Raw genomic sequence first — 459,042 nt, forward strand, 5'->3', positions numbered from 1 at the left:
TACTATTTTAGCAGCCACTACTAATCATTGCTCTAGATCCATTACATCAAGAAGAGGAGATTGTAACTTTTTAAAATCCATTTTTAAGAGCCAGAGTGAGGGTGCAATGGATGACAAAGTTGTGCCACCTTCCTGCCAAGTTTGATCATCACAAGAGTCTTCACTAAATTGTCCTGGACACTGTACAAAAGCAAGCCTCACTATCAGAGGAAGCAAGTATAACCCAGATCCAAGGCCAAATAACAAAAAGCAATGGTCAAGCCTTCAGCACATGCTGCACTATGTGTACTTTCACATCTTACAAATAACATCATAAAGGAAAGAATGGAGAAACACCACTGAAATATGCCCATCCTCACTTTTACTTCTTTCATCCCATTGGGTCTTGAGAGTAGGGGTATGAACGCTTCTTTTCTTTGAACCTCAACCTGATCATTGTTGATAATTTTCCATTGCCAATCTTGGAGGGAAAAGAAGGAAAGCATGGAGATCAGGTGAGATCTGGTACTGGGATCTAGTACTGGAATCTAGCTACAGGTACCTTCTGTCCAATTGGATTTCAGTTGTCAAAATCCTTATTTTAAACCGAACAATATAAGACCTGTAAAAGAACCAAACTCAATAGCAACTTGAAACGTTGGGGATGATGTCAATTGTTAGAATTTGATCTTAGCTGCCCATGGTTTGGCATGGCTGCTATATTGTAATTGATCTGCAGGAGTAAATATAATGGAGTACTGGATTGGTATGTCAGTAGGGTTTTCCTTGACTCCCTCCCAACTGATTAAGGAGAGTGTTGAATCTCTACAGGTTGTCATCTCAGTCAAGTGTGTTAAATATGAACTTTCATCATGGCAATAGACCCCACACACAGGCAAGCCTTGTCCTTCCCCAGAGCATTTTGATAATGTGATGAATGAATGAAAACTTCCTCCTTGGAAGGTCATTAGCCGTTTGTGGTGTGTGTGTGTGTAGAATTCATTTCAGAGACTCTTTAACACAGCAGGGAAAAGTCAAGAAAGTGTTCCAGCTGAGTTAATAGAAAGATTTAGCCTGTCTGTGGTGGCTTTCATTTCGTTTGCAAAGAATTTAAAAAATTCTTTGCAAGCATTAACTAATCCATCTAGCAATGCACGGAGGCTAGTTACAGTCTACATTTTGTTTTTTCAGAGTTTGAAAAAAGAGATTTGGCTTCTATCTCATGTTTTTGCGCGCTCTCTTTTCCTGGTCTATTTATGTACAGGAAGGCTTTAGAAGTCAGATTCTCCTACTAATTAGTTACCTCTCAAGGGAAAGACAACTATTTTTGTTTATGTGATGATGACTTACTAAGGACATGATCTTAAAAGCTCTGACTCTGGGACAATACACAGTGAAAGTAAATGTTTAAAAAATAGAAGCCCTGCTTTATGGGCAATTTTTTTAATTTTTATTTTTTACTTTTTTAAATTTACATCCAAATTAGTATATAGTGCAACAATGATTTCAGGAGTAGATTCCTTAGTGCCCCTTACCCATTTAGCCCATCCTGCCTCCCACAACCCTTCCAGTAACCCTAAGTTTGTTCTCTATATTTATGAGTCTCTTCTGTTTTGTTCCCTTCCCTGCGTTATATTATTTTTGCTTCCCTTCACTTATGTTCATTGTTTTGTCTCTTAAAGTCCTCATATGAGTGAAGTCATATGATTTTTGTCTTCCTCTGACTGACTCATTTCACTTAGCATAATACCCTCCAGTTCCATCCACATGGTTGCAAATGGCAAGATTTCATTCTTTTTGATTGCCAAGTAATACTCCATTGTATATATATACCACTTCTTCTTTTTCCATTCATTCATTGCATTTGGGCTCTTTCCATACTTTGGCTATTGTTGATAGTGCTGCTATAAACATGGGGGTGCATGTGTCCCTTTGAAACAGCACACCTGTATCCCATGGATAAATGCCTGGTAGTGCAATTGCTGGGTCATAGGGTAGTTCTATTTTCAATTTTTTGAGGAACCTCCATACTGTATTCCAGAGTGGCTGCACCAGCTTGCATTCCCCCAACAATGCAAAAGAGATCCTCTTTCTCCGCATCCTTTCCAACATCTGTTGTTGCCTGAGTTGTTAATGTTAGCCATTCTGACAGGGGTGAGGTGATATCTCATTGTGGTTTTGACTTGTATTTCCCTGATGATGAGTGATGTGTTATTTGGCCATCTGGGTCTCTTCTTTGGAGAAGTGTCTATTCATGTCTTTTGCCCATTTCTTTACTGGATTATTTGTTTTTTGGGTTTTGAGTTTGAGAAGTTCAGTATAGATTTTGGATACTAACCCTTTATCTGATATGTCAGTTGCAAATACCTTCTCCCATTCTGTCGGTTGCCTTTTAGTTTTGCTGACTGTTTCCTTCACTGTGCAGAAGCTTTTTATTTTGATGAGGTCCCAGTAGTTCATTTTTGCTTTTGTTTCCCTTGCCTCCAGAGACGTGTTGAGTAAGAAGTTGCTGTGGCCAAGATCAAAGAGGTTTTGGCCTGCTTTCTCCTAGAGGATTTTGATGGCTTCCTGTCTTACATTTCGGTCTTTCATCCATTTTGAGTTTATTTTTGTGTATGGTGTAAGAAAGTGGTCCAGGTTCATTTTTCTGCATGTCGCTGTCCAGTTTTCCCAGCACCACTTGCTCAAGAGACTGTCTTTATTCCATTGGATATTCTTTCCTACTTTGTCAAAGATTACTTGACAAATCTTGTCAAGTGGTTCCATTTCTGGGTTCTTTATTCTGTTCCATTGATCTGAGTGTCTGTTCTTGTGCCAGTACCATACAGTCTTGATGATTACAGCTTTGTAGTATAGCTTGAAGTCTGGGATTGTGATGCCTCCTGCTTTGGTTTTCTTTTTCAAGATCGTTTTGGCTATTCGGGGTCTTTTCTGGTTCCATACAAATTTTAGGATTGTTTGTTCTAGCTCTGTGAAGAATGCTGGTGTTACTATGATAAAGATGGCATTGAATATGTAGATCACTTTGAGTAGTATTGACATTTTAATATTTGTTCTTCCTATCCAGGAGCATGGAATATTTTTCTGTTTTGTGTGTGTGTGTGTTATTCAATTTCTTTCGTAAGCTTTCTATAGTTTTCAGCATATAGATTTTTCACCTCTTTGGTTAGATTTATCCCTAGGTATTTTACGTTTTTTTGTGCAACTGTAAATGGGATCAATTCCTTGGTTTCTCTTTCTGTCGCTTCATTGTTGGTGTATAGGAATGCAACCGATTTCTGTGCATGGATTTTATATGCTGCAACCTTGCTGAATTCATGAATCAATTCTAGCAGTTTTTTGGTGAAATCTTTTGGGTTTTTCATATAGAGTATCATGTCATCTATGAAAGGTGAAAGTCTGACCTCCTACTGGCTGAATTGGATGCGTTTTGTTTCTTTGTGTTGTCTGATTGCAGAGGCTAGGACTTCCAATACTATGTTGAATAACAGTGGTGAGAGTGGACATCCCTGTATTGTTCCTGACCTTAGGGGGAAAGCTCTCAGTTTTTCCCCATTGAGGATGATATTAGTGTTGGGTTGATCATATATGGCTTTTATGATCTCAAGGTATGCTCCTTCTATCCCTACTTTCTTGAGGGTTTTTATCAAGAAAGGATGCTGTATTTTGTCAAATGCTTTCTCTGCATCTAGTGACAGGACCATATGGTTCTTGTCCTTTCTTTTATTGATGTGATGAATCACATTAATTGTTTTGTGGATATTGAACCAGCCCTGCCTCCCCGGTATAAATCCCACTTGGTCGTGGTGAATAATTTTTTTAATCTATTGTTGGATCCAGTTAGCTAATATCTTGAGGATTTTTGCATCCATGTTCATCAGGGAAATTGATCTATAGTTCTGCTTTTTAGTGGGGTCTCTGTCTGGTTTTAGAATCAAGGTAATGCTGGCTTCATAGAAAGAGTTTGGAAGTTTTCCTTCCATTTCTATTTTTTGGAATGGTTTCAAGAGAATAGGTGTTAACTCTTCCTTATATGTTTGGTAGAATTCCCCTGGAAAGCCATCTGGCCCTGGATCTTGATTTTTGGCAGGTTTTTGATTACTAATTCGATTTCCTTACTGGTTATGGGTCTGTTCAAATTTTCTATTTCTGTTTCAGTTTTGGTAGTGTATATGTTTCTAGGAATTTGTCCATTTATTCTATATTACCCATTTTATTGGTATATAATCATTCATAATATTCTCTTATTATTGTTTTTATTTCTGTTGTGTTGGTTGTGATCTCTCCTCTTTCATTCTTGATTTTATTTATTTGGGTCCTTTTTCTTTTTGATCAAACTGGCTAGTGGTTTATCAATTTTGTTAATTCTTTCAAAGAACCAGCTTCTGGTTTCATTGATCTGTTTTACTGTTTGTTTGGGGTTTTTTTTGGTTTCGATAGGATTAATTTCTGCTCTAATCTTTGTTATCTCCTGTCTTATGTTGATTTGGGGTTTTATTTGCTGTTCTTTTTCCAGCTCCTTAAGGAGTAAGGTTAGGTTGTATATCTGAGATCTTTCTTCCTTCTTTAGGAAGGCCTGGATTGCTATATACTTTCCTGTTATGACCACCTTTGCTACATCCCAGAGGTTTAGGGTTGTGGTGTTATCATTTTCATTGACTTCCATATACTTTTTAATTTCCTCTTTAACTTCTTGGTTAGCCCATTCATTCTTTAGTAGGATATTCTTCAGTCTCCAAGTATTTGTTACCTTTCCAAATTTTTTCTTATGGTTGATTTTGAGTTTCATAGGGTGGTGGTCTGAAAATATGCACGGTATGATCTCGATCATTTTGTACTTGTTGAGGGCTGATTTGTGTCCCAGTATATGGTCTATTCTGGAGAACATTCCATGTGCACTGGAGAAGAATGTGTATTCTTCTGCTTTAGGATGAAATGTTCTGAATATATCTGTTAAGTCCATCTGGTCCAGTGTGTCATTCAAAGCCATTGTTTCCTTGTTGATTTTTTGACTAGATGATCTGTCCATTGCTGTGAGTAGGGTGTTGAAGTCTCCTACTATTATGGCATACTATTGATTTTCTTTATGTTTGTGATTAATTGATTTATATATTTGGGTGTTCCACATTTGGTGCATAAATGTTTACAATTGTTAGGTCTTCTTGGTGGATAGACCCCTTGATTATGATATAATGCCCTTCTGCATCTCTTGATACAGTCTTTATTTTAAAGTCTAGTTTGTCTGATATAAGTATGGTTACTCTGGCTTTCTTTTGTTGACCATTAGCATGATAGATGGTTCTCCATCCCCTTATTTTCAATCTGAAGGTGTCTTTAGGTCTAAAGTGGGTCTCTTGTAAACAGCATATAGATGGATCTTGTTTTCTTATCCATTCTGTTACCCTATGTCTTTTGATTGGAGCATTGAGTCCATTGACTTTTAGAGTGAGTACTGAAAGATATGAATTTATTGCCATTATGATGCTTGTAGAGTTGGAGTTTCTGGTGGTGTTCTCTGGTCCTTTCTAATCTGTGTTGCTTTTGGAATATATGTTGCTTATGGACTCTCCCCTCAGAGAGTCCCCCTTAAAATTTCTTGTAGGGCTGGTTTAGTGGTCACAAACTCCTTTAATTTTTGTTTGGGAAACTTTTTGTCTCTCCTTCTATTTTGAATGACAGCCTTGCTGGATAAAGAATTCTTGGCTGCATATTCTTCTGATTCAGCACATTGAATATATCCTGCCACTCCTTTCTGGCCTGCCAAGTTTCTGTGGATAGGTCTGCTGCAAACCCAATCTGTTTTCTTTTACAGGTTAGGGACTTTTTGCCTTAATCTTCCTCTTTTTTTTCTGCTTCATTATTCTCCATAAGTTTGTCCTCTCTATCGTTGATTCTCTGTTCTGCTTCATCCATCCTTACCGCCACTGCATCCATCCATGATTGCAGCTCAATTACAGCATTTTTAATTTCATTCTGGCTATTTTTTACTTCTTTTATCTCTGCAGAAGTGGATTCTAATCTATTTCCAACTCCAGCTAGTATTCTTATTATCGTGATTCTAAATTCTGGTTAGGACATCCTGCTTGTATATGTGTTGGTTAAATCCCTGGGTGTCATTTCTTTGTGCTCTTTCTTTTGGTGTGAATTCCTTAATTTTGTCATTTTGAAGGGAGAAAAGGAACTAATGAGGTAGAAAAATTGAAATTAAAAAATACTAAAATTAAAAAAAAATTAAAATTAAAAATTAAACACACACACACACACACACACAAAAATCGAATAGATGATGCTAGATCCTAGGTGTGTTTTTGTCTGGGTGTTGAAAGTGGTTTGACAGATTATAGGAAAAAAAGGAGGGGGGAGAAAAAAAGAAAAAAAAAGGAAATCGTTTGAGAATTTGAAAAAATGAATACACTGAAGTAGACTAAAATGAGATTATGGGGGTAAAATAGAATTTTAAAAAATATACACAAAAGTAAAGAATATAGTAGAAAAAAATTAAAGAAAAATATTTTTAATAAAAATTAAAATATGAATTTTTTCTTGTGTATTTAAGAAAAAAGAAAAGAAACAAAAAAGATAAAAAAAAGAAAAAAGAAATCGTTTGAAAATTTGAAAAAGTGAATACAGTGTAGTTGACTAAAATAAAATGATGGAAGTAAGATAGAATTTGAAAAAAATTACATAAAAGCAAAAAATATAGTAAAAAATTTAAATAAAAATATTTTTAATAGAAATTGAAAGTAAAAATGAAGTTTTTCTCTTTCTGCATTCAAGAAAAAGAAAAGAAATTAAAAAAAAAATAAAATGAAAGAAAAGAAAGGAAATTGTTTGAAAATTTGGAAAGGTGAATACACTGAGGTAGACTAAAATAAAATGATGGAAGTAAAATAAATTTGAAAAAAATTACACCAAATCAAAAAATATAGTAATAAAAATTAAAGAAAAAAATTTTTAATAAAAATTGAAAATAAAAATGAATTTTTTTCTCTTTCAGTATTCAAGAAAAAAAAGTGTAAAAGAAAAAAAGAAAAGAAAAAAAAAGAAAGAAAATTGAATAGACGAACCTGCTAACAGGTTGAGGTAGGACTGAAATTGCTTCGTTTTCCCCTAGAAGTCAGTCTATGTAGCTCTTTATAGGCTATAAACTAAGCCGCGGTGAGACTTGAGTTCTTGAGCAAAGTTGACTCAGTTGGGCGGGGCTCAGTGTAACAGCTCCACTCTCCACTAGATGGCGCTGCTAGCCTACTGGGGTGGATTGCTGCAGTGCGCGTAGGTGCGTATGCACATGCTCGGGAGTGGTGACCATGGCACCACCCACCTACGCAGTCTGTTCTCCCGGATTAGCAATTGAGCACCCATCCTCTGTCTTCAGCTCACGTCCACTTCCCGCTTTTCCACTCTCCATGACCAGGCCCCAGGCAGTACCTGTTTTCCTGAGTTTTGTCTCAGATGCGGCTATTTTCCCCGGCCCCTTACTTCTGAAGGACTGCGGCTTTCACCCGTTCAGCCCCTCTGCGGGAGGGTCTCACCGAGCAATGGACAAACAATGGCCGAATGTCGGCTGCACCCAGGAACGCTTGCTGGACCCTGCTGCTGCTGGTGCCCCATGACTGCGGCCTGGTGCCAGCCCGCCCCAGAAAAAGTTCACGAGACAGTGTAGCAGCAGCATTTCAGGGATTATGGAAAGTCACAATGCATATCTGGCACCAGTCTTCACCCTTAACGACCTTGCCCCAGAACCAGTGAATGTGACCGCCTTCTGGGGTCTGCTGGGACCAGGTGTCTTCAACAGTCTCTACCAAATGTCCTTCCAGCAGTGGAACCGCTTTTCCCCGTGTGGCCCGAGAACCTCCCGGACCCCACTCTGCTCCTGGGGATTCGCCCTTCCCACCAGAGCACTGCCAGGTATCCAGCTGCAGAGTTGCAGACTGCGCTCCCTTTGTTTACAGTCTTAATGGAATTTAAACCCTCTCCGTTCACCTTTCTCCTTTCTCCCTTTTTAGTTTAGTCCCTGCGGCTGTTTCCAATTTTCCACTTTCTCTCCAGCTGCTTTTGGGGAGGGGTGCTTTTCCCGTATTCTCCCCCCCGTCCCCAGTCTCCATCCTCTCTCTGCCAGCAAAAGTGGTTCCCTTCCGCGGCTTCTCGCTCCCCTAAATTCACCTCTCTGGGCCGCATACCTGCTGAATTCTGTGGTTCAGGTTGTGCAGATTGTTGTGTTAATCCTCCAATCAGTTTTCTAGGTGTGCTGGATGGTTTCGTGTCGGACTGGCTGTATTTCATGGACGCGAGACACACAAAAAACTTCCATGCTGTTCTGCCATCTTCTGCATTCCCAAGCCTCCATCTTTTTAAGCTTCACTTATTCTCCTCTCTCCTGCCTACCATGCTTCTTCCGTTTGGCCTCTGACACTGTTGACAGTCAAGTGGTTTTGTCTGGTTTTCTTCCTGATGGAGCCAGACCATAGAAGGTGAGGGCCAAGACTAGGGAGAAAACTTCTTTAGATGCTTCTATGTGTGTTTACAGGGACTGGGGTGGTGATTGATGAGGAAATAGAAAGACTTTGAGTCAATGAACTTTTAAGACATGCAATTCTTTCATACTAACATCAAGCTCCTCTTAATGCCTAGTTTTGGTACTTTTTTAATCTTACAATCTATCTCTTCTCCAACTTAGCAAACACCTTCTGCATCCTTTCTGGTATGCAGGGGGGTACCTGCATATCAGGGGGGTAAGGAGGGTAGTAGAATACTCTATCCTGCTACAATTAGCATTAACATTTCACTTCACTTGTATTTAAACTACATATTATAAAGCTACAGAGTAAGATATGAAAGAAATAAAACAGCAATTAAAATAAATAACAGGTGCATTATCTTCCCCTTCTCTAAACCCCACCCTCCAGAGGCCTGTATAGAATATTTGCTTTTGTACATTTTTACACTTACTGAAAACAAACACAAACTCTGTATGTTTGAGATGTATACTGAATGAATTAGACACTGTTCCAAGATGAAAAATATTTCAGGCCACTTCAACATCAGGTTGGAGGATTAACCCAGGTAAATGATATAGAGCATATTTTGAATTTGCCAAAGTTCTGTCCAAAGTTGAAGAAAAAAAAATCAAGATTCAGAATTCAAGTTTTTGTTATTCTGTGGAAATAATTACAAGATAAATATTAGAGATTGGTTCCAGTTTTCTATTTTTTTTATAGCCTAAGAAATTTGGGCTTGAGTGATAGTTTATTATTTGTCAGGAAAAAAAAAAATCTCAGTTTGACCCTCAAAGGATTGCAGTCCTTATTACTTGTAAGAATATGAATATTAAAGAATATGGTCGATCTAGGCCTCTCCATCATCTCTTCCTACTCATACCTTTCATGCATTAGGGCTGGGTTAATCTTACATGATGTAGAGATTAATTTGGAAATTTGGTATTGAACTAAATCCTTTGTCAATAATGATTTTTAAATGGACTAATTTGCTCTAAACGTTGTGATTAGGATAATCACTGCATTGGAATGTATGTACAGTAGAGATAAAGGGTATTTAAGCAGTGAAGGCTGATTATTCTATTTTCTTCTATGAATAATGTTTATACCCCAAGAGGACCATATGCTAAAAATGCACTTGAAGTTTTCCTTTATGACTCTTGCAGATTCAGGCTGAACTAGGCATGTTGGTTTGCAATAAATAGAGACATAAATCAGGAAAACAGCCAGTCTAATTTTGATTGTTTAAGAAAATGAATGCCATTGGATCTATTTTTTATAGTTCTCTATTTCCAGTGTCTTCTGATGTGGTTTTCCTGCATAACAAGAAGAAATATCACTGAATTTTATTTGTGGGTAATTTTTTTGGTACTGGTTTTTCATTACATTCTACAGGGTGTCTTGAGGTTTGGGGGTATTTTTATCATTATTTTATAATCATGTTGCATACTTACCAATGGAGAACCTTGGGTGAAGTTGAGTGTGGGAGAGACCTGACTTGCCTAATAATGACCACAAGATGTCCTTTGTGCATGGATGTGAGGAAGTAAAGTCATCTTCAGCAGGGTCATTGGAAGACCTTTTCTTTCCCTAGTAGAGGTGATCATCTCTTTCTTATTGGGTCATCTCTATCCATCTACATGGATATCTGTGTATCCATCAATCGTTTCCTACATCAACCCCCACCCCCCCGCCCCCCTCCCGCAACAACCACAAATCACAGGCTAGGGCTCTAGGATCTGGAAAGTCAAAAATTCAGACCCACATGGGGACAAATCTGCGGCTTGACCAATGGAGGTGATCATCAGTGACAACTTGGTGAAAGTGGTGGGGAGGGCTGGGATGGGGTTAATGCTATGGGAGGTGGCTGCATTCATCTGAGGGATGAGGTGCAGTTCTCAGTCTTGCTCTCTATTAGCCTCTGTGCTCATTCATATCCCAGCCACCCCACCTCACCAACCTACTCACGAAAAGAGCACACAGATATCTGGAAGAAAAACGGAGATTGTCAAACAAACCTCTCTCACACAGCATGCAGTTTACTTCATCAAAACCTGCAAGGGAGAACATCTCTAGCATCGGTCCACTAGCAAGACTTATATCACCTCTGCAGTAGCCAACTGTCTGGAAGCAAGTTCAGCTCCCACCCACTGGGGCATTGGTGGGGGGGAGGGTGCGGGGGAGAGGATTGCACAAAGATGTGAACAATAGGAAGCAGGAATCATGGAGCCCCCTTACAGCCTCTTACCATACTACCTTGAAATGATTATTTGCTCATTATATCTCATCTAATTTCAAAAAGATGGGGAGAAGATTATGGTTATACAGTATAATACAGCAAACCACTCACTGACATAGATACATACAGTACATTGAACAGTACAACTGGAAAGTCTTTTGCATCCAGCTGAGCCATATTTAAGGTCAAGTGATATTGTGGCATATAGATCACTTTGGAATACTTTTGCCATTCCAGAAAAAGCAATCATGAAATTTGAGATAATAAGCATCCTGTTTTAATATACCAAATGGAATATAAAGTTGAACTTTGAGAATGAATATTGCATTGAATAGTGAGTGGCTCTGTGCCAATGACAATGATTTTTTTTCTTCCAGACCACAGTTCACTTTTCATTTCCTATTCTTCCCAACCACCATGCTCTCCATCCCCTTCCTGACCTCATTACATGAAAGTTTCCTCATGCTGGCCATTTACCGCCTATGCCAGCCTGTTCTGTATTGGGACAACTGCAATCACCGATAAAACACCATATATCACCATGGTCTCTCCATCCACAACCACCATTGCCCTGGGCATGGCCATTTTCGCTCTGTGTGCAGCCCACGCCTCAGTGAGACCACTCTTTTAGGCTTGGTCAGCCCAAGTGATCCAGCCTTTTCTCACTACTCTTAGCTGGCTCCTCCATCTACCACCTATTTGTCTAGAGTGGTCACTTTCTACTACTTACTTGGGTCAGTTTTCTAGCTCAGTGTCTAGGACCAACCTTAGTACTTTGGCCATGCTCAAAGCTGAAATTTTTGTTTGCATTATTTTAATAGTGTTTGAAAATGAACTTACTGATTCATCTGACATAGTGTTAGAAAATATAGAATTAAGATTTGTACCTTACCTTAAGATGGAACATGTTTAAAGATCCACTGCTATTGCTAATGCCTTATCCAAGGTATTTTTATAGCCCAGATACATTTATGTCATTGCTATGCTGTATGAGATGTGACTCGTGTTCCGTCACTCTAATGCTACTTGGTAGTCTGACTTTAAGGACATGACCACCTACCTACCTCAAGTGGACTGTTGGTGCTACCATGTTATCCTTCTCATTTCCTTATCAGTTCACTGTCTCATTTTATAGACAACTCTTTTGCACATTCTTCTCTTTTCTCAAATCTCCAACATCCCATTCCACATTACTCTCTGCTGATTTTGTTTTCTACTTCACCGAGAATAAGAAAACACTAAAACATATCATCCCACCCACGGGATCCATTTGGGTCACACACACACCCTACCATGTCTCCCAACTTACCTTTGACTGCACCCAAGTGATCTGCCTTTCTTCCACTTGTGGATAAACCATCTGTGCTCTTCCACTTGTCCACTAGTCCCCCATCCCTCTCAGCTACTCAAAAATATTACTCCATGGGACGCCTGGGTGGCTCAGTCGGTTAAGCCTCTGACTTCGGCTCAGGTCATGATCTGGCAGTTTGTGAGTTTGAGCCCCGCGTCGGGCTTTGTGTTGACAGCTCGGAGACTGGAGCCTCCTTTGGATTCTGTGTCTCCCTCTCTCTCTGGCCCTCCCCAGCTTGTGCTCTGTCTCTCTCTGTCTCTCAAAAATGAATAAATGTAAAAAATTAAAAAAAAATATTACTCCAGCAATTGCCATTCTCTCTTGCATCCCCCATTTTTCTCACCCTACTGAATGATTCTCACTCTATACTTAATTATTCCCACTCATGGTCATTATGCAGCCAAGCTGTAGTATCTCCCATCTTCAAAATCCTCCCTTGCTCTCACATCTTCCCACAGCCACTACCTCCTATCTATGCCCTACTCTGTGGCAAAAGTCTTCCAAATACATATCTCTACTCTCTGCCTGCACACTTCTGTTTTCTGTTGACCCCTCTCTGGTTAGGCTTTCAACTGCATCACTCTAATCGCTGACAGCCCCTGCCAGACTCTCTGTGACCTCCTCATTTTCTGACCAATGGCCAATTTTAAGTCCTCAACTAATTACACCAAAGCAGCATTGGGCAGAGCTGTTTGCCCCAGCTTCCCTCTTTGGTTGGCTGTATTCTATCTTAGTTCCATCTCACACCACTGCCCCTCCAACTTCCTTTGTGTTTCCTCCTCATTTTCCTTTCCTCTAAATGTTGGAGTAGCTAAATCTGATCTGAGAATTCTTCCTTCTGTATCTGCATTCACTCTCCTGAGATTCCATCCAGTTTCCTGGCTCTAAATACTACCTATATACACCTCTGGCTTGACTTTCCTCCTTGAACTACACATTCATATGTCCAGATGACTTCCTGGCTTCTTGAAATGGATGTCTAAAGGGCATCTCAAACTCAGCATGCCCAGGACAAACATTCTGATTCTCACCATGACCTAACGTGCTTTGGAAAACTCAATAAGTGCCAAGCCCATTATTTGATTTCCTTAGACCCCAAATCTTGCCATCACCTTAACTCCTGTTTCTCTTACATCTCACATCCTGTCCAGTAGCAAATTCTATTGAATCTACCTTTAAAACATGTCCAGAATATATCCAGACCTGACTATTTTGCTCTACTTCCCACATTACTGCCCAGGCCCAGGTCATTCAAAAGCCCCCTAGCTGCTCTTTCTTCTTCCTCCCTTGCCTTCCTATGCCACATAGAGTCGGGACTATCCTTTTACAGTATAAGTTGGATGATGCCACTCTTCTGCCTAAGACTCTCCAAAGGCTTCACTTCATTTGGAACAAAAACCACATCCTTCCAGAGGCTTAAGCCCCTCATTCCTCACATTCTTCCCCTTTCTCATTATGTTCCAAACTCTTCTGAAACACTCTTCCCCCAGTACCCACATGACTTCCTCACTCTCAACAGATCTCAAATGTCACCTTATCATTGACACCTTTCCAGACCAACCTCTATCACACAGCACTTCTCAGCACCTCCACCATCTTTCTTAGCCTCTTCTATTTTTCTTCACAGCATCAATTCCACCTGACGCAATATATATTTATGTGCTTATTTTTGTCTCCCTCCATTAGAACATAAGCTCCATGAGAGAAGAAATTTGTTATGTTCAGCAGTGTAACTTCAGTGCCTAGAACAAACACTACCAAGACCATAGCAGACACTCCATGGATATTTGAGGAATAAAGTAATTTAGCAACACGTTACATTTCAGAGACTATTCTTTTCATGAACAATGGCAAAAAAATAAATATCAATCGTTCCAGGCCCTTTGTTGGCAAGAGGAAACATAGTTGTAAATGATGCGGTCTCTGATGTGAAGTTGCCCCGGGTCTGGTTGGAAAGACAGGAAGTAGAAATAAAGTCATAATTCACAATGGAAGGATGTGAAGGAAAATGCCAAATGAGTGACATAGGCAGAATGTGCTTTGGTTCAGGCTGGAAATTAATTTTCTCATTTAGTGAAATTAGACTGTTTCCAGTAGCAGGCACAGAGCTGAGAGCTGGCTTGATATGCAAGGTTTTCTTGATTAAGGGGCCATATGAGCTTGCTCCTAAAAGAAAAGTAGAATTTAAATGAATCGGGACAAGAGAAATAGCATTCCAGTCAGGGAAAGGAAGTGAGTAAAGGCATGATATTAGAAATGTATATGAGATGTTTGGATAAAAATTATGAGGCCATTTTAGTCAGGGGTTTTGTATATGGAAGTAAGGGATTATAGAGTCAGAAAGATGGGGATCATGAAGACAAGGCTAGAGCTGAGGCTTCACTTCTCATCTGGTAAGTTACTATTTGAGAGGAAAAGAGATTCCTCCTTCATGCTCCCGTGCATCCTGCCCTTACCTTAAGCTCTGCACACCCCACGTATCACATTAGAAGTAAGTAGAATTGAGGGTCACATACACATGTAAACCTAAACAGTGTCTGACTCCTCCACCAGAAAATAACCTTCCCTAGGGTGGGAACCATGTCTGTGCTTTGGTTGCCTTGTTTGTTTCTTTGCTTCTTTTGCATCTCTGCCTGGCATGATGACAACATTTTAGTAGATGCTCACTATATGTTAGAAGAAAGAAAGAAAGAAAGAAAGAAAGAAAGAAAGAAAGAAAGACAGACATTGTCAGCTGAAAACCCTTTGTCAGCAGAATTTTTTTTAATGTTTATTTATTTATTTTGAGAGAGTGAGAGAGAGAAAGCACACATGAGCAGGGGAAGGGCAGAGAGGGGGGGGGCGGTGGGGGGAGGGAGAGAATCCCAAGCAGGCCCCACACTGTCAGCACAGAGCCTGAAGTGGGGCTCAAACTCACGAACTGTGAGATCATGACCTGAGCCAAAATCAAGAGCCAGACACTTAACCCACTGAGCTCCCCAGGCTTCCCTGCAGAATACTTTTTTGATTTAAAATATGGTAACACCCACACAGCTAAACAAAACAAAACTAATATTGAGGTACTTTTCAATTCAGCAACAACAAGACTGGCAGGCTATCTTACCAGGTAAGTGTGAGAATTCATTTTCAGCTTAGTCCAAGATGAGTATTTGCAGTACTCATTCCCCTTACATTTGCATGCACCACAATGAAATTTGCCCCAAAGTCATTGGAAGTTTCTAACTGGAAACAATGGCTGTGCTGGTAATGGCCCAGCTGTTCCACTGCCTGGCGCAGAGCCTTGTCTACAATAGGTGCTCAGTCAGAGTCAGTTGAATGAAATGGCAGGAGAGAGAAGTGAGCCCATGAGTTTGCCTGCCTGTGGTTCAACCTTCCTGACATTTGAATGGGGCCCCCTAGGCAGGGGAGGCCGTGATGACTGAAACAACCCAATTGTCTCCAGGGGGTGAGTATCTCCTTCAGGCTTTCACTGTGATATCTCTAGGGAGGGACTCTCAGAGCCCAGGTAGCACTAATTACCCACCTGGGGTTGGGGGGGGGGGGGGGGTGACTGTGACTTCTGCTTCAGCTCCTCTAGAAGTGAAACAGATGGGATGTAAGCAGAAGAGAAACCGGGAAGGGGAATTTCCCCAGGGCCACAAAAGGACACTTTTCAGGTGGATGTGAGGAGTGAGGTACAAAGGTGAGTAGGACAGAAACCCACCTTGTGTGCTTGCAAGCCGGGGGCCAGACCATCCCTTATGCTGTGCTAAGTGGAGCTCAGATGCAGTGTTTGGGGAATCGTCACCTAACTTTCCTGCAGGTGCTCCCTGGTCATCTGAAGGCTTGGAGACACAGGCATCACCTTCTTCCCTTCCACCAATGACCTATTAAAGTTCTCTGCAGAGTGATTCATTGTCAGTTAAGTAACTGCATTCACACCCAAAAATGCTCTCTGGCTCCAGCCAGTAACTCCACAGCCCCAGGAGACACATATTTTCCCTCCTATTCTTAGTCATTTTGTTAGAAGTGGTTTGTCTGACACTACATACGTTATCCCAGTGTCTCTACTGCTGTCCTGGACTTTGGGGCTGTCGAACAGTTTTTCCTCAGATCTTCAGAGTGTTCCTATTAAGCCCTAAATATGCTGCCTAAAGTGCCTACAAAAATGAGGTAAAAGTGATGGATGCGACCTCCTAAGGGGAAAAAATGCTGCCCTGTGTTTAGCCAAATGTAAAAACTAAACATATAAATGTGTATAAATTTATGTGTATATTTCTGCACATTTATATTAAAATATATTTATATGGTTTTGTATAGAAATATGTATATGTGTACATATGTAGCTGTCTTTTAAATTTGACTAAAAATGATATTGCTTAGGTATGTTTACACAAATCAATTAAACTGGATCAGTTAAAATTTTTAAAAGGAGCAAAACCCACGGTGCCTGGGTGGCTCAGTTGATTGAGCCACTGACTCTTGATTTCGGCTCAGGTCAGGATCCCAGAGTCGTGGGTTGGAGCCCCATGCTGAGCATGGAGCCTGCTTGAGATTCTCTCTCTGTCTCCCTCCGCCTCTCTCCCCCACTTGCACTTTTGCACATGCTCTCTCTCTCTAAAAAATAAAAATTGAAAGAAACAAAAACCAGAAAAGAGAAGAGAGAATACACACTTAAGTAGTATAGATAAATATCTGGCTTTTGCCTTCAATAAGTGTAGTCGCAGGACAGAGTAGAAGGTAAAAGGAGTGAACTTGTCTTTATCCCAGACAACCTCAGTTCCCGTGGGCCCTCGTGGTCTGAGCATCTTACAGTGCTGAATGGCAGTCCAGTGTTTAAAGATTTGTGGTTTTCATACAACATGACCTCCTTATAGGAATCTTACTTCATTTAGTACTCAATCAAAGAAATAGCCATTGGGTCCAGTTTTGAAAAAGAGGGTTTGGCTTCCTGAAATACGGCATGTCATTCTCCAAAAGGGAGCCTTTCTAAAGGATTTTCAGGGGTAATCTTGATGGTGCGTGAGTGTTGCTTCATACATTGATTTTAGACCATAACCCCCATGGGACTCTACAGCACCATGGCATTCCCCGTAGAGCCACAAAGATGATTCTTCTTTGTTGGAGACTAAAACTTGAGATATATTTAATGAATGGACCCACTGCTGTTGGAGAAGTAGATGGACACTGTAATAAGTTCTCTAGGGGAATAATGATTCCTTATGATGAAAACGGCTGTCATCTCCACTGAGAACAGAAGAGCAAGAAATCGGTTTACAATATTGCAAAAAGGATGTATTTCAGATACAGAAAGATCTTCCAGATCCTAAGTTGGCTTCTTGAGAGAGGTTTTATGTGGAAACCTCTTCTTCTGTGGAAACCATTCTTTTTAGCTTCATTCTCTCTGGGGTGGTTTATTACAAGCATTTCTCAAAGTGTGTTTTAGCACTGCACAGGGTTTCCTCAAAATAAGGATTCTGTCATCAAACACATTCCAGGTCATTTGAGAGGTGATGACTTAGACATATGAGAGTGGGTAGATAAATTGTATAGACTTGTAATGACCCCTTCAGAGCACTGTCTAAAATTTTTCTAGCTCACCTTATCCCTCCCTTCAAGAATAACAAATCTTCACAGTTATCCTTTAACACCACCACCCACATTAGGATTCTTTTTGAATGTCTTATTTTATAGAGAGTTTCTAACTATTCAACAGTTAAGAGCAAGAGGTCTTCTAAGGAGAGTCGTCTGTTCACCTCATTGATGGATTAAAAGAAGCACAAAAGTTTTAACAAGTCTTCCAGGTAAGTCTTTTTTAAAAAGGCACAAAAGTAAATAGGAAAGCACAGAAATGAAGCATTATGCTGTCTGTGCGGCAATTTACTTTAGCATCAGTGCCAACATTGTGTTGCCCGCGGGTGAGGTTAACTTTACTGTACATTCTAGGGGTAGTTAGTTGACAATTAAAGCACTTGACTCAGGAGTCTGTTCTCTTGGGGGGCCTCTCCATTCTCTTCCAATATTGTTGTCAAAATTCATACCAAAGGTGTGCTCTTCCGTGTGAAGGTAATTAGAAAATAATTTTATAATGGTGACATAAGTGGCTGCCAAGACAGGTGGTTGGCTGGGAAGATTGGATAGGAACCATCACCCTTGAATAAAAAAGACTTGCAAGCCCAGCAGCCTTACAGAGCCAGAACCAGACTCTGTCTGGCTCCGCGTCTCCACACTTCACAAAGGCTCTGAGACCAACCTGACTAGAAGGTAGGCTGCTTTACCTTAGAGTGTTCGTACATTGTCCTTAGAGCTTTCCACGCAAGGTTGTTTAGGAGAACCGCAAGACTGAGTGGGGACTCCTCTGAGCTTACAAGAGCAGATGGTAGAAAACTGTTTTTCTACTTGCTTGCTAATGAATGTTTGTACCTCGGCTGCATTTTATCCAAGACTTGCTGTCAGTGTTACATCCCATCTGGCTCTAAACACCAGGGACCACCAGTGTTTACAAAAGACCAAGTAACCTTTAAGAAGCCAAACTGGCTTAGGTTAATTTTCAACACCAGGGCTCTGGTATTTGGTATTAAAAAGTGACCCAATGAGAGGAATATTTTTTATGTCAGGCTTCCTGGAATCGCTAGAAAAATCTAATCACCTAAAGTGATCTCCGTCCCTTTGACATTAGTAACTTTGGCCACATTAGTGGACTCTAATCATCTCTATATAGATACTATATAGAGACAGACATAGACCCTTATTTTACAAGGTCTTTTTTTTGGTAATAATATGATGCCAAATGCTGCTGCAAAACAAGTTTTACTCTTTGTTTTTAGCCAAAGACATTTGTTTCTAGCATCTTGAAGGAATTTTCTAAGAAAATATAACTCCCAATTAGTGATCATTGGTTTGTCTTTCCCACATCTTCAAGCCTTGTGTGGATCATATAAAGTTTCCTCTTTCCTGGATATACTTTAAAGACTTAGGCTGATACCAGGATGCCTAGGTGGCTCAGTCAGTTAAGTGTCCAACTTTGGCTCAGGTCATGATCTTATAGTTCATGGGCTCAAGCCCTGCGTTGGGCTGTGTGCTAACAGCTCAGAACCTGGAGCCTGCTTCAGATTCTGTCTCCTTCTCTTTCTGCCCCTCCCCTGCTTATGCTCAGTCTCTCTCTGCCTCTCAAAAATGAATAAAAACATTTAAAAAAATGTTTTAGGGGCGCCTGGGTGGCGCAGTCGGTTAAGCGGCTGACTTCAGCCAGGTCACGATCTCGCGGTCCATGAGTTTGAGCCCCGCGTCGGGCTCTGGGCTGATGGCTCGGAGCCTGGAGCCTGTTTCCAATTCTGTGTCTCTCTCTCTCTCTCTCTGCCCCTCCCCCGTTCATGCTCTGTCTCTCTCTGTCACAAAAATAAGTAAATAAACGTTGAAAAAAAAAATTAAAAAAAAATGTTTTAAAGATTTAGGCTGATACCATTTGAGGGAAAGGAGTCTCTTTATGAATGCACCTTCCATGTCTTGATGCATGTGTAAGTGAATGTCTGCTGAGCTCAGAGAAATGTAAGTATTTGATGCCATTTTCAAACACAGTGCTTCTTTTTCTCTCCATTGCTACATTTTATTAGTCAATTACAGTTGCCCTTTTAAATAATGAAAGCAGGCTATTTAAATGTATATTTAATTATGGAGGAAGTGAACTATTCTTTAAAGTGAGTTATCTGTGAAAGTAGCTTCTTAAACACCCATGAAGAAGCAAAATAATCTATCACACTTTTATCACCATATGTCTCATGAGTAGCAAATTGGGTCCTGTCCAAATGGATGCAACATATTTTGATTATAGAAGATATTTTGCTTTGCATGAATACAGGATGGATAGCAGGAATCAAATCTATTAATAGGAGTTCCTCCAGAAGCTGTTATGCAAGTAAAACTTTCTCTTCCTTTTAGCTGCTAAAATAGAAGCTTACTGGATTTATTGTTACTTTCATGTGTCATGAAATAAGCCAGAAATTTCTTGCCATATTTGTTTGATAAACTATGATGAACATTTGACTACCTTCAGGAAATGCAGCTCTAAAATATTTGGCTCTTTGCCCAGTGAGGGAAACTTTGTAGGTTATATCTGGTTTCTTCTCTTTATTGATTTCAGATTACAGAGCAATGCCACCATCTTCTAGGTGGCAATCCATAAGAAGCAACAGAAGAATGAGATACTACATCTTATAATTTTATAAATGCACTGATTTTAATCTACCGTCACCTGTCTATCATTGGTGCCTCTTGGGGAAAAAAATTTGGCCTCAGAAAAGCAAGTTTTGAACAGCTGGGAGAACAGAGTGTATAGGTCTACTTTTGTCTCCCAGCTATTCAGTTTCTTCATTTAAATTGTATCAGTGAATTTTAGAGCTTATGAAAGTCATGAAGTGAGTCACCAGCTTGAGCCGTGTAGAGTGTAGGCTGGCAGTCATGTTGCTGGATTTTCCAGAAACAACCATTTTCTGTCCCAGTTCAGCATTGTCCTGTTGCTCTCAGTGTAAAGAAAAAACTAAACAGGTCATCTGTTCAAGCCTGCCTTTAACATACTGTGCTCACATCAGGGGACATCTAGCCTGAACCTCTCTGCAGCGTGGTGGCAGTTGAATCCTAAATCAGGAACACAACCAAATACGGAATCATTAATGAGATATGGCAGAAGTGATTCAGCTTCTCAGAATCAGCTTTTAACTTTTTTTTTTTTTTACCTTAAGACTGTCCTAATATTCTCTTGCCCCACATTGCCATCTGGGTCTGTCTGTGTATGTGCCCGTGCCTGGCTGTATCTGCATGTATCTTTGTTTCTTCAGCTGTGACCCATGCTCGGGAAGCCGAGCCCAGAGTAAAGAGAGGAAGGGACAGCCAGGAACTCCCAGGTTACACTCAACCCTGGAGCTGGAATTCATCTGCAGTAATTTATAGCATTGAAAAAAAAAAAACTGCTGCTCTTCCATTAGCTGCTTGGGCAGATGCATGGCTGTGCCAATGGCAGCTGAGAGACAATCTGGGTTTCTACTCGGTCACCTTGGAGACTCTTACAGGAATATTAAAAGAAGATACAGTTAACCTTTGAACAATGCAAGGGTTAGGGGTGCCTGCCCCCACACACACTCAAAAATCTATGTACAACTTTCCCTCAGAATTTAACCAGTAACAGACTACTGTTGGCCAGAAATCTTACTGATAACCTAAAGAGTCAATTAACACATATTTTGTATTTTATATGTATTATATACTATCTTCTTACAATAAAGTATGCTAGAGAAAAGAAAATGTTATTAAGAAAATCATAGGAGGAAATGCATTTACAGTACTGTATTGTATTTATCGATAGTAAGTTTACATCATCGGTTTACAAAATGAATCCCCTGTCAGTGCCTATGCCAATAATGTCTTATATGATACAAAATACTGTAGGTGTGATCCATTTTACTAATACTAGACATCAAATGTGAAAAGAGAATGTGAAAATTTCACATTTTTATGTTTATTTTTATATTTATTTACAGATCTAATGATTCATGAGGCGATAACAAAGAAGCAGCAAAATGATTGCTTTATGGTTACCTAAAGTAATCCATATGACTGTTTCACAGCAGGCTGGCCTTTACACTAATGAATAAATTGTTATAAAATGTTTATAGCATACGGTGTTATGGTCATAGTCATAATACAGCATCGGAAGCATTGTTACATCTTTTAAAAAACCACTTACCTGTGATGATAGGCTGAAACACAGTTTCTCCAATTATGAAAGAAAGGCATACTGTACAGCAATGCAATTTTTTGAAAGCCAAGTTATAAAACAGTAAGAAAACTAACACTATTAATTTTACATTAAATATCACTCACCTTCTACCTATGTAAGGATAGGCTGTCGGCTCTCATACAAGTCTTGAACCCGATGTTGTACATGATGACTATGTGGGCGATGATGATGACAATGACATAGAAATGCCTCCTAGTTCTTGTCATACAGCTATTAGATTTTCACAAGAAGACATGCACTCATGACAGATAGGCTTATTAGCTGTGCAGCTAGATGATGGTCTACTATTTATCAAGAGTGGAAGTGGATTGTCATAAAGGTCTTCATCCTTGTTGTCTGCATGTTGAGTGGGCAGAGGAGGAGGAAGAGGAGCGTTGGTCTTGCTGTCTCAGGGTGGCAAAGGGTGGACGTGAAAGAGGTGGAAGAAGAGGCAGGTACACTTGGTGGAACTTTACAGAAATATCTCGTAGTTTCTGTCTGACTTCTGTTGCTTTTTCATTTCTCTAAAAACGTTTCCATATGATACCAATCCTTTCCTCACCTTTTGCCTTCATTTCAAGTGCCGGTATCATAGAAGGGCCCATGTTGTAAAAGAAGGCAAAAGTGGTCTTGTATAATTAGAACCCCCTGCCAGATTGTTTAATGTCAATTTGTTTTCTGGCACTGTTTCTTCTGCATCTTCTTCCTTATCATCTGGCACTGGTTTGGAAGCACTCATCTCCATCAAGTCATCTTCAGTTAATTCTGCTGGTGTGGTGTCTATTAGCTCTCGGATTTCTCCAAGATCCATATCTTGAAATGCTTTACTTCCCCATTTTTTTTTTTTTTTTTTGCCATATCTGTAATCTCTTTGATGATTTCCTTGGCTGACTCTGTTGTAAGTCCTGTGAAGTCAGGCACAACATTTGGACACAGTTTTCTCCAGCAGGAATTTATTGTTTCAGATTTTATGGCTTTTGCAACTTCTTTCTGTAACAACAATGCCATCTTTGATGATGTAATCTTTCCAGATTTGCGTGATATTCTCTCACTGGGGTTCTCTCCCGTAGTGTTGACAATCCTTGCCAAAGAGTACTCTGTGTAATGAGACTTAAAGGTCCTTATGACCTCCAGATCTAGAGGCTAATTATAGAGATACTGTATCTGAGGGCAAGTACACCACTTTGATGCCCTCATTGTTGAACCAGTGGGGTTCTGGGTGGCCAGGGGCACTGTCCAATATCAAAAGAACTTTGAAAGGCAGTCCCGTACTGATGAGGTATTTCCTGACTTCAGGGACAAAGCACCAATGCAACCAGTACAGAAAAGGGGTTCTTCTTGTCCATGTCTTCTTATTGTGTGACCAAAAAACTGGCAGTTGGTGTTTATCTTTTACCTCCAAGACTCAGAAGTTGGCAGCTTTATAGATAAGGACAGTCCTTATCATAAATCCAATGGTGTTTGCACAAAACAGTAGAATTAGCCTATCCCTTCCTGCCTTAAATCCTAGAGCTTATTTCTTTTTCTTACTAATAAATATCCTCTGTGGCATTTTTTTCCCAGAATAGGGCACTTTTGTCTGTATTAAAAACCTGTTCAGGCACATATCCTTTCTCTTCAGTGATTTTCTCAATTGTGTCTGAGAACTCGTCTGTTGCCACTTGGTCTGCAGAAGATGCTTCTCCTATTATCTTGATATTTTTTAAACAAACCTCTTTCTAAAATTATCAAACCATCCTTTGCTGGCTTTAAATCCTCCAGCTCTAGGTCCCACACTTTTCTTTTGCTGTAAGTTTGCATATAATGATGTTTTTTCTTGGATCATATTGAAGTCTATAGGTAAGCCTTTCTTATAGCAATCCTGCACCTACAGAACAGCTGCATTTTCAGTGTGAGATAAAAAGGTATTTTGCAAAAAGTGCAAGGTTTTTGCACCTGCTGGTGTAGCTGCAGTGATGGCTTCATGAATTTCTTTTTCTGTTTTTACAATGGTCCTTACATTGGATTCTTTTATCTTGAAATGGTAGGCAATTGCAGCTACAGACCTCAGTCTACAGTACATATCAAGCACTTCAATGTTTTCTTGTGATGTCATGACTTTCTCTGCTTCTTGGGAGCACTTCCAGTGTCACTAGTGTCACTTTAAATAGGTTCCATGATGTTTTTCAAAGTTTATGGTATTGCACTAAGCACAATAAAAAATCCACAAGAACAATGAGAGATCACTTTTTATTGTGACATGCAGTTTACTGGAGAGCAGATCTGCTCGTGGGGACATTAGTGTCACGTGGTGTTTTAAGTGGATACTAGCAACACTTGAGTTCATGGCAGTAGCAACAGGACCAAGCCTCCAGCTTTGAAAGCCTGACTTGCTCTCCCCTCTCCTGCCATGCTTCTTCCACTTGGCCTCTGACACTGTTGACAGTCAAATGGTTTTGTCTGGTTTTCTTCTTGATGGAGCAAGGCCATGGAAGGTGGGAGACAAGAATAGGGAGAAAGGCTCTTTAGATGCTTCTGTGTTTGCAGGAGCTGGTGTTGATGGGGGGGAGGGGAGGGGTGGAATCTTTGAGTCAATAAAGAGCCCACAAGATATACAAATCTTTCTTTTACTAATACTGGCCTCCTCTTAATGCCCAGTTCAAACTTCTTTGTTCAAGGATCAACTATATTATTTAGCCCTGTGTGGCTTAGGAGGAGATGCTTCTGTAACCTCCCAAGCCAGAAAAGGAAAATGCAGACCAGCAAAAGCTGCCACAGGGAGTATATTAAGACCTCACCTCTTATTTCCACAAGTTTGTTATGAGACAGTACAGGTCAAATTTCAACACCTTTATTTTTAACTGATCATCCATTTAAAGCACGAAAAGTCATTTTCCTGACATGACACAGTTGATTGTGGATAGAATAATGTATGCTGTTAGTAGCTGTATTATTAGGTACTTTAATTCTGAGCTCTATTCCCTTTACTTATGTAATTAAAGAACAAGTCAGTTTCCACTGATTTTTTTCCCAAAAATTGAATTAGTCTCTGCAGTTTTTTTTAAAGTTTCATTTACTTTGGGGGGGGGGGGGAAGGGCAGAGAGAGGGAGACAAAGGATCCAAAGTGGGCTCCACACTGATAGCAGAGAGCCTGATGTGGGGTTCAAACTCACAAACCACGAGATCATGACCTGAGCTAAAACCAAGAGTCAGACACTTAACTGACTGAGCCACCCAGGCCCCATCACATTCCTCTTTCTAGTGCCTTAGTCTTTCTCAGTTTCACCTAAACCTATTAGGCTGAAATAAACTATACATTGTTAAGCAGATTTTGTCATATCTGTGATGCCCAAGATCCAAAATTGGGCTGTCTTCACAGTTCTTCTTGCGCTAGGAAATTTAGCCATGTCCTAGTGAAAAATTTTTTTTTCCTAACTTCCCATTTTCTGCTTGGCATGCTTGCTTATAGTTGAAAGAATTATCTCCTCAAATATTTTAAATCTATCTGAACTAACTGGGGAGAAGAAAGAAAAGATAGTAGTATGGATAATTAAGATTTAAGGGTAAAGAATCATTTGTTAATACTGTTTTCAGAATTAACTTCATGGAAATAAGATAGTTTTCCCTGGTTCTAGGTGGGATGTTTTTTATTTATTTTTTTTTTATTTTGCATAACAAGTTTATTTTTTTAAAAGGCATATAGACAATAAACAAAGTAAACAATCAGATCTTTACTTCCACCAAGTGTTATCTGTCCTAGAACTTTCCATTAAGTTCCAGTCTCTAAACATCTTAAACTCAATAATCATCCTCTTCATCAGAGTCCATGACTTTTCTTCTGTTGAATTTAACTGTGGTTTTCTTTTCTGTTTGTTGGCTTACTTTTTCAAGGATTTCTATTAAACCTTGTTCTGATACCTTCCCACTTAGTTGCCCGTATCTTGCCATCTGTATGAGGTAATTCTCTACTGCTTTAGTTTTTTCAGGCTTTACAAGTGCTAAGTTACTTAGGCGGGCCCGGGCTGACTGATCCAGGACTTGGGCTAAGATACTGTTTCTCATTTCTGCTTCCCTGTGCTTTGCTTCCTGTTGTGCTGCATCGCCAGGATCCCCGTGCTTCGCCTGCAGCTCCGCCAGCCTTTGCTCCCTCAGCGCCTCCAGCTCCTCCTCCGCCATGGTGCGGCGGTTCTGAGTCCAGCAGCCGCAGCCAAGCTCCGAGGACTCTCCAGCGGCGCCCGGGCGCGAGGGCGACCCTCCCCACTGCCTAGGTGGGATGTTTTTTAAATAAGGAGAACCATGCGCCTGCTTCCTGCCTTTTCAGATCAGCACTCCCCACTAAAATGAGGAAGTGGTGACCTTCAACCTGTCCAAGCTACCCCCGTGGGAATGTCCATTTTGTCTTCTGGCCCCGCAGTGGCCTCACATCACAGGCGACATCATTCAGATAACACCAACTTTCAAAACCAGAGCAACCTTTGGACCCAGCTCCACTGAGCTCTGAGCACTTAGCCTCACTTGTTTCGTTTTAGAGCCGAGGCACCTGAGTATGGAAAGGCTAATGTACCTCAAGGTAACTAACTGGCAGGGCCATGACTTGAGTCTGGACATAGACTCTTGATCTGACGCTTCACTTTCTGCGCATGTGGGACACTTCAGTAGCTCCCCATTGCCTCTAGGTAAAGGTCAACTCCACAGCAGGGCACAGAAGACACTCATGATCTGTCTTCTGCCCACACATCTAGTCTGATTTCCTGCAGTTCTTCCCTTGAACTTTATTTTCTAGAAGTATTGGAGTGGCTCTTAAATACACTGGGTGGCACTTGACACCTACTTGCCTTGTATATTGTGTACCCTCTGCCTGGAATGCACCAGCCTTGAACCGTCTCCTGGTGTTTTCTGCATAAGCATTTATTCATTTTTCAAACCCAAATCATCACCTCCACCAGGATGCCCTCTCTCTCCTCTCCCCTTCTACTCAGTTTTCTGTCTTGCCCAGTACATTTATTCATTCACTGATTTATTCAACAAATATTTCTAAGCACCCATTAAGTGCCAGGCACTGAGCATAGGTCGTACACCAATGAACACAGCCGACCAGTTCTCTGACCTCATGGCTCACAGTCTGCTGGGGAAGACAGACATTAAAGACAGTAAACACGGAGATAAATGTGTAATTACAGCTGGGATGATGGTCATGAAGGAAATAAAGATGCACTTGGGGCCTGAAGAGCCCGGTGGGGGAACAACGAATACATGGGGTTGTGGGTTTTCAGTGTGCAAGTCAGTCTTTCAGAGGAGGTTAGGGACTCTTCCACTCTCCCCTCTTATCTCCCTCTGCCCAGGAGTCCAGAGCTCTGGAGGGGGTGGGGAGTGTGGTGGGGAAGGTGGTCCTGCCCCCCTGCAGGGCTGGGAGAAGAGTGGGGGTGGGGGGTAAGAGTTGGGTGTCTGCCATCTCCTGACACCTGCCTCCTCCCAACCTCGGTGCTCCCGAAGCCCTGGGAATTCTGTGAGTAAGGGACACAAGCATGCCCACCACAGTGAGGAGGGCAGCCTTTGCTCAGGCAAGAAGGTGTGATACTGGGGGTGTGGAAGTGATGCCTCCCTCAAGTCCCCAGTGGGGACTGTTCTCTGATAACCTTGAAGAGGGCCAGGGAGGTGGCTCATTGCATGTAACACTATCCAAGGACATGGATGATGGAGTTGGAGTTCTGTTTATACCTACATACCTCTTAGTTCTTAGGATTAATTAATAAGATGTACTACATTGCCTTTGCAGATCCATTTGGAAAGACACATGGACACTTTTGTAAAAACTATTTTAGCTTTTGAAAAGAATCAAAAGAAGTAAACTATCTGTAAAAAATAAAAGTGCATTTGTAAATAAGAAAACATCAGCCCCGTACTCAATAAAACGCTGAGTTTCTGAGGAACACTGGACAAGACACTCATTCTCTGGGATTTGTTTTCAAATTTGTCCAGACACATTTGTTCTTCTTATTACAGCCTTCTTACAAAGGTGGTTTTTTTTTCAATTAAGTGCTTCAAATTCTTAAACTTAAAGGTGAACTCAAACCATAAATCACAAAGAAGCTTGCAGATTTTAAATAAAATGATTTGCCTTTTCTTTACTTTTTTTTCAAATTCAGTGGGTCATAGAAATATAACATCTTATTGCACTCATTTAAGATGAAAGCTGTTATAGTAGTTTTTAACTTTTTTCTTATCTCTTCTTTTTGTTTTAAATCTAAAGGGTATAACTCCCGTGGGTAAAAAATGACATCATTAATCACAGAACTATTAATTATTTAGAAGAAACTGTCCAAATTAAAGCTGTTCATATGGAATCACTCTCAGAAACTTTATTACTCCATACATTGTAGTCAGTAAAGCATAGTTTTTAAATAAAATGCAGATGACAAATAGCCCAAGATGTTTAAAATCTTTTACTTTGTATATTTTAAGTATTTGTAGTTTGTATTAGGGAGTTGTATTTATACTTTTTGAACCTTTGTTTATTCTTTCATAATAATTAATAGTAAGAGGTGATTTAAAATGTTCATAGGAAATATTTGAAATTGTAATATGGAAAGTTGTATTTGGCTTTCTTGTTAAACATTTTTTAAAAGAAAAAACAAGACCACCCAATACATTCAAGTGTATTTTAAACAGACCTCCCTTTAAATGCATCTTATTATATACACACAAGGAGAAGCAAACTACTTTTTGCAGTGTTCATTATGCCATATTAGTAATAAACAATTTCTTTCTGTTACTTCTAAATGACAGAAAGGACTTCACAAATTAATAAAGACAATATCATAGAAAGGTGCTTTCTTGGTTTAATGAATAATTATAATGATTTTTGATTCCAAAAAAGTGTCATGGAAGAAATACTTACTGGCTTCATTTGAGAAGTGCTAAGAAAATCTTCAATTCAAATAGTCTCACTCATTGGCACCAAATTTTACTGCTGGCATTTAATTTCCTTTATGCTAAGGCTTGCCTCTCCTAGTGGGCTTTGTTTTTTGTTGTTAATGTTTTTTAAATGTGTTCTATTTCAGAGAGGACAATAATTAAATTCTCCATGATGCCTTAGCGAGCTTGATTTTATCAAACTGCTTTGCTCTCTGGAAACCAGTTGCCTGGGGGGACAGAGATTCTGAAAGGGACCACAACCAAGAAGTAGGGTTGCTGTAGGGCAGGAGCAGAACAAGGAGTGATGGTCACTGATCGTGTTGTGCAATTATCCGATGTTTCTGGGTGGCAAACGTGTGACGTGCCAGAGGTTTTAGCCCGAGGGCTTTCTCTGACGAATTCAGCACACTGATCGAAAGGTTTACATTGTCTAATGTATTCATGCCTTCAATGAGAACTTGAGAATGAAAGAGATGGTTAAATGCAGACTGGAGTGAAATTTTTTAAAAATTAATTTGTCCTTCACTGTTGTGTGTTTCAGAGACTGGAGCACAAGGAAGTTTTAGTGGTCTTGTTGTTCTTGGTTTTCCCGTTCATTCCAGCCAGCAATCTCTTCTTCAGGGTGGGTTTTGTGGTGGCCGAGAGAGTCCTTTACATGCCTAGGTAATTATTGCTCGTGATTTCCTCTTTACGAGACCTGCCCTCTGTCTCCAACACGGATAGTTCCAGAGGGACGGTCCTTTGCGCATGTAACAATTAGGTCCTTGTGGAGCGGAGGTGTTTATTAGCTCAGCTTTAACAACAGCCACAGAGAAGTTTGGGGGAGATCAAGTTCGCACATGTGCACTCTAGTTTACAATGGCTTACCTCCAGTTGGAAGCTGGCTGGGTAATATGAAGTATTGAGTATATTCAGGATTTTAGCAGCACTTACCACAATATCTATGTTTCATTAAATGTAATTGTAGTAATTTTCTAGAAATATTTGATTTGCATAAAGTTATTAACTATGTTAATTAGCATGATTATAATCAATTTCTTCTCTTTTCTTCCTTCTTTCCCTCTTTTTTTTTTCTTTCAACTTTAGGAAATAATTTTTTTTTAATTTTTAGTTCCAATATAGTTAACATATAATGCTATATTAGTTTCGGGTGTACAATATAGTGATTCAACAATTCCATACATCACCTGGGGCTCATCACAACAAGCACTCCTTAATCCCCTTCATCTATTCTACCCATCCCCCCACCCACTCCCCTCTGGTAACCATCAGTTTGTTCTCTACAGTTAAGAGTCTGTTTTTTGTCTGTCTCTGTCTTTTTTTCATTTGCTCATTTTTTCCCCTTAAATTTCACAAATGGGTGAAATCATATAGTATTTGTCTTTCTCTGACTGACTTATTTTGCTTAGCATAATACTCTCTAGCTCCACCCATGTTATTGCAAATGTCAAGATTTCATTCTTTTTTATGGCTGAATAATATTCCATTGTATACATATACTACATCTTTATCCATTTATCTGTCAGTGGGCACTTGGACTGCTTCCTTCATTTGGCTATAATAAATAATGCATGTATCCCTTTGAATTAGTGTTTCAGTATTTTGTGGGTAAATACCCGGTAGTGTGATTACTAGATATGGGTAATTAACTACGTGAGGAAACTCCATACTGTTTTTCACAGTGGCTATACAGGTTTGCATTCCCACCAACAGTGCAAGAGGGTTCCTTTTTCTCCACATCTTCACTAACTCTTGTTTCACGTATTTTTTTTATTTTAGCCATTCTGACAGGTATGAGGTGATATCTCATTGTAAAATTTTGCTTTGCATTTCCCTGATGATGAGAGACGTTGAGCATATTTTCATGTGTCTGTTGGCCAGCTGGATGTCTTCTTCAGAGAAATGTCTATTCATGCCCATTTTTTAATTGGATTATTTGTTTTGGAGGTGATGAGTTCTTTACAGATTTTGGATACTAACCCTTTACCAGATATGTCATTTGCAAATATCTTCTCCATTCCATAGGTTGCCTTTGAGTTTTGTTGATTGTTTCCTTGGCTGTTCAGAAGCTTTTTATTTTGATATAGTCCCAATAGTTGATTTTCGCTTTTATTTCCCTTGCCTCAGGAGACATATCGAGAAGGAGGTTGCTGTGGCCAATGTCAGAGACCTTACTGACTGTGCTCCCTTCTAGGATTTTTATGGTTTCAAGTCTCACACTTAGGTCTTTAGTCCATTTTGACTCTACTTTTGTGTATGGTGTAAGACAGTGATCTGGTTTCATTGTTTTCCATGTAGCTGTCCAGTTTTCCCAACACCATTTGTTGAAGACACTTTTTCCTATTGTATATTCTTTCCTCATTTCTGGCTTTTCTATTCTGTCCTGTTGATCTATGTGTTTATTTTTGTACCAGTACCATCCTGTTTTGATTGCTGCAACTTTGTAATATAACTTGAAGTCTGGAATTGTGATGCCTCCAGCTTTGCTTTTCTTTTTCAAAATAGCTTTGGCTATTTGGGGGCTATTTATTTTTTATTTAATTTAAGAATGGGAAATATGCTAAGATAATGGTATGCCAAAAAATGGAAACTATGTGATAGTATATCTAATTAGCATAACCATTTCACTACACATATCAAATATGCATATTGCTACACATGTATCAAATCATGTTGTCTGCCTTTAAAGGTATACAATTTTATTTAAAAATATATAGGGGCTCCTGGGTGAATCAACTGGTTAAGTGTCGGACTTCGGCTTGGGTCATGATCTCACGGTTTGTGAGTTCAAGCCTCACATTGGGGTCTGTGTTGATAGCTCAGAGCCTGGAGCTTCCTTCGGATTCTGTGTCTCCCTCTCTCTCTGCTCTTCCCTCACTCATGCTGTCTCTATCTCTCATAAATAAATAAACTTAAAAAAATTTTTAATTAATAAAATAAAATAAAAATATATAAATAAATTAAAATTTTGAAAATTCTTTGATAATTAAAATAAATAAATACAAAAATGAGAACAATCTCAAGAAATCTGTCTTTGAGAAAAAAGTTGGTTTATAAAGTATAAAGAGCATTCAGATGTATAAGATTACATTATGCCCCTTAGCTCTGAATATTTGAACTATGCTAAGTCTTATCTGTTCTCTTGACTTATTCAAATGTAAGCATTCCGAGACAATGTTTCTTTTTGGATTCCTGGAAATGACCCTGAATCAAGGAAGAGAGTGTTCTGCCAATTATCAGCCCCATGTCCAGGAGAAAGACACTAAGTTTCTTGGGCCAGGTTTTCTCATTTTTTAGAATCAGGGCATTTGATTAAACAATCTCTGAAATTATATCAATTTTTTAAATGTTTATTTATTTTTGAGAGACAGAGAGAGACACACACAGAATCCAAAGCAGTCTCCAGGCTCTGAGCTGTCAGCACAGAGCCCAACGCAGGGCTTAAACCCACTAACTGCGAGATCATGACCTGAGCTGAAGTCAGGTGCTCAACTGACTGAGCCACCCAGGCGCCTCTGAAATTATAATGAAATTATATCATTAAAAATGATGTATATAAGAATGCCCATTTTCTGAAAGTCAGTCATTATAAATCAAAGCATTATAAGGAAATTATTATTTTTTATGATTTTGAGTTAGCAATAAAAATAATCAAAATTATAAATTTTGATTAGAAACAGATTTCACAATTGTGAATCCCCTAAGAACTAAGTGCTTAATAGCTTTCTTGAGACATTTCAAGGTCTTATTTTCAATTGATGAAGGGAGCTCACTATGTGCCTTATAAGGAAGGCTTCAGCACAATTTGAGAAGCAGTTTATTACTCAAAGATACTATTCGATAAGTTTAAAAATAGGTCAATAATTCTAGATATTCTGTATGTGTCCTCTGTCCCTCCATCCTAACTTCAAAAGTACCCAAATATCACCTTCCTCCTAATTGTACTTTGAAATCTGTATAAAGGGAATGGGGATGGTCATTTAGTATTAGCTACCTGCTTTAGCACTATATAGTTTAGGGTCAGAATTTCATCAGCCAAATAAATGGGAATAATCTTTTATTCTGATAACAAGTGTCAGTTTTATGACTATCCTTTTTGAATAGGGAGGCATGTTTATGGCTTACATTGATCTATTACAAATTTTTTGACCTCTTATTTTTATCCAGAAAGAGACATATACTTTGATGGCTCCTTTTTTCATGTTTTGGTCATATTTCAAATGACTAAAATGTCTTCCAGTTGAAGAAACTGAAATAATGAGAGATGTCTAAATAAGTAATAGATCTGATTATTCATTCACAAGCCAGAATAAGATAATGTGTTTACTTTAGTACAAAAGTATAAATCCCAAACTAATAAAAACTTGAATGGGTTGAGATGGAGGAAAAGTAGACAGCATTAGCAAAGGCAGAAATAATATATGGGATAGAACTTATTAGAATAATTGAGAATACAGATGGAGAAATTGGATAAATAACTGGGGAACGAGGAAAAACTAAAAATGGCTATAAACTTAAAAAGAGATGTTCTTTAGTAGTGTATGGGTGGCTCAGTCAGTTGAGCATCTGACTTCGGCTCAGGTCATGATCTCACGGCTCATGGGTTCTAGCCCTGATCTCACGGCTTGTGGGTTTGAGCCCCCCGTTGGGCTCTGTGCTGACAGCTCAAAGCCTGGAGCCTGCTTCAGATGCTGTGTCTCCCTCTTTATGCCCCTCCCCTACTTGCACTCTGTGTCTCTCTCTCTCACAAAAATAAACATTAAAAAAATTTTTTTTAAAGATATGTTCTTTATACTGAACAATCCGTGAATTTATAGATGCTTGAGACAGGAATTTGAAGAGTGACCTTCCGTTATTTTCTGTTGTGAGTAAAAATTTCCAGTCAGATCTATCAATGCAAAATGAAAAACTTTAACCAAATAGGAACGAAGTTCCATATTTATTTCTTGAGATACAGTGTGAAGAATGGTACATACGATATGTGGCATCCATCCTGATTCACTATCTGCACATGTGAATCTCCGATGCTTCAGAGTCTCTGGAAAAGAGAGATACTTAATTGGGATTGAATGTAGTTCCTGCCAATGTCACATCAACAGGAAAGGCGTTTTATGTGATCAGAAAGTTAGTTTAGCAAATGTAATCAAAAGAACACTGAACTAGCTGGAAACCTTGGAAAACCATTGAATTTTGCCACATTACCACTTTCTGATCTGTAATATGAGAGGGTTGACCTTTTTCGTTAACTTCCAAATGCTGGTTGAATTTGTAGATTGGCATTACGGATTACAATTCCAAGGACCCAAGCCACAGATAAATCTGTACCCACTCCCCTGTTTTTTGGCATGGATCTTCACCTGATTGTGAGAACGAACAGACAGCTGAGAAAAATCAGTTGGGGCTATGCCATGTGGAGCAGAAGAGCTGACGAGAGCTCCTTTCCCACTCACAGTCACTTCAGACTTTAAGATGTCAAGAGCTAGAGTGAGGCAGGAGAACCAAGTGGAACTCCCACAAGCGTCTCCCGCAGAATGAGATCTCCCTGGGTGCAAAAAACCTGGGACAGGCCTAGAGAGCAAGACAGACTCCCCTGCTGTGTAGAGAGCTGATATCCAGGCTCTGGAGCAGAGAGCCCTCCTACAGTTTCCAAAGTGGGCTATTTGAACTTAGAGCACAAGGATAATTCTGGAATTTCACGAGAGCTCACACCCAAAGTTTGCAAGAGGAAACTTGATCCTACTGTCAAAACGTTTGCAACTAGTGATGAACCAAATCAAAGTAAAGCTACAAGAAAACCTAGATTCAGACACAACAGAGCAGACTGACCTAGCTTCTCAGTTAATAGCCTGCTACCAGAAAGACTGTGTAAATATTATTGACCTCCATTGCTGCTATTCTATTACATAAAATGTCTAAATAAAACAAAAAATTATAGGACACACAAAGAAGCAAGAAATGCAGTCTGTGGCCAAAAGAGAAAAAAAAAAATCAGTAGAAGCGGAAAAAGAGGTGACACAATGGAGAAAATAAATATGTGAGCCACAGAGTGAACAAACTTAGTGGCTCTACCATTTTACATTCCTAACTAACAGTGCACAGGGTTCCAATTTATCCCCATCCTCACCAACATTTGTTATTTTCTGTTTTTTAATAGTAGCCATCCTAATGGGTATGGGATAGTAGAAGCCTTTTTTTTATAACAGTTTTATTGAGATATAATCCACATGCCATACAATTTACCCATTTAAAGTATGCAAAGCAGTGATTTGCAGTTTATTCACAGAATTATGCATCACCACTAACTCCAGAACATCTTTATCACCCCTAAAAGAAGTCCCACACCCATTAGCAGTCATTCCCTATTTACCTCAACCACCTCCAGCCCTAGGGAGCCACTAATCTACTTTCTGTCTCTATAGGTTTGCCTATTCTGGACATTCCATATAAATGGAATCATATAAAATGTGGTCTCTTGTAACTAGCATCTTTTGTTTAGCATAATGTTTCCAAGGTTCTTTCACGTTGCATATAACAATACTTTATTCCCTTATATTGTTGAATAATATTCCATTGTATTAATATATATCACATTTATTTTATCCATCCATCAGTGAGTTCTTTCCACTTTGGAGCTAGTATAAATACCTCCAGTATGAACATTCATGTGCAAATTTTTGTTTGCACACATGTCTTCATTTCTCTTGGATATTTACTCCACAGTAGAATTCCTGGATCATATGGCAACTGTGTTTATTTAATCTTTTGAGGAACCTAACTGGAACAATTTTGGTCTGCCGCACTTTCTAGTGCCCTAGTGTTCTTGAAAAATTAATACACTTCAAGTAGACTGTATTGCTGACAATCATCTGCCTTCTACTTATAACACATAAACACTTCACTAATTCTCTACCTTAGAAGATAAATGTCCAACAATAAAGTTATGACAGTATTATGATGGTTAATTTTATGTGTCAGCTTGACTGGCTGAGGGATAGCTGGTTAAACATTGTTTCTGGATGTGTCTGTGAGGGTGTTTTCTGAAGAAGTTAGCATCTGAATTTGCAGACTATGTAAAGCATGTTGTCATCCCCAATGTGGTGGGCATGATCTAATCAGTTGAGGGCCTGAATGAAACAAAAAAGTGGAGGAAGACCAAATTCTCACTCTGCCTGACTGTTGAGGTGAGGCTTAAGTCTTCTCCTCCTGCATGCGGACTGAGGCTTATACCATCAGCTCCCCTGATTCTCAAACCTTCAGGTTTGGACTGGAGCTACATCAGCTTTCCTGGGTTTCCAGCTTGCAAGTGGCAGATCACTGGGACTACTCAGCCTCCATAATCATCTGAGCCAATTCCTTATACAAATTTTCTCTCTTGGGACACCTGGGTGGCTCAGTCGGTTAAGTGGCCGACTTCGGCTCAGGTCATGATCTCACTGTTTGTGAGTTCAAGCCCCGCATCGGGCTCTGTGCTGACAGCTCAGAGCCTGGAGCCTGCTTAGGATTCTGTGTCTCCCCTTCCCTCGGCCCCTCCCCTGTTCTCACTCTGTCTCTGTCTCTCTGTCAAAAATAAATAAACATTAAAAAAATTGTTTTAAGTTTTCTCTCTTTCTCTTTCTCTTTCCATATATGTATATTCATATCTATATCTATCTGTCTATGTATGTATCTATCTATCCTATTGGTTCTGTTTCTTTGAAGAACCCTGATACAGGTACTTACATTGTACATTATCATCATTTACTGAGCATTATCTATACTCTAAAGGTTGTCATTAGCACAACAACCAAACTAGGTAATTACTGTTATCATCTCCACTTGCTCAATGAGGAAATTGAGATCCAGAACAGTGATGTCCATGGGGCTCCTGGGTGGCTCAGTCGGTTAAGCGGCCGACTTCGGCTCAGGTCATGATCTCGCAGTCCGTGAGTACTAGCCCCGCGTCGGGTTCTGTGCTGACAGCTCAGAGCCTGGAGCCTGTTTCAGATTCTGTGTTCCCTCTCTCTGACCCTCCCCTGTTCATGCTTTGTCTCTCCCTGTCTCAAAAATAAATAAACGTTAAAAAAAAAAAAATTTAGAACAGTGATGTCCAATAGAGAGAAAATGTGAGCCACACTCATAACTTACATGGGTAATTTTAAATTTTCTAGTAGTCATATTTTTAAAAAAAACATGAAGTTAAGTTTATTTTTTTAATGTTTATTTTTTTTTTAATTTAGAGAGAGAAAGAAAGCACGCACAAGCAAGGGAGGGGTGCAAAGAGAGAGAGAATCCCAAGCGGGCTCCACACTGTCAGCACAGAGCCCAAAGGGGGGCTCAATCCCACAAGCTGTGAGATCGCCTGAGCTGAAATCAAGAGTCACCCAGGTGCCCCAAATTAATATATATTTTATTTAACACAATGTAATGAAAATATCATCATTTCACTGTGGAATCAATATTTTTTAAAAAGCTAGTAATGAGATATTTCATATTATTTTTTTCTTACCATATCTTTAAAATGCAACGTTGTATTTTTTACTTATAGGATGCCTCAATTGAAACCCACAGTTCAAGCACTCAGTAGACACAGGTGGCTAGTGTATTAGAACAGATCTAAAGACTTAAATAATTTGTCTTTCTCAAACAAAAGCCTGAACTCTTGTTCATAAGTAGGCTACATTGCTTCTCATGCCTAGAGATGTCACATAATTTTTAGAGCTGATAGAAAATCAATGACATGAAAGGATATATCTCATATTAAAAAGTAAATTAGAAGCTAGAAGTTTCTCAGAAGGTAAGATGAATGACCTTCCTCTCCAGGTGGCTTTGTGAATATGCTAAGGATAAGTTCAGGAAAAAAAAAAAGTATAGTTGTATCTATCTATATTGAATATAAAGAAGCTCTTCAGACCCAGCCTATAGGACAGGAAGCTAGGAAACTGATAAATAGGTGGTTTGAACATGTTTGAATATGAAAAGCTCTAGATTGCAGTTATACACAGTCTTCTGGAAATGTTCCCAATCATCAGATCTTTGGGTAAAGAAACCCATAAGGCTCTACTTTGTCTTTGCTCACAAAAGCCAGCAGTTTCCAGGTCAAGTCTGACACAAGGACTCTCTACTGCACAGAAGTCACGGACCAGGATCCTTGAATGAGGCAGGCACGAACACCTGCCTGGCATTGTAGGGCTTCACTCTAATGATTTCAGACCGATATCCATGAGGCCAAAATAAGAGCCTATCATCCAACAGTCTGTCAAGTGCATGTAAATGTAGGAACTCAACAGATCAGGAACTTACTAGACCAGAATCTAGTAAGTTAGGGATAGTTTTAGTCTAGATCTTACTGAAGTTTAAGTAAATTTAAAGTAAATTTCAGTAAATCTGAAACCTGCTTTAAAATTTTTCATGTCGCTTTGCCCAGCTTTTTAAAAAGTCCTAAGTCATGGAGTATAAGGTCAGTCTTTCAAAAGAAGCCTGGAAGTTTGTAGATAACTTGAAGCATGGTTTTGACGATTAGGAAGCAGAAGCAGGAGGAGGAGGGGGAGGAAGAAGAAAGGGGAAAAAAGAAGAGAAAAAAGAAGAAACATTTTGACAATTCTTCCAAATGTTTTTTCATCCTATGAAATGGTTATGTATTAGAGCAAAAACTTTGACAAAGCCTGAGATTAAAATATTGAGGATTAAGGGAGCTAAAATTGAATTCTTTGAACAGTGTCTTCAGGTTACAAATATCATTCACTTTTACACTAAGATGTTTTAAAATTAGAGAACATATAAATCCTCACATTAAGACGTGCATCTTATGTGATGAGCAATTTTTTTAGAAATGGAAATATGATACTTATTTGGAATGTAACCTAAAAGACCTCCTTTTATACTTTCTGCATATCAAAAACAACACACCTATTTATAATTGTACATTAAATCAGTATCTCTGTTTTTTTCCCTTTCTTCCTTCCATTTTTTTTTCTTTTTATCAGCAAGCTTGGTACATTAAGTTCTTCATAAAATACATGAAGGTTTTGGGGCCAGTATTAGGCCAACTGGTTCAATGCAAGAAAAATAATCAAGATAAGCATGCCCTTGCAGGTCCTGCTGTACCAGCACTCTCAGAACTGTAGCCTTCAGTTAAGAAACTTAATTAAGAAACTTCTATGCCCCAGTGAATCCTCATACTAAATTGTATTACTACTTCTTATACAAACTATGGAGATTTAGAGGAAAAAACTGTTTCCCCAGAGCAGAGTTACTATGTGAATAATTAATATTTATTACACTGTATCTTATTTATTTTCTTGTTTTTATTCCTTGCATGAGTTTCCTAGGGCTGGCACAATAAATTACCACGAATTGGGTGGCTTGAAACAACAGAAATTTATTCTCTCATAGTTCTGGAGGTTTGAATTCCAAAATCAAGTTGTTGGCAAGGCCTTGCTCCCTCCAAGTCTCTAGGAGAGAAGCCTTCCTTGCCTCTTCTAGCTTCTGGTGGCCCCGAATGTGTGGCTGCATAGCAGTCTGCCTCTGTCTGCATGTGACCTTCGCTTCTCTTTACATCTCTACTCTGGGTGTCTCTTAGAAGGATACTTGGCACTGGATTTAGGACCCACCTAGATAATCTAGCATGATCTCTTCTCAAGACCCTTAAATTTATTACATGCGCAGACCCTTTTTCCAAATAAGGTTACACTCACAGGATACATAGTTGTATCTTTGGGGGGAGTCACTATTCATCCCCCCAGCAAATCTCAAGTGTCTTGAGACAGAAGATCACATATTCACCAGTACCTGGCAAATGACTTACCACTTAAGTTCTAAATAAATATTTGAGAAAGAATGAGTGAATGAAAAAAATGGATATGCAGTGGTATTTTTAAATTATAAGAACCTCGGTTCTGTTTGTGAGGAAGGAAATTTTCTTTTTCCTCCACCCATTTAGGCTCATTGGCTGAAGCCCCGTAAATTATATTGACACAAGACAGATTCACAAGAGAAAAACAAAAAAGCTTATCAATATGTGTGTGGTGCCTACATGAGAGAGCACTCAACAATGAATAACTCAGAATTTAAGCTTATATAGCATCTTAGCAAAGGACAATAACTTCGTAGAGCAGTGATGAGACAAAGGAAACAGACTCTGAGCTTCTAGGGGAAGCAAGTTACAGGAAGGCAAATATATAGGGAAACTAATGGGACATAGGGGCTCATTAGTAAGGGTTTGTCTCGGAGGTTCCTCTGGTGCCACGTCCAGGCAGATAAGGATCTAGATAAGGATTGTCTCTGGTGATTAACTTCCGTCCCTCCTGGTTGGGGGTGGGGGAGCACCTTTATAAATTTATGTCCTGCATTTAAGCAAATAGGGGGAGGGCTGGGAACATTTCCTGCATCTGCTTCTTCTCAATTGCCTTCAGCTCAAAATAATCCTTATGCCAAAGTGGGATATTTTGGGGTGGCAGATTCTGCTACCCTTCATGTTGTTAACAAAACTATAAAAATTTGCAGAACATGTTAGTCACACTTTCCTCTGATGAGTAATTTTTTCCTCGGTGGATCTGATGGTGGATCTCCACAAGCCTTTCCTTTCATACTGTGCTACGTCCTAAAGAGCGACAAACCCTCGGAATACAGTAGCCCAGGCCTAGATACGAGGTGCCATTGTGAACCCGTTTGCCTAGAGGTTGAATTTCTTTTTGAAACTGCTTTGAAAACAGTTCTGGAAAAGCCACTTCAAACAACTCTTCTGTTTTAGAATTCAGGCTACACTACCCACACCAGATCAGTTGCTTTGGGTTTTCAAAAAGTTATTTTTCAAAATGCAAAGATAAGTTTACCTATAGCTTTGAAATTTTTTTAACTACAGCACGGTAAGATTGTGTCTGCCCTCCATCATTATTGTTACTTACAGGTACTCACAGCAGGTTGCTATGAATTTATTTACATGTTAAAAAGGCACAATTTAATTCTTTGGGTCTTTTAAAATTATTATTTTTTTTAATGTTTATTGATTTTTGAGAGAGAGAGAGCACAGGCAGAGGAGGGGCAGCGAAAGAGAGAGACACAGAATACGACACAGGCTCCAGGCTCTGAGCTGTCAGCACAGAGCCCGACATGGGGCTTGAACCCACAAACTGTGAGATCATAACCTGAGCTGAAGTCAGACCCTTAACCTACCGAGCCACCCAGGAGCCCCAGAATTTAATTCTTTGTAATACAAAAGAGGTTATCTTTGCTGCATGTGATTAAAATAAGAAATGAATCCATAGTAAACAGTAATTGACTCAAAACCTGAAAATTCTCATCTTTTTAAGTTGATGTGAATCAGAATGGGAAATGTCATTTTGCCTGTCATTTACAAGCTATGAGGGATGGTTAGCGAAAGTATACTCTTTATATAGCGATTAAACAAAGTTTTAAAAGTTTTAGAAGATAGTTTTAAAGCTTCGCTAAACATCGTTGATTTGCATTTCCTGATAAATTCCCTTTGGTCATGCATCAGAAAGTGTAACTGAGAGCTGCGGGTGTCTGACTGCTATAAGCACTGCGTGCCCAGCAGCCTGTCAAAATAATTACGTTTGTAATTGCAGATACTACCAGCCTATGAATGAGAGACTGTCTCTATGTGTGAGGGATTACTCCATTCTCTGAGTCAGCAGTGATGCTCCGTAAACAGGACTTGAGAAGGCATGTTAAGGGTCTTTGTACCGAGCTACACCAGAGTTTGGCTCTTGGTTCTCAGGGTTATGATTTTGTCAGGTATCAGCAGTTTGCACTGCCTCTTTTGTAAAGGTCTCTGGTCAGCAGCCCAGGATTTCCACAGAGCCAGAGCAAACTGGCCTCTAGTTGCATCTCCTGAAGGCCAGAAAAGCACATGGTCTCTCATTTGCTTAATTTACCAGTCTCGGGGAAAAGGACTCGCCCTGCCCAGATCAATGGGACGAAGTCTTCTCACCCTGGCACAGCCCTGGCTGTTGTAGTCTGCATTAAAGCAGGTTATTGAAAATAAACTTTTGTAGTAGAGAAGAACCTTAATCTCTGAGATATTTTCTCTCAGGTTTTTAAGAAATGTGATACTTGCCAAGGAATTTTCACACTTAAGTAGGGTCATTTTATATGGACTCTCGCTAATTTAAACTATATCTCAATAGAGGGGCTTTGGGAAAAATTTTCTTGATGTTATGTTGTTCAGATGCCTGTAGCAGATGCATGAGTTGGGAGGAAACCGTGTTCTCTTTTGGGGGAGGCTATAGCATTGTATTAGGAGCAGAACTTTAAGTCAGATCACCCCAGCGGACTCCGCTGGCAGGCAAGTTATTTAGCCCCTCTTGTGTATGAGGGGACGATACTAATGCTTACTTCACAGGGCTTTGATGCCAACTCCAATTCTAAACGACATAATATATGCATGTTCTGAGCCTGTGCATCTGGGGGTCCCTGGCCTGCCTCCATCCATGCCTTTCCCAAAGGGGTGAGGAGTCTGAGACAGGGAGGGGCTGGGGGATGTGGTCACTTGAGGCCCATGGCGCTGCTTCCTAGGCCAAGTTCTGGGTAGTCAGCACCCCAGAAGCCTGGCCATGTGGCCCTGCACCCATTTCTATGGCCTGTGTAAGCCTCACTGCTGCATTCTTCCTCCTGTGAGTCTACAAGGGTACATCTCCACACCTGAGAAGGCACCAAGGAGCAGTTGTTGGCCAATGTGTGGAGGAAGTTGGGCCTGTGGCAGTGCACCCCCAGGGATACTGCACAGAGCAGGGGGAGGACTGGGGCCAGCTCACCTCGCAACACCATATCCCCTATGCAAACTCCAAGAAATCTAAGGATTCGAAATGTAAACATGGCCTTCAGTTGTCTTAAAGATTTAAAAAATCTTTAAAGATTTTAAAGATTGAAAAATAGAATATTTTAATAGTATTTCAAGGTTTGTTAGCTTGATTTATAACCTGTAAGTATTTAGACATAAGGTATGTGGCCTCCATTCATATTCTTGCCTCAGGTCCTGCAAATCTCTGGGCCTGGTTCATACGAAGAACATGCAGGGCACTTAGGACGCAACAAACACTAGCTATCATCATCATTATTATTGTTTGTCATCACGATTTTTGCCTTCGGTCACTTAGGGCAATGTGGTCATTCCACTGGAATGATTGGACAATTAGCTTTCTCCTTTCCCTCTGCTCTTCCAGGTGCTGGCTGAATTTCCTGCAAGAAGAAAGTAAGCTACTCTTGAGATTTGATGAATAGAGTATTTGGAAAGAAGCAAGGGAAGCAGTGTGAGGATGCCCGGGCTCCGCTGAACCCCAACACAGCATAAAAGCATAATGGTTAAGCCCATTGTGGACTCCAAAGCCCAAAATTCCTGGATTTAAATCTTTGCTCTGCTCATTATTAGCAGTGTGAGTCTGGCCGAGTTGATTAACATTTCTTCCGCTCAATGTCTTTGCCAGTAAAAATAGTAACATTAAAAGTATTGACAAAGATTCATCAATTCCATTTCTGGGTATTTATCTGAAGGAAATGAAAACACTCACTTGAAAGATATATGCACCCCCATGTTCATAGCATCATTATTTACCAAAGACACGACATGGAAACAACCTAAGCATCTATCAAAGAATGAATAGATAAAGAAAATGTGATGCACATACACACACACAATAGAATATTATTCAGCCATAACATAAACAAGAAAAAATCTTGCCACTTGAAACAATATGGATGGAACCTGAGGGGTCTATGCTAAGCAAAATAATCGAGACACAGACAGAGACCATATGATCTCACTTATGTGGGATCTTTTGAAAAAGCCCCAAGCTCACAGATACAGAGAACAGATTGGTCGCCAGAGATTGCAATACTGCAGCTACAAGGCGAGGAACACCTAAGATTGCTGGCAGCCCATAGAAGCCATGAGAAGCCACGAGAGAGCCATGGAATGATTTCTACCTTGGAGCCTCTAGAAGGAGCCAATCCTGCTAACACTTGATTTCAGACATTTGGCCTCCAGAACTGTGAGGAAAGTTTATGAAACCAGTTTATGGTGATTTGTTGCTAGGAATACAACTGGATATGTTAGGAAACTAGTATATAAAGTACAAATGTTTGTCTATTTTTGTTGTCTTATGTAATCTTATTGCCTAGAAGAATGCCAGAGTCATAATAGGAATTTAGTAACTTTTTGCTAAATGAAAATGGACCCAAAATGTCTCAATATGGCCATAGAAGCACCTTGTCCATTCTAGCAGTTTTCCGCAAGCTTTTTCTGTTAAGGACCAGATAGTAAACACTTCTGACTTTGTGGGCCATATGGTTTCTTTTGCAACGCTTCAACTCTGCCACTATAATGGAAAAGCAGACATAGACAATACGTAAATGAAGGAGGATAAGAGTGCTCCATAAAATAAATTCCAAAAATTGGTAATGAGCCAGGTTTGCTGACTCCTGGGCATTGGCAAGCAACTTCTGAACCTCAAGATCAATTTCTTATCTCCCCAAGAACTGTTTGGCAGCCATCTCGGTTCGGCACCTCAGCATGGTCTGCTGGACAACAGCAAGCTGTTTTTATGAAATCCTGATACTTTAAAGTGGAACACAGAAGACTGTGGAATGGGAAGCACTTTGCAGTTCTTCGTTTTAAACTACAGATGTTGTTCTCGTGTGTGCAAGGCTTATCAAGGTATTTTTTACATTAATGGATGGTACAGGACCAGGTGAGAGGCATTCAAAGTCCTCAGTCAAGCTGTTGTTGCCTGGTGGTAAGTAGAGTTGTGGCTTCCTTTGGTCAGCAATGAAGCCTGAAGTTTTGGGGTGCAATCAGCCTACAGGTTTTGAAGCCTGGACTTGGAGGTCACTCAGATTAACTTCCTGATTCTCCAAAGCCAGAAGCCTCAAATACTTCTTTCTTTCCCTTCCAACTTGTTATCAAAGTTCAGACATCTAGATAGGTGAACGGAAGGAAAGTGGAAAGATGCATTTTAGAAGGAGGTGTATATGTTTAGAAATAAAAATATTTAGCTTTTCTCTTTAACCACATCCACCTCATTCAGTAGATTACAGTTCTTTGAGGGCCAGGTCTTTGTTTTATTCACAAATGTGTCCTTAGTGTTCAGCATGTTAATGGACACATAATAGAGAATGAATGGCTGACTGAATGAATAACTGAATAGGCTATATTCAAATACATAGATGATCGATAGATACATAGACAGACATGTACTCAAACATACACATACACATACATTCCCAAATGTACAGTGACTTATTTTTTTGTCAAATACAAAATTTCTTTACTGTAACTTACTTCATCCTCAAACTATTCCATAATTATTTGTAGCTTTCATCTTTACAAAGATTTGGATTGTTGCTACACGTACACGGCAATGTGCACAACAATCACTCATGTTCTTCTGAGTCCAGTTGGCAAGCAGGAAGCATCTCTATAGATACACAGATGATGTGAGGAACCATATCATCTATGATGCCCACCCAGCCAAGGTCTTTTAGAGACATGGTATCAACATGCCAAAGTCCCACTCAAATAACATGTGAACTCTTTGTGTCTGGCGGGAAAGCTCAGCCAGAGTGAGAAAGAGAATCGTATCAATACAATTTGTCTGTGATGAGTTCCATGTTCTGCCACTCAGGAGCTGGGCTGCAGTGGATTTTTCTTCAGACTACCAGGCAGTATATCCCTGAAGAGAGAGACCAATGCCCCTTGGTGACCAGCATCCCTCCCCGAACCAGCTAGGGAGCTCTCAGGGACTGTCTCCACAAAGCCCCCGTGTGACCTGCTGCACCACAGAGTCCAAACTTGACCATGTGGTGCCAGTAGTGTTATGTGATGCCAGCAACATGTGGGAGCAAGGGTCAGAGGACTCGGTCAGAATCTAAGAACATGCTGTTGGGATTTGTCAAGAGGCTTGAGGTGCTGAAATCCAGGCAATCGAGTACATGAGACGAGCCTTTCAAGCTGCTCTGTGACCAGGAAGAGCTAGCAAACATGCTGGTGTAGCCCTTTAGAGAAGTAACTTGTAGATGTTTCCCGAGGGAAGCATGAGCTGTTTATGAAAGTTAGTTATATGGGGCTCCTGGGTGGCTTAGTCAGTCAAGCATCTGACTTGGGTCAGGTCATGGTCTCGCAGTTTGTGGGTTCTAGCCCCTCATCGGGCTCAGTGCTGACAGCTCAGAGCCTGGAGCCTGCATCAGATTCTGTGTCTCCCTGTCTGCCCCTCCCCTGCTGGCACTCTGTCTCTCTCTCTAAAATAAATAAACATTTAAAAAGAAAGAAAGAAAGTGACTTATATAGGATAGAATACTCTTTTTTTTTTTTTTTTAACATTTATTTATTATCGAGAGACAGAGAGACACAGAGCATGAGCAGGGGAGGGGGAGAGAGAGGGAGACACGGAATCCAAAGCAGTCTCCAGGCTCTGAGCTGTCAGCACAGAGGCCAACACAGGGCTCGAACTCACGGACAGTGAGATCATAACCTGAGCGGAAGTCAGTCACCTAACCAACTGAGCTGCCCAGACGCCCCTAGGATAGAATACTCAAGAAGGCTCTGTTGCACCCCCAGAGTATTCCCCCTTCTGCCGCCCTCTCCCAGCATGGGCTACTGTGTCCCTTTGTGCACAGATTGAGCGAGCTCTGCCTTGGCCTCTGCCCTGTGTCCACTTTGCTGCTGCTGTTGCTTTTCTCTTGGAAAACTGGGAAGCAGAATGAAATTTGACTGTCAAGGAACTCTGTATTCAAGAACAATTAAATGGATGAAAATGACCTCTTCCCATTTATTTCTTTGTTTACATATTGACTTCCTAACAAATGAGGTAACATGGGTGTGATACTATTTGTTAATGAAGAAAATCTCTGAATGGAAGATACAGTTTCTTTGAGGCCTTAACTTCAGTTTTTTTTAAATGATATTATATGAACACGGATGGTTCTAAAGTGAATTTAGAAGAGAAGGCTCATGGGAAGGTTTTTGGTCTGTGAATTCAGATGGAAACAGTATTAATGATAAGCTGGACTGTAAAATCAGCTATAAACAAAAAGAAACTGATAAGCCTAATTTCGTTGTTCAGTCAAGCAATTGGCAAAGGCATTCACGCAGAAAGAAGAAATAAAAATGCACATTTTTTTAAAGAATATTGCAGAGTGTTAAACTGTGATCTGTAGTCTAGTTGCTTTATAAGGACGTGAAAACTTTTTTCAAGTCCTGATAAATTTTTATGCGGCAGAAGTTGTTTCTAAGTATAACGATGTTAACTCATAGCCTTACACTTGTAGTAAAGTAGAAACACTCCTTGGAACAGCCATCATGCTGTGTTTCCAGGGGTTTCTGTCACACCCCTTTTGCAGCTCCAGGGACCTTCACCTGGCTTCTGCTTGTATTTCAACATCATTTTTAACAGCCCCAACTCCAACCGTCTGCCAATGTATACTCCACTCCAGTCACTTATTCCTGCTAAATTAACTGTCTATCCTCATTAAGACTGAATTGCCCAATTCTATCTGCCTGGTTTCTCTGGCTTCCCTTATCAGCTGGCACCCGGTGATTGGTCATTTTAGGACAAACATCCCTTGATTTTCCTTGTGCTTAATTTGCTAATCCTCAGCCTTGAGAAGAAACCTCTCCTCACTCCTTAGGTACAGGCCGCGTGTGGCGACTTCCTTCTAAAGAGTGCTGTAGGGAAAGGGAGGGAAGAGTAACTGTACAATGGAGAAACCTGCCAAATGCTACCTCAGCTGCTGAACAAGGTCAACATCAACATTCATACATTATTTGCTGATAGAACATACTCTTGATACAGTGTAATAAAAATAATGTTTTACATGTGTGGTCTTCCTCCCAAACCCCCAGTCTTACCACAGGAACAACAAGATAAATTCCAATAGTGGGGCATCCAACAAAATAAATAAATAAATGAATAAATAAAACAAAACAAGAATCCTCTGATCTGTGTTCCTTCTCCTACTAAAAAGCCACAAGGTTTGCTAGCTAATGTCTTAAAAATGGGATGCCACCCACAAGTATGGTCTCTTTGTCCTCAGCTGAGCTGTTTCAGAAACTGGCTCACCTCTAGCTGATGGCTCATGACGTGGCCGTTTCCCAGTTCTCACTGCAAAGTTGTTCCTCATCCCCCAACACCTCCTCTCTGGGTGACCTTGATCCTCCCACAGTTTGGCTGTGAGCATTAAATGAAATGAAGCATGTGTGGTGCCTGTGATCCGTGAGTAGAGTTCACAGGCGCCAGCCTCACCCTGGTGGGAAGATCGCCATCATATGGAATGAGTGTCCACAGCGTGTTCTCCATTTCACCAGCCCTGCACTCTCTTCCTCCTTCCTTGTTTTCTCAGAGAAAGACTTCTGTCTGTTATGCCGTGTGTAAAATGTCATGGGATTATTTCTGAAAAGGCAGCATTTATCACTCACACGGTAAATGACAAAATTAATTAATAAGTGCATTTTTTTAAATTTTAACATTTATCATTTATCATTAACATAGAGTATTATATTAGTTTCAGGTATACAATATAGTGATTCAACACTTCTATATATCACTCAGTGCTCAACACAACAAGTGCCCTCCTTTATCCCCATCACCTATTTAACCCATCTTCCCACCCACTCCCCTCTGGTAACCATCAGTTTGTTCTCTATAGATAAGGGTCTATTTCTTGGGGTGCCTGGGTGGCTCAGTCAGTTCAGCATCCAACACTTGATTTTAACTCAAGTCATGATGTCATGGGCAGATTGAGCCCCACAACAAGCCCTGACTCTAGGCTGACAACAGCACCGTATCAGGCTCCACACTAGGTATGGAACCCACTTAAGATTCTCTCTCTCTCCCTGTCCCTCTGCCCCTCCCCCACTCTCTTGCTTTCACATTCGAGCTCGAATGCACTGTCTCCTGCTCTCTCTCTCTCAAAAAAAAGAGTCTACTTCCATATCTTGGCTATTGTAAATAATGCTTCTATAAACATAGGGATGCATATATTCTTTTGAATTAGTGTTTCAGTATTTTGTGGGTAAATACCCAGTAGTGTGATTACTGGATTGTAGGGTAGTTCTATTTTTAGTTTCTTGAGAAAATTTCATACTGTTTTCCACATTGGCTACACCCGTTTGCATTCCCACTAACAGTGCAAGAAGGTTCCTTTTTCCCTACATCTTTACCAACTCTTGTTGTTTCTTGTATTTTTTATTTTAGCCATTCTGACAGGTGTGAGGTGATATCTCATTGTAATTTTGATTTGCATTTCCTTGATGATAAGTGACGTTGAGCATCTTTTCATGTGTCTGTTGGCCATCTGGGTGTCTTCTTTGGAGAAATGTCTGTTCATGTCTTCTGCCCATTTTTAGTTGGATTATTTGCTCTGGGGGTGATGAATTGTATAAGTTCTTTATAGATTTTGGATACCAGTCCTTCATCAGATACGTCATTTGTAAATATCTTCTCCATTCCATAGGTTGCCTTTCAGTTTTGTTGGTTGTTTCCTTGGCTGTGCAGAAGCTTTTTATTTTGATGTAGTCCCAATAGTTGATCTTTGCTTTTATTTCCCTTGCCTCAGGAGACATATCTAGAAGGAAGTTGCTATGGCCAATGTCAGAGACCTTACTGCCTATGCTCTCTTCTAGGATTTTTATGGTTTCAGGTCTCACACTTACGTCTTTAATCCATTTTGAGTTTATTTTTCTGTATGGTATAAGAAAGTAATCCAGTTTCATTCTTTTGCATGTAGCTGTCCAGTTTTCCCAACATCATTTGTTGAAGAGACTTTTTCCATCGCATATTCTTTCCTGCTTTGTCAAAGATTAATTGACCATATAATTATGGATTTATTTCTGAGTTTTCTGTTCTATTGATCTACGTGTCTATTTTTGTACTAGTACCATAGTGTTTTGATTACCGCAGCTTTTTAATATAACTTGAAGTCTGGAATTATAATACCTCCAGCTTTGCTTTGGCAACTCAGGATTATAAATGCAAATGTTGAAGAAGATAATGTTACTGGTAATTCCATTCACAAGTGTCTCACTAGCTTATCCCAGTCATTCCAGTATCATCAGTGTCTCTCTCACCAGCTGCCATTGAAAAGAGATTTTGATTCAATAAACTTTAGACAAGAAAAACCAGTTCTTAAAGCCTGAACCTTTCTACGCCATACTTCTCCACCATGTCGGGGTTTACATAATCCCATGGGAACATTTGTCAGTCTACACTACAGTGGGTGTGCATTAGTGGCAAGTAAAAAAAAAAGCCGACTTTGGATAACTTAAACAAGAAGAACATGCAAGGGTGGGAGGAGCTTACAGAATTAAAGGGACCATTGAGGAAGCTGGCTTATAACAGACAAGAAATGGGAGACTGTGGGCTGAATTGTGTCCCCCCTTAAATTCACCTCAAAATGTGATTGTATTTGGGCCTTTAAAGATGTGATTAAATTAAAACAAAGCCACTGTGGAGGGAGGGGGATTCTAATCCAGTTTGACTAGTGTCCTAAGAAGAAGAGATTGGGAGGGGGGCCTGGGTGGATCAGTCAGTTAAGTGTCTGACTTTGACTCAGGTCATGACCTCATGGTTTGTGAGTTTGAGCCCCACATCGGGCTCTGTGCTGACAGCTCAGAGCCTGGAGCCTGCTTCAGATTCTGTGTCTCCCTCTTTCTCTGCCCCTCTCCCACTCATGCCCTGTCTGTCTCTCTCAAAAACAAATAAACATTAAAAAGATTTTTTTTTAAAAAAAAGAAGAGATTGGGGCACACAAAGTTGGCCATACTGGCATATGTCAGCGATTTCATTTACTTGCATGTCAAAGGCCAATTTCAACATGATCTGCTTCAGAAAATCGAGAGAACTGTCAATGGTTTCGGTAAAGATGCTGTTCTGACAAAGGCCCTGCTTTTTCCTCCTCAGTTCCAAACTAAACCTACTTGACTAGGACATATGGCCTCACCACAGTCTTGCTAATTATAAGGGGTAGTTATGTTTGACAGAACCAGAAGCAATTTTACAGAATACCTTATCATAGGCCTTCATCCTGGAAAAAGTCCAAATCCTGATCAAGTGCTAGTCTCTCAAATGAGCTTCTTTTGCACAAAAGGGACCCCACTGTCTAATACATGTTCGGGATGACAGTTCCCCCAGCAGTTTCCATGGGTGAGGACCTTAGATACAAGAAGCACAAGAACCCAGTGCTGTGTTTCATGACACCACTAATGAGGGCTTCGCTCTATCAGGATGCTGTGCCCAATGGTTTGCACATTTTAACTCAGTCTTATAATCCAATTTTACACTGAGGAATCTGAGGCTCAGCGAGAGCAAGTAATCTACCAAATTAAATTGGCACAGCAAGTAAGAGAAGAGCCAAGATTTGAGCACATATTTAACTGAAAAACCAAAGAATGCACAAACTTTTGTTTTTCTGTTCCAACCTAAACTAGACCCAGTGTAAGCAAAGAGAAATGTTCATAATCATGCTGCAAGGAATTTTCTTTAACTCCTATCAACAAGAAACCATCGGACGTCCTAACCTGGGAATGGAGGTGACTATACATCTTCACCTGAGTATAATTACAGCCCATGCTAACTTTCAAATGGATCATTTTTCATCCACATTCTTCAAAATACCAAGAAAGACACAAAAGGAAATATATTTTCTTTAGTATACAATTGGTGGACTCTCTGAAACTTGCTGAAGAGTGTCCATGGACCACAGGTTAAGAATCCATGGCATCGATCAGGAGGAGAGAGCAGGATTAAGGCCACATCCACGGCCACATAAAACAGTTGTCCACTCACTGCGAGAAAGTTGATGAGCTCCTGAGGGAATTTACCTCACCACAATTTAAGGACAAAAATTAACGCTTCAGACTGGGAGAAGCAAACTATAGCCTTTGGGTCAAATCCAGTCCTCCAGCAATTTTTGCAAGTTTTATGGAACCTAGCCACACCCATTTGTTTATGTATTCTCTGTGGCTTCGTCCAGGCTACAATGGCAGAGTTGAGCAATAGAGAGCATATGGTCTGCAGAGTCAGAAATATCCACTCTCTGACCCTTTACAGAAAGTTTCCCAATCCCTGGCCAAAATTATCTTCTCCCTCTGCAGGAAGCACATTCCTCTGTGTTATTTCAACTCTAAATTCCTGAGCCAGAGAGAGCGATAAACCTCCTCCTATAGTGAATACAAACTCTGAGTGTGAAATCCTAATGCTGCTGGTTCCCTGGTCATGATTTTTGGTTGCAAATAACGCGTTGGCTCAAACTCAGGACTGATTTTGATCATGGACAGGATATAAATGTAATGAGTAAGCACTTGAGGCTTTGTGCAAATTCCTACTCAGCTACTTCCTAGCTCTGTGATCTTGGAAAAATAACTTAACCTCTCCGTGTTTCCGATCCTTCACCTTAAAATGGAGACAATAATACCATCTGCCTGATAGGTGACAGAATGAAATGGGTGAATCTATATCAACGTTATACTTAGACTGGAGCTTAATTTATAATAAATATCTTTTAAGAACTAGCCTTTTATAAGTGTAGACATTGTTGAAATTAGGAGTCAGGTCAAAAGAGGTTCCAAAATTTAAAGAGAAATGAATTGTTCCTTTCCACCTTTCTTGGCCACTGGCTGAATATTACTTTTTTTTTTTTTTTTTTTGATTTCTGTTTCCTTTCTTGTCTGGGATTCAAAAATGTCCCCCTGCTCTGCTGTTCAGTAATGTCAAAAGAACTACTTGATATTCTTAAAACTTAAAGATACAATTGACAACACTTGTTTTCTACCACTTTTATAGTCCTACAACAAGGTAGTGTGAGTAAGAAATGGAAATTAAGATTCTAAATTGAAGAAAAGGCTTTAATTAGAATCTCGACTTGCTGTAATTATAATAGCGATTTGGGATCTACTAAAATAATTTATGACCATTACATGTGCTTATGGAGAAAATATGCCAGTAATGGCATATCTCAATTAAAACCCTTAGAAGTACTAACCCATCCCAAGAAAGCAAACACAGAAGCCTGACTCTGGAGAGAGAAGCAATATCAGAAGTTACAGATACATAAAATGGTTTACATTTATCCCATTTTTATTTTGTTTTTGCTCATTGTAAAATGAAAGACAGGAAAAGAGTAGTGGGAAATATGATGGGGGAGCTTACCGTAGAATACAATAAGAAAGCAGTGTGTTCTTGGGGTTTGAGTTACCCCACCCACCCCGCTTGGCTATTATGAATATTATTACTTCCTCTTGCCATCACAGAACAAAGCTCTGGTCTTCTCCCGCTTCCTCAGAACCATTTGTGTATTCTTCATTTGAAACATAAATTAGAGTAATTATGCTGACCAAGTGAGAAATAAATGATCAATAGAAACGCATTAAGATGATGATGATCTTCTAGCCTAAGATGTCTTTGCAACCTACATCTTTTTTTTTAAATATAATTTATTGTCAAGTTGGCTAACATGCAGTGTATACAGTGTGCTCTTGGTTTTGGGGGTATTTGCAACATGCATCTTAACCAAGCACACTTACATTTAGAGGGGTAGAATTTTTTCTACATAGAAATCAGAATTTTGTTTTTTAATTTTTTTTTCAACGTTTTTATTTATTTTTGGGACAGAGAGAGACAGAGCATGAACGGGGGAGGGGCAGAGAGAGAGGGAGACACAGAATCTGAAACAGGCTCCAGGCTCCGAGCCATCAGCCCAGAGCCCGACGCGGGGCTCGAACTCACGGACCGCGAGATCGTGACCTGGCTGAAGTCGGACGCTTAACCGACTGCGCCACCCAGGCGCCCCGAAATCAGAATTTTTTAAACCATTACTATCACTGTCATGCACATCCAGCCCTGGTGAGTAAATCCCTGATTCACTCCAGAAGCTGTAACTTTTTTTTTTTTTTTTTGAGGGAGAGAGAGAGAGAGAGCACAAGCAGGGGAGAAGCAAGGGAGGGACAGTGAGAATATTAAGCAGGCTCCATGCCTAGTATGGAGTCAGACATGGGCTCCATCTCACAAACCATGAGATCATGACCTGAGCCAAAATCAAGAATCCAACACTTAACCGACTGAGTCACCCAGGCACCCAGAAACCGTAACTATTTTTAAGTTATATCAACAATGCTAGCAAACTCACGCATGTCAAAAATCAATGAAGCAGCTATTTATAAGTTTAGGATCTGTTGGTCTCAGAGCACTCTGTTTCCCCCAACACTGGTCTCTCCCTTCCACATTCCCTTCCAGTTCCTATTTCCCTCAGATTTCCAGAAGCTCCCAATTAGTATTTTCTACCTGCAACAGCCTTGGCTGAGTCCTTAGGTGCGAACAAGCCCTTACAGATAAAAATTTCAACCAAATTCCAGTAAAAATTTACGTAGTCCAAATACATGTCCCCAACAGGCTCCAGCACTTGGTATAAGATTTCTCTGTATATCTTACCTTTAAATTAACTATTGTATTGGTTTCCCAGGGCTGCAGTAACAGATAACCCTAAACATGGTAGCTAAAAACCATGGCAATGTTTTCTCTCAGTTTTCTGGAGGCTAGCAGTCTGAAATCAAGGAATCGGCAGGGTTGATTCCTCCTAGAGGGTCTGGTGGATAACCCATCCCATGCATTGTACTAGCTTCTGGCAGCTGCTAGCCATCCTTGGTGTTTGTTGGTTTGTGGCTGCATCAGTCCAAACTCAACTCGATCTTCACACGTCTCCTCTGTCTCGTCTCTTCTTCTAAGGACACTGTCATTGGATTAGGACTCTCTCAGATAATCTAGGGCCTCATCTCAAGATAATTTAACTACATCTACAAAGACCAAATTTTCCAAATAAGGTCACATTCCCAATGGGTATATCTTTTGGGGGCCACCTCCAACCCGCTCCAAATATAAAATTACATCATGTTATCTTGGAGAGGCGCGACTGCCCAGAAACTAGGCTCTCAACAGTAACTTCTTCCTCTAGCTTCTTCCCAGCTTCCCACTCAGACTCTACCTCCAATCTAATCAACCATAGGTCCAGGCAATTTTTTCCCAAACAGATATAAGCCCATCTTTTTAAATGTTTTTAATTGTCACTTCCTTAGTTAAAGTGACGAAGCAGGGGCTGAGTTGAAGTACTAGGCTGAAACCCCAGTTTTGACACTTACCATCTGTGTGACCTTAAGCAAGTTACTCAACCTCTCTGTTCATCGGCTTCTCACCCATAGTTTGTGAAGATAAGATTATAAAGACCAAAGGAATTAATATATGCAAAGTGCTTAGAACAGCATCTGGCACATAGTAGGCATTCATTATTGCTAGCTGCTACTCTTATTCTAAGTCAGAAAACTACAGTCTCTTCAAATGAACAACCTAGTCCTAGTCGTTTTTATTTTCAAATTAGTTTATTACCAACTCTAATGTCTAAGCTTAAGTTTAATAAAAAATAATAAAACATAAATACTGATATGACCCTCTTGGGAAAAAATCAACAAAATCACTTTCAGAATTCCAAAACTTTCTATAGTATTAACTGTTGTCTTTTAGCTTAAGAACCGTAGAGTGAACTAACAAATCAAACCTGCAAACCAAATGAGGTGCAAAAAGGAAATTTAGAAGATGAAAAATTCATGTCCTCATTGAAGTATGATATGGCTTATTAATAAATATGAACTTTAAAAATAATAGTGTTTTTTTCTATTGTGTCTTTCATACATGAAAATTAAAGGAAAGAACAAACTGTTTTATCAGTGCTACAAAAGGTAGAAGTAAATAACATCAGTTAGTCGAGCGTAATCTTCATGAAAAGTATCTCTTAGGTAAAAATCAGGACTTTGGGAGATGCACTAATGCTTTTCCATTCTCAGAAAGTTGCATGAAAAGGGGGAGTAGAAAGGAGGGAGGAAGGGAAAGAACCGACCGAGCATACAAGATCGTCCTCTAAGGAATCATCTGTCACCAAGTCTTGTCATTTCAAGCTTCCTGAACATTTCCTGAATCCTTCCTCTTCTCTCTACACCCAGTGCTGTGGTTCTGGCTTTTAGCTTGCTGTCTCCTCCCTTACTGCAGCAACTCCCAGACAAATTGTTCCAAAATGTTAAACTGTTGTTCTCACCTCTTTGTTCAGAACATTCCACTCACTCCCACTGTGCTTCAGATAAAGCCCAAAGTCTCTGATGAGACTCCCAAGCCCCTCAGGGTCCCCCATGCCCAGGCTCAGCCTTGTAAGATCCAGCCATCTTGAATGTCTTGCAGTATCTCAAAAACCCCAGGCTCTCTTTTTTCTAGGTCCTCTCCTTAGGGGATTCTGCCCTCCTCTCTCATCCCCAATGTGCTCCAGAAGCTAATTTCTATCATTCCCAAACACTCAGTGTCACCTCCCCCTTGGGAGATCTTTTTGGCCCCCATGTTGGGGTAAGTTTCCTCTTCTCTGCTCTCATGGCACCTGATCCCCACTGAACAAACCATTTTGTAATTGTCCATATTCCCTGCCTTCCTTAAGCCCCTTGAGGGCAGTCAAGCTGACTGTCCCCAAGTGACACTTAGCCTAAGTGCCTGGCTTACAGTGGGCCCTGCACGTATGTTGAATTACTCAGATTTTCAAATGCTTGAAAATTAACTTGTCCAGAACCTTCTCGCTTCTGGAATGTTCCCCCTCTTCATAATTCTGCTCTGATCTGTACAGATCTTCACCTTTCCTTTCCTTCTGTTCACTTGGAACTCTACTGTTTGTACTGTTGGCCAGGCCAAGCCCAACTTTACTACCCATCGTTATTGAGTTATCAATGAACTTTCCAAGTCCCAGTGCACACCGCTAGGTCTGGAATGTGTTTTCCTTCCAGAAGGTACCGCTGAGAAACTGTGCATGCAAAGGAGGGAGCAGTGACTTTGCAGAGTGACAGAGTCTTGCACACAAACAAATTGCATGGTTTCCCACACTGAAGGAAACTAGAATAGTGGGAAAGGATAAAGGAAAACAAGGCAGAGAAGAAGGGGGCACCACACATTATGTCTTATTTCATGCTTTTTCTTTGTGGGGGTGGGGAAGGGGAGGGGGAGCACAAGGTGGGAGGGACAGAGAGAGGGGGACAGAGGATCTGAAGCGGGTTCTTCACTGACAGTCTTATAGCAGACAGCCTGTCGTGGGGCTCGAACTCACAAACCATGAGATCATGACTTGAGCCAAAGTCAGAGGCTCAACAGACTGAGCCCCCCAGGTGCCCCTCTTATTCCATGCTTTGTATTGAAGGCTGTGGTTATGGGTTATTCTCCTCTTATGAAAACCCTTTAATCTTTTTAAAGTATTTTCTTTGTGCTTTATCGTGCTCACAAAGACGAGCTGAGGCTATTTCCTCAAATCTCCATGACTAAGAAGCCTGCCCTTTTAGATGGACAGACATAAAGGGAAAAAAGGGCATCCTAATCTGGGCTCCTCCAGCAGGGTGTGTGCCTGTCGTTACCCTCTGCACGGTCTAGCCTCGCTGCAATCGTCTCACTGCCTACCCACTGCACCCTAAGTTGGGAAAGCCACATTGGCCTGCTGATTGACAGTTACATGTTTCCCTGGCTGTATGATGGGCTCTCCGTCTATAAGTGAGCTCTGCCGTGCTCAGAGATGCCTCAGGAGAGGTGAAAGAGCCCTGCTGGGGCTCCGGGTGTGTCTCTGGCACATATAAACCTTTATGTCTACACACTGAGAGCATTTTGTTCCTATGCAGGTAGCACGATCGCTCAGATGTGCACACGTGCCTTCATCATTTTCCATATAGGCACATACTAGTATCTCAGATGATTCACAGCACAAATTTTGATGGTCCTAATTTGGGTAGATAAAAAACTATTTCAAATACAGATCCAAAAGGAAAATGTTTTAAAAGAAAGTTAACAACATTATTAAATACTACTCTATCCTGCCTTTTTTTTTTTTAATGTATTAATTTATGGGCCCCTGAGTGGTTCAGTTAAGCATCTGACTTCTGCTCAGGTCATGATCTCACAGTTCGTGGGTTTGAGTCCCTGATCAGGTGAGCTCGAGCCCGGCTTCGGGTAAACACGAGCCCTGCTGCAGGTGGGCCCTGCTTTCTCTCTCTCTCTCTCTCTCTGTCCCTCATGAGATTCTCTCTCTCTCTCTCCCCCTATCTCTCTGCCCTTCACTCCACCTGCATCTGCGCTTGCTCTCTCTCTCTCTCTCTCTCTCTGCCCCTCGTGAGATTCTCTCTCTCTCTCTCCCCCATCTCTCTGCCCTTCGCTCCACCTGTGCCCGCTCTCTCTCTCTCTCTCTCTCCCTATCTCTCTGCCCTTCGCTCCACCTGCACCCGCTCTCTCTCTCTCTCTTAAAAAAAATGTATTAATGTAAAGTCTGGAGTTCAAACTCTGCCCACAATGCCAAGTTTCACTACAACTGTGCCAATTTCCTGAAGGACCAAGGTCAGAACCGGGAAGCCATCTACCACTACAGAACAGCCCTCAGATAAGTGCCCTAGGACTGTGTGCTTCTCAGGTTCACTCACTAGCCCTCCCAGTGTGTGTGTGTGTGGGGGGGGGGGGGCAGTGAACATCTCCTTGGAGGTGGTATGGATCCTGGACTCCCCATCTTTTGCTCAGTGCTCAAGTCTGTTGTGAATGTCGTAACTCTACCTTACTACTAATTCTTGGTGTTTTCCTGTAAAAGTTTCCATTGCTACACATTACTCAATGACACTCGGTCAAACACACATATACAGGTGAACAAGAATTGGTTGTCAAAAATACACCAGTGAACTCTCAGAACAGGTATTCCAATGCATTATTAATGGGAAATCTAGGTTTCTCACTGCTTGAGGAAGATTTTTTTGAAGTCATTTGAAAGCAATTAAGATGCCCTACCATGTCATGTTAGATTAAGAATAAAATGAGAAAATACTTTACTGCCATGTTTGGAATTTAAGGCATTTTAGAACATGTATGTATTTATATTTTTCCCCAGGTAAAGTGTTCTGATGCTCTCCTCACACCTTTCATTGGGATGCAGTAAATCAAACGCGGCGATAGTTGTGGCTTTACTTCATCCTTAGGAAAAGTTCATTGCTGTAGGACTCTCAGACAATCTTTGTATCTCAGTGATGACTTTTCTTGGTGGCCATCTCTCAAAATTCCGGTAAAGAATACAATTGACCTTGAACATGTGGAGACTTGATGACTAAAATACATGAGACTATAGTCAACCTGAACTATCTCCTCTATTACATACTGTGATACTCATAGAAGCCTTTTCAGCAGGATCCTGGACCCCACAGATTGGCCACATTAGAGTTCTCTAATTCATTCCCACACTTGTAGATGCCCAAAGCACATATACCACTAGGTGTATTTAAAAGAATAACATATTTCACTTAAGATATTGAGGCTCTATTTTCTAAAGCTCCTACCAAGATGTTCTCAAAGCTTGGTTTTAAAAATTATCATTCCTACAGTCATTGGAATTTTTAAAAATTATTCTTTGGGGCAATATTCTGCACCAGTGAATTATTCATCAATTACTTAATATTCACCATGACTGCCAACTTAAAACAGTACACACAAAATTAGCCACCATGAACTTTCCTAAAGCTCACAAGAAACAGAAGTTCCAAAGGGAAAGTCAGAACAAAGCCTCATGTTTTTATTAAGGAGTAGAAGACATGTGAAAAGGTTTATGAAGAATCATATTCTTTTGCTGGGAGGCAGTTTACCAAAAGGTTAGAGCTCTGTCGTACATTGGTGGAATTATGTTGATTTTTACATTCTTAAAATGCTATGCTTTAGCAATCAGAAAATATTTCAACTCTAAGGTCATATTTTGGCTTTAACAATGAACTAACATTTAACAATTTTACATAGCCCTCTTGTGGGGAGAAAATGAGCACACTGTGTTTACCTGAAACAATATAGGATGAAAGGAAATATTTTAGAATTTTTTTCTTAATACCCATTTTTGGTCAGATTCAAACAGAAAAAAAGCAGACTTTTAGGTCACTTGGGCATAAAATGAGAGTGATTCACTGGTGGTTGATTTTAAAGGATTACAGAAGTCCATTGGACACTTTGAGTTTATCTCCAGTAAAACAATAAAAATAAATGTTTTATTAACTGTGCTTTTGTGAGAAGCATGTCTCTTAAGAAATGAAAAATGAAACAATTAAAGCTACAAATAGACCACACAGTGATTGATGAAATATTTTATCCTCTCAGACCAGGCTCAAAACCCTGGCTGGTTCAAAAGTACTGTCTTTATTGTCTGGAGGCTCCTGTTGTGAATATTTGACAGATGTTGGCGTCTTTGAAATTATTGCAATTTACATGAGTTGCTGAGGGAGGAATTCCTTTCCATTCCAAGAGCCTGTCCCATCTCCCCACTTCAGTGTAGTTAATATTTTCCATATCTGCCCACAACAAGAGAATAATAGGGAAATGCAGGTTTGAAGTGTCTGTAGTCACGTCCAACAGTCATTGTCACTACTGTAACGACTGTAGATTCCAAGAGCGATAGTAAATAAAGTTAGTCATCCAAATTGTATTTATTGTGAGCCGATAAATAACTTTTTGGCTAGCTTGTATTTCTCAACCTAGTCTAGTATTAAACTGACAATTATATATGACATACCCATTCTGCTTCTTTTAAATTTTTATTTTATTTTTACAGGGTTGCAGAATTACCTTTGCCCCCTTCCCTCTGGGCATGGCCCATTTAAACATATTTGTATAGTATGGGAAAGCCTCCCCTGGAAAAATACTACATGTAAAGCTATAGTTTCAGGGACACCTGTGTAGCTCAGTCAGTTAAGCATCCAACTCTTGATTTCAACTCAGGTCATGATCTCCATGGTTCATGGGTTCAAGCCCCACGGAGGGCTCTGTGCTGACAGTGGGGAGCCTACTGAGGATTCTCTCTCTCCCTCTCTCTCTGCCCCCCTGGCCCCCGCTCATGCTTTCACTCTCCCAAAATAAATAAATAACTTAGAAAAAATAAAGTTATAGTTTCAGCTTAAAACCTGAAAAAAAAATAAGTCAAAACATTCAGTGCCCTTGAAACTTCAGCAAACATGAATGTTAGCTTTGCTTTGCTTTGCGAGGCAGCTCTCATGTTTATAGCTATTCCAGGTTTTGTAAAGTTTGAGATTCTATATAGTGGAGAATCAGAGCACCACGGGTAGAGCTGACATATGCCTCTTAAGTGTTCTGACCACTGAATGACCCCGGGGAAAGTTTCTGCCATCCCACCTCATGTGGTGGGAGTATAAATGCCAGAGACACCCCCCCCCACACCCAGTATCTCAGTTCTTCCTGCACAAGCACCAACACAAAGTGCCTCATCCAATAAATCCAAAAGGACACACAATGATCCAGTCTGCATAAAGTGTGGAGGATGCCCCCTAGTGAGCTTCTAATTAGCCACTAGCTGGTTTATTTTTAAAGTCAATTTAGGGGCAACCGGGTGACTCAGTCAGTTAAGCATCCAACTCTTGATTTCGACGTAGGTCATGATCTCACAGTTTGTGAGATCAAGCCCCTTGTCGGGCTCTGCGCTGACACGGACCCTGCTTGGGATTCTCTCTCTCCCTCTCTGTCTATCCCTCCCCTTGCTTGTGCTTCTCTCTCTCAAAATAAACAAAATTAAAAAATTTTTAAATAAAGTTAATTTGAAGTGGAAAATCATAAAGCAAATAATGTTTAACCTTAAACCTAAAAAAAATAATATTTAACATTTTATTTTAACCTAAAACATGCACATGTGTATTTGTCCATACTTTAAAGCCAGGCTCTTTAATAAGAGCCAAATCATCATTAGTGCCTAATTAAACAGCAGTTTTATATTTAAGCAATTTCACTTTTTTAGTCTTCCTAAAGCACATACACACTTGGTTTTCATAGAAATGACAGCTCCTTTCGCACTCATATTTTATACATTTATAGGATGCTTTACTAAATTATTCAATTAGAAATAAAAAATGCAACTGAATAAACTTGAGAATAAACATTAAGTGACTCTTGGCAATCCAACATTTGGCCAGTAGGACCAGAGTCATACAGATGTACTGAAGAGGGGCACACTTCCCCAAGTGTTTATTAGGGCACTACTCAGTGAATTCACAAAAGGACTAGAGAATGGCTGCTGACCTGGTGACTCTTAAGTGGAGATTTTTTTAAGGTGAAATGTATCTAAACTAGTAAAAATTATGGTTTCCATTACTGTTCAGAGTCACAGGATGCCAATTGTTGGTTATTTTCAGCTGGCTTTCTCGCATGTAGGAATGAAAAATAAGGTTTGCTACTGCCTAGGGAGTTAGGCTGGCCTCTCCAATGTCACTAGAATATTACCCCACATTCCACTGAACGTTTGTTCGCCTGGATGTCCTTCCCACCCCTCTACTGCCAGAACGCCCCTGTAGCCCCAGTGTTGATGTACCCGAGGTGTTTGGATATCAACCATGTGCAGAATTTCATCCAGAAAAGAGGGCTGAGATCCTCAATCTCCCAGACATCTGCTTTCTTCTTCACACGTACAATTTCGGCACAAAATAAATAGTAAATCAACTAAGATTGATTTTTCTCCTCCAATATTTTGGTCAAGAAGTACAGAACCCTGCCCTGGGGCAGACACAAGTGTGCCCAGGCAGCCTTGAAACACTTAGAATGGCCTTGGATGTTCCTATTATGCCTGTTATTAATGTTTTAAGCAGAACTTATGAAAGGAAAGAAAACTGTGCAAATGGGATTAAAATTCCCGATCATGTTGTCTAACATTCTTATCACTAAAAAGAAAAGACTATGCATGGGGCGCCTGGGTGGCGCAGTCGGTTAAGCGTCTGACTTCAGCCAGGTCACGATCTCGCAGTCCGTGAGTTCGAGCCCCGCGTCAGGCTCTGGGCTGATGGCTCAGAGCCTGGAGCCTGTTTCCGATTCTGTGTCTCCCTCTCTCTCTGCCCCTCCCCCGTTCATGCTCTGTCTCTCTCTGTCCAAAAATAAATAAACGTTGAAAAAATAAATAAATAAATAAATAAAAAAGAAAAGACTATGCTTTTAATAATTCTGTACAAAACAAAAACAAAAAGAAAATCCTATCCCACTTTTTAACTTGCTTAAACATTGTAAAGGAAAAGATTGAACTTGTTTTTATTAAAATTAATTTAATACATAGAGATTTTTTATAATAATGCCCACTAATAATAGTACTTAATCATCCTTCCTATGTGGACAGTTGGAACTCCTCAAGAAAATTATATAAGACTTGGATGTATATTTTTTTCAATTAGAAAAAAAAAACAATTATTTCAAAAAGAAATAAGTAGGTGAATAGTAAAGAAACATCATCAGGGGTGCCTGGCCAGTCGTTAAGCGTCCAACTCGACTTTGGATCAGGTCATGATCTCATGGTTCATGGGATCAAGCCAGGCATTGGCCTGTTGGCTGACAACATGGAGCCTGCCTGCGATTCTCTCTCTCCCTCTGTCTGTTCCTCCCTTGCGTGCATATGTGCTCGCTCTCTCTCTCTCTCTCTCTCTCTCCCAATAAATAAACTTAAAAAAAAAAAAGAGGGGCGCCTGGGTGAGTCAGTCAATTAAGCGTCCGACTTCAGCTCAGGTCATGATCTCATGGTTCATGAGTTTGAGCCCTGTGTCTGACTCTGTGCTGACAGCTCAGAGCCTGGAGCCTGCTTCAGATTCTGTGTCTCCCTCTCTCTCTGCCTCACCTCCACTTGCTTGCTCTCTCTCTCTCTCTCAAAAATAAATAAAATTTAATAAATAAATAATAAATAAATAATTAATAAATTAATTAATTAAATAATAAAAAATAAATTAAAATAATAAATAAATAATAATAAATAATAAAATAATAATAAATAAAAAAATAATTAATAAATTAAATAATTAAAAAAGTTATTAAAAAAAAAAAGAAACATCATCAGAGCTGGCCTGAAATATAAGAAAAGCTAATTGCAGGTGCAAATTAGCCTACTTTTTGATGATATCCTAAGCGTATTCAACAAGATTATTATATAACATTTCTCGTGAAATGTATGAAAAGCATGTTCAATAGAACATGTGGAGTTTGGAAATTGTAAAACTTAGCATCCATGGAGTAGGAAAATACACCATCTTATTTACACAGCTTATTTTGAATGAACTTTTAAAATAACTCTCATAACTACAGATGGCCTCAGATGCCAGCTAGCATGTGTTTCTGGAAGGAATAAAATTCCAACACCACTTGTTGCTTGGATCTAACACATGAAATTTCCTCCTTTGGAGTGGAGTTACTAATATATTGGTGCTCACATTTAGAGGCCTGAATTTCCTTTATGATATCTCATTTGGAAACTTGACATTTTTTGTATCTCCTTGCTGATGAAATTATGTTCTCACCATACGTGTTACATTAGGTTTAGCAGCCTTGATCATTAAATTTAAGAAGCATTTGTTTATTTTAGTGACATAGTGGTCACACGTATAGATACATCTTACACTACAGAGAACATCGAAACACTATCATCTTCATCCAAAATGGCTCTAAGTGTGCACAGATGTCGATCTGCTCATATCTTTATTTATAATGGTTTTGTGTGTGGTTTTCCCTCGACACCATCATGATACTCATGTTTATGTACAACTAGTTTTCCTGAGCTAGTTTTAAAAGAATGAGGCACAGTTCACCATAGCTTTGCTCGCTCTACGAGCTGCCTGTCTGTGTGGCTTTTTGTGTGGGGTCCTAAGATTTCCTGCCTCCTTTACCTGGCTCTGGATTTTTCCTTTCCGTGGCCTTTTTGTGTCCACATTGTGATGAGCTTTGACGCTACTCCCAGCATTCTCCCCTCAGGGTGGGGCCCTGTCCTGGGAGGGTCAGTTATGAAGACTGCAGCCCCCTTTGACTTGTGCATGCCTGGAATTATGTACGATGTTGAGTCTCACAGAGAGGCATGGAAAAATATTTGGCTTGGTGTCTGTGAGGATCACATGGTTTGAATGATGGAAGATTGGGGCGCTTTGGAAGGCACTCCTTCCAAGAACATTTCTGCACTCATCCTTCCCACCCATGAGCACACAGTGTGGTGGAAACAGATGGACGCTAGAGGACGCAGGTCCTCACTCTGCTGGTGATGAAGAAATACCAGAAGATAGCTTCACTGAAGGGAGCAAGTTTCCAGGGTTTTTCTGGAAGATGAGAAAGCCATGGGAGAAACGGAGAGCTGGGTGTTTCAGCCTGCCATGGGTTCATGAGGCTTGTGGAGACAACTGAGTCCACACAGAGATTCTGTAGCTGCATGTACTCTCTCCACCTCTACATCAAAGGCCAAAGGACCCTAAAGTAAGCTGATTATTAAAAAGAGAAGATTCAGGGGCACCTGGGTGGCTCAGTCGGTTAAGCGTCCGACTCTTGGTTTCTGCTCAGGTCATGGTCCCACGGTTCATGAGCTGGAGCCCCGTGTCCACCTCTGTGCTGATGGCGTGGAGCCTGCTTGAGATTCTCTCTATCTTCCTCTCTCTGCCCCTCCCCTACTCATTACCTCTCTCCCTCTCTCTCTCAATCTCTCTAAATAAATAAATAAACTTTAAAAAAAAAAGAGAGAGAGAGAGGATTCAGAAAAAAAAACCACAACAAATCAGCCACATTTGTTAGAATGTAGCAGGTGTGGCCATGACAACTTTTACACAAATTCTTTCATTGATTTCTCAATAACCTAGTGAAATGTGCTGTTGGCTCTGCTTTTACAAGAAAGAAACTAAGGCACAGACACAAATCCAACCTACACAATTAGAAAGTGTCACAGGCCTAAAGGAGCTCAGGGCTTCTGATTCCCAGTCCAGTTCTCTTTCCATTTCACCAGAACAGCTCCACATGCATCCTGCTCCCATAACAAGGAAAGGTTAGATTATATTCACAATATTCTGCTTACAGGAGCAAAGAAGTGTGATAGTGCTTTTTAAAAAAAGAATGTTGGGGCACCTGAGTGACTCAGTCGATTAAGCATCCAACATTGGCTCAGGTCATGATCTCACAGCTCGTGGGTTCGAGCCCTGCATCGGGCTCTGTGCTGACAGCTCAGAGCCTGGAGCCTGCTTTGGATTCTGCCTCCCTCTCTGCTCCTCCCCCCACTTGCAGTCTGCCTCTCTCTCTCTCTCTCTCCCTCTCAAAAATAAGTAAATATTTTAAAAATATAAATTAAAAATAAATTTAAAAGAATGCTATTTGGGGCACCTGGGTGGCTCAGTCGGTTAAGCATCAGACTCTTGATTTTGGCTCAGGTCGTGATCTCACATTCATGGGCTCAGAGTTCAAGCCCTGCATCAGGCTCTGCTCTGACACCTTGGGATTTTCTCTCTCCCTCTCTCTGCCCCTCCACTGCTCGCTCTCTCTCTCTCTCTTTTTGTCTCTCTCTCAAAATAAATAAACACTTTTTTTTAAAAGAAAAATAATAAAAATAACGATATTAGCTAATTTCCTACTTTTTAGCACTGACAAGGTTAAGCCTTAACTACAAGAATAGTCAACTATTTAGAGGACTCATTTCCTGACTTCAGCCTTGGTTTTACTTTAAATCCTGTTGGCAGATAAACAGAAGGGAGGTCTTCTGGGTCATACCTACTGTATCAAGAGCTGAGTTCAGATTAGGTTGATTGATCATTAGGGATAAAGGAGGAACCTGGCAGAGAGCAGGGGTAAGACTGACCTGAGAGTACAGTGCCATATCCTGAAATTGAGTCTATGTGGGATAGTTTTTAGTCCTGAGAAATCTGGAGTTTATTGGTGTTCGGTTGTTTTTTATTTTATTTTATTTATTTATTTATTTATTTATTTATTTATTTATTATTTTGGCGATCATATTTTTCTCTTTGATTTATTTTTCTCAACAGAAAATAGAAAATAAACATCTGACCTTAAGCATAGTTAACCTTCAATAAATAAAAGCTGGGAATGGAAATCAGGCAAATAAATCTGGGTGTGTACACACAGGAAATTACAAACTAGAGCACATGATGCAATTTTACTGGAACCATAGAATTACTTACAAATCACTTGAACAATGAAAAATTGATGGCATCCATAACTCTTTAACAGACTGTGCAAACTATAAATGCAATTCTTGAAATAAAAAATAAATCCTATCTTTTAGTTGTATAAATTCTACCAATTGCTAATTTCTGTACAGCCTGGTATATAACCCTTTCTCTTTTTGTGAGATTCAAGCTTGTAGAACTTTGGTGAAAGAGCTTAAAAATAGTAGATTGAACACTGTATTGAACCTTGTATTTTAATTTAATTTTTATATAACACGTGGGGAACCAAGTCTCGTCCATTTGCTGCATGTTACTGATTTCAATAGGCTTTCAATTATGCCATAGCTTTTAGAGATGCTCATTTTGTGTGCTAGGAAGCAAATTTTTCCAGTTGAAGAAGGAATCTTCTTGGCTCAGTTTATTTAGAAATATTTCACTTCTGTTTAAGTACTTCTTGCTGAAATACTGTAATGGAACGGGTTGGTCAAGGGCAAAAAGTAGCTATGATTCCACCTTGAAGATCAAGTGGCAGTAGCGTATTTATATACAGCATAATAGGTGACTGTTGAGCCAAATGACCAGAGCTCAGAGGACTGTGGTCACTATTGTACTGAACACTGAGTCATTGCTCATGTGATGTGGGAAAACAAATGGCTTGCCAGAAATATCTGCCTCTTAATACCTTAGAAACACAAGTGTTTCTGAGGTACTAGTTATTTTGTTTGTACATTTAGTATAATTTATTTAGTTTCTCCTACATTCAGTTCCCTCAACCATAAAGTACCAAAAAATTATTTCTCCTGGAACAATTGGGAAAATTAAATGGGATAATAAATGGAAAAGTACTCTATAAGCTGCAAAGACAAAACAAGTGTAAAATGTCATTGTCACTATTTTAGATCATTTGGATTTATTTTCTTTTATTCCTGAATTCCATTTTTGCCTTAAGAAAATACAATGGCTAAGAGGAAAGGAAATTGTTTTCTTGCCTACTACTTGACTACTTCTGCTTAATGAAATGCTGGTAGATGCAAAGTGGATCTTAGGAGCTTAGGTGGCTCAGCAGTTGAGTGTCCAACTTCAGCTCAGGTCCTGCGTTCATGGTTCGTGGGTTCAAGCCCCACGTTGGGGCTGTGCACTGACAGTGTGGAGCCTGCTTGGGATCCTCTCTCACTCCTTCTCTCTCTGCCCCTCCCCCACTTGTGTGTGTGCACCTGTGTGTCCTCTCTCTCAAAAATAAACATTAAAAAAATTTTTTTAAGATTAATTTAAGATTAAAATTTTAAGATTAAAATTTAAGATTTAAGATTAAATTTTAAGATTAATTAATTTTTAAGATTAATCTTAAATTTAAGATTAATTTTTAAATTAATCTTCTTAAGTATGTTGTGTTTATCACAACATTTAAACTTTCCAGTACCTGAATAAAAATTCTCAGTAGATGAGAAAGTTTTCCATGACAACTAATTTCTTCCCTATGTCTTCCTTTTCTGTGCAACTAATCCAACTGTATGTCTCTGTGCCTATATTCGTCTTTTAAAATGAAACAATAAAGATTACTTGAGTATACTATATATGCTTTTATAATATTTTAAAGTTCATCTTATTTTTGAAAATGGTTTTAAAAAGTGGTGAGAGCAGCCACATGCAGTGTCTGTTCACACTAGGGCTGAAAGTCATCAGTCTTTACCAATTCAGTAAAGTATTTGTTTTTATACCAAGGAGACTCTGTGAGTTTCTTTCGATGGGGTAAGGAATAACTATGAACAGAACTTTTACGTAACACACCTGTAGAAGTCAGACTCAAGATATATTTAAGTTTATTATGACAACTGATGTGGAAACACAGACAACTCAAATTTTTCATCTTCCAGTAGAAATTATCCCCTTGATTTTTGATTTTTCTGAAGATCTCAAGCAGCAATGTAATTCAAACACATACTTAAAGAGAAAAACACAAAGTAGTTTTTATAATTGCATAGGTCTGTAGTAAATCGAAAAACATGTTTTATAAAACTAAATTTAAAACTCAAAAGTGGTATTTTTACCTGATCGTCGAAGAATATTTTTTTATTTAAAAAAAAATTTTTTTAATGTTTATCTATTTTTGAGAGAAAGAGACAGAGCGTGAGGAGGAGAGGGACAGAGAGAGAGGGAGACACAGAATCAGAAGCAGGCTCCAGAGTCTGAGCTGTCAGCACAAAGCCCAATGCAGGGCTCGAACTCATGAACCGTGAGATCATGACCTGAGCTGAAGTCGGACGCTCAACAGACTGAGCCACCCAGGCGCCCCTGTCGAAGAATATTTTAAGTAAAATTCAGCTTTGTTTCATAAATCATATAGGGCTCACCTGTCATTGGTGAAGCGTCAGAAATTTTTACCAATCAGCTACCTAAAGAGAGAGAGAATATTCCTTGCAGATCTTTGTCATTACCAGAAACAAAGAATGACTCCACATTATCCAGTTGGAGCACTGCAGCCGAGTAATAGAATCAGTAAATTACAATAAATGCCAACAAGCCAATTCTAGTCTGGGGCAATTTGTTAAAACGTCTCTACTCTGAGCATAAAGGCCTTCTCTGCTCACAGAGTTCATATTTTGTTTGTTTGTTTCACCTTCTTTAGGTTTGTTTCTGGTTTTGAGAGGTTTAGGGGCAAACTTATTTCCTGTGTTTGATCAAAAAGAAAAAGTAGAGAAAAACCATTCTGTAGCCAGTGAACAATGGCACTTTAAATGACAGTGGGATCATGAATGAATATGAAGTTGAGAAGGTAGCTCTACAGGCATCTGACTCTGGACAGACATCTTACCATGTAGGTGAGCCCATTGTGAAAACTCTTATTCAGTTGGGTCTGGCCTTTCCCACAGTTAATGTTCTCACCTCAGATGTTTATTTCAAGGGCCCCCAAACCCAGAGAAATAAGGAAAAGATCAAGTTTTGAAAAATTACCTCTTCTGTGTTAAAAAGAAGGGAAACACCCCAGGCATGCGTTCTATGACTGCTTGTCATCAGGTAAACAATGAGCATGGAATCACCTTCTCCAAGTTCACTGAGCGGCCCCCTAAATCTAGTAGAGGTCACAGAGCTTTACTTAAATAATAAGTCCTGGCTGAGATATGCTCTTTGTAATCACTTCCAGGGAGTACCAAAGAAGTTCTTGCATCTAAGATACCCGGATCTTTCATGGGTATGGAACACACGAGTGTTTTCCCCCTATTATAGTTACAATATTCTCTAGCTCCTCTCAGAGATAGCATTTGGGATTTGCTGTCCGTCAGCTACTGCTCACAGCGTGCTTGGAGACAGAGGACACCCTAGAATTGCCCACCAAAGAAAGGTGTGCACAAAGAAGCGACAGGCACGTTCCAGCTTCAGCGTGTTTTTTCTGCCCAGCTGCCTCCAAAGATGTGTCACACCAAACAGCTTCCCAGGCTCTTGGTGGGCCCGCAACATGTCTTCCTTGGCTTTTCAGTAGGAACTCTTATTCCAGAGTTGAACTGATCTTCTTAAATAGGGCAGAACAGGGGGCGAGTAGGGCATTTGATTGTCAAAGAATTTGACAAGCACCCATCCTGTTTTTATTGCTTAGACATTATTTTGGCTTTTCTACATTGAAGCCAGCTCCACAGTTTTGTTCCTTGGGCGACAGATATGGAAAGAGCCTATTAAATTGACAAATATGTCCACTCTAAATGTAGCAGAAACATCTAAATTATATCACTGTGATCATTTGGCTTCTTTATCGTTTAGGAAGTAAGCAATTCCCTTGCTTTCTACATTAGCACAGACTTTCTTCATTTGCTTTGAACTTTAGGGGCATTGGCCCTTTTTCTTCTTTATGTAACTGTGCATTATTTAATATTTTTATTTTTACATATTTGCCAGGATTTTCATGCTATGAACTATATCAGATAAGACAGAATCTCATGGCAGAAGGAGAGGGAAAGAGACAAATGGTGAACACAGATGAAGAACCATCTTAGGGATATGATTTATTTTTATGTGCATAAACTTTATGTGTCTTTCCTTCTTCATAATGCTAGCGTTACTCATGCCCTGATCCAAAGACATTTATGTAACTCCTTCGTGTAAAAACCAAAGAATTCCCGCCATCTTGTGTAAATAGAGGTCACTATATGCACAGATTGTGAGCAATCCCAGCAGGCCAGCACCTCAAGAGAATTTTGTACCAAAGGAACTTGCAAGTAACTGTTTAAGCCATAAAAGGTTGTAACTATTTAATAATGCTAGCTTTGTATATTTCTAAACCTTGCATTACTTAGGGTAACGTTATATTTACACTACCATGTGTCAGATCTATGCTCTCCTGCCAAATCTGCATACCTCCAACAGCAACAATTGATAAAACTTTAAATTGCCTTTTTTTTTTTTTTATAAAATAGAAGTCAGCCATAATGAAATGGATTGACAAAGCCATACCCTTTCAAAAGAGAAAGTAAAGGAAGATTTTGGTGTTTTGTTTTGGTTGTGGAATACCTGGATGAAGAAGAAGAAGAAGAAGAAGAAGAAGAAGAAGAAAATTGTTTTAAATTTAGAGGTGTCTGACAATCTGGCTCAGCATTCACACTATTTCAAGTTGTATCCACACCATGAAAGTGCCTTGAACAGCCTTGGAGCAATGACCAGAAACACAGCAGAGGTAAGGATGTCCTACCAGAGGGGTTCTCCTGCTATATCCACAGCACAACCAGGCTTTTGTCAATCTCAGCAATCCCCATAAGCAAATGGAGTCTATCACTGGTCAGATGACCTTGTGATTCCTAGAAATCCTTCCCTTCTTAACTCAAGTTGTGGTGCCAGGGCCTCTTCCTAGAGCTTATTAGGGATTTCAATCTTTGGGAACATGAAACATTCATCTGAACTGATTCTATCCAATGTCAGTTCCAGAAAAATATTTACCAGAGTGCTTCCTGGAAATGTAAGTTCTGAGGGATATTCACAGCTGTCAGTTAAATATGGGCAGGAGAGGGGCGCCTGGATGGCTCAGTTGGCTGAGCATCTGACTTGGACTCAGGTCATGATCTCACACTCATGGGTTCGAGCCTTGCGTCGGGCTCTGTGCTGACAGCTCAGAGCCTGGAGCCTGCTTCGGATTCTGTGTCTCCCTCTCTCTCTGCCCCTCCTCCACTTGCACTCTGTCTTTCTCTCTCTCAAAATAAATAAACATAATAATAAAAAAATTAAAAGTACATATATGGGCAAGAGAGAATCCAATGGTCAAAGAAACTTAGGAAATGCTTAAACAAAGATAAACAGCTTCCCTTGTTTTGAGAGTCAGTAATATATTAATTCATCTTGTGAATCTTCAAGAAGGAACTCTGGTATTTAGAATTTTCCAAGAAACTCATTTTTTGGCAGAATTTTCCCAAGATAAAGCACTCTGTAGATACTTTTGGGAAAAGACTAGTCTAGAAAAAGAAAAAAAAAAGAATACTTTAAAATGTTGTAACCAAAATAGCATGACTACAACTCATGACTACAGTAATTTTTACTAGAAATAGGAGATGAAGTGGTATTTACCTGCAGTTAGTAGTAGTAACCTTTGCCCTTATGACTACCTCCTAGGCATAATCAGTGATGTTTTCTTTTCACTCACCGATTTCTTAAGGGTTGATAATACATCAGGGTCATTAAAGATGGGGTGACAAGTGGAGTTCTACATATTGTATTCTTGTTGCATTAACACTAATGCAACTAAAGGTGGCAAGATTTTGGATAGGGGAAGTGATTTTGGATGAGTAATGGTGGGAATAAAGGTTGAACTTCTGAACTGAAAAGTCAGGTTGGAAACAATACAAATGGCAAAACAAAGGTAAAAACGGTTATAATAAGAGGACATAGTGATATGGTTATCTCTGCTTGTTAGGACACTAAGAATCAACACGCATATTTCCATTTTATAAACTTCTGGAGGACAAGATACATGCTTGTCCATCATTGCACATCTTAAAGTACCTCTCGTGGTTTCTTGTTTGAATAAATCAAAATAAGTCATCAGAAGTTTGGCTGTTGTACATCATGCTATTGTAACACCCCATTTTATCTACAAAGATGAGAAACTAAAATTAGCATTATGCTTTTCCTTAAAATAATGCAAAACCCAAGGACAAACTATGAGTGTAACCACCACACTCTACTGCCTCCCCGTGGCTTCCTCAGGGCTGAAATGTTGCAATGATTTCTTTATTAATGACATGGGCTTTGACAGAAATGGGAGGCTTTGTCCAACCTAAAAACTTTAAACAAGACTTTGTTCTTCCAGAACATCCCACTCCCAAGGGAATATATTATAGCATTGGGAATAAATTTCATTCTTATCCTTGGAACCACATGGCAGGCCAGCTTTGGGCCTTTTCACAGCAGTAGACCACACGTAGTATTATCTAAATACTTTAGGCTTCTTCCATGACCATTTTACCAAACCTTGCAACTAACCCATTATGATTCTGTGCAATACAGCTCCAGTGTGAGGAACTGATAAGGAACTGCTTTCCATGCTGGCACCTTTAATTTATATTAGTTCCTGCTTCATATGCTTGGAAACTAAAATGAAAAAAAAAGTTATATGTCTTGAAATTAAGATTAATATAAACATTTTATGGATGAGCACAAGTCCCTAAAGGATCAGAATATTGTAATAGAATGTTTAACTTTGGGGTATTGTCAATGGAATACTACTTGGCAATGAGAAAGAATGAAATCATGCCATTTGCAGCAACATGGATGGAACTAGAAGGTATTCTGCTAAGTGAAATAAGTCAGTCAGAGAAAGACAGATATCATATGTTTTCACTCATACGTGGATCTTGAGAAACTTACCAAAAGACCGTGGGGGAAGGGAAGGGGAAAAAAATAGTTACAGAGAGGGAGGGAGGCAAACCATAGAAGACTCTTAAATACAGAGAACAAAACTGAGGGCTGATGGAGGGGGGGGGGAGGGGAAAATGGGTGATGGGCATTGAAGAGGGCACTTGTTGGGATGAGCACCGGGTGTTCCATGTAAGCGATGAACCACGGGAATCTACTCCCGAAACCAAGAACACACGGTACACGCTGTGTGTTAGCCAATTCGACAATAAATTATACTTTAAAAAATTATTAATGACAAAAAGATTGCAAAACTTGGGAATGCAAACTGGTGCAGCCACTCTCGAAAACAGTGTGTGTGTTCCTCAAAAAGTTAAAAATAGAACTGCCCTACAATCCAGCAATTACACTACTAGGTATTTATCCAAAGAACACAAAAATAGTAATTCAAAGGGAAACATGCACCCAGATGTTTATAGCAGATTATCTACAATAGTCAAAATATGGAAACAGCCTGTGTCCATTGAGTGATGAAGGGATAAAGAAGATGTGGTATATATGCATATATACAATGGAATGTATTCAGCCATAAAAGGGAATGAAATCTTCCCATTTGCAATGGCAAGGATGGAGCTAGAGTATCATGCTAAGTGAACTAAGTCAGTTAGAGAAAGACAAATACCATACTACTTCACATATATGTGGAATTTAAGAAATAAAACAAATGAGCAAAAGGAAAAAAAGAGAGGCAAACCAAGAAACATACATTTAACGATAGAGAACAAACTGGTGGTTACCCGAGGGAAGTGTGTGGGATGGGTTACATGGGTGATGGGGATTAAGGAGTGCACTTGTGGTGATGAGCACTGGGTGTTGTATGGAACTGTTGAATCACTATATTGTACACGTGAAAACTAATATTACACAGTATGTTAACTAACTGGAATTTGAATAAAAATGTTTTAAAAAGAAAAAAAAGACTGCAAAACTGAAAAATAAATTAAATAAATAAATAAATAAATAAATAAATAAATAAATAAATTTGGGGTATTGTAACAGTACTCTGTAAGTGCTTAGGTAAGATATTTGTTGATATTTACTACTGAAACTGAAGCTAAAAAGAATTTCTTATACATATCATACCTACCCCATGCCCAACACTACTCTCAGTTGCATCATAAGTGGTTGTCAGAATAAACTTTATAAGCAATACTCACTGAACTGTATGAAAGATTATTTTGATAATGGCACATATTTCATGGTAGTCTTTACTCTGATTCTTTAGAAAATTGGATTTCAAGAAAATAGACAAGAGTAACCACTTGTTTTAATAACAATCATCTTTGAAATACATTCAAGTATTGGGGATAGGCTTTTTTCTTATGGCTTTCAACCAGATATACCACCTTTTACTCCCTTCCTGTAGTATCAAGATTACCACTTGAGTCTTTCCTACTTACTACCTGAAAAGTCATAGACTTCATAATGCCAGGATCACTTGTCAGGGAAGAGGAAATACAATGCTACCCAAACACATCTGATGGTGTGGAGAAACACCTAATAATTTCATGTTCCACACAGTCAGGATTTTTTGAACAAAAAATTACCGGTCCACTGGGTTAAAGGATGATGGACTAGTAATCACACCTTGGAAGCTAGAAAGAGTGAATTGCTCCTGATAGATTTACATGTTTATCTCCCCTGATGCCATTTATTTATGTTTCAGAAGGAAATAAAATCCTGATCCATGTATTTATATTCCATTAAATTCCATTTTAAAATTCAGTTCCTCTTCCTCTCTCTGGAGAGGAGGAGGGGCTTATGCAGCAGTGCCTATATAAGCTCCCAGTGTCAGAATTTCAGTGGTCTTCTTGGATATTACAGAGGCTTAGTGCATGCTGGGTGACATCTGCCCTCATCACACTGCCTTGAAGGGCAATGGGGCATGGGAAACCAGCACCGAGATGTCCTGTAAGTAAATAATGTCTGCCTCTGATCCACAAACCTCATGTTTGTGGGAAAACATGTCAGGAAAAAATAAATACATATAAATATTTTTTATATATGTTTATTTATTTTGAGAGTGTGTGTGTGTGTGTGTGAGAGAGAGAGAGAGAGAGACAGATAGGGGCAGAGAGAGAGGGAGAGAGAGAATCTCAAGCCTCCGCACTGTCAGCACAGAACCCCATGCGGGACTTGAACCCATGGGCCATGGGATCATGACCTGAACCGAAACCAAGAGTCAGATGTTTAACCGACTGAGCCACCCAGGCACCCCTAAATACATATAAACATCAAATAGAATGCTACAAAGAAATTCATTTAAGGACTTTTTGAAAAGTGAGGACTCTGGGTTCATCTAGAATATGCTTTCATTTGCATTTTATTTACCTGTACTCAGTTTTTTACATAAAACTGAGTTATCAGTAAAATGGTGACAGAGATGCTTACCTGCTCTCTCAAGGTTTGGGACTCATTTCCACATAAACCGAATTCTAATTGCTAAAATGGTTTTGTGTGTGTTTCTATAACCCCTCCCCCCACTAAAGTCTGTCCATTCAAAGTGTGGTTTCTGCTGAACTTACCATGGAAAAGTTGTTAGGAAATCCATAGTGGGGTACCTCCTGGTTTGCAAGGGAACATCTTTTTCCATCCTTTCTTTTCTGTGACAGTTGCAACAGACCCTGCGGAGGCCAGAAAACAAATCTGTCAGGAAGCACCGTGGGTGAGAGTAAGGCTCTAAGGAACCTCCTGCGTTTGTTTTCATCCCCCTACAGAGGTAAGAATGTCATTGCTTCCTTCCCTTGCAAAAACACTTCTATCGACTACTTTGTTGACAATCAGAACTGTCAGTAGTCTCCCCTATCAGAGAAACTGTTTTTCTGACTCTTTAGGTTCATAAACTTTCCTGGATGCTTTTGAAATCCAGTCCCTTAAAGCCTCTGTCTTGAGTGATGATTTGAAACAACTCATGAACCAGGATGGGTCCAGGAAGCAAGGATTCACTGAAGAGAGTCAGATAAATGAGACGTATTCACTGGAAATCACCTCTCACCTCTTGCACGTACTACCTTACTCTGGAATTCCAGCCGTGAAACCCATGTCTACCTCAACTTCCTGTATTTCCCCAACTATATGTCTTAAACTAGTCTGGGTTCAATCTTACCCTGCCCTACAGGCTGAGATTTTGCATCTAAGACTTCTGAGAAGATCAAAATACTTTTCGAACTAAAAATGTTCTATGTTGGGGTGCCTGGGTGGCTCAGTCGGTTGAGTGCCGACTTGGGCTCAGGTCATGATCCCACGGTTCATGAGTTCAAGCTCCAAGTCGGTATCTGTGTTGACAGCTCTGGATCCTGCTTTGGATCCTGTGTCTCCCTCTCTCTCTGCCCCTCGCCCACTCATGCTCTGTCTCTGTCTCTCTGTCTCTCTCAAAAATAAAATAAAATAATTTTTTTAAATGTTTAAGTGTTCTATGTAGGTCAGGAAAAGAAACAAATAATTTTAGATCAATAGCAATGAGGAAAAGGCGACACTCTGAGTTTCTTCCATTTCACCCCTGCCTTTGTGGGGAGCTGATTCCCATAGGGTCCCCCCCTTTTGTGATGATGCCCCATGATTTTTCAGCAGCCATCTTGGGCAGGTCCTACCAACCCCCTGTTTCCTCACCTCAGACCAGGTCCAGCCTCCCCAGCCTGGTGTTTTCTTCTATGTCCCCGGTCTGCTGGGCTGTGTTGCAGAGCTCTCTGTCCCTCACCCTTCCTGCTCTCTTCCTTCTTCAAGTGAAAAGAGCAATGATACTGGACACTCAAAAGTCAATTTACAAGGCACTTTTACTTCCCCTGTGAACACCTAGTGTTTGGTAGAACAGGGATCATCCCTGTCATTTTTCAGAAGGAAAACAGGCTGGAAAAAGTCATCCCTGTCCCACCCCCCTACCCCACTACAATTCATTGTCTTGGGTAACTGACAACCTCTTCAACATCAGTGATCATGTGTTTAAAAGTGTTGACTAGGTGCTCTTATTGGCTGCTCTCGTTCTGAGTCTGTGGTTGTGTCTATAAGTCCAAGATTGTTGATGCTCAAACCCAAGAGACTACAGGTCTCTTTTCTCTTCAGAAGCAATATTTCCATTTTAACAACTCCTTCTGGAGACAATTCCCCCAATCTTTGTAGGAATCTGTTAGTGATATTTAAAAATATATTTTTTTAATGTTTACTTATTTTTGAGAGAGAGAGAGAGAGAGAAAGAGAGAGAGAGAGAACATGAGCAGGGAGGAGCAGAGAGAGAGGAAGACAGAGAATCCAAAGCAGGCTCCACACTGTCAGCACAGAGCCCAATGTGGGGCTCAAACTCACGAATCGTGAGATCATGACCTGAGCCAAAATCAAGAGTAGGACACTTAATGGACCGAGCTACCCAGGTGTCCTTGTTAGTGATATTTTAGATGGCAATTTTAGGCCAGGCAGGAAGCTGGCTGGTCAGTGGGGAAAGAGCAAGGTTTTAACATTTATTGAGTCTTATCATGTGCAGACCCTCTGCCAAGCACGGTACCCATGTTAGCTGATTAAACCTTTTAGAATACTGGAGAGGTAGAGGTTAACCTCCATTTCCCAGATTAGGGCCCTGAGGCCCATAGAGGTAATTCAGCTAACCACATCATACAGCCGGTGAGTGGAAAACGCAGGATTTAACTAGCAGTTGGTCGGTCCCTCTAACCAGTAACACACAGTAAACTCCATGGTCAAAATTGCCCTTTATGAATTGAACTCCAGGCTCCCTACTTTGCTTTAAGTCAGAGAAGCCTGGCTTTTATCTGTGTATCTACTAGGCTTCTGGATTTGATTCCTTTGAAAAACTGGGCTCCATAGCTGAAACGTTTTTAATATCGCTGGCCCACACCATTCAAGGACACCTCTGCATTTCCAAGCCCTCTGTGGTAGGCTCAGCCTCATGGACTGTTCCCTGAGGCCCAATAAACCCTCTCTACCCTCAACTCTTCCCCCAAGGACCTGTCCTCCTGTAAATGCCAGAAGAGAAGAAAGTTTGAAAGGGACTTCCCTGTCCTTAAAACCTAGATTAATTTCTTCTGGCTCCTCAAAGGGTTTTCACAAATTAAATCTAGGAGAAAAAAATAGTAAAAGTCACCACCTACTAGCATATGAATATTATTTTTAAAAATAGTTTTTCATTGTCCTAGAATTCAAGGTGTGCCTTGTTCTAAAAGGCCCTAATGTCATAATTACAAACTGAGAAAGTGATTAATTAGGGATTGACTTTTCCTTTTTTAAAGGAATTCTCTGATATATTTGAAATCGTTTCAAATCTCCCATTTACATGCAGCTTTTCAGAAGTATATCCAGGGGTGCCTGGGTGGCTCAGTCGGTTAGGCGGCCGACTTCGGCTCAGGTCATGATCTTGCAGTCCGTGAGTTCTAGCCCCACATCGGGCTCTGTGCTGACAGCTCAGAGCCTGGAGCCTGCTTCGTATTCTGTGTCTCCCTCTCTCTGACCCTCCCCTGTTCATGCTCTGTCTCTCCCTGTCTCAAAAATAAATAAACGTTAAAAAAAAATTTTTTTTAATAAATAAATAAATAAATAAAAAAGAAGCATATCCAATAGTTTATAAAGTGAGGATTGGTGCAAATTTACTTTTTCTCAAATTCCTAGGGGAAAGAGATCATAGATTTGTGCAAAATTATTCTAGCAAGTACTTTGTGCCATTCTAATATGCCCAAGAACAGGATTTAGAACAGGCTTCTTACGCAGGTGAGAAGAACAGGGCTGATGGTGCTCTGGAGAGCAGCTTCCAAATACAGACCCAAGGACACAGTGGCAGAAAGATAGGGTACTTCTTCCCTGTGGTGTCGCGATGTGACATTTATAGCATTTATAGCCATAGTTTGAAATGAGAAAGTGTATCATCAATGAAAAGGAAAGCAACGTGTTAAAGTAGAAAACTAAAGGGAAAAAAGACAAAGTGGATTTCATTAAAATTAAAAACGTGTGCTCTGTGAAAGACAATAGCAAGATAAGCCACAAACAGGGGCGCCTGGGTGGCTCAGTCGGTTGTGTCCGACTTTGGCTCAGGTCATGATCTCACTGCCTGTGAGTTCGAGCCCCGCGTCCGGCTCTGTGCTGTCCGGCTCAGAGCCTGGAGCCTGCTTCCCATTCTGTGTCTCCCTCGCTCTCTGCTCCTCCGCCACTCACACCCTGAGTCTCTCAAAAAATGAATAAACGTTAAAAAAAAAAAAAAGATAAGCCACAAACAGGGAGAAAACATTTGTGAAAGACACATCTAATAAAGGACTGTTATCCAAAACAGACAAAGAACTCTTAAAACTCAAGAATAAAAGAAAACAACCCAATTAAAAGATCAGCCAAAGACCTCACCAGACACCTCATCAAAGAAAATACACAGATGGCAAATGAGCACACAAAAAGGCACTCCACATCACATCACCAGAGCAATGCAAACTAAACCAACAATGAGATTCCATCACATACTTATTAGAAAGCCCCAAATCTGCACACTGACACCAAATGCTGGCAAAGATGCAGAGCAACAAGAACGCTCTTACGTTGCTGGTGGGAATGCAAAATGGTACAGCCACTTTGGAAAACGGCTGGCAGTTTGTTCCAAAACTAAACATACTCTTACTGTGTGATCCAGTAATTGCACTCCTTGGTGTTTACCCAAAGGAGTCGAAAACTGGCGTCCATATAAATACCTGCACATGGTTGTTTATAGCAGCTTTATTCATAACTGCCAAACGTGGAAGCAACCAAGATTTTTCTCAGTAGGTAAATGGATAAATAAACTATACTACATCAGATAATGGAATATCATTCAGTGCTAAAAAGAAGCAAGCTGTCAAGCCATGAAAAAGACGTGGAGGAAATTCAGATGCATGTTACTAAGCGAAAGAAGCCAATCTGAAAAGCCTATTTATATACTGAATAACTCCAACTATATGACATTCTGGATAAGGCAAAACTATACAGACAGGAAAAATCATGGGAAAGAAGGATTGGGGATAAAAAGGCAAAGCACAGCGGATTTTTAGGGCAGTGAAAATACTCTGTATGATACGATAATGATGGATGGATGTTATTATACATTTGTCAAAACCCATAGAATGTACAACACCAAGAGTGAATTGTAAGGTAAACTGTGACTTTGGGTGATAATGATGGGTCAATGTAGGTTTGTCCCTGGTTTAAAAAAAAAAAAAGTACCGTTCTAGTGAGCGAAATTGCTACTGGGGGAGGCTATGCATGTGTGGGGGTAAGGGGTATATGGGAAATCTCTGTACATCCCTCTCGATTTTGTTGTAAACCTAACCTGCTCTAAATAATAAAGTCTTGGGGGGAAAAAGACAAAGGAAATTCATAATAGAGTGTTCTGATTAATCTAAAAGACTGACTTAATGCTCGTGATCATTGTGTGCCTTATATGTGCCAAAAATATATGATACTTCTATGCTTTTATTAGGGATATTTACAAATAATTAAAAATACTCTGGTGCCCAGATTGATTCTAATCAATCATTAGAAGTGAAGTACAAAGTCAGTTAAAACCAAAATGAAAGTCTAATGTTATAACTGAAATAAACTACCCTTCCTTGGTTAGTATTAGCAAAACTAGATTTATTCTTATATTAAATTTAGTTTAACACAGACACAGAAGAAACATATATTCCCAGATAAATGTATATGATGTCACTCCAGCAGGAGTTCCAGACATTGTGAGGGCTGCTGCAGTGAAACTCCAGCGGTATTCACTACCTCACAAAGAACATTAGAGACAGAACTGAAATAATATTATCGCTGTACTGATGTACAGCAGAAATTACACTTAGAATACAGCCAGCAAACATTGCAAGACCCAGGCAGTAATACTACCTGCAATGGTAAACAGTAAATGGAGTAATGGTAAATGGTAAATATCAGTGGTAAATATCAGAGAGCAAGTATTATGAACCCAGAGTAGAAGCTCTTTTACACAATTACCTTCTGGGCTTGAACGAAAACCTCAGTTTTTATTGGCAAATGATTATATTCAAGCCTAATCCTGGAAACATTTTAAAGCAGCTTCTAATGTCAAAGAAATCAATACCTTTGTATGTGAATAGGAAAATAATATGTAAGGTTCATCTGTCTCTGAAATTCTGCCTACAAAAGCCCGAGCAATATTTCTGCAGCACACCTTATACATGCTAAACCGAAAAATAACCAAATTGATTAATGCATGACTTAGTAAAAAGCAAATCAAGGAGATTGTTCACACAAAGAGGAGTAACATAGGCACTTTATGAAAAAATGGAGTCAGTTTAAAATAATAAACACAAAAACACAGTTGCCTCAGGGCACCTGGTGGCTCAGTCAGTTATGTATCTGACTCTTGATTTCAGCTCAGGTCATGATCTCATGGTTTGTGAGTTCAAGCCCCACATCAAGCTCTACACTGACAGCACAGAGCCTGCTTGGGATTCTCGCTTCCTCTCTCTCTGCCCATCTGCAACTCACAAACACACACACACTCTCTCCCTCTCTCAAAATAAATAAACTTAAAAAAAAAAAAAAACAGATGCCTCAGTATACTTTTTTAAAGTTTGCATTCAGTAAAAAAAAAATAACTTGTTCTTTTGGTATGCAATACTATAATTTTTAGCATATGTATAGATAGATTTGTGAAACCACCATAACAATTAAGATACAGAACAATGCCATCACTGGACAAAAGATTTCTTCATCCTGCCCTTTTGTAGTTAAATTCTGCCCTCACCCCTAACCCTTGCCAACCGCTGTATTCTCTGTATCTATAGTTCTTTCTTTCTTTCTTCTTTCTTTCTTTCTTTCTTTCTTTCTTTTTTGGAAGGGGGAGTTCTGTTCCTATTTTATTTTATTTTATTTTACTTTATTTTATTTTCACACTCCACCCCAAGGACACTCCTGATATGTTTAAGTGTGTCTTTAGATATGCATGTATCCTTGAAAGCTATATAGTGTCTTGTACATATGTGATTTGTTTTTATTTCGATGCAGGGCTCAAACTCATGAACCTCAAGATCATGACCTGAGCCTAAACCAAAAGTCAGACGCTTAACCAACTGAACCACCCAAGTGCCCCGATTTTTGTTTGTTTTTAAAGAGTACGATTCAGTGGATGTTAGTATATTCACAAAATCATGCAACTATCACTGATATCTAATTCTAGAACATTTCATCATCATCCTCCAAAATCCTGTACCCATTAATAGCCACTTCCCATCGTCTGCTCTACCCAGCCTCTGGCATCCAATAATCTACTTTCTTCCTCTATGCATTGGTCCATTCTGAACATTTCTTATAAATGGAATCATACGATATGTGTCTGACTTAAAGGGCTAGTATCCAAAATCTATAAAGAACTCACCAAACTCCACACCCCAAAAACAAATAATCCAATGAAGAAATGGGCAGAAAACATGAATAGACACTTCTCTAAAGAACACATCCAGATGGCCAACAGGCACATGAAAAGATGCTCAACATCGCTCCTCATCAGGGAAATACAAATCAAAACCACACTCAGATATCACCTCACGCCAGTCTGAGTGGCCAAAATGAACAAATAAGGAGACTATAGATGCTGGAGAGGATGTGGAGAAATGGGAACCCTCTTGCACTGTTGGTGGGAATGCAAACTGGTGCAGCCACTCTGGAAAACAGTGTGGAGGTTCCTCAAAAAATTAAAAATAGACCTACCCTATGACCCAGCAGTAGCACTGCTAGGAATTTATCCAAGGGATACAGGAGTACTGATGCATAGGGACACTTGTACCCCAATGTTTATAGCAGCGCTCTCAACAATAGCCAAATTATGGAAAAAGCCTAAATGTTCATCAACAGATGAATGGATAAAGAAATTGTGGTTTATATACACAATGGAGTACTACGTGGCAATGAGAAAGAATGAAATATGGCCCTTTGTAGCAACGTGGATGGAACTGGAGAGTGTGATGCTAAGTGAAATAAGCCATACAGAGAAAGACAGATACCATATGTTTTCACTCTTATGTGGATCCTGAGAAACTTAACAAAAACCCATGGGGGAGGGGAAGGAAAAAAAAGAAAAAAAAGAGGTTAGAGTGGGAGAGAGAGCCAAAGCATAAGAGACTCTGAAAAACTGAGAACAAACTGAGGGTTGATGGGGGGTGGGAGGGAAGGAGGGTAGGTTATGGGCATTGAAGAGGGCATCTTTTGGGATGAGCACTGGGTGTTGTATGGAAATTAATTTGACAATAAATTTCATATAATAAAAAAAATATGTGCCTGACTTTATTTCACTCAGCATGACGTTTTCTAAGTTCATCCATGTTGTAACATGGATTACTACTTTGCTCCTTTTTATGGACAAATACAATTCCATATTTTTTAGCCATTAAGCTATTAATGGACATTGGGCTGTTTCTGCATTTGGCTATCATGAATAATGTTGCTATGAACATTCATGTACAAGTTTTTATGTGGACATGTTTTCATTTCTTTGGAGCAATTATCTAGAAACGGAATTTCTGGGTCATATGGTACCTTTATTGTTAATTCGTTAAGGAGTTACCAAATTGTTTCCCAAAGGTACTGCCCCATTTTACATTTTCACCAATATTGTATGAGAGTTACAATCTGTCCATATCCTCTTCAACATTTGCTCATCCTCCACCTTTTCCATTACAGCCATCCTAGTGAATGTGAAGTGGTATATTTTTGTGGTTTTGGGTTTTTTTTGTGTTTTTGTGGGGGTTTTTTTTGTTGTTGTTGTTGTTTTAGAAAGAGAGAAAGAGAGTGTAAGAGGAAGGGCGAAGAGAGGAGACTCCCAAGCAGGCTCCATGCTCAGCTTAGGGACCAACATAGGGCTCCATCTGAAACCCTGGGATCTTGACCTGAGCTGAAATCAAGAGTCAGACACTCAGCTGACTGAGCCACCCAGGTGCTCTTTATGGTGGTTTAGTTTGGCATTTCCCTACTAAGTAATTGTGTTAATCATCTTTTTATGTGCTTATTTGATATCCATATTTCTTCTCTAGTGAAGTGTCTGCTCACATCTGTTGCCTCTTTTTTCATTGGTTTATTTATCTTTTTATTGTTGTGTCTTAAGAGTTATTTATGTGTTCTAGATTCAAGTTCCTTATCAGATACATGATTTGCAAATATTTTCTCCCACAGAAATATTCTGTAGCTTGTCACTTCACTTTCTCGATGGTGTTCTTTGAAGCATAGAAGTTTTAAATTTGGGGGAAAAAGATTTTTTTTTATTTTGATGAAGTCCAATTTTTTTCAAATCTTTCTATTATGGGTTGTACATTTTGATGTTATATCTAAGAATTTTTTGTCTAGCCTCTGATCAGGAAGATTTTTCCATATATTTTCTGTTAAATCTTTTCTAATTTTACACTTTCTGTTTACATCTCTGATCCATTTTCAGTTAATTTTTATCTAAGGTGGGGAGGTCTAGGTTGATTTTTTTTTTTGGTCTTTCACGTAGTGATATCCAGTTGTTCCAACACTATTTATTAAAAAGATTATCTTTAACCCACTGAATTGTCTTTGCACTTTTGTCAAAAATCAGTTGGCCATATATGTGTGATTCTATTTCTGGACTCTATTCTGTGTATTAATCTAAACATTTATCTTTATACAATACCACATGGTCTTGATTACTGTAGCTTTCTATTAAGTCTCAAAATCTAATAGTTAAGTCCTTTAGGATTGTTTTGGCCATTCTATGTACTTTGCATTTTTATATATTTTTTACAGTCATGTGTCAATTTCTACAAAAAACTCCTGAGATTTTGATTGGGATTTCACTGAATCTATATATCAATTTGGGGGTAATGATGTATTAACAATATGAGTTTTCCAACTCATGAACATGGTTTATTTCTCCATTTATTTAACATTTCTTTAATTTCTCTCGGTAAAGTTTTATAGTTTCAATATAGGGGTGTTATATTTTGTTAATATTTCCCCTAAAATACTAGCTTATTGCTAGTATGTAGAAAGACAATCTTTATATATTGACCTTTTATCTGGCAAGCTTGCTAAGTTGACTTACTAGTTTTAATAGGCGTTGTTGCTCTTTTTGGTAGAGGGCTTGGAGTTTTCTGCATATATAATCATGTCACCTGTAAATAAGGACCATTTACTTCCCGTACAACCTGCGTACCTTTATTTCTTTTTCTCACTTTATTCTACTGACTAGAACCTCCTGTACAATGTTGAGTTACAGTGGTAAGAATGGACATTCTTCCCTGGTTCCTGACTTTAACCCTTGACCATTAAGTATAACTTTCATTGCGTGTTTTCTGTTGATAAGCGTTGTTTTTAATGCTCTCCTTCCAATCATGGAATGGTTTGGCATAAATATTTGCATACATTTTGAAGTAATTTAGAGTTGGGACTAACTTGCCATCTGGACCAGGTCAAGTCACTCTTAACAGGGAACTGGCTTCAAATATGCAGAACCAAGACCACAGTGTGGCAAGCAACTGCCTGCTGGGGTTCAAAAGCAGTTGCCTCAAAGAGCTACTGAATACATGAATACTTCAGATGTGCAAATAAAGAGAGTTGGAACTAAAATTACTGTCTACTCTCTGCCAGACCCTCTTATGTGAGTCATCTCCATTTTTGCTCTTCTTATCTATACAGAGTCAGAATTTGTAAATAATTCTATTCCTCCATCTTCAGCGGGATAAGAGGCGAAGTGCCTCGAGGCAACCAAAGCTTTTCTAATCTCACTGTGCAGGATGGGCTCCCAGGCTGCCTTTCACTGTTGCCGCAATGACCCAAATGTGATGCTGCAGCTGATTATCCAAGCAAGGGGAAAGCAACTGATTTCCTCTCTTTCTGACATTTTTGACCTGAAAAAGAAATTTTATTTTTTACCACCACATAAAATGAATTTATATTCTCCAGAAGGTTCTTATATATAGCTTGTATATAGTCTACTCACAAACTAGATGTTATATTTCCCTTGTATTTCCCAGGGATGCACTTGGAAAACTTAGAAATGTATAAATATAATGTTTAGAGGGGAAGAAAAAGGCCCTAGGCTCCTTCTGCACAACCTAATCATTTTCAGGAGAGGAGCTGGGGCTCAGGAGATTAAGTGGCCTTTCCAGGCTTATACAGCTTGTTAGACAAACCCTGAACTAGAATTGTCCTAAACACTCTTATGACTGTCATTCTCACTGGGACTGGCATAAGTACTAAATCCATTTACATCATAATTAACTGCTCTATCATGGTTTTTCATTGGCCACTCAAATTTCTCAGTTCCAAATATGTTGACATCTAATCTAGTTTTTCATAATTACTATTAAGTTACATTTTAGGCACACTCCCTCTTCCCTTAAATGCATAAAAGATGAAGAAGATACTGAGGGGGGCCTGGGTGGCTCAGTGGGTTAAGCATCTGACTTCCGCTCAGGTCATGATCTCACAGTTTGTGAGGTTGGCCCACATAGGGCTCTGTGCTGACAGCCTGGAGCCTGCTTCAGATTCTGTGCCTCCCTCTCTCTCTGCCCTTCCTCCACTTGCACTCTGTCTCTGTCTCTCAACAATAAATAAACATTAAAGAAACAAGAAGAAGAAGATACTGTGACAAATTGTGTGGAGAAAATGGAAAGGTATTCATGTAGAACAATAGATGTTTTTGAAAGGCATTGTGACATTTTGAACATATGCCATGTACATGGAATGTAATCCAACTTTCTTCTCTCACTGTACATGAGCATTTATTCAGAGTGGATGATGAAGCCATAGAAAACTGGGTGCCCTAACAAGGTTCTCTCATTTGGACTTTTGATAATGTATCTCTCAAATTTCATTACTGTAAAAGAGGTCACAATGTTTAATCTTTACATATAATTCAGTCTGTTAGGGGGAAAAAAAGAAGAAATGATGACTTTTCCATTTGAGGGAGACATTGTTTGGGGATCAAGTAATAATAACAAAGAAAAAAATATATTCCCACCAAGAAATAGAAATTAAGAAGCCCACCCAGCAGTTCAGATTCCTACTGTGGTTAACAGGGAGTTTACTGCCACCAAGTGGTTTCCTAAATCCACTTAATTCTGTAACTGTTGTTTCTTAAATTCTCCCCAAATATCAACACGTTTTCAAAGCATCTGCTTTCAGTTTAAATGAAAATATCATGAAACCCCTCACACAGAGACAACTGAAAACTTTTCCTAAATTGAAAAATCCACAAGTCCTTCATTGTCAAAAAGAAAATGTGGTGAACATTTGTGTTTGCTAAACTCCTGTCATTGAAACGGCCAGAAAACAGTTGATACAAATGCGTTTACTCAACACATGGGAAGGCTGGTATGTGTTGCTGCTGGTAACAAAAAGAAAAATTCTTTGAAACAACAAATGCTTAATGAGAAAATGTACATTCTTTGAATGGTATCTAATGTCTAGTAAACATATGATGAAGTTGGTTCTGGTCCCATCCCACCCCCTCCCCCCAACAACAACCCTCCACTTTTTGGAGGTTTCTGAGGACTATTTAGGGAGTGAGGCTTGAAAAATAGTAGGAGATTTTATTCATGTCATGATGCCTATTTGCATACCACAGAAACTTGCTCAAAGTGGACATTCAAAACAGAGCTCTCATAAAAGAAAACTTCCTCTTCCTGTTGTAGTATTTCCCATCGCCACACCCAGTGTCAACAAATAGCTGACATTAGGGCCAAGTACAGCACTGGGTATGCATTTTGTAAAGTAAATACTAAAGGTGAATATTTAAGGAAGAAATAACTCCAGCCTCCTCACATCACCATGGCAACCAGAGGTATCTTGTTTAAGCAAGTCAGCCAGGCTCTGTGATCTTTGGCCTTGGCTCACAATATCCTAGGGAGTCTTCTTTAATCTCTTTTTTAGCTTTTAGCATCTTGTGCAGTTTACCCTGATATCAAGCACTAATCAATGGGGCAAATGCTTACTAAGCATCACTTACTAAGGCAGTGTTTCTCCATGAGACAAAAGACCACCTACATCAAAATCACTAGAGTTGCTTATTAAGAATGCCAATGCTAAGGCCCCATCCCAGGCCTACTGAAACTGTTCCAGACTCTGCCTTTTAGCAACCACTGCATGACTCTTATGCTCTCAAACTTGGGGATTACTGACCTAGGGGAAAGGTCATAAAGCAGTGGTTCCCAAACTTTGCTACACAATAGGATAATCTAGAGATTCCTTCAAAAATATGGATGATTATCTCCTAACTCCAGATAGTCTGATTAATTGGTATGGGTATGATCCGGTCATTAGGATTTTTTAAAGCCCTCCAGGTGATTCTAATATATAAGAAGATTGGGGGGAAAGATTGGGGAGAGGATTCTAGCTCTCACCTGATGACTATTTAACAGACAAGGAAGTAGAATATGCCAAAATGGTAATAATATTGCCTAATCCTGGTGTTGTTCTCACTCTAAACTGCTTATGTAATTTAACCTGGAGCCCCTAATAATTCCATCATCCCTAACAAAAGTTTTGAGAGTTTTAGTGTGTTGCCCTCGGGTTCATGTGATTTTCAAAAAGGATCTGGGGCATTCTTCTCTGAGACTCACTCATGTGGGCTAACATGGGCCCATGGCTAATTAAACCGGGTGTAAACTGAGGTGGTATCTACCCGTGCAGCTTTTCAACCATTTTGATTTTAGCCATTCATCCAACAAATACTGGCTAATTAATTCAGACCTTGTTCATTAATATGAAAAAACAACCTGCAGACTTAATATCTTCTATCACATGATTGTCAACTCAGAGGATGTTATTTTATGAATGTTTCTCTTTTCAAATTAATCTGTCAACTCAGCCAAAATGTTTAACAGAATAATCCTGTATGTGTGACTTAGATCCATAATTATCTTCTGGTTTCCCCAAATTACTTATTACACAGTCAGAATAAATGCACTGAAGTGATTTAACAGTAGGTCATGCCATCTCAGGGTGACTTGTAAGAAACTACATAGTACTCGTCTGAAAGTCCCTGCACGTCTTCCTTCTTTTAACACTTAAGTAACTCCAAAAAAACTACTCTCCCAAGGAAGCTTGCCTAGTCTCCCTAAAATGGATGTTTCGAATGGCTATTAATTCTTACCTAAATTTTCAAGTTTAGCAATTACTCTTCAAAATGCATGCCCAGTCTGTACTTGGCCATCGTGTCAGCTGAGTGGATTCTAATAGTCTGCCTTGTAGGTCTCCTCACCTCACCTTTTGTTTAAATGAGGCTTCTTGCTAGGGTAACGAATTATTTGTTACTGATGTGATTTAACATTTAGTGCAGCACTGCTATGATTTGTGTTTAATGGTGAGTATTATATTAAAAACTATTACGGTGGGGTGCCTGTGTGGCTCAGTCAGTTGAGCATCTGGCTCTTGAGTTCCATTCAGGTCATGATCTCACAGTTCATGGGTTCAAGCCCCACATTGGGCTCTGCGTTGACAGCATGGAGCCTGCTTGGGATTCTCTCTCTCTCTCTCTCTCTCTCTCTGCCCCTCCCCAGCTCATGTGCTCTGTCTCTCTCTCAAAATAAATAAATAACTAAACAAAAAATTTTTGATTACATTAAAATTTTTTTAAAGACCCAGTTTCAACTTCTTTTATATTATTTGTTTTAATTAACAGAGCTTCCTAAATACCTTTTAGAGCATTGATAAAATATTTAAGAATGATAGCATTTTATATGAATATATTAAGTTGAGGTGATGGTGTACTTGTGAAAATGTAGAATGTATGGATGAAAAGAGAAAAAGAATGTAGAACTATAAAAGAGGAAGTGCGGCTAATAAGCTTCATTATAGATTTTTTTAAATATATGTTGAGTTTCTATTACATACCAGGATTTTCATTCTATGTATTTGAAAATATGTCACTGAATAAAACAGATGAAAATATTGAAAAAAATCTATTGTGGTATCAGACATGAGGAAAAATCATTCTGAGGTCTAACCTAAAGTTTTTCGTAGAACAGTTTGAACTGTGAAAGGATACTACCTGTCTGGGTTTTCAAAATACAGTCTATTCTCTTTAATTTTAGAAGATAAAGGAAAAAAAGGAGAAGATATTTAGTTGTAAATCATTACTTTTTAAAATTAAATGAGATAGTAAGAGGTGAACAAAAATTGTGCCTTCTGTGTGCTAGCACTTATCACTTAAAATCATCCAATTACTCTATTTTGTTATTATAATATTATATAATTACAATAAGGTCAGAGGAATAAGAGTCACATTCTGCCCTCAGTGCAGATTAGTACCCAGCACTGATCACAGCCAAGTACATAAAACTGTAAGCAAGAGACTGGAGGAAGGGAGAGCTGAAGGGGACCTGGCTGACTGACCTACTGGAGCCCTGGTTGCAATTTTCAATCCTGGTGTTTGGTCATTTGGGGCATCGGTGCAGGCAGTGGTTAAAAGCATGGAGTTGAAGCCAGACACACCCAGGTTCCAACCCATGCCCGATCACTGAGGATCTGAGTGACTGTGGGCAAATTAATGGTACCCGTAAGTGTCGTCTTTGTTTTGTCTTTTATTGTAAACAAAATCAAGCTACCGCTTATGTATTTGTTTTCTAGGGCTGCCATAACAAAACACTGAAGACTGAATGACTTCACAGAAATTTATCTTCTCACTGTTCTGGAGGCTTGAAGTCCAAGATGGAGGTGTCTTCTGAGTCGGTTTTCCTGAGGCCTCTCTCCTTGGCTTACAGGTGGCTGCTTTCTCACTGGGCCCACACATGGCCTTTCCTCTGTGTTGTGCCTCCCTGGTGTCTCTCTGTGTATCCAAACTTCCTCTCCTTATAAGGACACCAGTCATGTTGGATTAGGGCCCACCCTAATGGCCATATTTTAACTTAATCATCTCTTAAAGACCCTATCTCCAAATACAGTAACATTCTGAGGTACTTGGGATAAATGCTTTGACATATAAATTTGGGGGAGACACAGTTCACCCCATAACAGCCTGTTTCATAATAGCTAGTGAGAATTTAAAGAAATAATGTACATAAATCACTTATCAAGATACCTGGAAATAAATGATGAAACAACCTGGGATGATGGAAATATTTTATGCCTTCACTTGGTGTTACATGGGTCAAAACTCATTGACTTGTACACCTAAAATGTACATTTGATTGCTTGTGTACTATACCCCAATAAAGCTAATTTAAAAATATTAAATTACTACCTATCAACTTCTCTACCTCAATGACATCCTTTGAAAACATTTTTAGAATATTTAAAACAGAGTTCAAGGTATAAAAAACCCATTGCCCTGAATGCTTGGTCACTTATTACCCCCAAAACATTCCCAAGCCAAAGTAGAATTATCCTAGAGTCTGGAGCTAAAAAGAAGGTCTGTGCCTGGTGTTTGCATCTGTCAATAGTCCCACATAAAACTAAATTACCCAACGAGGCATTTTTCCTGGAAGTATGTCATCCCTTCAAGGGAGTTTTAGAACCATACTTCTCCATACGGGAGCTGAGTTCTCAGCATGTAACTTGGAAGTTAATGGAAGACCTTGAGTATTTAACTCCACCAACTGTCTCAAGTGCCGGTTATTCTACCAGAGTTGGTGTAAAGAGTCTTAAAAAGCTCCATTTGAAGCGAAAGTGAAAAATATTGAAATTTTCCCCTGCAGGCTTTGAACAGCATCCAAGTTAAATGATCATGACAACAGCAACAACATGTCCTGAGGGATTTAATTTTCAGCCTCAGCTTCCTAAGTCTACATTTATCCTTGGGACATCAGGAGAATTTCCGAGTTAATGTGGATCAAGACTCATGAAACTTCAAAGGTAGAGTTCTGCTAACCATAAAATCAGTAGTAACATTACCAAGACTTCTTAAAATCTTCCTTTAAACAACATGTCCCCATTGAAGAATTGCTTCAGGATATAATTTGGTGTGGAAACACAAATATATAGACTTACAAACATAATGGACTTATACAGTGCTTTGCACATAGCCAAAAGGTGTTTGTTGTCCAAATGAGTAAATATGTTGTTTGACTAAATGAATGACTCAGGAAGAAAGCATCTTTAAAAGAAGTACAGACACAATTTTATTATAAGCATGCAACTTTAAAACCAGGAATTGGCTGAATCACAATGAGCAGGAAGTAGCATGTTTGACCACCTCCCATGGGAAACCTGTACTGCACACAGGGCCTGGCAAATAACACAGTGATAAATGTTTGCAAACTGAATCATTAAATGTAGGGTCTGTGTGGGAAACAGAATTTTTTCAATGCCTGTGATAGGAAACTGCCTTCTAGATGAAATCGCCATGTGATAAGCTCCCGTGGCACTCACAAACCCCAATTTATGGAGTCAAGTGAGTTTTCCCTCTACTGCATCCTGCAGAGACTTGAGCCAGAGGGGCTCTGTAGCAGGAGCTTCTTTGATGGTTCACGGAGCAGTTCTGCTGAGATCTCAGCCTGCAGACAGACTGTCTGGGGCGGCGGGGGGGGGGGGGGGGGGGAGGGGGGGGGCTTGTTAAACACAAGGTCTGATTCAGAAGGTCTGGGTGGGGTCCGAGATTCTGCATGTCTAACAAGCTCCCAGGTGACGCCAACATGGCATCCATGGAACACACTTGGGGCAGCAAGTTTGTAGAAAAAGAGCAAGAATCCTGAATAACCAGGCAGACTAAGCAGATATGGGGTGATGGAAGGCACTGAACCTGGAGAGGACAGGTTATGTGACCATATATGAGTCACTTAACTTTTCAGAATCCAAATTGTCTCATGGGGAAAATGGGTATAATAATGATGATGATTGGATGATTATGACACATTATGAGATCCTTATAGAATTAATGAATAACTTAATGTAAAAATGTAGGCGCATGCTCCATACACAGCCTTTGTTCTGCAAATGCTTACTGACTGAATGGTAAGCACAGGTCACGTGCTCTCCGTAGGTCAGGGGACTCAGCGCCTCATTCCCCCTAGCGCCAAGCACAGGTGCTGAGCAGGTGCTCAGGCAGTGTTTGCTCAGTTCAGTTAGCAGCACAGCAATGGATGCTGTAAAGACACAGACACCTGGACGATGGCTCCCTGTGGCACCAACAGGAGAGAATCTTCACCGAGAAAGCAGTAACTTTGAGGCCTTGGGTAACTTCCAGGCTCCTCTGAGCCAGCAGTGGGAGACAGAACCAGCTCTTCCCAATAAAGGTACGGTGTTAGGGTAGCTGATCTTTCATATCCTTCAACATAAATTGTGTTTAAATCGCCTACCTCTGATACAAGGCCAGGCCTGTCTGGAGGAAGGCTCAGCTGCTCTTGGGCACAGCCCACAGCCGTGATTAGTGCCTTAGACTCAAGTCAATCTCCGGATTCTCTGACTCCAGCTCCCGGCCACCAGTACTGCCCTGAGTACACGCTCTGCTGAAGGTCAGATGAAGGTCTTGTGAACAACTTGTTGAGGACGGAACAGAACTCCCAAGCAACACAGCAGGAATGCAGGTAAAGAACACTGAGAATTACCCTTAGGTTCACTTAAATCATAACACCTCTTTCTGATGAGGAGTCAGAGACACTGAATCTGTTAGCACCTTGCGAAAGCCTGGTTTCATCCACTTTCAGTGAAAATCCAGAATAAATCTTCACTAAAACAAATGGTTTTTTAAAAATCTTATCAAAGTATTTATTTGGAGTAGGGGGGAGCACCTGGGTGACTCAGTGGGTTGCATGCCTGACTTCAGCTCAGGCTCAAGTCTCTCATTTATTTATTTTGGAGGGAGAGAGGGAGAGAGAGAGAGAAAGCATGAGCAGAGGAGAGGCAGAGAGAAAGGTGGACAGGGGATCTGAAGTGGGCTCCACTCAGTGAGCCTGATGTGGGGCTTGAACTCGCGAACCACAAGATAATGACCTGAGCCAAAGTCAGATGCTCAACCCACAGAGCCACCCAGATGCCCCTCAAAGTATTTAAACAAAGAGTTAATAAACATGTTCTCCCCTCCCCCCACACCCATCCCATAATCTGTAAGTGCCAGGAAAGAAATGAAACCGTCCTCTTACTGAAGGATTTTATTATTGACCAAGATAGTCATTGTTTCCATTCAATTCACACAATAGCTTAAAATTTAACTCAGTTTTATGAATTAATATTGCATAGATTTTCATACTGTAGGCTTTAATTCATTGCTCAAGGTTTTGTCAATTTTCTTCTTGACAAAAATTACAAGTCTGGATTTCTCATACAATTCACTATTCCAATGGTGTAGATGAGTTTTAGGCCAGGATAATCCACTATTGGTCATTGATATATTCTCTATCGCCTTGGGGAAAAATCTATCAGAAAAAAAAAAAAAGACATTGTTTGTAGGTGTTACCACTTTTTACTGACCAAGTTTTTTGAGGAATTGGTTATGGTTTCAAATGTCCGAATTTAGTATAAGCTCAATTACTGATAAGCTGACACCTGCATTGAATGCCTTCAGAAGATCATGAAGTGTTGGGGGATATGCACCTGAGACAGTTCTAGTGGCAAGAAACAGAGACTATCTTGAATCCTTTCTCTTTTTTTTCCCAGTTGTTTCTAATAATTTAATACTACTTTTACACGCCCTAGATCCAGACCCTCCCGCTGAGATTTTGAGACTTTTTTTTTTTTTTTTTTTTTTTTTTTTTAGTAAATTGTCCTCCCTAAATTGCTGAGACAGCTCTATGGAGACACAGAAGTGCCCTTAACAAACAACAGTTTCTTTATGATGTTTTTGCCACATAGAATGTCTTTAAAATTAAATTCCTTGTCTTTGCCAAATGTCCTATGGCTTATATAAAATGCTTTTTGTCTAATTAATCAATTAGCTCATATCAGGTGAATGCTCCTTTGCTGCAGATCAGCTACATAGAGATACAGTTTGTATTTACTTAATCATGGAAGATTCACCGGGTAGCAAATAGATTTTTCCCCAGCTTTATTGAGATACAATGGATATATAACATTGTATGCATTTAAAGTACACAATGTATTGATTTGATACACTCATATATTCCAAAATGATTACCACCATAGCATTAGCTAACACTTCCATCACATCACATAATTACCATTTCTTTTTTGTGGTGAGAACACTTAACATCTACTCTCTTAAAAACTTTCAAGTACGTAATACATTATTGTTAACTATATTCACAACGCTGTGCATTAGATCCCCAGAACTTACTTATCTTCTAAATGGAAGTTTGTACCCTTTGGCCAACATCTCCCCATTCCTCCCACACCCCAGCCCCAGGACCCACTTGCTCCTCTCAGTTTCTAGAAGTCCAACTTTTTAGATTCCACATATAAGTGCTATAACATAGTATTTGTTTTCCTCTGTCTCACTTGTGTCACTTTACATGTGTTGTCACACATGGCAGGATGTCCTTCTTTACCATAGATGAAATATACCATTATATACCTATATATCACGTCGTCTTTATCCATTTATCTGTTTATAGACACATAGGTTGTTTCCATATCTTGGCTATTGTGAATAATGTTGTAACGATCATAGGAGTACAGGTATCTCCTCAAGATCCTGATTTCATTACCTTGGGATATATACCCAGAAGCAGGGTTGCTGGGTCATATGGAGTGATTTTTTTTTAATTTATTTTGAGAGAAAGACAGTGCGTGAGCATGCATGCACGCAGGAGGTGGGGGGAAGAGCAGAGAGAGAAGAGGGAGAGGATCCCAAGCATGCTCCATGGTGTGAGCACAGAGCCTGCCACGGGGCTCCATCTCACAAATATAAGATCATGACCCAAGCCAAAATCGAGAGTTGGCCACTTAGACTGAGCCACCCTGGCGCCCCTAGAAAAAAGATTTTTTTTTAATGAATTTTTCCATGGCTGTGATGAGTGCATTTAATTCATGTTTAAGTAAATACTTTAAAGTAGTATTAGCCATGTTTTATAGTATATACTGTCAGTCCTCACCGACCTGTTTGTGTGTTGAAGCAGAAACGGGTTTTCTGAAGGAAATAGGAGCATCTACTCATGCATATTCCTGCATATTCCTGCAAGCCTGCCCAGCCTTAGTTCCTTTGTTGTCACAAGAGGACCCTCCCCTTGCCTCGTCTGACTGGTCATCAAACTCCTACTAACGTACAACCAAGCACAGATCTCCACACATCCTCACCAGAGAATTGACCCCCGGAACTCTCTGCTGCCCAATTCTCACACAAGTCCAGTCTTAAAACATAAATATGATGACCATGCCATCCACCATTCCTGCACGTGTTCTAAATCTTACTCTTTTTTCAAGACAGATGGCTAGCAAACTGCACATAGGAGCTCTCTGCTTTTGTCCTTCATAGAACTGCTTTTATTGGACTCAGCCCTGTTTTGGTTGTGAGATTCGTAGGCTTGTCTTCTAGATAAAACAATCAATTTCTTTATGAAAAGGGCTAAGTCCTCTTTGGATACCCAATCTTCCTACTAGGGCTTAGCACAGCACAATGCACACACCAAGTGCTCCAAGTGCTTAATTCATTTTGTATTTCAGCTCTCTGTGGTGTGATATAAAGAGCACTTGGCTGTGAACTTAGATACCCAGGTTCTAGAACTCACCTTCCAGGAACCAGCAGCACAGGCTTGGGTGAGGACTTGTCCTCTCCTGAAATAAACATCATCCTAAATGATCTATAGTGTCTTTCTTAGTTTAATATTTTTGACTATCTCCAACATCAACTAACCACCAACCAATGCTTTAATAAATTAAATATCTGTTGTAATTAGTATTATAATTTCTTTACAAATAACAATCTTAATATTATTTTTTGAAAAAGCGATTTATCTTCTTAATAAAGCCGGATAGTTTCAATTGTACTTGTTTTATAGAGGACAAGGCTAAATTTTAGCCTTGAAATACCAGTGATTCAAAATTAATGACCTCCAAGTTCATGAAAAGTTACTATTTGAAAGTGTTCGAGATATTTAGTGACCTTGAAATTGACCTTAATTCATTTCTTCTTTACTTCTACATTCATTCTTCCTCTTTACAATTTTATATTGGTAATGGAAGTAAAAAATGGGCCAAAAATTATTTTTTTTTGCCTTATTTATGTGTAAGAAACAACAAGTACTGTATTTTTGAATCAATAATAAGATAGGTTTGGAGGCAGCTGGGTGGCTCAGTTGGTTAAAAGTCTGACTTCGGCTCAGGTTGTGATTTCATGGTCCATGAGTTCGAGCCCTGTGTCGGGCTCTGTGCTGACAGCTCAGAGACTGGAGCCAGCTTTGGATTCTGTGTCTCCCTCTCTCTCTCTGCCCCTCCCCTGCTCACATTCTGTCTCTGTCTCTCAAAAACAAATAAACGTTAAAAATAAAAATAAAATAAAAAGAGAGTAGCTACAAGTCCCACAATAGAGGGTGGGGTGAAAATCAGGAAAAAAATATTATTAAGGGGCACCCTTTAATATTATTAAGGATCTCACCTGGGTGACTCAGTTGCTTAAGCATCCAACTTCGGCTCAGGGCATGATCTCACGGTTCATGAGTTCAAGCCCCACATCTGCCTCTGTGCTGACAGCTCAGAGCCTGGAGCCTGCTTCGGATTGCATTTCCCTGTCTCTCTGCCCCTCACACAACTCATGCTTTCTCTCTCTCTCTCTCTCTCTCTCTCTCTCTCTCTCTCCCCCTCTCTCTCTCAACAAGAAATAAACATTAGATGAAATTTTTAAAAAATAAAAATAAAAAAATAATAAGATAGGTTCCATCTGAATAAACCACAAGGGTAAATTGATACGGTTTGCATTTCACACAGTTGATGTTGTGAACAATTTTAAGGAAAAACAGCATATTAATAAGATTGTTCCTAAATGCAAAGGTCACACATCCTTTGCCAGCCTTTTATACCTCGAATGTGACTCTAGAATGCTATGAGATCTGTGAATATAGTTGAAAGACTGAAAAGTTCTCACTTTACCTCCACAGGTGATTTATTTTAGCATCAAAGGCACAGAGCAGCCCTCCCCTCCCCAACTTTCATTATTTTATTTTTATGTATTGACTTCTGTAGAATGCTGTAGATACACATGCCAGGCACAGAGAAGCTGTCGAGGAAAAGCTGATCTGAGTCATTCTCTGGTGGAAAAGAAACTCATTTCATGGTGATACCACTTGGTTCAACACCCCAGCTTTTCAGGCACCCTCAATACATGACAGTCTTCTTTTCAAACCTGGATCATCTGTGGGTCTTCAATTCCTCTTTCACCTGAGAGCCCGTTATGTATATGACCAGAGTTGTCACAGCATCTCTTGCGTGATCTCTTTTTTAAGCTAAACACCCCATTTCTTTTACCTCTTCCTCATTTGTCCTGGTTTCCCTACATTTCTCTTCCTGCTCACAGTGTTTGTGTTGCTCCTGGTTTGCCCGTTTTCTCCATTAAAACAAGGCACCTTGAATTACACTATTTTCAGGGCACTTAGGTGACTCAGTTGGTTAAGTGTCCAACTTCGGCTCAGGTCATGATCTCACAGTTTGTGGGTTCGAGCCCTGTGTCGGCCTCTGTGCCGACAGCTCGGAGCCTGGAGCCTGTTTTGGATTCTGTGTCTCCCTCTCTCTCTGCCCTTCCCTTGCTCATGCTCTTTCTCTCTCCTTCTCTCTCTCTCAAAAATAAACATTTAAAAAAAACAATTAAGAAATAAAAAATAAAAAAATAAAGTATTGTCTCAAGTTCTGGTTCAGTAAAGTCAGAGCAAAGCGAAAATATTTACTTCCCTGGCCCTGAACCCTGGGTTTTTTGGGGTTTTGCCTCTATGTGGCTTGGTGGTTCACACTGGAGACATAGTCAATGGAAACCTCTGGTGATTTTTTTTTTCACAAACATTTGTTAAACTGAGTATCACCCCTCTGGCAGTGGTATAGCCAATTTCTTAAACCTATGTTGAAAGATTCGTATTTATCTGTATTTTATTTCATCTTTTTGACATTAGTCTGAAATTTTAAATTTGGGGGTAACTTTTTTCTTTTTTTATGATATTCATTGTATAAAAATCCTTTCTAGCTATTTTTTTTTAATTTTTTTCAACGTTTTTTATTTATTTTTGGGACAGAGAGAGACAGAGCATGAACGGGGGAGGGGCAGAGAGAGAGGGAGACACAGAATCGGAAACAGGCTCCAGGCGCCAAGCCATCAGCCCAGAGCCCGACGCGGGGCTCGAACTCACGGACCGTGAGATCATGACCTGAGCTGAAGTCAGACGCTTAACCGACTGAGCCAACCAGGCGCCCCCTTTCTAGCTATTTTAATTGGGAAATTTTGATGTGAATTTTTTTTGATTATTTAAGTTATTGATAAAAGTGCTGAAGAGATCCACACCACGCAGATCAGCAACCCCTCTTACCAAGTTCATCTCGGTCTTAATCAAGATTTGTGGTATAATTTTTCAACCAGCTATGAATTTTCCCAAGTAATTATCATCCAGTTCATATTTCTTAGTCTTGTCTACAAGGTTGTTAACGATACTTTGTCAAATACTGTGCCGAAAGCTTTCCCCTGATTGAGGCTAATGAACTCTATCAGAATGAGTCTGGAATGCCCTGTTCTTATTGCTTCTACTCTCTGCTATTTCTTGTCCTCAGGGACCACAAAATTATGGGTGTCAGAACCCCACCCAGTATTTTGTCTGTGGCTGATATTATGTTCACTAGTCTGTTATTTCTAGATCCAATTTTTTCCAAATGTTTTAAGATTAGAAAAAATATTAGCCATTAACCATAATTCTTTAAGGATTATGCTATACTGTAACAACATATTACCTAATATTTGGGTACCACTTTTCAAATATTTTATCACACTTAAATCTCACTAAAATGATTAGAAAGTCCATGTTCACAAGGATTGAGGATACATGGAGTAAAACATCCCAAAGATGAGAGGATAGATAATACAGACTGAAAGGGGATTTTGAGGGCAGAACCAAGAAGATCAATGGGTATAAAACATGGAAGTAGAACTCAGCAGAATATTCTGGCCAAAGTAGAGGATTTGTGGTGGGGATATTTATAAAACAAGGTAAGAAGTTGGACAGAAATTATTTGGAAAATGGGTAGTAGGGGCGCCTGGGTGGCTCAGTAGGTTAAGCATCCAACTTCAGCTCAGGTCATGATCTCACGGTTCATGAGTTTGAGCCCCGCCTCAGGCTCTGTGCTGACAGCTCAGAGCCTGGAGCCTGCTTTGGATTCTGTGTCTCCCTCTCTCTCTGCCCCTCACCCACTCATGGTCTGTCTCTCTCTATCTCTCAAAAATGAATAAACATCAAAAATCTTTTTAATAAAAATAATAAACAATAAAATTTTTAAAACTAAAAAAGAAAATGGGTAGTAAATCAACAGTGGAGTCCAAATTTGATATTGGTAGATAATAGGAGGCAAAGAAAGGTAGGTTTTGAGGAGAGGAATAATGTAGGGTATCAGGGGCTGTTAAATACATTTGGATATAGAGGTTGAGTGCTTGAATTTGGGAATATGGTAATAATGGGTAAAATCTGCTATAGAAGATTCTGCTTCACTTGGGTGTAGTTTGAGTAGGAGAGGTAGAAGGAAAAGAGAAATTGAAAACTAAGATCTCTAGGATAGAGCATGCAAAGGACGGAGAAGACATGTGGCCACTCAGAGCTGTGAGAAAGCCAGGTAGAAGCAAAATTTTACAAACAAAATAATGAGATCAGCTTTCAACATTGATTGGTTTATTCAACTACACAAGTGGTAGAAAAAATATAATTGCAGGCTTTAGGAAGAAAGAAAACAAAACTCACAGCTGATCTGCCACCTGAACACATAATTATTATCAGTTTGGCATATTTTCTGCAGGAACTTTATAGACAGTTCAGTTCACATGCCATTTTATTCCATTTTATTATATATAATATTGCACATATTTTCCATAAGGCTAGATGAAACTAAACTGTTTTAATAGTTTTTTAGTATTTATCAAATTTGTTTATCCCAAGTTACTCAATTCCTTTGCTATCGGTCATTTAGATTCCTTTCAACTTGGGAAAAGGGGAGCAATGAACTTATGCTGATGGCTCTTCAAAAATATGTCTTAAATTATGTCTTATGATGGATTCCTAGAAGTATAACTCCTAGGTCAACATATTAAGACAGGTTATCCTTAAGACATGTTATTATTTTGCTTCCAAAAGAGGGTACCAATGTCCACGTCCACTAACAATGTTCAACATTTAAGTCTTGAATGTTAATGAGAGTTCTACATTGTGATGGTATATGGACCATTGAGAGTGAGAGAAATTGGGGCTGGAAATATAGATTTAGGGCTTTTTCAAATATCGATAATGAACATAATCTAACTGGCAACTTCTCCAGGGGAGTGAATAAAAAATGGAGCATTTTAGAAGATGAACCTTAAAGGAATTTTCTTTAACTTCTCATTTTACAGATGAGATGCTCAGAATAAAATGGCTTGTCCTAGGTTGTACATATAACAGGTAGTGAGGGGAAAGGGACGTCACCAAAGGGAACAACAAAAGTGTGTGGCCATAGAAGTTTAAGACTAAAACTTTGTCGAACAGAAGGTGACAGCAACACTGTGTTCAAAGCAGGAGAAAAAAAAAAAGCTGAGAAAGGAAGATAAACTTTTAGGTTTGGAAAGAGGGTGGTCTCTGGCTTACTACTTACTAGATCCCCTCTGATCCACCTTTAGCACGGAGAACTGGCTGTTATCCAACTCCACAGACAGACTCGTAAACATTCACAAGCACAGAAACATTGTTAAGTTGCTAGTTCTGCCCCTGGTAATAATAGTCACCAGCAGTAAAAGAGAAAAAAAAAAAAAAATCAACATTTCTTTAGGACTCTGGCCACCTATAAATTTTTACTAGCCTCGGGTTTGTGAGCTATTTAAAAGGAAAAAAATAAAAAAAAAAACTAGGCCAGTTAACTTAACAGTACATCCAATCAGATATTTTCCTGTCATGCATTTTGGTGTATGACTTCACCCAGCACAAGAGCAAAAAGAAAATTAAACCAATAAAATCCGAGTTTGCAGTCTAGACCTGAAAGATCCAGGGTCAATTCTTCTTGTTTACGTACGATCCTTTAAATATTCTCAGACACTAATGCCCTCTAGGAGTGGGCAAGTCAAAATAAACTGCACTTTGCCTTAAAGATTCCAGGATCAGAAAGAGGGTCAGGGTTCCTGGGAGTGTGGGAAATGAAAGCTAACCTGTCTGAGGTGAGTGTGGGTCTGGAGAAACAGGAAGCAGCAATAACCTACCGCATGGTTTTCTTTCATGTCTCTGTCACCTCCACACCCCCCAATTTCATGGGCTCCTGACAGTGCTAAATGTCTGTGCGGCTCACGGCTCATGTCACACTTTTCGTTCATTAACTTTTACAATTCTTGACATTTCCTCTTTAAAGCGATATTTCTCTCTTGCTCACATTGTCACTGTTTTGTGTTGATCACACTCTGCTGGGTGCTGAGAAAATCTCAGATTAGAGGAAAAAAAAATTGCTGGGTGGGTGGGTAGGGAGAATGCCAGATTAAATTACTCATTCCTACTGTATGTGCAAGATAAACAAGTGAGCAAGTACTGAAAAGTGTTTTCTCATAAAATGCCCGTATTGATGACAGAGGAGTGGGGGACCTGTTTTTGTGGAGAGCATAAAAGAAGAGGTACCTCTGCTTTATGTTTTAAATTAATTTCAATTTAATATTAATTTAACTTTAATTATTTAACTTTAATGTTTGGTGAATGTGAACTGTATGTTTCTTAGAAAAATAATTAGCATGACCCACATTCCCGTTGGTCCTCGGCTTCCTAGAGATGCAGTAACTTAGAAAGTCACCTGGCTCTTAGGGAGATGATTTGGGATTCTATGCGCTAACCTCAGGGTCTAGAAAGAAAGGGTTTCTAGAAGGTGGTTTGGACACATAACAGTGATATTGCACACTGGACGGGGTTCCAGCGGTGGCACAAACCGGCCTCCCTTCATCAGCTTCTTCCCTCCTTGGAACGCCACACACTGTCCATCTGCAGAGTGGGTATGCATTATTATACACCCTCCATTAAGTAAATGCCCCTTTCCCCTCCAAGCTCTTGTTACCTGAGTCACAAGGAGAGTTTTCTAACTGCATCAGTTGTGCCAAGAGGAAAAAAAAAAAACAAAACTCTCACAAATCCTTTACCTCTTCAGAACTTTTATGTATTACTTTTTCTTCCTCGGGATAGAAAGCATGCCAGGCAGGGTGATTATCATCCCCAAGAAGGGAGTGTTTCCTCTGTTCTGTTTCCTCCCTATGGCTCACTTTTGTTTTCACCGCACCTGCAAAGGTTTCTGATCCAGAGAGGAGCCCCCACAGCATGCTGCCCCTCGGCTTGCAGGGCTGATTGTGGGAGGCCGTGACTAGTTGGAGACGCTGGGGTGTAGAGGTGAGGTGCAGACAGTGAGGCTGGAGGACCGCTCCCCCAGGTCCCATGCATTTTTAATTAAAGATGTATTGCATGTACTTCCTCTTCTTTCCTTCCTGAATTCACAAGGTCAGTAGAGAGTCGGAATGGCCAGGCATGGTTCAGAACCCCTTCATGGGATTAGTTAAATGCAAGAGGACCTGCTTGAAATTGACAACCTAGGAATTATTAGACTACTCAAAATATTTAAAAACTGGGCTACTTAGACTTCTTGAAAATACTGCACTGCCTTCCCAGAGAGTGCAAAAAATAAACATTTACAAATAAGGTACACATCAGATATTTCCCTCCTACAGTGGCTACTCTTCAGATGTTATAAGCAGGGTTTTAATCACTCCTTGAAATTTAGAATCATGAGAGCAAGGACAGAAAGCCAGCTCCTGAGAATTCTTTCCATCAAACCAGAGTTTTGAGACTAAAGAGATGATTTGTTCATATCACAAATGATCAGTTAGGATTCCTCGTTACCTTTTAGGACTTCAGAATTGAAATCCAGCTCAGAAATCCAGAAGCATGAGCAAAAACACTTTAGGTGAAAAAATATGATGTCTTTGTCCGTTTTAATTAGCGAGAACGTGGGGGGGAGGTAACATTAAAGGCCAGTAATTGTACTTGGAAATGGTTCTTTAGTGTTATATTTTGCTTCTGGAAGTCACAGTGTGAGGAAATGGATTTTAATATATCTTTTCAGGAAACAGAGTTTGGTGAAAATTATGCTTTTGAGATCTAAGATATCCACAGTTTTCTGTTTTCTGTTTTTTGTTTTAAACATACTTAATCTGTGTGGTAGAGTTACTGATAATAGGGTTAGTATGACAGGATGACACTTGGATCATGACAGAGCTGTGTGCGGTTTCTAACACATTTTTATTCACAAGCCAAAGGTGTTATTTCTGAGAAAATGTTAATATAATTATCACTTTGCATTCCCTTTTCATTTTTCTGGTTGAATACTCAGTAGGAACAAGTTGGCATAAAGTTATGAAAATGTCCATACTCAGAGCATCTTTTTAAAAAATATATTGCTGTTGGCTTTCTGTTGGATCACTTGCTTTGTCTCACCTTCAGAGCTGAGCTATGAAGTCATGAAATTATTTGATCACAGTTGAGCCTCAGTAGTTTTAATTAATCCAATATTACCAGCTATCTCACAGAAGTGAGAAAAATCTGATGACACGATCTAAGTTGTGGAAAATGTGTCCTCTGAAATCTAAAAGCTTATAAAATGACTGTTGTTATATTTTATTTAACCAGTGGAAATGGGTGGGATGTGGCTCACTGTGAGAAGCGGCAGCCCCACAGGGCATAATTTTCGTTTGAAAAAAATTACAATAGACTTCTCCAGGACACCTGACTCGGGTTGTAGGAGCATGGTGTAAGTGTAAGTGGTGTCAGTGGTGGTCTCGGGGGGGCCCCAGGACACAGCATGGGGCTGCGGCTTATTGGCCACACTGCCTGACACTGTCCTGCCGTGGGTTAATGGGAGACCCCAAGCGCAGAGCCATGTGGATAGGATTGCAAGGCACCTGGTTAAATCAGGGCTATTAAGCATGCCTCGCTTTAATGGTCTCACAACTTCCCCTCCAAAGTAAATTAATGAACAGAGAAACCCTGAGGATGTGGTTAAAAACGACTATGAAAGTTAATAGGCTGCTGTTGATCCCACCAGGACTGTGACCAGAAATGAATTAGCAGCAGGGGACGTGTTCTCTGATATCTGAGGGTCTGCACAAAAGAACTGAATGAGGAGTGAAAGAGATTTAGTGTTTTCAAATGCTTATTCGGGTTACCCTTCAGAACAGAGTAGGTCTTGGAAATAAACATGGTGATTTGGTAGACAAGAAGATAAGCTTGCTTTGTCCTTTGTGTGGTCCACACAGTGAGTTTGGGGCCCCTCCTGCAAAGAACGCCTAAGCAGAGTTACACATCCTAATGGCTACAAGCAGGTAATTTAAGACAAATGAAGAGCTTATGCTTTGTTTAATGGAGAGTCATTTTCTGCTAATTGTGTCTATTAAAGGGGTGTGAGTCTTGAGCTGTCAGATCTTTCAGTCTTTCAAGGTAAATCAAAAGGCTGGAATTTTATGTAAAATTTATCAATGGTTGCAACTAATTACAAAATGTTACTTTGTTTCGTGGGCCAAACCAACAAGCTCTAGTTGGCTGTGTGCGCTCTCCTGCCCAGGTGGTGTGGGCACAATTCTGTCCTCGCTGGAGACACAGAACAGCAGTACCTGTCACACAGGCTGGAAAGTGGTCAAGCCTGGAGCCCATGGACGTGCGGAAGTCCAGCAGCGGGACAAGGAGGGGTAGTGCAGAGACGAAGTGGCGTTGATCTGGGCCCTGGAGCCCGGGGAGGATTTAGAGGTGCGTCAGCGAGGGGGGCGCATTGCCCAGAGGACAAAAAGCACAGGCTGATTATTGGGAGTAGCTTTCATAATTAAAAGAAATTATGAAAATTTGCAACTATGAAAAAGTAGCTTTCAGCACTGCTGACCCTTGTAAACCCCAGTGAAGCTGCCGCTGCACCAAAAGTAGTCATCCATTTCCATCTGGGGAGTTGCTGGACTAAAAGCCTCGCACATCTTAAATGGTAGCCTTTTCAATCAAATATATTGAGTTTTTCCTATCTTAAAGGTGTACCTATTTAGGTCCAAGTGCTTCCAGAGATCTAGATGTCCCCTTGGAGCACACTCTGGCTTGTTAGCCCTACCTTCTGTGAGCACATGACTCAGAGCACTGCTTTAGGGCACTTGAACTTAGGTCCTCTCTAGGACTTCCCATGTGTATTTGCAAAGCCAAGTAAATCTTCATGATACAAAGCTATGTAAATGACTTTCTTTCTATAGAGTTTACAAGGAAATATGGCCTCCAGTGGAGAGGGAGAGTCAATACTCTCATTAAAGTGCAGATAGCAGCAGCTGCATTCCTGGATGCCTTAGGTTTGACCCAAACATCACAATCTCTTTCCTTTTTCCTCCCTGAAACCTTAAGGTTGCCTTAGAAGGAAGGTCATGATCTCTAGGGAGATGAGGTTGTACCAAGGCCATTGAGAAATGAGTTCAACGTCAGCTCTTTTTCTTCTGGTTGTGCAATTACAGAGATACACATGTGAACAAAACGGATAACTGATATGCATTTTCCATGTTCAGTAGGTTACCCATTCTTAAGATATTTGTTGGAAGATAGAAGTCCAATGATTTTAATAACTGAACTTAAAGTTAGTAAATATGGGTAGGAACTGTTGGTGTTTTCCATGGTTAATGCTCACATAAATACAATCAAAGCATGTAAAGTGTTTAGCACAGTACCTGGTATACAGTAGGTGCTCAGTAAATGTTAGTTCTCCCATTTGCCCTCCTTCTCCCATTAGAGTTGATTTTAATCTTGACTTTTTTTTAACCCTCATGCATTTTTGTTGTTGTTATTCTCTTTTGAAAAGCAATTTGAGGAAGCTGAGGAAATCTATCAGCTGAGAGTAAGGAACTATCTAGAATGCTCTGACTTACACAACAACTATAGGGTTTTCTTAGTCAAGCCTAGTAAGTGAGATAAAAACTGTTCTGTTGAGATCAGATCATGCTGATCAGGTCTAACAAGAAAATGACAGTAACCCAAATTATGCCCCAGAAATAGACCTCACAGAGTTTGGCAAGAAGCTCACATCGTTGTTGTTGTTGTTGATGTTGTTGTTTTAAATAATATTCTTGGGGCATCTGTGTGGCTCAGTTGGTTAAGCAGCTGACTCTTGATTTCAGCTCAGGTCATGATCCCACAGTTTGTGAGTTAGAGCCCCACATCAGGCTCTGTGCTGACAGTGCAGAGCCTGCTTCAGATCCTCTGTCTCCCTCTCTCTGCCCCTCCCCTACTTGTGCTTGTGCTCTCTCTCTCTGTCTCTCAAAAATAAACATTAAAAAAAGTAATAATATTCTTTTTTTAATTTATTTTTCTTTTTTTATCCTTTTTATTTTAAGTAGACTCTGCATCCAATGTGGGGCTTCAAGTCTTGACCCTGAGATTAAGAGTCCCATGCTGGGGGCGCCTGGGTGGCTCAGTCGGTTAAGCGTCCGACTTCGGCTCAGGTCACGATCTCGCGGTCCGTGGGTTCGAGCCCCGCGTCGGGCTCTGTGCTGACAGCTCAGAGCCTGGAGCCTGTTTCAGATTCTGTGTCTCCCTCTCTCTCTGGCCCTCCCCCGTTCATGCTCTGTCTCTCTCTGTCTCAAAAATAAATAAACGTTAAAAAAAAATGCAAGTTCGGCTGCATTGTTGAGGTGTGTGGCAAGATGGTGGATTTAAAAACTTGGATAATTGATGCTAAAAGCAAACCACTACTTATTTTTTTTAACGTTTATTTATTTTTGAGACAGAGAGAGACAGAGCATGAACGGGGGAGGGCCAGAGAGAGAGGGAGACACAGAATCTGAAACAGGCTCCAGGCTCTGAGCTGTCAGCACAGAGCCCGACACGGGGCTCGAACCCACGGACCGCGAGATCGTGACCTGAGCCGAAGTGGGACGCTTAACCGACTTAGCCACCCAGGCGCCCCCGAACCTGTATTTAAAACTAGTCACGGAACGTGGCCTTGTATTCCCAGATGATACACATCTTCAGCACTTTTTTCTCTTTTCTTATTTAATATACCTTATAGAAGCAATATGATAATTAGTAGGATGCCCTTGCATGGCAGGTATTATAACAACACTTACTGCACAACACTTACTGTACCTCATTTCATGTAAAATGTATTGGGCTGGAATTCTATTTTTTTATGATCTGTGCAGAGATCCATACATTGTGGGCACATAATGAATATTTATAAATAATGAAAATAAAACTGTTAGATGTAATGCAAGAACATTATTTCATTCTCATTAACTAATAGACTGGATGCCTGTGGTAAAATTCAGCTTTGATTATTTTCTCAACATGACAAGTTCAAAGAGGTTTTTTCCCTGATACATTTGAAGCTTCTCTGTTTCTTAGAACATAAATTATATCACGAATTAGTTTAAACATGACCTGCCCAAGAAATCTGCTTTTATTATTGCAAATGAATTTACTAGATATTCTTACCTACTCATCTATAAACAACATAATACAAATTAGGAGTTGGGGGTAGGATGATGCTCCTCAGATGCTTGAAGACATTGACTGTGGCTGGAAAATTCATTTTGTGTTGCTCTAGATAAACTGAGTATCAAAATGAAACTGAACAGTAGATACCACAGACATAAAATTGAGCTTAAAATAAACTTTCTCATCTCCCTAGGCTTTCTTTCACTAACGATGTTGTCTTCCTTACAAAGTGTTAGGCACCTTGTCATCTTGTATAGGCCAGGTGACTGAATTAATGAGGTAGTAAGAGATATTACTGAAGTGGTTGTTGAGCTGGTTAGGCAATTATTCTAAGATTCTATTACAATGAAAAGTTTCTTTAGGGAAAAGTTTTCACAGCATTGGATTTGGCAATGATTCCTTGGATAGGACATCTAAAGCATAGGGAATAAAACCAAAAAAAGGCATATTGGACTTCATGAAAATCAAAAAATGTTTTGCGTCAAAAGTCGCTATCAACAGAATGGGAGAAGATATTTGCAAATCATATAGCTGGTAAGTGATTAATATCCAGAATATATAGGGAGCTCCTAAAACTCAACAAGAGAATGTAACAACCTGAGTCAAATTGGGCAAAAGACTTGGATAGACATTTTTCCATGGAAGATACACAAATGGCCACTAAGCACATGAAAAGATGCTCAATATCACTAATCATCAGGGAAATGCAAATCAAAGCCACAATGAGATACCACTCCACACCCATTAGTAAGGCTGCTGTAAACAAACAAACAAACAAACAGGAAATGACAAGTGTTAATGAGGATGTGGAAAAATTGGAAATTTTGTGCGAATGTTGCATGGGATGTAAAATGGTACAGCTGCTATGGAAAACAGTATGGCGGTTCCTCAAAAAAATGAGAATAAAACAACCACGTGATCAACTCCACTTCTAGGTGTATACTCAAAAGAATTGAAGGCAGGGTCTCAAAGAGATATTTGTATACCCATGTTCAGAGCAGGATTATTCATATTAGCTAAAAGATAGAAGCAACCCAAATGTCCACCAGTGGATTAATGGGTAAACAAAATGTGTATATTCATACAGTGGAATATTATTCCACCTTAAAAGGGAAGGACATTCCGACACATGATACAACACGGATGAACCTTGAGGACATTATGTTAAGTGAAATAAACCAGTCACAAATAGACAAATACTAAATCGTTCCACTCCTGTGAGAAAACTATTGTGAAAATTAATGAAAGAGAATCTCATTTAAAATGGAGTGAGGAGGCCAGCAGGGGGAGCTCTCATGCCCTACCGCTCCTTGTTAATTGCAGACCCAACAGAGAAAGAGCTGCCTTGCAAATGGATACTACTTTAGCGACTACCTTACTACCCCTGTAAGAGGAAGAAAAAAAAAAAAAAATCCTCCTGTTGTCAGGCAACAGCCCAGGCAATGAAATACTGTCACAGCTCAGCTGATGAAAAGCCACTATACTTTGAACTCCTAGTTTACTCCTATGTTTATAACAGCCTTCCCAATTTCCTCCCCTCCTCTCTAAAAGAGCTTCTCTCTCCTTCGTCCTCCAAGCTTGCCTATGATCCTGCTCTTCTCTGCTATGCCCAAACAAACCATTTTTGCTGGTAAAATAACTGGCAGATTTATTTTTAAGGTCAATATTATAGTAGTCAAGTGCCCAGATTCAGAAAGTAAAATGGGGGCTTCAAGAGGCTGAAGATAGGGGGACATGGAGAGTTATTGGTGAATAGGTACAGAGTTTTAGTTTTGCAAGATGAAAAGAATTCTGGAGATAGGTGGAGATGATGGTTGCATAACCATACAAATGTACCCGATACCTGGGAACGGTACCCCAGAAAATGGTTATGATAATAAATTTTATGTTATGTGTATTTTACCACATTAACAAAAAAAAAATCAGGAGAAAAAACTTTTTCTTACCAACTCCATTACCTACCATTTTTAGAACAGCTGAAAAGCACAGCTTTCTTGCAAGTCAGGGCCAGCAGGAAATGATGCACTATAATAGAAATCACCTGGATTCCCTGCAGGCATCCTTAGTCTCTTCAAGTGCACAGGATTATCTCTGCAGGGAAATTACACATTCGAGGGTCTTTTCACTTTAGAATCAGCAACTTGCACTGTGCATGGCATTTTGCAAAACAATAGAGACTGGTTTTCTATTATTTAGGAAATAATAGAAAATAATAGTGATAATTATTGTAGTAACCATATAAATGTTTGTATGTGAAGAGTGGGGTTTCACAAACCTGTAGTGTTAAAGATGGGTTCTCATATCCTAACCTGAAAATATTTCTTATTTAATTAAAGCTTCAAAGCAGCCATGGAACTAAATCCAGATCGAGCACAGGCCTGGATAAACATGGGTGGAGTCCAGCACATCAGGGTAGAAGAAATAATTCACTTCCATGTGGACTGGGGCTTCCCTCTGTGTTTTCTCTTTCTGTATTTCTTCTGTCTTAAATGATTAAAAACCTATATCCTCTGGGGTGCTGGGGTGGCTCAGTCAGTTAAGCGTCCCACTTCAGCTCAGGTCATGATATCGCGGTCCTTGAGTTTGAGCCCCGTGTCAGGCTTTGTGCTGACAGCTCAGAGCCTGGAGCCTGCTTCAGATTCTGTCTCCTTCTCTCTGCCCCTCCGCCACTCATGCTCTGTCTCTGTCTCTCAAAAATGAATAAATGTTAAAAAAAAAATTTAGGAAAGACTATATCCTCATTGAATTACTTGAAGACCCAAAACATAGAGTTTTAAAAGTGAAAATAGCAGTTTGTACTCTGCCTTATGTTATCTGGATGCTAAGTGTCATGCACCCCTTGTTCTTCTAAGGAAAAAAAGTATGTTAATGAGGCACGATGATCTTACTGATCACAAATAGGACTTACAGATCAGAAGTATCGCACAGCAATTAGAAAGTAATTTATGTGAGCTAAAGTCCTACTAGAATTTACTTGGCTTATTTTAATCACACTTTTAATTGAATGCAACAACTCAAGAATTACTTTAAAATTTTTAAGTTTATTTGTTTACTTTTGAGAAACAGCATGAACAGGGGAGGGGCAGAGAGAGAGGGAGAGAGGATCCCAAGCAGGCCCCATGCTGCCAGCACAGAGCCTGACATGGGTCTCCATCTCACAAACCGTGAGATCATGACCTGAGCCAAAATCAAGAGTCAGACGTTTAACGGACTGAGCCACCCAGGCACCCCAAGAATTACTTTAAATACTATTTTCCTTTAAACACTCTTTTCCCCTTAAGTACTTTTTTCCTATTTCTTATACCTATCTTTTTTTTTCCCCCTTTCCTTTTTTCCCTTTACTGGTAAATACGCTTGCTTTCTCTACTCTCCCCCTGCCCCCTTTTTTTTCAAGAGGAAAACTACACTTGATGAATCTACCAACCAAGAAGGACTGGAAGTTATTTTGGATCTATCCAATAAAAGAAAAGATTGACCATCTTCTGTTCATTTTTCTCCACCCTGATTTAGTGTTCCACTTTCAGCCCTCCCCCAACCCTGTTAATGGGCGGGAGATTGGTTCAGGACTTCCTCAGCAGTGGGTCTGCAGTGATCCACCTGATCCTAGACCCGCATGCCTTTCCACAGGAAAAATAGAACAAGCTGGAGTCAGCACTGTCTCTGCTTCACCCTCCATGCTTTTACTATCAAAGTAAATGTTCAAAGTCTCCATTGTTTTTTATTTGGACTTGTTGCCTTAGTCAGCTCCTCTAGCTCTCTCCAGCTCAGCTGAACTCGAAAATTAAGCAAAACAGATGTGGCCAAGGACTGGGAAGATGGTGGGGTAGGAAGCACCAGGAATCAGTCTCCCACCTAGACAACTGCACTGGGCAGAACCTGTCTGGTGTTGACAGTGCCTCCATGAGAGTCAAGAGTGGTGGAGGCCTTGCTTTCACATCAGTAAGGGCACAACCAGTGACACTGTCGTCTCCAAAATCAAGGTGACACATCTGGGGACACATGCTGATAACTGGTGCTGAGAGACTTACATTTCTGTGGTGAAAATATGAAGGGCAGCAGGGAGAGGGAGAGGAGGACCTGATAGTTTATCCATTTCTGCATGGTTTCACTTCCATTTTAATGTATACCTTTCTCTACACTTGCAACCTGGGGACCTAATTCCGTCTCTTAACTTTTAATTTCAAAGATACAAAGACTTAGCTGCTACTGAGGCAGAGCATCTATTCTAGAAGGAGTGAGACATTTCAGAGAGGGAAAACCCTCCAGGGGTGAGCCAACTGGGGAATGCCACCAAGAGAAAGCTCATTTGATTCTCAAGAAGGATGCAATCAATATCTGGGATGTAGACGTACTAAAAAAATCATCATCCTTTATCTGAAATTCAAATTTAACGTCATGTCCCTCTTTTCATTTGTTTGTTGTGAATCTGGCAATCCTCCTTCAGCTGGGAACACTCACCCATATGTGTGTCATTTTTGCCCCATGCCGTTGAATGATTGGATGCAGAATAGGTCAGTATGTGTCACCTTCTTACTGGGAATCTGACTCTAAGGAGGATGATATGAAGGAAGTTACCTCACCCCATTCTTGAGAAGTTGGTAGCCAGCACTTTGCACTTGGTGAGAATCCCAGAAATCTCTGTGGATGCTTGAGGGCATGAACAAAATACCATGTGGCTTTCACAAGATTGCTACGGCAGAGTTATGTAGGAAGCGGTTACAGATCACAGCGATTTCAGATTGTCTTTAGGGTACTGGATGATGCATAATAAAGTTTTGATTGGGGAAAAAAAGATATCCTACAGAGAAGTAAGAATTCCATTTTGAGGGAATAAATCTGATTAAAGAATCATAACAGTTGGGCATGTGTTCCCATTGCAGTTTCATAGATTAGAAGCTGCGGTGGCTGGCCCAGAATTTTTTTTTTTCTTTTCTATGTGGATGAAATTTGCCACTTTTTCATAGGTGGTACCCAAATGGAGAGGTTTGGAATTAAGGAGGAAAATGCTGATCAGAGTATGTATCAGGCATGAGTCCGACATCAGGTTTTGAGCAGAGACTATCAGGTGAGGTTCAGCCTCAGCAGTATTGGTGACGTACTGTGTGTACCAGTCTTCTTGAACATACGTTCAACTCCAGTCAACTCAGTTATACTTGATGGAGAACTTGGCACTGACAGAGATGCTGGGGTCAATAGAGACTCTTTTTTTTTTTAATTTTTTTTTAAACATTTACTTATTTTTGAGACAGAGAGAGACAGAGCATGAACGGGGGAGGGGCAGAGAGAGAGGGAGACACAGAATCAGAAGCAGGCTCCAGGCTCTGAGCTGTCAGCACAGAGCCTGGCGAGGGGCTCGAACTGCTGGACCGCGAGATCATGACCTGAGCTGAAGTCGGCCGTTTAACCGACTGAGCCACCTACGTGCCCCAACAGAGACTCTTAAGAAGCCTGTGGGGCACTAGATTCCATTCACCCCTGCCCACCCCAGGATGCCACCCAGCAATTCCCCCATCACCCCTGACATCATGGCCATCGGTTTTTACTCTCTTTGGGACTGACCCATCAGCATGCTGCTATACCTCCCATGCTAAAATTAAAACAAAACTTTGGACTCCACTTCCCCCTGCCAGATACTGCTCTATTTCCTTTCGCCAAAACTCCTAAAAAGATTTTCCTAAACTGTCTCCAATTCCTCATAGCCTTTTCTCCCTTAAACCTGCTCTAATCAGACATTTCATCCACCCATCCCCTGTCCTCTGATACATCCCCAATAACTCTACGTAGCTAAATTCAATGTCAGCTCCCAGTCTACAGCGTTACAGATTTAACAGCAGCATTTGAAGCACTTTCTTGACTTCCAAGACCACACGCTCTCTTGGCTTTCTATTTGTCAGGTTTTGGCTAATATAATGCTGTACAACAAACAATCCCAAAATCTCAGCGGCTCGCTAAAACCACCTTTTCGTTTCTCACAGATCTGAAGGTGGGCTGTGGTTTAGCTGACCTAGGTGTTGCTCAGCTGGGCCAGTCAGAATTCCAGGTTCTGGTTCTGCTCTATAGGCCATTTATTTAAAGCTTATTTTACTCTGTAATGTTTTTGAAATTCATCCATGTTGTCACAGGCTTGAGCAATTCAATGATTCTGAATTGGTCATTTAATTTTTTTTTTTTTTAATTTTTTTTTTCAACGTTTATTTATTTTTGGGACAGAGAGAGACAGAGCATGAACGGGGGAGGGGCAGAGAGAGAGGGAGACACAGAATTGGAAACAGGCTCCAGGCTCCGAGCCATCAGCCCAGAGCCCGACGCGGGGCTCGAACTCCCGGACCGCGAGATCGTGACCTGGCTGAAGTCGGGCGCTTAACCGACTGCGCCACCCAGGCGCCCCATGAATTGGTCATTTTAAAAAATACGTGTATTCTAGTTCTGTCCACTGAAAGGGTCTAACAGCAATGATCCCCTGGTAGCAATGAATACAAATAGTGCCCAAATCTTGATTTCTAAATACCATTCCCACTAAAAGGGATCAAATCTCCTTGGACAAATGGCTAGTTGCAAGATTGGTCCAGGGAAAGTAGAAAGTGAATCTTGAATACCATGTACTAGAAAGCAAGAAAACGCTTAAATATTAATGAAGACATGTTAAAAGAGTTTAACAGCCACTTTATTTTTTTATAGCGTCAATGTTAACTTTTTAATTTTTTTAATATGAAATTTATTGTCAAATTGGTTTCCATACAATACCTAGTGCTCATCCCAACAGGTGCCTTCCTCAATGCCCATCACCCACCCTCCCCTCTCTCCCACCCCCCATCAACCCTCAGTTTATTCTCAGTTTTGTTTTTGTTTTTTAATTTTTTTAAATGTTTATTTATTTTTCAGACAGAGAGAGACACAGCATGAACAGGGAAGGGCCAGAGAGAGAGGGAGACACAAAATGTGAAGCAGGCTCCAGGCTCTGAGCTGTCAGCACAGAGCCCGACGCGGGGCTCGAACTCACGAACTGTGAGATCATGACCTGAGCCGAAGTCGGACGCTTAACCAACTGAGCCACCCAGGAGCCCCTATTCTCAGTTTTTAAGAGTCTCTTATGGTTTGGCTCCCTTCCTCTCTAACTTTTTTTTTTCCCTTCCCCTCCCCCATGGTCTTCTGTTAAGTTTCTCAGGATCCACATCAGAGTGAAAACATATGGTATCTGTCTTTCTCTGTATGACTTATTTCACTTACCATAACACTCTCCAGTTCCATCCACGTTGCTACAAAAGGCCAGATTTCATTCTTTCTCATTGCCAAGTAGTATTCTGTTGTATATATAAACCACATCTTTTTTATCCATTCATCAGTTGATGGACATTTAGGCTCTTTCCATAATTTGGTTATTGTGGAAAGTGCTGCTATAAACATTGGGATACAAGTGCCCCCTATACATCAGCACTCCTGTATCCCTTGGGTAAATTCCTAGCAGTGCTATTCCTGGGTCATAGGGTAGATTTATTTTCAATTTTTTGAGGAGCCTCCACAATGTTTTCCAGAGTGGCTGCACCAGTTTGCATTCCCACCAACAGTGCAAGAGGGTTCCCATTTCTCCACATCCTCTCCAGCATCTATGGCTCCTGATTTGTTCATTTTAGCTACTCTGACTGGCGTGAGGTGATATCTCAGTGTGGTTTTGACTTGTATTTCCCAACATGAGCATCTTTTCATGTGCCTGTTGGCCATCTGGATGCCTTCTTTAGAGAAGTGTTTATTCATGTTTTCTGCCCATTTCTTCACTGGATTATTTATTTTTTGGGTGTGGAGTTTGGTGAGTTCTTTATAGATTTTGGATACTAGCCCTTTGTCCGATATGTCATTTGCAAATATCTTTTCCCATTCTGTCAGTTGCCTTTTAGTTTTGTTGATTGTTTCCTTCACTGTGCAGAAGCTTTTTATCTTGATGAGGTCCCAATAGTTCATTTTTGCTTTTAATTCCCTTGCTTTGGAGATGTGTCGAGTAAGAAATTGCTGTGGCTGAGGTCAGAGAGGTTTTTTCCTGATTTCTCTTCTAGGGTTTTGATGGTTTCCTGTCTCATATTCAGGTCCTTTATCCATTTTGAATTTATTTTTGTGAATGGTGTAAGAAAGTGGTCTAGTTTCATTCTTCTGCATGTTGCTGTCCTGTTCTCCCAGCACCATTTGTTAAAGAAACTGCATAACAACCACTTTAAAAGAGTTCTTATTTGCCCCATTAATTCACTGAATTGCATTAAATTTTTTTTTAATTTAATTTAATTTAATTAAAAAAAAGTCTACAAAGAGAATGGGATAGTTACAGAATAACACCTGCTTTAAAAAATATTAAAAGGAATGATTGATTCCAAAAATCACCACCTTGCATCTCTAATATAATCACAATTTAGTCAAGAATCATCAATGGATGCTAAAACCATTTTGCAAAATAAGATATTGAATATTGAATAAGAATTGTAGATAAGAAGCACATTGCATGACTCACATCAAAAGGAGCTCACATCAAAAGGGATCAGGGGTAGGGGCGCCTGGGTGGCGCAGTCGGTTAAGCGTCCGACTTCAGCCAGGTCACGATCTCGCGGTCTGTGAGTTCGAGCCCCGCGTCAGGCTCTGGGCTGATGGCTCAGAGCCTGGAGCCTGCTTCCGATTCTGTGTCTCCCTCTCTCTCTGCCCCTCCCCCGTTCATGCTCTCTCTCTCTCTCTCTCTCTGTGTCCCAAAAATAAATAAAAGTTGAAAAAAAAAAAGGGATCAGGGGCGCCTGGCTGGCTGAGTCGGGTAAGCATCTGACTTTGGCTCAGGTCATGATCTCACAGTTCATGAGTTCAAGCCCCACGTTGGGCTCTGTGCTGACAGCTCAGAGCCTGGAGCCTGCTTTGGATTCTGTGTCTCCTCTCTCGGTCCCTCCTCCATGTATGCACTCCCCGCCCCCACCCCCACCCCAAAAAAAAAACATAAAATTTTTTTTAATATTTAAAAAAAAAGTGTTGTGATCAGAGGGTGTACTGAACAAAGCAGGAAGGTGCCCACAGGAAAGAATTATAGGCATTCTCCAGGGCCAAAGGGTACAAAAACTATCTTCAGATAGTACCACTCAAATAAGAACTTCCTGCTCCATTTCCCCTGCTTCCTCCCATGTTCTGGGGAATGAAATTCTGTGGGGAAAAGGGGGCCACTCCCTCACCCTCCCAGGAGCACAGCCTACAGGCTGATAGGGGAGGAGGGGAAGAAGTCATCTTTAATTCAAGATTGAAGTTTTACTTAATCTACTGAGTTTGACATTCTAATTTATGAATCCTGAAGATTCAAAATATGAGCTTCAGGTAGAAAGCACAGTGAAGTCTTGGAAGTTTCCAAATGACATCAAACTTTACCAGGTAATGAATAGCTGTATTGACGGCTGAGGAGAGACCGTGGAACAAGTCTGTGGAGAGACAGCAAGCTACGGCCAGGGTGGAATAAAGACTCACCGGTCGATAATCACCTCTAGGGTTTTTCCTGTAAACCTGTCACAATATGTCAACATACTTTTTCTAGTTTGTATTTTAAATTGTACAAGTGCTCCCAGAGGCCTGGTGACACATGTAACTTTTTATAAATATATAAGAGCCAAACAATCTGCACACAACTACCAGCCTGCTGAAGACTCCCATCCCCTTCAGATTCAACCACTCTGATCGTCTGAAGACAATTGTATTTGGAAATTTTAAACATACAGCTAATCAGTCTCAGGAAAACCAGAGTTTACTCCAGTAACATGACAACAGAGCATTTTCTCCAGCCCTTGTTTCGTCAGCATTAGAACCAGGAGATCTGTTCACATCACCAAGAACAGGGAGGGAGCCACAAAGCAGGTGAGGTGCAGGCAGAGATGGTGGCGTGGGGTAAAGAAGGAAGTGTGAGGCCTGCAGAGAGACCCAAGTTTAAATCCCAGTCTTGTCCTTTCTGCCTGGCATGTCCTCGGCCAAATTACTTAACTCCCACCATGAGAGGCAGCTTGGTGTGGCAGCCGGGCTTTCCTGGACTCAAATCTTCCCCTGCCACCTCCTTGCTGGTGATTTCTGGCAGTGGGGCAATGATAACACGATAAGGACTTCGTCGCATTGTTGCAAGGATGTTATGCAATGTCAGCTATGTGAAATACCTAAACAAGGACCTGTCGTGCAGAAAGCAGTATAGCTGCTATTTTATAATCAGTTTTTAAAAAGTATATAGTCCCTCATAGGGCATGAGCGATGATTCACTGAGTAGAGGAAGAGGGCAATACACACAGGTTCAAATCCTAAAATCTCAGCTCTACCACTTATCAGTTATATATCCTAAAGTGATTTCCTTTATCTTCCTGTACTTCCGTTTTGAGATTGAAGGAGAAAATGCACTTACAGAACCTCGCAGAGGCCCCCGCACATAGTGAGGGGACAGCAAGTTGGTGCTTCTGTCCATGCCATGCCCCAACAAATGGTACCCTTTGCTGTCCTGATCATTCTTATCACGAGTTATTTTCTCCTAAAGAGGAAAAGACTATCAATTTTGTTGGAGTCAGAGGTGGTCTCCAGATGAGGGCTGATATGGGCTGAACTGTGTCCCCCCAAAATTCAGGTGTGGAAATCCTAACCCCACTACCTCAGATTGTAACTATATTTGAAGATCATTAGATTAAAACAAGGCCATTAGAGTGGGCCCCAATCCAGTCAGACTGGCATCCTTCTAAAAAGAATAGATTCAGACACACAGGGAGACACAGAAACTTGAGCATACAGTGAAGAGACCACATGAGGACACAGCAAGAAGGTGGGCATCTTCAATCCAAGGAGAGAGGCCTCAGAAGACAACCTGTCAACACCTTAACCCTGTATTTCTGGCCTCCAGAAAACTAATTTCTGTTGTTCAAGCCACCCAGTCTGTGGTATTTTGTTATGTCAGCCCTAACAAATTAGCACAAGAATATAAATCTATTGTAAACATTTTGAAGAAAAGGATACTCCAGTTTCCAAAGTCCAAAGTGTTTGGCAATTTATTCAGCAAACATTTGTCGACCACCTGATAGAGATGAAGCCCTGCTTAGTGCTGGAGGTACCACAGGGAAGTGCTGCGTGTCCTCGGGGAGCTCACAGACCACTGTGTGGCCCTGACAGGTAAAGAAGGAATTGGTCACACTAGCTATGCCACTGTGAACATGAGGCTTCCCGGGTTGTCACTGCAAGAAAAGAACAAGATGGAGGAGGGTCACAGGCCTCACATCAAGTCTACTCCCAGTCGATTGTCACATGGCCCCCAACCTCACCTCAAGAAAGGCTAGAAAACATAGCAAGGGTGAAAATTTGGTAAGCACCTGCCTCAGGTGGATACCTTTATTATATCTCCATTCTATTGGAGAGGTGAAGTGTATTGCCCAAGGCCACACCACTAATAAACAGTGGAGTCAGGAATCTAATCTAACTGTCTGATTTTAAAACCCACATCTTAGCCACTGTTCTGTATGGTCAGATCACTAAAGAGCTTTTTATTATAAGAAGATTGACTATCCTGTAGACAATGGGGGCTGCTAAAGAGTTTTAAGCGGAAGAATGGCACTACAAGACTTTCCTTTTAGGCAGATCATGTGGGCTGTGGTTTGGATGATGACTTTGAGAAAGGAAGGCTGGGAGCAAAAAGGCCCCTCAGGAAGCTACAGCAATTTCTTCGATGAGAGATGATGAGGGCCTCAAGTAGGGCAATGATGGAAGGAATGGAGAGAAAGGACATATTGGGGAAGTTTGGGGGATGTGGATCAAATTAGCCCAACTTACTGATTTGATATAGAGGTGAGGAAGAGGAACTCTTCAAGAAAAATATCCTCGCATTTGAATGGCGGCCTGTAAAGATGGTGTCACCAATGAAAGCAAAATACAGAAAGGGGAGCAGGTTTACTGAAGAAAACGGTGGCTTCAATTTTGGAAATGCTGAGTTTGAGGAAGTTGGGAGACAACAAGCAGCAATGCATATCCAACTACTTATGGAACAATTCCAGAGCATGGGAAGAAAGTAGTTTGGGTAGGAAGTTATGAGTATGCAGGTGGTAGGTGAACGAGGGAGAGTTGGAATCCCATAGAAAACAATCGTCGAAAGGCCAATTTCAGGGCACCTGGCTGACTCAGTTGGTACGGTATGCAACTCTTGATTTCAGGGTCATGAATTCGAGCCCCACATTAGATGTGGAGCCTACTTAAAAAAAATTAAAATGAAAAGGCCAAGTTCACAAGTGATGATAGAATCAAATGCGGCAGAGTCCAATATAAACAATATCATTTGGGTTTTGCCATGAAAAGTCATTGATGGGGGCGCCTGGGTGGCGCAGTCGGTTAAGCGTCCGACTTCAGCCAGGTCACGATCTTGTGGTCCATGAGTTCAAGCCCCACGTCAGGCTCTGGGCTGATGGCTCAGAGCCTGGAGCCTGTTTCTGATTCTGTGTCTCCCTCTCTCTCTGCCCCTCCCCCGTTCATGCTCTGTCTCTCTCTGTCCCAAAAATAAATAAACGTTGAAAAAAAAATTTTTTTAAAAAAAAGAAAAGTCATTGATGAATGAGCTTACTGGAAAGAGCTTCTGTGGAGTGGGAAAGCATGGGGCTGACGTGAGATAGCCACATTCCAAAGTGAAAATGAATGTAAATTGCTACCACGTTTGATCTTCTCAACAAGATAGGAGATAGGTGTTGAGCAGGGACTTTATCCTACTTTATCCTGAAGGTCAGTGTGGTGACCCAAGGTATCAGGCAGTGGCTGAGAACTCAGGCTCTGGAGTACTGCTCTCAGATGGAGTCCCTTGGAACTAGACTCGGAGATGGATATTTGTATGCAGGTTTGTTGGGGAGCATTTTCAAAACCAGCATCTTTAAGGAAACGAAGGAAGCGGATTTAGGCAGAGATGATGAAGTAGCTACAAAGATTTAATCATCTTGCAGAGGGCTCTTGGTTTGGAAAGGGATTTCAAGTTGCCTTGAAATTTTCATATGGATTTATTACACAGTTTTCCAAACCAGATAACCCAATGTTGGTCATTCCCGATAGCCAAACCTACAAATTCAGTTTCATGGTTTTTATCTTCCTGCAGCTGCTGATGTCAAACAACACTCAGGAGGGTGGTGTCAGGATTGGTGGTACTTTCACATAAAACAGAATCTTCAACATCGGTAGATAACAACAAGAAGTGTTTATTTCTTCATGAGGTTGTCTATGTTGGTAGGAACAGAAAACAAGTTTTCACTTCAAGTTCAATGAGGAATTGTACTGGGAAACCTCCATTGCCTGGCATCATATTTCCAACGTATCTTAGGGATGTGAAAGCCTTACCGTCAGTGCTCCAGGCCACCCCAGCTAAACCAGCCCTTAAATGGGATTGTGGTTGGTCACTATTGCCAGAGATGCTCTGAAGACAAACAAGTTAAATAAACAGATTGTTTACTCTCTCATTGTGCCTGCATCTGACAGGCTTTCATCCTCTTCTTTCAACCCGAGTTTAATGAATATAGTACAACCTACACCAGCTGCAACTGCCAGGTGATGCTCGTTCCTTTCCTGCTCTTTCATAGACTCCCTCCTCATGCTAATCCTCACGAGTGGCTGTCCTTTGGTTGGCTGCTGTATTACAGGCGGTGGTAAGCAGAATAACAGCCCTCACCCCCAAATGGTATCCAAATCCTAATCCCCAGAATTTGTGAATGTGTAATGTTACATGACACAGGGGAATTAAAGTTTCAGACACAATTTAGTTTAATAATCAGTTGACCTTGAAATGGGCCGTGTCTGCAGGTTATCCAGGTGTGCTCAATGTAATCACAAGGTTCCTTAAAAATAGAAGAGAGGGGCGGAAGAGAGGATCAGAGTGTTGTGGTATGAGAAAGACCGAGCTTTGAAAATGGAAGAAAGAGGTAGTGAGGCAATGAATACGGATAGTCTCTAGAAGCTGGAAAAGGCAAGGAAATGGTTCCTTTCCTAGAGCTTCCAGAAAGGGATGCTGCCCTGCCACTACCTTGATGTTAGCCCAAGTGAAACTCAACTGGGACTTCTGACCTCTGGAACTGTAAGATACTAAATCTGTGTGTGTTAAGCCGTTAAATTTGTGGTAATGTATTACAGCAGCAATGGAAAATGAATTGCACAGGCCCAGGTAGAGAGTAGGTGCAGGAAAATTCTCAATTTTGATTAATATTTTGAGCTGGATTAAGATTTTACATTATAAAGTGACTGTGGGGCCTATTATTACCTAAAAGCAATCAGAAAATCATCGGGCCTGCTGGGTGTTTTCATCTAAAAACTTCTTCCGGTGGATAAAACTTAAAGAAGTAATGAAAGGTAAAAATGTGCTCTTAGATTATATCCCAGGGGCGCCTGGGTGGCTCAGTTGCTTCAGTGTCCGACTTTGGCTCAGGTCATGATCTCATGGTTCAAGAGTTCAAGCCCCACATTGGGCTCTCTGCTGTCAGCACAGAGCCTACTTTGGATCCTCTGTCCCCCTCTCTCTCTGATACTCCCCTACCTGCATGCATTCTCTCTATCAAAAAAATATTAACATTTAAGGGGCGCCTGGGTGGCTCAGTCAGTTAAGCATCTGACTTCGGCTCAGGTCATGATCTTGCAGTTTGTGAGTTCGAGCCCCACAACCGGCTCTGTGCTGACAGCTCAGAGCCTGGAGCCTCCTTCGGATTCTGTGTCTCCCTCTTTCTCTGCCCCTCTCCTGCTTGTGCTCTGTCTCTCTCTCTCTCTCAAAAATAAATAAACATTAAAAAAATTAACATTTAAAAAATAGATTATATCCCATAGGTTGTGATTGTTTAATGTACCTCTTCTAATAGTATAATATCTAAATATTAAGTATCTAATAGTATAATATCTAAATATCTATGAAGTATTATAATGTTACTGGTCCAAACATTTAAATTTTTTTTTAATTTTTTTTTTCAACGTTTATTTATTTTTGGGGACAGAGAGAGACAGAGCATGAACGGGGGAGGGGCAGAGAGAGAGGGAGACACAGAATCAGAAACAGGCTCCAGGCTCTGAGCCATCAGCCCAGAGCCTGACGCGGGGCTCGAACTCACGGACCGCGAGATCGTGACCTGGCTGAAGTCGGACGTTTAACCGACTGCGCCACCCAGGCGCCCCTAAAAATTTTTTAAATTCTGGTATAACTAATGTACATTTTTATATCAGTTTCAGGTGTACAATATAGTGATTCAACAATCCTATACATTAATCAGTGCTCATCAAGATAAGTGTGCTCTCAATCCCCTTCACCTATTTCACTCATCTCCCACCCACTCCCCCTCTGGTCTGTATAGTTAAAGTCCAGTTTGGGTTTGTCTCTCTCTCTCTCTCTCTCTCTCTCTCTCTCTCTTTTTTTTTTTTTTAACTTTGTCCATTTGTTTTGTTTCTTCCACATATGAGTGAAATAAAATATCTCTCTTTCTCTGACTGGATTATTTCACTTAACATTGTATCCTCTAGATCCATCCATGTCGTTGGAAGTATCAAGATTTCACTTTTTTATGGCTGAATAATATTCCATTGTGCATATATGTATACCACTTCTTCCTTATCCATTCATCTATGATGGACACTTGGGTTGCTACCATATTTTGCCTATTGTAAGTAATGCTGCAATAAACAGGGCTGCATATATATTTTTGAGTTAATATTTTTGTATTTTGGGGTTAAATACCCAATAGTGTGATTACTGGATCATAGAGTAGTTTTATTTTAATTTTTTGGGAAGCCTCATACTGTTTTCCACAGCAGCTGTACCGGTTTGCATTCCTACCAATAATGCATTAAGGATTCCTTTTTCTCCATATCCTTGCGAATACTTGTTTTTTGTGTTTTTGAGTTTAGCTATTCGGACAGGTGTGAAGTGATATCTCCCGGCAGTTTTGGTTTGTGTTTCCCTGATGATGAGTGATGTTAAGCATCTTTTCATGAGTCTGTTGGACATTTAGATGTCTTCTTTGGACAAATTTCCATGTCTTCTGCCCATTTTTAATTGGATTATTTTTGGGGTGTTGAGTTGTATAAGTTCTTTGTATATTTTTGGATACTAACCCCTTGTTGGATATATCATTTGCAAATATCTTTTCCCATCCAGTAGTTTTAATTTTGTTGGTTGTTTCCTTTGCTCTTCAGAAGCTTTTTATTTTAATGTAGTCCCAATAATTTATTTTTGCTTTTATTTCCCTTGCATCAGGAGACCTGTCTAGAAAAAAAAAAAAAAAGTTGCTATGGCCAGTGTCAAAGACATTACTGCCTGTGCTCTTCAAAGATTTTTGTTTTTATGGTTTCAGATCTCACATTTATATCTTTAATCCATTTTTAGTTTATTTTGTGTATGGTAAGAAAAGTGGTCCAGTTTCATTCTTTTGCACATAGTTGATCAGTTTTCCCAACACAATTTAAGAGATTATCTTTTTTCTATCGGATATTCTTTCCTGCTTTGTCAAAGATTAATTGACCATACAATTGGAGGTTATTTCTGGGTTTTCTATTCTGTTCTATTGATTTATGTGTCTATTTTTTGTGCCTTACCATACTGTTTTGATTACTACAGCTTTGTAGTGTAACTTGAAATCTGGGTTTGTGATGCCTCCAGTTTTATTCTTCTTTTTCCAGGTCGCTTTTGCTATTCCAGGTCTTTTGCGGTTCCATACAAATTTTAGGATTATTTGTTCTAGCTATATGAAAACTGCTGCTGGTATTTTGATTGCATTGAATTTGTAGATTGCTTTGGGTAGTATGGACATTTTAACAATATTTGTTCTTCTAATCCATGAGCACAGAATGTCTTTCCATTTCTTTGTGTCATCTTCAATTTATTTCATCCATGTTTTATACTTTTCAGAGTACAAGTCTTTCACCTCTTTGGTTAGGTTTATTCCTAGGTATTTTATTATTTTTGGTGCCATTATAAATGGGATTGTTTTCTTAATTGCTCTTTCTGCTGCTCATTATTAATGTATAGAAATGCAACAGGTTTCTATACATTGGTTTTTGTTTCCTGCAACTTTACTGAACTCATTTATCAGTTCTAGTAGTTTTTTGGTGGAGTCTTTTGGGTTTTCTATACATGTATCAGGTCATTTACAAATAGTGACAGTTTTACTTCTTCCTTACCAATTTAGATGCCTTTTATTTCTTTTTGTTGTCTGATTGCTATGGCTAGGACTTCCAGTATTATGTTTGAATAAAAGTGGGGAGAATGGACATCCTTGTCTTGTTCCTGTCAGCTTTATTTTTTAATATGTAAAGCTTTCATAAATGAAAAGGACAAATTTATAGGCTATATTTATATGGGCATAAAGCATCATTTGCAACCATGGCTGAATTAATTGTTCACACATTCAGACATTACTTCAAATTATACTCACTCCATGGGTCAGCCCTTCTAACTCATGGAACTGAGACAGTTGTTCAATAGATCAGTTTAATGTGCATGACAAACTTACATTGCTATAAAGCTATTTCTCAGTCTCTTTCAAAAGTATTCATAAGCTTGGATATGCCTCTCTGCCCTTGGGCTCTATTTTTACTGTCTTATGTTTATATTCAACTTGGAAATCTGATTTTCAGAGATGCCTGTGTTTAGAATTGACTGTGGGATTTAAATACAAGAACAGGATTGCTTGTGTAATATAATAACACAGGCGTTTGCCTCCCTAGGTCTTTTGTTGAGCTGTCACTTGACGATGGTTATTTGGTGACATTGTTAATTTTATTCTGCAATGCACAGAACCACTAAATTAGAGTAATGGATTATGCTGTCAGTCACGTTTGAGAAAAACCCTGGGAGATTTTCTAATGGAATGAAATCAACACAGTCAAACTATACTAACTCTGATTAGCGATATACTTTAATTATTAAAGAACTAAATTTTTAAAATGCTGTGAAGTGCATTTCTTTATGATAGATCTTATTTCTAGAGCATGCTTTGATAAGATTACAAATGTTGTCTTCAGGGTAATATTTAACTTAACAATACTTTATAGCAAAGTATAAGACTGGAGTTTAAAAAGCATTTGATTATACATATGTATATACAATTACCCTTAAGCAAAATGGATTTGAACTGCATGGATCTACTTATACATGGATTCTTTTCAATAGATGTGGTACTAACAATGTATTTTCTATTATTTTCTTTACTTTAGCTTACTTTATTGAAAGAATACTGTATATAATACATATACAATATATATGTTAATCAACTATTTATGTTATCAGTAAGGCTTCTGGTCAACATCAGGCTATCAGTAGTTAAGTTTTGGGGAGTCAAAGTTATATGTACATAATCAACTGTGAGAGGGGGGCCAACACCCCAACCCCTGCATTGTTCAAGGGTCAACACATGTGTACCAACACATATAAACAAACATATTTTACATACAGAGAAAGAGACGGAAAAGGACAGGGAGAGACAGAATTGGAGAATGGGAGGAACAGGAAGGGAGATTGAGAGGGTGGGGAAAGGAGAGGAGAGACCAAGTAGAGGAGAGAGAGCGCCTGCCCTGGGGATCTTTTATCGATAGTTGTTAATAAAGGGCTGGAATATTCTTTACTTGGGGCAGGGGTTTCTTCAAGGTTGCCTGCTTTTTCTTCTTATTTGGTCAGGGACTTCCTGTCATGGCACCAGGCATCTGAGGCCAGTCTTGTTTGATTCCACTTCTTGTGGAATACTGCCAGGACAGGCTTCTGATTTCCTGGAGAGTTGGTCATGATGTCCTCATGTCCTCTTTCTTGTCCTCCAGGTATCCTGTTAGAGGCTAACCAACTGCTTATTCTAACCTGGGTCCTGAATGCTTACCCAAAGCTCTATGAGTTTCTCTGTCTCCCCAGGAGAGACCATGCCCAGACCCTCAGTCTCTGGCCCATACCCAGAATTGGCATAAAACCTCCTGATAAAGGCAACTGCAGGTTCTCCGCAGCTTTATAAGATGTTCTCTCTCTTCTTAATCTCTAGAATTGTAGTTCCCCTGGTACTGTTTGCTTTTGTAGTTCTCTGATGCCTTAGAAAGTATGATTCTAAGTTTATTTGGATTTCATAGTTATTCTCAGTAGGAGTATTTTCCTGCCACGAATTCCATCCTATCCAAAAGCAGAAATGTCTGATTTTTATCCATTTGATCTGACTTGGACAGAGAGAAATGAAGTCTCTCACTATGGTTTCCCCATTTCTCCTTGTGCCTCCTATAATTACTGTTTTTATCAACACTTCTGCTACACTATTTAATACAGATATATTCATAACTGTTGGTTTGTATGCATTGGCATTATGAAGTGCCTTTATTATTGTTTTTTTGGCTTGATTTCTACCTTCTCTAGTATTATATTGCCATCCCCATTTTCTTTGTTTTGCTCTTTTCTGCTATGTCTTTGTTCATCTTTTTTACTTTGAACTTTTCCGAATAATTTTTGTTTTCAGGGTTACTTTTATATATAGCCTGGGAACTGGGTATGTAGCCTAGATTCGTGACTCAACTGAGAATCAATTTTTTCTTATACTAGGTAAACTTACTTTCTTGGTATGGTTGATTTTAGTTCTATAATATCATTTATGTAACATTTTAAAAGTCTCTCCTGTGTGGTATTTCTTCTTGTTTAGTGGATATATGATTATATCTTTATTTAATACCTTTATTCTTTTTACTTTAGAAAAAGAAATATATTTTTCTAATATATTAGATATCTTAATTATATTAGGTAGTTTTCCTAATATAAGCAGCTTTGAAATTATGTTTTCTTATGTTTCTTATGCTTTCTTCTTCCCCCGTCATTCCTTCCGTGCATCATACAGTTTTAGTCAACATTGTCTTAGTGTTGGCTTTGGATTGTTAAATATGTTATACTTCTAAAACTTGATTTTTTTCAATTAAAATGTCTCCTGGTTTCTAGATTTTATTGATGAAGCAACCAACAAGCTTATTCTTCTACTTTCTCTCCCTCTTATTTTTCCATTTTTAAAGTTTTATCTTTTTTAAATTGTCAGATCATCTATCACTTAAATTCTATTCTGTCATCCTAATTTTTATGTTTTTTTAATGTTCTATCTCCAGGTAGATATACTTGCCATCAATAAGAAGTCTTTTTACTGAGGCTTCCCCAGTCATTCTTTGACAGTTTTTCCTCTAGTAGTTTTTTTTTTTTTAATGTTGATTTTTGAGACAGAGAGAGACAGAGCATGAAGGGGGGAGGGTCAGAGAGAGGGAGACACAGAATCTGAAACAGGCTCCAGGCTCTGAGCTGTCAGCACAGAGCCCGACGCGGGGCTCGAACTCAGGACCGCGAGATCATGACCTGAGCGAAGTCGGCCGCTCAACCGACTGAGCCACCCAGGCACCCCACCTCTAGTAGTTTCTATAAGAAGAGTACACATTGGGGCGCCTGGGTGGCACAGTCGGTTAAGCGTCCGACTTCAGCCAGGTCACGATCTCGCGGTCCGTGAGTTCGAGCCCCGCATCGGGCTCTGGGCTGATGGCTCAGAGCCTGGAGCCTGTTTCCGATTCTGTGTCTCCCTCTCTCTCTGCCCCTCCCCCGTTCATGCTCTGTCTCTCTCTGTCCCAAAAATAAATAAATGTTGAAAAAAAAAATTTTTAAAAAGAAGAGTACACATAAACCTCATTCCCTGAATTCTGGAACGTTCGAAGCAATTTGATAGTATTCACTTTTGGGAGATGTGGTCAAGAGTATATGGACAAGAGTGTCTATTTCTTACAACAGTATAAATTGGTGTAACCACTGGAAAACAGTTTAGCAACAACTTGCAAAATGAAACATTTATTACAACCCAGAAATTTCACTTGTAATCAAGAAAAACTCTTGCATATTCCAGAAGTCACATATAGGAATGTTTATAACAGCACAGTTTATAAGAGCAAAAATGGAATGGGCATCAAAAGCAAATGGATAAATAAATCAAGGTATATTCCTGAAATTGAATTTTTTACATCAGTCAAAACTAATGATCTGTAGCCATAATCTACACTTAGAGATTTTTTTTAAGTTTACTTATTTATTTTGAGAGAGGGAAAGAAAGAAAGCATAAGCAGGTGAGGGACAGAGAGAAGGAGAGACAGAATCCCAAGCAGGCTCTGCACCATCAACTCAGAGCCCAACGTGGGCTCAAACCCATGAACTGTGAGATCATGACCTGAGCCAAGATCCAGAGTCACTGCTTAACCAACTGAGCCACCCAGAGGTCCTTAGAGATTAATCTTAACAATGTGCTGTGTTTTATTCTCATCTTTTCATTTTGAAATACGTCAAACTGTAATATGTAATATTACATAAAATAATGCTGTATCTTTCATTTTATGGGGCCTTATATTCAGTGAAATATGGTAATAATATATGACAAAATGAAGTCAGAAGATTATGTACAATGTGATGCCCTTGTTTAAAGTTGAAACAACTAAAACTAAGACATTTTTATTTGTGCATATATATATATATACATATATATATATATATATATATATATGATAATACTACATATGTACGAGGGAATAATTTTTTTAAATGTCATATTGAGGGACACCTGGGTGGCTCAGTAGGTTGACTGTCTGACTCTTGATTTTGGGTCAGGTCATGATCTCACCATTCCAGAGTTCGAGTCCCATGTCGGGCTCTATGCTGATGGTGCATGCCTACTTGGGATTCTCTCTCTTTCCCTCTATCTCTGCCCCTCCCCTGCTCATGCTCTACCTCTCTCTCAAAATAAATATTAAAAAAAAAATTTTTTAAGTAAAACTTGGCTGGTTCATACTCTGTTTGACTATATGTGTTTAAACTATCTTTTGGCATTGAATGTTGCTATTGAATAATGTGATATCAACCTGATTTTCTTTCTCTCTCTTTTTTTTAAAATGATACAATCCTTTTGCTTGGGTTTCCAAGTGATTTCTTCTTCTTTAAAGGTGATAACTTTACTAAAATGCACCTGTGTTGTTGGTATGGGACCAACTTTCCATGTTACACAGTGTGTCCTTTCAATACACACACTTAAATTTTATATTACTGGAATATTTTCTATAATTATACTTTTCAAACGTGTATTCCATCCCCCTGTTTTGCCTTTCTTCTGTTGGATTCTATGCCTGTCTTCCATATCTATGATTTGGTCTTCAGTTCCTTTGATCCCTTTCTCTGTTTTGGTTTTATTTTGCTTCCTCTCCCCTTTTCTTTCCTATCTCTTACTGTGCATTTCATAGTATCTGTTTTCCCCTGTGCTTTTAAATGATTTATTCTTTATATTTTATTTTTTTTGTTTTCCTTCCTGAGTCCTGCCTCTTTCTCTTTCTGTCATCTATCATACCATTAACATCTAATGTCCCTTCTCTCAGTTCTAGTTGTTCTTTGTGCTCTACCTTCATAAATGTAATTTTATTTGAATGCAAATCTTACCTGCTCTGTAACAATGCTTTCTGATGGATTTTCATTTCTATAGGAAAGGTTTGCTATATCTTCCCATATGTTTCTTATTGTATAGAATTTTAAAAATAGATATACTATCATTTATTTTTGTAATTCATATTTGATGAATTTGTATTTACCTGTACTTTCCTAGACTAGCTACTGGCATGTGATTAGGCAAGTGTGGGTGGATAGAGGTGAGGGTTATCTCCTCTAGTGAAAGATTTTTCTTTACATATGACATGACATTTTTCATCCCACCCCTTTATCACCTTCTTTTGTGTTAAATGGACACATTCTGCTGTACCATTTTAATTCCTTTGTTCTCTTTACTCTATTTTTTTAATTATTCTCTTAGTGGTTACTCTGGGGATTATAATAAGCATCTTAACATAAAACAATCTAGTTTAAAATAATACTAAATTCCTGTAATATATATATATATATTTTTTCTTCAATACGGCTCTTTCCTCTCTCCTCCCTGTGTTGTTATTGTGTATAATTATTATATTGAGTACATCTTTATATATTATAAATATATCAATATAGCTGTATCCTTCTTATTTTATTTAGTTGTCTTTTAAATCAACCTAAAGGACAAATAACAAAAAATATATTGTCTTCTATATTTACTTATGTGTGGTAGGCAGAATAATGGCTCCTCGCAAATGTTCTTGTCATATCTTTTGAAAGCTGTGATTCCATTAGGTTACATGGTAAAGGGGAATTAAGGTTTCAGAAAGAATGAATGCTGCTCACCAGCAGACTTTAAAATGGTGGGGAAGGGGCCGGGTTATGCTAGATTAGTGTGGTGAATACAATGTAATCAGTATTTTAAAAATGGAAGAAGAAAGCATAAAAGGTCAGAGGAATATGATGTGAGAAGTTTCAACCCACCATTTCTGACTTTGAAGATGTAGGAAGGGATCCACGATTCAAGGAATCCAAGAACATCTAGAAGCTAAAAAAGGGAATTAGATGGATCTTCCCCTAGAGCTTACCAGAAGAGAATGCAGGCCTGCTGACACCATGACTTTAGGCCAACGAAACCTGTGTTGGACTTCTAAACTTGAAAATCATGAGATAATACATTTGCATTGTTTTAGGCCACTAAGTTTTTGGTAAATTTTTATAGTAGCCATAGGATACTAACCCACGATGTAATGACCTTTACTGGTGCTCTTTATTTCCTCATGACGATGTCAGGTACCGTTTAGTGTCCTTTCTTTTTAGCCAGAAAATTGTCTTATAAAATTTATTATAGAGTCATAACTGCTAGCAACAAATTCCCTTAGTCTTTTTAAAATGTGGGTATGTCTTTATTTTACCTTCATTTTTTGGATAGTTTTGCTGGAAATATAATTTTTATTTGACGTTTTTACTTTTAACATTTTTTAACTGCCTTCTAGCCTCCGTTGTTTCTAATGAAGTCAACTATTTATTTTATGGGGCCCCTTTGTGGTGATATGTGGCTTTTCTCTTGATTTGTCCAAAAATTTCTTCTTGTCTTTTGGCAATTTCAATATGATGCGTCTAGATGTGGATCTGTTTAAATTTATCCCACCTAGAGTTTGTTGAGCTACTTGGTTTTGTAGATAAATGTTTTAATCAAATGTGGGATGTTTTCAGTCATTATGACCTCAAATATTTTTTTCTGCCCCCTTGGGTTTTTTTCCTTTACATATGGCACTTCTGTGTATGCCTCTCTGTACTTCATCTGGTTCCATGTGATATCTATAGTCTGTTTTTTCACTCCTTCAGATGCTTCACCCAATACTGTGCCTACCTGAAAAAGTGATCCCTTCATTTTTAGATGGTGTGCATTGGTTGCTGCTTTTGATATTTATTAGTCTGGACACCCTTGGGCATCTTCAACCTTTCTCTCTCTCTTTTCCAGCACTTGAAACCTATTCAAACTTGGTCCTGTCCACAGCAGGTGTCACTCATAATGCAGTCCTGCTACCCTGGAAAATTCCTGTTGCTGATGACTTCTGAGGACTGTTGCTGCCACATCCCTTTGTGCTCCGCTATTATTCTCATTTCTGCCTTCTGCCTAGACTTCCGAAGAATTCTGCTGAACTCAGCTGCTTTTGAAAACACTTCCATTAAATTTAGGGATTTTCTGTTTCCTCATTTCATGAAAATTGAGTTTGTGGCTTTAAAAAACTAGTTTTCCCTCTGGTTTTCAAAAGAAGTCATGGGAAGATGTATAATAAACTACCACCATATTTATATCAACTGTCCTTAAAATATGTGTGAAAAATTTCTACCATATTTTCAAAATCTATGTACAGTATTCAAGAGAAAGAAAAAAACAGAACAAAAACAAAGCTGACCCTGAGTTTCAGTCAGATATTTTGACTGTTGTTTTGTTTATTTCACTGCATGGCTTTTAAGGGGATTGAGGATCAGAGTGATGTTACAGGCAGTTGGTCACATGTCTAAGGTGAATTTTGAACAGGATTGGGGAAATAGCTAAGCAGAGCCAAAATCAAATATGAGAATTTCATAATTTCTCAGCGATTTTCTTAAATTAATCTTAGGGAAAGAAGTCCCAAGAGAGAATCTCAAGTAAGGTCCTTGCTGATGCCACAGAGCCAAATGTGGGGCTCATATCGTGAGTTCATGACCTGAACCAAAATCAAGAGTCAGACATTCAACCACCTGAGACACCCAGATGCCCCTATACCACCTCTTTATCCATTTATCTAGAATGGACACTTAGGTTGCTTCCGTATCCTGGCTATTCTAAATAGGGCTGAATATATATAGGAGTGCATATATCTTTTCAAATTAGTGTTTTTGTACTCTTTGGGTGAATTCCTAGTATAGGAATGAATGGATCATATGGTGATTCTATTTTTAATTTGAGGAAAGTCCATACTATTTCCCACAGTGACTGCACCAGTTTGCGTTCCCACCAACAGTGCATTGAGGTTTCTTTTTCTCCACATCCTCATCAACACTTGCTGTTTCTTGTGTTTTTTATTTTAGCCATTCTGACAGGTGTGAAGTGATCTCTCATTATGGTTTTGATCTGCATTTCCCTGATGATGAGAGATGCTGAGCATTTTTTCACATGACTGTTGGCCATCTGGATGCCTTCTTTGGAGAAAGGTCTCTTCATGTCTTCAGCCCATGTCTTTCAATTGGATAATCTGCTATTTAGATGTTGAATTATATACGTTCTTCAAATATTTTGGAAACCAACATCTTGTCAGATAGATCATTCACAAATACCTTCTCCTATTCGGTAGATTGTCTTTTGTCTTATTAATGGATTCCTATGCTGTGCAAAAAATCTTTTTATTTTGATGTAGTCCCAATAGTTTGTTTTGTTTTATTTTGTTTTTGTTTCCCTTTCCTAAGAAGACATAGCTAAAAAAAAAAAAAAAACGTTTTTACTGCAAATGTTAGAAAAATTACTGATTGTGCTCTCTTATAGGACTATTATGGTTCCAGGTCTCACGTTTAGGTCTTTTTTTTTTTTTTTTTTTTTTTTTAAATTTTTTTTTTTTTCAACGTTTATTTATTTTTGGGACAGAGAGAGACAGAGCATGAACGGGGGAGGGTCAGAGAGAGAGGGAGACACAGAGTCGGAAACAGGCTCCAGGCTCCGAGCCATCAGCCCAGAGCCTGACGCGGGGCTCGAACTCACGGACTGCGAGATCGTGACCTGGCTGAAGTCGGACGCTTAACCGACTGCGCCACCCAGGCGCCCCACGTTTAGGTCTTTAATCTTTGTTTATACCATACACAGAGACACAAAGATTAAAAAAAAAAAAAAAAAGTAGTCCAGTTTCATTCTTTGGCATGTAGCTGTCCAGTTTTCCCAACACCATTTGTTGAAGAAATGGTCTCTTTTCTATTGCATATTCTTGCCTCCTTGGTCATAGATTGATTGACCATATAATCATGGTTTATTTAATGGTTTATTTCTGGGCTCTCTTTTCTGTCCCATTGATCTATGTGTCTATTTTTGTGCCAGTACCACACCATTTTGGTTACTATAGCTTGTAATATATTTGAAATCTAGAATTTGAAATCCAGCCTTTTCTTTTTTCTCAAGATTATTTTGGCTATTTGGGATCTTTTGTGGTTCCATACCAATTTTAGGATTATTCATTCTAGTTCTAGATTGCATTAAATCTATAATTGAATTGCTTTGGGTACTATGGACATTTTAACAATATTAACTCTTTCAATTCATAAGCATGGTATATTTTTCCATTTATTTGTGTCTTCAATTTCTTTCATCACTGTCTTATAGTTTTCAGTGTTGTTTGATTTGCAGATATTGAACCACTCCGTATTTCAGGAATAAATCCCAGTTGATCAATGTACTGTTGGATTCAGTTTGCTTATATTTTGTGGAGGATTTTTATTTAATTACATTCATCACAGACATTGGCCTATAGTTTCTATTTTGTATTATCTTTATCTGGTTTTGGTATCAAGGTAATGCTTGCAGTATATAATGAATCTAGAAGCTTTCCTTCCTGTTTTATTTTTTGGAATGGTTGGAGAAGAGTTAATATATATTCTTCTTTAAGTATTTGGTATAATTTACCCGTGAAGCCATCTGGTCCTGACCTAAAATTGCTGATTCAATTTTATTGCTGGTAAATCAGTCTGTTCAAGTTTTCTATTTCTTCCTGATGCAGTTTGGGAGATTATATGTTTCTAGGAATTTATCTATTTCTTCTAAGTTGACTAGTTTGTTGGCATATAATTTTTCATGTCCTCCTACAATCTTTTGTATTTCTGTGGTGTTGGTTGTTATTACTCCTCTTTCATTTCTGATTTTGACTCTATTTTTTTGATAAGCTAGTCTAAAGGTTTATCAATTCTGTTGAACTTTTAAAAAACAATTTTTAATGTTTATTTTTGAAAGAGAGACAGAGTGTGTGTGGGGGAGGGGCAGAAGGGAAACACAGAATCTGAAGCAGGCTCCAGGCTCCGAGTTGTCAGCACAGAGCCTGACGCAGGGCTTGAACTCACCAACCATAATATCATGATCTGTGCCGAAGTCAGATGCTTAACTGATTGAGGCACCCAGGCACCCCGATTATGTTGATCTTTTTAAAGAATCAGCTCCTGGTTTTATTGATCTGTTCTACTGTTTTTTAGTTTCCATGTTGTTAATTTCTCCTTTAATCTTTATTATTTCCTCCCTTGTACTAGTTTGGGGTTTTGTTTGTTCTTTTTTCCTAGCTCCTTTAGGTTTAAGGTTAGATTGTTTGAGATTTTCCTTGTTTCTTGGTGTAGACCTGTATTGCTACCAACTTCCCTCTTAGAACCATGTTTACTATATCTCAAAGATTTTGGACCATTGTTTTCACATTGTGTTTTCATTTTGATTTGTCTCCATGTATTTTTTTATTTCCTTTTGATTTTTTGGTTTACCCATTTATTTAGTAGCATATTATTTAACTTCCATGTATTTGTGTTCTTTCCAGGTTTTTTCTTCAGATTGATTTCTAGTTTCATAGAGTTGTGTTCAAAAAAGATGCACTTTATAACTTCAATCTTTTTCAATTTTTTGAGACTTGTTTTATGTCCTAACATGATCTGTTCAAGAGAATGTTCCATGTATACCTGAAAAGGATGTATGTGCTGCTCTTTCAGGATGGAATGTTCTGAATATATCTGTTAGATCCATTTGATCCAATGTGTCCTTCAAAGGTACTCTTGTTTGTTGTTGATTTTCTGTTTGGAAAACCTATCCACTGCTGTCAGTGGGATGTTAAAGTCCTCTATTATGCTGTGGCAAGTGACGTGGAGCCACTTTGGAAAACTCCTGTAGATGGCAGGTTAATCGTTGCTGGTCTACAGGAGAGCACAGGTATCTCTGTGGCTGCAATATGCTCATTGGTGGCCTGCGGGGGGAGGGGGGGGAGGAGCGGTTATCAACCTATTTGCAATTAGCCTCTCTACAACAGCTGCAGAGATATCAAACTCAGAGCTTGTTCGATGATCAGCCAGGGAGGAGACCTGGCTGCAGGTATTGCAGGCTTGTTGATGTTTGGGGTTATCTCCTCCACCATACCCTCCCTCTCATCAAGGACAGGACTGACTTTGGTATGGCACTTGTCCAGATTAGGGCTGCCTTTCAGGTGTGGTGGGACAGGAGCCATTTTGAAAGGATACTTACCGAGGTGTACAGGTCTGTAGGAAAACACTAGGGTGGGACACATGGTGCTAACAAGGTAGATGGAGAATGTTAGCACTCTCTCCCAAAAACATGCAGGATTTAGTCTGGGGGAGAAGAAAGAAATGGTGCCCACCAGCACTTTTGTTCCTGGAGAAATCTCTTACAGATCCCTGCCCCTCCAGTGCACATTCTAACATTAGTCAATAAATCACTTCACATACACCCCAAGTGATTTTCAAACTGTTGCTTTGTGCTGTCTCTCAGGCTATTTAGTATGCTGGCTCTTTAAGGGCAAGAATTGTGTTTCCTGTTGACCTCTGGGTCTCCTGGAGTTAAGCATACTAATTTTTAAGAAGTTTTTATTTTTTTTTAAATGTTATTTAAATCCAAATTAGTTAACATATAGTATAGTAATGGTTTCAGGAGTAGAATTCAGTGATTTGTCATTTACATGTAACACCAGTGCTCATCCCAACAAGTGCCCTCCTTGATGCCCATCATTATTATTTGCCATAAATTATTATTATTTGCCATTCAACTTGGTTGCTTTCCATTACCCAGTCTTCCAGATCATTGATCTGTTCTGCATATTCTAATCTGCTGTTTACTTACACTAGTATATTATTCCACCCCCCCAACCTGCCCCCCCTCCAGCAACCCTCAGTTTGTTCCCTATTGTGGTTTGCCTCGCTCTCTGTTTTTATCTTATTTTTCCTTCCCGTTCCCTAAGTTCATCTGTTTTGTTTCTTAAATTCCACATATGAGTGAAATCATATGATACTTACTTTGACTTATTTTGCTTAACAATAATATACTCTAGTTCCATCCATATTGCTGCAAATGGCAAGATTTCATTCTTTTTGATTGCCAAGTAATACTCTATTTTATTTATTTTTTATTTTTTTTAGTAATACTATTTTATATGTGTGTTTGTGTGTATACACACACAATATATTGTGTATATATATGTATATGTATACATATATATGTATATATATACACACACACACACACACATACCAAACCTTCCTTATCCATTTGTCAGTTGATGGATATTTGGGCCCTTTCCATAATCTGGTTATTGTTGGTAGTACTGCTATAAACACCGGGCGCAGTGTCCCTTCGAATCAGCATTTTTGTATCCTTTCGATAAATACCTAGTATAGTAAAACCTTGGATTGCAAGTAACTTGTTCTGTGAGTGTCCCACAAGACGAGCAAACATTTCTAATAAATTTTAACTTCATAAAAAAGCGATGTCTTGCAATGTGAGTAATATGTGATGCCAAATGTCACATGATCACACCTGAGCCGATGGTTCTTCTCTCTCTCACTGCAAGATTGTGGGTGATCATTTCCCACACTCGGATGCTCAGTCTCAGGCCATGGTGTTCAGTAGAAATCAGTGACTTTTCAGAACGTTGGAAGGTACCCACAACTGAGACTAGTGTATTTTTTGTCACTTCAAAGCACCTGTGGACAGTCCTTTGCTTTTCCATGCAAGAGTAAGTTTACGAATGTTTTGCTTCATTCTAGGTCAGGCTGCCTGCAGATATAGACCCTTTCCTCTGCTGCCTTATTGCCAGTTACATTAAACATCGTACATGACAAGAGTTTATTAATACTGCCTTGTAGCAGGGATTCCATTAGTGATAGTGAAAGTCGTCCTAAACAACCCTCCTCTCTCTTGTCTCCCTCATACCAGCCATTAAGGTTTTCAAAGTACAGGTTAATTTGTTTATTTTTCTTTATATTTTGTATTTTCTTTATTATTTAATATTGTATTACAGTATTGTAATCATTTTTATATGAATATTTTTGGGTTGTAGAATGAATCATCTAAGTTTCCATTATTTCTGATGGGGACATATGCTTTGAAATGCAAGTGCTTTGGATTACAAGTGTGTTTCTGGAATGAATTATACTTGCAAACCAAGGTTTTACTGTAGTGCTATTGTTGATCACACAGTAGTCTATTTTTAATTTTTTTGAGGAACCTCCGTACTGTTTTCCAGAGTGGCTGCATCAGTTCACATTTCCACCAGCAGTGCAAAAGTGTTCTCCTTTCTCCTCATCCTCGCTAAAACTTGTTGTTTCTTGTGTTGTTGATTTTAGCCATTCTGACAGATACGAGGTGATAGCTCATTATAATTTTGATTTGCATTCCTCTAATGATAAGTGATGATGAGCCTCTTTTCATGCGTCTGTCAGCCATCTGTATGCCTTCTTTGGAGAAATGTCTGTTCATGTCTTCTACCCATTGTTTAATTGGATTTTGTCTTTTGGATGTTGTTTATAAGTACTTTATATATTTTGGATAATAACCCTTTATTGGATATGCCATTTGCAAATATCTTTTCTCATTCCATAGGTTGTCTTTTAGTTGTGTTCATGGTTTCCTTCACTGTGCAGAAGCTTTTATTCTAATGTAGTGCCAATAATTTATTTTTGCTTTTATTTCCCTTGCCTCAGGAAACCTATCTAGGGAAGTATTACCATGGCTGGTACCAAAGAAGTTACTGCCTGTGTTCTGTTCTTGGATTTTTATGGCTTCAGGTTTCACAGTTAGGTTTTTAATCCATTTTGAATTTATTTTTGTGCATAGTATAAGTAAGTGGTCCAGTTTCACTTTTTTACATGTTGCTGTCCACTTTTCCCAACACCATTTGTTGAAGAGATTGTCTTTTTCCCATTGGATATTCTTTCCTGCTTTGTCAAAGGTTAATTGACCATATAATTGTGGGTTTGTTTCTGGGCTTTCTATTCAGTTCCATTGATCTGTGTGACTATTTTTGTGCCAGTACCATACTGTTTTGATTACTACAGTTTTGTAATATAGCTTTAAGCCCAGAATTGTGATGCTTCCAGCTTTGGTTTTCCTTTTCAGGACACCTTTAGCTATTTGGGGTCTTTTACAGTTTCATACACATTTTAGGATTCTTTGTTCTAGCTCTGTGAAAAAATGCTGGTGGCATTTTGATAACAATTGCATTGAATTCGTAGATTGCTTTTAAAATGTATAGACATTTTACGGGGCGCCTGGGTGGCGCAGTCGGTTAAGCGTCCGACTTCAGCCAGGTCACGATCTCACGGTCCGTGAGTTTGAGCCCCGCGTCAGGCTCTGGGCTGATGGCTCAGAGCCTGGAGCCTGTTTCCGATTCTGTGTCTCCCTCTCTCTCTGCCCCTCCCCTGTTCATGCTCTGTCTCTCTCTGTCCCAAAAATAAATAAACGTTGGAAAAAAAAAATTAAAAAAAAAAGTATAGACATTTTAAAAATAGTAGTGCTTCCAATCCGTGAACATGATGTCTTTCCATTTCTTTGTGTCATCTTCAATTTCTTTCATCAGTGTTTTATAGCTTTCAGAGTACAGGTCTATCCCCTCTTTGATTAAATTTATTCCTAAGTATTTTATCATTTTTGGTGCAATTATATGAGACTATTGTCTCAATTTCTCTTTCCGCTGCTTCATTATTGGTGTAAAGAAATGCAACAGATTTCTGTACATTAATTTTGTAACCCGCAACTTTCCTGAATTCGTGTATCAGTTGTAGCAGTTTTTTTGGTAGAATCTGTCAGGTTTTCTATATACAGTATCATGTTATCTGCAAATAGTGACAGTTTTGTTTCTTCCTTAATGATTTGGATGCACTTTATTCCTTTTTCTTATCTGATTGCTATGGCTAGGACTTCCAGTACTATGTTAATTGAAAGTGGTGAGAGTAGACATTGTTGTCTTATTCCTCACTTTAGGGGAAAGCTCTGTTTTCCCCATTAACAATGGTGCTAACTGTGAGTTTTTCATGTAGGACATTTATTTATTTAACATTTATTTACCTTTGAGAGAAAGAGACAGAGCATAAGTGGGGGAGGGGCAGAGAGAGGGAGACACAGAATCTGAGGCAGGCTCCAGGCTCTGAGCTGTCAGCACAGAGCCCAACAGGGGGCTCGAACTCACAGACCATGAGATCATGACCTGAGCTGAAGTCAGATGCTTAACCAACTGAGCCACCCAGACACCTGTCATGTAGGACCTTTATTATGTTGAGGTATGTTCCCTTTAAACCTATTTTGTTGAGACTTTTTATCATAAATCGATGTTGTACTTTGTCAAATGCTTTTTCTGTGTCTGTTGAAATGATAGGGTTCTTATCCTTTCTCCTGAGGTGATGTATCACATTGATTGATTTGTGAATATTGAACTACACTTGCAACCCAGAAATAGATCGCACTTGATTGTGTTGAATGACTTTTTTTTTAATATTGTTGAATTTGATTTGCTAGTATTTTGTTGAGAATTTTTGCATCTATGTTCATCCAGGATATTGGCCTGTAGTTTTTTCTCTCTCTCGCTTTTTTTTTTTTTTTTTTTTTTTTGTAGCATCTTTTTTCTTGTTTGGGTATAGGGTAATGCTGGCCTCATAAAATGAACTTGGAAGTCTTACTTCATTTTCTATTTTTTGAAATAGTTTAAGAAAATGGGTGTTAATTTTTCCTTAAATGTTTGGTAGAATTTGCCTGTAAAGCATGTGGTCGGTCCTGGACTTTTGTTTGTTGGGAGTTTTTTAATTACTGATTTAATTTATTTGCTGTTATCAATCTAGTCAGTTTCTATTTCTTTCTGATTCAATTTTGGAAGTTAGATGTTCCTAGGAATTTATCTCTTTCTTCTAAGTTGTCCAATATGTTGGCATATAGTTGTTCATAATAGTCTCTTATGATTGTATTTGTGGTGTTGGTTGTGATTTCTCCTCCCTCACTTGTGATTTCATTTATTTGAGTCCTTCCTATTTATTTCTTGGTAAGTCTGGTAGGAAGTTTACCAATTAATTTTTTCAAAGAACTAGCTCCTGGTTTTGTTATGGTCTATTGTGGATTTTTTTTTAAAAAGTTTTTTGTCTGTTTTCTTAGTTCCTATTATGTTTTTATTTCTGTTTTAATCTTTATTTCTTCCTTCCATCTGCTGGTTTTAGTTTTTATTTTTTTTTCTAGCTCCTTTAGATGCAAGGTTAGGTGTTTATTTGAGATTTGTCTTGCTTCTTGTTGTATACCTGTATTGTTAGAAACTTCCCTCTTAGAATGGCTTTTGCTGCCTCCCAGAGGTTTTGAACCATTTTGTTTTCAGTTTCATTTGTTTCCATGTACTTTTTAATTCTTTTTTTTTTTAAGTTTATTTATTTATTTTGAGAGGGTGAGGGCGAGGGCAAGAGGATCCCAAGCAGGCTCCACGCTGCCAGTGTGGAGCTGAATGTGGGGCTTGAACTCACAGACCACGAGATCATGACCCAATCTGAAACCAAAAGCTGGGCACTTAACTGAGCCACCCAGGCACCCCTTAATTTATTCTATTTATTGGTTGACCCATTCATTGTTTAGTAGCATGTTATTTAACGTCCATGTGCTTGTGGTCTTTCCAGATTTTTTCCTTGGTTTATTTCTAGTTTCATAGCCTTATGGTCAGAAAAGATGAACTATATGATTTTAATCTTCTTGAATTTGTTGTGGGATAATATGTGATGTATTCTGGAGAATGTTCCATGTGCACTTGAAAAGAATGTATATTCTGCTGTTTTAGGATGGAATGTTGTGAATATATCTGTTAGATCTGTCTGTACCAATGTGTCATTTAAAGCCATTGTGTCCTTGTTGATTTTCTTAGGATAATACATTGGTGTAAGTTGGGTGTTAAAGTCCCCTACTATTATTGTATTATTATTTATTAGTTCTTTGTTTGTTATTAACTGTTTCATGTATTTGGGTCCTCCTATGTTGTGTGCATAAATATTTACAATTGTTATATCTTCTTATTGGATTGTCCTCTTAATTACTATATAGCACCCTTCTTTGTCTCTTGTACAGTCTGTTTCAAAGTCTACTTTGTCTGATGTAAGTATTGCTACTCTGGCTGTCTTTTAACATTCATTTGCATGATAGATGTTTATCCTCTCACTTTCAATCTTCAGGTGTCATCAATCTAAAATGAGTCTCTTGTTGGCAGCATTGGTCTTGGTTTTGATTTTTGGTTTTTTTTCAATCTATTTTGATACTATGTCTTTTGATTGGAGTTTTAGTCCATGTGCATCCAAAGTAATTATTGATATGTATTTATTGCCATTTTATTATTTGTGGTTGTTTCTGAAGACTATCTCTGATCCTTTCTTCTCTTTCTTTCATGTTTTGCTGATTATCTTTAGTGATTTATTTCTCTTGATCCTCTACATATTTATTAGTGGTTTTTATACATGGTTACCATTAGGTTTGTATATAACTTCTTCTGTGTATAGCATTATAACTTATGTTGATAGTCACTCAAGTTTGAACCCATTCTCTTCTCCTCTCCTCCTCATGTTTTAGGTATATGTTATTATCTTTTGTATCCTTTTTTGTGAGTTTTCCACTGATTTTTTTTTTTACAGAAATATTCATTTTTACTGCTTTTGTGTTTCCTACCTCTTTATTGTCACTTGGTCTCTTCTTTCCACTCAGAGAGTCCCTTCTAACATATCTTGCAGAACTGGTTTATTGGTCACAAACTCCTTTAGTTTTTATTTGTCTAGGAAACTCTATCTTTCTTTTCTTTTTCTAAATGATAGCCTTGTCAGATAGAGCTGGGGGTAGGAGGCTTGGAGTTGGCTAATCCTCAGGAGAACTCATGGGCTTGGTGTACTGCTAGTGGGTTAGGTAGTAAGTTTCTGTGCAGCCCTGCCTCTCATGGGTGGCTCTGTGTTTATGCTGGGGGACAGGAGAGGAAAATGGCATCTGCCAGCTCCCTCGTTTTCAGGGAAGTCTCCCAACATGCTCCAAAATCAGATCTGTTACCTGTTTGCCCCTTGCATCCTGTGAACTGCCATTTTTATATTGCCTTTCCATGCAGACTGCTGTCTCTTTAAGGGCACTGATAGAGCTGTCACCCTCTTGGCTCACCCAGTGCTGATTCAGACCTTTAAAGCTCCAGGCTCAAAGTACCACTGGTTTTACAAAATCATGGAATTTGGCCCCTCTGGTTTTTAAAGCCAAACATTATGGGGATTAGTCTTCCCTGTGTGAGCTCCCTGGTATGAGGGCCCATTTCTCTGCCTTCTCCACACACATGCAGATCCCTCTACCTTTCTGACTTTCCTGAACTTTCAGATGCAGCTTCTTCTCTATATTTAGTTATAGAGTTTTTTCTGCCAGTCTTTGGATCGCTCTCGGGTTTGTTGACTTAGATATGGATAATATCTAGTTGAAAATGTGAAAGAGGATGCTTTCAGGGTCCTCCTGCCCCACCATCTTTCCAAGCCTCCCCTGGACCCCACTTTCTTACACTATACACAAAGATAAACGCAAAATGGATTCAAGATCTAAATGTGAGACGTAAAATCATAAAAATCCTAAAAGAGAACACAGAAGATAATTTCTCTGACGTTGACCTTAGCAACATTTTTCTAGATACGTCTCCTAAAGCAAGGGAAATAAACAAAAAAATAAACTATTGGAACTACATCAAAATTAAAAGCTTGTACACAGCAAAGGACATCATCAACAAAACTAAAAAACAACCTACTGAGTGGGAGAAGATATTTGCGAATGATACGTCCAATAAGGAGTTAATATCCAATAATATATAAAGAACTTCTTTGGGTTCTTCTCAACACCAAAAAAACTCCCAAATAATCCAATTAATAATTGGGCAAAAGACATGAACAGACATTTCTCCAATGAAAATATACAGATAGTCAACAGACACACGAAAAGATGATCATCATCGCTAATCAGGGAAAAGCAAGTCAAAACCACAATGAGATATCAGAATGGCTAGAATCTAAAACATAAGAAGCAAGTGTTGGTGAGGACGTGGAGAAAAAGGAACCTTTGTGCACTGTTGGAGGGAATGCAAACTGGTGCAGTCACTGTGGAAAACAGTATGGAGAGTCTTCAAAAAATTAAAAATGGAATTACCATATGATCCATTCATTCCTCTACTAGGAATTTACCCAAAGACTGTGAAAACACTAGTTCAAAAAGATATATGCATCCCTATGTTTTTTGCAACATTATTTAGAATAGCTAAGATATGAAGCAACACAAGTTTTCATCAATAGATGAATGGGTAAAGAAGATGTGGTATATATGCACAATGGAATATTACTCAGCCTTAAAAAGAATGAAATATTGCCATTTATAATAACATGGATGGGTCTAGAGGGTATAATGCTAAGTTAAATAAGTCAGAGAAAGACAAAAACCATATGATTCATTCACATGTGGAATTTAAGAAACAAAACAAACAAATGGGAAAAAAGACCAACAAAAAACACTCTTTAACATAGAGAACAAACTAGTAGTTACCAGATGGGAAGCGGGGGGGGGGTGGGGGGGAATAGCTGAAGAGGAATAAGAGTACACTTATCGTGGTGAGTATTGATAATGTATAGAATTGGTGAATCACTATATTGTACACCTGAAACTAATACAACATTGTATTATAATTATACTGGAATAAATGAATGAATAAAGGACAAAAGACTTCAACAGACATTTCTCCAAAAAAGTTATACAAATGGACAACAACCATATGAAAAAATGGTTAACATCACTAATTAGAAAAATGCAAATCAAGGGGCGCCTGGGTGGCGCAGTCGGTTAAGCGTCCGACTTCAGCCAGGTCACGATCTCGCGGTCCGTGAGTTCGAGCCCCGCGTCAGGCTCTGGGCTGATGGCTCAGAGCCTGGAGCCTGTTTCCGATTCTGTGTCTCCCTCTCTCTCTGCCCCTCCCCCGTTCATGCTCTGTCTCTCTCTGTCCCAAATAAATAAATAAACGTTGAAAAAAAAAAAGAAAAATGCAAATCAAAACCACAACGAGATGCTACCTTATTCCTATTAGGGTGGCCACTATTAAAAAAAATTATCAGGGGCGCCTAGTGGCTCAGCCAGTTAAGCGTCAGCTTCAGCTCAGGTCATGATCTCACGCTCCGTGAGTTTGAGCCCCACTTCTGGCTTTGTGCTGACAGCTCAGAGCCTGGAGCCTGCTTCGGATTCTGTGTCTCCCTCTCTGCCCCTCCCCCACTCATGCTCGCTCACGTTCTCTCTCTCTCTCTCTCTGTCAAAAATAAATAAACGTTAAAAAAATTTTTTTTAATAAAAAAAATTCTTAAAAAATAAATAAATAAAAACATTCTAAAGTTCTACCTTTCTACTCCTCCAACCAAATTATATGTTTGTTTATTTATTTTAATTTCAGTATAATTAACATACAGTGTTATACTAGGTTCATATGTACAACATAGCAATTCAACAGTTCTATACATTACTCAGTGCTGGTCATGATAAGTGTACTCTTAATCCTCTTCACTTATTTCACCCATCCTCCCACCCACCTCTCCTCTGGTAACCACCAGTTTGTTCTCTATATTTAAGAGCTTGCTTTTAAGTTTGCCTCTTTTCTTCCTTGCTCATTAGTTATGTTTCTTAAATTCCACATATGAATGAAATCATATAGTACTTCTCTTTCTCTGACTTATTTCACTTAGCATTATATCCTCTAGTTTGATCCATGTTGTTGCATTTGGCAAGATTTCTTTTTTAATGGCTAAGTAATATTCCATTGTATATATATACCACATCTTTATCCATTCATCTCTTTTTTGTTTTTGTTTTTTTTTTTTTTTTGACCTTTTTTTTTTTTTTTTTTTATGAAATTTATTGACAAATTGGTTTCCATACAACACCCAGTGCTCATCCCAAAAGGTGCCCTCCTCAATACCCATCACCCACCCTCTCCTCCCTCCCACCCCCCATCAACCCTCAGTTTGTTCTCAGTTTTTAAGTCTCTTATGCTTTGGCTCTCTCCCATTCTAACCTCTTTTTTTTTTTTTTTTTCCTTCCCCTCCCCCATGGGTTCCTGTGAAGTTTCTCAGGATCCACATAAGAGTGAAACCATATGGTATCTGTCTTTCTCTGTATGGCTTATTTCACTTAGCATCACACTCTCCAGTTCCATCCACGTTGCTACGAAAGGCCATATTTCATTTTTTCTCATTGCCACGTAATATTCCATTGTGTATATAAACCACAATTTCTTTATCCATTCATCAGTTGATGGACATTTAGGCTCTTTCCATAATTTGGCTATTGTTGAGAGTGCTGCTATGAACATTGGGGTACAAGTGGCCCTATGCATCAGTGCTCCTGTATCCCTTGGATAAATTCCTAGCAGTGCTATTGCTGGGTCATAGGGTAGGTCTATTTTTAATTTTCTGAGGAACCTCCACACTGCTTTCCAGAGCGGCTGCACCAATTTGCATTCCCACCAACAGTGCAAGAGGGTTCCCGTTTCTCCACATCCTCTCCAGCATCTATAGTCTCCTGATTTGCTCATTTTGGCCACTCTGACTGGCGTGAGGTGATACCTGAGTGTGGTTTTGATTTGTATTTCCCTGATAAGGAGCGACGCTGAACATCTTTTCATGTGCCTGTTGGCCATCCGGATGTCTTCTTTAGAGAAGTGTCTATTCATGTTTTCTGCCCATTTCTTCACTGGGTTATTTGTTTTTCGGGTGTGGAGTTTGGTGAGCTCTTTATAGATTTTGGATACTAGCCCTTTGTCCGATATGTCATTTGCGAATATCTTTTCCCATTCCGTTGGTTGCCTTTTAGTTTTGTTGGTTGTTTCCTTGGCTGTGCAGAAGCTTTTTATCTTCATAAGGTCCCAGTAATTCACTTTTGCTTTTAATTCCCTTGCCTTTGGGGATGTGTCGAGTAAGAGATTGCTACGGCTGAGGTCAGAGAGGTCTTTTCCTGCTTTCTCCTCTAAGGTTTTGATGGTTTCCTGTCTCACATTTAGGTCCTTTATCCATTTTGAGTTTATTTTTGTGAATGGTGTGAGAAAGTGGTCTAGTTTCAACCTTCTGCATGTTGCTGTCCAGTTCTCCCAGCACCATTTGTTAAAGAGGCTGTCTTTTTTCCATTGGATGTTCTTTCCTGCTTTGTCAAAGATGAGTTGGCCATACGTTTGTGGGTCTAGTTCTGGGGTTTCTATTCTATTCCATTGGTCTATGTGTCTGTTTTGGTGCCAATACCATGCTGTCTTGATGATGACAGCTTTGTAGTAGAGGCTAAAGTCTGGGATTGTGATGCCTCCTGCTTTGGTCTTCTTCTTCAAAATTCCTTTGGCTATTCGGGGCCTTTTGTGGTTCCATATGAATTTTAGGATTGCTTGTTCTAGTTTTGAGAAGAATGCTGGTGCAATTTTGATTGGGATTGCATTGAATGTGTAGATAGCTTTGGGTAGTATTGACATTTTGACAATATTTATTTTTCCAATCCATGAGCAGGGAATGTCTTTCCATTTCTTTAAATCTTCTTCAATTTCCTTCATAAGCTTTCTATAATTTTCAGCATACAGATCCTTTACATCTTTGGTTAGATTTATTCCTAGGTATTTTATGCTTCTTGGTGCAATTGTGAATGGGATCAGTTTCTTTATTTGTCTTTCTGTTGCTTCATTGTTAGTGTATAAGAATGCAACTGATTTCTGTACATTGATTTTGTATCCTGCAACTTTGCTGAATTCCTGTATCAGTTCTAGCAGACTTTTGGTGGAGTCTATCGGATTTTCCATGTATAATATCATGTCATCTGCAAAAAGCGAAAGCTTGACTTCATCTTTGCCAATTTTGATGCCTTTGATTTCCTTTTGTTGTCTGATTGCTGATGCTAGAACTTCCAGCACTATGTTAAACAGCAGCAGTGAGAGTGGGCATCCTTGTCGTGTTCCTGATCTCAGGGAAAAAGCTTTCAGTTTTTCCCCGTTGAGGATGATGTTAGCTGTGGGCTTTTCATAAATGGCTTTTATGATCTTTAAGTATGTTCCTTCTATCCCGACTTTCTCAAGGGTTTTTATTAAGAAAGGGTGCTGGATTTTGTCGAAGGCCTTTTCTGCATCGATTGACAGGATCATATGGTTCTTCTCTTTTTTTTTTTTGTTAATGTGATGTATCACGTTGATTGATTTGCGAATGTTGAACCAGCCCTGCATCCCAGGAATGAATCCCACTTGATCATGGTGAATAATTCTTTTTATATGCCGTTGAATTCGATTTGCTAGTACCTTATTGAGAATTTTTGCATCCATATTCATCAGGGATATTGGCCTGTAGTTCTCTTTTTTTACTGGGTCTCTGTCTGGTTTAGGAATCAAAGTAATACTGGCTTCATAGAATGAGTCTGGAAGTTTTCCTTCCCTTTCTATTTCTTGGAATAGCTTGAGAAGGATAGGTATTATCTCTGCTTTAAACGTCTGGTAGAACTCCCCTGGGAAGCCATCTGGTCCTGGACTCTTATTTGTTGGGAGATTTTTGATAACCGATTCAATTTCTTCGCTGGTTATGGGTCTGTTCAAGCTTTCTATTTCCTCCTGATTGAGTTTTGGAAGAGTGTGGTTGTTCAGGAATTTGTCCATTTCTTCCAGGTTGTCCAGTTTGTTGGCATATAATTTTTCATAGTATTCCCTGATAATTGTTTGTATCTCTGAGGGATTGGTTGTAATAATTCCATTTTCATTCATGATTTTATCTATTTGGGTCATCTCCCTTTTCTTTTTGAGAAGCCTGGCTAGAGGTTTGTCAATTTTGTTTATTTTTTCAAAAAACCAACTCTTGGTTTCGTTGATCTGCTCTACAGTTTTTTTAGTTTCTATATTGTTTATTTCTGCCCTGATCTTTATTATTTCTCTTCTTCTGCTGGGCTTAGGCTGCCTTTGCTGTTCTGCTTCTAGTTCCTTTAGGTGTGCTGTTAGATTTTGTATTTGGGATTTTTCTTGTTTCTTGAGATAGGCCTGGATTGCAATGCATTTTCCTCTCAGGACTGCCTTTGCTGCGTCCCAAAGCGTTTGGATTGTTGTATTTTCATTTTCGTTTGTTTCCATATATTTTTTAATTTCTTCTCTAATTGCCTGGTTGACCCACTCATTCGTTAGTAGGGTGTTCTTTAACCTCCATGCTTTTGGAGGTTTTCCAGACTTTTTTCTGTGGTTGATTTCAAGCTTCATAGCATTGTGGTCTGAAAGTAAGCATGGTATAATTTCAATTCTTGTAAACTTATGAAGGGCTGTTTTGTGACCCAGTATATGATCTATCTTGGAGAATGTTCCATGTGCACTCGAGAAGAAAGTATATTCTGTTGCTTTGGGATGCAGAGTTCTAAATATATCTGTCAAGTCCATCTGATCCAATGTCTCATTCAGGGCCCTTGTTTCTTTATTGACCGTGTGTCTAGATGATCTATCCATTTCTGTAAGTGGTGTATTAAAGTCCCCTGAAATTACCACATTCTTATCAATAAGGTTGCTTATGTTTATGAGTAATTGTTTTATATATTTGGGGGCTCCGGTATTCGGTGCATAGACATTTATAATTGTTAGCTCTTCCTGATGGATAGACCCTGTAACTATTATATAATGTCCTTCTTCATCTCTTGTTACAGCCTTTAATTTAAAGTCTAGTTTGTCTGATATAAGTATGGCTACTCCAGCTTTCTTTTGGCTTCCAGTCGCATGATAAATAGTTCTCCATCCCCTCACTCTCAATCTAAAGGTGTCCTCAGGTCTAAAATGAGTCTCTTGTAGACAGCAAATAGATGGGTCTTGTTTTTTTATCCATTCTGATACCCTATGTCTTTTGGTTGGCGCATTTAATCCATTTACATTCAGTGTTATTATAGAAAGATACGGGTTTAGAGTCATTGTGATGTCTGTATGTTTTATGCTTGTAGTGATGTCTCTGGGACTTTGTCTCACAGGGTCCCCCTTAGGATCTCTTGTAGGGCTGGTTTAGTGGTGACAAATTCCTTCAGTTTTTGTTTGTTTGGGAAGACCTTTATCTCTCCTTCTATTCTAAATGACAGACTTGCTGGATAAAGGATTCTCGGCTGCATATTTTTTCTGTCTAGCACCCTGAAAATCTCGTGCCAATTCTTTCTGGCCTGCCAAGTTTCAAAAGAGAGATCAGTCACGAGTCTTATAGGTCTCCCTTTATATGTGAGGGCACGTTTACCCCTTGCTGCTTTCAGAATTTTCTCTTTATCCTTGTATTTTGCCAGTTTCACTATGATATGTCGTGCAGAAGATCGATTCAAGTTACGTCTGAAGGGAGTTCTCTGTGCCTCTTGGATTTCAATGCCTTTTTCCTTCCCCAGTTCAGGGAAGTTCTCAGCTATTATTTCTTCAAGGACCCCTTCAGCACCTTTCCCTCTCTCTTCCTCCTCTGGGATACCAATTATGCGTATATTATTTCTTTTTAGTGTATCACTTAATTCTCTAATTTTCCCCTCATATTCCTGGATTTTTTTATCTCTCTTTTTCTCAGCTTCCTCTTTTTCCATAACTTTATCTTCTAGTTCACCTATTCTCTCCTCTGCCTCTTCAAGCCGAGCTGTGGTGGTTTCCATTTTGTTATGCATTTCGTTTAAAGCGTTTTTCAGCTCCTCGTGACTGTTCCTTAGTCCCTTGATCTCTGTAGCAAGAGATTCTCTGCTGTCCTGTATACTGTTTTCAAGCCCAGCGATTAATTTTATGACTATTATTCTAAATTCACTTTCTGTTATGTTATTTAAGTCCTTTTTGATCAGCTCATTAGCTGTTGTTATTTCCTGGAGATTCTTCTGAGGGGAATTCTTCCGCTTGGTCATTTTGGATAGTCCCTGGCGTGGTGAGGACCTGCAGGGCACTTCCCCTGTGCTGTGGTGTATAACTGGAGTTGGTGGGCGGGGCCGCAGTCAGACCTGATGTCTGCCCCCAGCCCACCGCTGGGGCCACAGTCAGACTGGTGTGTGCCTTCTCTTCCCCTCTCCTAGGGGCGGGATTCACTGTGGGGTGGTGTGGCTCGTCTGGGCTACTTGCACCGTGCCAGGCTTGTGATGCTGGGGATCTGGCGTATTAGCTGGGGTGGGTAGGCAAGGTGCTCGGGGGCAGGAGGGGCAGGCTTAGATCGCTTCTCCTTAGGTGATCCACTTCAGGAGGGGCCCTGTGGCAGCGGGAGGGAGTCAGATCCGCTGCCGGAGGTTTGGCTCCGCCGAAGCGCAGAGTTGGGTGTTTTCGCGGAGCGAGCAAGTTCCCTGGCAGGAACCTGTTCCCTTTGGGATTTCGGCTGGGGGATGGGCGGGGGAGATGGCGCTGGCGAGCGCCTTTGTTCCCCACCAAACTGAGCTCTGTTGTCAGGGGGCTCAGCAGCTCTCCCTCCCTTTGTCCTCCAGCCTTCCCGCTTTCCGAGCAGAGCTGTTAACTTATGACCTCCCAGACGCTAAGTCGCGCTTGTTGTGGGAACACAGTCCGTCAGGCCCCTCCGCTTTTGCAAGCCAGATTCGGTGGCTGTGCTTGGCCGGCGAGCCACCCCTCCGCCCCGGCTCCCTCCCGCCAGTCCGTGGAGCGCGCACCGCCTCGCCGCCCTTCCTACCCTCTTCCGTGGGCCTCTCGTCTGCGTTTGGCTCCGGCGACTCCGTTCTGCTAATCCTCTGGCGGTTTTCTGGGTTATTTAGGCAGATGTAGATGGAATCTAAGTGATCAGCAGGACGTGCGGTGAGCCCAGCGTCCTCCTAAGCCGCCATCTTGCCGCCGACCCATTCATCTCTATTTTGTATATAATTTTTATTGTTATTTAATTTGAGAAAAAGAGGGAGAAAGAATATCCCAAGGAGGCTTCATGCTGTCAGCTGAGCTGGACATGGGGCTGGGTCTCAAAACCCATGAGATCATGACCTGAGCTGAAACGAAGAGTTGGGTGCTTAACAGACTGAGCCACCCAGTCACCCCATCCATTTATCTCTTCATGAACACTTGGATTGCTTCCATATATTTACTATCCTAAATAAGGCTGCAGTAAATATAGGGGCACATACATCTTTCTGAATTAGTGTTTTTCTATTGTTTGAGTAAATATCCAATAGTGAAATTACTGGATCATATGGTGACTCTATTTTTAATTTTTTGAGGAATCTCCATACTGTTTTGCACCAGTTTGCATTCCCATCAACAGTGCATAAAGGTTCCTTTTCTCTCCACATCCTTGCCAATATCTGTTGTTTCTTATGTTGTTGATTTTAGACATTCTGACAGGTGTGAAGTAATATCTCATTGTGGTTTTGATTTGCATTTCCATGATTAGTGATGTTGAGCATCTTTTCACGTGTCTGTTGGCCATCTGCATGTCTTCTTTGGGGAAATGTCTATTCGTGTCTTCTGCCCATTTTTTTAAAGTAGTCTTCATGCCCAGCATGGAGCTCAACACAGGGCTTGAAATCACAACCCTGAGATCAAGACTTGAGCTGAGATCAAGAATCAGATGCTTAACCAACTGAGCCATCCATCTGCCCTTTTTTTAATTGGATTATTTGGAGCTTTTGCTGTTGGGTAGTGTAAGCTCTTTATATGTTTTTGGATATTAACCCCATATCAGATATGCCATTTGCAAATCTCTTCTTCCATTCAGTAGGTTATCTTTTTGTTCTCTTGATTGTTTCCTTTGCTATGCAAAAGCTTTTAATTTTTATATAGTCCCAATAATTTATTTTTGCTTTTGTTTCCCTTGCCTCAGGAGACATAGCTAGAAAAATATTGCTACTGCAGATGTCAGGAAAATTATTGCCTGTGCTCTCTTCAAGGAGTCCCACATTTTGGGACTTTAGGTCCCACATTTTGGTCTTTAATTCATGTTGAGTTTATATTTGTGTATGGTGTGAGAAAGTGGTCTAGTTTCATTCTTTGGCATTTAGCTGTCCAGTTTTTCCAACATCGTCTGTTGAAGAGACTGTCTCTTTTCAATTTCCTGTTCTTTCCCCCATTGTATTAGATCAATTGATGATGGGTTTATTTCTGGGCTCTCTATTCTATTCCATTTCTCTATATGTCTGTTTTTTGTGCTAGGACCATATTGTTTTGGTTACTACAACTTTGTAGTATAACCTGAAATCTTGGATTGTGATACCTCCTAGTTTTGTTCTTTTTCAAGATTGCTTTGGCTGTTTGGGTTCTTTGGTGGTTCTATAAAATTTTAGTATTACTTGTTCTTGCTATATGAAAAATGCTATTGGAACTTTGATATAGGGATTGCATTAGATGTATAGAGTGCTTTAGGTAGTATAAACATATTAACAATATTTGTTCCCTCAATCCATGATTATAGGCTACCTGTCCATATGTTTGTATCATCTTCAATTTCTTTCATCAGTGTTTTACAGTTTTCAGAGTACAGGCCTTTCACCTCCTTGGTTAACTTTATTCCTAGGTATTTTATTCTTTTTGGTGCAATTGTAAGTGGGATGGCTTTCTTAATTTCTCTTTCTGCCACTTTTTTTACTTCTTCCTTACCAACTTGGATTCCTTTTATTTCTCTTTTTTATGTGATTGCTATAGCTACAACTTCCAGTACTATGTTAAATAAAAGTGGTGAGTGTGGGCATTCTTGTCTTCTTCCTGACCTTAGGGGAAAAGCTCTCAATTTTTCACCATTGAGCATGATGTTAGTTGTAGGTTTTTCACTGTGATCTTTATTATGTTGAGGTATGTTCCCTCTTAACCTACTTTGTTGGAGATAAATGGATATTGTACTTTCTCAAATGCTTTTTTTACATCTATTGAAACAATCATATGGTTTTTATCATTTCTCTTGCTGATATGATGTATCACATTGATTGATTTGTGAATATTGAACCACTCTTGCATCCCAGAAATAAATCCCACTTGATGGTGTTGAGTGATTTTTTTTAATTGTTGGATTCAGTTTGCTACTATTTTGGTGAGGATTTTTTGTGGTGTCTTTATCTGGTTTTGGTATCAGGGTAATGCTGGCCTCATATAATGAATTTGGAAGCTTTCCTTCCTCTTCTAATTTTTGGAATAGTTTCAGAAGATAGGCATTAACTCATCTTTAATTACTCAGTAGAATTCACCTCTGAAGCCATCTAGTCCTGGGCTTTTGTTTCTTGGGAGTTCTTTTATTACTGATTTAATTTCATTGCCAATGACACTCTTCAAATATCCTATTTCTTCCTGGTTCAGTTTTGAAAGGTTATATGATTCTAGAAATTTATCCATTTCTTCTAGGCTGTCCAATTTGCTGGCATATCATATTTCATAATATTCTCTTACAAGTGTTTATATTTCTGTGGTGTTGATTATTTCTCACCTTTCATTTCTGATTTTGTTTGAATCCTCTCTGTCTTTCTATGTTTCTCTCTCTCTCTCTCTCTCTCTCTCTCTCTGAGCCTGGCAAAAAGTTTATCAAATTTGTTCATCTTTTCACAGAACCAGCTCCTGGTTTCATTGATCTGTTCTATTGTTTTTTTAGTTTCTTTTTCATTTATTTCTGCTCTGCTCTTCATTATTTCTTTCCTTCTGTTAGAGGAGTTAGTTAGTTAGATTCTAACAGGATGCCTAGAGGCCAGCAAAGAAGAAGTCATGGCCAGCTATTGGGAAAGCCAGAGGCCTGTCCTGGCAGCACTCCAAAACAAAACTTACCACACTGGATCAAACCAGACAGGCCAAGATGGCTGACAAAATAGGCCAGAAATCCCTGAACAAATAAGAAAGAAAAAGCTTGAAACAGTGTTTCCAAGAATTCCCTGCCTCAAGTAACAAATATTCCTCCCCGTTGCTAACAACTGTTGATAAAAGGTAGAAGAAACTCAAACCCCCGGGCACGGGATGCCTCTCTGCCTTTCTCCCTCTTCCACTCTCACATCTTGAGAGCGTACTTTTGCTTTAACAAACTTTTCTGCTTGTGTCTCTTACCCACTGTGTTGCGTCTGTCCTTGAATTCTTCCTTGTCATGAGACCAAGAACCATCAGCAACATCTTTGGGATGGGCTGTGTCGAGGCATCAGCGCCTAGAGTCTCCCCAGTTAACCTGGCAACATTTCTACTGGTTTTTGGATTTAGTTTTTTCTTCTTTTTCTTGCTCATTCAGGTTTAAGGTTAGGTTGTATATTTGAGATTTTTCTTGCTTCCTGAGGTAGACCTGTATTGCTATAAAGTTCCTTTTTAGAACAGCTTTGGTTGCATCTTAAATATTTTGGATCATTAATTTCTATCTTCATTTGTCTCCATGTATTTTTATTTCTTCTTTGATTTCTTGGTTAACCCATTCATTGTTTAGTACCATGTTATTTAAGTTCCGTGTATTTGTGTTCTTTCCAGGTGTTTTTGTTATGGTTGATTTCTAGTTTCATAGCGTTGTGGTTGGAAAGGATACACAGTATCTTTTTGAATTGATTGAGGCTTGTTTTATGGCCTAATATTGTGGACAATGTTCCATGTGCAACTTGAAGAGAATGTATTTCTGTTTAGGATGGAATGTTCTAAATACATCTATTAGATCCATCTAATCCAATGTGTCCTCAAAGCCATTGTTTCCTTGTTGATTTCCTGTTTGGGTGATCTATCCACTGATGTAAGTGGGGTGTTAAAGTCCCCTAGTATTATTGTATTCCTATCAATTTGTTCCTTTATGCTTGTTTATATATTTGGGAGCTTTCATGTTGGGTGCATAAATATTTACTATTGTTATATCTTCTTGTTGGATTATTCCTTTTATGATTTTGTAGCATCCTTCTTTGTCCCTTGTAATAGTCTTTGTTTTAAGGTATATTTTGTCCAAAATAATATTGCTACCCTGGCTTTCTTTTCACTTCCATTTATATGATAAATACGTCATCCCTTCACTTTCAGTCTGCATGTGTGTGTAGGTCTGAAATGAGTCTCTTTTGGGCAGCATATAGAGGGCCTTGCTTTTTTATCCATTCTGTCACCCTTTGTCTTTGGATAATGAACGTTAGTCCATTTACATTCAAAGTAATTATTGATTGGTATGTATTTATTGCCATTTTGTTACTTGACTTACTGTTGTTTTTGTAGTTCTTCTCTGTTCATTTGTCTTTAGTTGCATATCTATTACTGGTTTTGATTTGTGGTCACTGTTAAGTTTATATATACATTTATACATATAGCAGTCCTCAGATTAGGGAAGTTTTTAGCTATTATTTCTTCAAATACATTTTCTGCCCCTTTGTCCCTTCTTCTCTTTCTTTGATCCCTATAATACGAATGATGTTACCATCGATGGTGTCACTGAGTTCCCTCAATCTATTCTCTTTTTTTACTCTTTTTTATTTCTCCTGGTTAGCTTGATTGCTTTCCATTTCTCTGTCTCCAGATCACTAATCTGTACTCTCTAGTCTAGTATTTATTCCATCTGGTATATTTTTCATTTTAATTATTAAATTCTTCATCTCTAATTGGTTCTCTTTTATGTTTTCTGTCTCTTTGTTGAGGGTTTCACTGAGGTTCTCCACTCTTTTCTCAAATCCAATGAGTATCTTTATGGCCATTACTTCAAATTCTCTATCAGGCATATAACTTATCTCTCTTTTGCTTAGCTCTCTTGCTCTGATTGTGTCCTGTTCTTTAATTTGAGACGTATTCCTCTATCTCCTATTTTTGTCGAACTCTCTGTGTCTGTTTCTGTGCATTAAGAAAGTCAGTTATGTCTCCTATTCTTGAAAGTAGTGGTCTTATGAAGAAAAGGTCTGTGGTGTCCTGCAATGCAATATACCCTGTTCATCAGAAACTGGCACTTCAGGGGTGTCTCCTCTGTGTGTTGCATGCACCTTACTGTTGTGACTAAGCCACATTTGCTTTCTGTCTAGTTATCTTCAATGGCTGTCTTTGCCTGTTGTGGGGAGGGTTTGGCCCCGTATTGATAATAGGCCAGTCTGGGGCTGCCTTGGGTTTGAGTTGAGTCAGAGGAGGCATTTGCCAGAACTGTGGTCACATCAAACTGCAGAACACTTTCCCTGTGTTGCCCTGTGAGAGGCTTTCACTGGTGGGCAGGGCCTGCAGTCAGACCAGGTGTCTACCCCCAGCTCACTTCTAGGGCTGCAGTGGAAATTGTCTGTGTGATATCTTCCCCTCTTCCCATGGCAAAAGCCAATTTGGGGTGGTGCTGACCAGTGTAAGGGCTGCTTGCATATTACCAGGCTTATGGCATCACTTTGGATGATCCCCTGCTGAGGGCAGGTTGGAAGAGGTGTCTTTGCAGGAGAACATGGGGGTGGGGTTCACAATGTTAGTAAGGTTTACACTTTCTACTGTGGGAAGAGTACTGGAGCTGCTTTGGGGAACTCCTGGGGAGGTGAAGTTAAAGGGGGCAGTTTCACTGGAGAATGTGGGGGTGGGACATAACAGGGTGTTAGCATTGTGTGCACAGGTCTGCTATGGGAGGGAATGTGTTGCTACCTTGGAGAAGAGCTGAGGGTTGGTTGTAGGGGTGGATCCAAAGAAGAGCATGAGGTGAGCTGCTGTTAACAAGCTAGGTGTAGAGTGTTGGCACTGCACGCATTCCCACAATTCCCGAGTCATGTATCTCGGCTGGTGGGCAGGGAGGGAAATGGTACCCACTGCCTCTTTAGTTCTCAGAGAAGTCTCCTAAAGATACCTGCCCCTCCAGCATACATTCTGAGGTTACTAAATAAATCTCCTTCCCATATACCCCAGGTGTTTTTTCAAACTACTGCTTCTATGCTGTATCTCTACAGGGCTATTTGTTATGCTGTCCCTTTAAGGGCAGAGACTCATTTTTCTATTGCCCTCTCTTTCTCCCCAAGTTGAGCCACTGGTTTTTAAAGTTCCTAGTGTTGAGCCCCACTGATTGTAGGAACTCCTTAATTAAGCCCCTCTGGTTTTTAGAGTCAAATGTTATGGGGATTTGTCTCCCCATTGTGAGTCCTTGTGTCTGGGGTGCCTGGGGTGGGATCTGCTCCTCTCCGTTCTCTGTGTCTGTGGTGTCCCTCCCTCCCACGGCCAGTCTCATAGGTCAGTTTTGTTCCTAATGATGCCTCTAGCCATCAATTTGATTCCTGATCACATGTCCACCCTTCCTACCATTTTTCAGTGTGGCCTCTTCTCTATGATTAGCAGGGGAGAGTCCACTAGTCGTTTTCTAGGTTCTTGACAATGGTGTGGGTGTTATCTAGGTGTATCCATTCGACCAGGTGAACTTAGGATCTTCCTACTCCACCATCTTTTCCAGACAGACGGGTTTTTGATGTAAAACAAAGTTTTATAGCCTTGTGATATCTCAGAAAATTTTCATTTTGAACTTAAAGCCAAGAGTAGGTCATTTCAATTGATAAGCTTTAAGTTAAATACGTAGCGTGTAATTCTTTTAAATCTTCCTATATATGTTATATTCTGCATTAGCTAGTACTCATTTTAACAGAGAAGTCATAAATGACCAGATTAGAAACCTCATCATGTCTCAGTTATCCATTCCAAACTCAATGCATCACTTTTGACTAGATGACAAGGTCAGATCTGAAAGTCTTGTGCTTTGGAGAAAGAAACAACCAGCTTCTTTAGCAACAAAAATGTCAGGAAGTAGCAAATTCCTTCAAGACCTGGATTTTAGATACCCTTATAGACGGTAGTGGAGATACAGGGATCCTTTTCATAATCCTCTGAATAACAGTGTAGGTGGTTGCCTAACAATTCTTGGTCCCTAGGGCACCTGGGTGGCTCAGTCAGTTAAGCATTTGACTTCGGCTTGGGTCATGATCTCTCAGTTCACGAGTTCAGGCCCCATGTTGTGCTCTGTGCTGACAGCTTAGAGCCTGGAGCCTGATTTGGATTCTCTGTCTCCTTCTCTCTCTCTCTCTCTGCCCCTTCCCCACTTGTGCTCTATCTCTGTCTCTCTCAAAAATAAATAAAGATTTTAAAAAATAATAATAATAATTCTTGGTCCCTAAGTATAATGCTCATAGCCCCTGATAAACTCACCCAGACAAGAGGGGAAGGCCTAACACAGAATGCCAAGACGGAAGAGAGCAAAGAAGGGCTGGCTGCTGGGGTAATGTGATCTCTCCAGATGGATTCTTTCATCTTAGATGAAAAGGTCAGTCCTATGATCTTACTATTCTTTTGCAAACATTGCAGTGGTTGACTTTAATACAGGGATTAAGGTCTATCCTTTAAGTGATGTAATGTGAACAATTCTTTCTTAATCTTATATTGATTTAAGGCTCTGCATAGGCTTTGATTTAGTTAAGTGTGCGGAGTAGTTCACAGATAGCTGAATTCCAGCAACAACGACAATTGCTATACTTACACTGCAGCTGTTGAGCTGCTAACTTTTCTTTATAACAGTGTTATAGAATAGAAAGATAGTAGTTGTTTGAATACAACAGACATGACTCTCCATTTGTCTGTACTGTGTTAAAATGTTTTAAAATCACATATTTTTTTTTATTTTGAAAACACTCAAACCTTGAGTTACAGACCAGATTGTTTCCAGACTTTTTCATGAAACTTTAAAATACAGTAAATAATATTACTCCACTGATAATTTTTTAAATAATTATTTAAGGGGATTTCATAATGTCTTAATGATAAGTGACACTTACATATGAGTGCTCCTTTTGAATTGGGCTCAGAGTCATTTAAAAAATAATATCTTGGGGCACCTGGGTGGCTCAGTTAAGCATCTGACTCTTGATTTCGGCTCATGTCATGATCTGACAGTTCGTGAGTTCAAGGCCCATGTCAGGCTCCAAACTGACAGCACAGAGCCTACTTGGGATTCTCTCTCTCTCTCTCTCTCTCTCTCTCTCTCTCTCTCTCTCTCTCCCTGCCCCTCTCCTGCTTGCTTGTTCTCGTTCTCTTTCTCTCTCAAAATAAATAAATAAACTTAAAGAAATAATAGCACGGATGTTTCTCTTCCTTTACTAGCTAAATTCTGGATCAATATACTATGAGTGGCAAAGCTGAGAGAACGTAGTGGAGAGCCAGGGGGTAGGTAGGGGAAATTAAAAATAAGTGCTCTGAAGTCTTGTGATGGCTGAAAGAATGTAAAACAAAAATGTAAGAACACATGAGATAGCATTTTTACATTGTGCCAAAAAAAAAAAAATACCACCCAAAAACAAAAAACAAAACCCAAAAGCCAGTACCATACTTATTATTTCAAGGAATACATCACAGTAGCAGGGTTACTTGTATCATTTGCCTTGAAATAACAGGTACACCCACTCATTGCCCGCCACACCCATATCTCACCTCTAAAGAAAATCAGGGAGGCCAAATGCCTTTTGGGGGTTTGGGGCAAAACCATGCTCTATAGAGGAATTCCACAGAAGGTAGTGACAAACTGACCAATTTCATTCTTTCTTTATAATAGACACAGATTCAAAGAACTATGCAGAAATGGAAGTTCTGTCCTAACGTTTACCAACGTATGTGCTGGTGCTCCGTGAGCCCTGCTGTGTAGCTATCTTTGGCAGCAAGGGTGAATGAGTAGCTAAGAGGGAGATGATAACCTGTTAGACCTAACATGTTCCTGAATCCTTGTGAAAGAGACCCTTGTCACTGAAGGTAACCAGGAATGTCTTTTGTAATCCTGAAAAACCAGAAACCGGGCTTCTGCTTCAGAAATGCCCACTAAGTCTGGAACAGGATGCTTGTTTTCGCCTCCCATTAATCTCTTAGAGATACCATAGTCTTTCCCCTTCCTGAAACACAGATGGTGACACAAGGTCTAATTAAAGGTTAGCTGCCGATTAGGTGCATGTGAGCCCTTTGATCTCACTACAGTGCTTTTCTGTGCATCCCCTCACTCTAAAACTTCTGCACAGTAAAGCCCGAACTTTGCAGAGAATAACTATATACAGAGCCTGGATCATCTTCCACCCCATCCCCGCTGTCAGTAAGTTACCCTGATAAAACTGTGCAAATTGTATGGAGTTACCTGCTTCATTTCCGGTCTCACAGTGTCTTCTCAGTTTGGGGAACAGCTTCCTGTCCCTCCCCTACCTTCTAACGGTAGAGATGAGAGTGTTCCACAGACAACACTTCCCTCCAGCAGCAAATCATCTACTTCACCATCCAACTGTGGGGGTGGCTGCTGCTGTGGAGCTGTTTTCTCCTCCTAAAGGCCAGGTGCCTGCGCAGAAAACTACCTGTCTCTGAGATCATATTTAGCCTCTGAGAAGCTCAAAGTTCCAAGCTCATTGGCAGAACCTCAAATACCCATTTATTCATTTGTTCATATTAATCATGCTTGGTCTCCAGATACAGGGTATATAAAGAAGGCAAAATGTGTACAAAATACTATATAAAACATAGTCTCTTCCCTCAAACTTACAATCAATGGCATGAGCAATTCAAGGCAGATCAGAAAAAATACAAGTGCTGTGAAAAAGAAGAGGAAGGACCTAACAGCAAGGCCAGCGATTACCCACTGTGAAGGAATTCTAATTTGCTAACATGCACGAGGAGAGACCAGTTGGAGTCAGATGGTCTGGAAATCAGCAGTCAAGATAGAGCTGCAGAAGCTTCCAGAATGAATGACTGCCAAGCAGGAGAAATGACGGTACTGTCCTCACTCACTAGACTGTACGAATGGGAGTCACTATAAACTAAGAGAGCTGAGTTGGGGACACTTGGCCACAGCTGAAAGGTGCCCATAAGGCCTTACTGCTTAGTTCTCATCTGCCCCAGTTCTTCCCTTCATCCTCAAGGATATCTTTTGGGAAAAGGCCACTCTTGCCTCAGTTGCTCTTAGCTCCCTGCATATTCCAAACCCTTTGGAAATCCTCCAATTTCTAGCTCTTGAGGGGCATCCATCTACTTGTGAAATCTTTTTCACACAGATCTCCAGTGTGAATTTCCTCTCACATGACCTGCAGGGAGCACAGGCACTCTCTCACCTCCTCCATCCACAGCAGAGCCTCTCACTCCCTCCTCCCTTCAACACAGCCCTCTCCTCCCTGTGATGCCACTGCTGCCTGCCCCAGACTCTCCCACTGCCCAGTCACTGACTCTCTGTTGCACACACACCTCTCTTCTGGCTATGGGATCAGCCACATACACCTCTCTTCTGGCTATGGGATCAGCCACAGCTGCCCTGGTGTCTGAGCTGCGTCCAACCCTTTGTTCACTGATTTTTGTGGCCTCACTCCCTAGCAGACTGCCCAAGAAGATTCCAACCCATCCAGAGTCAGCACTTACACACTGATCTTAATGGAGAGAATGAAATGGGGACGGGAGCCATTTCAGACCCATCTGGATTTTTTTTTTAACAGATGAAACATATGTGTATCTGTAGTGTTCTCTGATCACATGACCAAGTTTCCCCTTGATTTTCTCCATGGATTTTTTAGTTTTCACTCTCCCTTACTGAAAAGAAAAGTGGACTGTAATTCACTATATTGCTTAAATGACATAATTTAAAATAATTGTTTTCTACCTTAGAAATTTTCCCTGATCAACAATTTACTGGTTTCAGTGTGGTCTTAACATAAGAGATGGGGAAAGGAACTTGCTGTCATGATAGGTAAGTACATGAGAATCAAAGGGCCAGCATTTACTATTGCACCCAGCTTTATTGTATTGTTATTCCATTTTTTTATTATCTTTTCATTATTTTTGAATTCCAGTATAATTAACGTACAGTGTTGTATTAGTTTCTGGTGTACAATATAGTGATTCAACAATCCTGTGAACACTGAATATGTATCAAGATAAGTATACTCTTAGTCCTTCACCTATTTTACTCATCCCCTCACCCACCTCCCCTCTAGTAAATACCCGTTTGTTCACTCTACTTAAGAGTTTGGGGTTGTCTTTTTTTCTTTGTTCATTTGTTTTGTTACTTAAATTCTACATATGAGTGAAATCATATGGTATTTGTCTTTCTCTAATGGACTTATTTCACTGAGCATTATACTCTCTAACTCCATCCGTGTTGTTGCAAATGGCAAGATTTCATTCTTTTTATGGTTCAGTAATATTCCAGTGTATGGAATCCCTTCATCTAGTGATGGATACTGGACACATGAATTGCTTTCATGTATTTAGCTCTTGTAAATAATGGTGCAATAAACACAGGAGTCCATGTATCTTTTCAGATTATTGTTTTCATATTAACTGGGTCAATACCCAGTCGTGAAATTACTGGATCATATGGTTATTTTATTTTCAATTTTTTGAGGAACCTCCATACTGCTTTCTACAGTGACTGCACCAGTTTGCATTCCTACCAACAGTGCATGAGGGTACCTTTCTCTACTCATCCTTACCAGCACTAGTTGTTTCTTCTGTGTTTTGTTTTGTTTTGTTTTGTTCTGTTTTGTTTTAGCCATTCTGATAGATATGAGGTGATATCTCATTGTGGTTTTTATTTGCATTTCTCTGATGATGAGTGATATTGAGCATGTTTTCATGTGTCTATTGGCTATTTGGATGTCTTCTTTGGATAAATGTCTGTTATGTTTTCTGCCCATTTTTTAATTGAGTTGTTTGCTTTTGAGGTGTTGAGTTGTAGACTTTTTGTATATATTTTTTACACTAAACCCTTGTCAGATATATCATTTACAAATCTCTTCGTCCATTCAGTAGGTTGTCTTTTAGTTTTGTTGGTTGTTTCCTTTGCTGTACAGAAACTTTTTATTTTGATGAGCTCTTAATAGTTTATTTTTGCTTTCATTTTCCTTGCCACAAGACACATGTCTAGAAAAATATCGTTACAGCCAATGTCAGAGAAATTATTGTCTGTGCTCTCTTTGAGGAGTTTTATGGTTTCAGGACTCACATTTAGGTCTTTAATCCACGTTGAGGTTATCTTTGTGTGTGATACAAGAAAATGGTCCAGGGTGCCTGGGTGGCTCAGTCAGTTAAGCTTCCAACTCTTGATTTCAGCTCAGGTCATGATCTCATGGAGCCTGCTTGGGATTCTTTCTTTCCCTGTCTCTCTGCCCCTCTTCCCCCGCAAAAATAAATAAACTTGAAAAAAAATGGTCCCATTTCGTTCTTCTGCATTTAGCTGTCCAGTTTTCCCAACACCATTTCCCATTGCATATTCTTGCCGCCTTTGTAGTAGATCAATTGACCATATAATCATGGGTTTATTTCTGGACTCTCTATTCTGTTCTAGTGATTTATGTGTCTATTTTTGTGGTGATATCACACCATTTTGATTACTATAGCTTTCTAGTATGTCTTGGAAACTAGAATTGTGATGCCTCTAGTTTTGATTTAGCTATTAGTGGTCTTTTGTGTTTCCATACAAATTTTAGGATTCTTTGTTCTACTATTGTGAAAAATTTTATTGGTATTTTCATAGAGATTGCATTAAATTTCTGTAGATTACTTTGAGTATTAACAATATTTTAATATTTGTTTTCCCAATCCATGAGCATGGAATATCTTTCCATTTGTGTGTGTCATCTTCAATCTCTTTCATTAATGTTTTATACTTTTCAGAGTACAGATCTTTCACTTCCTTAGTTTAGTCTTAGGTATTTTACTCTTTTTAGTGCAATTATAAATGGGATGATTTTCTTAATTTCTTCTTCTACTTCATTATTAGTGTACACAAATGCAATGAATTTCTGTATATTGATTTTGGATTCTGCAACCTTACTTAATTCATTTATCAGTTCTAGTAGTTTTTTGATGGAGTCCTTAGGGTTTTCTATATATAGTCTCCTGTCATCTGCAAATAGTGAAAGTTTTACTTCTTCCTCACCAGTTTCAATACATTTTATTCCCTTTTCTTAACCGACTGAGCCACCCAGGCACCCCGATTTTATTCCTTTTTCTTGTATGAATCCTGTGGCTAGAACCTCCAGCACTCTCCTGAATAAAAATAGTGAGAATGGACATTCTTGTCTTGTTCCTGATCTTAGGGGAAAAGCTCTCAATTTTTCACCATTGAGTATGATGTTAGCCGTGGGTTTTTCATATGTAGTCTTTATTATGTTGAGCTACTTTCCCTCTAAACCTACTTTGTTGAGGACTTCTATCTTAAATGGATGTTGTACTTTGTCAACTGCTGTTTCAGCATCTATTGAAATGATCATATGGTTTTTATCATCTCTTATTGATGATGTATCATGTTGATAGATTTGCAAATATTGAATTACACTTGTATCCCAGAAATAAATCCCACTTGATCATAGTGAATGATTTAGTGTATTATTGGATTTAGTATGCTAATATTTTGTTGAGGATGTTTGCATCAATGTTGATCAGAGATATTGGCCTATAGTTCTCTTTTTTTTTTAATAGTGTCTTTAGTTGGTTTTGGTATCAGAGTAATGCTGGCCTCATAGAATGAATTTGGAAGCTGCCCTTCCTCTTATATTTTTTGGAATAGTTTGAGAAGAAAGGGTATTAACTCTTTTTTAGATGTTCAGTAGAATTAATCTGTGAAGCCATCTGGTCCTGGACTGTTGCTTGTTGGGAATTTTCTTATTATTAACTCAATTTCATTCTGGTAATCAGTCTGTTCACATATTCTATTTCTTCCTGTTTCAGGAAGGTTGTTTGGGAGATTGTATGTTTCTAGAAATTTGTCCATTTCTTGTAAGTTGTCCAGTTTGTTGCCATTTTTCATAATAGTCTCTGAAAATTCTTTGTATTTCTGTAGTGTTAGGTGACATTTCTCCTCTTTAATTTCTGATTTTGTTTATTTTAGTTCTCTCTCTCTCTCTTTTTTTGGATGAGTTTGGCTGAAGTTTTTTCAATTTTGTTGATCCTTTCAAAGAACCAGCCCCTGGCTCCGTTGATTAGTTCTATTGGGTGTTGTTGTTGTTGATGTTATTGTTGTTTCTATTTCATTTATTTCTGCCCAATCTATTATTTCCTTCCTTCTGCTTGTTTGGGGACTTGTTTGCTCTTTTTTCTTGTTCCCTCAGGTGTAAGATTAGGTTGTTTATTTAAGATTTTTTTTCTTTCTTGAGATATTGTTATAATCTCTCTTAGAAAAGCTTTTACTGCATCCTGAATGAGTGAATGTGGACCATTGTGTTTTCATTTTCATTTGTTTCCATGTATTTTTTTATTTCCTCTTTGATTTTTTTTGGTTGACCCATTTATTGCTTAATAGTATGATATTTAACCTCCATGTATTTGTGTTCTTTCCAGATTTTTTGTTTGGTCAATTTCTAGTTTCATAACATTGTATTCAGAAGAGATGCATGGTATAACTTCTATCTTTTAAAATTTGTTGAGACTTGCTTTGTGGCCTAACACGTGATCTATTGTGGAGAATGTTTCATGTGCACTTGAAAAGAATGTGTATTCTATTGTTTAGGATGGAATGTTCTGAATATATGTTAAATCCATCTGGTCCAGTGTGTCATTTAAAGGCATTGTTTCCTTGTTGATTTTCTGTTTGGATGATCTGTCCATTGTTGTAAGTGGAGTGTTAAAGTCCCCTACTATTACTTACTTTGTTTGTTAATAGCTGCTTTATATATTTGGGAGCTTTCATGTTGGGTGCATAAATATTTGAAACTGTTATATCCTCTTGTTGGATTAGTCCCTTTATGATTATGTAGGGTTCTTCTTTGTCTCTTGTAAAGGTCTTTGTTTTAAGGTCTATTTTCTCCAATATAAGTATTGCTACCCTTGCTTTCTTTTCACTTCCATTTGCATGAGAATTGTTTTTCCATCTCTTCACTTTCAGTCTACATGTATGTTTAGGTCTGAAATGAGTCTCTTGTAGGCAGCATATATATGGGTCTTGCTTTTTTATCCACTCAGTCACCCTTTGTCTTTTGATATGAGCATTTATTTGGTCCATTTACATTCAAAGTAATTATTGAGAGGCATGTACTTATTACCATTTTGTAAACAACTTTAAGTTGTTTTTGTAGTACTTCTCTTGCCCTCTTCTCTTGTGGTTTGCTGGCATTCTTTAGTGGTATACTTGGATTCCTTTCTCTTTATTTTTTGCATATCTATTACTGGTTTTTGATTTCTGGTTTCCATTAGGTTTATATATAATATCTTACACATATAGGTGTCTATGCTAAGCTGATGGTCACTTAAGTTTGAACTCATTCTAAAAGCACATAAAGTTTTACTGCTCTCTCTCTCTCTCTCTCTCTCTCTCTGTCTCTCTGTCTCTCATGTTTTAGGCACATCATGTCATACTTTAAATCCTTTTATTTTATGAATCCTTGACTAATTTTTATAGATATACTTGATTTTACTGATTGGACTTGTGCTTTCTATTTTTCCTACTCCTGCCTATGGTCTTCCCTTTCCACTCAAAGAATCCCCTTTCAGATTTCCTCTAATGTTTACTGGCGGTGAATTCCTTTAACTTTTGTTTTTGTAGAAAACTCTTTATCTCTCCTTCCATTCTGAATTATAGCCTTGCCAGATAAGGTATTCTTGGTTGTAGGTTATTTTCTTTCAACACTTCGAATAAATCATGCCACTCCCATCTGGTCAGCAAAGTTTCTGCTGAAAAACCACCTGATAGTCCTTAAGGGGTTTTCTTTCCTGTAACTGTTTTCTCCTGCTGCTTTTAAAATTCTCTTTATCACTACTTTTTGCCATTTTAATTACTATGTGTCATGGTGTGGACCTCCTTGGGTTGATTTTGTTGGGTGCTCTCTGTGCCTCCTGGATCTGAATTTCTGTTTCCCTCCCCAGATTGAGGAAGTTTTTAGCTCTTAGTTCTTCAAATAAATTTTCTGCCCCTTTCCCTCTCTTCTTCGGGGATCCCTATAATGTAAATGTTATGCTAGATAGTGTCATTGAGTCCCCTTAATCTAGTCCCATTTTTTCTTTTTTCTTCCTCCTGTTCATCATGATTGCTCTCCATCCATTACTCTGTTCTCCAGGTCACTGATCCGTTCTGCTTTCTCTGGTCTTATTCCAATTTTTCATTTCAGTTATTGAGATTTTCATCTCTGTTTGGTTCTCTTTTATGTTTTCTGTCTCTTCGTTGAGGGTGTCACTGAGGTCCTCCATTTTTTCCTCAAATCTGATGAGAATCTTTATGGCCACTACTTTAAATTCTCTATCAGGCATATTACTTATTTCTGTTTGTTTAGCTTTCTTGCTGTGATTTTGTCCTATTCTTTCATTTGGAACAAATCATCTGTCTCATTTTGTCTAACTCTCTGGGTCTGTTTCTGGGTGTTAGAAAAATTAGCTATGTCTCCTACTCCTGAAAGTATTGCCCTTATGAAAAAGAGGCCTGCAGTGCAGAGACCCCACTTACAGAAACAGGTGCTTCAGGGGCGTCTCCTATATGCGTTGCATGCACCCTATTGTGGCTGAGCTGCATTTGCTTTCAGTCTAGTTGTCCGCAATGGCTGTCACTGACTATTGTGGGTAGGGTTTGGTCCCTGTGTCAATGGGCCAGTACGGGGAATACCTTGGGCTTGAGTTGAGCCAGGTGTTTGCCAGAGATGCAGTAGCACCCAATTGCAGGGCACTCTCCCTATGTTGAACCCTGAGATGTTCACTGCGGGGTAGGGCCTGCAGTCAGACCACATATCTTCACACAGTCACTGCTGGCACATTTGGACTGGTATGTATGGTTTTCCTCACCCTTCCTCAGGGCAGGAGTCATTTCGGAGTGGTGCTGGCCGGGGCTGCTTTCATACTATCAAGCTTGTGGCACTGCTTCGGATGGACTTCTGAGTGTAGTTTGGGGGGAGATGGGTGCACTTGTTAGCAAAGCTAGATGGAGAGTGTCCATGCTACGCTAGTTGCTGCAGGTATCTAGGCTAGGGGGCAGAGGAGAGAAATGGTGCTTGCTAGCTCTTTTGTTCTCGGAGAAATGTAAGATCCCTGCCCCTCCAGTACACATTCTGAGATTAGTAAATATATCTTCCTGTATATCCCAGGCATTTTTAAAACTGCTTATATGCCATATCTCAGTAGGGTTTTTGCTATGTTGTCTCTTTAAGGGTGAGGACTCAGTTTCCTCTTGCCCTCTTGCTCTGAGCAAAGCCTGATGATTTTTAAAGTTCCCAGTGTTGGGGCGCCTGGGTGGCTCAGTCGGTTAAGTGTCCAACTTCAGCTCAGGTCACCATCTCACGGTCCGTGAGTTCGAGCCCCGAGTCGAGCTCTGGGCTGATGATGGCCCAGAGCCTGGAGCCTGCTTCCCATTCTGTGTCTCCCTCTCTCCCTGACCCTCCCCTGTTCATGCTCTGTCTCTGTCTCAAAAATAAATAAACGTTAAAAAAAAAAATTTTTTTTAAAGTTCCCAGTGTTGAGCCCCATTGATCATAAAAACTCATAAAGTCCTTCTGGCTTTCAAAGGCAAAAATTATGGGGATTCATCTTCCCATGGTGGATCCCCCCATGCCTGGGGTGCTGGATGTAGAGTCTGCTAGTCTCTTCTATCCATGCCTGAGGTGTGCCTCCCTCCCCTCCTCAGTTTTGAGGGGGGGGGGGGTTTGTTTCTAACTGCATTGCTGCCTTTCCTACACTCTGAAGTGGCCTCTTCTCTACACTAAACAGTGAAAGTCTGTTCTGTGAGTCTTTGGGTCATTTTCTGGGTTTACACTGATGTGGATTTTATCTAAGTGTATTCATGGTAGTAAGTGAGGTAAGGATCTTTCTACTCTGCCATCTTCCCTGGAAGTCCCCGTTCCACTCAACTTTGACCTCTCCTAATCTGATGACAGTCTATCAGAAAATGGCTCTCTTTCCAGCACCTTTTTTATTTTCCTTCAAAGTCCTGCTGTGGCTTAATGGCCTTAGCTTTTTCAGAGTTTGTATCTTTCTCCTCGGGATACCACAATTTATGAGACGGGCTCTAGCTCCCAACCGCTCCCCAGGCTCGCCGCTCCTGATGAGCCCTTGTTACCCTCCCAGGCCAACAGTTACTTTGCTCCACCTGCCCCCAAATAAGGATTTTTATCACCTGCTTAAAGCACCTCCACATTTCAGAAGATTTCACACAGAGGGGTTCAGAATCCTGGGAATCAGTCCATGTTTTATTTTACAGTACATTCATATAAGTTCCTGCATTTCCAAGGTAACCAGATCACATTCAGGTTAGCACTGCTGGTAACAAAATTATACAACTACCCTGGCTTCAAAAACAAGATAGGATGATACATATTAATATCTGTTTCCCTTTAATACTGTAGAAGACAATACCTCACAAAAATAAAATCACATGCCTTTTACAATCCAGTGTGAAGGCATATTTATGTTAAAAGAAACCATTTTAGACATGTGGAGAAGAGTTTCAAAGCTTAAGATATCTAAAATGTCCCCCCAGTGCCATCTGTCTCTTCTGTCAGCTGGCACATTCAATATCAATGCCTTGGGAAGAGAGGGACAGAGGAAAGCAAGGGACCATTTAGCTCTGAAACTCATGGCTTCTTAGGCTACTTCTGTAAAAACTACTTAAATAACCTAAAATGCTAAAAAGAGTTAATATTAACAAGGGATGGTAATATAGGAAGCACCTGGAGAAAATTCCTCCAGTAACTGAGGGGAAATAGAAGCTGCAGACATTTCACAAAAATGGAAAACTGTATCACATCCAGTAATACATTAAGTTTGGAAAATACACTTTCACTTTACTGTACGAAAAGACTATGATCCATGTTCTAGTCTTGAATCTGTTCATAAAAAGAGCCACAGCCTCCATCTGCAATATTTTCTGTAGGCATCATTACCATCGAAGAGTGACCAATATCCCAACCCTTGAAGAATATAACAAGCCAAACTGAGCTATAATAAAGGCTAGAATGAATTAGGAGAAAATTCAGATGTGTGAGAAGTAGAAGTTAAATTCATTTGGGTCATTTTTTCTAGATAAAAAAGGTTAGAAAATGTTTTGGACCCAGGTCCAACATAGCTGGAATGATAAGTTATTGAAAATGCAAGCCCCCATCCAGAAACCACGTGCTTAATGTAGCACCCTTCTCCCAGAAGTTCAATGTGCTTTTGTATTATTACCAATTCATTACATAATGAAGTACATGATTCAGAATATACTTGGACTTATTGTTAATTCCAATGACTAAAGAGTTCCTGCCACTTGCTGCCAAGAAATTTTTGAGTCCTTCACTTATTAGGTTATAAATGGAATTTATACTCATACTTTCTGACCCCAATAGAAACACCACCCCTTTCAAGGCTCAAATATATGATGGAAGAGGAAATAAGACACTTAGTAAGAAAGCCTCAAAACATACAATGAAAAACCAGAGCCAGTGCATGTTACAACCCCTGAAGACAGCCCCCAGCAGCAGGGTGAGCAAGGGGAGAAGTGATGTTTTTGAAACCAGAGTGACTTGTAACTAACTGCCTAACAGTAAAATCACACAGTAAAATGCAGAATAAGTCAACAAATAGCCAAGGTTTACATTATATCTAGAAATATGTTTTATGCTTTAAAAAAAATTGCAATGCACTCCAAAAAAATTTTTCAGATAATTCATGTACAACAGAAGGCACTGTTATCCGCATAAATCCATTGATTCTGCATGGCAAAAACCTGAGACGTGCAATTCAATCCTTTAAATCCACCTTGGTCATTCATCCTTTGGAGAATATGATTTGTCCTTTTCAGTCCACTGATTTTGTTCTTCTTTAATTTCATACATTACAGTAGCTGCTTAGAATATATATTTCAGGGTGAGAAAGGTCAAAGGGGAAGAGGGAGTGGATAAATGTGCTGCCCAATGTCAGTTATCCGGCACAGCAGCAGGGTGCTGAAAAGCAGCTCACTGTCGTCCTCCCCTTGACCTTCACATTCCCCTGGTGAAGGAAAATATAGTGATGACATTCGGTAGGCTGATGTTCCTTCTTTCAGTTGTTGCTGGGCACAGTCCCAAAGTTAAATGCGGAGAGGACTCCTTTGTTTTCAAACGTGAAGCCTCCCTGTTGTTCAATCTTCTTCTTGGCCTCTAGTATTTGTCAAGAGAAAGGGAGGGGACAAAATTAGAGTATTTAAGGTGACAAAGTTGGAAATAACCTAAAATGAGCTAGATTTATTTATACTTAGCATTGTGAAGGACTGTGACTTATGATATTAGTTATCCTGCCCAACCAAGCATTAGCCTTTTTTGGTTTTAAGTCTAGTGTAGTTAATATACAGTGTTATATTAGTTGCCGGTGTATAATATAGTGATTTAACACTTCCACACAACACTCACTGCTCATCAAGGTAAGTATATTCCTGAACTCTTTCACCTATTTTGCCCACTCCCCCCCCCCCCCCCGCCCCCCGCACCTCCCCTCTGGTAACCATCTGTTTGTTCTCTTTAGTTACTAGTAGGTTTTTTGGTTTGTCTCTCTTTTTTTCCCCTTTGTCCATGTGTTTCTTAAATTTCGCATATGAGTGAAATCATATGGCATTTATCCTTCTCTGACTGGCTTATCTTGCTTGGCATTATACTCTCTAGATCCATCCGTATTGTTGCAAATGACAGGATTTCATTCTTATTTATAGCTGAATAATATTCCATTGTACATATATATACACAATTTCTTTATCCATTCACCTATTGATGGACACCTGGGCTGCTTCTATCAATTGGCTATTGTAAATAATAATAGCAATAAACACAGGGGTGTGTGTGTGTGTGTGTGTATATATATATACATATATACACATACATATATACATACATATATATACACTCATAAATATATACACACATACATATATATACACATACATGTACACATACATGTACATATACATATACATATCTTTGATTAGTGTTTTTGTATTCCTTATAGCTAAATACCCAGTAGTGCAATTACTGGATCATATGGTAGTTCTATTTTTCACTTTTTGAGGAACCTCCATACTGTCTCCCGCAGTGGCTGCACCAATTTGCATTCCCATCAACAGTGCACAGGATTTCCTTTTTCTCTACATCCTTGACAACACTTGTTGTTTCTTGTGTTTTTTATTCTAGCCAGTCTGATAGGTGTAAGGTGATCTCTCATCATGCTTTTGATTTGCATTTCTCTGATGATGAGTGATGTTGAGCATCTTTTTACATTGTCTGTTGGCCACCTGGATATCTTCTTTGGACAAATGTCTGTTCAAGTGTTCTGACCATTGTTTAAATGGATTGTTTTCTGGGTGTTATGTTGTATGAATAACTTACACTAACCATTTACTGGACTGTCATTTGCAAATCTCTTTCCCATTCAGTAGGCTTTTAGTTTTGTTGGTTGTTTCCTTTGCTGTGCAGAAGTTTTTATCATGATGTAATCCCAACAGTTTATTTTTGCTTTTGTTTCCCTTACCTCAGGAAACTGATCTACAGAGACGTTGGTATAGCTGATGTCAGAAAAATTACTGCCTGTGCTCTCTTCTGTAAGTTTATGGTTCCAGGTCTCCCATTTATGTCTTTAATATATTTTGAGTTTATTTTTGTATATGGTGTAAGAAAGTGGTCCACTTTTCCCAAAACCATTGAAGAGACTCTGTTCTATTGCATATTCTTGCCTCCTTTGTCACAGATTTACTGGCCATATAATTATGCGTTTATTTATGAGCTTTCCGTTCTTCATCTTGATCTGTGTGTCTATTTTTGTGCCAGTACCATACTGTCTTGATTACTACAGCTTTGTAATATACCTTGGAATCTGGGATTGTGATACCTCCAGTTTTTTCTTTTTCAAGACTGCTTTATTTGGGGTCTTCTGTGGTTCCACACAAATTTTAAGACTGTTTGTTCTAGGGGCACATGGGTGGCTCATTTGGTAAGCGTCCGACTTCAGCTCCAGTCATGATCTCACAGTTCACAAGTTTGAGCCCTGCATCGGGCTCTATGCCGACAACTCAGAGCCTGGAGCCTGCTTCAGATTCTGCGTCTCCCTCTCTTTCTGCACCTCCCCTGCTCCCTTTCTCTCAAAAATAAATATAACATTAAAAATAATTTTAAAAAAAGATGGTTCTAGTTCTGTGAAAACTACTGTTGGTACTTTGATAGGGATTGCCTTAAATCTGTAGATTGCTTTGAGTAGTATGCACTTTTTAACAACATTCTTCCAATGGTTTATACTTTTCAAACTATAGGTCTTTTACCTTCTTGGTTAAGTTTATTCCTAGGTATTTTACTCTTTTTGGTGTGATTGTAAATGGGATTGTTTTCTTAATTTCTCTGACATTTCATTATTAGTGTATACAAATGCATGTTGATTTTGTATCCCACGACCTTAATGAACTCATTTATCAGTTCTAGTAGTTCTTCAATGGAGTCTTTAAGTTTTCTATGTATACAATCCCATGTTATCTGCAAATAGTGAAAGTTTTACTTCCTCCTTATGAATTTGGATGCCTTTATCCCTTTTTGTCTCAAGCTGTGGCTAGAACTTCCAGTACTATGTTGAATAAAAGTGGTGAGTGGACATCCTTGTCTTGTTCCTGATCTTAGAAGAAAAACTGTTTTTCACCATTCAGTCTGATGTTAGCTGTGGGTTTTTCACATGTAGTCTTTTTATATTGAGCTATGTTCCATCTACCACTTTGTTGAATGTTATTATCATGAATGGATGTTGTACTTTGTCAAATGTTTTTTCTGCATCTACTGAAATGATCATATGGTTTTTATACTTTGTCTTATTAATGTGATATATCACATTGGTTGATTTGCAAGTATCGAACCACTCTTGCATCCTGGGAATAAATCTCACTTGATTGTGATGAATGATTTTTTTTAAAATAGTGTTGGATTTAGTGTACTAATATTTTGTTGAGGATTGTTGAATCTGTCTTCACCAGAGATACTGGCCTGGTAGTTCTTTTTGTGGTATCTTTATCTGGTTTTGGTATCAAAGTAATGCTGGCCTCATGGAATGAATTTGGAAGTTTTGCCTCCTCTTCTATTTCTTTGAAAAGTTTAAGAAGAATAGGTATTAACTCTTCTTTAAATGTCTGGTAGAATTCACCTGTGAAGTCATGTGGTCCTGGACTTTTGTTTGTTGGGAGTCTTTTGATTACTGATTGAATTTCATTGCCAGTAACTGATCTGTTCAAATAGTCTATCTCTTCCTGGTTCAGTTTTGGGAGAACTGGTTCAGTACTGGCAATGTTTCTAAGAAGTTATCCATTTCTTATAGGTTGTCCAATTCATTGGCATATAATTTTTCACAATATTCTCTTACAATCCTTTGTATTTCTGTGGTGTTACTTCTCCTCTTTCATTTCTGATTTTGAGTCCTTTCTCTCTCTGATGGGTACAGCTAAAGGTTTGTTAATTTTTGTTGATCTTTTCACAGAACCAGCTCCTGGTTTTATTGATCTATTGTTTTTCAGTTTCTATATCATTTATTTCTGCTCTAATCATTATTATTTCCTTCCTTCTGCTAGTTCGGGGATTTGTTCTTTTTTTCTTGTTTCCTCGGGTGTAAGGTTAAGATTTTTCTTGTTTCTTGAAGTAGACTGGTATCATTATTATCTTCTCTGTTGAGAATGACTTTTGCTGCTCCCAACAATCTTTGACCACTGTGTTTTCATTTTCATTTGTCTCCATGTATCTTTTTATTTCTTCTTTGATTTCTTCGTTGACTCATTCATCATTTAGTAGCATGTTATTTAATCTCCATGTACTTGTGTTCTTTCCAGGTTTTTTCTTGTGATTCATTTCTACTTTCATAGCATTCTGCTCAGAAAAGATGCATATGACTTCAATCTTTTTGAATTTGTCAAAACTTGTTTTGTGGCCTGATACGTGATCTACTGTGGAGAATGTTTCATGTGCAGTTGAAAAAATGTGTATTCTGCCGTTTTAGGACAGAAGGTTCTGAATATATCTGTTAAATCCATCTGATCCAGTATGTCCTTCAAAGGCATTATTTCCATCTTGATTTCCTGTTTGGATATCTCTTCTTTGATATGGGGGGGGGGGGGGGGGGTCTTGGAGTCCCTTCCTATTACTGTATTACTATCAGTTAATAACAAATAAAGGAACTAATTGTTTCGTGTATTTGTGTGTTCCCATGTTGGGTGCATAAATATTTGCAACTGTTTTATCTTCTTATTGTTCCCTTTAAAATTATGTAAGGTCCTTTCTTTGTCTCTTGTTAAGTCTTTGTTTTAACATCTATTTTGCCCAATATAAATATTGCTACCCTGGCTTTCTTTTTGCTTCCATTTGCATGATAACTGTTTTTCCTTCAGTCTGCACATGCCTTTGGGTCTGAAATGAGTCTCTTGAAGGCAGTATATGGATGGGTCTTGTTTTTTCATCTGTTCCATCACTCTCAGTCTTTGACTAGAGAATTTATTCCATTTATTTTTTAGGGATTTTTTTAATGTTTTATTTTTGAGACAGAGACAGAGCATGAGCAGGGGAGGGGCAGAAAGAGAGCAAGACACAGAATCCGAAGCAGGCTCCAGGCCCTGAGCTCTCGCACAGAGCCCGACGCGGGGCTCAAACTCACAAACCACGAGATCATGACCTGAGCCGAAGTCAGACACTTAACCGACGGAGCCACCCAGGTGCCCCTAGTCCATTTGAAGTAATTATTTATAGGTATGTATTTATTGCCATTTTGTGACTTGTTTTGTGGTTATTTTTGTAGTTCTTCTCCATTCCTTTCTTCCCTTGCTCTCTTCCCTCCCCATTAGCTGGCTTTCTTTAGTGATATACTTGGATTCCTTTCTCTTTATTTTTTTGCATACTACTGGTTTTGATTTGTGGTTACCATTAGGTTTGTATATAACATCTGCTATAGATAGCAGTCTATGTTAAGTTGATGGTCACTTAAGTTTGAAACCATTCTTTAGTCCTGTCCTTCCCACCCCCCCCCCACCCGCATATACTAGGTATATGGTGTCATACTTTATATCCTTTTGTGAGTCTTTTACTGGTATTTACAGATATAGTTATTTTTACTTCTTTTGTGTGCTTCCTACTTTTATTACTCATGGTTTTTGTTTTCCACTAAAAGAGTCCCCTTTAACATTTCTTGTAGTGCTGGTTTAGTGGTCATGAATTTCTTTAACTTTTGTTTGTCTGGGAACCTCTTTATCTCTCCTTCTATTCTGCATGATAGCCTTGCTGGATAGAATATTATTGGTGGCAGATTTTTTTCCTTCCAGCACTCTAAATATATCTTGTCGCTCGCATCTGGCCTGCAAAATTTCTGCTGAAAAATCCACTGATAGCCTTGTACATAACTTTCTCCTTCTCTGTTGCTGCTTTTAAAATTCTCTTTGTCACTACTTTTTGCCATCTTAATTACTATGTATCTTGGAATGGACCTCCTTTGGTTGTTTTTGTTGGGAAATCTCTGTACCTCCTGGATCTGGATTTGTTTTCTTCCCCAGATTGGGGAAGCTTTCAGCTATTATTTCTTCAAATGAACTTTCTGCCCCCTTTTCTCTCTTCTTCTGGCATCCCTATAATGTGAATGTTATCAAACCTGATGGAGTCACTGAGTTCCCTAAGTCTATTCTCATTTTGCATAATTTGTCTTCCTCTCACCCGCTCACCTTAATTTCCATTATTCTGTCCTCCAGGTCACCGATCCATTCTGTTTCCTCTAGTCTACTATTTATTCCACTTACTGTAATTTTAATTTCAATTATCATGTTCTTCATCTCTGACTGGTTCTTTTTCACTGTTTTCTCTTTGTTAAAAATCCTCCACTGTTACTTCAAGTCCAGCAAGTATCTTTATGACCATTACTTTAATTTCTCTATCAAGCATATTACTTATCTCTGGCTTAGGTGTCTTGCTATTGTTTTTTCCTTTTCTTTCATTTGGAACATACTTCTCTGACTCATTTTGTGTAACTTTCTGTGTTTCTCTGTGTTAGGAAATTCAGCTACATCTCTTGCTCTTGAAAGTAGTGGGTAGAGCATGGCATGCAGTTTTAACAAGGTGGTGCTGGTCCTCTGCCAGAGGGGCTGTGTCTCTGCCCCGGAGACCATGGCTGGCCAGACTGATCTGCAAAGCATGCAGAGGCAGGGTGCACAGTGTGTGTGTGTTGGTTTTTTTTAAATTTACATCTAAGTTGTTAGCACATAGCACAACGATTTCAGGGGTAGATTCCTTAATGCCCCTTACCCATTTAGCCCATCCCCCCTACCACAACCCCTCCAGTAACCCTCTGTTTGTTCTCCATATTTAAGAGTCTCTTATGCTTTGTCCCCCTCCCTGTTTTTATATTATTTTTGCTTCTCTTCCCTTGTGTTCATCTGTTTTGCATCTTAAAGTATTCATATGAATGAAGTCATATGATATTTGTCTTTCTCTAATTTCGCCTAGCATAATACCCTCTAGTTCCATCCACGTAATTGCAATTGGCAAGATTTCATTCTTCTTGATTGCTGAGTAATACTCCATTGTGTGTGTGTACACACACACACACACCCCACATCTTCTTTATCCATTTATCCATCAATGGACATTTGGGCTCTTTCCATACTTTGGTTATTGTCAATAGTGCTGCTATAAACAGTGGGGTGCATGCGTCCCTTCGAAACAGCACACCTGTATCCCTTGGATAAATACCTAGCAGTGCAATTGCTGGGTTGTAGGGTAGTTCTATTTTTGGATTTTTGAGGAACCTCCATCCTGTTTTCCAGGGTCGCTGCACCAGTTTGCATTCCCACCAGCAGTGCAAAAGAAATCCTCTTTCTCTGCATCCTTGCCAGTATATGATGTTGCCTGAGTTGTTAATGTTAGCCATTCTGACAGGTGTGAGGTGGTATCTCATGGTGGTTTTGATCTGTATTTCCCAGATGATGAGTGATGTTGAGCATTTTTTCATGTGTCAGTTGGCCATCTGGATGTCTCTGGAGAAGTGTCTATTCATGCCTTTTGCCCATTTCTTCACTGGATTGTTTTTGGGGTGTTGAGTTTGATAAGTTCTTTATAGATTTTGGACACTGGGGCACCTGGGTGGCTCAGTCAGTTAAGCGTCTGACTTCGGCTCAGGTCATGGTTTCACGGTTCGTGGGTTCGAATCCTGCACCGGGCTCTGTGCTGACAGCTCAGAGCCTGCTTCGAATTCTGTGTCTCCCTCTCTCTCTGCCCCTCCCCTGCTCATACTCTGTTTCTGTCTCTCAAAAATAAATAAATATTAAAAAAAATTATAGATTTTGGATGCTAACCCTTTTCTGATATGTCATTTGCAAATATCTTCTCCCATTCCATTGGTTGCCTTTTAGTTTTGTTTTTTTTTTTTAATTTTTTTTTTCAACGTTTATTTATTTTTGGGACAGAGAGAGACAGAGCATGAACGGGGGAGGGGCAGAGAGAGAGGGAGACACAGAATCGGAAACAGGCTCCAGGCTCCGAGCCATCATCAGCCCAGAGCCTGACGCGGGGCTCGAACTCACGGACCGCGAGATCGTGACCTGGCTGAAGTCGGACGCTTAACCGACTGCACCACCCAGGTGCCCCACTTGCCTTTTAGTTTTGATGATTGTTTCCTTCGCTGTGCAGAAGCTTTTTATTTTGATGAGGTTCCAATAGTTCATTTTTGCTTTTGTTTTCCTTTGCTTTGGAGACGTGTTGAGTAAGAAGTTGCTGTGGCCAAGATCAAAGAGGTTTTTGCCTGCTTTCTCCTCGAGGATTTTCCTGTCTTACATTTAGGTCTTTTATCCCTTTAGTTTGAGTTTATTTTTGTGTATGGTGTAAAAAAGTGGTCCAGGTTCACTTAACAGCATGTTGCTGTCCAGTTTCCCCAGCAACATTTGCTGAAGTGACAGTCTTTTTTTCCATTGGATATTCTTTCCTGCTTTGTCAGAGATTAGTTAGCCATACATTTGTGGGTCCATTTCTGGGTTTTCTATTCTGTTCCATTGATCTGAGTGTCTGCTTTTGTGCCAGATCTGTTCGTGTTATCTTGATGATTACAGCTTTATAATACAGCTTAAAGTCCGGGATTGTGATGCCTCCTGCTTTGGTTTTCTTTTATCAAGATTGCTTTGGCTATTCAGGGTCTTTTCTGGTTCCATACAAATTTTAGGATTGTTTGTTCTAGCTCTGTGAAGAATGCTGGAGTTATTTTGATAGGTATTGCAATGAATATGTAGATTGCTTTGGGTAGTATTAACATTTTAACAATATTTGTTCTTCCTATCCAGGAACATGGAATCTTTTTCCATTTTTTTGTGTCTTCTTCAATTTCTTTCATAAGCTTTCTATAATTTTCAGTGTATAGATTTTTCACCTCTTTGGTTAGATTCCTAGGTATTTTATAGTTTTTGGTGCAGGGTGCACAGTTTTAATAAGGTTCTTGCATCCTCCACAGGTGACCAGCTGCCACTGCTGGGACTGAGACCCCACAATGCGCACAGTAGAGAGGCATGGTGTTGGCAGTTTGCAATGGTCTTCTAGGGAAGGGGGCCCATAGCACCAGAACTGAGGCAGGCCCAGCTAAAAAGGGTGGGGCATAGTATAAACAAGTTAGGTAGTGAATGCCGGCTCCAGGCTGGTTCCTGCAGGTGTCTGAGTGTTTATGCCGGAGGGCAAGGAAGGGAAATGGCACCCACCAGCTCCTTGTTCCTGGAGGAGTCTTCCAGCAATCTCAGTCTCTCTGGGACACACAAATGCCCTCTTGTATGCCCCGAGCATTTTTCAAAGTACTGCTTCTATGCTGTGTTTCTGCAGGCTGTTGGCTGTGCTGTGTCTTTAAAGGGATGAGGACTCAGTTTCCTATCACCCTCCAGACTCTCCCAGAACTGAACCTGCTGACTGTCAGAACTCATGAAATTTGGTCCCTCTGGTTTCCAAAGCCAAACATTATAGGGATTCATCTTCCCATGCAAGCTCGCACCATGATGGTCTGTTCTCTCTCTTCTCCACACCTGCGGATCCCTCCCTCCAGTGGACAGACCCGTAGTCCATTTAGCTTCCCACTGCATCTCCACTCTTCTATCCTCTCTGATGTGGACTCTTCTCTACGTTTAGTTGTAGAGTTTGTTCTGCCGTCTCTGGGTCATTTTCTGGGTTATTTACCCTGATGTGAGCGTTACCTAGTTGTATCTGTGGGGTGACGTGAGCTCAGGATCCACCCATTCCACCACCTGCCCTGGAAGTCCCTGAGTATCAGCTTTTAATAGGGCTATGTCAGTAAGTAGTTATGTTACTATTACAGAAAAACTGCTAAAAATGAACAAAATGGAAAAACTTTACCTCCCCCAACTTCCAGGAAAAATGACAAAATGAAAAGGTGCAAAGTGGTTTTTTTAATAGTTCTATAGGCTACTGCTGAAAGTGTACCCAGAATTCTCCTGATACCGACTCTGTGCAGGGCTGACAAGAGAACTCTATGCAGAAGAACTTAGGTTCTAAATTCCAGGTGCCTATTCCATGTTTTGCACTAAAGTATTTTTGTAATTACAATTTTTTTTCCACTGATTTTCTAGGAGTGACCATAATAATGTCTGCATAGAACAATTTCTCCAAGTCAAAAACTGAAAATCAACAAGAATCACTAACATGTAAATCTCAGCAAAAGAAATGAAGAGTGTTTCTTTTCCAGGAAGACAAGCTCCTTATAAGAATTCATGAAGTGAACTGGCTCCAAAACAGAGGGTAAGTACACGAATACCACCACCACTAAAAGACACCTATTAATGCACAGGGTTTTGCAGAGCTAAGATATCATGATCAGTGATTAAAAAAATCATACAATAATAATTATCTTGAAAGGCTGGCCTCTAACAATTTTTATAACAGTCTTTATGTGCCACAAGGCTCATTAAGAAGGTAAGAAGGTTGCTCATTAATAAGACTGACTACTGGCACACTGATGCCCTCCAATTTGGGAATGCAGCTGGCTGACCTGCTACTGTCCTCCGGTGCTCTGCCAGGGTATACACCTCCTGCAGCGCCCTCCTCTGGTCCTCACTGAGCGGTGCCATCAGCAGCTGGTACCAGGCAGCATCCCGATTCTGCACAGCTGTTGCATTTGGGGAGTGTGTAGAAGAAGAAAAAGATAAGAGTCTAGTGAAAATTATCATTACAGAGAACAAAAGTACATGATCAAATTACGATGAAATGATTGCAGAAAGTAAGAGACAAACTTATTCCAGCAAGGATTATTTCTGAGTACCCACTCCATATCTAACCATGTGGGGCTATCAGAGGAAGGTTAGGACATTGCAAATCTCTGTGTTGCCCCAGTTCTCCACCTCCTTCACCATCTCTTCCTCCTGGGGTTTTACTATGCTCCCTAAAATCCAGATCTTGGCAAACACCTCGATTCACATGCTACCATGTTCCGCCAGATTTTCCCCGTACCTGCAGTTTCGGCTTCACTCCCACACCAAGAACTCAAGTTAGTGCTTGAGGCAAAACCATGCTCTAAGCCTCCCAGATTTTTCCATTTGGACATCTCACCACAACTAAAACCAAACTTAACATCTAAACTGATTTTGGACAATTCCCAAAATAATTTCTAAACCGAAGGAAATAAAGAAAGAATTTAGAGAAAATATCTAAAAATTTAGGGAGTAAAGACATACTTAGCAGAGCTTGTGTAAAAATTTGATATTCATCCACACTATTGTCAAGGTCAAGTGGAGTGCTGAATCCCTCAAGGGCAGTTTCTTCCAACACTTCTTCATCCCAATCATCCTCCTCCTCCTCTTCATCTTCACCTCTTCCGTTATTCGACTGCATTGCTTGAGCGGTTACATTCGTCTCCTCTTCATCACTTGAAATCTCCTCTGGCAATACATTAATTATTTAAAAAGAATCAGAACACAAAAGGACAAAACATAAAATTCCACAGAACAAAAATTATAAAATGACATTCTGGAAATGGAAAAACTACTGCCTATTTTTACATGAAATTCTAAAAATAAAACTTTATAGTTTGTTAAATTGAAAATGACTTTAGAGGCACCTGGGTGGTTCAGTCAGTTAAGCATCCAACTTCAACTCAGGTCATGATCTCATAGTTCATGAGTTCTAGCCCCGCATCAGGCTCTGTGCTGACAGCTCAGAGCCTGCAGCCTGCTTCAGATTCTTTGTCTCCTCCTCTCTCTGCCCCTCCCTGCTCGCACTCTCTCTCTCTCTCAAAACTAAATAAACATTTAAAAAAAAAATGACTTTATACTCCTCACTGAAAACAATTTCCAAGTAACCCTAAATCTATAGTCCACTGGACATTACTGTTTTGCTATGGCTGTCTCATATTCATTTATATAAAGATGCTAATTAATCAGTCCCAAGTTTTTTGTCAAAAAAAAATTGTGCAGTCAGTACATTTTTTTTAATGTTTATTTTTGACAGATTGAGAGTGCAAGCGGGGGAGAGGCAGAGAGAGAGGGAGATACAGAATCCAAAGCAGGCTCCAGGCTCTAAGCTGTCAGCACACAGCCTGATACAGGGCTCCAACTCACGAACCGCAAGATCATGACCTGAGCCGAAGTCGGACACTTAACTGACTGGGCCCCCGGTGCCCCAGTGCATGTGTTTTAAGTAACAATGAGTTCCCATTGAGAATTTGGGTCTCTCAACAGTTAATTCAGTTGATTACAAACTACTCAGAGGTGTTCAAATGAGGTCATTTCTGCTAATAGAAACATAAAAATACAGAAATAAAGAAAAAATAGCTACATGTGTGTTGAAAAGTGGAAAGCTGAATTACATATCACCATGGATTCTATTTTCAGGGCTGATCTGTTCTAAGCAGTTAGCCCAATATTATAAATAACTGGAAGATAGTAAATGCAGAACAAAATCAACCCAAGACAGAAAAACCTAGAGTAAAACCCAAACCAGGCAGTATTATTCCAAAACTATTTCTATAAAACATACCACACTAAAGCACCTGAATTAAATGGCAAAGTAGTTTTAGGGCTAAGGCAAGAAACAGAAGTTTTGAACATACATACACACACACACATATATATACACGTATATATATGTATATATATGTATATATGACACATATATATGACAAAAATAGCAAGAAATACCTTTCCTAATTAGTCATTCTATACTTCGGCACAAATTGAACAGGAAAGTCTGGAAAATTACCAGAAATTTTTTCTCACGTCATATTAGTTATAAGCCAACAGTTTACAAAACAAAAAATTAGAACTGAAAAAAAGAATTCTATAATTGTTGGCCTATACTTAGCAAAAGAATAAAAACCTTCTAGTAAAGAAGTCCTACATAGAATTCAGGAAAGCAAATTAGATCAGAAGTTGTGCTCTATGTTAGGAGTTAGAGAAGAGTACCATTCCTCGTACCCAAACTAGGATGATGCGAATTAAATGCAAAATGTTTAAATCTACACTTGTATGTTTTACATGAAACATTCTGATTTTTCTCATTTAAAGAAATTCTGGTTTTTTTTAATTTTTTTTATTTTATTTATTTTTTTTAACGTTTATTTATTTTTGAGACAGAGAGAGACAGAGCATGAATGGGGGAGGGTCAGAGAGAGGGAGACACAGAATCTGAAACAGGCTCCAGGCTCTGAGCCATCAGCACAGAGCCCGAAGCGGGGCTCCAACTCACGGACTGCGAGATCATGACCCGAGCCGAAGTCGGCCGCTTAACCGACTGAGCCACCCAGGCGCCCCTAAAGAAATTCTGTTTTTAACAGATATCGTGTTTCTCAAATTCCACATATGAGTGAAAACGTAATAGAAGACCATGGGGGAAGGGAAGGAAACAAAAAATAGTTACAAATGGAGAGGGAGACAAACATAAGAGACTCTTAAATACAGAGCACAAACTGAAGGTTGATGGAAGCAGGGGGATGGGGAAAATGGGTGATGGGCACTGAAGAGGGCACTTGTTGGAATGAGCACAGGGTGTTGTATGTAAGAGATGAATCAAGGGAATCTACTCCTGAAGCCAAGAGCACACTGTATGCTAGCTAATTTGACAGTAAATTATATGAAGGAAGGGAGGGGAAGGGAAGGGGAAGAAATTCTGCTTTTAACTGGAAGAGGGAAAAAACTCCATTTGGAGTTGGATTAGGTTACTTCCTGCACCCAAGCAAGTAGTTTTGCAATTATCATCAAATAAAGATCTAATATCCTTGACTCTAACAATCTTATTCTGTCAATTAAGCAAATAACCTTCATTTATGTACTTTACTCCAAATTTAATAATACGTAAACCATAAGTTTCTCCCAATTACAATTTTTAAGAACCATTAAAAAAAAACATCAGGCATTCTATTAATCTGTTATACTGATACTTCCCTTAACTAATGGTTCATTGAATTCATGCTGCCGACTTCACAGAGACTATTGGCACAAACAAGAAAATGAAATACTGGTTCCTAACTCATTGTCAAAACTATTTGATTCTGTTATAAATGTATCTGAATTTCTCAGAGTTTAACAACATTCATTAAGCTCAATAACTATTTAAATGTCAAAAAATTAACAGATTTAAATTTACATTACAGGATATGTCAACCAAACCCAAAATATTTGTTAAATGTGCAACAAGCCAAAGAATGTAACTGAATGATTCCAAATAGACTAAAATTCAGAGAAAATGCATGCTCAAATCAAAATCAATTCTAGCATTCATTACAATTAGAAGACTTTACCGTTTTCTTCCATATCAGCCTTCTCTGCTTTTGAGCGATCTTCCTGGTTTACCAGTTGTCTGGTAGCACAAACCTGCTTTAGGCCAAGGAAAAGGAAAAGAATTGAGGGTACAATCTGTCCCACCACAGCATCTACTGCAGGAGGTCGATTTTGCAATTCCAAAAGGATACTCAGTCCTATTATACACATCTTCCGGTCATGATGCCTACAAATCACAAAGAAAAAAATGTACTCATGAGAAATGAGGACAACTGAAGATTCTACAAGAACAAATGGCCAAGGTGATTTTTAAGGTTCACTCAATGGAATTATACAGAGGGATCCCCCATCTTGTACTACGTGAAATCCTATATAAACCAAGTTTTGTAAACCAACTATCATCAAAGAGCTATAAAAGTCTGTAATCAATATAGTGAATCTTACTATAGTATTAATTTATAACTGATTTAAATGCTTTATCTGTGCCTTGGCATAACAAGTTCTATTAAAGCAGGAATACCTGTATTTGACAGCATAAAATTCCTATCCAGTGGAAAAAAGGAAAAATTCAGACTGTGTCTTCATTAAATTGGTCTCCAAGGTTTCTCAGCACACACACTGTACCCCCAGTGCCAAAAGCTATTCAGAAACTCAGCATATAATAAGCAAGCTAAACTTAATGACTATAAGTAAATCAATTAAATATACTCTGCTATAACATAGCATAAGGAAAATTTGATTCTGAAGGGAAAAAAAATTTTTTAATGTTTATTTTTGAGAGAGAGGGAGAGACAAAGCACGAGCAGGGGAGGGGCAGAGGGAGAGAGGGAGGCTGAATCCGAAGCAGATGAAATGATGAATATATTATAAGCTACTATTATTCGCATTGCTCTTTTTTTTTCCCCCAAGCTGGGCAAACACCTCTATTAAGATCCTGAGCAAACACATGGCCTGGCCCCTCAGGAAACAGGGTGGCTTAGGTGAAGAGGCAGACGGTGCCATTGGCCCCTGAGAAAACCCACAGCTGGGGCCAGGGCGGAAAGCCACATCCAGTACACCCAGGTCTTGGCTCAGCACGTGTCCCCACAGCACCTTCACAGGCACCAGCAGTTGGTTCTGCAGCAGGTCATTGGCAGACAATGACACTCCCGTGGTCAGAGCTAGATGTGAAGACCTGGTACCAGGTGTGGAAGGCCACAGCCCTTGGGTCCTCCTGTGGTGCCTCACCACCCTGTACGGCTCACCAGAAAGGTCCAGATCAAACCACACCAGCTTGCTGTCATAGCTCCCACAGATGACCTTGTCCCCTGTGGGGTGCACTGCCAGGCTGGACACCCACTTACAGTTCGGTCTCAGCTTCTGGGTGAGCTCCTGGCACAGGAGATAGTAAAGGCAGATGCTGCACTGGAAAGTCACTAACACAAAGGACGGGACAGAGTAGAAGGCCACCCACGGCACCTGGCCATGGCTGCAGAAGGGGGTCTGCCTGCAGCGCCAGCTCAGCGCCAGCTCAGCGCCAGCTCAGCGCCAGCTCAGCTAGTGGATCAGCACCTGTGTGTGGCCTGCAGGGGCCAGGACCACAGCCAAGAAGTCCCCACACCCATGCCAGGTTAACAGAGTCACAGGCTTCCCATGGCGGATGTGCAGCCACAGGTCCCCCCTGGCGTTTCTCCTCTGGGGCCTCCAGCCAGTAGGCAGGCTGAACGGCCGGCATCTCAGGTGGGATGAAGGCACACAGCAGCTGGTCCTCGCTGCCCACCACCAGCTGGGCCCCCAAGGCCAGGATCAGTAGCAGCACCACGTCCTCTACAGCCACAGCCACCAGGCAGATGGTGGGGTGAGTGTTTCAGCCAATACTCCTCAGCATACCCACAATGGGCACGGTCCTCGTGCAGCGGGCGGCAGCCACCTCCCAGAGTCATAGTAAGCCATCGTCAAAGCCTGAAGCCAGCCACTGGCCCTCTCCAGGATGACACTAAGGTGGTGGACAAGGTTGCTGGAGCCTCTAGAGACCAGGACCTGACATGCGAGGAAAGGCTGCGGGTCCTGCAGCTGGGACAGTTTGGGGACGAGGTCTTCAGGGTTCACATTCACCCTCACCTTGCACGGCCATGGACACAGTAGAGGTCAAGGCAGCATGTGAAGCATTCCTGGAGGAAACAGCTATACACAGGCACACCCCGCAGGTTTGGAAACTTGCGTGGCGGGAAGGTGGGCTTCCTCTCACCTGGCTCCCATTGCTCCCACACCTCTTCACTGGGCAGATACGCAGGAGGTGGGCCGTAGAACTCAGTGTGACCCTGAGGACCAGCTTGGGAGTGGGTATGTGTATCTTGTGCCCATCTGGCCCAACATCGGGGTCTTCCACACTCACAGATTACTGAAGCTAGGGGTGGGGTTCTGGGGCCCGTGAAGCTGCATCTGGCCCATCTTAATGGCATATGCCCCAAGTGAGAGACCCTCTCCTTCTCCACCAGGGATGGGATGAAGCTGTGCTTGTCAGCAGGTCAGCTGGTTACTGAGTGGAGCACCAGGTCCCCAGTGAAGAAGTCCATAGCCAGCTCATACAGATTGAAGTTCATGTCCCCCAACTGGCCCCTCTGCAGCCACCATGCCAGGGCCACCTGCTCATCGGTCAGCCATAAGTTGTGCCCTGTCATCCAGTCCTGCATCATGCACTGGTAGTCACGATCATCCATTTTGTGCAGAACCTGGTCCAGCTTGTCACGAGTACGCAGGGGCTTGTAGCTGTGCCTGCCATCCATGCCCAATGCCCATGCCCACCATGTTCCAGATGTCCTCTGTCCTTGGGGAAGAGGTCCCGGCCTGCACCTGTGGCCCAGTGGTCTTCTCCATCACTGCTGATCCTATCTTCTCCCTCTGCCGAGTCATCTTCACTCCTGTCACTGCTAGAATCTTCCAACCCTGAGAACGTGCTCTCTGTCAGAGAAGCGACAATCTCTGCCATCCTGGAGGCTAGGAGGAGGGGCACAGATCAAAGAGAACTCCACCAGCTCCAACTCCAGCTCTGGCTCCAGTGGCCGCTTCCCAGGCCGTGCCTGTGTCACCGCCACACGCCTGCCACACTACCCAGCCGGTCCCAGCCCACTGCATTGCCTGATTCAAGTTACTAAAGCCAAAGGAGTATATTATAACAGGAACTGCACTGGACCTGAGGATGCCCCCCAACAGGGGTGCACATTAGGTGTCAAGAGGATCACAGCAGGAAAGATGATTATCAAGTAGGACTCTAAAGAATCCAAGGAAGTATAAGCCAAGCCTGTCCAGTCTGTGCAATAGTAGAAATGGCCTTTCTATCTTTGGAAAACTGCTTCTAGATGCTAATAAAGAGAGAAGCATTCCAACTGCATAACTGTGAGTGACAAAGCCTCTGCTCCCTAAATCTTTGTCAGAGAAAACTTCAAGCACAATTTTTTAAAGTATGTTCTTCCCTTCAAGTCTTTAATAAAAAATCTAAATCAATGACAAATTCCAGTATCCTACAAGTAGAAAAACTAGAATACACGCAGCAGCTTGTTAGTATCTTCCCCCACACCTGTTCTGCCGTGCTAATTCACACCTCTATCACTTGGCAGTGTCCTGACTACTCCTACTGGAATTCTCCTTCCTCAGCATTTCTAAATGATATCATTTCTAAATGTTCTCTTACAAAACTTAAAAAACAAAACACTAGTTGTATCTAATGTTTTAAACAAATTAATTGCAATCTAGCTCAAATTCTAGCATAACAATCACTAATAGGTGTGGGGTCACTTGAGGTGGGCATGTACCTACTACTCGGCATCTCATTTTTCTTATGTTTGAGAAGTAGGAGAGTGCTTCACATGAAGACAAACTCTCACACCAGGGAAGCACCCAAGCTACAACGAACAATCCTTCTTTCTGACCTCACATTTGAGAACAAGCTCCCTTGAGATCTGCAGAGTTCCAATATCCAATAACCTGGGCCAGTACATCTTTACCAGACTGGCATTTTCCTTAAAAACCTGACCCCATTTAGAAAGTTTTTACCTAGATACACTTAATAGTCATGGAACCTGATGGACACTTAGTTCTCATTGCCTAAACATCTAACGCTATCATGCAAGTAAAAAACAACTAGGGACAGACTATACCTAATTTTCAGAGCCTGCATTCTTTCCACTAGATTATACTACTGAAACACAGTTTAATTCTCTAAAAATTAAAATTTATGTTTAAAATGCACTAAAAATAATCCTTAAAAATGAAAATTACTTCTTTATATGCTATTTTACATTTTTAAAATCAATGTTCCAGAAACAGAAATGTAGAGTAAAATCCAAAAGACACATACCCAAGAAAACAATCCGTATCGTTCATCCACTGATTTATAAACTGTACAGTTAACGGTCCAGGATTGTGAGGCAACTGAATTTGTTCTAAAGTATGTAGCAGCAAATCAGGGTTGTAGTACAAGGCAGCAATGGCAACCTGAAGACACATGGTGCGGAGCTCACTAGTTTTCACTCCTCGGGTTAGTCTCTCCAAAACAAGTTGAACAAAGAGAGGAATGCACTAGAGAAAACAATAAAGAAGAGAGTCAGCCATACACAGAGAAACCAGGTAACTTTTATAGAAAGCAGTATGTTGGTAGAGAGTATTCTCAAATAAGATACCCTTAAGGACAATTAAACCTTTGCTTACCTTGTTCTTATGGTATTAAACAAATTTATATTCTCATAAAGCCCAGAGATTAAATGGCCAAAAAGAGGTCCTAGAGCAGTGAGAGGAAGTCTCCTTCCCTTCTCTTTTTTAATGTTTATTTATTTATTTTGAAAGACAGAGTGAAGGAAGGGCCGAGGGAAAGGGAAAATCACAAGCAGTCTCCGTGCTGTCAGCGCAGAGCCTGATATGGGGCTCAATCTCACAAACTATGATCGTGACCTGAGCCTAAACCGAGTCAGACACTTAATCAACTGGGCCACCCAGATGCCCCAACAAGTCTCCTTCCTTTTTGAGTGCAGATTACCGTGAAGACTATCCCACAAGAATCCACACTCAAACGATGGCAACAATCCAAATATAGACCCAGCCACTTCCACATTTAAGGTAAAATGACTAGGTTGGAATTTTTGTGAAATCAGATTAAATGGGACTTAGAAAATAAATAAGCATGACATGACCAGAATTTCTCTTGAGAAAGAAAATTCCTAAATCACAGAATGTAAAGTACAGCATGGTGACTACATTTTCATAATGCTGTATTACAGCCACCTGGGTGGCTCAGTCAGTTAAGCATCTGACTTCAGCTCAGGTCATGATCTCACAGTTCATGAGTTTGAGCCCTGCTTTGGTTGAGCCCTGCTTCTCTCTCTCTCTCTCTCTCTCTCTCTCTGCCCCTTGTGGGATTCTCTCTCTCCCCCCCTCCCCTCTGCCCCTCCCTCACTTGCTCACTCTCTCTCTCAAAAAACAATAGTAATGCTGTATTACATATTTGAAAGTTGCTAAGAGTAGATATTAACAGATCTTATCACAAAGAAAAACAATTTGTAACTGTGTATGGTGCTGGATATAACTAGACTTATGTGATCATTTTACAACATATATAAATATCAAATCATTATGTTATATTATCTCAATGAAATAAAAATAAGAAAATTCCTATTAATAGAAGACTGAAGAAAAAATTGTAGACTTCGCATTTGAAAATGAAGGCAATTCTACCATTGATGAACCACTTTCATTAGAAGTATTTCCTTTTTTAGGGGCGCCTGGGTGGCACAGTCGGTTAAGCGTCCGACTTCAGCCAGGTCACGATCTCGCGGTCCGTGAGTTCGAGCCCCGCGTCAGGCTCTGGGCTGATGGCTCAGAGCCTGGAGCCTGTTTCTGATTCTGTGTCTCCCTCTCTCTCTGCCCCTCCCCCGTTCATGCTCTGTCTCTCTCTGTCCCAAAAATAAATAAACGTTAAAAAAAAAAAAGAAGTATTTCCTTTTTTTAAAAATTTTTTAATGTTTTTATTTATTCTTGAGAGAGAGAGAGGGAAAGAGTGTGAGTGGTGGAGGGGCAGAGAGGGAAACAAAGAATCTGAAGCAGGTTTCGGGCTCCAAGCTGTCAGCACAGAGCCCACTTCAGATCCTCTGTCCTCTCTCTCTCTCTCTACCCCTCCACCACTCACACGCTCTCTCTCGCTCACTCTCTCTCAAAAAAAATAAACAAAAAAAAAATTTTTTTAAAGAACTAGTTCCTAATAGTTATTTTCACTAAAAGGGATGGGCTGAAATGATTTGTGTAAAATAAAATCCTGAGGTGTTAATATAAGCTCATTTTAAAATTAAACTTTAGCAGAGAAAAATAAAAAAATAAAAAATAAATAAAATTAAACTTTAATCCTCAGGGAGGATTGGAGGACTAGGCAGAGCACAGAGGTGGTTGAAGGCAGTGAAGACACTCTGTATGTTACCAGAATGGCGGTTACATATCATTATACATCTGTCCAAACCCATGAAATATACAACACCAAGAATGAAGCCTAGTGTCCAGCGTGGGCTCTGGGTGATAACGATGCATTATCAACGTAGGCACATCGACCATAACCAATGTACCACCCTCGTGTATATGTTGATAATGGAGGAAACTATGCATGTGTGGGTAAGGGGTATATGGGATATCTCTGTTCCATCTGCTCAATTTTGTTGTGAACCTGTAACTGCTCTAAATAATACTCTATTAAACAACAAAGTTTCACGTAGAAATTTACGAGTTAAATTTAATATTTTTTTGTGGTCCAAGTTATAAATATATTAGGAGCAGCAGAATACTAACTAGCCTTATTTAGTAGGATACATAAAAGTACCATGTACAGTTATGTGTTTTAGTTTTAAGATTGAGATTTTAGGGACGCCTGGGTGGCTCAGTCTAGGTTAACTGTCCAACTCCCGATTTTGGTTCAGGTCATGATCTCACAGTCGTGACATCAAGCCCCATGTTTGGCTCCCCACTGATTGTGGAGCCTGCTTGGGATTCTCTCTCCCTATCTGCCCCTCCCCTGCTCATTCTCATTCTCTCTCTCAAAATAAATAAACGTTAAAAAAAATTTGAGATTTTATAAAGGGATGACTAGTTTGATGTTTGATTAACCCTACTGGTTTCTTCTCAAATTCCAATACAGAGCATTCAGATAGCACAACACATGTAGGATGTAGGCTACATTAAAAATTATTACTATGGGAGAAAGGGGAACCCTCTTACAGTGTTGGTGGGAATGAAAACTGGTGCAGCCACTTGTGGAAAACAGTATGAAGGTTCCCCAAAAAGTTAAAAATACAATTACCCTATGATCTAGTAATCATACTACTGGGTATTTACCCAAAAAACAAAAACACTAATTCAAAGGGATACATGCACCCCTGCTTATAGCACCATTATTTACAATAGCCAAATTATGGAAGCAGCCCAAGTGTCTATCAGTTGATGAATGGATAAAGAAGATGTGGTGTGTGTATATATATGTATACATACACATACACACACACACACACACACACACACACACACACACACACACAAATAGAATATTCAGCCATAAAAAAGAATGAAATCTTGCCACTTGTAATGACATAGATGGAACTAGAGAGTATAATGCTCAGCAAAATAAGTCAGTAAGAGAAAGACAAATACCATATGATTTCACTCATATGTGGAATTTAAGAAACAAATGAGCACAGGAAAAAGGGACAGAGGCAAACCCAGAACAGACTCAAATATAGAGAACAAACTGATGGTTACCAGAGGGGAGGTGAGTGGGGGGATGGGTTAAACAGGTGATGGGAATTAAGGAGGGCATTTTTTTTTGTCCAATAACTCTTTATTTTTTTTCACTATATGAAATTTATTGTCAAATTGGTTTCCATACAACACCCAGTGCTCATCACAAAAGGTGCCCTCCTCAATACCCATCACCCAAACTCCTCTCCCTCCCACCCCCCATCAACCCTCACTTTGTTCTCAGTTTTTAAGAGTCTCTTATGCTTTGGCTCTCTCCCACTCTAACCTCTTTTTTTTTTTTTCCTTCCCCTCCCCCATGGGTTTCTGTTAAGTTTCTCAGGATCCACATAAGAGTGAAACCATATGGTATCTGTCTTTCTCTGTATGGCTTATTTCACTTAGCATAACACTCTCCAGTTCCATCCACGTTGCTACAAAGGGCCATATTTCATTCTTTCTCATTGCCACGTAGTACTCCATTGTGTATATAAACCACAATTTCTTTATCCATTCATCAGTTGATGGACATTTAGGCTCTTTCCATAATTTGGCTATTGTTGAGAGTGCTGCTATAAACATTGGGGTACAAGTGCCCCTATGCATCAGTACTCCTGTATCCCTTGGGTAAATTCCTAGCAGTGCTACTGCTGGGTCATAGGGTAGGTCTATTCTTAATTTTTTGAGGAACCTCCACACTGTTTTCCAGAGTGACTGTACCAGTTTGCATTCCCACCAACAGTGCAAGAGGGTAAGTAAGGAGGGCACTTTTGATGAGCACAGCATGTTGCATGGAAGTGCTGAATCACTATATTGTACACCTGAAACTAACATTACGCTGTGAAAAATTTTAAATTAAAAATTTTTTAAATTATTATGGTAAAATAATTATAGTAAATCAATGAAACCATAAGAAAATGTAAACTAAACTTGAAAAGCTCTTCTTGAGATACTTTAATAATAAAGTTTCATTTTAACAAATGTTTACTATTACTTGCAAAGCCATTAAGAATACAAAGAAACTCTGAGGTTTTAAAACTAATAAAACTAAAATTATCCTTTTACATTAATACACCATCAATTGTGGGGACAGATTATGCAGAATACTTCTATATACTACTATGGAGTGATCTACAGGATGGATATATCATTATGTGAAGAAGGTAAGATGGGGAAAAAAAATATGTACAGTATGCGGCTGTTTAAAAGGTGAGGAAAGAAAAAGGTGAGGAAGGAACAATGAATACACCTCTTTGCTTACCTTTTATTTTATCTTAAATGTTTAGTTTTGAGAGAGAGAGACAGAGCACAAGCGTAGCAGGGGCAGAGAGAGAGGGAGACCCAGAATGCACAGTAGGCTTCAGGCTCTAAGCTCCAAGCTGTCAGCACAGAGCCCGACACAGGGCTCGAACCCACAAACCGTGAGATCATGACCTGAGCCAAACAAAGTCAGACACTTAACAGAGTGAGCCACCCAGGCGCCCCTGCTTACTTTTTAAAATGAAAGGATAACTAGACACTGGGGGTGGGCAGACAGGGAGAGAGAATAAGGGGAGAGGGGAGAGGGATGGAAGCCAGACTTCTCTGAATACACCTTGTTTCATAAATTAGATTTCAGAATTATGTACATGTTTTATATAGTTAGAAAAAAAATTAAAGCCATTCCTAAAAGTTAAAATAAAATGAAATAAATGAATCAAACAGCGATTATTTTAAATGACTTTAAAATTTATGATCTGACTATATTTTGGCTATATATATTCCTAGCATATGGACATACCCTGGAGATAAAAACAGCCAGTAAAAAATTTTAAACTGTTAATAATCATCATATGTTAGAGATAATGTTGGTATAATTACTCTGAGACTGTACGTCCATATTAGTGGGATAAAGAAAGTGAATACTTACGATGAGAACCAGGATTTCGGGTATGGCAGATACAGATTCAGATCAATTAGGTTAAGTAAAAATAACGCAGTCCTGAATTTGAACTGGAAATGTCTGTGTGTGCTAATGATAAGTAAATCTTAAAAAGATACAATGTGTATTTCTTGGCTCTCTTTGGAAATAATGACCAACTCATTAACAATAAATATCCCTTGTGTTTATAGTCTTAAATACCATTTCCCAAGGTAGGGCAGGACATGTACAAGATGAACCTGGAACATCTAGTCATACCAGACAGCAAGAAAACTACTAAACACTACTGGAGTCACTTAAGGTGGGCATGTATGCTCCCAACTGGCCCAAGTTTAAGCAACTTTGTATACCTGAAATACACGGAAATACATCAAACAAATTTGAACCTGTAAGTTCATAATAATATTTAAAAAGAAAAAAAAAAAAATCAAAACACCTCACTGGTCATCTTTGGAGAATGTTAGGAAACAAACTTATTATCTTAAATCATAGAAAATAAAAGGAAATACTCAAACTGTTCCTCAGAGTAACCCCAATAACTGACGAAAAACATTTCATAGAAATATTTCAGCTAATAAATGAAAAAGAAATGACAAAATAATCACCACCAACAGCAGTAACATCATAAGATGAGAGACAACCAGACATTCTGTGCCTCCTGGTAGAAATAGAAACCACCATCTATGAAGCATTCTTGCCAAAAGTATCACAAATGCATCTAACCAAATCTCTAGATCTAACTACCAAGTTACAGGAAATAAGACGAATGTAATTTCAAGGCAATACAGCCGTGCAGCTCTACTTAAGTGCACCAGAACTGTAGCTTCCCTAACATTCAAGATTCCCTAGTGACCCTAACTTTCTGACATAGAAATACCAACTTTCCAATCCCTCTGGAACCCAGTTTCAGGAGCAAAAACCCACTGTATTATACTAGAAATTTTTATTTGCTAACTTCAAATGGATCTATCCAGCTAAAAGCATTTTTTTTTCAGCTTCAGGTATAGAATTTAGTGATTTAACACTTACATACAACATCCAGTGTTCATCACAAGTACCCTCCTTATTCCCCATCATCCATTTAACTTATCTCCCTACCCACCTCCCCTCTGGTAACCATCAGTTTGTTCTCTATATTCAGGAATCTGTTTCTTGGTTTGCTTCTCTTTTTTTCCCATGTTTATTTGTTTTGTTTCTTAAATTCCAAACATGAGTAAAATCATATGCTATTTGTCCTTCTCTTACTGACTTATTTCGCTTAGCATAACACTCTCTAGCCCCATCCATATCATTGCAAATGGCAAGATTTCACTCTTCTTTTTATGGCTAATATTCCATCATCATCATATATATATATATATATATATATATATATATATATATATATATGTGTGTGTGTGTATATGTGTATATATATATGTGTATACACACACACACACACACACACACACACACACACACACACCACATCTTCTTTATCCATTCATCAGTCGATGGGAATTTGGAGTCGATGGGCATTTGGGCTCTTTCCATTAGGCTATTGTTGATAATGCTACTATAAACACTGGGGTGCATGTATCCTTGCTTCCAATTAGTATTTTTGGATCCTTTGTGTAAATACCTAGTAGAGCACTTGCTGGACCGTAGGGTAGTTCTATTTTCAATAAAAGCAATTCTTTAATTCAACTTTTTATTACCTATCAGACTCCTCCAAATGAAATTTCAACTTGTTCCACTTTCCACAACCTCTCCTACTTTACTGAAAAGATAAAGCTATTGGATTTAAGCTTCCACACCCCTTCTTTCTACCTCAAGACATCTCTCGAGCATTATTCAAACAGCACTTTCACAACATTAGATGTTCCTTGGGTTTGGAAAACAAAAACATTCCAGAGTTAAATTAATTTGGAATACACAGATACTAACACACTCTTAGACACATTTTCAGATAAAGGCACAAGAAGTCAAGCAATAATGAAATCTGTTGAATATTGTTTTATCTAGTATTTCCTAGACTTATCTGACCATTGAATACTTTTTTGTAATGAACACCTACTAATACCATTAAATGGTCACAGTTTGAGTAATATCATCACTCTATTCCCATCTACTGGTATCCATACAATCTGTAACTGTGGGAAAAGTCATCTTTATAACTTTCGAAAGAAAACCTGTGCTCTCAAGCTTTTCCCTGGCCTCCTCATCTAACACCTTGTTTTTTCAGGTGTTTTCTATGCAATGTTTGCAATGGCACCCACTATAAATCTTATTCTAGGTTTCTCTTTCCAATGCTTCTCCCCTAGAACAGAAGCAGTACCCTCAGACTGCAAGTAGCAATAGCCTCCTTGTTCCTCTTCACAGCCAGTGTATGCAGAAGACCAGTTTAGATTAAGGCTACTGCTAGCAAACTCATTATTCTAAGTCCCTAACTTTGATCATGTCGTTTCTCTGCTCAATGGATTCTCTGTTCAATTGCTTACAGCAAGGGTTGGTAAACTTACAGTAGATATTTAATAATACTTTCAACTTTGCAGGCTATATACAGTCTCTGTTGCACACTTTTTTTTCTTTAGACATCCCTTCAAAAATGTAAAAACCACTCTTCATTCCTAGGCCATACATACAGGTCACAGGCTGGATTTGGCCCACAGGCCATAGCTTCCCTACTTCTGGCTTAGAGGAGAGATTCTGAACTCTTTGGTATGGGTATATTCCACACCTTCCAGGCATGATTAGATTCTACTGCTGAGGACTTTCCAAAAGCCAGTCAACAGAACTGAACCCTTCTCTACTTTCACTCAAGTTCCGTTCTTTACTATCTCCTTGTTCTGTTGATATCATAATGTCTTTCTACCTCACCTACATCACCTAAAACAGTACTCATTGAAGGAGAAAATGAGCCTTCAAAAATACATGTAAAACTTTATCAACCCAGAAAGGAGGCTGGAGGGTCACTCTTCTCAAAAATAATGGAGAACTTGGTGGTAAGCAGCAAATAAGAGGAGGCTGGTGGTTCCTCCTAATTAAAATAAAAAGATAAACCGTAAGCTAGAAGTTCACATGAGAAAAACAGGAAAGAGACAGTCAAGAAGAATCCTCCTGGGGTCAGAACTAACTCAAACATGGGCTTTGAAAACCTCAAAACAGCCATTATAAATGTTTAAAAAATAAAACATTTTCTTAATGTTTATTTATTTTTGAGAAAGAGAGCATGATCAGGAGGAGGGTAGAGGGAATGGGAGACACAGAATCCAAAGCAGGTTTCAGGCTTGAACCCACAGACCACAAGATCATGACCTGAGCTGAAGTCGGATGCTAAACTGAGTCACCCAGACACTCCTAAAAGAAAACATCTTTAAAATATAGGAAGCTATGATGACCATGTCTCATCAAACAGAAAATATCTATTAGGACATGTAAATTGCAAAAAAGAATCAAATGGAAATTCTAGAGTTAAAAAATGCTATAGGGGCACTTGACTCAGACAGTAGAGTATGTAGCTCTTGATCATGGGGTTCTAAGTTCAAGCCCCACGTTGAGCATGGAGCTCACTTAAAAAAAAAATGAAAAATTAATTAGAAGGGCTCAACAATAGATCTGAACTGGCAGAAGAGAGAATAAGCAAACCTGAAGATAGGTTGAAAAAGAGTATGTAATCCAAACACCAGAGAAAAGACAGAATAAAGAAAAATTATCAGAGCCTCAAAGAAGTGTGGAACACCATTAAGCACACCAATGTATATGTAGAGGGAGAATCAGAAGGAGAGAAGAGAGAAAAAGAAGAAAAAATACTTGAAGAAATAATGGCTGGAAACATTCCCAGTCTGATAAAAAACAATCTATATATCCAAGAAAGTCAACAAATCCAAGTAAGATAAATACAAAGACATTTCATAGTAAAAATGGTAAAAGACAAAGAGATAACACTTATAGCAGCATGAGAAAAAACATACATAGCGACCAAGTACAAGATTAATCAATGTTAATCAATGTTTCTTATCAGAAACAATGGAGACCAGAAGGCAGGGTGATGGTATATTCAAATTGCTGAAAGAAAAAACCAAGAATTCAGTAAAACTGTCTATCAAAACTGAAAGTAAAATAAAATACTCTCAGAAAACAACAACAGAGAATTCACTGCTATCAGACCTTACCCTGAACTTACTAAAGGAAGTTCAAGCTAAAAGCAAGTGACCCAGAAGGTTATTCAAAGACACACATGCACACACACACACACAAGCTCCCGTAAATGTAATTATGTAATTTTCAAAAATAGAAAAACACTATTTCTTTGACTTTCTCCTCTTAAATGTTTTAAAAATGAAATGCAATTTAAAAAAAAAGAAAAATAGAAAATAAAAAGCAATTGCATAAAATAACATTTTAAAATTGTATTACTGGGACTATAAAATATAGAAATGTAATATATTCAATATTAACAATACAAAGGAAATAGGAGAAACATTTTACTGGAGAAAGCAAATGACACCAGATGGTAACTCCAATCCAAAGGAACAAATGAAAAGAATTGAGAAATGGTAAATAAGAGAGTTAATATGGCAAACTCTATAAACATATACTTGGCTTGCCTTTCTTAGCTTCTTTAACATAAAATTACAAAAAATAACTATTTCTAGGTTTATAACATATATAAACGTAATATATATAACAGTAATAGTATAAAAAGGAGGAAGAAGAGATAGAGCTATATAGGAGTAATGCATCTATTTCTCACTAAAATTATGTTAACCTAAATCTGAAGTAGATTCTAATAAGATGTATACAGTAAGCCCTAGAGCAACCACTAAGAAAAAAAATTTTTTTGAGAGAGAGAGCACATGTGCACACAAGCTGTGGAGAGCCAGGGGGAGAGGGAGAGAGAGAATCTTAAGCAAGCTACACGCCCAACAAGAAGCCTGATGCTGGGTCTGATCTCACAACCAGGAGATCATGACCTGAGCTAAAATCAAGAGTTGGATGCTTAACCAACTGAGCTTCCCAAGCACCCGGAAAATTTTTTAAATAGTGAAAAAAAAATTAAAGAAATTAAAATGTGACATTAGAAAATATTTACTTAGGGCACCTAAGCGGCTCAGTCAGTTAAGCATCTGCCTTCAGCTCAGCTCATGATCTCAAGGTTCGTGAGTTCAAGCCCCACATCAGGCTCTGTGCTGACAACTCAGACCCTGGAGCCGGCTTCAGATTCTGTGTCTCCCTCTCTCTGTCCCTCCACTAAAGCTCTGTTTCTCAAAAATAAATTTTTAAAAAAAAATTTTTTTAAGAAAATATTTAACTATTTCAAAAGAAAGCAGTAAAAAAAGAACGGGGGAAAAATGAGATATATAAAATAAAAAATGACAGACTAAATCCATGCATAACAATAACATTAAATATTAATAGATTAAACGATCAAAAGAGAATGTCAAATTGGATTTAAAAAAACAAGATTCATCTATATGCTATCTACAGGAAACACACTTTAGATTCAAAAATATAAATAGCTTAAAAGTAAAAAGATGAAAAAAGATATGCAAACAGCAACCATAAGAAAGTCGGAGTGGCTATACTACTATTAGACAATATAGACATTAAAACAAAAAAAAAATGTTACTAGAGACAAAGAGAAACATTTTTATTGAAAAAGGGGTGAACTCAGGAAGATATAGCATTTATAAACATACATGTACCTAAAAACAGAGCTCTAAAATATCTGAAGCAAAAACTGACAGAAAAAAAGGGAGAAATAGACAAATTCAACAACAGTTGGAGACTTAACTTTCAATGATGGATAGAACAATAATGGATGAGGGATGCCTGGGTGGCTCAGTCCATTAGGCATCTGACTCTTGGTTTCAGCTCAGGTCATGATCTCACAGTTCATGAATTAAAGCCCTCATTTAGGCTCTACCAACAGCGCAGAGTCTGCTTGGGATTCTCTCTCTCTGCCCCTCCCCCACTTGTGCTCTCGCTCGCTCTCTCTCTCTCTCAAAATAAACATGAAAAAAAATTTTTTTAAATAAAGAACAATGATGGATGAGTAGGCGTGCCCAAGTGGCACAGTCAGTTGAGAAACCAACTCTTGATTTCGGCTCAGGTATGATCTCAGGATTGTGGGACTGAGAACCACATCAGGCTCCATACTTAGCATGGAGCCTACTTAAGATTCATTCATTCATTCATTCATTCATTCTCTCTCTCTCTCTCTCTCTCTCTCTCTCTCTCCCCCCCCCCCACCCTCTCTAAAATAAAATAAAAATATTTTTTAAAAATAATGGATAAGTAGAAGATCAGCAAGTAGATAAGACCCTTAAGCAACATTATAAATCAACTAGATCTAACAAAAATCTATACAACGTTCCACCCAACAAAAGCAGAATACATATTATTCTTAAATGCAATGGAAGTATCAGGACAAACTATATTTGGGGCCATAAAACAAGTCCCAATACATTTAAAAAGAATGAAATTATAGAAAGTATGTTCTCTAATCACAATGGAGTAAAATTAGAAATAATAACAGAGGGGTACTTGGGTGGCTCAGTCAACTGGTCAAACATCCAACTTTAGCTCAGGTTGTGATCTCACAGTTCATGAGTTCAAATCCCACACTGGACTCTCTGCTGTCAGCACAGAGCCCCCTTCAGGTCCCCTGTCCCCCTCTCTCTCTGCTCCCCACCAGCTTGTGAGCGTGCGCACATGTGCTCTCTCTCTCAAAAATAAACATTAAAAAAAAATCAATAACAGAATTTGGGAAATTCACAAATACTTGCAAATTAACACACTCCTAAATAACCAATGGGTCCAGAATAAACCACCAAAAAAATGAGAACATATTTTGAGTTAAATGAATATAGCTAAAACAGCACTTAGAGGAAAATTTATAGTTGCAGATGTATTTAAAAAATAATTCAAGGGGCGCCTGGGTGGCGCAGTCAGTTAAGCGTCCGACTTCAGCCAGGTCACAATCTCGCGGCCCGTGAGTTCGAGCCCCGCGTCAGGCTCTGGGCTGATGGCTCGGAGCCTGGAGCCTGTTTCCGATTCTGTGTCTCCCTCTCTCTCTGCCCCTCCCCTGTTCATGCTCTGTCTCTCTCTGTCCCAAAAATAAATTAAAAAAACGTGGAAAAAAAAATTTTTTTAATAAAAAATAAAAAATAAATAATTCAAATCATAACATAACCTTCCACCTTAAGATACTGGAAATAGGGATATCTGACCAGCTCAGTTGGGTAAGGGTCCAACTCTTGATCTTGGCTCAGGTCATGATCTCACAGTTTGTGAGTTTGAGCCCCAAGTGCAGAACCTGCTTAGGATTCTGTCTCTCCCTCTCTCTGTCCCTCCCCCACTTGTGCACACACATGTGTTCTCTCTCTCTCAAAATAAATAAATAAACTTAAAAAAATAAGATACTGGAAATAAAAGAGCAAACTAAACTCAAAGAAAATGGAAGAGAATAAATGGTAAAGATTAGACCAGAAACTAATGAAATAGAAAACAGAAAAACAATAGTGAACAAAACCATAAATTGGTTCTTTGAAAAGATCGACAAAATTGGAAAACCTTTATTTAGCTCAACTGACCAAAAGATAAAAAAGAGAGAGAGAAGACACTAATTACCAAGACTGGGAACATACTACCAACCTACAGAAATAAAAAAAATATGAACTTCATGCCAACAAATTAGTTAACATAAATTACACCAACAAATTCCTAGAAAGATGCAAACTAATGAAATTAACTCAAAAATAAATAGAAATATGAATACACCTATAATAAAGGTGTAGAAAAAGCCATTTGACAAAATTCAACATGCTTCCTGATAAAAATAGTCAACAAACTACAAACAAACAGGAACTCCCTCAACCTGATAAAAAGCGTCTATGAAAAACCCACAGCTAACATCAGACTTAATGGTGAAAGGAATGTTTCCCCCTAAGATTAGGAACAACACCTCTCCTTTCACCACATCTGTTCAACACTGCACTAGAGGTTCTAGCCAAGGCAATTAGGCGAGAAAAATAAAAAGCACCCAGACTGGTAATCCTAAAAAGTTTACTGAAACATTAATCTAATAAACAAGCTTGGCAAGGTTGCAGGATACACAATAAATACATATTTTTAAAATGTATTTCTAAACATGGGCAATTAAACTTGAAAATGGAATTAAGAAAATAATTCCATTTACAATAGCATTAAAAAGACTAAACTATGAATATTTTAACAAAAGAACTGCAAAACTTATACTGTGAAAACTAAACATTTTTAGAAGAAATTTGACCTAAACATAAGCAAAGAGATCCCATGTTCAGGGGATAAAAGACTAAGTATTCCTAAAATGGCAGTATTTCCCAGATCTACAATGATTCTACAGATTCAGCACAATGCCTCTCACAATACCAGCTGACTTCTTTGCTGAAATTGACAAGCTGCCCTAAATTTCACATGGAAACTCAAGGAACCCAGAATAGTCACAACAGTCTTGCAAAAGAACAAAACTGGAAGACTAGAACTTCCTAATTTCAAAATTTAATAAAGATAGTGTAGTCCTGGCTTAAAGATAAAAAAAAAAATCAATCAAATAGAATGAGAATACAGAAATGAACCCTCACCTTTATAGTCAATTCATTTGACAAGGGTGCTAAGACAATTCAATAGGGAAAGAATAGTTTTTTCAACAAATAGTACTGAGACAACTTGCTATCCACATGCAGAATAATGAATTAACTCCTTTCTCATACCACACAGAAAATTTAACTCAAAACAAATTAAAGAGCTAAATGTTGCAGCTAAAACCATAAAACTTTTCGAAGAGAACACAAGGAAATCTCTGTGAACTTATATTTAGCAACAGGTTCTTAAATATACCACCAACCACAAGCAAAAGAAAAATTAGATAAACTGGGCATCATCAAAATTAAAAACTGCTTCAAAGGACACCATCAAGAAAGTGCTAACACAACTGGGGCGCCTGGGGGGCTCAGTTGGTTGAGCTTCCAACTTCAGCTCAGGTCAGGATCTCACAGTTCGTGAGTTCAAGCCCCTCTGCGCTGACAGTGTGGTGCCTGTGTGGGATTCTCTCTTTCTCCCTCTCTCTCTGACCCTCCCCCACTTGCATGCTCTCTATCTCAAAATAAATCAAACTTAAAAAAAAAAAAAAAAGATTTAAGACAGTGGTAACACAATCCACAAATTGGGAGAAAATTTTTGCAAACTGTACATCTGACAATGGACTTGAATTTAGAATATTTAAATAACCCCCATAACTCAATAATAAACAAATAACCTAATTAAAATGGGCCAAGAATCTGAATAGACATTTCTAAAAAAAAAAAAAAAAAAAAAAAAGATATACAAATGGCCATAGGAAAAGATACTCAACATCATTAGCCATCAAGCAAATGCAAATTAAAACTGTGATATACTACTTCACACCTACAAGGATGGCTATAAGAAAAAAAAAAAAAAACTGATCAAGAAAACAAGAGCAACAAAGCAAGAATTGATGAGGATACAGACAAATTGGAATCCTCCTCATTCACTGCTGGTAGGAATGGGAAATGGTGCAGCTGCTTTGGAAAAAGTTTGGCAGTTCTTCAAACAATTAAACAAAGAACCACCACTCCTAGATATATTCCAAGAGAAATGAAAGTATGTCCACACGAAAATCTGCATAGAAATGTGCATACCATTATTCACAGTAGACAAAAAGTGGGAATAATCAGGGGCGCCTGGCTGGCTCAGTCAGTAGGGCATATGACTTCTGATCTCAGAGTCAGGACTTCAAGCCCCTCATTGGGGATGGAGCTGACTTAAAAAAAAAAAAAGTGGATATAATCCAAGAATCCACCAACTAATGAATGGCTAAAATAAATGTGATATATCCACACAATGGAATATTTGGCAATAAAAAGAAATGAAGTACTAGTACGCATGCTACCACATGGATGAACCTTTAAACCATTATGCTAAGTGAGAAAAGTCATTCACAAAGGACCACATGATTCTGTTTATATGAAATGTCTAGAATAGACAAATCTCTAAAATAAGAAAGCGGAAAAATGGTTGCCTAGGCTGGGGGGCGGGGGGGGGGGGGTAGGTGTTAAGGGGAAATGAGGAGTTCTTTGGGAGATAGTGATGGAATGCTCTAAAACTGACCAAAGTAACCATAAAATACCTAGGAATAAACCTAACCAAAGAGGTGAAAAATCTATACACTGAAAAGTATAGAAAGCTTATGAAAGAAATTGAAGAAGACACAAAAAATGGAAAAACATTCCATGCTCCTGGATAGGAAGAGCAAGTATTGTTAAAATGTCAATACTACCCAAAGCAATCTACATATTCAATGCAATACGTATCAAAACAACACCAGCACTCTTCAAAGAGCTAGAATAAACAATTCTTAAATTTGTATGGAACCAGAAAAGACCCCAATAACCAAAGCAATCCTGAAAAAGAAAACCAAAGCTGGAGGCATCACAATTCCAGACTTCAAGCTGTATTGCAAAGCTATAATCATCAAGACAGTATGGTACTGGCACAAGAACAGACACTCAGATCAATGGAACAGAATAGAGAACCCAGAAATGGAACCACAAACGTATGGTCAACTAATCTTTGACAAAGCAGGAAAGAATATCCAATGGAATAAAGACAGTCTCTTCAGTAAGTGGTGCTGGGAAAACTGGACAGCGACACACAGAAAAATGAACCTGGACCACTTTCTCACACCATACACAAAAATAAACTCAAAATGGATGAAAGACCTAAATGTAAGACAGGAAAATCCTAGAGGAAAAATCAGGCAACAACCTCTTTGGCCTTGGCCACAGCAATTTTTTACTTGACATGTCTCTGGAGGCAAGGGAAAGAAAAGCAAAAATAAACTATTGGGACCTCATCAAGATAAAAAGCTTCTGCACGGCGAAGGAAATAATCAGCAAAACTAAAAGGCAACCAATGGAACAAGAGAAGATATTTGCAAATGACATATCAGATAAAAGGTTAGATCCAAAATCTATAAAGAACTTATCAAACTCAACACCCCAAAAACAAATAATCCAGTGAAAAAATGGGCAAAAGACATGAATAGACACCTTTCCAAAAAAGACATCCAGATGGCTGACACACACATGAAAAAATGCTCAACATCACTAATCATCAGGGAAATACAAATCAAAACCACAATGAGATACCACCTCACACCTGTCAGAATAGCTAACATTAACAGCTCAGGCAACAACAGATATTGGCAAGGATGCAGACAAAGAGGAACCCTTTTGCACCACTGGTGGGAATGCAAACTGGTGCAGCCACTCTAGAAAACATTATAGAGGTTCCTCAAAATATTAAAAATAGAACTACCCTACAATCAATCCAGCAATTACATTACTAGGTATTTATCCAAGGGATACAGGTATGCTGTTTCAAAGAGGCACATACCACCAACGTTTATAGCAGCACTACTGACAATAGCCAAAGTATGGAAAGAGCTCAAATGTCCATAAACAGATGAAAAGATAAAGAAGATGTGGTATGTATATACACAGTGTAATATTACTCAGCAGTCAAAAAAAGAATGAAATCTTGCCATTTGCAACAGTGCGGATGGAACTATAGTGTATTATGTTAAGCAAAATAAGTCAGAGAAAGACATAGCATATGATTTCACTCATATGTGGAACTTAAGATACAAAACAGACGAACATAAGGGAAGGGATATAAAATAATATAAAAACAGAGAGGGGGACAACCATAAGAGAACAAACTGAGGGTTGCTGGAGGGGTATTGGGTATGGGGATGGGCTAAATGGGCAAGGGGCATTAAGGAGGACAGTTGCTGGGATCAGCACTGGGTGTTATAAGTAAGTGATGAATCACTAAATTCTATTCTTGAAATCATTATTACACCATTTATATTAACTAACTTGGATTTAAATTTTAAATTAATTAATTAAAAAATAAAACTGACTATATGAATAGTTGCATGATTCTGTGAATCTATTAAAATACACTGAATCCACTGTAAATGAGTGAATTATACGGTACATGAATTATAGTTCAATAAAGCTGTTACCAAAAAATACATGGAGCAGACATTACAGAACTGAAAGAAAAAAAAGACAACTCCACAATTTTACTTGAAGACTATTTTTCTCAGTATCTATCATACCATGATTACACCAAATATCAAATTAATCTTTGTTGAAAATTTAGAATACTTTTTTAAAAATTTTATTTTGAGGGAGAGACAGCAGGGGAGGGGCAGAGAGAGAGAGAGAGGAGAATCCCAAGCAGGCTCAGTGCTGTCACCGCAGAGCCCAATGTGGGGCTCAAACTCACAAACCGAGCTGAAATCAAGAGTCGGACACTGAGCCACCGGGCGCCCCTATAATACTTTTTAAATCAGTAAAAGAAACTTTTTCTTTTTTGTACAGTATCTTCATTTCTGGTTAAAAGAACAAATCTGAGAATATTTCAATAGAATCTACAAAAACAAAGGGAAAATGCAAATCTCTGGGAAACCAATTAAGTAGAATTTACATATTCATCTCCTTCATGATTCGCTTGATAGCCTCTTAAATTATTACATATTTTTCTGTTTATTTCTTTCTCTGCTAGAATGCAAGGTGCAATTTTCAAATTGCATGGGTATTTTTCCTTGCCATTTAAATAGGATTTGTACCAGTAAGCACAAACTTCAGGCTATCTTTTTAATTTTCCATCATATAATATAAACAAAATGTCAGTCAGGTAAAATTTCAGTATAAACATCAAGTACAAACTTTCCATACATGTATTACCTGATCAATTCCCTTTCCTTTGCACTGAAGAATGATGACTTCAAGGAGTTTGGCTGCATGACATTCCGCATCTTCTCCTGCATCTCCACATAGTACCTACAGTAATCACAATTTAGCTTAGCAGTGAATGGCACTGCAGAGAATTTAATCGAGTGTACATGAAGCAAATAGCTCATAAAAATTCACACATTAGAATCGCAGCTTTGCTTTCTAAGTTTGCCCATCCAAAAGAAGGAAGGTCAAAATAAAGTACATCTATCTTCTTTATCTACTCTAATTCCTTTTAAGAAGAAAGAATTCACCTATTTAACTTTGGATTAAAAAAGTGAAGCTATAGGAATTAACTTCAGATAAACGAAGCTTCCCTTAAAGGCAACAAAACAACAAACCAATAAAATGAAATGAAAAGAAATTTTAAAACCTTACTTTTAAACAATGAAACAAACCCTGTAGTTTCTGTTTCTTTTGAGTTCTTGTCCATATATACTCACTTTTTTCAAAATAATAACCATAATTTGATATCACACACCTTTTAATTTCTCCATTTGGACTTTAAACTACAAACATTTTCCATCGATGTTATAACCACTTAGGACTGTAAGTATTACAGTAGATAAATATAACAGTTTACTAGATATTCCTCTATTGTCAATGCTGTATTTTCACTATTATAAACAATTCTACAATGCACGTGTTCATACATAAAATTTGGAATATAATTGCCTTATAATAAGGTTCCCAGAAGAGACATTCGCAGAGTAGAGGCAAGCTTATGTTGGAAATTAAGAAATATAAAAAAATTAATAAATGTTAAAACACAAGCTATAAGAAAAAGAACAGACTTAACCCAAAGAACAAAGAGGAGACAGAAATTAAAAATACAAACAATACAAATAACAGAAACAAAAAACAGATTCAATGAATAAAGACAACAAAGCAGACAGCTTCTGTCAAAATTATTCTTAAAAAGAACAAAATTTTAAAAATATTAGAAATGATAGTTACAAACAAAATACTTAAGCTATTTGTTTAAACAAAAGACAAGAAAGACACAAATACAGATAAAGGAGAGATTAAAAATAAGTAAATATTATGGAGAACATTATATTCCTTATATATCTGAAAACTCAGGTTAATTGGATAATTTCCTAGGCAAATACAATTTAAGAAAACTGAATTAAAAAGAAATTCCAGGTAAAGAAGACAGATTGAACATTCCCATTTAATTTTATTACTTCCCAAAAGACTATTAAAATGACAGTAAAGAGATTTTAGAGGCATAAATCCACAAAGACAGAGAAAAGGAAAAAGTAGATAGCTATAAAATTTTGGAAGCTGGAAAACAGATGGATCAGTGAGCTGAATCCTAAGCAGGTAGCTGGCAACACCAAGAACCAACACTATTTACATAAAATTTAAAATTTACCTCTAGGGCAATGTATTTAGATCTAGATTCTAAATGTAAATGGGCTCTGGAACCAAAATGCTTGGTTCAAATTCCAGCACTGCCACTTATTATCTGTGTTCTCAAACAAACTTATTAACCTCTGTGTCTTACTGTTCCCATCATGGCGTACAATACAGAAAGAATAAATAAATCACTCCTTTTTCCCCAAATTGTATTTGCTTGGTTTTTTGTTTGTTGGTTGGCTGGTTGGTTGTTGGTTGGTTTTGGTCCCCACCTCCAAAAGGAGAAGAAACAAAATATGTTTAGTAATTTAAAAAATGGGCTCTGGAGCCAGACCACCTGGGTTCAAATATGGCTCCAACAAAGACTAGCTCTGTGACTTAGGACAATGTACTAAACCTCAGGCACGATGCAAAAAATTGTACCTTGGTCTCCTCTTTGACCAAAAGGTGATACCTTCCTCATAATATTGTAAAGATAAAATAAGTTAATATGTATAAAATGCTGAGGAAATACCTGGTATACAGGAAGAGTCCAGTAAGTATTAGTTATTACTAAAAACCAAGAATAGGACATATATTTTAACTAGTTGGTAAGTCTAAGGACATTACTGTGAGCATCACTTTTATCCCAGCAGCTATAATACAGAGCAGCTGTACTAATGGGTGTAGGACTGTTATGTTTTCTGCTTGCTGCTTTCTCTTTCCCTTTCCCTCAATAGCACTTGTCTACACTACTTAGGAGAAAATACTAAGCACTGCCAAGTGATTACGATTTAATAAGCTAGGTTATTACAGAGCTAAAGGAGTCTTTAAAAATCATGACTCTACTCCTTTCATTTATATGTGATGAAACTTAGTGACCTCCCAAAATCTCCCAGGCTCTTTACAACTGAACTGAGACTTTAATCAGATGTGCTGATTGTCAGCTCAGAGCTCTTAACATATCTTGGTACACATCTCTTTTAGTGAGAAAGACGGGTTGTAGACTAGATACTTTAGTCCCAACTCCAAGGCCAAACTTAGATATTTGGCAGCTTTATGCAACATACAGTTTTATATTTATGTGTATACAAATATTCACCTAAAGGAGAAAGGAAAACATTATTTATACTCATCAATGATTCCTAGATACAACCAATAGAGGGCAAAATCTAACCTGTGACAAAGACAACACAGTAGACATGTTTGCATGTGAATCTAACAGTAGCCAGTATATGGCTGATAAATCAACCTGTATTGAGCTAAATGATGCTGTTTTTCCAACTATTCCAATTTTTTGTCTTATTTATAATCAAAATATATACATCTAGTTGTTTCCAATATACACATTCAATTTAAAAAAATCAAGACTGACAAACTGTGTGCTTATTTTCTTAGCACTTTTCTTTCATCAAGTAGTAAGTTCGCATTTTTGAAGGAAAAACAAACAAAATTATTTACCCTGACCATTATAAAGTACACAGCTATAAAAGTGGCAAGCATTCTTAAGCACAACACAAATATAAATTTTTCAAATAATAATTCCAAGCTCTATTAGAAAATACAAAATGGCAAATATATGTTGATGAAGGCAATACAGAACTAAAGGTGTAAGAAACAAATTGAGAGTGACCAGCAGTAAAACACTCAAACATTACTAAGAACCACTACAACAACTGATTAGGACACGCTTACCTTTCTACACATTGTAAAAAGTATTTCTAAATGCTTTGGATTAGATAATAAAGTATTTGTATCTATTGTCACATAATTATGCAGGAGAGGCATCATATCTGGAAAAAAAAAATTCAAAATCCCAATGAGACTTGAGTAACAGGAGTAGAAATAAATGATTCCCACGGAAGCTATATTTCTATAGCACCCACATATTACTATCTTCCTCCACAGCCACAAATGCTAGTAAGGAAAGTGACAGATCTGCCCTATTTATAGATGAGGAAAATGTGGATCAGGAAGATTAAAATGCTCACCATTTATTATAGTGATTGTTCTGAATGTTTGTCCTTTACTCTAAAGGACTCATCACCACTTCACAAAGTATGTATTTTCTTGCTTATCTGTGTGTTCCCCACCTTCCCTCCCCCCAACCAGAATGGAAGCGCCAAAAGAGCAATGCTGGGGCGCCTGGGTGGCGCAGTCGGTTAAGCGTCCGACTTCAGCCAGGTCACGATCTCATGGTCCGTGAGTTCGAGCCCCGCATCGGGCTCTGGGCTGATGGCTCAGAGCCTGGAGCCTGTTTCCGATTTTGTGTCTCCCTCTCTCTCTGCCCCTCCCCCGTTCATGCTCTGTCTCTCTCTGTCCCAAAAATAAATAAACGTTGAAAACAAAACAAAAAAAAAAAGAGCAATGCTGTCTATTTTGTTCACTGCTATACTGCTATACTTAGAACAGTGCTTGAAATATAGATAGTACTCAGAAAATACTAACTGAATTAATGTATGCACATTTGTTCTGACTGCAAACTAATTTGAGATACAACAGGAAACAGGCTCCTTCCTACTGCCTGTATCCCTAACTCTGGAAAACACTGCTCTAACAACACCACCCTTTACTCCACAGAGAAATAACAACTGTTTTTCTGATTAGTACCAGAATCGTATGTGTCTTTATGTCATGTGTCAAAGGAAATAATGTCCAGACACAGAAAAGCAAAAATGTTACATGGCCAAAGGCATACCTGTAAAGTATTCAAAACAATCCTGCTGAAACACCTCATATAATATACCTAGCAGCTGCCACATTTGAGGGGAAATGCCATGGCAGGTTAAACTGTAGGCCAGTGAAAGAATTTCTTCATAGAATTCTAGAAGGAAGAAAATCTCTAGTTAGAATGCTAGAAAACAGCAAAAATTAAAACACAAAGACCACAGACGGGACGATTGAGACTATCTACCTGCATACATTCCTCGGCACCTAACATACTTGAGCACCCCTTTCTCAGCATTCCCATATTTGCCACCTTCCATCTGCCCCCTACCCAACAGGACAGGGCAAAGATTTGTTTTTACTAAATTTCCCTAGAATACTGGAAATACATATTTTCTTGATACTGTGTACTAAAATATAGTTATACTTCTAAAGCTATATTAGAAATGGGTACAAGACGGAATTGTATACCTCTTGTGCACAGTACTGTTAACTTACAAATAATTAATGTTCTTTGGAAAGCTTAATTAAGCTAGGCTACAATATCTTCTGGTCTCACATATTTTTACAAACTATGTTCTGGACCGTATTTTGTCAATTTACAAATCATGTAATACTTGTGCAGTATTTTAAAATTTATCTCAAGTCAGTGATATCCACTATAAAGTAGAAGAGTCCAAAGAGAATATTGTATTTGCATATATATTGCAAATATATTTGCATATATATGTATATATATGTATTTGCATATATATTTCTTATTGCTCTCAGTCAAAAGTACATCATATCTAAACATACAATCAGAAAATGCAAATCTCAATAGAAAATTTTTCAAATAATTCCCACCATGTTCATCACTGAGCAAGTCTTTTAAGTTCAAAGATTTTTTCCCTCTATTTTAATTTTCAATGTTTATCTATTTTTGAGAAAGAGAGGTACAGCATGAGCAGAGAGAGAGGGAGACACAGATCCAAAGCAGGCTCCAGGCTCTGAGCTGTCAGCACAGAGCCTGACGCGGGGCTTGAATTCAGGAGCTGTGAGATTATGACCTGAGCCAAAGTAGGATGCTCAACCCACTGAGCCACACAGGCACCCCTCCTATTTAAAAGGAACTAATATTCACTCTGGAAGCTTGGAGGTTTTTTCTGTAATATAATTTTTTTAATGTTTATTTTTGAGAGAGAGAGAGAGATGGGGACAGAGGATCTGAATACTATCAATATTTCAAAGCAGGCTCCATGCTGACAGCAGCGAACCCAATGTGGGGCCCGAAACCACGAACCTAACACTGAGATCATAACCTAAGCAGAAGTCGGACATTCAACCAACTGAGCCAGCCAGGTGACCCTGTAGCATTATTTAAAACAATATACATGGGGAGCCTGGGTGGCTCAGTTAAGAGTCCAACTTCAGCTCAGGTCATGATTTCAAGGTTTGTGAGTTCAAGCCCTGCCTTGGGCTCTCCTCACCTGCTTCAGATCCTCTATCTTTCTCTGCCCCTCCCCCACTCATTCTCGTTCTCTCTCTCGCAAAAAATAAATATTAAAAACAAACAAACAATATATTCAAAAGCTGATAAGACAGACAGTTGCCTTACCAAGAACAAAATAAAATGTAAATTACAGATATTGGGAAAGAACTTGTTACATAAGACAATCACTTGAAAAACAGCATTATCTGAATATGAAACATCTGAAAGTTCTGTTCATCATTACCCCACACCTTGGAGAAAAGGAGAGCAAATGCCTCTTCCTAACTTTATAAAGGCTCAAGACAGAAAAGGAGCCCAATATTTCCTTGCACATGCTCAGCACGTGTGCACAACCCGATACTCAGATGCTGAAGACCAGGACTCTGAAACTTGACAGAGAAACTAGAAGGCACAAAGCTGTTGCAGATTACTTTTTGCAGCTGTGCTGGAGGCTGAACTGTGGTGGGCAGCAATCTAGGACCCAGTGTGGACAAAGACAGCACTGACTTTCTCAGCAGACCACTTCTATGGCACAATCATGCTGGCTCCAGCCAATTCCAGCCTTCCCACGGATTCAGCGAGCTACCAAACATCCTTCTACTACATTCCATTTATGCTTGAATTCGCCAAAAGTTATTTCAATCATTCTCAATCAAGAACACTCTTAGGGTGGGATGATTATACTAACTTTCACTTCCTGCATAAGATAAAGCAGATAAAGCAGTAATAGCTAAACCTAGGTTTTAATAATAAATGAAATCTTATAAGTAAATTAGCAATGAAAACAGGCAATGGAGAAAAGGAAAGTAGGACAATGGAAAGAGACTGGACCACGGACACAAACAAAGTCAGGCTGCTGTGGTGGGGGTCCCAGAAAAACAGATTCGGCCCATGACATCTTACAGAACTATTTTTTTTTTAATTTTTTTTTACATTTTTATTTATTTTTGAGACAGAGAGAGAGTGTGAACAGGGGAGGGGCAGAGAGAGAGGGAGACATAGAATCTGAAACAGGCTCCAGGCTCTGAGCAGTCAGCACAGAGCCCAACACGAGGCTCGAACTCACGGACCGTGAGATCATGACCTGAGCCGAAGTCGGACGCTTAACTGACCAAGCCACCCAGGCGCCCCACCTATTTTTTTTTTAATCTAAGATCCTGCATGGCCAAACATTGGTTCAAAAAGGGTCATTAACATTACATCACAACTAAAAACACAAGAAAAGACCACCTGTCACCTTAAAGCTAGGAATGAGATACTAGACAGGCAACTGGAGCCATGGCTTTCTCATCTGTTCACTACACCCAAAAATAGGCCCTTTTCCTTAACATCCTGACATTTCAATTGCTCAAATCAAATAGCTGGTATAGACAGATGAAAAACTTAGTATAAACTATTTCTCTTTATCTTACTTCACAGTGTCACTCCTCCAGATCGCTTTACTTTAAATGGAGAATTTTTGGTTACAATCTCTTCCATGAATAAAGACATAAATGAATATGTTCTTTTTTTGCTTATCAGAATCTCTAGGGTTATGGTCCAGAAATCTTCATTTGAACTAGCTCCTTGGTGATTCTTATGCATACCAAAGTTTGAGAACTACAGCTTTATAGCAATGATTTCAAAAGTAAGGGGTATGTACCCTAGGCAGTGTACTGAAATGGGAAATAATACATAGATATATGTATATAATATATACATAGTATGAAAATGTGTGTGTATATATGTATATAATGTGTATTAGAACACTTTATATAGACATTTAATCCCATCCCTTCTACATTTCTGTTTTTATATATGTAAATGTGGTTTCGTAACATATATATTGCCTGTAACTTGTATTCAAATATCATTCACATATATTAGAAATGCATGCTCAATTTTCTATCAATGGTGTGAGTGAGAAAAATTTTAGAGACAACTGCTCTTAAGCAGTAACACGCTTTTCTTTCAGCTTTCTGTCTGCACACTATATAGGCTGCAACACTCCAGGGAACAGGACTGGGGGCTGCCACCTGCAAAGTGCTTGGATACTGGAAAAACAGCCTCTTCTACAAATTCCCATCTATTGTAACATCCTGATTCTATTAGTTACTGGTTCTATTCAGAAGTTGGGCTCTCTAATAGATAACGGAACAATAATTATTTCATACTTCTGAAAAGACATAGATCTATCATTTCACGTTTTTCAATTCCAAGACTAGGAATTCTTAATTGGATGTATTAAATTTTTCTCTAAATGAAAATACAGATATATAATACTCGAAAGTATATCCAAAAAACAGAAGAAAATGAAAGCTTCTCTCCCTCAAAATTGTCCATACTGTTGAATCTGAAGGGCTAAAAATGCACTTTAAGTTTACCAAGTTAAAAAATATCAATTAACTTTTTTACTCTACCTCTGAACTTACCAATTACATGTTTCTGTAAAACGAGATCAATGATCCGCAGACAGATGTTCTCTAACTGCTGAGTAACCTAAAGACAAATTTAAACATTTAGTTTAAAATCCATCGTGATAACTGGGGTGCCTGGGTGGCTCAGCTGGTTGACCATCTGACTTCCAGTCAGGTCATGATCTCACAGTTTTTGAGTTCGAGCCCCACATCAAGCTCGCTGCTGTCGGCACACAGCCCGCTTAGGATCCTCTGCCCCCTGTCTTTGTCCCTCCCCAACTTGTGCTCTCTCAAAAATAAATAAACATTAAAATAAATAAAAATAAAATAAAAGATAAAATAAAATCCACCATGATAACTCTTACTCTATAAATACTAACCCAGTAAAAACATCAACAAAACTTTTTTGGAGGGATAAGTTGACAATTCTAAATTTCAAGTGAAAAAAATAACCAAGAAATTCTGAAAAGTAGACGAATGATGGAAGTGAGAGTTAAATCCATAATAAAATTATCAATTAAATTAGTTCCTAACCTCATATTTTACAACAAAGTAAGTTCCTAGTGAATGAAAGATTTCAACGTAAAAACTTGGGCCATAGAAATACGAGAAGAAATGAAAAGAAGTTGTGTATAATCCTGAAGATGGAAAATGGCTCAAAGCCCAAAAATCAGAAGCAAATATATTGAGCCATTTGATTTCAAAAATTAAAAATATCTGCATAGTGTAGGGAAAAGTCAAAGATGAATAAAAAATTGAGGGAATTATTTTCAAATGGTATCACAGACAAATATCAAATTGGCTCCCGTGAAATCAAGTCAAGAGGAAAAAAAGGCAAAGGTCATGAAAAAGAAATACAAACAGACTTTAAGCTTATAACAAGATATTAACTCTCATACATGAGAAGGGTACAAATTCTAAGCCCAAGATTACCATTTTTCACCTATCAAACTGGCAATGATCAAAAAGTATTAGCTGGGAAGAGAGGCACTGCTATACATTGATTTGAGGAGTGTAATGTGGCCAAGTTAGCAATTATCTCTCAAGATCCTTTGACCCAGCAAGTCCACTTCAAGGAATCTGTCCTCCAGACATATTATTACCTGTGCAAATGACATGTAACAGGCCATTCACTGCAGCAATGTTTGTGATTAGTAATAACCAAAGGTCCGTTTAAGAAGGGACAGTTAAATGATATTCATTAATGAGGGACTGGTTGAATAAACTGACACATAAAGAAAGATTATGCAACTACTAAAAATACTAACTTTAGTGGCTAATAATTATGGAAGGATCACCAAGACATAATTCAAAAATGGCAGATAAAAACTGTATACTATCATTTTCATAAAAGAAAAAAATACACGCTCATTTTTTTTTACTTAGACATTATAAGAGAAAATATCTCTGGAAGGGTACAAAAACCTAGGAGAGGAACTACCTCCTCCACAGAGGAGAATGACATCTGGGGAGCTGAGTGAGAAGGTGAAATTTCACTGAATACCTTTTCATGTCTTTTGAATTTTTCAACACAGGTTGTACTAAATATTTTTTAAATAAGCAAAAATTAAACTCCATCATGGGTTACATTGTCCATCTAAGTATCCTATTTCAACTTTTGAGCATATTCTTTGAATATTCAGCTTTAAAGTACTGTGTTAAAGTTCAAATGATCCAAAATCTCCAGTTTGAAAATTTGTCAATATATTTAAATCATTAAAGAAAACTGCATATACGTAAACATCTGGTTTAGATTTCTAATTTTGTTCTGCATATACTCAGTGTGCATGTATTCATACACATGTGATTTTTCCTTTTAAGGAAAGACTTTTCTCAAAGTTTGCTTTTAATAAGCCAAAGTTCAAAATCCCAAGACAGGCAGTCAGGAGACCAAGATTCTACTCCTTGTTTTGCCTCTAATTATCTATGACCTTCGTAAAGCCACTCACTGAAGGCTTCACATTTTTTTCATAGGTAAGGAAGCTGGATTGGATTAGTGCTTCTCAATTTTAAACCATGCCTCCTTTGATAATCACAGTAAGTTCACATGCTCCTTTAACTTTATCTGAAATGCAAAATTAATATCAAGAGTAAAAATATTAAAACAAAAAGGTAAAGTACTGTTTTGTTTTCAAACTAATCCTGCTGCTCATTTTACTACTGCCCATCTTCGATACACACATATTTTAGACAACTGGATTAGGAGATTTCTAAGGTCTCCAAATTTAAAAATACAAGTTCTGCATATAAGGCAAAAGAATTATCCTTAAGTATGCTTGTTGTAATTTGGAACATCTCACTGTTCCTGGATGGCCCATACAGTTTTAACAAGAATACAAAAATAAAATAATGAATATGGGAATAAAAATTCACATTAAGCCTTTTTAGGTGAAGGAGGCCTTCCCAGGAGAAGAATATCGAACTGTTTTTAAGAATCCAGTAATTTTCCACTGGCGTGTGATAAACACAGGATAAATCAACAGCCATGGGGTTTAACAATGCTATTTAAAGAACCACCACCTGCTTCCTAAGTCCCACTGTATGAAACAGGAGCTGCCGCCATTGCTGAGCAAGTCAGCCTAAGCTCACAGAAGGAACCAACTCAAATCTGAGAGGCAATGTAATACTTGGGGAGGAGGGTGGCAGGTTTCAGGTGGAGATAAATGGATATATTATCAGAATAATCTGACTGCAAACCCAAAACTCTATGGCCATGAGCAAGACTCCTGATACTACATAAACTTGTTTTCCACTTCTGCAAAAGGACACTACCATTACCAGTTCTAGTGATCTCATGGTGACACTAGTAAAATCCTATCAGTGAACAGAGGGGAAAGCACCTAATAACTATCTGCACAAATTCTTCTCCCAATATTGTTCTGGAATTCAGTTTAAGAAAGATGATGTTTTAAGTTCTTCTTCCCTTCCATTCTCATGATGTTACATTTGAATTTTGTTCCACTACTTAATATCTGCCACTGTGATTGAATGGCTATCACTCTCTACAAGAAGACTAGACTGTGGGTTCCAAAAGGCAGAGTTCATGTCTTATCCAATTTGATATTCCCCCAAAATCTAGCCTGGAACACAGATGTGACAAACTAAACTCAGTTTAATAATACAGAGATGTCCTATATACCTTACAACAACATGTAATATTTCCCCCCTTAATCATTTTAATACGGCCTTTGAAAATTTGAAGGTAGTTTTTAAAATCTAACAACATATATAATAGCAATTTTAACGTTTATTTATTTTGAGAGAGAGAGAGAGAGAGAGAGAGAGCAGAGAAGGCACAGAGAGAGAGAGGGAGACAGAGAATCCCAAGCAGGCTCTGCAGCTGTCAGCACAGCTGACATGGGGCTCGAACTCATGAACCATGGATCACGACCTGAGCCAAAACCAAGAGTCAGACACTTAATCAACTGAGCCACCCAGACGCCCCTAAATAGCAACTTTAAAGTCATGCCCATTGATCATATAAATTTCAGTTAATGGTACTATAATGACATAATAAAACACAAATTCCACCTCTTTATGATCTTCTACAACTGTCAAGATAGTATCAATAGTATGTAAAATTCCCATCGCCATTACTGTTTTGTCTTCGATTTCTTCATATTCATCACTTTGAAGGACTTTGCCAAATATCTCAGCCTATGAACATAACGTAAACATATTCAACAATTAGTAATGTTATACCTACCCCTCATTGTTGTTGTAAGTTAATAAAAGGGCAGTGGCACTCATCTAGACATCAGCATTGCTCAAACATAAGTTACACACTTTACCAAGTAAATCAATGATAGACTATTATGTTTTAAGTACAGCCAATTTTTCCTTATCTTGTCACTAGAGTGGAATATACATTAGTTATAACAATTAGCTATTATTTAACTTCTGGTTGTCATTAAACAAATAAGCCCAAAGTCTAAGAAAACTGAAATCTAGCAATAGTCAAGTGAAAAATTTGATAGAAGGTAGAAGACAAAGTTAAGAAATCACCTAGAAAATGAAACAAAAAAGACAGACAGACATGGAAGACAAGAGAAAAAAAGGTAAGAAAATTAAAGACTCGGTCCTGATCCAATATTCCTTATCAGAACTATAGAATAGAAAAAAAAAAAAAAATGGTAGGGAGAAATTAATCAAATAAGTAATGCAAAAATTGCCCACAACTGAAGGAAATGAGTTTCCAGATTCAAAACCCACAAAATGAAAATTTAAAAAGCTCACAAAGTACATCATTGTAAAATCTCAAAATATTACAGATGAAATGATCCCAATGTTATTAGATTTAAGTCTAATTAAATACAGAAATTAACAACTGTCAGAATTACTAGAGCAAACATTTTTATATTAACATATCAATTACATATAAAACTGAACTCCAAATTTGGGAATTCAATTTACTTAGATCAGTCAAGGCTTTTATTTTTATTATTCAAGGCTGAATTTACTTTCAAACTAACATAAAACTTTTCCCATTCTTACCAAATGTTGGGTCATATCAACAGCAATTGAAGCTACTTCTTGACTATATTCACATATCATCTTCTGGATAACATTAGTAACATCATCATTTTCTGTCTCTCTAACAATGTGCAACAGCTCCTGCATGATAGGCCTTACGTGTGGCTTCATATATTCCTTAGCTAATGCAATAAAACAAACAAAATGAGTAAAAAAATTAGGTATTCAAAATTGGCGACAGGAATTAACTTGGTCACAAGGTTAAGTGACACAGGGTAATAGGCTCTTAACAGATATTTGCTTTATGGTATAAGATACAAAGCTGTACCAGGGCACCTGGGTGGTTCAGTCAGTTAAGCGTCTGACTCTTGGTTTCGGCTCAGGTCATGATCTCACAGTTTGTGAGTTCAAGTCCTGCATCAGGCTCTGCACTGAAGCACAGAGCCTGCTTGGGATTCTTTGTCTCCCTCTCTCTCTGTCCCTCCCCACAGCACATTCTCTGTTTCTCTCAAAATAAAAAAAATTTTTTAAAAGCTATACCAAAATAATCTTCACTAACACATCCACTTCCCCTTAATTAGAGGTAATCAATCCTACAGAGGAAAGAACTGTCCTGCCCAAAATGCCAAGACCCTTCATTCAGAAATTCTAATTATACAAATGTTCTATCATCAGGATGATTTACAGAACATGTATATATCAAGATATCAGTATAAAAAATCATGTACATAAAAACTATGCCGAATACCTCCTCCCACACGTCCTTGTACAATATTCAGTCTTCCCACTGAAACACTGTTGAACAGAAGTAAATTAGATTCATGTACTTCATAAAACTGAATTTACTTCCCAAGGTTTACTTGAACTTTGAACAGAATATTCTTCTGAACAAACAAACGAGTTATCTGTGTTATCACTCACCAGAAATTCCACTTGCTACTTTCAGAACTAGTAGAATCAGAGTCCTAGAGCTGAAAGGTCTCTTGAGGCCATTTAGTTCAATCCCCTGAATTTAAATATATGGAAAGCTAACCCTTGACAGATGGTATGCCTCTACACAGGCTTACACAGCAACCTAGTAGCACAATCAAAATTAGACACCAGGTCTCCTGATTCCCAGCCTACCCCAGCGGCCAATAACTATCAACTTATTTCCTAATCCAAAATTTTTCTGGAGTCCAGTCAATAGGAACTCCTGAAAAGGGCAAGGATAAACTGCTATAAAATTCTGAGGGAACAAAAGCTCAGAAATCTAAACCTTGCACCTGAAGACTCAGAGAAATCATCCTCAAGGATAAGAAGAAAGGATTTCAAAAAATAAAATAACATAAACCCTTTAAAAGGTATTTTTGGCTTTACCTTGTGTCTGGTTAGAAATTAATGACTGAAGAGCAAGGGCAGCTTCAACTTTGACAGGCATCTCCTTATCTTCAATCAGGCTCTTCTTTGCCAGTTCGACTGCATTTCTCAGATTGAGCTCATTATGAAACTTCAAAGAACTAAACGCATGAAGTACCCAACAGGACTATAAGAAGAAATTAAGTAGGAAACTGTTAGGATTGTGGCATTCTATAATAAAGTCACGCACATAAGAACTTCTTAGTAAAATATCATTAACTCTACCAAGTACTGTTTGTTTTTGGAGGGTAGCATATTACCCATAGTTTTTAACTTCTGGACTTCCCGCTCTTTTTATTTAAAAAGGCAGTTGTTGGGGCGCCTGGGTGGCGCAGTCGGTTAAGCGTCCGACTTCAGCCAGGTCACAATCTCGCGGTCTGTGAGTTCGAGCCCCGCGTCAGGCTCTGGGCTGATGGCTCAGAGCCTGGAGCCTGTTTCCGATTCTGTGTCTCCCTCTCTCTCTGCCCCTCCCCCATTCATGCTCTGTCTCTCTCTGTCCCAAAAATAAATAAAAATGTTGAAAAATAAATTAAAAAAAAAAAATAAATTAAAAAAAATAAATAAATAAAAAGGCAGTTGTTGCTTCTAAATTATCTATACGCAATTTTTCACAGGGAAAAGAAAATGGGCCTAACTGAAGCGTCTCTGAAAAAAGAAATCCTGTTTATGCTTAATAAATATTATGAGTCATAACTAATGTGTTATTTATATGTAAGAGCTACTACAAACCAACGTTTAACTTTCATTTGCTGACCTTCCCAGCAAACAAATGAATTATTATTTTCCCTTACTCATGTAAGGACTTAGCAAACTTTTTTGCTCATATAAGGTATGAAGAATTTTAAATCTTATATAGATTACCAAACTTTAAACTATTAGACCACAGAATCATATTATTACTTTAATTCTCCATGTACATAAAACACAATTAACGGTAATTTGTTTTACTGCTAAAAGACTTTTAGCAAGAGAATTACAATTCACACAGCCTGTCAAAGGTTACAGCCTACCTATAAAAACACTTGTATGCCCTCCATACCTCTAATCTACATGTGCCCAAATACTTCTCCAGTGAATGTTGCCATCTGTTTATAAAAAGGCTTTAGTGTGTAAGACATTGTTAACGTATGTTCTTTATAGCAAGACATTTTTTGTGTTGATGTAATTATAAAGATAAACACTAGGCTCTCGAATTAAAGTTCTATTTTTATTTCTCCATAAAAGATATTGATTCTAGAAGTCATATACACTTAGAACACAAATAAGTTTATGTGAATTATTATCTTCCCCATTCTTCTAAGGCATATCGACCTAATATACTATCTGTACTAATTAAGGTTTTAGCCAAACTAGAATTTCAGGCTGTTTTGGACACTGAAAATTAATCAGTTTACAAATTTACATTGTACTATTGCTATAACATTATCCCTCTCACTCCATGTTTTATGAATGCAGCAAGTGGGGCTAGAGTGAAAATTTAAAGCAGCTGAATTAGAATCCATAAATCCTTTATTTATTAGTTTGTTCTTTATTCAGCTTATGTGACCATAAGGGCAGTCTGACTGACTTCATTTTGTTCCAATACATGGTAAAAGGTCAATTTATCCAAAAACATTTAGTTCAAAAAATATCTTACAAATGAACATTTTTTAAAGTTTATTTTTCGGGGCGCCTGGGTGGCGCAGTCAGTTAAGCGTCCGACTTCAGCCAGGTCACGATCTTGCGGTCCGTGAGTTTGAGCCCCGCGTCGGGCTCTGGGCTGATGGCTCAGAGCCTGGAGCCTGTTTCCAATTCTGTGTCTCTCTCTCTCTCTGCCCCTCCCCCGTTCATGCTCTGTCTCTCTCTGTCCCAAAAATAAATAAACGTTGAAAAAATAATAATAATAATAATAATAATAAAGTTTATTTTTCTTGGGGCGCCTGGGTGGCGCAGTCGGTTAAGCGTCCGACTTCAGCCAGGTCACGATCTTGCGGTCCGTGAGTTCGAGCCCCGCGTCGGGCTCTGGGCTGATGGCTCAGAGCCTGGAGCCTGTTTCCGATTCTGTGTCTCCCTCTCTCTCTGCCCCTCCCCCCGTTCATGCTCTGTCTCTCTCTGTCCCAAAAATAAATAAACGTTGAAAAAAAAAATTTTTTTTAAGTTTATTTTTCTTAAAAAAAAAAAAGAAAAGTTTATTTGTCTTTATAATCCCTATACCCATCGTGAAGCTCGATCTCACAACCCCAAGATCAAGAATCATATGCTCCTCTAACTAAGCCAGCCAGGTGTCCCACAAATGAAGATTTTAAGAAACACAATGGAAATATGGAAAACTTACTCTAGCTCGAAGATATCCCAGGTTAGACAATAATAGTGGAAATACATGATTCTGTAGCAACAACTCCATTTGGTCCTTGAATAAACTCTTCTGTTAGGAGATAGATATGAAGTTTTAACTTATCAATGCCTTTTCATATATAAAAATCACAACCAAGTAAAGTGTTTATTATGACTTATGCTTAGTATACTTCTATGTGTAATTTTATAAAATTATTTGACCTACATATTGTATGTTTTAAAACAAGAAATAGTACCTTACAAAATAATTTGATACTGATTGACTTTTGCAGCAATAACACTAAAGTCATATTGCATCCTTTTTTAATTTAGCAACAGTTTCATGCTGAAAAACTGACAAAGTAAAATTTTTGTTTTAATCAAAGAAACAGGTGACAGAGAAAAGGATGTTTACAGTCAAATCAATTATGCAGAAGCAGTCACAAGTTTTAAATTATTCATAACTGTCATATCCTCTCATTTGCCTATGCTCAAGTAAATTATATTTTGAGTAGTTGAACCTTCAATAAAATATCAGCAAGGGAACCAATCACATGCAGGGCTCCATCTTTCTTCCTAGGGTCAAAGTTCGGGTCTGTCAGGATTTGGTAACAGAATGCCATCATTTTTGGTAACACCTACAGAAACAGAAGAATCTGTTTTAGTCTACATGAGCTTTCACTGCCCAACTGCTATAGTATTAAATAGGATGTACAAATTTTCAAAACTAAAGCCATTTTACTGTGTTTTATCAAGCAATTATAATAAGAAAACAACCCTTTTCCCTTACTAGGACAGAAAAATATTCCTAAAGTGATAGGTTATAATGAATAATATAATTTGTCAAATACTAGGGGTATAATAGAGTGTCAAATCCACACAGCGCACCTCTCAATCTTGGATTTAAAAAGAATTACTGCATACCTCTTTTCTTTTCTTTGCAGCAGTATATAAGAGAGTCTGGGCTGCTGTGGTGGGAGAAGCATAATCTTCAAAAATATCTACGATTTTAAAAGGTTAAACCACATTAGTAAAAATACAATTACTTATTATAGATTTTAAACCTGACTGACCACTATTCCAAAACAAAAAAATAAAACAGTCCACATATGACACTGGTTTATAGCATAAAAAAAGTTAAAGGTGTATCGGTGCTCCCATGCACAACAATTATTTATCAAACTCTGTAGGCTGTCCTTTTAAACAAGCATATTAAAGAGGATAATACATGGCTGGCATATCTGTTTCACAGGAAAAGTGTTTTCTATCAAAAAACAACAACAATTTATTTAGTGCTTACTATGTGCCAGCACTGTTCTAGGCTCTGGGGACACAAAGATCAAACAAACAGGGCCCTCACAGAGCTCACATGGTGGAAAAAAAAGAAACCAATTATACACATATACACACATAATAAGTCAGGCTCAGAACAAATTTACAACAGGATAAGGAGAAAGAGAGTGATGGAGTATGGAGAGTGAGGGAAATGGGGTGTCAGGGAAACCATCTTTAATTCTGTTAGGGCAACACTTAAGCAGAAATTGAATGAATGAGGGAGAAAACTCTACATGGAATTCTAAAGAGAAAGCTCTCCAAGCCAAGGAACCACAAGTGTAAAAGCCTTGATGGACTGCTAGGCCAGCGCTCAGCTCTGTCAACAGGTAGATTTAGCAGGTATTCAATGGGCATTTATTGAATACACACCTATTTAAAACACACTGTTTAATGTCAAGAAAAATTTCACAAATTTCAGAATAGGTAGTTATAGATAAAAATCTAAAAACTTGAAAAGTATCTTATATGCCCATATTTCAATATATAAAAAAAAAATCTAAGTCTTTGCCAAAATATAAAATACAAATGTATTTGTATTAGTATTTGTATTTGTACAAATGTACAATGTATTTGTACAATGTACTTGTACATTTGTACAAATGTACAATGTATTAGTACAATACTAATAACTATCACTTATTGAGTGCCAGGCACTATACTAATGAGATTACCTACTGTACCAGGCACTTACTTCTTTGGCAGGCACTATGCTAAGATTTTACAACCATCTCATATTCTACTCTAAGCAGTTAAATAAGTTAATAAACTATTATCCTGCTTAATCTTCCCAACACTATTAGCATTGCTGATTTTATAGCTGAAAACACTGCATCTCAGAGAGGGTAAGTAACTTGCCCACAGTCACACAATAAGTGGCCAAGTGGGGCACCTGGGTGGCTCAGTCGGTTAATCGTCTGACTTTGGCTCAGGTCATGATCTCACAGCTCATGAGTTCCAGCCCGGCATCCGGCTCTGTGCTGACAGCTCAGAGCCTGGAGCCTGCTTCAGATTCTGTGTCTCCCTCTCTCTCTGCCCCTCCCCTGCTCATCCTCTGTCTCCTTCTCTCAAAAATAAATAAACATTAAAAAAAATTTTAATAAAATTTAGAAATAAGTGACCAAGCCAGCATCACACCCATACTGTCGTAACATCAAGAACCTGTGAGCTCTCATAGTTTTTACCAAATCTAAAAACATTATTAGTATCAGTCAATGCATTTAGATAAGAATAATTTGTTCATGTAAATAACTATAAATGACAAAAATGTAAAAAGAAAATTACATGATTCTATAATTATTCTTTCCTATAGCTATCCAAAAGTAAAATATATGTATCCAAAATATATGCATCCAATATATCCAAAAGTAAAAAAATAGTAGGCACTATGTTCTAGTACACAAAAGAAGATTATTTTTCAAAAAATACTTCAGTTAGTCTTGAATTGTCCGTATTATTTTAATCAATAAAATGTAAATTCTATCAATCAACACTCACAGCTCTTAAGTATTATATTTCTAAAAACTGAGATACTATCTCATTCAACATGAAAAGTGAAATAATGATAGCTTCCTGAACACTAAACAAATACTCTGCACATTAGAAAAACACACAGGTATTAAAGAAAAACTAAACACTAAATGAATATCTTGAAGAAGACAGAAGAAAGATAGGCTAATCACTCTGTTCCAGAAAACAAAAGTGTTAGGAAGGAGAAATAAATCATGCTTATGTGAAATGACTTTCAAAAGGAAATGGTAGAATGGAGGGATAAAGCAGATGGTAAATACTGTTTCTCATTCATTTGCTTTTCCCATACTTTGTCTCCAAGACAAGAGGCACTCCCTCACTCAACAGACCAAACAATACTAAGTACAAAGCACTGTAAAAACAATATAACCCAATAATTTAGCATCTACACCAGCAGACTGAACTCAAGTAGCCAGAGACACCTGGCCGAACAAGGAAAAAGCACCGTGTTGTCACTATCTTCATCATGACTTGGGCAGAGCTAATTTTATCAATTATTTATTTCAACATTTACTGAAGGTAGACTAGAGCCAAATACTAGTAGAGGAATGGAGAGGTGTAGGAGGGATGGAGAATGCAACATAAAGCAAATAAACAAGATAAAGTCCCTGCCCTCAAATGGCTCTAAGCTGCAGGAGAAACAGGTATTCAAACAACATTTTGCTATGTTAAGTGACAGTATTCCATGAAGCAACTCATTTAAACCAGGGTAAAAGGGAATGAACTCAGGCAACCTACACAACTCAATAACTTCTAGAAAGATCCAAGCAAAAAGAACCTCCAGAGAATGGGACCACACAGTGGTAATCTCACTCTCTTCTGGAATACTTAGCCACTAAGATAAAGAAGCATACTAAATTGGAATGCTCCTAAAATATGCAGAAATCCAAATGATCCAGACTAAGAACAACCCAATCTACAAATGGGTATTCCCAAAGGTAGAGATAAGGATGGTCCCTCCAGATCAGCATCAAAACAGAAAACGTTGTAGCTGGCTCCATGACTGCTTCAGCACCCCTAAGAGGGGTGAACAAAACAGCTTTCCATCTTCTACACGCAAAGGCCTCAAGTCCACTGGCTCAAGAGAACATCAAACTCTTCAGAGTTTATCATGTAAAGCAGAACTTTGGGAATTTAATACAGCAATAAAATCTGCTTAAAAATATAAATTAAGTTATATTACTCTACATATCAAGGGACTAATGAGGAATAAAATCATCTCAATTACCAAATTTCATTCTTATATATTCATATGGATCTTCTTGCCACAGTTCTTCATCCTCATCTTTATAACACATCACAGAAAAAATCACATCTTCAGAGATATTCTAAGAAGAGAAAAAACAAAACAACAAATGGCTATAGGCTATTCAAATTTGGGGAATATTAATAATGTATTTACTGATAGCCTTTCTGATGTTCGTTTTCCAAACTGTTAATCTTTGTGTTCAGCCTGTGTTGGCTGAGGGGAAAGCAGGAAAGCAAGAGCCTGGGGGTGTGGGGCAGACAGAATTAAACTTAAGATTGTTTTTAAACAACTGATTAAAATATAAAGAGATGAATGGAAATGCTATTCTTGGAAGCAAAAGCAGGGATAATAAAGTTTTACTAACAGATCAATATTAAACACACCTTAATTCTTTAAGGAAGAGAGATAATTATCAAGCCAAGATTATATTTATTATTGTATTTCTTATTGTGAACATTCTTACATTTCCATTTTGGTCCTAAATGTCAACGTGCCAGCAATATTAAAATTTCTTTTCCTCTTCCACTTTCAAAAACCTAACTTCCTACTCTAGAAATGCAGGTTTCAGTCAGAAAAAAAATCATATCTGCTGCTAATGCTCTACTAAGCCCATTTAACAATTATATATGTAGAAATAGGATCATCTCTTCTCACATATTCCAAATTAAATTCTGGGAGAAAAAAATTCAACCAAGAGACTGGACTTTTCTTATTCCTAATCAATGGCTATGTAAAAATAAGGCCAAAGGCATCAAGAAAAAAAAATCCACTCTTACTTTATAAGAACATAGTATATAAAATGAAATCAGTACCATTATCAACTGCAAAGAAATTATCACTATTTGATCAACAGGATTAGACAAATATTATTAAGAGGTCTACAGAAAACAAAAGATATTATATTTATAAAACCAGTAATAAGGTAATACTAAACAAATTCCATCCTGGACACCAAAGGCAAAGTAAAGAAATGTGTTTTCCTTTTTAGGAACTATCACAGAGATTATAGAATTTAAGAATTCACAGTTTGAGAGAAAAAAAAAATTCAGTTCCTAACATCCCTGAATTACCTAAAATTATCTACATACATATAAGAATTTATTCATTAATGGCTCATAATTTTTGATTCTCATTTGTTCTTTAAATAATGAGGCTGAATTCTATCTTTAAGTAAACAATTGATATAAAACCAGAAAACTATAACTTCTGCTACAGAACTTAAGCCAAAAAGAAAAATAAAAACCTCATTAGCTTCTATCTACAAAAGAAAATGATCATGCTTCAGGCTTCATCTACTGCAAAATAATACTACCTTAGTACAGCCCTGGTGACTCTTTTCAAAATGCTATTGCATACAATACCACATCTGATCCTAGTGACCTTTAGATGAGAGGGATAGAGGGGCGCCTGGGTGGCTCAGTCAGTTGAGCGTCTGACTTTGGCTCAGGTCATGATCTCATGGTTCGTGAGGTCGAGCCCCGCGTTGGGCTCTGTGCTGACAGCTCAGAGCCTGGAGCCTGCTTCAGATTCTATGTCTCCCTCTCTCTCTCTCTCTCTGCCCCTCCTCCACTCATGCTGTCTCTCTTTCAAAAATAAATAAAAACATTAAAAAAAAGAAGATAAGAAGGATAGAAAAACACTAGCCAACTGAACAGAGGAGAAACTGAGGCCACATGAGACTCCAAGAAAGACCAAATGCATCCCGGTCTTACAACTCTATTAAACTTGAAAGCTTCACTCTTCTCAAATACTTAAATTTCCAAGCCCTTCCTATCAAATATAAGACTGCACACATTTGAAATTAATAGAAATAAAAATATATTAAATATGACATACAGGATTAGTGTCTAGAAAACCTAACTTAACCAGAGAATAATTTTGGAGAGCTATTCCCTGACACTGACCTGTATGTGTGGCTTCATCTGCTTCCAGGTGACAGAATGAACAATCCCTTGATTGAGATAGTTGAATGCTTGCTGAAGAACACGGGGGGCTACATACTCTTTCTGTCTATATTGGTCTAAAATTTTTAGTAGTACCTACAGGTAAATGGGAAAGAAAGTATAGGAGAACATAAATAATTTTAAGGTTAAAGGGAGGGGCATTTTAGGCATGACATAAAACCCAGAATCCACAAAAATAAAAATAAACTGATTTTTAGAGAAACTAATATTTTGTGAGAAAACTTGTGGGCAGTTTTAATTAGATGGATCCAAGTTTTACTGAACTAAAGGACGTCTCACTGGGATTTCCAGCCTTTTGTCCTACTTCTAACCTGTGGAACAACGCAGAACAAGTCACAAGTCTATGCTCTATTCCATGTAACTAAGCTCTTCAAATAAGTTAAGACTCCGGTTAAGAGAAATAATAACAGACTTCACAAAATGAACACTGAAAACATGTATACAGCAAGAGATACCATTAACAGATTTTAATTATTTGATAAAGCTGCATTTCAAATTGGAAGAGAAAATAAATTATCCAGAAAACAGTATCAGGACAACTGATTAGCCCGATGAAAAAAAAATAAATTGGCTCCCTAACTAAACTCCATCCCAAAATTAATTCCAGATGGGGAACTATTTCAACAACAAAAACGAAAGCATAGAATGCCTAGAAGAAAATACCGAAGAATTTTATTTTATAATCCCACACCACAGAAAGTCTTTGTAAATATAACACAAAACTGAAAAGTTTTTGGTTTTTTTTTTAATTGTTTCTAAGGAAGGAACCATGCCCAAAGTGGCTTCTGACTATCCCAAGGACCTGCCCGTCAGAGGTAGCACTACGACAAAATCCAAATCTTCCAATTCCTGGTCCCAGAGCACTTCAGGATAGCAAGCTTAAACCTAAACTGCTAAATAAATAAAGAGAGTTCTTTCAAAACATGTACAGAATTGATGAACTCAGAACATAAATTCAGCTCAAGTTATGTAAAATTAGGTTTATAAGCATTGTAAGAAGTCCCACCATCGCCTAGATGCCCTTTCTGCAATGCAGGCCAAAAGGGGATGCTATGGAACATGGGTCTTCCTAAACAGTTTGGCTCACCCAAAGAAACAACAGCAAAGGAGACAACAGTTTTTAATAAGAAAATAATTTTTAAATACTAGGAATATATATCTTAAATAACCAACGTACAAATAGTTTATGACATGGATGCAATGCCATCAAATCTGAATGTGTATGTACATACAAAACATACACACATTTACATGACACTGGAAAAACTCGGCCAAACACACTTCAAGAAGGCATCAACTTCAAGATGGTTAATGAGTTTAACTGCAGTGGAAATAATAGAAGACAGAACTGCCTGGCTTCCTGATTATCCTAGTTTCCATACTGAATGGCTGAACAGATAATTTTATTCATTATTCACTAATATTCCCTACAGACTGTCTTGTGGGCCAACAAAATAATTTGTGAGAAAATTACAGCCATAGCTTTCCTGAATTGTTGCAAGGTACTTTTTAGAAATGATAATCTATAAAATGATAGTAGACAAAACGATCATCTATAAAAGGAAGTATTCCATCTATGATGACAGGTTTGAGGCAGTTAGCTTGATATCACTGACAATAAAGAAGACTAATATGCATAGATTTATAAAAATCTAGAAACACCCTCTATATCATTAAAGCCTTTTACTATGTCTGATTAATCTTTGCTTCCTCACTGTAGTCCTGAAACAGCCAGTGCTTGAATAGTTATTAAATTTTATTTGTTGAAATATAAACAAAAATGTGATTCAAATGGCAATACAGATCAACCAATCTTCATGCCCAAATGTCCTATGTACGTTTTAAATATTAATATCAACTTGGATTATTTCTCAAGAACTCCTAATTTGCACTGTAGAGAATGGTTCCTCAACTTCCACAAAAATGTGTAAGTTCTCAACCAAAGATCTTAATTTCTGAGCTCAAGCTCTCTTGAAATGAATCAATTCATTACATAAATCTTCTGATATAAAAGTTTAGAACAAAGAGGGGAGATCAAACGAACAGAGAATAAGAAACCCATAAGAGGTCCAAGAGTTAACAGAAGAACCCAATCTAAGCACTGGTCACTGTGACATCAGTATCAATAAACTTAAAAGCTTTGAATCTAGCATCTAGGAGTTTGGAAGGACACTTCTTATGGAAGCTGCCCTAGGACGTTTGGTTCTAAAACTGATTGCACTATATTAGATTCCCAGATCTGCCATTTTATCCCCTATAAATATATAATGTATTAATATGTTCATAATCTACTTTTAAATGAACAGAAATGACAACTATTTTCAGGAGTAACTGTCCTTCTATTTAAAAAGCATATGTTTGGGGCGCCTGGGTGGCGCAGTCGGTTAAGCGTCCGACTTCAGCCAGGTCACGATCTCGCGGTCCGGGAGTTCGAGCCCCGCGTCAGCCTCTGGGCTGACGGCTCAGAGCCTGGAGCCTGTTTCCAATTCTGTGTCTCCCTCTCTCTCTGCCCCTCCCCCGTTCATGCTCTGTCTCTCTCTGTCCCAAAAATAAATAAACGTTGAAAAAAAATAAAAATAAAAAAAATAAATAAAAAGCATATGTTTATTACCTGCTGAATTCCCACTGCATAGGTTTTCAAAAAGAATTCAGAAAATTCAAAGTATTCTTTTGTGACATTTCCTGGGCTTCCATATCTTAAAACACAAAGAGAAAATGTTTAAATGCTGTAAATTTTTAAAACAAGAGCATGCTCACTGGTTTAAATACCATCCCTTGTTGAAAGATCTATGCTATGTGGGCAGAAAACTAACACTTGCCCCTTTTCCACAAGCCCCAAGATGAAATCATAATAAGCTTGTACTTAGATTCTGGGCCATACTTAAAATTTCAGACAGAAGCTTCCACCTACTTAACCAAGAGTTCCTAAAGGGCAAATATTACAAATAAAAATATTATATATGACTCTTTTTTCTTTTTCAAAAAATGCATCAATAATTAAATTTCACTAACTTTCTTATGGAACTAAGTAGCCATGCACCTTCTTGTACAATTCCTAGGTATTTCCAATGAACTAAAAAAATGTCATGCCCATTCTTTTTTTTATAGAAGAACAGAAAGACCAGAGAAGACTGTCCACATCATTATAATCTCAAAGCCAATAATCACAGTTAGGCCTACCTTAAAACAAACAAAGGGTGACTTCTTTTTGCCCACTGTGGCTTTAAAGACTAACAGTGAGGGGCACCTGGGTGACTCAGTTGGTTAAGCATCTGACTTTGGCTCAGGTCATGATCTCATGGTTCTTGAGTTTCAGCCCTGAGTTGGGCTCTGTGCTGACAGCTTGGAGCCTGGAGCCTGCTTCAGATTCTGTATCCTGCCCTGTCTTTGCCCCTCCCCCTACTCGCTCGCTCGCTCTCCCGCTCTCTCAAAAATAAAAAACAAGGCTAACAGTGATATACTGTGAAGCATCAAGGGACCTATCGAGCTTTATTATATTCAGTACTGAGGTATTGACCATAAGATCACAAATCTAGTAAACAGAATTACCGTTCAAAGAGACGAGCTACAATATGTAGTGCCCATTTCTTACACTTCCACCAGACTAGTTCTGGTCTATCATCCTCATCAATCTGCAGAGTCTCCTAAGGGGACAAAAACACCCAGATTAAATTCCTGCATGGTAAAGGGGTTTATGTAAATAACAAAAGCAAAATAAATCTTATTATAAATTAATATTATAGTGAGTTAAGGTTGCCATACAAATGCAAATTCTTACTTACGATTGCTAGGTAGGAATTAAATAAGCAAAGCAAATTTCAACTAACTAATGCTATTGTTCACATTTATCTCCTACCTTCAAAAGGCCCAAATAAATGTAAAACAAAATACACAACACCATGTCCCTTGAGGAAACTCTGGGATGACAAAAAGGTTTGATATCTTGATCTGGGAAATAGCGATGCAGGTAAATGTTTGTCAAAATTCACTGATCTGTTACCTAAATTTTGTATATTTTGTATATAAATTAAACCTCAATATAATCTGTCCCAAGATATGGATAAAAGAAAGAATATTGCATATTTGAAGACAAGCTTACATTTAAAAACGTGTAATTTAATTTAGTTATTTTGACTAGTTATTAGGTTGACTAGTGAAATACAGCATCACTGTTATTACAGATAAAAATGATACACTGTCAATGTTAAAAAAAAAAAAAAAAAAAGAACTAAAATAAAGAAAAACAAGGGGAGGGGGGGGCCTGGGTGGCTCAATTGGTTAAGCAGCTGACTTCGGCTCAGGTCATGATCTCAACAGTTCCTGGGTTCGAGCCCCGCATCGGGCTCTGTGCTGACAGCTCAGAGCCTGGAGCCTGTTTCAGATTCTGTGTCTCCCTCTCTCTGACCCTCCCCCATTCATGCTCTGTCTCTCTCTGTCTCAAAAATAAATAAACGTTAAAATAAATAAATAATAAATAAATAAATAAATAAATAAATAAATAAATAAATAAATAAATGTTTAAAAAAAAATTAAAAAAAAGAGACACCGTCTTTCATCTACCAAACTGGCAACCTTAGAATTTAACATGACATTCTCAGTCCCTACTTAATAAAGTATAATCCAGGACAATGTTTCTAGAGAGCATTTTGTAAGATCTGTCAAAGTCTTAAACACTTCTAGGAGTTTATCCAAAGAAAATAATAGTGTATGTACATAAAAATTTAACTACATACATCCTTATAGTTAAAACACCAACACCCTAAAGCCACCTAAATGTCCAGCAAATGAAGCATTCAACAAAAATGACAATATAAAAACATTCATAATAAAAAATATTTACAAGAGATTTTAAATGAAAAATGAATTTCAAAACAGTACCTACCTATGCCATTTTTATAAATAAAATGTGGCCATATATAGATCCAGAGGGAAAAAAAGGCCAGAAAAATAAACACCAAGTTTTAAAAATGGTTTCTCTCCTTCAAAATAAACTTAATTTTAAAAATTAAAAAAAAATGGTTCTTATCGTCTTTAGTAGGATTAAATATATTTTATTAATTTTGCTTATCTGAACTTTATAAAAATAAGTATTACTATTTTTATGAGAATAGTAATTGTTTTTACAAATAGCAGGCTAAGATAATCAATTGGCCCACCACAAATATCCCAAACCCAAGTTTTCCCAATTTTTTTGAAGAACAGAAACCCTTCCTTACAGGAGGAACTGTCCTGTCAATAATAGTTCGAAAGATCTCCATCCACGCTGTCATGGTCTGGTTAGTCACCAGTTGAAGAGGCAATGCATACTGAAAGCAAAAGAACGATGTCATCAAACAATAATTCTTCCCCTCCGAAAAAAGCCACAATTTCACCTATATTGGAAGGCTGAAATACATCCAATGGTTAACATTTGACCATGAAAATGGTAATTTCATATGGTTCAACGTAAATTTAACTTAGAAATAAGCATATATACATAAACTAAAATTTTGAAAATCTAGAAGTATACATGCCATGAATTGTTTCTCTGCAACCTTTTTAAATGAAAAAAAAAAAACTTTATTACAGTAAGGTCTCATTTATTCAGCATGAGACTCTAGATAAGTGATTTTTACCATTTGCCCCTTTGTGTATCAAGCTCTTCCTTTTAACCACTTTTCTCCCCAGCTTTACTGAGATATAATTGACATATACCATTGTGTAAGCTTAAGATACACAATGTGATTATCTGATGCACATATATATATTTTTTTAATTGATTACCAGAATAAGGTTAACACCTCCAACACCTCACACAATTACCTTTTTTGTGGTGAGAACTCATTTTACCCACTTAAATGAAAATCTTTACCTCATGACACACTTTGTTCAATTACTTTCCTCTACGCTGCAGCATAACACCATAGCTACTCTATAACCACACTGTGAGTTACAGGAGGCAAGGCACAGTGCCTCTGCATCCATGCATTTTCGAAACCTCTACACGTTAAGAACACGGTGACAGGTAAGAGGCAGTCTCTGTCCTCACAATGCTTACACTCTAGTTAGGGAAAACACACATATAAACAAGGAATTACAATATGGTATGATATATAATCCAGATAAAAAACAGTACAACATTGTTAAAGGCACACATGGAAGGATCGCCTCATCCAGGCTGGTGGGATCAGGGACATCTTTCTAGAAGTGATACACAAGCTGAGACCTGGAGAAAGAGCACAAACTGCCCAGGGCATAAAGGACAAGCGTGTTCCTGTATTCTTGTACAGCATTTCAGAGGCTGAAGGCATGACATTCTCATGAAGCTGAAAGAATTTCGGTATGGCTAGAGTGTAAAGTACAAAGGTAAGAATGGTAAAAGATAAGGTGGAGCCAGAAGGGTTTTATAAGCCATGTTAGGAAGTTCCCAGCTTAAGTGCAACGGGGAATGGTCTGGGCCTGAGATAGGGAGCAGAGGAGAAGCGGATTCAGCATTAGTGGGAGAGTGACGAGGAGTTCACTTCTGGACAAACTGAATTCTGAAGTATGTATGGAATATCCACATGCCCTGTACACAACGTTTAATAAATGCTACTTAGACAAAGTCAACTTAATTGTATCATACTCCTTAGAATAAATTTTTCTGCCTCTTCCCAAATTATCAGACATTAACTTTCTCCATACATTATCCTTGTATGGTACCTCTTAAAGCTGCCTGAATTTTTGCTTCCAGGATTCCCAGAGGGAGCATATTACTGTAGTAGCATAAAATAGATTACCAAAGTGATTAAAAATGTTGAGGGTTTGCGTTGGTTTTTTTAGGTTTGTAGCAGCAAATGTTGAGAGAAAACATTCTAGACTTTGCCCTCTTAGCAAATCAAACAGAGGTGGAGGCTTTAGGAAAATCATTTCATCAGCCTCTTACTTCCTGATTCCTACTATGCTTCTTTAGATGGGAAAGGGAAGTCCAGCCTCTGTATAAATGGCATGTTCCTCTATCTAACAGCAGGACATCTCACGGAATAAAAAATATTTCCCTCAGAGTAGAGTGCTTCTCCCAAGGAAAATTTCTGAACAGTGTTTTAATAAATAGCCAAAGGTACCATATATCTTCCTTCTCTATTAGTTTTAAAAAAGGCCAGGGGTGGGGGGGCAGAATATAGTTTCCAAGTATCCTAGTTTCTTCTCTCTTTTCAGATACACTTCCTCCTCCCTTCCATCTCCCCACAAAAGGCTAAGCTGGAAAAAAAAAAAAAAAACCCTACATCAGATCATTCTCTATTAAAAGTTTAAGAGATGCTGGAGTGCCTGGGTGGCTCAGTCAGTTAAGTGACTCAGGTCATGATCTCACAGCTCGTGAGTTCAAGCCCCATGTTGGGCTCTGTGCTGACAGTTCAGAGCCTGGAGCTTGCTTCAGATTCTGTGTCTCCCTCTCTCTCTCTGCCCCTCCCTCACTCATTCTGTCTCTCTCTCAAAAATAAATAAAAACATTTAAAAAAATTTTTTTAAGTTTAAAAGATTCATCTAAAAATATAAATTGTTATTAAAGTGAAATATTCTGAAATGCTACAAAAGTACTTAATTAAGTGGCATATGGAGCCAAGAACAAAACCAACTATCTTGGCTCTCTAGCTCAACAACACTACCCTCTTGCCATGACTAACTAAAAAGTCATGTCAGAGGAGTCTAGGTGGCTCAGTTGGTCAAGCATATGATTCTTGATTTTGGCTCAGGTCATGATCTCAGTCATGAGATCAAGCCCTGTGTCGGGCTCCATGCTGAGTGTGGAGCCTGCTTAGGATTCTCTCTCTCTCTCTCTCTCTCTCTCTCTCTCTCTCTCTCTCTGCCCCTTTTCCACCCCACGCTCACTCTCTCAAAATAAATTTAAAAAAAAAAAAAAAGGCATGCTAACAGAGATATGACTCATTCATCTTCAAACACTTTAGAGCCTGACAATTATTCTTCCTCCACCCAGATCTAAATAATTTATCTAAATCTTTCAAGGATTAAATTTAAAATATTTTTATATTTAAAACATTCCATCTCTGTCCCCTTCTAATTATGTTTTAGACTCTCATATTAATACTCTTTATAGCTTTCAGATAAGAAAAAGGAAGTAGTTTAAGTGAAGAAAAATGAGGTACTAAATCTTTTTTGTTAGCTTTAAATTGGGTCAAATTGCAAAGAAACTATCACCAGTATGATTTCCCAGTAAAAGAGGGACCCTCTTCTTTTCCTTCCTCTTCTCCCATGATCCTAATTTATCAGTACGCAGAATGCTGACAGATTAAGCAAGTAATTTAGGGGCAGTTAATTACCCTGGTTCTTCCTTACCCAGCACTTCAGACACTGGAGTGAAAGGTATAGTCAGTGACTCTGAGCTCTGACACTAAGGTAACCTTGGATGACTAAGTTAATTTCTGTGATCCTATTCTCTCATGAGGTTGTTTTTGTTTTTTGTTTTTTTAAGAAATACATGTGAGGGGCACCAGGGTGACTCCGTCAGTTAAGGGTCCAACTCTTGATTTCCGATCAGGTCATGATCCCAGTTTTGTGAGATCAAGACCTGCGTCAGGCTCCATGCTGACAGTGCAGAGCTTGCTTGGGATTCTCTCTCTCCTCTCTCTGTTCCCCTCATCCCAACCTCAATAAATAAAACATTTTTAAAAAATAAATAAATACATGTGAGAATAGATAATAATTTTTAATAACTGACACTTATTAAGCACTTTCCATATGTCATATTTACAAGACCCTATATTTTTCTTCTGCAGTAGAAACTTACCTGAACAAGTGCATAAAAGATTTTCAGAATCTGTTTCTGTAGTAAAACAGAATAATGTGAGGAATCAGGAAGGAGCTGCATGATTTGTTGCTGAATACGAGGCAGAAATATTTGCATTGCTGCTATAAGAGGCTCTCTTTCCTCTGCTTTCTTATATCTACATGAGCAAAGACAAAAAGACAAAAAAAATCATTTCCCCCCCTACAAAAGAGCTATAAATAATGAATAAAAAATATTTTTTAAACTAGATAAAGCTAACAAAACATTCCAAACACTGGCTAACATTTTGTTTGGACTGTTAGAATAAACTTGGAAGAAACTTTGAAAGAGCACATCCCTGTTTTAGGCAGTGAAACTAAAATCTTTCTAGAAAGATTTAAATTGATCTAAAAGCATTCTAGACTATTTAGCAAAGTTCCTAAATGAATTTTTCTACTAAATTTTCATCATACCACAACTCTTCCTATAAAATACAAGTTGATATGCCTTTTTAAATGGACAATCCTATTATAATGTGGGGAAAAAACATTTCTTCTTATAATACATTAAATTGAGAAGCTAAAATAGCTTGCAAACTTAGGTGTTCTTAGATCATTTCAATTGCTCCCAATTTAAAATATCTTCTAAAGACTCTACAGAGTCTGAACTAACTAGTTTTTAACTATAGGACTCTGCATACCTAAGAAGGAAGCAATCCTCTTAGAAACCAGAAAGCAATGCTATTAAATGTGACACTAGTCTCCTATCTCCCAAGCAACTTTTATCGAAAAGAAGGTTACTAGCAAAGAAACTTCAACATCTTGCATCCAAAAAGTTAAATGTTTGGTTTACTTAACAATGCACTCACCTGAACACAAATGTTAAAGTACCTCTATATGAGAGTTTCCAAGGAAAGCTGTTAATAAATGGGCCTCTGAAACTGACAAATCCAAGAAACACTGCATATCTTATTACTGCCTTAGAGATTAGCAATATACAATAGCAGATTAAAGGTTCTTTGAATAACTGTAGTAAATAAACATGTTTGTGCTTAACCTAACATTTCCCAAACTAACCTGATTCTGCAGAACACCCATAGAGCAGATCTCTCTATGCAATTTAATCCTTTCTAAGTAACACAAGACTGGTATCTTCAGCCAACAGAAATCAACTTACTCATATGTCTTCACCAGTTGATACAGACATAATAAACTGCCAAGCCAGCTTCCACTGCTCTGTGATTGCAAGTAATAGTCTATCTTGTCGACTACCGCTGGCCAGTGACCAGGGAAATCATATTTAATGATGGCACGGAGACACATTGTTAACTGGACTCTATAAGGTGAGGGAAAAAAGTCCAAAATCTAAGTAGTTATAAATATCAGGTTTCAAACACCTCTAATAATTTTCATAACAACACTCTAACTCTTATGTACCTATATTATATAGTTACATATCTGGGGTAGGGGGAAAAAAACAACAGTCCTATAAAGGAAAACCTCCTCAGTATCTTTACTTATGAAAACAAACAAAATAGGTAATTTCCTAAAATGAATGAAAACTTTCAAACAGGATTATCCTAAATACAGCTTTGGGGAAAAACAAGAAATTAAAAATAAAAATTCATTTAAATTTTTGCCAAAAAAAAAAAAAAAAAACCAGACAACAAATCCACCTCAGCTCTGCAAAATTTTCCAGCTTTTGGTTATTATATCCTAAGGGGAAAAAAAACAAAACAAATAAAGTATTGTATAATTTCAACTGGAAAAAGTCTAAACATAGTCAAAGTAGGTAAAACAGAGGCCGTCATAACCGTGGGAAGCATCTCTGTGAGCCAAAACCTTGAACCATCCATTATCAGTTAATAGCCAACACAGTATGCTGCTCCTATCAAAGCTTCCTGAGATAATAATTTCTTTACTTTAAGAATAAGAAACTATTAGCAGGCAATTCTTGAAGATGAAAGCTAAGAGTTATTTGCAAAGAAATGAAGAAAAAGGCAGTAAGAAAGTCATGAAACAGAATTCTCTTTAATTTTTTTTTAATGTTTTATTTATTTTTAAGAGAGAGAGACACAGAGTGTGAGTGAAGGAGAGGCAGAGAGAGGGAGACACAGAATCTGAAGCAATATCCAGGCTCTGAGCTGTCAACACAGAGCTTGATGCAGGGTTTGAACCCACGAACCGTGAGATCATGACCTGAGCCGAAGGTGGACGCTCAACCCACTGAGCTACCCACGTGCCCCGAGAGAATTCTCTTTAATAACACCACAAAGTTAAGTGATAAAAGATGTGACCTCATAACGTTTAAGTCGGTAATCATTTGTACAATGGGATCCCTACTGTATTGAGATTGAAAAAAAAAAATAAGGAAAACATTTTTCTTCTACAAACAATCAATAGGTCCTTATGTGGTCATTTGCAAATGGTTAGGAAAAAAAAACTGTGTGTTCAGTTGAATAGCCAATAACTAGGATTCTCTGAAATGAAACCCACAAAATAATACCTTTACTTTATGTTACAAAATCCATTTGAAAAATTTCCTTTGCAATACTCTTAAACTTTGAAAACAGTTCTTCAAAAGTGATTACAATTAAGCCTTAAGGACATAAAGCAACTGCCTCATAACAAAGATAAAAGTCTCCTCTTGCACCACCACCAGTTGTTCCTAAACAATAAATAGGTCATATTTGTGTGCAATAAAACTGAAACTTTTCATTTTTCTAAATTTCACCTTCAGGTGACCCTCCCCCGTCAACCCTTTCTTATTCCAACCACACCAAGAATGGCAGTGAGCAGCCATCCTTTCTTCCATTACTGTGTGGAAGGATCACACAATTCAGAGAGGAAATGTAAAGATCTGACAAGACACAAACACATGACAGTAGCACAGGGGAACCACTGCCAGACTGGCATTTGGGCACCCCACTGAGAATAATGGTGATTGTCTTTAATCAATATGCCTACTTTCTCCTCTTAACTAACAAAATAACTACACAAAGAGGAGTTCAATGTTTATTCTCCTTCCTTTTGTTCTCCTCCCACGTTTTTCCCCTACTACTGCTTATGACATAATGTACATGAGACACTCGGGGATAAAGCTATATCTCATCCCTAACATTCAACAGTTTCATTCCCCTACCTCAGGTTCACCTATTTCCCTCCTCCCTTTTCAACAGAAACTTAATTACAAGCTCACATTGAAAAAAAATCTATTTTTCCTTTTTTAAAATTGCAAAATTTTTATAACTCAAGAGCTCTGCTGTGCAATAGGGGAAGCCACGAGCTCTATGTTAACACTTTAACCAAAATTAGACGAAAAATTCAATTCCTCAGTTACAGTAGCCACATTTCAAGTACTCAATAGTCATGCCATGGCTATAGATTTCCATCATCACAAAAAGGTCTCTTGGACAGTGCTGCTCTATAGCATCCAATCTGAATTTTATTTTTTTTATGTTTGTTTGTTTATTTATTCTTTTGAGAGAGAGAGTGTACACACCACAGAGGGGCAGAGAGAGAGAGAGAGAGGGAGAGAGAGAATCCCAAGCAGGCTCCATGCCATCAACCTGGAGTCCAATGCAGGGCTCAATCCCACAAATTGCAAGGTCATGACCTGAACTGAGAAATCAAGAGCTGGACGTTCAACCCACTAAGCTACCCAGTTGCCCCTCTAACCTGAATTTTAAAAACCAGGGGCTCCTGGGTGGCTCAGTGGGTTGAGCATCTGACTCTTGATTTCAGCTCAGGTCATGATCTCATGGTTCATGAGTTTGAGCCCCACGTCGGGCTCTGCACTGACAGCATGGAGCCTGCTTGGGATTCTTCCTCTCTCCCCGCCCCACCCTTGCTCATGTTCTCTCTCAAATAAAAAAATTTTTTAAATAAATTTAAAAACAATAAAAAATAAAAACCAGAGCCAATCTTCTAGCTTATACCTACTCCATCCTGTCTTCTCCAAAGGAAAAGATACTTAGTTCATAAAAAATGAGTAAAAAGATAGGTAAAGTATAAAGAAAAGTGGTAGGTTAAAATTCCCAGAAGTCAATTTCCCTGTATCAGGGTGGGGGAAGTGGCAGAAACATAGTAAAACGTAAAGAAACCATAACTAAGAACACAGATTATTTAAATAGCAAGGATTTATATAATCTTAGTTAAGTATGATTTTTGCCTTAACTCTTTGTGGCTAATTATGGCAACTAAATCTTTTCCAAAATATTCTGAGGCAAATAATTACAAATGCAAAGACAAATAAGTAAAACAATATTTTTTGAGTGCCCACCTTCATTACTTTACCTCTTTAGAAATACGAACTTGAAGCTGATGATTATATCCAACCTCTCCCATCCAAGTATTTTGTGCCTGCTACTAATCATATATAGTATAATGTACCTCACTAAATCTGGAGACCGAATTATTCCTTCCACAATGTTATCACGTATTTGCTGGCGATCATTTTCATGAATGTTGAATGGAAATACCGCTTCTCCTGGTGGAGGTTCTCGGTCAGGCCAGTACTGTGTCACCATGTTCTTCAAGTAAATGGCAGCTAAGATAGAGGAAAACAATGCTAATCTAGCAGTATTGAAAAGATGGCTTTAATTCAGCTTTACAGAGCATGCAAGGCTAAGCCTTCACTGCTAAACATGATACTCAGCAAAAATGGAAAATCTTACAATTATAAATAGCAAACTGGGGAAGGGAAAATGTGTAAGAAATGTAAGTTTCTCTTTAACTCGTAAAGCAAATTTAAGCAGAAAACATTTCATTAAATCAAGCTTCCGAGTTTATATGACAGAAAAATGATCGAGGAATCAAGTATGCATCCTTAGACTAAATACCAGGTAGTCTAAATGAAACTATCTTAATGTACTTTAATATCATAAAAATCATACAGTTCATAATGCCTAATGCTGAGTTTACAACAGGTGAAATTCTACTGTCCTTCAGGTAGACTGCTTCTCCTGTTTATTTTCTTTCACTGGCTACTATCCTCCACATACTACCATATTTGAAATATTGCTAATTTTTGTCTAACCCTTCTAAAATAATTACCACTTATAAATACAATAATAGGGAAAAGGACATCAGCCTTCAAATATTTTTGTAAAACCTCAGGAAATTTCTCAGCTGTTTATTTCTATCAAAATACATAATTAATCATTTTGTTCCTATTCTTTCCAGCCATCTTCAATAGTTAGCAAAACGCTTCTGAAAGAAACAAGCTGACATACTACAACAGGGTTTTGATAGGGAAAGTGAAGCTCTCTAATTACCCCAGCTGAATACTGAATGTAAATACTCACTTATAATATCATATGCTTATATATACATAATATATAATAAAGAAATGCGAACTACAAAGACGTGTAACTTTCTTCCCTTCAATTTCTCCTCTCCCTTTTTGCCCCACCATACCCTCCCTTCATCCCAGTTTTAACATAAAACTAAATTGGTTCACAGAAGCATTATAACACAAAGAATAAACCAACATGTTCTACACTGCCTATAATACAATTGAAATTTAACGAAGCCATGAACTTGACATACTATAAGCTCTTCTTTCATTAGTTTTGATTCAACAAAGGTCTGAAAAAGACAATTCCACTTAGGATTTGCATTTTTTTTTTTTTGATAAAAACAAAAATTATTTGAGAAAGAGAGACAGAAAGGGGAGGGGTATGCCTTGAGTTTTTGTCTTAACTTGTTTTTAATTAGGTTACACAAGCTCTGGACTAAGCACCATCTTTTATCCCAGTCATTTATTATATTATTAGCCATAAAAATTTATAGACTGTTGAAAAACTGAATAAGTGATCTAAGAATATGGTCCAACCTGTCAGTAGTTCAGAATGATTTTATTAGACTAATCTTTGCAAAAAGAAAATCAGCTATATATTTTTAAACATTTATTTATTTATTTTGAGAGAGAGACAAGGAGAGAATGCAAGCAGGGGGAGGGGTGCAGACAGACAGAGAGAAAATCCCCAGCAGGCTCTGCACTGTCAGCATGGAGCCCTACATGGGGCTCAAACCCATGAACCATGAGACCATGACCTGAGCCAAAATCAAGAGTCGGACACTTAGCCACCCAGGCACCCCAAAAATCAGCTATATTATACACAAGACCAAATTTTAATCTCTACAGAACTAGCCTTGAAAATAGCACCTTTCAGACAGCAAAGATACAGACATAGTAAAATAGTGGACTTACCTATAATTTAGTCTTTAGTGCTATTAATTTTACCACAAAAAAATATTTTTATTATAGGGCTCCATACAAGATGGCCTACATAAAAGGCACACCAATTTATGTATGTTAAAATAAATCTTGGGGCGCCTGGGTGGCTCAGTGGGTTGACTGTCCAACCCTCGATTTTGGCTCAGGTCATGATCCCAGGCTCATGTGACTGAGCCCCTTCTCAGGGCACCACACTGAGCATGGAGCCTGCTTAAGCTTCTCTCTCTCTCTCTCTCTCTCTCTCTCTCTCTCTCTCTCTGCCCTTCCCCACACCCTCTCTCTCCCTCAAATAAAAATTTTTTAAAATCGTAACATAAATCTTCAATTAGTTAAAACAAAATTGAACTTAATGTAATAATTTAAAAAAGAGAATATTAATTTCTCTTATGGATAATCATGGATTGCTAAGAATGATGAAGGAAAAGTACCACAGATAATTCAAACTATCAATAACCTAAAAACCTCCCTTTAATTAAAGTTATCTAACCATCTGCCAGACCTAAGAAACAAAATCAAAACAAATATCATCTTAATCCAGTCATAAAGAAATTATTAAACTTTATTTTTCTGCAAAATCTCCTTACCATTCCAAGCATCTTAAGTTTGAAATTAACTTTCTAAAGCATACACACAGTTCCCTTCTCAAGCATAATGAATCACCACTTACGCCCTATGCTCTGGACCCAGACCCACAACTACACAGGTCAGTCAGTCCCAGAATGTCAAAGGGGAAAGGATGCCACTGTGAACTCATGGAAGCAAAATGCTGTGCTTTTTGAGTTGATGTTTCTAAGCTTTTCTATTTTCATTGTAATTTAGTAGCCGCCCCCCCTCAGTTGAATCTGTTAATGGCTAGGAAATCAAATAAAGTGTGTAAATTATATCCAAAACAAAATCAAATAGATTCTAAGAACCAAGGAACTTCATACAAACAAGACCCATGAATTTTAATGGAAGAGTTTCTTGTAATGCTTCTGGACTGATCGCAGGCATATTCCTGGTTTTTTCTAGGTTCTGTATTTTAGAACATTAAGGTTAAACTTAAAGAATCACCTGTGAATTGCTTAGCTATAAGCTGAATTTTTATATCCTCTCCCTATCCATCTTTTAGAAATACATACAAAAAGCCAGGAGAACAAAAAGCAAGGAACTGACAGAAAACAGAAACCATGCTATTCTTTAAATGACAGTCCCCGCACCAGACACTAACAATGCTTCTTTGGGTCTAATGTAACACCCACTCCTCAACTACCACTTTTTTTTTTAATCTTTTTTTTAAAGATTTTATTTTTAATCTTATTAATAAAGATTATTAATAAAGATTAATCTATTTATTTTAATTTTCACACCAAACATGGGGCTTGAATTCAGAACCCCAAGATGAAGGGTCACAAATTTTAAATCCAAACTACTTTTCTGCTGACAGTAACTCCAAAATGTACTAAAGAAAAGACATTTCTTAACCTCAGTTTACATATATTAGAGGGTCTCCTCACAGGCAAGGAGTAAAAAACTGGAAGCAAAGTCACTTGAGAGATTCTTAATCATAACTGTACTAAATTTAAAATGGGTTCCTTTCTCTGCATATTACATGATAATATTAATAATGCTATTATGCCTCTCAATACCTCAAAAGGAAACAAGAGAACATCCAAATTTATTTTATTTTGCTTACCAATATCAAAATGTTACATTTTTTTTTCCTATTTCTTCACAGTAAGGTAATATAAGGGACATTCACTAATGAGCTTGATTGATGGTAGTAAGAATATTTTAGTATTGCCCACAAACCAAAAAATCAAGAACTGAATATTCTGCAGAACTATGTCTTTCCAGTTAACACTAGCATAATTTTTTACAGTGTTATGCAGGCTTATTTTTTTTTTTTTTTTCAAAGCAAAGATCACATCATTCTTTTTCAAATGTCATGATAACACAAGTTACTTGTCTGGGTGTCACCATAAGGTTCTTAGAGAATCCTTGTATTTTAATCACAGATTAAATAGGACAGAAAATTTATAAGTGGCATTCAAATTTAGGACAGTTATAATGTAGAATTTTACACTGTGTATTTCAGATTCTATGATAAAATGGATGCTCTAGGATAGAAAATTACCTAATAAATTAAAAAATGAACCACCAAGATAAACTCTGTCCTGTGACTAACAGATTTGAAATCTACATAAATTATGAAGAAAAATTGCCTACAAATGCCATTTACATTTTATATCAAAACTTAATTACCTAAGTTATTAAGATTCAAAGTTGCATAGAGGATATGAGGAATCTAGCATTTAATGCAGTACTGATACAAAAAGTAAGCAAAAGCAACTTGGTGAGAAGATTCAAAATTCTAAATGTTGAGGAGCCTGGGTGGCTCAGTCAGTTGAACATCTGACTCTTGATTTCAGCTCAGGTCATGATCTCACGGTTCGTGAGTTCGAGCACAGCATTGGGCTTGCTGCTGTCAGCCCAGGGCCTGGAGCCTGCTTCAGATTCTGTGTCTCCCTCTCCCTCTGCCCCTCCTCTCCTCATGTTCTGTCTCTCTCTCTCTCAAAAAATAAAATAAACATTAAAAAAAAAAAAAAAGATTTAAACTGAAGTACTCCCCGGCTCACACTCTCTCTCAAATATGAATAAACATAAAAATATATATATATCAAATTGTTTAAATTAACTATAGTAGTGGGGTGCCTGGGTGGCTCAGTCAGTTAAGCATCCGACTTCAGTTCAGGTCATAATCTTACAGTTCCTGGGTTCCAGTCCCGCGTCAGGCTCTGTGCTGACAGCTCAGAGCCTGCAGCCTGCTTCCAATTCTGTGTCTCCCTCTCTCTCTGCCCCTCCCTTACTCACACTCTGTCTCTCTCAAAAATAAATAAACATTTAAAAAAAAATTTTTTTTTTTTAAAAACCAACAGTTAGTTGATCATAGGTATCAATGGGGGTGGAATTAAGGGCAATCCAATGAGTTTTTGTAATGTTTATACGTCATGTAAAGAAGACATATTAAATTAACAAAATGCTTTAAGAGCTTTAAAAATAGTATTTCTACAAAGCTTCACAGGAACTTCACAATGGCCAATAAATACTTATTTAGGTTATTAAAATAGGTTCCATTTAGCAAAATTTTATTTCGGAACAGCCCTATTTTATGAAACAAAGATTAAACAACTGAGAGTTATGGTTTCAAAAAATCTACACAGAAGTCTTATAAACCTTATTAAAGTAACAAATAATTGTAATGTGTATGTTTCTCTATAGGTTTTCCTTTTTTAATGTTTATTTATTTTTTGAGAGAAAGAGAGACAGAGCACAAGCAGGGGAGGGGCAGAGAGAGAGGGAGACACAGAATCTGAAGCAGGCTCCAGGCTCTGAGCTGTCAGCACAGAGCCCGATGTGGGGCTCAAACCCACCAACGGATCATGACGTGAGCTGAAGTCAAACACTTAATGAACTGAGCCACCCAGGCTCCCCTCTACAGGAAATAATACCTATTGCTGTTAAATATTTTCCCAAAGCTAATGATTCCTTACCTTTTTCTTTGTTATGTTCAAGGAAAATTAAATACTTTCATCAGCATATGGAGTATAAACTCATCGCTATAAAACTGTTAATCTGTACTTCTACCTGAACATATGCAAAAATTAATGTTCACCTAATATTAACAATGGCCATTTCTGAGCAATGAAAATACTGGGCAATTTTTTTTACTTTCCTCTTTGTATTTTTCTGTATTGCCCAAATTATTTACAATGAGCATATAACAATAACATAATAAAAAAAGTCTTTTCAGATTTTTAGCATTTGTCATTTTACTCCTTTTATCTTGAAATTACTATCTTTTCAGGACTCATGACACTCCAAGGCTTTCACCAGTTTTTACTTTCTGGGCTTTAATGACCAGCTCATTAAAAAGGCAAAAAGAGGAATACACAGCATCATGGAACTACCATAAGGTCCCAGAAACTTCAAATTAAGTTTCATGTTTAGAACAAAAGTCCTGCTCCCCAAACATGTGTTTAGGATCATCTGTGCATATATTATCTCCAGGATCTGACTTATGAATGGAGCTCAAACCCACATACATAAATTCATAGTCTTAAACTGTGGGACCAAAGAGTGGGCCACCAGGAATTAAAAAAAAAAAAAAAAAAAAAAAAATTATGGAGATTAACCTATTAAAATTGTGAAAGCCAAGGGAAAAAACGGCAAAGTTACTAAGGAATCCACAGGTAGAAAGGAAAGAAGAGGAAGAGGCAGGGGAGATGTAAGAGCTCAGTATCTACCTCTAAGTTTCCAGGGAAAAAGAAAGTGAGTTTCTAAGCCATTAGAAATGCTTTATGTGTGGGGCACCTGGGTGGCTCAGTTGGTTGAGCGTCAGACTTTGGCTCAGGTCATGTTCTCGAGGTTTGTGAGTTTGGGCCCCACATCTGGCTCTGTGCTGACAGCTCAGAGCCTGGAGCTTGCTTCCGATTCTATGCCTCCCTCTCTCTCTCTGCCCCTCCCCCACACATACTCTGTCTCTCTCTGCCTCTCAAAAATAAAGAAAATTAAAAAAAAATTTTTTAATAAAAAAAAAAAGAAATGCTTTGTGTGTACTTCCATTTTTTAAAGAAATCACAGATACTTAGAATTAAAATAAAACTCTAGTTGTACTTTTACCTATAAATAATTTTATAAAAGATAAAAAACCTACTCACCTGCCTGGCGTACTGGGAATTCCACATGGTCAGAGACTATAATCCGAAGTAAACTGGGGGCAAAATTGATAATCTTGTAGGACTGAAATTACAAAGAAATATTTATAAAATAGGGCAATACAAACAAATAACTGTTAACACTGTAACTGAATACATTACTATGCAAATAAAAGGAAAACTTTTAAAGTGAGAGAAATTCTCCAAGGCAAAATTAAGATTACCAAAATACTTCAAATCAAAATTGTAACAAATTGATGAATAAAGGAGTAAGAACATTTTTACAGTTTTTTTAACATACATTGTCAAAAATGCTCTCTAGAAACTATGTAGCAATTTACAGTTTTTTTTTTAACATACATTGTCAAAATGCTCTCTAGAAACTATGTAGCAATTTACACTCCCTAAAGTAGAATACCCCCATCTATCCAATACAAGGATTAGCATTATCATTCTTTCAAAACTTTAAAACCTTACTCTCATATCATTTCTGCTAGGTTGAAATTTTATCAACAAATGGTTGGCTATTTGTTTTCTTCTACAAATTCAGTATTCCCTTTATTCTTTTTTAAATAAAATATTTGTTTTATTCTTTAAAAATCCTAAGAGCTATTTGTGAATTTAAAATCTTAACCTTTTATTGCACCTATACATTCCAAGTGTTTCTTCCCAGCTTATTTGTGCTTCAATTTTGCTTGTATTATTTTTGACAAACAGAAACGTGGAAAACATGGGTTACAGAAAACAGGAGATCCAACGCAGGAAAACAGACAAGATAATGTTAATTATGGAGAGGAGAAGGTTATGGAGATTATGGAAGTTATGGAGAGGAACCAGTCCAGATTGGAACAATGTGCCTCACAAGACAGTGTTGAGAGGTATCATCACCATCTGCCCTCTGCTGGTGGAGCATCTTTTAAACTTGACACCCAGGGGCACCTGGGTGGCTCAATTGGTTAAGCATCTGACTTGGGCTCAGGTCATGATCTCATGGTTCATGAGTTCAAGCTCTACATCAGGCTCTGAGCTGTCAGCACAGCACAGGAGCCTGCTTGGATTCTCTCTCTCTCTCTCTCTCTCTCTCTCTCTCTCTCTCTCTCTCTGCCCCTCTCCTGCTCACACTCTGTCTCTCTCAAAAACAAATAAACATTAAAAAAAAGTTTTTTAATAAAAAAAATAAAATAGACTTGATGCCCAAGTGAGCCTATACTGAATGCCTGCTGCCTAGGTCCTGCTGCCTAGGTCACTTCCCACACACATGTTCTACTTTGAACTACTCCTGAGTTTGGCCATGGTGACTTTAGAAGTTAAAAAATACAGGGGCACCTGGGTAGCTCAGTTGGGTAAGCGTCCAACTTCATCTCAGGTCATGACCTCACAGTTCATGAATGTGAGCCCCACATAGGGCTCTGTGCTGACAGCTCAGAGCCTGGAGCCTGCTTCAGATTCTGTGTCTCCCTCTCTCCCTGCCCCTCCCCTGCTTGCTCTCTCTCTCAAAAATAAATAAGCATTAAAAAAAATTTTTTTTAAAAGTTAAAAAGCACAGAGCAGCCTATTCCTTCTGACCATATTCTCTCCAGATGTCTACTACCTGGACCATGTTACCACCGTGCCACATTCCCAGAGCTTACAATTGGCCTTGCCCACAGACATTCCCAGAAAGGACTCAAATTCTCAGTGAGGCTAAAGCTGACAATGATGCAGAGAATCTGTTCAGTTTACCTTCTCCCAGGAGCCTGGATCTATGGTGGCATCCCTTTCAATATACCGTTAGGTTTATGTATGCCACTCAACTTATTAATTTATCACCTTTCTTATTCATTTATTCATAATAGCATTTATTAAGATAAGGATTTCACTAAAAAATCTGGAGAAAACCTGCATCTTTAAAATATAAATCCTTTCCATCCAAGAACATTATGCTTTCCAAATCTTTCTATAAAATTTTGAATTATCTTATAATTGTTCTCCTTTTTATCCTGTATAAATCTCAGAATCTTCAATCTGTTGTATATAAAGTAAATTCTCTTTCATTTACCACTGAAACCACCATTTTAAAGTAGTTTTTAAGAAAATAGATTTCTTTTAACAGCAGTTTACAGGAGTCAAAATTAATACAGATTTAACCCAATCTAACCTATGTTTACATTCTTATTAAACAACTCATGTTTATGATAATGAAAGATCCTTTAGTGAATCAAGATTTAAACTCTACTTGGGACACCTGGGTGGCTCAGTCGGTTAAGTGTCTGACTTCAGCTCAGGTCATGATCTCACGGTTTGTGGGTTTGAGCCTGGCATCATGCTCTGTTGCTAACAGCTCAGCCTAGAGCCTGTTTCAGATTCTGTGTCTCCCTCTCTCTCTACCCCTCCCCCACTCACACTCTGTCTCCCTCTTTCAAAAATAAAAATTAAAAAAAAAAAAACAACTCTACAGTTTTACATGCCTGGGTGGCTTGGTTGTGTAAGTGGCCAACTCTTAATTTCAGCTCAGGTCATGATCTCACAGTTCAAGAGAGCGAGCTCCACACTGGGCTCTGCACAGACGACGTGGCGCCTGCTTGAGATTCTCTCTCTCACCCTCTCTCTCTGCCCCTACCCTACTTGTACACTCATCTCTATCTCTCTCTCTCAAAATGAATAAAAACAAAACAAAAAAACAAACATCTATAGTTCTAATCCATACAGTTATATACTTAAGATACAAAGTACAAAATCTTTACACTTGATTAATGGTATCTATTTAAGAAGACTTATTGTGGAGATTGCTTTTATTTCAACACTATTGCCTTTATACACATTTTGGAACTCCTCTTTTTGCAAATGCTTGCCATTTCAATGAATTTGTACAACTTTTTCTCTTCTCCTTTCGGCCCTGATTCAGCCTATGTTAATCTGGCCAGCTAAAACATTCAAGGGTAAATTCAGATAGAGTCTCATACTACTTTCCTCACAAATATTTCTCCCATTTCTTTTTCCACCTTGGGCTTCAAGAAGTTTCTAAGAAAAAAAAAATTTTCTTCATATTTACTCTGTATCTGTGAAGCTTTCTGAAAACAAAAGTTTGCTTACTGGGGCACCTGGGTAGTGCAGTCAGTTAAGCCTGATCTCAGGTCAGGTCATGATCTCATCGTTCATGAGTTCAAGTCCTGCATCCTGCTCTCTGCTGTCAGCACAGAGCCTGCTTCAGGTCCTCTATCTCCCTCCCACCCCCGCCCCTCCCCTGTTCATGCTCTCTCTCTCAAAAATAAGCATTTAAAAAAGTAAATAAACAGATAGATAGATAGATAGATAGATAAATAAATAAATGAGTTTGCTTACTTACCTAAATTCTGCATCTGATGAGAACTCATTTAAAGCAACGATCTGATGTTTCCCATTCTCTGCCTCACTGTTCCCACTACATTAACTTTTCTAGTCCTCCAACATCCAAGTTGAAGTCCTTTACTGGACTTGCTCTTCACTCTGTTGCCTTCCCTGTCCTTCAGTTGCTTCACTCCTTCACAACATCTAGGTCTCTACTCAGGAGAATGACCACCCTATTTGTACACCCCAACACTGTCTCTCCAGGACTTTATTATCTATAGCACTAATGACCTGAAATTATATTATTTACTTGTCTGTAAACCCCACTAGAATGCAACCTCCGTGAAAGCAGAGCCTTGTATTAGTGCCTGCATTATAACTCAATAAATATGTTATTCATATAAGCAATCTCTCTTAAAGGGCAACAGAAATGATATAGATAGATGCACGGAAAAGCGGGGATTCCAAAGCTTGGCAATGAAAGTAATTATCTTTATTTCCCTATTAAGGCCATGTGGAGAATGCTTTTTTAGAAAAAGATACTTTTCTATATGAGTTACTGGAGCAAGATATCTACCCATTTCTACTTTCCTTTGCTGCTGCTAAAGGGACTTCTGGGTCTAGAGACAAGGAGGAATATATTCAGGATGCATTCTTAATATCATGAGAGAAAATGAAAATCCGTTTTCCCATATATACAACATCATACACGGCAATCAAGAAACCAGTCACTGGTAACAGATATATGTTGGCTACAGAAAAATATAGCTTCAAACAAGAATTTACCCTTCAGAACACAGGCTGTTGTTTTGAAACTGCCTACTCTTCTACCTAACAATTGACAAATCATCAATACACTGCTCCCATTTCCTCAGCCTATTTGCTGAGGGGGGACCTAGACTAAAATAAATGAACTGGACCCGAATCACTTATGGTAGATGACCCACCCATTTATCCAACAAAGCAAGATGTTACAGTGGCGATAAAGAATAAGCATACAAAACCCAACATTATAACCATATTTTACTATAAGGTTATGCAACATTATCCTTGTCTTCTACTTACAGACAATTCAAAACAAAACACAACTCAGAGCATATTACAATCCAAAGCATTACACAAAATATAAATACTAAACGAGTGGCACAGCAATAAGCTAGTTTTAGAAGTTGCAGAGGAAATTATGGTCTGTGATGAAATGGGTGGATATGGGGCAGGGCAGACTCAGGACGAAATGGTTTTGGATTGAAATACCATGAAGAAAAATGCAGAACTGGGCCCCAAGTGTCTCTCCTAGTTCTGCAGGCTTTCCCACCAACCTTCTCCTTCTATACAGTCTGCACTTAAATGCTGATGAATCAGAAACAAAGCAAGGATAGGCTAACAGAGGCAGGAAGGTATAACATGACATCAAAGATACGATCCCTACTGACACTATCAAAATAACATCTGGCCTCATTGTGAAGAGAAGGGGGTCACAAACAGGCCAACTCCCCTGTTCATACTAGTAGACTGCAAGTTCAGCTCTTGCTTTGTTCCTTCTAACCAACCCCTGGATTGCTATTCTTCTGGCCAATCAACATATAGTACCTCTACTCTGCAAAGCCTGGGACAGGTACTGACTTTAACTTTCCACTAGTGAGCAAGAGTCCTTTTCTTTTTGAGGTACTAACACATTCTTTTAGGCTTCAGTTTAACTCAACCAGTGTTTTCACTCTCCCTTTTATCTCTTCAGAATCCTGAATTCACACTTACTCCAAGCACCACTCAGATTTCCCACTGGATTTCAAAGATTCAAAACACATAGCTGCACTTTGAAGTCAATTCCAACCAGGGAAAACTTGAGAGAACTCCTACAGAAACTTTTACTTAAGTTGCTCTCAAACTTCAGGAAGCACAGAATCACCTAGCCAGCTAATTAAAACATAATTAGGCCCCACCCCAGAGTTTCTGATTCTCTAAATGTGAAGCCCCATAACTTCCATTTCCAACAAGTTCCCAGGTGATGTTGATTCCTTTACATTTTAAAGAGTACCCCCAAAACCAACCAGCTGTCACTCTTAATTCGTGAGAGGTCTATCATTATTTACAGGTGAGGAGGGAAAACATAAGGTAGATTTTGGGATCATTACAATTTCTAAATGTCAGTGGTAACGCTGGAACAAGATCAGGGCTAGTAAGAGCAGAGAAGATAAAAGAAAGTCTTACACATTTTAGCGTTTATAAGACATCCCTCCAAACACAAATTACTCGACGTGTCTTTTGTAAAGTAGTACCACCATGAAAATTGCCTGTTGTTCCCCCAGCACTCTCCCGGCAGCGTTTCCCAGCAGTCCAACAAAACTCTGCCAATCAGTGTCAAAAACAGTCCTACCAAGCCCACAGAAGCAGGCGCTGGGCAGGGTTTCCCACCGCAACACCTAAAAAGGGCTGGTCTGGAGTAAAGCCGAACTCAGATTTGAATTTTGAGTGAATTTTCCCACCCGTGTCCCTAAATCAGCGAACTTAGGGAAATCACACCCTGCAAACACTAGCAAAGCTTGCCAAAGCCTCTTTCTCCGGACCAAACGGGCTAAACAAACTGCACCGTGGAAGGAAAATGACACGAAAAGATGCAAAGGTGGCCAACAGGTGCGCGAGTTGTTCAGAAAAGATCCAGGGAGTGCCGCTAAACTGGACCCCGGGGCGGGGGGCGAGCCGGGCCGAGACCAGCGCCAGGGTCCGAAGCCCCCGTTGGGGTGGAGATCAGGGGCGCCGAGGAGGGAAAGCCGGGCGAGACCGCGGGGGGTGCCAGGGGGGCGCCGCAGGCCCGCTCCTCACCTGGTTGAGCTCATTCTCAGCTGCAATTCGCAGCTTCGGGTCGATGGTGCCCTTCAGCGCCTGGATGATTCGGTTGAGGTCCATCTCCCCGGGTGGGGGCTCCGCGGCCCCCGGACCAGTAGGCCAGACTGCAGCTTTAGTTTTTCTTTTGACCCACTCAGCCTCCTCCTCCGCGACCCCTGGACTACCTCACTCCCCACCCCCCGCCACCGTCGCCACCTGCAGCCACTTGCTGCGCCACTCTGACTCCGCGCCCCCTGTCCTCCCTTTCTACCCCCCACAACTCGCTCTCCATTCACCCTTTTACGACAGCCGGTGGGAGGCGGGAGAAGGGAGAAAAGGAAGCGGCGCTTCCTTTACGGCGGCCTCTTCCCCAGGGCGTGATTCTATGGCCGCCCCCAGAGGCGGCCTCCATGCTGCTGTACGAAAAAAACAGTAGTGGCTTCTCTCCGGGAGGGAAACGGCACTTACTGGCTCCGGCAGGCGGCCGCCATGCTGCCTTACGGAAAACAGTCTGCCGCTTCCCAGATGAGGAAACCAGCGGGCTCGGTGTCTCTTTACAGCTGCTTCCTAATTAAGCATATACAGATGGAATGGCACTTTTTCTTAGTACGAAAACTGGGCATCACAACTGAACCTGTTCCAGGGCAGACTTGTTGGGACCTTAAGATCATCTAGCCCACACGAGGACAGGGTTCCCTTGGTTTGTAGAAACCATCATTCATTCATTCATTCATTCACTCACTGAACATTTGTTAAACATGTTTTTGAACCAGAGTACTGAGATATTTAGGTACCACATTACAACAAGATGAATGAGATGCAGGTTATTATGAAGGAAATTACAATCTGATAGAAGAGACAGATGTACAAACATTTGAAGTAATTGGAAATAAAGAGATCTGAGAAACTATGTGCCTGAGGGTTTCTGAAAAATGTCCTACCTTCTCAGAAAAGTAGTAAAAGGCAAGAAGGGTTATACAATTTCCACCCACTGTGGCCATACTTGACCTGATAAATTCAATGGCATAGTGGGTGGCGATATGTCTCTAACCACTTCCAGTTTTGCCCTTCTTTAATCCGTTCTCCACACTGCCATCGGAGCATTTCTTAAAGATTAATACTGTCATGTCCCTTCCTTGATGATTTCCATCAATTTCAAGATAAAATATAAACTCCTTACCACTCCAGGGTCTTAGGAAACCTAGTGCCTTTCAACTGTTCCAACCCTCAAGACTCTTCTCAAATTCCCTACCTTGTCTCATAGAGCCCTGCAAAGATGAGCAAAGCCATCAGGCTCAACTCACTCAAACACAAATTAATCTCTGCTTACCCCTCTTCACATCCTTACCTCCAATACAAATCCAATCCTTTCCCATCAATTCTAGGAACTTGCTCCATAAGTTTCTCTCTTTTCTATAGATTTTTCATTAAAATAAACGTTTAGTATTAGTACATGCCTGCACTTGACAATTTTGTAAAACTTTTTCCTATATTTTCAATGCCTTTCTCTCCACGGATTCAACCTCAGCCTAAAAATATCTCCCCAGGTTAAAAGACAATCTTTCTCCAGTAATGCTCTCTAATTATTATTCATTCTTTTTCACTTTTCATTCCAAAGAATGGTCTTCACTTCTTGTCTCTACTTCCTTACTTTCCACTCATGCTTCAATCAGCCATCCCCAGGCTTCTGACCTCATTTCCCCCACTGAAACTGCCAAGCAAAAATCAACACTGATCCTTTAGATACCAAATGCAAGAGACATTTTCAGTTCTTTTCCTAAAACATCTCTTTCTTTGGTATCTGGCACTATATTACGTGCCCTTCTTCTTCGTTTTTATAGGTTTCCTTATTTTCTCTTAAAGAATATATTTGTAATGTTTTCATTACTGACTTGATCACCCAACTGTTAAACACTGGTGCTTCTCAGGACTCTGTCTTCAGCCCTCTTTGTCTTCAACCTATTCTGCTTTTGTCATTTCATCCACTTATATGCTTATATCCACAAAACTGCTCCTAACCAAAATCTCTTTTCTTAAACTAGATATTGCAAATACCTACCATGTTTCTACCCAGTTATGCCCAAATCCTTTAAGGCACATGTCTAAAACTGAACTCTGGTAGCACTGAAGATGGTTTGGAGTAGGGAGAGACTTGATGCAGTCATTTCAATAGCATAAGAAGAGAGAAAAGACTTTTAAAAAAATGCTGGCAAGGATGCAGAGAAACTGGATCACTCATATGTTGTTGGGGGCGGTTTAAAAGGACACCACCTCTCAGAAAACAGTGGTCAAACAAACTGGCACACCTATACCATGGAATACTACTGAGCAATAAAAAGGAATGATACATTTAACAACCAGGATGGACCTTCGGAGAAGTGAAAAAAGCCAATTCCAAAAGGTTACATACTATCTGATTCCATTTATATAACTTTTTAAATATAACATTCTTAAAATAACAAATTACAGAAAGAACAGATCAGTGGTTGTGAGGGCTTAAATGGGGCTGGGGACAAAAGGGAAGTGGACATTATTACAAAAGGGCAACATGAGGGATCCTTCTGGTGATGGATATGTTCTTATCTCTGCTGTACCAATCTCAATATCCTGGTTGTAATATTGTATCATCGTTTTGCAAGATGTTACCATGGAGGAAATTAAAGGGTACACAGGCTCCATCTGTATTATTTCTTATAACTGCATGAGAATCTACAATTATCTCAAATAAAAAATTTGACAAAATACATAATTAAAGAGAATTGATGCTCCCATTAAACCTCTGCAGACATTGGAAAGACTCAGTGAAGATAAATTACTAAAAAACAATGTTGTCAAATTAGCAGTGTCTAAGGCAACAGGAAAAAAAAAACATAAGTATCTATGATTCTGCTCTCAGATTTCTTTGCAAGTATTTTAAAATAGCTTTCCCTAAACTATAACTCATATTTAAGTTCTATATGGCTCATTGTTTATGAGTCCCTTTTTTGTATTACTTTACATGAGAGGATGTCTTTATTTCTTGATACACTCACATTATTTATGGTAGAATTTGAGCCAGCTATATTGTCTTGGACCATCATGGTTTGCATATGCCTCTCCTCTTTGTACCTGTTTCCTCATCTGCTTCCAAGAGCTGTTGTGAAGACTAAATGAAAGAGGCACGTTGCCCATGGTACATGCTCAGTATTAACTATCTTTGTATTCTATTTAAAAGAGAGGAGAGACCTTGTTCAACCTTTGTTGAAAGAGACATAGTGAGACCTAGTCTCACACTATGCATGGTACATAAAAAGTTATCGATAAATGGTTGAACGAATAAGTAAATGCATGTGAGAGAGGTAAGGGTTCTGAAACGGGATATCTACAATAGAAATTAAGAAAGTAAGACAGATATGAGACATTTCACAGGTTGAATCAACAGGAATTTGTGACTTACACAACATATAAAGTAACAATGGGAAGTCAAGAGTGATTCTGAAGTTTCAAGCTTTGATGACCTATGGAAGTCATTAACCAGGGAAAACAGGAGTATTAAGTTTTGGAGAGAAGATCAGTTTGCCTTTCAACATGTTGAACTAGAAGCACTTATGAGTTCTACAGCTAGAGGTTTCCAGTGACAACTGGAAATTCACATCTAGCTCTCCCTAAAGAGCTGGGTGAGGAGGTAGGAAACTATGGCAGGGATTAGAGGAAGGAATGCAGGGATGCTGTTAGAGAACTAGGAATCATCTGTCTATATAGGTTACTTGGCACAGAAACATGGACATTACCCAAGAAATACAGCATAGAGAATCACTGGCATGATTACAACTCAAATTACAGGAAGTAGTTTTTACTCCAAGCACTGCCACTGTAGCCTTTGAGATTTAATATGTTTAGTCCTCAAAATGGAATATCACACAGCTGTCCTCCCCATCTGCTGGTCTATGTTAGTAGACTTGAATCTAGTCCATACCATAAAGAGAAAATGGGAGTAAAAATTCAACACACAAAAATCCTGATCTGTAAGTTTAATAATACATCTTTTAAACCATGATAATCTGTAAGTGAATACCTCTACCCCAAAAGTATCTACAATGGCATGGTTCTACATCATAGCATCTGAAATATATGCAAGAGTATATACACACATTTTCTAAATATAAGACCCTTAGTATTTGGGTAATAAAAGTCAATGACAGTCTCCTTTAAAATGTCACATGTAACCAAAGGTCCTAAATGGACTTTTCTAAAAGAATGTGACAGACCTCTCAGTTTTAAAAATAAAAAATCAGGGGAGCTTGGCTCAGTAGGTTAAGCATCTGACTCTTGATTTCGGCTCAGGTCATGATCTCACAGTTTGTGAGATCAAGCCCCACATTGTCAGGCTTTGCACTGACAGCACAGAGAGCCTGCTTAGGATTCTCTCTCTCTCTCTCTCTCTCTCTCTCTCTCTCTGCCCCTCCTCCTGCTCGCTTGCTTTCTCTTTCTCTCTCAAAATAAATACACATAAAAAATAAATTTTAAAAATAAAAATAAGAAATCAGTGATAAATAAGCTAAAGCAATAAGGGATTAGGAAATTTCTGAAAGAAGCCAGAAACTTCCTTCTCCAAGAGACTGAAACAGTAGTGGTATGGGGAGGGATAAAGGCTAAAGATAGTAGTATTAACTAGAACTAAAGAAGAAATATTTAGTTTCAAATCAGGCATTTTTCTCAAAATGTCATTTCTTTATTTCCTCAGGCTTTCCACATTTCGCACTGGAAAAGGAGTCATCCTGTCTCAGCTTCAGAACCTACTGGAGTTACAACTTAGGACAGTCTCAACTGAGTCCAGTTTATCCGGTTCACAAAGTGTTTAATTAATTATAGCAAAACTGAGTAGTGCACCCAAAACGTGTGAGTTCAAAATGATGGGTAAAATATGGTAAAAGCAATAGCACCTGAGAACTGAAGACAAGGAAAAAATACTGTAGAAATTCTAGGCTGGGGCGCCTGGGTAGCTCAGCCAGCTAGGTGTCCAACTTCAGCTCAGGTCATGATCTCATAGTCTGTGAGTTCGAGCCCTGCGTCAGGCTCTGTGCTGACAGCTCAGAGCCTGGAGCCTGCTTTGGATTCTGTGTCTCCCTCTCTCTCTGCCCCTCTTCGCTTGCACTCTGCCTCTCTCTGCCCCTCTTCCGCTGGCACTCTGCCTCTCTCTCTCTCTCTCTCTCTCTCTCTCTCTCTCTCTCTCTCTCTGTCTCTCTCAGTCAAAAATAAATAAACATTTTGAGAAAAGAAAAAAGAAAATGCTAGGCTGAATTTGGACTTGAGAGAGCGAAGTCTGGCCCCAGCACTTCTGCTAGTGGCCTTAGAAAGTCAATCTCCAAAAGACTCAATCTTCTTATCCCAAAGCAGTGTCTACCTCACCAGGGCCACTGTGAGGATCCAATAATATCATACATGAGGGAAATGCAAATATTAGTGGAAAGCTTAATGATATAAAAACAAATCCTCAACTTCTATCCAAGACAAGGTGGTATAAGAACCATGAAACCTACCACTTTTTAACAGGGGCTTCTGGGTGGCTCAGTTGGTTAAGCATCCAACTCTTAATTTCTGCTCAGGTCATGACTTCATGGCTCATGGGTTCAAGTCCCCACTTCAGGTTCTGCATGCTAAGAGTGCGGAGCCTGCTTGGGATTCTCTTTCTTAGTCTCTCTCTGCCCCTCTCCCACTCACACCCTCTCAAACTTTAAAAAAAAATTTTAACAAGTGATATGTACATTTCAAACTCTACAGCAAGGTTCAGAATGAAAAGTAAAAGTCTTCTTCCCTCTTACAACCCCCTTTTCTTAGAGGCAACATTATTAAATTTCTTGTACATACTACCAGAAAAACTGATCCAAGTAATCATACATACATTCTTTTGGAAATGTTTACAGGAACAATATTGCACTCTATAACTTCCCTACTGGCGGGCATCTAGGTTGTTTCTCCAGATTTTGCTTTAATCGTTCATACTATACAGAATATCTATAGGCATGTTTCATGGCATAATTCCAAAACTATCTGTAAGATTCCAACAGTGGAATTTCTGGGTCAAAAGGTATATGCTTTCTTATCTTGAAAGCTATTGCCAAGTTACTCTCCCAAAATACCAATTTTATTCCCATCTATAGTGTGAGTGTCCATTTCCCCAAATGCTTGCCAAAATATGCCCTTCAAAACTTTATGTATGCTTATTTCTCTGTGTATGTTTGTACAAACTGCCTCTCCACACTGTTGCCCTTTTTGGGGGGCCATCTTTTTCTTGATTTCCTCTGATTGCAGGTGGTCATTTGTCTTTTGACATTATTTCCACCAAACAGAAGTTTTGGAGAATAAATTCTATGTGTAAAATTTGTTCATCTTTTATGGCTTCTGGGTTTTGTGTCCCATTTGGAAAGCTCTTCATTCTCCCACATTAGTGCCCCCATCCTCCGCTCCAAATCACACTACCATGAAGCCCAAAGTCAACTAGTCCCACCACTGTATTCAAAGCTTCCAATTAAATTTTTGGTGCCCCACTCTTAAATGTGAACAACCAATTATCACAAGGTTCTAAGCAAATATAACAACACAGATAAGAAACTAGAACCAACAGAAAAAGCGTAGGGAATAAACTACACAGGGAAGAAAACTTTATCCTTAGAGTTAGAAAATAATGCAATCGTGAAACAAGAACAGAATATATACATGTAAGGAACATCCAGATAAAAGAAGTGTACTTATAAATTTTAAATGTAGCAGAAATTTAAAACTCTGTGAACAGAAAGGAAGATAAAATCAAGGAAATCTCCCAGAAAGTGAAACTTGAGAGACAAAAGATGAGAAGATTAAAGAACTGGTCCAAGGAGGTCTAGCTTTTTTTTTTTTTAATGTTTATATATTTTTGACAGAGAGAGAGAGAGAGAGAGAGCGCGCGCGCGCGCATGAGTGGGGGAGGGGCAGAGAGAGAGGGAGACACAGAATCCAAAGCAAGCTCCAGGCTCTGAGCTGTCAGCACAGAGCCCAACACGTGGCTCGAACTCACAGACCACGAGATCATGATCTGAGCCGAAGTCAGACACTCAACTGACTGAGCCACCCAGGTGCCCCAAGGAGGTCTAACTTCTATAGTTAAGAGTTCCAGATGTAAAACAGGAAAAAAAAAAAAAAGTGTAACAGAATCAAAGAAATAATTCGAGATTCTCCTTTGACAATATTTATAATAGCCAAGATGCAGAAGCAATCTAAGTACCCACTGATAGAGTAACAGACATACAAGTGATGTGTATATATGCCATGGAATATTACTCAGCCATAAAAAGGATGAAATCTTGCCATTTGCAACAACATGGATGAACCTAGAAGGCACTATGCTAAGTGGCATAAGTCAAAGAAAGACAAATACCATATGATTGCAATTATATGTGGAATCTAAAAAACAAAATGAAAACAGAAACAGACCCATAAATACAGAGAACTGGTGGTTGCCTGAGGGGAGGGAGTGGGAGGATCAAAGAAATGAGTGAAAGAGAGTGGGAGATACTGGCTTCCAGTTACAAAATAAGTAAGTCATGAGATGAAAGGCACAGCATAGGGAATAGTCAATGGTATTTTAACAACATCGTATGGTGGCAGATGGCAGCTACGCTTGTGATGAGCACGGCATCATGCAAAAGAGTGATTTGCTCTCAGCAAATGAAATGGATGAAATTGATACACCTGATGTGTCTGAATATCAGAATGTCATTCATCTTTGTAGCCCCAGAGCCAGGTACAAATTACATAACCCACATACTTGAAAGATTAATCATTTATTTCAAAAAAAGAAGCCACTGAAATAAAATGAATAAAGAAATAATGTTTGGAAAATCTAGAATGAGTGAGCCTAAGGCCTCCTGGTATCGATAATGGGTTAACAGTTTATAATCTGACATTCAGCATCTTGCACTGATCACAACTGTGATATACCTATCAGTTGTCAACAGTTGCCCAAAAGCTGAAAAATGGGGACAAAGCTATTGGCTAATCATTAAAGTGGTGATTAAGAATAACCCTGAGATAAATTATCAAGTAGAGGACCTAGGGAGACAAATCTAAGGTTTTCATCAAAATGAAGTGTATGGCAGGGAAGCAGAGTGGAAATCCTATGGAAAAACTTTGTCTATATGCCAACAATTATTTCACTTCATAAAATACATAAACTATCATTCTTCCTATCACGAGAATCACAATAGAACATTAGCCATTAGAGCTAAGGAATTAAAATTTGCAATCAGGAAAGATTAAAGTATAAAAACACAGTATGTGATATCAAAGCAGTGTAAAAATACAGCAATTATGGAGTTGAGAAAGTTAAAACAATCAGGTGGTTGACAATTGGTACAGGAAGCAAATATGCAAATCTGCCAAAAAAAACATTTCCTGCTTTAAATACCTGAACTTATTCATTACACCATTATAGAGAAGATAACAGTAGCTCACAATTCTTGGGGGACAGTTCATTCACAAAAGACTAAAAAATTTAAAGTCAAAGAAGAAAACTCCAGGGAGAATTCAGTACATAGAAAAACTTTCTCAAAGTCCCTGGGTGGCTCAGTCAGTTGGGTGTCTGACTGGCTCAGGTCATGATCTCAGTTTGTGAGTTCGAGCCCTGCGTTGGGCTCTGTGCTGACAGCTCAGAGCCTGGAACCTGCTTTGGATTCTGTGTCTCCCTCTCTCTCTGTCCCTCCCCTGTTCACACTCTCTCTCACTCTCTCAATAAATAAACATTAAATTAAAAAAAAAAAAACTCTCTCTCCCACAGTAAGAGAGCTAAAAATCTATATATATTCAGGGACTACATGGTAACTATACGGAATGCTTTTCCTCTTCAGTTGTATCTACAAGAGTTTCCCAGTAAAATATAAGTTCTTTACATGAGGCCCACAAATAGGCTTTACATATCTTTCTATAAAGATATCTGGACTTTTATTAAAACCTTCCAGAAGAACGGTATCTTCCGAAAGTTATATTATTTCAGAATGAAAGATCTTTTCCATTCATTCTCAGAAGTCTAAGAATTGTCCATTTCTAATCCATTGTCTTTACACTTGGGGAAAATAGTATTCCATTTGGAATACTCTCTAAAACATGACTATCATCATAAGGGGATACCCTAATGAATCTCTTTGTCAGATACTTTCAAAAATATAAAAAAGGAGTTACTCACAATATTTTAAATAAATTAACAAAAATAGTCCTGATTGTGTGGAGAAAAGACTAAGCTTAAGATCCTAATGTGGTAGAAAACAAAATGGCTAAAAAAAGCTGATAAAGGCCTTGTTAAACTTGATCCACAACTCTTCTTAAACATCAAGTTTTCCAAAAAAACAAAAACAAAACACATCATTTTCCCCTTAGTCATTTAATAATATTTGTTTTTCCATATATTTCTTGGTTTGTATTCTGTATATAAGAGCCACTAATTTATTTAACTGGAATACTAACATCCCTAACCCACAAAATACCTACCATGAGTTTAAAAAATTCTGTTAATGACATTACATCCTCCATCTTGAGAACATTATACTAACATGGAGAGTTAAAATGGCCTAAGGGTTTAATTGATGAACCCACGCCCAGATAAAAAATATTGATTACAGGGGCCCCTGGGTGGCTCAGTCAGTTAAGTGTCTGACTCTTGATTTCAGCTTAGGTCATGATCTCACGGTTCATGATTTCGAGCCCCACACTGATAGTGTGGAGCCTAGGTGGGATTCTCTCTCTCCCTCTCTCTCTGCTCCTTCCTTACTCACACTGTCTCCCTCTCTCAAATAAATAAAATATATTGACTATAAGAGGGGCGCCTGGGTGGCTCAGTCGGTTAAGTGGCCGAATTCAGCTCAGGTCATGATCTTGTGGTCCGTTAGTTTGAGCCCCACATCGGGCTCTGTGCTGACAGCTCAGAGCCTGGAGCCTGCTTCGGATTCTGTGTCTCCCTCTCTCTCTGCCCCTCCCCCGCTTGTGCTCTGTCTCTCTCGCTCTCAAAAATAAACAAACATAAAAAATTATTTTTAATATATTGACTATAATAATTTAATGCTCTTATACCATCTCCTTGAGATTACTTACCACCTCAGAGTGAGAGGTGTTTAACAGAAAACTTTCAAAACAAGATCAAAACGAGAAATTTCTGCCTTAGCTAGTAACTTGCCTTGGTTGCAGGTTAACAATGCCCTTCTCCAACCCTTCCTATATTCCAGAATACAAAATGCTTACTTTTATTTTTTTTAATTTTTTTTAATGTTTATTATTTGAGAAAGAGGGGAGGGGCAGAGAGAGAGGGAGACACAGAATCGGAAGCAGGCTCAAGGCTCTGAGCTGCCAGCACAGAGCCCAACGCAGGGCTCGAACCCACAGACCGCAAGATCATAACCTGGGCTGAAGTCAGCAGCCTAACCGACTGAGCCACCCAGGGGCCCCTAAAAATGCTCACTTTTAAAAACTATGCTTTAGGGGCGCCTGGGTGGCTCAGTCAGTTGAGCGTCCAACTTTGGCTCAGGTCATGATCTCACAGCTCGTGAGTTCAAGCCCCGCATTGGGCTCTGTGCTGACAGCTGGGAGCCTGGAGCCTGCAGCCTGCTTGGGATTCTGTGTCTCCCTCTCTCTGCCCCTCCCCCGCTTGTGCTATCTCTGTTTCTCAAAAATGAATAAATGTAAAAAAAAAAAATTTTAAAAACACTATGCTTTAATAAAATTATTAAGCTCTTATTCATGAGAAACATAAATAAGCTTAAACTGTGAAGTGTGAGAATATATGCCTAAAATGGTTACTAAACTCTGTCAATGCCTGCTATACTAATACTACATCACACACACACACACACACACACACACACACACACACAATTCTGTAAGTATGTGGAATGAAAAAAAAATCATAGCACCTAACATTTATTAAATGCTTACGTGCCAGGCACTGTGTTAAGTCTTTTAGATATTCTTAGTTGAACTTCACGTTTGCCCTAGGAGGTCGTGGAAATGGTCTATTAAAAAAAAGAGAGAGAGAGAGAAAGAAAGAGAAGGTAGGGGGGATCTTAGAGGTAAAATAAGTTGCCCAAGATCAGTAACTAAGTGGCAAAATCAGGACTCAAACACAGCACTGCCTGACCAGAAATCTTTTAAACATTCTACCTACTCAAATTGAGAATCCACTAGAAGGTATAAGCTTCACTGATGTCAGACCAGTAGTATTAGCTATGTACCTATCTACTATTGTATCCTGTATTATTATACAAGTAGTAAGTACTTAAAAATAGCTAACAGATATAGCATGTCCTAATGCAAAATAGCTTCAAAAAGAAATGTTATTTAGCCAAAGGAAAACAGAGGATATCTTCTGATGAATGACAGGTATAACATCAGAGAAAACTCTAAAAAGAGCTATTATATATAGTCTTACTTTAAAATAATAGTATGAACCATGAATTAACACCCATCCAAAAGTTATCAGTGATGCATAGCAAAAAATTCAATACTTTACCCCTTAACTAAATGTTTAATCAAATAAGAACACTGAAGGTGCATGTAACTTTTTTATTGAGGCACAACAAGGCATTTTAACTTGCCTGAACTTGAGGCAGTCAGTTTAGTAAGCTGAACGTTAATACAGTTAAGGATTAAGTGCAAACAATATACATTCACAGCTTGACTAGCGAGGCTACATCACAATTTATAAAGTGCCAGATTAGTGCTAATTGTCATTCAGCTTGAAATTTTTCACCTTGGGGAGGAAAACAAAAAAAGTAAGGACCTCCACCTTCCTCTAGGAAAGAAAACATTTTCCTAAACCAGTCACAAGGGCAAAGACTACTTCTCCTTTAACCCTACTAATTAGAACACCATTCTTTTACTGTCAATTCTGTACTGACTTTCAATCTTGATAAAGAAGATAGCCTGAAAATGTAGAATATTTCCAACTACTTCCATAAATTGCTCCCCTGTGCAAACGTAACCATATCTGGTCTCCCTGGAAGAGCTGAAGAATTGCATGATTGCTAGCAGTTTCATGGTCTGGAGCACCATCATTGGCATAGGCAGATACCAAGACCTCTTCATTCTTCATGAGGTTGACATATAGTGGCACATTCACTGCCAGCTTTAGCATGTGAAAAATGAAAACATAAGTGCCATTCACCGGGCAATTAAATCTACCAAGCTGAAGATCAAAAGTTTCTCCCAAGTTGTTTAGAAGAAGATCAAACACGATAGGTTGGTCTAAAGTTCCAGGGGCGAGATTAGAGGTTCTGGCTGCTGAGAAGGCAACGCGCATCTGCTGAGGCAGGGGATAGACGTGTACTGGCAGTATGGTGGCTGCTGGATTTGTCACGGGCACATCCACAGGGGTCATGCTACGGGAGTCTCCTTGTCCAGAGTCACCACTGTTAAACGTTTCGTTGTCTCTTTCTGGGCTGCTCACCTGAGAAGAATCACTCCACCCTGCTGTTTTATTAGCAACAGTGAGTTTCTCATAATGAAGCAGTTAGCTTTGAACACAATATTTAACATTAGTCGGCTACTGAAATACAGATAAAAATACATTTTATAGTAAATTCTAAAACAAAAACAACAAAGTATAGCTACAGTATACTTTTCTAAAGTTTTCTAGCAATAGGCTTTCATATTACTATTAAGCCAAAAAGGACCTAGATGATCTTGTCTAGTGGGCCTCATTGTTATTTTAAGATTTTTTTTTTTTAAGAAAATAAGCCTCCAGGAAATGCTAAATTACTAGTTAAAGATTAGCAAAGTCTGAAACCCAGGTTTGAACACTCTTTTTACTTCTTTTATCTTTCTTCTGTAATTCTCACTCAGTTCTTCATTCCTCAGTGATAAATCTACTCAAACTATCTAATGTACAAGGACTCAAGAAAACTGAGATTACATAAAAGAACCAACTTTTAGAACTACTCGCCACTCAAAGATACTCTGTTATGATACTAAGCCCCATGATGAATGCCTGTTCTTCATTTCCAAGTTAATGTGATATCATGAAATCTTAATGTTTTAAGTACTACACAAAAACATAGCTCAGATAGAAGGCCAAGGCAGTGTGAATACTGATTGCTTTCTTAAAAGGAAAAGATTGTTTTTCTGTGATAAAGTTAGTTAATCTTCAGTAATTCTTGATTTTCTCAGTTACACTGAATCTTTTCCACTAAAGGTCCTATTAAACCTTCACATTTTAAAAAGTATTATAATATCTTCTGAAATTTCAAGTCATGGTGTCTTAATTGCTTTTTCCTATCTTTCAATGTAGTGACACTAGAGTATCTAGAAATGCCCATTATTACAAGAAACATCATCCTGAATCATCACATGAAACTATTTGAAGTATGCAAGATGAATACATATCAAAGGCTGAATTATGCTGTGGTGTCAATCAAACTGAAAAAGCACACACATACACTTTTAATTTAAATGGACAACTGGTCTCCACAGCCATTCCAGTAGTCTAGTATTTCCCTCAGGTCTTCAGTACTACATTTATGCAAAATGAAAACTTTAAAAGCTAAATGGTGAAAACAATGTACTCTGGGGAGAACTTCACAGAAGACAAAGAAAGATCTAGAGGTATGTTCTGTGTAACCCAGTTAATCATCCTTACCTCTTGAATTTGTCCGAGGACCACCAGATGTCCCTCCTCGCTTGTAACACTGCTGGAAATTATCCTGAAATGAACACGTAATATTTAACCTTGGCACCAAAAATGCAAGATGATAGTCCTTTCCCAGTGTTATTGGCTGGTAAATTTGTAAGATTAAAGTCCTCTCAGCCTTTTCTCTACCCTTCCCCAGCAGCCACAGAGGCTCAGATATTTCCAAACACCAAGAAAGGCAAAAAGGGCAACAATAGCAATACTTGCTTCATCTGTGAATTAACCTGACCAACTAGGTATGCTAATAATTGCAAAAACAAGAAGGCATCCAGGAAACACTATGTAAAAGATACAATGTGAGGTAATGAGGGAAATTCAGAAATATGGCCTGGTCCTCTATCCCTTATCGCAAGATAAAGGGAAATAATAAGGCAAGAACACAGACTATTTCAATCTTGCTCTATTTATAGATCAAACTGTGAAGACAATTATGAACTACGTCAGGATTTTGTTTTGTTTTGACAGAGAGGTTGGTAAGAATTATACCATATGAATGTACTATTGCCTGAAAACATAATTTAATATCCTCAGGAAAAAAATGTTCACGAGGCAACATTTCAAACAGACTCCCAGGTATGTTGAAAGTCAGCCTCCAGACAACGCATGAAAAGAATGATCAGTGGCATGATTAAATTAGCACATACAATAAAAATAAACACATGCAATAAAAAATTTAAACAGGACAAGAAGCCACACAATAATTAAGTCTCCTCCAAACTCCTAATCCTTTTCCCAATAGCAAAAACTATCTCATGTTTTCTCAGCAAGAAATTTACTTTCTTTTTTTTTTTTTTTTAATGTAACCTCTATGCCTAATGTGGGGCTTGACCTCATGACCCTGAGGATCAAAAGTCACATGCTATACTGACTGAGCCAGCCAGGCACCCCAGCAAGACATTTAAAGCAGCACAAAAAATTCCAGAATACTGGTGTTAAGAACAGCTCCATTACAGGCACCTGGGTGGCTCAGTCAGTTGAGCGTCCAACTTCAGTTCATGTTATGATCTCACGATTCCTGAGTTCAAGCCCCACAGCAGACTGGCTGCTGTCAGCCTGTCAGTGCAGAGCCTGCTTCAGATCCTGTCTCTCTCTTTGCCTCTCCCTCCTTACACTCAAAAAATAAATAAAATATTTAAAAAAAAATTTTTTTTTTTAAAGGAGCTGTTCATTACTTTCTGACATTACCGTGCTAAGCCTTCATGTATGTTAATTCACTTAATCCTCAGGATATCTCAGAAAGTAATCCTCACAACACTTCAGAGTAAGATGAGTCTTCATCCAACAGATGAGGAACCATAGATCAGAAAGTTTACTCAACATACCCAAGGTCACACAACAAAGGAAGTGATGAAATCAGGAATCAAACCCAAGTCATTTAAGTGATTTGGTGTGTTCTTCGAGGTGTGCTCTTAACCCCCTTTTCAATACTGTCTCTATATAGACATCTACCTTACCTCATTTAACTAACTATAAGCTCCTCAAAAACAGGTACTTTATATCACAACAGAACTCAGTGGGAAACCACATACTTAAAAACTTGTAAAACTTCAAAGCTGAAAATTCTGACGTATTCAGTCATATCCATAGATGATCAATGACAAAGAGGTCCCACGGCTTGTTAAAGTAGAATGTCTAACCTCTTACCAGTCTTTTATCATATGTAGTAAAGAAAATCTGAGCTATTCAAATAAAAATAAACAAAAAAAAATTTTTTTTGAAAAATACTTTTGCTACACCAGGTACCTAGAAAAGTTAAACTGAAAGCAACATAATGAAGTTGGGGCGCCTAGGTGGCTCAGTCGGCTAAGCACCCAAATCTTGATTTCAGTTCAGGTCATGATCCCAGAATCGTGGGATCAAGCCCCATGTCGGGCTCCACATGGAGCATGGGGAATGTGTGAGATTCTCTCTCTCCCCTTCAAAAAAAAAAAAAAGGAAAAGAAAATAATAAAGTTAAGCTCATAGGGTCTGGAGTTAGGAAACATGCAGTCTCATGTTAATTCTACCATTCATTTGCTGAGTGACCTCAGATAAGTAATTTGTTTCTGAACCCCAGTTTCTCTCAAAAGGTGGAGGAGTGAATGAGTTAATGCAAACAACATGATAAATAAAGTTCTTAAGACCTTCTAAGTTCTGTGTAACAGACAATTGTCATTTATCTTCTGTGGGTTACTTGAAAAGCTTCCAACTCAACTCTCCACAGTACTGACAAGTAGTTCTAAAACAAAGAGTGCCTTGGGGTGTCTGGGTGGCTCAGTCAGTTAAGTGTTGGACTCCAGCTCAGGTCATGATCTCACGGTTTGTGGGTTGGAGCCCTGTGTCAGACTCTGTGCTGACAGCTAAGAGCCTGAAGCCTGCTTTGGATTCTGTCTTTGCTCCTCCCCTGCTCACTTTCTGTCTATCTCTCTCTCAAAAATAAACATTTCAAAAATTAAAAAAAAACAAAGAGTGCCTTATACCAAATACACTGTGACTCGGCTATAGTTTAATCACAGCTTAACATCAACAACTGTACTATATTATTCAACTATGACAACTATTCTTACCCTTTGGGAATAAGGTGTTCCAGGATACTCTCTAGCTTGGAACTGTAGCTGGCTATAATTTCCATTGGTAATTGAAGGTGGTCCTCTATAAGTATCAAAACCTAATAAACAAACAACTTAAATAAAATTATGGGCAAAATTATACTAAACTTCTAAATAGTCTAATTCTATACCACTTTAAAAGTTAAACTGATCCTATAATGCCATCATTAGATTTATGCCTTCTTTAAGCAAACTCTACTAATATTGCTTCCACAGGAAAACACGTATTTATAAAATACCGCTAACTTCAAATAAGCCAAGGGCAGAGATTTACTACTGCTGCAATGCAGGTGGGGTTCAAAAAGGTGCATGGTTAAGGCTTGTCTAGCGCAATTCTGCTAATACCAAGAGAATAACATGTGGAACCATATCTAAGACTTAAGAAAATATCACTATTATAGTCTCAAAATTTATATTTTTATGTATAGTATCCTCTCATAGAAAAATAACTAGAAAATGGGCACTGATTATGACACATTTTGAGACATATTTTTATTTGACATAGTTTGACTTGGGGCAGTCAAGTCAATTAAAAAAAAGTAAGTATTCAAATATGAAAACCCAAATTCATCCCCGGAAAATAAAGATGCTCAACCTTTCACTGCAGCAAGTCACAGGATCAATCTGCTTTTCATACAAAAAGTTCCTCTGTTATATAGGCAACAGGTATATTAGAAAAGCTATATTTTACAGAAATAGGGAATTTTCTACCATAATATGGAGGGCAACTAAAAAAGGAACAAGGTAAAGTAAAAATAGTTTGAGTTAAGTAAATATATAAACAAAATAATTCAGTATAATTAAATTTTGTTCAGAGCATACCTTTATAACCACCAGGGGACCGATACGAATTGGTTAGTAATCTCCCACCACGAGTACATCCTCTAACAGATCCCCGGCTATTGACAAATGGTTGAGAGGGTCTGGGAAATACATTCGTCTGTGCTGGGTAAAAGGCAAGGCTACCATTGCTTACTTGAATAGTTCCATCAGGATAACTTGCTGCTTAAGGAAACAGTTTTAAGTCCAAGAGTTAAATGGTAACAAAGATTTAATATTCTTTATACTTAAAAGTCACTGTATATCAAAACCTTTAATATAATTTTCTCCCTTTGAAAAAAAAAAAAAAACAGGTGCTATATATACATGTATGTATATATAGAGATCCTGGTATCTATACATATATTTAGGTAATAGAATATTATTCAGCCTTAAAAAGGTAAGAAATTCTGACACATGCTACAACATGGATGAAATCCTGAAGACATTATGCTGAACGAAATAGGCCAGTCACAAAAGGACAAATACTGTCTGTTTCCACTTACTCTAGGTAAGTACCTAGAGTAGTCAAATTCATAGAGTAGAATGGTAGTTGCCAGGGGGCAGTAGGAAGAGGGGGAATGGAGAGTTAGTGTTAAATGGGTACAGAGTTCATTTGGGAAAGATGAAAAAGTCCTTAGAGATGAATGGTGGTGATGGCTACACAACCATCTGGCCATACACTTAAAAATGGTTAAAATGGTAAATTTTATGTTATGTGTATTTGGCCACAACTAAAGGAAAAAAGGCTAAACACCCCAGATCAAGGAGTAAAAGACAACGAATTTTAATTAATACTATACCTAAGAAGGCACAGGACAAATATCCCTTATGTAAATCATCTACACTATGTTTTCACTCAGTACAAGTGAGAACAGAATGAGGTCATTGGTGGCTAGGTCCAAGGATTTACATTTAGTATCTCTTGTGAGTAACCAAATACCTCTAATGTTCAACTCATTTACTCAGGCTTAAGTTTTAGAATACTCAATGGGGATCTGAAACACCAACACTAAATATCTACAGGTGTTTATCAAATTAGGAAATAACTACAAAGTTGCCTATTCTTTCATGTATTTGGATAGCATAAAAGAGCAAAACAGTTTTTCATCTCTAAGCAAACAATGGAAAAGCATACAAAATTATATCTTTGCATTAATCAATGCTTTATTGTAAGAGGGAAAAAGAGAGAAAAGGCCAGATAGCTATCTGTCTGTGCTAAAAGATTTAACGGAGTGATATCAAAACTCTTCTAGTAGAAGAAGGGCACGTCTATAGAAGGGCACTATATATATATATATATATATATATATATATATATATATATATATATATATATATATATATATATATATCTCGCCCTATCTACTTCTATTACCGTCCATGGTAATCAAAGCAATCAGATTTAAAAATATGAACCTACTTCAAGGTTTAATCAACCATCTAGGTTCTACCTCTACAAAAGTTAAAATTAATAGGCGAACTTAATAGAAGAAAGGCATTTAAGTGTTTCTCAACACTTGAACATGCGAAGAAATAATGCTTACTAGTCAAGAAAGAACCCTTAAAGTATCACTACTGAATTGCTTTCCATTCTACTAGCTGTCATCTAAGTCTTCAAAATATCATATGCAAAGATCTTACCAGTCTCTTGAGAAAGGACAGTTTGTTCTACATGTATAGCTGGCAGTTGGCACTGGGGTGGTGTTTGTGTACTTGCTGTAGTAAAACTTTGATTGTAGCCAGGTGAATAAGGGGATTCTTTTACTTCTTGTTCTTTCCGTGGAGGCAGAGGTGCATTAACATTAAACACCTTAAGAGACAAAGGGTACACTAAGTCCTTTGTAATGTTTCATAGAAAAGGATTAAGGATGACATCTAACAAAGTTCTCCAACATTCAAAAACTTCTATTTGACAGGCAAAGGACTTGAATGGACATTTCTCCAAAGAACAGAACTGGCCAATAAGCACATGAAAAGATGCTCAGCATCACAGTCATTAGGGAAATACAAATCAAAACCACAATAATATACCACTTCATACTCATTAGGATGGCTGTTACCAAAAGAAAAAAAAAAGAGAAAATCTAAGTGTTGGCAAAGATGTGGTGTAATTTGAGCCTTGTGCATTACTGGTAGGAATGTAAAATGATGCAACCAACTGTAGAAAACAGTGTGGTTGTTCCTCAAAAAGTTAAACATGCAATTACCATATGATCCAGCAAATCCACTTCTAAAATATAACCAAAAGTACTGAAAGCAGAGGCTCACATTTTGTACATCAATGTTCATAGCAGCATTATTCACAATAGGCAAAAGGGGGGCGCCTGGGTGGCTCAGTCGGTTAAGCGTCCGACTTCAGCTCAGGTCACGATCTCACGGACCGTGAGTTCGAGCCCCGCATCGGGCTCTGGGCTGATGGCTCAGAGTCTGGAGCCTGCTTCCGGTTCTGTGTCTCCCTCTCTCTCTGCCCCTCCCCCATTCATGCTCTGTCTCTGTCTCAAAAATAAACGTTAAAAAAAAAAAAAATTAAAAAAAAAAAAATAGGCAAAAGGTGGAAACAATCCAAATGTCCAACAGCTGAATGGATAAACAAAATGTGGTATAGACATACAATAGAATATTATTTAGCTATAAAAAAATGAAATTCTGATCCATAATACAACATGAATAAACCTTGAAAATATTTTGCTAAATGAACTAAGTCATATACAAAAGGGCAAATAATGTGATTCCACTTATCTGAGTACTTAGAACAGGTAATGAGGCAAAAAGAAGATAGGTTACTAGAAGCTGGAGAGAGGGAGGAATAAAAAGCTATTATTTAATGAGTATAGTTTAATGGTTTGGATGATGAAAATGTTTTGGAAACAGTGGAAATGGTTGTACAACACTGTAGATGTACTAAACATCACTGAATTATACACTTAAAAATGGTTAAAATGGTAAATTTTATGTCATATGTATTTTACTATGGCAAAAAAAACCCTATTTGGTTTCTAGGAGATCTAAACTCAAGTACAAAAATTAATCTTCCTGCTATTATCATATAATAATGCTTACTGAGCATTAAAGCTACACAGGCCAAGAGAGTACTTTTTCAAAAATTAAAGATGAAAAAAATCTGCCACCTACCAAATTTCTACCACATGGCAGGCAAATGACCTGTCCAGACTCTGGCCATTGTCTATAAAAAAGCACTTCCATTACTCTCCAGCTCCCTTACCCTGCTCCATTTTTCCCCATGACACAGGTGACATTTCCCCATATGTATATACATATATATATATGTATACGTATACACATATATATGTGTGTGTGTATATTTTTCTCTCTAGCCCTCTCACCTCCATTATCAAATGTAAGCTTCTTGAGCACAAAGACTTGTCTCTTTTTCACTGCCAATACCCAACCCCAGTGATTAAGAACAGTATCTGATTTCATTAACGAGAAAAAGTTAATAAAACCAATGTGGCAATACTGTGCAGGAGGGACTGACAGGGTAAGAGGAAAAACAAAGAAACTAATCAGTTCTAAGAGGCCAAGCATGAAGTGATAAAACTAGTGAATTTAGGTGCCTGAATTCAAAAGCTTATCTCCCTGCATTGCATCTGCTTTCCATTGCCACTCCACTGGCCCCACCCTACCACCATCACTGAAAAGTATCCAGAGTGGGGCATTAAGCATCATCAGACACTTACTGGCTAAGACTTTTTTTCTAAAGAACTGTTCTATACTATTCTGTTTTAGAGAGTAAACATATAAACCTAGTTATATTACCTTGAAAAATATTTTAAGCTTAACCAATTTGCAGAGGAATGTGTAATTCAGAATACCACACAAATCGGAACAATTATCCAAAATCAGCATAAGATCAAAATAAAATCAAATGAAAGTTTCCAGAATGACAGAACACCCAAGTATGTGCCCTATATTTCAGGCTATTGATGCTATGGAACATCACTAGTGTGGTATTAGTAATGGTTAGTATTATTAAGCTGCTCACAGAAAATTATGTTTCTCACCCACACTTTTTTTTTTAATTAATATGAACCCTCAGCTTTGCCTGCTACTAATTTTCTGAGTGGGGAAAATGTTCTGATAAAATATCCATTCAAAATTCTCAAGGCTTTGGATTTAATACTCTTTCACCACAAACAATATTTGCATTGGACAAAGCAAGGATCAACCCAAATAAGAGCAATACAAAAGGCACAGTTTTTCACATAGTAAGTACCCAATAATGGACGTAAGAGAAACAATGGCTTTTTAACAGGAACAATGAACTGTAATCACCATTCACGTTTCATACTCACTGTCTGCATGGCTTGAAAGGGCGCTGTGTTAATCGTTACTGAACTACTACTTGCTGGAGGTGACTGGAAGCCCTGTTCAGAGCCCTTTGACATGGGAGGATTTGAAGAAGCTAGTGAAGATGGTTGCTTGCTTGGGGGAACTGCTGCCTGGGAAGGAGAAATGCAGCATCAGCCAATCACCTGCCATATAACAAGCAGTTAACTTACACTAAACCCCAGACTGGCCTAAGTCAGCAAGTTCTATAGGATGACATTCGGACACAGGAATGCAAAAGAATAGCTTCTGCTTACAATTTCAAATCACAACTGCTGAGGATGCACACTAGCATTTGCTGTGCACAGCTTGCTGACTAAGTGAAAGAGTCTTACTATTAATCAGTCTAACAGATGAGGTACTGAACTTTTTATGAGTACCTAGTCAAACCCTGAAACGGTAGTTTCCAACTAAGAATCTAATATTATTCCAAATCTATACAGAAGAATTACGAAAAATCTTGGGTTAGTTGCTTAGTCAATGTTAATTTTTCTGGATTTTAAAGTCTTATTCCTGGATTTCTAAGTCAGCTGCCTTTAAAAAAGAAAATCAAACCTGATCTAATTTAAATAATACTTATCTATGGTAATAAGCAAATCCTTGATGTAACAGATTACAAATCCAAAGGCTTAAAAAGATACCAAAAAACCAGTCCTAATCAGATTATGAAACAGAGCTGTGACTCACTTGGTCACACCTTCCTCTTCTTAAAATGAGGAACCAAGTAATTTTAATTTAGACCAAGTCTACACCATAAAAATTAATGTGTATCTATATATTCTTATATTCTGTAATGAATACATTATCTTGTATAATAGCGAACCAAAAATAGTAAAATCTAACAGCTGCTAAATTAATCTAAAAAAATCATGCTATCTTGCTATACCTATTTCAAGGATTTGCTCAAACTTAGCAAAAACTATCATTTTAGAATTGAAAGCACAAACATAATATAGTTGACCCTTGAAAAACACACAGGTTAGGAGTGCTGAACCCCAAAGTCAAAAATCCACATATAACTCTTGACTCCCCAAAAACTTAACTACTAAGAGCTTATAGAGATGGAAAGGAAGCCTTACCAATACTATAAACAGTCGATTAACACATATTTTGTAAGGTATATGTATTATATATTGTATTCTTACAACAAAGTAACCTAGAGAAAAGATAATGTTAAGAAAAGCATAAGGCCCAGTGTCTATCAGTAGATGAATGGATAAAGATGTGGTGTGTGCGTGCATGTGTGTGTGTGTAATGAAATATTATTCAGCCATAAAAAAGAATGAAATCTTGCCATTTGCAACAACAGGGATAAGCTAGAGAGGATAATGCTAAGCAAAAGAAGTCAGCCAGAGAAAGATAAATACTGTAAGATTTTACTCATATATGGAATTTAAGAAACAAAACAAATGAGCAAAGGGGGGGGGAAAGGAGAGGAAAAAAAAGAGAGAGAGACAAACCAAGAAACAAGACTCTTAACTACGCAGAACCAACTGATGGTTACCAGAGGGGAAATGGGTTAAATACATGATGGGGATTTAAGGAGTACATTTATTGTGAGGAGCACAGGGTGATTTAAGGAAGTGTTGAGTCACAATATCGTACACCTGAAACTAATATTACACTGCATGTTAACTAAATGGAATTAAAATTAAAACCTAATTTAAAAAAAAAAGAAAATCATAAGAACATACATTTACCGTATTGTAGTTATCAAAAAACTAAAACGTATAAGTGGACCTTCACAGTTCAAGACCATATTGTTCAAGGGTCAACTGTGCTATCAAAATGCTTTTGACAAAATTAGCCAAAAGAAAATGTAATTCATTCCTATGGAGGTAGTGCTAATATTAACACTATACATTTATTGAGTCTCAGTTATATAAGTAGATTTTTCTGCTAAGGATTCCATCAATATAATATATATAGTGAGAAACTTGACTTACTCCTACCTAGAACTTTTCATCTTTTTTGACAACAGCAATTTAGACATATTTATTGTATGTGATAAGGCATTACACTACTAAGCTTACTTATGTGGAAAAGTCACAGCAAAGTTACCTGTAATTCCAGGACAATATCTACAGAAAGCAATACATTAGTCAAGTATAAATGTTAAATAATTCAACTGATCATGCCTGTAATGCATAAGGTAAGCTGGTTCTGCTATTATTTTAGACAGAAAAGAAATTAACACAATTGGCCTCTTATTACCTCAGGAGTCTCTGAGGTCATAAACTCTGTTTCAGATCCCGAAGAAGCCTGATCAGTAGTAACCAAGCAAGCATTTGAGCTACAAGTAACTGAAGAAGAAGCAGCCTAGACACAGGAAGATATAAAACATGATAAAAGGCACATTTTGTTCACTTTATATTTCTTGAGTCCTGAGCTTCATAACATGTAACTCTTACCAAGCACTCACTAGTGCCAAATACTATGCTAAACACTTTATACATATTCACGTGTTTAGTCCTAACAATAACCCTGTGAGGTAGATACAACCATCCCCATTTTATAGACAATAAGGCATAGGCAAAGATAAGATAAGTAATGGATCCAATATCACACAAAAATTAAGTTAGTGGTGAGAGTCAAACCCAAGCAGTCAGCTAAATTGCCTTTCCAGGCCTGGTCACCAAAGCTACACATCTAATCCCATCCTCATTTATCAAGATTCTTGGCCCTAGAAACCTGGGCCTCAACAGCTGATGGAACATCTGGCCCTCAACAGCAGTTCAATGGAAGCAGCTCAGGGCACATTCAACACTGTGGGCACAGCTCTGCCAGGGATCACAGTAACTGTGGTTTGGCTCTCTGTGCTCCCACTGTCTTAAAGAGGTAGGCAGAAGTACAAATAGAAATGATAAGCTTAGGGCGCCTGGGTGGCTTAGTCGGTTAAGCGTCCAACTTCGGCTCAGGTCATGATCTCATGGCTTGTGAGTTCGAGCCCCACATCGGGCTCTGTGCTGACAGCTCAGAGCCTGGAGCCTGTTTCAAATTCTGTGTCTCCCTCTCTCTCTGCTCCTCCCCCATTCACACCCTGTCTCTCTCTCCCTCAAGAATAAACATTAAGAAAGAAAGAAAGAAAGAAAGAAAGAAAGAAAGAAAGAAAGAAAGAAAGAAAGAAAGAAAGAAAGAAATGATAAGCTCTACATAAATTACAGAGGCACCAAAATTCTAACAAAATGTTAACGCTAATAACATAAAACAAAAACTGGAAGAAAGCAAGCACAGGAACAACTAAGGCTGTGACAACTGTAACCAATAAAAAACTAAGAAAGTGGCTACAAAAGAATTCTATGGCACAAAGATATTAGAACATAACAGGGAGAGATCTATAAAAATCGAGCAATCACAAGGTCTGAAGTGTCCATGACATGAATCTACTCCTTTTATCTCAATCTCAGAAGCCCAAGTAATAAAATGGGTTAATTGGAAACTAATTAATGGCAACCAAATATCCAGAGCAGTTACATTTCAGTGATCTTCTAGAGAGGGTCATCATAATAGGCCACTTCTTGGGAAGGAGATGGGGACCAAGTTTTAAAAGAGATCTTAAGAAAAAAAAATTTTAAATCCTTTTGAAATTTTATATACCTAAATAAATAGATATAATTTAGATCCGACTAAAATATTAGAACTATTATGATACTGTAGTGTTTCTAAAACTAGGTCTTTCTTCTGGTCCTGTTTTTAAAATAACAAGACAACTGCCCAAAATAATTGGAACTGGGTATTGTGGGGACAGAAGTTTCCTGCTGCGGAAAGATTTACAAATGTTAAGCTAAGACATTGATACCTGAGCTTTTGAATTTAAAAGGTTCACTTAACAACAACAACAAAAAATAAAGATAAATTCTTCACATTAGTATTTCTTTAGAAGTTATGGCAATTCTTGTTTCCAAATTACTGCTCTTTAAGCAGACCAGCTGAAAGCAGTTTTAGGTATTGGTGAGTAAACATGATGCTGGGGACCTGTGATTCCCAAACAATGCCGGTGCAGATTCACCCAGGAAGCTTATTACAAATATAGATGTCTAGATAACGCCCCTGGAAATTCTGATCCATTAGGTCTAAGGTGATATCTAGATATATATATCTTTAGGGGCACCTGGGTGGTTCAGTCAGTTAAGCCTCTGACTTCGGCTCACGTCATGATCTCGTGGTTCATGAGTTCAAGCCCTGCATCAGGCTCTGTGCTGATGGCTTGGAGCCTGGAGCCTGCTTCTGTGTCTCCCTCTCTCTCTGCCCCTCCCCCACTTCTGCTGTCTCTCTCAAAAAAAAAAAAAAAAATTAAAAAAACCTTACAGATAGATATATAGATATATATACAGAGATATATATAGATACCTTTATTAAAGTGATCAAGTGCTTCTGATGCAGCCATCCACAGACCTGCCCCTGAGAACTACTAAACTAGACCAACAGCTTTTTGAAAACCTTTAACTTGTCCATTGAAAGCCTCATGTAGAACCCTAACAGCTAGAACAGGTAACATGGAACCCTTAAACCAGTGAGTAGGGTGAGGGACTCAGCTCAATAAATACATTTTGAAAACTGAGCCATACCTTATCAAACTAAATATAAACCATTGTAAACAAATGGTATTTACTCAGAAGTTTTTGGACAGGAAGGCAACAACTGTTGAGCCATCTGGTCAAAATACTTAACCTATCAGGGATGCTACTGTTAAGAAAATTGCCATAAAGTGTTCAGAGGGATCCTGATAATTTTTTTTAAAGGTAATGACCAGAAAACTATCAAACCTTGTACTTTTTTTTTTTTCTTGAACTTACTATTGATAGAAGTGCAATGTGGCATCAGAGATCTCAATGATCTGGTTCCTTTGTAAATCTAAGGTGTTCTGTGAAAATCAGTTCCTCAGAATGTCAACTCTTATGTGTGAAGGGAGGCAGGAGATTAGCTAACCATGTGCTAAACAAAATGAGTATCTTTCTTTAGAAAGACTTGACTATGCTGCTCTACCAAAGTGACTTAAGTAGCCAATGGCAGAGTAAGATTCCCAGACAAGGTATCTCTGAATTCTTCAGGCTTGCTCTTTCCTTATTGAAGTCTGCCAGCCTTCTCTTTTTTAACAGATGTCTTCCCCATGATCATTAGGTAACCTTTGGAGGGCCAGTTGTACTTAATCTAAAAAACTAGATATCCTTAGAACATTTTCAATAATTTAGTTAGGTATATTAGAATCAGCAAGTCTGATCTATCTTACCAAAGCAAGAGTTTCTTCCCTGAATAACAAAGAAATTAAAAATAGCAAAGAAAGATTACTTTGGAGAAGTTACCTGTAATGGCTCTTGAAGAAAATCACTTTGACTGGAAAGATTTTGTTCTGTAGATGCTGCAGAGAGTGAAATCAACAGTAAACTATTGAGGGAGGAGAAAAGTTTATGCATATCAACTGGGTGGAAACTAAAAGTTTATACTTTACAAAATAAGCCATAGCTAGAAAAACTAGGTCTCAAGGCCATCATGAATTTTCTGTGAGAGCTCTAAAGAGTCAGAGAGGATTTGGGAGACACTAGTCCCATCTGTGACACTAATGATGTTTTAAGGTTAAAAGGGCAAAAGCAGCATTTCAAAGCTTCCAAAAATCTATTACTTTAAAAAATGACTAGTAATAGTAAACTGGAAGATAAGATCTAAGCTATCATGAATAGTAATCAAGTGATACACTCAAATTCCAAGTTTCAAAATAACTCTTAGCTGGGTCATATGTCTTTTCAGGTTTTTTTCCCCCCTTTGGTCATGTATATTAATATGCTTTTCAATTATATAGTTTCGGTTTGGTTTTTTCTTGTTAATGTCTATCACTTTTGTTAATTACTCTTTATTCTCCTTACTTCATCCAGGAATTACTACACCCATCTTCTAGTTGGTGTCTGCTCACTACAACTGGACTGTGGCTTCAAATACCTCATTCCTCCCCTGAAATAAATGAGTGTAGAGCAAAAAGCCTAACGTCAGGCCAGATTCAATTCTAGGTTCCGTCATTAGGTACTGTGTTAATCGATGTACTTAAATATCACTGATGTAATTTCACTCATAATTGGGATCAAAAAGTTTCAATACTAGATTTATAGAGTCAAAAGGATCCCAATCACTTCAAAATTTGCAAAACCAGCTTGTGTTTCTCCATTTAACCATCTGGAGACCTTCTATAAAAGGCAAACAGGTCAGGTGAGCACACTAATGTCTTAATGGTAATTTACCCATATATAACTGATGACACATAGATACATTTAGAATTAACACAGAGACACAATTTAACCCTTAAGATATCTAGAGTAAAATTATTTGTAAGAGGTAACAAATGTTAGACCTATGCATGTTTACTCTCAGTTATGATTACATACCTACTGGGCTACCTGGAGTAGTTGAAGGCGGCTGTGACGATGGAATTGCACTTGAAGGTTTGTCAAAATCCAGAATAGATTCCTAAAGACAAGATTTTTTAAATCATGACTAGAAACAATTATTCATTTAAAAGCTATTACCATTGGGGCACCTGGGTGGCTCAGTCAGTTGGGTGTCTGACTCTTGATATTGGTTCGGGTCATGATCTCACAGTTGATGACATCAAGCCCCATGTTGGGCTCTGTGCTGATGGTGTGGAGCTTGCTTGGATTTCTCTCTCTCTGCCCTTCCTGTGCTCTCTCTCAAAAATAAACTTAAAAAAAATAAACTGTTTAAAAGCTATTACCATTGCATTATTCACAACACTGTCCATAGCTATTAGCTATAAGAATCTAGCTAATAACTATCTCAAAATGTTGATAACTTACTCATTATTTAAAAAAAAAAAAAGTGTTTATTATGAGAGAGAGCACTCATGAGCAGGGCAGAGGCAGAGAGAGAGGAATAGAGAGAGAATCCCAAGCAGGCTCCATGCTATCAGTGGAGCCTGATGCAGGGCTCAATCCCATAAACTGTGAGATCATGACCTAAGCCAAAATAGAGAATTGGACGCTTAACCAACTGAGCCACCCAGATACTCCAACAACTTAGTCTTCATAAGAGAAAAAGTTAAAGAGTTAAAATCTAAAGTAACTGTCAAACCTTAAAATTATGTCAAGTAATTCCAAGGCTTAACTATGAAAAAAAAAAAACCTCCTGACTTAAGCTCTTAAACACAAGCATTAATTCTGTAACCTTGCTTTTATTATGTCCAACAACTGAGGGTTTAACAGTCTCATCTCAACCACTAATCTAGTTCATTCATGCTCTCTGATCTTTCATAATGAGTAACGATTCTCTCTCCCATCTGCCTATCTTAGTTTTCAAATGTTTCCAACATTTTGAATAATTAAGCTACCCTTGTAGTAATCACTTTTCATCTTCAAATAACCTAAATGGGTAAGGAATTCCCTCATTTTATAAGTAGAGGATTACAGGCTAAATAACTTGACATGGATTTTATAGCCAGTAAATAGCAGAACCGGCATTTAAACACAAGTCTAATTCCAAAGCTCAAGATCTTTTTACTACACAAAAAGATCTTATTTGTCTACTTCCTCCTTCAATAATATTGTACTATTCTGAAATTCTGTAAGACTCTGTATGACACAATTTAGCACTTAACTATTGCCACAAGTTAAAATCTTATACAACTGGAATATAAACTCCTTGAAGGCAATAAATGTCTTATGATTTTCTACACACAATAGCACCTACCAGAATGCCAAGCACAGAGTAGGTTCTCATAGTCTGAGTGGAAACTACCAATGATCTACAGCAGAAAATATATTTGAACACTTATACTTTTTACATGTTTAATTCATTTCATTACTCACAACAAACTTAGGAATAAGAATTATTATCCTCATTTTTCAAAAAAAGAACCAAGGCAAAGAGTAAAGTAACTTGCCTGAACTGTGAGAGCTAGGAAGTGGCCAGAATTCCCATGCATTCTGAACACCAGAACCTAACCTCTTAGCAACTTCATTACAGGAGCGCCTGGGTGGCTTAGTCAGTTAAGCCGAACTTTGGTTCGGGTCAGATCTCACGGTTTGTGAGTTCAAGTCCTGCATCAGGCTTTGTGCTGACAGCTCAGAGCCTGGAGCCTGCTTCAGATTCTATGCCTCCCACTCTCTCTGCCCTTCCTCTGCTCACACCCTGTGTCTCTGCCTCTCTCTCTCTAAAAATAAATAAACATTAAAAAAAAACAAAAACACTTCACTGTAATACTTCTGATTAGAAGCGAGTAGCCCGAGGAATATCATTTAAGATTCATTTAAGAATGGCTCATACTTGCATAAAGTTACAAGTTCCTTGAATCTGGGTCATCAGATCCTGCAGTTTTTCTTTCCTCAATACTGGATCCTTTGGAAGGGTCGAGGAAGAACCTACAGGCTGATGCATAGGCTTAGGCACCTACAAAATAAACCCACAATGTATAAGAGCGAAATTCACATTCAACAGCCTAATTCAGGAAACTCACCTTATCACTACATCTTAATGAAAGCAAAACACATAGCAAAGCCCATTTATCAGATTTATGTCAGGTAAAGAATTTCCACAACAATACATTTTCTAAATAATTTAAGCAAACTTTATAAACACTTTTTCCCTTTCACAATACCTCTAATGGTATCTTTCTAAAACAACCTCTTTTCAAAGGGAAGACCCAGAGTAATAAAACTTCCTTGACAGAAAGTTTTTTCATTATGGACAATCAGCTGATGATATTCTTTATAAATCACTAACTGTAAGACACGCAAATGATTTTTTTTCCCCAGAGAAAAAGTTACTATCACCACATTCCCCTTTTAAATGTCTGCTTTCAGAAACATTAAGAAGTAAATATGTATACAAACACATCCTAAGGTTGAAGAAATACACTACTATATTTTGTTATCAGGTTAAGTACTTCGGGGAACTAATGATGTTTATAAAGTGGTTAGTCCTCACGCTAAGTTGCTTATGAAAGCTGCATACCCTGAATTAGACCTAATGCTGATATGTTAACATCTTACAGCTGCCAGTATCTGTCTCCACCAGCTCCTCTTCTCCACCTTCTAATTCACTGGGAAGTCACACAGCTAAGCTTGTCAAAAGTGCCATACAAAATAAGAGTTAATAAATCCTAAGTAAATATACGAAAGACTCTTTTAGGAGAAAAGTATGAGCTTTAGTGATTAATTTCACGTTATCTAGTCTTTTAGCTTTGAACTCCATTTTGTCCTTGACTGTACTTAGTCATGTTCTAGAAAGCTGATACTGCAAGACAGACAGTGTACTATATAGAGAAGTGTCCTCTCAGTCACTGAAAGGCCCTGCAAATTCAATATAATGCAGTCTGTACCATAAAGACAAATTAAATGAGTTTCGGCCTTTCCAACTAATTCTACATACTATCCAACATATAGTATAATATTCTGGTAAGGTAAAGGCTCAGTACTACTATACTTAATGGAATTTTAAATTGGGTTTCTTAAAACAGCTTTACTGAAATATTAAATTGGTTTTTTAAGTAAGTTTCTCAAAATAGTTGTCATATTACAATTACTGTTGTGTGATACCTGGTTAATGAAACAAGGCTATCAATCTTCTATAGGGTCAGGAAGAAGCTAAAATTGATATTAGCACTTGAAGAAAAGAGGAAAAAAGGTGAGCAAAGGGAGACAAGTAACTCTGAAGTTCTCTTCCCGTAAGGCAAAACTGAAACAGTGGCAGGTTTTTTTAATTTTTTTTAATGTTTATTTATTATTGAGAGACAGAGAGAGACAGCACATGAGCATGAGAGGGGCCGAGAGATGGGGAGACACAGAATCTGAAGCAGGCTCCAGGCTCTGAGCTGTCAGCACAGAGCCCGATGCAGGGCTCAAACTCACAAACCGTGAGATCATGACCTGAACCGAAGTCGGATGCTTAACCAACTAAGCCACCCAGGCGCCCCTTTGGCAGTTTATTTATAAAAAGCAATGCTTTGATTTCTCCAAGCAAAAGTTTTTCACACTGTTAGGGGACCAAAGATTTATCAGAGAGCCTCTGGCTAAAATGGCATGAAGGGCAGGGAACACTACTAGACATAGATGGAAAACACTGGGAAGATAAGTTCACATTTCTTAGCAAACAAGGTAGTAACAAGTTCATATTTAAAGAGAAGTAAACAACTTGTAATTTAATAACCTTAATAGCAGTGTATCCAAGGCTTATTCATTATAAGCCTTCTTATCTTCCTGAAATAGGTTATCATTAACAGAATGAGGTCTTCTATTTGAACTAAATCTCATATTCCAAACTTAGTTACAGAATATTTAAAGCCTATAGTTTCCACTTCCAGAAAAATTCTCATTTTGAAACAGAAATGGAGAACTAATTCAGATCCTACCCGACCTACTGGAATATCTGCAACCACCATGTACCTTCTTCAAAGAGTGCAGGCTAACCTGAGTGATTACAAAGAGTGAAAGAAACTCAAGAGAATACAGAAAAATGGAACTTCTGTCAGAAAAGGTCATCCATGTGCCAGGCGGAAGATGATGAATGAAACACAGTAAAACAAGCCCCTCGTCTTGTGACATGCATTTACATTTCTCATGTGTTCACACTAAGGTCTTGTCTGAGCTATTCACTATTTTCATATCATATCATGTCATTAAAATTTTGGCATTCAAACAATAGTTTCTAACTGTGGAAATTTCACCTCAGCTTAGGCTTAAAACACAGACTAGGTCTACTTCCCGTTTCAAGGGGAAAACCAATTACGTATTAAGGAGTTAAATGAAATACTTTATACATGAATTTAACACAGATTTCGGAGATTCTTTTTAAAGAGGACTAAAAAGTTATGACTACCACCAGTCCTTATTTATGCCTACATTGACCAGAGCAGACTGATAAAAACAAACTCACATCTTTGGGTTCAGTATTAAACTTCCTGGGCAGGAGCTGGTCATTTGGTATGAGGCTTGCTGGAGCTACCCCCCAGGACTTGGGAGAAATCTGTGATTGTGGTGTTAAAGGGCGTTTTTGACTCTCAACATTATTTTCCCAGGATTTTGGAGTCTCTGGCTGTCTTGAATCCTGGTCTTCACACATGGGAGTGGTCCATGACTTGGTGATGTCCTGTTCATTCTGCACAGAAGGTGTCCAAGACTTTGGAGATTGCTTCTTTGGATCCTGTTCTTTCTGCAGCTGAACTGGCCAAGGTTTTGGTGTCTCCTGCTTCTTCTGTTCTTCTTGAGTATATCCTGTTTTGGATTTAGGAGTTTCTTGCTTCCACTGGCTAGGAGCTGGCTTAGGTTTAGAGGCATCCTGCTTCTTCTGCTCTTCCTGCAGAGTAGACCTGAGTTTTGGATCTTGTTTCCTCTGTTCTAAGGAAACTGCAGGCTTTGATACCTCCTGGTGCTTAACAGAAGGCTCCCAAGACTTGAAGGATTCCTGTTTCTTCTCCTGACCATCGGGTTCAGTAAGCATATCCCAACATTTGGGGAGATTTGGTTTTCTAGCATAATCTGCTTCCCAAGATTGCTCTTCATCTTGTTTGCTTGAATAATCTACTTCTGTCATGTAACGTCTGTTAAGAAACTAGACCAGAGGAAAATACGTGCTTGAGTCACAAGATTTATAAAAGACCTTGAGAGACCGTGAGGGGAACACTGAACTCTATTAGTATTCCTATGTCCATTGGTCTGAGTCACTATACTAAACTAACAGGAAATTTCTGTCCTTATCCTACTTGAAAAGACCATCCTATGTTTTTGTCCATTCCTTTTCCCTCAGTTAACAGAAATACAACCTTTGATACTTCAACAGTAGCAATGTATACTTGACCTACCTAAGAACTGCACATCACCGTGCCACATTTGCTTGATTCAGGCTCTTTGACCAAGGTTATTCTGCCTCTGCCAACCTTAGACCACTCTATTACCCGACTCCCTAAAATGTTAAGGCAGAGGATATAGTTCAACTACACACATTTACACTATTTAACCTTAAGCCTTATGTTTCCTGAATTAGCAGCCTTTTCTTTATTTCTCTACCAGTCATACTGTGACTTTGACTCTTTGGTTTTTTTCAGCTTCCATGAATTTCAATGTCACTTCAAAAAGAGAACAAATACTTTACTACCAACGTGAGTAAATTCTAACAAGAGCAAAATCCTACCCATCTTTAAAGGGCCAAGAACAGTAGCTAACGCTTGAGCAGTTTACTGTGCACCAGGTCAAATTCAAATTCTAAGTAATTTAGAATTTGACTCCTTTCATCCTCACAAGATGCCTCATAAGGCAGGCATTACTATTATCCCTATTCTATATACATGAGGAGAGCAGACACAGCTGGGCTAGATATCTTAGCCAAAGTCACTAAGCTCATAAGCTACAAAACTAGGATTCAAGTTTAAGAAACCTAGTTCCAGAGCCTCAGCTCCTGAATGCAACACAACACAAAAGTCTCAAAAACCAAAATCAGCAAATTACCTTTCAGAAACTTACCTCTTGTGGTTGTATCTCTGGCTGTGCAAGTTCCATAAGAGACTCTGAAAAGATAAAAGGAGTATTAAGCAAATACTAAACTACATTTTTAGACTTATTACAACTGTAATTCATTCTAGTAACATATTTTTTTTAAAAAGGGACAGTACAATGAAATATATTAATGGCAGGAGTAATTCTCACTATTGCTTGTTGGTCAAAAGCATGTGGTCTGAGACTAGCTAAAGCTAGCAGTTCTCCTTATATAACACTTTTCTAAAGTTAAGTTGCAGTTAAAAACTGACTGAAAATAAGACTATCTCCTCTTACACACAAATACAGCTTCTTTCAAGTTGAAATTATACCTCTAGTCCCATGGGGTAAAAATTAGTCATTGAAACAGGCCTTAAAGGTCTCCTACGAGCCAGTTTAAGGTTGGAAGGTAGTAAGGGAATGGAAACCCTAAAGCATTAGATGAAGTGTTAAGAACTAATAGAAAGTAGACATAAGAAATTATTTGAATCATCCTAGTAGTGGCCACTGGAACTCTGCCTTCTCTACCCCCATAGAAATGACTTTTTTTTTTTTAATAAATTGAGCAGACAGGAGCAAAACTGCCATTCACTCAAAATATTTCTTCCCTTAAGAAAGGTGGAATTTTGAAAAGTACATTTACTGATTTTGGCAAACATTTTCCAAATATGTTAACCTTAGATTATTTATATTCTCATTCTACTACCATATTGGATTCTACTATAAACATTTTAAGTGACAATTTTATTTATTTATTTTTTTTCCAACGTTTATTTATTTTGGGGACAGAAAGAGACAGAGCATGAACGGGGGAGGGGCAGAGAGAGAGGGAGACACAGAATCGGAAACAGGCTCCAAGCTCTGAGCCATCAGCCCAGAGCCTGACGCGGGGCTCGAACTCACGGACCACGAGATCGTGACCTGGCTGAAGTCGGACGCTTAACCGACTGCGCCACCCAGGCGCCCCTTAAGTGACAATTTTAAATGGAATTATCCTACTAACAATTTAACAAAGAGGTTCATTCAAATTCCATAAGGGCCTCATTTGAGCAGGGTATTCTCCTGTAACAAAGGATAACCTATGTTTCTGTTAGCATTCATTCTGTAAATCACAGTAATAAAACCTAGAGACCTATTCTAAACCTAAGTTTATCCTGCAGCAAGTAAAGATTTCCATGCATGTAAAATTAACAAATTAAAATAAGGCAATCCTTTTACAATGATTTCACTCATTCTGTGTAAATATTAAAAATGCAACTACTATAAAGAATTTCCGAGATCACAACAAACCTGACTCTTTGACAGATTCAGTTTTCAATAATTGTTTTTTCTTCTCTGATTTTATTAGCATTTCTTCCTCCAATGATACTTCTTTCTCCTTAGCATTTTTTGGGACTGGGATACTTTCAAAATAGCCTGAGTTCAGCAATTTAGACAGCAGATCTTTCATGTGTTTGTCTAAGAAAGAGTGATTAAGACTTAGTTATCACATAACCTAATAGTTCATGGAAAATTATTTGGAATAGAAATCCTAATATAATTTTATCCTAGTTACAGTATGTCAACACCCCACATTGGGGGGATTCAAAGAACTGGTCAGTATCATGAACAGCAAATGTGCAAGCCATATTTCTGTCATGCTGAATCAATATAAATTTTAAAGATCAGAATCCCAAAGTTTAGCAAGTCACTTAAGTTTCTCTGGGCCTCCATTTCCACCATTTGAAAAATGGCTAAAATCAGAGACCCTAATCAAAGGCTATGTTACAAAAGCACACATCTGTTCCCTGAACTGAGAGAAAAGCCATTTTTCCTATCTGTCCCAAAGACATCACAACCAGCAATTATTCTACCTTCCAAGTAATTAAGGCTTCATAGAAGTAAAAGTTCCTCAAACATAACCATTAGAAAACCCTAGCGTGGAGGATCTCTGAAAGATTTTTAAACTCCAAAATCCCATGATAAAGATTTTACTCTTGAATTATGCTGTGACTCTTAGCATATCACCATTTGATGCACAAGAAAAATCTTAAAATGATGTTAAAGTACCTGCACCATAAACAGATCTAAAGTCTATTTCCCTTTTAATATCCCCTAAAAACATAATTCCCAAATTACGTTTGGGTGCCCATACTTGATTTGGGTCTATTATTCCTTTCATAGGAGTACTATGACAGGTTTTTAATATATTTTTTTTAATATTCACTTATTTTTGATAGAGCACGAGCAGGGCAGGGGCAGAGAGAGGGAGACACAGAAATCGAAGCGGGCTCCACTTACAAACCATGAGATCATGATGCAAGCTGAAGTCAGATGCTTAACCAATTGAGCCACCCAGCCGCCCTGTTTATTATTTTTTTAATAAACTTTGAGGTATAATTTTAGTTCATTCATTTTAGTTCAGTCATTTTAAGTGTACAGTTTTAGCAGGTACATAGTCATGTTACTTCCACCAGAACCATGATATAAAACATTTTCATCAAAAGTTCCCTCGTGTCCCTTTTATATCAATCCCCTCCTCCCACTCCCTGGCAACAACTGACCTGCTATCATTCTAGTTATGTCTTTTCTAAAATTCCATATAAATGGGATCCATTTATCCATATAAATAAGTATCCATTTTTTGGTCTGGCTTCTTTCACTCAGCATAATTATTTTGAGATTCATCCATGTTGTTGCATGTATCAACAGTTTATCCTTTCTTTATTCCTGAGTAGATTCTATTGTATGAACATACCATATTTTGTGTATCAATTATCAGTTGATGTACATCTAACTTGTGTTCAGTTTGGGGCTATCATGAATGAAGCTGGTATGAACATTCATGTCAAGTACTTACGTGAACATGTGTTTATAATTCTCTTGGGTACTGGCAGTATAATCGCTTGGTCATTTGGTAAGCATACACTTGTAAGAAACTGTCAAACTATGTCCCAAAGTTATTTGTATCATTTCGCATTCTAACCAAGAAAAAAATTTCTATAATTTAAACTTGAAAGGACATAGAAATTTTGAAAGCATTATACTACAAATATATTTCCAAAAAAGGAAGCATTCACTACTAACAAAAATGTTTACCAGCTTGTAGTGTTCTCATTATCCTAAGCCAGTACACAAAACTATGTACTTAATGTTCATTTGTACTTGGTCATTTGGCTGAAGTCTATTTAGGAAGCCAAAAGCCTCTTTCTCTCTAGATCATTTCCAGATTGACAGACAACAATGCTTCAATAGACTATGTAGCCAAGCCATTCCCATTTTCTTAGGCAGGTCCGATACATAACAATGTATGTATTTAAGATTCTTAAATAGAACTAGTACGGTACTGCTATGCAGAGAACTGAACCCCAAAATGGTCAAGCCGGTGTTGAAGCCAGCACTAGTCTTTAGCTCTTATTCTTAAATCATAGTGGCTTGCCACTTAAAAACTCTCCCTAGGTTCCATTTAGTGAGTATGATTATACAGTAGCTGCTTTTAACCAAACTAAACAGAGATCTTTTTCACTATGAATATAGCATTGTCAGACATGTAAGTTCTAATGAACTGACACAGTTTCAGCCCTCAATATCATACTAAACTTCTAAACATAAAGTCTAGTATTTACTGCATAAGTCCAGAGTAGAGAAAACTCACATGTCGTTCCTACCACTGCTTTTTCACTACCTTCCAAAAGGTCCCAAAAGTACAAGGACGACTGCTCCATCTGGTCTTCAACACTGACAAGGAAAAGCAGAGCAGAACGAAGTAGCTTTAGAGGTACACACATATACACGTGGAGCAGTACAACTTATACGGTAGAACTCGTCAACAATCAGGACATTCAAGGTTAATTTTGTCTTTTTACTCTCTCAAAAAGTTAAAATTTTGTAAAAGACGACTAAATGCCTATTTATGGATATCAAATGTAAGCATTTTCTCTTAAAAACAACTAAAGTATTGTACCAAATAGACCCACTAAGGAACAGACCAAAAAGAGTTTGAGGCTGTCAATGCAGTGTCATTAATTATCAAGTGTTATGTCCTAGAAGGAAGAACAGTGGAATGGCAATATTAAGAGCTGCATTTGACTTTAAAGAGAGCAGCTTATTTTTCAAATTATGTTTCACTTACACATATTAAAGTAAGCTACACTCCCTAAATTCATCAAAGTAAAGAGAAGGAAACAACCACATAGGTGATGATGATGGGCTACACTATCAGAATGGGAATTAAAAAAAAAATACATATGACTATAGAGATAATTGAGAGTTTTATTAGATTTTTTTCCTGATATAGGGCTGATTTCCAGTAATGGTTGAAATCTGACCCTGCTTTAGCATGGCCAAAGACACAACATTGGAAGGACCCCATATCTAACAAAGCAGAAGCACAGAGATCTGCTCATTAGATGATTTCCCCCATCAAAGCGAAAACAGCAAACGGATAACTGGGAAAAACTAGGTAGCCTCAAGTTGCTGGGTTTGTATTTGAAATTATCAGATTTGCTTCTCAGTATTTATTCACAGTATAAGAAGACCACCAAATAATTCTCACTTTGAAAGTTTTTTTTTTTTTTTTTAACGTTTATTTTTGGGACAGAGAGACAGAGCATGAACGGGGGAGGGGCAGAGAGAGAGAGGGAGACACAGAATCGGAAGCAGGCTCCAGGCTCTGAGCCATCAGCCCAGAGCCTGACGCGGGGCTCGAACTCACGGACCGCGAGATCGTGACCTGAGCTGAAGTCAGACGCTTAACCGACTGAGCCACCCAGGCGCCCCTATCCCACTTTGAAAGTTTAATGATACTGGCCAAGTTAAATTTTATTAACCTCCACTTAAGTACAGCAGTAGTAAGAAGACAAAGACTCTCAGGTAATACAATAGCCTGAGACAATTACAAAAAAACCTTTAAGCATATAGATAATTAATACTTGTATAGGGGCAAAACTTGATGAGACATCATTTTTAAAATCAATGTTACAATAAAAAAAGCACATTAATGAGATCATTCAAATTGACTTTCCTTCTAGACAGCCTATCAACCCTATCACAGTCTGGTCCGGCCAACGTTTCCCATTGTGAATCACAATAATGTTTTCTTAATTATTATATACGTATATGTGTGTACATGTATGTGTATGTATAAATACTATAAAATATATAAAACTAAAAAACTAGGCTAAAATGTTATGTGTTCTCTTTTAGGAAAATATTTTCTTCAGCTTACCTCAGACTTTCATTTCTTTCAGGGCAGGTCAGTTTTGAAAATTTAATGAGGTAGTCAAGTTCTTTTAAAGGCAAATACACTGCACCATTCAAGCCCCCTTTGAAATCCTTCTGTACGTGTTCCTGTGTCAAGTTCTGTAATACATACTGAACTTGAAGTATAGTACGAAGCTTTTTCTTCTCAGCCTCGAGCTTTAGCATGTGTTCCCTTCTCTGGGCCTTCTTCTGCGCTTTAAGTAGCTGTTAAAAAAAAAAAATTCTAATTAAAATTGGCAACTTTCTACCATCTCATATTAGCAATTCATAGTGCACAAAAATCTAATGCCAAAGAGCTGAGATTAGATGATGAATCTTATTTTATATATATATGTATATATATGTATGTATGTGTGTATATATATATATATATGCACACATATATACACATATATAACACTGACTGTGAAATTGACAGGTTCATTTATCCTCTTTTCTTTTTCAGTTGAGGAAGGGACTGAGTAATAAACTAGTATGTCTCAGGTAACCAAAGCTAAGAAAGTCAAAATATCTGACTCCCAACTCTAGGCTATAACCTATCACTGAATGCACATATTAATCCCCAAATTTAACTTTTCCATATTTATGTATATAAGCCTTTTTAAGCCAAAGATTTTAAGAAAATGCTCCAGTTTAGTTTTTAAGTTTTTGTTTTTGCTTTTTAAATTCTTGTTCCAGGGGAAGAGTATTTAAACTAAAAAGGTCATGGGGCGCCTGGGTGGCTCAGTCGGTTAAGTGTCCGACTTCAGCTTGGGTCACAATCTCGCGGTCCGTGAGTTCGAGCCCCGCGTCAGGCTCTGGGCTGATGGCTCAGAGCCTGGAGCCTGCTTCCGATTCTGTGTCTCCCTCTCTCTCTGCCCCTCCCCCATTCATGCTCTGTCTCTCTCTGTCCCCAAAATAAATAAACATTAAAAAAAAAATGTAAACTAAAAAGGTCAATTTTCAACCAAAGAATACTGGCTAAAGCATAAGGAATTGAAAACCAAACAGAAATAAAATGTCTTACCAATGTAATGCTAAAATACATACACAGCAAATAGTTTTGTTTTTGTTTTTGTTTTTTTAAGTAAAACTAAGATATTTTCACAATAGTTTGTCAGTCTGGATGGAGTTTTATTTTTCAATATTTAGCTGACAAAACATATAGTTAGCAAAACATAAATTTCAATACCTTAAAGTCTGACATAACACATGGGTCCCAGAAGTGGCTTCCCATTTATAAAATACCAATTAATAAAAAGTACCATCTATTTCCAGTAAGAAACCTAAAAGGTCTTTTCTCCCCATAGTTGCTTTTCTGATTGTAATGTTTCCATCATACTGGACATTTTCCAAGCATGAAGATTAAGAGAATAAAACAAAAATCTAAAAGAGTTTTCCTATATGTAAGTTAAAGTACTTTGATACACCATCATATTTAGGACTCTACAAAAGACATGTTCATAAATCCTAATAGATTAAGAAGGGGGGAATCTCTGGAAAAGATTCATTATGGCATTTTTTTTTTTTCAACGTTTATTTATTTTTTTTTTTGGGGGGACAGAGAGAGACAGAACATGAACGGGGGAGGGGCAGAGAGAGAGGGAGACACAGAAACGGAAACAGGCTCCAGGCTCCGAGCCATCAGCCCAGAGCCTGACGCGGGGCTCGAACTCACGGACCGCGAGATCGTGACCTGGCTGAAGTCGGACGCTTAACCGACTGCGCCACCCAGGCGCCCCCATTATGGCATTATTAATTCCTTTCTAGGAGGTATGAAGATCACTTAATAAATTTAGCTTGTGCTACTATCAGGGACAAGAGATCATAGGTGAAGGTAAAATCTCAAGAATGAGAAATGGACTGGCTGGAGCTTACAAGGGCAAGGATACTTTCAGGACAGCAAAGGCTCAGAAAAGCTTTTACCAAGATCTCAATATGGACTTACACCAATAACATTTACCAAAACTACATTATCCTCAGTTTCTGTTTGAGGACGATGGAGAATAGAGGTGGCAATTCTAGCTCTCCAAGACAGTGGGATTCTCTTGGACGGTTTCATGATGGTACAGAGAAAGGCAACTGACAAACTTATATCCCAGGATTAACGCAGATCTGTCTTTAGCCATTCCCAAGGCTGGATTAAGTGTTCTTATGGGCTTAAGACACCCTGAACTCCCCTTATCAAAGTACCTATTACATTAAAAGGCTATCTTTTTATTTACCTGCATCCCCATAGGTTTCAGCTTTGTGATGACTAGATCTCTGTTGTTTACCAATATATCACTAATGCCCAAAATAAAGCCTGACAGATGACTATCATGTATCAAGTAAGAAAGTACAGTCTCCTAGATCATAATCAGAAAACTACTGACAACACCCTATTTCTCCTTATTTATATAGAAACTAAGAAGTCAGGTTACATTTTCCTCTCTTCTACCAGTTGAGGACTGGTTTGTAAAGAAGCAGAAGATACAGGCGCCTGGGTGGCTCTGTCAGTTAAGCTTCTGACTTCACCTCAGGTCATAATCTCACAGTTCATGTTGGGTGAGCTCCAGGCCCACTTCTCTCTCTCTCCTTCTCTCTCTGCACATCGCTCACTTGCACCCACTTTCTCTCTCTCTCAAAAAAAAAAAAGCGGGGGTGGCAGAAGATATGAAATCAACCACTATCAACAAATCACACTGAATAATAAAATTTATTTTCTGATCCCTGTCTTAGAATGATAAATCCCCACCAAGGGAAAGAGCTTATGTCATGAAGACAAAGAGAGATGTAATTGAGATGAACAGAAAGGCTTCCAACTTTAGTTTGTAAGTAAAGAAAATGTTACACCCTATAAAACTGACTCTCATTAAAAGAGGTTTGACAAAAGAAAGGCTTTAATAAAAGGAAACTCAAAAAATTACTAGGCTGGAAGGTATTTGGCAAGCACCTTTGGGGTCTTTATTCATTAAGGCATGTTCCAAAGTACCTTAATATCTCACCTAAAGTGAAAGTAAATCCACAGTACAAATTAGAAAAAATAACCTCATGGATAGCAACAAAATTTGGTGAATTGGTAACTACCTCTAGACAACAGCAGTGGAAAAGCATGTAAATAGATAGATACTATATACTTGTATAAAGAACACAGTTTTTAGAGATAAAGAGTAGTTAGGGTCCTACCCTCACTCTACCACTTACTGGCTATATGATTTTGAAGAAGTTCCTTTTGTTCTGAGCATTGGATTCCTGATCTGTAAAATGGGGCTATATACATCTATTTCCTGGATTGCTGTAAAAATCAAGTTGACTTACAGAAGTACCTGGCACTTGGAAGGTGTTTAAAAAAAGATTTAAATATAAAAAGAAGGATAAAAGAAACAAAACATACTTTGAAAAAATAAACACCTGAATGAAAAACAAATTATCAAATAATTTTGAGTAAAAAAAGTTAATAGAAAATTTTAAGTATTATAGAAGTATACTTCCAAACATCCAACCAGAAAGAAGATATGAAATATCTTTTTATAAAGTGGGTCAAAACTAAATAAATTTAACAAATGGGGGAGTGATTAATCATAAGGAAAAAAATCAATTTAAAAGTATCTAAAATAGCCTAGAAATATTTAACAACTGTGAAATTCACAGAAAGCACTAAAATTAAGTGATAAATGAGTAAACATGAGTTAAAATATACTATGGTTGACAAAAAGAGCTCATGTCATCTTAGAGTTGCATTAACAGAATTTTCTAGAAAACAGAAGATAATGGCTCTATACTAGGCTATTTCAGATTTACACACTACCTTTTAAGAGTTAAGTAAGTCAAACATCCAGAGAAAGCAATGATATTATAAAAAGATGATAGATGTCCTCAGCCTAGAAATGATGTGTTGGGTTTGTTTGTTTTTGGAGGTTTTTTGATGCGAGAGGACTGGAGAAGAGAATTTTAGTTCACTATACAAGAAAATACCCAAAAAGTGAAAGAGACTATTTTATGAAGCATGCTCCGCATCCCAGAAATGAATTTACAAAAATATTTCTTAATTGTTAAAAGATGATCTTTAAAGGGCCTTCTAATACAATTCTAAAACAGGGAAGAATATTTCATTAGTGAATGCTTAAGGCTTCATATTAATTACTGACTAAATCTGTCAGAGACAGAAGTTTGGACTGCCAACATAGAGACCCTAACAAGCTGTGAAACCAGACTTAACTCTATTTACCATGAATCACAAATCTTCCTGGTAATAACTGCCATGGTCTCAAGAAAAAGAGTCTACCAATTCTGTTTCTTTATACGTTAAATAATGCTAAACTTACAAGCCTGTGTTATACAAATTTACAAGCCTATATTCTAAAAAATCTTTTGTAAACTGTGTCCATCAAAATAGTTTTTATTCCCCTTCTCAATGATTTCTAAAACTCCACAGCGAATACACATTGGACAACTAATACTTTATTCACAGTGTCTCATACTCGGACACCATTTGTGCTCTCTTGAGACTCCAGAAATCTGAAAACACTAGTTCTTCAATAGCTATTGTCAACCCCCTCACCCCCAATAAAATATCAGCAGGAATGAGATGGATGGTAATAACTGAACACCATTAATGAACGCTAATATTTTCTTCCAGATCCGTGGCTAAAGTGGTTTCAGGAATAGCAAAGAAAACGTACTCACATCTTGGCTCAGTCCAGAAAAGGTTTTCTGAAGTTCCTTGGCAAATTCTAAGTTATGTAATACTTCTTCATATTTCTCCACCGCTTCCTACCAAATAGGATAAGAAAACATCAATTCTGTTAACTTCTAAATATAAATATGTCAAAGTAAGTGTTCCTATAAAAAGAGTAGAAAAGATTTAAGACTTTATGGACTAGCCATACTCAAAAAACGTAGGAAGAGAGAGCATTTAATAGAAGTTATATAAATTTTAAGATTCAGTTTTCATGCTAGAAATCTGAGCCATAACAACAGACTTGAGTTCCTAACTATGAAGTGTACAGTATAAGATCAGAGAGACCTGTTTTTCTTTTTTTAATGTTTATTTGTGAGAGACAGAGGGAGGGAGAGCATGAGCAGGGAAGGGTCAGAGAGAGAGAGAGAAACAGAATCAGAAGCAGGCTCCAGGCTCTGAGCTGTCAGCACAGAGCCCGATGTGGGGTTTGAACACATGAACCATGAGATCATGACCTGAGCCAAAGTTGGACACTTAACAGACTAAGCCACCCAGGCGCCCCAGACTTGTGGTTTTTAAAAATTTTTTTTAATGTTTTATTTTACTTTTGAAAGAGAGAGACACACACACAGAACATGAGTGGGTGAGAGGCAGACACAGAATCCAAAGCAGGCTCCAGACTCTGAGCTGTCAGCACAGAGCCCCAATGTAGGGCTCGAACTCACAGACTGCAAGATCATGACCAAAAGTCGGACGTTTTACCGACTGAGCCACCCAGGCACCCCTAGAGCCTGTGGTTTTCAAGAGCAATGAGCCAATAGTATTCCTCTGTCAATATTCATTCACTACACAAATATAGTACACAAGTAGCAGAATGAGGATCACAAATAAGCAACTTCAAGAAATTTATACTATGGTAGAAAAGACTTGTAAACAATTACCTATAACAGACAAAATTAAGTGTTATAACAAAAATATTGTAAAATGTTTAATGTTTATTTATTTTTGAGAGAGAGAGAAAGAGCGAGCATGAGTAGAGAAGGAGCAGAGAGGGAGACACAGAATCTGAAGCAGGCTCCAGGCTCTGAGCTGGCAGCACAGAGCCCGATGTGGGACTGAAACCCATGAGCAGCAAGATCGTGACCTGAGCCAAAGTCAGACACTAAACAGACTGAGCCACCCAAGAGCCCCCATATTGTAAATTTTTTTAAGTAGGCTCTACGCCGGGCATGGAACCCAACACAGGGCTTGAACTCATGACCCTGAGATCAAGACCTGAACTGACTGAGCCACCCAGACACCCCCAAAATATTGTAAATTCAAGGGGCATTTTTTTTTTTAAGATTTCACAGATTAACAAAGTTGGTAATTAGGAAAGGCATAGATTTTTTTTTAATGGGACTTTAATCTGTTTGGAAAAACAAAGGGCTAATATGAAACAGACCAAGGTGGGAAACTTGTCTAACCACATAAAGATATACAGTAGTTTAAAGTCTCCATATTTAAAGTTATATAGTATTCCACTTCTAGGTACCTACCCAAAAGAAATGAAAACATATATCCACATAAAGACTTACATGCAAATTTGTATGGCAGCATATTCATTATGGCCCCAAATAAAAACAATCCAAATATCCAGCAATTGGTAAATAAACAAAATGTGGTATAATCATTCAAAGGAACACTCATCAGCAATAAAAAGGAATGAATTAATGATACATACTACACCAAGGATGAACCTCAAAAACATAATCATAACTCGAAGAAGCCGTATGGGAAAGACTGTCTTATGTGACATATCCAGAAAAGACAAACTTATAGAGATAGAAAGCAAATAAGGAGACAAAAAGGAATTTGGAAGGGTTACAGAAATGTTTGAAAACTAGATTGTCATGGAAGCTGCATAACTCTACGAATTGACTATAAATCATTGTCTTATATACTTAAAATGGGTTAATTTTATGATCTATATATGATACTTCAAAAAAGCTGTTTTAAAAACAATCTGATAACATAAGCTTTTACAAAAGTATAGAGTCTACCTAAATACTGCTATATAACTACGTACTACCAGCATTAGCATAAATTAGTATAATAATTTTGGAAAAGTTTGGCATTTTTACCTATGAAGTTAACTATGGGCATATGGTATAGCCCATGATAGGTAATTTTTCAGGTGCACCCTGAAAAATTTCACACTTGTGTCTCAATAACACATATAAGATTGCTCTAAGTAGGACATCATCTACTCACAAACTACTACTAAGTAGAGAAAAACAAATAAAATATAACTACTTTCCTTAATATAAAAATCCTAAACATAATGAGTGAAAGACAAACTGCAGAACACAGTATGATAACATTTATTATAAGGTACGATAAAGCAACTAACAGATTCAAGGGCAACAAACAAGTGCTATTAAAATAAAGCAAGGAAATGGCAGTGGGCAGCTCAGAGTCAGGTTACAGTAAAGAGAAAGAACTGGGAAGGAGCTTTGGTGGTGTTGGTAATGTACTACTGGAGTTGAATGGTGGATTCTGATGCTTGCTTTATTATGCAGTATAACCTAGAAGTGACACTTAGTTGCAGCTGTATTATTTCATAATAAAAAAGACGAAGAGGTTTTCCAACTATAGAACCTTGCACAGATAACATAATCATAGTATACAGCCCTCAGAGGTATATAAAACCAGAAGGGAATACTCCCTCATATTTACTCCCAAATGGTATTAACTTTAATTCAAGAAAAGCAGCATCAAATGGGAACTACCTTAACTTCCCATCATCCAATGTGAATACATCCTTTCTTCCTCCCTTTTTTTGCTTACTGGAGGAAATATCCTTCTACCTTCTATCCTTTTCAATTACGTCTTCATAAAAAATCTTACTCTATGACTCCCTTTTAAAAATCTTGAATTTCTCACTCTCTGTTGATGCTTAAACTAGTACTTAACAAGTTCAAGTCTTGGGAGCCTGGGTGGCTCAGTTGTTAAGCATATGACTTTGGCTCAGGTCATGATCTCACAGTTTGTGAGTTCGAGTCCCACATCAGGTGAGCTCAAGCTCTGCTTCAGGTGAACACAAGCCCCGCTTCTGGTAAAACACGAGCCCCAGGTGAGCCCCACTTCTCTCTGTATATCTCTCTGTCCCTTGTGGGATTCTCTCTCTGTCCCTCACTCACTTGTGCCCTCTCTCTCAAAAACATAAATATAAATAAATATAATATATAAATAAATACAAGTTCAAGTCTCCCCCAATCTAAATAAGAAAAATAAAAAGCGCCTTTCTGGCAACCCCCTCCTTTCAGTCTCAAAGTTTCAAAAATGGCTACACAGTCTCCATTTCCTCTTCAGACCTTATCAACCTGGATTCTGTTTCCATCATTCCACCAGAACTATCCTGGCATGTCAATACCACCTTTTAAATCCATAGATCTTTTAGAACTCTCATTCTGGTTTCTCAGAAGACTTCCACACAAAGGCACCTTCTGGCTCTACAAACATCTCTTTGTTTTTAGTAACACTAAACTTCCATTTTTCTCCCATTTCTCCAGCTTTTTACTTACCAGTAATTTTTCCATAAACTTCTCTCACCCCAGTTTTTAGCATTTACAAAATAAACAGGACCTACATCACAGAGATGTTGGCCAATTCAAATCACTCAAAATGATACCTGACCCTAAAGTTAGCTATAATTATTTTTAGCCTTTATTATCCAAACATTAAATGTCAAAGTTCCTCTGTCCTAGGCTTTTCTCCTTTCTATATTCTCATCCAACATAGTCTCATCTTTTCTTATGGTTTCAATTAGCAACCACACAGATGAGCTTAACTGTAGACTAAACTTCTTTGTGCTCCAGATCTGTAACTCAAACACTTATTCGATATTACCCACCCCTTAATGTTTCACAGCCACATTAAAAAATCAGTGGTCCTGGGGAACCTGGGTAGCTCAGTGGGTTAAGCATCTGATCTTGGCTCAGGTTATGATCTCATGGCCCATGAGTTTGAGCCCCGCGTCAGGCTGTGTGCTGACAGCTCAGAGCCTGGAGCCCACTTCGGATTCTGTGTCCCCCTCTCTATCTGCCCCTGCCCCGTTCATGCTCTCACATGCACTATCTGTCTCTCTCAAAAATAAGCAAACATTGGGGCGCCTGGGTGGCGCAGTCGGTTGAGCGTCCGACTTCAGCCAGGTCACGATCTCGCGGTCCGTGAGTTCGAGCCCCGCGTCGGGCTCTGGGCTGATGGCTCAGAGCCTGGAGCCTGTTTCCGATTCTGTGTCTCCCTCTCTCTCTGCCCCTCCCCCGCTCATGCTCTGTCTCTCTCTGTCCCAAAAATAAATAAACATTGAAAAAAAAAATTTTTTTTTAAAAAAAGAAAAAAGAAAAAAAAAATAAGCAAACATTAAAAAAAAAAAAATTTTTTTAGGGGCGCCTGGGTGGCGCAGTCGGTTAAGCGTCCGACTTCAGCCAGGTCACGATCTCGCGGTCTGTGAGTTCGAGCCCCGCGTCAGGCTCTGGGCTGATGGCTCGGAGCCTGTTTCCGATTCTGTGTCTCCCTCTCTCTCTGCCCCTCCCCTGTTCATGCTCTGTCTCTCTCTGTCTCAAAAATAAATAAAACGTTAAAAAAAAAAAAAAAAAAAAATTTAAAAAAAAAAAAAAAAAAAAAAAATTTTTGATCAGTGGTCCAAAATTGAGCTTTTTATCCTCTCCTCCCAAAACCATCTTCTCCTCCAGGGTTTCCAGGCCCAATAAATGGTTCTGCCATCCATTCAAGTGTTCAAGCCAGAAACCTGGAACCCATTCTTGGCTCTTCCTTCTACTAGATCCTATCACCAAGCTATGCTAATTATATCTCTTGAATCTACTTTACCCAAACTCCTTTGCTGCTACTTTGGTACCAGCAAGATATCTATAACCTCTGACCAAGACTACAGCCAACCATTATCTAGTCTTCTTACACCCACACTTACCACCTCCAAACCATCACTCACCCTTAAAAGTGATTTTATTACAAATCTAGTTATTTTCTGCTTAAAACTTATCTGTATCATTTATGATGACCTTAAGAAAAAACACAGTCTTTAAATGGGAAATAAGGATGTACACGTAGCTTTCCCATTCCAACTACATCACTCCATCGATACTGGCTTTCTTTCCAGTTTCCTCTTTGTAAAAACATTCTTTCCCTACTCAGGACTTTTACACATGCTAGCATCTGCCTAGCCTGCTCTTCTTCCTCCTTCCCCATTTTAACTTGCTAAGTCCTTCTCATTTTTTAGGTCTGAACTGAAGCACTTCTTTCTCAAGGAAGCTGTCCTCAATTCTCCAAACTAGGTTAAATTCCTCATTACAATCCATTATCACTCTGTACCTCACCCTAACACCATCACATTTTTATTTACTTATTTCCTACCTCTTTCTCATCACACTGTATCTTTGAGGGCAAGGATCACATTTGTCCCTTACATCATAACCCTAGCATTTAAGCCCAGAATCCCCCAGTGTAAGTACTTAATATATTATGGTTGAATTAATAAAACACAGTTCAGAACATGATTTTAGGCTCAAATATGCTAAAGATTCTTGGGGCACCTAGGAGGCTTAGTCAGTTAAGTGTCCGACTCTTGATTTCAGCTCAGGTCATGATCTCACAGTTTGTGAGATCAAGCCCCAAGTCAGGCCCTACGCTGACAGCACAGAGCCTGCTTGGGATTCTCTCTCTCCCGCTCTCTGCACCTCCCCTACTGGCATGCACATGCACATGCTCTTTCTCTCTCAAAATAAATATGCTTTTAAAAAAAAGTTTTAAGAAAACATGTTAAAATTCTCAATAGAATTTTTAAACTTTTGATTAGAATCCTATACTGAGATTTCCATTTCAAAAAAAGAACACTAGAGGGAGTAGGGCTGATGAACTGAAAAGGAAGGACTCAAAACAAGGATATTAATTAGGAAGCCCATGTAACATTTGAGTGGTTTGCCTTGATAAGGCCAACTGCTATGGGACTACAAAGCAGAAAAGATTTCATATTATTTAATAAAAGAGTTTTGTATTATGCATTAAATATAACATAGGGTCAGAGTTTAGCAACTAGAGATGGCTGCCAAATCTTAATTTTTTAAAACTAAAAGTTTCACTGAAGCTGAAAGTACCCATTTGCCTTTTGCTCAAGCACTCACTTGAATCTCAGTTCTCTATTTCAAATCCAGATCTGAACCAAAATAAATATTAAAATTATAATGGGACTCTAAAAAACTTCATTAAACAATCTTACTATTTCAAAGGAAAAAAATCTAGGTTTATATTAGAAATCTCAATGAAATCTTATTAGTCTTTAGCTTAGTCTTGACAGGTTACTTAAGAGTTACCATTAAAAGGATTACAATAGCCATGCAGATCATAGAAAGTTTTATTTACAATATTAAGAATATCTGTTGGGTTAAAGAAGATTTACAAACTGAAATTACAAAATTTTTAGCCAACAATATTGAAAATACAGTATCAAATGTATAGCTAAAGCAGTACTTGAAGGAAAATTCACAGCCTTAAATGCAAACCAATGGGGGGGAGAAAAGAAAACAAATGAATTAAACACTTAATTCAAAGTTAGAAAGTGAAGCAAATAAAACAAAGGACAGCAGAAAAAGAGAAAAACTAAAACCCAGAAGCTAAAAAAAAAAAAAAAAAAAGAAGCACTAGCTAACTTAATTAAAAGTAAACTGGGAAAATACAACCACACAAAATTAGAAATAAACAGAAAGTGGGGCACCCAGGTGGCTCAGTCATTTGAGCATCCAACTCTTGATTTCAGCTCAGATCATAATCCCAGGGCCTTACTTTGTAAGATAAGAACTGAACAGAGGAAGGACAAGGTGAAAGAAAAACTGTCTTTTAAACTATTGCCTAATTTCTGAACTATGTGAATTATTACCAGCTTTAAAAACTAAACTTAGATTTTTCTAATTAAACACTACACTACTAATGACAGTTCTGAGGGATCAGATTACAGATTTTTTTTCTTCCAATTTATCTGCATTTTCTGAATTTCTACCTTAAATATATATTGCTTATATGAAGAGATGTTCATTCCCATAAGAACCACAAACTAAGGGTGCCTGGGTGGCTCAGTCAGGTAAGCATCCAACTCTTGATTTTGGCTGTCATGATCTCACATTCATGAGACAGAGCCCCATGTCAGGCTCTGTGCTGACAGTGCAGAGCCTGCTTGGGATTCTCTCTCTCACACTCTTCCACCGCCCCTACCCTGCCTGCACGCTCTATCTCTAAATAAATAAACTTAAAAAAAAAAAAATTAGGGGCACCTCGGTGGCTCAGTCAGTTAAGCGTCCAACTTCAGCTCAGGTCATGATCTTGCAGTCCATGAGTTCAAACCCAGCATAGGGCTCTGTGCTGACAGCTCAGAGCCTGGAGCCTGCTTCAGATTCTGTCTTCCTCTCTCTTTACCCCTCCCCCACTCACACTTTGTCTCTCAAAGATGAATGTTAAAAAAAAAAAAAAAAAAAAAATTTTAAAGTACCACAAACTATATGCTTAATTTTATCTAAAAACATAACATTCATTTTATATTTAGTAAATCCTTTCGTAATAAATATTTTACATGTCTGCTATATTCTCTAAACTATTCTAAGTACTAGGAAAACAGCAATGAACAGACGGAATCTCTACTTTAATGAAACATACATTTTAAGAGAAAGAGAAACAAAGTAAACTTTATAGTTTGTCAGAAAAGCACTACTAGTTAAAAAATTAAAGCAAGGCAAAGAGCTAAGGAGTGTGAATGGAGGAATGGAGGTATAGCGTTGTCAGGACAAGCCTCACTGAGATGACCTTCAAATAAAAAGCTGAAGGAAGTTGGAAATTGAGCCATTTAGACACCTGGGAAAAAGCATCCCAGGCAGTAGGAACAGCACACAGTGCAAAAAGCCCTGAAGCAAAAGCGTGCCTGGGATGTTTGAGGAACAGCAAGAAGGCCAATGTAGCCGGAATGAAGCTAGGAAGGGACAGAAGTACAGGACATGAAATAAAGATGTGAAAGGAAGTAGCAAGCATATTTTGTAGGACTTTGTAGGCCACACTAAGGACATTCTGCCATGATGGGAACCAATGGAGAGTTGAACAGAGGAATGACCAACTGACTTGCATCCGAACAGGATGACTGAGGCTACCATGTTGAGAACAAGCTTGGAGATACAGCAGAAATAGAAAAACCTGGGAGGAAGCTATTACAGTAATGTAGATGAAAGATGATGTGGCCTGGACCAGGATGGCAGAAGCGGAATTTGAGAAATGGCCAGTTTCCGGATTTACTTTGAAGGTAGAACTGACCTTGCTAATGGGCTAGATGTGTGGTATCAGGAAATAGATGAGAAATTCTCCAAGGATTTTGGCAACTCCATCCTTTTAGTTCCCCAAGCCATTAACTGACATCATTAAGATTAGAGGAGGAACAGGTTTTGGGGGTCGGGAGATGCCAAATAAGCAACTGAACACAGGAATCTCGAGTTCCAAGGGCTTATCTATTGGCAACATAAATTTGGCAGTTGTCAGCATTTAACTCAAGAAATAAAAGTTAATGCTACAGAAGCAACATGTAGTTATAAAGACAGTAATGAAATACTGAGACTACAGTTTACTGGCCAGAGCTCTGAAATACAGCATGTCCTTGACCTTTGCTAGAGAGCTTCCATGAGAACCACCAACCTCCCTCTCCCTAACCCCCATATTTCCCCCAAATCAAGAATACTACCATATCAGAACACTTCCTTCAAGGATACTTACACAAAGAAAAATATTATCACTTCAAAAGTTACTGAACATACCATGACTACTTTGAGAACAAAGCTATGTTGAAATGCTGGATGCCCAGCTAAGTCCTCTCACCGGCTATGTGAGCACATCATTCTCAGAGCTCACACAATTCAAATCTGTGCCTCAGCAAAATTATAATTTACTACATCACAAAAATTCTAGGTCAGTGAAGAGGAGTCAATAAGGGAAAAGATCTCGAATGCCAGTATCTGTGATACACAACCAAAAATCTTAGTTGAAAAAGATGAAGATGATAGGTCTACAGACTAGATCAAATAACTTTTAATTCTGTCCCTTCTTAGCCAAGAGATATCAGACAAACATCAATTAAGCATTTTTATTTCCATATTGCAGAAACTTTCACCACATTAGATAAAACTTGCAGATACCAGGTATACCACAGACAAGTTAAACAATATTTTTAAAAGTTGCAAATACTCTTTCATACTAAAGTTAAAAAAAAAAAAAAAAAGGTCAGGTATCAAGTAAACATGCCTCCTGAGAGGTGACATAGCAATCTAAGATAGAAAAGTAAGGAGAAAATACAAAAGGATTAAGAAGCAAAAGGAGAAAACCTAGGCAAGCTAGAATACTCTTTTACATTTTAGAGCAGAAAGATGTCAGGTTTATATATACCAGTGAACAGTGGAAAGCTAGTCGTCCCTCCACCTCTTTAGTTCAGCCTAACAAAAGTTTAACTTAAATCCGTATGTTTAGCAATAGTCTACATTTTCACTTTTAGCAACCCATACCTCCATCCATACCATCTGCTAGTGCAAAAGAAGTCTGTAAGATCTCATAAGTGAAGAAAAAAAAAGTCTTCTGAAAAATCCAGTGGATTCTCGCTCTTCTTTATTGGCCTTATCAAATCTTTGCTCTCACCAATCCCGTCTAGAGTTTTATTAAGAAAAAAAAAGAAAAAAAGAAAAAAGCCAACAAGTGTGACCCAAGGATTATACACTACTTACCAACTGATCTGGATTAAGTTGCTCTCCATTTTTCAGCCGATCCTTGTAGTCCTCCAGTTTGAGCTACAAAAGAGAAACTTGTATCTACTGTAGTCTCATACACAATTCTGAAAAAAATAAACTAAATACCAGACTGTTTCTTATGAAAACAAAGTTCTTGAAGTATGCTATCAATCTGTAAGAATACCGGTTTACTACAAGGCAGGCAGCAACTGTAGATAAGATCCAGCCGGGGAAAAAATATTACAATCAACATTAGTGTGGAATTAGAAAAGTTAAGCAGTAATAAAACTCTTCTCTTCATGGCCTCTACTTACCATCAGACTACTTAACATACAGACACTTAACTAGTCAATCATATGCCCCTACCCCAGTGGTGCTCAATCAGAGATAATTTTGACCCCCAGGGATCTATGGCAGTGTCTGGAGATGTTCTTGGTCGTCACTACTTGAAGGATGAGAGGGAGGTGGAGAATGCTACAGGCATCGTGTGACTAGAACCCAAGGATGCTGGGAATCATCCTACATTCCACAGGATAGCCCCCCCCCCCCCCACACACACACCCTGTCTGCAACAAAAGAATTATCTGGCACAAAAACGTCAATAGTGTTGAGGCGGAGAAATCCTGTTCTAACCTCATGCTTAAACTATTAGTTACCTGTTGAATTACGTGGCATTTGTCGAACAGCAAACTTCTTCATGGAAGTGTAGAAATGTAGAAGATATTTTCTCTAGCATTATAATAGACTTAACTCAAAGCTTTTTTTCCTATTGAGTTTCATATTTCAGTGAATACATGACAAATTGCATTTATTGTCCCCAGAATAATGACATGACCCACTACAGTATTCTAAAAGCAGTGTTTAGGCTTCTCCCATATTGGCTTTATAGTTTTAAATTGCTTTTCCAGAAGCTTGAAACAAAAGCATTGTTACTGACCAGGTAAGTATTCAAACTTAAGGAGGTACTATAGTTACACTAGAGCATGTAAGTATATACATATATGTAGTTCCTCCACCTGGGAAAAAGACATTAATGAGTCTCCATCAACAGATCCTGCTTTGAATAGATCGTGCTTTGACTAGTTTCCCATAGTGGCAGGGAATTTGTGCTGACCCAGGCACACTCACCTTATCACACTTGTGATCAACTGCATGCATTCAAAAGACAACTGATGAGAGCTAGGGTTACAGAGAAGCTACTAGTAACTGGTCTTTCTTCCCTACCTTGGCATGGGGGGTGGGGGCTGGGGGGAGACAGAGTCAACCAGACTCAAAAATCTCTTCATACTCCTCCATTAAAAGCAACTTTCCTATGGTTGAACTAGATCCTGGAATAAAAATATGTAAGTGTTCCCAGGTCCAGATAGTCAATCACTCACCTTACTATCACAAGCAAAAGAGAATCATGACACAACAAAGCAACGTGCAGCACTGTTTCACAGGCTACATGACTCAGGAAATAAGGAATGATTTGGATCTTTACATCAGCATTTACTGTAACATTGGGCTGATTATAATTTGAGTCTCTTTATAAGGCTTTCTACAATGTTAACCTACCAATCTTAAACGATCACCTAGCAACACAAAAATTAGTGCTAAAACCTTTTCTGGCTCTCCCATCGCTGAAGCTTCCAATGACTGCAGCAGCTTTACTGCAATATCAACTGCTGCAGAAAGTCACAAGGAAAACAAGCTAAAAAAAAAAATCAGGCTATTACTCATCTATGAAAAGAAACATTAATACTACACTCAAAGAATTAATCTGACTTAAAGTTGCTGGCTCTTCAAGTATTTCAACAGCAGCATGCATAGTAATTTTACTATGAGGAATATTTTTATTTAGTTATGCTGAGAAATCAAATAAAATGCTTAATATACCCAATATTTAACCTACTTGTATGTTTTTGGCCAGCTAAATCTCAAGGTTAGGTAAATCTTTTAGGAAAGAGTACCTCTGAGCCCTGACAGAAAGCAAAAATGCCAGTTCTCTAACCCTTATTAAAGATGGTACATATACAGGGATGGGAGGGAAAAAAGTTACCTTCTTTTTCTCGATGTTTCTAATTTTGTGTTTAAGGCATATGAGTCCATTATCGATATATGTCTCATATGCTTGGGAAGGAGAGGCAGCAGAACTGAGAGCAGACTGCAAAGGGCTCATGGCCCGCTGGCTTTCCCCATGCTGACTGTGGTTCACTTGGGGCTTGGCTGACTTCATAGTCCCCTCTCTTCCCTCCTCTGAATGGCCTGAAGGTGACTGGTAACCAAAAGGAGATGAAGAGAGTTGCACCATTGAAACAGATGAAGCTGAAGGAAGGAAGGAAAAAAAAAAAAAGTTAAAAGTAAATTAAGACTAGAGGAGACCATGGAGATTCGAACTTCCCTGAAAAATCTAGACCCACTCCCTCAAAATTCTTTTGCACAGAAGTGAGCTCAAAACCCAGCGATGCTAGGTACTGTGTTTCCATCTTACTACTTTTAAGGAGATTAGTGCCAAGTGCTAGCGCCTTTACGTGGGCAAAATCTACAATACGGGGGATGTTTCCAGAAATTCAACTTTCCACATAGGGAGAACTGCTAATCAAGCAATGGCTTCAGAGCTCCTCTCTTCTCGTAAGGGCAATCCACATTCTGAATAATTTCTATGGTCGAATGATGACACACAAAAAAACTCTCCCCATTAGGACCTTAAGGCAGCCTTTGTAACCTCTTTACGTTACCCTCACCACTAGCCCCAAACGCAATCATAAAAACAAGCCCATTTAAAAGAAAAATTCCCAACACACAATTCTTTTAGAGCCTCATTCACTAACTGAGGAGTAGCTTCTTGAACAAGACCCCTAACTTCCCTTTGATTGCTCTGGGGCCTACAAGGCAAGTCCGTCACTGCTGCACATTTGTAGCGAGGTGCTTGCGAGCGCCCCGAGTTGGTTTTCTGTTCTGTTCAGACTAACCCATAACCACTCACACCACACGGGTTTAAAGGTTCATCCTCCCGAGCCTCACACCGCTCTGGTCAGCGGTCCTCGCAACCTTCACCCCCGCGCATCCCCTTACGGAGCACCCCAAAGCAAGGGCATAACAGGCCCCATGCACGCCAGCACTGATCCTCAGTCCCCGCAGCGCCCCGCGCGAGAGTCGCCTCTATTGGGTGGTCACTTAAGTGCCCCGAGGGCACCGACCCCCGCCCTTCCCACAGCCTCCGGACGCCCCGGCACCAGGCTGGGGCCCCGTGTGCAGGTGCCTCTGGGGAGGCCGACCCGGAGAAAAGCGCACGGGCCACCTGCCCTCGACGGCCCCGCCCCGGGGATGCCGAGCTGCCCTTCCAGCTCACCGCGGCGGCGGCCGCCCAGCCCTGCCCTGCCCTCCCTACGCTGCGTCGACCCACAGGCCGCCGCAGCTCGGCTTCACCTCCGCTGGCCGCCGAGGCCGGTGCCGCTGCCGCAGCCCGGGCCCGCCTTCGAAAGCCGGCGGGAGCCAGGAGAGCTGCGGAGGTGGACCGGCGCCACCCCGCACTTGCGTCTCCTCCTCCCGCCTCCTCCCTCTCCCCTCCCTGTCCTCGCTGGCGGCGTCTGCGGCGCGGGGCGCTCCGCCGACTCAGCCGCTCTCGCCCAGGCCCGCCCTTTCCGCCGCACGGAGTTTATATAGGCGCGCCCCGCCCCCATCCTCCCGCACGCGCAGCCTCGGGCCGCCCCGGCACCGCCTCCTTCCGGGGCCCCTGCCACGCCGCCGCGGGTCGCGGGCCCCGGAGGGCGTTTGTTCCAGGCCGGGCTGCGGCGGGAAGTCGGTCGCGAGAGGGCGCGTTCTCCCCGCGATTGCGCAGATTGCAGGGTACCAGGTGGGCCCGGTGTGTCGCCGAGAGCCAACCGGCGGTAGACCCAGCAGCCCTGCCTAACCTTGCTGATTGCATGCGGTACCTAGAGGATGTGCGACCTTGAACAGGTGATTTCGATCGTCCGAAAAGGGCGGCGCGCCCTTTGTGGAATTGCCAGTGAAATGAGCTTGAGCTTCCCTGGTGGTTTAGGTGGGCACTCTTGAAGTGCTGGCGTGCCTTTGCCCTGTCAGATTCCATCCTTCCTGGTCGGGTAGGGAAAAATCACTGTTTCTCCCGAAAGGACTCAGCCTTTGACAGCAGAATGCCCCGAATCAGCATGGCCATAAAAATGGAGTGAGTGACTCCGCAACCTTCACTATAAGATTGTTTATTTAGGCTGTGTCATTTGTTGCTTTGAAGCAGATGGATTTGTTGGCACTCAGAGAAAAGGCTGATAAAAATTTTGGTAAGGTTGCATAAAATCAAGAAAAAAGGCTGGAAACACATCAGTGTTTCTGAAGGAAGGCATGGTGTTTAATGAATGGGGGGGAGGGGGGAAACATTCAGCAACATCTGGGCCTCAACATGTGTCCAGCTATTACACCACATAGAATTGATTTAGCTCCTGTCCCTGAGGCTCTGATAAGATTTATTTAGACTGGCAAGAAAAGAATAGAGAAAAATCAGAAGTATAATAAAGGAAACAAAGGTCCAGTTTAAAAAGTGTTAGCCAAGCCCATACCAAAATTATCATGATTTTTAACATTTCTTGATACAGTATTTTGCCACTTATTATCTGTGTTCTTTTAGGTCCCTCCTGAAGTAATGTACGTTAATGTTGCATCTTAACTTTGAAACTCTGAATCCCACATGTGACCTTGAGGGTCAGAGAAATATTAGATTGTCCATTTGTTTCATTGTTTATAACTAGAGAGAACAGAAGCTGTTGAGCATGAAGGGAAACAAAAAACTGGACACAGTTTTTTTTTGAAAAAGTGAAGGACACACTTTTGGATCAATGAGAAGGCACAAAGTTACACCAGAGATTATGACTGTTGTAGCGACTGTTGTAGTCTACACTAATTAATACCTAAGAATGTTATTTCAGCCATATTAATCATGAAATATTTGCCTTCTAATTGATGAGGAAAAAATAATCTCCTGGGTCAGATAGATCTGGCCATAGGTCCTAAATGTCCCATTAGTGGAATAATTTTGAATAAACCTGTATGGATTTATTTCCCAAAATGGAGCCAAAAAGTGAACTGAGAAAGAATACAAAAACAAAAATAATTAAACGTCAAGTCCAGTAAGGTACAGTCTGTATAAGCATAACATAACATTTGTAGGAGATTGTATCTCAGTAGATAAGGTTGCAATAATGTCTTCTGACATAATTTAAAAAGTGAGGAAAAAGCTTTCCTGCTAGAGAAGATCTTTTAAGCCAGTAAATCTGGCTTATTTTAGAAGGACATGCCCAGGGGCACTTGGGTGGCTCAGTCAGTTGAAGCGTCCAACTCTTCATTTCAGCTCAGGTCATGATTTCGCGCTTTGTGAGTTCGAGCCCCACATCAGGTTCTGTGCACTGATTGCAGAGCCTGCTTGAGATTCTCTCTCTGTGCTTCCCCTACTTGCTCTCTCTCTTTCTCTCAAAAAATAAATAAACTGATAAAATTTTTCAAAAAAAAAGAAGGACATGCTCAAAGCACAAATTTATTATCTATTTTCCTCTCCCCACTCCCTGTTTTCTACTGCACCTTGATTTGTCTCGCCAACTATGAGGCAGTATTTATGGGAAGTGACCTCCAAGCTTAGCAAAGAAATGCTGTATTTAAAATGTGAGTTTAAAAGAAGTGTTTCAGGGGCGCCTGGATGGCTCAGTCAGTTAAGCGTCCGGCTTCAGCTCAGGTCATGATCTCACAGTTCATGGGTTCCAGCTCCACTTCGGTCTCTGTGCTGAAGGGTCAGAGCCTGGAGCCTGCTTCAGATTCTGTATCTCCCTCTCTCTCTGCCCCTTCCCTACTCGTGCTTAGTCTCTCTCTCTCTCTCTCTCTCTCTCTCTCTCTCTCTCTCAAAAATGAATAAACATTAAAAAAATCTTTTTCATAAAAAAAGTATTTCAAATCAATAGGGGAAGAATATATAGATTCATTCATTCAACAAATATTTATCATTATGTCAGTTATATCTCAATAACTGAGGGGGGTGGGCAGAGGACAAATAATTATTGGGTATCTGCTATGTGTTGGGTGATAGAGATATAATGGTGAGCAAGACAAATATAGCCCATGCTCTCCTGGAACTAAGCACGAATTCAGTAAACACTACAGGAATAACTAGCAAAAACAACTATGTCAATAAAATAGAAAAACAAAAATACTAAAGACTTATGATGGATGGTTTGTTTGATTTCTATAAAAACAGCCAAACTTTACAACCCTTGAAAATGTGAAGATTTTAAATATTCATTTCCTGGCAAATGTATGTTTCATCCAGGGATGGTTATGCTGTAGTCACTTAAAGTTAATGTAGCTTCACGTTGTTGAAACTGGAAAGATTAATTCACCAAAGGATGCTGAAGTTGGTAGCATGTGAGTGGAGATACAAGAAATGATCTTAGGTATTTTGTTATAGGTGATAGAAATCTGCTTCTTAGTGGCTCTACAGAGCTTTGTAAAGTATTAACGTGGGGGGGGGGGGGGGGGGAAGGACCAAGAAAAATAACAAGAGGGCTGAGAAAGACAGAGATTCTCAAGGAACAGTTAACACAGTAAAATTGTTTAAAATGTTGTACGTTTGGGGCACCTGTGTGGCTCAGTCGGTTGAGTGACTCATGATCTCAGCTCACAGTCGTGAGCACAAGCCCTTTGTTGGGCTCCGCGCTGGGCATGAAGCCTACTTTAAAAAAATAAAATTAGGGGCGCCTGGGGGGCTCAGTCGGTTAAGTGTCCAACTTCAGCTCAGGTCACGATCTTGCGGTCCCTGAGTTCGAGCGCCGCGTCGGGCTCTGTGCTGACAGCTCAGAGCCTGGAGGCTGCTTCCGATTCTGTGTCTCCCTCTCTCTGTGCCCCTCCCCCGTTCATGCTCTGTCTCTCTCTGTCTCAAAAATAAATAAACGTTAAAAATAAATAAATAAATAAATAAATAAATAAATAATAAAATAATAAAATAAAGCAAAACATAAAAATTCTACATTCACATGCTTGCAGATTCATAAGGTGTCTTTTCAAGTATTTGAGGAGAGAAACTTATAAAGGAATAGCCAATATAGACTTCAGGTAGGAAAAAAAGTTACCATAATAGTTTGAGGCATTTTTTGAAAGAATTCCTGTACCTTCTAAGGTTAATATTCTTGTGGGTTTATTTTTTCATAAAATTATAGTACCACATTCCCAGTGGTTTTGTTTATACTGTTCTTCTGGTATTGGAATTAATGCATCAATAGTGCTTCATCATTAAGTCCCTTTGAAATAAAAATTACCAGGGCACTTGGCTGGCTCAGTCAGAGGAACATGCAACAACATGAAGCTACATTAACTTTAAGTGACTACAGCATAACCAGCCCTAGAGGAACCATGAGTTGGAGCCCCATGCTGGGTGGGCTCACTAAAAAAAAAAAAAAAAAAAAAAAAAAAAAAAAAAAATTTAAAAATTCTTAGGAAAGAAATGATTAATGTAGAACTTATGAATGTGTATGTGGTCAATAAAATCAAGCCCATACATCTACAATTTCTGTCCAACTTCCAGATATTTTAAAGTGGTAACAACAAAGACTGTGAAGCCACACAACATTGGATCTCATTCTAACTTCTGCCAGGGGTGATCTACCTGAATGATCTTGGGCAAGTTACCCAAATTCCCTGGGCCTCAGATCCTTGAGCTATAAGACAGAGAGAATACTACCTGCTTAACAGTGTTTTTAAGGACTTTATTTATGAAAAAGCATATCTTGGGGTGCCTGGCTGGCTCAGTCAGTGGAGCATGCAACTCTTGATCTTGGGGTTGTGGGTTTGAGCCCCACGCTGGGTATAGGGATTGCTTGAAAATAAAATCTTTAAAAAAAAGAAAAAGAAAAAAGAAAGAAAAAGCGTATCTCTTGGAAGGGACCATGAAAACATATCATCCACTGAGATATCTTCATTTGCAGCTTTTCTGACAGTGCAGAGCCCAGCATTTCTCCTGGTAGCCTGAGGAGACCTAGAGAATTGTAGGGCTGTGAAACCCCTCCCTTATCTTAAAGATAAGGTAAGTAGAGCTTCTGGGCATTTGGGAGTTTTCTGAGGACCTAAAGAATCTAGGTCTCCTGCCTACTAGAGCAATGGTCATTCCAAGTTTTTCACCCCTTTTCCTTGCTACTTCCATAGAAAATACAGAAATTTTAGGCAATTACACTGGCAGAATTGAAACTAAAAAGAATAAACAATTCAGTATTACTGTATCTTCAAAGGAATTCAGTCCTTTGAATAAGATATCTTAAAACAGTCATGTCTTTTGACCCAATAGTCCTTTATTTTAGGAACTTCACCCATGGAAATAATCAGGGATATAGACAAAAATTTATTTATAAAAATGCTAATTACAGCATTTTATTTTAAGTTTATTCATTTATTTTGTGAGAGAGAGAGAGAGAGAGAGAGAGAGCAGGGGAGCGGCAGAGAGAAGAGAGAGAATCCCAAGTAGGCTCCAACCTGTCAGCACAGGGCCTGCCATGGGGCTCAATCTTAGAAATCGTGGGATGACCTGAGCTGAAATCAAGAGTCAGACACTCAACCAGCTGAGCCACCCAGGCACCCCATAAGTGATGAAAAATTGTTAATGGCAACCTAGGCATTCAGTGATACAATAATAGCTAAACAAGTTGACTCTGATCCATGAATTATAATTCAGGCAGTAATCTTTTTTTTTTTTTTTTGAAAGCAAGAACAGAAGCAGAGGAGAGGCAGAGAGAGAGGGAGACGGAGAATTTGAAGCCAGCTCTGCCAACAGCAGAGAGTCGAATGCGGGGCTCAAACCCATGAACCATGAGATTATGACCTGAGCTGAAGTCAGATGTTTAACCAACTGAGCCACCCAGGTACCCCCAAATAATCTTTTTTCAAGAATATTCAAATAACATATTATGTGAAGTTTTAAAAAAGGCAGAATAACATGATATAAAACATTATGTAGTACAATAGTGATTTTGTAAAATGTTTAATTTTAAATATGCATAGAAAAAGCTAGAAGGTATTTTCCTCTCTTGTTTATAGCATATATTTATTCTATATAGCAAGCAAGATAGAAAATTTCACCCAGCAATGAAAACTACTCTTTCTAAAGATAACCACTATTAATATTTTTGCTTACCTTCCAGGCTTATTTACAAGCAAATACCTATATAGTTGTTTGTTTATTTTTTATAAAAATGGGAATATACTAAAATTTTATGGTAATTCTATCTTCGCTCAAAATATAGAAAGTATTTTTCTACTAAAACAAATTGAAGGGCACTTTGGTGGCTCAGTCAGTTGAGTGTCTGACTCTTGATTCAGTTCAGGTCATGATCTCACTGTTCATGGGATTGAGCCCCATGTCAGACTCTGCACTGACAGCACAGAACCTGCTTGGGATTCTCTCTCTCGCTCTCTCTTGCTCTTTCTCTGCCCCTCCCCTGCTCTCTCTCTCTGGCTCTCTCTCCCTCTCTCAAAATAAATAAACATTTTTTAAAAACAGACACATTGGACTTCATCAAAATGAAAATTTTCTGTGCTTCAAAGGACACAACCAAAAAAATGAAAAGAAAAAGTTAAGTTCCCTTGAGACATGTAACTTTGTTTTGATATGGAAACAGTGTGATACATAAATGTTATTGTACAACAGTAGTTTTAAGAGTAAAATATGTAAAGTTGAAAAGGTTGAAAAAGAAAGCGAGCTCTGTCTTTTCTTATTGAGACATGTTTGTGTTTCCATTGTACTAGATAAATAAATGTGAATGCAAAATTGTATTAAAAAGAGTAAATGAAAAGACGATCCACAGAATTGGAAAAATATGTGCAAATCACCTATCTGATAAGGTACTTATATCATCAATAATATATATTGTATTATATTATATACTTTATATATTTTCATATAAGAATATATGAAGAACTCTTACACTAAATAAAAAGATAAACCAATTTAAAAATGGGTAAAAAAATCTGATCAGGAATTTCTTCAAAGAAGATACATAAATAGCCAATAAGTACATAAAAAGATGCTCAATATCCTTGTTCATCAAAAATTCAAATCAAAACACAGGGAGATTCCACTTCACACCTACTTAGGGTGGCTACAATCGAAATGACAGATAATAACAAACTCTGATGAGGATGCAGATACATTGGTTGGAACTCTCATACACTGCTGGTGAGAGTGCAAAACAGTGTAGCCACTTTGGACAACAGTCTGGCGATTCCTCAAACGGTTAAACATACAGTTTCCATATGACCCAGCAATGCCAAATAAATACTCCTAGATATATTCCAAGAGAAATGAAAGCATATCTCCACACAGAAACCTAAACACAAGTTTTCATAGCAGCGTTTTTCACATAATCAAAAAGGAGAAATAGCCCAAGTGTCCATCAACTGATGAGTGGATAAGTAAAATGTGGTATACTCATACAAAGGAATACTAGTCAATCGTGAAAAAGAATGAAGTACTGATACTTGACATGGCAAAGATGAACCCGGAAAACACTACATTATGGGGAAAAAAGCTAGACACAAGGACCACATACTGTATGATTCCATTTATGTGAAATATGCAGAATAGACAAATCTATCGAGACAGAAGGTAGATTGGTAGTTGCCTGAGGCTTAGGGGTAGTTTTAGGGGGGGACATGGAGAACAACTGCTAATTGTACAGGGTTTCCTTGTGGGGTGACAAAAATGTTCTAGAGTTGATAGCAGTGACGGTTGTACAATCCGTAAATATACTAACAACTGCTAAATTGTAAGCTTTAAATGGGCCAGTTGTACAGTGTTGTAGGTTGATTTGTGTCCACAAAAAGATCTGTTGAAGTCCTAACCCCCAATACCTGAGAATATGCCTTTACTTGGAAATAAGGTCTTAGCAGATGTAATCAAGTTAGGGTGAGGTCATACTGGATGAAGGTGAGCCTTAAATCCAATGACTGGTGTCCTGGCTAGAAGAGAGAGATTTGAAGACACAGAGGATAAAGGGGGAAAGAAGGCCATATGAAGACAGACAGATTGAAACCCTGGAACCACAAGGCAAAGAAAACCAAGGATTACTGACAGCCATCAGAAACTAGGAAGAGGCCAGGAGCGATTCTTCCTCCAAACCTGTAGAGGGATCATGGCCCTGCTGACACCATGATTTTGGACTTCTAGTCTCTGAACTGTGAGAGAATAAATTTCTGTTGATTTAAGCCACTTTGTTTGTGGTAATTGGTTATAGCAGCACTAGAAAACTGACATATACAGTGTGTGGATTTTAGCCTAATAAAACTGGTTGGGTTTTTTTTTTTTTAATGTTTATTTATTTTTGAGAGAGAAACAGAGAGAGCACAAGTGGAGTAGGGGCACAGAGAGAGGAAGACACAGAATTTGAAGCAGGCTCCAGGCTCTGAGCTGTCAGCACAGAATCCGACACGGGGCTTGAACCCACGAACCACGAGATCATGACCTGAGCTGAAGTCGGACGCTTAACTGACTGAGCCACCCAGGCACCCCTGTTTGGGTTTTTTTTTTAATGTTTGTTTGTTTATTTGTTTATTTATTTAGAGAGAGAGAGCGTGCGCACATGTGAGTGGGGAAGGGACAGAGAGAGAGAGAGGGAGAGAATCCCAAGCAGGCTCTGCCCTGTCAGCTCAGAGCCTGACATGGGGCCTGATCCCACAAACCATGAGATGATCATGACCTGAGCTGAAATCAAGAGTCAGATGCTTAACCGACTGAGCCACTCAGGCGCCCCTGTTTTGTTTTTTGGTGTTTTTTTGTTTTGTTTTGTTTTCAGGGCTCTGGCTTTAGTTTTGTCATAAGTGGAAATTTGTATACTCTAATGGCAGAGAGCATTAGTGGTGTAGAAAGCAAAGGAAAGCTCTAACCATGCAGATTCCCCCTGGGGGGACATGAACTCATGTTTCATGCGTACAAACTGTCTGAGCTGCCAGGCAGTGTAATTCATTGGTTCCTGGGTCTTTTATTCTTTCTTATCTCAGGAGCCCTTCTCCCACCTGGGTTGAATTCTATAACTGGGCCACAAACAAAGCAATCTTGTTCTCTCCATTTTCTTACACCACTGAGTTTCTCAGTCTATTTCAGATTCTCAGATTTTCTAGGGAGAGGTTGGGCTAGAAAACAGTCTGAGACCCTTTGCATTCTTCTACAACCAAAAATTTGCCCCAAGTAATGTTTATTATCCAAAATTAGATATTGTCGCATTTGTACCTTTGGGGTTTTAGTTTACAGAGGTGACTGAGTGACAACACAGAGAGGTCAATGCCATTGAAAGAAGATCTGTGTTACTTCCATTTCCCAAGAGGAGGGTGCCTGTCATAGTACACAGGGCCACATGGGGAGCATCAGGTTTTGGTGAGGAGCAGAAGTAGGAGTGAGGGGAAGGCATAAGGTCAGGGTCCTAGTTGGGGTTTCTGCAGGAAAGACAAGGCAGAGTAAAGTAAACGGTTTAGGATGGGTTAGTCTGAATAATTTCAGCAGGCTTGGGGCTATAGGTCGTGGTCTTTGGTTGCTGTGGATGATTTAGGGCAGAGGAAATACTGGCTTACTGTGTGAGAGTTAGTGTAAGAAGATGTGTGAGTTCCAGACAAGCTGACTTGCAGGAGATGGGTAAACACTGGCTGTGATTCACAAATACCAAATAGACCTCTAGAATCTGAAAACACAGAACAGATACCCCATTAATTATTACCTTCAGACCGAGTGTCCCATCTCCTCAAGTACACTGTCTGAGAGGTTAGCAGCTGAAATATCCTCCCTGTTGTTTGGGAACCAAACTTTTGTTCCTACTTTATTCAGTCATTACCTCTGCCCTGCATCCCTTGTAACTGCCAGTGTGTCCTAACAGGTCTCATCATGTCACTGCTCTACTATCAGTCAGAGATCAAAACTTCAGTAGCTCCCTACTGCCCTCAAGATAAAATGTTCTTTGTAAATTACCTAAATTTTACTTTTGAATAGCTAATGCAGTACAGCCACTCTGCAGAAGGAAATGTCTCCCTTCGCCCTTACCCTCACTTCTCTTCCTCCACGACGACCAGCACTGTTTCTCGTGTATCTTTCTGTAGATTTTCATGCATATACGACAAGTACACACATATATTCTCCCACCACCAACTCTTTTTTAGCCAAATGTTTGTATATAAACACTGCTGCACCTTGGTTTTTTTTTTCCTCCTAACAGGATATCTTTGCAGTCATCCCATATCCCTGTACAAGGAGCTTCCTCATTCAAACCAACATAGTTTTTTGCATTGTTTAAATGTATCATTGCACCAGCTGATTTAACCAGTCCTCTAGTGAAGAATACTAAGGGTATTTCTAACCTTTTTCCATTACAAACAATGCTGTGATGGATAGTCTTATCCATATAGTATTTTGCACATTTTTTAGTGTAACTGGCAGAGAAATCCTTAAAAGCAGAATTACTGAATCACTTGTACTTTTGATAGGTGTTTCCAAATCAAATCCACTCCCTCCCCCAATAAAAGCGATAACATCTAGATTCCCATCAGCAACACATGAGGCCTATTTATCGTCGCCCTCATTAACATGGGTAGCATTTGCCATGTGCCCAGCTCACATTCCAGAGACCTGTCAGTGTTATTTACAACTGTCAGCATCTGCACCCTTGTGCCTGAGGGCCCACTCTCCCCATCCCCAATTGCAGAAGGTGTTTTTGGGGATTGGGGGGAAGCCAGATGCACAGAAAATTATCCGCCCGCCCCCAACACACGTGGACACACAGGGCAGCCCTCACCCATGACTCTTCAGGTCCTTCATCCCTCAAGTGGGGTAATTCTGAAGTTTATATGTTGCATTAACTCCCAGAATTTCCCACAGGCAGCTGGCTTAATAACCTACCTTTCCTTAGCTGCCTTTTTCTTTTTTTTTTTTTTTTAAACGTTTATTTATTTTTGAGACAGAGAGAGACAGAGCATGAACGGGGGAGGGGCAGAGCGAGAGAGGGAGACACAGAATCGGAAGCAGCCTCCAGGCTCTGAGCCATCAGCCCAGAGCCCAACGCGGGGCTCGAACTCACGGACTGTGAGATCGTGACCTGAGCTGAAGTCGGACGCTTAACCGACTGAGCCACCCAGGCGCCCCATGCCTGACTTTTTCTATGTCACTTTCCTACTTCCCTTTCCAGTGTCCCTTCCCAGCTGTCCCACCCAGCCTTCCTTGGGTGTTTTTGTTTGTTTGTTTGTTTGTTTGTTTGAAATCAAAACAGCCAAAAGTGGGTGGACACGCTCCACCTCCCCAAAAGTGATTGAGCTACTTCTTGTTAATTGATGTGAATGTTCCATATCTGTTTCATGCTCATCACAATGTGGATATTTTTCAGTCTATTGGAAACCAATCTCTTTAAAACCATTCTGCTTTAATTAAAGCTTTAAAGCAGATTTCTGTGCCAGAATAAACTTACCTATTTTAAAAATAAGAATATTTACCTTAATCTCAGGAAGAATCCTGAGAGAATGCATACTGCCTTCTGGTAGGCTGGCCAAAGAAATGATTCCTGGCCATGGAGAAGAAAGGGAAATAAATATGTTGATTTTATAGGAAACTTTTTTGAAAGATGTAGACTTTTAAAAACTTCCTAATACGGTTGCCTGGGTGACTCAGTCAGTTAAGCGTCCGACTTCAGCTCAGGTCATGATCTCACTGTCCGTGAGTTCGAGCCCCACGTCATGCTCCATGCCGACAGCTCAGAGCCTGGAGGCTGCTTTGGATTCTGTGTCTCCCTCTCTCTCTGCCCCTTTCCCACTTGTGCTCTGTCTCTCTCTCTCAAAAATAAAATAAATAAAATAAGATAAAATAAATTTTAAAAAATTAAAAAATAAATTAAAAATAAAAAAATAAAAACTTCCTAATAGTTTTTTTCAAAATGCCTAACAACTAACAAGTTAAACCACACAGAAGGAGAAACGACTAAAGGGACTTCACTTAAATGTTTCTCCATTGATGCAATTTCTTTTTTCTAAGAAAGAGATTTACATTCAGACACAGGTAGGTAAGAGCATTAACAAAGTGTAGGTCAGCTTCTTACAACTTTAGTTTTATTACCTCTAAAATGGGATAATAATTCACAGGGTTGTTTTGGTGGTTAAATGAGCTGGTAGACATACTTAACATATCACTTGGCATGTAATAAAGATTCAGTAATTGGTAGTTATTCCTATGAAGACAGTTTCTGCTCTAATGACATTGTCTACTCTGGAAGACTAGTACAGAGTTGGAAGAACACATCCCATGAGAGTTCTTGACCTTGAGGACAGCCCAGGGAAAGGAAGTAGGGCCCTACATAAAGCATGCATAAGAAAAACCCCACATGTCAGGAGGGTGCAAATCAAGAAGACAGCACAGAGTCTCTTTCCCACACTCTGCATTGTTCAGTCTGTCCAGACTTCCATAAATGTGTAGAAAGTACATCACAAGAGCTGCTACATATAAGAATCGGCAGGTCTCTTGCCAATACTGGAGTAGGCATGTTCTCTTCTCTGAGGCTATTGCTTTTGCTACCCCCACTTACCACGAGCAATATTAATGTCACCAATTCCAAAAACATCTTTTAGAGTTGCAGCAACACTGCCTCCCCTTCAAAGCAACCTGTGCTATATTTGTCAAAATAAAATTTGGAAGGGTGAGAGGTAGAAGGTAAGAAATGGGAGTTGGTGGAGAGAAATATGTACTATATATATCTATCTATCTATTATAGATATATCATGGCATCTATAAGGGCATAATGTCATAGTAGAAAGAGACCTGGCCTAAAAGCCAGGCAGGCAGAGTGCTGAGTCTGGCTCTTTCAATGATAGCATTTGTAAACTTGAGTCAACTATTTTGTTTGCCTGTAACAAGCACGCAATAAGTCGTCAGCAAGTGCTGTCAACTCTGCCTCTAAGGTATATCTCCATTCTTTCCACTTCCTTCTAAATATTCTACCACCTAGGCCAGGCTACCATCATCTCTCGTCTAGAATACAGCAATACTCTTCTGGAGTTCTTGCTTGCCTACTGGCCCCACTACAGTCTACCCTAAACACTGAAGTAGAGAATATTTAGGCATTTTTTTAAATGTTTATCTATTTTGAGAGAGAGAGAGAGAGAGAGAGTGCATGCACATGAGCTGGCAAGGGGCAGAGAGAGAGGGAGAGAGAGAATCCCAAGCAGGCTCAGTGCTGTCAGCACAGAGCCCCACACAGGGCTCGATCCCACAAACCATGAGATCATGACCTGAGCAGAAACCAAAAATCGGACACTTAACCAACTGACTCACCCAGGTACCCCCTATTTAGGCATTTTACTTATTTTTTAATTTGTTAATGTTTGGTTTTGAAAGAGACAGAGAAAGAGCCTGAGCAGGGGAAGGGCAGAGAGAGAGAGAGGGAGACACAGAACTGGAAGCGGGCTCCAGGCTCCAAGCTCTCTGCACAGAGCCCGACGCAGGACTCAGACCCACAAACCGCGAGATCATGACCTGAGCGGAGTCAGACACTTAACTGACTGAGCCACCCAGGTGCCCCTAGGCATTTAAAATCTGATATAATACTCTGCTCAAAACTCTGAATGATTTTCCACCCACTTAGAAAAAAAATCCATACTTACAATAGCTCTCATGATATTAACACACCCCTAACCTCTCTAACCTTACTGTGGCTGCCACACTCTAGTGGCCCCCATAATCCCCACCTTCTGGTGTTCATGCCTTGCATAAGCCTCCTCCCTTGAGTAGGTGGGCCTGGACATATGTGTAACCAATAGAATATAACAAAGGTGATGGATGTCACTTTCCTAATAACACTGTAAAACATCTGGTTAGGAGTCTCCCTCCCCCTTGCTGGCTTTGAGAAAACAAACACCCATGATGGGAAGACCCACATAGCAAGAAATTGAGGGCTGCCTCCAGTGGACAGCAAGAAATGGAGACTCAGTCCAACAGCCCCACAAGGAACTAAATTCTTCCAATAACTTCCTGAGCTTGGAAGTAAATCCTCAGATAAGCCTCAGATATGAACCTCAACCCTTGATGATACCTTGATTGTAGTTTTGCAGAAGACCCAGCTAAAGCTGTGCCTGGACTCCTGACCTACAGAAACGGTGTTATTTTAAGCCACTAAATGTGTGGTGATACTGTTAGGCAGCAATGCCTGATTCTTCTCTCCCACCACACTCCTCCTCGTGCGCTACATCTACCTACACTGGGCCTCTTGCTGCTGTCCCCATACATCAAAATTATTCCCTCCTCAGGGCCTTTACACTTGCCATGCCCTCTGCCTAGAAGGCTCTTAATCAGAATCTTCACTTAGCTGACTTTTTCTTGTCATACAGGTCTTAGCTCTAATGTTCACTCTCATCTACATAATCTAAACAGCCACCCTGACATTAGCACATCATACTGTTGTAATTATGCATAGAGCTTCTTACTACCTGTAAAAATGTGTTTATTCAGTTTCCTCACATCAGAAAGTGAGCTGTTTGAGATCAAAGACTTCGTCCATCTTGTTTCCTACTGTGTGCTTAGAACCCAAAACTGCCTGGTACTAGAGTAACATTCCATAAATACTTGTTATTATAAAATGAGCTTTGGGGCAGTATTTAAGCCCTTTCCAGAGCTAAAAGGGACATATGCAAAGACATTCATTGCATCAATATTTGTGGTACAGTGAGTGGGAGACAATCTGGGTGCCCATCATTGGGAGAGTCCGTTAATAGAATGTGATAGATGCACATGTGAAGGGCTGTGTAGCAATTAGAAGCAGTGGGTCAGATGCACACTGAAACATGGCAGAACTGAAAATGTAGTACCCAAGACTAAGCTGTATAAGATGCACATTTTCTGTAAGCAAAAATCCACGTGCACACAAAAAATGCATATTTTGTAATAACAATACAGGCAAATAAAACCACATTAAATAGAACACTGTGCTCTAGGAGAGGAAGGAGATGCAAGTGGCAAGTGAGGTTAAGAGAGAAGGAACTTGCCCAGACCAATGATGATAATGGGCTAGGAACTGGGAAGTACAATTAATTCAGACTTCTGCATCTGAGAGCCAAATCGAAGGCCAAACAGAACCATGTGATTCAGAGACCATGGGAGACATCATTAGGTGGTATCAGTCTAAAGATAAGCAGGGCTGGATTAAATACTAGAAGGTGACTAGCAGTGACTAAAAGTCACTCTTTAGTGGATGACTCTGCCTTTCCCTCCTTCTTTTTATGGACCCAGGCATCTGGATGCTTCCAACATTTTTCTTGAATTCGTCTCCACCAGCCTTGTGTGTCCATCATGATCAGACTCAGGCTCAATGTTCTTGACACTGCTGCCTCCCAGATTCTGCCATGCTCTTCCACTGGGAAGTATGTTGTGTCTGGTGATCTCTCTTTGTGTAATGTAGAGCTATTAATGATCAATGCCATAGTTGCTGTCAAGGTCTCTTGAATCATTTTGATTATCTGAGGCCAATTTTCTAGCATATTCCTCAGGAAGAGTTCATGGGAGCAATACTTTCTGAGTCCCTAAGAGTTTGTCTGTAGCCTTTCTACTTGAAAGTCAGCTTGATAGAATATAAATCCTTGGCTCACATTTTCTTTTCTTAGCACACAATTTCAGACCTCTATATTGCAGCTTATGTTTTTCTCCACCTGGAATGTCCTTCCTACTTGTCATCTGTCAAACTCTGTTGAGCCTTCTGGGCCCAGTGGTGCCTCTCCACTATTAGGAAGCCTTTCCTAGCTCCTCTGACTGAATTAAGCTCTACTTTCAATAGTGTCCTTATGGAACTTTATACATTTCTCTGTTGTATCACTTAACACATTATACAAAGCTACAACATATTAAGCACTTACTATGTGCCAGGCACAGCTGACCTATGTAGTGGACTGATTACATGTAGAGCACGATAATTGTATTTCTTTTCTTATACACATGTGTGTCCTTGCTTTGGAATTAAAAATTGCCTCATATTTTTGTTTGCCTAGATTTCACACACACACACAAAATTTAAGAGTTTTACTTTTTCTTCAGGGACTTCATTAATTTTCAGTCACTATACCATCCCTAAACTCTCACTCAGTTGTCTCTATCTCAACACATGTCAACACTTCAGGTACTATAGGATTTCATTTTCAGGGAGATCTCCCTCTCAGAGGGAGGGTGGCTTTCTGGGTGGCTCCTGTGTGGAATGTTAGCTCTGGTGCTGCTATCTGAGATTTACCCTTACCATCATCTGGGGGTTCCCTTTGCCTCTTTTGCACATGCGTGTGTGTGTGTGTGTGTGTGTGTATGATGGATTTTATATTTTCTGGATCTTATATTATCCCTTTTCTTGAGTTCCTTTCCTGATCTTTTTAAAAAAGGGAACATGAAAGGTGAACTATTAGAGATGGAAGGACACTTTCTCTATCAATCACATACCCTCTATGTGATTGATGAAGCACCTACTTTATAATTCCAGGTTGATAATATTTTTCTATCAGAATATTGAAGACATTTCTATTGTCTTCCAGCTTTCAGTGTTACTAATGAGCAGTCAATGCTATTATTATTTTGAATCCTTTATTTTTTTCAACCGAGAAGCTTTTTATTTAGTTTTTTAAATTTATTGTTTATTTTGAGAGAAGGAGAGAGCAAGAGAGAGTGTGAGCGGGGAAGGAGCAGAGAGAGAGGGAGAGAGAGAGAATCCCAAGCACGCTCCATGCTGTCAGTGCAGAGCCCAGTGCAGGGCTTGAACTCACAAACTGTGAGCCAAAATCAAGAGTCAGATGCTTTACTGACTGAGCCACCCAGGCACCCCAACCTAGAAGCTTTTATAATCATCTTTTTATCCCAGGGTTCTAAATTTTGAAGATGAAATGCTTTGGTGAACTCAGTGGGCCTTATCAATTTTTTAAAATAATTTCTCCAAAGGGAGCCTGTCTGGCTCAGTCAGAACACTGTGTGACTTTTGATATCGAGGTCATGATTTGAGCCCCACACTGGGTATAGAGATTACTTAAAATAAATTTTTAAAAATAATAAAATAAAATAATTTCCCCAATAACTTCCTCTTTCCATCTATCTTATCTATCTAGTCTTTTATTTCTCTCTCTCTCTCTCTCTCTCTCTCTCCCCCATTATTCAGGTATTATATCTCCTAGGTTGATTTTCTAATTTTCTTATATTTGCTTTCATATTTTTCATCATTTTCTCTTTTTGTTCTACTTTTTGAGAGATTTCCTCACCTTTAATTTACAACCCTACTTTTTAAAAAGTGTTTCAGACAGTTACTTTTATATTTCTTAAAGTGAGATTATGGAAAGAAAACAAATACCAGCTGCTAGTCGTGTTTGACATATGAGAATAGGTGCTAAACATATAGCTTTTTAAAAATGAATGGATTTCAACCCCAACCTGCCACTCTGCATACCTTGTATCCATGCTTCATAAAATTAAGAATATCAAGGGCTTTCTACTCATAGCCAGGTGAAAGGACACCAAATCTGTCAAGTTCAAAAAAAAAAAAAAAAAGGAAAATATGAAGTTTAAAGTTTGTTACAACAGACACTTTCATACCTTGTTCATCACAAAGAGAAGGCAGAGAAACTGAAGCAATCCCTGCCCAGGTTTAGTAATGAATGAACTAGAATCCACATTGATTGGAACTATATTAAAAATTTTTTAATTCTTTTTAAAAAGAAAAAGAAAAGAAAAACAGGTGACAATAGGCTTCATGTATTTCCCATTGCTCTCTTTTCCTTAGAAAATAATTACTACTCACTTAGTTTTAAAAGTACTTTTGAGGGGAGCCTGGGTGGCTCAATCAGTTGAGTATCTGACTCTTGATTTCAGCTCAGGTCATGATCTCATGGTCTGTGGCATCAAGCTCCAAGTCGGGCTCTTTGCTGACAGCGTGCAGCCTGCTTGGAAGTCTCACTCTCCCTTTCTCTCTCTTCCCCCTGCTCAAGTGCACACACAGCCATGAGCACATGCTTTCTCTCTCAAAATAAATAAACTTAAAAAAAATTCTAATTAAAAAAGTACTTTTGAGTGGGGCACTGGCTGGCTCAGTTGGTGGAGCATGCAACTCCTAATCTCAGGGTTGTGAGTTCGAGCCCCACATTGCATGTAGAGATTACTTAAAAGTAAAATCTTTTTAAAAAATAAAATAAAAAGGGGCACCTGAGCGACTCAGTGGGCTACACTTTCGACTTCAGCTCAGGTCATGATCTCATAGTTCATGAGTTCGAGCCCCACATCAGGCTCTCTGCTGTCAGTAGAGCCGGCTTTGGATCCTCTGTCTCCCTCTCTCTCTGCCCCTCCCCTGAGCTCTCGATTTCTCTCAAAGATAAATAAGCATTTAAAAATAAATAAATAGGGGCACCTGAGTGGCTCAGTCAGTTGAGTGTCTGACTTCAGCTCAAGTCATGATCTCACAGTTTGTGGGTTTGAGCACTGCATCAGGATCTATGTTGACAGCTCAGAGCCTGGAGCCTGCTTCGGATTCTGTGTCTCCCTCTCTCTCTGCCCTCCCCTGCTCACATTCTCTCTCTGAAAAATAAACATTTTTTAAAATTTTAATATATAAATAAAATAAAAGTACTTTTGAGTTAATAACATGCTTTTCCATGTTGTTTATATAAACTAATTTTTCTAAGAAACTAATGAATTAAAAAGTAGTGATTATTCAAACAAGCTTATTTAAGTGCTAAACCCAAACAAGAAACTGATGTCTGTTCTGCATTAATATGGTAAAATAGCAAGTGAAAAAATAATGTAATCATAACTATGTAATCATAATATGTAATCATAACTCATTTCATGTAATCTAAGACTCATGGCAACCCTACGAGTTAGTTACCATTGTTATCCCCATTTTATAGAACAGGAAGTTAAGACACAGGTAGGTTGAATAACATCCCCCAAAGTCATACAACTAGTATGTGACGTTGACTTTTTAAGAATTTCTATCCATTGATTTTTTTATTTTTATCATAATTTTTATTTTCAAGAGATAGCTTTATTCTTTTCAATATGTTTTTTTTTTTTAATCTCATTTTTTCTTCATGAATGCAAGACTCCTTTTATTGCTCTGAGACCATTACTTGTAGGTCTTAGTGTTTCTGATTCTTCTACTTAGTTTCCTCCAAGTTCTTTGGTTTATCTCTCTTTTTTCATGCTTGGGGACTTTCCTCAAATGTTTGGTAGTTCTTACCTATTCATGTATAGTTAAGAGTGAGGCACTAAAGCCTAACAAGAAGAATCTGTGTGGCAAAGTGGTAGACTTCTTTGCAAAATTATTCCCTCGGGACACTCCCTGTCAAATGTGTCAGAACGTCTAGCTCCTTTTTCCTGGAGTGCTCATTTTCCCCAGTGAGAGGGTGTCCCTCCAATTCCTTACCTTGGAGTTAAGTCAGGGGAAGAGGCTTTGGAATCTTACTTTGCAAGATACTGATTTCTGCTTAGTCCCCCTGCTTTCCACAGAGCTCCCTGTTTTTCCCTTCTGCCTGTACTCGGCTCAAAACCCTTCCCTTCTCTGCAGGGGTGGGTTGCTGGGTTGCCTGTGGTGTGAAAAGGGATTTGGGACCTAACTGCTTCATTTCTAGGATTTCACCCCATCTTTGCAGTTTCAGCTCTACCTCTCACCCCTGCCTTCAGAGATAACTGGGACCACAATGCCCAAAATTTTCCAGGCTCCTAAAGCAGGGTTTTGCTTCTTGGCTTCCCTCTCTGCAGGCAGTACAGTTTCAGCTTTCTCTGGTCTGCTGGATCAGTTAGCAATTTTCCAGCTGGCTTTTTGGCTTCTAGATTTTGATTGACAGCTCTCAACTGTTCTGCTGTCTCCTCTGGAGTTCTCCCCTTCCTCAGAGGTTTAAGTCTTTTTAATCCCTTAAATATCATCTGGGTGGAGATCCAGGAAGGAGCAGAGGGGAATGCAAGTATCCAGTCTCCCAGGTTTAGCAGGAAGCCTGTGCTTTTAACCTCTGTGTTATGCTGCATGTGTGTGTGGCCTCCATGTCTATCCTCCACATAGATTATGATTTTCTTGGAGACAGAGACCTGAAAATAAAGAAGTTCCCACACTCCTAGGAAAAGATGAAATGTCCCGTGGTTATAGCAACAAGTAACCACCAGAACCAGTTCTAAACTGGTTTCATGGATCAATGACAGCTTGCCTCGTTTAATGAATCCATGGCAACTTGCCCAAGTGAACACACTTCTGAAAGTCAGCCAGAAATGGCCCCATGCTTTTGAAATCCAGCCAGTTCACACCGTTCCCATCAAAACAAGCAGGTTTCCACAGCTGGTGTCAACCCACTCCTGCCTCTGAAAGCCCACCAAACCCCAGATTCCACACTTCCCGAGCACTATCTAGATCAGCTCCTTGCTTTGCTGGAGAAGACTGTGCTTCAGTAAGCGTCAGATCTGGCTTTTTATTTAGGTATTTGGTGGTAGTCTTTTCCTTCGACAGACCTCAGCCATCACCGCCTGTCTGGCACACAGGAAGTGTTCGGTGGGCAGATTAGCAAAGGTGCCAAGGACAACTGTGTCTGAAATCAAAGGGCCTGAGCTGTTTCCCCTAGTGAGCCCAGTGGCAAGTTAAAACAGTGATAACTATACCTTGGAGGCATGCCTTGGAGATAGTGCACGTTTGGTTCCAGACTACTGTAATAAGGCAAGTATCATAATAAAGTGAGTCAAATTAATTTTTTGGTTCCCCAGTGCATGTGAAACTTATGTTTACACTGTATTGTAGTCTACTAAGTGTACAATAGCATTATGTCTAAAAAACAATGTACATCCTGAGTTTAAAAATACTTTACTGGGGCACCTGAGTGACTCGGTTGAGTGTCCAACTCTTGTTTTCGGCTCAGGTCATGATCTCACAGTTTGTGGGATAGAGCCCCACATCGGGCTCTACGCTGACCATTCAGAGCCTGCTTGGGATTCTCTCTCTCTCTCTCTCTCTCTCTCTCCCTCTGCCTCTCTCTCTTTCTCCATCTCTCTTTCTGTCAACAAACTTAATTAACTTGGGGCACCTGGGTGGCTCAGTCGGTTAGACATCTGACTTGGGCTCAGCTCATGATCTCGCAGTTCATGGGTTCCAGCTCCAGATCGGGCTCTGTGCTGACAGCCCAGGGCCTGAAACCTGCTTCAGATTCTGTGTCTCCCTCTCTCTCTGCTCCTCCCCTGCTCACACTCTGTCTCTCTCTCTCTCAAAAATAAATAAACATTAAAAAAAAAAAAGTACTAAGCTGCTTTCAGTGAGTTGTAATCACTGATCACAGATCACTGTAAGAAATATAGTAACAATGAAAAAGTTTGAAATATTGTGAGAATTACCACAATGTGTCACAGAGACACAAAGTGAGCAAATGCTGTTGGGAAAATGGTGCCTATAGGCTTGCTCAACGCAGGGTTGCCACAAACCTTTAATTTGTAGAATAGAACAGAATAGAAATGCAATATCTGTGAAGTGGAATAGAAGTGCAATAAAATGAGGTATGCCTGTTTATATATACATATTCATAAAGGTGTGTTTATGTAATATCGTTCAACATTCACTCATCGACCCAAATTTATAGGTACCAGAAGTAACTATGTTTCCCTGCCACCTTTAATATAGCTAACTGTATGTAACCTGATCAATAAGAAGGACATGCTAATGAATGGGCTTTGTTTTTTTACTACCCTCTGTTTTCACTATTTTACACTCTTTTTTCTTTACCCTAGATTAAAGAAGGGAGGGAGAATCTTCCCTCCACAGGGATCATATTTACAGTAGCAAAACTGATTCTAACAGATATACAAAAAAAACATCCTCTGGGGAACTTAATTTACTGTAGGGTTAAATGTTCTCCAATAACAACTGAGCGCTGGGAGAACACATGCCCTCAGAACTCTTCTGAGAATCGGAGTTCACCTGCCTCCAGGATCCCGGGCTAGATGCTGCAGAAATTTCTTGCAGGAAGAAAAACAGGACTGCAGGCTTAGAGTAGCAGAGAGAAGACAACTACTAGCACAAGAAGCTCCCATCCACAAAAGAAATCTCAAGATCATGGGGCCGATGGGAAGGCGAAGATGTCGCTCCAGCCATCGTTTCTGCCACCCCTTCTGCCACCGCAGCCCTCCCGGCCTCCTTTTCTCGGCCTTTCCCGACATCCCTTCCTGCTCTTTGTTGCAGCCACAGATCCCGGCTCCGGCCCGCGGCCCTTCCCCCGGAAAGGCCACCAGCATCTTGGGCCTGCTGCGCCCCCCCCCGCCCCCCCCCCCCCCCCCCCGCCGCGCCTCCGGACCCCTTGGCACCTCGCTGTTGGCCCTTCTAACAGCGGGTTTTGGAAGACTTGGAAGCTCTAGAAACTGCTAAGAGACCTCCAGCAGAAGCAGTCTGGCACGGTTCTGTCGGAAGGAGCTGTGCCCCCTTGCGTATCCTTCATGAGGTCTCGCAAGCCGCGGATCGTGGCTTTGCCTACAAAGGTGAGCATGCTTCTGGAAGAAGCTCCTGCCACCTTAGGCGTCAGTGAGAATGTTTGCAGGAGGAACAACAGGTCAATTTTGCAAAAACAGGATCCCCTCTTCCTCTGTCCTTTTGACAGTTTTTCAGAAATGGAAGGACCAAAGACGCTCTCCAAACCCAGGGGATCCAATCACCATCTACGTGGGGATGATTGGCAAAGCTTTCTAAGCACAAATCTCTCACCTGATTCCAGACCCATAAATCCAAAAGCCTATTAAACAGGTGCCACAAGGACACCCCCCCCCCCAAGACGTTCAACTTCTGTATACACTCAACATTGCTCTTCCAGTAATTTCCTGTCTCAGGGAACTGATGCAGAAATGGACCTGTTCTTGCCCTATCTTTCATCTGAAATCTTTCAATGGCTCTCCATTGCTTATAGCATAAGGCCCCAAACTCATGAGAAAACTCACAGGACCCTTTCAGAGGGGGCCCCTCTGCAATCCTACTACTACTTACTCTCCCACTAGAATGAAGCCCTCCACCCATACTAACCCATTCCCTGGGGAATGCCTTTGCACACATCAGACCCCTAGCCTGAAGGCTTCTCCCTCCTCTCTTTTTGTCTGGCTCACTACAGTCAAGCTTAAGTCTCCTCTGAGGCATCACCTACTCTCCAAGAAGGATTCCAAAGAACCCTAACTTCACACTGCTGTTATCTCAACCCACTGCATGAAAAAAAATTTCCCTGTCTGCCCACCAAACTGAGCTCCTTGAAGGTAGAGACTATGTCTGGGTTAACATTTTAGTCCCCAGGTCAAGGGCTTGAGTGATCAAAGGCACTGAGCAAGCTGATGGAGTTAGAAATAAAGCCCAACACTTTGGTCCCATCAGCCACCGTTCCTTCTGTAACACTAGCTGAGCAATTTGACTTCAGCTGCCCACATGTGCCAAACTGCTTAGAAACTACTGTTTAGGAAGCAGTGTGTTTGGCTCAGATCTGTATGCATATACCTACCAGATGAAGCCTGTTAGTTAATTGTGTTAGTTGAATTCTCAAAAAATTGATTTTTGGCAAATACGATCTGTCAAGTCTCCAAAAGAGAGTATGTTTAAAATCTTGTTCTCATTCTGAATTTGTCTATTTCTCTTTGTAGTTCCACCTACTTTTGACTTGTGTGTATCACAGACCTGTGGCCGGTTCCACATAACATCATAATTATTATATCTTCTTGGACAGATGTTCCTTTTATCACTATGAAATGTTTTTCTTGATCTCTTTTAATATTGTTCACCGGTAATACTGTTTTATTTTTTGCCTAATAAATATTTTTTAGATATGTCTTTTTCTAACCTTTGTGCATCACTTGAAAATAGCAGTAATCTGGGGTGCCTGGGTGGCTCAGTCAGGTAAGTGTCCGACTTCAGCTCAGGTCGTGATCTCACATTCAGCCGGTTCAAGCCCCGCGTCAGGCTCTGTATTGACAGCTTAGAGCCTACAGCCTGCTTCAGATTCTGTCTTCATCTCTCTCTGTCCCTCCCCCACCCATGCTGTCTGTCTCTCTCTCAAAAATAAATAAACATTAAAAAAAAATTTTTAGGGGCGCCTGGGTGGCTCAGTCGGCTGAGTGTCCGACTTCAGCTCAGGTCACGATCTCGCAGTTTGTGGGTTCAAGCCCCACGTCAGGCTCTGTACTGACAACTCAGAGCCTGGGGCCTGTTTCAGATTCTGTGTCTCCCTCTCTCTCTGACCCACCCTGTTCATGCTCTATCTCTCTCTGTCTCAAAAATAAATGTTAAAAATTTTTTTAAAAAAATTTTTTTTTAATTTAAAAAAAGAATAAATTCTTCCTGGAGCACCTGAGTGGCTCAGTCAGTTAAGTGTCTGACTTCAGCTCAGCTCATGATCTCGTGGTCAGTGGGTTCGAACCCCATTTCAGGCTCTGTCCTGAGAGCTGAGAGCCTGGAGCCTGCTTCAGAGTCTGTGTCTCCTTCTCTCTCCGCCCCTCCCCCACTCATACTCTCTTACTCTCTCGCTCTCTCTTTCTCAAAAATAAACCTTAAAAAATTTTTATTTTAAATAGCAGTAATCTTTTTCTTCTTAGGCCTATTTTTCATTCTTTGTAATGAATAATGAGAGAAAAAGTTTCAGGGCACCAAAACTTCAGAATACCAACACATACAAACCAATGAAAGGGAATTTGTTTTTCCCTATATTCTCAATCTTAAACCATGCTAGAGATTCCTTAAAAGTTATATGTAGAATTATCATATGACCCAGCAATTCCATTCCTAGGTTTACACCCAAGAGAAATGAAAACATGTTCACATAGAAACGTGTACACAAATGTTAACAGCCAAAAAGTAAAAACAACCCAAATGCCCATCAATGAATATATGCACAAATTATCATATATGCATACAATGGAATATAATTTAGTCATGAAAAGTAAGGAAGTACTGGTACATGCTACAAGTTGGATGAGCCTGGAAAACATTATGCTAAGAAAGAAGCCAAACGCTAAAGGTCACGTAATTGAATGGTTCCTTTATATGCTGTAGCCAGAACAGGCAAACCCACAGAGATAGCGTCTTAGCGGTTACCAGTGGGTGACAGGAGGGGGCAATGATCACTTAAGTGTGTGAATGTTTATGGGTGTTTGTAATGAAAAAGTATTGAAACTAGAGAGGAGTGGTAGTTACACGACCCTGTGCATACACTAAACACCATGGAATTGTACACTTCATAACGGTTAATTCTGTGACATGTGAGTTTCACTTCAATAAAAAATAAATACACAGGCCAACACTAGATATCGCCTTTTGCTGGTGAGATGAATTACTTTTTGAGAACATGTAAGCAGTTCTGATATTTACTCACCTTGGCAATGAAACAGGGGGTTTGTCTGCAATTTACAGGCAAAGCTGTGACATGTCCAAGTCTGCTTCAAAGAGGGAAAGTGTTGTCTTTTCATAACCTCTCTTGGGGCAACAATTATGGACTGCGGTAACAATTCAGTTGTAATTCTAGTACTTGAGTTACATAGAAGAACAAGCCTAATGGTCAGTCTCTTCTTTCATAGAGACATTAAATAACAAAAATGAGTAGCTTCTGAATAAAGAAAAGCTTCTTAAATATTTGGCAAAATTTACCCTGTTCCTATCTCATTTTCAAATATATATGATTTATCTTCTGGAAGAAGGGACCACACACATCTTCTTGGGCAAGATATTTCATGGCTAATTTTTCTGGGCTCAGTGATCTTCAATTTTTCACAGGTGATTTTAGATACACAGTCACTGCCCTTCTGTCCCAAGCACTGCTCCTGCCTGGCACAGAGCCCCCCGAAGAAACCTGCCCAGACCTATGAGGAGTGGAAGTTGGAGATATTTGCAAGGGTTTCCTGGTATATTAGTTAGCTTTGCTGCATCCCAAATCATCCCAAAGCTCAGTGGCTTAAAATAACATCCAGTTATTCAGCTCACAACTCTGTGGGTCAGCAATTTGGACTGGGCTCAGTGGTCAGTTAGTTCTTCTACGGCCCAATTCATGCATCTGTAGTCAGCTGCTGGATATGCAGTCATTTGGCTGGTGTGCTTGGGTTTGGCTGGTCCTGAATGGCCTCACTTGCACATCTGACAGGTGGCTGGCTATCAAACTGTAGCACCTTGGTCCTTCTCTGTGTGATCTCTCATCTTGCAACAGGCTAGCCAAGGCTTGTTCACATGGTAGCAGTGTTTGGAACTCACATAGTGTTGCTTCCCTCACATTCTTTTGGTCAAAGAAAGTCAGCCCGGTCTCAAGGGGTGGAGAAATAGATACCATCTCTTTGTGGGAGAGGTATTGTGACCATTTTTGCAATCTGTTGCACCTAAAGTCACTATTCCTGCTATAGTAACCCATTACTCCCCATACCAGTTTGCCCTAGATACCTTTCTGGCCCGACAGCCTCTAGGCATGAGGCCCACTTGGTTACTAATCCTTTGTGATCATACTGTCTCTTACCTCAATCGTGTTCTGGGTCACTACTTCCCTCTCACGCCTGATTCCATGTGTATTCAGTCTCAGAACACCCTCTAAATTCCTGGTCCTCTGAGAATGTCTTTCTTATTTTTGAGCCTGGCCAGGGTCACCTAGAGCTAGTGTAACCATAGGATTTGTCATTTCAGTGTGGCCTTCTGAGGATGAAATGGGGAGCCATGAATAATTATGCTAGCACACCAAGCATAAACTGGGATGTCCCTATTTAAAGCCCCAGGGGTTAGAGGCACAGGCTTTTAGAATCACCTTACTTAGGTTTGAATACCAGGTCTGACAATTGTTTGCCACTTACTTAAACTCTTAGTAATGTCTCCTTATCTATTAAATGGAGATTATAAGTACCCACTTAACAGGGACTTTTGTGAAGTTTGAATGAGCTAACTTATATAAAATACTTAGCCATTGTTATTAAATTATTTCTAAGCTCTGCAGTGGATGGGTGAATTGCCTTCATTTGTTATATTGCACATATAGTATGCACATATGCTAAAGTTATTTCAGGAGCACCTGGGTGTCTCAGTCAGTTAAGCATGTGACTCTTGATTTCAGTCAGGTCATGATTTCGCATCCTGGGATGGAGCCCCATATTCAGGCTCTGTGCTGGCAGCATGGAGCCTGCTTGGCATTCTCTGACTCTCTCCCTCTTTCTCAAAATAAATAAACTTTAAAAATTATTTTAAATTAAAAAATAAAGTTATTTCAAAATCTTTGTATCTATCACTTTCAATGGGTATTTATAATTTCAGTAATTAAAGTTTCAATAATTCAGGGTGCCTGGGTGGCTCAGTCGGTTAAGTGCCCAACTTCAGCTCAGGTCATGATCTCACAGTTCATGGGTTCAAGCCCTGCATTGGGCTCTCTGCTGACACCTCAGAGCCTGGAGTCCGCTTCCGATTGTGTGTCTTCCTCTCTCTCTCTCTGCCTCTCCCCCATTTGTAGTCTGCCTCTTTCTCAAAAATAAACGTTTAAAAAAATTTTTTAAGCTCCATAATTTACCTTAAAACTCTATTATTATTAAGTATTTAGATCATTTCCAGCTTTTCTCTCTTAGAAATAATTAACCAACAAACTTCAGTGTGGATAAATGTTTTTTGTAATAAATTATTTCTTTACATTAGTTCTAGAAGTAAAAATGTTGGATTAAAGAATATGAAAATAGGGGCACCTGGGTGGCTCAGTCAGTTGAGCGACCGACTTTGGCTCAGGTCATGATCTCATGGCTCGTAAGTTCGAGCCTCGCATTGGGCTCTGTATTGAGAGCTCAGAGCCTGGAGCCTGCTTCATGTTCTAGGTCTCCCTCTCACTCTGCCCCTCCCTCCGCTCATGCTGTCTCTCTCTGTCTCTCAATAATAAACATTTAAAAAAATTTTTTTTGGGGGGCGCCTGGGTGGCTTAGTCAGTGAAGCGTCCGGCTTCGGCTCAGGTCGTGATCTCACGGTCCGTGGGTTCGAGCCCCGCGTCGGGCTCTGTGCTGACAGCTCAGAGCCTGGAGCCTGTTTCAGATTCTGTGTCTCCCTCTTTCTCTGGCCCTCCCCTGTTCATGCTCTCTCTCTCTCTCTCTCTCAAAAATAAATAAATGTTAAAAAAATTTTTTTTAATGTTTTTTTTTTAATATGAATATTTTAAGGAGCTTGGCATATATTGCCAAGTTGCTTTCCCAAAGGATCACATTAATTAACCCTTTCTTGAAGAAGTATTAACCTTATTTTTCTTTAAAGAATTTTAATCATTTTTTTTTCCTTCAAGACATGTGGAATATTGAATATATACTTTAAGACATTTTTGTCTTTTTTTTAAGTAAATTCTGTATTCCATGTGGGCTTGAACTTCACAACTCCAAGATGAAGAGTCACATGGTCTACCCACTGAGCCAGCCAGAAACCCCAGGAAGTATTAACTTTAAGACAACCTCATTAACGCTGTGTATTATCGGTAAAAAATAAAATGTGCCTGGCGCCCGTGTGGCTCAGTTGACTGAGTATCCAACTTCAGCTCGGGTCCTAATCTCATGGCTTGTGAGTTGGAGCCCCTCATCTCACTCTCTGCTGCCAGGGCGGGGCCCACTTCAGATCCTCTGCCCCCCTCTCTCTCTTGGCACCTCCCCCGCTCACACTCTCTCTTTGAAAAATAAACATTTAAAATAAATAAATGAATAAAATTTGCCAATTTATTGTACCCACTTAAAACAGTTCTGACAAACTTGTTTTCTGGTTTCCCAGCCCTGTGAAATTGGAAGCAAAAAATTAAAGGTGAAGAATATTGAAAAAGATACTTGGACATGTTTGCTGAGAGCTTGAGGGTGAGAGAAAAGACAAAAATAAAGAAATATGAGGGGAAAAAATGCCTAGACATCTAGAATTATTTAAGAGAAACATGTCTTTGATCTTCAATAGTCCATGATACTATTGTTTGTTGTAGGACACAACAGTTAATTTTTATTATAATAACATGAGATGATAAAGAAAAATCCGGAACGTACTAAATTTGTTTTAGAATGATTTCCGGGTTGCCTGGGAACCTCAGTTGGTTAAGCTTTAAGCTTCGAACTTCAGCTCAGGTCATGACCTCACGGTCCGTGCTCAGAGCCTAGAGCCTGGAGCCTGCTTCAGATTCTAGGTCTCTGTCTCTCTCTTCCCCTCACCCATATGCACTCTGTTTCTCTCTCAAAAGTAAATAAACATTAAAAAAAGAAAAAGGAATGATTTCCATTAAAAAGTAAAAGGAAAACATGTATGCTGAAAGGGGACATCATCTATCTCTTTATTTTATTTTTAGGCCTTGAGGTGCTGCAAAGGGTCATATGACTTTGCTAAAGGTAGAGTGAGAAAATGGGGAGGGTATGAGCTCCCTGCTCAGGAATAAAAATGGAGGATAAGAGGGGCGCCTGGGTGGCTCGGTCAGTTAAGTGGCCAACTTCGGCTCAGGTCAGGATCTCACGGTGAGTTCGAACCCTGCGTCGGGCTCTGTGCTGACAGTTCAGAGCCTGTTTCAGATTCTCCCTCTCTCTGACCCTCCCCCGTTCATGCTCTGTCTCTCTCTGTCTCAAAAATAAATAAATGTTAAAAAAAAAATTTTTTTTTTTTAAAAAAAAAGGAGGATAAGAGACCAGGGGCCAGGACAGAAAGGCTTTTCTAAATTTTGGAATTCCTGCCAATTTCCCAGATTGGTTATCATTTGTATCCCCTTCCTGTTTTCCTTGAAGACAAAAAGGACTTCTCTATCATCTTCCCAAACATCAAGGAAGCAGGAAACGGAGGAGCACATTTCCCTTCTGCACTTCTTCAGGTATGCTAAGGGTAAAGAGGAGGGTAGAGCAGCTGGCTATGTACCCAGGGAGAAAAAGTAAGTCCTATTCCCTTAGCTCTGCAGCAAAGAGAAAACTGGGGCATCCATCTCAGTCCGGAGAAAAGGCCATGATTCTCTAACTTTATCAAGCAGTAAATTGCCAGGAGAGCTTGTTAAAAACACAGGTTGTTCTCTCCAGAGTCTATGATTTAGTAGGGTGGGACTGGAGAATTTGCATTTCTAACAAGTTCCCAGGTGACACTGATGACCTCGGGTTCAGGGACCAGACTTTGACAACTCCGGCAGAAATGGGCCCTGGGCCTGACTAATCATCAGAATCACCTGGGAGGTTTAAAACAAAAACAAAAACAAAAACATTCCCAGGAGCTCCAGACCAGAACGTACCTATTGGAATCTTCAGAACTGGGACTGCAGGCATCTGCTTATTTCCTAAAGCTCTCCATTAGATCTTGGTGTTCTGTCACTGTGGTGTTTCACAGCTCCTGAGTACCCACAAGTATGCTAAGCACTTAGTCAGTGTTTAATAAAGCCTTCACTGATGGATTGATTTAGACCCAAGAACACTTTCGGCAGTTAAATATGAATCCTTTAGTATGTTAATTTTATTTGATTCGTGATGATGATATTCTTCAGAGAATATCTGTATTGGCCTCTTAGCCACATAAAAATGAACACTTTTGTAAAGGAAGTCTGTTCTAATAGACGAATGAAAAAGCTCTGACACAGTCATGTAAATTATCAGAATATTGCCATGGCAACAACGTGACTTTTTTTAATGCCCGAATGGAGCTATTGTGAGATTCTCTCAGACTTTTCCTTTCAAAATAGTTGTCTTTTATCAGAATATCTTAACAGTGTCACCAAACTGGTAGCTCATGTACCAATCAAAATTCAGGTTAGATTTTCCCAGGCAGCATTACTTCTTTCCTGATATTCTCTATCGATTGGTTCTTACAACCTATTTTTCTTGGGAATAGTCTAAATATTGAGCAGAACTTAAAAACAGAACAAATATTATTCCCATTTTTTAGGTCTTCTGTTAAACAAGAATTAGGACAGTCACTTCGATGATCTTCTCCAACCATAAATCAGAGATTGGATAATGTGGTCTAAACTGTAATTTCCTCTTTTCTTCATTTCTGTGATGACCTATCTTGCTTCTGGGTCAGACTTTTTGCTAATGAACATCTAAATTCTGTCCAACCTATTTAGTTGAAGTAGATCATTAAGCTTTGGCTTCTTACAGATAGGCAAAAATATAGGAAAAGTGGCTTGTGAGCTTCATTCTGACTTGTGGTTAATTTGGAGAAATTGGTTACTATGTAATTTGTAGATTGAGTATTGAACTCATCTCTGAAATGAGATAATAATGAGCTATTATTGACCCAAATGGAAAAACACACCCCATATTCATGAAAAATATGCAAAACAGAATTTTATCATTCTACATGTGATGACAAAGAACACAAAAGCAACGTGAAGATTAACTTAATTGGAAATATTGTCAAATTATTTTCAACGTCATATGTTAAATTAAGGAGTTGCTTTGATTGCTAAGTAGATAATAGAGAAAACCAAAGTAGCGAGCCTGGTTAGAATTTGTGCAAATGCTTTACAAATTGCTTGTTTTCTAGTACTATCACAACACTTAATGGTGGTCCATTTAATAAGAAGACAGTTCAAGTTGAAATTGATAGTTAAGTAGATGATTTCAGGGAAGACTACAAGTTGTTCAAAAACTTCTCAAAATGATACATCTTTTCTATCCAGAGAGCCAAAAAATACATTCCCCAGGATCTAGTCCTTTCCCCTTGGCACATAGCTGGCAATCAGTAAGTATCTGAGAAAGGAGGGAAGGAATACCAGAGGAAAAGGTTTAAATATATTTTCCCCATCTCCTGGGCTCTGGAGAAGTCTGGGTAGTAGAGAGAAACTGGAAATCAACCGTCATTCTTATCCTAGGATTAATTAATTTCATCTTTGAAATCTCTTCTGCCAGCCCATTCCTCTCCCAAGAAGTCCAGACAGACCTCAGCTCTTACATGTTACCTCCACAGGAGGCAGTGCAGCAGACTGTGCTCAAATGAACTACAGAAAGTATTGATGAGCTCAGAGCAGTCCCTAAGCCCTGGGCTACCCCAAAACACAAGGACCTAGCAGAAGGGGAGGGGCTGGCAAAAGGGGTTGAGAAGCAGGAACCAGAGAAATGAGATAAGCTACCTTCACCCAGGGAACTCTGCAAAACCATCTGAAGTTGAATAAACGCTCTGGGGTGGGGCCAGTAGAGAAACCTAGACATGACTGAGGTTATTAGGCTTCATACCTGGGCTGAATGAGGGCTCGGAGTGAGAAATTTTCCTGTGATAGAAAAATTTGTAAGCTATAGTTCTTACCTAGCTGAGCTTAGGTAGTAAGATCCCTACTCACTACTCATAAAGTGATTACATTCAATTTTACATTTACATAATTAACTAGATTATTTATATGTGTTTATATGAATGTTGCAAAATAATTAGTGTTCTGAAGGCAAAGAGAGGACCAGGAAAGAGAATGAGAAGGGACTCACCTGAGATGCCGCCTTCATAAAGAGAAAATGATTCAAAAGCCTGAGGTCTAGTGATCCCAAAGCGACAAGGAATTCTTTGGCTGAAGGGTGAGAGAGCAGAGATGAAATCTGTTGTAGGTTTGACAGCCCAATTCAAAGCTTGAGAAACAGAGGTATGTTAGAATGCCCAATACCCCCCCACCACACACACACACACACACATAATTTCTGAGAAGGTTGGGGGAAAACTAAGTCTTTAGAGGAAAGAAGTAAATTACTCATTATTAGAAAAGGTTAAGAAAAAGTTAAGGATATGGGTAGACTGTAGACTTTCTCAGCTGGAGTTCGTCATCCGAACCCACGAACAAGCTTGGAGTAACTGTTTCCCGATTCTTCCAAGAGAATTGGGAATGGGTGGCCCGGTTCTAAAATATCAGGAAGAAGTTAAAGAACCTCATGCAACGGACGCCAGAAGGCACTGGGGCTTAATTGTTCTCAGAATCTCTGTGGAGAAAGACTCAAAAAACAGTAACAATAACAGATAACCAGAGTTAGACCTAACACAGAATAAAAATGGAGCTCTCACCTAATGGCATTTCAGGCCTCACGGAACCAAAGCGGTGTGTTTCTGGAGTGGGGAGAAAGCTGTTCCCTGACCCTGATATCCTGTTATTCTAGGTTGACAGCCAATATGCTCTCAGCTGCTCATTAAAGTAACTGCACCCACCTAGCTGATGGCAGTTGCACTCGGGCACCTGGCCTCTATTTCAGGACAAGCCCATCCCCATCACTATCAGTGAGCTCAGCTCTGGAACAGCATCTCCTACCACCAACCCTGGCCTTCAGAGCTCTGGAGAGTAGCTACAAGACATATTCAGTGAGGGGAGTGATAACATTGATGGTATCTGAGAGTACAAACGTGTAAGGAATAGTAAATAAGCCACAGGGACCTAATGCACAGTATAATGAATATAGGTAATAATACTGTATTGTAATTATGTAATGTGATCAATATTACTACAAGAACAATCATATTACAACATATAAATGCATCAGAGTAACATGCTGTACACCTTAAACTTACATGTTATATGTCAAATTTATTCAACAAAAAAATAAAATTTTTTTAAAAGAACTTCTCATCGATACTGTTACCTTCTCACCAGGCCATGCTTCTAAGAGGCAAATTTACAGTATATTAGCGCCATCTCCTGGGGCGCTTGCCAACGTGTAAATCCTGTACCAGGAGAGAAGCTCTCACTTAACTCTCCCTATCCGATGTTATATTCTGGGCACCCTCGGGATCCAGTCCCATACATACACTCCAGCTTCTTGATGCCATGTGTGGACCAGGTCCTAAACTACTTCAGGGTGTAGTCCTTTTCTCCCTTAGCAGGCCCGGTACTTCGCGGCCAGGTTGTGTTGTGATTTGACCCTAGTTAGGGGCCTGATGGCCAAGAGAGGAGATAGAGGCTTGCAAGGCAAGGTCCTCTGCGTCTTCTACAAATAAACAAGAGGCACTAGTCTTTAAACAGGAAGGAGTGGGTCATGTCTGAAGGCCCAGAAGGTCCAAGGGAACTAAGGATTCAAAATTTTTTAGTGCATCACTCCAATGTTTATAGCAGCACTATCAACAACAGCCAAATTATGGAAAGAGCCCAAATATTCATTGACCAATGAGTGAATGAAGAAGATGTGGTTTATATATACAACGACATATTACTCAGTGATCAAAAAGAATGAAATCTTGCCATTTGCAACAACGTGGATGGAACTAGAGGGTATTATGGCAAGCGAAATAAGTCAAAGAAAGACAAACATCATATGACTTCACTCATATGTAGAATTTAAGAAACAAAACAGATGAACACAGGGGAAGGGAAGCAAAAATAAGAAAAACAGAGAGAGAGACAAACCACAAGAGACTCTTAAATACAGAGAACAACTGAGGGTTGCTGGAGGGAGGTAATTAGGAGGATCAGCTAAATGGGTGATGGGCATTAATGAGGGCACGTGGGAGGAGCACTAGGTGTCCTATGTAAGTGATGAATCACTAAGTTCTATTCCTGAAATCATTATTACACTATGTGTTAACCAACTTGGATTTAAATTAAAATTTTTTTTTAGTGCATCAACCCAGAGATCCCCATCAAAAGTCTCATTCCTTCCAGGGGCACCTGGGTGCCTCAGTCAGTTAAGTGTCTGACTTCGGCTCAGGTCATGATCTCACAGGTCGCAGGTTCGAGCCCCGCATCGGACTCTGTGCTGACAGCTCAGAGCCTGGAGCCTGTTTCAGATTCTGTGTCTCCCTCTCTCTGCCCCTCCCCCACTGGCGCTCTGTCTCCCCCTGTCTCAATAAAAAGTAAACATTAAAAAAATAATAAAAAATAAAATAAAGTCTCATTCCTTCCAAATCAGGGCCCTGGCCTAACCACAGTCGAGAATTCCACATTCTCTGGAACTCTGCTACTCTTATCACTTATAAGCCTCCAGCTTTACTGCTCCCAGGCTACAGGAGATGGGAATGCATTCATATACAGCCAAAGAATCACTCTGGCTTCACATTTCCCACTATATTGGTGAGTAATCCTCAACCCTTTACTGTCCCTCTCCAATGCATTGATGGCTCCCAGCAACAGCCATCTAATTCCAAAATTCTTACTTTTCCCTTGAAACTCTCAAATCACTGAGACATTGCACCTGCCAATGCCCTACCTCCCATCGGAAGCCCATCCTAGTTTTCACCTATAGACGTTTTAACAATTGCACGGGAACTGCATGCCTGCGGCTGTGTTTCTCTACTACCAGCAAGGCATCTTTATTACATTCAGCCAGGTGCAGCAACAAAATCCCATTTTAAACCTATTTCCTTAGGACCACATCCAGGACCAACTGTCACAGGTTAGATTTACTGGGAAACAGATTCTAGACACTGAAGTTTCTGTGCAGAGGTTATTGGAGAATCCTTGCAGAAACAGCCCCTGTGAGTGGTGAAGAAAGACCCAGAAGACAAAAGAGCTGAACTGCAGCGCAGCTCAGGGGAGTTTTGAAGCGGGAATAGCTCTAACAAGATACCCCAAATCGAGGCAGGGTGGACAAGTCTTTGTCCATCACAAGAACCAATCATCGGATATACATAGTCTCAGGCTGAGGGTTGCATAACCTTGGGTGAAGTGTATTTCTTTGGCTGAGGACAATTCCAGAAAGCAGTCCAGCTGAGAGGCGGCAATGACCCCACCCCACCCCGGAACCCCAGAACTGGAGGAATGCGTACCTCAGCCCTGAATGGGAATCTGGGTAACAAAGCACAGCATCCACGGTGCTCTGCAGCACTGGGCATATCACTTCCCTTGCTGCAACTGTTCCCTGACCTGCAAAATAAGGGATAACACGTACCTCACAGGATATCCAAAAGAGCAAATGAAAAACGGTTTGCAAACTGTTAACAAGGTTATTCTTTTCAGCCTGAATTCTGTAGCAGTCTCATCCTCATCTCTCCATTGTGCCCCACACTCAATTCTCGTCTCAAAACAGTTGGTATGTCAGTTTTCTGCCAAGATTTACCTTTCAAGTCAACTTTATTCTCTAAAAGGTTACAGCTATGGTGTTGCCACATTGCTAATTTATTATGTGTGTCTTTGGATTGTTTTTCGCTGTAACTTATTTCCAAAATAGGCCCTATAACAGCAACAACAACAAATATATACATATATATATATATATGCACACATTATATATACACATATATACTATATATAGTATATAATTCAAGAATTTATAGTATATATATACATACTATATATACAAAAATGTATATATATGTATTTCAGATTTTTCTGGAACTCTATAAATAATATAATTCAAGAGTTTATAGTTCTTAAAAATTGAAAACTGCTCTTCAAAAACTTTTACCAGTTCAGACAGAAATGAACCATTCAATTTTAAATAATTCTCACTAGAGGGAGCTAGTTACAAATAAATTTTCACACATAGCCTCAATTTCTGAGCTTAAACATATTTCAGACATTTGTAAACTAATTTCAGACATGTGTACACTAAATTCATCTGGTCAGTGTGAGCATGTTTTTAAAACTCAAAGAGAATTTTAATTGAGGATAGAAGATTAGACCTTACACAGAATTCTAAAGTGAGCTTAACAAAACTCCTTCTTACCTCTTTCCAAACATTTTGGAACAACTAAAATAAGTGTGCAGTAATTCTAGAGCATTCACAGATATGATGCCATGTTAGTATTTAGGAAGTGAAAACCAACTCTATGATCTGGAAGTTTCCCTCCAACCTTAACCTTCTGTGACCTATGAAATGATCAAGTTTGGTATATGATGTATAGGAGCATGATTTATATAGGCAATGTTTAGAAATATGTTAGTTTAGAATGACTTTTTAAATTATTTTTTATGTTTACTTTTCATTTTGAGAGAGAGAGAGAGAAAGAGGGAGCGCAGGGGTGGGGCAGAGAGAGAGGGAGAGAGAATCCCAAGCAGGCTCCACACTGTCAGCACAGAGCCCATCACAGGGCTCGATCTCATGAGCCATGAGATCATGACCTGAGCCAAGACCAAGAGTCAGACACTTAACTGACTGAGGCATCCAGGAGTACCTAGAGCTACTGTTAAAGGCTTTTTGTAATGAATGGAGCTACAACACAATGAACTGTATGAAATTTAGCATGTCTTGATTTGATTTGATTTATTAAAACAAGGTAACAACTTGAGAACAGAAGACACTTTATCAACACCATATTTAATTTTTTTTTTACATTTATTTATTTTTGAAAGACAGTGAGACAGAGCACAAATGGGGGAGGGGCAGAGAGAGAAGGAGACGCAGAATCTGAAGCAGGCTCCAGGCTCTGAGCAAGAGTTCAGCACAGAGCCCGATGCAGAGCTTGAACCCACGAACCGTGAGATCATGACCTGAGCTGAAGTCTAACATTTAACCAACTGGGCCACCCAGGCGCCCCTATCAACGCCATATTTAAACATGATTTATCCTAGTGATTTCGTGCCCTCTAAAGTGTCATTAGCTACAGAAAGCCCTTGCTTTCAAAAAGGAGCTGGGAGTGAGGGGCAGGGTGGGGAGAACTAGTTCCCAAAATTGGTCATGTGGAACTCTCAATTATTGCTGTTTTTCTGAACTATCTCAGAGTTATATCTGTTGCTTTTCTCTTCCTCTTCCTCCTCCTTATTAAAAACTGCATTGATTTCTAAAATCTGAACATATTCTAAATTTTTTTTAATGTGTATTCATTTTTGAGAGAGAGAGAGACAGAACACGAGCAGGGGAGGGGAGAGAGAGAGGAAGACACAAAATCCGAAGCAGGCTCCAGGCTCCCAGCTGTCAGCACAGAGACCCACAGGGGCTCAAACCCACGAACCGTGAGATCATGACCTGAGCCGAATTCGGACACTCAGCGCTCAATTTCAAGGGGCCCAGAGTTCCTGTGATCCACACAAACCCTCCCAGGTCACTGCAGTAACTGGCCAGAGTGGATTGAGAGGAAAAGCCCTGGCCAGCAATAAGGGATGTTCATCACCCAGGATGGCCACTGTGAAGGCCTGAGGGCTCAACAACTGGGGTCATGGCTCCTCCTTCCCACAGGTTTTGTGTTCTAGAACCTTCACCTGTATCTTTCCATCGTATGTGCTGCTTATTGTGCGCTCTGGGCAAAAGAAACTGCTACTTTAGTTACATTTCAGCCCTTGAATCATGGATCCAAGATATTAGCTGTGGCACAAATTAGCTGATGTCAAAACGATCCTTTTTCCTAAGTCTTGCACTTTACACACTTTGTTCAATTTATTGAATGACATAAAACCTACATTCTCAAAATTGGTTGGTTTAACCTGGGACATATGGAAGTGGCACCAAATATGTGAATTAAATGACCCAAATGCAATGACTCATGTTAGTTTTCCCAAAATTCTTCTCTGGCATAATTTTGACAAACCATTTTTAGGGAGGAATGGAACAAAAAAGAGTTGTTCCACTATTTAAGAATGTAAAGAAAGAAGGAGTCGTGATCTGCATAGTGGGTGCTTCATTTGTTGTTGTTGTTTTTATTTTTAGTAAAATAATATTGAATCAAAAAGGAAAACAAATATATTAAACTATTTGTAAAATAATGAAAATGAGAATAATACATAGAAAAGTTAGTTTTGGAATTGTAACCAAGCTATACTCAGTGGTAAATAACTATAAACTTAAAATGCTTTTTTTTTCTTAAAAAAAAAAAAAAAATTAAGGGTGTCTGTGTGGATCAGTTAGTTAAGAGTCCAACTCTTGATCCAATAGGTGTTCTAGGGGAAAAGATAAACAAATAAAATAAACATTTCCTGCCAAATCAATACACACACACAATGAAGAACAAAACATAAACGAGGGGCTCCTGGGTGATTCAGTCGGTTGAGCATCTGACTTCCGCTCGGGTCATGATCTCGCAGTTCCTGGGTTCGAGCCCCATGTTGGGCTCTGTGCTGACAACTCAGAGCCCGGAGCCTGCTTTGGATTCTATGTGTCTGTGTCTCTCTCTGCCCCTCCCCTGCTCACGCTCTGTCTCTCAAAACTAAATAAATATTTTTAAAAAATTTTTAAACATAAATGAGCAATATACTGAAAATTTTCTATTACAAAATAATAAACATCAGTATACGCAGATAAGCAGAAATCTCAGTATTGGTTGAATACTAATTGACTGATTAACAGAAAAACTGTAATGGCCAGAATCGCCTCAAAAGTTGAAAAAACTAAAACTTATAACTGAAATATTGTTTAAATTATCAAAAGAATGTCAACAGAAGCTTTCCAATCTCAGTTACTTTTGCAGTTGAATTCTACTTTCCATAGTTTGACAAACATGCACAAAAATATGAAAACTAATTTACTGGCAAAACTTTGCTTATGCAGAACTCATTTAAATGTCTAGGTTTGAATCATATCATGACCTCTTTCTTCCATTTACTCATGGAAGTCTATGACTCTCACCCAGGCTGCTAAAACACTTGATTGCACTTTTCATTTCTGTGGCTCTTAGAATGTTAAAATGTTTTTTTTCTGGCCAGCTCCACAGACCTATAATCTTACAAAATTTTGCCCTCTTTCATATTCTTAGGTGAAAAGCCATCCAAGTCTTCAATATTTTTGAATGGCATCAGGTTGCATTGTGGAAAGCTCTGCAGCTTTGAGAGGCCACGAGGTTATACTTAGTAAGGTCATTTTACTCACTAGACCTTCCAGTTACTAAAACATTATAAAGCACAATAATTAAAACAGAGTGCTATTGACACAAGAAGAGCTTTTCAGTGAAACAAGACAGACACAGAAACAGGCACTAGAATTTAAAAGAGCTTAATATATAAAAATCACTAAGTAACAGAAAAGAGGGAAATTGTTCTATTTCTTGCAGAGTGTTGTGGCATGCCTGGGTGGCTTAGTCAGTTAAGCGCCCGATTTCGGCTCAGGTCATGATCTCACGGTTCTTGGGTATGAGCCCCACATTGGGCTCTGTGCTGACAGTGTAGAGCTTCGAGCCTGCTTCAGATTCTGTGTTTCCCTCTCTCTCTCTGCACGTTTCCTGCGTGCTCTCTCTCTCTCTCTCTTTCAAAAATAAATAAACTTAGAAAAAAAATAAAATAGCGTTATAAAAATAGCTACTTGGTAATACAAAAACAAAACAAAAGAAAAACCTCCAATGAATTGAAGATCCAAGCATAAAAAACCAAAACTATAACATGAACTATAACATAAACATTTACCTTTTCTATGAATAGGAAAGGACTTACTAAACTTAAACACAAAAGAAAATATCACATTCACTCCATTTTTAAAAATTGTAAACATCTGTGTATCATTAAACATAAAACCAAACAACAACAACCAGGTGAAGAACATAATAAATGATTAATATCTTTTATTTATAAAGAGTTCATACAGCACCAAAACCCATAAAATACCTAGGAATAAATCTAACCAAAGAGGTGAAAAATCTATATACTGAAAACTATAGAAAGCTTATGAAAGAAATTGAAGAAGACACACACACACAGAAAATTGAAAAATATTCCATGCTTCTGGATAGGAAGAACAAATATTGTTAAAATGTCAATACTACCCAAAGCAATCGACATATTCAACGCAATCCCTATCAAAATAACACCAGCATTCTTCACAGATCTAGAACAAACAATCCTAAAATTTGTATGGAACCAGAAAAGACCCCAAATAGCCAAAACGATCTTGAAAAAGAAAACCAAAGCAGGAGGCATCACAATCCCAGACTTCAAGCTATACTACAAAGCTGTAATCATCAAGACAGTATGGTATGGTACTGGCACAAGAACAGACACTCAGATCAATGGAACAGAATAAAGAACCCAGAAATGGAACCACAAACATATGACCAACTAATCTTTGACAAAGCAGGAAAGAATATCCAATGGAATAAAGACAGTCTCTTGAGCAAGTGGTGCTGGGAAAACTGGACAGCGACATGCAGAAAAATGAACCTGGACCACTTTCTTACACCATACACAAAAATAAACTCAAAATGGATGAAAGACCTCAATGTAAGACAGGAAGCCATCAAAATCCTTGAGGAGAAAGTAGGCAAAAACCTCTTTGACCTTGCCCACAGCAACTTCTTACTCAACATGTCTCTGGAGGCAAGGGAAACAAAAGCAAAAACGAACTATTGGGACCTCATCAAAATAAAAAACTTCTGCACGGCAAAAGAAACAATCAGCAAAACTAAAAGGCAACCAACAGAATGGGAGAAGATATTTGCAAAGGACATATCAGATAAAGGGTCAATATCCAAAATCTATAAAGAACTTATCAAACTCAACACCCAAAGTACAAATAATCCAGTGAAGAAATGGGCAAAAGACATGAATAGACACTTCTCCAAAGAAGACATCCAGATGGCCAAACAACACATCACTCATCATCAGGGAAATACAAGTCAAAACCACAATGAGATACCACCTCACACCTGTTAGAATGGCTAACATTAACAACTCAGGCAATGACAGGTGCGGAGGCAAGGATACGGAGAAAGAGGATCTCTTTTGCACTGCTGGTGGGAATGCAAACTGGTGCAGTCACTCTGGAAAATAGTATGGAGGTTCCTCAAAAAACTAAAAATAGAACTACCCTACAACCCAGCAATTGCACTACTAGGTATTTATCCAAGGGATACAGGTATGTTGTTTCAAAGGGGCACATGCACCCCCAATGTTTATAGCACTATCGGCAATAGCCAAAGTATGGAAAGAGCCCAAATGTCCATCGATGGATGAATGGATAAAGAAGATGTGATATATATATACAATGGGGTATTACTAGGCAATCAAAAAGAATGAAGTCTTGTCATTTGCAACTACGTGGATGGAACTGGAGGGTATTATGCTAAATGAAATTAGTCAGAGAAAGACAAATATCATATGACTTTACTCATATGAGGACTTTAAGATACAAAACAGATGAACATAAGTGAAGGAAAGCAAAAATAATATAAAAACAGGGAGGGGGACAAAACATGAGACTCTTAAGTATGGAGAACAAACAGAGGGTTACTGGAGGGGTTGTGGGAGGTGGGGTGGGCTAAATGGATAAGAGGCACTAAGGAATCTACTCCTGAAATCATTGTTGCACTATATGCTAACTAACTTGAATGTAAATTTAAAAAAATAAATAAATAAATAAAGAGTTCATACAAATTCCTAAGAAAAACACTAAGAGCCTAATAGGAGATGGAGCAAATTGTATATTAAAGAGGTTTCCCAGAAAAGAAAATACAAATGGAAAGGAAATATAAAAAAAATTAACCCAGCACACCACCAAGAGTGAACCCTAATGTAAATTTTTTTTTTACTGTTTATTTATTTTTGAGAGAGACAGAGAGACAGCCCATGAGCAGGGGAGGGGGCTGGTTGGAGAGAGAGGGAGAAACAGAATATGAAGCAGGCTCTAGTCTCTGAGCTGTCAGCACAGAGCCCAAAGTGGGGCTCAAACTCACAAACTATGAGATCATGACCTGAGCCAAAGTCGGTCGCTTAACTGACTGAGCCACCCAGGAGCCCCAAGTGAACCCTAATGTAAATATAGACTTTGGGTGATCATGATATATCAATGTAGGTTTGTCAGTTGTAAAAAATGTACCACTCTGGGGGTGCCTGGGTGGCTCAGTCGGTTGAGCGTCTGACTTCAGCTCAGGTCATGATCTCACGGTCCGTGAGTTCGAGCCCCGCGTCGGGCTCTGTGCGGACAGCTCAGAGCCTGGAGCCTGCTTCGGATTCTGTGTCTCCCTCTCTCTCTGACCCTCTCCCGTTCATGCTCCGTCTCTCTCTGTCTCAAAAATAAACAAACATTAAAAAGAATTTTTTTTAATAAAAAAAAATGTACCACTCTGATGCGAAATGTTGACAATGGGAGAGGCTGTGCATGGGTGGGGACAGGGGACATATGTGAAATCTCTGCACCTTCCTCTCAATTTTTCTGTGGACCTAAAATTGCTCCAAAAAATAGGCTAAAAAAAGACTATAAGAAAAAAATATTAACCTCACTAGAGATCAAATAAAGGCAACTATTGTACATGGCAAAATGCCCACTTTTTTCTATGAAATTAACAAAGATTGCAAAACTGAACAGTCAGTGGTGATGAAGGCATTATTATATAAGGTATTATATAAGGTATTATTATATAAGCACTCTCACATACTTCTGATGGGAATTAGTCAGTATGTCATCTCTGGAAAGTCATTTAACACTATCAAGCATGTTTAAATGTTCTTTTTTTTTTTTTTTTTAATTTTTTTTTTCAACGTTTATTTATTTTTGGGACAGAGAGAGCCAGAGCATGAACGGGGGAGGGGCAGAGAGAGAGGGAGACACAGAATCGGAAACAGGCTCCAGGCTCTGAGCCATCAGCCCAGAGCCCGACGCGCGGCTCGAACTCACGGACCACGAGATCGTGACCTGGCTGAAGTCGGACCCTTAACCGACTGCGCCACCCAGGCGCCCCAAATGTTCTATCTTTTAATCCAGTACAAAATATCCCCAAATTTAACACTTATAACACAATAACATTTTTATTGAGATACATTTGACATATAATAGTGTACATTTAAGGTGTATAACATGTAAATTTGATACATTTATGAATTTTGTGCCATTTATATATGTAATTGCCATTATAGTGATAATTAGCACCTGTATCACATTATATAATTGTTTCTTTTTGGAGATTAGAATAATTAAGTTCTAGTCTCTTAGCAGGTTTGATGATTATAATACAGTATTATTGTCTATATTCCCTATGGACAATAACATTTATCTCACGTAGTTTCTGCAGGTCAGATATCTGGGAGTAACTTGGGCTAGACGGTTCTGTCTCAGGGTTTTTCTTTTTCTTTTTTCTTTTATTTATTTATTTTGAGAGAGGGACAGAGACAGAGCACGAGTGGGGGATGGGCAGAGAGAGATGGAGACAGAATCCAAAGCAGGCTCCAGGCTCTGAGCTCTCAGGACAGATGCGGGGCTCGAACTCATAAACCATGAGATCATGACCTGAGCCAGAGTCAGATGCTTAACCGACTGAGCCACCCCAGTGCCCCAAGCGTTTTTCAACTGTTCACCATGGCTTCAGTTATCTGAAGGCTTGACAGAGCCTGGAAGATCTGCAAACAGGACAACTCATTCACATAACAGTTGGCCAGTAGCTTCAATTCCTTACCACACGGACCTCTCCATGGAGACGCTGAAGTGTCCTCACAACGTGTCAGCTGTCTGCTGCTACAGTGAGTGATCCCACAGAGGGGGGAAAAAAAGAATGATTTTTGTAGCCTAGCCTCAGAAGTCACACTTCATCATGGTTTCAATATCCTACTGGTTAAACAAAAAGGCTCTGTTTAGTGTGGGGTTGGAGGTGGAGAAGACTTTGACAAGGGCAAGAAAACCAGAATGGGATCACTGCAGTCATATTGGAGGCTGGTCACCACAGTCTACTTGTAGAAAACCACTTTAATCAAATAATCTGAAATGCAGAAAAGACTTTATGCATTAAGATAATCATCAAAACAATATTGATAATACTAACAATTTGGAATCACAGTATTCCAACAACAGAGCTGGTCAAGTAAATTAGAGCATACCTATCCAATGGAACATGATACCCAATCATTCGTTCATAAAGATAAATGTTTTAAATTATTGTAGAAAATGCTTACGCCCTGGTGTTATGTGATAAAAATTATTTAAACTATAAATATAATACTGAGTATTTATTATGTGCCAGGAACTGTTCTAAGTGTTAACATGTATTAGTTAACTTAGTCCTCACAATAGCCCTACAAAGTAGATTACTGCTATTATTCCGTATTATAGCTCAGGAAACTTGAGTTACAACTGATAATAAGCAAATTGCCCAGATTACCATAATTAGAAAGTGTAAGAGCCACAATTCAAACCAAAATTCTCTGACAATGTTAACCAGTATATTGCCTTAAAGTATCATAGTTTCATGTAAAATATACAATTTTCATATTTCTATATATATATTTTTATGTATAGAAAAAGGACAAGAAGAAAACACACTAAAATATTAATGACTGCTACTTCTGGGTGATGGAATTATGAGTGATTATTTTTTGCACTTTTCTTCATGTTCAAAATTTTCTAACATAGGTGTATATCATGCAGGTCATCAGAAATAGTACTTTCTGGGGCGCCTGGGTGACTCAGTCAGTTGAGCATCCGACTTTGGCTCAGGTCATGATCTCACGGCTCATGAGTTCAAGCCCCGGGTCAGGCTTTGTGAGGACAGTTCAGAGCCTGCAGCCTGCAGTCTCCTTTGGATTCTGTGCCTCCCTCTCTCTCTGCCCCAACCCACTTGCATTCTGTCTCTGTCTCTCTCAAAAATAAATAAACATCAAAAAAAAAATTTAAAAAAAAAGAAATAGTATTTTCAAGGAACTACTGCTGGAACACTGTGCCTCAATGCTAGTAGCAAGAAAGCACAATTTTAAAAACCTCTTTGATCTTGGAAAAGCATTACCAAAATTATTTCATTTTCAGTCATTTTGTGGAAGGTAGAATGTGTTAGTCTATGTGCATGTATTATGTACACAAAACAAAAAGAATGACAATACTTTTGGAGTGTTTTGTGGAGTTTACAAAGCTCATTCACATAGTTATTCACTTGATAAACCAGCTTAATTCTGCAATTAACACCCTTTCCAGCTATTTCTATCACTCTTGAGATGTTTGGAAAATGCCCTTTGTTAATTAGAACTCAACACAGCCAAATTCTTCTAGAACATGAGGTTGTACAACATTCACCGAGGAAAGCAACCGATTGTATGTGAGTACACCCCAGGCAGGATTGAAGAGAATTGAAATATGTTTGAGTTGAATCTTTTCCTTCTCTGGCTAAGTGGTTATTTTAACTGTGTTCCTTTCAAAGCTTTATTACACAGCCACGAAAATACTGAGCTTTTAAGCCTGCTGATGGGAAGCACGTAATCTTATTCTTTAAAGGGGCACTCACTCTTTCAGGTCAATAGGGTCATGTTGCAAGATCCTGAACGTTAGTGCCCAGTTGAATTAGAAAGTTTATGGTTGAATTTGCCTAGATAAGTATCTTAACAATTCAGTTGTCCCCAGCAGAACTTTGTTGAAGGGGAGGTATATTTTCATCATTTCTTGCCAGATTTTAAAGCATGGTATGTTTTATTGCAGAAACTAAGTTATTCTCCCATGGGGCAAGGGGTGTGTGGAGGAACAACTTCCATAGCACATATATGTTTCAGTTTACTTATGTAAGAAAACATAAAAAGGTATTGCCAGATGAGTGGAATGTTTTATTCTGAATCTAAATGATAAAGCAATCTTTTAGAGGGTGTATAATCAAGGAAACAAAGGAAATTTGGGTATTTTTCTGACAGTTGATGGACCAGTTATGGGCATAAGGATAAAGGAAAGAGGCAGTAATTTATTTATTTATTTTTTAAAAAAAATTTTTAACGTTTATTTTTGAGACAGAGAGAGACAGAGCATGAATGGGGGAGAGTCAGAGAGAGGGAGACACAGAATCTGAAACAGGCTCCAGGCTCTGAGCTGTCAGCACAGAGCCCGACGCGGGGCTCAAACTCACGGACCTCGAGATCATGACCTGAACCTAGGTCGGCCGCTCAACCGACTGAGCCACCCAGGCGCCCCAAGAGGCAGTAATTTAAATTGCAGATCTAAAGTCTTCAAAACAAAGGGCACAGTTGACAAGGTGTCTGGTTAATGTAATGGGAAAGCCAATAAGTCAGGTTTCAAAGGAGTTTTTGTTGTTGTTTTTAATGCTTGAATTAGCTGGTTTGTCTCATTTAACTACAGCTTTTTCCTTTATGTTAAAAAGTGACCTTTCCTTTATGCTAAAAAGTATCACAGAATGGCAGGGAAAGCCCCATATAACCCAAAATATGTCCAGTTGGGTTCCATTGGTGTGATCTTCTGACTAGCTGCAAACTGTCATATGCTGCACATTATGTTCAAACCATTGTAGTACCGGAGAAAAAAGCAAAGGTGGCTACAAATTCTTTGCAGAAACTTTATCAAGATGCTGATTCTAGGGGCACCTTGGTGGTTCAGTCAGTTAAGCGTCACTCTGGATTTCAGCTCAGGTCATGATGTCATGGTTCCTGAGACTAAGCCCGTGTCAGGCTCCACACTGAGCATGGAACCTGCTTGGGATTCTATCCCTCCCTCTCCCACTCTCTCTGCCCTTCCCCTGCTCTCTCGTGTGTCCACACACTCTCTTGCCCTCAAAAAATAAAAAAATAATTTAAAAAAACAATTAAGATATTGATTCTACTTCCCCACCTCTTGAACCTGGGCTGGCCTTATGACTTGCTTCGGACAATGATGGGACATTAGCAAATGTAATGCAAGAAGCAGCTTGAAAAACATTCATGCAGTACGGCTGGTCCTTTCTTACTGTTTTTGGCAGTTGGTTTAGTCAAAATGTTCAAAATGTTTTTGATAAGAGATATTTATATTTACTCGACAAGGAACTATGCAAGATTTATGAAAGTCATGAAAATGAATACATTCCTATCTGTGGCCTGGAGGAAAATAAAGTAACTCAAAAAGAAATAAGGCAATAGTCCTAAAAATACTCAATAGGATCCCAACTAACAAATAGGTTATACTGTAACAATTATTTATAAGTCAGTTGTCAGAATCTTAGAATATGTATCCATGCATATATCACAGTGTCTGGCAAAAAAAGAACACAGTGTCTGGTGTCCAAGATATAGTTCTTGAATAAACAAATGAATTAATGCATGTATGAATGAACGCATGAATGAATGAATCAATGGAAAGTATAAATGGCTGTTATATTTCCTGACCTGTAGCAAGAAAGAAACTTGATGCGCCTTGTGATGGTTAATTTTATGTGTCAAACTGGCTTGGCCATAGTACTGAGTTATTCAACTTAACACTAACTGAGGTGTTTTTATTTTTTTTCTTTATTTTTTCAATGTATGAAATTTATTGTCAAATTGGTTTCCATACAACACCCAGTGCTCATCCCATTGAGGAGGTGCCCTCCTCAATACCCATCACCCACCCTCCTAACTGAGGTGTTTTTAAGATATGGGTTTGAAGATATGGTTAAGATTTACAGTTAGTTGACTTTAAGTGAAAGAGATTATCCTGAGAATCTGGGTGGGCCTCATCCAATCAGTTCAAGGCCTTAAGAGCAAAACTATAAGAGAGGGATAGGGACAGAAACATCAAAAATTGGTGAATTTATATGAAGTTTATTGTACTGTTATTGTAACTCACTGAAAGTTTTTTCAGAATTAAAAGTTTTTGTAAAGATAGGAGGAAGGTAAATGGAGTAAAAGTGTTCAAAGACCTCACACTATCCATGAAGTGGTAAAAGTACTTACTTACATTAAAATTTTAATTAATCAAGGATTCATGTTATAATTCATGTTATATAACCACTAAAAGAATAGTAAAAAAAAATAATAATAACTAACACGCTAATGGGGAAAGGGGTGGGCAGCAAAGAAAGAATAAAGAACAATTACTTCAAAAGAAAGGAAGAAGTGAGGGGGGAAAAATAGAACACACTGGATAAAATAGAAAACAAATAGTAAGATGTTATTTTTAAGTCCAAATGTATTAGTAATTACATTAATTGTAAACAGACTAAAAGAGAATGGTTGTCAGGCTGGATTTTTTAAAAAAATGATTGTTTTTATAATAAAAGTAAGACATTATTTGCCGTTTTCACTCTGTTGACACTTGCACTGACGGTGGAAAAGGCAGTGGTGGGAAAACTGCTGCTGGTCCCTTAGCCCAAGTCAAGGCGGCAACACCAAACTGTACTCACGCCATTGTACTTTGCCCTGCCAGGCACTCACCAAAACAAAAAGTCTGTTTCACTTAAGAATGCCCTTGATGAAGCATTAAACATTATTCATTTTATGAATCCAATTCTCAAGTACAGTTCTTTCTAATTAGCAGTCTTTTCTGCTAGTCCTCTTCTCACCTACAAATCACCACTTTGGGATTCTAATAAATGGCCGATTGGTTTTGGCTTGAATGCTGCAAGGTGAGAGGGAATGTGTTTCCTATAATAGTTTATTGAGCAGTCATCTATTCCTACTGTCACATCCCTGACCAGCCTCTTAGTACCCACCCCCCCACCCCCCAGGACACAGGTGCTCACTCCTCTGCAAAGCAAATGCGTGCCATCTTTAACTCTGCTAATTGCTGAAAGCAACATTTCAGCAACTTTGTAATAGCCTGGAAAATACTTGGTAACAAAGCTGGAGATTTCACAAACATTACAAAACAGATAATACCAAAAGAGCCAGGAGTTTACCATGTTTAAGATAATCAAATCCACATCTTGTGGGTTTATACATTTTATCTAACCTTACATTGAGCACATGCAAGTTAATAAACTATTATGGCTCATTCCAAATTTTACAAACACATATATTTGAACACACCTCCTAAATTTGTTTTTAGAGATATAATGGGCACATCACTAACTCTGAGAATTATGGGAACTACAATTACACATATAACAATAATTACCTTTAAGCTTAGAGTGCTGTGCCTTTCCTATAGACTCATAGTAACCTTCACTCTGCCCTGTTTCACTAAGAAGTAAACTAACTGCTTTTCTGAGGAGTAACCACCCTGGCAAGGAGGAACTAGCATCTTATAGAAAACAAACTAAACAGAGCCAGGAATAAAATAACCGACACTGTTTAGGTTGACAAATAATGTGAAAATGCCAGCCATATTTAAAATGAGGCACAAAGACTCAAGGAGTCAAAATTGTATCTGATGGTCTTTACGGTTATATTTTTAGAGACAATATTTCTGACATTCCAACTAATTACCAAGGATGTTCAGGGCAAAAACCAGTCTAACCAACTTCTCTGATGGATATTATTCATAAAGTGTGTCCTACCATCAAAAAGAGACAGACTCATGCACACATTCATGGCAAACAAGCAGCGGTTATTTACATTGTTTAAATGTTGGATTTGCCTGTTGGATTTACCAAGAGGCACACAAGATTTCTAAAATCTCTGATGGCCAGTTTCATTCATCAGTCCCCAGTAGGTGCTTCTAATATAGAAAATGATGGAAAACGACCTCAAATAAATGGTCAATAAGCTTGGGCATGACACAGAAAAATCTAACCTATCTAATCTCTTAGAAAATGTTAAAAGCTGAAGAAGCCTAAATTTGAATTGAGTAAGCTAACGAAGACAATATTTCTGGAAAATCTTTTGCAAAATAAAAATGCCTAGCTTAGCAAAAAAAAGAAAAAAATAGTTGATAGATTTAAGCTACAGACCTGAGAATCTTAAAAAGCACAACTTTTAAATGCTGACAAAGAAGAATTCTTACGGGGCAGAGGAAGCAGGTGAGTGGTTAAGAGAATACAACATAAAATATTTTAAAAATATTAAATAGGGGTGCCTGGGAAGCTCAGCCGGTTAAGCATCCAACTTCGGCTCAGGTCATGGTTTCACGGTTCGTGGGTTCGAATCCTGTACCGGACTCTGTGCTGACAGCTCAGAGCCTGGAGCCTGCTTCAGATCCTGTGTCTCCCTCTCTCTCTTTCCCCTGCTGCTCATGCTCTTGTCTCTCTCTCCCTCTCAAAAATAAATATTAAAAAAAAATGTTTTAATGCATTAAATAAAATTTTCTGCCCTCAAAGAATGTATTATGTTCACTTCATGCACACTTTATTCTCCTCTCTTTGTTCTATTGTTTTTAACTTCTTTGCCAAATGCTAGCCAATATTTAATTTTTTTCCTCACAGAAGGAAACCACACTAAAACTGTTATTAAAAGAAAAGTGGAGGGGCGCCTGGGTGGCGCAGTCGGTTAAAGCGTCCGACTTCAGCCAGGTCATGATCTCACGGTCCGGGAGTTCGAGCCCCGCGTCGGGCTCTGGGCTGATGGTTCAGAGCCTGGAGCCTGTTTCCGATTCTGTGTCTCCCTCTCTCTCTGCCCCTCCCCCGTTCATGCTCTGTCTCTCTCTGTCCCAAAAATAAATAAACATTGAAAAAAAAAAATTTTTAAAAAAAAAATAAAAAAATAAAAGAAAAGTGGAATCGGTATATATGCACTCATATTTATATACCAGTAAAAAAGGACGGTGAAAACCAAGTCAGGAATAAATGAGAAAACAGTGGTAACCAAAGATAAAAACTCATTTTTAAGAATCAATCACATAGTGCCAATAATATCAAACATTTATCGAGCACTTACTATGTGCCAGGTATCATCTAGCATCTGTCATGTACAACCCCACGTAAGGCTTACAACCAATCTGTGTGTCTGCTGGATCCTCTGAGAAGCACATGGAGCTCAACTGGGGGACAATGCTGGTGAGAAATTAAAAAGGAGGATTAGGCAGGCAGTCTTCAGATCACACTGCCATCTGACACTTATCAAAGGAAAGGGGGAGGCGACACTTTGGATACAGGGAGCCTCACTGAGACCTCGCTGCAGTTTGACAAAGCCTTGACCATCAGGAACTCTTGAAGCAACATTTGCCCACCAGAGGGGTCTCATCCTGGGCTGAAATGCCTACACCCAACCCCCACGGAGCTCAGTCACTAGTTGGGGGCTATCCGGGAAGATCACGACTCAGCTTCAGAATCCAAGGTGGCTCCTGAAGGTGCTAGGAGCTAAAGCACTCCTTAGAGCTGAAGAGCAAGTCCCTTCCTGCAGGGAGATCTGAGCGAACTCACAGCCACCACCGTGAGGTAGGTTTTATCATGATCCCCGTTTTTCAGAAAGAAAAACAAAGGTTATGTAAATTTCCTGAAGTTACGCTAGTAAAGAGCTAATAAATGTCTCTTCTGTTCCTTGTGGCTGATAGTAAAAATTACTTTATAGTTTATTGAAGTTTTTAGAAATGTTCAACTTTCATCAATAAGTCGTTTAAAAATGCCTATTCAGGCAGCGCCTGGGTGCCTCAGGGGGTTGAGTGTCTGACTTTGGCTTAGGTCATGATCTCACAGTTCGTGGGTTCAAGCCCCGGGTCAGGCTCTGTGCTGACAGCTCAGAGCCTGGAGCCTGATTCGGATTCTGTGTTTCCCTCTCTCTCTGCCCCTCCTCTGTTCATGCTCTTTCTCTCTCTCTCTAAAAAATAAACAAACATTAACAAAAATTTTTAATGCCTTTTCAAAATATTAAATGTTTGATATTGTTTTTAAACCTGCTAACTAAACAAAAAGACTGCCATGTAACAGTTTTCATTTAAAAAAAGCAAAATGATGTGGGAGAATATATTCCAAGGTCCAGAAATGTTTAAATCTTATTTTCCTTTTCTCCTCAGTCAAAAGGTGGTGTTGTTTTCAACAATTAAATCTCTGGGCTTCAGTCAAAGGTGATAAGTTTCAATGTGGATGAAGAGTTTACAAGATAGTTCTAAACATCTGAAAACTGGAATTGCAGGAAAGTGCTCAGAGACCCGTCATTACAGTAGCACTCCCAGGTGCTGTTATTACTATTTTATTGCCAACACACTGGTTTCTTGTCTCCTTCACGAGGGAGGTAGGAAGGGCCAGAGGAAATAGTCAAGCAGCAGGCAGTCTAGCAGTGATAGGTACCATTTGCCTAATGACATTTTCTAAATCTATTTCTTTATTCTAGAGACCCTTCTCCTCTCCCTTCAATTGTCAGGTTTTTTGGACTCTGAGGAAAACACTGCTTGGAGCAAGCAAGCTGGAGAGCCCAGGTGGCACGGGCCCTCAGAATTCCAGACTCCTCCACTCTTGCCCATGCTTTCACCACAGTCTGTCATGGGAAAGAAGAAGGGTAGAGGAAACCTAGAGAAGCAAATTTTAGACCTAGAGTTGGGATCACCTTTGCATGAAATGTAATTCTTCTGGCTCTTTCATTTTGTTTTTAACATAACTTTTTTTTTAATGATTTTTTAAGTTTATTTATTTATTTTGAGAGAGAACGAGAGTGCAGAGGAGGGACAGAGAGAGAGACAGAGACAGAGAATCTCAAGCAGGCTCCACTCTGTCAGCGCAGAACCCAACATGGGGCTCAAACTTACAAAACGTGAGATCATGACCTGAGCTGAAGTCAGACGCTTAACCTGACTGAGCCACCGAGGCACCCCTATTTTTAACATAACTTTTAAAAAACACATCCTAGGAGCATGTGGGTGGCTCAGTCGGTTGTGTCTGACTCTTGACTTAGGCTCAGGTCTCAGTCTGGTGGCTCGTGGGTTCGAGCCCCATGTCCGACTCAGCACAGACAGTACAGAGCCTGCTTGGGATTCTGTGTCTCCCTCTCTCTCTCTCTCTGCCCCTTCCCCCTCTCGTATTTTTTTTTTTCTCTCTCTCTCCCAAACATAAAAACAAAACAACAACAAAAATACATCCTAAGTTTATTGTGGAAAAATCAGAGAATACTAGGAGGGAAGGAAGGAAGGAAGGAAGGAAGGAAGGAAGGAAGAGAAATGAGGAAAGGAAGGAAGAGAAAAAGGAAAAGAAATAAAAAACCACTACCCAGAGCTGTCTGACATGTTACTGTAACCCCTTCCAGTCTCACTCTTGTGTATTTTGTTGTTATTCCTTAAATATTATTTTGTAACTAGCTCTTCTTTACTCAATATCATGAACATCTTTTTACATCAATAAATTAATTTCTACAAATTTGTACATATGGCTCTAGCACAATGTATTCAAGGAACATCCCATCGTTGAACGTTTAAAACTTTTTCTCTTCCTTCTTTTGTTATATTAAAAGTAACTAGTGAAAAAAATTAGTGAACATCCTTGTAGCCAAATTTTCTTGTAAATTTTTTGAGATAAAATTCACGAATAAAATTTACCATTATAACTGTGTTAAGATAAGATGTACAATTCACAAGATTGTGCAACCGTCACCACAGTTCCAGAGCATTTCCATCACCCCAAAAAGAACCCCCATACTATTCACAGTCACTTCCAATTCTCCTCTCCCCCACCCCCTGGCGACCACTAATCTACTTACTGTCTCTATGGGTTTACCCATCCTGGACATTTCATACAAATGGAATTATGCTATATGTAGCACTTTGTGCCTGGCTTCTTTTACTTAGCAACACGTTTCAAGATTCATGCAGGTTGTGGCACTTCAGCGCCATAGGAATCATGGCGTGCCTCATTCCTTTTTACGGCTGAATAATATTTGGGTGACATTTGGGTTGGGTAAATGTCAGATAAAAAAAGATGTTGGGTAAAAAAAGATAAAACCATAGGGGAAAAGCTGCTGTAGCTCTTCTGCCACATGCTCATGTGGCAAATGGCTTATGTAGCAGGGAAACATAAACAGCCACTGAGAAAGAACAGGACTAGATTGGGAGCTCCGCAGCTGAGGACAAAGACAAGGCTATTGGAAGGTGGGGTTGGGAATGGACAGTTGGATTGACAAGTCATTTTTTTAGTTTGTTTTTTATTTTTTTTATTTTTTTTTTTAATTTTTTTTTTCAACGTTTATTTATTTTGGGGACAGAGAGAGCCAGAGCATGAACGGGGGAGGGGCAGAGAGAGAGGGAGACACAGAATCGGAAACAGGCTCCAGGCTCCGAGCCATCAGCCCAGAGCCCGACGCGGGGCTCGAACTCACGGACCGCGAGATCGTGACCTGGCCGAAGTCGGACGCTTAACCGACTGCACCACCCAGGCGCCCCTAGTTTGTTTTTTTAAATGTTGTTTGGGGGCTCAGTCAGTGAAGCGTTCCACCCTTGATCTCAACTCAAGTCATGATCTCGCAGTTCCTGAGATAAAGTTCCAGGTCGGGCTCTGTACTGACAGCACGGAGCCTGCTTGGGATTGATTCTCCCTCTCTCAAAATGAGCAAACATTAAAAAAAAAAAGTAAAAATAAAAATGTTCTTCCATTATCTTTACAATGAGAATACAGCTTGGCTTTGTAGCTCTGGTTATTTGTTCAGAGGGAAGGACAGTAATGTTCAACATACCAATTGCTCCCTACATAACCTGAGGAGAATATCGGCAGTCAAGAAAAACTGTGTGAACTTATGCACCTAATACATACATATATATTTTTAAATCAACAAAAGTAGAAACCTGTATCTAACCAAGTAATAACTGAGTTCTCTCACAATGTGAAAAAAGAAATAACTAAAATGTGGGCTTTAAACAAAGTTAAGGTTAGGGCTCCTGGATGGCTCAGTCGGTTAAGCATCTGACTTTGTCTCAGGTCATGATCTCATGGGTCGTGAGTTCGAGCCCCACATCAAGCTCTCTGCTCTCAGCAGAGCCCACTTCAGATTCTCTTTCTCCCCCTCTCCCCACTCAGAAATAAACAAACATTTTTTTATAGTTTAAAAATAAACATAGTTAAGGTCTAAAAGCTCTCTTCTTCAGATGAGTAAAAATCAAGCAGCTTGGTTCTCTAAGCCGTCTGGCGAGGCTAATACCAGAAATACGCACAAGGGTCAAGTGGGCAGTATTTTCTGTAGAGTGCACTTTGCAGCTTCACTTCAGACCCTTTAAATCCCAAGCAGTGCTGCTTTCTGACCTCCTTTGACTGGAGAGAGACCACTCCACATGATACTGTTTTCCCCCTACTTCCTATCAATGGCAAGCCTCCTTTTCCATTACATATAATGTGCATTTCACAGGATACCTTGTAGCAAAGATTTCTCAAACAGGACTTGAACAGGGGCGCCTGGGTGGCTCAGTCGGTTAAGCGTCCGACTTCAGCTCAGGTCACAATCTCTCGGTTTGTGAGTTCGAGCCCCGCGTCGGGCTCTGGGCTGATGGCTCAGAGCCTGGAGCCTGCTTCCGATTGTGTCTCCCTCTCTCTCTGCCCCTCCCCCGTTCATGCTCTGTCTCTCTCTGTCCCAAAAATAAAAATAAAAAGAAAGAATTTGGAATTACTATAAAAACTCAACACGGGACACCTGGGTGGCTCAGTCAGCTAAGTGTCCAACTTCGGGTCATGATCTTGAGATTTGAGAGTTCGAGCCCCACATCGGGCTCTGTGCTATTAGCACAGAGCCCGGAGCCTGCTTCAGATTCTGTGTTTCCTTCTCTCTCTGTCCCTCCCTGCTCACACTCTGTGTCTCTCTCTCTCAAAAATAAATAAACATTAAAAACAAAATTCTTGGGGCGCCTGGGTGGCTCAGTCGGTTAAGCGTCCGACTTCAGCTCAGGTCATGATCTCGCGGTCCGTGAGTTTGAGCCCCGCGTCGGGCTCTGGGCTGATGGCTCAGAGCCTGGAGCCTGCTTCCGATTCTGTGTCTCCCTCTCTCTCTGCCCCTCCCCCATTCATGCTCTGTCTCTCTCTGTCTCAAAAATAAATAAAATGTTAAAAAAAAAAAGTTTTTAATTCTTGAAAAAAAGTCAACAGTTCAAAAAAAACCCCACAAAAACCAAAACAAAACAAAAAACAATAACAACAAAACAAACCTCAACAGTTCTACCTGGGTGGCTCAGTCAGTTAAGGGTCTGACTCTTTGACTTTGGCTCAGGTCATGATTTCATGGTTCATGGGTTCGAGCCCCACGTCAGGCTCTGTGCTGATAGTGTGGAGCCTGCTTGGGATTCTGTCTCCCTCTCTCTGCTTCTCCTCCGCTTGCTCTCTCTCTCCCTGTGTCTCTCAAAATAAATAAAAATAAAAACTTTAAAAAAAAAACAAAACTCAATAGTTCTTAGGTCTCAGTTCCTCTAAACCTGGAACTGACCACGCCAGGCACACCTCCCTACACGAATTAAATTAAGAACATTCGAAAGATACCATTAAGAGATCTAAAAGGCAACCTACAGAGTGGTAGAAAATATTCGCAATACATATATGTACACACACACACAACTCTTACAAATCAATTTTTAAAAAGACAATCAAATAGAAAAAGAGAAGACATTGCAGATATGTCATTAGAGGATATACGAATGTCCAAAACACATCTGAAAAGTGCTCAACTCATCAGTCATCAAGGATATGTCGATTAAAGCTAACATGCGGCCAGAATGACTAAAATGATAAGATGCTAAATACCAATTGTTGGCAAGGATATGGAACAAATGGAATACTCACACACTGCTGGTGGAGTACAAAATGGTATACACACCTAGGGAAAGCATTTGCCAATATCTCTGAAAGGTGAACATATGCATATTGTATGATACATTAATTCCACTCCTACTATATACCCAACAGAAGTGCATCTATATGTTCACTAGAAGACACGTACTGCAATGTTCATCAAAGCTACCCAGCTATCTAAGAAAAAGTTAATGTACATTCAGATGATGAAGTATTACACTGTGAGGAAAATGAGTGATCTAAAACTATTGCAACAACATAGATGAATCTCACAAACAAGGTTTAGCAAAAAAAGCCAGATAGAAAAGAATATGTGCTATCCAATTCCATTCATATAAAGTACAAAAACAGGCAAAGTTAATCTATACTGTTGGAAGTCAGGGGAAGGCAGTGACTAGGAAGGAGCACAGGGGGCTTCTGAAAAACTGGTAATGCTATGTTTCTTAAACTGGACACAAGTTACACGGTGTGCTCAGTTATCAAAAGTCACTGAGCTTGACATTTAAGACAGTACCCTTCCTTTCAGGTATTTTACTTTGATGAAAAGTTTGAAAATAAATGTACCTAAGGAAGCTTAAATTTGGGGGGGTTAACATGTTTCTTTTCTCTATAAAAACTTTTCAAATTATTTTTTAGTTTTTCAGATTTCTACTTACAGAATTTTTGGTATTGGCATCGAAATGGTTTCTTACCAGTTGGCCTTTCCGAGCCTCTGTTTTCTCATCTGTAAAATGAGGATAACAGTAGAATTTAAAAGCCAGTGCGAGGGCTCCTGAGTGGCTCAGTTGGGTAAGCATCCGACTTCAGCTCAGGTCATGATCTCAGAGTTCATGAGTTCAAGCCCTGCATCGGGCTCTGTGCCAACAGCTCAGAGCCCGGATCCTGCTTCAGATTCTGTGTCTCCCTCTCTCTCTGCCCCTCCCCTGCTTGCACTCTGTCTCTCTCTCTCTCTCTCTCTCTCTCAAAAATAAATAAACATCAAAAATAGAATAAAATCCAGTGTGATTTTTAGGGGTGCCTGGCTGGCTGGCTCAGAGGGAAGACATGTAACTCTTGATCTCTGGGTCGTGAGTTCAAGCCCCATGTTGGGTGTAGAGATTACTAAAAAAGATAAATAAACTTAAAAAATAAAAAATAAAAGCCAGTGTGATTGTTTTTTTTTTTTTTAGTTTTTTTTTTTTTTTTAAGTAATCTCTACACCCCATGTGGGCTTGAACTCACAACCCCGTGATCAAGAGTCACATGCTCTTCCCACTGAGCCAGCCACGTGCCCCAGAGCCAGTGTGATTTTTAAAAGTGCTTAGCAGGGGCGTCTGGGTGGCTTGGTCGGTTAAGCGTCCGACTTCGGCTCAGGTCATGATCTCACGGTCTGTGAGTTCGAGCCCCGAGTCGGGCTCTGGGCTGACGGCTCAGAGCCTGGAGCCTGTTTCAGATTCTGTGTCTCCCTCTCTCTCTGCCCCTCCCCTGTTCATGCTCTGTCTCTGTCTCAAAAATAAAAATAAACGTTAAAAAAAAAAATTTAAAAAAATAAATAAATAAAAGTGCTTAGCACAGGGCCTGGCACAAAATGTTCCATGGTAACTTAATACTTTCCTCTAAACCAGTGGGACTGGTTTAGAAACCCTTCCCATGTGGCTACTATAGCATCCTGTACTAATCCCTGTCTTAATATTTCTTACTGTCTAGTTTCCAAGACTGTGAGGCACTTGAGAGCAGGAATACTGTGCAATACACAATATTCCCAGAGTCTAGTCCAGCATCTGCACGGAATAAGAGCTTATTACTTATTTATTAAATAGATGATTGAATATAAATTTCAAACACGTTGCAACATCTATTTTATTGATTACGGAATCACATTCAGTTTCCTTGAAACAGCACTCTTGGTTTCTATCATCCACTAATAATTTCTCCCAAAATATTCTGACTTGATTCTATTCCAGGAGAACCTCTTTCTACTATTCCCTCATATTTTTCTATACCTGTCATATTAGGGCAGCCGTAGACCTTCATTTTTACAACTGCTAAATCTAAATAACTTATTTCTACCCTTCACTCTCAACCTTCCTTAAAAACTTCTGCAAGTAGCAATTTTTTTTTTTTTTTTTTTTTTTTCTGTTCTGGCCTAAATGAATGAATAAGCCAGTTTGGTCATTCCCACTAATTTTTACAACGTTTCAACATGATTAAGAAAAAATAATCTGGGGCTAAGAATTGTAGGTATCCAATTGAATGGCAAAGGCAGAAACTAGAAGTCCCCAGGTAAAGCCAGGCTTTTGTTTCCTTTCCACTGATGAGACGGTATGCTTAATAAACTTATTCCTACAGGATGTCCCATTCTGAAAAACACACAATTCTACATGATAAAGCTAAAGGAGAAGAAACAACCATTTGATAAGCATGTATTATAAAACAGTTCTGGCAACTGTCATTCCTCCTTCCTCAAATCTAGGAAAGGTCCACAAACCTACTTTCAAGAAAATTATCTCTTGGATGTGAAAATAAACAGCCCTCACCTCCAACCTTCCATGGCTCTATGGTTTCCAGAGCACTGATCTTCAAATACTTTTAAACTTCTTATTGACATGTAATACACATAGAGAAGCACACAACTCCCTAAACCTTTCTCATCTTTTTAGTTTTCATTAGTTAAAAAAAATGAGTATGTAGCTGTTTCATTTTTACATATTACACACACGTAGCACTGTGCTGATATTATGTGTACTATAAAACATAACACATATTAAAATTTATCAGAAGAAAAAAATTCTTTTAACTATGAAGGGTGACAGATGTTACCTAGACTTACTGTGGTGATCATTTTGCAATCTTTATAAATATCGAATCCTTGTGTTGTACACCTGAAACCACTACACTGCATGTCAATTATACATCAATACAAAAAAGAATGAGACAAAAATAAATAGAAATGGCAGTCTTCTAGGATAAAGACATGTAGAGAAGGAGAATACTTTCTTTCTCCCTTATAATAATTTAAAATTAATTGCAGAAAACAGTAGGGCTGGCTTTGAGTTCTTATTAAAGATGAAAATTGTCTTGGGTGGGACACCTAGGTGGCACAGAGCCTGCTTGGGATTCTCTCTCTCTCTCTCTCTCTCTGCCCCTTCCTACCCCTCTCTCAAAATAAATAAACATTTAAAAACAAAACTGTCTTGGTAAAATAGATCTAGAATCTACAAATAGATTCTTCCAACATTTTAAATCTTACTAAGGCTTACATTTAACTTGAGTGACTACTTAGCTATGGATGATGCAATGGATTAACACCAGTCTTAGTTCCAATAACTAACTACATTGGTGACCATTAGGCAAATTTCTTTTTTTCTTTTAACAATGTTTATTTTTGAGAGGAGAGTGTGAGCAGGGGACGGGCAGAGAGGGAGACATGGAATCTGAAGCAGGCTCCAAGCTCCGAGCTGTCAGCACAAAGCCTGACACGGGGCTCGAACCCATGAACTGTGAGATCGTGATCTGAGCCAAAGTCAGACACTCCACCTACTGAGTGACCCAGGTGCCACAGGCAAATTTCTTCATTTGTAAAATAAGCATACAAAACTGGATGATCCTAAAACATCCTCAGAGTATTATGTGTGACTAGCATCACCCCGTGGACCTTGATATAATAAGGGGAGCTATATGGCCAGGATAGGAAAGCTGGTTAAAATAATAGTAAAGGGCTTAGTTCTTCCTGGCAGTTCTATATGGCAGCCTCCTCAATAATTCATAGTTTAGTAGGGATATAGGAATGGCTTTAGTGCTTCAGAAAAAAAAATGAAAATTATAATTTTTTTTAACGTTTATTTATTTTTGAGACAGACAGAGACAGAGCATGAACAGGGGAGGGGCAGAGAGAGAGGGAGACACAGAATCTGAAACAGGCTCCAGGCTCTGAACTGTCAGCACAGAGCCCGACGCGGGGCTCGAACTCACGGACCGTGAGACCATGACCTGAGCCGAAGTCGGATGCATAACTGACCGAGCCACCCAGGCGCCCCAAAAATTATAATTTTTAACTATGACAGGTTTCTTCCTTCTACCAATTGACAGACTGACACCCCCAGGATGCTCTAGAAACAGCCAAACACCTCCCTACTGCCTTCCTCCCTCATCACTGGCTTATTCGGAAAAGAAAGAAAAGGTTACAAAGAAATCTGACATCTGTCTAATGCAGCGTTTTAAGAAGCAGAGTCTCGAGCTGCAGGAGCTTAAAGCAGCTCTGAAATTCTGCACTCCAGTGCCATGGTCTTGGGCAGCAGAGTAACCAGGGGAAGAGGGCAGCATTTTGGTTACAATGTGAATGGTACTCCCTTGGAGTTATTCCAGCAGGCGAGGCTAGTGGAAGCAGGCAATTGGCCTGGCTTAAACTGTTCAGATTTGGGCCTCGAGGCTAAGAGGTATGCCGTATTATTTCAGCATGTTTTATGAATTGGTTCCACTGTTAAACACAGCCAAATTTTACCCTTCAAAAATCATCCCGAGAGCCTATCTTGGCCACTCCCTGCATTTCAGCACACTTTTGCACAGCTTAATTACTGTGTATCTGGCACCACTTCATGCCCTCTATACACTTTCTCAACCCTGGGATTCATGGGCTGCCAAAGCATAATAATCTTGTAGCGAATACATTTTCTCCTTTAAGCACTGAAACTTAAGAAAGCTTTATAGAGATTTTTTTTGAAGGGGTAGGTGTCTTGATGTGCAATGTTTAAGACCTTTCCTGTGTTCACCATAACTATAGATGATAAAAAATTTTCATTCCTATTGTATCCACTTAGACCTCAAAGATTAAAATAACAAATGATGGCACAAACCTTCCACTGTACATGAGGCCAGGTCTTTTAGGATGCATTCTCCCATTTTATTCTTACTGAAATTCTGCTATATTTCCTCCAATTTACAGAGGAGGAAATGAGCTCAGAGAAATGATCTGAGATCCTATAGCCAGAAAGCACCAAAATCAAGATTTGAATTCAAGTCTTCAGCCTCTAATTCCATTGTTTATTCATCTATGTCCTGGTGATATTTACTAATAAGCTCGTGTGCCAAACATAGCCCCTACACACCATGCACATCTTTACTTCTGAATGAAAACCACAGAAAAACCAAGAAAATAAAATAAATGCAACTAAAGGGCAAGAATAAGCACAACACCTTCAGTGAGCTAAGATCCTCAAAGGACTTAAGGATTGCATGACTTCTCAAGTGTAAGGAACTATTTAGGATATTTAATAGGGTCTTGGGACATAGGTGCTCAATGAATACTTGAAAGTTTGTTTGAAAAGTCTCCAGGCACCTGGGTGGCTCAGCTGGTTAGGCACCCGACTCTTGGTTTTGGCTCAGGTCATGATCTCACAATTCTGTGGGTTCGAGCCCGTGTGGTGCTTTGTACTGGTGGCACGGAGCTTGCTTGGGATTCTCTCTCCCTCTGTCCCTCCCCAACTAGCGCTTTCTCTGTCTCTCAAAAATAAACTTAAAAAAAAATTTTTTTTTTAAGTCTCACAGTACAGGGGTGCCTGGGTGGCTCAGTCGATTAAGGTCAAGGTTTCTACTCAGGTCATGCATGACTTCATGGCTCGTGTGGTTGAGTCCCACATGGGGCTCTCTGCTGTCCGCACAGAGCCCACTTTGAATCCCGTCTTCCCTCTCTCTCTGCCCCTTTCCCACTAGTGACACGTACTTTCTCAGAAATAAACACTGAATAAATAAAAAACTCACAGTACCACCCCACAGACTGCTCATTTACAAAAGGAAAAAAAATGTACATTAAAATGGAAAAATCTGGCAGTCATCTTAACCAAATGATCAATCTTAGCATCACCAAACAGTGCCAAGTTAACACTGTGTACATCTTCATGACACAGTAAGAGATAACCACACAGCCTGTTATACTCCTACCAAAAAGTATAACCCAAATCTACTAAAAAAGTCAGAAAAATATCCAGGATATGGGACATTGTAAAATGGATTTGGACACTTCAAAAAGTTCAATGTCGTGGTGGGGGGCGGGGGGAACGCAGAGGACTTAGCAGATTAAAATGTATACAAAAACCTCATTGGCTAGATCCTGGATGAGGAAAAAGTTTAATAAGATATTCTGGAACAACAGGGGCAATTTATCTCCTACAAATCTATGTTAGATGTTATTCATTTATTGTTAATTGTCTCTGGTGGAGCAATGGCATTGTGGCTTCATGTATAAAATTCTTATTCCAAGGAGATGAATACAGGAGATGAATAAGTATACAGGGAGGAAGTGCCGTTTTGTCACAACTTACTTTCAAATGATTCAGCAAGACAAATTAGATAAAATACATGTGGTAAAATGTTAACAACTGGTGGATCTAGGGAGAGGCTATACTCTTGTACTGCCCTTTCAAGTTTAAATATATTTTAAATTCTTGATATGCATCAAGACCAATAGCATAAACTCAACTCTGTGAACGACTTCTGAAACTACAAAATTATAACCAATAAATATGTATTGTGCTCCTGTTATGTATTTATTCCTGGTGCCTTCCACAACCTCACACCCTTTCTATATAGCCCATCTCCTGGTTCCATTTACCACTCCTCCCCCTCAACCTTTCAGACCTAAAGGTGGTAACAGCACCATTACCAGTCCCAGTGCAACGGGGCCTGAGAACTGCATTCCCCCCTGGGGTTTCCTTACCCTGTGCACACAGTTTTGTAAAGTCCCTTTACTAAAGTTTCCTTAAATTATCCAATTGCAGTAAGTCATCTATTTCCTGCCAGCACCCTGATTGATAAAAAGCTCTGGAGATAGACTTGGAAGATGCCTGCATATTTTACATAGTGCATGGGATTGTAGGAATGGAGATGGTCTGGGAAGAGGGCCGAAGATGACCCTGGCCAATTGAGCATCCGAGGTAGGAGAATGTAGAAGCTGTAGTTATTAGCCAAGAATGTTTCAAAAAAGAACGTATCCATTAAATCAAGTGCTGTTGAGAGGCTGGATGAAAAAAATGAGGGCTTTGGAGAATTCCCCATGGGAAAGCCATCAGTGATCCCTGGAGTGGTGGGGACAGAACCAACAATGGAGTGGATTATAAAGGCAGTTGTAGGTAAAGAATACACTTGTTACCTTAAAGGTGGGGAGGGATGCATAATTGTTCAGGCTCCTATTTTAATCATACCAATTACTTGCTGAGTAATCTTGAGATTTTTGAGACTTAATTTTTGATATTTAAAACAACCACTCCTTGTATGGAAATAAATTTCATATTTAAAAAAAAATACTCTTGGGGCACCTGGGTGGCTCAGTCAGTTAAGCACTTGACTCTCAGTTTCAGCTCAGGTCACAATCTCACGGTTTTGTGAGTTCGAGCCCCACGTCAGGCTCTGTGCTGACAGTGTGCAGCCTGCTTGGGATTGATTCTCTCTCTCTCTCTCTCTCTCTTCCTCTCTCCCTGCCCCTCCCTCACTCATGATGTCTCTCTCAAACTGAGTAAATAAACTTAGAAAAAAAATTTTTTTAAAAACCACCACTCTTTCTTGTCATTACAAAAATGCAGAAGCAAAAACCATGGATGTTAAAGCTAGTAAGCTGTTAAGTATAGAGAACTGAAGTTCTACAATGGAGTAAATGATTTTTCCCCTTTCAAGCACTGAGACAAAAGGACAGGCTTTGCCAAAATCTCTTCAGTTCTCTAAACTGAAAGATTAGGCTCTTTCAGACTAAAGCCTGCAACTATGTATGTCCAAGACTCCCTAACCCAGCATACAGTAACAAGCAGTTTCTAACCTGGGTGCCAGATATCTGAAACCTAAAGCATTCTCATGATCACAATGAGTAACCAAACTCCACAGCTGAGAAACTGTTAGAACCCTCAGATCCCTTTGAGAACATGAGTCTGTGAAATTATCTTTGATCCAATTTGGCTTTTTCCCCCTTTCCCAGTTCACTGAACATCACACAAAATGACTGCCAGAAGTACCACAATGCTAAATCTGGAGCATTAGGAAGCTGTCATAGGGACGATGGATCAAGAGGCTCCCTGGGTACCTTCCATTCTTCACTGCAGAGCAAGCAGTTAGCTTTGGACACCTTCATTTATTTTTAGAATATCCAGTTGTTTCACTAAACTGCCTGAAGACTATTTTCTACACAAAAAGACAGTGTATTAATAGGCACAACATCAAAATTAAGAAACAAAACTTGAACAACTGATCTAGACAGTTAACAGCTAACCTCTCAGCCAGGGTAAAACTTGCCTCCCATTTTCATCCTTCAAGAGAGCAAGGTGACCACCTCCAAATGCAGGTTAAGACAGCAGAGACGGGGGCCGATTCAGACAGCAAAGGCTTTGGAATCAGGAAAGTTGATTTTATTTAAGTTACATGACCTTCTTGCACCTCTACTTACTCACCTGTGAACAGGTTTGTGTTTTTTTTTCTAAACTTTGCAAAGTTGTTTAAACAATGTTTAAAAGTGCCTGACCCACCGTAGGGGAACTTTTTTTTTTTTTTTTTTTTTTGTACTTGCTACAGAAAGCACTTGTAATGTAGGGCAAAGAGGCCCAATTTCAAGTTAGAAAAGAAAATGAGGTGCTGTGGCAGGTAACACTCTAAGATGTCCCTCATGGGCCCCACACCCCACCTCATGGTGTTCATTGTGTAACCCTCTTCATTAGAATGTGGGAAGGACCTGAGGACACTCCGACTCACCAGCAAACTGGCTCTGGAGACCTGCTGGCTCCATGCACCAAGCGGCCAAGTCAGGAGAACCCAGGTGGTAATGAGCCAAGGGGCCCTACAGCCAATAAGGAATCTGAACTCTCCATCCTAAAGCCACAGGACACAGATGCTGCTGACAACCTGAGCTTAACTTCAGGGTAACTTGGTAACTTCACCGTTAACTAAATTAGGTACTGGCAAATCATCTGCAAGATCCCAAAGCAAATTTAAGCCCTAACGATAGTACAGAAAGTTTGGCCCACAGGATCCACTTTTCCCAACTAATAAGCAATGTTTTTAAAACTTTGATATGGATTACATACTTCCCTTTAGATTCCTCATAATTCTATAAAGTAAATAATTCTGGGAAGTAAATTATTTTACAGAAGTTTGGAGGCTCACAAATGCAAAGAGACTCAAATGGCTAATAAAGGGGCAAAGCCAGACATCAGAGACCAGGTCTGATCCCAATGCCCAAATCCAGCTTTCCCTATAACCAATTTTTATAATTTCTTTAAAGTCTCAATGACGATTCCCACTATGCCCATAGACAGTAATAATAAAACCACAACACAGACCTTAAAACACTGGAAACATTTAAAAAGTAATAAAATTAAGTTAAAATAAAATAGAAACAAAATCAACCAACCAACCGTTGAAGAGACTTTATCCTTCATTGTTAAAATCATCTTATCTACTAGGTCAATTCTTGGGCATGTCAATTAAAACGTCTTTTATTTTAAAGTATCTCTCGGTAAAGAGGCCTTTTTCTCTCAGGGCTTGTTATAATACGAAAGGGTTAAAACTGCGTATCTGTGAAGGTCAAAAACATTCTTACCTAAGAACACCTTTTCAACAAAGCCACAAAACATCTTCTTTTATTTTCTAGTAAGACTAAATTTATTCAATACCCTAGTAAAAGTTTTGATTATAAGTATCCAACAGTATAAAAAGTACAAAACAGATTTGTAGATTTCTAATATATTAATACAAAGTGCATGACTACATACAGTACATCCTACAGGCAAAGAGGTGGAAGGGGAAAAAGAAGGCTGTGGTTGAGGTCTAGTAATAAATAAATAAATACAGAAGTAGAGATGATCCATATTATAGTATATTCTACCACCAATACTGTAGCCAAAATGTACAAAAAAAAAAAAAAAAAAACCATTTCAAAACAACAGGAGGAAGATGATAATGGCTGGGACTCTTGTAATTCACCTCAGAGGCTGTGGGAGAGTCAACCCAACTCACGGTGTAATCTGTGCACATGGTGGCTTGTAGTTTTTGCCATAAGGAAGAAATACAAAATTTTAAGTTTAGATTAAGAATTATAAAACTATATGGTGCCCGTAAAAAGTGGCTCACTCCTTACTGTTATTTATACTAATTTTTAAAATCCAGTTTTAAAAATAAGCACTGAGTCATGTTATTATAAGGTAGGCAAATGATCCTCCCTAATTATGAGAAGTCTGAACCGGTGATAGGTTATTCCTGAACGTTTAAAAAAGAGGCAATGACAGTACTTTGGTTTGGGTTCAAGTAAAAAGGCTTCAAATGAAGATTTTGGAATCGAAGAGCTCCGTGTTCAGGATGCATTATCTAACATCTCAATGTTCACAAAGCCTGACTAAAAGAAGTCAAACCTAACCAGCCCACTCAGCATTAACACACACCTCTTTTCTTTTAGAATTTTACTTTAATATAGAGTGGAAAAAAAACAAAACAAAAAAAAAAACCCCAAACCCTAAGAGGTTAAAACCAGTCAAACAACCACTCTACACAGACAAAACCTTCACAAAGGTCAACTGAAGTAATCCAGAGCTAAAACTGAATTGCGCAGATTTTCAATGAAGTCACCAGTCATGTAACACAAACAAAAGTCAATTATTTACACACTAAGCAAGCCCTCTAAGAAATGTGCCCCAAGAAGCATTAACCTTTGTTTTTTTGTGTGTGCCATCCTGAAGACTTGTACATTTTTAAAGATAATTTAACATTTTTAATAGAATGTGATCTCTACCATGCGGTAATGCTTTGGTTCTCTTCATTTAGGATTGCTCATCCTAAAACTTGACATTTCCCCAGAGGAGCTTTGATTCTGCTTTAGAAGTTTCAATATAGATTAAAATCTTTATCAAAAATGAATATGGAGGGAGGTGACAGAGGATGCAACATATACACTCAAGTTACCTCTCTGTATGTTTAGAAACTACTCCTTCAAGGCATTTGCACCAGAGAGCTTAGTCTGTCCTGCTTAATATTCAGTAGTACAGGTTTGAATCATCAGAACCTTGGCAAGACCTTAAATTATTAACAACTACCTCTTGGGGCAAGTCCACGTTACTGAGTTGTGACAAATTTATTATCATGAAGGAAAACAAGTATAGCCAGCCATCTTAAAAATGCCCCAACCACTGCTTCTCAATATAGAAAGACTAAAACTACATACGTTTATCATACAACAAATCCCATCTCTGTCCCCTGAAATTCCCCTAGATTCATTCATTAGAAGGGGATTTAAAAAAAAAAAAAAAGACTTAAAGAGCACTTTACAGCAGCATTCAGCTTTCCTATGAAATACTCAGCATCTTAAATATTATGTACACTTTTTTTCTTTTAGTAAGCTAGACACTGGCTTCAGAGTTTGTGGAACTGGAGGAGAAATAACAACCCATTCAAAACTATTCTAGAAAGTGTCTTTTGGCAGAATAGCAGGTATCCAAGTTAAAAATAGGAGGGTTTTGTTGCTTTGTTTTCTTTCCAAAATTTAAATCGTTTTTTTGTTCCCCTTCTACCTAAACCTCAGTCACCACTCCTGAGTGGAGATGGGCAGAGGCTCTGGCCCCTGCTCCTCCGGCTTCTCTGCAGCTGCTTTCTTATTGCTGCAGCAAGGCTTGAATAGATGTGTGTCAATGAGAACTTCTCCAAAACGGCCTTTATAGATAATCCCACAACATATTTTCTGTCTAAAAGAAAAAAATGGGAGAGGAATATATTAATATATATTAATATATAATATATTAGGTAGAAAACTAGCAATACAAGGAAACAAAAAAAAAAGAAAAAATCTACATAATTATAACTAGTACAACATGATCAAAAGGTTCTACTTTTACAGTCTTATCACATTCCAACTGAAAGGCTCCTAGAGAGACCCCAATTAACTGGGTAATGGGAATCACCCAGGTCCCTTAAATTCCACACTGGAACCTTATCAAAGATTAAGGTGTGGGGATCATTCTGAGAGACAGCAGTTTCAGAGGCTGCTCCTGAAGTTGTAAACTGTTTCAAATATACAAATAGGCATTAAAAATGACTACCAAACACCGACGGATCACATACTCTAAGGGAATAATCATTTCCTGTGAAGTCCCCCTGTATGTTTCTCTCCAGTCCCATCCTGCCCAATCTCATTCACTCCAACTTCAATTTAAGCCTATCAGTGCCTTTTTTCTTTACACTTCACAGTTTTAAAACAAGTCTACATCTCTTCATATATTGCTCAACTATCTCCTATTTAAAAGAAACACATGTATGGAATCATACTCTACTGCTGCAATTTTCTCAACATTAATTGAGGTTCAGACCCATTGTCAAAGTTTTATTTCGTTTTGTGTATAGTATTCCACCATGTGAATTTATTCACACTCCTTTTGATGGGACTTTTGCTACCATAAACATGCTGTACACATCAATGTGCGTCTAACGTTTTTTTCTTCTAGGTTATGTGGCTGGTATACAGGAATTGAAACGTGTTCATGTTTCTTCGAAAATGCCAATTATTTATTAATGCGGTTCCCTTCTATCCCTATTTACTACAGGTTTTATTTTAAACCTTGAAGGAACATTCAAATATATCAAACATCTTCAAAGTACTGCTAAGATGACAGGCATTTTTTTCCTTCCTTTACAAACTGTCAGTGTGGCAAATTCTAGCAGTTGACTTTTAATGTTTAAAGCAATCTTACACCCCTAGAATAAATCCAATCTGGTCATGATATACTCTTTTGGTATCAAAGTTATATATATTAGCCTCATAGAATGCTTAGGGCCTATGCCCTCTTTTATTCATAATCTGAAAACATTATGCAAGATCAGAATCATGTGTTTCTGGATTGTTTGGGAGAACGTGCCTAAGATGAGCCTCGGATTTTTGGAGAGAAGACTTTGGCCACTGAATCAACTTCTCTATTGTAACACTATACAGGTTTTCTATTTTGTCTTGAGACAGTTTTGGAAAACTGTCTTCTACTAATGTATCCACTTCATCTATATGTTCAAATTTACTAGCATACAGTTGTTTTAATGTCCTACTGTCTTTTACATTTGTCTTAATTATAGATAAATCTCCCTGTTTTGTCTAAGGTGCTTATGAATATGATCTCTTTTTATCTGCTTCATCTCTACTAATTTTTTTGGTCAGGTCTTTTTCAAGATCCAACTCTTAGCTTTACAGATCCTGTTCATTGCTTACCAGTTTTCTACTCCATTTATTTCTACTTGTATCTTTAGGACTTCATTGCTTTTATTTTTCTTTGTACTGGGCTTCATTATCTTTAAACTGAATGCTTATCATTTCACAAATTTTTAGTTTTTTCTTTTCTAAGAATTGAAAGCATTAATTTTTCCTCCAATTCTTTTTAATTTCATACCATGTTTTGATTTGTGGTATTTTTCAGTTATTTTTTTAGTTATAAAGATTTTCTAATTTTTATTCTACTGTCTTCTTGGACCCATGGTTTCTATTTCCATTTTGTTTTGCTAGGTATATTTTTAAGCATATTTTTACATTTTCTGCCCTTCCCTTCTTGACTCTGGAGGTATTCACTCTTTTTATTTAATTCTCAACGTTTATTTATTTTTGGGACAGAGAGAGACAGAGCATGAACGGGGGAGGTGCAGAGAGAGAGGGAGACAACAGAATCGGAAACAGGCTCCAGGCTCCGAGCCATCAGCCCAGAGCCCGACGCGGGGCTCGAACTCGCGGACCGCGAGATCGTGACCTGGCTGAAGTCGGACGCTTAACCGACTGCGCCACCCAGGCGCCCCTCTTTTTATTTAATTCTATGAGTGGGGACACAGTTACTCAAGTCCCAAAGTTATTCAACATATTTATATTTAACAAGGCAAAGGATGTTAGGATACCTTAACTTCTATCCCTTTTATTCCCTTGATTTATATGCTACTGTTTTGTAACTCTGTTTTTACCCCCACAACTATTATTATTTTAAGCAATTTGTTTAAATTTACCTAAATATTTGCTACTTTATCTATCCTTCTCAGAATTTTAATCTAGGATCTCTTTTTCTGCCTGTAGAACTTTGTTATTTAGGGTCAGTCTGATGACAACTTCTCAACCTTTTTCCTAGTCAAAGTCTTATGCCCTTGTTCATAAAAGGTTAAGTTTGTTTAATCTCTACACTCAATGTGGGGATCAAACTCCATACCTCAAGATCAAGAGTCACATGCTCTTCCCACGAGCCAGCCAAGCACACCACCCCCCCAAGGATATTTTTGCTACACATATATATAATTCTAGGTTGATGGGGCGCCTGGGTGGCGCAGTCGGTTAAGCGTCCGACTTCAGCCAGGTCACGATCTCGTGGTCCGCGAGTTCGAGCCCCGTGTCGGGCTCTGGGCTGAAGGCTCGGAGCCTGGAGCCTGTTTCTGATTCTGTGTCTCCCTCTCTCTCTGCCCCTCCCCCGTTCATGCTCTGTCTCTCTCTGTCCCAAAAATAAATAAACGTTGGAAAAAAAATTTAAAAAAAAATATATATATATATAATTCTAGGTTGAGAGTTACTACCTCTTGGCCCACTGAAGATATTAATCTATTATTTTTTGGCTTCCTTTGTCCATACTGAGAACTCAGCTTTTAGTGCTGTTCCTTTGAAAATAGTCTTTATTTCCTCACTGTTAAAGAACTATTTTGTCTTTCATGTTCCATAGTTTCATATAATCATCTATGCGTGAATTCTATCATAAAATAAATGCTTATTATCTCACTTTTAATTTGTTAGTCTTCTTGAATCTGTGAAATAGAAAATAAAATCCTTAGCTGTTTTTCTCTTTCCAAATCTACTACCTCTTTTCGACTTTGGGGTTCCACATTTACTTAGCATTTGGTCTGGTCTCTGATTATTCCTTACTAATTTGCTCACTTATCAATGCTACTTTTAAAGACTTAAAAATATGTATTTCTAGCTTTTACTTTTTTCAGTGAGAGTTGGTCAGAAAGAATACCCAGTCTACTCCATTACAGGAAACATACATTCCCTAACATGATTTTTATTTTAAATCAATTTTAATAGGAAAAGCACATAAATCACAGCTCTCGGCTCAACTCTTGCTTGTCCACCTCCAACCATGTGTGCTACCAGCTGTATGCCAAATGCCATTTAACTGCTAAGGAAGTGGGAAACCATCGCCTGTAATTAAGAAGGTTTGCTGGTTAGAGAGATATTTTGTTGCTTTTACCTTTTCCAGTACGTGAGATCTAAAAAGGAAAAAACTGGCGTTCTGTTAGAGCCAGAAGCCATCTCTGTATCTGAGCCATCATCTGACTGGTTACTATAACAAGGAGACTGAGCTGGGGAGGCACTTGAGGTGGTACTGTGAGCATCAGAATCTGCAATAAAGAGGGAAAAAAAATTGTAATTTAATTTCATTATATGTAACTAAGGCTCAACATAAAAAACTGTGAGTTAGTAGAAAGAAAAAAAGAATTTATTTTCTATTCACTACTGATATTTGAAGATATTTGTACAAGTGTTTCTAAAAAGAAAATGAGGCCGTAAGCTTCCAGGAAGATATGAGTAGACATACCTTTCCCCATTCCTCCTGCTAATAAATAAGTACAACTAAAAACCCAGGATATTGCATATAAAACAAACCTAATGACTCTGAAAGTTGGCAACAGCTAGAGAGAGAGCTCGACCTAAGGAAGGACATGGTGGTGCGTTCTCTGGTTTTTATGGGTTTTCTTTTTTGCCTCATAAATCCAGTCTTCGAGCTAGAGAAGCCAGCAGCACAGAAATACCGATGGGTATAGACAAAAAAAAAAGAAAGAAAAAAAACCAACAAAACCCTGCTCTCTAGTCAAAGGGGCAGAAAAGTGGCAGCCTAAGCAAGACAGGAAACTTTTATCAGAGTAATAATCACTCTACTCCAGCCAAACACCACAGAAAACAGAGGCCGCAATCCCACCCACTCCAGCAGAGGCCAAGTGGGGAGCCTAAGATTTCCATCCTCATAAGACTGTTACAAAGCACCAACACATCCACCAGGGTGTCAGAGGAAGCCTGTTGAGAAGTCAGGACTTTAGCCATGGCCCACCACAAATGAGTATCCCCACCATGTGCGAACTTCAACTCCCACCCCCATCCCACAGCAATGAGGAGGCTCCTCCCACCTCAGGTGTCAATGAAGGTTAACTGGGGAACCTTTTAACACCACCACACAGTGACAAAGTGATGCCTCTGTCTCATTGCCCCTGATAAAAGGGTGTCCAAAAAAAGACAGTAAAACCAAAGTTTTAAAGAAGATCCATAACATAATTTTTAAAAATCCTAGTTTCAATTAAAAAAAAAAGTCCCTCAAATCTAGAACCAAAATCTGAAACTGAGTGAAAAGGGAAGTAGATGTTAACACCAAGAGGACAGAGATGTTAGAATGATCTAACAAAGATTTTAACATAACCATGACAAAAATGCTTCAGTGAGCCATTATAAACATGCCTGAAACAAAAATATTATCAGCGAATAGGTCTCAATGTATTTATTTTTTTTAATATTTATTTATTTTTGAGAGAGAGAGAGAGAGAGCGAGCGAGCGCGGGAGAGAGCAGAGAGAGAGGGAGACATAGAATCTCCAGGCTCTGACCTGTCAGCACAGAGCCCAACACAGGGCTCGAACTCACAGACCGTGAGATCATGACCTGAGCTCAAGTCAGACGCTTAACCAACCGAGCCACCCAGGCCCCCCAAACACGTCTCAATTTAAAAAAATAAATAAAAGTTATAAAGAAGAACCAAGTGGAACTGAAATTTGAGCTGCGAAAAAAAAAAAAGAAAGAAAAAAAATGCAATAAAAAGCTCAGTGGATGGAGCTCAACAGCAGAATGGAGGGGACAGAGGAAACAATCAATGAACTGGAAGAAAGAACAACAGAAATTACCCAACCTGAACAACACAGAGAAAACAAATGAATAGAGCCTTAGAGACCTCTGGGACTATGACAAAAAAATCTACATTCGTGTCATTGCAGTCCTGGAATAAGAAAGAGGGCGGAGGTGAAAATATACTCAAGGAAATATAATGGCTGAAAACTTGCCAAATTTGGCAAGAGACAAACCTATAGAGAGATTCAAGAAGCTGAGCAAACCCCAAACAGGATATACTCAAAGAAATCAATGCCAAGACACATTGATAATTAAATTTCTGAAAACTAAAGATAAAAGGAAAAAATCTTAAAAGCAACCAAAAACAACACCCTACCAATAAAGGGAAAACAACAGATCCTGATTTAATAAGGAATAAAGGCAATTCATCAGATACAAGCTAAACATTAAACATGATTTAGTACTTTTGCCCTTAGAAGACTCCATATAAATTTACTAGCCAGAAAATGAGTCTTTTGGTGGATGGTCACCATGCTCTAAGGCTATCAAACTGCTATTCTACAGTGACAGCAGTATCACAAATAGGGGTTGAGATTACCACACACACACACACACACACACACACACACACACACCACACCCGCCCCCAGGATAGGTGGATAGAGCAACCCTCCAATTCAAAGAAGCAATTAAGTATTTATTAAGTACTTATCTATTAGACCTCAAACCCCATGTCATACTCTACATGGGAAGAAATAGACCAAAGAAAACCTACGAATAGACCGTAGAATGCTTTGTATTAACAAAATTTTACATATAAAATCCTCAAGAATAGCAGGCTTTAAAGAATGTTGAACATTATTGGAATGTTTAAAAGGCTTCCCAAACAATTAGCAGCAGCAGCCGTCAGCTCTATGCTGGAGAAGAAAACTCACTATCCAAGGAAGTGCTTAATAGCTATGGAACATTTGAAGCAGCAGTTATTAGATCATTTTCTACCTATAAAAATGGCTGTTTCTTATGGTTTAATCTAACACTTGAGACACTAGAATATAACTATATAAAAAGCAGTTAGGAAGAAAACTCTTCTGGAATGCAGGCCTGGAAATTCTTCAAAGAACCACAATTTTTAAAATCTTAAAAATTGTGGGATTTGAAAAGGCACAAAAGAGTAATTAGCTAAGCATGGGGTAGTGGAAGCAGAACACACTATGCACAGGAAGGGAATGGACTCAGCCCAAATATTCTTTGCCTAAAATAGGACCTCCAAAGACTCACTAGGGATTTTCAGCTTTATTCCATAGCAACAAGAATTCATTGTAGATTTTAGGAAGAATGACAAAAAGAAGAAACTAACATTTATACAGGAATTTGTTTTGTTTTACAAAATCTTTTTAGTTGATTATCCCCTTTTCTCGGATAAGAAAATTATGGTTCTATGTTAAGTTAAATTTCATGAACGGTAACTCAAATCCTGATCTTCAAGCTCTAGGTCTAATGCCTTTGCAGTACACCACCCAAAGGAAAGGATATCTCAGGAAAAAAATCAGGTAAATGCAGGATGCAGGGAAGCAAATATATAACAAGAGACAGGGACACCATTTAGTGGGTGATGTATATAAAAATTGAAGTATATCAAAACTGCTGTGTTGCACACAGGTGCTAGCAATTCACAATGCACGTGGGAAAACCCAGTTTCAGTCTAAGCCTCCAAAGCCCACACACCTTTTTCAAAGGGATTTATCTTCAGTCTCCAATCCGTCCCTCCACAACACAGCTTTATAATAAAAATCTAAAATTACACTGGACATATTCCCTTAGGTAAGGTGAAATTTAGTCAGGTTTCACTTTTCCCATAATTAAAGGGAGGAGCTAAGAACATACATATGAATAATCAATTCCTCTAACCTTCAAGTGGTAGAAGAAAATTACTATTTCTCAAACGTTCATTAAAACACTTATTGAGAATGGAGGGTTGGCTCAGTCTTTTTCTTTTCCCCTGGTGATAGCTGGTTAAGAAAGGAACATGTATAAACAATCCAGTTACAAAATGGGTAGAGGATGTTAATAGACATTTATCCAAAAAAGATAAAAAAGGACAAGAAATAAGTGTTGGCAAGGATGTGGAGAAAAAGGAACCCTCATACATTGTTGGTAGGAATGCAAACTGGTACAACTACTGTTGAAAACAATATGGAGGTTCCTCAAAAAACTAAAAATAGAACTACCCTACAACCCAGCAATTGCACTGCTAGGTATTTATCCAAGGGATACAGGTGCACTGTTTCGAAGGGGCACATGCCCCCCACTGTTTATATCAGCACTATCAACAATATCCAAAGTATGGAAAGAGCCCAAATGTCCATCGATGGATGAATGGATAAAGAAGATGTAGTATATATATACATAAAATGGAGTATTACTCGGCAATCAAAAAGAATGAAATCTTGCCATTTGCAACTACGTGGATGGAACTAGAGGGTATTATGCTAAGTGAAATTAGAGAAAGACAAATATCATATGACTTCACTCTTATGAGGACTTTAAGAGAGAAAACAGATGAACATAAGGGAAGGGAAACAAAAATAATATAAAAACAGGGAGGGGGACAAAACAGAAGAGACTCATAAATATGGAGAACAAACAGAGGGTTACTAGAGGGGGTGTGGGAGGAAGGATGGGCTAAATGGGTAAGGGGCACTAAGGAATCTACTCCTGAAATCATTGTTGCACTATATGCTAACAAATTTGGATGTAAATTTTAAAAAATAAAATAAATAAATAAATTTCAAAAAAAATTAAAAATAGAATGATTATTTGATCATATTACCCTAATATTTTGATAAGATATATGCACCCCTGTGTTTACTGCTGTGTTACTTACAATAGCCAAGATATGGAAGCAACCCAAATGTCCATCTATATAGATGAATGGATAAAGATGTGGGGGTGGGGAGTGTCTGCAATGGAATACTACACAGCCATTAAAAAGGAGATTCAAAAAGAAAAAGGTTTCCAATGAAGTAGATGGAGCTAGAGAGGATTATGCCTAATGAATAAGTCAGAGAAAGACAAATACCATGTAATTTCACTCGTGTGGAATTTAAGAAACAAAACATGAACATAGGGAAAATAAAAAGACTCAACTATAGAGAACAAACTGAGGGTTAATGGAGGACACTTGTTGTGATGAGCAGCGGGTACTGTACGTAAGTGATCAATCACTGAATTCTCCACCTGAAACTATTATTACACTGTTTGTTAACTGGAATGTAAAGAAAAACTTGAAAAAAACTTTTAAAGAACATATAGTTAAAATACATACCTATTTCATATCACCTAAATATTTTACTATAAAGTATTAAAATATTTTAGTCGAAGATTAAATATATCATCAGAATAACTATGGACTGGTAACACCAACTTAAAAGAGCAGAAAGTTAGCAGATGATCTGCAAAGGCTTCAGAGTCGTGGGCACTGGTTATATACTACCTCAAGGAGCAGGGTGGTGTTGCAGAAAGAGCAAACAGCTTTGAAGCTAGACAAACCTGAGGTCAAACTCATCTCTATCATCTTTACTAAGTAACCTGGCTCAAGGTTAAATCACCACTCTACTTCCTATCCTAATCTTTAAAACAAATTACTGAGATAACTATGTGTGTAAAATGCTTGGTACATCTACCAAAATGTCCCAAGAGATGACAGTTTTCCTTTCCTCACTCTACCTTATCAGTGTATTTAACTCTCTTTTACCATTTTTCTAAAACAAGCATTGATGATATTTTGTCTAACAGCGTCCTACAAATTGTTTTTATAATCCTGAAAACTCTCTGACCAGTCCACAACCTCATCTACAGTTTTGAAAAAGCTCTGAAAACAGAGTCTATTTATTCCTAACCCATTTGGCCACAAAATCTGGCCTGACATGAACTATAACATTAGGGTAGCCAAACCTGACTAGCCCATGCAAGTTTTATTTATTCCACCTTTGTGAATATGACTACATTTCTACGACAGAAATACTAATGCGTTTGATTTCAGTTGTTTTGCCTCAGAAACCCTCCCCTCATTGTGTTACATATAACAAACAACATTATATGCACTGCAATTCCTTTTCAAAAGCTGAAATCTAAATTCCGAAATACAGAAGTACCACTACAGGTGCTCTCCCCCTCAACAACTTCCTTTAAGAGTAGATGAACCTGATATTAATTTATCATTCCTTTCCCATTCCATCACTCCACACAACACACACTGTCCCAGAAACCTGAAAGTCCTGAGACTAGCTTTACCGCAATATGTAAGTTATGATTTCTAAAGTTACTTTCCAGAAAACCTGGGCTTTAGTCTCAGGCTGTCCACTAATATTATTTACATACCTTTCTGCACATCTCCAGACCTCTATTTCTTTATGCATAAAAATCAAGTAAACAAGCTTGAAAAATTCATCTTCTAGAACTTAACATGTCAATAAACAGATCAGAGTGGTCAGAGCGATCTCCATACAATCTGAAGAAGTGGTCAGCTAGTCAAATTACTTTTATGTCATCAGGACTAAAGATAGAGTTTCAAGGGGCACCTAGGTGGCTCAGTCAGTTAAGCACCCAGCTTAGCTCAGGTCATGATCTCTCAGTTGGTGGGTTTGAGCCTCATGTCGGGCTCTGTGCTGACAGCTCAGAGCCTGGAGCTTCCTTCAAATTCTGTGTCCCCCTCTCTCTGCCCCTCTCCTCCACTTCATGCTCTCTCTTAAAAATAAACATTAAAAATAAAATACAACAAAATAAACATTAAAAATTTTAAAAGATTTCATAGAAATATCTCTACCACGTTGACAATGCCTTGTAACACTTTAAAGAAAATAACTTTAAAAATCTATACATACCATATGCCACCCCCAGGTAAAAATAAAAACCAAACAACTATTCTTAACTACTCTTGTTTCAGTATCAAAACCTCAAACTTACTGTGACGTTTGAATTCCTTCTGTAGTTTACTGATCTGGTTGCTTTTTATCCTGTTTCCAGATAAAGTTTTCACTTTCTTTGGTTTCAATGTTGTCTTCAGACTGGGTCCTGCCCTTGCATCTACCACCTGGAAGAAAATACTGAATATTTAATACCACTTAAAAAATGACACCTCTTGTATTCCTTTAGTTCAGACAAATGCCTATTTGAAGGAGCCTAAATTGAGAAGCAGTTTTCTACTTAAGAGTGTTTGAGAGCCCATGTGCACTTTTAATCATCACATGGTCTTAAAGAATAATTTATCTCGTGGGGTTTTTTCTTCAAAGCAGGCAATAGTAACAATATACTGTACAAAAAATTTAAATAGATTTATATATGGTAAGAATGACCCAAAAGGTTAAAGAAAATCAAGACTTACAACAACTAACATTTCTATCAGACAGTGTTTTACAGTCTGCAAAAAGCTTTCATACTTTTTTTTTTTTTTTTAAATAGAGAGTAGACACACGCTCCCAGGAGGGGCAGAGACAGAATCCCAAGCAGGCTCTACCCTGTCACACTGTCGGTGCTATGCCAGAGGCAGGGCTTGAACCCACAAATGGTGAGATCATGACCTGAGCCAAAACCAGGAGTCAGATGCTTAACCAACTAAGCCACCCAGGCTCCCCTTTCATACACTTTTGAGTTTACTTTCACTACAAAGCAGTAAGGGGACTATTTGTTAACTCCAATTTAGGGTGAAAGAAAACAAGAAATTATCTTTTGCCTTATTTCACTAAACTAGTAAGTGGGCAAGAATGGGTAGAGAGGGATACAAGACTCAAATTAACGTTTTCACAACTATGCTTTATGTTCTTTTCACCATACACTTTAATCCCTAAGGTCATTTACATGATGGCAATGGCATGTTCTCCCATAGTCTACCATGGCCATTGGTCTAGACCTACACGGTACTATTTCTTACAAATTTATTCACATTTACTATTTGCAGATTTGTACCCTTAAAAAGGTTGTCATCACCTTCAAAATCACAATTTTCAACTTCTCCAGACAAACTATTAAAGAAAATTCCCTTTTTATAAATTAACAGACCCACAAAAACCTATCAAAATAATGTAACACAATAACCAAAGGAAAATGTAAGGCTAATACTAGTGTTAGGGGGAAAAAAGATAAAGAATAAATGCATGCTGGCTTAAAAACAAGTATTTTGTATAAATGCCATAAATGTTTTAAAAGCTAGCATAAGACTTAACAGTGCTGTTCTGATCACTGAAAACCAATGACAAAGGGCAAACAGAATACACATTTACATACCACTATAATCTCAACTAGATTTAAATATACAGAGTAAGAATAGCTTCCACATAACTGATCACTATGTGTTATATTTTATACATAAATCTCATTCAGTTCTCACAACAGCTCTGTGGGATAGCTACTATGTTTCCATTTTATAAGTAAATGGAACTTGCCCAAAATTCGCAACTAGTAACGCAGGATTCAAATCCAGTTCTGGTGCTAAATCCTATGTGCTCATTATACTACCTCCAGGAATTAGGATAAATGTTCCCGAGATGAAAAAAGGATCCATATCTAATTAACCTTAGGAAATACATGAAATGCACACTGTGAATCTCTAAAATGGGGATACTGGATACAGCCTTAGGGAAATGATACACTACTCAAAATTTTGCTTCTAAACATGCCAAAATGTTAAGTAATTATATCTGAGCAGCAACTTGTGTTTTTCTTTATTCTTTTCACTTTTCCATCTGAGGAACGTACTACTTCCTAAATTGGGAGAAAACTAATGTTACTTTAAATGTTATAGAAGTTATCTGGGCACTCAGGTGGCTCAGTCAGTTAAGCACCCAAATCTTGATTTCAGTTTAAGTCATGATCTCACGGTTCATGGGATTGAACACTGCGTCTGTTAGTGCAGAGCCTGCTTAGGATTCTCTCTCTCCCTCTCCCTCTCTCTCTCTCCCAAAACAAATAAATGTAATACAGGTATAACTGAGAAAGACAAAAGATGAACTAACATGATTCCAGTTTTTTTTTGATCCTGCTGGCAATTTCTTCCATCTTTTCACAAGCAGGACACAGGCATTACAGATGTCTCCTGAACGAGTCTCATGCAACCTAGTAAGAAAACAATCAAACTTTTATTAGACTCATTTATATTTAAGAATTCATGCGAGTGTATTTCTTTTGGAAAAAAAAATCCAATTACAGTTTATAGATGCTATTGCTAATTGTCCTGGATGATACAGTTACATAGTTTCTATAGTACATTTTAGAAATATAATTAACTCCTAGATCCAATGAACCAATTCTATGTACTGCAATTTGGTCATTTTAAAATAAAATAATAATAAAATTTAAGACCTAGAGGAGATCCTGGTCACTATGGTTTAAAACAAGGTTGTCCACTTAATCTTTTCTGAAGTGTGTAGATATTTCCATAAGCAACAAAACGCCACTCTTTACATAAAATAATGTGTCATGATATTCTGGTTTTACAACACACAAAACCCAAGAGGCACTGTAATTTTTAAAAAATGATTATATCTGCATAAGGGGAAGAAATCTGTAACACTAGTCAACCAAGCTCTTTATAAATTATATCTTTGAAGAACTTTCATTACTACACTTTTCCTGTATTATAAATACATACAGAAAAATACTGGTAACTTTTATCATGTATACCATTGGAAAAGAAGACATTAAGTGACAAATGTAATTTAAAAAGGCAAAGTTGGCAGAAATTCTTTTTGACAACCTTCAAAATAAGCACAAAATACAGGATTAACAATAAGTAATCAACAAGTATTTTGATAAGAGAAACAAAGTGGTAAAAATAACTTCTAACATGGGAAATGGTTCAACATGAACTATTCTATTTTATCCAAGTATTTGTTGGAAAGTAAATTCCACTTTACTAAGCAAGTTTATTGTCAAAAGATAAATAAAGAACAAAATTATAAAATGAAATGTACCCTGACAGATCTCAGGGCAGAACATTAAGTCTTATTAGCATCCTCAGCAGGATGGGTTAAAATACATTTCCATAATTTAGAAAAACAATGCAAAGAACAGAAAACTACCAGAGGACAACTAGTATAAGAGAGAATAAGAGTAATTTCTTCAAAGTCTTTTATATCTTGGTGTTAAAAACAAAAGAGTTTGATTATAACTACAAGGGGCTTCACAATTTGTAGTTCCTTATAATCTGGAAAAGGGTAGGCTGTCAGTATTGATTTGTTTTAAAAGCAAGAACCTTAAAATAGCCTAGATGAGAATGTAAGTGATTTTAATTTATTAGCACATTGCTCCAATTGCCTGCCTCGCCTGGAAGGATTTCCGTAAGCTATGATCTTTTTCACTCTAAGAATGGTAAAAACATCAGATGATCTTACCCAAAACAGCTCTGGAAGTCCTTTTCATAGCGTTTACTGTCAGTGAATCGAGAACTGGAGGACTTAGCTCTGCAAATACAGCAGCCCTCTATACTTCGGTACATCTTTGGCTTGTGAAAACCAAACATCTTTTCTTCTGGGCAATAGTCTGTAAAGCCAGGGGAATTGACACAGCTTTATGAGGGCTATAACAAGAAACCATTAAAAGAGAGTTGTCTGCTCCACCCCAACCCTGGCAACTTGATATTACATGACCAAGCCAGACAGAAGGGCTGTGGGGAAGTCCTCCTGGATCTCCCTCCATTTTTGGCACTACCCCGGCAAGTGTATAAAACACAAAAAATAACTCAGTTTTTTAACAAGGTCGGTCTCTATCACACCTCCTTCTACCCTCCTGGCCACACTCATTCTAAAACTGAGGGGAGGGAGGCATTTTTAAAAATCAACTTTTTAAGCAAAAAATGTAACAAAGTCTCCCCACTATAAAATGATGGAATCATGCACAACAAAGGGCACATCCTAAAATGTAAAGTAAGGCACCCCCTTTCTATTCTGCACCTTTACACTGAAATGATTCCCAGCTGGGGAAGTTTTGAGCATTTACCATGACCACTATTTGACATTAAGCACACAAGTAGCTCAATAGTCATCAACCCATAATACCTTGCCCTATGGGAAGTTTAGAGGGGATTTCTTCTGTGATAAAGAGAAGTTCTAAGCTGGCAAGTTGACTGAAAGGAGGATGTAAAATTCACAAAAATCCAAAGTCAGGATTTAAGAATAATAATTTTATAAAATCATTAAAATGGATTAAAAACGAGCTCATATTTCCTGACCATTGGTCTGTTCAGTTGTTACAGAGGTTTTTAGAGCTCTTCTATGAAGTCCTGTGCCTGAGCAGTGAGGCAGATATCCAAGAAATGTAGGGTGAGATAAACTATTGATTCTCATGATCAAAAAAAAAAAAAAAAAAAAATCTCAACATCATGCAAGGAAGGAAGAAACAGTCCTAGAGCTAGACGTATAAAAAAAATGTATTTGGCAGTAAATACATGCCTTAGAAGAAATTTAGAATATCCAAACCGGGGGTACTTTGGTGGCTCAGTCGGTTGAGCATCCGACTTCGGCTCAGGTCATGACCTCATGGTTCATGAGTTGGAGTGAGTCTCACATGGGCTCCCTATTATCAGTGCAGAGCCCTCTCTGGATCCTCTGTCCCTGGCCCCTCTTTTTCTGCCCCTCCTCCACTCTCTCTCTCAAAAATAAATTAAAAATATTTAAAAAAAAAATACAAACCAAGGGCCATTTTCACCAGAACATCTGGACTAAGAGAGGGAATAAAAAGGCAATGAATATACAAACTAAACCCCAATGGACAAGTGTATGTAAGGATCCAACTAAAAATCATCATAAAAGCATCACATACAGCATCAATAAGTTACTAATACCAATTAGACTGGTGCTTATACTGTTAGGAGTTATAACCACAGAACACTATCCTTTTAAAGTTCTTTTAGAAATACACTGAAATACAGGAGTAAGACAAAAACTTTAGTACTCTGGATGATCTCTCGTCTGATCCCATTTCACCTCAGTTCTGGTTAGTATACCAGAGCAAGTACTTATGAAAGCAATTCAGAGAAATAATGTAATATCCAGGCTGTGTGTATGTCTCTCTGAGATGGAGGAATTCTGAAATATGGGCAAGGACTTTTGATTTGTTTTTAAGAAAATATTTTATTAGCAAACAATCAGCTAAACACTGAAGCTTTCATTTTAAACAAGGGCTATTGTTTATTAAGTGTTCGTTAATGTTTTTGTTGGTGAGAGAAGCAGGCAAAGAAGGGAGATGGGTGGGGCAGAAGTGCACTGATGCATTTCAAAAATTAAGTTTAAAGTTTCTTCAATTTAAGAATTGTTAAAACAAGAAAATATTCTTAGTTGATTATTTTTGTTCAATGGAGTACTTGGGAACTTGATTTTGAGAGAAAAAAAAATAATGAAGATACTCCATAGTAGGAAAAGGTGTGGGGAGGCCTGTGAAATGAAACAGTTTTTGTTTGCTTTTTTTTCAAATAAACCCAAGTGATAAATGAAAATGGTTATGTGTTGCTTTGGAAAAAAATGTCAAATGACACAGGATAATTAATACAAATTAAAAAAAAAAAGTGGTAGAAAAGTAGAAGTTATTGCTTCAATTTGTATATTCCTGTTTTGAGGCCAAAATGTTCCATAACTCTTTCCAGTCCTCGCACTAATATGGGGGCTCCCCAAACTCCCCTAACATTCTCCATTACCATCAAGAAGGTCAAAAGTCCACACTTCCTCTTACAGCTTCATCAATGACTCTAGAAAACTTCAGCCTCCCTTCTCAGCAAGGACAAAGGAAGTACAGCAAGAAAGGCCAGTTCATTCCATTAATACACAGACCAAATCCTATTACAACAGATAGATTCCTATCTCTCCCCTCACAATCCCCTACCCTTTCCACAAATAAACATGCCAACAAAACCAAACAGTATTTGAAAAACAAAACAAAAAAAACACAGCATTCGGGTAGGAACTACTGCCTGGATTGACCAAGAAACCAGTTTGTGCCAATCATTATGCTTGGGTTAATCGTAACTCTAAGAAATGTTAGGGTTATAGCTAAATACTGAGGCTTTCCTTTTTATAATCAGCTATTGTGAATCAAGTGTTCATCTTCAATATGATTTTTTAAAATTTACTTTAATACTTTTTTTTTTTAGTTTATTTATTTTTGAGGGGCGGGGGGGAAGGGCAGAGAGGGAGAGAGCAAGAATCAAAAGCAGGCTTAGCACCATCAGTACTCAAACTCCAGACCCAGGAGATCACGACCTGAGCCCAAGAGCCCCTTCAGTATGATTTCTTTGTTGGTGGGGATCTCCACAAAACTGACCCAACAGCCCTGCAAGACATCCCATTCTTCAGATTTAATAATATTCGTCTTTACATACCAGGCAAAATAAAATAGCCTGGTATCTTCTGACTGATCCTTTATGCAGCTCTGTGACCTTACGTTCGTCCTAATAAAATTCAGCTTAAATATCTGAAAGTGGTCTAAATCCTAGGTCCACACTCTTCCAAGCAGTGTTAAATGCAGTAAGGTGCAAGGCACTTGCCCTGATGCAACACACAAGTAGCATATGAACCTTTTAATGGATGATTACTTAATAAACTTATTAAACCTTTTCTGAGCTTATTCCTGCACTCAAGAGGCACCTGGGAATCTGCAGCAAATACACAGGGGTTTCATTTTGGGCTTTGTTTACAGCAACCCAGTTAAGCAGTGGTTGGTGTTTAACCATTTTGAGCTTTGCGGAGCCCAGAGACTAATGAAAGCATTTTCACAGAATCTATAGACCTACATGTGTTAAAAACTAACAAACAAGAAAAACCCCTACCTAATCTCCAGAGGAAAATTAAGGGCACAAAATGACTCTGAAAGCAAGTGATTTTTAGTATTTTTTTAATGTTTATTTTTGAGAGAGAGAGCATGAGCAGGGAGGGGCAGAGAGAGGAAGACAGAATCCCGAGCAGAATCCGTGCTGTCAGCAGAGCCTGATGTGGGGCTCGAACTCACGTACTGTGAGAACATGACCTGAACCAAAGACAAGAGTCAGACACATAACCAACTCAGGCACCCAGGCACCCCCTAACTTACTTTTTATATAGAGAAGGAGGTAGGTAAGCAAGACACAATTTGATTTTAAACTTGGGATTTCGTTATTTCAACAAACCTGGTGGTTCTTTAGAATACTTCTTTCCTAGTTCCACAGATGTACAATATTAAATGATTCCTCCAGAACAATTTATTCGTTCAAATGACACTGTAAACTGTTAAAGTATTTGTGACTTAAAAAAAAAAATTTTTTTTAATGTTTATTTATGCTTGAGGCAGAGACAGAGCATGAACGGGGGAGGGCCAGAGAGAGAGGGAGACACAGAATCTGAAACAGGCTCCAGGCTCTGAGCTGTCAGCACAGAGCCTCATGCGGGGCTCGAACTCAGGGACCACAAGATCATGACCTGAGCCAAAGTCAGATGCCTAATGGACTGAGCCACCCAGGTGCCCCTATTTGTGACTTTTGTATCTATTCTCATAGGTGTCACATTAATTCAGCAGTTTAAAAAAAATTTTTTTAATGTTTGTTTATTTCTGAGAGAGAGTGAGCAGAGCACAAGTGGGGGAGGGGCAGAGAGGGAGGGTTACAAAGAATCCGAAGCAGGCTCCAGGCTCTGAGCTGTCAGCACAGAGCCCCACGCCAGGCTCGAACCCACGAGATCATGACCTGAGCCGAAGTTAGACTCTTAACCAAATGAGCCACCCAGGCACCCCTAATTCAGCAGTTTTAATAGAAGGAAGCTATTACCATCTGCTCCCTAATTGATGAATAATTATAGAAGAGAGTGGACACATACAATCTCGCTCTTAAGCATGTGGGGAAAACAGAAGAAAATTAAGTTTTGAGATAGAGCCAAAAATGAGTAAAGACTTAAAATGATTATTAAAAACTGCCATTTGTCTTCTAAAATTAGATAATGGTGATGGATGCAAAACTCTGTTAAGTATACTAAAAACCACTGAACTGCATACTTTAAAAGTGAATTTTACAGTGTGAATTATATCTCAGTAAGCTTGTTTTTAAAAATGAAAATAGGGATGCCTAGGTGGCTCAGTCAGTTAAGCATCTGACTTCAACTCAGGTCATGATTTCAAGGTTTCTGAGTTTAAGCCCTGCACTGGGCTCTGTGCTGACAGCTCAGAGCATGGATCCTGCTTTGGATTCTGTGTCTCCCTCTCGCTATGCCTCTCCCCCACTCACTCTAGGACTCTCTCTCTCAAAAATAAATAAACATTAAAAAAAAAGTCTCTAGCGGGTGAGGATGGAGGTTGTGGAGAAATGGGAACCCTCTTGCACAGCCAGTGGGAATGCAAACTGGGGCAGTTGCTCTGGAAAACAGTATGAAGGTTCCTCAAAAAATTAATAGAACTACCCTATGACCCAGCAATAGCACTACTAGGAATTTACCCAAGGAATACAGGAGTGCTGATACACAACAGCATATGTACCCCCAAGTTTGTAGCAGCACTTTCAACAACAGCCAAATGATGGAAAGAGCCTAAATGTCCATCAACTGATGAATGGATGATAAAGATGTGGTTTATATATACAAAGGAATTTTACTTGGCAATGAGAAAGAATGAAATCATGCTATTTGCAGCAATGCGGATGGAACTGGAAGGTATTATGCTGAGTGAATTAAGTCAATAAGGACAGATATCATAAGTTTTCACTTATGTGTGTCTTGAGAAACTTAACAGAAGTCCATGGGGGAAGGGAAGGGGAAAGAAAGTTATAAACAGAGAGGGAGGGAGGCAAACCACAAGAGACTCTTAAATAGAGAGAAGAAACTGAGGGTGGATAGGGGGGTGGGGGAGAGGGAAAATGGGTGATGGCACTGAGGAGGGCACTTGTTAGGATGAGCACTGGGTGTTGTATGCAAGCCAATTCGACAATGAATTATATTAAAAATAATGATAAAAATAAAAAATCTTTAAACAAAGACCTAATCTCTCTAAATTAATTAATTAATAAGAAAAGATGAAAAGAAAGAAAAGAAAATAGACTAGGGCACCTGGGTAGCTCAGTTGGGTGTCTGACTTGTGGGTTTCAGCTCAGGTCATGATCTCATGGGTTCATGGGTTTGAGCCCCAAATCAGGCTCTGTGCTGACAGTTCAGAGCCTGCTTCGGATTCTACCCTGTGTCTCTGTCTCTCTCAAAATAAATGAATAAACTTTAAAAACAGAAATGAAAACAGACTGGGTCACGAATTCTCCTGTCTTTATATATCTTTGCAACCTCAACATCTAGAATAATGCCAGTCACTTAGTAGGTACTCAATAAACGTGCTGATTCAACTTTTTTAAAAAGTTGTTTTTTAAAAAAAGTTGTTTATACAACATTTCATGTTTTACAAGGCACTTTCATTAACATTATTTCTTTGGCTGCTATCAGCAAACAACCACAAATTTTAAAAAACAGTCAGGGGCACCTGGGTGGCTCAATCAGGTAAGCATCTGACTCCTCATTTCAACTCAGGTCATGATCTCATGGTTTGTGGGTTCAAGCTCCACATCATGGAGCTGTGCGCTGACAGGGCAGAGCCTGCTTGGGATTCTCTCTCTGCCCCCTCTCCTGCTCGCATGCACACTCTCAATATTAAAAAAAAACTGTAACAAACACGAATCAACCAGCTAAATTACTGTTCTGTCCAAATTAATTCAATCTCCCAAAGTTAACAAGATTAAATGGTTAAGTCAGCAAAAACTAGAAGAGAAATAACTGTAATTATATGGGCAAATATTGTAACATAGACAACAAAAAGTGAATTTTTGAAAATGCAATAATTAATTCTAAAATATGATTAATTGGTTGTTTTTTTTTTCACTTTAAAGCTGTACATTTCATATAAATCTAATGATCAAATTAACAAAAGGATGGGGAATGCAACCTTAGTGTTAAAACAAGGAAAGTGTGGGGGCAAACTGTTTAAAAAAAAAAAAAGGAGCAAATCTATTCTTTATTTATTTATAAAGTAATCTGTAGGCCCTACATGGGGGGCCTGAACTCATGCTCTTGCCAATTGACTGAGCCAGCCAGCAGCCCCATCGAAAGGACCAATTCTAGTGTGATTCGGCAGCACATATACTAAAACTGGAACAATACAGAGAAGATTAGCACGGGCCCTGCACAAGGATGACACGCAAATTTGTGAAGCGTCGCTTATTTTTTGGAAACCAATTTGACAATGTATATTAAAAAAAAATGATAAAGGAGAAAAAAAAGGACCAATTCTAATCTAAAGAGATTATGAAGCCAAAGAGCAGGGATGATATATTTTACACTTAATTCAACACACATAGGTTTACTAAGTGCAATGTAATATAAATGGAAACAAAAGAAATCTTCACAGCAATAGCTAATATTGAAGGTATAATATTTAATTCTAAGTTTATTTATTTTTTTTAAACATTTTTTTTTTTAATTTTTTTTTTTTAACGTTTATTTATTTTTGAGACAGAGAGCGACAGAGCATGAACGGGGGAGGGTCAGAGAGAGAGGGAGACACAGAATCTGAAACAGGCTCCAGGCTCTGAGCGGTCAGCACAGAGCCTGACGCGGGGCTTGAACTCATAGACCGCCAGATCATGACCTGAGCGGAAGTCGGATGCTTAACCGACTGAGCCACCCAGGCGCCCCTTTAATTCTAAGTTTAAAGACGATCTTTTAACAACACTAAATTCACTTTAAGCCTGACTTTAATCAGGAAACAGTATCAAGAGGGGGACCTGAGTGGCTCAGTCAGAAGAGCGTGCAACTCTTGATCATAGGGTCAGGAGTTCGAGCCCCATGTTGGGTGTAGAGATTACGTAAATAAATAAAACTTTTTTTAACAAGGAAACAGTATGAAGAGTAGTAAAATGCAAATTTTAAAGTTTTTAAGTACCCTTTTAAATATGGAATTGGAGACAGGGAGGTGAAGAACTTAATTCTGCAGAGTATTGTCTTATCTTTTAAATCTTACAAGGGTGATAATTTAACATCAAGGAAAACAGAGATTTATTTTGTTATGATAAATACAACATCCAATAGGCTCACCTTTTTTGGTACACTTTGAAGGACACCAATAGTTCCTCCTAAATATAACTTCCCAATTCCACTGTCCAGATTCCTTTCAGGATGTAAAGTTTTTCTTACTTTCAAAAATACCTTTCAAAACTCAAAATGCAAGGGGCGCCTGGGTGGCTCAGTCGGTTGAGCGTCCGACTTCGGTTCAGGTCATGATCTCACGGTCGGTGGGTTCGAGCCCCGCGTCGGGCTCTGTGCTGACAGCTCAGAGCCTGGAGTCTGCTTTGGATTCTGTCTCCCTCTCTCTGTGCCCCTCCCCCACTGGTGCTCTGTCTCTGCCTGTCTCTCTCAAAAATAAACATTTAAAAAAAGTTAAAGAAAAAAGAATGCAATAGATATGTAACATGTGCAGCATGGGAACTATCCAAGATATCTTGTCTGTAATATTAAGCAAGTTGAGTAACAACTATACAGTACAATCCCATAATGGGTTTTTTAAATGGGACTTTAAGTACATAAACTGACTTTCTAAAATGTATTTTTAAAAACGAATAACTAGTGGTTACCTCTGAGGGAAGCAAGAATGAAGGAAGATTACTTTCACTTTACTCCCTTCTAGCACCATGCCCCAAAACCTTAGTTATCATCGCACACCTTGACTTAACCAAAGTGGTAGTAGCTGAAACAGCTCAGAGAGCTTAAACAAACTTCCTCAAAGACATACAGATGGAGAGATACCCAGTGGGAAACATAGTCCACAGCAGAGAGTACAGAAGAGACATAGAGTAGAATGGGAAGGAAGCTGCAAAGAGACAAGCAAAAGATTTGTAAAGTGGGAAGGAAGCAGCAGTGAACAAAGACAAAAGGAACCAAGCAACCAAAGACAACTTTGAAGTGAAGGAGATGGCATTTCTTTAGAGCTGAACTTTAAATGACAGGATGATGGGAAAGGAAGAGATATAAACACGAAAAAACACCCATGATCAAAAGTTATGAGCAACCCTTAGTTGCTGTAATTTTTAATGCCACCCGCGACACCATTTTTAGTCAGTGGTATGCTATCTTTAATCACCTGTAAGTACAGGATCCAGTAAACACTAACAGTGTAACTGGAGCAACACTTCACATAAAGAGTCAACCAGGACTAAGTGTGTTTTGTGTTCTGCTGCTAGGCCACTTGGTTGCAATGTGCCCTAACAATAAGACCTGTGTCATCAGCGCTTAAGGAAAGTCATGAAGCTATTGAACACGATTATTTCCTCTTACCTGTTTCCAGACACTAGTCCACATCCCAGCATCAGAAGTTCTGAATTTACTTTACTCACTTTTAAGGGACAAATTTTAACTTGCCTAGAGGAAAACTGAGAAAGGATGGTAGACCCCACCTGTTGCCAACGGCTTCTCCAAAAATGCACCTAGTCTCTGAGAAATTATACGGTAAAGTATTTATTATGGCTGTCTACGAAACCCACACTTAGCAGAAGAATGTAGAACTCATCCTACAGGAAAGAGGTCAAACTCAGAAATAAAGTCTTCAACTGAAATAGCATAGGTTAAAAATAAAAAAAAAATCACGAATCCAGGTCTCTGGAGTTTCAGACAGTGTAAAAAAATACTAGGTCCTCCCATTTTGATAGAGTGAAAAAACACTGGGTATGCCGATTCTAGATTAAGAGTGATTCCAGTGGATGAAAAAACTGTAAAGGTTGGGGAGATAGTATTAATCTTCTCTTAGATGATTAAGCAAATAATCAGTTAAGAAATGTAACTACTGTTGAGTCTGGTGAAAAAAGCACTATAATGAGTCAAGTTGGGAGTCTAATTCTGCGTTTGTCTTTACAACTGACTAGGAAGTCACTTCTAATTTTATTTGCCCCTCTGCAATATTAGGGTGAAATCTCACCTCCACTTTCCAGGGATGCTGTGAATCAAGAATATGAAAACACCAGTGTCTATATACCACTTATTCCCTTGAACTTATAGGACTTACACACAGAAATATAAACTCAAGGCACCAGGGTGGCTCAGTCAGTTAGGTGTCCAATTATTGATTTCGGCTCAGGTCATGATTTCACAGTTCGTGGAATCAATCCCCGCGTCAGGCTCTTCACTGACAGCACGGGGCCTGTCAATCCCTGTTTGGGATTCTCCCATCCTGTCTCTCTACCTCTCCCACACTCACACTCTCTCTCTCTCAAAATAAATAAATAAACATTTTTAAAAAATATATAAACACTATCCCAGGATATGTCCAACAAATTAAACTAAGGGTAGAATCCTGATTTCTGAAGGCTTTCTTTTAAGTTCCGGTTTGTGCGAAGAGAAAATTGGGTCTTTTCTAGGAGATTTTAACATCATGAAATTGGACTATATTCGTTCTGTGAAGCTGTTCTCCTTTCTGAACTTGAGAAAAATGTTAAGAAAGGGGGTATAGCCATACATACCTGGTCTGACCCAAACCGCAGAAAATTTCCTTAAGCTGTCTGACCCTTCCATTTCCTCACCTATAAAATAAGGATAAATCCCAACTCTTCTGAGTACAATCTGTAAAGCACCAACACAAGGACTGGCAAGTCCCAACCTTTAAACACTCTAAATTAATTACATAATCTTCTCTCCCAAACATGTTCCTCCAGAGTTCACTTAACCTTGGTCATCACATATACAGTCACACAAAAAATCTGGAAGTCAACTGGGCTCTCCCTTCTCATCTTCTGCATGACCCTCAACATGTCCACTATGAAATCCTTAAAAATTCTGTTTCTTCCTTCACTTCTCTGGTCCATGTCCCTTCTGTCCCTGCTGCCTATTTGTCCTTCATCGTGGTGCTGGAGCCTCATAACCGACTTCCTCAGAACCTTCAAACAGGGGATCCCTTCCTAAAGCTCAAACAATCATCTCTTCCAAAGTATCAACATGGGCTTCAGGATAATATCTAAACTTCTTGGCAAGAAATGCAAAGCTTTTCAGGATCTGGCCCTGCCTACCAGCTGCTCCGAACTTGGAATCCTGATATTCCAGGATTGTCAAACCAACTTTATTAACTAGCCACATCTCTACTCAGGTTGTTTTACCTGAGATGGTTTCTCCCTCATCCCCTTAACTCAGGAATTAAGAATTTTTAACAAAATCTGTCTATATGTGTATTGTAACACCTAACACAAGATTTTCACATACTTGTTTGCTCTATTATCTCCTCTACTCAATGGTAAACTGTTGCAAGGCAGGAACTAAGTCTTATATTACAACCAGGTGCTGACTGTACATGGTATACAGACACTGGCAGAATTTGTTAATACCTGAAGACTGGGATAGGCAAAACAGATCTGAATACTATATTTATTGCACAGAATGGGAAACAGTGTCCACAATAAAGAGGTGTATTTAAAAACTAGTGTTTTTAATTTAATGGAGTCATTTTTCTTTAACATTTAGTCTAGAGACTTTTGTATAAAAAAATTGTGAGGTTCAAAGCTTTACAGGAAATGGAAACCAAGTGAATTACTTTAATTAGAGAAGATTAATAATAAATAACTCAATGCTTTCATAACAACTGGTAGAAAAATACTTATTGCTTATTTGAAGCAAGTATGTGGGGAGGAAAAGATCAGGGGCAAAATAAATCTCAAAACGAGAGCTGTTCAAACTCACCATACATTAACATGAACCAAATTAAAATAACATTAAAACAAATCAAACTTATAATAGGTGGAAACAATACAAAGCTAGAAACGCATCATTTTAGATTAACTGCAACTTTCGTACTTCTGGTGCAAAAAGAAAACCTCCCTTGAAAACAAACTGCCTTCTCTTGGACTAGATGCATTCCCAGATCATTTCCATAATACAGAAAATCTTAGTTGCAGACTCAACTAAAACAGAAACTGAAGAGCTAAAAGACAATGAAATATTTTCAATTTATAACCTCCCAGAGTCAAGATTAAGTATGGGAAATCCAGGTCTCTTGTGGACAAGAGAAATCAGGAAAACAGAAAACGGCATCCTCTCCATTTCCACAAGAGTTTTTGATGTAAAATGGTTGAATCAGAATAATGTCTTCCCAGAACCAGTTTCTGAAGGTGGGGAAGAGGGCCAAAGATACTCATTCTTTCCACTCAACATTTACTGAATATTTTCCCCCAGCAATGTCACTGGCCCCAGGCCTCAGTTTTGTCTCCTGTAAAATGTCTATTCCCAAAGTTGTGAGAACAGCCAGTATTTGCCAAGCATATTACCTGCTTAATTATTTACAACCTTATGAAGTAGGTATTGCTATTTTGCAGATGACCACAAAGTGACTTATTTAACATGAGCACAGCCTTGCAACCTAGGCATTTTAACTCAAGACTTCCAAACTAACTAGTACTTCAACAAAGGTGTTCCCTTCTGTCTCAGCCAATTATATTCCCAGCACCAGTAAGGAAGAAAAAAAGTTATATTTTTGAAGCAACCTACTATGTGTTGGCATGGCAAATTAACTAACTTGTCCTAATAAAGCTTATGAAGTTGGTTTAGATTTCAAATTAAGCTTAAGCTTTCACCGGTGAAAAACTGATTTTACATGGAAAATAATTATCAAATTGCTTTTTCACATAAATCTGCTAGAGTCTGAGCCCCATGAGCCAGCTTTTTCTAGGGCTTCATTACAACTCGGGGAAAAAAAAAACGAGCCATCCAGGTTCCAGATCTACAGTTAAGAAAACTATGCAACAGCAGTCTTGAGGCCTGCTGCCCACCAAGGTTCTAGAATATACTACCTATTGAACTTTTCATCACCATACTCCCGCAAAAAGTATTGCAAGAAGGAAAACAGCAGACCTTGTCTATTGGTCTTTCCCACTCTCAACTCATTCACCTTGATAAACCAAATCTCCGTTGCACATATCATGTGATACTTAAAACAAAAATTAAGCTCTACTGTATTTGAAATTTCCCAGGATATTGAAATTCTAGCTGTAAACCCAGGTATAAAATACTGATTAAGAAAAACAAATGAACGAATCTTAGTGTGCTTACAAAACATCTCTTATGCATCTTAAATAATCACAGAGAAATAAATGCCCAAAGGGAAAGCCATACAAAGTTTTTCACTTTCTTGACATGTTCTTTCTATCCACTGCAGATATGTACTGTTACTATAGTATTAAAAGTTGCCTTTAAGTATTTGTACTTTGGTCACCAAAACATGGGAGAAACATGTCTGTTTAATAACAAAACAATGAGAAGCACAATCTGTACAGATTTTTGGTCTGGGTGTGGCATCTAAAGATACTATTTTCTGGTAACGACCACTTTTAGATTCTAACCCTTAAACATGATCCAAATGCAGGAGAAATCAAAAAAGCAGCAGCAGATACAGTGCTGCTTATCGGATGTCTAGACTGCAGGCAAACCCCAAATACCAAAGAAGCATCCATGTGTCAAACCAGCATAATTTTTGAGCTATGCCTGGGGCCACATACCAAAAAAAAAAAAAAAAAAAAAAAGATTGGCTTGAAAAGAAAATCTAAGAGGGGTAACCAGAAGGTCAACCCCAGTTTATAGGAACTAGGAAGAAGCTAGCAGGGACATCCAGCCTTTTACCCTGTCAGCCCCCCCCTCCCCGCAGCTTCCTTCCCAACCCCCATATAAAATCTCCAAGGCCCAATTCTCCACGTGCTAGCTTCTTCAAGGTCATCCTAAGATAAAGCAGTGAACAACCACCAAACATTGAGCCGGCATACCTTTAGGGCAAAGGGGCGATTTTCCCCTTCCCCAAATCATTATATAAATATTTTAAATGCCATCAGGCTTTTCTCCAACTCCTACGGAAACAAACTCCCAGACTTTAATTTAATTTAGATTGAGCAACTAAAAAAACGTGTTCGGTTTTGCGACATACATTATTAAAAGGCTTTTCAAGTCTGGCAAACTCCAGTACAAAAACAGGTGCTTTCAGTGTACTTGTAATGACAAGGTCAAACTCATATTTTTAATTACTAAAATTAAAAGGAAGAAAAAAGTTTTTTTCTTTTTAATCTTCCTTAGGACAACCCGAGGTGTGGGGGCAGGGGGAGTATTGCTGGGGTAAAACTGTCTCGCACAGGATCCGTGTTGTTCTAGTCACTAATTCCTAGTCTTCCCAGTTGTCTGTAGTTACCCAAGGTTAGACGGAGAAAATAAAAACAAAGAAATCTACTAGGTCTCGCTACCAGAACTCTGCACCGCCCTGCCACCCCAATAAACCAACCCCACCCGCAACCAAAACAAACCTCGCCCCTCCCGGATCCCCCTCCCACACGTAAACACACAAAGAAAACAGCGGCACGCACAATTCAGCCACAGTCCTCACTTCCCTTTGTAGGACAACGGGGAGCCCCGAAACTTCCCCACGGTGGTTTTTTCGTGTGTCGTCGGGGCTGGGTCCCCTGAAAGCGCGAGCCACGGCTCGGCTACGAGGGTTTGGGGGTGCTCGCCGCATGCGCCGGCTTCCACGAAAGCAGCAAAATGCCTCTTCCCAGTCCTCCTGCGGCCTTCGCCGCCACCCCCCCCAACGCGCTTCCCCCTCGGGCAAGCGATGACGGCCGAGAGAGGCACCACGGCAGCAAATAGAAACGCTCCCCGGTGGGTTTGTTGGTAAATAGAACAACTTGGGTCGGGAAGAAAGTTCCTGCGGAGAGCCGCTCGCCTGGGCGAGGGCGGCAGGAGGTGACCCGCGTCCCTCGCCGCCTCCTCCCTCACCTGCGCCGGAACAACGGGCCCCCGCGCACGCCCGCCCGCCCGGCGCCTCCCGCAGGCCGCGCCTCCCGCACGCCGCGCTGCCGGGGCTTGTTCCTCCTCATGGCTTTGCCCTGACGTAATTCAAACATGGCAACAGTTCGACTTCAAAGGCGAATCCACAGACCTCCCAGACACAAGCTCCGGACCACGGGTAACGGGCCAAGAAGTCGGGGCCACGCTCTCCCGGCCCCTCGGCTGTCGCGGCCCTCGACGCCCGTGCTGAAGCGCGGGGGCCCCGAGACCGCCGCCTCCCTGCCCGCCCGCCCGCCCGGAGCGCGGAGCACGCCGCCTCTCCGCGCACCAGCATGGCACCTCACGCGAGCACCGCCGCCAAAGTTTCCCCGCGAGGGGCTGAGGGACAAAAGCCCCTCTCGAAACTCGCCCGAAGTTAGGGGGGCCCGGCCCACACGGCCCTCCGCCCGGCGGCCGCCCCGAGCGCCGGCGGGGCCCGCACGGGCACATGCAGCTCTTTGTTTTCTGTCCAGCCGGGCGCTGCCTACGTGCAGCATCAGGGATGTCGGATTGTTTCTCAGAGGCGAGACACTTGACGATCACCCCGGGGAGAGGTCCAGACCCCGCGCCCCGAGAGTCCGGAGCCTCTCCCCCCGTCCTCCCCTCAGCAGCAGGCCCATTTAATCAAAGTTTTGCAGTGTCCTTGATGAGAAACGCCGATTGCCCGCCCCGCATCAGCGGAGAGTTGGCGACTTTCACTCTGCTTTTTAAACTGGCAAGACGCCATCATCAGCAAATCACATTGTCCTGCCGGCCGGCCCCGACAGCGCCCGCATCTCGCTGCCGGCCCGGATCTGGACACTCACACAGACCTCCGGCGAAAACCAGGGTCGCAGCCCCAAGCACGTGGTCTGTCATGTAGAGCACAAAAAGCAGTGCCCTCCGGAGTTCTCTCACTCCTTCGGCGCAGACAACGCCGTTGCCTCCATCCCCAAGTCAACTTGGCTATGACTGGCCATCTTAAGCCGCACACAGTCGCCTCAGAAAGCCCTCACCGTGGCGCCCACATCTACGCTACAGGTGACTAAATTGCGAAAACTTGAGGCTCCACAGACACATTGGCCCCCCGCGCTGCCTGGGCGCGGTCCGGGGGGTGGGGGGGGGGGGGGAGGCGTTTGGGAGCCGGGCTGCTTCAGAGCGGCCGCGTGTTGCTCTCATTGTCGCATCCGCATCCCTCCGGAGTTCGGCAAACAACGCCACGCCGCGTGCACTCCGGCCACCCCCGGCGCTGACCCAAAAGGCCGATTTAAACCCTCTCACGCCCGCCAGCTCGCAAGTAGACGGCAACTTAAGTTTCCGAGCCTACGGCGCTCATTGTCCACCCTTCTCAAACAGGCGCAGGGGGACTGCAACGAAACTAAACCACGAGGTTCAACCACGGCGCCCGACCACTCCCGAGGCGCGCGCCCACGCGGATGCACCGGCCCGGGGCCCCTTCGCGATTGCCAGCAAGTCGTTTTCCTCTTGGGCCTTCCAGCCACCCGCCTCCTTTTCGCCAGAGAACACTACGGCTAAGAAAAGTCATTGTCACCTTCAACGTGGATCCCTCAACTCCGGCGACTCCTCAGTCGTTTGCAGCCTCCACTCACTTCCCCCACCCCAAGACTTTCGGTTTGCCTCCACTACCCTACCCAATTAGAAAAGGCAAACTAAACGTGTATACAAAAGAACCCGGGGTCTGAAGATCACGAGAACGTTGCTCCCAGCAATGCCATCTCCAAGACAAAACTTCCTGTGCGTGCGTGTGTCTGTGTGCGTGTGTGTGTGGAAGGACTGAGGGGTGGGGGGGAGGTGAACAGAGAAAAAAAAACACACACTCTGAAATCAAAGCCTCGTGAGACAGTTTTGCACCAGAGTAATGGTTAGAGTCACTCACCTTCCAAAATCAGCGGTTCCACGCACAATAACGTTCCCGAGGTCTGGAGTGCACGCCAAGCCAGCCCCCCCCCCGCTTCTAATCGCTCCCTCCTCCTCAACTGCCTTGTCTAGAAAGATTGTCTCCTGCAGTTCTGCAGTTGCTACCGCTGGCCGGGAAGGTGTAGATTCCGCTTTCCCTCTGCGCACGCGCGTCTCCTGGTACAAAATTCTCCTGAATCGAACTTATTTGCATACGGGCGCGCGCGCGTTGAGGGCTGGGAGGGGAGAAGGCCCGGCGGCCGCGCGCGCTCCCGGGGCCTCTATTGTCCTTTTAAGGGGAGAAGCGCCGCGGCGCGGGAAACGAGGCGGCCAGAGGGAAACGGGGGCGGGGACTGCTTACTACGGCTGACGTCACGTAAACAAACGCCCCCTGGCTGGAGGCTGCGGCGAAGGGGGAGTGGCGGGGTGGGAAAGGCGGAAAGGTTAGCAGTCTAGGGAGAACGTTCGGCTGCTTGACTTGCTTTCCACCCTGAAGTTCTTGGGGCGCACCATTTCGCATCGAAAAATAGTTTTGGAAGCTGTTTTTGCAAAATTCTCACACCTATGCCCAGTTTTTGGCTTGAGGCGACAGGGGAGGTGGTCTTGCAAGCACCCAGACGGAATTTATGCCTCCTACATTTCCTAAATTTTGTTTGAAGTTGGGTTTTTGAAGCTTTTTTTTTTTTTAATCCTTTGGGACCAGAGGAGGCTCATTTTTCGTGCAGTTTTAATGAGTCGTTTAATAAAGTCCCATTTTGACAGTTTATCCATTCACAAACTCCCGCCTGCCCTCCTCAAGCAGTAACCCAACCCATAACGATCCAATTTCCCACCCCCCCCCAACTTTGGCCTTAAGATTTCAAGCCAGTCCGAGTTGAATGGTTGTTAATTTCCGTGGGAACAGTGTAGCTTTCCTAAAAGACTAGTCAGTGGAAAGCCAGTAATCTAGGAACATGCACACCTCCTCCAGCTGCTTGTAAAGGGTGTTCCATTCAACCAGAAATAATACCACTAACTGGTGGTCTTGGGAATGGAAAAAGTAGCCAAGGAAGTGCAGATTTTCCCTGGTGGAATATATAATAAACCAACAATCTAAACGCTTCCTGTCCCAGGAGGAAAGAAAAAAAAAAACAAACCTGAAGTAACTCTTTTCATATAAAGTGGAAAATGAAAAAAGAATGATTTTGATACATCTTTATTTGGAGAACACAACTAACACCAATAGGCTGAGACCCTGATTTAATATGATAGAGGGAGGGTGGGGAGAGAGGAAGGATGTTTTTCCCAGAAACTTGATATTGTTCCCAAGCTACAAAAGTGTGGACATCAACCATAAAACTTAATCATCTGCTGACAAGTTTCACTGCTTTCACTGTAATGTCAACAATATGGATTTAAATAGATACTTCTGAACCACTAATTTAATTCAACAACCAATTCATAATACATGCAGGACAAACCCACTTCTAGAGTCTGCAACTAATGTTTCTTCTTTTTCTTTGGGTCCTGTAACACAATATTTCTGTATCTGTATGTGAAAACCATATATTAAATACCTGCAAAAGAGAAAAAAAGCAACACCCTCACTAAAATGTGAGCTCCCTCAGGGCAAGAATTTTATACTATATTCATTTTTGTACTCCAGTGCCTAAAACAGAGCACAGCAGATAACAGACTCTGAATAATTGCTTGTAAAATAATAAATACATGGACATTTCCAAATTTATTATAGATTTATCTCAAATCAAAACAGCTTTACTTTAGTGTAGAATTTTTGTATTTAACCTAAAATGAGTTTGGAAGTTATAGTGCTCACCTCAATTAACATGATGTCTATGATGCCTGTTCCTATCATAATAAATAAAATGGAGTAGGCTTACTAGCTGTTGCTAGGCTTTCATTGGTAACAAGTTGGACCCGCAACATAAACACCTACCTTCGTTTTGAAGAAAATTTTAGGAAGTTGTTCTGGGTTGTCCCATGTACTTATTTGGTTTATGACAGATCTTCTGAAAATAATTTCAAATTAGCACATGCTTTTTGCAAGTATGAAAATTGCAAGTGTGATAATATTTTTCAAACTTCAATTATTGCTTATAGGATATATCCATATATTTTATATAGACAGATAATATAAAATTGTATCATGAATGCCTTTTCTCTTGAAAGTTTATGTAAAGAATATATACTGTAATTCAGGGATGGAGTAGATTTAAATGTGTAAGCAATACAGGAATTGCAGTATTTAGGATATAATGTTCAGATAAAAAAGTACCTGTAAGCGTCAGAGCTACTAAGTCAATATTGTACAGCAAGACTTCCTCAAAGTAGAGGTCTCAAAGTAGAGGTCAAGAAGTAATCTGGTAGTTTTTGTAGGAAAGGTAGCAAAAAAGTCCTTAACGAAAAAGTTGAGTTTCTTAGAATCTTTAAAAAAAAAAAAGAAAAAGAAAAAGAACATGTTATTTTTTAACAACCAGGTGCATTCCAAAGGTTCTTTTGTTCATTTTGTTACTTGAACATGTTGTTATGGCTGTCTCTATCCTGGGCCAAGAGCTCATTTATGGGCTACTTTAAAATACTGTTATATAAATAGCCCAAGTGAATTTTTCAAAAGAAAGAAAGAGAGAGAGCAGGAGGAAGGAAAGGAAAGGAAAGGAAAGGAAAGGAAAGGAAAGGAAAGGAAAGGAAAGGAAAGAAGGAAGGAAGGAAGGAAAGAAAGGAGAGAAATGAGGAAAGGAAGGAAGAGAAAAAAGGAAAAGAAATAAAAAACCACTACCCAGAGCTGTCTGACATGTTACTGTATCCCCTTCCAGTCTCTCACTCTTGTGTATTTTGTTGTTATTCCTTAAATATTATTTTGTAACTAGCTCTTCTTTACTCAATATCATGAACATCTTTTTACGTCAATAAATTAATTTCTACAAATTTGTACATATGGCTCTAGCGCAATTTATTCAAGGAACATCCCATCGTTGAACGTTTAAAACTTTTTCTCTTCCTTCTTTTGTTATATTAAAAGTAACTAGTGAAAAATATAATACATAAATTTGGATTATACTAGATTGAATTACACGATGTTAAAAGTATTTGAGTATTTTTTAACGACTATAGTACTATGTTAAACTCACAATGAGTTCTCAAAAATAATGAAACTGAAAATATAGAAAAATTGAAATTGAAAATAAGTTACCAGATACTCTGGTTAAGCCAGCCACCTTCCTTATAGTATATTGTCCCCACTGTAGAATTATCCCTAGTGCCTGAACATTTTTATTCATTTAGCAAACATTTAAAGATCATAACTATGTGCCAGATAGTAAAACCATTTCAGAAGTAGAGGAGCTCAAGCCCTCCTTACCTCTTCTGACTTATTTCTGTATCATTCTATTTGCTACTTTTTCTTTGGTAACATTTATTGCCTTCTTTTGAGACTTAACTATTGAGCAACTTTACAATTTCTTATAATATTCTTTGCATTGATGATAAATCATATGTAAGGGACTGAAAATGTCAGTTTTTACCTGGTAATGACGGATATTATCAGCAATTTAGTAACGTTTCTAATGCTAACTCCAACTAATGATTGTTTTTTAAATGAAGGCTAATACCCTCATCAGAGGCTGGTACCAACCACATCAAAACATTTTGTTGAGCCCAAGAAAGAGCTGATTATTATTATTAAACCTTGGGTTTGGTTCCTTAGCAGATAATAGCCATAGGACTAAATTTTTTCCTCACACCAAAACAAGCACAGTATTTGGTTACTTATTTGTTTAAAACCTTTTTAAGTTCAACTAGCAAGTGGTCAGAGCAAGTCAGATAATTTTTTTTTTTAATTTTTTTTTTTCAACGTTTATTTATTTTTGGGACAGAGAGAGACAGAGCATGAACCGGCGAGGGGCAGAGAGAGAGGGAGACACAGAATCGGAAACAGGCTCCAGGCTCTGAGCCATCAGCACAGAGCCCGACGCGGGGCTCGAACTCACGGACCGCGAGATCGTGACCTGGCTGAAGTCAGCCGCCTAACCGACTGCGCCACCCAGGCGCCCCAAGTCAGATAATTTTAAGCTATAAGAATAGAACTGGTTATGTGATCTAAGCAATCTTCCAACAACCATTTGACAGCTTCTAGGAAAAGGTGTCAGTTACTTAATTAAAATTAACTTTTCAAATTTTTGAACTTAAAGACCTAACGAATTGTCACAAATTTATTTTTAGAAAAAGGAACCTCTAAATTTATAGAAATTTTAAAGTCTTATACTATCTCATGACATTTGAATAGCAAACTTTAAAAAAATAAAATTACTGGTAACAAAATTAATTTTATTTTAAGAAGGACATTGACAAACTCGAATAAATTCATAAGAGAATAAATCAGGCTGATGAAAGAGGCTGAAAACCACAGCATAATAGCAATAATTGAAGGAGGAGTTGTGTTTTGATTGTGCAAGAGAGCAATCTTTGACTATCTGAAGGACCATCTTTAGAAGAACGAATGGTCTCATTTGTTTATGCCTAGGAACCAAATTTGTTGTGAAAATCACAAAACAGATTTGTGCTAAACATGAGAAAAAATCTCTACACATACAAATAATCCAAAGATTGTTCAAAATATTTCAGAAGTCAACCCTCCATCACTAATGATAGTATTCACAAAAATAAAAGCAAAAAAAATTTTTTTTAATTTTTTTTTTCAACGTTTATTTATTTTTGGGACAGAGAGAGACAGAGCATGAACGGGGGAGGGGCAGAGAGAGAGGGAGACACAGAATCAGAAACAGGCTCCAGGCTCTGAGCCATCAGCCCAGAGCCCCACGCGGGGCTCCAACTCACGGACCGCGAGATCGTGACCTGGCTGAAGTCCAACGCTTAACCGACTGCGCCACCCAGGCGCCCCAAGCAAAAATTTTATTTCAATGAATTGCATTATTTACAATATAAAGATTGCTACCTCTAAATTCCTATAGAACTCTATGAATCTATGATTTCATGGGGAAAATGAGTGGTACCATCAATAAGTGCCTCAAAATCATGAGAGGGATTTATCACTGTGGCTGAAGAGGTTAGGAATGTCTTTTTGGAGAGGATGGGATTTGAGCTTGGACTTCATTCATTCATTCATTCATTCAACAAATACTGAGTCTCTACTAAATATCAGTCTCTGACAATAAAATGATAAGCTAATGCAGAAACCAGAAACTGTCGCTTATGGAATGTGGGAGGCAGCCTTTCCAAATAACCACACAAATATAATTATGAACTGTGAGAAATAAAAGAAAAAAAAGTACTGTGAGCCTACTCATGCATGGCAAGAGAATCTGATCTAAACTGGAAGTGAGAAAAAGTGTCTTTGAGGAAGTAAAGTTGAATTATCATCAGGATTAAGATGGAGAATTGGAGAGTGGAAAGAGTACTGAACCAGGGGCAATATCAGGAATAAGTTCTTAGAGATGGTACTTGGGGTGGTGGGGAAAGACATGATTACAAGAGTCATGTCTGTGATTGAATAAAAGTCATACATGAATCCTGTTAAAGGAAAAAGCAAGTGTCAGGTATTGGAGACCAAGAGAAATCATGGTTTAAGCCCTATGGATTTGGAAGTACCTATACTGAGTTAGAAGCAGTTGCATGCCAAAAGTATTCAAGAGACAAATCCTACATGATTAGATTGCAATCAGTTTAATCAATATATTTTTCTTCTATGAAAATTTGTTTTTCTAAATGTCAACAAGAAATTGATCCTCCTGCCATAGAGTCCACTTCCTGGGAAAACCTCTGTTCTAATAATTGAAATCATTACTGAAGGTCAGCATGCCACATCATCAACAGGTAAGAGAGAAAGCAGACACATGGTACAGAAAGTCAGAGAAACATGCTGGGTTGCCATTTCTAAGAGCTTTGGGAACAAAATATCCAGGAATCTAGAAGAATTTAATATTTTGCTTATAGTTAATTTTAAAAAATTTTAATATATATTTTTAAGAACTTGAATTCTTGGGGTGCCTGGGTGGCTCTGTTAAGCGTCTGACTCTTGGTTTTGGCTCAGGTCGTGACCTCACGATTTGTGAGTTTGAGTCCCTCATCTGGCTCAGCACTGACAGTATGGAGCCTGCTTGGAATTCTTTCTCTCTCCCTCTCTCTCTGCCCCTCCACTGCTGTTTCTCTCTCTGTATCTCAAAATAAAATTAAAAAAATAGAGGGGCGCCTGGGTGGCTCAGTCAGTTAAGCATCCAGCTTCAGCTCAGGTCATGATCTCACAGTCTGTGAATTCAAGCCCTGCGTCAGGCTCTGTGCTGACAGCTCAGAGCCTGGAGCTTGCTTCAGATTCTGTGCCTCCCTCTCTCTCTGCCCCTCCCCTGCTCATGCTCTGTCTCTGTCTCAAAGATAAATAAAAACTTTAAAAAATAATAAATAATAAATAATAAATAGAATGCAGGGGTGCCTGGGTGGCCCAGTTTGTCGGGTATCCAGCTCTTTTTTTTTTTTAATTTTTAAATGTGAATTTATTTTTGAGACAGAGAGAGACAGAGTGTGAGTGGGCGAGGGGCAGAGAAAGAGGGAGACACAGAATCTGAAGCAGGCGCCAGGCTCCGAGCCGTCAGCACAGAGCCTCTGAGGGCCTTGAACTCATGAACCATGAGATTCAGGTTGTGATCTTAAGGTTCATGGGTTTGGGCTGCGACGGGTTCTGTGCTGACGGCTCGGAGCCTGAAGCCTGCTTCTGATTCTGTGGTCTCCCTCTCTCTCTGACCCTCCCCTATTCATGCTCTGTCCCTTTCTCTCTGTCTCTTTCTCTCTCAAAATTAAATAAACATTAAAAAAAAGTTATTCATTCCAGTATTATTTGCAATGGAAATAATCCAAATGCATCAATAGAGGACTGGTTAAATTAATGAGGGAACATTCATAAAATGGAATTCTATGCTGCTGTTACATAGAATGAGGTTGCTTTATACATACTGGCATAGAAAGATATTAACACTCTGTTATGTGGATAAAAAGAAATTTCCAGAACAGTAGGCTAAGTATGATTTCATTTGAAGACCAAAAAAGAATATATAGAGTGTATATGTATATACATGTACATATATAGAGACATTTATAGATATAGATGTCATGTGTTTATACATGCATAAAAAATGATTGGAGACATACCACAATGTTAATCACAGTTACCTCTGAAGACAGAAATTAGAAAGAAAGTGGGAGGAGTGATTTTTATTTTATGTATTTTTTATTTTATATTATTTTTATATAGCTTTTTCCTTTTTGGACTTTTATGAGCATCAATTACTTTTATAATGTAAAATTTTAAGGTAGAAAAACACCTATTAAAACACATGTAGCACATTAGGAATATGAAAAGAAAAAGTGTTGGGATCCCTGGATGGCTCAGTCGGTTAAGCATCTGACTTGGGCTCAGGTCACAATTTTGCAGTTCATGGGTTTGAGCCCTACATCGGGCTCTGTGCTGACTGCTCAGTCTGCTTTGGATTCTGTGTCTCCCTCTCTCTCTGCCTCTCCCGCACTTGCACTCTGTCTCTCTGGCTTTCTCTGTCTATCTCTCTCTCTCTCTCTCAAAAATAAACATTAAAAATTAAAAAAAGAAAAAAGAAAAAGTGCCTATATTAGTTTGACAAATTACTGAGGTAACTGTTAGCTTTTTGAACTCAAGAGCCATATCCTGTTTGGCTTTAAAGCTTCCAAAATATTTTTTATGATGTGTGCATATAAATAGCTATAAAACCATACAGGCCATAAATGCTCTTTATTTTTTCTATCCAAATTCTCTTCCCCCCTCATCTCTGAATGTTTAAATCCTACCAATCCTTCAAGGCCTGACTCAATGCCAGCTCAGGTTCAGACATAATTATCATTTATTGATTGCCAGCTCTGATCTAGTATCACTCTTTGTGCATGTTTCATCTCTCTTCATTGTTTAAAGTTTTCATGATAATCCTGTGACATAGATGTCAGTCCTCCTCATTTACTTATGAAAAAATGGGCCTGAGCAGTTATGAGGCTTAATCAGTGTCACATGTCATAGTAAGTGGTGGAGGTGCAAGGAAACCAGGTCTTTTGAGTTCGAATTCCAGATTCATTGTCCTGTACTGTTCTATGGACTTTGCCCTGATTCCATTAACAGAAAATAGTATTTTCCTCCTCTCAATTCCTCTAATATGTTGTCAGTACATCTTAAGACACACATCAATTTCTGCTTTATATTTCAGTGATTCGTGTGCAGCCTGGATCTCTATATGATGAGAATTAAGTCTAGTCCTTGGAGGGCATGAAAATCACCTGTGAAGTTCTTTTTTCCAATATTTTTATTGTGGTAAAATACATATAACGTAACGAGTGTTATCTTAATGCTTGTAAGTGTACAATTGAATGATAATAAATACCTTTATTTTGTTGTACAAATCATCACTATCAATCTCTGTAACTCTTTTTGTGTTGTAAAACTGAAACTCGACCCATTGACAAATGACTTTCCATTCTCCCCTCCCCCCAGCCCCTGGGAACCACCATTCTATTTTCTGTCTCTATGATTTTGACTACTCTAGGTATCTCATGCAAGTAGAATCATACAGTATTTATCTTTTTGTGACTGCCTTATTTAACATGTGTAATATCCTCAAAGTTCATTCATGTTGTAGAATATGTGAAATTTTTCTTCCTTTGTAAGGCTGAACAATATTCTATTGTATGTATATACCACATTTAGCTTATCAACAGATATTTGGGTTGCTTTGTGTTTTAGCAATTGTGAAGAGTGCTGCTATGAAATGGTATACAACTATCTCTTCAAGACCCTGTTTTCCGGGCACCTGGGTGGCTCAGTAGGTTAAGTATTCAACTCTTGGTTTCCGCTCAGATCATGATCTCACAGTTTGTGAGTTCAAGCCCCAAGTGGAGCTCTGTACTGCTGGTGTGGAGCTGGCTTGGAATTCTCTCTCCTCTCTTTGCCTTCCCCCACTCATTTTCTCTCTCTCTTCTATCTCTCACTCTCTCTCAAAATAAATAAATAAAACTTAAAAAAAAATCCCGTTTTCAATTTTTGGGGGTATATACCCAAAAGTAGAATTGCTAAACCATATGGTAATTCTGTTTTTAATTTTTTGAGGAACGACTATACTATTATCCAACTATATTATTTTACAATCTCAACAACAGTGCATGAGATTTCCAATTTCTCCACATCTTAACCAACATTTGTTATTTTCTGCCTTTTTGATAGTAGCCATTGTAATGGATGTGAGTTGGTATGTCATTGTAGTTTTGATTTGCATTTTCCTGAAGATTGGTGAAACTGAGCATCTTTTCATGTGCTTATTGACCACCTGTGTATCTTCTTTGGAAAAATATCTATTTAAATTCTTTAGAATCAGGTTGTTTGTTTTTTGTTGCTGAGTGTTAGAAATTCCTTATATATTATATTAATCCTTTATCAGATACATGACTTGCAAATATTTTCTCCTATTCTCAAGGTTGCCTTTTTACTCCATTGATATTGTCTTTTGATACAGAAAATGTTTTAATTTTTTATGAAGTCCAATTTGCCTATGTCTTCTTTTGTTGCCTATGCCTTCGTTGTCATAGCCAAGAAACCATTGCTAAACCCAATGTCATGAAGATTTGCCCTATGTTTTCTTCCTAAGAGTTTTATAGGTTTAGGTCTTAAATTTAAATTAAAAAAACATTTTTTTTCTTACATTTATTCATTTTTGACAGTGAGAGACACAGAGCATGAGCAGGGGTGGGGCAGAGAGAGGGAGACACAGAATCCAAAGCAGGCTCCAAGCTCTGAGCTGTCAGCACAGGACCTGACACAGGGCTCAAACTCACGGACTGCGAGATCATGACCTGAGCTGAAGTCGGATGCTCAACTGACTGAGCCACCCAGGCACCTCTTAAATTTAAATTTTTGATCCATTTTGAGTTTTCTGCATATGGTGTTAGGAAAGGGTCCAACTTAATTCTTTTGCATGTGGATATCTAGTTTTCCCAGCACCATTTGTTGTAAAGGTTGTATTTTCCTATTGAATGGTCTTGACACTCTTGTCAAAAATCAGTTGACCAGGGGCGCCTGGGTGGCGCAGTCGGTTAAGCGTCCGACTTCAACCAGGTCACGATCTCGCGGCCCGTGAGTTCGAGCCCCGCGTCGGGCTCTGGGCTGATGGCTCAGAGCCTGGAGCCTGTTTCCGATTCTGTGTCTCCCTCTCTCGCTGCCCCTCCCCCGTTCATGCTCTGTCTCTCTCTGTCCCAAAAATAAATAAACGTTGAAAAAAAAATTTTTTTTTAAATAAAAAAAAAAAAAAAATCAGTTGACCAAATACATGAGGGTTCATTTCTGTGCTGTCATTTCTATTTCACTGGTCTATATGTCTGTCTTTATGCCAGTACTACACTGTTTTGATTACTGTAACCTTGTAGTAAATTTTGGAATCAGGACATTTGGGTCCTTCAGCTTTCAAGGTTTCAAGATTGTTTTAGCTATTTGGGGTCCTTTATGATTTCAGATGAGTTTTAGGATGGGTTTTTCTATTTCTGAAAAATTGGGATTTTAGTTGGGATTGCATTGAATTTGTAGATCACTTTGGTAGTATTGACATCTTAACAATATTAAGTCTTCCAATCTATGAACATGGGATGTATTTCTATTTATTTATATCTTCTTTAATTTCTTTCAACAATGTTTTGCAGTTTTTATTACAGGTCTTTCACTTCACCGATTAACTTAGTTCATGAGTACTTTATTATTTTTTTTAGTGTTGATTTTTTTAAGAGAAAGAAAAAGCACATGCATGTAGAAGCAGGGGAGGGGCAGAGAGAGGGAGACAGAGGATCAGAGGCAGGCTCTATGCTGATAGCAGAGAGCCCAATACAGGGCTCAGACTCACAAACTGTGAGATCATGATCTGAGCTGAAGTATGACACTTAACCAACTGAACCACGTAGGTGCCCTGATAAGTATTTTATTCTTTTTGATGCTATTATAAGTGGAAATATTTTTGTAATTTCCTTTTCAGATTGTTTATTGTTAGTGTATAGAAATGCAACTGATTTTTGCAGGTTGACTTTGTATACTGCTGCTTTGCTGAGTTCATTTATTAGCTCTAACTAATAAATAACTCTTTTTGTGGAGACTTTTCTACATATAAGATCATATAATCTATGATGAAATTTAAGGCCCACTGCCCCAAATATGGCACTTTGGCATATTGAATATTTCAAGCTAAAGGAATTTGATAGAATGGCAGAAGCAGGAAGGTCACTCTGGTCTTCTTCCCATCCTTCTCCCCTGAAAGAGATCATAAAACTCTCATGTGAGAGATGCCATTCCTATTACCAGAGGAAAGGAACATCCTTATTTCCAAAGATAAAGAGATGCTAAGAAGAATCTGAACAAGCAGACCTTGCTAAGTTTACTACACTTACCTTGTATTCTTTGACCTATCATATTTCTTCATGACTGTCCATTCTTCATCAAACTTAGCATAAAATATTCAGATTTAACTGTTTTTTTGGGTCTTCTTATGAAAGTTCTCATGTTGCATAACAAATAAATTTGTTTGCTTTCTCCCCTTAATCTTTGTTCATTCAATTTTCAAATGCAGCTAGGAACCCTAGGAGGGGCAAGGGAAATCTTTTTCTTCCCTATATCTACAAATAGAGATAATTATACTTCTTCCCTTTCCAATTTGGATGTTTTTTATTTTTCTTGCCTATTCGCTCTAGCTAGATCTTCCCGTGCCATGTTGAATGGAAATGGCAAAAGTGGGGCATCCTTGCCTTGTTCCTGATCTTAGAGGAAAAACATTCAGTCTTTTGTTGCATTGAGTATGATGCTCACTGTGGGTTTTTCACATATGGCTGTCATTATGTTGAGGTAATTGCCTTCTATTCCTAGTTTGTTGAGTGTTTTATCATTAAAAAAGTTGAACTTTATCAAAATGCTTTTTCTGCATCAATTGAGATAATCATGTGTTTTGTTTTGCTATTTACTTATAAATTTTAAAAATGTTAATATTTATTTATTTTTGAGAGAGAGAGAGAATGAGAGCATGTGTGCTCAAGCAGGGGAGGGGCAGAGAGAGAGGGAGACACAGAATCTGAAGCAAGCTCCCAGCTCCACACTGTCAGTGCAGAGCCTGATATGGGGCTCAAACCCACGAATGGCAAGATCATGACCGGAGCCAAAGTTGGTCGCCTAACCAACTGAGCCACCCAGGCGTCCCTTTATTTATTTTAAATAAATGTTTGTTCATTTTTGAGATACAGTGTGTAAGTGGGAGAGGGGCAAAGAGAGAGGGGAACAGAGGATCCCAAGCAGGCTCTGTGCTAACAGCAGTGAGGCCAATGTGGGGCTTGAGCATATGAACCATGAGATCATGGCCTGAGTGGAAGTCAGATGCTCAACTGACTGAGCCACCCAGGTGCCCCTTTGTTTTGTTTTTTAAAATGATTTTGAACCATCCTTGCATTCCAGGAATAAACCCCACTAGATCATGGTGCATAATACTTTTGAATATGCTGCTGAATTTAGTTTTCTAGAGTTTTGTCGAGAATTTTTGCATCAATGTTCATAAGGGATGCTTCGCTGTAGTTTTCTTTACTTATAGTGTCTTTGTCTAATGTCGGTATCGACATACCTATGAACTTTTAAAAAATGTTCATACCACGAACCAATTGAATCAGAATTTCTGCAGTTGATATCTAGTTAACTGCATGTTTTAAAACCTGCATCAGGGGGCGCCTGGGTGGCTCAGTGGGTTGAGCGGCCGACTTCGGCTCAGGTCACGATCTCGCGGTCCGTGAGTTTGAGCCCCACGTCGGGCTCTGTGCTGACAGCTCGGAGCCTGGAGCCTGTTTTGGATTCTGTGTCTCCCTCTCTCTGACCCTCCCCCGTTCACGCTCTGTCTCTCTCTGTCTCAAAAATAAATAAACGTTAAAAAAAAAAAAAAAACAAAAAACCCTGCATCGGTCATTCTGATTCACACCAAGAGTTGAGGACTGCTATGCTCAGCCACACCTGATTCATCTTTGAATGTTCATAGTGCCTTGTGAAAAACAGATATCCAGTAAATTTTTGTCAAATTACTCATAATTGTTAATGATTTTTTTAAATCCAAATGTAGGATCAGAGCTGTCTTTACCGGAAGACAACTCCAAGTGGTTGGGTGAAGAGAGGACACTGCAAGAATCAGGTAGCATAAGCTCAAGGGAAGTAGTGTAGTATGAGGATAAAAGGTAAAACAATTGGGGCAAAGAGGTGTGCTCAAACACACCCTAGATGTTAACATAAAAACAGCCAAAACAGCCATAAGGAGTGAAGACAACAGGCTTTTAGGTCATTCCCTCAGGTTACATATTGCCTCTTTATGATGGCTTTGCTCTTTCTTTTCCTTTGAAAGACATCCTCATTTTATCCATATTACGCTTTAATAAAGCTGATGGTACTGTGGTGGAAAAATAAAGAATTTGCCTTGGCTCCTCCAAATTCCCTTGAATTTATAAGATAGCAAAAGAGGACTAGCTAGTGCTGGGAGTGACTTGAAAAAGGATGAATTTATCTGGGATGGGGAAAAGGACTTAAGGGGACTACACCAGGAATGTGGTCAAACAGGACTGACTACATATGCCTCATAAAATATGGTGTTCCTCACCTGAGGAATTGCCCACTAAGGGAAACTATTTTTGTTAATATATCTGCCTCTTAGCCAGACAGTTTTATAATCACAACAACGACAACAACAACAACAACAACAAAAATCTACATGTATTATATTAACTATCAGTATAAGGATTTAGAAATCTTGTTGGAATTTGTTGTAATTAGATTTGGCCAGAAATGGGCTGTTGTTATTACACAGGGATGATAGAGCTGACCCACAATCAACAAAGTGTATGCTTGAGTTATTTTTCATCACGTTCACCACAATAATCATTAATAAATAACTTCATGCATATAATCTGCTATATGATAAGGGTACACAATGTTATACAATATACTTCCTACTCTTAATGGGCTTCCAGCCCCATGAGGGAGACATAACAGTGACATAAAAAGTAAATACCCACTCAAAATAAAGTGATACAAGTTCAATATTACATGACATATACTTGCTGTTATTACTATATGAGTTCAGATGGTCTGTGCCCTCAGGTTAAGGAGTTTGTAAGGAAACAGATAGGTTAATAGATTTCAGCATAACATGATAAAGTATGTGCAAGGTCCTAAGGGCACACGAGGCTGGAGCATTTAGTCCAGTCTGGTGTTCAGAGAAAGCATGTTGCTTGAGTGGATCTGGAAGGATGGATATGAGGTTGACAGGTGAGCAAACATGGGCAGGGCTTTCCACACTGCAGACCAGCACAAGCAAAAGCCCATAAGTGGAAAAAAGCATGCCATGTTGAAGGAACACGCAGAATTATTACAGCGTCAAGTGCATGATTGGGATTTATGGGGAATAAGTCTGGTCAGGTTATGGAGGGCCTGTGAGCCATGTTAATAAACAGTTTGGACTTAGGCTGTAGGCAATGGGAACCATTAAAAGCATTTAAGCAGGGGAGTGACATGATTAGATTTATGTTTTTAAGTATCCAATTCTAGGTGCAGTGTGGAGGATGGATTAAAAGAAATGACTGGAGGCGGGCTGATCACTTAAGATTTTAACACTGTAGTTTAGGCAAAATTCAGTAAGGGCCATAACTGGATAGGAATGAACAAAAAAAGGACAGATTTGGGAGATTCCAAGGAGGGAAAACAAGTACTTGGTTATTGACTGGATGTATATGAAGGAGAGCACAAAGTCTAGAATAAGTCCCCTGTTTCTAATTTGAATGATGGTCACAAGAACTGGGAAATGAACAGGTTTAGAGCATAAGATAATCAGATCTGATCTGAGAAGGGGAAGGAGGAGTAGAAGCTAGAGGGGGATGAAAAGTCAAGGGAAGCTTTTTGTTTATATGTTTTGTTTTGTTTTGTTTTGTTTTGTTTTGGTGTGTGAATAACTTGATCATGCTCATAGGCTAACATCCAAGGACCAGTGAGTTGAGAAGAAGAACCTGGAGATAAAGAGAGAGGATGTCTGATAAAGTAAGGTCCTGGGGAAAACAACAGGGACTTGAATCAGGAGCAAAGGTGGATGAGTGAGTCTGCAGCAGGAGAATGATATCTCATTCTCTGAGACTTGTGGAATGGTTGAAGCCACGCTGGAAAACGAAGCCACATGTTCAGGAATGGGTGAAATCAAGTATCTGTTGCTTAATGACCTTGATTTCTCTCCATGAAATGGAAGCCAGTTAGTCTGTGTAAGAGCCAAAGTCCTGTACTTGAGTAGATTGAGAAGAATGGTGAGGGAGGCATCACTGGGTGGAGTGGAGAGAGTGCTTTCAAAGGGTTGTTGAGGAGATTGAGGATTCAGCTGAGTTGGGACATCATAAATTGGTAGTGGTGATGATCTGTAGTTGCCTAATTTTCCCCTTCTGGCAGGATTCAGGAGTTCTAGAGACAATAAGTCACTAGGCTAGATGGGAGAGAAAACAGGGATACAAAGAAGTGGAGGATGTTGGAGAGACAGCAACAATCAGCCATGCTGGCTGGAGTTAAGGAAGTAGAAAGGATAGATAGGCTGAATAATGGTCCTCAGAGATATCCTATGCCAAAGAACCTGTGAATGATACTATATATGGCAAAAGGAACTTTGTAGATGAGATTAAATTATGGACTTTAAGATGAGAGATTAGGGGTGCCTGGCTAGTTCAGTCAGTGAAGCACGTGGCTCTTGATCTCGGGGTTATGAGTTCAGGCCCCACATTGGTAATAGAGTTTACTTTAAAAAAAAAAAAGACAGAGTGATTATTCTGGGTTATCTGGTTGGGCCCTATGTGTCATCACAAGTGTCCTCATAAGACAGAGGCAGAAGGAGATTTTACTATAGGAGAGAGTGAGAAGGCCATGTGACAACAACAGAAGCAGAGCTTGGAGTGATGCACTTTGAAGATGGAAGAAGGGACCACAAGCCAAGGAATATAGGTGGCCACAAGAAGCTGAAAAAGGCAGGTTAATAGATTCCCCCTCAGAGCCTTCAGAAACAATAAGCCCTGTTGACACCTTGATCTTAGCCCAGAGAAACTGATTTTTGACTTCTGACCTCCAGATCTATAAAAGAATAAATCTGTGTTGTTTTAAGCCACTATGTTTATGGTAATTTATTACAAGATCAAGTGGAAACTAATACAAGCAGTGAAAGATTTGCCAGAAAATCTGGCCCTTAGAAGAATGGTAGGACATGTACAAGCAAAGATGAGGGGATGGGACAATGGGTGATAAAAAATGGAGATAGGGAGAGGATGACAATGTCCATAGCATACTCAGAAACCAGGAAACTAGCTTTCTAGAACAAAAGATCATGCTGGGAAATGAGGCTGGATTGGTAGGGTGCACCAAAATGCTGAGTGACTAGATTACCTCCTTTGTGAGTTGGGCCATGTCCTGCAGGCTTTGGGGAGTAGCCAAAGGAAGAGGAACTTAAAGTTGATTTGTAAGACTTGGAGCAGAGAAACACTTCAAATACAGAGACTAGATCAGTTTCCAATAGTCTTTGACTAAGGATAGTGGCAATGTGTATCTTTCAGGGTTCTTCATAGAAACAGAAGCAATAGGAGATGAGATACAGATGATAGATAAACAGATAGATAGATGATAGAAATGATAGCGACAGAGGACCGAGACCTCTCTCTTCCCCCCCCCCCCCCCCTCTCACTTATGTACCTTTAGAGAAGGAGACAGATAGTTATTTTAAGGCATTGGCCCAGCACGTGCGGGGCTGACAAGTCCGAAGTTTGTAGGGCAGGGGGCTGGAGACTCAGAACTTACATGGCGGTTGACACTGCAGTCTTGAGGCAGAATTACTTCCTTTCTGGGAAACTTCAGTTTTTGCTCTTACAGTCTTCTGTGGGGACCCATTTGGAATCCTAGAGTTGGTATAAAGATGATCATAAGCTGAAGATATTTGAGATTCGAGAGACAAAGAAAAAGCTTTCTCAGAGTTCCCCCTATCTAACACCAGCAACTTTTGGGAAATAAAAAGCTACCATGAATTCCTCTTCAGGGCAGATCTATTCCCAGAAGGGAAAATGTGAATAAAAACCTACCACAAACCCCTTGTACAGAGGAGATTTTTTATGGCCCTGAAGGAGACAGAAAGACTACTCATACCTGTAGAGACATACCTGTAGAGAAACATTATCACAAACTTTCTTATCTCCTGTTTATTCTTCTGAAAACACATTTATCTTTCCAAAAAGTCATTTTTTTTCCCCATAAGTGCCTTTCTCCCAATCCTCTTCACCCCCATCATGGTATATAAGCCCCAAATTCTAACCACTCCTATGAATTACTCATCAATGAGGTCTCATCATTGTGCTATATGCCCATTGAGTGGGTAATTAAACTCCATTTTTTCCCTCCTGTTAACCTGTCTTTTGTCAGTTTAATTTGCAGCTCCTATATACAAGCCCTAAGAGGGTTGGGAAAATTTTTTCCCTCTCCTACACTTTAAAGTGATTAGATAAGGGGTGCCTGTGTGATTCAGTCAGTTAAGTGTCCAACTTCAGTTCAGGTCATGATCTTATGGTTCATGAGAGTGGTGTCAGCTCAGAGCCTGGGGCCTGCTTCAGATTCTGTGTCTCCCTCTCTCTCTGTCCTTCCCCCCACTTACACACTCTCTCTCTCTCAAAAATAAACATCAAAAAAAATTTTTTTTAATTAACCTGATTGGATGAAGTCCACCCACATTATCAAAGATAATCTTTACTTAAGTCAACTGATTGTAGAGGTTAACCACATCTACAAAATATCTTCACGGCAACACAAACTTAGATTAGTGTTTGATTAAATAACTGGGTACCACAGCCTAGCCAAGTTGACACATAAAACTAACCATCACACCAGAGAAAGGAAGGATGGATAATATATATATATAAAAAAAAAAGATTAAGAAAATATTAGCAGGATTCGGTTACTGGCTGGGGTATGGGAATAAAAGAAGTCCAAAATTTTAGGCTTGGAGTCAATGGTTAACAACTATACATCTCTCTTCTGTCCTATCCTTAACAATGGGACACACATTTCCAAAGACTAGTTGGGGTTAGGGATGCAATGTGTGGCAAGGTAACAAAGGTCTACATGGGGATGGTCAATGGCCTTGGTCCTGTATGTGCAATGCTTTAGGTAAAATTAAGTCCCAATAGAAGTATTAACCTGGTTGTTATAGAAAAAGAGTCTGTTACTGAAGAACTGAATAATCAGACAGAAGAAAAAAAAAGCAAGAAATGATGTGGAAAGATTTTCTGAAACATGAAAAAAAATTGTCACGTTCCCCTGGGCATCACCATGCCGACTGGTCAATGCACTTGTTTTAATCCATTGAAATTTAAACAATTGGTGTAACCTTGAGCACAGGTCTACAAGCTTTCTACATTTGACATAAGATTTATTTATCTGGGTTGGTGTTTTCCTGAGTTTCATTTCTATTTTTAGCTTTGGGTTTCTTTCTAAGTGACACATGGGTACTACTTGTAAATTACAAGCTTGGCGTTTTGGCAACTGTAATAACGAAAACCTGAAGTATGAAGATTAAAAATCCTGCCTGGCCAGGTTTTCAATTGAGTCTGGATGCACTTCACTTACTCTATTAGACCGGTAACTTGTTGCCAACAGAAACTTAAAGAAGCTCTTTCTGCAATTAATATGTTAACTATCGTTAATGGTTTTGTTTTCTCCAGAGGAGCTAACAGCTCAGGCATTAGTCTTTAGTCTTGATAAACTGGTTCCGAGAAATGAGAAGCACATGAGTTCAGGAAAGAGAACACAACTAGGCAATGAATCGAGCTGCAAAATGCTTTGCCCTCCAAGGTGAATTAAAACCTTGAACTTAGAAGCCAATATGACAGACTTTATTTAATGTGTCAGAAATGATTGGTGACACAAGCTTCATGGCCTCTAGTCTAAACCTTACTAAACCAGCAAGCATATGGCTTTCTACAGCCCCAAGGGCACCAAGCCCCCAATACACCCACTACGTCCCAGTTCTCCAGACCGCTCTGGAGAAACTGTTTTCAACACCTCACTTGATTCCTCAACCTTTCCTCAGGGTGTTTAAATTGCACCTGTAGATGGTGGCTAAACTAGGGGTGAAGGAGGGAGGGAATTAATGTTTGATATTAGCCCCTATTACGGAAGGCCCCAGGCACCTTTCATCTACATCATCCCTTTTGTCTGCTTTATCTCTTTACTTATCCCCGTGAGCTAAGCATTATTATCATACCCATCTTATCACCGAGCAAAATAAACTTAAGAGAAATGAAGTTAAAGTCTCACAGCTAGTAAGTGATGGAAATGAGATTGTACTCTGCTCCTTTTGAATCCAAATATTGATCCTTTAATCAAGCTGCATTACAAACCTTCATTTTGTCTAGTTTATCAGGGCAATTTCCTGGGAAAGGAACGCCTCTTCTTGGTTTACCTATCACTAAGTGTGGAGTCGTCCTACAGCTTACCTACACAGTGGACATTTCCCCAAACATTTGTTCACTTACTACAAACAAGGAAGAATCAACTTGGGCCTCCGGGCTGTTTTTACCGCTTTCTGTTCGAATCGTCTTGGTGTGGTGGAAGAGGAGTGGGCCATTTGGCAAGTGGAGCTCTGCAGCTGGGCGATGCAGGAGCCACAACATCCCCGTCACCTTCTGTAGGAGACAGAGTCACTGGCTCACAAGGTCCTAACTCTGAGATCGTACAATGAGCTGCCAGATCCCTTCCAACACCACCAAGACTGCATCACGCAGCAATGTTGTGGTATCATTTTCAAGGAGATTTCATATCCATTATCTCATCCCAACTTCAAACCCCATTCTCAGAAAATTAAGTTGCAGAAGATTTTTATTCTACCCTCCGCCCTATGTGCTGGAACAAGAAGAGGAATAACATAAGCCTGTCCTGGTTAATTGCAGTTAATAAATGCATGAGTTCAGTCTGATTGTCCACAGGAACCAAGTTGTTTCTCAGTCTCATTTTGACTTGTGAGGACATGAGCTGAATTATGTGAAATGACAGTTGATCCATGAAAGATTCCCAAGTGATGAATTCAGGGCACGTGAAAGTGCCTTTCAGAGCAGATTAAAAAATAATAATAATTTATTTATTTATGTAATCCCTACACCCAACATGGGGCTTGAACTCAAAACCCTGAGATCAAGAGTCACAGGCTCTTCTGACTGAGCCAGCTGAACTTTAGATCTGTGCTTTCTTGCTTCCATTTTCCCTCCCTACTCCTGCTCCTAGTGGCTCAGGGCTGAGGAATGTGGCCAGAACATCTGTGGATTATCTCACCTTCTACATCAATCTCAAGGTCCATGAGATCTATATAGGTCTCATGTATGTAAAGGTCTATATATGTAAAGATCCAACTAGAGCTTTTCTTAAAACTTTGGGTGTAGACTACCCAAGATCTGCCATTTATTAACTCTGAAATCTTGCAAATCACTTAACATCTCGTAGTGTCAGTTTCTTCATTTCTAAATGGAGATAACAAAACCTACCTTACAACTCTTATGAAGATTAAATGAGGTAATATCTATGAAATTGATACTTTTTAAAGGTAAGTCCTATCCTTAAATTAATTATTATTAATTCTTACTGAGTGATACTCTGGGGCAAGAATAAACTTTACCAGGTTATTCCAATCATGCCACTTAGGCAATCACCTATGGAATAGAGTTGGTACATTGGGACAGAACATTTTTTATCAATATAGTACCTAAGAAAGATGGAAATAGTTTCCAAGGAGCTAAACTATAAAATCAACATGCAATGGAATGTATGTAAAGATGCTGTCTCCTTTGAAGATCCTGACTCACAGTTTAAATAAAGAAAATGAAAAATATTAATGCAAGTGAAGCATTCTTATGTCAATCTGAAGGAGTCAGTGAAGGGGGAAGGTGTGGATCAGCAATAAAAGTAGAGTGAAACTGGAGGTAGATGTTGCCCACCTTAGCCCTGGAGGAGAGTGTGTCCTCTTCAGTCTCTTGTATCTTTTTCCCTTACTCAATTGAAATTATCCCCATCTGTAGTCACATATGTGGTAGTAACTCCCATCTTTAAATCTGCCCTTCTCGACCTCACATTCCCTTTAGAGTTTCTGTCCCATTGTTCTACTCCCCACAGTAAATACAGATTTTGAAAGCATTGTCTACCCATGCTGACTCCATTGCCCACCTCCCATTCACTTTTCATCCCATCCAGTCTAGCTTATGCCCTCAAGGCTCCATTGGGGAAACTCTCGATGAGGTCCATCAAAAGTCCTTCTGTTTGCCAATACACATTTCCATCCTCATCCTACTGGACTTAGCCACTGATACATGTGACCAGTGGCTCCTTCTAACATTCTCTTTTTGGAATCTGTGGCACTACGCTCTTGGTGTCTCTGCCACTGCCTGGTGGTAGCTTTTCAGTCTCCACTGTTAACACATTGGCTTGTACCAAACAGTTAAGTGTAAGGAGTTCCTCTGATCTCAGTCCCTAGGCCCCCTTCTTAGGTAGTCTCATCCTATTGTTTTTCAAGTGGTTCACAGATTTATATACCACCAGCTCCCATCTTTCATATATCATGGGAGACTCACATATCTGACTGGCACTTAGTATCTCCACTTGGAAGTGCTACAGGCATCTTCTACCTAACACGTTAAAACCAAAACCACTCTTTGATCTTCCTTGCCCTTCTCCTTGCAACATCCTTCTTCATTATTTCTCAATTCAGTTAATGGCAATACCAACTGCCTGAAGCTCAGGCCAGTAACCTGAAAGTCATTCTCGATGGCTCCCTCTCCAGCACCTACTGTGCCCACACCAGGCCTGGTGCCCTCAGTTCTACCTCCCATGTGTAGCTCAAATCCAGACCTCTCTACCACCACCTACTCCAAGCTGCCATCTCCTCTCCTCTGAACTACTGCAAACCACCTCCTAACTGGTCTCTCTTTTCTCTCTTGTCCTTCTTCAATTAATTCTTTTTTTCTTTTAACGTAATTTGGAACATTAATTAAAGCTTTTCAGTGGCTTTCTGTTGTGGAAAGGTTTTCTGTCCTATAATAGAAGTTAGGATAGAATCTGGAACCCTTACATAGGCCTGTTGTCTATGTCTCTGGGTTCTTTTCAAGCCAGTCTCTTCCCTCTCTTATTACACTTCAGCTATACTTTGCCTTCCTTTCTAGTCAAGCTCTTTCTGGCCATAGGGTCTTTGCATCTACTATTTCCCTTGCATGGAATTCTCTTTCCTTCCCTTGCCTTGCCTTTCATTCCTCTGCCCATACATTTGTTGTCTGACAAACTTCTACTCAACCTGCGAGTCTTGATACTCTCTCCTCAGGCCTTTTTTTTTTTTTTCAACGTTTTTATTTTTATTTTTGGGACAGAGAGAGACAGAGCATGAACGGGGGAGGGGCAGAGAGAGAGGGAGACACAGAATCGGAAACAGGCTCCAGGCTCTGAGCCATCAGCCCAGAGCCCGATGTGGGGCTCGAACTGATGGACCGAGAGATCGTGACCTGGCTGAAGTCAGACGCTTAACCGACTGCGCCACCCAGGCGCCCCTCCTCAGGCCTTTTTAAACCTTCTGATGTAAAGTAGGTTTCTTGGGGTATCTGGCTCACCCAATTGGTAGAGCATGCGACTCTTGATCTCAGGGTTATGAGTTTGAGCCCCACATTGGGTGTAGAGATTACTTAAAAATAAAATCTCTGCTGACTCACACCTGTTCACTCTGGCCAAGGAACAAGTCGGTCAGGAAGCCAGGCTGCAGCCATGGCTTTTAAAGACACCAGGAAGACACCTGTGGAACCAAAGGTGGAGATTCACTGAATTAGAATTACTCTAACCAGTCACAACATAAAATCTTTGGAGAAGGTATGTGTTGACTTTATCAGAGGCACAAAAGAAAAGAATCTCAGAGTGAAAGGACCAGTTTGGATGCCTACCGAGATTCTGAGAATCACTACAAGCAAAACTCCTTGTGGTGAAGGTTCTAAGACTTGGGATCGTTTTTAGATGAGGATCCACAAGCGACTCATTGATTTGCACAGTCCTTCTGAGATTGTCAAACAGATTACTTCCATCAGTATTGAGTCAGGAGTCGAGGTTGAAGTCACCATTGCAGATACTTAAATCAACTTTTTAATAAATTATCAGTTAAAAAAATTAAAATAAAATCTTAAAAACATAGTATAGGTCTCTCATAATTTCTTCCCATAAGTTTCCTTTATAATACTATAATTGGTAGTTAAACATTTACTAGAGTATTTATTTGTTGTTGAATATATGTTCCCCCATAGACTGAAAGCTCCATGGGAGCAGAAATTACATCTTTTGTGTACCACTACTCATCCTTACAATGCACCTGAAACATAATAGGCCCTTAATAAATATTTGTTGAATGATGGATAAATTAATATCTTCCTGATAGGCATATTACACTGTGAAAACAGACATCAGAGCCTGAAACCAGTAAATATTTGTCATATAGCTTGTGTAGGTCCACCTTGCTAGGATTCTAGACTCGTCAACTAGTCTTTTTCTTTTCTTTCTTTCTTTTTCATTGTTTTTTCAAATTTTTTTTTTTTTTTTAAGAAAGAGAGAGAGAGAGAAAGTGCATGCATGAGTGAGGGGCAGAGGGAGAGAGAGAATCTTAAGCAGACTCCGTGCCCAGCATGTAGCCCAATGCAGGGCTCGGTCTCACAACCATGAGATCATGACTTGATCCAAAACCAAGAGCTGGATGCTCAACTGACTGAGACAGCCAGGCACTCCATGTCAACTAGTCTTTTGATAGTCCTCTCATTTCTAATGGAAATCTCTTCAGGTCCCCGGGGGCATAACAAAGTCCAGCTGAGCTTTAACACCAAAATTCCTGATTGAGTGGCTCCTCTATAGAGATACATGCCCCCCAAAGTGTCACCTCAGCCCCCCAAAGTGTCACCAAGTATTTTTCAGAGTCCACTTCTCTTCTCCACCCAGCCCCACTGCTCCTCTGGGAGGATGTCATCCTCCTTGGGGGCTCTCAGGGGGTTCCCACAAGGTAAAGCCCTCAAGGTTCCCTTAATGCTCTGTCTCTTTTATCTTCACTATGCTGCATGAATCTCCTAGGAGTCCTTTCCTTCCAAGTCACAGAACCAACTCCAACTTGTCCGAACACAACGCGGGCATGATTAGTGTCGTGACCCTGGAAGAGCTGGGACTGAGCGCCGGGAAAAGCTAGAAGCAAGAACCTCTAAGCTATCTGGCCTTGGCTCTCTGTCCCTCGTCTCAGCTCTTTTCTTCCTCTTGGCTTCATTTTCACCTCCTGCAGACAAGTTCTCTCCGTGTATTTGGGGACATAGCTGCAGCAGGTCTGGGGTTTCATGCACAAACCCCACATCCCAGAGAGTAAGGGCTTTCCCTCTATTAGCTCTATGTAGAAAAATCTGAGGGAGGACATTACTTGCCCTGCTTGAGTGACATCTCAGTCCTGTGCAGCCGGGGGTATGGAGTCACAGGTGTAAAGGGCTGGGCGATAATACTCTCCCACGGGAGGAAACGAGCAAGGAATACTACCAGAAGAGGGGGAAAAAGTGTATGAGGTGACATTAGAATGTCTATTACACTATGTTTTATGTGTACAGCAGTGAGGCTTCCTGTTATGGGTTGAATGGCTATGGGTTGAATTGAAAAAGACATGTTGAGGGAGTGCCTGGCTGCCTCAGTCAGTAGAGCATGTGACTCTTGATCTCAGGGTTGTCGAGTTCAAAACCCACATTGGGCATGGAGTGTATTTAAAAAAAAAAAAAAGATATATTGAGGTCCTAATCCCCCAGCACCTCAAAATGCATTTTTTAAAGTAGGCTTTACACCCAGCACACAGCCCAACACAGGGTGTGAACTCATGACCCTGAGATCAAGACCTGAGCTGAGATCAAGAGTCCAATGCTGGGGCACCTGGATGGCTCAGTCAGTTAAGCGTCTGACTCTTGCTTACAGCTCAGGTCATGATCTGACAGCTTCATGGGTTTGAGCCCTGCATCGGGCTCTGTACTGAGTGCAGAGTCTACTTGGGATTCTCTCTCTCCCTCTCTCTCTGCCCCTGCCCAACTTGCGCTCTGTTTCTCTCAAAATAAATAAATAAACAAACGAGAAAGAGTCTCTAAAAAAAGAGAGAGAGAGAGAGTCCAATGCTTAAGTGACTGAGTCACCCAGGCACCCATTAAAACGTGATCTTATTTGGAAATAAGGGCATTGCAGATATAATTAGTTAAGATGGGGTCACACTGGAGTAGTGTGAGCCAGTAATCTAATATAACTGGTGTCCTTATAAGAAAATGTTAGTCATGATACTTGTTAAACAATAATAGGAAGGGAGATTTCATTCCAGGGTATTATGGCAATAGGTGTAGAGACCACTGCAATGGGGTTTTGGCAGGAGAAAGATTAATCTTGACCCGGAACACAAGGCAAAGTGGGAATTTATAGCCAGGGAGCAGGGTGGGGGTCAGTGGATGGACAATTACTAGGAAAAAACATCAGAGGTAAGGAGGGAATTTTTTGCTAGGCTAACCTAACAGGATTTTTGCTGCAGGCGGCCCAGTGGAGGCAGACATCACCTGGGGGGGGGGTGACGGAGGATGACAGACCCAACCAGATGTTGAGGGTGAAAATTCTGGCTAAAATGGGGTGACCCACAGAAGGACATGGAACTCGGAAGTTGAGGCCCTGTTGAGAAGAAAGTTGGGAGCCTGACTAGAGTGTGGTCAGGGAGAACACTGTGTAAAGAAGGAGGCACAGAGATTGGAGTGACACATCTATAAGCCAAGGGACGCCAAGGATTGCCACCTGTCACCAGCAGCAAGGAGAGAGGCGTGGAACAGATAGTTCCACCGTGCCTCAAAAGGAACCACCCCTGCCAATGCCCTGATTTTGAATTTCTAGCTTCCAGAATTGTGAGAAAATAAATTTGTGTTTTCTTAAGCCACCCAGTTTGTGGTACTTTGTTACATAGCCCCAGGAAGCAAACACAGGGCCTCTTTTCTAACTCTGAATGGCCTTTTGTCAGAATCACATAGAGTTTCTCATAAAACCTCCCTATACCTTTTGACCAGCTTCGGACTATACCTGACTCCCCGTGGGAGTTCAAAACCAATTCTGGGGGGCGCCTGGGTGGCTCAGTTGGTTGAGCGTCCGACTTCGGCTCGGGTCATGATCTCACAGCTTGTGAGTTGGAGCCCCGCGTCAGGCTCTGGGCTGACAGCTCGGAGCCCGGAGCCTGCTTTGGATTCTGCGTCTCCCTCTCTCTCTCTGACCCTTCCCCGCTCACGCTATGTCTCTCTTTCTCTCAAAAGTAAATAAACGTTAAAGAAAAACATTTAAAAAAACAAACAAAAAAAAACCCAAAAAAACCCTATTCCGGGACTCTGAAAGTGGTTAATGCTACTCCCATTGTATCAGCTCCACTGTGGCCACTTCTCTCCTCTACCCAGCAACCACCGTCCCCCAAGGCGCATGCCCACCGTAAGCTTTGGCTCACACAGGAATGTTCCGCTATGGGTCTCTTTTACTGGCAGGGGGGGAATTCTTTGATTAGGCTGACTCAATACCTGTAAAGTTGGGCAGTTGTATTTTTCATTGGAAATGAATAATGTGGCATTCTCTTTTATATATTCCTATCTTTGAGCTTTGTTAGTGAGTTAGTATCTGAGTCCTGTTTGGGCTACTGATTAAGATTCTGCATCTGCGAAGGTGAGAACTAAACTTCCTGGCCCTGACTGAAGGTCAGGTGGCACCCACCTCCATGATATGCCATTGTTTCTTCCCATTGAAGTGTCCTCGCAGATGAGATGGACTCTGGTTATAGAACTCTTTCCTGTCAGAGGACCATGCCCCTCAGTCTTAACTGTGGATTAGAACTAAATGCGGCTGTTTATCTACATTATCCCTGAAAGCTGCTGTGATTTCATTTCATCTCAAATTTATTTTTATACTATAGAAAATAAAACACCCCCAATAGATTAACTCTACTGTTATTTAGTGGTAGCTTCAAATCCCCAAGAAGACTTGTCCTTGGGCATAATGTTTTTATCCACTAGTTATGAGCGTCTGTGTGCATGCATGGATGTTTGGCTTCAAATGAGTGGCTTTTACAATGTGATAACCTTGTGCCATATGTTGGGCAAATATCTTGGCCATAATTCACAGGCAACTGACAGATTAATAGATCCTCTGCCGTTCTCATTGTGGAGACTTTGTGTTAGTGGCCTTTGTCTACCATGGATCTGACAGAGGGGAAGGATTAGCTCACTGACGCTGGGAACACAGTTGACAAGGGATTTTGTGAAAACAAAGCCAAACAAACGAGGCAGCGTCCATAGGCACCTGGCTGAATAAATTAAACTTGATTGAATCCTCTATTATAATGATGACAGAAAAAGGAGGTAAAATATGCCTTTCCTAACGAGCTTCTTTAAAATCATTTACAATTTAAAACTTGCTTTTCCAGGAAAGCAGAAACTTACTTAGCAAGACACCTTCAACTGGGTCTTTAAGCTCTTCAACTGGCACTGGGCCCCCAGAAGTATAGTGCACACTTCCTGAAAGCATAGTCACTGGAAGTCGTTGCTTCAAAGCCAATGCTACAAACGAACTCAGTGCTCTTCTCCCCTTGGCCTGCCCTGGCTTCTGAGTGGCCACATGGGGATGGGCTCCATGCAGGAGAAATTAAATGTATCCAGAAGGGAAAAGACTGATTTGAAGTAACAGTCTAAAAAGGACTATGAAAATAGAGACAAAATAAGTCTAGATTCTATAAGAAAGATGAAGAAAAAAAAATAGCACCAAGGTTTACTACTAAGCTTGGTGTAAATAAATACTGTACCGTTGAATTTAACATTAACTCGGGGCTTTTCCTTTGCTACAAGTTGGCATTACTAGCCAGCAGGAGGCACCCAAATGGAAAAGTACAAAGGAAGAACATTTTTCGTTTTGTCAAAATGAACACATATGTGATTACACAAGTGCCCTGTGAAAAGGTGAGAGTCTGCATAGTGTGATGTTAATAGAGTCACACTTGTCCAAATAGAAATTCCCATCAACCCGCCATTGTGTTCTCTTCCCACAGAGAGTGTCCGCCAACAGAGAGACCCCCGGCAAAAGCCAGCGGTGTAGGTTCCAGAAGGATAGTGTTGAAATACGGTGGGATTAAAATGTTACCTAGGAGTGGAAGGAGTAGCTGAGGTTAGCTTTTACCCTTCAGCGAATTAGAGTCGACCAGAGAATTAGCTGTTCATCTTGGGAGACAGGGGACTGATGTTTGATTTCCATGTGGGATTGGGGTGCACACCCCAAACAGGAAGTGACCAAGGGTCATACAGAATAGAATAAACAAAGCCAGAGAGGCAGAGAGAGGCAGCGTGCGTGGTGACAATACTTACTGAAACTGCTTCAGAAAACTTATTACTGCCATTTCCCAAGCTATATAATTTTTTGGCAAATTACCTAAATTTTATGGGCTTTAAGGTCCTCATCTGTAAAACTAGGGTCATAATACCACTGTCATAGGACTGCTGTGGAAATTAAATAAGATAAACATAAACCTGAACATATGAGACCAGGTTTGCATTTGGAAATATAAACTTCATACTTGCTTTGCTACAGGATAAGCTGCAGTTGTAAAGGAGAACCAGTTAGGAAGTGTAATGGGGCACCTAAGGAAGGTTCTTCACTGTGGCCAAAGGTGGAGACTGCTAGGTTAACTGAGTAATAAAAGTCTTGCTTCATATAACTCTTATGATCACTGCTGGACCTCAACTGGAGCTTTTGGCAAACTTGTTTATTTTTTTTTTAACGTTTATTCAGTTTTGAGAGACAGAGGACAGAGTGCAAGTGGGGGTGGGGCAGAGAGGGAGGGAGACACAGAATTAGAAGCAAGCTCCAGGCTCTGAGTTGACACCACTCTCATGAACCGCAAGATCATGACCTGAGTTGAAGTCGAACGCTTAACCGACTGAGCCACCCAGGCGCCCCTTGGCAAATTTGTTCTGTAAAGGGTCAGATAGCAAATATTTTAAGCTTTGCAGTTCATACCCTGTTGCGACTACTCATCCCAGAAGAGCACAAAAGCATCCGTGGACAATGAATGAATGAGCTTCACAGTGTTCCAATAAAACTTTTTTTTTTGAACACTTACATTTGAATTTCATATAATTTTCAGGTGTCACAAAATTTTATTCTTTCAAAATTTTTTGAACTATTTAAAAATGTGAAAACATTTCTTAGCTCATGGGTCATACAAAAACAGGTGGCAGGGGGAGGCAGGTAGGAGCAGGGCTGAAGTAGACAAAGGGATCAAGAGTACACTTACTATGGGGTACCTGGAGACTTTGTTGGTTAGGGGTCTGGCTCTTGATTTCAGCTCAAGTCATGATCTCAGCATTTATGGGATCGAGCCCCGTGTCGGGCTCCATAGCATGGAGCCTGCTTTGGATTCTCTCTCTCCCCCTCCCTCTGCCTCTGCCTCTTCCCTGCTCGCACATGCACTCTCTCTCTCTCAAAATACATAAACTTAAAAAGAATATACTTATCATGATGTGAGTACTGAGAAATGTATAGAAATGTTGAATCACTGTATTGTACATCTGAAACTAATATAACACTGTATGTGAACTATACTTCAATTAAAAAAATAAAAGAAATAACCAGGTGGCAGGGCTGGATTTGTCCTAGGGGCTGAATGAAGTTTGCTGACCTCTATTCTGGACACTGGATTATTTTCTTTATATTCATTATCTCCTTTAATTCACATATCAACCTGATGAGATAATGTCAGGAAGGGAACTCATGATGGGGGCACTTTGCTCTCCACGGTGACAGCCAGAGCAGAGGCACAGAGACTGGAACACAAGCATGACAAACACCTTACCACCTGGGAGTCAGTGGCAGGTTCAGGCACATCCATTCCTCGGGCACTTGAGCAGCTGGTTTCCACAGCATTTCTCCACAACAGCAGCAGAGTCCGATCAAAAACCAGGAAGCCAGCGGTCCCCTAACATCGCCCTCAACTTTCTCCTACTCTATCTCCTGCCAAAAAGACAAATAAAACGAATGTAGCACTTTTTCAACTAGACATTAACAATCTTTAGCTTTCTGCATTTTCAAGGAAAAATTACAAAGATTGTTGAGGTCTTTTTTTTGAAATGTACAAGGACTTGGGCCGCCTGGGTGGCTCAGTCGGTTGAGCGTCTGGCTCTGGACTTCGGCTCAGGTCATGATTTCAGGGTTCATGAGTTTGAGCCCTGCATCAGCTCTACACTGATAGTGTGGAGCCTGCTTAGGATTCTCTCTGTCTCTCTCTCTGTCTCTGTCTCTCTCTCTCCCTCTCTCTCTTCCCCTTTATTGCTTGTGCTGTCTCAAAATAAACTTAAAACACACACACACACACACACACACACATACACACACACACGAAGCCATTGTTGAACACTTACTACTCCTACTACATGCTTCGCACAGCTTATTTAATTTAATCTCAGAACAATAGAGGGAAACAGCTTATTAGTAGACCCAATCGGAGGACGAGGCCTAGTTTGGGTACCCAGCCAGGATCAAATACAGTAAGTGGCAGATCTGTCACCCCCAAGTCTGGGTCCTTCCTGTTATCATACTATGACACGTCTAGAGCACAGTTGATGGGTATAACCTTGTTAGCGACGTGAGCAGCTGAGCAGAAAGCAGTCACAGAAGGAAGGCCAAGAGGAAATCTGCCCCTGAGTGCCGGAGGAAGGCGAACAGGACAGAAACACACGCCAGAGGTGCAATGCTATTAGAAACTTCTTAACTAGAAAGAGGTGTGTTCATACCCAGGCGTGTCTTTAAAAAATTTTATCCATCCAGCTTGGACACAACAGACACGTTGGTAGATTGGTTGAGGGGATGGGGGGTTGAGGGTGGTAGGAAGTGTGCCTGGGGGGTCTGGGGCAGTTGCCGCCCTTGTATGTAGAGCTGACACAGGGTAACAGAAGGGCCACCAGGAGGCCAAGGGCACTGTCCTTTGTCTAACAAAGGGCAGGAGAGTGCACAGGAGCCCAGAGGACAGCGCTGTTATCTGCCCCAAGGGAGGTGCCACAGAGCACTCTGGGAACCCAGAGGTAGCACCTCATTCAGATCTCAGGGTTGAGTCAGATAGCGAGTGGCCTGTGGGTTGAGACACCAGAAAATGAAAGCAGCCAGAAGTACTTGCATTCTTTTTCTTTTTTTTCCCCCAGGGGACTCACACCCATGTCCTCCTAGAACAGTTCAGTTGGCTGCAAATAAAGGTGGAGGAACTGGGCAATTCAAAGCAGAAGGTGGCTCTCCCTCCCACCTTTCATTCAGAAAACCCACAAAAGTGTAGCCTGAGGGTGTGTGTGTAAGGAGCAAGGAGTGACTCCACCCACTCTCGAGTAGAGGGCAGTGGGCCCGAAATGTGAGTGTGTGCGCGTGCACACAAGTGTCTCTGGGAGGAGAGGGCAGGGAGGCTTGGCTCCAGCGGGCCAGAGGGTCTTCCTGGGGTTACAGCTGCACTTTGGGGCTATCACTGTGGACGTACAAAAACGTAGCTAAAGCAGAGCAGGGATTCAGAGTCTTGAGAGGGAAAATAGTGACTTTCTTCCCTCTCTTCCTTTTCCTGGTAGAGCCCATAATCTAGGGGTGCAGACATGCATAGACCCCTAATTATAATACTAAGGGCTAAGTACTGAGGATGACAGGTGGAGATATCACTGGCCCTATAACTCAGAAGGGCACTGAATTGGGTGTGGAGGAGAGGCAGGGGTCCAGAAGTCTATTTGTTATCTATTTCTGTGTAACAAATTAACAGAAACATAGCTGCTTAAGACAACAAACATTTATTATCTTACAGGTTTTTTTTTTTTTTTTTTTGGGTCAGGAATCCAGGCATGACTTAACTGGCTGCCTCTCGTGGCTGAAGGTCTTCCATGAGGTTGTGGTTAATGCTGACTGCTGGGGCGGCCATCTCATCTGAAGGCCCAGCTTTGGGGGGGGACCCCTGTGCCAAGCTCACTCACATCATTGCTGGAAGGATTCAGTTCCTCACAGGTTTTTGGCCGGAGGCTTCCCTCGGCTCCTTGTCACATGGCCTTCCTCACAGAGCAGTTCACAACAAGGCAGCTTCTGCCACATTCCTTTCTTCAGAATCCCAAGGGCTGGATATGAGGAGCCAGGGATCAGTGGGGGCCACCTCAGAAGCTGCCTGTCATAGTACCTGAGCTAAGACCTGCAAAGCAGACAAGGTAGTCAGCTAAGCAGGAGGGAAGGCGTGGAATGGCAGGTATGGGAAGACTGCAGCTATATTCAGTGTGGCCTGAGGAGAGTGTGGCTCACCTGGGTGGAGATGAGTGATGGAAAGGCCAGCAGGGCCTAGAGGCTATAAAACCCTTTAACCCAGATTTGCAAAGAAAGACTCTCTCCTGGAGGGATGGAAAGCTTAAAGCTAGAGGCTACAATTTAAGATTCAGCTCCCCACTGCTGTGGGGAGAATGGGCTGGAGGGAGTAAGAGAAAGAGGGAGGCCATCAAGGGTTTGAACTAAGGTGGTGACTGGAGAGACAGAGTCTAGAGATATTAGAAGTTGGAATCTGGGGGTGCCTGCCTGGCTTAGTCGGTTGAGTGTCTGACTTCCGCTCCATTCATGATCTTGTGGCTTGTGAGTTCGAGCCCCACATTGGGCTTTCTGTTGTCAGCATAGAACCTGCTTCTGATCCTCTGTCCCCCTCTCTCTCTGCCCCTGCCCCACTTGCTCTTTCTCAAAAATAAATATTAAAAAAAAAAAAGGTGGCTCACCTTTAAAAAAAATAATAAGTTGGAATCTGTTAGATTTGGGGACTGATTGCTTACTCTGTTTTCCCCTTCTGGAATACAAGTTTTTGGAGGGCACGACTTTTTGTAGTTTCTGTTATCCCCAGTGCCTAGAATAGTGGTTTTAAATGAATGAATGGGGTTACCCCCATGTTTCTAGCTTGACTAATGTGGTAGAGCCCTTCATTGAGATAAAAAACACAAAGAACAGGGGCACCTGTCTGGCACAGTAGGAAGAGTGTGTGACTCTTGATCTTAGGGTCGTGAGTTTGAGCACCATGTTGGGTGAAATTACTAAAAAAAAAAACAAAAAACAAAACAAAAAACAAAACAAAACAAAAAACCCAAACAAACAAAAAACCTCACAGAAACAAACATAGCTAGGGATGTAATATTTGAGAAACACTGAGTCTGAGGTGCTTTGTGGCATATCTAAGAGTAAATGCTTGGTAGGTAGTTGAAATGTGGGGACCTGGAGACTTCCCAGAGAAACAGTGAGAGGTGAAGATCTGAGAGTCACAGCACCTTATGCCAGTTGTGGGAGCGGCTTCTATGGCGCCTGGTCCGTTACCTCAAGTATCCAGGACACCTTGAAGAGCAGCAGGGCTTAAGAAAGCACAGGAAGAAAGGCCAACTGTCATTCACAAAAGAAAGCCCAAAACATGCTGCCACAGGGAGAAAGCAGGAATCTAGGAAAACCAGAGGGGACACGGATTGGTGAAAACAATGGCATCATCCGGCATCAAGTGTTAGGTAAGGAAGGACTGAAGGGTTCAGGAAGTTCAAGCCCTGGGTGGGTGGCGATGGAGGTGAAAAAAAGAGTATTTTCCGGAAATGCAAAGCATTATTTAACATTTTGGAAATTAAAGCTGCCATTTCCAAATTTCACTAAAAGACAAACAAAATAGGGGTGCCTGGGTGGTTTAGTTGGTTAAACGTCCGACTCTTGGTTTTGGCTCAGGTCACGATTCCATAATTCATGGGTGAGAGCCCTGCTCTGACAGCGTGGAGACTGCTTGAGATTCTCTACCCCCACCCCCAACCCCTTCCCTGCTTGCTCCACAAGCATGAGTTTCTTTAAATAAAAACAAACAAACAAACAAACAAGACAGACAAAATAGATTTAGCATTTAGACAACAGTTTCCCAAAACTGGCTTTTATAGCAGCAACTTAAGAATCACTGAGGAGGTTTTTAAAAAATACTAGTTTCTGAGTATGTCCCGCCCTACAAAAATTAGTCTCCCAAGAGGGAGGGAAAACTAATTTTTTGAAAGCCGCCAAGTGATTTTGAAGTGTGACACGGCTTTGAAATCATTCACTGAAACCTCTAAGAACCCCTGGTTCGCATTTGGCTTGAGCCCTTTTAGAAGAATTAAAGTGGCAGAAAAGTTCATAGATTGTTGTGAGAAGCTGATGGTTAAATTTAAGAGTTTAATAGGAAATTTAAAGTAATCAAGAAAATAAACTCCCCCACAGTTAAAAAAACCAAACAAACATAAAACACATCCTGTATGTTTATTATCAGGAAAATGCTGAGGACTGTAATTAGGACTATAAATTTAGTTGACAGTAAATGAGCTAGATTAGTAAATAAAACTGCCTGTAAACATTGGCAAATCAGTTATCCTCTCGGGTGTGGTTTATAAAAGAACCTAGCCGATATCGTAAGAGCTGGGGAGCGGCTCTGACTGGGGGAGAAGCGCCCACCGTTTCACAGCCCACAAAAGCTCTAGGGACCACCATCTCCCGTTGTCCGGGGAGAATGCCACAGGTACCTTCTCCCCATTCCCGGAGCACGGCCGGAGATGCAGTGGCCTCCATTTCCTCACAACCTTCCTTTGTCCCTGGCAATCTGACTTTGATCCTCAAAAGTCCATTAAACGCCCCTTCCAGGTCCCCAGGGACCACAGGCCTCATAAGCGCTACAAACTCATAGCAGCCTTTCCAGAAGGAAGTCTCCAGAGCCCTGGGAAGCCTCTTGCTCACTCCCTCCCCGCCCCACTGCCAGCCCCATCTTCAGGGACTTCCCTCCCACCGCCTGGAAACAGGCTTCAAACTTCACCCCTCCCCCCTCCCCCCTTTCCCATGACGTTAAAGTGAACTAGTTTTCCCACTTCTACTTTTTCTTGCTGTCCTTAAAGATAATTACACAGGGTTTTCATTTGCTTTATGAAACATTTACTCCTCATCAGGAAATGAAAATAACAAAAAATAACAAACATAGGGAAGCTAGTAAGTCACAGCTTCCCCTCCCTTGCTCAGGGGAAGCCTCTGGAGCAAGGCTCAAATGTGTTTACATCTTCTGGTCAAATCACACCAGACCATTGGAGCCCTTTGGTTTCACCTCACTGGGCAGAATGTGCCTGGTGTCACGGTCTCCTTTTCCACACAGGATTTCTCGGTGCTCCTTAAGAATATTTCTTTAAAGTTAGTCCAATCTCCACCTAATTAGTCCACAAAGAAATGCAAATAAAATGGGATATCATTTTTATCTTATCAAGATGGCAAAGAAAAAAGAGAGACAGAGAGAAATAAAAATGAAGGCCGATGATACCGAGTTTTGGCCAGCTTGCTGGGAAGCTGACTCACTCATTCTGGCGCGGCTGGAGGGACTCTGAATCAAGAGCCTTACATATGTGCATACCCTTCAACCCAGTAATCCCACTTCGAGGAAAATATCCTGAGGAAATAATCAAGAGATGCAGTCAAGGATTTATGCACAGAGGATATTCGTTGCAGAGCCATAATTGAGAAAAACTGGCAAGGACTTAGGTGCCTCCCAGGTGGGGCTTGGCTCCGCAAATCCTCCTACATCCCTATGATGGAACGGGGCTCATTCGGCTGTGCAGTCATCCGCTCGGCAAATATTTATTAGGTAACTACTCTGCATTAGGCACTTGGGCGGGTAAACAAAACAGGTAAGCTCCCAGGCCCCCCCCCCCCGAAGATGCACCCCCTAAAATTCGGGATCTCGGAAGGCAATTTGAAAGTGTTGACATTATGTTTCGGGGGGACGCAGGCTCCACACTGTATCACCCCCACTCTCTCACCGCCTGCCATAAGCAGTTACCGATTCCGAAGAGTTATCTCGTTCAGCGGCTCTCCCAGGTCGACCTCTCCTTTTCAAAAGCAGGTCCCGAGGCGCTGGGTAACCTGATCACGGCGGAAAGAGCCGCGACGCGGAAGTCTTCCGATTGGTTTCTAGTTCCAGGAAGTTGCAGACTTCGGGCAAATCGCGTCGCCTCTGGGACTGTTTCTAATCAGAAGAATGAAAGAAAAGGCCGAACCAACCCTTCAGGTTGTCTGGGTCTACTGATTTTTGGCCCGGGGACCGAGCCATTCGTGGGTGGGGGAGTCCTAACCCGCGCTGGAGGGAGGGAAGGCGGTGGAGCCCTCCAGGGTGTCTGCGTTTGTCATGGAGAGCTCTAGAACACAAAGAAGCCATGGACCACCTAGACTGGAGGGTGAAGGCGTCCGCACACAGCCGGGCTTCGGGGCGTGGGGTGGGGGCCGCAAGCTCAGAGCTCCCCCGCGCTCAGCTTTCCACCCCCCGCAGCGACGCCAGCCCCGCGGCGTCCTTGGCCTGAGTTGCTCCTTAATATTAACACCTAACCGCTAACAATCACGGGCGCTTCTAGGTGCAACACATTGTGTAGGCGATTTGGTCACCTCTCCCTCGCGCAGGGAAAGTATGAGGTCTGTGCTGCTACTCCCATACTTCCTAAGGCAAAACAGGCTTCGGACGGTTACAAGATTTATACGAAGTCACGTGGCTAGCCCCTGGGCCTGAGCGCTTCACCTCGTTACAGGACAGGACAGTCTTTCTTCCTGAAAGGGCAGTGGGACAGCCTCCCGTTTTGTCCCTCGTTCCAGTTACAGAAGACAAGGAACAGGGGTCGTAATGGCAGTTAAGGCTTGTTGCTTACCGACTGGGAGCCTGAGAGAACTAAGTCACGAGCAGGGTTGCCACAGTTTACAAGTGATCTTAGAACCTACCAGAGCCCTCTGCTTCCATTTAGAAACTCCCTTTCTCCCCCGCAGCGCCCTTCCCCCCCGCCAGGGTGAGGGGTCGGCTCTGAAATGCGGCGGGGAAGAACAATAGGCGCCCTGGGCCCGAAGGGCGGAGGGCAATTTGCATCTCAGAGGAGCTCCGGTCGGGACGCCGGGTTTGGACTCTGACCCTTGCACTAAAGATCAGCGCTGGGAATTTCCTGTGACCTGTTGAGGTTTGCCGCTCGGAAGCAATAAGGAGTCTTTGACGTTAATATCCACTTAATTAAGGAATCTAAAATGGCAGTTTAGTGGCAGGATTCTGTGAGCTCCCTGAAATTGTACGGAAAAGTCTGTGTTGTGTGTGCATAGGTGCGTTTTTCTGGGGAGTGTTCATAACTTTCCTTGGATTCTCAGAGGGGCTCACAGCTGCCCAAAGGTGAAGAACTTCTGGTCACACGTGAGCCACACTGAAGGAGAACAATGGTGCGAATCCTGTGGGAGGAGTGGGAGCAGGAAAGGGAAAGACTTAACTGAGGGGAGATGGGGGTGGGAGGGAAGACTTTGAGGTAAAACTTCTCTGAGAGGCAGGATTTGGGTGACGGGAGAGGAAGCTGACATTTCTTGCGCTCCTAGTGTGTGCCAGGCACTGTTCTAGACTAAAATTCATGAGGATTAATAGATTCTTAACAACAACCGCATGAGGTAAATAAGATTGTTCTGGCGTTATAGATTCATTGTTTAGCAAATATTTTTCCAGCATTTATTATATGTATCAGGCACTGTTCCTAGAGTGGAAGATACAACAGTTAACAAAACAGTGGAAAATGCCTTCTTTCATGGAGCTTAATTTCCATGGGAGGCAGATGAGGAATCTGGCTTCACAGAGAGTTACCTGATACATAAGGGTCCTCAGCTAGTAGCAGGAGAGATTTGAACCCAGGCTGTACAGCACCAAAAGTTGTTTTTTGTTTTTGTTTTTATAATGACGTTAAACAAAAATAAATAAGAGGAAAGCGAGAAAATATTTACATCAAGTAGTGCAAAGAAAAGATTTAAAGTTTTCAAACTGCAAATCAAAACCAAAATATACGTTCAAAATGAAGAAATGGGCAAAGATTACTGTAATAATTCAGAAGAGAAAATATGAATGATCAATAATGTTGAATCCTGGCTTCCTGAATTGTCAGTAAAACAATCCATTTATTGCTTGCACAGTGAGGAAGAGTATTACTTTGAGTAGCCTTAGCAGCGTATCAGAGGGCAAAAGGGCAAAGTCTGGATTTTTACTGGGGTTGGAAGACTGGTCTAAGGAGGGTTTTTCAGTGGTGGTTGGGGATTGTGATAAAATACTTTAGGTTTGATGGACAGGGCCAGGCAAGGATTTGAGGAGAGGCCTTAAAAGAATCGTAATAATATGCCTTGTGGAAACCTAGAAGCTAAAATGCCAGTTGGCCTTCTTTGAAGGAGTGTGTCCTGTGACTGCAGTCACGTGTGTTTCTTCTAGGCACTTGTTGGGTTTGTCCAGATTTACCCGACCTGCTTCCAATGGACAGCAACGTCTTAAGATGTCCAAAGTGCTTGTGGGTAACCAAGTGATGTACTGAGAAGCCCATTCAATGAGGTAGAAGGGAATGATGGGCACATTGTTATTGGGCTCCCCCCACCTGTTTTTTTTTTTTCCGTTTTAGTTTCCATGTACGTATTCTCAACTTTTCAAATAGATTTTTAAAAACTTTATTGAGCTATCATTGACAGTCAACAAATTTCACATACTGAAAGTGTGCAATTTTGGTAAGTTTTGACACATGTATATGCCTGTGAAACTGTCACACAATCCAGATGATGAATATGTCCTTCCAAAGTTTCCTTGTGCCTCTTTATCATCCCATCTACTCAGTGGACCCTGTCTCCAAGCAACAACCCATTTGTCTTCTGTCACTGCAGATTCTTTACATTTTTTGTTTGATCTTATGCAAGTGTAATCCTATAGTATGTATTCATTTTTGCCCTTTTTAACTCAGAATAATTATTTTGAGATTCATCCATGTTGTTGCGTGTATCAATAGTTTATTTCTTTTTATTACTAGTAGTATTCCGTTGTGTGGATATACCACAAATTGTTTATCTACTCATCTGTTGGTAACAGCTGGGTTGATACCAGTTTTTGACTATTACAAATAAAACTGTACATGTACATAAAACTGAACATTCATGTACAAGTATTTGTGTAGATACATGCTTTTACTTCTCTTTGGTAATTAATTACCTAGGAATAGAATGGCTTGATCATATGATAGGTGTATGTCAGACTTAAGAAACTGCTAAGCTGTTTTCCAAAGTGGTGGTCCCATTTTATATTCCTAGTAGCCATATATGAGATTTCTAGTTGCTTTGTATATCTTCACCAACATTTGCTGTAATCAGTCCTTTCAAATTTTGCCATTCTTCGAGGTGTGTAGTAGGATCTCATTTTAGTTTTAATCCTTCCTTCCTTCCTTCCTTCCTTCCTTCCTTCCTTCCTTCCTTCCTTCCTTCTTGGCTTCATGCATGGAGCCCAATGTGGGGCTTGAACTCATTACCCTAAGATCAAGACCTGAGATAAGATCAAGAGTCAGATGCTTAGCCACCTGAGCTACCCAGGAGTCCCTTAATTTGCATTTCTTAGATAACTAATGGTGGTGAGCATCTTTTTGTGGGCTCTTTGATATCCATATATCTTCTTTGTGAAAGTGGCCATTCAAGTTATTTGCTCCTTTTTGTTGTTGGGCTGTTTATCTTATTACATTTTGAAGGTGTATGTACGTATATATACATACATATAAGTATGTATATATGCACACACACACACACACACTCACTCTGAGTACAAATTCTTTATCAGATTTGTGATTTGCTAATATTTTCTCCCAGTCTGTGGCTTAACTTTGCATTCTCCAAATAGTAGCTTTCAAAGAGTGTACCTTTGGGCAGAGACTCCAAATAGTAGCTTTCAAAGAGTGTACCTTTGGGCAGAGACTACTAGTTAGGGCCTGGCTTTAGTGTCCTCTCCTTTCAGACCAGAGGCCTTTGCCACAAGATCTGCTCCCCTAGATCCTTGGTTAGGCCAAGAAGCCTTCAAGCTTGATTTCTCTCTTCATATTTATTGGAGCTGGAGGTACTGGAGCAGCAGTGTATGTCTTGTGTCTGGCATTGTTCAATCCAGATATCCATTGGGATGAAGAGAGTAACCCAGAATCCAGAATAAAGTGTGTCCTAATGATCAATGCAATGATCAATGAGTAATCTATAATTACTCGGTAATTATAGATTATAGCAAACTGAAGAAAGAGGACTCGGACTTCTAAATGAAATGTTTGACTATAAAGCTGCTTAGAATGAAGGTTTTCTGGAAGTCATTCGTATAATTTTCTACTTAACCAGAAACCATTTCCCCTGTAAACGCTCAAAATCATGTTGATGTACTGTGTTGGAGTTTACACTGATCAATAAATATCTCAAGCTAGAAAAAAAAAAAACACCATGCATTCTTAATTTTTATTAAGTCCAGTTTATCAGCTTTTTCTTTTATGGACCATATCTTTTGTTGGTATGTCTAAGACATCTTTGCCTCATCCAAAGCCATTTACCTTTGTTTTCTTTTTAAGTTTAACAATTTTAGGATTTACATTTGTATCTATGATGCATTTTGAGTTAATTTTTATGTATGGTATAAGGGGTGGATTGAAACTTCATTTCTTTTGCATGTGAACAGTCACTGCAAAGGCTATTCTTTTTGCCACTTAATTGCTCTTGAAACTTCTTTGAAGCATTGACCATATATGTCTGGGTCTATTACCACCATTTCTATTCTGTTCAATTGATCTATTTGTCTAGATTTACCTCAATTTTTCTCACACTAAATTACTGTAGCTTTATTATAAGTGTTGAAATAGGTTAGTAGAAGTCTTCCAAGTTTGTCTCTTTTTCTCAAAGTTATTTAGACTCTTCTAGGTCCTTTGTTTTCATTATAAATTTTAGAATTGGTTAGTTAATTTCTACAAAAAAGATTATTAGGATTTGGGATGGGATTGCTTTGACTCTATGGGTCAATTTGGGGATAATTGACTTTTTTTAAATTTTTTTTAAATTTTTTTAAACTTTTTTTTTTTAAGTTTATTTCTGAGACAGGAGAGACAGAGCATGAACAGGGGAGGGTCAGAGAGAGGGAGATACAGAATCCGAAACAGGCTCCAGGCTCCGAGCTGTCAGCACAGAGTCCGACGCGGGGCTCAAACTCACGGAACGCGAGATCATGACCTGAGCTGAAGTTGGCTGCTTAACCGACTGAGCCACCCAGGCGCCCCTAAATTGACTTCTAAATAATATTGACTATTCTATGAACACACCATATCTCTCCATGTATTTAGGGCCTCTTTATTTTATTTTTATTTTTTATTAAATATAATTTATTGTCAAATTGGTTTCTATGCAACACCCAGTGCTCATCCCAACAGGTGCCCTCCTTAATGCCCATCAGCCACTTTCCCCTCTCCCCCACCCTTCCACCAACCCTTAGTTTGTTCACAGTCCTTAAGAGTCTCTTATAGTTTACCTCCTTCCCTCTCTGTAACTCCCCCCCCCCACCCTCCTCCCCCATGGTCTTCTGTTAAGTTTCTCAGGATCCACATATGGGTGAAAACATGGTATTTGTCTTTCTCTGCCTGACTTATTTCACTTAGCATAATACCCTCCAGTTCCATCCATGTTGCTGCAAATGGCCAGATTTCATTCTTTCTCATTGCCAACTGGTATTCCATTGTATATGTACTCCACATCTTCTTTATCCATTCATCAGTTGAGGGACATTTAGGCTCTTTCCATAATTTAGCCATTGTTGAAAGTGCTGCTATAAACATTGGGGTACATGTGTCCTATGCATCAGCACTCCTGTATCTATTTAGGGCTTCTTTAATTTCCCTAAGTAGTTTTCAGTGAGCAGATCCTGCACATTTTTTGGTCAAATTTATTCCTAAGTATTTCAGATTTATAATGCTATTGCATATAGAAGTACAACCGATTTTTGTACATTTAACTTTGTGTCCTGCAACCTTCTGAACTTTCTTTTTCAAAATAAAACTTTTTTAAAAAGTTGTTCATATTATTCCCCTTTTCTTTCTTTCTTTCTTTCTTTCTTTCTTTCTTTCTTTCTTGTTATTAATTTAATAGGTTTTTTTTTTCCAAATTTTTTACTTAAATTCTAGTTAACATGTAATGTAATACTGGTTTCAGGAATAGAATTCAGTGATTCATCACTTACATATAAAACCCAGTGCTCATAACAAGCACGCTCCTCAATACCCATCACCCATTTAGCCCATCCCGCCCCCCCCCCCATCAACCCTCAGTTTGTTCTCTATGGTTAAGGGTCTCTTATGGTTTCCTTCCCTTTTTTTTCCTTTTCCCATATGTTCATCTGTTTTGTTTCTTAAATTCCATATGAGTGAAATCATATGGTATTTGACTTTCTCTGACTTATTTCGCTAAGCATAATTCACTGTAGCTACATTGATGTTGTTGCAAATGGCAAGATTTCATTCTTTTTGATGGCTAAGTAGTATTCCATTGTATATACATGCCACATCTTCTTTATCCATTGTCCTTCCTTATTATCCTTTCAGTATGTGTAGAATCTATTTTTATGTCAACTCTGTCATTCTTGATATTGGCAATTTGTACCTTTCTTCTTTTTTCTCTAAACAATCTGGCTGTAGGTTTAACAATTTTATTGATTTCTCAAAGAATTACCTTCTGGGGTGCCGGGGTAACTCAGTGGTTAAGCATCTGACTTTGGCTCAGGTCATGCCCTGCTTTGGATGAGCCCTGCTTCTCTCTCTGCCCCCGACCCCTCTGCCTCCCTCTGCCCCTCCTGAGATTCTCTCTCTCTCTACCCCTCACTCACTTGCGTCCTCTCTCTCTCAAAAAAAAAAAAAAAAAAAAAAAAAAATTCTGGTTTCATTGATTTTTCTTTTTCTGTTTTATTGATTTTGCTCTAATCTTTATTTTCTCTTTTGTTAGTTTTTATTTATTTTTTTTTTTGTTTCTAAACTAATATATGTTAGATGGAACTTAGTAACATGTTACATATGTAGCATAGAAAACCTTTTTGTAGGGTAGGTGTTCACTGCTAGCAATTTGTCTTTAAGAGCTGCTTTAGATGCTCTTTTTGCTTTCACTTTGATTCATTTTTTGACCGTGTGGCTAGAGAACATACTTTACATGACTTGCATCTTTTTAAATTTATTGATACTTATTTTGCAATCTTGGTAAATGTTCTTTGTGTTGTTGGAAAGAATTTGTATCTTGCCATTCATGAAAATATTCTATAAATATCAATTTGGTCAAGTTGGTTGATGGTATTATCCAAGTCCTCTATGTCTCTACTGATTTCTATCTGTATGCACTTTTAATAATTGAGAAAAGTGCTTTTCCTACTATACTTGAGACTTTGTCTCTTTCTCATTGATTCCATTAGTTTTTATTTCATGTATTTGGAAGCTCTGCTGTTTTTGAATAGGATGTCAGTGAGAAATCCAGAAGTTTTGAGGTCGTTTAAGAACACAAGGTATGGGTAGGTAAATGACAGACCTCAGGATTATGTTATGGGAGTTTTAGGAAACATCTGGCCCCACATGCTAGCTCTAACTAGAGTGATTTATTTTTAGGCTTTGCAGCCCAGAGATTAATTGCTCCATCTAGGTTACAGTATCTATTTTAATCAAATTATAACATGTCAAGATAAAGAACCAAAAGAATTATCATCACAAATATTAGGTTGAATCATATACAGTTGTTAACATTTGCCTTTGACCTACAAAAATGGTAGTTTCTCACAAAGCAAGGAATTTTGTTCATTATGGTATTCAGAATAGTGAAACACTGGGAGCTATGTACATGTTTTATATCATAGCATTTTACAGAATAGTGAAAACTTGGGAGGTAATCCTAAATGTCACATGATAAATCATGCCATATGCCTATCATGGAATTAAAGTGAATGTTTTGGGAGATGATTTAATAACTCCCTTTATATTCTCATCCAGTTTTAAGACATTAAATTCCATCTATGTATGTTGGCAGCTCCCAAATTTGTATCTGAAGTCCAATTGCTCACAAAATCCAGACTCAGACATTCAATTTCCTGTTCATCATTTCCATGGATATCTAATCAATTTTTGAAATTTAACATGTCCAAACTTGAACTTCTGATCTTTCTCCAAAGCCTGTTCTCCCCACATCCTTACTTAACAGAATTTCTAGCTTCATCCTTCCAGTTGTTCAGGCCAAAATGCTTAGAGTTATTCTAGACTTTTCTTTCGCTCATCCCCCACAATCCATCAGGAAATTCTCTGCCTTTAGTTTCAAAATACACCAAGTACCCAACACTTTCCATCACCTTCATTGCTACCCCTGTGGTCTTCTTTCCTTTACACTGCAAAAGCCTCCTACCCTTTTTAACTGAAGTTTCAAATATGTATTATATATTTTTAATATATATATACACACATACACACATATATTTTAAATTAAAGTCAATATTTTAAAGGGTAGTGATGTAAATCATACAGATACATGTGGACCAAGTTCAAATGGACATGGCAGACAATTTCTGCTCTAAATCATTGCACCATAAAGTTTGGAGACATTGCTCTATTGTCTCTTTTCCTCCTGCATTTTCCTACTCCCCTCCTTTGTTTCCTCCACAAGCGAATATAAGGACCTGGGGCAGTTATCAGTTTATTGCCTCTCAGCTCCAAATCTACCCTTTATTGCCCGTTCTGTGACAATGAAGCTAGACCCTTCTGTAAACATTTTTCCTTTGTCAGCTGGCACAATGTTAACCTTTGTCAGTAGAATGCACTGGAGAGAGGGCGCCTGGGTGACTCAGTCGGTTCAGTGTCAGACTCTAGTGCAGGTCATGATCTCGCGATTTGTGAGCTCGACCCGTGTTGGGCTCTGTGCTGACAGCCCAGAGCCTGGAGTCCACTTTAGATTGTGTGTCTCCCTCTCTCTCTGCCCCTCCCCTGTTCACTCACTCTTTCTCAAATGAACATTTAAAAAAAAAAAAAAAAATGGCACTGGAAATGCACTGGAGGAGGGAGTTCCGCTTCCTGTTTCTGCTGTGCTCCCCTCTGCAAGCTTCTGCAGTGGGAAGCTCCTGGCTCACCTCATACTCAGCAGCTCACCTCGTGTGGCATTCCCTTGGGTGGTCTGCACTGAGTTTTACTGGTATAGCACCTGTCCATGGATGGCTTCCCTGGCACCACCTTCAGTAGCTTCCCAGCAGCTTCTGGGATATGGCATTTCCCCACGGATGCTTCCTTGGTACCTGAAGACAGATTCCCAAGTGCCACTGGTGCATCAACTGAGTAAACTTCTTTGACATCTAGTGGACCTTGGTGTTACCCTTTCTAACAAAATCTGGCTCTCAGCCTGAGGGAAAGGGCATTTTAAGCCTATGGTTAGTGGCTGCTTCCTATAGATGCTATTGTTTATTTTTGCTATTCTTGTATTAAGCGTTTTTTGTTGCTTAGTAAATAAATCCTCTATTATTCTAATTTCTTATTATAGTTTATGATGGTTAATCAAACGTAATTAATCAAACATTCTGAATATTTCTGTGAAAATGTGCTTTGGACAAGATTAATATTTACATTGGTGGCCTTCAAGTAATGCAGATTACCCTCCATAATGTGGGTAGGCTTCATCCAATCAGTTGAAGGCCTGAACAGAACACAGAGTGACCTTCTCTGAGCAAGAAGGAAGTCTGTCAGCAGATTGCCTTTGGACTTGAACTACAACGCTTCTCTGGCTGTCCAGCCTACCAGCCTACCCTGTAGATTTTGGATTTATCAAGTCTCTAAAATTGCATTAGCCAATTACTTAAAATAAACCTGTGTGTGTATGTGTGTGTGTGTATACACACACACACACACACACACACACACACACATATGCACACACACACATATATATGTATGTATATGTGTGTATGTGTGTGTGTGTGTGTATATAAACACACACACATACACACACACACACACACAAACACATGACTTCTTGGTTCTTTTTCTCTAGAGAACTCTCATACATAGTTTTTTACATTCAACCCCCCCAGGGGTGACGGGCTGGCTCAGTTGGTACAGCATTCAACTCTTGATCTTGGGGTCATGAGTTCAAGCCCCATGTTGGGCATGGATTTTACTAAAAAAAAAAAAAAAAAAAAAATCCATCCCTCTTAAAATAGCTATGGTTTCTGTCTCTTGATTGGATCCTGACAAATATATCCTTGTTTTCCCCTGAATTCCTAATCTATTCATGCAAGTGCCTACTAAGCTTCTCTACTTGGATGTCTAATAGGCATTCCAAAGTTAGGTTCAAAAGTAATTTTTTTTTCAGTGTTTATTTATTTTTGAGAGAGAGAGTGCAGTAACAGGGAAGGAAGGGGCAGAGAGAGAGGAGGACAGAGGATCTGAAGCAGGCTCTGCACTGACAGCAGAGAGCCTGATGCTGGGCTTAAACTCATGAACCATGAGATCGTGACCTGAGC

General features: G+C 39.2%; 4 protein-coding genes, 5 long non-coding RNA genes, 1 other non-coding gene and 1 pseudogene across 22 annotated transcripts; 3 read left to right on the forward strand and 8 right to left on the reverse strand.

The window, feature by feature from the left end:
- The first annotated feature begins 7,543 nt into the window (after positions 1 to 7,543).
- LOC125171092 (uncharacterized) lies at positions 7,544 to 43,089 on the forward strand. 2 transcript variants are annotated; one of them, XR_007154180.1, is made up of 3 exons: positions 7,544 to 7,887; positions 29,252 to 29,373; positions 42,870 to 43,089. It is a non-coding gene; the product is annotated as an uncharacterized LOC125171092 (long non-coding RNA). The 2 variants fall into 2 exon arrangements; XR_007154181.1 differs by lacking the exon at positions 7,544 to 7,887 and adding an exon at positions 16,692 to 17,847.
- LOC125171091 (programmed cell death protein 5-like) lies at positions 25,465 to 26,055 on the reverse strand. Its single transcript, XM_047868208.1, has one exon. It carries the CDS (start codon positions 25,969 to 25,971, stop codon positions 25,594 to 25,596), a length of 378 nt encoding a protein of 125 aa, XP_047724164.1. The 5' UTR covers positions 25,972 to 26,055; the 3' UTR covers positions 25,465 to 25,593.
- A 128,305-nt stretch (positions 43,090 to 171,394) lies between the features above and the next one.
- IPO8 (importin 8) lies at positions 171,395 to 257,588 on the reverse strand. 2 transcript variants are annotated; one of them, XM_047867450.1, is made up of 25 exons: positions 257,384 to 257,588; positions 251,261 to 251,342; positions 244,712 to 244,868; positions 241,497 to 241,655; positions 240,342 to 240,498; positions 236,794 to 236,883; positions 235,127 to 235,221; positions 234,189 to 234,273; positions 231,518 to 231,652; positions 229,593 to 229,692; positions 226,427 to 226,503; positions 226,024 to 226,140; positions 225,504 to 225,593; positions 223,151 to 223,316; positions 221,813 to 221,973; positions 220,850 to 220,975; positions 217,334 to 217,400; positions 213,483 to 213,608; positions 212,480 to 212,577; positions 209,396 to 209,491; positions 191,268 to 191,488; positions 186,952 to 187,157; positions 183,893 to 184,096; positions 183,211 to 183,327; positions 171,395 to 173,351 (listed from the first exon to the last, which is right to left on the reverse strand). In XM_047867450.1, exons 1-25 carry the CDS (start codon positions 257,465 to 257,467, stop codon positions 173,254 to 173,256), a joined length of 3,114 nt encoding a protein of 1,037 aa, XP_047723406.1. In that variant the 5' UTR covers positions 257,468 to 257,588; the 3' UTR covers positions 171,395 to 173,253. The 2 variants fall into 2 exon arrangements, with proteins under 2 accessions (XP_047723406.1, XP_047723407.1); XM_047867451.1 differs by lacking the exon at positions 257,384 to 257,588 and adding an exon at positions 254,583 to 254,997.
- On the reverse strand, positions 187,641 to 198,535 carry LOC125170738 (ribosome biogenesis protein BOP1-like; annotated as a pseudogene).
- An 11,346-nt stretch (positions 257,589 to 268,934) lies between the features above and the next one.
- CAPRIN2 (caprin family member 2) lies at positions 268,935 to 314,584 on the reverse strand. Of its 7 annotated transcripts, none has more exons than XM_047866899.1 (19): positions 314,395 to 314,584; positions 313,025 to 313,290; positions 310,981 to 311,043; positions 301,186 to 301,272; positions 296,504 to 296,742; positions 294,932 to 295,014; positions 292,588 to 292,755; positions 291,286 to 291,329; positions 289,703 to 290,377; positions 287,096 to 287,218; positions 285,202 to 285,283; positions 284,131 to 284,186; positions 281,042 to 281,146; positions 278,794 to 278,940; positions 276,122 to 276,290; positions 274,481 to 274,663; positions 273,617 to 273,717; positions 271,020 to 271,083; positions 268,935 to 269,854 (listed from the first exon to the last, which is right to left on the reverse strand). In XM_047866899.1, the coding sequence occupies exons 2-19, from the start codon at positions 313,274 to 313,276 to the stop codon at positions 269,286 to 269,288; spliced, it is 3,210 nt and encodes a 1,069-aa protein (XP_047722855.1). In that variant the 5' UTR covers positions 313,277 to 313,290; positions 314,395 to 314,584; the 3' UTR covers positions 268,935 to 269,285. The 7 variants fall into 7 exon arrangements, with proteins under 7 accessions (XP_047722855.1, XP_047722856.1, XP_047722859.1 ...); XM_047866900.1 differs by having other exon boundaries at positions 314,372 to 314,584; XM_047866903.1 differs by lacking the exon at positions 289,703 to 290,377.
- A 235-nt stretch (positions 314,585 to 314,819) lies between these two features.
- On the forward strand, positions 314,820 to 337,750 carry LOC125170356 (uncharacterized). The gene is made up of 3 exons (XR_007153995.1): positions 314,820 to 314,925; positions 319,715 to 319,871; positions 335,735 to 337,750. It is a non-coding gene; the product is annotated as an uncharacterized LOC125170356 (long non-coding RNA).
- A 20,193-nt stretch (positions 337,751 to 357,943) lies between these two features.
- Positions 357,944 to 377,664, reverse strand: LOC125170829 (uncharacterized). The gene is made up of 3 exons (XR_007154108.1): positions 376,879 to 377,664; positions 372,749 to 372,758; positions 357,944 to 357,955 (listed from the first exon to the last, which is right to left on the reverse strand). It is a non-coding gene; the product is annotated as an uncharacterized LOC125170829 (long non-coding RNA).
- A 3,095-nt stretch (positions 377,665 to 380,759) lies between these two features.
- SINHCAF (SIN3-HDAC complex associated factor) lies at positions 380,760 to 412,668 on the reverse strand. Of its 4 annotated transcripts, none has more exons than XM_047867665.1 (6): positions 412,509 to 412,668; positions 396,206 to 396,353; positions 394,829 to 394,928; positions 392,784 to 392,910; positions 386,177 to 386,327; positions 380,760 to 382,666 (listed from the first exon to the last, which is right to left on the reverse strand). In XM_047867665.1, exons 2-6 carry the CDS (start codon positions 396,331 to 396,333, stop codon positions 382,507 to 382,509), a joined length of 666 nt encoding a protein of 221 aa, XP_047723621.1. In that variant the 5' UTR covers positions 396,334 to 396,353; positions 412,509 to 412,668; the 3' UTR covers positions 380,760 to 382,506. The 4 variants fall into 4 exon arrangements, with proteins under 4 accessions (XP_047723621.1, XP_047723624.1, XP_047723625.1 ...); XM_047867668.1 differs by lacking the exon at positions 412,509 to 412,668 and adding an exon at positions 412,164 to 412,256; XM_047867669.1 differs by lacking the exon at positions 412,509 to 412,668 and adding an exon at positions 410,582 to 410,600.
- Positions 402,919 to 403,023, forward strand: LOC125171368 (U6 spliceosomal RNA). Its single transcript, XR_007154287.1, has one exon. It is a non-coding gene; the product is annotated as a U6 spliceosomal RNA (small nuclear RNA).
- A 2,236-nt stretch (positions 412,669 to 414,904) lies between the features above and the next one.
- LOC125171210 (uncharacterized) lies at positions 414,905 to 442,686 on the reverse strand. 2 transcript variants are annotated; one of them, XR_007154222.1, is made up of 3 exons: positions 442,531 to 442,686; positions 429,414 to 429,511; positions 414,905 to 414,952 (listed from the first exon to the last, which is right to left on the reverse strand). It is a non-coding gene; the product is annotated as an uncharacterized LOC125171210 (long non-coding RNA). The 2 variants fall into 2 exon arrangements; XR_007154223.1 differs by lacking the exon at positions 414,905 to 414,952 and adding an exon at positions 423,724 to 423,833.
- Positions 442,687 to 446,959: 4,273 nt separating this feature from the next.
- LOC125171209 (uncharacterized) lies at positions 446,960 to 449,637 on the reverse strand. The gene is made up of 2 exons (XR_007154221.1): positions 449,460 to 449,637; positions 446,960 to 448,719 (listed from the first exon to the last, which is right to left on the reverse strand). It is a non-coding gene; the product is annotated as an uncharacterized LOC125171209 (long non-coding RNA).
- Positions 449,638 to 459,042: the final 9,405 nt, after the last annotated feature.

The sequence above is a fragment of the Prionailurus viverrinus genome, chromosome B4 (genome assembly GCF_022837055.1).
Source record: "Prionailurus viverrinus isolate Anna chromosome B4, UM_Priviv_1.0, whole genome shotgun sequence".
Classification (NCBI taxonomy): Eukaryota; Metazoa; Chordata; class Mammalia; order Carnivora; family Felidae; genus Prionailurus; species Prionailurus viverrinus.

Coding starts and splice junctions, on each gene's coding strand:
- CAPRIN2 (XM_047866899.1), bottom strand. CDS start 313,276: ATGGTGCAACTCTCTTCATCTCCTTTTGGTTACCAGTCACCTTCAGGC. Junction 296,743..301,185: donor TTTCTGGACTGAGCCAAGAT/GTGAGTACGTTT, acceptor TTTTTTTAACAG/CTACTTAAAGCGCAGAAGAA. Junction 281,147..284,130: donor TTCTTCAAGAGCCATTACAG/GTAACTTCTCCA, acceptor TCCTGTGTCTAG/GCTGCTTCTTCTTCAGTTAC.
- IPO8 (XM_047867450.1), bottom strand. CDS start 257,467: ATGGACCTCAACCGAATCATCCAGGCGCTGAAGGGCACCATCGACCCG. Junction 240,499..241,496: donor CAACTGGTGAAGACATATGA/GTAAGTTGATTT, acceptor TTGCTCATGTAG/ATATAAGAAAGCAGAGGAAA. Junction 187,158..191,267: donor GATACGGATTGTTTTCTTGG/GTATGTGTCTTT, acceptor TGTGATTTGTAG/GCATCATGACCGGAAGATGT.
- LOC125171091 (XM_047868208.1), bottom strand. CDS start 25,971: ATGGCGGAGGAGGAGCTGGAGGCGCTGAGGGAGCAAAGGCTGGCGGAG.
- SINHCAF (XM_047867665.1), bottom strand. CDS start 396,333: ATGTTTGGTTTTCACAAGCCAAAGATGTACCGAAGTATAGAGGGCTGC. Junction 394,929..396,205: donor GACTTCCAGAGCTGTTTTGG/GTAAGATCATCT, acceptor TTTTCTTACTAG/GTTGCATGAGACTCGTTCAG. Junction 392,911..394,828: donor CAAAAAAAAACTGGAATCAT/GTTAGTTCATCT, acceptor ATTTTCTTCCAG/GTGGTAGATGCAAGGGCAGG.